The sequence below is a fragment of the Pituophis catenifer genome, unplaced genomic scaffold (genome assembly GCF_029215685.1).
Source record: "Pituophis catenifer annectens isolate HBS135680 unplaced genomic scaffold, rPitCat1.0.hap2 SCAF_1, whole genome shotgun sequence".
Classification (NCBI taxonomy): Eukaryota; Metazoa; Chordata; class Lepidosauria; order Squamata; family Colubridae; genus Pituophis; species Pituophis catenifer.
The window spans coordinates 282282105-282845217 of NW_027256881.1; the positions used below are offsets into that span (position 1 = coordinate 282282105).

General features: G+C 37.5%; 15 protein-coding genes across 22 annotated transcripts; 9 read left to right on the top strand and 6 right to left on the bottom strand.

Annotated features, from left to right (window-relative positions):
- Positions 1-7564: 7564 nt before the first annotated feature.
- LOC139307930 (uncharacterized) lies at positions 7565-12601 on the bottom strand. The gene is made up of 2 exons (XM_070931286.1): positions 12151-12601; positions 7565-9061 (listed from the first exon to the last, which is right to left on the bottom strand). The coding sequence occupies exons 1-2, from the start codon at positions 12599-12601 to the stop codon at positions 8412-8414; spliced, it is 1101 nt and encodes a 366-aa protein (XP_070787387.1). The 3' UTR covers positions 7565-8411.
- Positions 12602-13297: 696 nt separating this feature from the next.
- Positions 13298-47765, top strand: CDAN1 (codanin 1). Of its 3 annotated transcripts, none has more exons than XM_070939853.1 (28): positions 13298-13457; positions 16536-17227; positions 19406-19618; positions 20591-20784; positions 22990-23109; positions 23905-23983; positions 24444-24564; positions 26403-26512; positions 30017-30106; positions 31302-31377; positions 31534-31742; positions 32538-32649; positions 33799-33942; positions 35179-35345; positions 35945-36026; positions 36177-36266; positions 36457-36511; positions 37380-37513; positions 38823-38926; positions 39124-39273; positions 40178-40241; positions 41116-41194; positions 41861-42021; positions 42295-42402; positions 43366-43429; positions 44001-44203; positions 45136-45243; positions 47379-47765. In XM_070939853.1, exons 1-28 carry the CDS (start codon positions 13365-13367, stop codon positions 47484-47486), a joined length of 3930 nt encoding a protein of 1309 aa, XP_070795954.1. In that variant the 5' UTR covers positions 13298-13364; the 3' UTR covers positions 47487-47765. The 3 variants fall into 3 exon arrangements, with proteins under 3 accessions (XP_070795954.1, XP_070795946.1, XP_070795962.1); XM_070939845.1 differs by having other exon boundaries at positions 46881-47463; XM_070939861.1 differs by lacking the exons at positions 44001-44203; positions 45136-45243; positions 47379-47765 and having other exon boundaries at positions 42317-42402.
- Positions 47766-49620: 1855 nt separating this feature from the next.
- STARD9 (StAR related lipid transfer domain containing 9) lies at positions 49621-143311 on the bottom strand. The gene is made up of 33 exons (XM_070935743.1): positions 143265-143311; positions 135806-135875; positions 129025-129141; positions 111238-111354; positions 109393-109425; positions 109253-109314; positions 107815-107927; positions 105812-105881; positions 105225-105297; positions 104422-104489; positions 102485-102582; positions 100926-101126; positions 99505-99602; positions 98305-98382; positions 96437-96511; positions 95362-95541; positions 90409-90460; positions 89000-89137; positions 88183-88265; positions 87033-87139; positions 79109-79302; positions 76515-76986; positions 66011-75739; positions 64694-64891; positions 63592-63772; positions 62886-63032; positions 62391-62499; positions 60345-60493; positions 56247-56311; positions 55936-56144; positions 54445-54524; positions 52539-52697; positions 49621-50685 (listed from the first exon to the last, which is right to left on the bottom strand). Exons 1-33 carry the CDS (start codon positions 143309-143311, stop codon positions 50584-50586), a joined length of 13674 nt encoding a protein of 4557 aa, XP_070791844.1. The 3' UTR covers positions 49621-50583.
- Positions 143312-149169: 5858 nt separating this feature from the next.
- On the bottom strand, positions 149170-156661 carry HAUS2 (HAUS augmin like complex subunit 2). 2 transcript variants are annotated; one of them, XM_070931287.1, is made up of 6 exons: positions 156366-156661; positions 153999-154091; positions 153264-153333; positions 151633-151765; positions 150356-150464; positions 149170-149623 (listed from the first exon to the last, which is right to left on the bottom strand). In XM_070931287.1, the coding sequence occupies exons 1-6, from the start codon at positions 156453-156455 to the stop codon at positions 149474-149476; spliced, it is 645 nt and encodes a 214-aa protein (XP_070787388.1). In that variant the 5' UTR covers positions 156456-156661; the 3' UTR covers positions 149170-149473. The 2 variants fall into 2 exon arrangements, with proteins under 2 accessions (XP_070787388.1, XP_070787389.1); XM_070931288.1 differs by lacking the exon at positions 153999-154091.
- Positions 156662-156808: 147 nt separating this feature from the next.
- LRRC57 (leucine rich repeat containing 57) lies at positions 156809-164861 on the top strand. 2 transcript variants are annotated; one of them, XM_070931289.1, is made up of 6 exons: positions 156809-157049; positions 159512-159693; positions 160545-160680; positions 161138-161406; positions 162908-163093; positions 163877-164861. In XM_070931289.1, exons 2-6 carry the CDS (start codon positions 159544-159546, stop codon positions 163916-163918), a joined length of 783 nt encoding a protein of 260 aa, XP_070787390.1. In that variant the 5' UTR covers positions 156809-157049; positions 159512-159543; the 3' UTR covers positions 163919-164861. The 2 variants fall into 2 exon arrangements, with proteins under 2 accessions (XP_070787390.1, XP_070787391.1); XM_070931290.1 differs by lacking the exon at positions 156809-157049 and adding an exon at positions 157153-157309.
- Positions 164862-166067: 1206 nt separating this feature from the next.
- SNAP23 (synaptosome associated protein 23) lies at positions 166068-180835 on the bottom strand. 2 transcript variants are annotated; one of them, XM_070939872.1, is made up of 8 exons: positions 180746-180835; positions 176455-176559; positions 175291-175332; positions 174694-174742; positions 174299-174416; positions 171295-171447; positions 170610-170754; positions 166068-168366 (listed from the first exon to the last, which is right to left on the bottom strand). In XM_070939872.1, exons 2-8 carry the CDS (start codon positions 176509-176511, stop codon positions 168301-168303), a joined length of 630 nt encoding a protein of 209 aa, XP_070795973.1. In that variant the 5' UTR covers positions 176512-176559; positions 180746-180835; the 3' UTR covers positions 166068-168300. The 2 variants fall into 2 exon arrangements, with proteins under 2 accessions (XP_070795973.1, XP_070795981.1); XM_070939880.1 differs by lacking the exon at positions 180746-180835 and adding an exon at positions 178025-178089.
- A 4714-nt stretch (positions 180836-185549) lies between these two features.
- On the top strand, positions 185550-226431 carry ZNF106 (zinc finger protein 106). 2 transcript variants are annotated; one of them, XM_070939890.1, is made up of 22 exons: positions 185550-185608; positions 191065-191150; positions 192686-192747; positions 197363-197557; positions 200351-202411; positions 203698-204322; positions 204999-205068; positions 205757-205911; positions 206008-206068; positions 209005-209367; positions 210155-210944; positions 211337-211392; positions 212634-212779; positions 213978-214112; positions 214822-214938; positions 215445-215636; positions 216144-216206; positions 217537-217656; positions 218791-218862; positions 220497-220568; positions 222156-222302; positions 223116-226431. In XM_070939890.1, the coding sequence occupies exons 2-22, from the start codon at positions 191097-191099 to the stop codon at positions 223170-223172; spliced, it is 5613 nt and encodes a 1870-aa protein (XP_070795991.1). In that variant the 5' UTR covers positions 185550-185608; positions 191065-191096; the 3' UTR covers positions 223173-226431. The 2 variants fall into 2 exon arrangements, with proteins under 2 accessions (XP_070795991.1, XP_070795999.1); XM_070939898.1 differs by lacking the exon at positions 185550-185608 and adding an exon at positions 187927-188115.
- A 444-nt stretch (positions 226432-226875) lies between these two features.
- On the bottom strand, positions 226876-257225 carry CAPN3 (calpain 3). Its single transcript, XM_070939909.1, has 23 exons — positions 256607-257225; positions 255290-255359; positions 254959-255077; positions 253862-253995; positions 252923-253091; positions 250046-250177; positions 249366-249449; positions 248929-249014; positions 247818-247895; positions 247488-247648; positions 243879-244048; positions 242273-242284; positions 240410-240618; positions 239473-239509; positions 237752-237865; positions 235169-235240; positions 233895-233952; positions 232394-232458; positions 231404-231472; positions 230828-230906; positions 230557-230673; positions 229455-229513; positions 226876-228215 (listed from the first exon to the last, which is right to left on the bottom strand). The coding sequence occupies exons 1-23, from the start codon at positions 256895-256897 to the stop codon at positions 228189-228191; spliced, it is 2412 nt and encodes an 803-aa protein (XP_070796010.1). The 5' UTR covers positions 256898-257225; the 3' UTR covers positions 226876-228188.
- Positions 257226-269383: 12158 nt separating this feature from the next.
- GANC (glucosidase alpha, neutral C) lies at positions 269384-292249 on the bottom strand. Of its 2 annotated transcripts, none has more exons than XM_070931292.1 (21): positions 292134-292249; positions 290976-291158; positions 290369-290417; positions 289953-290019; positions 289068-289164; positions 284389-284596; positions 284009-284159; positions 283572-283810; positions 283047-283173; positions 282631-282710; positions 282022-282165; positions 280861-280957; positions 279379-279480; positions 278812-279055; positions 277106-277170; positions 276654-276730; positions 274196-274270; positions 272977-273090; positions 272495-272607; positions 271015-271118; positions 269384-269638 (listed from the first exon to the last, which is right to left on the bottom strand). In XM_070931292.1, the coding sequence occupies exons 1-21, from the start codon at positions 292241-292243 to the stop codon at positions 269526-269528; spliced, it is 2559 nt and encodes an 852-aa protein (XP_070787393.1). In that variant the 5' UTR covers positions 292244-292249; the 3' UTR covers positions 269384-269525. The 2 variants fall into 2 exon arrangements, with proteins under 2 accessions (XP_070787393.1, XP_070787392.1); XM_070931291.1 differs by having other exon boundaries at positions 284374-284596.
- Positions 292250-299928: 7679 nt separating this feature from the next.
- Positions 299929-327426, top strand: TMEM87A (transmembrane protein 87A). The gene is made up of 20 exons (XM_070931294.1): positions 299929-300108; positions 303873-303930; positions 305315-305412; positions 306185-306301; positions 307771-307818; positions 307909-307953; positions 308257-308410; positions 309925-309986; positions 310596-310779; positions 311271-311370; positions 312231-312324; positions 316557-316625; positions 319212-319320; positions 319871-319929; positions 320254-320357; positions 320734-320807; positions 321719-321780; positions 322717-322772; positions 324031-324061; positions 325197-327426. The coding sequence occupies exons 1-20, from the start codon at positions 299941-299943 to the stop codon at positions 325236-325238; spliced, it is 1734 nt and encodes a 577-aa protein (XP_070787395.1). The 5' UTR covers positions 299929-299940; the 3' UTR covers positions 325239-327426.
- Positions 327427-329198: 1772 nt separating this feature from the next.
- VPS39 (VPS39 subunit of HOPS complex) lies at positions 329199-357741 on the top strand. Its single transcript, XM_070939922.1, has 25 exons — positions 329199-329368; positions 330835-330900; positions 332138-332202; positions 332999-333041; positions 333509-333603; positions 334192-334290; positions 335539-335631; positions 336004-336187; positions 337729-337849; positions 337998-338118; positions 341756-341885; positions 343820-343962; positions 344750-344893; positions 347640-347781; positions 348211-348297; positions 349145-349218; positions 350291-350389; positions 350627-350744; positions 351040-351168; positions 351920-352022; positions 352734-352779; positions 354626-354775; positions 355167-355301; positions 355493-355584; positions 356946-357741. Exons 1-25 carry the CDS (start codon positions 329296-329298, stop codon positions 357019-357021), a joined length of 2628 nt encoding a protein of 875 aa, XP_070796023.1. The 5' UTR covers positions 329199-329295; the 3' UTR covers positions 357022-357741.
- Positions 357742-369876: 12135 nt separating this feature from the next.
- LOC139307935 (cytosolic phospholipase A2 zeta-like) lies at positions 369877-397452 on the top strand. The gene is made up of 20 exons (XM_070931295.1): positions 369877-369987; positions 372070-372142; positions 374389-374525; positions 375496-375621; positions 377224-377264; positions 378457-378499; positions 379315-379381; positions 381056-381225; positions 381307-381420; positions 381763-381800; positions 383336-383471; positions 383669-383805; positions 385858-386080; positions 387030-387144; positions 387487-387624; positions 389031-389138; positions 390680-390874; positions 391178-391344; positions 393169-393355; positions 397214-397452. Exons 1-20 carry the CDS (start codon positions 369877-369879, stop codon positions 397450-397452), a joined length of 2565 nt encoding a protein of 854 aa, XP_070787396.1.
- A 5921-nt stretch (positions 397453-403373) lies between these two features.
- Positions 403374-442531, top strand: LOC139311341 (cytosolic phospholipase A2 zeta-like). The gene is made up of 21 exons (XM_070935754.1): positions 403374-404043; positions 409715-409836; positions 411389-411461; positions 412761-412897; positions 414717-414854; positions 417914-417957; positions 418402-418444; positions 418606-418672; positions 424812-424984; positions 425980-426093; positions 427380-427417; positions 427844-427985; positions 428956-429092; positions 430521-430743; positions 431988-432102; positions 432400-432537; positions 434180-434287; positions 437855-438049; positions 439252-439418; positions 440080-440266; positions 442314-442531. Exons 1-21 carry the CDS (start codon positions 403374-403376, stop codon positions 442529-442531), a joined length of 3249 nt encoding a protein of 1082 aa, XP_070791855.1.
- An 11575-nt stretch (positions 442532-454106) lies between these two features.
- On the top strand, positions 454107-489681 carry LOC139311348 (cytosolic phospholipase A2 epsilon-like). The gene is made up of 22 exons (XM_070935767.1): positions 454107-454196; positions 455654-455740; positions 455868-455954; positions 462858-462930; positions 465024-465160; positions 466838-466969; positions 467938-467978; positions 469470-469512; positions 470668-470731; positions 471317-471480; positions 472436-472519; positions 474908-474945; positions 475898-476033; positions 480867-481003; positions 482214-482436; positions 483427-483541; positions 484582-484719; positions 485586-485693; positions 486399-486596; positions 487442-487608; positions 487875-488061; positions 489458-489681. The coding sequence occupies exons 1-22, from the start codon at positions 454107-454109 to the stop codon at positions 489679-489681; spliced, it is 2673 nt and encodes an 890-aa protein (XP_070791868.1).
- A 12882-nt stretch (positions 489682-502563) lies between these two features.
- Positions 502564-561136, top strand: LOC139307938 (cytosolic phospholipase A2 epsilon-like). Its single transcript, XM_070931298.1, has 21 exons — positions 502564-502590; positions 502968-503000; positions 511026-511098; positions 516024-516160; positions 520607-520738; positions 524055-524095; positions 533938-533980; positions 537098-537161; positions 537892-538058; positions 538713-538805; positions 539423-539460; positions 542719-542854; positions 544026-544162; positions 545114-545336; positions 545915-546029; positions 546883-547020; positions 552662-552769; positions 553952-554140; positions 556774-556943; positions 558377-558563; positions 560922-561136. The coding sequence occupies exons 1-21, from the start codon at positions 502564-502566 to the stop codon at positions 561134-561136; spliced, it is 2466 nt and encodes an 821-aa protein (XP_070787399.1).
- Positions 561137-563113: the final 1977 nt, after the last annotated feature.

Genomic DNA, 563113 nt, shown 5'->3' on the forward strand with positions numbered 1-563113 from the left:
TGTCTATAATATATTGTCTGCTTTGTTTATGAGTCATGACTAATAATAGCTAATATATACTTCCCTGAATTGATTGTGTACTCAACTAGATAATCTGACTGCACAATCTCTTCTGTTGTTGTATATTAAATATAAAAAAACCACTAGATTTCATGCTTATGGTTTTTGTTTGTATAATCTTTTTGCTTTACCAATTTTTTTTTTCAAGGAAAACAGGTTAAGGAGATAGGTGGGCCCAGTCCTCAAATCAGATGTGTGGAGACATTTGTTAGTCTGCATGCATTTTAACAACCAGTTGACTAACAATATTCATATGTTCAATGTTCAAATTAAATTAAAACAAATATGAACAGAAATATACATGTAATGCTGCTTTTTCTACAATTTTTGCATTCTATTTCAGATATTCATATAATTCAATGCAATAGGCTGTATGTTGAGAGAAAGAAATAATAAGAACTACTATCTGGTCTTGTTTTTTCTTAAATTTAGTGATAGCTTCGTTACTCCAGTACTATTAATTGGTTTCTATCATTGTTTTAGTAACACTAATAATGGCAAACCCTTAAAACTAGAAAATATTTCAATTTAACTTCTATGGTTGTTTAGATGAACAAGTTGTTTTTATGAACACAGTTCAGCTTGCTTATAGACAGTTCAAAGAAAGGTATTCCTTTTGTACTGCAATAATTTATCACAAGGACATTTTAAATGTAGAAAGCACTATGATGGGATACAGAGAGAATCTAAGTAATGATATACTCCTTTATATCTCCAATTTTCACATAATTCTCTGTACTCAGGTTACAGTTCAAAAAATTTGCTTTTGCTAATAAAAGGAGCTCATTACCATACTTTATCTGGAGTGATCATTTGAAAAGAAATTTCTTCGAAACTTATCAAAGTACGTGAATTATTAAATTTACTTCTTAGATTGTAAACAGGAACTTTGCTTTGATAATTTTTGGCTTTTGTTCCTCTTAAATTTCAGCCTTTTGCCTTAATTTTCTACTGGGAATATTGGGTTAGGTCCAGATTGTAATTTGCCAGCAGGACTGTCCCAGAATTGAATAATGCAGTACACTCTTTCTGCTGGAAAATGGGGGAAAGCAAAAGCAGATTGGGAGTCAGATAGAATATTACAGGAAGAGAGGAATTAGTGAAGATTCCCCCTTCCCTATTTATTCTTCAAAAAGGAAAAACAAAACAAGGAGAATAATGCCTCATCCCACTAAATTGTGGTTTCTCAACTTGGCATAAATTAGTGCAAAAGTTCCTAAATTATTTCTTATTAAAATAATTGAAAGAATGAATTAAGGAAACAAAAAGTCAATTTGGTAATGTTTTTTTTCCTTAAAACCTGGAAGACAGACTGTATAGTGCTAAAACCAGTATCTCTCCCCCATATATAGTTGCTGCTGCTAAGTAGAAATAATTTTCAGGGGCCAAGAATATTGATTGATCTTTTCCATCCTGGAGCAGAACAGGGAACACATAAATAGTTGGGGATTGATCTTTGCTGAATTGTGTCTATGTTTTGTGTGCTCATATTCAAGTACTTCATTTCAGTTTGGCATAAAGTGGGAGCCACTGAGCCCTTCCCAGTTCTCTCTGCTTTGCAAAGTAACAGCTTAGGTCTCAGATCTGAGGTGTTTCAGCTATCTGGACCAGTACAAAGGAGAGTAATATTAATGCTGTGTTGACAGGTGAAAGCTTGCCTTAAAGAGGATGTGTTACACAGCTCCTCGGATTCTCTAGAATAGGTTCTCTAACTTCCGGTTGCATGTTGTTCCTCAGTGATCAGAAAGTAAATATCTAAATCTTTCCCTTTATTAGTGAATTATTCATGGCCTGTTATGTTTTATGTTTTGCCTTCTTTATTGCAAAAAAATAAGTAAAAATCCAAATAAATTAAAATTAAATTTCAAAGCCAGGGGTGAATATTAATTTGAAAATACTCAACAGTCTGACTTTTGTTTTAAATTAGAAAAGCCATCCATTATTTATTCAGAAAATACTATTTCAAGGATAATACAATGAATTGAGATAAAAAATATTCTGGAGAGGTAACTTAGTAGTATCAAGAATTTCAAACTTTTCTTTCCTTGCGTTCAGAGTTCAGATTAGATGTCTTACCGTTTTTGCTCAGTCATTCAGAAACAAGGTATTGACAATGGTGTCTTTATAATGCTCATTTGTACATAAAGATGTAGTTATTTATTTTACCCCATTTGTATCATATCAAGTTTTTGTAAATGTTTTGAGTTCTGTTTTTAAATTATTTTGTATTTTATTTTTATAAACTGGTTCTAAATAAAAATCATTCAGCATGCAAACAACATTGACTAGATTTGTCAGTTTATTTTTAATGGAGCTCATCTAAAAATAGTTTTGGATATAATGTAAATTGGAAGAAGCTATGAAAAACTATTTTTTCCTCTCTGAAAAATGAAACTGGTGCTGAAAAGAGGAATGCAGATCTGTGAAAGATCAGCTTTGAAATGTCAGTAATTAATGCAGCATTTTAATAAACCTTTTCTACAGTGCTGAAATAAAGATGGATAAATATGGATATTTTTCTGCTTGCTCTATTTCTTGGTAGCACATCCAACCAATTACTGTTGGGTTCACCATATCCCTATTAACAGAGCTTGGGTGCTTATAACCACAACTGAACTTGCCCATTTTGTCCCATTTTACTTTTATTGTCACAGTTGTTAAGTGGTGAATCACTGCAGTTGTTAGTAATATAGTTATTAAGTGAATCTGGCTTCCCCATTGACTTTCCTTGTCAGAAGCTAGCAAAAGATGATCACATGATGCACACTATAACCGTCATAAATATGAATCAGTTGCCAAGCATCTGAATTTTGATCATGTGACCATGGGGATACTACAACAGTCATAAGTGTGAAAAACAGTCATGAGTCACTATTTTCAGTGCCGTTGTATCTTCGAATGGTTACTAAATGAGCTGTTGTAAATCAAGGATTACCTGTATTTTGCTTTTAAAAATGTTTTAGAATGCAGTGTCATGCCATAAAATAAATATAAAACAGTTGAATAACATCAAAGTTTAATATTTTAAATCTAGGGAATCAGAAAATCAGAATCAAAAGTATTTTGATAGTAAATATCAAATAATTGTATATTTAAATATTTTAGCAACAAATAAGTATGATTATATTTCTGTGTAATGTACTGTTATTTTGGACACTTGAGTAGCTATGCATAAGGTTCCTAAGCATTGTCAGGGTAAGTATATCAAATTTCTGCTAAAACTGTTCCTGTTTAATCATTATTCACACATTTCTCACATTATATAATCTACCTATGAAAGTGAAAAATGAACAGGGCCAGGATAATAGTAACAAGTTAAACCTATTTGACAAAACAACTGCATATGTCAATAGGTCACAATGACCTATTGTTATCTTAGGAAACGTCACATTTTTTTGCAATCTTTGAATTACTGCCTATACCTGTATTGAACCATTCAATCTAGAACAGCCACTTACTACAGTGGTGTACAGGAAGTGAACCTTGTATGAAAACAAGATGCCAACTCCGTTGCCATACTTAATTTGGCAACACTCTGAGTAGCAAAGCTTTAAACACATCATCTTCCATTATTAGCAATGTTCTACTGTATATTGTATAGCAAAACTGTGTAGATACATAAATGAACATATTGTAGATCTCAGACCAGATATGGCAACATGTGGCAGAATCTTTTAACTCCCCACATTATCATATTTTATGGTGGCATAAAATAGGAGCAAAAGAATAGACCAGAATATATAAAGAAATTCAGTAATATAAATAGAAAAGATTTCTTATCATATGCTGATCATTTATTAGCATTACATTTCTTGAATGATTAATGGGTTGTGTGTTGTGGTCATAATTCTTTCAGAAGATGGGATACACTGTACTGCAACCCTAATTTATGCTTCAAACCAAAATGATTTCAGTCAAGACTCAAGGGCAGACTTCTTTGCCTCTGATACTATAGTTAAAAATTGTTACTAATATTTTAATATTAATAAAAGACACAATTTTACAAACTTCTACACTATGTCGCATATATATATGTGTGTAAATGTATGTATGTATAGAGTGTATGTGTATGTAAATGTTTACACACACAAACACTATAGTGTAAAAGTCAGTAAATTTGTATTAATGTTAAAATTAATTAGAGTACATAATTAATATGTATCTAACCTTTTACTAACTTGTGGACTTCAAAGGCTGGGGAACTCTGGGAGTTGAAGACCACAAGTCTTAAAATTGTCAAGGTAGGAATCCCTGTTTTAGACTATCTAACAAATATTTACAACTGCAAGGATAGGACAAGAAAAATTCACAAGAAGACAGGGATGCAGGAAAGATGGTATTTGTGACACATTTTTTCTGGTAAAGTATTTGGAATATTTTCTTATTTATTATACTTGCCACATTAAAGCAAAGCATTTTTCTACAAATATTTGTATAGAATCAACTCCATCTTGAAGATTTAAACTGGTGCTGTTTGTATGCTGCTTCAGTATGATTGAAAAATTGCATATTTTATGACAAAAATGCTTTGAAGGAGACTTAAAGGAATCGAGTTTAAATAATACATACTTTGAGGCAAAGCATATTATCAGAGGATTTTCTGAAGCCTCTAATAATAATTTGCCCCAACTGCTATATCCAAAGCAAAGATAGCCTAATTAATGGGAATACCACTTACCTCAGAATGCTACTGGAATCACAGCTCCTTTCTATTGAAATAGAATCTTAAGAATCCAGTACTAATATGAATGAATGAAGATTCAAGTTGATTCAGTATGTATCAAATCATTATGTGAAAATTAACACAAAATTTGCTGTATATTTTAAGCTGGCCCAAAAAGGATTAGTAGATCTTTAGAAATCAACCTATGCAAATATATTTTCTGGCTTTAATAAGTAGTTATAGTGGACAACTACTTTTTTTGTTATTGGGTTCTGAATTGCAAGGTTATTCCATTTCAATTTTCAGGGATGTTATTACAGCATGTATCTTACACAAAAGAACAATAGTAATATTTTTTCCCCTTCTGTTCATTTTGTCCAATTCTCAGAATCTATTCAGACAAAGCTCTGAAGTTTTCTTGACAAAGGTTTTCACAAGTGATTTGCCATTGCCTCCTTCCAAGGGTTGACAGAAAGTGATTGGTCCAAGGTCATCCTGCTGGGTTCATGCCCAAGCAGGACTAAAATTCCCAGTCTCCTGGTTTCTAGCTTGTTAAGTTAATCACTATACCAGGGGTCGGCAACCCATGGCTCTGGAGCCGCATGTGGCTCTTTCATCCCTCTGCTGCAGCTGTCACCAGTTGGCTCCACAATTGGTAGGGCTTTCAGTTAGGACAGGTAGAGGAAAAAGGACGCTGTGCTAGGAGGAGATTCTATGGTGGGGGAACCGGACTTCCGGTCGGCTCCAGAGTTGAACAGGGGGCTTCCAGTTGGGACCTTTGTGGCTCTTTGAGTGCTTAAGGTTGCTGACCCCTGCACTATACCAAACTGGTTGTCAATGGTAATAATAATGGGCCACAAAATACATTCCTTACATTTCAAAGACATTGTCTCTGATTAAAAATGATTTTTTTAAAAGGTGATTGTATTATCCATAAACATCCAATGGTTTTAATAGGAAGCAATTTGAAATGAGGCATGTCTATATGAGACTAATGCATTAAAACTCTTATCTGCTACAAGAAGCCTAAATATATCATAACAGAATATTGGAGATGGAAAATACAATGTAACTAAATCATCAGATGCTGCCTAGAATAGTGGTAGCCTTTTACACACTTGAAATATTTTAGACAAGCAACAATAGTTGAAGATACGTATTTATCCCAAGTGATTCTTCACAATATTTAAATTATATTTACACACTTGAAATATTTTAGACAAGCAACAATAGTTGAAGATATGTATTTATCCCAAGTGATTCTTCACAATATTTAAATTATATTCATACCGCTAAAAGTGCCTTAATGCTGAAATTTCTTAATTTCCTTCTAAATTCTCATTCAGTTCTATGAATCTAGCAGAAGACACCGAGTTTATTACTATCTATAAGGCAGGCTTCCCTACATTGCCTTAGAAATGTTTATTATACTATTTGAGATTTAACATCTTTCTATACCTTTATGGAGGTCTCTCAATATAATTCACACTGAAATAAAGTATTTTATGCCACGACTTCTATAAAGACTTTTATAATAAATATATTGCTTTTTACCCAGACTTCAGCATTTCAGAGTGCAAGCACACAAGGTCAATGTGGAATGGAACAATGTATGCAGTAGAGCCTTGAAAAGATAGTGTTATTATTTTTACTTTAGTAACTTTAGTAAGATAAAACTCTCAAATTTGAATATTTTCAAGGTAAAACGTAAGTGTGGTATAGATTATATCCTCCTTGGAGTGATACTTTTTTAAAAAAATTTCTCTGCTGTAACAGGTCTACTCAGGATATCAAGATCCCCTTTTTGACTAAAAAATCCTTATATGAATCAAGTACACTAAATGGTTTACATCTGTTGTAATTTGTTTTAATGAAGGTTATTTTTAAAACCATTCCCCCACTTCACACACAAGCAAGGCTCATACTTTATACTAAAACACAGTTTGTTGACTAACCACTATGGTAAGTGCACGAAACATAAATCACCTTGGATGCACAATTCTCATCTTCCCTAGTGAGACTGATCAAATGGACAGGATCATGGGATAATAGTCTTCAGCTTACACCATTTGTTTGCAACCAGAACGGTGCTGGGGGGAAAAAACTTATAACCGGTCCTCTCACTTATGACTATTGCACCATCCTCATGGTTACATAATTAAAATCTGGCACTTGGAAACTGGCATGTATTTACAATGGCTACAGTGTCCCAGGGTGATATGATTATCATTTGCAATCTTCCCTGCCAGCATCTGACAAATCAATATAAGAAACTGGATTTGCTTAATGGCCGCATGATTCAGTTAACAACTGCAGTGATTTGTTTAACTCTGAAAAAAAAAAAAGGTTGAAAAATCAGGTGCAACTTACTTAACCACCACCTTGCTTAGCAGTCAAACTTTTGGTCCAAATTGTGGTCATAAGTTGAGGACTACCTGTATTGCAGGTGATTTTGACTGTTTTACCTTAAGGCTACATTGAGCCTGGAAAAGTATGATATATAAAGCATTATATTTCAAAACCTAGAGAGCACAGGTATCAAATTTACTGCGTCATGTTGCCGTCACGTGACGTTTTGCAATGTTTTTCCCCTTCACGGAGCTGTGGTGGGTGTGGCCTGCATGTGATGCATCCGGCCTGTGGGTAGCCAGTTTTGACATCCCTGCTATAGAGTGTTTGCAGCATGGTAAGTCAAACATACCGCTTAGATTTTTTTCCCCCTAAAAAATAAATCTCAAGAATACGGAGCTTTTTTTTTTTTTGGACAAATTTCCTTTTATTATACAACAAAAGGCAACCTTCCCATTACTGCATATTTTGTGCAAAGTGTTTTGATGGGGAAGTTGTATTCTGAATAGTGAGGCATGAGCAATAATGGAGGAATAATCAGGAAAAACTAGCAAGCACTTGGCTGGTGGTTTAGTACCTCAATTTATTCCCAATGCTAGAACAGATAAGATCCATAGCCTGACTAGGTGGCTCACTGGCTAAGACACTGAGCTTGTTGATCAGAAATGTAGGCAGTTAGGCGGTTCAAATCCCTAGTATAGGTCTCCTGCGTGAGCAAGGGGTTGGACTAGATGACCTCCAAGATCCCTTCCAACTCTGTTACTATTAAACTTAAATATTATGGTATATTTTACGGGAGAGATACTATGCAGCATTTAAAATCAAGATTTTTTTTTTACCAATTCACAATTTAGATTGTTACAAAAAGATGTCTTATATGACATGTTTATACCAGAAAAGAATAAAGTTGCTGCTATCTCTTCATTCTTGTTTTAAACTCATTAGAAATATCAAGATGTCAGGGTTTATTTATTCTCTCTTAGCAAGCCAATGTATGAGACATCAGCCAGGTAAATCCTATTCATTCTTACTTGGAAGTTAACCAGCCTAGGTACGGCAGGACCTATTTCTGAGTAAACATGTATAGAAATGAGCTTTTAAAATTCACTTTAATATTAAATATTGCTATAATGTCCCTCACAGTCAGTTGAATCAATTTGTAGCTAGTGTTGTTTCCCTTAGGATACAGGCTTTCTGCACATGGGAATACTGGATATCTCATACATTTAGCATTATCAGAAACAAATAGCCAGAGAAATTTGCTAGCCATGATGCAGTGCCGGAGCAGGGTACAGAATAGCTACTCAAATGTCACAGTTGCTTTACATGTATTCAAGTCTTACACATCTGCAAAACAGAAATAGTAACAGCCATTTGAATGTTCCTTTTTAATAGGTCTGTGTGGAGGCCGAGGAAATTCTGAAGGGCCTGGTTCTTGTGACATTGAGCTGGAGCTGCAGCTGCTGCTTCTGCTGCTACTCCCAGCTACTGGTACCCTAACTCTGTCCTCGACTAAAGGGGATCCAGGACTCAGGTATCCTGCGGTGGTCTGGGTAGTGACAGTAGCAAAGGTAGTTGGACCGGCATTGTTTTTCACATAGACATTTTTTATAGCAACTAACGTATGTGTCATGACACTGAGGGTGTTGTTGAGATCTTGCATTCCTTGGTGTAGCAGCCGAAGATTATGATTGATGCTATCGAACCCAGATTGAATGATATGCAGTTGATTCTGTTGGATCTGTAAGAGATCTTCTTCTGTAATTTCATTAGAGTCTGTCTGGGGTTGAGTTTTCGTTTTGGCTTTTACTTTTCCGCAAGGGCCTCCGTTCGGTATCCCCAAAAAAGGGAGCTGCTCCTGGCTAGGAGGAACAACTGCCATATCTTCTGAGCTTTCTTCTGGTTCCACTACTTTCACCACTATTTCTTCTTTTAGATTTATTTTCTCCACACACGATTGTTGGGATGGACCAGGATCATCTGTAAAACCTAAAAGTAAAGGCATAAAACGTTAATCTCTTTATGAATGGAATTCTTGATTATTAAGCCTGGGTATGACCAACAAGTAAAAAGTAACTACAATCATTCTGAAATGATGTAGTTTTCACTGGATATTATTACTTACAACTAAACTTCTATTTTCAACCAGCAACTGAACATATATTAATGAAAATATAAATTATAAATTGAATAATAGCAGAGAGAACACTATTTTAAAAACACAATACAATTTAACTGACAAGAGTACAGGGAAAAAATAAAATATACTGTGTTATACAAAATATCTACTTGTGTTATTTACTGTACTTTTATCTCTTCCAGGAAATGAAAAAATGTTATGAGAAGAGCACTTCAAAGTGTTTATATATTAAAATGCATAAAGACCCTGTTTACTTTTTTTGTTTATGAACAGAAGATGAAGAATTTCTTCATTATTGAAAAGTTTTTTCATGTCTCAAAATGCAAATATTTAATTAATTTTATTTTTTTAAAGCTAATTAAATTTAAAAACTAACATGGTTTGGACTTCATGAATTAAAAATTAGGCTCAAAAGTTCCTCCCTTAAAAAAATGTTCTAAAAAACTATGCAATTTCCCTGGCTTAAATGAAGAACCTACACAGTATTATGCCAAAGCTGCAAAGTGGTATAGAATTAAAGTCAGGCTAGAAACCAGGCAACTGTGAGTTCAAGTCTTGCCTTAGGTACAAAGCCATCTGGGTGATTTTGGCTAGTAATACTCACTCTCAGCTCTGGGAGGCAATGACAAACCATTTCTGAAACCCTGCCAAGAAAACTGCAAGGACTTGTCCAGGCGGTTGCCAGAACTCAACACTGACTGGAGGGCATTGTTTTTAAAAAATCAATGATTATGCAAAAAGATGCTGCACTAAGCCAGAATGTGGATTTTGATGTAGTGTGCTTCTATAAACCAGCTACTATAGCTGTGCCAAAAGTGATACCATAATATTATGTATGAATGCATCTATTAGGTGTTGGGAAAAAGTGTTTTTAAACACAGCATTGTTGCAGAACAACACAGAATATGATGCATGCAACCAAATTTCATTCTCTGTGGAGTAATTCACAGTACAGGATATCTCAGTCAACATCTCTCATTGATTGCCCCATTGATTAAATCTTGCAGGGTTATTAATAGCTCATAAGCAGTACATAGAAAAGTAGAGCAAATATATTATCTTTACTGGGGGCACTGCCCCCACCATTTCTAATTTAAAATATCAAGCAGCATACACCTGGGAACACGTATTAACACATCCTTAGATATTCCAGATCAATATATGTAGTCCTCAACTTACAACCATTTGTTTTATTGACTGTTTCAGGATTGAAAAAAGTGATTTATGACTGTTTTTCATCTTTACCATTGTTGCAGCATCCCCATAGTCACGTGATCAAAATTTGGATGCTTGGGAACTGGCATGTATTTATGATGGTTGCAATGTCCCAGGGTTATGTTATCACATCTTGTGACCTTCTGACAAGCAAACTCAATGGGGAAGCCAGCTTCACTTAACAATCATGTTACTAATTTAACAACCGCAGTGATTTACCTTAATAATTGTGGCAAGAAAGGCCGTAAAATGGAGGCAAAACTCATTTAACAACTGTCTTACTTAGCAGTGGAAATGCTGGGCTCAGTTGTGGTTTTAAGCCAAGGCCTACCTGTACAATTGTTCAGTGTAAGAAAATATTTCAAACCACAGATTTTTAAAAAATTAGAATTAGGAGTCTAGTTGTAAGAAACATTCTTACAAACTAAAGAAATTCAACCTAAAAGTTTGATTTAGCTGAATGATATTCATTATCCTTCTATAAAAAATATTTATTCTGAATTAATTTCAACTCTTACACATTTCAGTGAAATAACTGTCTTGGGGTGGGAGAGATGTACAGTGTCTTAAATAATGGGGAGTCAAGAATTCTTAAGTTTATCCACTGCAATTAGTCTAAAACCATTCCAAGAGGTGCCGATCTCGTCTGCTCCAACCTAGCGATATTTCTTGAAAGAAGGGAAAGGATATTGGCAATTGTCTTTGAAACTTTTCATTCTAAACCTAAGCAAGCAGGAATCTTCCGGTTTCTAATATTCTAACAACTGGCTCTACCCTGCCCCTTATTCTTCCCCTGTCCATTGGGCTATTTTCAAAATTTTAGCACAGTTGAAATTCCATAATCTAACTAAAGTTTCAATGTGTACTGAGAATATACACTGCTCAAAACAATAAAGGGAACACAAGCTGAAGACATCCGAGATCTGAATGAATGAAATAGCCTTATTAAATACTTTGTTCTTTACATACAGTAGTTTATACACTGCTCCAACAACTAAAGGGAACACAAAACTACTGTATGTGACGAACAAAGTATTTAATAAGGCTATTTCATTCATTGAGATCTCGGATGTCTTCTGCTTGTGTTCCCTTTATTTTTTGAGTAGTATATTTCTGCTACAGTAAGTGAGAAATGCAAGCTACCCCATTTTTACTTTCTCTTTATTTTCTAGTTTTAGAGAGCTCAGCAGTAAAACCAAAACCAGCTCCTTCCACGCTGTTTCATCTCCACGGAAAGTCTGAACTAGCTTCCCCATCAATCTAACTGAATTGGCACGAGACACTTTTTTTTTTTGCATTCCTGATACTCTTAAAATTCCTATCTGCTGAAGGAATATTTTAGAGCATCAGCCTGCAAGCAGTTCCTTAACCCAAAGGACCCCATATTTCCAAGATGTTCTTGACCCGCAGGGAACTTTAGCCGCATCCATTCAACGCAACGCCAACTGCTGCAGCGATGGGAGGTTAGTTCTTATCCAAACGGCATCCAGCAGCTTTTCTTCTGGGCGTATCAAATAGAGAGACTGCGGGCTGCACCAATACTTAAAACGGGTGGCCGAGAGCGCTTCACGGCCAAAAGCCGCCGGGGGAAAGAAGAAAAAAAAAAGCAACGGAGGGGGGGCTATTGTTGCCCGCGAAGGGAAGGGCGGCGAGGCGGGGGGGGGGGGGGGTAAAAGAGCAGCCCCACCGGACAAGGGAAGAAAGAGGCTCCTTTGCAACTCACCCATATCCGACGCGGAGGAGGCTCTGGGCAGATCCAGGGTGTCGATCCCCCCGACGATGGGCAGAGCCTCGTTGGCGGCAGGCAGCCCCGAGGGATAGGATCGGAGGTGGTCGGGCGGCGAGGCGTCCTCGTTGCCCATCAGGAGGCCGAACGAGGCGGGGTGGGGGGCAACCCCGCCGGCGCCGTGGGTGACGCGGCAGAGTTTGCTCCGATCGCGGCGCTTCAGGTCCCGCCAGCGCTTTTTGAGGTCCTCCACCTCGCGAGGGCAAGCGGCCACCGGGTTCACTTTATGCCGGATGAGCTCCCAGACTTTGCGTTTCTGACCCGGGGAGGCTCGGCCAGGCCCGGCTGCGAACAGCACCTGCTCGTGTTTCAGCACCTGCTCGATCAGCACCTCCGTCTCCGCCTCGTTGAAATTGGCCTTGCGCCGCTTGGGCGAGTCTTCCGCCATCCTAAACCTCCAGGGGAGAAGGGTCGGGAGGGAGGGAGGGGGGGGGAGGCTGCTGCTCTGAGAGTCCGCGATGGGGAAGGCCTCCTGCTTTTTATTGTGCCGCCACCGGCTCTAGGCCAAACCCCGGGCCTCGCTCCGAAAGCAAATACCGCGCATGAGAGGAAAAGACGCGCAAACCCCCGGCGCAGGCGCCCCGCTTGTTGACATGGGAGGGGAGGGGGAGGTGAGGCAACCCTGCTGCCGCGGACCTCCTTTGAGCCCGCCCCGCTGTGAAGTCCACCAATCCCCAACTTCCAAAGCTACGCCGCCTCCCAATGGGGGTCTTTGCCGGGAAATGGCTTCGACTCCTTCACTCGTCCGTGCGTTTCAATGCCCGCCTCTTGTCCGGAGCCGGAGGGTTCTGGCCACGCCCCATCGTGCCTTTCAGCTCTAGAAGCGCGCGCGCTCTTTTTTTTTTTTTTTTTTTTGCTCCCCCTGAGAGTTGTAATCCCGCCTTCCCGGCGGGGGCGGCGGCTCCCTCTCAACCCAGCGCGTCCGGCGTCCCATCCGTCTCTTCCCCCCCCCCCGCGCGCTCCTCACGTGCTGAGCAGTAACCCGGAGTTAGAAGGAAAGTAGACCCCGCCCCTTTCTTTCCCTCCCCCCACCACTCCCTCTCTCTCCCGCTGCTGCTCAGGGCGGCTTCGGGGGCTGCGGCGAGGCGTGTTTGCGCGCCTGCCCCGAAGCCTGCAGAAGCGGCGCCTCTAAGTCCTAAGGGCGGTGTGGGATGGCGGCTGCTTTGGAGCTGCTCTTGCGGGACGAGGTGGCAGCCGGCGCGGTGGTGCGGTGGCTGAAGTCAAGCCAGAGCTGCGCCGAAGAGGTAAAAACGCGCAACCCGCTTTGGCGACAGCGAAGCTTCTTTAAGTTAGCCCTCCGTGGGGCGGGAAGTTGGCGGGGGCGGTGAAGTTTCTTCTCGCCTTCAAAAGCACCGCAGAGGAAGAATAGCGGGAAAAAGCAGGAATAGTTGCCTGTTAGGTGCCCCTCCTGCGCGGCCCTGGAGGCTACGGAACAGGGCACCTCCGGGGCCTCCATGATGTGTGCGAATCCGCTCTTTATCTTGGGGGAATCACGCAATCCTCACCCCGAGATCCCGTGCAATCCTTTCCCCAATTTCAGTGACCTGTACGTGTTTGCAGGTTAGCCTTGGCCGAGGGTCAGCCTTGTCTTTGCAACCCATTCCTGGGGGGCGGGGGGGTGTACATTTTCCCACTTGAAATAAGGCTGGGAAAAGTCAGAGTAAACTTATTCCCAAGCAAATGCGCCCAGAGTTGCACATGTAATGAAAACCATCTTTCATATGCGTCTGCTGTCTTTTGCGCATGTGAGAATGAGTTCTTTACAAAAAACAAAAGTTTTTTTGGCAAATCAAAACATGCCTGGATCTTGGATTACCTGAAAGGGAGAAAGCAACGGGATTGTCTTTTCCTGTGCGGAGTCAAGTAACATTGTATCCAAAGCCAATCAAGTTACTATGGCACCTGCAGCAAATTTAAAAAAATAGATAACAACTGCTTGTATGTCAAATAGCAGAAGCGGTCACATCAATCTAGCTTGGCTAGAGCCATTCTTAAATATAATCTAGGATTTGCTGATCAAGGATCAATTTTAATATGCTTTTCTAAATCATCAGGAGATGGCATAGGGCCTACAAGCATAATTCTCCTTAGGTATGAAAATGTATAACTGGAAGAACTGTAGAATTCCTGAACTAAGCATAAAGAAGTCTTTGTACTAGTTTGCTTTCTAGAGAACTAATGTTGGACATGAGTACTTAGTTTCTACACACACACGCAATGTATGTGTCTTGCTTGGTCAGTTAAAGCAACATTACAGCCTAACACTGCAAAAGTGTTTCCTATACCAGTGAATAAATCAATGTTCAGCAACTCCTAGTAATTGGAAAGTAAATTATACTGCCTTTATAAGCAGCTGTTTGAACAAATATTTGATTGTCTTTTTATTACACTGGTTATTGTATAGGATATTTTAAAATGGCTCTCTTGTGATTACAGTAATTAAGTAATGCATTGCTGATTAAAGCATTCTTAGTGTCATTCAAAAGATTGTCTTTATCTTCAGTGCCTTTGTATTTTGGGTGGTGCATGGGAACTAATAAGATTTTTAATGCCAGTTGTTGGTCTAGAGATGCTAAAGAAGTGCCAGTTAATTGTTTAATTTTAATTATTAAACTCATATTGTTAAAATTAACAATAAAAAAACTTAAAGGAAGTAGAAATAAAAGGAAATAAGAGCAAACTCAGATACACAAAATAAAGCCTATAGGGACTGGACATCTTTCCTCCATGCTCAAAAGATTCTGCTCCAAATTAAAAACATGTTTAAGAAACAAATAGGAAACTTGCATGTTGCAAAGCAAGACTAAAATCCTCTAGCACTGGGGTGTCAAACTCAAGGCCCGTGGGCCAGATTTAGCCTGTGGGGTGCTTAAATCTGGGCCAGAGGGCCAGCCTGGAAATAGCAAAGGACCTGCGGTACCTCTGTTAGCCATAACGGGATGCTGGGGGGGGGAGGGCATTTCGGCCGGCAGAGTGCTGCAGGAGGCCGTCCAGACTGAAAATGGGGCAGCTTATACATGATTTAGAACAGCAATCCCCAACCTTTCCAGCTTTGTGGACCCACACTGGTGGTTGTGGGAGGGAGGGGATGGTTTTGCACATGTGCCACTTGCACAAATGCAGTTTTGTGTACTCCCCTGCTCGCCCACTGTTTGCGTAGCCCGGTTCCCAACATGCAGCGGCTGGGATCCCCAGACCCAGGACTGGGGATCCCTGATTTAGAAATGTTCTGTGGATATAAGGAACCATTCTGTCTGAACCGGCAGATTCTGGATTTAATGCATTTGGCCACAAAGTATTACGTTGGAATTCTTCATACTTGTAACGAGCAAGTATATAACTGTTTGTCTGCTCCTGTTTAGCCTCTCCTGCAGATGGAAGTAGCTAAAGTTACCAGTGATTTACCATGAAAGGAAATGACTGTAGCATTTTGCCCAAATCATTATTCCTATGTCCTCTGTAACGAAAGAACATCTGTAGCCAAGATTTATGTACATGGGGTAAATTGAAAAAACAAGAAACCTAATGCTTAGTTTTCATTCTGATTAGTTTAATGAAAGTGTAATAAAAAATATTTTCATATATGAAGCTTAAATTATCCAGAAAAGAAGACAGATATATTTGCAAAGGAAATGAGTACTCTGATTATAGAAGACTTAATAATACTGGTAGAAACAGCCAAAACAAGCTTCTATGAAAGCTTTCCTATGGCATTTTTACATATTAGAATCCATCTTGGACAGTTAGTAATATTCATCTGCTCGCAATCTTCTTTTGAAAAGTCTGATATAAATTGTGAAAAATACCTTATTGTTTTGCTGACTTCCACACAGTTCTATTTCTTTAGAGTAGAAAACAATTTTGCTGTAGTAATGAAGTGGAAAAAATTAAAGTCTTCATTCTGACATTCATTGAAAAGAGAAAAACTGCTGGTGGAAATCACTGTGGTAAACAAATATTTTATATAAATATCAGCATATATGGAATGGTGCTTTTCCAAGTTGGCAGCTGAATGCCAAAATGTTTAAAAATGTATATTGATAGAACAACGTGTAATCACATGTTGTTACCATCTGTTAATTTGGTAAACGTTTGAGAGGAAAAGGGATTATGATTTAATAAATTACAATAAGTCTCTGATTTCTGGTTTTAGATTACCTGAGGGATTTGGTTTTGAAATAGTTTCATTTTGCTTTGTATGCTTATAATAGACATTCATAACTGAGCTCATTCTTGTAAAAAATGCATAAAGTTATGCATGTCTGAAGTAAAATTCAGATTAAAATAAATCAGTTGATGTGTATTATGATTTGTTTGTACAGGACACTCCAATTCACCCCAAACTTATTGCCCTTAATTTGCTTCAAAAAGACTTTGTTCCTTTTTTGATGAACTACATCAGGGAACAGACTAGTCAGATATTGACCCATGGACCATCTACCCCTGCTAAAATTCCAAATTCCAAGATCTTGAGAAATTCTAGTAGCTATAGAAACCAAAGGACTGGATCTGAAAAAAAGTTCCATACTAGTAGCTGTCGGGGACAACTTTTCTTTGATAGAGTTCCTACTGGCTTGCAGTCTCCAAATACCAGTATTTCTGCTTCACAATTGCATGGATCTTCAGTTGTTAATGGATCAAGTGAACTGAATTCCAGTAGTGATCTCTTAAATGTGGATCTCAGCAGTAGCCCAAGTGTGGGTTCGAGCCCTATTTTTTCTCGCAGTGAGAGACGATCTGCTCAGAAAACAAACTTGGGGAATTTTCTTGTTGCTGCCCCAATAAGGCGAAGCAGAAGAAAAGGAAGCAATTGTACAAGTGGTTCTAGTCGGCCAATGGGACATGATGTAGGAAGAAACACAAATGATGAAGTAAAAAGTGAAAGTTCCTCATTCTCGTTGAGACAGAAGAAACCGAGTGAAATGAATCTTGTCTCCACTTGTTCACCATCTGACCAGCTTAATTTACATGATTTGGAGGAGTTTCCACCCATGAGTGCTGCTGGAAAATTAAAGTAAGTCTCAGTTCTCAAATCTTGGTAATTCCGATGAAAAGGAAATGTCCTGCTTCTGGGATGGCAAGATAACTTTTAGAGAAATGCAGGACTTGAAGCAAAATTTCAAGCAGGGTGTCAAAGTCAAGACCCGCGGGCTGGATCTGGCCTACGGGCTGGTTAGATCTGGCCCATGGGGCCGTCCTGGGAACAGTGAAAGACCAGCCCGCGGTGCCTCTGTTAGTGAAAACAGAGCTTGGGGAGGGGGGCGCATGTGGCCCTCCTGGGCTCCGTTTTCTGCTGCAACGGCCTCCTGCAACCCTCTGCCAGCGAAAATGGAACTCCATTTTCACTGGCAGAGGGCTAGCAAAACAAACTAAAAATAAAAGAAAACAAAAGGAGAAATGTTTCCCCTTTTGCATTTGAGCATCCAAGAAGGGACAGAACAGGAGAACGGGAAAGACAAAGAGGAAAGACAAAGGAAAAGAAGGAAAGATGGGAAGAAAGCAAGGGAAGAAAAAGAAGGAAAGGGGAAGGAAAAAGAAGAAAAGAAAGGAAGGAGATTATAATGAGAGGGAGGGAGGGTCTGGGGGAAGTCCTGCCTTAGCACTTGGCCACCACAGGTGCCCCGGACACAAGTGATGCTGAGCTGGCCACACCTACCCGGCCACGCCCACCCCGAGGTCAAAGACAACTCTGATACGTCCCTCAATGAAAATGAGTTGGACATCCCTGTACTAGAGGATTCAGGGTTTTCCTCTATTATTTAATGTCTATATGAATACTGTATGTTGATGCCACCCAAATATATGTACAGGTACTCCTTGACATACAGCCAGTCATTTAGTGACCATTTGAAATTACAACAGCACTAAAAAAGTGACTTGTGATCATTTTCAGACTTGCAATGTTGCAGCATACTCATGGTCATGTGATCAAAATTTGGGTGCTTCCAACTGGCATGCATTTATGACTGATGCACTGTTCCAGTGTCATGTGAGCACCATTTTTAATCACTATATTGACTCTGTTTGTAATCACTCTTACAAACAGAGTCAATGTGGGAACCTAGATTCACTTAATGGCCATATGATTCACTTAGCAATTTCAGTGATTTGCTTAACAACTGTGGCAAAAAAATCATTCTGTTGATTATCTAGCTTCAGTCCCCTTATTACTAAGACTTTAAATTGCCTTCTCCTTCTCTACAACTTTGCTTCAGATAAGTGTGTTTAACAGATGCTCATTTCAACAGCTAAAGCCAAAATATTGATCTGTGATATTACATGGAATATGAGTATATCCTTTTATGTAAAATCTATTTAGTTAACAAAATTATTTCTTGATAAATATACATATTTGATAGAATAATCATATAGAACAATGTTTCTCAACCTTGGGAATGTTAAGATGTGCAGAGTTCAGTTCCCAGTATTCCCCAGCAAGTCAGGATGACTGGGAATTGAAGTCTACACATCTTGAAGTTCCCAAGGCTGAGAAACACTGGTATAGAGGTTACAGAATATTAACTTGAGCTTTTGGAAAGTAATGCATTAATTTATTGAAAAAATAAATACATTAAATTTATTAAAGTATTTTGCCAGTTGCCAGTAGATGGCTGCAGAATATCATAGTTTTGGATTATCTGTATGAAGAAGGAAACTGTTAAGAGACTATAGCAATTTCTATTATGAAATCTTACTGTTCTTTGGGGTTTTTATTGTAGAAAAAAAGATGAGTATGGAAGAATTCAATTAAACTATAGAAAATAATGCATGCTATTGAAAAAAATTGATACCGAAATCAACATTTCTCCCCTCCCACAAAATACTAGAATCCTATGCAACCAATAAAGTTGCATTATGGTAGATTTGGAATAGATAAAAAGTATTCACAGATCACAGAACAAAAACAGTGGAAATTGCTACTATAACATGTAGCAAACATTCATTAAGGATAGATTCTGTTTCCAATATCAGTAGCAATATATTTATTAGTTTCAGTTTCTTCAGAATGGAGAAAAAGAAAAAGAATGTTATTGCACCCATATCCTATTTACGTATTCCTCAAAAGCTTATTAGTCACTAGGAAACTATATTGTATTATTAGAACCTTGGCTTGAACCATCAGGTATCTTCTTATATCTTAAATATTGAAAAGGTTTACTGTCTCTTGAACTGATTTTCTTTTTGGTTTTAGCAAAACCAAACCATCAAGAAGAATAAATCCTACTCCTGTGAGTACTGAGAGAACTCTGTCCAAGCCCAAAATGTGCTTCACTTCTACACCCGTTGGCAACTCTCAAGTTCAGTCTGGAGCAAGTTCTGAGAACCTTAATGATTCTCAGGAAATGAATTTAACTTCTATTACAGGAAGCCTTCAGGAAGAAAGAGAGATGTTGAAGAAAGAAAGGTAATAGAATTTGTGATCTGGTGCCCAAGGGGAGAGAGAGAGAGATGCTATGGGTTGACAGTATGAGTTCAGGCATTTCTTAATGGAATGGGACAACTTGCTGCAGCCAACTTGTCACAGCCAACCATTGCGAGTCAACTTGCGATGGCCAACTCACTACAGGACAACTCGCTGCAAGACAATTCAACAATTCAATTTAATTATTTAAAATAATTTTTGTTATTCACATTTGATTTTGTCCCTTTGGCATCCTTTCTTTAAAGATTATATTCCACTTTTCTTCTATATTAGTGTAAGTGTTGTTCTGTGGCGAGTTGTTCCGTGGTGAGTTGTTCCCCGGCGAGGTAGCCGCAGCAAATTGGCCGTGGTGAGTTGGCTACGGCGAGTTGTCATAGACCCATTTCTTAAAGAAGTAGAACATCTTACATACTGTGTTTAAAATGACTTCTCCATTGCTTTTAATAGAGATGTGATTTGCAAGTTCTAACTATTCTCTTCGGTGTTTTTTTAGATTCATAAGTAACTGGGTTTATTTTCAGATTTGGTCTGAAATTTGGTATAAACATGCTGTAGGAAATAGTAAAAAGTATTAAGATAAGTTTCTTAAAGACTTTGCATTTTTTAAACTTCTGGATAAATGTCTGAAATAATCCAGCAGATCAGGGGTAAAATGCTCCTGGATCGGACCAGATTGCCCGGTCCGTTAGTGATCTTGGCCGGTGGTTCGGCGATCCGGTAGCGATGGTAGAGCAAAGCTCCACCCACCCACCCGGGTGTCATTACTTCCTGGTTTTAACCAGGAAGTAATGTGTTTTTTACCTTCTGTGCTCGCGCATGCGCGACACATGCTCTTTCAAACCAGTAAGAAAGGTAAGTAGATTTCATCCCTGCAGCAGATGTAGTAGAGAAGGTAATGCCTTAGTATTTTTATGATTGATAATTCTGTGGCCATTTACTCTTTTTGTATTACAGATCTAAATTATTCCATCACACGTCTTCCTCTATAAGTTTATCTCTGGATTCTGGCACACCCACCAAATCTAATGCTGGTTGGAATGCATCTCTCCAAACTGAAAACCAGTTGGTAGCCTCAGCTGATGTCAACAAAGTGACTTACAGAAAACAGCTGGAACACCTAGCTGAGCTTTATTCCATTTGCATAGCAGGTAGGAAAATTGAAATGGATTAACATTTGGGATTTCTATCGATTTGAGAGAAGAGCAAAAATGACGATGTGTATGCACAGACATTTATCAGAGATGAAATTTCAAATGAATCTTGCTTTGAAAAAGCTGATAAGAGTACAATGCTGTTCTTTCACCAAACTTATATATGTATTATGCGCCATCCTGTTAATGATAACTGCTATAATAATGCATACTCGGAATTGGAAAGCTGAGAAATAGAATTCTGTGCAACTTAATTTTTTAATTAATTCATACAAATTATGTACATTGACTGTCACTGCTACATGCAGGGCTTGACGTATTATTTATTTATTAAATTTATTTTCTGCCTAACTCGCTCCTGTGACTCTGAGTAGCTTGTGGCCAACTGTCATTCAGATGGTGCTGAATGAATGTTGGTTACAACTAGTTCTTGAAATTCTGGCCTTGCTATGCCGCCTTTGCACCCTCATAGCACTTTCCCTGAGCCTTGCTGCAACTCCCCTGCTCATGCGATCCAATCTTCCCTTGCCGCACCTCCCTTGCCATTTGTGCACCCCTGAGGATCTTCCCCAAGCCATGCCTCCCTCACTTCCCCACGCAACCTGCCCAATCCTTGTCATACTTCCTCCACACTCCCATGCACCCTTTGGTCCTACCCTCTACCCAGAAACCAGCCCAAACTTCACTGCACTCGTGCTGCGTCACTCAGCCCCCCCCCCCCCGGCACCTGTGCATGTCATGCGCAAGCAAGTCAGCAGGAAATAAATGGCTGCTGCCTCGTGGGAGACTTTGAATGTGGGAAGTCAGCAGGAAATTGCAAGGAGAACCTCATCCAATGACCACTGCATTTTAGTTAACAATAGTAATTGGGATTGCTGTCAAAATTCGAGGACTACCTGTAATAAATCATGGCTTATGAACAACAGCGGCTAAGCCAAAACTAAACCATTTATATTTTTTGCATTGTTCTGTATACTAGAATATTATATTAAGCCATAATATGGTTGGAATCTTAGCATATTATGTGACATTTTGGGCTATTGGTTATGGTTTAGCATTATACAAAACAGGGTGTTTTATGTAATTGTCATTCTGTTTGACAGGAAAAGATAGTACCAAAGCTTTGCTCAATGAGAATGAACAATTCTGATTAATCCAAGCCATGAATTAATCATAGCAAGCCTGAATTATTACAGAAGAGAATAGCATTATGCTAAAATGAGTTCTTGGAATGTCTGATTGTATTACTCTTTTTTAGCTTGCAAAAAGGCTTCAGAGGAAGACAAGTCAGACCTTAGGTTAATGCAGGGAAATTATTCTTTTACAGTAATAGCTGTATTCTCTTGAGAGTAGGCTTTTAGGTATAGTATCCAGGCAGAGCTGAACAGGGATAGTCATTTTCTCTTCAAGATAGCTTCCTTTTCTCATTCTCCAGTTTGTTATGCAGAGAGCAGCTTCTGAAACTGTTATAGGTTACTAGTCGTTTGCATTCGGCAAGTGCAAGTCCTTGATATTTTGGTGTAAAATAATGTAAAAATAATAAAAGTAAACATTTTTTTTCCTGAAAGTCAAATCAGTCTGTTAAAGCAGTTTTTTATTGGGTAAAACCAATAAACCCTAGCATCTAACTTGAAATTTATTTTTAGTTACATATATTTTATCAATGATTTAAAAGGCATTATATGTTGCTTCTTTTTAAAATATAAAAGTTTTTTTTAATCTAAACATAGATCGTACTTTTCTTTAAAATACAGGTAGTCCTCGACTTACAACAGTTCATTTAGTGATTATTCATAGTTACAACAGCACTTAAAACAGTGACTTGTGACCGTTTTTCCTTTACAACCATTGCTGCATCTCCATAGTCACATGATCAAAATCTGGATACTAGGCAACTGGTTCATATTTATGACCGTTGCTGTGTCCCAAGGTCATGTGCTCCCCTTTTGCAACCTTCTGGCAAGCAAAGTCAAGAATTGAATATTCAATTCTTGACTTTCATATTCAATTAACAACCGGGTTACTAACTTAAGAACTTAACAACTGTAGCAAGAAAAGTTGTAAAATGGGGCAAAACTCACTTAATAACATAAATTTTGGGCTCAATTGTGGTCGTAAGTCAAGGACTACCGGTAATGAACACCAGAGGGAACCTTTTGGATGACTGCTATTCTTGTTTACTTTTTTTTTTTTTTTTTGCAGAAAACCTCGTGCCAAATATCTTCTCAGAGATTTTCTTTGTATTGCAGCTGCTAACAGCAAAGGGAACTTCCTTTGCAGAAGATAAGGAGAGTGACATGGGATTTATGGAACAGAATACAGGTCAGACATGATATAAGAATCCTTGGATGTCATATGTGATATGTATATTATAGCACATATGATAGTAAACAATGTTAGAAGGATTCTACTAAGAAAAGTAAGAGATTTTGGAAAAGTTTCATTTAAATGGACTGAACAATTTATTTTTAGCTTAAACAGCAATAGCACTTAGACTTATATACCGCTTCACAGTCCTCTCTAAGTGGTTTACAGAATCAGCATATTGCCCCCAACAATCTGGGTCCTCATTTTACCGACCTCGGAAGGATGGAAGGCTGAGTCAAATTTGAGCCGGTGAGAATCAAACTGCTGGCAGTCAACAGAATTAGCCTGCAGTACTGCATTCTAACCACTGTGCCACCTCGGCTCTTTTACTGATTATGAAGCTGCAGAATAGCTTTTCACTGTAACTAAAAAAACTCAGAAATTACTATTAAGGTCTTACTGGGCATGTTATGTTGCAAGGCAGCTTTCAACAATGGTTTAACATGCATCATTTGAAAATCATTAACCTTAGCTTTCCAATACTTATATAATCGGAAGCCATGTTTAACATCTAGATTTTTAGCTTATTTCCTCATTTGGGCAATAAGAGTATTTAAAATAAAAATTCTGAGCAGTTGATGCTATCTGCTGAGAAGAGTTTTATAACATTGTATAATTCCTTTGGTAGTTATTCTTTCCTAGGTGTTCAAGGTAAATGGCAGTCCTGGAAGTAGTGTCTTTGTTCTTGACCAGCCTGAATTCTGTGGAATGAGTTCCCTCAAGTGCTTTTTTTTCCTATTTTGTTTACAGATTTGATTGAGAGGCAGCACTTTCACAGTATACACAATTGTGTTTACTTTGCTGTGCAAGTTTTGGATTATCAATTTGAGTAAGTGCAATGATTTAGCTGCTTTCATAAGAAAGGAGATACTTTCACACCTGGTATTTATTTCAAACTGTTCATAGGCTGCATAGCTTTTCTATTATTTTAATTATTTATTTAACATAAATTTATCTCTTTATATCACACAACTCTGGGCAATGTACAAGGGACCCAACAGCAATCTTGGCATATAAAGAGCCCACATCAATAAAAAAATCCAGAAGAGAGAAAAGATGGCTATCATTATTTCTCCCTTGGCATCAAAGCCCCACTTAGAAAGGAAGATTTTCAGCAGCTTCCTAAATCTTACCTGAGCAGGATGTTGCTCTCAGCATTATTCCAGTCAATGGGTGACAGAACTCAGAATGCAGACTGTCAGTGGAGGATATAAAGAGTAGCAATGCAGTAGAATTCATCCTCTTTGGATTTAGTATGCAGTATCAAAGTGTTCTTTTCTTCTTGGCAGAATTGTTTCTCATTTAGAGAAAGGGACGCTGAAGCTCCTGGCTGAGAATGACCGAATTGCATCTTTTTCCCTTGGTTTGCATGAGAGGCTAACGGCAGCCTACGAAAACACAACAGCAAAGGTAATATGAAGCAAATATCGGAAGGGCTTTGCAAAACATCTTGGAAATTACTTCTTGGAGACAAAAATGATTGCTTCTTCAGTTGGTAGTGCCTGTGTTGTTTATTTTCTTGACATATTTTTGTGCATACAACTTTTTCAAGTGTGCACATGAACCTCCCTCTGCCTTATAAATGGCATTTACAATTAACTGAACAATAAAGGAATACTATTATTAGAATAATAGTATAGTAATGGTAATAGTATAGTATAGAATAAGAGCAGCACATGAAATAACAAAAGCACGTTTTGTAGATTAGGGTGCTTAAAATTAGTCATTTGATTGCACTGCTACAAGTTGACTTAAATTTATTTATTTATTTATTTATTTTATTTTATTGAATTTGTATACCGCCCTACTCCCGAAGGACTCAGGGCGGTGAACAGCCATAGAATAAAACATATAAATACAAAATTTAAAATAGATTAAAACGAATTAAATAATTTGGCTGAACAAATTTAAAACCCTAATAATTTAAAACCAGATTTAAAATTTCCATTTAAAAAGGGGAAAGACTTAGGTCAGGCCAGCTTGATGAAATAGGAAGGTCTTGAGCGCGCAATAGAAGGTACGCAGATCTGGGATCCTCCGTATCTCCGGGGGGAGCTCGTTCCAGATAGTAGGTGCCCCCACAGAGAAGGCTCTCCCCCTGGGGGCCGCCAGTCGACATTGTTTGGCCGACGGCACCTGGAGGAGCCCCTCTCTATGGGAGCGTACTGGTTGGTGGGAGGCTATTGGTGGTAGCAGGCGGTCCCGTAAATAACCAGGTCCTAAGCCATGGAGCGCTCTAAAGGTGATAACCAAAACCTTGAAGCGCACTCGGAAGACCACCGGGAGCCAGTGCAGCTCGCGCAGGAGAGGTGTTACATGGGAGCGCCACGTCGCTCCTGTCACCACCTGCGCTGCCGCACTCTGCACCAGTTGGAGCCTCCGAGTGCTCCTCAAGGGGAGCCCCATGTAGAGAGCGTTACAATAGTCCAGACGGGAGGTGACGAGGGCATGAGTGACCGTGCGTAAGGAGTCCTAATCTAGAAAGGGACGCAACTGGCGAATCAGGCGAACCTGATGAAAAATCCTCCCGGTCACGGCTGTCAAGTGCTCTTCTAAAGACAGCCGTGAGTCCAGGAGGACACCCAAGTTGCGAGCCCTTTCCGTGGGGGCCAATGATTTGCCCCCAATAGCGATCGCACCAGCTGACTATATCGGGACGTCGGAAACCACATCCACTCGGTCTTGGATGGGTTGAGCCTGTTTCTCCCCATCCAGATCCGTACGGCCTCCAGGCACCGGACATCACTTCAAGGGCATCGTTGGGGTGGTCTGGGGTGGAGATGTACAGCTGGGTGTCGTCAGCGTACTGATGGTACTCCACCCCGAAACCACGGATAATCTCGCCCAGCGGCTTTACATAAATGTTGAACAAAAGGGGCGAGAGGACTGATCCTTGTGGCACCCCACATATAAGGGGCCTTGGGGTCGACCTCTGCCCCCCCCGTCAACACAGACTGCGACCGGTCGGAGAGAAAGGAGGAGAACCACCGTAGTACGGTGCCTCCCACCCCCAACTCTTCCAACCAGTGCAGCATGGTACCATGGTCGATGGTATCAAAAGCCGCTGAGAGATCTAACAGGACCAGGACAGAGGAGCACCCCCATTATGTTTTAGCAATGAATCTAAGGCATAGTAAAGAGAACAGATTGCAATTCCAACTTTAAGGCTAGATTCTGCATACTTTGCTTAGAGAGACTTGTATATTGAAATGGAGAACTGCTTACTTATCATTATGTGCAATTAACAGGTCTCCCTCTGGTTGCCTTCATGTGTGCAGTCAGTTTCTTTTCAACCAGAAACTGACAATCGATCTAACTTTTCCAGTGATAAGGCATTTCACATATTCAAGAAACAAAGGTAAGAACTTTTGGTTTCCCTTCATCAAATGCTGCAATAATAATAAATTTAATTAAAAAATAATTAACAAGTTGTTTTGATTGCTAAATTTGAACATATGAACATATTGTTTCCAAGAGAATTACTTCCAAATCCATATTCTTAGTTCATTTGAATATTTTTGTGTTTTAGTAGACAAAACTGTTATTACAAAACAAGAGTAGGGCCCTGTACTACTCCCTTTCTCCTTCTTCCATATGCCTTGTAATTGTCTCTGTTGCCACAGCAGCTCCTGCGTTTCAACATTATACTATGAGGCCATCTTTGAAAAAGGTTGCAAAAGGTGCTTAGGCAGCAGTCCCCAACCTTTGTGGCTTGGTGGCCTGGCTGGGGGAGGGAAAGGGGAACTGAGCTGCGTGAGCGATGGGCTGGTGCGTGCGAGTATGCACACGCACAGCTTCACTCACGCAAGACAGAAGAGAAGACTTTGGGGGCCGGTTTCGCTCTCCTTCAGGCTTCTCCATGCCAAAATTTTAAATTTTGCAAAGAATGGAAAGCCTGAAGCAGCACGAGATCACTTCCCTGAAGCCTTTCGTCTGTTTGCAAAAGCTTTTGGTGTGGAGAAGAAAAGCCTTTGGGGGCGCAGTCTCGCGCTCCTTTAGACTCACCAAGGCTGCCCGATGGTCCAAAAGCAGATCAGGTGTCCTGCACAGGCAGCCTCAGTGAATCGGCGAAGCTGAGCAGGGCCCGCTCATCCCACTCAGCCTCTGCTCTCATTGCTCTGCTTTTGGAGCATCAGGAGCATGTACGAAAGAAGAGAAACTTTTGGGGTGCTGCTCATACGAGTGCAGCTGCATGAATATCCCGGCCCGCCTCTTGTGTGGCCCGGTTCCGAATAGGGTATGTCCCGATAGTTGGCCATGGGCTGGGATTTGGAGACCCCTGTGCTTTGGGATGATCGTGTTTACTGACCCAGCAAGTTGACTCTTCTAGGTCCAGCCAGACCCAGTATTGACAGGAACCCTAATTGAACCCTTCTAAACCTCTTGGTATACGCAAGCCAAATTGGTTTCCTCTTCTTTAAGGAAATTGTGAATGATTTCCACTTTAGTTTGGCATTAAAAAGAGAAAAACTGCATTCTTCCCAGAGATAAAACAAGACCCGAGAACTGACATTTAATAGTTATTCAACGCTTAATTTTCCCTTTTGTATAACAGATTATGAAATATGACATCTTTTATTACCAGCTACTAAGGTAATTGCTGCCTATGGCTCAGTAAATCCTACTCTTCTCCCATAGGCTGAATAAATATAAGATATATTTAACAAGAAAATCAAGTCTTGAAAAGGATGTATTCCACTCAGCCTAGAATCATAACAGGATAACAGCCAAGGATTCCCACTACAATACCAACCCCAAACAGATTGACAAGGAAGAGTATTTTTATTTGGTGTGCTGCTCCTAATATTTAAGTGAATTACCAGATCTATTAAAGCAATATCTTGGCTTTCTGCACAGCTTCTGCTTCCTAGGGTTTCAGTCTCACCAGGATGCAAAATTTATTTCATAGTTGCGTCCCTGCTGCTTTCGGATGTCATCTAGGAACAGACCCGCCAAACCCTTCAACCAGAGCACAAGCATTTGGCCTCTATCCTTATGCTTTCCCAAAAGGAACCTTCTGAAGATGTAGCCCCTTTGTTTTACCCCTCTGAGGTTGCTATCACTCATTTTAACCAAACGTAAACACCTCCCTCTCTGAGGGGCAGCCAATAGATGGATGCTAAATATTTCCAAGGCAGGATTTTTCCTCATTTGGTTCAGGGCTAGCAATCAATGAGAAAAGCACAATTGCAAAGCAAGGATTCAAATTTTAGAAAAAGGGAGTAGGGCAGGGGTGAAATCCAGCAGGTTCTGACAGGTTCTGGAGAACTGGTAGCGGAAATTTTGAGCAGTTTGGAGAACCGGCAAATACCACCTCTGGCTGGCCCCAGAGTAGAGTGGGAATGGAGATTTTGCAATATCCTTCCCGTAGGAGTGGGGAGGGAATGGGGATTTTGCAGTAACCTTCCCCTGCCACACCCATCAAGCCATGCCCACAGAACCGGTAGTAAAAAAATTTGGATTTCACCACTGGGATAGGGGATGTTCTGCTGCTAAAAAACTTGCTTCGTTCTGTTGGAATCCAACAGTCAACTAGCAGGGGCTGGTTTCAAAACCTGTCGCTACCGGTTTGCTCGTGGGTGCGCAACACTTCTGTGCATGCGCAGAAACGTCTGGGCAAGTGGGGGGAGCCTACCTCCGCTACCAGTTCGCCTGAACCAGGGCGAACCAGTAGCAATCCACTACTGTCACCTAGGTACATCCTCTTAATAAGACCTTACCAATGCAGGTTAGGCATAACAGTGAAGAATGCTTAAAGTAAGTATTTGAGGATAGCGAAACGCACCACCTAATGCTTGTATCTAGTTTCACAAACCCTAGATTTAAGAAAAAGATTTCATAGTAATTAAACTTGAAAGTTATGTGTCATTTATGACCAGATTTTTTTTTCCTCAATCATTTTTAAAAATAATACTGTAATTTGAGTAAGTGCTCTTCCATACATTTTACTGAATTGCAATAATTGATGCTAATTACAAAAGCAAATTCCCTCTGAAAGAAAAGAAGATAGTAATATTTCTATAAGAATGTAATTGTTTACTTTTTGATAGTCTTATGTTTTATAGAAAACATAGTTTTCTGTAAATATTCAATTCTTCTTCCTTTAATGAACTTTATTTTTTATTTATATATAGTCTACCCAGTTTTAACATCAAAACAATCCACTTCTTATTTAATTACCTCTATCAATTTATTATTATAAACTTAGACCAGAACAAATAAAAGCACTCAGTATATATACACTTAAGAATTCTAGTATAAAATAATAAATAACAACTAAAATCTGTAATAAAATCCAGTATCAATTATACATGGTCTGACTATACGATAGTTGCAATTCCTAAACTGTGTTGTATGTTCAATGCTAAAAGGGAAACGACTAAACAGTGCAAAGGGTTAGCCACAATTGTTATATACATCGCTATGGTGGAGAAGACACGTACCTGATTATCCTGCATTATTTATTTACTTATTGTTCAATTTGTCTATGCCACAATCTCATATTTGTATTGTATTATTGGTATGCTAACCTTGTTGTTTTAGTTTATCAATTTTGTGTTTAAAAAAATCTGATGCCTTCAAGAGTTATTATTATTTTTATACTTTAAAACCAGTGATATCTACTTCTGAAGAAGTCTATATAACATTGTGCCATAAATACATTTGCTAGGTTGTTTAACTTTATGGAGATTCTTGTAGAATGCCTATTTAATTTATTTAAATTTTGCAACAAAAATATTATTGTAAGAATTGGTGAAATTCTATCATAATTATGGGGCTGATATGCAGATAGAATAATATAACAAATTATGATAATTGTATTTTCAGATATTGACACTAATATGTCTATCTTGTTCAATAGAGATATTTTCTATGAATTGCTGCGTGAATGGGAAGATAACTTTGAAAAAACAGGTTGGGATTTTGAGAAATGTCTAGGAGATAGGATCAGGTAAGAGCTTTTAATACAATAATTGAATCAGGTTAATTTACAAAAATAGTGACAAGGATCATTAGAAAAGAGTCTTTGTACCTCTTTGTAGCCCAGTAGGTGATAACTAATGATTATTTTGGAAAGCATTGGAGAATATCTGATCTAATAATATCTCAATACCAAGATTTGCAAGAAATCCCTAGGTATGTAACAAATTCATATGGTTTGAAATTGTAAGGTCAGAACTTGTAAGGACAAAATCACCCATATTTTTGATAATGACACCAAATGAAATGTAGTTGTGTATTAAGAATTTGTTAAAGAAGAGATTAAAAAATGCCTCCAAAGAAATCCTGGAACCCAAAGAGAACCAACAGAGGTCCGGGAACTGATTTTCAGAAACAACGTAGTAAATACTCTCTAATTAAAAGAGATTGCACTGGCACATGGACACTACTGTAATTTAGTTATGGTTAATGCAGAGCAAAAAATTGGCTCTTTCTCTTTTCGTGACTTTATTGGATGGAGTGTAAATATGAAAATATATTTAGAAAAGTTGTAGGAGGCTTATCAATTCGCTCTTTCCCCCTCCCCCAAAACTACATTGCAGTGCTTCAGTTTTCCAAAAATAACACTCAGAAAGAGTGACTGATTTAAGGTCACCAAGTGTGGTTCTAGGATAGGGTGGATTTGGGGTGGGGGAACTATTGAAACCAATATTTCATAGTTTAAAATTACTCAAGTTATTTAGAGATTTGTTATTTTCTTAGTACCCATAGATATTCTAAAATAGTACCGTATTTTTCAGAGTATAAGATGCATTCCCCCCCCCCAAAGTGTCTTATACAGCAAATGTTGCCTAAGCCACCCACTGGCCCCCACCCTTTAGCCATTTTCGGCCTCTGCGCGTTGCAGTCATCCTGAAACAGCTGATTGGTGGTATTCCGAGAGGCTGATCCAACCGCCAATCAGCTGCTCGTGCTGAATCAGGCTGCGATAATGTGCTGAAGCTGACCAGGCTGTTTGCTATTTGCTGCAAGGACCCTAGCCAGATGAATACTGATAGATGTTGGTAGGCAGAGGCAGATTTTTTTTTTTGTTTTCCTCCGCAAAAACTAATGTGTGTCTTATACGCCAGAGCGTTTTATACTCCGAAAAATATGGTAACTCCTGATTTATTTATAATAACACTCACTTGTTTCTTGTTTTGCAGAGTTATGATGGCACATCTTTCAGCAGCTTGTAACTATAGTCACTTTGCTCGGCTCTTTCAGAAACAGCTTCTTCAGGTAGGTTTGTGGTTGCATTTTTTAAAATAAAGATGTTTTGCTTTGTAATAGCAAGATATTTATGATAATTAAACTTGTTGATAGTTGTGGGGTTCTTAGTGCTCTTTAGCAAAATATTGTTCTTCTGTCTGTTTTTTTTTTCCTTCTGTTTCAAAGATGTGTAAAGGATCAGTTGGTGGAGGCACAAGTTGGGGAGATACTCCAGACCAGGATGTCCTTAACATGTTGGGTTCAGATAATCTGAACCGACTGAAGAGGCTGCAAGAGAGATTTCTTGTTCCTCAGAGCATCAGAGGACCTTGTCCTCCTCCTTCTTTCCCAGGATGCCAACAGTTTTTCAGGGACTTCATCCTCAGTGCAGGGAGGTGAGCTGCTTTTGCCACTCACTTAAGCTGTGTATTACTAAGTAAAGGCATTTAATAGTTTTGCATTTGGTTCTGACACGTTTCTTAAGTGTGCAACACAGAGTACCTTGGAGGAATTCCCTAAAGGAAATTTGTGAGTTGTAGAAGTGAAAATAAGTTGTTTAAATACAGACAATTCTCTTCTTACAACAGTACATTTAGTGACCATTCAAAATTACAATGGCATTGGAAAAAAGTGACTTATGACCAGTAGTGGGTTTCACTTACCTTCGCTACAGGTTCGGAACTGTGAATGTGCATGCGCGCGCACTTCGCTTGCAGCGCTTCTGCGCATGTGCAGAACATGACGTTCAGGTGGGTGGGCGGAGCTTACCGCCACTGCCGCTACCGGTTTGCCTGAACCGGTAGAAACCCACCACTGCTTATGACCATTTTTCACACTTATGACTATTACAGCATTTCCATGGTCACCTGATTTATATTTGGATGCCTGACAACTGGTTTATATTTCTGATGGTTGCAGGGTCCCGGGTCATACAATCATCTTTTGACAAGCAAAGTCAATGGAGAAGCCAGATTCACTTAACAGCCGTGTTATTAATTTAACAACTGCAGTGATTCACTTAACAAATGTGGCAAGAAAAGTCATAAAATGGGGCCAAACACACTTACAAATGTCTCACTTAGCAACATAAATTCTGGGCTCAATTGTGGTTGTAAGTCAAGGACTACCTGTATATGCATACATTCAAATCTCATTCCAATTTTGATTTGTTTTTTGTTTTTTTTTGAAAGCTACCGATTTAATCAACACCTGGTAGACAGTTTGTGCCTGCAGATACTTGAGCTGGACAGCTTTGCCTTGGTGGAACATGAACCCAATGATGGAGAAGCAATGAGCGAACAGGTAGATCTCATTCACGCAGCTCTATTTAAATACCTTTGTTGAGTCAGTTCTTTGTTTGGCTGTTTGAATGGAGTGCCTGCAATTCTTGTTAAAATAAGTAGAATAGTGAGTATAATGATCACTGGAATGCCTCAGAATGCCTTATTTTAATAGAAATGGCTTTGATGTTTAGCCTTTTATTTTTTTGCAAATACAAGTGAATTTTTTTGAGTGGAAAAGGAAAACCAAATGTGGACTTTATTTCAGTAGACGTAAGGTGTGCATATTTCTGTTGTAAAAGGACAGTTTTACAAATTCCCAAAACATACCTGCTTTCAAGTTTCCGAAAGATGCCCTAATGAATTCATGAGCCATGATCCAAACTTCAAAGGAAATATAGTCATTTATTTGGAGCAACATTCCGGCAATACTGGGATGCAGTCAGGACGCAGATTTACGTTCCCCTATGACCCTGTCTCTCCCCTCTTCCCTGGCCATGTCATAAATCACATTCTCCAATTACCCACTTTGGCTGGCTGAGAAACCTAACACCCTCCTTCTGATTTCGGACAGAAAAAATGTATGGAATTCACTTCAGTTCTCCCTCCCTCCTGCTCATGGCAACTTGAAAGCTTTGCAAGTTGACACCTGCTTCATTTTGGGTATTGCTTTTTTGCCCATTCCCACTGGTAGTATTTATTCCTGAAAAAAATAATGTTATATTGTCAGGCTTGATTTGATGTTATCACTGCTTCTAATAGGTAGAAGACAGAATTGAAAGGATTGGTTTTCTTAAAGAAGACTGCAGTTGTCTTGTTTTCTTGATCGCCTCTGACAATGAATGCAAAGAACTATCATCTGAATCCAATATATGTTTTAAATTTAAATGATTGGATGTCACATACTTGCTTTGACTTATACAGCATGAAGGGTTCTCTTGATTTTGAAACAACAATTATTTTCAGTTGTTGCATCACATATTCAGTTATAGTGTTGTGGCAGAGCTGTACATGAGGAAGACCATTATTTGAATCTTGCTTTTGAAATTTTATTAGGTCATCCTTAATCAGACCACATTCTCTATGTCTCAATTGTTGTGTGGAACCCTTAAAATAACTATGGTATTTTTGGATGACAATTGTAAGAAGTTTCACAAGTTTTTCATTTCAGGATGAAAAGAAGCATTTTGCCAGCGTTCTTATGAGCCTTCGACTCCTGGCTAAGTTTGTGGGATTCCTTGTCTTTTTGCCATACCGCACATCAGAACCAGCAACTGGAGATCTCTTGGAGTCAGCAATCACATTAAGGAACCATGTATGTAATCAGCTGCATTTATCTTAGGAAGCATATTATAAGAGAGGGAGATTTTTTTTCAGTTCTCCTAGCCCAGGGATGTCAAACTCAAGGCCTGTGGGCCAGATTCGGCCTGCGGCAGGGGTGAAATCTAAATTTTCCCCTACCGGTTCTGTGGGCGTGGCTTGGTGTGTGGGGGGTGTCCTGTGACTAAGTGGGTGTGGCCAACTCAATGTCACTCACAGCCACGCCCACTCAGTCACAACACCCCCCCACCAAGCGACACCCACAGAACCCATTAGGAAAACATTTTAAATTTCTATTCTGCCGCCCGCTCACCACCTGCTCTCCCTTCGCTTTGGGTCGGGGCCCAGAGATGTGCCATTCATTGAAGCCCCGGAGCTGCCGCCTGCTCATCGCCTGCCTCAACTGGGTCCGGGAATGCACCATTTCCCGACTCCAGCCTTGCCAGTGGAGCCGCCACCCACTCGCCCTTCACCAGCCAGCCGCTTTGCTTTTTCCCTCTTTTTCCTCATGGGAGGCTTGCGTGGTGGCACCAGCAGAAGCGCTGCGGGGAAGTGGCCCAACAAGCAGAAGTGCTGCACCCAGAAAGAGAAAGTGCAGAGGCTAAGGCTGGTGGGCGGAGCCTCTAGCTCCCATCGCTACCGGTTCTCCGAACTACCGGCCATCATCGCTACCAGATCGGCTGATCTGGTCCGAACCGGGAGCATTTCACCCCTGGCCTGCGAGGTGCTTAGATCTGGCCCATGCGGCCGGCCTGGAAATAGCAAAGGACTGGCCTGGGGTGCCTCTGCTAGCAAAAATGGGATGCTCATGGACAGTTTTTGACCTGGACGGCCTCCTGCAAAATCTTGCAGCAAACACAATTCTCTCACTAACTTGCTTTCCAGCTCTGTTCTCTGGCATGCAGGGCAACCAAAGACCATGTGACTACCAGTAAAAAAAAAGTTCAGTCAGACCTTCTAACTTTGTAAGATCTTTTTTTCCCGAGAAGTTGGAAGATCTGATTGCATTTTTAAAAATACTGGTAGTCACATAGTCTTCTTTTGTTGCCCTACACACAGGCGAATGGAGCTGGAAAGCAGGTAAGATTGGGTAGCACTCCATCCCCCCAAAAATCTTCAAAATCCCATGACTTGTTGATACTTTGTGGTATAATAAAACTAAGTTGGAATAGTTGGCTTCTGATTTATGGATAATATTTTCCCAATGTGCTGTTTCTTTTCTCTCTCTCAGGCCCATCCTGTGCTGGATATTTTCAAGTTGTTGAGACAGTCCATTCAGAAACGATGTATGGTTCTGACTGTACCGTGGGTGGTTGAATTTCTTTCTCTCATGGATTATATTGCCCCATTTCTTAACTACTATGAGAAAATATTTGCTCTGCTGTTGCAGCTATACAGGTAAAAACATACAAAGCAACGCTTTGATGAGATTTGCTGCAAGGAAATAAATTTTTGAAACACAGATTGGGGGCGCCCTGGTAAAACTTTTGTTGTGACTGGCGATGGCAACTTCATTATTCACAAAGCAGCTTAAAGCTTTATTTTACAACAGTTTTCTCAGGCTTCAGACTATGGCTGCTGTAGTAAAAGGTAGTAGGAGAAAGTATCGAGGATGCTGTTAGACTCTGCACTAAGCTCAACTTGCAATAGTCGATGTAGCATAATATCTTCTGTTTGTAATAATTTCTCCAGATAGAAATGTTAGTCCTTTTGTGAATGTATAGAACCCTCCCTTAATGTACAATCTCTAGATAGCCAATTTTTTAAATCTAGTTGTGGATTTAATGCTGATGGACTTTATAGCCCTAATGTTTTAAGACATTATGACAGCTATGCTGGCTGGAGAATTCTGGGAGTTGAAATCCACAAGTCTTAAAGCTGCCAAGTTTGGGGACCCCTGTTTTAAGATGTAAGATGTAAAGAATAAAGACATAGTAGGAAGAGGTCAAATTAATACAATCAAGGTTTTTTTTTTTCTTCTTCTCATTCTTTTATAGGTATCTGCTACTTTCTGAAGATAAAAAGATGTGCTTCCTGAATAAGCTACTGATCCTCGCAGTTTTAGGATGGCTTTTTCAAGTATGCTACTGGTTTTTTTTTAGATTTTTTAGAAATGAGAGGCCTTTTCTAGCATTCTCTTGTATTTTTTAAACATGAAGTAGAAATACTAGTGTGAGCCTATGGACGTCTCCTCCCTGGAAGATTAACTGTTCAGGACTTGCCTTCCAGGTGCCGACTGTTCCAGAAAACTTGTTCTTTGCTGGTGAAGTGAGATCAGAAGAATTGTCTTTGGAGTCCGTGACCACAGTTCAGGATCTGGTAAATTTGTGTCTATAAGCACCTAGGTAGTGCGCGTATATGCAGTAGATACACACTGGCTAATTGGCTAATGCTACTGTCTACATCATTTCTCACATAGCAGTGATCTGCAGATGAAAAGCATTCTATGATTTTTTATATATCATTGGAAAGTGAATCTGTTACTTCTTTTTTCCCCCCTTTTTCTTAGGATTCTGTGCCTTTGGTTGATCAACAGTTGCTTTATACCTGTTGTCCTTACCTTGGTGAGCCTTTTATTTCAGAGTATATTCTGTGGGAAAAACAAGATTTGAGAATTTTTTCTCTTTTTGGGATTGCAAATAATCCCAATGGAGAATGTTTAATTGCCTGACTAGAAATTATTACTTTCTGAAGCAATACAGGAATATTATATGCTATGCTATGCTATGCTATGCTATGCTATGCTATGCTATGCTATGCTATGCTATGCTATGCTATGCTATGCTATGCTATTCTAATGCTATGTTACATTATTACATTACATTGTATTACAATATATTGTATTATTACATTATATTATAGTACATTCTTGCTTTAATGTTCACACCTTACTGTAACATTGAATGTAATTACTATTCTAACCTTAACTTGTGACTGATTACATTTTAAATACTTTGAAGGGTAAGAATGAATAGCTGTGTTTATGTCTATTACATCATGTTTGTGTACTTTAAATACTTCCTGACTTGGAAACTCTTAAAGGAACTGTTTTGAAGCAAGTAGTTGAAGTTAGTTATGTGTATTAAGTACTTATTTATAAAAATTATTGGCCACCCATCTTAACCACAGAGTAACCCTGGGCAGTATTTTTTGTATTTTGTATTATGTATTAAATGCATAAAGTTGGATATCCAAATAGTGAACTTCCATCCATTTGCATTCAAAGCCAAGTGGTGATGCTACTTCTTGAATGATAAATCCAAAAACGTAATGCTGAGCACTGACCTTCCTTTAAAATTGTCCTGTGGGATATTTGTGACTACAGTTTTCTTCAGATGAAAAATCTGGGTGATGTCACCCTGAGGTTGTGTTTTATACCACCACCATCCATTTTGTGCTCCATGTATAACACATAGTATTCCTTTTCCGTAGGTGAGTTGAGAAAATTATTGTCTTCTTTTGTGTTGGGAAGTGGAGGAAAAAATGGTGGCTATATAAGAAAAATAACCCCAACTGCTACAGAGGCCTTAGCTCCAAAGCCTTCCCTCACTCAGCAAAAACTTCAGGTAAGGGGCATCCTATGCAAGTTGCAACATCCAGTTTTATAGCAATAATAAGGATTGCAGCAGAATCACTATGCATTTGACAGAGGATACTTTAATGCAGCGATCAGGACTCTGCCGTGTTCCTTTCTGGTCACGTGACCCTGAGCAGAGCTGCCGATCGGGCGCAAAGTGCGTGCATGAAGCGAACCGGTGGTAACACCAGTTGGAACCCACCACTGCTTATGACTATTGCAACATTCCCATGGTCACGTGATCAAAATTCAGATGCCTGGCAATTGGCTCATATTTATGATTGTTGCTGTGTCCTGGGGTCACATGATAATCTTTTGTGACTTTCTGACAAACAAAGTCAATGGGGAAGCAAGATTCTCTTAACTTAAAACTGTGGCAAGAAAAGTCGTAAAATGTGGCAAAACTCACTTAACAATTGTTTTGCTTAGCAACCGAAATTTTGGGCTCAATTGTGGTCGTAAGTCAAGAACTACCTATAGATATGTGTGCATTTTCCAGGATTCAGTCTCCTCAATATCACCAGCCCCTCTCCTATCCAACTCTGTACCTGGCTTCATTGAGGCCTTTACTATGGGTATTTAAGGACATAATTTACTCATAGTGAGTAAATGGTACTCACTATGTTGCCATGCTCATCTCTGCATTAATGGAAGAATGTAATAACTGCTTAAGAATAAGCAATTACTACATTCTTAAGAAAGACATTCTAGCAAGCAGCACCTCCATTTTCTTCCTTCAGTGAATTCAATCTACAACTTCAAATATTGTGGATGCTATACCTTGATGGCTTTTTCTGTAGCTATCGGTCAGCTCTTTCTTTTTTCATCCTTATAAAGAAAGCTTGAGTTTTCTAGATATATTGGTATGATAAATTTACTTCCTATAGTTGCATTATGACTCTATGCAGACTTATTTCAATGGAGTGTTCTTTTAAATAAAAACCTGAACATCATATACCCCTTTATTTTGGTGACAAGCATGTAGAAGATAGTTAATTCTAGTTGACATAAAGAAGAAAAGACGTAGGCAATCAAGTGAAGAACATTTGAATGTGGTGCCAGTAGGAAAAAGTACAGTCTTGAAAAATTATGTCTCAGCTCTTTTGCAGGGACGGCAGTGATTATTTTATTTTTATTTCTCATTCATTCTTTCTTCCCTCTTTAAAAAAAAAGAATGTTAAGGTTAAAAAAGGAACAAGCAAATTACTTTTGAGAGTCGAGTGTTTCTCTTCGGAGGCAATAGATAGGTTGGGATATTATAATTTCTTGAGGGTTCTTGCTTTTCTTTTTCTTAATAGGCAGATCTGGAACAAGCCTTCTTTCACAATCAGTCCCCATCTCTGCGGAGAACAGTAGAATTTGTGGCAGAGAGAATTGGATCAAATTGTGTCAAGCATATCAAGTAAGAGCAGGGGTCTTTTTTAAAATTAGAAATTCCTGACATCTTAATTTGTTGTGTTTGATTGCTTCTGATTATTTCTGAGCAGCTTTCATTGTTTTTTTATTTAGCACTTTTGTAAGTTACCTTGAGAAATGAAGTTCAAGAGATGGCTGGGTTTTTCCCCTCCTCCTTCATCTTCCAAATTTTGGTTCTTGTAGGGCAACCCTGGTAGCAGAGCTGGTTAAAAGAGCTGAAGTCATTTTGCAAGATGCTATGAAGGCAGAAGATGGCAATCATGACAAATTATTGGATGCAGTATGTTCGCAATTGTATCAAGAAGGAGCACAAGCTCTTATCCAAGGCAAAGAGTAAGGAGGAACATTATTAGATTAAAAATATTTTTGGTGTCTGTTTATCCCTTAAAATGTAGAATGTTTTTAGGAGCTTTTTCCAGCAGTATGAAACAATTTGATCTCATGCTTCTGATTATAGATTAGAGAATTTAACAGCAACATCCGTAATTAAAATTCCTTATCATTTGCCCTATGGCAGGAGTTGCTATTATGACATTTATTTGCAAATAAAATGTGCTCTGCAAAATTCATTTAGGTAGAGAGAACTGTCTTGATTGCACTGTGCATATTTATTTATGCTCACTATTTTTTTGTATGGTGTCACTATAAAAGGAGTGGATGACCTGTGGGAATATTGATGCTCAGTTGCATTATTTGTCATTAGGGCTGTATAGAGGTACTTCAAAATAGGTACTTTGCTTAATTTTTTGACCTCAGCAAAAGGAATCCTCCTTGAAGCATTCAAAGAGTCATTTCAATTTGAAGATTCATGCAGTTACTTCAAAAGCTATCTCCAGCGATCTGAATATCCATGCTTTCCTCCGGAACCTCTAGTCAAAAAAAGGAGCTGTTTGGGTACGCACAATAGATAGCTGGAAACAGGTTTCACAGCTTCTATATCTACATTTTCCTAAAGATGTTGCTGCTTTAGTGCTTCAAAGAATGGTGCTTCACTTTCTAACCTACATGGTGAATCACATCTTTGAATGCTTTATGAAGTCCTAATTTTAATGTTACTTAATTCTGGTTTTAGCTCTGATTTTGCATAATTAAAATGATGCTTTTTATCTTAAGTGTTTGTCCTTTTGTTGTTGTTGAAGGTTTGGTATATTATTCAAAATGCAGCCCTTTGCTCCTGAAAAGTTAACCTGCCTAGGTAACTGTTTCTTAAAACATTTCCACATATATATATTTCTAGATTTTGTAGGAAGAAGGCCCCTGAGGCTGTGAAAATCCTGCTGCCAGAAGAGACCTCTGCAGCTGTAAGTATTTTGGACCCATGTTTTTTCCTTTTTTTCTTTTTTACTACTAGACTGTAATAAAACATTGTATGGTGCTCCACAGTTGCATTTTTATTGTTGCCTAGATCACTTTAGATCAGGTAGCTGAAGTTTGAAGACAAAATAATGTGCTAAAATCTCTGAGCGCTTAATACATTTAAATTTCTTATTAACTGGATCCTTTTGTTAAAACCATTGGGCAAATAAAATACAAAGTTTTTAAAATCACAATACTCTTCAGTCAGTTGTGTTAAGGCAGATGTATCATTCTGTATTCACCTGTATTTTTGCAAGTAGAAAATTAAATGTTTCGGTTGATTCAAAGGGCCAATTTCTATGGAACCCCTTTTTGACAACAGTTGAAGAAGCCAAAACAAGTCCTTATTTATCATCTGCACTGGTGCCATAGGATGATATTCCCCAACTTTTATCCTACCCAAGTATGCCAAGACCTAGAAAACTGAGCTTTTTTGAACCTTCAGATTGGCGTAGGCACTTGTAGCCTGTTTCCATCTTCAATAGTTAGAGAGTGAGAGGCTGAACTCAATTTTTCAATTTTTTTGTCTGGTTCAATTGTTCTTTCAGTTTAATCTGTTTGCTGTAGCTTGTACTGTCTATGGAGATTCTCAATCATCCAGGTCATGGTTGTCCATGTGCTTTTTCAAGAGGCAACTGGACTTTCTGGTTTTTCTTTGAAGACATTTTGCTTCTCATCCAAGAAGCTTCTTCATAGCTTGTACGGTTACATAGCTTGCACTGTTTTATTGAATTGCTCTGTCCCCTTTCATTACACAAGTAGAAGCTTTCAGGAGGCCTCCAGAAGTAACAATATGTCATTGTTATTCTCATGCTCAAGGTTTTGAATTGTGCAGCAAATATTGCAGTGGGCCTGGCTATCGAGAAGGCCTGCAGTTGGCTTTCTACAAATATTGCAGGTATTCAGTTTTTCACTTTGACTTTTATTTAGTGTGAATCCTTAGTAATCAAGGCTAATATGATTATGTAGGGTACACTGAGACATTTAAACTATTGCTGTCACATGGTGCACTTTTATTTATAAAAGAATGTGTGTCACATTGTTTCATAACAACCATGTAAAATAATTAAAAGCTGGACAAAATAGTAATATCTTGATTGCCTGCCTATAAACTGACAGTGGCTTGTCTCTTGTTACCACTTTTATTTTGAGAATAAAAATACAGCAAGTTCCTTCTTGTTCCTAGTTGATTTTTTGTGGTAATTACTGAGCTCAGGCCAGTTCAGGCTGCTAGTTATTATCCATAAAGAGTTTGGAATAAAAATATCATATACTCCTACCCTAACCTATTCATCCATTATTGTGGCCCAGGGTTTCCATGACTGATAATAAAAGGGTAAAAGTTTTTTAAGTTTCAGAAATTCTCTTTACAGGACAGAGCCACTAGTTTTACTTTTACTGGTTGAAGTATTTTAGCAATTTGTCAAGTATACCCACATTATTTTTCCTTTTCAATTAACATTAAGGAAGCTGTAGATTCCAGAATTAATTCAGTCTGAATGCAGAAATGGATAGTTCGTTGACAGAATAGCTGTATTTTTATTTGTTTGTTTATTTCTTACAGCCCTGATCAAAAGAGAAGTAAAAGCTACCTTCAGTCGCATGCTAAAAGTTCAGATGCTTTCCCAGTCCAGTGCCAATGAAATTACACTGAGGAAGAAGGACTGCCCTCCAAGTTGCCACCATCAAACAGCATTCCCTTCTCAGATAATCAGTGAAATCAAGGTCGGTCTCTGCTATTTTCTGCCCATTGTCAGCAATTTGTGCAAAGTAAGATCACTGTCCATTGTGGATTTTACTGTATAGAACAGTTCACCCTTCCAGAATTTCTGTAGGTAGAAATTCTGTAGTATTGCTTGCTTGTTTGGGGATGGCAGAAGCCTAAAAATGAGTTGAGGATTGTGATTTGTGTCCATTGTGAAAAGTTGTGTTTTCAATATGTTGAGATCCTAGAATACTTATATGCATCCTGAATCACAAATGCTTCTGTTATTCTAGGATCTGCTCTGTGTTGCTATAGGCCCAAGAGAAGAAAATGAAGAAATCCAGTTTGCTGACTTGGAAAGCTTGTTGGGAAGGGTGAGCCAGACACTTCAGTGCAGAAAGGTAGCTTCATTTTTTTATTCGGCTTAAGTTGTCTTCTTGTTTCTGATTTTGTGTCTTTTTCTCTAAGGAAAAGTTCTTGTCGGAATATTTCATAGCACAGGGGTCTCCAAATGCTGGGCCACAGACCACTAGCACAGCTGGAGGTGAATGGCGGGTGAGGAAGTGAAATTGAAACCATCACCATCACTCCTGGTCCACTGAAAAATTGTGTGCCACAAAACTGGTCCCTGGTGCCAAAGAGATGGGGAGGGGGGTGGGGCTTAGAAAATGTTTTGTAAGCAAAAATCCAAAATGTTTATATAGGTGTGAAAGTAAACAATGGAAATCATTACTATAAGATATAGTGGCATCGTTAATTTTGTGGTTTTTAAAGAGAATTAGGTAATTTTGTGGAAGTTTGGATTTATCAGGAACTATTAGCGGAATGAGTGGGATGAAACTTCAAGCGTGTAGATACAGATTAGACATTAGGAAGAAGATCTCACAGTACGAATCTATAGAATAGGTTATTTTATGGAGTGGTTTCTTCCCCTTTACTGGAGGTTTTCAAACCAGGCTGGATAGTCATCTACTGGAGACTCCTGAATCCTGATGAATCCTACAGCATGCAGGCGATTGGATTCTATGATCTCCCATGACCCTTTTAACTAAGATTCTGTGTTCTACCTGCTGTTTGTGACCACTTCCCAGGTTTCTGCTTACCCCTGAAAAAAAATGCTGGAATAAGATCGTTCTTAGTCTGATCCAGCAGGACCATTCTTAGATTCTTATGAAATGTATGTTTCATTTCTAAAATACATGCAAAATTTGGCAATACACTATCTGAAAGTAGGCTCCATTTGTGTGTATTCTAAAGCACAGTCACAGTTTAAATATTTGTATTAATCATTGCAATACCTGATTATATGGATACGGTACATAAATATTGCACGAATAGAAATATTTCATTTTTCTGTGTTTCAGTTCATCTGCCCAGCATCAGAGCAACAGCTGGCTAAGTGCACCATTGAGCTGGCATCACTGCTAGGTTAGAATTCTAACATTTTCCTTTTTATAAGTATTCTTTTTTTTCCTTAATCTTTCATTCTTCAGCCAGTTATAAAATTCCCTTTGTACGACCCTGTAATCATATTGAGCCATATATAACCTGAATGAATTATACTGAACCTGACTTCAGAATTTGTGGACTAGTATATAAAGCCAAACTGTTTGGATTACCAAATTTCAAAACTTTTAATAATATAAACCTTTTGAGTTAGCCTAACAAAATGAAAAAAAAAAAGATTTTTAAATCATCTGAAATGCTCTACTTTCATTAAATATTTAGCTATGGTGATGCTAACAGCCTGTTTTGCAGCATAATTTGTCTCGGCTGCTTTTTTCTACATAAAAGAAAATTGATTATTTCAAGCTGGGTCATTCCAGCTCCCCAGTCCCAATGCTGCCTTTTTTCCTGCTTAAAGAATGTTCAAGGTTCCCATTGGATGTGAATACTAAGAAGGCTCCCTGTCTGCTGTGGAGTTTCTAGAAACCTTTTAAAGTGGCTGGCAGGATTGGAAAGGAGCCTCACAGATAAGGCCAATTTTACTTGCTTACAGTTTCAGATCGTGTTCCAATCCAGGAGCTGAACTTTACATCTCCCAAAATGCCAGAACAGCAGCAATCGAAGTACCACCTCATCTCCAGTCTCCTGAAATCTCTTCTGTCCATCTGGAAAGATAATTTTCAGGCACCTGTACCATTACACCTGATGTTCAGTCAAAAAAACATCACCTACCTTGCAGGCAGCAAAGATCATGAGGTGGGGCTGTTCAAAACCTTTTAGAGACACTTCCAAAACTCACTGTTGCTCTTACTTGTTTTATGCACACGAAGTAGGAAATAAAGTCAGTCTTTGGCTAATCCGGAAGTAGATTTTTAACAATAGGCTAAGTATATTAAAAGAATCAGAAAGCAAAATATGAATTTAAGGGAAACTCCAGGTGTTAATGAAAACAAAGAAAGATGAATGAAGGAAAATATACTGTATGTGTCCCAGGATAATGTTGCAGGGTCCAATCTGAGTCGGTCACTGGGACCAGAGGTTTATTCTTCAAGCTTTTGGACTCGTGTTGTGTCCGTTGTGTAGAGAGAGAGGTTCCCTGAGGACGGGCTCCAGCACAAATCCAAAAGCTTGGAAGAATAAACCTCTGGTCCCGGTGACCAACTCAGATTGGATCCTGAACAAAGAAAGATGTTTGAGTGTCACTTCCAACTAATGCAGATTTGAATTTGAGATATATGTATAATGTCTCAATTTCTGTTGCATTTAAAAACTTAACCATGTCTGTTGCTCTGCTACCTGACATATTTCCAGGTAATATTGCTATGTAATATTTCCCAGCTGATTTTCAGTGATTTTCAATAAACCAGTATATTCCAGTTATTTCCACTAATTTCCACATGATAAAGGGAGCTGAAGGCTAAATTCTTTAATAGATTATCTGTAGATGAATTAGCCATCACTAAAAAGAAAAGCATTTGAGTTGGTATGACATTTCTGCATATATGATTTCTTTAGTAATGGCTCTTGCATCCCTGCTAGCAACGTGAACCAGTTGCATTTGCCCCCCAAGGAATTCGTTAATGCATTCATTACGAACAACTGTATGTCTCCGAGCACTACTTAGTGCTGTCTTTGCATGATAAGCATTGTGGGTAAGGCTGGTGATATATGTTTTTGTTTTATTGCAGTGGGGCTTGTTTTTATTCATGCTTCATGGCCTTGATGAGCACGGATTGATGACAAGTACAGAGATAGAGCATGGTTTGCATGACCTCCAGAAGCAAACGTGGCCTTTGGTAGGTTTAATTTGTGAACATGTTGGTCTGGGGTCCTTTTTTCCTATATTTGTAATATTTCTGCACAAACAAATATTTATGTTCTGGAGTACACTGTTGAAAATTAATATTTAAATATTCTTCAGTGTTTTTGAATAGTGCTCCAAATAGGCTTTAGTTCAAACTATCTTCCTTTTCACAACGTCATCCCCCCTAACGATGGCGAAGCAAAAGGTATGACAGCTTGAATGAAAAGGGAACTTGGAATGTTTCTAAGAGGATGGCTGAAATGACCAATGTAATACGGAAAAGTACTAGTTTTTTTTAAAAAAGTTTAATAAGATTTTATTTAATAGTATTATCAGGATTTTTATCGTTTTTGGCTCACTAGGTACCATACTTTTCGGAGTATAAGACGCACTTTTTTCACCCCTAAAAGAGTGGAAATGTTGGTGCGTTTTATACACTGAATACAGCCATTTTTGGCCTCCCGAAAACTGCCCTGCGCATCCTGTTTTTGCGAAAAACAGGCCCATTTTTCACAAAAATAGGGCACACAGAGGATTTGGGAGGCCTGCAGAGTGCTCCTGGGGGCTGGGGAAGGCAAAAACCGGATGCCCGGAGGGCAAAAACTATTTTTTTCTCTTTTTCCTCTTCAAAATCTTGGTGCATCTTTTACTCTGGTGCATCTTATAGTCCAAAAAATATGGTATTTTATGAACTAATCCCAGAGAGGCAATTGTGACAATTGGAGTTTTGAGACCCTGGGACTGAGTGTTGCTTCCTTGTAGAAGGGGTGTGTTTATCCTGCCAGTGAGACTATTAATAAAAAAAAAAATTTTGATCCAGAAGTAGTGGGAAATGATTGTTTGAATCACACACATATTATTTCTGATCAAGAATGTGGTAGCTCTGCAACTCCAGAAGTGCATAATGTTGATTATGTGGGCTCACTTCAATTGGTAGTAAGAAACCATGTTCTGAAATTGGACGTTCTGGATAGAATTACATTCTTTTTGAAAGAAGATATTTGCAGCCTAGGCGTGTTTCTTGATCTCCAGCTGTTGGTGAATTCCCAGGTATCAGTGGTGACAAGAAGCAATTTACACAGTTATAATTAATGTATCAGTTGTAATGATTTCTAAACTGGCTAGATCTGACAGCTGATAGCTAAGTCTTGGTTACAATATGTTCTATGACGAGCAACCCTTACAAAAGTTTCAAACGGTGGCAGCTACAACAATCAGGAGACAATTAACCCTTTGTTGAATTATATTATCTACTATCTAGATAATATCATATAGACAAATTGCTTCCCAATTTGTTTTCATTGTTGGTTTTGACAGGCTGTTCTTCTGACTGTTAGACCATAGCTCAAGATGCACTTTGTCAGACATTATGATTAGTAAGAGAAGACTGAAGACTGAAGGGAGCTAGATAAAACTAATTTCTGTGTTGCTTCAATATATGGAACGTACACTCAGAATTATCAGCAGCTCTGTCCCATATTTCTCCAGTTTTCGGGAAAGATCCTGGCATCTTCAGAACACTTCAATTTAACAATGGTGCTATTATTTTATTTCGCATTGTTAGTGAACTTTAATGTCGAAAAATCCCTATCAGATATTGCTAATAGCTAGTTTTTTTTTTCTTTGTAGGACTTTTCCAAGGAATTAGAAGCTGTGTTAAGAATATTCATTTCCAAAACTCACACTACAGAGCCAAAGACTTTTGCTTGTGATTTAGGATCGCAGCCAAGAGAAACCGTTGCAGCCCAGAGTTAGCAGAATTGCCATGTTTAAAAATTATTGGGATTGCTTATAGATGCCTTGACAAAATTGCACTCAGAATTAGTATGGATCTTGTCCTCAAAGATGATGTTTCTCCAGTGCATTGTATTGGAAGACAAGGAAAAAGCCAAGTCAAGCACCTTAATTAGAACTGCAGGAACAAAACTCTTTTTGTATAGAAATGTGTGGCTTCCAAGTTCCAGAATCTTTATAGATGGGTGAAACACACTGAAGGGATCTTGTTTCCAACATGAAGGGGATTCTTACCTTGCAGTGGATCCCATTGAGCCATTGACAAGTAAAATTAAATGTAAGCTTGGTATTTAATCGGGTATTTAATGGATGCTCATACTTGATTTTTTTCAGTTGAACTTTGTCTGGAAATATAATCATTGCTATGAGAGCACCAATATTGGCTTGGATTTTTTTAAAGGGTGCCTGCCCTTGCCACATTTTGTATTTGTGATTTTGTAATGGAGAGAAAAATAGTTTTATGAGGAATATTGTTTTGAATGATGCCACCATTTAATTATAAACTGAAATAGTTGCTTTTAAAAATATTTATATAGAAGACGGCTCTACAATCTTGCCAATGGAAAAGGCTGAGAAAAGGACTGACATAACTTTACTTTGATATGAGACTGAATTTCCTATGGACTGTATCTCTTCCTTTCTCTTTTTCTTGCACTATAGTAATGTAGTTTTCTTCTGGAAACCTGCTTGTTTTATTTTATTAAAGCTAAATGGGTGAAATCGGTGCATGCTACAGATTGTCTTTTTCTGTCTTCCTTAGAAGTAATTCTGAAAATTTTATTCAGCAGATTTCTGAATGAGATGGCTACTGGGTTAGTTTTTGCTGGGCTATTCAGAAGCTCTATTCTGAAAAATGTGTGGAAAATACCTGGCTCAAGCCAGTGTTTCTCAACCATGGCACGTTGAAGACGTGTGGACTTCAACTCCCAGAATTCCACAGCCAGCAGAGCTTCAACAGGAAAAATGTCACTTTTAGCCATTTTCTATATATAAAAAAAGGATTTATTGTGAGGATATGAAAATAGCAATCTTGGTTAAAAGCAGATATGGGCTGAAGGTATGTTTCAATAAAGTGGTATATTTTGTCACATTCAATAAAAGATTTTGCCCCACTTTAAGACTATTCTTCCTACCCCAGACATTCACAGGTACCATAGTGTTATAAGTGCAAAAATCATTATATAAATATATTTCAGTGTAACAATTATTTCTAGAAAGCATACATTAATTGAATAACCATAAACATAATTAGCTTCAGCATATAAAATCATTTCAAAATAAGTATATATAAATAACTTAAGTTGTAAACATAGAAATAAACAGTTGTATGCAGTTATAAAAATAAACATCTGATGCTCTGTACAATAAAACATTATCCTTTGACGAGCACATCTGCGTTATGAGAGGAGTCCATCTTAGATGTGCCTTCTAAAATTGCTTAATTCATTAATAGGGGTGCCAGGTTCAAAAAGTAAAGGAAAAAATAAACACAGTGAGTAGCCGGTGATTCTTGGAATGCAGTCTTAGAATCAGATCTGCTTCCCATCTTAAATGATGTGATTTCTGGTAGAGAAGATAATCTCTACCTCCCACTTCAAATAATGCAAAGGACAACAAAGCTAGTATTTCCAATGCTACACATTATTTCTATAGTTGTATCAACTTCTTGGCATTGATCAACATTTATTTTGTCAGTCACCATCTGTGCTTTATTTGGATCATCTGATGCTTATGCTTGTGCTACACACCAAGTTGATGTCTATTTAACAAAGCCAAATCAGTATGCACTGAAATATGGTTTCATTTATGCTGCCCATAGTCCCCAACTAATTCAGATCAATGAATTAGTTTTACGCCCCATTGTTTAATTAAAAAAAAAAGCGCAAGCAGTTCCCTTTTAAGATTCAAAGGCACTTTCTACATATTTGTGGGGAAAGGGAGAATTCTCTTTACCTAGTCCAGCAAAAATAAGATATGGAAAACACCATGTTGTCTGTGGGCAGCCTCCGAAAACCTGTCGTTTCTTACTATTTTATGCTACCATAATTATTAAACTTAATTGCTTTCCAATTAATATAGAAGAACAGTGACATGTTTTACAGCCTTTCTGTCTTTTCTCTCCCAAACTCTCAGTTCTGTTTTAAGGAACAATACCATGTAGTAATTTTTACTTCATAAAATGCCGCAAGTAAGTTGCAGGCAATTGTAGTAACAGACTGGATGTAAAACGTTAAGTTCTCAAGGGGTGAATAAGTCACTCTCAAATCAGTTTGACTCCTGGGGACCACACAGGCATAATCATTCAATTTCTTTGACAAGAAATGTGCCACTGTCTTCCTCCAGGATTAGCAAGTTTCTAAATACTAAAAGCTGGCTGGCAGAAAATGATAATAGGTAGCAGTAATTCTAGGTTACATAATTTGATTTGTATTCTCAGAAATAACCTGAATCAGATAGGGTGCGCATTCACATGAATAAAACCTACTTTCAAACACTAATTGCTATAGGAACAGTGTGGGATGAGAATGTTAATTCTATGCTCGTTCACTTTGAACCTAATTATGTGAATGTGGCTTGGCATTTATTTTATACAATCATATTTATTACTAACAAAAGACATTGAAGAGCGTAAGTAGAAAAATGTAATTTTATAAAGCAGCTCACGGGGAATGCAAATCGATATGACACGAACAGTTGAGGCTTAGAGGTTAGATTTTCAACCTGATAAAAGTCATGGGGTAAAACAATGGTGGACTTCCTCTGCTTTGAGCTTATTTTCATTACTGTTGCTCTTCCAGGAAAAGAAGAGTGGCAAGGATATTTGCTGAATGAGATGCTGTGATAGGAATTCCTCTCCAACATTCAGAATGTAGTGGTAGCTACGTAGGAAACTTGCAGTTGTGTTAATGCTGTTATATTACTGGTTTTCAACATGTAGTCTTATGGCGGAGTGATTCTGTAGTGCGAAAACATATATCCTGTAGCAGAACATTATCTCTCTTCCTGAGTTGCATTTCTGACCGAGAGAAAGCAAAAACCAGTTCTCATTTTCACAACTTAGTACTCCCTTGAGAGTGAGTTGCTTCTCCAGCCAGTAACACTGTAGACTTGTTACGCATTTTTCATTCATCAGGCACTCTACAAAGAGCTTTATAGTAGCTTAGTTTAGCTTCCAAAATGAAATGTTCCTTAAAATTTTAAAAAAAGTTCTTTTGTGTTTTACTGCACCAGAAATCTTTCCATAATCATCTGGTCGAAGGAGAAATTCAACGTAAAATCAATATTTCAAGGAAAACGTCTTGACCAGTGTATCTGTAAAGGTTGCCTTTTCTCTAAACCACCAAACAAAAATCTCATTCCAGGTTCTTTTCTAACTGAACGAGAACAATATTTGTAATGCGGAGTAACCATTTATGATTCTGTGTGGTCTGGCGAGGCTTTCCTCCTGCCACCAGTTTCAGAAAGCAAATTCTGCTGTTGCTGATATTTACATTTTGTTACTGAAACAGAGTTTGTTGATAGTGTGTATTATGCCCATCTAAGTGGTGAGAAAATGGGAAAGCTGAGCAATTACCAAAGGCTGTCTCTTTACAAAAGAGCTCAGAAGTCTTGCAGGAATCGCTGGGGCACCAAGGTCAACCTGCAATAATTCAAAAGGAAAAAAAAATCTTAGCCAATATTTGACAATGCTATTCAATACCGAGTGCTTCTGAAAAACAGTGGTACTTTTTACAGGGTGGCCCAAAGATTGGTGGGGGTAGTTGAAGTGCTTCTTCGGTTGTACTGTAGGTGTGAGTGAGCTGCCAAGCGCCCAAACTTTGATGATATGACCGCAGGAGGCACTGTGATATCTATAACTTTGGGGAACTAGTTGCAAGTAACATTTTTTAGCGCCTTCATAATTTCAAACAGTTTCTGAATGAATGATCATAATCAAGAACTACCTTAACTACCCAAGAATAATTCTACAAAGATTGCACCCATAACATCCATGCAGTACATATAAGAGAACACCTACATGTATGGAATGTACTGAAGAAATCTTTTCTACCCCTGTGAATGTGGGTTTCAAAGAGCAACAATATCAAGCTTTTCTCCAGTTGATAAGGAACTGGTTGATTACAATCCTTAGCACATCTTAGCATCTTTTTTTAGAATAGGACAGGATAGGACAGAATTCTTTATTGGTCAAGTATGATTGGACACACAAGGAATTTGTCTTGGTGCATACACTCTCGGTGTACATAAAAGAAAAGATATATTTGTCAAGAATCATAAGGTACAACACTTAATTAGGAATTAAGTTCTGAAGATATTTAAAGCTGTCATGACAGACATTTGCGCATCTTAGAATCTCTCGGATGAGGTTTGTTGTTGTAATGTTGTGTTTGCAATGCACACAGAATTAATATTAGATAAGAAACATATTCCCAGCCTCCCCTTAATGTAAATAGATACAGTCCTTCAATTACAACCATTCTTTTAACAACTATTTGAAGATACGATGGCACTGAAACAAGTTATTTGTGACCGTTCGTCACATTTATGACCATTGCAGTGTTTCTGTGGTCACATGATCAAAATTTGAAGCATTTGGCACCTGGTATGTAGTTATGACACTTGTAGCATCTGGGAGCCACATTGTCATTTGCAACCTTGGGTTTCTAAGAAGCAAAATTTGGTGGAAGCTGGATTCCTTTAGTGACCATGTGGTTCTCTTTATGACTTGTGATTCATCAATTGATCACAGCAAAAAAGGGTCATAAAATCAGGCATAACCACATCATTTGGCAATACACATGTCAGTCCCAATTGTTATAAATTGAGGACTATCTGTAGCGAAAAAAGCAGCAGCTTTTGAGGCTAGCTTCATTTTGCAGCAAATGGGCATTTTGGCTATTAAAAAAAAATAAGCAAGGAACCAGGGGCACTCATACAAAGCAGTGTAAAAACATTACAAGGTTTATACCCATATGTATTGTATTAAAAATCTGGACATAAAATAGGCCAGATAGTCTGCCCTGCAAAAATGGCAATAAAATGGGTTGGATTTATGCCACTAAATGGGTGGATTTATGCCACCATGGATATCTACAGTCAGAGCAAGGATACCAGTTGTTTTTGAATAATGCCATCTCATTTTGGTTTTCCTTGGGAAGATCTACCTATGCTCTTGTGAATAGAAGCTTCAGAAGCCTGGCATCCTACCAATACCATGCTGCCTAAAGTTCACTGCTTTGCTTGTTGCCAGTAACAATTTTATAGCAAAGTATAAAGAACAATGCAATAGTGAAAAACTCTGCAGGTCAGTATAAGTAATACCTTTGCTATAAGGGTCACTAAGCAAAAATCTTAAAATCTTGTCATACTTCCTTGCACAATTTATTGCTGTCAGATATATTTTTATTTGCTTTGTCACTATGTTGTAGAAAGCAATCTTCCATATATAATATTTTTTACAATAACTTTTTGTCCAGCTCTGCAGATACCTACCTGTACCATATATATGACTTTAGTGATGTCTTTTCCATTCATGGTATCAGGTTGTAATATCCATGCACTGGGCAAAATCTCTCCTCGTACCATTTCTTTACATGGGCGAGGCATTGACTCTTCATAGATAGATTGAAGAGCTAAGATGTACATATTTTCCTAGGTGAAAGGAAGGAGAATTGCATGAAAAAAATCCTCCAGCAGTTTTGGCAATGTCCTCCCATAGATTGGCTTTCCAGCTTTTATCAAATTATTGTCAACGTAAGGACCGGCTGTTAGACTTTTCTGATATCATAGTAATACTGGTAACCTTGACTGGCTATTGGATTGGTAACACATAATAAAGTTATGAATGGTGAATGGAGGTACTTACAACTGGTCTCCAACATTATGTCCACTGTAGTACCCAATAACAACATAAAAATGTGGGCAACCTGCTTGTACTTATAGTCATAGGATGACTTCACCTATTCCACCCCTCACCTATTTCTCCCTCCATCTATGCCCTTTTATTCCTCTGCACTTCATAGCCCTTATCACCCTAGCTGAATGTTGCCCTCTTCTTGCTCGCTGCTGGTTACAGAAGGCTCTCTTCTCAAGCAAGAAGTCAGTGAAGCTTAGCTGGGGCAATGGAGCATAGGGCAAGCCGGAGCCTGGGAGTACAGGGTGATGAGAGCAACTGGAACTGGGCTGCTTGTCACCCTACAAAGCAGGATGCAGGACAGGCAAAAAAGGAAAAGACAGGATGGGGAAATATAGGGAAGGCAGTCCCTTACCTTGAAAGTACTGAGGTTCAGAATGGCTTAGGATGGGTCCTTGGCTAACGACCGGTGGAATTTGGTTAACAACAGCAATGAGGAATGCTGGGATTGCTGTCATTAAGTGATGCAGTCAGGAGATACCATGCTTTACGTCCCCATTGTTTAGGAATGGAAATTCTGGTCACTACTGTGGTTATAAATCGAGAACTACCTGCATTAAGACTTAGTTATTTGGAGAGGCTGCCTATCTCCCACAGTACCTGCCTGGCTGATTCGATCTGGTAGCACTGGCACACTCTGGGTTTTTTTCATTACATAATGCCATCTATCAGGACCTAAGGAAATAGGCCTGCTTTATTGAAGTGCCTGGTTTCTGTAGTGAGGCTTCTCCTAGGATCTGGGTGACTCCTGACCCTACCGGACCTTTAAAAAGCATTGAGGATCTGGTTGTCTGTCTAGGCCCTTTTCCAAGGGTGTCTGAAGTCCCTTCTGAGAAATGTGCCTGGGTTTCTCACTGTGGCCTGGTTTTGCCATCATTTGGTTCCTCTGTATTTATCATTATTTTTCTATTGGTTTTAATTTATGAACCACCCAGGGTCTCTGCTAGAGTTAGCCTTTTGAGGTAGTCTCAGCAAAAAGCACCAGCCATGAGTACTAACAGTACATTTTAATAAGGTTACAATAATAGAATTTTGCAAGTCTGAAAATACCTCTCTCCTCCCTTACTTTACTTCTGAGGTATCCCCTCTCCCCCCATTTCATTTATCAGACCACTGAGAGAGACAGTTTCCTCCTGCCTCCTAAGGTCACCCATATACCATTACAGTGAATCAGATGGTATATAAACATTATTATTATTATTATTATTATTATTATTATTATTATTATTATTATTGTTGTTGTTGTTGTTGTTGTTGTTGTTGTTGTTGTTGTTGTTGCTGTTGTTATATAATTCATGGAAAAATGTTTGTGGGATTATTTTTAAAAATTTCAGTAACTGAAAGTAAATGAATGAATTTAGGTCCAACTATTTAAACCTCTCATAGGTGCAGTAAGTGTTCAGCTGGCTTTGTTAAAATTAATTGGATTACTTCTAGATACAGAAAATGGTGACTGAAACACATTGCAAGCAGCGATCTATGTACCTCTTTGGCTTCTACACAGATGCAGCAGAAATCTCTTGGTTGCTTTTGGTAACAAAAGGAATCCTCACTCACCACATATACTGTAATTAAATCAAAAGAAACAAATTGAGCTATTTAGTCAAATGAGGAAAACAACACACCAACAGAGGACTGAACTTAATAAATCCACATCCAATATTTTTAGCCTCCATCCCCTTCTTCTAGCTTTTTTGTCCTCATAATGCATCTAGAAGACAACAGTACAACATTTTACTATCTTTGATTCTGTTAAACTGTATTAATACACTTCAAACCAGGGTATAATTAGAGGTATCTATAATTAATTAAACACACTCTTAAAAATTCAGTGTAAAGCTCTAAAAATAATACCCATAAAATCATAAATAGCTTAAAAATCAGGGCAAGACCAGAAAGTAGAACAATATCTATTTAACCAAAGGGGGAAGAGGCAGAACCTAAGCTGATATCAAAAGCTCTGAATTCTTGGCACCAACTTTATTTAGAGACTTCCTCTGCAACAGAAGCTATTATAACTCCGCTAACAATGTAATCATCACAGTGGAATAATAAAACAAAATAAATGCCCTGAAGTATCTTCCCAGATGACAGACACCAGTGCAAATATGTTTTTAAAAGATTCTTTTCTTGCAAAAAAAAAAAAAAGTATAATTATTTTTTACCACTCCCTCATGAGAACAGTGAACATGTGTTAACAAGCAACTTTGGTCAGTTCCATCAAGGAGCCGTGGAGCCAATGCAGTATAATGCAGAATAAGGTTAACTCTGCCTGCAGTTTGGAGTTCGATCCTGAGCCTTCCATCGTTCCAAGATCAATAAAATGAGGACCCAGATTGTTGAGGCAATATGCTGAAATTTGTAAACCACTCAGAGAATACTTTAAAGCAGGGGTCTCCAACCTTGGCAACTTTAAGACTTGTGGACTTCAATTCCCAGCTTTGCTGGCTGAGGAATTTTGGGAAGTTGAAGTCCACGAGTCTTAAAGTTGCTAAGGTTGGAGACCCCTGCTTTAAAGCACTATGGAGCGGTATATAAGTCTAAATGCTATTGCTATCTTGTGCTTTGGAAAGCACCTACCCAGAATTTGGTTGGTCCAACAACACAAGGGAAGCGCCAGAGCAGAGGAGTCACATCTGTAGCAGAAAGAAGCAAGTGGATCTCAGGATCTCTGACTTGGTTATCCCAAGAGTAATTTATGAAGCACCAGAAGTAATGCATCACTTCCAGTTATATGGCCATAGCAGAGGGGATGAGAGGAAAGTGGTGCTACAAGCTTTGTACATTAAAATCAGCTGTGGAGATTCTGTATACTTTCAAAGCAGAAAAGGAAGGGGATAAAACTTCCTCGTTTTTAGCTAAATCCCTTCATTATTCCCATGAAGGATTATGCAGTGCTATGAAACAATTCAGACAAAGTAGAACTATGAGCTCCCTTCAACAATAGCAAGTACTGTAGCGTTAAAAAGTACTCACCCAACTCAATATTGCTGGTTATTTTCTTATGTACCTGAGCTGTGGTAATGGTTTTGTCATATAAATGTCGCTTACTGGCATCCTTCAACATACACAATACCGTGGAAAGAGGTTGGTCGATCACTCCTGCTCCCAAAAACCCATGCTTAGTTGTAGATGATGAGAAGGCTTTATAATAAACAAACACGTTCTTCTCTGTGCATTGATATCTAATGGAGAAATAAATGCAAGATGAAAGCAGGTTTTCTGCAAAAATACCATAAAAGGTACTCTCTTGGTATAAATAGAAGGGATCTATGGCCAAAACTTACTTCCAGCCAGCGGTTGCCTGCCCACTGTAAAGGTTTTTCAAGTCATTTGAACATACTGCCATAACCTTTAAAGCAAGTAAAATGCAATGTTACAGTTCAGAAGTTGCAGCCCTTTTATATAAAATTCAGCTTTATTTAAATTTAGTGACAGCTTATTATGTTCACTTCTGAGGTCCATGCAGGTATCCAGAAATCTACTGGAACTAGGTTTAATTTTCTTCATTTCAATTAGTGACAGTATAAACCAAATATTAGCTAAATATATAAACGTATTACTTACATCCTTGATGTGGATGTATCTCCCAGTTGGTGGGATGTGGGCAATAGTACTTTGGCTTGCAAAGAAATCTCTAGATTATAGATCCTAAACTTGCACAAAATAGGATAGCAGGCCAAGTCTATTAAAAATCTGGAATGTTAAACTCTAAGCAACAAATCAAGAGTGGGAAGATTTTCACCCTCTCAGGTGAGTCTTTTAAGAGGGAAGGGACAGCTTCATTTTGCCTGTTTTTATCATCCTTCCTGAGAGGAAAATATTTAACCATCCAGGCATCCAATTTCTAGGCTGCCCAAAAATGACTCTGGGCAACTTCACAAATCACACGTACAAACACATGGGAACAAATGCAAAAAACAACCTCCTGTATCACCAGACACCCTAAACCAAAGTTTTTAGTGCTTGCCTGAAAACAAGTAGTGTCAGAGCTAAATGAAGATGCTGCTCCTGAAAGAAGGTATTTCAACAGAGAAAGTTCACTTCCTGGATCCCGCTAGACCAGTGATGGCAAATCTTTCGGGCTTAGTGTTATCAAAATTTGGGAAAGGCCTAACTTGACTCTGTTGGTGTATCACCCTTTTCCCAAGCAAAAGAGAAACAATTTTCTATCTCTCCATCATCAAGGTCACATGGAATAGCAGCAGCACCAAGGCCCAGGCCTCATCTTCAGCCCTAGTGCCATCACTCACGCTGTTCCCCAAGGTCTTGGGAAATGATGTGATTGCGTCCATGGCACAGCACTCCCCAGGATCTGCCACACACCACTCAACTTCTCTTTCTGTTGACCCTGCTGCCTATGCAAAGCTGCTCTTGGTTGCACAAGACATTCAATCTTGAAGGCTTCATGGAGAATGCTCTTCTATAGACTGCAGTCTCCCAAACCACATGAAACACACTCCCTGTTCTCACAGCTCCTCACGACTTCCAGAAAGTTTGCAGGCTGCATGAAAACACACCCCATTCTCACTTGGCCTCCACACCCTCCTAAAATCCTACAAGAATGGCACTTGTTTTTGAGAATACTTGTTGGGTGTTGCTGAACATTGGTGTGTCACCCAAAATGTCATGGTGTGTCACCTTTGACACATGTATCATAGATTTACCATCACTGCTGCACTAGACGATGCTTAATTGACAAGACCAAAGCAAGCTGATTGTTAGAGAAGGCACCAGGTGCCTAGCTTTTGCCAGCGAAAGTCTATGCACCCAAATCCTGAAACAAGAATTGGTGATACAGAATAAATGTAATAGTCTAGAGAAAACACGGAGCTAGGTGTAAATTGGAATTTTTTGTTAAAATATATTATGGATTAATCTGAGCTGTTCTTTGCATCTTTGTTACAATTGTATTCCAGCCACATGTGTCCCTGTGGTTATTGCTGCTGACTGGAATCTTGATTTCCTTTCTCCTTCTCTCCTATGACCTTTAAATGCTAATCTGGTCACCTAATACATAATTAAGGACTTCGCCTTATACTGCTATATTTATTTTCCCAAGGGAAGAGTCCAACATGCCTTGCAGTTGTGCTAGAGAGGAAAAAAACCTGAAACAATCTTCTGCTTTCCTTCTGTAGAGTAAAAGAATAGGAAAAATTGTTGCTATATGAAAGGGGCCCTGGGAACTATTAACAGGCTCTTCCTTGTAATTGGAAGGGTTCATCTGTAATAGGGTTTTTTTTTTAAATTTATTTATTTATTTAGTGTTGTGTGCATCTTGCAAATAGTATAGTATTACATCTTGGTGTGGTAATAACAAAACAGAAGAGTTCCAAAACAGTTTATATTCTGTTTTGAGATATTCTTTGATTCATGGTTTTTAAAAAGCACATTTAGGAACAAGTTTAGGCATGCACAGTCCTGACAAGAGAGTCACTTGTCTCATTTGAGAGGAGAGCTACTAAATAGAGAATAAATTTCATACTCACCAGCATCGGTAATATTACCCAGTTAGGCAGTGGTGAAATGTAAAATTTGTTACTACCGGTTCTGTGGGCGTGGCTTGGTGGTGGTGGGTAATATGACTGAGTAGGCGTGGCCACCTTTTTTTTTTTTTTTACTTTTAAAACCATTTTTTTACAACCTCTTCGGATGAAGAAATTGTAAAAAAAAATGCTTTTAAAGCCTTTGACGATCCCAGCTGATTTGCCTGATCGGCAGAGGCTTTTTTTTTTAAAGCCTCTGATGATCCCAGCTGAGCCGCGCGATCATCAGAGGCTTTTTTTTTTCACTTTTAAAAGCATTTTTTCGGCTAAAGAGGTTGTAGAAAAAATGCTTTTAAAAATTTAAAAAAAGCCTCTGATGATTGCGCGGCTCAGCTGGGCAATGGGGGGGGCAGGGATTTTTGCTACCGGTTCTCCGAACCACCCACCTCCATCGCTACCGGATCGAGTGATCCGGTCCGAACCGGGAACATTTCACCCCTGCAGTTAGGTAATGAAATATCTTCAAGCAAACAATCAAGCTCAAAGAGCACCAAGGATCCCAGTTCAATATATATTCTTTTTTAGGGCTATTTGTGCTGTTTTACTTACATAGATTTTTTTATTATATAAGTTATGTTGGATTTCTTATGAGGTTGCAGTGACCATATTATCTCTCTGGAATTATTATGAGAGTTGGGCTACTGTTCTTTGGTAGTTCTCCTTGATAGGCAGATGGTAATGGGGAAAGGTCAAGCCTTGGACAACCTTTTATGGAATGCCACAGGGCTCAGCCCCTCTTCCTCAGTGTTTAACATCTACGTGAATCTACCCAGCATGGAATAGGTTTCATTAATATGCTGATAATATTAACTATACAGGTATTCCTTGACTTATGGCCACCCATTTAAAGATCGTTGAAAATTATGACAGCCTTGAAAACTGTGTTTTACAGCCCATAAAGCATTTCCAGTCATTGTAAAATCTTAGGTCACCCCCTACAACCCAGACAGGTTCTTGGTAACTAGCTCACATTTACTAGCTGGTTACAGTATTCCGCAGTCATGTGACTACAATTTGTGGCCTTTTTAGCTGGTTTCTGTTAAAAATATGCCCACTTGGGTGAATGGATTTATGACTTCCTAATTCACTTAACAACCACTGTAAAAATAGCTGTAAAATCAGGTTCCGTCACTTGGGAGCCCCCACTTATGACCAAAATTCTTGTCTCAACTGTGGTTATAAGTTGAAGACTATCTATGTATCTCTATCCTAAGCCAGGAAGAAAATGTAATCCATGTCCTCACCTAGTGCCTGGTGCTTTTTAGATCTGGCTGGGAACGCCCACCCAGCCCCGGCCGCCCGAGCTTAGGTTGAATCCTATCTGGACTGAATGGATATGCATTTATAAGTGAATGCAACTAGAAATATCCATGCTTGAATGGCATGTGGTGGCTGTGATCAAGGAGGTTTTTGCATAATTACATTTTGTGCAGGAGCCCTTTCAGCCCTGTCATTTTGTGCCTGGATTACTGCACATCAGTCTACATGAGATTGCTCTTGAAGACCTCCCAGAAGCTTCAGTTACAGGCACAAAGAGGTTACCCATGAAACGATGCTACGAGAGTTGAACTGGCTGCCAGATAACTCCCAATGCATGGCTCAAAACTTAGATTTCTCCATGACTATCTTCTTCAAGTTGAGACTGCCAGTCTATTTTATTGAATGTCCTACCACCAAGGAAAATCCATCTTCAGAATCCCCAGGATTTAACTTTCTGGGTGATGATCTCCTTCCTTTGGAATAGCCTATCTTCCCCATCCCAATAAGCAGATAACCAGACTATTCTTGCTACATTTGTGATAGCCATTTGTGTTCAACATGCTTAGATAACATGCTCACCTCAGCAGTAGCATTAGCCAAGACATGTTTGGACAAATCTTCATATCCTTTCACTGAAGAAGCTGAAAAGGTGCTAGGTGAAATAATTAGGCTATGAGGGTACCTATGGCTGCTCTTCTCCATGGTTGAAGAAGTCATAGGAAAAGTCTCTGTAACAGATGAGATAAATAAGGAGCCTATACCACAGATCTGATTTGAGCCATCTATTTACGGGACATACAAAATGGAGCAAATGATTAAAATCAGAACACTTTAGTGGATCACAACATTCTGCTTCCCATAACAGGTGATTTTCTAAAACAGTTTGAAAATAACACACCCTGAATATTCATAATCCAAATTCTTCAGATCAGGTTAGTGAAGAAGAACTGAAAGTCTTCCACTCACAAGACCTTTATTTCATTTGTGATCCACACTCGTTACAATAAGCATTTAAAGCCAACAGTTGCTGTTGCCACTATTTCAGAAACTGGCCACTTCCTTCTTAATAAAACTGGTTAACTAGAGCTTTTAAAAATCAATTTTAAAATTAAATCAAGATGAACTTATCAGGTTGAAATTCTCAAGGCTGCAGAAAATATACATTCAAATATGCACAGACCAATTATGAGAAGGAATTAGTTGATTTGAAAATATATTCTATCCAGACCTCTCATTTTGTTCACTATCAGCACAGAGGGCAAAGCTAATGGATTGGTACAGTTATGAATTATTATTTCTGCCCAGAGAAGTCTGGGCAGGATGCAATCTTCCCAGACTAATGATACAGAAGAGGTGTTTAATGTGCTCTGGGGAAAAAAATGGTAGACTTCCTAAGAACATTTGAAACAAACCTGTTCTTTTAGTGTACCATGGAGTCCTTGATGTTCTCTGAGCTTAGTTGTTTACTTGCAGATATTTCATTATTTGATTAGATAACATCATCAGTGTAGTGAATAGGAGAGGCAGAGGAGCTGCTCCACGCTCACTAGCACTATGATGTTACGTAGTTAGGCAATGAAATGTCTGGAAGCAAACAACCAAGCTCAGAGGGCATCAAGGATTCCAAAGTTCAATCTAGACCAGCGGTCACCACTGGTGATCCATGAGAAAATTTTGGTGGTCCGCAGAAAAATTATTTGCATTTTTTATATTGCATTAAATACTATTTAGTGCAATATAAACATGGGGCTCCCCTTGGAGAGCACTCAGAGGCTCCAAATGGTCCAGAATGCGGCCGCGTGGGTGGTTATGGGCGCAACTCATTGTGCCCACGTGACACTCCTCCTGCGCAAGCTGCACTGGCTCCCAGTGGTCTTCCGGGTGCGATTCAAGGTGCTGGTTACCACCTTTAAAGGCTCCATGACATAGGACCCGGGTATCTTCGAGACCAACTTCTGCCACCAACAGCCTCCCACCGGCCAGTCCACTCCCACAGAGAGGGTCTCCTCAGGATGCCATCGGCCAAGTTATGTCGGCTCGCGACACCCAAGCTTCTCTGTGGAAGCCCCTTCCCTGTGGAATGAACTGCCCCCGGAAATGCATAAGATCTCCAACCTCCGTGTATTCCGTTGTGCCCTCAAGACCCAGCTGTTCCGCCAGGCCGGGCTATCATTGTAATGATTTTAAATTGGGGGTTTTAAATTTGGGGTTTTAAATCTGAGCCGAAATTATTTAATAATTTTAATTATTTTTAAATTGATGTCTGTCTTTGTGCTTTTAATAGGCTGTACACCGCCCTGAGTCCTTCGGGAGAAGGGTGGTATAGAAATAAAATTATTATTATTATTATTATTATTTATCATTTTAAAAAATTCATATTAGTGGTCCGCAGGGATTTAAAATTATGAATTTGGTGGTCCCTGAGGTCCAAAAGGTTGGTGACCCCTGATCTAGACCAACATATATTCTCTTTTAGTATAAAGTAGCATTTAACCTTACACTTTTTAGGTTGATGAAATGGCCAGCATAAGTCATACATATTTTATTCTGGGTTTTTTTAATACATGAAAATCCTGCATATATTTGATACAGAACTCATCATCAAATGATTTATCCAGCCCTTACCACTAGCAGATCCCTTTTGCACTTGTTTGAGTATGCAAAGCTGATGATTTCTAATAGCTGAGCGTCCTCTTGCATCTTCTCCTGAATGTTCCACATCTTCAGCACAAAGCTAATATATTTGGGGGAGGGGGAGAAAGTAATATGTGATAATTTATTAATTTTGTTTTGTTTATACCCCAATCATAACTGATTGTGAGCAACAGACTTTGCTCTGATGTTGGCTTTTGATGGATTTCAGTATGAATTTAGAATCATGGAGATCTCCATTGGTTGAAAGTAATAGAAGACAACATATGCGTAGACCTCATAGAAATCATCACTGAGAATTATATTAATGGTTTATCACCATACTGTCAATTACCTGCTCAATACACAGTATTTGTTATCCCACTCAACTTATGACCAGGCTAAATCAAACCTATGACATTAAATAATATATCTTATTCCATGAAGCCCTTTATTTTAATTAATTTGTAGAACAGAAATTATTATTACCTGGGCTCCTTGTTTGCTAAGAATACTAGCAGAATAAGTAGCTGTGTTACTACTGTTGTATCCAGAAGTTGGTCCTGAAGACAAACTAAGGGTGGAATCTGTGTGTAAAGTGCTTGTGCTTACAAGAGTCTTCAGCTTAGTTTCTTCCTATAATAAATACATCAATATTAAGAAATGCAGTAAAACAGGCTAGTTTAAAGCTTGTTCATTCTATTTCAGATAGTCATTTATTTTATATCTATTTCATTTCAATATTCACTGCTTCATTTGTTGTGCTTGCAGTTTTTGTTCAGAAGATCAAACAAAAAAGGTGAATGATGATGTCTTCTAAATGGTATTGTCTTCTAAAATGAGTGGCCTAAGAATCATACCTGGATGTAAATGTTAAGTAACTGAAATCTTCCAAAAAAATTAAGGATTTACACTACCCCATTTGGGTTAAAATTGGTGCATTCTTTCCTCTTCATTCAATTTTCTCTAGTAATGGAGCTACCTCAAACTTAGAAGAAAAATTAAGACAGATGTGACTATCTTTAAAGTGTCTTGCAAACAATTATATTTCATGCATTCAGCTACAAAGGATTCTATCACATAATGCACAAAAAAAGTTGGTAGATTACATACCTTCAGGCATGCCCAGATCATAAGATGCAGCCTTCAATTAACACAAACTGTGAAAACTAGCTGAAATAATTTTAACACTTGCCTTCTGCAGTTGATAATATATTTGTTCTCTAATGCGCTTCTTTTCTTGCTCAGCTCTTTCCCGGAGCTTGTCCCTCGCTCGTGCAATTTCAGTTTTAGTTTCTTCTTGTGCTTTCTGATATTCTCGAAGCAGTTGTTCAATCTCTGAAGGATGCTGGATCCTGATTTTTGGTTCATGAACCCTTAAAAATGCCATTATAGTATTCTTTGTATTGATTTGTAAGTCACAGTGTAAGCTTTTAGGACCCTGTATGAATGCTTTTAAAAATAAAGAATAATTCTGTTTCTTAAGAATAGTAAATGTTAGAATGAGAATTAATTCTGGACTTAGGAAAGAATTAAAACAGGAACTATTATCAGCCTAAATTGATAATCATCACTGCAGGATGAAGACTGCTTCACTGATGGCTGGGAAGCTGCAGGCAGAGGACCAGCCTTTGCATGGCTGACATCCTGAACAGTCATTCCTAGAACAGCAGTGGCAGGGCTACAATCTGAATGTGGACAGAGGCTTGTCCTGGCACGCAGTCCAAACACTCACCAGACTGCACTTCCCATCCTGGGAAGGAGAAAGGCACCTGCCATGGAGCCCAGCCCTAATTATGAGTGCTGCAGCTTCACCATGCCTTGGGCCCAGACTGGGACAATGTTTCTTCTGGTGGGAGGGGAAGTATGTCTTCCCCTCCCCGTTTGTTCTGAATTGCCCCACAACGATTCCCCTCACCACGAACTGTCCCTGTCCCTGCATTCCTGTCAGCCAGCACATTAAGGTCTTATGTTTTTTCTAATGGGGCACCAAACTGTCCCCATGTCTAGTTGGCCAGGGTAACTTGTTCTGTGCCAACCCGACTGTGCTCAATTAACTGTGCCAACCCATCCGTGCCAACCTATGCCCGCCTGTCCGTGCCAACTGGGCTACGCTGAGTCATCCTTGCCAAGTCATCTACATCGACCCAGTCACGTCCTCTTGTCACACTGATCTGGCCATGCTCACCCAACTGCGCCCACCCTGTCACACCCATGCTTCTGTACCCATCCGTCCACACCAACCTGGCTGTGGTGAGCTGTCCTAGATCCTTCTAAATGGACCTGGGTCACCCTACCTTGTATTTTCTACAACGTCTCGTCTCAATTGCTGGAGGTATTCACGGCGTCGACTGGGCAGATCTATTTCTCTCTGGTTACTGTCCAGGGTTTGCAAAAAATTCAGATGCTTTTGTGGACTAAGACTGCGACTCCTTCTGAAGCACTGAAGTCTCTCTTCTCTCTGTTTCCTTAAAATTTCAATTGATTTCTTGTGCCTATTATGGAAATGGGGGGGAAAGGGTACTTAAAAATAAAATAAGTTGTATTTTTAAAAAACATTAAAAATTCTACAAGATCGATAGAAGGGGGAAGATAACATAGCAGATGGAAGGAATATAACCTTGTCTAATATGCAGGTTGATCCTAAGTCTGAAATAAATTCGCTATTTTTAATACACATTATTTCCAGATTAGGATACTTTGGGCTGCAACCCCTTTGCTAAAGTGTTTTATAGTTATATAATACTTCCAGTGTTACTAGAATATATAATCCCTAATTTGCCAGAGAGATTAACTCACAATCCCCTGCCATTGTCTTACTGTAACTACTAGGTTAGAGGTTATTCTGCTAATGCTGAGTAATATTTGAACATGTTCTGATAATATTATATCAGGTTTTCCCCCTCTCCTTCCTTTCTCTCTTCTCTCTTCCCTATCATTGGTTGTTAGTAACAAATTAGTAATATAAATGTATTAAGTTCATGGAAGCTTATGCCTTTTGATAATAGCTGTCAGTACTCCTTCTGATTTATGGTTCTGAGAAAAATTCATTACACATTACCAAGAGGCAAAGCTCTTTAGAAGATATGATTAACAGCAGTTGCTCAAATTTCAAAATATCTACTTCTGTTCTGCAACATTCGATTTTTCTTCTGTTGATGGTGGTACAGGTAGTCCTCGACTTACAACCATTTGTTTAGTGACTGTTCAAATTTAAAACAGCACTGAAAAAAGTGACTTACGATGGCTTTTCACACTTACAACCATTGCAGCATCCCCATGGTCACATTATTAAAATCCCAAACATTTGGCAACTGACTCGTACTTATGACAACTGCAGTGTTTCCAAGAGCATGTGTTCACCTTTTGCAACTTTCTGACAAGCAAAGTCAATAGGGAAGCCAGATTCACTTAATGACTGTATTATTAATTTAACAATTGTAGTGATTAACAACCATGTCAAGAAAGGTCATAAAATGGGGTACAAATCACTTTTACAACTGTTTTGCTTAGCAACAGAATTTTTTAGCAAAATTGTGCTCGTAAGTCGGGGACTACCTGTATATCAAACTCATGCTGTATTTAGCCATCTGTAATGTTGAGAAAATAATTACCTTTCGTAAAGCTGCTGTTTTATGGGCACTGCTGTCAATTCCTCACCCACTACATTCTGAAGAATCCTGAGTTGTGCGTCAGTTTCACCAATCCCATAGGTTAGCTTTGCTTCTGTGAGTTCCACAGTAAGAGGTTGCTGACTCATATCTAAATGTATTCCAGACATAACCTGGGCACGCTCTCTTCTTAGTCTTTCAATCTCTCTGGCTCTCCTTTCGCTAAGTAGAGATCTCTCTTCTATTTCAGTGGTTCTTCTGTTAACCAATTTCCCTTCTGTCTGGCTGTGGATATCACTAGCACTCAGTGTCAGGCTAGTCAAGGAAGAATGAGGAGCTCCCTTCACACCACACCAATTGCTGAATTTATTGTGCATGGGCAGGTCACGAAGACTGTAACTTCGATTTCTGTGGGCTTTTACCAACGAAGTGTTCCCATTTAGCAAGATTTCAGTATGGCATACACTATCAATATCAGATCCTGTTTTTGTATCATCGTCGTCGTCATCATCCTCTTCATCCACATCATTATCATTGTCTTGCATGTCACTCATTTCTGACCTGAGAAAAGAACTACTCTTCTCATTTCTCCAGATCTGGGGGCATGGTTGAGAAGAATCAGGAACACATTCATGAGTTTCTTCTGATTTTACACATGAAGAGATATGAGGTTCATTTAAAGATTTTGGCAAAGACCTCTTAGAAGGCAAACATTCTGAACTTCTAATGGAGTTTCCACTTTTAATTCCTCCCGAGAAGTTTCTTGCCCTTCTCATGGCTCGTGTCTGATGAAATGAATGTTCTGTGGGAAGGGTTTCTCCATGATCATCAATTATATATTCCCCATGACTAGAAAGTTCTAAAGTACTGCTTGAGTGATAAAGTCTTTCTGTGTGAACTGCAGTATGTGTGTCAATGGTCAATCTTTGCTTTTGTTTTGAAGTACCTTTTTTGGAAAGCACTTTGGTCATGCTCTTATCCAAGCCATTTCCAGATCTTTTATAAATATCCTTGCTCTCTCTAGGTGTGGGAGATTCACTGTCTATCTCAGCATGTGAACAAGTATCAAGACATGATTCCCAAGAACATCTATTATACTGTAGATCTGAATCCTTTTTCTTAAAATCAGTTACTGAATTTTCAGTACTTTTCACCAGTTTTCCAGCTGCTGCTTTGGAAGAACTAGTTGAAATCTCTGATGTAGGTTGCTGGTTGATTGGAGTTGCACTTAGTGTCAAAATTGGAGAAGAAGCTCTGTCAACTAGCAAGTTGTTTTTACAATACAGTTGCCTTGTTTCTGAAATGCTAGTTTTATCAATAGGATTCTTATCTTGAAAGTTGGGAGACAGATAGCTACAAGAAGCAGGATTACTAACAGCAGTAGCTGAAGACTTAAGTCTAGACTTATATAACGAGGGTGAAGTTGGATATACTTTGGGACTATTGAAAGCAGGCATTGATGAAATAGTTAATGGTGTTTTAGGCACTTCTGAGGAAGAACTGGAATGTATACCTAAAGTAGATTGAGGCATATAATAATGTCCTTGAGTATCAACATCATGACTTCTTATGTCAGGCATACTCAGCAATTTCCTTCCTTTGGTTTTTGATGCTCTTTCCTTAGGTAGAGTTATAGTATCTGGATGTACTAGTTTCACAATAACATTTACTTCCTGAGATTTCACTAGCTCAGTTTTCATATTAGCATTAATTTGTCTGTCCTCAATTGTATTTCGAGGATGACCTAAAGTATCAGTTTGAATGCCTATGTCTTCAGTTGTTTGAGTATGGCGATCAAACATGCCAAAGCTTGTTCTCTGTTCAACTGCTTTATGGTAATTTGGTTCATCATCCTTTACTTTTTGAAAGGACAAATTTCCAAGCAGCTCAGAGGTGTTGTGAAGAAGCTGTGAAAGATGCATGGAAATGTTCTGCACACTTGACCAAGAAGAAGATTCTTGAAATGAACTCTTGGTTGGCTCAGGTTTTCTTGAAGGGAGGTCTGTATAGCTTCTGCGATGCCTCTTCTGTCTCTTATGCTTTGCTGGAGCTTCTGTCTGTGTTTCCCGATCACAAATAAGTATTTCTTGCTGTTTATTATATGATAAATTTGTTTTAGTGGGGTAGAATAGAACAATTTCATCAACTGGTGTGGAAGTATTTTCAGATTGTTGAGTGCATCTCATATCTGGAAGAACGTTTTCACAACCGGAAATGCAATTTTCTGGTGTGTTTATAAGTTCATCCTGAGAAATATTTGTATCATGTTTGTCATTTCCATCAGAATGCGTAGAATCAAAACTTTCTCTTGCAACATCCCACCTTTGGAGATCTTCTGTACTGCTAAGGGTGCTGGACAACATTCTAGCATTAGCATATGAACTGAGATGAGAATGGAATGGAGAATTTTGAGAGTTCAAACCATTATCCACACTGGAACATCTTATAACACTTTGATTATCTAAGTTCAGTGGAGGAGGATTGCCGGAAACATCACTTGCACTTCCAAATACGTATTGTTTCCAACCCATCTTGCAACATTCATCTTGCTGCCATGGGTGTATGTAAGGATTTATATCACTTGAATTAAAGTGCATTGAATCATTATTATCTTTATCTAGTTCATTTGTTGCCTCCAATTGATATCTCGGTTCTTTATTTTTGTTTATATAACCGTGCAGTGGAGTAATGCTACTTGAGTATTTATTTGCTTCTATATTTGTAAGATTATCAGTAGAGTAAGCAACAGCTTTTAGGCAAAGAACTGGAGGTGAATCTGAAGAAGGGATATCTTGAGATGGTTCTTTATAGTCTCCTTGGCCTTCAAGAGATTTCTCTTGAAACCTGGGTTTATAATTAATTGGGACATTCTGTGTCTTTAATTTTGATAAGATTTTAGTACTGCACATGTCATCCTCAGTTGGAGAAGGAGGCTCAATGCTCATATTTAATTCTTGTAATGACTTAGAACCTGGATGCACAGACAAATCTACTTCCGAAGTTTCTGAAGCACATTCAACAACGGAAGTAGCAATCACTGGTGCTGATAAGCTATGACTCTGCAAATCTGACCACTGTCGATCTTTTTTCATTCTCTTTGCATTCTGTGAAGTGGAAATGTTATTTTTATTTTTATGTATGGCCAATGCAGGTTCTTCTTGCAAAGTTAAACTATCATTTATTGAGAAATATCTGGAAGGAATTCTGTCATGTTTTCTTGAATTGTTTAGTTCATCTGATACCAAAATTTCTCTCTCACCCTTCATCATCTTACATGCAGTTGTATGAGAGTCACCTATTTCTGAAGTAGAAATATTTATTGCATCCACATTGCTATTTAAATATAGTGTACTCTGCTCTCTTTGTAAACCAAGATTTGTATTTAAATTGTGGTATAAAGTTTTGTCACTATCTTTTAAGCATTCTTTTTGTGGTAAAATAATATTCGGAGGTTCCTGACAATCAGTTACTTCATGGCATTTTTTCTCAGACTTAAAATTATGTATTCCACTGCAATCTAAAATTGAGTTTCTTTGACAGCTAGATAATGGGAGACATTCATTTCTTTCTGCAAGAAAAAGAATTGTTTCTGAAGTACACAATGGCGGGTTAAGGATTTCAGAATCTTCACATTGGCTGGCAGTAAGTGAGGGACAGTTTAAGGGACCAGGGTTTAAAGCAGCAGGTATCAGAGTCTCACTGAGACTTGTGTTGCTTTTAAGAGATGCTTCTGAAGATGAAGAACAACTATCTGGAAAATCCTGGTGACCAATCGAGTTATTTTTTTGGAGTTGAAATGTAGCTGACAAACTGGAAGCCAAAGAAGAATCGTGCTGTGAGTTGGTAGATGAACTACATGTAGAACATGAGGAACACTCTTGGGACTTTGGGGGGCTGGCATTTTTAAATGAAATGCAGGCTGAAAAATCTTCCATAGAACATTTAGGAGGTGCTGTTTCATGACTGCTTCTTTCATTAACATGTTGAGGAGTAAGCAAGTTTTTTTCTGGTAATTTTGTTTCTGTTCTAGTTGTGTAATTGTCAGATTGTAAAGAGGCATTTTCTTGGTCACAGACACATTCAGGGAAATCATTTTGATCTTGTTCTTTATTTTCATAGATTTTTTCAATGCAATCACCATGCCCATCGATTTTGCTGTCTTGTTGACATAGAGCATGATCCTCTGCACTTGATACAGGACAATCAGACATTTCAGAATTAAGAAACCTACTCTCCTTAAAATAAAGATCACCTGTAGCTAGTGTATTCAAGTGTCTAGCAGAGTAGCCAGACATGTAAGAATTCATATTACATCCAGAACCATAGTCTTTCATACAATGAGTATTTTCCCATATGAATTTGTCAGAATTTCCTAAAAGGGTTTCACCAACTTCAGAGGATGCTACAGTGTTATTTTCTATAGAGAAATCATGAGACATTCTGCATGCAAGATTTTCTGTAGTTTCTGTTTGACATCCCTTGAATCCATTACATTTTTCAATATTGGTTTTGCATTCATTTTCAACGCACGTGGAAGTAAGGCATTTATTTTCCTGGTTATATTGCACTAATGAGTCCACCTCTTTCTGGCTGACACTATTCTCAAAACAATCTTGAAGAGAATATGTTGTTTCTTCTAACTCATCTTTGAATACTGAAGTGAAGAATTTTTTTTCAGAAATTATTAAGCCCAATGTAACACTTTCTTTATGAGGTATATTGAATGAATTCAACAACTGTTCAGACTCTTCATGAAAGTTGCCTACATTGTGATTTATAGAAGAATCCAACCTTTCGTGAGGGAAAACATTGTTTTGTGTGTTGTCAACAGAAGCATAATCTAATGATTTATGGCATTCCATAAATTTGGAATATGTGCCTTGCTTATTAGGACTTTGCTCAGACACAGAATAATTTAAAGTTTTATTTAACATTAAATCATCTACAGATTTAGCTATTTCATCTTTGTCAACCGAAGATACTGTTCCAGCTTTCCCATTACTCTTTATTTGTGTATCATAATACTGAAGTACTTCATTGCAGACATTATTGCTCAAGGGCAGTGTAAGATCATTTGTTGTATCAGTAGCACTGTTCCTATTTTCTCCATGTGTAATTTCTGTTTGTAACAAAGGACTTTGTGTGGGATCATGGGAAAATCCTTTAACAGTGACTGAAGTTAAATCATAATCTTGATTTATATTTTCTGGTGCATCTCTTTGGTTAGCTGGCATCAAGTTATCAACAGTATCAGCATCATTCCTTGAAAACATGTGAGGTAGCAATTCTTTTTGTTTTGATACTTCATTTAAAGATGCATCGCTATCTGAACAGCAGTAACTGCTTATGTTTGCTGGTAAAACTTGATCTTGGAAGATATCCTGTTCTGGATTTCCATTATTTTCTTTAAAACACTCCCTTTCCTTTTCTGCTTTGAAAGTATGCATGGTTTGTGCCTTGATGGTTTGAGACAGAACCACAGGTATACATACTTGTCCTGGACTTATCAAATGTACTGGCTCATTTTCCTTAAGAAGGTAGCACCTTGGTATAGATTTATAAGCATCAAGACTGTTTCCAACAAACTCATCACAGTGTTCTGAAACAGAATTCTGAGAATAATCTGTGGAAGATTGAGGTGCACTAATGCTTTCAACATCACTAACTTGTCTGAGCGCTTTTTTAATTCCACACCATTCAGTGACACCTTTATTATCCTCTAAATTAGCACCATCATTATTGTCTTTCGGTATTTCACTCACACGAGTCCAAAGATTTGCTGATCCTTTCTCATCGTCTATTTCAATACTATTAATGCACATATCTGGTAAATCAAGTTCATCATTTTGTTCTTCCGATTTAGAAGCAGTGAAGTATATTTCTGGTATTTCAGCAGGATCATATTTTGTTCCCTTACCACAATCGGTAAAACATGGAGTCTGATTTTCTTGCAGCAACGTGGTACTTTCAGCAAGTTGTAACCCAGTTAATTTTGAATTTGCACATTCCTCATTTTTTCTTGCCTCTCTTTGTTCTTTATCTACTCCTTCGGAATACTTTATTTCCCTGTCAACTTTATCTTCCTGAACAGCATTAGGATATTCTGTTAAGATTTCTTTTGAAAAGATCTCATTGTTACGATATATATTTTTATCTTCTTTATTGTAGCTTGAATTAGCATCTTGCCTATATTTCATGGTTACTGCCGTCACTAATGGTTCAGAACCATGGATATTTTCTGTATCGATATCATTTTTAACTAGTTGGTCAGATGTGTCAGAAAACTCTTCTGTGCTTTTAGAACTTTCTTTTATAGCCTCAGGAAAAATATTTTGTTTTCTGTTTTCTTGGACTCTATTATGATTAATAGTGGGTATGCGGATGTTACTCTCACACTTCATTGCTAGCTCTGACGGACACCGATCTTCTTCACTAGAATCAGTGAGCTGGATCGTCTCTTCATCTTCTACTGCTCCAATTACAGATTGGTTTGGGCAACATTTCTCATTATCACTGTTGGGTCTCTGAATCAAATTAGAGACTTCAGAGTTTCGTCTACTGTCTAATGCTTCAAGTGTACAGTAACTATGTAAATGTTTATTTTGACTAAGTTTCATTTCTAACATGTCACATTCCAGCTCATTGATACTAATTACTAGCTTATTGAGTTCTTCAGAGTTTATGGTTGTATTATTGCATTCAGCCTGGTTTCCCTCTGATCTCCAAGATATTTTTCTCTCAACAGATTCTTTTAGATTATTGGACATTTTATTGATATACAGGCAGAAGTTTTGAGAAGCTGTGACTGATAAAAGTCCATCTTCTCTCAAAGTTCTTCTAGAGTCATTTCCAGTGTTATTTCTGGATAGTCCAGAATGCAGTCCTGCTCCCAAGCAATCGTTTTTATTAAATGAATAATGCAAATCTTGAGCTTCTTTTTGCTCTCTTATTGTAGGTGTGCAGCAACCAGAGTAAATGGAGTTACATACAAGACAATTAGCTATCTCTGGGTGTTTCTGATCTGGAGGATTGCTATTATTTTCCATAAAAGAAGATCTTATATGACAAACATCCTTAATCCTAGGTATATTTTCATAACACATATCTGAGTTGAATGGTGGAGTGAATTTTTCACTTGTTTCACAAGAATGATCAGATGAAGTGTTAGTTTTTTTCTCACTTCCATCTACATTGGAACGTACTGATTTGTCCATCACAAAATCCACAGATAAAGGTGTTCCTGGCTTGGAAGCAGAATTCAGGTTACATTTGTCCTCCTCACTGCTCTTCTCCATCCTATCTCCAGCATTAAAAGTTGGGAAAGCTTTCTGACTCACATTTTTTCCAGAATAATCAACTTTTAAACTTGAAGAGGAACCATTCATTAAACCTTTTGTCTGAAATTCAAATTTATTTCCTGAATCCCATTCTTCATCTTGAGGTACTTCTTCCACTTCTCTAACTGAGGGAACCTCTAAAGCAGATTCTCTCAGGACATCCCTGCTTTCTTGCATACTGTCTTTTTCAAGTTCAGAGGTCTGCATTAATATTGCAAACTGGTCACTGGAGTGAAGGGCCACTTTATCTAACTCAACTATTTTTGAGTCTCTTGTGTTACTATCTGAATCAGAATTGGCATCTCCCTTTTCAATTGTTCTAAAAAGACATTCTTCAAAATTAGTATTTATATAAATTTCTTCTTTCTGCAAAATAGGATCATTTGGGACAGATGTTAAGAGGTTGTTTTTAAAATCTTGATCTTGGGAAATCTCTGAATAAGGTGAAGAAACAGACTCTAGGACTGGTTTCAAACAGCTGGATGTTTCTTTCCATTCACAGGTGGATCTTGCTTCAGATAAGCAATTTGGCTGTTGACAATTAGATGTGGGTAAAGAGGCAGCCTCACTGTAACACGTTTTTGTAGGAAATGTGGAAATATGACCAAATGATGTATTTTTGCTTGAAAAAGAAAACGATGATGTGTCTTCTGGAGCTTCAACTTCAAAATGTTTCCTTGTTTCTGGTAAAGGTACTGATGGTGCTGTAGATGAAATGAGCATTTCAATCTTATTTGGCTCATGATAAATCTGATTGGGTTTTTTATAGCAAGTAACAAATGATAATTCAGCAGCTGATTGTCTTACATCATCTCTCTTCATCCAGTAGCTTGATTTATTAGCAGGGTACATCCGAGCAACCCAAAATTCTGAATGGTCTTGAGATGAAGGAACAGCTATTATAGGTCTATTCTTTTGATTTTTCAAATTGTTGGACAGCCAAGCATCTGTTAAAACTGGAAGATTTTCACCGTCAATGTGTGACCCTTGATCTGCTGAGCCACCTTGACCTGAGAAACTTATTTTCATCTTGTTCGGTGTTTGATCACAAACAGAACTAAACTGTGAATTGACATCTAAATAAAAAGAACTTGTATTGAGACTCAATGTACTATTTTCACTACAGAGCTCAAGCTTGTTCTGTTGATCACTCACAACAGTGTCTGACCTTAGGTTTTGCAACTTCCAAAAAACTTCTGCTGGCACTTCATCGTACGAATTTAGTTTAGATTCTTCTGCAAGATCTGACACCTCATCAGCATCACCTAAGCTATCCAGAGAAAAGCTTCTCGCATTGATAGTCAGATCGCCTGATGTGGATGTGCTTGTTAACTGTGAGAGAGATTGATAATTCTCGTCTTTGCAGAGCTTAATAGGTTCTGGATGTATTTCAGAAGAATCGTTCATATCTTGGCTTTCGGCATTGTTTTCTTTTTCTGTAAGTGAATCTTGTGACATTTGGCTGTCATCACTTTCTGAACCCTCTAATTCCACAGTGTCTATTTGAGCCGATTCCTCCAGATGACTCAATTGTCCTGTCAAGACTTCTGAAGTCGCACATGAAAGGGAATCCACTGAATAATTACTATCTGTGTCAGAAAACTCAACATCCTCACTTTCTTGCCAGCTGATCAGTGGATCAGGGATTGTTTTGGAGATTCTATCATTCAGCATTTCAGTACTATGCCATCTTCTTTTTCCATGACAAAGTGATACATGACTATTTAGATTATTAAGGCTTCTTGCCGAAGGTGCCACCCTTAAGAATTCGTGCTTTTCTAATGAATGTTTGTCCACTGAACCATTTTTAAAGTTCTTTGGGGTCTGGGTCTGTTGTTGAAGAAATGGTTTACCATATATTGATGATTTTTTAAGTTTCTTAACAGAATTTCCAGGAAATGAACTTTGGTGCTTTTTTCTTTTATCCACCTGAAATTTTCTATTGGCTTCCTGAGCTGCATTCTTTTCTAAATGTTGAAATAATTCTAGTTCTTTAATTTCAGACCCTTCCTTCTTTGTTTCAGGTTCATGCTTTTCCTTAAAATTATCAGATGTACAGGACTTTGATCTCTGGGCTTTAGCTCTGGTTGGTCTTAAGCTATCATCTGATCTCTCCATTGTTTGCTTATGTTTACCAAGATAAATGACTTCTGTATTATTACAGTTATTTTCCACTATTCCTTTATTTCTGAAATAGATATCCTGTTTTTTGATTATCTGTTTCTGGGATAAGAAAGATCCATCTTTTTCCTCTTGAGTATTTCTTCTGGAATGTTCTTGAACTGCTCTGGGAAAATATTCTGCAGACGGAGATCTCCTTGGTGGATTGATTATGGAGCATGCGTAGTTATGTGCTGAGGTAGATATCTGAGAGGGATCGCTCTTCAAGAAAATACTGTAAAAAAAACAATTTGAGAATAAGTTTCTCATACTTTGCTATGAATTTGTAAGACAATTACCCCACTACAGACATTTATACAGGAGCTAAGAGACTGCTCTGTGATTAGACAGATTGAGACAAGAGACCAGGAGAACCTATGTTAACAGTTTAGAGTACGACTGTCATCTAACCAAAAAAGGATATGTATATATGTACAATAAATTAACAATGTGGCATTTACTTCATTCCTATATTCAATTCTTATTTCCAAACAATTTGTCTGAAGAACAAAAGAACTCCGGGGGAAAGGGCTCATTTTAGATATTGGAACTAAAACTAAATTTTAGAAGCTCTCAATGACTATGGTTTGCCTAACCAGGCAATCTTAACACATTAGGGGTTGATTAATGAAACCTAGAGGATTTCTGATTTTGAATTGAGGCTTTTACATTGAAAAATGTAAAATGTAGCCATTTTAAGGCTATAACAACTCAAATTCACTCTGGCATGCACTCTGCATGGTTGTTAGAGGAGGTGAATGAAATAGCATCTTGCGATGTTATCTGGGATTTGTTTTAGCCTATTGAGTCCACAGAAGAAGATAGGGTGATGTGTAGGATATATTCTGACATGTGTGAGATAGATCCATGCCCTACCTGGATTCTGAAGCCCAGAAAAGTTTAAGTATGTGGATCAGAGAGGTACTCAATGCCTTGCCAGGGCATTTATATCCACCACTTTCTACATGCATTCACACATACATTAAAAGCTAAGTACAAATGTTATTTACCTGGATTGTGGTGACTGAGGTTTTAAGCAAGTCTTCCTTTGGCATTGCAAAGGTTCTGGGTTTGGGTGTGATCTTGGCCATGAACGTTTGCTGTTCGAAGATTTAATGCTGGTATCTTGATTCAAGAACTGCAGCGATACCACACTGTTTTTGCTGACCCAGCAAGTAGCTTCTAACCATTCCAGATTTTTCTTTGCTTCTAACAATTTCTGCTTCTTCACAATCCTCTCCAAATGCAGTTTAAGCTTCTTCTGACTCAAATGCCTTTCTGCTTTTTTCAAAGAGTATTTCCGTAAAAGTTCCAGCTGCACTAATTTCTTTTTGTTCTGCTCTGTCAAGGAAGGGCTAATCTCCAATTCTGATTCATGCTGAACTCCAGCTTCAGCGTATGATTTGACCTCAGTCTGCACAGCAGACTCCCGCTGCTCCTGGCTAGCCAAACGGTTCCTTTCATCAATGATCCACTGCCGATCTAGGAACAAACAAAATAAACACAAAAATTAAGAAGTGTACTTGCTTTTACCATCTTATTAATTATCAACTGATAAGATTTATTTAAGCGTTAAGGTAACATTAAATTACTTCTATGTTGATTTTATCCAGGAAAATGTCAATGTTAATTTTTTGCAGGAAAAACAACAGAAAGTCCTATAGCATTTTAAACGCTAACAAATACTATACAGTATGCTGTTAAGTTTTCATGATCTTTTTCTTACAGCATTATACTTCATGCATTTGATTTTTTTTTTAATTTCATTTCATTTCAAGAAATCAAATAAAGTCAGGCAATAGCATTATCCCTGAGGTTTAGATGGCCCTAACCAGCAGGTTCAGCAGGTTCTAACCAGTTCTGGAGAACCGGTAGCAGAAATTTTGAGTAGTTTGGAGAACCGGTAGTAAAAATTCTGACTGGCCCCGCCCCCATCTATTCTCTGCCTCCCAAGTCCCAGCTGATCGAGAGGAAATGGGGATTTTGCAGTAATCTTCCCCTGGATTGGGGAGGGAATGGAGATTTTACAGTATCCTTCCCCTGCCACGCCCACCAAGCCACACCCACAGAACTGGTAGTAAAAATTTTTGAAACCCACCACTGGCCCTAACAGTATTAATTTTTTTTAAAGAAAGCCTTGAAGACTTTAGGCATTGGGGCCAAGATGGTTATTTATTTATTTATTTATTTATTTATTTATTTATTTATTTATTTATTTATTTATTTATTTATTTATTTTAAATTTATATACCGCCCTTCTCCCTGAGGACTCAGGGCGGTGTACAGCCAGAATTAAAAAACATAAAATACAAATATTAAAAAACAATTGAAATATATATAAATTTGGCCCAAAATTAAAAATACAAACCAATTAAAACATTTAAAATTTCTTCTTAAGCCAGCCCGGCTTGCTGGAAAAAGTGGGTTTTAAGGTAATGAAGCCCTTATTTTTTTTTTCATTGAGATATCATCTTTTAGGGGCTTTCACTATATAATATTTTGTGATGCTATCTGTGTTTTTATGGATGTTGTATTGTGAGCTGCTTAGAGTCATATGGCTGAGATGAGCAGTAAATTCAATCAGTCAATCAGTACAAAATAGCTTTTGTAATCCCATGAACTGTGATCTATTGCCTATACTGCCTTTGAAACAAAGTCAAGGGCCTTGAAATTTTGCTGTTCTACACAATCTCATTAGTATTTAATCTTGTTATTATTAACAACAGCTAAATTGCAAATAGCACTTAGTTAGCAAAGCTGATTTCTGGCATCAGTACTGCTTTACCTAATTCAGTGTAAAGGGTAAAATAAATCAAATTAAACATATATATACCAGAGCCTACCTTTTATCCTTCTAGAAAAAATGTTGTGGTGCTGAAAGCTACTGCTCTGAATTAATTACTTAAACTGTAAACAAAGGAAATGAGTGAGAAACATTAACAAAAATAGCTACCCAATTTTGGAGTTTTAATTTTTTTCCTGATCTTAAGATTTTCTGTAGCTGTTTATAATGTGAAAATAAGCTATTGTCTACTTTGTGACAAAAAATGGTATGTATGTGTGTTAAAATAGAAAAAGTTATGAAGTTTTTTAAGTACAAGCTAGCATATTTAAAACACAATGATCATCAATATTCTTTTAAAAAGAGAATAAGACTAAATAGCAATAGCACTTAGACTTATATACCGCTTCACAGTGCTTTTACAGCCCTCTCTATCTGGTTTACAGAGTCAGCGTATTGCCCCCAACAATCTGGGTCCTCATTTTACCAATCTCGGAAGGATGGAAGGCTGAGTCAACCTTGAGCCTGGTGAGATTTGAACTGCCAAACTGCTGGCAATTGGCAGTCAGCAGAAGTAGCTTGCAGTACTTGCAGTCTAACCACTGTGCCACCATGGCCACAAGATTGAATGTACCTGTGGATTTTTGATTCTACTAATGTCAACAGAGATGTTATGGCCATGCTTACTCACTGATAGCAGTTACAGGACAAAAACTTGTTGAATCATTCCATGGATAATTTACAGAATATTTACAGAGTAACAGAATTGGAAGGGACCTTGGAGGTCTTCTAATAAGAGGTAGAAAACTCAGCATGTCATACTTTCTCTGATCTGCTGATCAATTACTGCCTGATCACGTTCCAGCTCTTGCTCAGCTTTGATCTGCCCATCCAGGATTTGCTGCTGTAATTCTTCAATATATTGTTGCTGATGTTGAATTTCCTTGCTTTGAAGAATCTCATGGTTTTTCAACTTTGGCTGGCATTCTTCGTATGCAAGATCTCTCTGTTCATTGCTAGAAAATTTGAAAAATATTTTAAATAAAGAAAGAAACATGTTTCTATCCTTTTCTGTCAGATTAGCTTTTAAATCAGGAAAAATGGAAACATCTATTTGTATGATGAAAGATTTCAATACTGGTGAAGGATAGCAAAGATGATATGCTGAAACGATAAAATGCATTTGTGCGTCTGAGAACAGACTACTTCATATGTGTGATGTCACAGTAAGGTCAGAATTCTCATTGGTCACATTAAACAGAAGATAAATTTCATCCACTTTTCTATTTTGCCACCAGTCATATAATCAATCCTACATTGTATGTGACTCAAACTAATTAACTGTTAGATTCAACCCAAAGAAATATTTTATTACCTAATTACATTCAGAACCTCATGAATTAACAATGCTCTAAATATGATACTGTATTTATGTCACTCACACAAACAGTTTTAAAAGGCTAGAAAAAACTGGTCATCACTATAATTATTGTTAAATCCAACTTTAGTGAGGAGAATTGCACATCTAACCTTGCATAAAATGTAAAATGTGTTATACTATGCTAAATACTAGGTGCAATTCCAATTATCACACCTGATGGCTCTGCACATGATGAATAATTTCTTCTTATGAGTAAATATTCACAACATGGATCTCTTTTTTTGGTAACCCCTTGGCCCCTCTTCACAGATTGACAATCCATAGCAGATTGTGGGGATGTTCAGGAGAATGAAGAAGAAGGAGAATTTTCTTCCCTGTTTCATTCTGTTGGCAAGATGGGTGAACTGATAAAATCCTTGAGGTTGAAACACTTCAATTTTTTACAAGAGAAGGGATGATTCTTTATGTGTAAGCACATTATCTTCACTTGTTTATCTGCAAACACATGATCCTTCCCGCAATCATCACTCTGTTTCTGAACCCCCTTCTCATTCCATCTGGCTTTTTCTGTCTTTGACCTTCTACTAATATTTTGAACAGAATCAGCTAAAAGCATAAAGAACAGGCAAAGTATAAGGTCCAGTAACAAAAAAATTGAATTATGCTCTTTGTGCCTGAAAAAAATAAATAAACAAGCAAGCAAATCTCCGGTGCCTGTTTGCTGCAAGAAGTCATTTTTATTTGTCAGGTGTCTATAAACACAGATGAGTCAACACTTTCTAAAAGCAGTAAGACCGTGTTTTTAAAAGATAATATATTACTATTTTACTCCACACTATTAATTTCTGTTCACATTTATCCCAAACTCCATTTGAAAGATTAAAGTGATACTTACAATACTGAATACTGAAAGCAGATGACCTCGATAATATATTACAAGACTTCCCTTCTGGACAGATTAAGGTGTCACGTGAAGATCAGGCTTAAGCAGTAACGTAACTGTAGTTGAAATATAGCTGGGGAGAGGCCAGCATATCTAAGAGAATATTCCCAGAATCCTGTCTGGTTTATCTTTTACCTGATATTTCTGAATTCTTGTAAAGGCTTGTACTATTAATCAAACTGGTGAAATGTTCAAAGCTACTAACTGGATTCACACAAGACATTAGGCTAAAATATGACTGACCAGCTGTGTTTCATGTGATGTACAAACCCAGTCATTGTTATTAGGTTTACAGATTAATGTATGTGGATTATTCTGAATTAAAATCATAGTTTCTTTTATAGTCCTCAAGTATTTTACATTGGCCAAAACTCTTTTATCTTTCTCCCTCCAAACATAAAAATGGGAAATGTAGACACATCCAAAATGTACTTAAACTAAATAATGGAAGACAGGTTTTAATAACCTTAAATGAGAAGCTTATAATATTTAGATAAATGTCAATATTTTAAAAGCAGATATTGGGTATGAACAAAGCTGAAGGGCTATGTAATTATCTTCTTTGTAGTCACTAAAACATTTTGCTTATGGCCAGAACAATAGGAAGGATTATGGACTTTAAGAAACATTCCTTGTCAGGAAATGACAGTTTTTCTAAGCATAACATTGTATGCTAATATTGTGATATAAAGCAGCGGTACGCAGTTAATGTCATATGGGAAATTATGAGTATTTTGCTGCAAGGTGTTCCAATGATGTCAGCACGTTCAAACCAAAAAATAAGTACAGTCATCTCCATATTGAGAACAGAAAGGTCACTGCAATAAGTTGGTGGGTAAGGAAGTTTCATACAGTGAACCTGACAATAGTTATTGTGGAATACAGTAGAACCTCTGTTACAATAAAACTACTGTAGAGAACGGAAAAATGTTATGGCCTGGGGTTATATCTCTCAAACCGCGATCAGTTCTGATGTTTAAAATACAAACATGAATTTCAATAACTAGATTGACATATATTTTATAGATAATAAATTATAGTGTAGCCTTAATTAGAACTCTAGCTTTGTTTATCTACAACTCCTTTTTTTCCAAATATTCTATGCAAAGTGCATATGCTAAATAAAGCTAAAGTAACCAATCATTTTACATTCTAAAAGCATACCTCTAAATCAAGCAGCCAGCTGTTTTACAGATAAAAAAATCATTGCCATCCAAGTATTGGAACAATTTAAGATGCTTTCAGGCACTCGTATATCTGCATTTCAAGCCCCCACCCCCACCCCCAATGTCCCTTACTGCTTAAGTTCCACTGCTTTCAAATTCAAACATAACGTCAAAAGATAAATAATCCACCTGAAAGAGATAGAGAAGACTCTGTTCTGTTTCTGTTTTTGGAATTAGAAATGCAGATCCAACATCAACTAAAGCATGTGGAATACAGAATGCCCTTCTGGAATATTAACACATATTCCTCTTCAAGTAAATAAGCATGACAGCATTATTACAACATTGGTATTTATATTAAGAAAAAGTAACAATGCAAATTTTAAAAATTCAACTGACCTTTAAAAACCATATATATTTAATTACTGAGAATATTTCCAGGATTGTAGAAACAGCTGGGTTCTTGTTTCTATTTTACAGCAAGCACACTAAATTAACCTTCAATACAATCGTATTTTCTCTGCGATGTTTTGTCATCGGGTTCCTGCAATCCTATTGTATAACTCCTTCCTCCCTTCACAAAACACCTTTAAGGCTGATGCAGAATCTGGCGGCTTCTACAGCATAATGCAGTTTTTAGTAGCTATGGCAGCAACTGCCGAGTCAATGAAACCAAGGGCTTTGCTGCAGTCAAATACTGAGCCACAAAAACACGACACGAGCAAAAAAAAATTCCCTATAGTCCTTCAAACCCATAATGTTCTTTAAAGAAAAAGCCCTATCAGGAAAATTATTTCTTGCTCTTGTAGATTTTATTGAATGCTTGATTTAAACAATAAAGGTATGGAAAGATCATAAATCTGCTAAACGTTCTCCCAAATAATTGAAAGCTGGACAGTTGCAGCCTTTAGAATCTGAGTTGCAACACATTGGTTCATCCAGCAATTTGAATTCCTGTTCAATTCCTCTCCTCCCTAGACTACCCATCCAATTAAGAATCGGTTTCCAAAACCACATCATAAACCAAGCACAAGATCCAGCAGTAACAACTATGCTGGAGCAGGTATTAAATTTAATTTAGGAATTCTACAGCTAACTCTTTTGAAATAATACAGCTAGGATAAAACTCTAGAATTTGTTAAATGGAACAGGGAGGCTACATTGTGGTGTAAAAATTCAAATGTACACAAATATTCATAATAAAGTTTTTCTAAATTTTATGTGCACATATATATATATATGCTTACACACACACATACACAAATGAAACCTACATTTTGCTGATACAGGAGCAGTTAGCAAATCTTCTGCCAACCTATCCCAACTGAAGTTTATGAAAAGACAATATGATTATTTAAATCTGAAATATGAGTACCTTGAATATTTAAAAGTAGCATAATACTTTATATATTTTTTTCTACAGTTTTGCCATTGATATATGATAACCCCCAGATTTTCCTGTGGATGTTCCTATTGTAATAGCACTGAGGTGAATTAATAAATCCTACACAGTAAAGACTGAAGTGTAGGGAACTAGTTTTAATATTATTTAGTTGGCTTCATTATTTAAATATTATATCTGTTGCTTGGAACACACAGAGCTTTTCATCAGTTTAGATAGTAAGTCACATGCATTGCATCTCCTTCTCAGAAACAGTTAATTATGCCCAATCTTGTACCAGGAAAAGCATTAGGTGTGTAGTTGTCCCTGAAAAACAAGGGGGGGGGGAGAAATGACACCAATTGTGCTGGCCAAATCATTCACAGGATCTGACATCAGAGGACAGATGAAATTAAGAGCACACCAGGCCGGTTCTAGAGTCAGCTCAAAATTAAATGGACTGCATGGTGATTACAATAGTCTTTTTTCCTTCCTTTTGGTTTTTAGTTTTCTTTTTTCTAACATGTGTTTTTTATACTTTGACATTTAACTGCACTGTTTGGCAATGGGATTTGTCATTTTTCCTACCTGCTAAAATTCGAAACTCTTAAGCTGCTCTCCTATGATCCAAGGATCATTCATAAGGTTCTTACATGGATTTTGAGAAAGTAAAACCAAATACATTTCAATTTATTTACTTTTATTTTTAAGAGATGGATTGAAGGGTGTACCTTACAAGTTCTCCAGCATCTACTGCAGGCTAGAATATTTAAGCGAGGTTCAGCCTATCAGTAATTCCCTGTTGGGGAGGTGTTATAAAAAGTATTTTTTCTCTTGCCTATCAATCACATAAACTAATGCCACCTAGAATACAAAAAATGCATAATGTTCTAATTAATTTTCTTTACCTACTATAGGTTGCTGGTTAAGATGTACAGTACTGCTAGTCCTTGATTTACAACCATTTGTTTAATGACTGAAGTTCCAACAGCACTGAAAAAAGTTATTTTTCACTGTTTTTCACACTTACAATTGTTGTAACATCCCCATGGTCATGTGTCCAAATTCAGGCACTTGGCAACTGGCATGTATTTATGACAATTGCATTGTCCCAGAATCATGTGATTCCCCACTTACAACCTTCTCAGCCGGTTTCCGAAAAACAAAGTCAAAGATCCGCTTAACATCTGTATGATCTGTATGGAATTGCTTTCAAACTCCCACTCTATTTTATAATCCTGAGCATTTCTAATGGTCTTCCATCCAAATACTAACCAGATTTCATGCTTCTTTTTGGATAGCCAGGATCAGCTTAGCTCACATAACTGCGTAGCTTTCTTCATGCTTTTCTTTCCACATGTGGATTTATGTCTTTGGATTTGCACATTAAAGCTCTTGAATTTAAATGTCTGCAGACAGACTGCAGATAATACTGCAATAAATACTGGAATCCCTTTTAAACTTATTACTGATACTTCAATAAGAAGATCAGTGACGGGCATGGTTCCTGAACAATTATCGTAACAAAATTTCTCCTCCAGACAGTCTTATATGAGCAAGAAGTTGTGAAAGATGAAATTATAAACGAATAGCAATAGAAACAACTGTTTTAGATCCCTTAGTTAAGGACAATAATTGATGAAGGCCCAAAACAATCTAAACGACTACTCTGTATCAGAGGTAAGCAATCGACAGTCTATAGAACATCACCTTATATGCACCCAACTAACCTATGATCTTAATACAGAGGCTCCCCCCACAAATTAAAGGCAATTCTTGCTTGTATTCCCAAAGGTCCACCCTGCCTCTTTCAGTGAGGTCAATATATTAGATGATCTACTAAGCCCTCCATAAACGACACTCCCACACACCCTCCCCAAATGTGCTTGTTCCGAAATTGAAGCAAGCCTTAACTTTTATGGAATCTTCCTCAAAATTGCAATGCTGATAAAGGTAAAGGTTTTCCCTGTCCAGTCGTGTCCAACTCTAGGGGGTGGTGCTCGTGTCACTTTCTTAGTCAAGAGAGCTAGTGTTGTTCTGTGGTCTGTCTGACTGTCAGCCAGCTTGCTGCTTACTGCCATGGAAATGGGGGGAGGAGGTCAGGGGAGAATTTTTCATTGCAGCTTTGCAACTACAATCTGGACTTTGCTTATCTCTCCAAGGTCATTTCTTTGAGTTTTGGTATGTAGCAGTCAGAGACAATGCACTTGAATCAAGACTTTCTCAAGACATTTCCTGGCCAGTGCTTGCCCTCTGGTTGCCTAGCTACCAGGGGGTTGGGCTCTATGGTTTGTTTCAATTTGCTGCTTCACTGGCTTTTGCCTCAGATCTTGCCTGAAAATTATTGCATTCAATTCTCTCCTAGTAAAAGTACCTTTTCTCTGAATCTTTGGAGCCAAGGATTTTTCTTTCCTAGGAATTGGGACGGAGGCAGCCCCGGCAATGGTTATACACCAAGGCACACAAAACACTGTTACCTGTCCACCAACATGGTGCCTATTTATCTACATGCATTTACATGCTTTCGAACTGTTGTGAGCAGAAGCTGGGGCAAGTAAGAGGGCTCACCCCGTCGCACAGCGCTCACGTCTTGAACCCAGGCTGTCAGTTTTCCAGCCAACAAGCTCAGTGTCTTTAACTGCTGAGCCTCCAATGTTGGAGGTATTAGTAATTATTCAAGGTATTAATTATTTAATATCGACTTATACCACTGAATATCTGAAAATTTCTAGACTGTCTATAATGTAAAAGTCCATCGGACAAGAACTTGGGGGTGGGGGGAATTAAGTTCCAGTCTACCCTCAGTTTACTAGATGACTTTGGGCCATCTAGTAGTCCAGTTTATCTGACACCACTTTTTTTTTATGAAGAGAAAAACAGAAACAGAGCATTGTATATAGATTTAAGGCAGAATACAAATCTAATTAACTAATAAAAGCCAAGTTTATCCAGATCACTGGGTTTTACTCTGTTCTGATCTTTCATTTCAGCATCTCTAATAATTGCAAAGTTGGGAGACCAGAAAATCTATGTTCGGTGATGAGTATGCATGAATTCACTTCTATAAATGTGAAATTCTTACTCTTACTTAAGTAATGCATAATGCTATTCAGAAAGCAAATATAGCCCTGTGCTGTTTTTAACTGTATAATTCATAGATGCACAAAATACACAGGCTCCTAGTTTGCAATCTTCAGCACATCATGTCCCAATCAATTCATTATAGTATACGCCAAATTATCTTCCTAGACACGTTTTAGAAGATTTGCATTAATTGCCAACTGTGGAATGTATACTGTGAAAACAAACAATACATTTTCACTGCATATAACTGTAATACTTTTTTTTAGGGGCCCTGTAATCCCTTGCTTCAGGGTGGAGTTGGGGTGATTGAGTGTAGCAGAGCATTTACTGAATAGATGCCTTTCCTGACGCCTACATGGAGTTCTCAGCAGGTATTTTCTCTTTGTGCCTTGATAGAGAAACATCTGTCTCTGTCTAAGATTGAACTCTCAACCTTCTGAGTGGGAGACAGCGTCTTCACCTCTAGGCCACTGTGTTGCTCTATATAACTGTAATATTTAATTACTTTATTTCCCATTGGCATAATTCTAGTAGATATGCTCCACTTCCTCATACACTTTCAATTTTTCTCAAAACAAAAGAAATATATTATTTATATGAACATTAAAATAAAATTAAAATAAATAAAATGTTTGGTTAATTCACTACTATAGAACAGGTAAAGAAAGAATGAATTCTAATACTGGCTCATTCACATTGTAAAAAGAAATTAATCCTAGCATTGTAAAAGGAAAAAAATACAGAATCCAGAAATATGGCATCTTTGTTCAGTTAAACTCCTTTTAACCTACCTTTCTGCTTCAGCTGGATAAAAGCTATAGGAAAGGGAAGAAAAATCTCCATCCAGATCTAGCCATTCAAGAGATCTGAAATTCACTACAGAGGAAGTTTCACAGATCTGTTAAAAACAAACAATGTGGAAGAAAATAAAAATCATAGAAGCATTAAACTACTTGTATTCTTCATTTTTGCTGAGTTTTATTGTAGAATATAGCCCCTTATTTCCTGGAGCCCAGTATCTGAATATCTCAAATACAGATTTAATTTCACTTTTATATGAATCAAAGTATTTTAGACATGAATCAAAGTATTTTACAGTAATGGCAGATCATGTCCTGAATGTTCTCTTCTCAATCTCTGGCACATGGGTTACCAGAATAAGTGTGTAATATGCCAGTGCTATATCTACAACAAAATAAAGGAAGGAAGAAAGGGAAAAAAGCAGGATGGACATGATGCCACATATATTTCCTTCAGTACTAGAAAACTATAGAAGTGTTTTGATGTTCTGAAATGGAAATGGTGGTGGTGAGAGCAATATGAAAACTATATCCTCAAGGAGAGTGTAACTAGCCAATAAATATGACTGGGTGGCAAGACTAATGAATAGAATAGAATTCTTTATTGGCCAAGTGTGATTGGTCACACAAGGAATTTGTCTTTGGTGCATATGCTCTCAGTGTACATAAAAGGAAAAACAAGAAAAAAAGAGAGGAAAAAATACATTCATCAAGAATCATAAGATACAACACTTATTGATAGTCATAGGTTACTAATAGCAATCAAATCATATTAGGAAACAACAGAACAATATAAATCGTAAAAATACAAGCAACATAGTTATAGTCATGAGTGGGAGGAGATAGGTAATAGGAAGGATGAGAAGAAGAATAGTAATACAGTCTTAGTAAATAAACACTATATAGTAAATATAGTAAATAGTAAATAGAAATAGTATATAGTAAATAGAAGTAATATATAGTAAATATAGTAAATAGAAGAACCATAATAAAAGATTGTGTGAATTCTCAATCACATATCATCGGCTTTTCTTTTTCTTTTCAATGCCTTTTAAAAGCATTTAAGTTTACTGGCTAACAACATACAACATTTAAATATTTAGCAATTGGGAAAGAAAATTAAAATGCTCTCTAAACTTACTGAACGCCTCTGCCTTAAAAGGGCAGCTTCAGCAGGATGGTTGAATCTAAATTTGTGAGTTTTGCCAAGGACTACTACAGCTCCTAAAAAGGAGGAAAGGGGGGGGGGGAAGTAAAATTAGAAAACGAAAAAACTTTTTTGAAAATATTTAATGTATATTTAAACTATAGATTGTCATCATCATCCTATAAATATTGACAGGGCTTTCTTTATAGAGGCCAGATAATGGAAAAATACAAATTCCAAAAAGAAAGCTATATAAGGGACTAAAATAGTAAGCAAGGATAAAAATAAAATAAAGCAACAATAAAATACAAAGACACTTGAATTAACATTAAATTTGAATTAATCTTCACCATGTATGGGGAATTAATCTGAAAGTGCATCTATCTTGGCTCACTTACCTAAGGAGACAGGTTGGCCAGAAAGGAAATTTATCAGACTGATCAGAGCAGTTTAACCATACAGTGCTTCAAATGCTTGAACGTCAATACAGAAATACACTCATTTGCTCCCTCAGGGAACATATTATAAAGTTAATTCCATAGATTATGTATGATGTACAGAATTACTTTCTTTTGTCTGTCCTGACTATATTGCTAAGAAATTTAATGGATGACTCATGTTCAAATATTATGAAAGAGGAAGAAAAATGTGTACGATGATCACCAATTTAGATGGTTTTAAAGGATTTTAAAGGGAATAGATAAACCTAGGGAAGATAGAACTGTCATTAGCTACTATTAATTCTATATCTGATTTCATCCTTAGGTATGAATCTTAGGCATTAAAAATTCCATGAACATCAAATTCTTACCTTGTGATAAACGAACAGAATCAGTTACTTTGTGATGATTTACAACACAATGAGCTCCCTGAAGAGGCCGCAGAGTCACAATCCCATGCCGATTGTCTACAATACAATGGTCCCTTTCAATCCCCTGACCCTGCAACACTACAAAGTGTATGGATTTCAAACCTTCAGTGTATCTAGAAAAACTTGTCAGAATTGATATGTTTATTAGTAGTAATAATAATTTCTACAATGCCTAAAATGATGAAGACATGGATGGATGGCTTGCAGGTTACTATCCCCTCTGGCAACCAGTTAGTCAGTATGAACAGCTGAGCAGCAGGAAATGGGCTGCTACTTTGCTGTTATTATAACTAGTGGAAAAACAGCAATTTAATGCTCATAAACCAGGTTAATGTGTTAGCTGGCTGGATCAGATTGCTTGCTGAAAGTTATTAAAAGAAAACAAATAATTTCCATTGGTTCTTAGAAGAAAGAAGACACTTTTTTGCTGCTTCCATCTCCTACAACCCATGTCAATGTGGTGGAAAACTGTCATTTTTTCACTGCATGAGCAGAAGGGAAAGCAATTATCTTGAGCAACACAGCTAAACATGGAAAAGGATTAGGTTTACCTTTACTCTCCAAGAACTGTGCTTGGAGATGAACAGCTTTTATGCCTCTGCTTCTCAAGGACATTTTTTCATCTTCCTCTCAATAACTAACTTTAAAACCATGAATTTTAATAAAAAAATAATAAAATAATAGCAGGTGGCTGTAGAAAACAATATTGTCGCATATTTCTTCTCAGGTTTGTATACAAATGGGTAGAAAAATGGTGAGGAGCAGTGGGTATGGTATATGCATGTGAGAGTTGTATACGGGGTGAAGGGAATACTTGCATGTTTACACATATCAGTGTTCCCATCAGGATCAAAATTTTGTTCAATCATTAAAATTTAATTTTAAAATGACCCAATCTCAATACAATAAATGTGCTTAAAGAATGATTTCCTTACCCACAGGATTTATTTGCCTCACAATACCCAGCATAACCGTTTTCTGAAAGAATTATTTTGTTTTGTAGCTGACTGTACTGAGCCAGTACAGTAAATTATAGTAAATTATAATTTACTACCAATTGTAATACATTATAGCATAATTATCAAACTTATGTTATTTATTTATAATGGAATATAATATCCTACATATATCATTTGATGAATTTAATGTTGGTCAATATATAAAATTAGCCAAATCTTTCAATTAAGCTCAACTCCTGGTGATTTTATGAACATCTCCAAGCAGTTTTCTTGGCAACTTCAATTACACATATGCCCAATAAATGGAACCATGAAAAACCATAATGTAGCTTTTAATTGAGGCGATCTTAAGACTGTAAACTCCTGGATTATATATATCATAATTCTTACCAATATCTTGGTCCTGGTTTGAATCACTTCTTCCAATTTTGGTTGTTCCTTCCTAAAAAAAAAAAAGTAACCACATCAAATTTAATTCATTATCAGGATTAGCAAAAAGCAATTACCTATATTAACATTTTTTTATCTGAACAAGGAATTTTCTTTGACAGCAATAAATCTAGATGGTACACATCTAAAATTTATAGATTTTTCATTACATACAACATAAGCTAGTCTGTATTTAATAAGAAAGCAGAATTGTGGATCAGAGTACTTTTATATCTCTGAAATATAGTATTATCAGGCACGGCGAACATGTGACCCAGTGACACAAATGATCCTTTCTCCCCCTTAAAAGAGTTCATTTCACTGTAATTTTAAATTTCCAATTTTATAGCAATTGCTACCATCAGCCAAGATCCATAAATAGGTATGTTAAAATATAAACAAGAAGTATATTTTGATCTTCTTTGCTGCTCATATACATGGTGCAGCAGCGTTTTATTATGGAAATGAAAAACATCATTTTACCTTCTTGTTCCTCAGTTGAAATTACAGATACATGAATTTTAAAAAGGGCAAAGCATAAAGAAAAGAAAAAAGCAGCATCTAGAAGCAAAGAAAGAGGGGACAAAGTTGTTAGTGTAGTGTTAATGAAACAGGCTTAAAAGGGTTTAAATAAGCATCCTGTTGATAAAATCTGCAAACTAGGCTTCTTTCCATATAAAGATATCCTCAGCCACTTTCAAGTACTGTAAATTAATTAATATGGATGGAGGAAAACCTTTTTTGCTTTGTTATGAAGACCAGCATGCCAATATTTAAAATAATTATTTAAACAATATTTCTACTGCAGTCTTTCTGAATCTGATGTAGAAGGATTGCAAAAATTCAAAAAAATAAAATAAAAATAAATCTAGCCAGCTGTTCAGAGGTATTGCTTTGCCACAACAGAATTCTTCCTAATCTTGGCAAGCTTCTGAACAGACATTTGAAAAGGATCCAGTTTTCTGTTCAAATTGAACACTTAAGCAAAATATTTCAGCTGCATAAGTATGACGAAATCATCCGTGTGCCAGAACTTTAAGATGAAAAAAGTTCATCAGGCTAACTGAAATATTTTTTGCCAACTGAAATTAAACAATATGCATATTTTAAACAATAGATGTTAGTTTAGAAAAAAGAAAGGAATGTGATATATTAATAAACATAAACACCAATTCTTTAATTTCATACATCTCCCCCTTAATTATATCACAATAATTTTGCTGAAATATCAATAATAAGAATGGACTTTATATAATCTCTGCAATGGCCTCCAGTCCCTAAAATGTCTACTCTGCTTCATTAATGTGGTTCATGAGTGGGATTGGCCTAAATGTATACTGCAGATTAAATAAGATGAAGTGAGAGGTGGATTTTCCTGCTGGCAAGGAAAACATCCAATAACCATCCTGCCTAGCATGGGGAGAAGATGGAAGAAGGGACACATTTTGATAGATGGCTAGCATAGCTTCCATCACTCCAGCCTCATGGATCTGGGACTGACAGCCTTCCCAAAAAGAAGGAGAGCTGGTTCCCTCCTACTTTATTGGGAAGTCCCAACCCAGACCATGAGCAGCCTCCATCCGCATGCCCCATAAAGATGGAGATGATCCACAGAGCAGGAGGAGGCTGTTACGCAGATTTGCTCAGCAGGATGGTTTTGCTGGCCATAGCCATTAGCGGCAAAAGGTCTTTGGTTGAAATATCTGCCTATCAGTCACATATCCACCTATGGAAGAAAAGGCAAATCTCTTTGGGTGGGGTAGAGTTGAGTGGATTGCCTGCCCCACTCCCATAGTCCAGAAGAGGACAGTAGGAACTGAGCAAATCCCAGCCTCTCACCATCACCACTACAGCTGCAATGGAAGTGCCTCGCATCATACAAAACAGCAAGACCTGTGTTGACAGAAGACTGACAAACTGCTTTCACAACAGCTCAGAAAACTGGCCCCAGAAGGAATGTAAAAGAAGTAGAGCTAAACTTTATGAATTGTAACTGAGGCATCCTCGAGCTGAGGCTAAACTTCTGTATACAATTATTAATTGGAAAGGAGCCTAAATTGAAATTTTTAAAGGAAAGTATTGGGTCATACAAACTCAGTTGAAAATTTTATGCAGAGCATAAACTGTCAATTCTAAATATGTTGCATTAGTTATTATAAACAGCAAATAAGACTAGCATTATATTTTAAATACTTTAAGAGAAAACATGACAATATTAAAATGCACAGGTATTATAATTTATATTACAACTTCCTTATCCACCTCTTAGACAAGTGATTAACAAGTTGGACGTTCTAGTTCTGGGTATAAATTTTGATTTGAAAAATACATTTTTTTAAAAAATTTTATTAACATATACAAACATAAAACACAAATACATGTAAACACTTATACATTAACAAAGAGTCAATCGACTAACTTCTAGAAAACCTTCGCATCGGTGATTAATGTCCATTTAACCAATTTTCCTTAATCATACTATTTACAAATTCACTTGCTTATACCTTAATATATTCATTGAAGTTCAGCAGTATCTTTCTACAAACATATTAACCATTTATTTATACAATCCTACGGCTCATCTCATGTATCTATTTCTACAATTCTTGAGTTATGTTCTCCTAATGTCCTATGTTGTTGGCCCTATTCTTCTTTCTAACCATGTGTACCATTTTTGCCAAACTAAATAAAAGTCAGTGTTCTCTTTATCTTGGAGCTCTTTTGTGAGCCTATCCATCTCTGCGCATTCATTTATTTTTGTTATTATTTTTTCTTCTGTTGGTATTATCTCGGATTTCCAATTCTGAGCGTACACTATACGTGCCGCTGTCAATATGTGGATGGTAAGATATTTTATCTCCTTGGTACACTGTGGTGTAGTCATTCCAAATAGAAAGAATTCTGGTTTCATTTCTACACTTTGACTCGTTGTTTCTTCGATTATTCTCTTAATCTCTTGCCAGTAGCGTTGTGCCTTCCTGCAAGACCACCAGAGATGGTAATATGTCCCCATTTGTGTCTTGCACTTCCAACACATTGGTGATGTGTTTGGAAACATTTTAGCCAAACGTGCCGGAGGAAGGTGCCATCTATAAAATATCTTGTATAAATTTTCTTTGTATGGAATCGACAGTGTCATCTTATAATTTTCTGCCCATAGCTTGTCCCATCTATCCAACTCTATATTGTGACCTATATTTCTTGCCCAGCTTACCATGTTTTCTTTCACTGTTTCCTCCTCTAATTTATACCTTATTAAATATCCATAAATTTTAGATATTATTTTCTCATCTGTGCCTTTTAAAATTTTATCTAGTTCACTTGGTTGGCTTTGAAAATCATAATGTCTCCGGTCTGCTGTATATTTTGACTCAATTTGAAGATATGGCCACCAATCAATCATAATGCCTCGTCTTTCCAGTTCTTGTCTCGTAAGTAGAAAAATACATTTCTTTTTAATCTATCCACTGTCCTTTTCTTTTTGCCGTATAAGATAGCCTTTGTATACTTTGAGCATAGATATGTACATTTAATAATTTTGAAAACTTTAAAATGCTTATATTTATTACCAAACTGGAAATATTTCATATGTAGCATCATATTTTCCTTTTCAGCATATGGATAGATTTAAAATAAAAATAAAAAACTACTGGCAATTATAATTTAGAACGTGAAAACTTTAAGGTTTGGGTGACACAACATGTAAATCATAACAATAACATGCAGAAATATTACATTCCATGATGAAGTAAGTATGATTATTATGGTAAAGATAAACTATCAATTATTAAGAATATAGCTCATTATTAAAAGTTCCTGCTATTCTTTATTACTATGTAGTCTTTATTATTATGTTGTTGATTTTGCTATTCAGACTTTTAATAACTAAGGTTTTTCCTTACAAACACTACTATGAAGCCCCAATAATATACTGTATTTTTCGGAGTATAAGATGTACTCCCCCCTCAAAAAAAGCGGTGGAAATGTCTGTGTGTCTTATACAGTGAATGTTGCCAAAGTCCCACACACCTGCCAGCCCCTACCCTTCGGCCTCTGCCTCCCAGCCATTTGCCTCCTTGCAGCAAACAGCAGACAGCGTGGTCAGCTTCAGCACAGCACAGCCTGATTTAGCATGAGCAGCAAACTGGCAGTTGGATCTGCCTCCTGGAATACCTCCTATCAGCTGTTCAAGGCTGCGGTGCCCATCGCCACCGGCGCCGCCCATTGCCACTGCCATCTATTGCCGCCTCTGCGCGCCCCATTTTCAGCCTTTGCGCATCTCATTTTCGGCCAGTTCCAGGCATTGGGGATCGTCACCTATCCCTGCCGCCTGGAACTGGCTGAAAATGGGATGTGTGGAGGCCGAAAATGGGGCACACGGAAGCCAAAAACAGGATGCGCGGAGGCCGAAAATGGGGTATACAGAGGCCAAAAATGAGGCACACGGAGGCGGCGATAGGTGGCAGCGGCGATGGGCGTGCCGGCGCCAATGGGTGGGGGTGATCCCCGCAATCTGGAACAGCTGATAGGAGGTATTCCGGGAGGTAGATCCAACCGCCAATTAGCTGCTGGTGCTAAATCAGGCTGTGCTGAAGCTGACCCCGCTGTTTGCTGTTTGCTGCAAAGAGGCAAATGGCTGGGAGGCAGAGGCAGATTTTTTTTTCTTATTTTCCTCCCCAAAAACTAGGTGTGTCTTATACTTCGAACGTCTTATAGTCCAAAAAAATACAATATTAGACATAAGAGCAGAACTATTTGAATGAAAATATGAACATTTATACATTCTATTTTCTGAACCTTTTCAAAACCTTTGAAACCTTGTTATTAGACAAGTATTGCAGATTAAAGTTTTCAATTCTTATTAAGTCTTATGTCATTTTGAAGTAATAGCTAAACACAGAATTCTCGTCTCACCCTGAGATGGTACAGTATGACTCCAGTACTAAGGATGTCATCGTCCATGGCCATGAAATGAGGTAAATTGGAATCTATTGTCACTCCAGCTTTTTTCTTGTTGATATCCACGCTGTATTCTTCCATAATAGCTTTTCTGTTAATCCATTTATCTGTCCAGTCTTTGGTCAACTGGTCAATCTTTAGGGATGATAAATGAGAAAAAAGTGCTTATTTTAATATTTTTTTCATGCAAGTAAAACAAAATTTGACTCAAGGTTGACTCAGCCTTCCATCCTTTCTAAGGTAGGTAAAATGAGGACCCAGATTGTGGGGGCAATAAGCTGACTTTGTATAAATATACAAAAGTATGAAGGCTATTGCTTAATGCATTATAAGCCGCCCTGAGTCTTCGGAGAAGGGCGGTATATAAATCAAATTTAAAAAAAAAAAATTGAGAGCCAGTTTGGTGCAGTGGTTAAGCTGCTTGCCTAGAAACCAGGAGATGGTGAGTTCATCCTGTCCTAGGCCTGAACGCCAGCTGGGAGACTTTGGACCAGTCATTCCCTCTCAGCCCAATTCACCTCAGAAGGGAAGATATGAGGAGACAGATATGGCTTGTTGGCTGCTTTGAGTTATTTATAAAAAAACAATAAGGGCAGGATAAAAAACTTTTTATAACAGTTATGTATTACTCCAAATGTTGTTGGCAACTGACTCATATTTGTGATGGTTGCAGTGTCCTGGGGTCATGTGATCACCTTTTGTGATCTTCCGACAAGCAAAATCAATGGTGAAGTCAGAATCAGAAATCTAGAACACCCATTTTATAAATGTAAAAACTATCACTGTCAGCAGTGTCTCTTTTTAGTTAAGTCTTGCTTATATTAATATAACCTTCTTTATTTAAAAAAATGATTGGGTTTCATTTCATTCACAACTTACCCATTTTATTTATTGCACAGAAATACTCGGACATATTTCAAAACTCTTCATCCACTCTAATTTTTTTTCTTTTTCCCTTTTCTCCCAGACATTAATCTGTGACCACAATCTCCTTTTCCACAGTTTTGAGAAAAACACAATGCATACCAACCTTAATTTCATTTTGAAGTACTAATTCTGTAAGATTTCCTTCTTTGTCATCACTCCATGAAGGGCTAGAATTCATCTGTGGAGACAAAGCATTAATAAGATTTCTGAAATGTTTCTATATTCAGTACAGATTAATGACAAAATAATGTAGGTTCAATTTTCTTGTTCACATTTCTCTAGATAAGTGTTTTGTGGTATCCAGTACATTTCATTTTCTCTTTCTTATTATTTTTTAAATATTTTATTGAAGTTTATTATCATATAAAATACAATGGGAAATATAAATTAAGAAAAGGAAAGGAAAGGAAAGGAAAGGAAAGGAAAGGAAAGGAAAGGAAAGGAAAGGAAAGGAAAGGAAAGGAAAGGAAAGAAAAGAAAAGGGGGTAGTGAAGGATTTAGAGAGAAAAAGGAAAAAAATACGAAAAGCTGACTTCCAACCCTTATCAACACAGTAAAATTCTAATACAGTTATAGCCTCAACTTTTTACCTCATCTATAAGTATTAAAAGCCAATTCTATAACTTACATAATTATTAAATCTTCAAACCAAAATTATAAATTTCATTTTTTCTATATCAAGTATAAAAATCAGAAACCATAACCCCAACAGAAACAGGACCAAATAAAATCTTTGTTTAAAACAATGTACGTCACCATCTTAACCACAATCCCTTTTTTCTTCTTCCCTGTTGTGAGAATTAATATGTATTTCTAATTAGACTTATTGATCTTTGTAGACTATTATCATTTATATTAAAAAATTTCACTATATTCTTTCATGTTCTTTAACCTTAGGGAAATCATTTTCATATCCATTTTGAAACTCCAAGGTTTCCTTTAATTTTTTTTTCTAAAGATGATAAAATCTAATACATCTTTTTTAAACTTCTTTGTAACTTACATACTTTCAAATTCATTTCCAATAGTATTTTACAAACTTTAGGAATTACTCAAGCATTATACATAAGGGAAAGAAAAAAAAGAAGAAAGAAAAACCCAAAGTCCTTTGAATTTCAAAAACCATGTTTTCCCGAAATAAGACCCTGTCTTATATTTTTTTGAACCCCAAAATAAGCGCTTGGCCTTATTTTCAGGGAGGTCTTATTATTTTGGGCCACGTGGAACAAGACGGAGTTCCTCTTGCCATTTTACCTGATTTCCAGCTCTGTCTAACCCTAACCAAAGGAAATGGCCAGGACCGGCTGCACATGCATTTAAATATTTTTGGGGAGGACTTATTTTCAGGGAGGGCTTATTTTTAGGGGGGGGCTTATTTTAGTGCATGTGCTTAAAAGTCCGATTGGACTTATTATCCAGGAAGGTCTTAATTTCGGGGAAACACAGTACTTGTGGAATAGCTTCAGTGGTTTGGTAGCTTTCTGGACATAATAGCATCTCTGAATTACTCATTTTTCTTCAAATTACTTGAGTAATTTGTTCCCCTTGCTCCTTTTATTGACTTCTTGTGAACGGAAATCTAATTTGGAAGGAGAGTTGCTGTCTCTCCTAATAACCAATCAACACCATCCTGTAAATTACAACAGAAATTTGTCCCATTGTAAGTCACGGGTGCTGCAACACACTCTGCCAAATTATTAGTAGAAAATACTTAATGACAAAATAAATAGGATATGGTCTTAAGAACTAAAATGGTTTTTTTAAAAAAGATTTAATTGGAGATGCAAGCTTCTTGGTTCAGATTAGGATCCAGACAGTAACAAATCTGACTGATATCTTGAGGAGAACCAATTTTAACAGAAAATATTGGATTGCCATCAGATTTGATATACAGCAAAATTACACTTCTAACAATATATACAGACGAACTGAATGATTTTGATTGAATGTAGGTAATACAGTTGCACATACCAGCTCAAAATTCATCAACATAACCTTCAATCTACGTATTTCTTCTTGTAATTCTCTAATCAGTTTCACATTTGCATCCTGAAAAATTAGAGGAACTTTTTAAAAAGGAAACAATTCATTGGTTCTAAACTATATTATTGGACATTTTTTGGCATTACCCCTCAATATATTCTGCCCTTCCAATTACCAGGAAAGAAAAACAAATTAGGGATTGCACAACTTTATTACTTCTCCTGATATTAGATGTCTAAATTAAATCTTCTTCTCTCTTAATGTGTGATGATTACTAGGGAACTGCATATGTAATAAGTAAATATGACGACAGCATACTTTACATGAGCCCTAGTTGCGCAGTGGTTAGAATGCAGTTTTGCAGGCTAACTCTGCCCACTGCCAGGAGTTCGATCCCGATGGGGCTCAAGGTTGAATCAGCCTTCCATCCTTCTGAGGTGGGTAAAATGAGGACCCAGATTGTTGGGGGGGCAATAGGCTGACTCTGTAAACCGCTCAGAGGGCTGTAAAGCCCTTTGGAGCAGTAAATAAGCCTAAGTGCTATTGCTATTGTTACTACATATAGTAGATAATCCTCACTTATTGACTGCTTCATTCATCAACTAGTCAAAGTTACAATGGTATGTAAAAAGTAGCTTTACAACTAATCTTTGAACTTGTAGCTGTTGTAGCATCACCTGATCATGATTCAGGAGCTTGAGAACCAACATGCATTTATGGCATTTACAGCGTCCCGTGGTCACATGATCGTTATTTGGCAACTGGTGTACATTTATGACGGTCACAGCATCCCATGGTCATATGATTGCCATTTGTGACCTTCACAGCAGGCTTCTGACAATCGAAGTCATTGGAGAAGCTGGCAGGAAGTCACAAGTTGCAGTCACATCACTTTACAACCTGCAGTGATTCACTTAACCACGACAGCAAAACTGATGCCATTAAGTTCAACAGTCACATGACATTTCATTTAACAATCGCATTGTTTAGCAAAGGAGTGGGTGATCCCAAATGTGGTCATTAAGTGAGAAGTACTATAATGTATTAGGAAAAAAGGTGACACTAAAAGAACTGCAGCATCAATTGTTTTAAAAATGCATAAAAATTATACAAACAAAAATGATATAATCCTTTAGAGAGCTATGAAAAATGCTTAATAAAATAAAAGAAACACACAAGGTAGCTCACCTCATTTACTCGAGGTTTATTAATAATTTTTTTGGCATTTGAAGCATAGCGTAAGGTGTTCACAGTTTCATTATAGCAACAGCTTGCAGGAGAAATAGCTACAGATAGAAAAAGAAAATTACTAAAAAACATTATAAAATGTGCTTTAGATATTTTGAAGGCAAAACCATTTGCATTTTATTCTTCCACCCAAGAGCAATATGAGTTGATCTGCTACTCTTTTCATGCATGCAAATCACCAGAAATTATCAGTAACAAAAACTGAAATGTTTTGAAGAGAAACTGACTTAAAACAGTAATGGTCCTTGCCTTATGTGATTGCTTTTTTGATTCTTCACTAACTTGGAGTTGGACCCATATTTAATATGCTATAAAATATGTTTATGCACCTAATCACTTATTGGCCAAATCTTGATGTTAATTCAAATAACAGATGAATCAAAAGACAACTTTTGGCAAAGTAAACTTTGTTGAAAATATGGGTAAGTCATCTATCTTTGCAACAGATGGTTACACCCAAACATTTTCAAGTCAGTCTTCCTTAAAATAGATAGATAAGCCAGTAGGCAAACAGATCTATGCTTTTTATAAAGTATGAGACAAAATTATGCCTACTCAAAAGAAGACAAATTTAGCCATAATCACACCCGCCTTAACAACATTTGACTAAATTAGTGGAACATGCTGTATCCTTGTCCCTGTTTGAAAATGTTCTACAAATTTTAGCTTATACATTATTTGACAGTGATGGCTGCCTGACCTATTGAACAAATAAGATTAATTTCCCAGTAACTGGGTAGGTTTCTAGAACAATTGAAAAGTATTACTGGCATTGAAAACTCTTTGCTGCTGCAAACCTATAGACCATCTACTCCCATAACCCTGTTCGTTCTTTAAAATTGGCTAGACAAGCATTTCTCCAAAACACACCGGATGCAGTGATATTTCTGGCTGGAATGCAGGAAAGAAAAACAATGCTTAATGTATGGATTTTTTTAAATGCTTTTGTTTTTGCCTTTCTATCTAGTATCAAAACATATTGCAGCGCATACTTAGTTTGCTATGATGATAAATTAGCAGATTATCTCATTTTAATCTGTTTCTACTCATTTTTTCTTTATATTATTAACAGCGTGTAGGGTTTTTTTTACATGTTGCCAGATCTCTGCCTTTCATAACTACAGTGTAAGAGCAGCTTATAAATCTTTTTAAATAAACAATTAGGAACTACTGACAGAGGTAAAATACAATTCCATATTGAAATTTATAATGTGACAGACAGCTCATGCTCAATTATTTTTTATGTCACACGTCTTTCAGAGAGATATTACACTGTCCTTGGGCAATTAATAGAATACTGCTTTTAGGAATATTTAGACCATATGACCATTCCTGAAATCACAGCAAATTCTTATACTTACTTGCAATCATTATGGTCTTGGAATTGCCACCCAAACTATCCTTCAGAAGCCAAGTAAGAATGGAATCCCGATATGGAATATAAGCTTGACGCTTGCAGCTATTGATATTGGAGCCACAGTAACTGTCTGTACGGTCACTGTCCACTTCACTGGCTATACTGCTGATGCTCTGGCAGCTGCTGAACATCTGAGTGTTTTCGGCTAAGAAGCAAAAAAAAAAAAAAAAAAGGTCAGATTTATACAATAAAAAAAATATTTTAAACAATCTAAAAATATTTTTTCATGCTAAAGTAACTTTGAACAGTCCAAGATTAAGACTATACTGTTTTGTTCAGGGGTATCAAACTCAAGGATGCAGCCCGTGGGGTACTTAGATCTGGCCCGCAGGGCTGCCCTGGAAACAGCAAAGGATTGGTCTGTGGTGCTTCTGCCAACGAAAAATACTAATATAAGTGACCAGACACCAGATACTCACATATGAATGACTCACATCATTCTCTCTCATTATTGTATATACATTCTCAGCAAAAAGCTGCTACTCTCTTTAGCAAATTGCTAACACTTTCCCACCATTGAAAGCAAGGAGTTTGCTACTGCCATTTCTAGGAAGGGGCTGGTAGGCAGAGTCCATTCATTCTTCATCTCTCTTTTAGGGAATCACAACATGCCCAAGTTTCTGAATGTTATGGTCGTCAAGCAGTAAAGTGGAAGGAAACAGAAAGAACACAGAGAAGGAATTTAAGTCTAAAAGAAAAGGACTGCTCTTTCTTTCTCCTTAATACTGCAGCTGCTTCCTGTTTGTCTGTTGATACCAAAAGATAACAGGAAATAAGGCAACTTAGCAGGAAGAAGCTGAAAGTGGATAAAAGTAGCAGCACTCTTCACTGTTCTTTGCACTCATTTCTTGCAAAAAGGTGAGAAGAAAAGCAGAAGGGCAAAGAATGATGCTTCCTAGTCTGTCCTTTCAAGTCACTATGCTGCTTCTCTTGGCTGCAAATTGATAGCAAATTCATCACAGATAAGCAAAAAGCCAAGACAATACCAGTAGGTTAACTATTGTTCTGGTAGTAGTAAAGAAGTGAAGTAGACAGGTTGGACCCCCAAGAAAATTATATACAGAAGATAAACAATAGAGGTATATGGCAGCAACAGTGACAATGGAAAAGCAGTATGGGAAGGAGGACTGGAGAAAACTTGAGTTATTGGCACAGCTGGTCATCTGCAAGATAAGGAAGCCTCAGGGGGCTGCATGACATTTCTGGGACCACGTTCAAACTGGAGATGTGCATCTCTGCTGTAATTAATTAATCCACAGATCAAGAGCTCCTTTAAAAAAAGGAGATGAACAAGACAAGAAGTCACAATTTATGAAGTATGAGGGCAGCCAATGCTTCTTTTATAATCCTGTCTCCCATCTAATAGCAAATGAAATATTTTATGAATACAGTACTTCATTTATTTACTCATGCCCGCTTGCAAGTATGCATCATAGGAAAAGTTCAATGGGTGATCCATTAACATTTCATTATGGTTTAAATAAAGGTTAATTTTATTTTTACCTAAAGTAGAGATGACAATTCCAAGAGTAACTAATGATTTGTTAATGTTGGCACCCTCTGTGATTCGATTTTTGCAATAACTAGGATCGGCCTTTTCACTGAAACACATAACCAAAGAGATCATTGAAGTCATAGCAATGATTATCAGCATATAAAAGTAGCAACATAAGAAATGAGAAAACATTCTACAACTCTCAAATAATGAAAAGAATAACCTATTTTCACAAATATAAGCCCCTACATAAAGTTTTCTAATATTTCCAAAACATGTAAACTTTAAATTTGGCAAGGAAATCCTGCTATTCAAAAGTCTGTAACTTATCCATGGACTTACCACATGTATGATCATCCAGATATTACAGAATTACAATGCTATCATCAATCCTATCATGGGTAATCTGATGCCAAAGATGCATCATAACATTGACAAAAGGTAAATATAATTGCTTCCAAAGAACTGAGAACCTGTATATGCATCCACTAGAAGGCAGAAGCATTCCAAGGTTTAATTTTTTCCAGAATACTGAAATTATTCTCACACAATGTACAGTAAATGCATCTTCACATAATCTGTTAAGTGGTATATACAGCTCTAACAAAATCCATTTCACTACTTCTCCCTTCACAATATATTATGTTTGGCAAATGTCAGCTCAACCTTTCGCCTTCAATTAAGAACATTTGTCAGAAAGGTGTTCATCAACATTTGTAATGTATTAATAATCAGTTTATTGATGTGAGTTTGATGTGTGACACCTCTCCTGCGCGAGCTGCACTGGCTCCTGGTGGTCTTCCGGGTGCGCTTCAAGGTTTTGGTTACCACCTTTAGAGCGCTCCATGGCTTAGGACCTGGCTACTTACGGGTACTACTACCACAAACAGCCTCCCACCGGCCGGTACGCTCTCATAGAGAGGGGCTCCTCCAGGTGCCGTCAGCCAAACAATGTCGACTGACTGGAGGGCCTTCTCTGTGGGGGCACCTACTATCTGGAACGAGCTCCCCCCGGAGATACGGAGGATCCCGGATCTGCGCACTTTCCGCCATGCTTTGAAGACACTCCTATTCCAGCAGGCCGGCCTGGCCTAATTTTTTCCCCTTCTTTTAAATTTTTAAACTCAAATTTTAATTTGTTTTAAATTATTGGGAGTTTTAAATTGTCTCGGGCAAAAATTATTTAATTGGGTTTTAATCATGTCTTAACTTTTGTATTTATGTGTTTTATTTCGTGCCTGTTCACCGCCCTGGGTCCTTCGGGAGTAGGGCGGTATACAAATTTAATAAAATGAAAAATGAAAAAATAAAATGAAAATCTATTCTGGATTTTATTTTGAAGCACATGAGAAAGCCAATAAAGGTATGCAAGCTCACGTGTAAGGCAATTTACACACAGCTATCTAAATTAAAATTCCTGGGGGAAGGATATTGCAAAATCTCCATTCCCACCCCACTCTGAGGCCAGCCAGAGGTGGCATTTGCCGGTTCTCTGAACTACTCAAAATTTCCGCTACTGGTTCTCCGAACTACTCAAAATTTCCGCTACTGGTTCTCCAGAACCTGTCAGAACCTGCTGGATTTCACCCCTGCCATAATCCCTTGCAACTGAATAGGGCTAGCAGATCATTTAATGGCTGGATGCCCTTCCTGTCACCAATGCGGAGCTTTGTTCAGCAGATATATTCTCATGGTGCCCAGAGAGAGAAATATCTGCCTCTACCTAGGATCAAACTCACAGCCTCCTGATTGTGAGGTGAGAGCTCCACCTCTAGGCCACCGCATCACTCTGCTTCCTTTATAACTTCAGATGTACCCAAGAATTCCCACAGACTCCACACACAGAAATTCCACAGCAAATAGTATAAAAGAGAAATTGTTCTTAACAGTAAACAATCATGCATAATTGGCTTTTAAGAGGTTATCTCCAAAAACTAAGTATTACCTGCCTGCAAGGTCCACTAAATTGATCTTGCTTGCTGTTTCAGAAGGCAGATTATTCTCAAGTATAGCCTGAAGGAAAACAAATTTAAGCAATGTGATTTCAGAGTAAAAATTCTATTTTTTCTATACTCTAGAACAGACTGATTGTGTGAGGTGCTTCAAGCGGTCAACCTGCATTTATACCAATGGGATTGCATGCTTGCAAAGTATATGTACTTATTTGATTTTTATCCTGCTACAGTCTCAATTCTTGGATGTTATGTCAAATTTAAAACAATAATTAAAACAATATGCAATCCAAATAGCAAAAATAAAATCAAACCATGAGAGGGAGAGGCTATGATGAAGAACATCATAATTAAAATTCCTAATCTACTTTAAGATACATAAACACTGAAGATGTTCATCAGATATGAAGTTGCAAAGGCAATATCAACCTTTTATCTTAGCAGTTCATTGGGCAGAGAGGGAGAAAGTGTGGAAACGGAAGGTAGGTTGGCATAAAGGAGAGACAAGGATATGAGGCGGAAAAAGAGAGGAAGAGATAATGATGGCCTTCTCACTTTTGGTTTTCACCCTACTCATCAATATTAAATTAGCTCAACTGAAGGGGATGCAGCTTTCAATTGAAAAAAAAAATGTCACACATCAGTGGTTACACATTTACGAGTATAGTATAATGCTCCATGGTTCAAATTACTTTTATGACAATGTCATTTTGTTACAATGTATTCATAGATGAGATCAGCACCAACAAGACTTGCTTTTATGGGTTTCAAAAATTACTGGGAAAATTCAACTAACTTGAGTATATTGGATGGTGAAAATAGCATGGGATCTACTGCTGGCATCATGAACATGGGTAGCTGCTGTGATTCTACACACAAGAAAAGAAAAGTTAATATTTTATTCTCTGTGAGGTAGGTAATAGTGACTATGATAACTTATATGGAAGAATAAATATGAAAACAAGTTAACCATCATATCACAAGATTCAAATTTTGGTAGAAGCAGCTGAAGTTTAGACCATATATGGATTATCCTTGGAATTGTAAATGTAAATGTAAATGTAAAATTATATTCCACCACATGACTCAGATATATAGAATCACATGGATGTCACATACCGCTATATATCTAGATTATGTCTATAATTTTTATAAAACACAAGAAAATAAGTTTCATAGAATTAAAACATTTAAATTAAGAAACTATTATTTAATCATGATTATATCTGCAGTGTTGAAAATTAGTATGCTATTATAGAGGATGATAATTCCTTGCAACGATTAACCATTCCTTTTGCTGATGAAAGCTGCAATATAGAAGGACAATGAGAAAAATAATTATAAATAAGCTAACATGAATTAGAGTACTTTAATACAAAATACCTATTTGCTATCCCTTCTTCCAGAAGTTCAACTACTTGTCTGTAGTCTGTAACCACATGCTGAGATAGCCCTGGAAGAGATTTTAAGGAAGAAGAATCAATACTTTAAAAAAAAAAAATCTTCCAGTGTTTTATCCCAAAGATGCTTTTTCAAGAGGCAGCTAGACTTTCTGGTTTTTCTTTGAAGACGTTTCGCTTCCAAGCAGCTTCTTCAGCTCTTGGATGAGAAGCGAAATGTCTTCAAAGAAAAACCAGAAAGTCCAGTTGCCTCTTGAAAAAGCATCTTTGGGACAGCCATGACCTGGATGACTGAGAATCTCCATAGAAATTCCTGTCTCAGGAATCCAGAGGGCACTGAAGAATAGAAATCTTCTGTGACATTGAGATTAGCAGGAGAGACTCTTTTGATGACCCCTCCTGCAGCAGAAGCTTTCCTAACTGGATATCCTAGGAGATTTTTTCCTGTGTGGAGCCCAGCTTGTGGAATGTACTAACCAAGGGGATGTTTTTGGCCTATTACCAAAAACAACACCTTCAGGGAGAAAAAAATGAAAAAAGAACAATATCTTCCACCAAATGTTTAATTATTACTTCAATCAATTTTTTTATTTTAATGTTTCTGGTTTTTTTTATTTTTACTGTGTTCCTTTGATTTTTTACACTTAATAATGTGTTATAAGCTACCTTGAATGCCAAAAAGACAGAAGTGTAGGATATATATTTAATAAAACAAAGATTTCAAATAGAAAAATATATTATGGATGAAACAGAGGATCACAGTATTGCTGGAACAAGAAGGGATAACTGTTTAAGGGCATTGTGAATGCAAAATCAATGAATCAAACTTCAGTTACATAATGTATTTTAATTGTATGGAAGATAAGAAATACATATTACTAAGGATACCTAGTGATTGCACAAAGCATTCTCCATACTTTTCAAATAATTTCCCATGTCTCCTTTTCCCTTATTAACCTCTATTAAAACATAACATGTGACAGATACTTTCCAAGCAATATCCAAATAAGTAGGTAAAATGGGATTGGAAAATTATAGAAGACACAAGAGCACAAAAGGCACAATGAAAGCTCTTTAATCTCACAACACGTAAACAGACTGAACCACAGTTAGCTGGAAAATTGGGACCATCCTAAACCAATTCTTCCTTCTGACCTTTCAAGACTTGCTGGTCATGTTAGGTACTGATGGCTCCTTCTATTCATATATCAGGTTCATATTACACTATTAGTATGATATGATTAATAATTCATTCAAACTGAATTATCAATTTTGAAATCAGTTCAGTCTGGGTATACAGTAAAACATTTTATGTCTATCACATGACCTTGTTAAACAAAGAGGGTTTTATTTTAATTTTAGATATGGAGACAAGCTTTTTTGAAAGTCTGAACTGTGTTCAATGTTTCACCGTTACCAGCAGAAAGACATCAGTACTTTTCAAGACCTTATGAACTGATCCTTAGACACACATTAAATACAACAGCCTTATATGGAATGCCCCCTAAAGGTTAGGCAGATGTAATTAGCTAGGTCCCAATTACTTGATTTGTCAAGAACAATCTTATCTACACAACTCCATACAAAGTACACCTTTCAAAAGTAGTTTGTATTAATAATTGTAGCTTTTGATAGTTTTTCATTAGTAGCTTTACTATTAAGAATAATATATTCAAGGTTTATATTCAATAATTTTCTTGTCAAAAATCATTGACAGTTTATCTCCAATAAATTTTGGCAGCAACTGGCAGTCATTAGATAGCTAGATGCATAAAACATAAAGTTAGGGAAACGTAGAAGGGCCACAAGCTCTTTGAATAACACTGGATCTCTATCCATCCCTCAGAACTTCTAGAAACAGTAAGCAAAAGCAATGGCAAAATGAATGATAAAATGAAAAAACATTTCACAAGATGTAAGGAAATAAAGCTAAAGTAAAATATTTCCCTCTCTCTGAATAATATCTACCTTTAAAAAGACAATTACCTTGAACATATGGCCCCATCTCAGGGTGTTCACGGACACGAAGCGTATATGGCTTCTTATGATTTGACTGCCTTAATAAATCGCGGACTTGCTCATTATAAATTTCTAGGAAACTAGAAAGAAAGAAATAGAGATGAGCAAAATATTCTTCATCTAAGTATTTGGACACTGTAGTAGCAAGATCAATCCAGCAAAGTAATAGTAGGGAAAACAATAGAGAGTCTGGCAAAAAATAATTTTGGCATTCTTTTATTGGTTGGTTTGATGTCTGCTTTGGCTATTTTTGTGATGAAATGAATACAGTCACAAAATATTGTAAGAATAGCTTTGGAGAATATTTGGTAGGGAGGCACAGCAACCTTAGGTGTTAATACTATTTTTCAATCTAAAATGATCCTTTCCTCTCAGAGAAGATTCTTGTTAAGAAAGGGAATCTCTATTGGAGAGTTGTGAATTGCTTAAAGCATTGTAAGCCGCCCTGAGTCTCCGGAGAAGGGCGGCATATAAATCAAATTAAAAAAAAAAATTGCCTTGCATTCAGTTCCAAAAAGCCTTCAGAGCAGTGATGGGGTTTGAATAACTTAACAACCAGTTCTCTAGCAGGGTAGGCATGGCCGGTTGGTCATGTGACTGGGTGGGTGATGTCACTTATCACACCCAGCCCCATCTCCCGGCCACTCACCTCAAAGGCAGAGGTAGGATTCAGCCAGTTGGGGCTAATCCCACCACTGGCTGGCCCCGCCCCTGCCCATTTTTCGGCCTGTTGTTTGGCCATTTTTGGCTGTTTTTCAGGCCATTTCCAGGCCATTTTCACGTCTTTTTTGGGGCTGAAAAATGGCCCGGAAAATAGGCTGAAAAATGAGTGGGGGTGGGGCCAGCTCACCGAACTGCGCAGAATCTTAACTACCGGTTTGTCCGAACCAGTGAGAACTGGCAGCAGCCCAACTCTGCTTCAGAGGAATGAACGTAATACCCGATGATAACTCTTTAAAGCAGCCTTTCTTGGGATTTTATGGAAAGTGCAAAGGGTGACTGAACAATCCTACAAAAAGGAATGATTGCTTTAAAGAGTTGTAGAAGCTGCTAGGTTCATATTCCTAGACACTCTTAAGTACCTTTTAGGAATCAAATCAGAAATACTGCAAAGCCCTATTAATTCCATTCCCTGCAGTTTTACATCTGTAAAAGCTATTATTTAAGTATATACTACAATGTAAAAGTTCTATAAAGTTATTTGGGACTTGTTTAAGGATAACTGAACACAGTCCAAATATTAGACATCCAAACATCCTCTAAAACATGATGTAATTACAAATGACAATAATTATGCTTTCTAGTTCAAAGAAACACAGAAAGAAAGAAATTACCAGTGGTTTGATACAGAAAAGAAGAATTAGTAAAAATATATGACCTTATGAGAAAATTAAGCAATACCTACCTAACTTCTACTCTGCATGATGTTGACTGCTTGGAAAAGGCACCTTCTCTTGAAAAAAGACCCTATGGAAAGCAATAATTTATATTTTCTATCTTCTGTGACAAACTTAAATGAAGTATTTCATTTAATAACATAACTACCTGACATATCCGAGGTGTTAATCCAATGGAAGCCTTGAAAAAAGAGAAGAGATTATGTGAAAACTGCTCCTTTCGTGTTTTAGATTCAAGTTCCAAAATTCCCCAGGTCTATGACAATTCTCCATGGCCAACTCGCCACAGCCAATTCATCTCAAGACAACTCGCTAGAGGACAAGAGTTACACTAATATCAAAGAAATGGTGGAATAGAATCATTGGGGGATGGGGAGGAACAGGCTTCGACTCAACCCTTCCAAGACCAAGTGTCTGTGGATGCCGGCATCTCGATATAGCCAGCTGCTGCCATCGCTGGCTATTGGGGGTGAGTCATTGACCCCCACAGAGGGGGCTCGCAACTTGGGCGTCCTCCTGGACACACGGCTGTCTTTAGAAGAGCACATGACGGCCGTGGCCAGGGGGGCTTTTTATCAAGTTCACTTGATACGCCAGTTGCACCCCTTTCTGAGTCGGGATTCCTTATGTACAGTCACTCATGCTCTCGTCACTTCTCGCCTGGACTATGCCAACGCTCTCTACATGGGGCTCCCCTTGAGGAGCACCCGGAGGCTCCAACTGGTCCAGAATGTGGCCGTGTGGGTGATTACGGGAGCGACATGGCGCTCCCATATAACACCTCTCCTGCGCGAACTGCACTGGCTCCCGGTGGTCTTCCGGGTGCGCTTCAAGGTGTTGGTTCTCACCTTTAAAGCGCTCCATGGCTTAGGGCCAGGGTATTTACGAGACCGCCTTCTACTACCGATAACCTCCCACCGGCCAATACGCTCTCACAGAGAGGGCCTCCTCAGGGTGCCGTCGGTCAAGCAATGTCGGCTGGCGGCCCCCAGGGGGAGAGCCTTCTCTGTGGGAGCACCCGCCCTCTGGAACGAGCTACCTCCCGAAATACGGCTGATTCCGGATCTCCGCACTTCCTGTAAGGCCCTGAAGACATTTTTATTTCAGCAAGCCGGCCTGGCCTGAATAGGTTTTATGGGTTAGTTTTTTAATTGTATAGCTAGGGGTTTTAAATTGGGGCGGCCGTTTAATTTAATTTATTTTTAATTCTTTTAACTTTTATATTGTATGTTATTTTAATTCTCGGCTATTCACCACCCTGAGTCCCTTCGGGGAGAAGGGCGGGATATAAATTTAATAAATAATAATAATAATAATTAAAGAAAGGATGCAAAGGGAAAGACAGAATGAAATGTGAATGGCAAAAATTAAAATAAAATTTTCTTTATTTTAAATAATTAAGTAGAATTATTAAACTGTCTTGCAGTCAGTGGTCCCACAGTGAGTTGGCCATGGCATGTTGTCCTGCAGTGAGCTGGCTGTGGTGAGTTTTGGCTGTGGCAAGTTGCCCCATTCCGGAATTACCCAGCCAGCCTACTGAGCCATGATGAGAGTTGAAGTCCCCTCATCTTAAAAGTTGTTAAGATTGAGAAACATTGATCAAAAGTGTTGAGTTAGTGTTGAGGAAACACACAGGAATCTACATGCCAAGCAAAGGGAATAGCACAAAATAATATCCTGGCTTAAAATGTTCATCACAGCTGTGCTTCAACTTGACAAAGCCAGTCTAACTGGCATTCCATAATATTATTTTACATGCTTTCTTATATAGAGGAGTATATTATTAGTATAGGATAATATTCTTGTAAAATAGTATGACAAGTATTATTTTAATATGAACTAGGAAACAGTTACATCTGTTACATTAATGCAAACAATTAAGTTGCCAATATTTTTTAAAAAGTCATTCATATGGTGATCTTGAATGTTAAAACTATTTTATATATATATAAAAAAGATAAAGCAAAGTACAGAATCAAGGGTATAAACTCACTGGAGTTCCCATCATGGTATATGTTTTTCCTGAACCTGTCTGTCCATAAGCAAAAAGACAAATATTGTATCCTTTAAAAGCACTGGATAACACCATTGTACCAAGATCCTGAAAAACCTGCAAAGAACAAAGAGAGAAATTATACACTGATGTGTGATGCTAAGTTTATTGTTCATACATCTAAAATGCTTTTAAATTCTAGCATAGTGTTTCTCAAAACAGAGAGCGGGAATGAAAGGACAAATGTTTTAACAAAATAGAAAGGTCAATCTGGTACATTTTTAAATTCTTAAATTTTCCTCCAATCAACATAATGAAATTACTTCACCAAGCTTCTTTTACATACATTTCATTCTCAATAGGTACAAGTAATCCTCAGTTTATGACCACAATTGAGCCCAAAATTTCAGTTGCTAATCAAGACAGTTAAGTGAGCTTTGCCTCATTTTACGACTTTTCATGCCAGAATTGTTAAATGAATCACTACAGCTGTTAGTTAATAACACAATTGTTAAATGAATCTGGCTTCCCCATTGATTTTGTTTGTTTGTTGATTGCAAAAGGTGATCACATAAACATGCGATATGCAACTGTTAAAAGTACATGCCAGTTGCCAAATGTCCTAATTTTGATCATATGACCACAGAGATTCTGCAATGGTCGATCAAGATAACAAATACATTCCCACAGTTGCCAGCTCATAATTGGGATTCAGAAATATATTTTTTCTGATTCTAGAATTAGCACAAAAGCTTCATGATTTAACTTTCACAACTTCTTCTAACCTATTTAATACATCTCAGTTGTCAATTTTTGCTGAACAAAATAAAACATAATAGGGGGAAGGGAAATAGAATGCAGAAAATAATTGAAAACTGTTTTGCATGGCTAGAATTAAGGTACCGTTAGATTTTCTAACAACCAGTTGCTACTGTAAGTTAAATAATACAATGTTGGGTTTGCTATTTAAGGTTTGTAATTAAATATGAGCTTGATCTTGTTAGATGTATTATCAAATCCTGCAGATCCTATAGGGTACTGTTCTTTATGTATTCTGTGCCATTAATATGGTCAAAACTGGTTTGTTTTACAAACATTGCAAATCTTCCGTATTTCTTAGTTTAGACCAAAATACTCTCAAATATTGCAATTAGAACATCTGTTTTTATTTAAATTGATGCTTTCTGTGAAGAATGCTCTTTCTAAAAAAGAGGAATAACGCCAACATTGTCAACATTCCAGGAAGTTATACTTTTTAATGAACTCTAACTTTCCATAAAATTATACTAGAACATGTACTAAAGCTTCACCAGGGGTGAAATGCTCCCGGTTTGGACCGGCTCGGGCGAGTAGGTAGCGATGGTGGCGGGCAGTTCGGAGAACCGGTAGCAAAAATCCCTGCCCCCGCCCCCCATGCCCAGCTGAGCCCCGCGATCATCAGAACCTTTTTTTCCCCTTTTAAATAGCTCTGACGAGTTGCTAATCAGGCAACTCAGCTTGGATCACCAGAGCCATGTAAAAGAAAAAGTTTCTTTTTTTCTCCCCCCCCCCACAAGCCTCCAGCTTGCTTATCTTAGCTGCTGATCGCATGACGATCACAATCCATTGCATCAGCAATCTCCCTGCCTGCAATCAAGCTCATCGGTGAGCAGCTCTATCTGCAACTTTAAGACTTGTGGACTTCAACTCCCAGCAAAGCTGGCTGAGGAATTCTGGGAGTTGAAGTCTACAAGTCTTAAAGTTGCCAAGGTTGGAGACCCCTGTTCTATTGGGTAAGTTTTTTTCCCCTTTGGGAGCTTTAAAAAAAATAGTTAATTGGGGGTTTTTTTAGTTGTTCTTTTTTTAGACCTAGCCATTTAAAGTTTAGGAAGTTTTAAATTTAGCTGCTTTTATATAAAAATAAAATAATATTTGTGCAGCTTTCTGAGATTTAGTGTGTTTCTGTAGTGTTTCACTCTAACTACACAAACACACAAAATCTCACAAAGCTGTATGTGGAATTTTGTGTGTGTAAAGTGTGAAAGTTGGTTTTTTGGGCTTTTTGTGGCTGTGTGAGGTTCCTGCCTGTTGCGGGGCCATTTTGGGTCTAGCACAGCTGCTTTTACATTGTGGGTGAACCAGTTGTGTTGTGTTGTGTTGTGTTGTGTTTTGTAGGTTAAAAAAGGGCAAAGAAGTGACACTGACTTGGCCACGCCCACCCAGTCATTTTACCAAGCCATGCCCACTAATTAAGCCACGCCCACAGAACCGGTAGCAAAAAATTTTAGATTTCACCCCTGAGCTTCACCCTTCTTTTTGGACCTACTCCTAATAAAATATATAGTTACTACAAGAAGCCATGTGCTAGTTCTCCAAGATTTGTTTTAATATATTCTCTATCTTGTAAGCTGTATTTTTTTTCATCTTCTGGTTTGATTCCTGAATCCATTCTTATTCACCTTTTATTTGAATGGAACTTAAATGAATATTTCATCTATATCAAAAGACACAAATTATTGCTCCTGACAACACTAAATTATGATTTATAGTCCTTTTTGCTTACTCTCATTCATTAATTCCTTCAATAGCTCAGCTAGAGCATGTATGTGCGTAGGTGTATGAACATACATATGTATTTCAACACTCTTAAGAATTAATGATGGGAATCATCCCTCCAATACATTACTAGATATTTTCAACCTTTAAATCTAAAAAATTGATAGAAAATTAATATTAGTAACTATTTTGTGCATTATGAGATATATAACATATTTATTTACTGCACTTATATCCTGCTATTTTTCTGAAAGTTCATTGTTCAATAAATTGATTGGAGAGCTATATAATTAATTCTGAAAGGCAGTAAAGGCCTTGCTAATTGTGCACACAATCACTCACTTTTCATGGCAATTTTGATGCCAAACTTTTGGTATCATAAGTGATACTACCATCTTCAATAATCCTTCCTGAACATTCTTGTTTCATAAAAGATGTTGAAGTGTTCTGATAAAATTAGATTATTAATCGATATTCTGGACAAACATTTGAAAAAAACAGAAGACTACATTGCTGGTCTCCTTGGATGTACAAAAAGCCTTTGATATGAAGGAGAAGGAATTTCTGATTCCATATTCATGTAAAACATAGAAGCCCACTAACTTTTGATAAATGCCCTCTAAATCAACATATACACAATAAGCTTTCCGAGATTCATAAACTCTCTGTATCATGCTTAAGAGTGAAAACCCACCCTGCATTTCTTTGCCTAGCTTAAAGCCACACTATATTTCTCAGTATTTCTCAAACTTTACTGACTCTCACCTCTGGTGCTCCTGCAATCCCAATTCTAACCAGTATATTCCCAGGCTGTTTTAACAAATTTATCCTGCTATATAATTTGCATTCATGTTTGGAAACTTTCCTTTGTATAGGGCGGAAAAACAGCATTCTTCCAATCATCAGACACAACTGCAGTTTTTCTGCACACATTAAATAAGTTCACAGCTACTCCAAAAGCTATCATAAGCATATTTTAACATTTCTCCAAACACTAAACACCTACAGTTTTACCACTTTGCATACTATCATGGTGTTTATGGCTCTCGGTTTTCTAGATACTAACATTTATAGGATTCATTTCAATTCCATTCTTCAAACTATCACTAGCTAGATCCCTTTAAAATATTTCTTAGCATCTTCTCCAGTCAATTTTGTTCCAAGTAATTTTATTACATTTGTTTTTTACTACATCAAATCTAGAAATTCCAAAAAGTATTTTATTTTCAGCATAATTTGATTTTCTCTTCCTCTATATTATTCTTTACTCTTTTTGACTGTGTAATTATTATTTTTTTGCTTTATATACATACAACATTCAATATCTATCACTCTTCCTTGTTCCAGCATTTGTCTCACAAGCATTTTTTTCCTCAATCAAGGCCATTTTCCCCTGATAATAGTCAAGCATTTTTTCTCATACTTCCCATTAGAATAATTCCACTCATTTCTCTAGCAATTTGTGATATAATTATTTTCAGTTCCAAACAGCTTACACATTCCATTTCCTTATGTATACTTTCCCATGCATTCTTAGCCTATCTTGCAGGGTGTTTTTTTTTTCAGGATTGTGTTTTTTTCTTCCTATAGTCATTCTATAATTACTGTATGATTCCCCCCCCCCACTTTTTTCATGTCCATTTTTTTCTTCAGAGATCCATTCCTGACATTACCAAAAGAAATATTTACTGTGGCCCCTATTCAGAGCCTCACAACACTCTTGTACTTTTCACTCTCTCTCCATCTTTTATTATAAATGGTCAGATTTTTATTTGTCCCTTTGCTATGCATAGACTATGCTTAAGAGCCTTGGTAGTACAGGGGTTTAAGGCACCCTGTTATTAAGCTGGTTATTAAGGCCAGCTGCCTGCAATTACTGCAGGGTTCGAATCTCGCCAAAGCTCAAGGTTGACTCAGCCTTCCATCCTTTCTAAGGTAGGTGAAATGAGGACCCAGCTGTGGGGGCAATAAGCTGACTTATTGCTCAGCAATAGCCTTCATCCTTTTTGTATATTTATACAAATATACAAAAAGGATGAAGGCTATTGCTGAGCACATTGTAAGCCGCCCTAAGTCTTCGGAGAAGGGCGGCATATAAATCAAATTAAAAAAAAAAAAACCATGTATTTAAAATACAACGAAGTATTTCTAAGCAGAGGGTCTAAACAATCACCAATTTCATTTGTCCTTGGGTCTCTGAATGGACAATCACATTTTTGGCCTACCTTGCTTTGTATCCTCCTCATCCCTTCTTGTTACCTAACGAAACATTTTTTTCACTGAATCATACTCATTTAGAAATTTGTATTTACAACCATTTGTTTAGTGACAAATTATAGCAACAATAAAGAAAGTGACTTACAACTGGTCCTCGCTCTTACAACGGTTGCAGCATCCCCATGATCATGTGATCAAAATGCAGCTGCTTGGCAGCCGGCATGTATTTACAATGGTTGTAGCATCCTGAGCTCATGTGACTGTCATTTGTAACACAGCCAGCAAGCTTGTGACAAGCAAAGTCAATGGGGGGAAGCCAGATTTGCTTAAGTGGTCCTCAATTTACGACCACAATTGAAACCACAAAGTGAAACATTTCTTAAATGAGCTTTGCCCCATTTTGCGACCTTTCATGCCACAGTTGTTAAGTGAATTATTGGAGTTGATAAGTTAGTAACATAGTTGTTAAGCGAATCTGTCTTCCATTGATTTTGCTTCCCAAAAAGTTGCAAAAGGTGATCACATGACCTTGGGTGACAGCCATAAGTATGAACCAGTTGCCAAACATCTGAATTTTGATCACATGATCATAGGGCTGCTACAAAGGTCATAAGTTTGAAAATTGATTATAAGTGACTTTTTTCAGTACCATTGTAACTTTGAATGGTCACTATATGAACTGTTGTAAGTTGAGGACTACCTGTATGTGATTCACTTAACTACAGTGATCTGCTTAACAACCAGGGCGAAAGAGTTGTACAATTGGGCACAAATCACTTAACAACAAGTTGAGGCAGGCAGGCATAAAATCTACATCTTAACTTACACACAAATATTCATCAGCTGTGCTTCACAGTAACAAATCACATTTGTCTCACTATATTCTTTCTCTTACTACCTTCACAAATGAAGTTTATTTATTAATGCCTGTCTCTCTTCTTGCACTCCAAGTCCCAGTCTTCCAATATCCCATGACTGTCAACTGATCTGCCTAGAGGGATTTCATTGATTTACTGTTGCTCCAATCCAGTGGAAAATTGAACAGCTGCAGCTTATAATGCTTTTAGTGACTCAAGACTTTCCAGGACACTTTTTAATACAAGAAGGAGATATTATACTTGGTATCAGGATTCCCCGATAATGATATTTCCAGCAAGCTTCTATGATCCTATGCATGCCAGGAACTCCAATCTAGATACCATTTTTCAAGTTCACATAGGGTTGTCATAGTCCATCAACTAAGAAGTATATGCAGTTTATCGACACATGAAGAATATGCATGATATTCATGTCAGTATAGACACATACAATTAAATCACACAAGTACAATTGTTATGGGGGAACTATTTAAGATCAGTTTCAATGAAAGGGCTGAGCTGTGGTGCAGTGATTAGAATGCAGTATTGCAGGCTAACTCTGCCCACAGCCAGGAGTTTGATCCTGACTGGGCTCAAGGTTGACTCAGCCTTCCATCATTCTGAGGTAAGTAAAATGAGGACCCAGATTGTTGGGGGCAATATTGTAAACTGCTCAGAGTGTGCTGTGAAGTGATATAAAAGACTAACTGCTATTGCTATTGCTATTAATTGCTGTTTGTAAGTTTTTGAGGGGACTTGATTTCCTTTTGTAGGGGGGGGACTTTTTATATTTGGGATAAATTTTCCATTAAATAAATATGGCATATAAAGTACCTAAATATTTAAGATTATGTGATCATGTGAGTTTTTCTCATCTAAGATCATATAATTCCAAAGGGGAATACATTTAAATTACATATTAATTTAATTATTAATCACAATAATTAGTGTAATGAATTTATGTCATTAGTTATTTAATTATACTTATATAATCAGGTTCATCTAAATATGCAAATCTAAAAATACCGAATTATGTGAATTAATGGTAGTTAAGGCTGTAATGAAAATGTATTTTTGGCATTTATCATTCTCATAAAATTTAATAGAATTGAAGAAGCTTTTAAGTGAATTTTTTATGGGAGGACCATAGACAGAATGTAATGTGTGTATGCATATACAGTAATCCACTTTTGAGCCTTTAAATCCAAAAGACAGACATTATATAAGAATTTCTCACATTTTTTCCTGCTAAGATCACAAAATGGGGACAGCTAAAGAATCTTGAGATGAAGGGATAGGTACTGTAAAATGACACCAGGACTCTCCGTCACCCTACAACATAAAGAATTGCTAGAAGATTCTGAGAATGATAAGAAAAACGCAGAACTTTCCCACAATTATTCAGAATGTTATTAAAGATAGAGGACCACAGTATTAATTTTAATCAACAATACTTTCAAATCTATGGATTGGAATAGGTTTGAAATCTCACACTACAGACACATATCTTCAAAGACATATCTGCTGTTTTTTGAATTTGATAAATTGTTCCAACAAATAATGTATATAAGAATACATAAAGCACAATGTTTCTCTTTAGAAAATGCAAATCCTCTGAGAATTGAAACATTGCCAGTTCAAATGATACATTACCATTACATATGGTAATGATTTAGGTGGCAATAGAAATGGCCCTTGATACTAGGTGCCCAACTCACAATTTTGAGGTCACAGCATCCTGTGGTCGTGATGGCCATTTGCAACCCACCCTGCAGCTTCCTACAGCAAAGTCAATGGGGAAGCCAGCAGAAGTTTGTAAATGGTGACCATATGACATCACATTTAATGATGGTGCAGGATTTAAAGGCAACAGGAAATGCTGAAATATCCATTGCTAAGTGGTGCAGTCACACCATCATTAAGTGAGGACTACCTATAACCGTGATGGCGAACCTATGGCACGCGTGCCACAGGTGGCACACGGAGCCATGTCACCTGGCACGCCAACTCAGCCTCTCTAGGAGTCTCTGGAGGCTGGGGACAACAAAAAATGTCACTTCCTGTCCAACCAGAAGTTGGAAAACGGGCCGTTTCGGGCCTCCGAGGGGGTGGGGAAGGCTGTTTTTGCCCTCCCCAGATGCATAGAGAGGATCTGGAGCCAGGTGAGAAAGAAAAACGGGCCTACTTGGCCATTGTGTGCCAGGAGCGGGGGGTGGGGAGGGGTAGGTCATGCATGCATGCGCAGGGCAGGGTGCATAGAATTATGGTTGTGGGCACGTGCACGCTCGCGAACCTCCCCCGCCCCCCCTTCCTGGCACACGATGGCAAAAAGGTTAGCCATCACTGACCTATAACAATGCTAAGCATACACCTAACCTTGTAAGCATCTGTAATGATATAGAAATACAATCAGGATTATCCCATAAGTGCCAGAAAAGTAACCATTCTATATCTGATTTATTTTACACTTGTAACTATTAAATGATTCTATTGGACTACAAAGTTTTATGCCACATTTTACGGTTTAATAATTGTTCTTTAAGCAGCCCTTCAAATATTTTGATGGCCCAAACTGTATGTATTTGGTCAGTAAAATATATAAAGAAAATGACTAACTGGAGTTAAATTATAATCTTGAATATAACTACATTCTTGGCATATAACTACATGCCAAGACATCAAATAAATTATTTATCCCTGTCAAAATAATAAAAGGCAACATGAAAAGAACCGTTATAGAAGAGGGTAGAAGAAGGGTACCCTTTCTTATTAAAAAGGTAAAAAGCAAATACAGGAAGGAAGGACTAATGTGGTAGCTTTGTTCCATCAATACAGGGTCTTTTCTGCGTGTGAATCTCACGAGGAATACCAAATTAATCCCAGCTGAAGACTTTCTATGTGAAAAGAAAGCAGCAACCAGAACACAGGGGCGCTCATTATATTCATTAATGGAGGAAGAAACTTCTGCTATGACGCTAGGTTTGTTTAAGTAAAGTTACTCTATTCAGGATGAAAAAAAGAGAGGCTGGTCATTTTGCAGCATTTTCTTCCTCCTGTAAAGAGATGACTGGCTACACTACTAGGAATCCTAGCCAATCCTCAGCTTCTCATTCTCTGCACAATTAAACAGGAAATCGTGAAATAGAATGAGTCTATTCTCCAATAGATCAATCTAGAGAAAAGTCCATTGGCTCTGTGTCTAGAAGAGAGGCTCCACTATTGTCTGTTAAGTCCTAGCTTAAGAAATGGTAATTGGTTATGAAAATAAAATAAGCTTCTCCAAAATCACTTCCTCGATATTCGGGCAGCTATCCATACCCAAGAAAGTCTCATCAATTATTGCGAAATGCTATCCTTTTTCTTTTTTTAAAATCCTTATACTGTGAAAGTGTTCTTCCCCGTTTTTCTAGAATTGTAATAGAGAAAGAGATAAAATCTGGTTTTATCTCTTTTCTATTTTACAGTTTTTATTTTAGGATGCTTTGACAGTTTTTCTAAGTGACCTGTGGATTTTTTTTTTAAGGAAGAAGCAGTAAAACTGGACTTTTAATAATTACAAACAAGATGCGATTTTTGAACAATACTTTGGTAGATTAATGGAACAAGAACCAGATGCCTCACATAAACTGGGCTCATGAATGAGTTTTCTTTTTTTTTTAACCTTCATAAGTGTTGCTTTTGAAGGAAACAAGTGATTTCTGTACAAGAATTATCCGGGGCAGGACTGGTGTTACTGTCCAGATGGCATGGCAGGTCAGTAAATTTTCTTACATGTAAATTAGGGAAAGAGGTCTACATAACTTAAACTTTTTTTGCAAATTAGAAGATCACTAAAAAGCCACAGAAAGTGGCACAGTCAAAAGCTTTAACTTGTTTCTAAAGTGGATTTTGCATTAAAAAAAGCTTCTGCATGAATATACCCAGTTATCACCTATCTCTCCTACATAGTGAAGCCCCACACAAAATACATACAGTATATTGGGAGAAGACTAACTCTCCCAACCAACTCTCAAAAACAGTCCTCAGGCAAGCGAAAGGTATTGTAGTTAAATATGGGAAATAGATACAGTCAATATTACCATAATATTAATACCTCATTATTATTATTACCATTGCATACAAGTAGTTCTCAACTTACGACCACAATTGAGACCCAAATTTATTTTGTTAAGTGAGATTTTTGTTAAATGATTTTTGCCCCATTTTACGACCTTTCTTGCCACAGTTGTTAAGTAAATCACTGCAGGTGATTAAGTTAGTAAACCGGTTATTAAGTGAATTTCCCCATTGACTTTGCTCAGAAGGTTGCAAAAGGTGATCACATGACCTTGGGACACAGCAACGGTCATAAGTATGAGACAGTTGCCAAGCATCTGACTTTTGATCACATGACCATGGGGATACTGCAAAGGTCATAACTGTAAAAAATGGTCATAACACACATTTTTCAGCAGCGCTGTAACTTTGAATGGTCACTATACAAACTGTTGTAAATTGAGGATTACCTGTATCTTTATTCAATATAGATATCCAAAAAACTATTCTTTCAGCTGTTTTTTCTCTCTTTTAAGAGAAACTCAATAATGCCAGGAAAAGATTGAGAGAGACATTACAGAGGTTTCCCTAAACATATTAGCAAGAGTTCCCAGATAAACAAAGCATGTTGTTATTTCAGCTGTTCACTTTATACATAATGTGGAATACATCCTGGAAAAAAAACCATTTTATTTCACTGAAATGTGCCCTGGAGTTATTTGGGGAACATTCATTTGTAGAACAGCATACTCAGAGTTATTGATGGATACCAATTACCTATTTAAAGGAAAATAAGACTCCGTCATAATGGACATGACTTTGCAAATAATTGTATTATATGTAGATTTAAGTTAAGAAACAGTTTTTAATTGCTACAGCACTCATGTCCTAAAGTCAATCAGATTATTCTCTTATACATAAAAACAAAAGGCAGATTGTAAACCAACAGAACTAAAGAGCTAAATTTGATTTTGGAGTTAATACTAATCTCTAACTACAAATGAAGCAAACTTGGAAACACGCTAAAGTTTTTTTTTGTCACTTGTTTTAAAAAAGATGCATGGAACTCTAATTTCTCTGTTCTTCCATCACAATACTAAAGACTCCACAAAATTAACTCTTGTGGGAAAGTTATGATAAACATATACAATGTATGTATCACACAACTGCATATACATAAAAGCTTTTGGAATATGTATTTGAAAATGTGGATGCATGCTAATTAGCACCACTGATACGGATCCATTCAAAAATGTATGAAACGCTTCACTTACTAAGAAACTTCAAGCAGTTTACCCAATGGAAATAATGTTGTGATTGAGTGACAGAACAATTTTCAAACATTAATCTTTGGATTGCCTTCAAAGATTACCTAGAGTTCGTCCAGAATGTGATGACATGGACAGTTTTGGGTATACCTAAATAACACCACTACTACAACTCTGTGAGCTACACTGGCTCCTGAAAGACATCTCACTGGGGCAGATTATATGAGGGGCTACCTATATCTGCTTCTTTTACCTATGTCTCTTCTACTAGATCTAACAAAGTGGACAGTTCCAACTCTTTTGGGACCCAAAAGAATGTCTTCTCAGTTGCAAGTTGCAAGTAGTTGGCTTCTGGAACAGCATTTCCTCTCAAGATTTGGATGAACCTGGTCCTGTTAGCTTTAGGATGGCTAAATAAATAAATACACAAACATCAGGCTGATCATCATCCTAACTTTGAATACGCTATGCATAAATTCACTTTTCTAGCAAGCAGGCTAAAAAGGATTAATCAAACTGCTTCATCTCAGCACCTCATCTTCAAAAGAGGGAATAGTGATTGACCTTTCAGAGTTGTGAAATTCTTTTAATTGTACAAATGTTAAGTGTTATCCTCAGACAAAAGTGAAAAGCTGAATAAAACAATAAAGCATGCATGCATTTTCCTGGCCCACATCTGTCTGCTGGTTCTCAGGCTGTCTCATTCAAGCATTCTCAGCGCTCAGATTCCGCCTCTTGCCTTCATTTGTACAATATCTCTAATTTAGCAATGTACGGATTTGTAATAATTCTCACTTGACTATGGAGCTCTGCATGAAAAATGAATCTGTTAAGATTCTTCTTATTTTTATTATTTATATCTATAAAAACTATCATATCTGCAATTGTTGCCCTAAAAGAATGCATCATAGGGCAGCCATTTTTAAACCAAGATACTTCAAATGGGCTAATTTACAGACTGTGTCCCAAATGTGGGACTCATGTTTCCTATGGGATTGGAATTTGGCAAATTTGTGGCTGCTTCATAAATGCTGCACTGCCTGATGTTTTGCTGCTATCCAGAGGTTCAAAAGACCAGTTTTGCTGTACTCCTCCATAGGCCAAGTAGACTGCCTCCTCCTCTGACCACTGGAGATCCACTAGATCAGGGATGAGCGGGTAAAGCTTCATCTGTGCATGTGCAGATCTAGATTACACGCGAAACCATCTCCCCCCAACCACCCCAGTCCACAGAAGACAATTTTTCTTTCAAAACCAGTTCCTGGTGCCAGAGACCACTGCAGTAGACAGTCCCTCCAAAGGCTAGGTAGACTGGTTTCTCCTTCAGCTGCTAAGAGATCTTGTAGACCAGTCTTCCTGTAGCGTTCCGAAGGGCAGATAGACCTCCCTACAGAATTTCTTATAATGCCAACTGAAAATTTATAAAATATATGCTCCTTTTGGGTTGATACTTCTGAGTGATGCCATTCTCATAATTCTTCCTTCAATTACTTTTCTATTTTTTTTAACTTTATATCCTAATCCCTAAATTGTTTTCTAATACAATTGCCCAATCAGCCCACAGTGATTAAATATATCTAGGTTTTATGTCAGATATTTTCCTTCAATTAAATTCTTTCTCTTACAGAGGACAGAGGACTATTTGAGAAGAATCTGTAGTCACTTTCAAAACAATTCAACCAATGAATAAAATGGATGTCAGTCAAAACAGGCAATTTATTGATAACAGGTTCGTTCTATTACTGATTTTTTCAATATATACAGTAAACCTGAAGATCTTCAAGATACTGTTGTAGCTCACTATTCAAATGAAGCTTTTGTATCTCTAATGAGTCTGCGGATGACAACTTGAAAATAGATACATCTCTGTATAGTTGAAAAAAATGTGAACTTTGCATAGGATAAATTTTATCCTCACTCTGTAATTTCTCTTACTACAGGATTAATTCTATATACCAATTCTTCAAGCCAAGAATTCTGGAGGGGGAATAAAATCACTAATGCCAAAGAAATGACCTTATTCATGTAGAAACCAAGCCATTTAAATGTCTTCTGAATGCACCAGCTGTGTTACTGGCAGAAGAAATGTAACACAGCTAAACCATTTTGCAGAGATTTCCCTCCGCCTACTACAGTCCATTATATACTGATCCAATTATTTACACAAAAAACCCTTTCTTATTGCATTTCTCTCAGAAAATTGGGGAAACAATGACAACAGTTGAATGGTCACTATTTTATCACTATTTTATGAGAAAAGAGTCACTTGCCTCTACAGAGACTAATTTTCTTAGTCTCTTCCCAAATAAATGCATTTAAAAACTAATTTAATCTCAACTCTTTCTAAAAATGCAATACTCTGTTTCCATTTTGGATGACTTTTCTACCAAAAGCAGCTAGAATGGGATTCTGCATAGAAACATATGGTTAGATCATTGCCGACTAGAAAGGAGAAATTCTGTTCTGCTTAATCACATCCTGATAAACTTTGAAATGGGAGGGAGGTGCATTCCTAATTTCTGGTTACTTTTCCATCTTACTTTGCTTTCAGTTTTGTTTCTCATCTTTGCAGCTGATTTCATCCTTCAATTCCTGGTTCCCAACTCATCGCAAAGACTAAATTTGTTGGCTTGCTTATGTGCAAATGGTGACCCAATATGGACAGGGACCACATTCACCAGAAAAAGAAGTCTAATTCTTCTATGTGTTTGCATTTTTAAAATAGAATCTCCCCACTCAGCTACGGGATTAAAAAAAACTGGATCAAAGCAGTAGTTTTCATTATAATACAATTGTACAATGAAAGACACCATCAAATGGGTTAGATTTCCATTCTGTACACACTACTTCCAGTCTAGCCTGGGCCATTATATGCTTTCAATTAAATAAGATCAGAAATAAGACCTGGACACTATATAATTAAAGTACTATTCAATAGCTACATATAAACTCTGGTCTAGACTTAGTTGAGTGTCCTTGAATTTCCTGGAATATTTTCCCCAAAGTGCCATTTTACTATCCTAGAGTTATTAGTTTTCCAGAAGTAATTATTCCAGAATAGAAATTTATGATCAAGCTGCAGAATTTTATACTTTTCCACTGTCAACTACAATCACAGATAGCCTAATTTATTTATAAATTAGTGATTTTCAAAAGTACATGAACTTTATCTGGAAGCTATCTTTAATGAATTTTTAATTTTAAAAAACTGTTTAAGTCTTGTGTGCAGTAAATCTTGTTCTTAGTTTTAGTAATATCCACTTCTGTCCCTAGGGTGAAAAAAGTTCTAACAAAGAATCATAATGGAAAATATCACGTCTGTGCAAAAGCTGTAATATGTTAAACAGATGGCTTGGATTTCACTTTTCTATTCTCAGCTGAGTAGAAAAAGAGAATACGTTTTCTTTGAAAATGCACTTTAACAATATTTTAAGATGTTTTCTTAAATGTTAATGTGGTCTGACCCAGCTCCCCAAGCACGACAAACCCTCTGAAGTAAACTCAAAAGATTCCTTTATTAGGAGTGCTGGCAGCCCTGGCAAAAAAGTTTCTCTCAGGTTAACAAGTCTGTCCGACCGGAAGATGAATAGTTGCCTGCCACATCAATTCATCTCCGCCCCCTACCTTTTATCTCCAGAGCTAGGGTAGGGCTTCACTAGCAGCAGTGGCTCTTCCTTCCCCAGGATCAGCCCACGGATTTCCACTGCTCTCCTCTTCTCTACCTTCTGCGCAGCTGCGCATCAGACACTGGACCCAGCTGTTCCTCTTCTTCATCAACCACCTCCAGACCTGGGGGCTGTTGACTCTCCATCTGAGGGCTGACAGATGGCCCAGGCTCCACCTCAGTCTCTCTTTCTCTGCCAACTCCATTCCCTCTTCCCCCTCCGAACTCTCAGGTTGCCTTGATGCTGACCCTGACTCCCATGCCTCCTCCTCCTCTAATTTGGCTGCTGGAGGAGCCGGTGGCCAACAGGCCACAACATAATGGATGTTTATAATTTCCAGAATGTAATGAAATTTTCAAACCATACCTTCATTCCAGAAACCCCACTACATACAATTTGCAGTATGTGCAAATTACTGATAGATAACAGTCAATAAATTACACAATAAAGGTAATCCCTGACTGTTGTTTCATTTAGTTACAATGGCACTGACAAAAGTGACTAATGACCATTTTTCACACTTGCGATCATTGCAGCATCCCCATGGTCACATGATCAAAATTGAGATACCTGGCAACTGACTCATATTTATGACAGTTGCAGTGTTCTGAGCTCATGTGATCACCTTGCGACCTTCTGACAAGCAAAGTCTATGCGGAAGCCAGATTCATTAACAACCATGTTACTAACTTAATATCTGCAGTGATTCACTTAACAACTGTGGCAAGAAAAGTCATAAAACATGGCAAAACTCACTTAACAAATGTCTCACTTACCAACAGAAAATTTGGGGCTCAATTGTGGGTGTAAGTCGAGGACTACCTATATACTGTCACTAACAGCATTAAAATGTGTATTTTACATAGAAGACTCAGTCAACTCCCTTGAGTGAGCTCAATCTAGGTAACTACTGGTATTCAGATTACTCCAGAAATAATTTCTTTTTTTTTCATTTCTCTGATATCAAATGAAGCTTTTTAAAGTAATATATTTATATAAAATAGTTTATGATTATTCTTGTCCATATATACCCTGTTTCCCTGAAAATAAGACATCCCCTGATAATAAGCCCAATCGGACTTGTGAGCACATGCCCTAAAATAAGGCCCCCCTGAAAATAAGCCCTCCCTGAAAATATTTAAAGACATGCAAAGCCGGTCCCCGCCATTTCTTCTGGTTTCCTCCACGTGCCCTAAAATAATAAGACCTCCCCAAAAATAAGGCCAAGCGCTTATTTTGGGGTTCAAAAAATATAAGACAGGTAAACATGGTAGATACTTTATTTGGAAATGTCTTTATCAGTTATTGACTTGTGCTTTCACAAAAAAATATTCTTGTACCATATTAATCAGAAAATTTTCAGCTAATTTAATGACATTAAGCAGTAGTTAAGGATTCACGTTATTTTAAAAAGACTTTTCTGTTTTTTAATATAAAATACAGATACAATATTGAGAACAGTTCATAATATTCCATCTCCTTTTCTTTTTACTGTTATAGAAATAACGTATACAGTATTATACTGATCAAATATACCACCTGATAACTTCTTCATGGCTTCTCGCTGATTGAATTGGCCAAGCGGGACCGACCATATGGAAAAGTAATTATTATTAATGGCTTGCAGGAATGATACATGTTTTCTTGCTTTTTTTAAAAAAGGGCAGGGAGACTGTTTATCTCTAACTGTGGTTCTTCAAGCAGACACCCATGCGCTCAATGCTCATAGATTTTCTTGCACTTGCATAGACCACTGTGGGAATGTTCTAAAGTGGAGCTTATTGCCAGATTCCACAGTTGTTGACCATTAAATATGGTCAAAAGCCATTAAGTTTTATCTCTGTTCTTTGAACTAATACAGACATAAAATCTGTAGGTCACACTGAGGCCAAGGTGAGTTATCTGAATAAAGGCAGTTCAAAGAACCACGCTTACAGGTAAACAACCTGTCTTCCTCTTTCGCATCTCCTTGCATTACACATATAAGTAAACAGCAAATAATAGTCATTGAAAGTGAGGCAGGCTCTTATTACCGGAGCTGATGTCAGTGGGTGGCTTTTGAAAAACATGTGATTTTATGTTATAATTTTCCACTTAATATAATTTTCCAATAATGTCTAATCCTGGCAAGGTATCATGCTTCATCCCACAGCAGTGGCAGCTGATTGTGAAATGTGAGCTGAGAGGTAAGAAGAATGATGAGCAATCAGCATCAACAGTAAAAAGCTAACAAAGAAACAAAGCAGAGAAAAATGCTGCTATGTGTGTTCCACTTGAAGAAGTGATGGAGAAGGAAAAATAAGTTTTTCCTGAGATTGAAAACTATCCAGAATATTTGTTTGCTATTTGAAGAAAGGTGGTAGTAATTTGCAGCTGATACAACTCAAATGCTACATTCTCATGTAGTAGTGATTTATACGTTGAAAGAAGCCATACCAGAGGTATGTTTTGCTTTGGCATAATTCTGCAGAAGTTCATAGGATCCCTGTCTTGTCTCCCTTGTGTTTCCTTTACTTGCAAAGTCAGTTTATTAGCTAACCACAACAACCCAAAGCAGGAAATTAATAGAAAAAAGGCATATCCCTGCAAAAAGGTTACTCATATGGAAAGAGGTAGCACAGAAGACTGGTGAGAGGGTAGAGTTTGAATCATGGTTTTCCTTTTGGGTAAAATTGGAAAATACAAACAGAATGGTGAAGAAAGCAGCTGAGTCCCATTGGTTGAACTGGTCCATTGTTTTCTTTTTTTTCCTGCATCCCTCCATTATATACTGACTGAATGACATGACTTTGCCATTGTTGGTGAGAACGTGACATCACAGAATGAAGAAAGGAATCTATTCTATCTCAGAAATGCTTGGAAATGCTTCTAACCAAATCTTGGAACAGGCTTGGCATCTTGGTATGGTGAAGAACTGAGTAGTACAAAACTATTGGGTCAACAACTGTAGCATGACATAGAAAACAGGCAAAATGCCCTATTATTGGGCCCACGTGAGGAATCTGCACCTTTATTATCTTTATTAAGAATTATGGTGAGGAGAGCAAGTGGTAAAGGACTCCACATCTCTGAGTATTAATATTGACAATGGGGGGGGGGGGAGACCAATTGCTTATTGCTAGCGTTATTTCAGTTGCAAACAATATTTTTGCTGATTTCCAAGAACAAAAACACAAAACAGAGAAAGGAACTGAAACTATTGACACTTACCATTTCCTGAGATGCATATTTCGGATCTTCAGGATCAATTGACCAATAGCAGTAATCAAAACCAAATGACACAACTTTTTCCCTTGTGCCCCAAACACTTTCGAACCTGTTGTCTACCTGAATTTAAAACAAGAAACAAAAGATGGTCCCACTTTCATAAATCTGTACCTTCAAGATTTATTATAAAATAGTGGTTTATGAAGAGTATATTTTTTATAACCCCAAAGCATGTATACGTGGAAAAAAATGTACATCAAGTCCTAAATCTTCATTAATGTTAAAAAAAATTGTATATATCAACTGGTAAAATTATTTTGCAATTTTAAAGCATACAGTGCAATACTCAACATGCTTCTCAAAGGCTGACATGGCCCTTTGCATGATGAAAAGCTATTACCTAAGCTACTGTTCCAACTTGTATTACATATTCTTATAAACTTTTTTCAAGAAAGACAAAAGCCATTACAGTAATTGACTACAAGCAGGAGGTGACGGTGATGTCTAATTTCTATTTTTAGGCTTCCTCTATGGAAGGGAAACTGGCCTGCCCTGATTTAATAGGGCGATTACTGTGATCACTTTTATTATATTTGTTGGAAGAAGAAAAAAAACCAGTGCTTTTATTCAGCCAGTCATTTCATTTCAGTCACTGACTATCAAAACAATAGAGTCACAATTGATTTAGAGTAAAACAAGCTATAAAATCATATAATAACACAAATAAAATTGTAATTTAAAATTTAAGAGTTTGGGCATAGAAATTAATATAGTAAAGTATAATACAATTTATATAAGGCAACCAAATGATTGTTGGTTGCCTTATGAATAACAGAATAGTAATATCATCAGTGAAATACATAGAACCATTATAAGTTGTAATTATCATTGTATCTAGAGAAAATGTAATGATGGAATGTATAGGAAAGAATACTACATAAGAAGTTGTTATGGTTTCAAAATTAAAAGAACTAAAAGAACTAGCGTTTAATTATAATGATTATCTGTATTGTTAAAATGGCTCTGGCAGCTAATAATGAAAATAAGACAGAAATAAAACTCAACTGATGGTAAGGACATAATACAGTATTATAAAGTAGTGATTAAATGGACAGCTGCATCTGAAAAGTTTCCAAATGGAAAATACCAAGGAATTGTTTAAAAAAAAAATTACGATATACAATTTGTACAACAAACTATGAAATAGTATTTGGCTGCAAGCATCAAAGTAGAACTAGACTAAGTTGATCGTAACAAATTGAAGTAGAAGAATTTGGTGTGACCAGATGATGAGTGGAAATAGTATTTCCTAGAGAGCATCAGCATAGAAGGAGCAGAACAATGTAACACGATCCAGTGTTTCAGCTGCACCTCCACTTCATGAGTACAATCTCTGCTCAAAAGGGAGGTTCTGTTATCTTGCACACACACCTCCATGACTGCTGATGGAAAAGCATTGAGTCTAGTCAAAGACAAAGCCCTCTTAAATTTAGGGGTTGTTATGCTACTGAGATATCTGGCTGGGTGAAATAAATGTATAGAATGGGCAAGGGTGACAAATCTGATTATAGCTTTTATTTATTTATTTATTTATTTTCAATTTATATACCGCCCTTCTCCCTGAGGACTCAGGGCAGTGCACAGCCAGAATTAAAAACATGAAATACAAATATTAAAAACAATTAAAATCTATATAAATTTGGCCCAAAATTTAAAAAACCACAAACCAATTAAACATTTAAAAATTTTAAAAAATTTCTTCCTAAGCCAGCCTGGCTTGCTGGAAAAAGTGGGTTTTAAGGGCACGGCGGAAGGCACTGAGGTCTTGGATTCTCCTTATCTCTGGGGGCAGCTGATTCCAGAGGGTAGGTGCCCCCACAGAGAAGGCTCTCCCCCTGGGGGTCACCAGCCTACATTGTTTGGCTGATGGCACCCTGAGGAAGCCCTCTCTGTGGGAGCGCACGGGTCGCTGGGAGGTCGTTGGTAGCAGCAGGCGGTCTCGAAGATAGCTAGGCCCTATGCCATGGAGCGCTTTGAAGGTGATAACCAACACCTTGAAGCGCACCCGGAAGACCACCGGGAACCAGTGCAGCTCGCGCAGGAGCGGTGTTACATGGGAGCGCCATGCTGCTCCCATCACTACCCGCACTGCTGCGTTCTGGACCAGCTGGAGCCTCCGGGTGCCCCTCAAGGGGAGCCCCATGTAGAGAGCATTGCAGTAGTCAAGGCGAGAGGTGACGAGGGCGTGAGTGATTGTGCACAGGGAATCCCGATCAAGAAAGGGCCGCAACTGGCAAATCAGGCGAACCTGATAAAAGGTCCCCCTGGTTACAGCCGTCAGATGTTCCTCTAAGTTGATGTCACGTTGTTTAAGATCAGCTACTGTATGTACCGTACTTTTCGGAGTATAAAATGCACTTTTTCTCCCCCTAAAAGTGGGTGAAAATTGTGGTGCGTCTCATACGCCGAATGTTGCCGAAGCCCCACCCACCCACCGGCCCCAACCCTTTGGCTGTTTTCGGGCTCCGTGCATTGCATTTCTGGCCTCCATGTGTCACTTTTTTGGCCGGTTCCAGGTGACAGGGATTGGCAGCGGCGAATAGGCTGCGGCGAACGGGCCATGACAGCAGTGAATGGGTGGCAGTGAATGGACTGCAGTGGTGGTGAACAGTCCGTGGCAAATGGGCTGTGGCAAATGGGCCGTGCCAGTGGCAAAAGGGCCACACCGAACGGACTACGGTGGCGGTGAATATGCCGCAGTGAACAGGCCATGTCAAATGGGCCGCAGCAGCAGTGAACAGGCCACAGCAAATGGGCTGCACCAAACGGGCCGTGCCAAATGGGCCACGGTGGCGGCAAACAGGTGGAGAATGGATGATGACAAATGGGCTGTGAACAGGCCGCAGCAGTGGCAAACGGGCCATGGCAAATGGGCCGTGGCAAATGGGCCGCGGTGGCGGCAAACGGGTGGTGGCGAATGGGCAAAGGCAGATTTTTTTCTTTTCTTGTTTTCCTCCCCCAAAAAGGTAGGTGTGTCTTATAGGTGCATTTTATAGTCCGAAAAATACGGTATGTAGCCCATAAGGATGATGACTGCCTATGAGAAACAGTACGATTTTAATTTTTTTATGGCTTGTCCAGTGCTGGAAGCTGTCAGATGTAATTAAAGGGACCAAGCTAGTTGGAAAAAAATAAGCCAACTCCAGTTCGAGAGGATACAATCCAGGAAGAAGTTTCTATTTTGGACTTTTGCTGGATTCATGGCAAAACACCACGTTTGGAACATAGCAGCATACTTGGAAGATAAACCTCAAGAACTTAGATTGAACTCTTTCAAGGGAAAAAAATGAGCTACAAGAACCCAAAAGGATGCCAAAGAGGAGCTGAATTTGGATCTTGGACAAGAAAACTTTGAGCACTGCATGTGTATGCTAGGCTCCTATAAATATTGTAGAGCTGAAACTATTTTCTGACGTTGTTGGCATGGGGTAATTCTTTTAGTAGAATGTGAGTATTATGAGGCTAGATTCTCCCAGTCAAAGAAACCAATTATAATATCAAGGATTATTTGTGAATAATAAATCGCATGCATTTTAATAGCTGCCTATTGCTAAACTCCACAATAGCATGCTACACAAGCAAAGCTTCTAACAATCCTAAGAAACATGAAGATGCTATATTTTTAACAGCCACAATACAGACAGATAAGGTAACTGGGACAGAAACCAGGAGATCTTGAGTTCTAGTCTTGTCTTAGGCACAGAGCCAGCAGGGTGACCATGGGCCATTCACTTTCTCTCAGTCCTAGGAAGGACAAAATGGCAAACCACTTCTGAAAAAAATTGCCAAGAAAACTGCAAAGACTAATCCAGGCAGTTGCCAAGAGGCAGCACTGACTCAAAGGTACACATACAAACACACCTGCATGCAGACCGATATAACATTCTTGGCTCCCTCCCTTTAAGCTTGCTAACTAGGAAAGAAGAGAGAGGGAAAAAAGTTATTTCAAGATTGAAACTATGTAATTGTCTTCATTAAGTTCTATTAGGTACAACTAATCTTCATATCTATGATGGGTTAATAGTCTAAAAATCATTTCAGGTTTACAGGGTTGCTATCAGCAGAATATGTATAACATCAGCTTCATTGGCAAAAAGTAATATTTCTAAGCAATATGCTATCCACTTCACAACCCACTGTAAGAAACAGGCAATTGATCTTCTGAACTTCCTAAAAAGACATGGAACACTATCTACTGTCCTCCTCCTAGAATGGGTGAACTAGCCCAACTCCGGAAAGAATTTAAAACAAGGAAATTACTTATCTAGTTCTTTGATCTCTGCCAAACTGCTTCCTAAGATGCTTCAAACACTAATTATCTTAAGCAAATTGCCTAAAATAATCAGGCAGGCAAGCAGATACAAAGACCGAGCAAGAAATAGGAAGCATCTGTCCTGTAGAATTCCCACAGTAATCATGGTAACCCTATAATTCACTTATGTGTCTTCTGAATTGTAAGATATATTGCCAACAGAAACTGATTTTGGCCCATTTTACTTTTTGACTAAGAGAGTACAGTAGCATTCAGGAGTCCCAATGTCTGGAAAAAAACCAGCTCTGTTTCCCATGCCTATAAAGGAAGCCTTCAAGAATCTCCAAAAAGGAAAGGATGCAGTCTCTTATAGCTAGTCAGTCCACAAGGATGTTAGCTGCAATTCAATACACATTTTTGTTAAGTTTCCCAGAAAATAGCTGCTATCATATTAGACGACTATCAAAAGCAAGACAGGAAAAAGTTTAAAAAAACCCACCAATTCTGTATTTGCTTGTGTGCTTATGTTACTATCCTGAAAGAATAAAAGATTTCAGTACAGCTGAAATGCAAAATAATAGAGCAACTTTGGATATAAAAGGAGATCAATTTAGTATTTATTTTAAGGTTTCAAACATGTTTACTCCTTTTCTAAATGGAGCAGAGAAGGTCTGCCAATTTAAGCTTTTCTCACCCTCCACTTTTGCATTTCCTTCCTATTTTATTTTTGACTTCTACAGATTTTCCATACAATACACAATTTTTTTTAAAAAAAATGAAGTGATTCTATTACCTCCCTTCCCCCTCATTGTTATGTCTGACTTTGTCCAGACGGAGAATTAAAACTCTTTTAGCATTTTGTATTGAATTGTCTTTAGTTTTTCTTGGCACTGGTTTCTTTTCAGATTCTAATCAGTGCTCAGATTCAGCATTTGAATCTGCACACTTTCTAAACAAAACATCACAAAATATTTACTACATTCAAGAATTAGTCTTTGAATTTTAAGCTTTTGTGAAAAATGCAGCTAGAGATTTCATAATCATTCTAAGGAATATCAGTTTAAGAAATAGTCACAGAATATCAAGAAGAAATAATGAAGGGGAAAAATATAAGAATTTCTATTTTTAGTTGCATTGCTGAAAATTACATTTCAGGGTGTTAAATGAGCAGACTCTGGATTCTGTAGATAAGTCTGGAAAAAATAAAACTCGTATGCTTCTTTTCCAAGTAGACAGTTTATATATTATACTATATTCATATTTCCCCTTTCCTTCCAGAATTGTTAAATGACATGTGAGATATATTATTTTCTCACCCATAATCATCCTGAAATGCAGTGCAATGGCTCAACGGTTAAGACACTGAGCTTGTCGGCTGGAAAGCTGCCAGTCCAGGTTCGAGACTTGAGCACTGGGCAATGGGGTGAGTTCCCGTTCTTGCCCCAGCTTCTGCCTATCTAACAGTTCAAAAGCATGCAAATGAGAGTAGATAAATAGATATCACTTCTGTGGGAAGGTAACAGCACTCTGTAACATCATGTTGGCCACATGACCGCAGAAACATCTTCAGGCAGTGCTGGCTCAACGGCTCTTGAAACAGAGATGAGCACTGCCCCCTATAGTCAGTAAAGACAAGTGAAGTAAAATCCGCAGGGACTCCTTTCTTTAATCCTTCTGCAAAGTATAAATTTGTGGCAGGCTCAGGTTCACTTGATGAGTTTCATCTAAGAATGGTGAGCTGAATCCACATGTTTCCACTCCAAGTGAAGTTACATCCAATTAGCCTAGTGATAAAATAGGGATAAAATACTCCATGTCTCTCCGATAGTCTAGTAAAACTCAAAGCTTGCTCTGGAAGCTTAGGAAATACTTTGTATTTGATATGTAGAGATCCAAGGTGATAGAAAACAAAGGAACTACCATTGTATAGAGCAGTGATGGCTAACCTTTTTGCCGTCCTGTGCCAAAAGTGGGGTGCGTGCAGGGGGGTCATGCATGCATGTGCCCACACCCATAATTAAATGCGCCCACACATGCGGGCGCGACCTCTCCACGCTCCCCCTGCTTTTGGCACGCGATGGCATGGTGGGTCCGGTAGGCCCATTGTTCACCCTCCCCAGACTCCAGAGGCTCTCTTGGAGCCTGGGGAGGGCGAAAACGGCCTTACCCACCACCACCACCCAGAGGCCCTCTGGAGGCAGGAAACAGCCCATTTCCAGACTTCCGATGGGTCCGGAAGGCCCGAAAATCAGCTGACCGGTACACACATGCGCGCTGGAGCTGAGCTAGAGCAATGCTTGCGTGGCACAGATATGGCTCTGGGTGCACCTGTGGCACACATGCCATAGATTCGCCATCATGGGTATAGAGTCTACCTCTATACCGAACAATATTCTTTCATCCCTACAACACTGATTATATTTGAACAATCATCATGTGGCTATTATATTTTGCCAAGCGTAGCAAACTTACCTTTACTTTTTTTACTGTTGCCACTCTATCTTCAATTTCTACAATTATTGCTCTTCCTTCTGCATGCTCTCTGTAAATATGAGAACAAACAACAATTAAAGCATAAGGGTTTTTTTTTAAATTAAAAGCCAAATATGGCAACTTTAAAATCTCATTTAGAGGAACAGCACTTGAAAGTACTTGTGGGAACTTCTTTCCACACGTTTCTGCATGTTACAATGTAAGCATCAAAAGTAGCTAGTTTAAAAAGGACAAACAGAGTCATCAAACTGACTTACCCTGTTTGTTAGTTCAGTTGGACCAATCCACAGTCTAAGCATACAACTAACACTTAAACAATAATAACAGGTGGCTGTATGTCATAGGTCAGCCCAGCATCTATGAACCACTTTAGGCTGGTAGAGGCACAGTGGCACACCCCTTCCCTTCCCGGGCATTTTCCTCTGCCACTGTTCATGTTGGTTTCCTTCCAGCAGAAAGAGCTCACCGCTCTACACTGCCCAGTGGCTGGGTGGGTTGCACCAACGGCAGTAAAGGATACACTAGACGTCTATTTGCAGTCATTTTAAAACAAGGCATTTTGCAAAGAGAAACTGTGCCTTATACTCCCCATCCTGAGGGCCAGTTTGGTGTAGGGTTGGAAGGCTAAAACTGGAGAGATTGGGGGCTCTGATCCTATCTTAGCTACAAAGCCAGATGGGTGATTCGGGGCTAGTCACTCTCTCTAGGTCCTAGGACAGTGATGGCTAACCTTTTTGCCATCGCATGCCAAAAGCAGGGGGAACATGGGGGGGTCGCGTGCACATGTGCCCACACCCATAATTCAATGCACCCCGCCCCCCCATGCATGCACGTGTGACCCCCGTGTGACCCCACTTTTGGCAGGTGATGGCATGGTGGGCCCGGTAGGCCCATTTTTTGCCCTCCCCAGGCTCCAGAGGCTTTCTAGGAGCCTGGGGAGGGCGAAAACAGCCTTCCCCACTCCCCCGGAGGCCCTCTGGAGGCCAGAAACAACCTGTTTCCTGATTTCCAGTGGGCCTGAAAGGCCCAAAAGTCAGCTGGCCAGCGCACGCATGCGGGCTGGAGCTGAGCTAGGGCAATGCTCACGTGCCCACAGATATGACTCCGCGAGCCACCTGTGGCACGCGTGCCATAGGTTCGCCATCACAGTCCTAGGAGGAAGACATGCCAAGCGGCTTCCAAAAATGCTGCCAGGAAAACTGTAGGAAGCAGTTCTGTTAACCAAGCAGTTCTTAGGAATCAAGACTGACTTGAAGACAAAACATATATCCTCATTAACCTATTTTGAATCCTTCAGAGATGGGAAAGACACTGAAGAAACACCAAAGAACAAGAAAGCAGTTCCAAGAGACATGACAAGTGAGTGCTGTCATATCTCTCTGTTGCAGCAGCTGACTCCAAGCTGAAGAGAAGACAGGTAAAGGAACTTCTTCTCCCTTACCCTTCATCTACTCTTCCACACAAAATGCTAACATAAATCCAGGAGTGAGTTTTGACACGTCGCTTGACCCCTGCCTGTCAAATCCTTGCTCTTCCTCAACCCTTATTATGGAGGATTATTGGTGGGTGCAGACATCCAAGTAGAGGGTAGGGAAATAAAATCAAAGGAATCTGCCAATCCCCTGTCTGCAATATGCCCTTCACGTAACCAGTAATGAGGAAGCCAATTTTATACAGCAGAAGGACTCACTCTTAATAAACCCTAAGACTAAGAAAAAAATCCATCCTTCACTTACATTCATCAATTTACATTTTTCAAAGTTTCTTAAAATCCTTTTGGGCCTGGATAAAGCAGTCAGGACTGTGAGCTTGGCCACCTGTTTATTAAAGCTATGTGCCTCTTGCTTGGTAAAGCCCCCCTGGGAGGTGACAAGTGGTTGGGTTTTGATGGTGGTGAACTCTTCCCTTGAGGAGGAGTTGGGTAGCACCTCTCCTTAAAAAAAACCCATCACTACACCCAACCATACTGGGCAATATTCATTCAGTATTCAACTTTTCCTTTTTGGGGGAAGGTTGTTGAGAAGGTGGTCACCAAGAGTTTTAGAGAATCCTGGGAAAAGCAGATTATGTGGACTTTGTTCAGTCTAGTTTCAAACCTGGGCATGGTACTGAACCAGAATTGATTGTGCTTTGGATGACCTCTGGTGTGAACAGTGGGGGGGGGGGAAGTACATAGAATAGACCCTTGCTTTTTCTTGATGGCTTTCAATATAATCAATCATTGTATTCTCCTACATCAACTGTAGGGGTTGTGTGTGGGTAGCAATGTACCGTTCTCCTCCTTCCTCTGGTGCAAATTCCAGTTGGTGTTAACCAGGAGTGAGAATTTCTGCCCTTGGACGTGGTTTCCACAGTTCCACAAGGATTGGTATTCTTTCCACTCCTGCTTAACATCTATGTGAAGTTGATGGGTAAGATCATCCATTGCCATGGGTGGAGTATCACCGCTGCTTCTGGCAAATTTTGTGATGCTTTTAACAGTGTTTGGAAATTATGGGAGTTTGAATAGGGAACCAAAGATTAAATTCTATCAAGACTGAGTGGCTCTGGGTCTCGAGACCTTTGGGTTCTCAAAACTTACCATCTTTGGTACTAAATGGGATGTCACTACCCAAATTAGATCTCTGTGCAATTTAGAGGTCCCTCTGGACTTATCACTTTTGTTTGAAGATCAGATGGCAGTCTTGGCCAGGAAGGTCTTTGCAGAACTTTGTGTTGTATGTCAGTTCCATCCATTTGTTGGATCAGTGAGCATTCAGTCACCTACACTCTGATTATCTCCCAAATGGATTATTGTAATCTTCTAGGTGGGGTTTTCCTTGAACAGCATATGAAAACTGCAGCTTGTGCAAAATAAAGCAGCTTTGACAGTTATATGCATTCCTCAATTAGTGCATCTTGAATCTCTGTTCCACAAGCTCCGTTGGTTGCCAGTTTACTTCTGGATTCAACTCAAGGTGGTGGTAATGACCTATTAAGCCCTATGTGGCATGGGTTGAATTATTAGAGGAAGCGCCTCTTCCCAGTTATATCTACCCACTACGTCAGGTCCAGCACAAGAGGCATTTAGCAAGTCCCACCTATTAAAAGGAGTGCCATCTGGCAAGACCCAAATGCCACACTGATAAATGAATACTAGGCTTTGTGTATGCATGAAAATGTTCATATTTTTAAACAAATCAAAGTTGGGTCAGACTATTACAAACCCTGGGGTTCCCCTAATCATAATTCATGAAAGCAGAACCAGTAAGGCATTTTGAAAAAGATGCAGAGGGCATGGCTCACATCATCATAGAAAGATAGATAGATGGATGGATGGATGGATGGATGGATGGATGGAGGAATGGAGGGATGGATGGATGGACGAACCTTTATTGTTACTTTTTTGTGTCACAAATTAAAAAATGAAATTATGATGTCCATTCTCAAAAGAAATATATATACATATACATACACACACATGCACATACATATACATATATGCAATATATATACACACAATCATACATATATATTAATCACAGATCATTTAAAATACATAGCGGAAAAAGTTTTGAGAGTTAATAAGGTTGATACTATATGGTATAAAGCTATTACAGAATGTAGTTGTTCTGCTTCAGATACTGGGAAGCCTCCTCCCAGAAGGTAACAAAGAAAATCAGCCATAGAGAGGATATGTCGCATCCAGCAGTGGGTTTCCAATATTCTTACCACCAGTTTGCCCCGTGCGCACATGCTCGCTTCATGTGTATGCTTTCCGTGCATGTGCCCGGCGTTCTGTGCATGCATTCTGCTTGCTCGCACGCCTTCCACGCATGCGCCCAACCTCAAAAACATGCCTAAATAGTATAGCATAGTGCCGGGGCAGGTGGGCGGTTTCCACTACCGGACAGGCCCACCCACGATTTCTGCTACCGGTTCACCTGAACCAGTACGAAGCGGCTGAATACCACTTCTGGTAGGGTCCCAGGCAATACTGCGGACCCTGATCAAGCATCCTTTATATGCTATGTGCTGGATAGAAGAAAGTGAACTTTCAATAATCTTTACTGCCGTCCAATGTTCTGTGTACACTGTACACAGCCATTTCATCATTCTTACTAATACATCCTATTTTCACAGGATGAAAATAGTCAACCCCACATACAGTAACAATAATAATAGTTGAAGTTTCAGAGATTTGGCCTAAAGATTCAAACTGCATTATTGCAGGCAACAAAAAAGACATGTCTGTTTGTCTGTCGCCTGGAATCAAATCCTTAAATCCCTTAAATCTACTTTCTCCCACCCTTTCAAGCCAAAAGACTTTTTACTGTTCTTTTCCCAGCCCCGAGAGTCAGAATATCTCTTTAATGTTTTCATCTAATCTGGAAATTGTCGATTCCTCTTTACTAGCTTTAATTTTTATATGTTCACACAAACCGACATATAAACCATAGTTTACAGAAAAATACCAGATATTTCACTTAGCCTGCCCCGGCACAAATTATGGCTGGGTTCACATAACAACCTAAGTTGCGGCTTGTTTTAGTGTCTTCTGTGAATCTTCCGTCAAGGTTTATAAAACATATAATCCATTTTCAATGTGTTGTAGGGACCCAGCCAACTATAATTTAGTCAGTAAACCAGAAATAAGCAATTCATTGTTTTTCAAACTTGGCAGCTGTCAGATGTGTGGACTTTGATTCCCAGAATTCCCCAACTAGAGTGGTGTAAACACTTACATGAGCACAGCTGGAGATGTAGGACGTTTCTCTCTCTGAAGAAGCTTCAAGCTATTCTTTTATTTGTATTTGTTTATTCTCCTTATGAAAGCCTAAGGCAATACATGCAATAACTGAAAGTATAGTGCTTAGAAAGTTGTACTGCTGAAATTCTGCACATAAAAATCAACAAAAATAAGTATTTTAAGATGTTTCTTAAGATGTTTCTTTGTTTCTGCCAATTAAAGCTTAACTGCCTTAGAATGTCAACATAACACTGCAAGGCTGAGAGACTATCTTGCCTATAACAGTGGAAAGTTATTTATAATGGCCAAATGTCAGAAAACATGATGTAGCCATTGAGCTGCACCCAAAACAAAGACCTGACAGTACATAGACTGCATCTGTTTCACTTTTTTATTATTCCCTCTTCTCCAGAGGAGGGATTATTTGTCACACAGATTTTGTACAATTCCAAAGTTTTCTTTCTTCTATCCTCCCCCAAAATACACATGCTCTTAATTATTTTATTATACACACATGTTCATGCAGCGACTATAGCCAATAGTTATGGGAGCTGAATTTGCAGTACTGTAATTTTGTAAATCAAAATTATTGTTCAGTAATAGATAAGCATCAAGCTTGAGGATATGTGGAATTACTTAATAATGAAGCTCAAGCCACAAAGCAGGAAAAGATGATCAGGTAGGAAAATTATAGAGGGTTAAATGACTCATTGTAAGGTAAACCTCAAATTAGATACAGTTTAAATTGAAAAATAAGGTCTTTCATTACTAAATAAAAGAAACAGATGAGATAATTCACTCTAGTACTGAATCTGTTCAGCAGAAGTGAGTGCTAGAACAAAGGATTCTGACATTGTTCAGGCTATATGAAAAAAAGACTAGTTGCTTTTTGAATACTTTGACAGTAACAAACAAAGTCTAGATAAGTACTGTACAGGTAGTCCTTGACTTACGTCCACAATTGAACCCAACATTTATGTTGCTCAGTGAGACAGTTAAGGGATTTTTTCCCCATTTTACAATCTTTCTTGTCTTAGTTAAGTGAATCACTGCAGTTGTTACATTACTAACACGGTTGTTAAGTGAACCTTGCTGCCCCATTGACTTTGCTTGTCAGAGGGTTGGAAAAAGTGATCACATGAATGGGACACTGCAACAGTCATAAATATGAGTCAGTTGCCAAGCATCTGAATTTTGATCACATGACCATGGGGATGCTGCAACGGTTGTAAGTGTGAAAACCGGTCATAAGTCACTTTTTTCAATGCCGTTGTAACTTTGAACGGTTACTAAATGAACTGTTGTAAGCCAAGGTCTATCTGTATTCAAAAATAAGGGCAGTACTTATAAAAGCATGGTACTCAGTGACATAAAATAATTAGCAACAAAAATGTACTGAATAGGGCAGAGACTGGGAAGCTGATGAGTAGCACCCAGTTTCAAACTGACACATGTGACCCATTTCACAAAACATTCATTCAAGCAAAGGAAGATGGAAGAATCACATTTTTCTCATTTTTAAAAAAATGGAAATACAGTCTTTAAGGATCTGGATCTTCACAAATAACAAGGATATTTATTGTGTCCATAAACTGTAACTTGGAAAGATTTTTCATATCTTCCTTCAAAATACATCTAAATTAGTTTAGCCTGAAATCATAATTAATAATCCTGATTTCAATGACAAATCCCCCAAGGAGGATATGATTGCTTTCACATAATACATTGATAGTTAATTCAATCATGGTTTACTGTAGCCAAAAAGAGCCTTGGTAGTACAGTGGTCTAAGGCACCCTGTTATTAAGCTGGTTATTAAGACCAGCTGCCTGCAATTACTGCAGGTTCGAATCTCGCCAAGGCTCAAGATTGACTCAGCCTTCCATCCTTTCAAAGGTAGGTAAAATGAGGACCCAGATTGTGGGGGCAATAAGCTGACTTTGTATAAATATACAAAAGGATGAAGGCTATTGCTTAACGCATTGTAAGCCGCCCTGAGTCTCTGGAGAAGGGCGGCATATAAATCAAATAATAAAAAAAACAAAACCCAATTTTCTGGGTTCTCCCAACCCATTTGACCACTAATCACACGGATTGAGTTTACACACAGCACTCATTTGATTCAGGGTACCACCATAAACATAGTTAAAAAGTATTCCATATAAACGAAGCATAGGTTACACATCTTCAACAATTTTGGGGGGGGGGGGAATATATTCAATATTACTAGAAAGCAGCTGCAGAAAGTGCCTTGCATTTCTTAAAAAAGTAGCGAAAGAAGAGACTATTTGTAGCTCAGGGTTGAACATGAAGTTCTGCTTAGCTCTTACAGCCTTTGCACGTTTTCCTAGCCAAAAGCAGGCTTGCCTTGTTTGGTCACGCCGTGTAGTGTAATTAATTCTCTCTTCTGCACGCTACACTTTAGGGACAGTCCCGACCTCCTTGCAATCCAGCACGACTCTCCTCACTTCTCACGTTCCCCAAAGAGGAGCAAAACGCGCGGGCAACCACTTTCATATCAACACAAACACACTTCGTGGAAGGAGCGCAAGTCAAGCCTAGCAAACCTCCGCTAACTAAAGCTCGGAGGAGAAAAGGGCGCAGCTGCGCAGAGCACGCGAGCGGAGCTTTTCTCACTTGGGCAAGCACGTGTGGACGCAAGTCCACGCGTTCGAGGCTTCCCCTTTTCCACTCCTCAGCCGCTGCCTCACCTTTTGCTGAGGGGCCGGACTCGCACAGCTACTTTGACGTTCGCCATGACCTCTCGGACCCCGGGGAGAAACGGCGCCGTTTTGGCCGTCCGAATCCCGGCTCCACATCACCCCGCTTGCTCCTCAGCCGCTGCTCAAGCGCTCCACCAAGAGCACCCCTATCGGCGAGGGAAGCAGCGCTGCCGCCCGACCCCGCCCGGCCGTTCTTTGGGGGACGTGGGGCGGAGGGGAGGGAGGGAAAGGCCTGCCCGCTTGGCAAGAGCAGAGGAAATGGGGAGGGGCGCCTTGGGCTGCTTGCGCCACAGGATCTCCTCGGCTCCGGCTCCTTTCGGGTGGGCGACAAAGTGGCCCGTTTCAAGCGCTGAAACCGAGGAGGAAACGCCGGAGCGGAATGTCTGCAGTTTGGGGCTGTCGATCTCATGACCCATCCTGGAAAAAGAACAAAAACAACGCGATGAGCCCGATTTGAGTGTCGCGGGCTCGCTCAGAGGATACTCCAAAGACAGAACCGCGTTGAGGCTACAACACGGTCGATTTATATGTGGACGCGGACCAACAATTGACCGAGATAATAACAAAGGGGGGGGGGCGGACAAGCAGTTGACCGGTCGTTTGGGCAGCGAAGTAGGAAGTCCCTTGGCTTATGTTCGCTTTACAAAGACTTCTAAAGGACGGCGAACATACAGGTAGTCCTCGACTTACAACAGCTCATGTAGCGACCGTTCAAAGTTGCGACGGCACTGAATAAAGTCACTTATGACCATTTTTCACACTTACAACCTTTGTAGCATCTCCGTGCTGCTGTGATCAAAATACAGATGCTTGGGAACTGGTTCATACTTATGACCGTGGCTGTGTCCCAGGCAGTGGTGGGTTGCTCCCAGTTCGCACTGGTTCTACAGAACCGGTAGTAAAACCAACGGGAGGCTCCGCCCACTGACCCTGACGTCATCAGAACGCTTCTGCGCATGCACAGAAGCTTCTGCGTGCGCGGCCCCATTTCGAACCGGTAGTAAAGGTTAAGTAGAACCCACCTCCGGTCCAAGGGTCACGTGATCCCCTTTTACAACCTTTTGACAAGCAAAATCAATGGGGAAACCTAATTCGCTTTAACAACCATGTTACTAACTTATCAACTGCAGTGATTCACTTAACAACCAGGGCAAGAAAGGTCGTAAAATGGGGCAAAGCTCACTGAACAAATGTCGCACTTAACAAAAGAAATGTTGGGCTCAATTGTGGTCGTAAGTCGAGGACTAGCTGTATACAGTTTGCCTTGCTATCAGATCGAATACCCGAGACATAGCTAACTTGTAAGGATGCGAGCGAGCATCAGAGTTTGCATAGCTCGCAAAGTTATAATGAGGTTTGCTGGGTTTGGGCACAGAAATACAATTCAACAGCACATTAACATTTAGTTCTGTTGTAACTATGAAAAACTAGGTTAAAATCATAACTGATAAATGTACCTTCAAATATATTGCGTCTACAATATTAATGAATAGGTCTATCTTTTTTGAACATCCACTAAGGTGCTCAATAAACCTAATTTTGTTTGCCTTTTAAGTAGACAATATATCTGAGGATTGCATGGGATGTTTCCCACCCTTATAAAAGGCTTGTCCCTTTCCCCCAATCTCTTTAACTGCTATAAATAGTCCTAAATTAAGGACCATTTGTTCAGTGATGGTTCAAAGTTAAGGTTGGTGTGGAATGAAATGTACTTATGCCTGGTTGCAGCAGCTCAGCAGTCATGTGGTCAAAACTGAGAAAAAAACTAGTGTAGATCATCTATGGAGGGCAGCAGCAGCAGAGTGCAGGAAATCAAAATGAGAGGTGGGGGATGGAGATTGGCAGGTAGAGGTTCTCTTGGACGCTTTAACTCCTGCTCAAAGAGCAGGTGGCAATTGTGGTTAGGAGAGCCTTTGCACAAGGTTGTGTAATGCACCAGTTACATCCTTTTCTGGATTGGAAGTCCCTGCAGTCACTCAAGCCCAGGACATCTTAAACTTGGACTATTGCAATGGGCTCTAAGTGGGGCTACCCTTGAGTATTTGGAAGCATTAGTTGGCACAAATGCAGTTGCATAGATATGCATTCTGGGTGGCCCATGTTAACACTGCTATTCCACAAGCACTGGTTATCAGTTTCCTTCGGAGTCCCATTCTGTTGTGACCCAGGCCCAAGTAGGTATTATCAGACACAATCAGTTTGAAAACAAACACTTTATTAGAACAGCTAAGAATTAACTCATTCTCAGTGTAGTCCAAACTAATTCAAAACAAATTCTTCATAACACAATTCTTCAGCCTTATCACCAACCTTGGTCTAATTAGGCAACCTGCCAAAGGCTTTTCTTGGCAAAAGTTCAGAAGCCGAAGATAAATGCAAATCTATCAATGTTGTTTTCCTACAAAGAACCCAAGAGCCATTGCTGGTCTTTTAAGCCTTATGGGAGGGGCCAATCATCTCTTGGCCTTACTCCCGAGTTGTCCTTTTTGCTTTAGCTGCTCTTGCCTTTTGGCAGCTCTTCTCATGTGTGCACTAGGAACAGGCTCCTCCTGTTCTTCTGCCTCTCTGCTGTCAGTGTCTGGAGGCTCCGGAGTCCGCACATCACTCCCAGATGGCCCTGGCCCCATCTCTGTCTCTGACGCAAAGCCTTCATCTGGGCCTTCTCCAGCCTCCAGGACTGGCCCTTGTTCTTCCTCAGCCTCCTCACTGTCCAACTCCGCAGGCTGCTGGCGGACCACAACACATTCAAGGAGTTTGTTCTTAATCTTTAAAGGCATAGGTCCAGGTTATGTGAGGAACCATCTCACCCTGATGGGATTAGCCCATCTCACCCATGCTGGCAGAAGAGGCATGCTGCAGACCCCTTACTGGTCAAGGAATGGCCCAAGAGAAGACCCTTTTCTACTGGGACTTCCGCCCTTTGAAACTTCATGCTCAAGTTGAGATATACAGCAACAGGCATGAAGACTTGGCTTTGCCAATCAGCCTGGCACTAATGGGGAACTGGCATCTTGGAAACAGTTAACGGACTATGACACCTCCTCCCCATGTACATCTTGCTCCCTTCCTCCCCATTTTTATCAATTTTAAATCAAATTTAAAATTACTATTTTAATATACTGATGTTTTATTGAGTGTAAGTCATCTAGTGCTGCCTTTAGGAGAGATGGATGGCATGTAAGTTTGATAGACAGACAGACTGACTGACCGACTTCGTCATGCTAGTATTCAGGATCCCTGAAGGAAGATTTCATTTAATTGACAAGGACCAATAACTGTTTCTAATTGATCTGGAACTCAAAAGCAGAAGCCAACTCTTCAAAAAATGAAGGGGTGGGAGACAGTGGGTAAATATTTCACACCTCCTATATATGTTAGAAGATGCCAAGAACATTCTGCACTATGCAATTATTTTGATACTCCATCTGTTCTAATTTCTTTTAACTGGAGATAATTGTTCTTTTTAAGGTGATTGTGACAGTTTGATTTGCTATTATTTCTATTTTACAATCTGCTGCATAGATTTAGCTAAAACTATTCAGTTTTATTCCCAAAAAATAATACATGTCTGGATAATAAGCCCAATCAGGCTTCCCTGGACACAATGGCAAGGAAAATGATGGAGCTTGAAAGTTAAGACCTGCATCCTGCTTCTCACCCACCCCACCTGCCACCCCCAAATTGCATCCCTAAAGGGGGCAGGTGGCTAAGCAAGGGGCAGGAGCTCTGCCATGCCTGGTGAGGGGGGAGGAGAAGAGATGGCAAGGGGAGCCATGTCTCGCTCCACGTGTTTTGCTTCTCCTCACCCCACCTGCCACCCCTCTCGATAAAGATGGTGGGGAAGGGAATCACTGTTGCCATTGGGGTGGGGTGGAACGTGTTGGGCCGCTCAGCCAGCGTGAAGAACAGGGAAGGGAGGCAACGGCAGTGACGGGACATCCAGTCCCAAGCTCGCCACCTCCTGCACCCCCAAAATAACAAGACCCCCTGATAATAAGGCCAAGCCCTTATTTGGGGGGTCAAAAGAAAATAAGACCCTGTCTTATTTTCAGGGAAACACAGTAGCCTTTGAAATTCAGATGAAAGCAGCAGAAATCCAAAATAAGCATTCCACATGGTAGCCAACTTTGACAGTTAATCACTAAAATCAATTTTTAAAAAAAATTATATTTAATAAAAACAGTTCTTTGCAAACCTATTCAGGCTGCTACAAGCACAATAAATACAATAGAAACTGAAAGTACAATACATTTTTACATAAGATTATATGATAGCCAAGAATCACAGGTAAAACAAAGCCTTGTTTTAGTGCTATACAATATAAATTGTGCCCCCTAGTGATAATTATTAGTATTCCAAAAGAAAGGATTTCTGACTGCACATTGCTGTTGCAGCTTGTCATTCATGGTATTTTGTTGTTATTGTGAGTCCAGCCAATGTAATTTATGGTTTGCTCAAGACATTACTTTCTTTCTTTTTCCTGCTGACCACTAATACTTAAGGAAACTGTTTAAACACCTGTTATGTTTAACTTTTAAAATAAAACTTCTTTCAAATTCAACCTAATTCCTGGTGACTTCACAAATATATCTTTGTAATTTTCTTTAAAAGAATACAGTTCAATCTTTTCAAGAAGCTATGTTTATGTTAACTAATAATTTAGTTTTCAAGGAAAGTTCATTACTTGTAAATTAAATTGTATTTAGGATTTGAGGCTGGAATCCCAAACATGAGGATATGAATGCCGTTGAATTTCAGAGTAGAAATCCACTTAGTCACCAGGAATCAAACAGAAATGTTATCTTTTTACTACTTTTAGTCAATCTAGGTAGGGATTGAAAACTTAAATAGGGTCAATTGGGTTAGCACTGTTGGATAATAGACTATCAACATACCAGCGCTATAGATTAGATTGGAAAGATGAAAACTTGTCCCAGAAGAATGGCAACCCACTTCCATACTGTTGCCACAAAAATCACACATGCATGTCCAGAACATACATGTCCGAAGTTTATCTTGAATGGCTTTATTCTGTTTCTGCTGAAATACTCTTAGAATTATAGAACCAGAGAATTAAACCCTGATGCTATATTTGGGTCTTCAGATACAACAAACAGTAGTTTTACAATTTTTAAATAAATCAGTCTCTGGATTCACACAATGCTAATTAAACCAAGGTTAATGTTCCAGTGACTTAAGAGAGGTGGGATAGCCATTTGCCTGATATGCTTTAATTTGGATTCCTGGACAAAGTAGGGAATCAGATCAATGACCTACTGGATTTTTCCAATTATCTGGAGGTCTAGGCTGAGAGGAAATGCTTAGCATATTCTCAAATTGTCTGTCACTGATTACATTTACTAAAGCAGTATTTTATTATAAAGTATAAAAATGAAGATTCTTGAAAATACCCAAGAAAGCAAACAAATGGTTCATCAAACCCAGAGTTCTCACTTGAGGCACAAATGACTAGGTTGAAAGTTTGGACACTTTATGCAAAGATCTAGCTTTGGAGAAGGCTGCAGTGCTGTGAAAAGAAGGGGGGAAAAGAGGAGAGAATGACCAGCAGCAAGGCGGATGGACTCAGTTACAGCAGTGATGAGTGCACTAGCACTAGCTGCATATAGCTCTTTAAGCATTGTGACTTTTTGTCATAAAAACAGCTCATATTTTTAGTTGCCGAAAACCAAATATATTACAAGATTTTTCTAAAAATCTCAGATAGTGGCTGTTGCAGATTTTAAACAATACAGCTTTTAAATAAAAACATCATCAACACAGTATAAGCAGAAAGGAAGGAAAATGCAAGGTTGCAAGTAACATTTTCACTTACAAGCTCACACTTTGAACTGTTATTGACAGACATCTGGATCAAACAAGCACAAACCCAAAGTTAGCTTTTAAAATTTGGTTTATTTGCTTGGTATAAATAACATACATACCTAAAAGAGATGTTATTTAAGTCAGTGTCAACCTTTCATTAAAACATTCCTCAGGCACTTAAGAGAAATTCTCAGTAATTTAACATTTGTCACCAGTTTCCATACAACACTATTTCCATATATAAAGTTCATTTCAGAATCATGAATGCAAATGCAGTTACAAATCTGAAAGCAAGAATAAAATGCATGTGTATTTTATTAATCCCACAAAATTATTAACTAGCCTTGGAATGGAAAAATAGAAAACTAAATGTATTATCGTATACTTTTGAAAAAAGAATCTAATTCACCAATCAGCTGCGTATTCTCAAAGATTCCTTTTTGTTTCTCTCTCCACTCCAAGATTTGTTCTGCCAGTTCTTCTGTCTCTGTTACCAATAAGTCCATCTTTGCTAATGCACTCCTCTGTAATATAATATGAAAATAAATATTTCAGTAGTATTTGGCAAGATTTCAACATCTTGAAAGCTAAAAAAAGCTCAAAGCCAATGTAATTTTATTAGTATATACTAATTTATTCCATATACTGTTTGTGAATAAGAAAAGTAGTAAAAAATAGTATCTTTTCATTTCAGGAGGAAGTGTAGTATGAAATGAAGTACTGTAGCAATTTTCTTGGACTGCAAGGTGATCAAACCAGTCAGTCCTAGAGAAGATCAACCCTGACTGCTCTTTAGAAGGCCAGATCCTGAAGATGAAACTGAAATACTTTGGCCACTTAATGAGAAGGAAGGACTCACTGGAGAAGAGCCCAATGCTGGGAACAATTAAAGGCAAAAGAAAAAGGGAATGGCAGAGAATGAGGTGGCTGGATGGAATCACTGAAGCATTCTGCATGATCTTAAATGGTCTCCGGGGGGATGGTAGAGGACAGGAAGGCCTGGAGGAAAGTTGTCCATGGGGTCGCAATGGGTCAGACACGACTTCGCAACTAACAATAACAAGCAATTCGCATTTTCCCCAAAGCATTTCTGATATGTTTTTTCAGGTTACAGATCCATCATGTAGTAGACTGGTACTATATTTCTAGATTAAGAAATAAAGATGTTCTTAGTACTACCCAAAAAGCTGATCTTGTAAATTGTCCTTAGGGGAAAGAAAGAGTATTAATGAAATGTTAAAATATTACCTACTTACCATATTTCTAATGTTTTCAGGTATTTCTGGGATGTTTCTTATAGTAAGTAAGTGGGTTTCTAATTTTTCAATAAAAGCTACTGCCAGTGCCAGCAATTCTACCACATCTCTAAAGTACAAGAAGTAAAGATGCATTATTCCATATTCAGTTTGAGAAGTTTTTAGAATCTTTGGATTTTATTTCTAAATTCTCCCCTATTTAAAAATGGATTTTAAAACTATACCAACTTTCTATAAACATTGTCAAACCTAAAATATACCCCAATCAAGATTGAACATCCTATTTTTTTGCCAAAAAATCAATGTCTAAAACATTAGGATAAAATTTAAAAAAATGTTTTTGTTTCTATTTTCCCAACAAGTGTTTTTAACAATCACACCAGGGTATTAATATAAAATCTTAAAATAACACTAAATAGCAAAACCTAAGTTAAACTATTTGAAGAGAGACAAAATGCTTCTATAAATAAGTAAAAATGTGAATAACTAAGTATTCACATACCCCTTTCAAATGTAGAGAGAAGATTGTCAAGCTTCTCAAGGAAAGATCCTCTCCCAAAGTTTATCCATTACACCTTCAACAGGGGTGGGTCAGAGAGTTGAGCCTCTAAGGCAGATATCAAAATAGAAGAGGGTTGATATAGGCCCAGTAATGGTTTAAAGTAATGTGCCCAGACTATTTAGAGCTGTAAAAATGAATACCAACCATATAAGATGAGTCATGAAATAAATAAATAGCACAATAAATACAAGGATATGATGCAGTCCAATGATATTTTCGATGTGCTAGTAGACTATATTTTCATACTATGTATTTTATTAAATGAGAAATTGGCTAAATATATCCAGCACAACCCTAAAATGTAGCTGACAGAACCTATCTTCTGATGTTAAAAATAAAATAAGCCTTTGGGTTCCTCTCATTCAGGACCTAAGATAAAATGTGTGTTTTACAAATACCAGCAGATTGTCACTGTACCTGACTGCTGGAAGAATGCCATTATTATTCCCCTGTACAAAGGGAAAGGTAGCAAGAATGAACACAAACTTTACAGAGAAATGTGTTTGGCAGAAATGTTAAGAATGCAAGGGTGGGTTGGGTAGTAGATAGAATGCAGCCAATTCCAAGGAATGAAAGGATGTTGAAAGAAGCAAAAACAACTGGGCGTACAAGTGTGCTTCTGCCCACTTCTATCAAACCCAAACTCTACTGGACTCTCATAGGTTTCACCAATAATAAATACTAAGTAAACATACAAAATTAGGAAGTTTGATACCTGTGGAAGGCAGCTTCTACAGGCAGATTTTCTCGACACAGTGGTTTAACTAGCCTTTGCCTCAGAGTTCTTTTATTCTTTAGCACTGCATCCAGGTGCCTGTTCATTGCTTGCAAAGCCTGGCACTTCTGAGCTATGAACAAGAAAATGTCAAAGTAAAACTGGCTGGTGCATCAATATAAATCAGGGTTACAGAACATTTGGAGAAAAACTACCTTAGATCATAGTCCTCCCAATATGAATTCTGGCACATTGTCAGGAGACACCTGGATTAATTAAAAAGCAAGTAATAGCAGAGAAAGAGAAAAGAGGGGTGGAAAGGATTTATACAATAATCCACAGAGTACTAGGTTTGCCTGGCAACTGCTAAACATCTAATTAGTACATTCCAATGTTACTATGGCTTTATAGTTCAATTTCTGAATGTATACCATCCCAAAATTCTTACAGTAGGTATGACAGAACACATTTGAAATATATTCAACTTTATAAAAGGACACTGAAAGTGTCCCTTTTTCTCCTTTGCAACTCTTTGCAAACGATTAGTGATATCCTCACAAATTGATCCTTATGGTACAGAGGAGTGTATTTTAAACTCATATCCTATATTATTATTTTAATGTATGCTGCTCTTCAAAACAATATTGCCAGAGGCTTACAGCATCCACAAGGCTTCTAAAGGGAACAATCTCTCTCTTCCCACTCAAGTAGACAATGCTGCACTTTTAAGCATCCTGGCAGACCAGTTTGATCTAATAGTTAAGGCACAATTAGAAGCCAGGGTCTGAAAAGTGGACCCTGCACCTGTGGGAATACGCTAGAAAAAAGAATTAGAAGGCAGGAGATGGTGGATTTATATGTTTAATAGATTTATATGGCTGCCATTATAAATATATGACCGAGTGGCTAATATGAAAAATGATAAAAACATATCACTTGATGGATGGGACTCAGAACATGCCCTTATGTATGATCAAATAGGATGGGTAGAAATAACCAGGGAGAGATGATCCCATAAATAGCTCAGCCTCAAGTCACAAAGGGCTTTAATGACGGCCAACACTGTGAATTACACTTTGAAATATACTGGTAGCCCATACAGCCTGTGGAACTGTGATGTCACATGTGCTGAAAAACGTTATTGCTTACTGACTGTGCCACCACATTCAGCACTAACTGAAACTTCCAGAAGCCCTTCCAGATGCTTGTAAAACATATTGCAGTAGTTCAATCTAAAGATTCCTAGGGCATAAGTGACTATAAGTAATCCTGCTGGAGACAGACAACTGGATGACTTTGGGCCAAGGATTTTCTCTTAGTCCTAGTTACTTGCAAGCCACTTCTGAAAATACTACCAACAAAACTGAACAACAAATAATTCAAAAAGAATTTTCCAATTGTATGAATGTACAAAATTAATACTGTGTTTCCCCGAAAATAAGACCCTGTCTTATATTTTTTTGAACCCTGAAATAAGCGCTTGGCTTTATTGCCATGCGCTCAAAAGCGTGATTGGGTTTATTATCGGGGGATGTCTTATTTTGGGGGAAACAGGGTACAAAGTCTTATATTATGTCCAATTACTTAATTACATACCTGAAAGGTTAAATAGCAATCTTAACAACACTTACTAAGATAAAATGGATGAGTAATGTCTGCTGTATCTTTTTCCATTTGCAGGGCTTCTGTCTCCAAATTAATCTGTAACATTGAAATAGTGCTTTAAAATTTTTGTGCAGTTATTTAAAGTATTTAAAGTTACATGAATTCCTGCTAAAATGATCCTCCATTATTTTTATAAAAGTATTTGATACATTGCAGTGCAAATGTTTAAATATATTCATTTTTTACTTTTGCAAATGGATGGTTTATTTTACTATATAGCTCTTCTTTAGAGTTCACTTCTGGCCAAAAAACTGGAAACAAGCCAAAGACTATAAACCAGCAAAAACCATGATCATGTGACTGCAGAATGCTGCAACCAGGCATAAAAGTGAGTTGGTTTCCAAGTGCCTGAAATGTGGTCATATGACTATGGATATATATTGCAGTCATTGGAAGTCCAGAATGGATTATAAGTAGTTTTTTGGGGGGGAGAGGGGGCCTGTCATAACTTTTAAATTGTTGATAAGCAAGGAGAACTTGTATACAAAAAAGAGGAAAAAAACCAGTAGAGACCTGTAATATACACTATTTCCCCCCCCCCCCCGCCCCCTCTGAAAACATCAGAGGTATTATAGTATTAAAGAAGTTTAAACTGAATTCTCTTCTGGAACAGAAGGTATTGTGACTAATGGAGCAAATGTTCACACTTCACATCATTTTTATCAAAATAAGTCTTGTTCTAGTACTAAAATATTATTTACCCGGCTGACTTCAGCTTGGAGATCAGCAATTTGTTCTGCTTTTGAGACATACGTAAAACAAGCAGATGGTTTTCTACATATATCTAGAGTCCCCTGAAGAAGAAAGGAAAAAGACAAACCAACTCAACCACTCATGAAATTAGGATTGACGTTTAGAACATTTACTTGTAAATAAAAATTAATTTTGAAACTAACAAAAATTTAGAAAACTATCACTTACTAGGAGAGACTGACACACAGAATACATACATGTATCTTTTTAAGTGTTTTATTTCTTCTTTGTGTTGCTGTCTCAAAAGTAAAATCTACAGTTGGAAATTACTGTTGTTATCATTTTTTTGTTTAGTAATCAATCTTTACAATATAAAATTCTTTATATACCTCAGAATATCAAATTTATGCAATAGCACACAAAGGTAATTTGACCAAAATATGTGTCTATTATGAAGAGGTAGGTTATTCTAACAGCAACCAAAGGATTCAATTAAAATAAAAGTGGTTACTAATAAGGGGCAGAATGCAATTCAAATATTTATGAAAAATATGTTTTATGTATCTCTTATCATTTGAAATATGATGCATTAGGTATGTGCAACATTATGGATTATTTAATGAACAAGAAGCGTTAGGTTTGCACTTTATATATGTCCACTCTCCAAGCAAGGTACCTGAGCAGGCAAAGGAGGAAATGGACAATTAGAAAAAAGGGCAAAGGGTGGGGGAGACACAGGACATACTATATTTTTAAGTTTCTTCGAAGGGTGACAAAAATTACAGCAAAAAACTGCAGGATATGTACCTAGGCCTACATGAAATTACTTCTTCCAGCATCAGTTTTCTCAATTGAAATACTTTCCCAACAATCTTTATTTTCAAATGTCATAGAAATCCATGACAACTCATGTGATCTACAAATTACATTATCGTATTTTTTGCACTACAAGACGCACGTAGCTTTTGGGGAGGAAAACAAGGGGAAAAAATCTGCCTCTGCCTCTCAGCATCCATCGGTATTCATCTGGCTAGCGTCCTTGCAGCAGTCTGGTCAGCTTCAGCATGTTATTGCATGATATGATATGATTTAGCACGAGAAGCTGATTGGTGGTTAGATCAGCCTCCCGGAATATTGATCAGCTGTTCCAGGCTGTGGGGATTGCCACCATCTATCGCCACCTCCATGCGTCCCATTTTCAACCTCTGCACACCCTGTTTTCGGCCCGTTCCCGGCGGCAGGGAATTCCTGCCACTTGGAATGGGCTGAAAATGGGACGCGTGGAGGCCGAAAATGGCCAAAAGGTGGAGGCCAGGGGGTGGGCGGGGCTTTGGCAACATTCGCTCTATAAGATGCACAGACATTTCCACCCACTTTTTTTGGGGGGGGGGGAAAGTGCGTCTTATACTGTGAAAAATACGGTATTCCTAAATTTGCTAGAAACAGGAAATAAATTAAGTAATGTAAATCTAGGCCACTGAGTCTGTCAACAGATAAGGAAGAAAAAAGCAAACAATTTACAATATACTACTGTGAGAACAATCCAATTTTTTTAAAAAAAATACAAAACACTCAAAAAGCCAGACAATATTTGATTTTAAGGCAATTCCTGCTGGATGCAAAACGTGAGGACAAAGGCAATGAATGACATGTCTTCCTTTTGTCAGGCATCTGGGAAGCCTCTAGACAGAGGAAAATAGTCGTCTTCTCTCAGAAATTAATTCCTAGTTACTTGACTATGGCACCAGATCTGACACAAGGGTTGCTCACACAAACATGCCCGTTTTTTTAAAAATCGCTTTCCATACTCAAAAATCGGGTATGAAAAATAGGGCTCTATGAAATTCAGCGGAAATTCCCACATAAATGACAGTGGATGTACCCATCCTGAAGTATTTACTGAATAAATACAGAGTGTTTCTAGGGTAGAGGAAGATTCAAATCGCGTTTTGTTCCAATCCGCGAACTTTTTTTTTTTTTTTTTGCGTCGCATTGAGTTCATAGGATCCAAAAACACACGGGAACTAGTTGCAACGGAGTGGCATTTACAACATTCCTTTGAGGGCAGACCCGCCACCATGCGAATCTGTTCTGCTTATTTCGAAACAAAACGACCGAGCGAGTAGCGGAATCAGTGCAACACCCTAAATCGCGGGAAACCGGTTTTTCCAAAGTAATCCCTGAAGAAAAAGGGAGACGGACGTGCTTTAAAGACAGCCCACCCACCCCCCAAAAAAACCACCTGCATTGCCTACAAATCATTTGTAATCTGGGCTTCTTGTCATTCTGGCGCCCAAACTACCTTCTTAAGGCTTTGGCTGGCACTCAGCCTCAGAGGCGATTATGATTTGCCAGGAAAGAACCAACCGCCCCACCTGAGACACCACTCCCGCGGAGAGAGCCCGCGCCAACATCAGTCCCGCCGCCGTGGGCTGCACGGGATCCCAGGGGTTGGAGGAAGCCATGACCCGGGCAATCCTCCGCGCGCCACACCCGCGCGCGCGCGCCTCGAACGAACGACCGCCCGCCCGCTTTAGAAAGCGCCTCCCGGAGATGCCTGGAACCCGCGCGCCGCCATGTTGAGTGCGGCCGAACTGCCCTCACGCCACGCGAGTCTCTCTTCACCACCGGGGGAGACCGAATGAGATTCCTCCCACTTCCGCTATGGGCCGTCCCGTATCACGATATATCCCAGCTGAGGTCCACCGAAGCATCGACTCCTCTGTACAAACAGAGATGGTGGCTCCCCGCCCCCGCTCACGGGGCATCCGGAAGCCATAAATAAATAAATAAATAAAAATAAAAATGGCGGCTCTTTCGGCCATTTTGATTGTGGCGGAAGGCACTCGGGATACTCTGGGTAATCCTCCTCCATCCCCGAGATTCTCAAATATTATTTTTCGAGCGGAGAAGCAGGCCATTAGAGGCTAGGCTGGCTTGTCACCCGGGTATTGGGCTCCTTCGCGGACGACTGAAGTTACCTGGCCGCTGTTTCTCGTCGTCCTGCGTATGCTTGTTGCTAGGATGCGAGGCTATGCCGGCTAAGTAAAGGGACTAAGGTAATCCCGTCCTCCTTTCAGGAGGTGGTTTTTTTTTTTTTTTCGATCCCCTTAGGGAGATCTTCAGAGGGCGTTGGGAGTCGAGAGGCTGAAGTTGGTAGGCTGATTAGGGGAGATTAACTCCGTTAGAAAGTGCAGCGATAAAAATCGGGACGATTATCGGATGGCAGCGAAGAAGAAACTTTCGGGTCTGGACGTTTATTGTGGAAGGAAGGAAGGAAGGAAGATCGATCTAAATGGTCACCCAGTTTTTTGTAGCGGTAACGTGTCGTCCTGGAAAGTTAAATCCCTTTGTGATTTAGGCTTTCTTATCGCGCTAAACCATAGTTAGGTTTGGTTTGTGTTCATGCAGCGTGACCTGTTAAGTAAAACTCTAGCTAACTGGACCCAGCCTCTCATCCGGATTAGCGGGTTTGGGATTAACGTGATTTGAGTATGGTTTACTTCAATGGAGAAATCATTTTTCCTGCGAAGTTCAGGAATTGCGTTGATGCCACCCCTCCCCTATGCTGCCCGCCTGTGTCTTTTGGTGGGAGAAAGAGAGAGCATCTTGAATTATCCTGCTTATTTTTCCCCCCTTCCTTACCTGTGAGAGGAAGATAAATATTCTTCCTAAATATAGTTTGTTGTGGGCTCCTTAATGGTCAAAACTGAGGTTATCCCAAATTCTGACTTCACTTACCCGCCCTTCTCAGGTAAAAGAAGGCAAGCAGCTAGTACAAAAGCCAGCGAAACGGAAATTCGGTAATACAGATAGTCCTCGACTTACAACCATTCGTTTAGTGTTTGGAATTACAATGGCATTGAAACAAGTGATTTATGACTGGCTTCCACATGACTGTTGCAGCATCCCTACAGTTATGTGATCACAATTTGGGGTCTTGGCAACTGGCATGTATTTATGATGGTTGAAGAGATCCGGGGTCATGTAATTACCCGTTGTGACCTTCTGACAAGCAAAGACAATGGGGAAGAGATTCGCTTAATCACTAACTTGTTAAGCACTGTTAACAACTGTGGCAAGAAATGTCATAAAATGGGCAACTCTTAACATCTGTCTTGTTTAGCAAAGGTAATTTTGGACTCAATTGTGGTTGAGGACGAGGACTACCTGTACTGTCTAAAAACATTGTTAGATGAACAAAGTCTTCTTAATATGCCAGTGTACGGAGAAAAAATGTATTGCTATTAACAAAAAAGGCATTAGCTTGAATGGATACATGAATTTAACCTATAATCCCTACAATATTTCTTTGTAATACTGCTGATTTGTCATATAAAATAGTAATTAATCAGGCAGTACTATGTTAAGGTAGGCAAAATTAGAAACACTGCATACCGTGTTACTTTTGGATTAGTATTAATGCAAATGTGTTTGAGAATAGGAAAGTCTGACTTGAAGAGCAAAATATTTAGAAAGCTTGTTGATTTTATATGAAACAAGTCTTGTGATTGCAACACTAGAGAAAGCTGTGTTAAAGCTGTGCAATACTATTCATATGTGGTCCAAGGAAAGCACAGCTCACTGGAAGCTATAACTGTGTGGAGTCTTGTACCTCATGAATTTATTTACAGTGGTACCTCGGTACATTTCATTAATTGGTTCCGGGATAAGTACCAAAAATAAATAAGTACCAAACACATTTTTCCATAAGGAATAATGTAATGAATCACAAGGCAGCCTACACCGATGAGTTCTAGCTTGTGTGTTGATTACCAAAGAAACGATGAGTACTGGGACAAAATTTTTGCACCAAAATGCACTGAGTATCAAATTTGATGAATTTCAAAGCAGTTGAGTACCAAGATACCAGTGCATTTGCCAAGGCTTCTATGCTGCTAAATTCCCATAGGCTGTAAATAGCTTACAAAATACTGTATAGGTAGGGTTAAAAGCATTAGTCACATAAAAGGCTTAACCTCTCAATCTCTAAATGTTTACAAACAACAAACTCTTCATAGCTATTTGGAAGCTCAAGGACTTCCTGCTTGGGTGTAAGCAGTGGAGACATGGAATCATCATCATTTGGAAATATGCTGAATCTCTGGAGTGGAGGTTAATAAATTACCATGGACTTTAATGCTGTTCAGTTACTATTGTATAATGTATCTATTTTTCCAACAGTTATGAGTTAATCTTTTTGAATGCAGAAGCATAAACATGCTCACTGAAAACATACTTTTGAGGAGGTCTTATGTTCAGGTTACCATGAGTTTGAATATGGTGTTTTCATTTATCATTTCCATCTTTTCTGTTACAACATTTTCATATATTTCTATCTTATTACTAATGAATGTTGTGTTAAGATTAATTTTATGCAATGGGGATGATTTGAGTAACTTATACTTGAGTCAGTGGCATGGAAGACTGAGCCTCAATTTACCATAGAGGTGAAAATATTGAGAAGAAAATTATATGGATAAACCTTTATCTAATGTATTCTCAATTTACTTTTTAATAGAAAGTAATTTCATGTTGCCTAATGTAGTGTGAATGAGAGGTATTCTACTACACATCTGCCACAATCCTTTTGTTTGCTGCAAAGACAAGAACAGAAAGATGGGAAACAGTGCCTTAAAAGCACATTTGGACACGGCCCAAAAAACAGGAGTATTTCAATTAACTGGAAAAGGCCTTTCTGAGGTAAATGTCAATTTTGTGTACATATGGCACAAAAAATCAGTTTCCTTTACTCCATAAAATGCTAGAAAGATAAAATTATGTCTTGTTTTGGAATTCAGAATATCGTCTTTTTGATTACATATTTATTGGGACTGAATTTGGCTATTTCAGACTTTGCATTTTGGACTATTTCAGGCTTGGAGTAGGAAATGGTCTTATTGGAAATCCAATAAGTATATTCTAAAATCAGTGTATTTTATTTTCAGCTTGATATTACCCATTTTGTTGTTTGTTTTAAAAAAGCTGCTTTAATCCTGAAACCAAATGTTTGTCTCAAAATGGAACATTTAATGTTGGAATATTTCTGAATACATTCAATCTGAATGCAATATATACTTTTAATAAAAATGTTGAATATGTTCTAATTAATATCTATACTATAGATATTATAGTATAGTATTATAGAAATCAGTTTGGATTTCTAGAGATAGATCATTTAATGGAAGCTTACCCCTGATGATTGTATTTAAAAATTGCAGTTCTGCACAGTTTTACTAAAGCTCTCGGATTTAATTTCTAAAAAGAAATATGACTTAATGAGCTGTTATATCCATTAAGCAACTATGGCAGTTCATATTAGGTTTTATTTATTTTGATTTTGCATAATATGAAATACTTCATTGTGTTAGGTTTTATTCCAATTATGGTTAATTAATTTTGGACAGATTTCCCAATTCTTTTCCAATCTTTCATTATTTGGGGTATGTAAGACTACAAAACATAATTTTTATTATAAATCTTTCTGATTCTGTATATTTGTTGCAGTTTTTAACTCTTGGAATAATTTCATCAATATCTGAATTCTTTTTCAGTTTCCTGAAGATCTACAGAAGTTGGCAAGTAATCTCAGAACAATAGATTTGTCCAACAATAAACTTGAATCACTCCCACCTTTTATAGGAAAGTTCTCTGTATTGAAAAGTCTTGCTTTAAATCACAACAGACTGAGTATGTTTACTTAAGTATTTTTAGCTTGCTTTATATTGCATATTAAATAATGTTTCAGTACTAACAAAGATTTGTTTGTAAGTGCAGCTATTTGTTACTAAGGTAATGCATTGCTGAATGCTAAGGTAATCAAAATTATTTTGATTCTTATGAAATAGAGACTTGCTCAGATAGAATATTTTTTATTACTTGCTCTCTTGTTTTCTTCCCACATCTTCTCAACTGCAAAATTTCTGATGGTGTATTAACCCAGGCAATTTTGCAGTATATAAGAAGAAGAAATAAATTATATCTGATATATTATATATCGTATATTACAAAAGAACATTCCGTTATATTATGAATCTTTATTCTAAGGAGCATTATATAGCAGAATAAAATATTCAGTCTTGACATTTTAATAATTGTTCTTTTTTCTTGGCATCATGATTCAATTCTATTTATAATTTATTGCTAGCTGTATTACCTGAGGATCTCTGCAAGCTGAAAAAGCTGGAAATTCTACATCTGAACAATAACCAATTGACACGTTTACCTAGCAGTTTTGGACAACTTGCAGCGCTAAAGACTCTGAGCCTTTCCGGAAACAAGCTTCAAACTATACCTATTCAGCTATGCAGTCTTCATCATATAGATGTGGTAGATCTTTCCAGAAATCAGATCCAGAGTATCCCAGACACAATAGGAGAGATGCAGGCCATTGAATTGAACTTAAATCAGAATCAGGTTTGGAAGTATTTTTTTGTAGTTGAGCATTGTTATGTGGTGTCCTAAATACTATGGGATGGAGATATAGTTAATGCTATAACTATAAGCCAAATTTGCAAGAGGTGGGGTTTATTTGACATTAAAGATAGTCCTTGGCTAACAAAGGTAATTGGGCCTGAAATTTACTAAACAATATAGTCATAAAATCCATGTTGTAAACTGCATCACTTAGCAATGGCAACTATGGCAGTCCCCATTGTTGTTGTTAACCAAATCCCACTAGTAATTAGGAGAGCATTCATCTTGCTCCAAGCCATTCTTTCCTTCCAACTTCAAGTCTCAGGAAGGTAAGGGACTACCGTCTGGGACTCTATCCATCCACCTATCTCCCCCATCTCTCCCCATTTGGCTTCCCTGCACAGAAGCACTCCCTGCTGGTGGCGGAATGGGACTTGTAGTCTCTGACTTTTCATTCTCCTCGGGCGATTCTCTCCAGACTTATCTCCTCAGCTGGCAGGCCTCCTTCACCCGAGGAGAAAGAAAAGTCAGAGACCAAAAGTCCTAGACCCGCTGGTGGTACTTGGGCTGAAGCAGGGGCATGGGGCCTTCAATCAGCCACCCCCACCTCCAGATCTCCAAGGAGTTCTTCCTCAAGGCCTGTACGGTGGTCAGGCATCCCAGTTTCGCAGGATAAAGCTTTAGTCATCCTTGCTGTCCTCCACTCCATGAGCTCTGCCACACCTAACTGAACTTTGCCGTCTTCCACTGCTGACAAAGTGCATCCAATTGGCCTTATGTGAGAATGATGTGCATGTGTGGAATTACATTTTGTGTGAGCGGAAATGAGAAAATCTACAGGTAATCCTGGATTTACAACAGTTCATTTAGTTTCCGTTCAAAGTTACAACGGCACTGAAAAAAGTGATATACGACCATTGCAGCTTCCCATGGTCACATGATCAAAATTCAGATGCTTGACAACTAGTTCATCTTTATGACCGTTTCAGTGTCTGTAGGGTCATGTGAGCCCCTTTTGTGACCTGACAAGCAAAGTCGATGGGGAATCCAGATTCACTTAACAACTGTGTTACTAACTTAACAAATGCAATGATTCACTTAATAAAAGTGGCAAGAAAAGTTGTAAAATGGAGCAAAATTCACTTAACAAATTTCTCACTCAACATAAATTTTGGGCTCAATTGTGATAGTAAGTTGAGGACTACTTGTATTGATCCAAGTTTATAAATCCATAATTACCTTTTAAATGTGTAATTAATTGGATACTCTGCAATTGTAATTATGCACTGTGCTGAAATTGTAGGAGTTTTCAGCAATCCTATTGTCACTATTGATTAGTTATAGCAAAACAAACTCAGATCAGATATAGTCTATCAATATATGACCAGTTTTTAGAAATATGAGTAATACTGCTTCGTTTTCTTATTTAATTTTTCTAATTGGGGAGACATACTATGATCATTGTAACCATCTTTTTACTTACTTTTTGGGCATATAACAGATTTCCCAGATCTCCTCCCAGATCTCTTGTTGTCCACGCCTAAAAGTTCTGCGCCTTGAAGAGAACTGTCTAGAACTAAGTGTACTTCCTCAGAGTATTCTTGGTGATTCTCAGATCTCTCTACTTGCTGTAGAGGGCAATCTTTTTGAGATCAAGAAACTCCGAGAATTGGATGGCTATGACAAGGTTTGTTGGAAAATTCTATATATGTATTTCTCTTTTCCACTATTTAATTGGTAACATTTTACATATATTTAGATAGGGTAGTGGTCAAATCACATCAGTTATAAATGAAATCATAAAAAAATAGATAGCAATTTTTAATGTCACGTTATGAATCAGGGCAATTTTTATTGCCTTGATTCATCTTAAAGTTTTGGAAAACAGTTAAAACATTTTCCTAATTAATAGATTAATATATCAGAGTTCTATGAGAGTTTTAAAAATACTCTCTGGCTCATTGCACTAAACCCTGTACCTTTGAAAACATTTTCAAAGTGGTTATATAGTTTTATATAAGGACCAAAAGATCCCAGAATAGCATAGGTCAGGCAGCACAGATAATTATGGCTTAAAGGAAAAGTCCAGGAAAGTTCTTTTGATGAACACCAAACAAGAACATACCAAATAGGTTCTGCTGAATTTGATCCAAAGTGGTTTAATAGGAATGATATAACGTCACTATTCTTAAAATGTTCATATAAGAGGTGACATTTGACTGGACACTACTTTGCTTTATCAGACTAGCTATGAATCTCTTATCCAACAACAGGAGATTTAGGAAAGACAACACAGAAGGTCTGAATTAATATAGTATTGAAATTGTAACTAATCAGTACAAATAGATTATGTATTAAAAAGAAAAAAAATAGAAAACCATAAAACTGTAAATTAACTCTTTGCAAGAGTTATCTAGAATTTGATTTATGTGATATATTTATCAAAAAAACTTTTTTTTAAACATTTTAGTATATGGAGAGATTCACTGCTACAAAGAAAAAGTTTTCCTGAACTACTGTGCCAGTTTTATCTTGTGAATGAAGACAAGAAATGTGACTGATGCGTGGATCCAAAATGCAACAAGCCTGTTGGGAGAATGACATTCAAGCCTTTATATAAAGGCAAGAGAACAGTGTCCTCTTGGTTTCAAAATGCCTTGATGTTTTAGATCTCACAAAATGAATCCAAGAATTGGTAACCTTGGATATAATGCTTAACATCCACTTGTAAAGTCTCCATTTACAAAGATTAAGAAGAAAATTATAAAATGACCTGAACTGAAGAGGTTTTATAACAGTTCCTGACAACTTCATACATAGGAGACAGGGCAGATGGAGATAATGGGCTATGTGTGTAGGATCATCTGCCAGGAGGCTCACTAATTCAATATAGATTAACTCCACAATGCAAATCCATCCATCTCTTGGCTTTAAATATTTTACAGTGTATGTAGGGCTGGCCATTTGAAAAATTACGTACAATAGAAGCACAAATTATGGATGAGCAGATAGTGGCTTAATATACATAATAAAAAACAGTTGTCCTAGATTTACATCAGTCATTCTCTAGATGGTTTGTCTTCCACTTGCTAGTCAAATAGTTCACCTTAGTGTGCTAAACTGATGGCTTGCATAACAGGACACTGTTTGCATTTGAATCTTCATGGAAGTAACAAACTCCAATGTTGGGGTGGGGGAGGGTTTGATCACTGTATTGATGCCTTATGCAAAGCACCCATGGATATTTAAAATATGCAACCTTGGAATAATTTACATGCTTTTTACAAAAACCATACCTCCACAACTTTCTTAAACTTTTTTGGCACCTTTTGACAAAATAAGCTGAAATATATTCTTATGTAATTGGAATGGCAAACATATGCAGCTGAAGCTTTCTGTAAAATGTACTGTTCATGTAAATGAAATTTAAATTAAAATGAAAAGCAACTCTACAATCCTAGGAAATGGTCATAAATGAAAATGATTGGATGTTTCATTGTTGGGGTGAAACATAATAACCCTAACGTGATGTGATATTACAAATATTTTTTTTTCATACACTACAGGTTCCAGTTATATTTCTCATTTTTTCTACTGCTACTTATAATCACAACTGTAAAGTCCCATATGTTGCATGTGTTATAAATCATGCCATTTCTTCTAACAGCAGAGCTGGGAATGAGAGATTGGAGGTGAAAGGAGTTGGGTCAGTTGTGAAACCTAGGAAATAGTAATAGTTTCTCTTAAGGGGGGGGGGACTCAGCCCGTGGGCTGGATGCATGACATGCTGGCCACACCCACCGTATTAGCAAAGGGGGAAAAGGTTGATACATGGTGTTGAGAGTTTGACACCCCTGCTCTTAACTATCGGTAGCTGTTAGATATCTTCATATTGTTATAATTAATAACTCCTTGCCAAACGATTTGTGATGCAGACAGAAAACTGGACTTTACCCCTAAAGTTCTGCTTATGTTAATATAAAACTAAACTTTGGGCTGTTTTGATTTTCCTCTTACTAGCCACTTAAGGCGACAAAAACAGTAATATAATTTTTAACAATTTCATTTAATATAAACCTACATCAAATAAGATTGTCTGGTTTTTGAAGAAAAACTGAAGATTTGGTGGGGGGGGGGAACAATGCCATTCCTGTCTATTATAACTGGATTGGGAATATGTATCTATTCCTGTTGTTAGTACTCGCTATAATATGGCACCTGTATTTGACTTGCGCAGAGACAAGGTTTTCTATTAATGCTGTCTTATTTGTTTCATGCTAAACCATGTTATTTTCCTAATTCTAATGGGTATTAGAAGAACCTTATTCAAGAACCTGTGTTTTAGTTCACACATTGCATTAAGCCTATGACTGAATACTCTCTTCACCTCTAATTCTTCATGTGACATAAGTAAGGTTTTTTCTTGAAACTTTTTCTTTCCATCATGAAACTCCAGAGAAATTTGGAATTCCTAGATCTTGTTTTTTCAGGGTGACTATCCCATCACCCCTTATCAATGGAACTTAGTAATGGTTCACCTAGTGGACTCCATAGGAAACTAAAAGCTGGATCCTTAGCTGCAAGCAAAAACATTTACAGAGTATGTCTATTAAACAACATAGGACAGTTTAAGGCCATTCAGACTTACACAGGCACTTGAAGAGTGAAAAGATTTATAAATTACATTTATTGAGCCCAGCAAGTATACAGGACAGATTTGTCTTGTGATACTAAGCTATACAAAATTTATCATTTTTCACAAATTGTAATACCAGATGATTATGGTATCAATTTTCAACTTTTATGTTTACTACTAAAGCAAGTGTTCATGGTTCCCATACAACCTAGTGATGAAATGTTAGAGTACCATTTTGCTCAGTAGTTCAACTAATTAGAGCTTCATAAAATATTACTAGAAAAAAATTAAAAGTAGAGCTCCTGGAGGAATTGTGTTGCTTCTGCAGAATATATTTTCCAGCCAAATCCTGCAATTTGTTTTGGTATTAATAAACAAAATTTAAGAGAGATGTGCACTATGCTATAATTCCAGCATTCCATTGTACAAGGTTATATAGAAGACTAAGCTTTATAATAAAAATTAAACATTCAGTTGGAAATGTGTAAAGAAATAAAGCATGAAGAAATTAAGAACAATCACAGTACAATTAGATTTGTTTTGAACTTTATAGTATCTACATTGTTGTAGGTCATTCTTTTAGACTTGCAGCAAAACATGCAAGGACTAGAAGAACTTTATAGCTTCAAGTTGAATAAAATACAAATTCTACTAAACATTGTGCTGTTGAATAAGTCAACAATTTGGTGGGTTAATTAGAAGAGAATTAAAGCTTTCTTGCAAAAGACTGGGCACATAGTAGATTTTAAATTTAGTCATTTGTATAACTATATGATAGAAAAACCAAATCAAGAACCTTAATCCTGCAATGGGAGCAAACTGAAATAGGCTCTAGGTCAAGTATTTATTACAGCAAACTACACCATGTGACCCATTCAACAGCTTACAGCTCATTAACAGTGATTCATAGTGATTTCCCTTGGATCCTTCTCCCACATACTAACATTTTTAAAGAAAATTTGACAAGCAGCAATTCAAATACAATAAATCATAATTTGTGGTGCCTGCAGAACCATGCCACCATTTAAAATTTTGTGAATTGGATCAAGTTCAGACAATTTTAATAATAAAGTGGTGCTTGAAACTGATTTTTTTTAAAAAGCGTGAGAATGTATTTATAGTCCAGATAGAAAATATGAAAGTTATTAATATCACTAACAAGCAGATGGCTTTTGACTTCATTCAAACTTAGATTATGCTCTGATTTTGAACTCCCCAAATATTTTTAATACAGTATAGAAATCACAATATGCTGCCCTTTACAGATTTGTACAGATTGTATGAATTGTTTATATTAAAAGGATACCTCATTTCTATAAGGAATACTTTTATGAATTAAGTTTGTACATTTCTGATAAAATGTTTTAAAAGATCCACATAGATTTCATAAACCAATCTCAGCAATATTAATACCTACAAATACACATTTTGAAAAAAAAAATGGCAGAAGTTCAGGATATTTATATAAAGGCATATTTTAATTTCCTTGCAATCTCACGAGATTCCAAATGACCAAAGGTAATATGCTTCATGTTAAACTATCTGAGTTGCCCTTTCCTCTAATTCCACTAATATACATAGTTTCTGTGAAAGAAGCAAACAAAATTAGGATTGAAAAATCCATTTTTTTGGAGACAAAAGTGAGAAATAAATTTAGAGTTGCATTTATGCATTATGGATTTTTATATGCTTATTTACCTAATTTGCATGCAAATTAGAATAGCTATGGCTTGAAAGTATACTTTATAATATATCCATTATCATCTTTCCCCATCAGGAAAAGCTTGGTAATGAAATCAAATATTTTGAAAAATAGGGACAAGCTTAATTTCTACAAATATGTACATTTTATGAAAACCAATCATCCACCAATTCAGCGATTATATGCAGTATTAATTGAGGTAATTAAATCTAGTGAGTGTATTCTTTTTGCCATTATAATCAGTCAGTTGCACTCTTATCTCTGAGTTGCCATAAGGAAAGTAAAGGGGGAAAAAAAGGGTGGTGGTGGTGATAAGACTAACCCTCACAGAAAGGACAAAACCAAGGAAAATGAAGCCCTGAGGATATGAACATGAATAAGAAAATTATACTTTTGTTGTGCTATTTTCCTGGACTTTCATACTAAACATGTACAATACAATAATATAATGTTCTGCTTTGTTTCATTTTCTGAACAGTTGCTTCTCTTCTTTGGAAATTGAGGATATTTGTAGAATGAAAAAATATTTCAGTTGACTGAAAACTGGCAATGGCTATCAGTTCTCAATAAGTTTTTTGGCTCTTGTATTGGCTTGCTCAATACGGTTTTTGTTGGTTTCAGCCTGAAACAGAAAACAAAATGTAAATTAAGGTGCACAAAAACTATTCAAGTCTCTTTATAGAAGACATTGTATTTCTTCAAGAATTGCCAAGAATCTGGAGAGCTAAAATAGACACTTAAAGTTATATGAATAGGGGGAAAAAAAACCCTTTCTCAATTCTTTCAGGATATGGCTTTTTGTAAATTGCTAGGAATTCTGTAAAGATTCAGGGTATTCAAATGAAATGAAAGACGTTAAATATAAATAAAGGATAAATTCCAGCTTGAAGAGAAAGTACTGGAGCAAATGTTTGAGTCTACTGACTTGCTTAGAAAACAGCCACAGAAATTAGCCATGAAAGTACCATCATATTTAGGAGCAAAGAAGAAAGCAATATAGGTTTACAAGAGAAAACCTTTTAAATAAGTTCATAGCTGACAGATACAAATACATTCTAAGTAATCTCATTATTATACTGCTACACTTACTTATATATAGTATTAATTTTTTTAAATGTAAAAATTAACATTTGAAACAATTTTTTAAAAAATAAAATTTAATTTAAAATATTTAAAACTCTTGTTAGCAAATATTTTCAAGCTATTTACTGTTCAGTCTAATGACTACCTCTTACTAATCTGTTCACACATGGTACACAAAGATACCGCTGGTAAGCTTATTGAGAGAAGCAATGCAGAAAAAATACTTAAAACGAGAATTTTTAAGGCTATGAAGGCTATTGCTTAACACATTGTAAGCCTCCCTGAGTCTCCGGAAAAGGGCGGCATATAAATCGAACCAATAAATTAATAAACAATAAATAAATTACTTAAAAGAAAATGAGTTCTCAAAACAGCATGGTCACTTTTCTTGATATTATAAAGTGCTGCTGACTTTTATCAGGTTTTGTTTATCATCAGTTTTGCACCACTATCATCAGTTTTGCATCAATTTTATGTACACTTATCAATGATAAATTTTATTCAAAATTATTTATTCAAAATATTTTTTAAAACTTGCTTAAATCAATCTTCCCTGATTTATACCTCATTTCCTTTAAAGATTGCTTTGCTTTAAAATTGGTATGAAGTAATAGCAACTTCCTTTTAATAATAAAGATATTTATTCTTTCAACCATCTTATCGCATTTGAATGGGACACTGCAACATGCAAAGCAAGAATGTAAGATAATAAATCTATAACCTTGGGTACTCAGTGTGATATCATGGACACTAAATGGCCACTAACACTTCCATTGGTGTCTGCCAGGTTCTCTACCTTATCTGCATTATAAAAAGATTTAATTAACTAAAGGCACCCAGAAAAACAGGAAAGAGGATTAAGATAATTGATGTGGTTTTTTTAAAAAAACATCTGGAATTAGGCCAGCCAATGGTGCTCTGATTCCAAAGATCATTTTGAGAATTGACCTATTAGTCACTGAATGCAGTATTTATTCCTCCTCACCTCCTACTGTATTTCTGTCATGGCATTTTATATAAACAAGACTTTTTTTTTTTCCTGGCATTGGTTTATCCATTACAGAATATCAGTGTTACAGAGAAACAAGTGCAGAACTTTGAGAAAGCCTAGAGTCAGGATAGAGCAACTTCAGTGGCATTTATTCTATTTTGGGCAACACAAATCAGCTTTTTAACCAACCAGGATCTGATCTCTAAGTTCTTGGGCAAATGGCTTTTTTAAAAAAGCAACGTCATCTTCTTGGAAATTAGTGTTATTCATTTTATGAATGGACAGCAACAATTAGAAGGCACATATTACATACTACATATTACATACTTTTCAAATGTGTTCCTCACTCCCAATAATACAGTATTTATTGGCAGTGGTATTCATTTTATTTTTCATATTGTACCATGATGGAACATAGTGTGTTCACAATCCCTAACGGTTCACCATGAAATCAAGCTTAAATATATCCTACATAGAAAAATAATGCTTTGGGAGGAGGAATGTTATCCAGAAAAGAGAACAAAGACACAAACTGCTGGTAAATTGGAATACTCTACACCAGGAGTGTCAGACTTGATCATGTCACAGGCCGGATCGTGACGTATTGCAATGTTTTTTGCCTTTGCAGAGCTGGAGTGAGGGTGGCCTGTGCGGGTTGTATCTGTGCCACAGGCCACCAGTTTGACAGGCCTGCTCTACACCATGGTACTGTATTCCAGAACAATTAGCTACTCTTCTCAACAATTATGTCTCTGATAATTAAGTTTGTTAAAGATCCAGTTCTTGCTTACCTTCTCATTTATCCGGTCTATCTGCTTGTTTTGTGAATCAATCTCACTGCCCATATCCACGGCCATATTTTTCAGATTTCCCAAGATGTGTCCCACTTGAGTTAAGTTATCCTCCATCTCATCTTCTCTGGCATCATTTGTTATCCTTTTCAAAATATAAGAACTGCTTTGAGCACTTGCAAGTTCCTTCTTCATTGTAATGAACTAAATTCATATATTCTCTCCCTCTCCTTCTTTACCTGTCTATCCACATACTCACACTAGTCAAACTACCACAGGGCAGTTCTAAATAGAAATTAAAAATCATCAGTTTAATCACAACAATTACAAAAAATACTAAAACCATAAACACAAGTTAAAAAACAGAATCATAGTCCTAATTCTATTTCACACAAACATTTCATAACTTCAGTCTTAAAATATATCTAATTGGCAATTTATAAAAGAAGTTAAAAATAAGCCTTGTGTTTTTATAAAGACCTTTATACATTCCACCAATCATGTTGCAAAATTTGATTCAAAACATTGTCCTATTATTTGAAATCTTTGAAAAATTACTAAACAGTGTTCATTAATGATTTACACAGAATAAGCTTCTCATGATGGTTTTCAATATCCCAGTACTGTTGCAGAGGAACAGATACGGAATATGTATTCATCAATGGACGAAGAAGAGACTATTTACCGCTTTATGTATCCTCCACCTGGTCCTCCTGAGGTCTGTTGTTGGTAATTTCCTTCCCGTCCTGGTTGTCTGGTTATTATATGATCACCTGAGTTTTCACAGTTCTCACCCCAAGTTGACTTATATGCTTTATTAGCCTCAAAGTTCTTCGTTCTATAAGAAAAACAGCATAGCTTCAATTAACTAAAGAGATAAATACACAATTTAAACAGCCAACTGATTTATTGCTCACAGTATTACATAATCAAGTTTGTGATTAGGAAGAAAAATGTATGTACCACTTAGCATTATATTTATGGGTTATCTTTTATTTAATGAATTGTATGGAGAAACTTAAAGAGCCAGCTTGCTACATGGTTAAGTCATCAGGCTAGAAACTGGCAGTCAATGCGTTCTAGTCCTTCCTTAGGCACGAAGGCAGCTGGATGACAGTGGCCTTATCACTCTTTCACAGCTACAATGAGGAGGCAATGGCAAACCATTTTTGAAAAACTATGCCAAGAACACTGCAGGGACAAGTCCAGCAGTCACCAGGTATCAAAAAACTGACCTGAAGGCACAAACCAACAAAATATTGAGAAAATTATATTGTACTAATTTCACCAAATCATGCAGCAGATGATCATTACCCTAATGGTAACAAAAATGAAGGAATAAATGCAAAATTTATTTTTTTATTCCAACATTCATATAACCAAGATAAATCTTGTACATATTGTTTTATGCTGTATTATTCTATAATATTTAATTTTTATTTGGTTCCAGACTTACCCCCTACAGTGCTACCTGATATTTTAAAACTGAAACATAGGAATCCCGAGACTATAGGCATTCTTAAAAAACAGTTGCATGCTAAGTAATACATGACAAAAAACATTTTTACCCATGTAGTAGATCATAGTTAAAACAATATCTGAACATTATCATAACATTTCATATTATTCCTCTAGTATTTTTAAATCTATGTACTGTATAAGCTATTACTTTCCTGAAAAATTTCCTAATAGACTTAAATTATATATCAACTTGCATTCTAAACATTGTAACTATTATTTCAGATCAATCAAATCAGAATAACTAAATATAAACTACAAGCATCACGGCACAGATACAACTACAGACCATCACAAGGTTGCTTGCATGTTAAGAAAACATGCACATTCAGACATGCATCATGTTAGAACATCACCTTCAGATAGCTGGTTAGCAGTGCAAACTGCTTCTTAATACAGGTATTTTCCTAAATTCCATTTTGACCAGTTAAGTGGATCCAACCTCTGATGTTAACTCTTCATTTTATTAAGAAAGAAAAGTGGGGTGATTAGGAGAGAATGAAAGAGAGTGAACAGTAAGACACGCAAGCAGATAACTGTTAGCTGACAAACTATTTCCAAGTATATCTTTAACACAAATCAGGAAGAAAAGGAATATTATGAATACTATATTCAAAATTTGTAAAAGTGCTGTGCTATTGTCACAAAAACTCATTTAATTTAGCCCTAGGAATAGAAGAGTTTGATTTCCTTTCATCCATTTCAAATCCATTCAATTCTTCTTACATCTCTACATATTTGTCTTATATACGATTTTGTTATCAAGCATATGGAAAATTCCACAGAATTACTTTTCCAGTGTACAAACATTTCAACTACCACAAAAGCCTTGTACTTTTCAGAGTGAGGGATAAGAATGTAGTATCAGGGGGAAAAAGACTATTACACAGCACATCATGCTCTCCTTGTAATCCTTCATTAAACTAACACATATCTTGTTTCCACCCAGTGAAGCTGAAAGAAATTTTTTTGCAACTTTCCCATGAATTGTTATTTTAAATCTGATTAATATTGACAATAATTCCTTCCATATATTTAATAGGTATTAGGTAATTTAAAATCCAATCCAAACTTGTATTAATTGCTTTAGTTTCCCCATTCTAATATATTACCAGATTTAAGTCACAGGTATATTTGCACATCTAACTAAGCCTTATAGCGCCTAACTACTGGTACATGACCACTGACTTTTCTTCCTTGATTGGGAGCTTGAAAACAACAATTTAAGCATTCATTGTTTGAACTTTATTATGTCATTCACCACAACTTGTATTTGTCATTACCAAAAAACCAAAACCAGAACAAACCCACACAAAAGTTAAAACATTCTGGTCATTATTTTATTCACAGGTTAACCTTATGGACAAGTACAGTTAAGTCTAAATTAGCATTTCCCGATTTTTTCCTTTATAGGCACCACTACACTGAACAGAATATTTTTGTAAATTGTAAGAAAAACCAGGGGACAGCAACCGTAGTTGGTGGTTGTCATGGCATGGGACCCCAAAATCATTTTTTTTAAAACAAATACATTTTTAAAAGGTTTAAATTTCACATGACATCAGGGTTCTTGTTTAAAAACTTTTAAAATTTGGGGTAAAAATGCCACAATTTCATGGCTTTTCAAATGACAATGATGCCATTTTTTTTATTTTGGAATATACACTACCAACCATTGCAACAAAAGTTTTCTGGCTTCATAGATCTGGAGAAAGGAGCCATCATTCACACTTGCATACACCCATACAGTTTTGGATAATACCTCAGTGGAAAACCTGAAGGGGCAGGTTGGGGTCAGATCATCCCAGAGGAGGACTATTTATGTAGTTGGCTCAGAGTCTATCTGACTTAATAGCACATAAATAAGACCATATGAATGCAGTCAGTGGCTTGGACAGTGTTAAGGTAAAATGTGATTTCTTTGAATTTTGCTTATCATGTTATGTGAACCCAGTTGCTATTGTTTGTAAACATGGTTTATGGTTTAGGATTATAAATGAACACAGACCATGGTTCAGTACAACATCCAATTTGTGTTTTGAATTCTGTAGCGGTTTTTTTTTCCATCAGAGAGAACAGTAGCTTAATTAAATTTTCTAGTCACTGAAGTTCTAAACAGGAGTGATATTTTTCCTTGAAAAAAGCGTCTTACCAATCTGCTTTTAACTGACCTATTGCATGGACAGACACAGAGACCACAGCACTTATTAAGCTCTGTCAAGTTCTTTTCAGCTTCTTTCATGTCTTTGTTTATTTGATCCATACCTTCTTCTATGTTGTTTAACTTTTCTAGGAAAAAAAAGAAGCTTTAGAAACGTTAAGTGACGTAAATGCTTACACTTCATATAGGAAGGTCTGCATTCAAAACACTTTTTAAAAAGCATTTAAAAGCAGCTTAAGAAGTGTTAATGTTTCTGGAAAATACTGCAAGCCTATGGACAATGGCCATGCCTGTATCCGGACTGCATTAATTATGTATCTTTATTATGTATCATTATGAAATATAGGGTTCTACATTTCTAATCATATATGTCATATTGTTCTTTATTACACTTATGCAACTTACCGCCTTGTTCATCTAACATGGTAATGGTTTTGATTCCAGTATCTTGGGACTATAATGGAAAAGAGAGACAAATACAGAACCACTACACCATGGAATTAGTGTAACGACACAATTTGCTACAGATTATTGTATGGAGACACTACTAAATAATTACATATAAATTGATCAGCATAACTACTACTATATAAAATTTCCTTCCAGGTAGAATAAAAATCCCAATATTGCAAGTTATTTTGCAATACTGGTATAGGTACCTGGTGAATTTGTTACTTTTGTTTATTGGTCCTATGATAAAATTATTTCAATTTTATATAAAGTTTCATTGTTTATTTATTTTTATTTATTTAAGAAAATTTATATGGCTGTTCAACTTACTCTCAGTGATTCTGGGTGGCTTACAAAAATAAAAACCCGATATTAAAACAATTTAAAAGCAGAAAATTAGAGAAAAAAGCAGGGAAGCTTTCTAAGAAAATCTGAGAAATACTTCCATACATCTAATGCTTCATGAACATAATATACTCAATGTCATTTCATGTTCTCCACCTGATTTCCCCTGCCCCCCAGCTCAAAGAAAGCCTTTAACTTCTTCCTTACCTCAATGGCCATGCCAAGGATCCTCCTTGTGCTTTCCAAAGACTAAAATAAAGATAGATTTCATTTCAGGCATGGAGATTTTTAAAGATATGTAATAATTATATAATTTTATACATGGCTGTAAGTAAGCACTACAGTATTCTCTTGTTTCTGACACAATGCAACTAAGCAAGGTTTTGTCTTGATTTGTCTTATTTTAAAAATCAACATTATTATGCAGCCACTATTTTCCAGACAAACCCCTCTTTGTAGATTCTGTGCAAAAGTCTGTCCTCCTGGAATCTATAAACTTTCTTTTAAAAGAGTCTGAAGTGTCTGCTATTGTGGCAGTGTAGACAAGCAGAAATATGCCATTAGCAAGTGTCTTCCAAGCCTGGTGACATTGCCACTTGATGGTCTGTTTTGGCAGGGTGAAGAGGATGGGAAGGGAATTGTTGCAATGGCTGATCCACTCTGCCTTTCTCTTACCTTCTCTAAGGGAAAGTACGTAAGACCCCTCACAAAAGAGGCCACCTGCTAACCCTGAAATGACCTTGTGGGGCTAAAATACAGCCTGGAGGAAGGAGGTATGTTAAAGTGCGGCATCTATAATAGTTCCATCTTTTCTTTTTGGCATACCATCCTTGTTTTCTCCCAGTTCTCTTACTTCCACTATATTCCCTGGCTACTGTGCTGAGAAAGAACTTCAGCAGAAGTAGCTGTTTCCACAGATTAAACCTTGCAATTTGCTAAGCTTGATTGTGCTTATTCATGAGGGATATTTATTATATGGTAGTGGTAGTGTTTTGCACCCAGGGCTATTTGGGACACGTAAACAAAGCTCTCTCCTTCAGAAAATGCATTAATCCTAGGGAAAAAAGTATTTTTGTTTTCTAAATCCAAGTGATTTAGATCAGGGGTGTCAAACTCATGGCCCATGGACCGGATGCATCATGTGCTGGCCACGCCCACCCCATTTTAGCAAAAGGGGAAAAAGTTGTGATACATCACATGATGACAATGGGTCGTCACGAGTTTGATACCCCTGATTTAGATGATTTAAACCTTTACTGCAATATTATCAAGCAATATGCGATAAGCAATCAATTTTAGTGGAGATCATGCACTCTAAAAAGTTTATCTACCCAAATTATTGGGCAATAATATATTATTTGAGGTACTTACTTCATCTGTAACTTGATGGGCTCTCAGTTGAATTTCTTCAGGTGACAACTCAGCCATGACTGACCTATGCTTTTCAACGTTCAACTATTCACAACAGGATTTCTTCTAAAATAGTAAAGTATCAGTGATAAGGGTATAATCTTGACCAATTTTAAGCAAATAGTGTCCTACTAAACTTTTATTTATTTATTAAATTTATATGCCAAATTTATAACCAGTTTAGTTGTCAGCTTTCTAGGAAAAGAAAACAAATAAAATTTCAATGTTAGAATATTCTATAAAAATGATAACATAAAGTTCATGAAATAGTTCATGTATTTATTTATTGTTTGAATAAGTCTATATGGCCATCCACCTCAACAAGTGACTTGGCTGCAAACAGAATTAAAATAAAGTAAAAATAATTACAAGCATTACCAACATTGAAACGCAAAGTAGCCAAGAAACATCAAAATAGCCAAGAAACATCAAACTCAATCAATGTAACCAAGAAGTGGCTCCCTCCACACAATCTGGACTTTAAAGCCATCCTGATCTCCAGATGATTGTCTTTAATGGTAGAATACCCTACACCTGTGATGGCCAACCTGTGGCACAGGTGGTATGCGGAGCCATATCTGTGGGCATGTGAGTGTTGCCCTAGCTCAGCTCCAGCGTACATGTGCATGCCAGCGAGCTGATTTTCGGGCCTTCCGGGCCCACTGGAAGTCAAGAAATGGGCCGTTTCTGGCCTCCGTAGGGCGTCCGGGGGGGGTGGGGAAGGCCGTTTTCGCCCTCCCCAGGCTCCTAGAAAGCCTCTGGCGCCTGGGGAGGGCAAAAAAATGGGCCTACCGGGCCCACCGCGCCATCACATGCCAAAAGCAGAGATAATGTCACGCACACATGCGTGGGGGGGCATGCGCATGCGCCCCCCCGCTTTTGGCACACGACGGCAAAAGGTTAGCTATCACTGCCCTACACTATATCTTCATTATAAAATAGGAGTTTAAATAAAAGTTACACTTCTACATGATAAGTTAATAAGGAGACATCAAGTTTACTCCAACCAACCCCTTCACCAAATGATTCTCATGCAGATGGTCTTCCATAACTCTTACCAATTTTGGACCTAAGAAATTAATTTCTAACTTTTTATCAATGGTCACTACTATTTCTAAATAATCTAAGACATATTGATTCCCTCACTTGTTCAATTCTTCTGCTTTTTGAAGGCTCACCCATCTTTTTTAAGGTATTAATTAGTAATTACAACTGTTGGGTTCAAGCAAAATTGGATGGCAAGTATTGTTTTCTTCCCCAGAGAAAAATACATTTCTAGGGATGTATTTGCAGAGAGTACAAATTAAACAAACTTATTTTAAATAGGACTGACAATCATATTTCGGTTGCCTTTACTAAATAAGTTCAGTATTCAAATCTGAAGAAAATATAAAACATTCATAAATAGTAAACAAAAAGATGGTGTAATTGACACACAGAAGGGCAAAGACAATCTGCATGCAGGACAACTATAACAATGAAAATGGCATTTCTGACTTGCCAGATAGAACTATCAGATCTAAATAGCTACCTCAGATAAAGAAGTCTGCAAGTTGCCCAGATTCATCTCTGGTTCCACCATTATCACCATTCACTGGAATGTAACATACAATTATAATTTTGTACCTGTACTTCCCTGACTATATTTACAAAGTCTACTCTAACTATGTCAGATCATCTTCACTCACATATATTAGATCCTTCCCTTTTTCTCTTAGTTCCACGAACACAGTGTTTCTTTCATTTCACTTGGGAAGTCACCTTCCTTGCTTTGTGTTTACATGCCTAGACATAGTCCTCTATATCTTGTGATAATCAGCCAGATAGGCCTGTAGATACTGATTTCCTGGGCCTATGGTGTGGCTAACTGGCACTTTCATATTAAACTTTTTAATAAGAGGAAAAGAGAGTAGACTAAGTCAATGTCCAATATACAACATTCCTGTAAGGACAATGCGGGTCAGTTTTGACAAATTTGGCTCAGTATTGCCATAAGTGTAACTAAAACAAGTCTTACTGCATATATTCTCATGCTATTCTATGAAAATTAAGATTTCTAATCTAGGGACTATCTTACAAATTAACATATTATTGCCTGCATCCTAATATAATCAGGAAGTATATGCAATGTTCAAAGATACACCTCAAGATGCTTTCATTTACCTATTCTTGGGATTCTTTCATTTTGTCACAATATAACGAGAAGAAAAAAAAACAAGTGACATTTCACCCCAAAGCACTATGTGAAAAACATAAAGTAACATACATTTATGCAGCGTTTTTCTAACTATTTTAGTCAAAATGGGAACCTCTGCAATTTGCTAATAGTATTTTAATTTTAAAGGAGTGGAGACTGCTATTTAGATATATACTGTATTGCTATTTGTGTGCCAGACAATATTTCCCAATTTCCATCACAAAGAAATGTGGAGGAGAAATATTAACTCTGAGCGTCCCTTTATTCATGGAGAAAGTGCAGGAGAAGAAGAGAAGTTGCTCTGCAGACATAGCAGAAAAGGTCTTCACTCTTCTCAGGAATCCCAGTTTATTAAGTTGTAATATTAGGACATATTTTCAGCAGAAATCATTTGTTCTTCTGAAAACTAATTATGAAATTGCAAAAGTAAACAAATCCTCAAAATAGAAAAGTAGAAAACTTCTGTCAATTGGCTTATATTGACTGCATTTATCCACTGATAAATTGCTATTAACTGATGGACTTGATTCACCATCCATGCTTTCCATCCCCACCCCAAACTTCAGATAAGAAAGGTACTTGAATGGAAATACACTTGCAAGAAAAGACAGTGATGTAACTAAATAAAAAACTGAACTTTTAGTCTCTTGGGGACAATTAGGATAGGTATGTTAAGTCTATCAAATGCTTAATGTATCCATTTAACTTTCATTTTATGCTTAAAGTCTATTATAGTCTACAATTTTGCCACTAAAATGACAATGAGTACATAATATATTTCCCTATAATTCAGGATGAAGTCAAAAACTTAAATCTATGATGAAACAACTGACTTTCCAAAGTACCTATGAGCTTTCATCTAGGATGGAACTTCTTATGTAAATCTATTAAATTACACATAGGGACAACTTCCTGATTCTGAAAATGAAAAGCAAAAGGAAGGCTCCAAGAAAATAGTTGCATTACTGAACTATAGTTCCCCAAAAAGTATAAAGAAGTAACTAAAGATTTTTGCAAGTGGGTATTTTTTTTTCTTTTAAAGGGAACCTGATTTTGCACAACTCTCTACTGTGAAAGAATAAGAAATACATGAATAGTAGTTAAATCTGAAAGGGCTTCCAGATTTTGTTTCCTGTCCTTTCACCTATTCACTCTTCTGCCCTCTTCCAATCTGCACTATTTAATGGAGAGGGGGAAAAAAAAGTGAAAACTGCTACTGCTTCCTGTTGCTCTTGTTGAGGCTTTTAAAAAATGCAGTAAGGAAACAGATGCTGCCAAAGGGATAGTAGCCATCACTATGTTAATCGTGAAGGCTACAGCTGTAAGAAACAGAAATATTACTTTGAAAAGCCCTCTCGTTTCACGCTTCTCCCCCTCCCCTCCCCCCAATATTGAAGAGTCCTAAAACAAGTAATAATAGCCCTCTCCAGTCCCAGCGCCTCCTTTGGCCCGCCAAGTGAGGGTTCAGCAAAAGGCTCCCCACAAACAAGAAATACAGCGCAGCCCGGAGAGGAAGCCAACCGGCAGCATTCCTCCCGAAACCCAACCAGCCCAAGCCGAGGCCTAAGCCGAGAAGGCAGGGAAGACACGGACGCTCCCACAACCCCCCACCCCACCGAGGGGTGACAATTTCTGGTCCCGAGGTCGGCCTCGCCGCCCGGCTCCGAGGGATGCTGCGGCGCTCTCCCCTCGGCCTCTCCGGCTTCCCGCGCCCCTTCCCTTCCCTTCCCCTTCCCAGGACGCCTCGCCGCCCGCTTCCCTGGACTGCTCTGCCGCCGCCTCGCCCAGGAGCCCGCCCGCCGCTTAACCCCTTTGGCTTCCTCCGGCGGAGGAGAAAAGCCTCTGCCTCCCCAGCACCCGCCATCCCCCCCCCAACCACCAACCCACCCCGGTCCCTCCGGCGCTCCAGCCTGGCTCAAGGGGGCCTTGCTCCCCCCCCCCTCGCTTCACCCCCTCCCCTTCGCCCAGAGACATTCCTGGCTCGCCCCTTCCTCCTTTCCTGCCCGCCCGCCCGGCTCTCGCTCTCCCCGCCGCTCCTTCCCTCCGGAGACTCACCGCGTTTCGGTGGCAAAAAAAACTCGCGAGCTCGCCCCGTGGCTCCACCCGCCAGGCCTTTCGGGCCTCTGGACGCAGATCTCCCGCTCTCTCCGCCGAGGGGACGAACCTCGCGCCCTGTCTTCGGAAGCCCCTTCCCACCGCCGAACCCCACCCAGCCAGTTTCCCGCAGTGCCGCTTTCTTCTCCTTCTTCTCCTACTTCCCTCCGGTTCCTTCGGGGGCCCAGCTGTTACCTCCTCCCTGCTCCCACCTACCCGGTCCCTGAGTCGCAGCGCATTGGTCGCTTTGGGAAGCACTGCTAATAGCTATTGGTGGGAGGAAATGATCGTCATGTATTATCTCCTCTTTCGCTTTCTCAGGTTGTTGATTCACCTCCAGCATCCTGTTGGCGCTGAGTTTATGTTTTTTTAAGAAAGCCCCGTTCAAGGTACAAAAGGTCTCAGCTGTGGTAAAATCAGATCAGGTTCCTGCTGTACAGACATATGCCCTGACAACGCATCTTCTAAAACAAGCAACACATTTTTAAATGATCAGTTGACTTGAGTTTCATGTTTAATGAATAAAAGATAACAACAACAATAATAAAAATAATAATAATGAAACATGTAACTGTAGGAAGTTAGCACCCACCCCTTTCCTAGAAGAATGAAATATTTTAGGAAATATTAAAAAGGCAGAATATTATGTTTCCCTGGATGAGAAATGGAGAAGCATGTTTTAAAGATGAAGCAGCTCCCACCTTCCTGCCCCCCCCACCCTTTGTCAATGGGCCAGAGGCAGAAACTCAATTCCCTCCCACCTTTGTCAATGGACCATCATCTGCAACACAATAGGACCCATCTAGCAACAGAAACTCACCACATGGCACCTGGGAAGATTACATCAGCCAGCAAGGCTAGCTAAGACCCCCACTCCTGGGAGTCTGACAACCAATCAGGATACTCATTGTGGGCCCCAGGAAGTTCAAAGCCAGAGAGGGCATAAAACCCAGGGACTCGCTGCATCTCACCCCTTTTCTGTTCAGGAACTCAAACATGTGATCCTGACCACCATTAAACCATCTTTCCAAGCAGTCTTCATGTTTCCAGTGTCTTTTTCCCACTTGGAGTTAAACCCAGAAGGATATTTCTTCTAATATAACCGTGATACCCATTGTCATCGGGGCATTTGGTACCATGTCCAAGAATTTTACAAAACACATCAAGAAATTGCAGCTTCCAGCAATAACACCAGCAGAACTGCAAAAAAACTGAGCTACTCGGAACATCATATATTTTAAGAAGATACTTGGTTGATACCTTGGACGCTGGCAGCAACCTGTATCAACCATTAGCACCGGTCAATGGTATTTGTGACACATTTTTAAGTGTTCAGTTGACTGAGTTTCATGTTTAATGAATAAAAGAGATAATTACAATAACAATAAAACAACAATATCAACATGTATTACATGGCCCAACCATCAAATCATTCTTCAAACATATCAACACAATAATATACAAAATGCTAAGTGCTCAAGAAATACAGCATACTGTCCCATCTGGCAATTCCCTCCTTGAACTATAAACATCTATAAGAGTTCTGGAAATATTAAGAGTTTTTTTTTCTTTCAGGACCCCTTCATACTGTAAAAGAGCTTTTGTTTATATGGGTTATAGTTATCAGTATTTACGGTATTAAAAAATGAAATAATAAAAATGATGCATTCACTGCTATTATCTTTCCTCACAATTGTTCGATGGAATTTTAATGTTGTCTTACTTTTCAACATAGGTTAGCAAATAATTTAATTTTGGGGAACCCTGAGAAGGTCTTGGAAGACTTCCAAGTGTCCTAGAACCACACTTTTCTCAGGGGCTTATATGGATTGTTTATATTTGTTCAACCTGAAACTCCAGATAAATCATAGATTACTTATAATTTTAAGGAATGAATAGTGAATTAAATCAATGATTTGAAGGTTTCTGTTACTGTCATGGAGCAGAAACATAGACGTGGAGATTGATAAGGGGCATGCATAAACACACCAACGTGCCTACCGTCCCTGTCCTAATGTCCCTTTTTATTCGTATTCATTTCATGTATTCATAATCATGTTTATACTTTTATCTGTTATCTTATATATCCTTGACAAATAAATTAAATAAAAATAGATCCCCTTGATGTCACATGTAGGAGTGAAGTGTGCATTACCAATGAGTGAATGATAGCCAATTGTATATCTCCATCTAAGCTGTGACACAGATGTCAAATTCTGATTTCGGTGTCTGAAAGTAGTTAAATGGGATGAAACATATTAAAGCTGAGCCCAAACAAGACAGTTGCTGTCTTGTAATGTTATGTTGATCCTGGCACTGTCTCTGGAGGTGGAAGCACCATTCGTGAAGGGATCCATGTATATTTGGTGATTCTCCTAAATTCACAGCTACTGCTGGATGATCAGGTAAAGATTAGAGTCCAGAGTCCCTTTAGCCAGCTTTGGTTGGTGACTAGTAACTCTATCTGAAACGTGAGAACCTTGTAACACTCATTCACATCTCTTCTCTGGGCTACTGCAATGGACTCTAAATAAATCTACTTTTGGAGACCATTTAGTAATAATAATTGGTACAAAATGCAGTGCTCTACATATCCATGCCTTGGATTTACTTTTCCTATATTTGCTCCATGAATCTAAAATGATGATTGATTTGATTGTTATAGAAGTACATATGGAGTGCCTCAGAAGGTGTAAATTATGAAAAAGGATCTTTGGTGAAATGATGCAGGGCAAGAAATTGTGGATAAAAAAAGCATATAAGAGTATGAATGTGACAAACAACTGAGAATGAAAGATGTTGCATCAAATGTGTAGAGGGCAACAAATAGTTGAAATGATGTCAAAAAGAGCTGTGTATGTCTGCCTACTGTTATATACCCGTAATTGTTAGAAATGAGTATACTCAATTGAGTCTTATTATACTTAATTGAGTATATTAAGAGAAACTTAAAAATAAGTTGAATAAAGTGGTAACAAAAGTACTTTAAAAGTGTAGGTGACAAATGGATTGGGTCAAGAATAAATGGATACTCTGCATAAAGCTACTAATTTGTGAAATGGAATACTGTAACAAATAGTATGGAGGTGCCATAATTAATGGGATCCATTATTATTAAAGCTCATCCCAATGAAGGCATATGCCTTTTTCCTTTTGATTATTGTTAATGGCTGTTCCCATATAAAATAATGAATTTCATTAAGAATCCATGCCTTGAGCCAATATTTTCTGCTACTTTTATACCAAGGTAATGTGATCTATGATTTCATAGTGATTTCATATAGGACCATGTAAAAAGAATCGTGTAGACCTTAGTGCTCTCTGAGCTTTGTTGTTTGCTTGCAGATGTTTTGTTACTCATCTTAGCAACATCATCAGTGCTAACAAATTGTGATACAAAAACATCAGACCCATGCTTATTGGGTTTCATAGTTATGAGATATTACTTTACTGTTTCATGTAGATACTGTTTAAGAATGTAAAAAGGATGTGAACTTACAGTAGTAACATCCATTCTGATTTCATGGATCTGACATTTACTTCTTTAACAGGAGACAGCTAATAATGCGTCGTGCACAGATGAATTTCAGTAATATCAGTAAATATTCATCTTCAAAAAATATCCCTTTCCCACGCTAAATTAATTTGCTATTCTTCAATATATACATAGATCATCGTTATTTTTTGTTGTGCACTAGTTGTTTGATTTTAAAAAGATCCTTTTTTTTCCAAGTTTCCAAAAGTACTATCCAGATTTTTAGGTCTAAACTAGCAGAAAAACTATGACATGGTTGTAGCAGGTTTTTAGTCACCTTGTTATCAGGTACAGTATTTTGTAAGACACAGCTTCAGCAATAACCTATGAGGCCTTCTATCTTACAAAGTTGGAAACAATCACATGAAATCTATCAACATGTAAGAAAACTCTGCATGATTGTGATTCATACTCCAGTGTTTTGTATTTGCTGTGATGCTGGGTAAATTAGTGTTACATAAATTGTGTGTCTTTTCACGCTACTGGGCTTGGAAATTAAACATGGTCAAGCCAAGCAAATACACTACATGGATGGAAAATCAGGAAATGCCAAAGCTGTACTGCAAGTTACACTGAGAAACTGAATAAACAGGAAAGGCGATGTCAAAGCACTTCCTGCTGGTTGCTAAGATAATTATACATGTGTCCTTAAAACCACCAGGAGCTGAATTTAAAAAAGGGATTTTTAAATTTTATTTAAAAACACTCAAAGGTAATCTGTTACTGCTGTGATTGTGTTAATCCCTTTAAGAACTTGCTGCATATATCCATTTTGTTTGGAAAACCTTCATTTTCAGTTCATATTGTCAACTGCTCTTTAGTTTCTAGCCATGCCTTTTTATTTGGGCCAAGAAGATTGCTTTCTCTAGGCAAATCTCATTCAGAAGCACTCGAAACCGAATCGACCAACGGCCCGTCGTACAATACAGCACTGCTGCCAAAGGGTAATCCCCCTCCCCCCAAAAAAACTACATCTACCAAAATGCATCACGCTTTGTTTCTTTGAATCAGAGATACTCCATGTGACTCATTTCCTGTTTCTATGGTATTGCAAAACCGGCTTCTCCTGATTGTAAACTACTATTCCCAGAATGCATACAAAAAGAGGATTTGGTTCTCTGATTGGTTGAAACCATATGAAGGCGCTCCCGGCCTGTGGCGCGGTTCTCTTTTGGGTCGAGCTTGCAGGTCTCCGGAGGAGGCTGCACCGGCAATGGGCGGGGTTTCGGTAGCCCATCTTGTTGGGTGATGCGCTCGTGCTTCGCGGCTGGATGAGGCGGATACGATCTGTGAGTACCGCGAGGCGGGCTGTTACTGCTTCGCCCTTCAAAGTATGAGGTGGAAGCTGAACTTAAGTCCCGGATTCGAGGGTTGCTAATGTTGGTAGCACTTATATGGGGGGAGGGTGAAGCTTTTATTTTTTTGGAGTCGGCTGGAAAGTAGCTAAATAATCTTGAGGATAAGGAACCAACTTCAGAAGTTTGAAAAGCAGCCGAGGACCTAATACTGTAGCACAACGAATGCCCGTTTGTATAAGAAGTTAACATTGTTTGTTTCTAAACCAAAACGTTGTAAGCGAACACAGGAGCCATATATAAACTTCGGAAGTGTTGCAAAACTTGGTTTTCTTCCACCAAACTTGGTTTTCTTCACAACCTGTGATAAATGCATAAATGGCAGCATCCAAGAAATAAGAGCATGATAAAACTTTATATTTGGACTGCAGTTGAATAAAACAGCTGTGGTAAGAGAGTCCTTATGTATCCTGCTCAGTAGTTCTTGCCAAACACTGGAGCCAATTCAGCTATTAAGAATTCAAAAAATTAATAGAGGAAATTACTAAAGAAACTGTTTTTAATTGGCTTAAAAGGGAAGGCCATAAATAATTAGAGAAATTCCTTTTATTCCCAGTTCACAAAGCAGCATAAATATGGGAATGGTGGTTTATTTTGCTGGCTCATACTCTAGAAGACTGGTATAACAGCTGAATGTAATTTGGAAACTTTTTTTAGATTCCCATATAGGCTATGTAGACATGACCAATTTGAGTTTTAATTTTGTGTTGTGTGAATTCGGTCTTTGAGTTTAATTTACGATTCAAGGTAACTGCAAACTCAGATAATTTTGTGAATTGAGTCAGTAAAAGGGAAGGTATCTTTGGATAAGTGAATTGTTATAGAATGTGAGGAAATACCTGTAATAATAGTTTTCAGTGTAGCTTATTTCTGCTGCTTTTCAAAAACGTCACAATCACAAAAGATGATATATTGAGCTACTGTGGATATTCCAACGTCATTTAAAAGTTACTTGTATATTTAAATAGAGCCATATTTTTAAATAAGATTCTCATTACTTTATATATTTCATTTACAATTCATACTTTTTTGAAAACTACAACGTAACCCCTAAAGTGTACACTTTAGCATTTTTTGATTACTTCTTTCTTCACAGAATATAATTTAACTGGGTCAAATTACCAATAGCAATCAGCCAAATTATGTGTGATTATTTAATCTCAGTAACTACAGGTATGCATTACTGTTTACAAAACCCAATACAGGTAATCCTAGATTTACATCCATTTGTTTAGTGATTGTTCAGAGTTATAACAGCACTAGAAAAAAGGGACTTATGACTGTTTTTCACACGATTGCAAGACACTTGACAATTAACTCATATTTATGACATTTGCGGTGTCCTGGCGTCATGTGAGCACCTTTTGCAACCTTCTGAAAAGCAAAGTCAACTGGAGGCCATATTCATGTAACAACTGTGTTACTAATTTAACAGCTGCATTGATTCACTTAACTGTGGCAAGCAAAGCCATAAAATGGGACAAAACTCACAACAGCTGTCTTGCTTTGCAACAGAAATTTTGGGTGCAATTATGGTTGTAAGTCAAAGACTACTTGTATGGTAAATACATAAAGAAAAGCTTTTAAACTCCATTATCTTTATGGCCAATGTTCCAAGGTGTGCTAAGGCAAAAAGCTAATGGGTACGTATGCCACCATTGCATGCTGCATTTTTTAAAAAATGTTAGACTTACCATGTTGTCTGAATCCCAAAGAGTGATTGTACTGTCTGGATTCAGGTTAAACAGTAAGTCTCAAATTGTTTTTAAATGTAGTATGTGATATGCTAAAATGTGGTTCTCCTTCTGTGCTGAGCTCTTTGGCTAAATGTGCTGATACCACTGTCCTGCAGCTTTCAGATATTTTCATCTTTTGGTATGCCTTCTTCACTTGGTTATTCAAGAAGATGGAAAATCCCATGCTCCAAATATAGGTACCCTAGGCAGGATTTTGTATGTTATCAGCACTTTTGCATTCTGAAAAAAATAAATATTCTGTGAGAAGATGCCTATATTTACTTAGACTGTGAAGACACTATTGGAAAAACTGGAATTGAACTATTTTGCAAATCCTCTCCTTTATTAAACTTAACAAAGGTGATGATTGTTTCTGCTTCATCAATTATCAAATGTATATGAAATATAAATACTGTAAGCATTTAAAATATACTATGATTCTTCATCTTCTGGAAGGGCAATCTTTTTCTGAAAGTAAATCAGAGGTATGGAATCATTAAATTCTCTTTACAGCAGTGATGGGCTGCTGCTGGTTTAATCAATTCGGCACAAGAAACCATTGGTTGCCCTCTAACACCACTGGATGACATCGCCAGGTCTCACTGCTTTAGCAGACTAAGGAAGATACTCAGAGATGATTCAGTCTCTCTTCGCACGTCTACCATCGGGCAGAAGACATCGAAGCATAGCCAGCCGAACAAATAGGTTTAAAAATACTTTCTATCTTTGGGCTGTCAGACTCTTAAACACAACCACAATCACTCCATATGCACGCAGAAACGTATGACTAGTTTTTCTTTTTCTTTCTTTTTCTTTCCCCCCCTAATTACTTGCATAGGGATTATTCTTTATACTATTTATGTTGTTTGTATTTTTTGTTATGGATTGCACCAGTGAGGCTAAAACCAATTTTGTTGTATACATGATGTACAATGACAATAAAGACTATTCTATACAACCGGTTTGCCCAGCACCAAAAATGTGCCCTTCCGTGCATGTGCACGGCTTCAAAAGCAGGGCGATATAGGGCAGGATAGCCCTGGGGCAGGTGGACGGGCCCACCCGCAGGTTGCAACTACCAGTTCGCCCGAACCGGCAGCAGCCCACCGCTGCTTTACAGGCAATCATTTAGGCACAAGGTACAGAGCCTATGACCCATCAGTTGTTCTTGAAATACAACTCTAGCATTTATCACCATTATCCTGCTCTCTGGGGCTGCTGGAAGTTGTGTTTTAGGGGGCCTCACTTCTGTTCTAGACAAATGATGTTCATGATTTATTGCTCTTTCTGTCCCAGGCTTGCAGAATAATTAATCATGATTACATCATGCAAAGATACTACAGCTAGACTAGTTCTGGAATAAAAATATATAATTGGTTTTGAACTTGTGCTTTCAAATTCATTCATTAGTTCCTCTTTAAATTTTATTTAACTAACTGTTTTGTAAGTTAAGCATTAAACATATATCATTTTTCATCTTTTTTTCCATTCAAAAGGATATGAAGATGGCTTCTGTTTAGATTGCAAAATCTGTCCCAAAACATCATGATACTCCACCAAAATAAGACAGTTGTGAAATATACAAATTTAAGAATATACAAGGAGTGATTCTAGATCATCCCAGATTTGTTGAGAGTTGGGTGGCATACAAATTTAATAAATTATTATATTTGCTTCTAATGCAGTTGCTGACTGGGCTCAATATTTTTTTTCCTTTTACTCTTAGGAAATGATGACTGTCTGCCATTTTTCCTTCTTTGATGCCTTCCTCTTTTCAGTTAGTTTTTTTTATACCTGTAGCCTAGTTGGCTTGGGGTCTATTATGGTCCATATCTCCTGGGCCTTCCTGATATAAGTAGTCAAGCTATAAGAACTATAAGATAATTTGAAGGGTGTCTGGAGGATTCATAGTGGCATCACTAATAGAACAAAATTATGTTAGTAGAGTGCCTAAGGCGATAAAAATGAATTATCTGAATTACTGAGACCTCTTTCTTCCTTTGCCTTTTTCTGATATTTTTTGTCCATGCAAGAATTTTAAAAAATTGTAAACTTTCCAATAAATGATTTGATGATGGTTCTATGAAGTCCATGCCATTACCATGTACCCTTTAGTAATAGTGTGTTTCCAATCAACATTGCCTCCCTTCCTTAAGAGAAGGGCAAGTAGATGCCTCTGATGACATGGTTGTGTTTTTATGTTACACATTACAGAGCTGCAATTTATTTTTTTCTGTTGCAGGGTAAACTAGCAAGAGAGCTTGGGAACCTTAATTTTAGAGTGCCATCTGAGCAGTCCCTTTGCAAAGGAAAAAATATTGCTCTTGCTTTTTCATAGTGACAACCAATAGCAGTTGAATTTGGATAGTATTTTTAGCCCTCTCCTGCAAGTGGCTGAAGTTGATTGGGCAGCTAACCCTTAAGCTCTTCTTGCAGTCAGGCATAGTTAAATATTTTTGTAGTCAGGCATAGTTAAATACTATTTCTAATTAGCCAAAGCAGATGTAATTTTTTAGATCTGCTTGGTAAACGTCACTTCTAATTAGCCTGCCAACTGATGAAATAAGATAAGCCTACTCTACTGACCTTGTTATCTCTTTTAAGCAATTTACTTCCCCACATGAAGCAGTAATTTCTAAATGAATTCCAGAAATGCTGAAGCAGTTTTTGAGCAACACACGAAGAACATTAATTCATTAACTACAAAGCAATGCTGATAAAAGCTATTAAGAGAATATAAGAGATTGTACACCCCAAGGAAAACATCACTATTCCATATCAACCTTTTCTACCTTTAAGCTTAAGAAAGGTTCATGTTCTTATATTACGCTAATATTCTAGTACTTAGACACTTATAGCGTTTCTTATAATATGATCAATTGAATAGCATTAAACCCACTAATTTTTCCTGGAAAAAGGATTTACTTTGCTGCTTCTTGAAATTGATAAATGTGTGACTGGAATAACTGTTGTAATTAATTATTTTCCATGGTTAAGTATACTGTATTCTGTACTGCAAGGATTTTTTAAAAAAAAATTTTTTTGATTTATATGCCGCCCTTCTCCGGAGACTCAGGGTGGCTTACAATGCGTTAAGCCATAGCCTTCATATTTTTGTATATTTTATACAAAGTCAGCTTATTGCCCCCACAAACCGGGTCCTCATTTTACTTACCTTAGAAAGGATGGAAGGCTGAGTCAACCTTGAGCCTGGTAAGAATTGAACTCGCAGTAATTGCAGGCAGCTGGAAGCTAAATACTACCTTTAACAGTAGCATTAGGATTTATCTGTATCTATTTTTTTATGTAGAATAAAAAAATACAATTAGCAGGCAACATTTTTAAAATGTCATTAAATGACATCATCCTTGTAGGATGGAAGTTACTGCTAATTTTATTTGCTTTGTATTATTCTAATCAAATCCACATGGCTCTGAATCTTGACTTCAAGATTGATGGAGAGTATACAAACAAGGCTGCTGTGAAAAACAGATCTTAATCAAGATGGTGTTTGTGTGTTCCTTTAGACATAATCAGGTGAATAAGAAAGTAGAAATAAAATGTTTATTGAATTGAATACTTACTAAAAGTGATATTTGGAAAATTATAAGGCTGGCAAAGAGTTAATTACCGTAATCTGTTTTCTTTTTGTAGGGATAGGATAAGATCTTTTTGAAGAATTCACTATGGTCCGAGAACGAAAATGTATATTGTGTCATATCGTATACAGCTCAAAAAAGGTAAAATAAAATTTCAGCACCATTCCAAGAAACTTTCATTTTATTTCTTGGTTAGAAAATGTAAAGCTTACTTTGCCTGAGTATTCAAGGTATCTTTTATTGTTCATTACAATTAACTTTTAAGTTCACAACAATACACACCAATAATTGGTGCAGCCATACAATAAGATAGAGGTTTTTATTTTTGCAAGCACAGGGCCACACTTGATACTTTAATCTTGTTTGTTTGGATAATGCTTGCAGCTGCCTTCCAAAAGTAGGAAGAGGCTTCTATTAATTAAATACAGTTAATATACTCACTTGCTGTATTATAAATAGATTTCACCTTTTGTCACAGTAAAATAGAATTTGGTGGCAACTTCTTGAGTAGTTTTCGGAAGCTTTCAAAAGTTTTCTGTACCACTAGAGCATCCTGTTATGTATTTCTGCTCTAGAAAACTCAAAATTGAACTAGTGCCTTGATGGCACTAAGATACAGCAAAGAAGGAAACAAATGTCTCCTGATGCAATGTACTTTATGTCTTGCATGTAATTTAGACTTTGTACCTTCCTACCAGGCATAATTCCTCTCAGACATAATAAAAATAGTCAGTTTGGTTTAATGGTTAAGGGTACCATGCTAGAAAGCCAGAGACCATGAGTTCTGACCTTGGGCTAATCATACTCCTTCTGCCCTATTCGCCTCAGAGGGTGGTTGTTGTGGGTGGGAAATGTCTGTTTTAAACTTTCATTATTTGAGCAAATCAATTAGGAGATGGCTCTGTAGGTCGAACGTTATCTAATGTGAATTCAGAAGAAAACTGATGTTAGGCTATTCCAGTAGGGAATAGTAATATTCAGGTTTTTAACCCTTCACTTGTATCTTTTTTTCTGATTGGATGGCTCCTACTATCATCAATCATGGTATCTTTCTGGCTTGCCTTCAAGGGTTGGGAGTGGGGAGCATTATATATTGTAGAATTCTCCTTCCTGAGTGGGCAGGGGTTGGTGGATGATTGGTCACCCTGAGGGTATGGATACCTCATAGTTTGGCATCTTCTCTGCTCATGTCTTAACAGCTTCATGAAACTATTGGGGATAAGCATGCTCATGAGACTCAGTTTTACATGTTGACTCCTGGTCATTCACACAGTCAGTTGTTCTGTCTTGATGCCTAGAGGCTGCTAGAGCCTGGATGGAATGGGAAGAACAACTTTAGGCTCAATGCCAGCAAGTTAGAATGGTTTTGAGTTAGGAAGCCATCTGGCTACTTAGTTTTGGATGGATGTGTGCTCTCCCTTTATTTATTCAAAATTATTAGCCAAACTGATTTTTAACTCGAGGGTCCTTCACTCCCAGAGCCTAGGAGCAGGTAAGGACCTGGGGGAGGGCTTTGCACAATATCTGGTATCTAGTTATGACTATTCCTGAAGTGGAATCCATAGGACCAAATGTGGTAGCGCAACTGGTTATGAATATGCAGGTGAGATTTATTCATGTACACATAAATAGTTTCCTTCCTATTTATTTATGGCTTCCTACTTTCATTTTTTTAGGAAATGGATGAGCACATGAGAAGTATGCTTCATCATCGGGAACTTGAAAATCTAAAAGGGAGGTATGACAATGATCATTTAATCTTTCTTCACTTTAGTACAACTCTTATGTGAAACATTTTTTATAATACCTGTGCAATTAAAAAGCATTTACATTTTTAAATACTGTATGGCATAGTGTTTAAAGTTCCTGTAATTAAGTGTGACTGAAATGGCCAGAAGAAGATTGTGAGAAGTTGTGAGAAATGTGAGAAAGAAATAGGATGAATTCTAGACATACGTATCCAATAGATGGGATAGAAAGGTGTTCTCTTATAGATAGCAACTCAGTCTGGGCTTAAAATACCCAGGAAGAAGATACTCAAATTCAAAAAGACTCCATCTTAATCAACTCATGAATAAAAGTCGGCTGGAGTCCTGCAGTGTCTGAAATTCTGTTTTTAGTGCCGTAATACTCAGTTTCATATTGTCAAATGGCCTACTTGGGGCCTTTCAGGTGAGTTAAAATTCAACTTCTAAAATTGCTGGGTAGAAATTCTGGGAACAGTAACCCAAAACATCTGGAGTACTTCAAGTTGGAAGCAGAAACAATATAAAAACTGAGTCTGCTGGCTATAGAATTCTGGGAGTTGAAGTCCACATATCATAAAGTTTTCAAGGTTGAAAAACACTGCATAAAGCCATAATATGTACTCTGAGCATGAACTCAGCTATGTTGGTTGTAGGAGAGAGGATATCGGCTTAATATCAACCCAAACAATTGTAGCTTATAAACTTAATAAAACTTTGTCAGTACAGAACAGAAACTATATTCCTCTATATTTTTAAAAATTGTATTCAATGTAGTGCATTCTGGTATGAATTTAGGGAGTTGTAGTCCCAATATATGGGAAAGACAGTTTCTGAGAAACAAACAAATAAATATGTTAAAGTAGTCATCTAATAATCACCTCTCCTTGAATCAGTTCATCTTGAAACTGAATCTTACAACCAATTGACCTTGTTCTTGGCAATAAGGATCCATCTGTTGCCTGGTTGAACAGCTGAAGGGTTAGGGCTCTGATAGCAGAGTGTCAACAACATTAACTTTAGCTGTGTAACTTGAGCTAGCAATTCCAGCTAATTTTTTATTAAAATAATAATTTTAAACAATTTGTTCTTATAATTGCCAGTTTTAAATTGATTATGTGCCATCAATGTAACATCAGTTCTTTCCAGCTACTTTGATAGATCAGTTTTATGTCCCATCTGTACAATCTAAACAGCTATATCAGGAAGGGTCTTAATTTAGCTTTGTATTTAGGTTTCCCATCTTCTGTGATTGCTCTACTCTGTTTAATGTTCAGATTTGGGAAGGTATGAATATGACCCATTTCTATCAATGGGTAGAGTACATTGGGATATGCCAATGTTTAGAGGACAGTTTAAAGAGGACTCCCCATCTAAATCCAGAAGCAATTTGGTCCTCACTAAGTTATTTGGATATCTGATGCAACAGTAACAATCCATTGTGGCCCAATGCATAGGAAAATTCTATTTTATTTTTTTTTAAAAATTGATTTATATGCCGCCCTTCTCCGGAGACTTAGGGCGGCTTACAGTGTGTTAAGCAATAGCCTTCATACTTTTGTATATTTATACAAAGTCATCTTATTGCCCCCATAATCTGGGTCCTCATTTTACCTACCTTAGAAGGAATAGAAGGCTGAGCCAACCTTGAGCCTGGTGAGATTTGAACTTGCAGTAATTGCAGGCAGCAGATGTAAGTGGATGTTAATTAGTCTGCTGAGCCACCAGAGCTATTAAACATTAAGAGGAATTATGTAGATTAATTTAAATTTGTTTTTGTTGTCAATCCATTGATAATGTTATTTGTAATTTATAAACGCTATACACTATCCATTGATAGTGTTAGCAAAAATGCAATTTTTTCCATAGTTCATACAGTGCTTGCATCTGAATATTAAATGTGAAATTTGGGAAGATTTGTGTTGGTAGATTTCTAGACCACAAAATACATATCATTATTTCACTTGGTCTCTGTTTTGCTTAAAAATAATTGAAATGTTGTGAATTTAAAAATCTTAAATGCACATTTGAAATCAGTAACATTTCTGAGTTCATTGTAATTTTGGCTGGGATCAAGATGTGTTCAGGCCATGGATATATCTAGTGAATCGTCCTTTTTTTGCTATAAATTTATTTAGGCAATTTACATAGACACTCATCTTAAAATAGCACTTGCAAAACAAGCAGTATATATTGGGTCCCCCTAGTCCAGCCCTAATGCCTGGAAAAAGACCAGATCTTCATAGCCTTCCGGAAAGCCAAGAAGGTCAGGACCCCTTGATTCTCAGGAGGAAAACTTTTTTTTTTTTTTTTAATTTGATTTATATGCTGCCCTTCTCCGGAGACTCAGGGTGGCTTACAATGCGTTAAGCAATAGCCTTCATTCTTTTGTATATTTTATACAAAGTCAGCTTATTGCCCCCACAAACTGGGTCCTCATTTCACCTACCTTAGAAAGGATGGAAGGCTGAGTCAACCTTGAGCCTTGGAGAGATTCGAACCAGCAGAAATTGCAGGCAGCTGTGTTAATAACAGGGTGCATTAAACCACTGTACTATCAAGGCTCTACTTTAGGGCAAGCAATAGAAAGGATGATATTGTTTAAAACAGAGGTCCCCAACCCCTGGACCATGGTCTGGTACCAGTCCGTGACATGTTAGGAACTGCGCCATGCAAGTGAGCAAAGCTTCATGTGAGCAAAGCTTCATGCACAGGATCTAGGTAAACAAAACCTCTCCTCTCCTCCCCCCTTGAAAAAAATTGTTTTCCATGGAACCTGTCCCCTGTGCCTGTTAATAAGACTGGGATGAACTCAAGAAAAGTAAGTGTTCATTTATATAGGAATTAGCAGAATGTACAGAATTCCATTTTAAAGCTTTTTTTAAAATGAAGAGGATGGTGCTTTATTTAGCAATCAGCTGATCTCTTATTGAAGCATGTAGTCTCATGTTTTGTGGGTGGGTAAAGGATTTTCTCCCCTTGGTTTGTCTTTCACCCTTTCCAAATTACAGAGGTGGAAGAAGATTCCTCAGCCTGTATTTCCTTTAAGAGAAATTCTTCATAGAATAGCAAAGATGATTGTAGCCCAGGAAATGGGGGCTTCTATCACATCGCTAAAGAATGTTCTGGCCAGATGGTTTTGCAGCTGTGTTGTGCCCACATAATAAATTATTGGTGGCATAAAGCTTTAAAGCAAAACACAGTATTCTAAATATGCTTGTTGTCCCTTTATTAAACCTTAATAAAAGCTTAGTACAATGGTTCACATACTTAATTGTGGAATGCGTAGGAATGCAGTCTGGGATAGTATTGGTCTCTGAACTACTTGTTCTTCAAAAAAGGTATATTTAAGCTTGTGGTTTTAAATTTGGAATTCTGAAAATTTCATTTTTAGTCTTTTCCATTTGGAAATGGAATGGAGATTCCAGAGCTCCAATTCACATTGCAGTAAGCCATCAATTTATCTCCAAAGATTGTACTACCCTTCTGCCTATTATATATCGTATATGAATATATGGAACTGTGGACTGTCAATATGTAAAACTTTTGCAGATCATAAGTCACAAAAGGCACTAATTTTGCTATTCAGTTTATTTTTTGGGAATAGATTTTCAGGTCTTTGATGTTATTTCACGAGTTTCTGTGATGGCTTGGGTCCATTTGCCAAATTCCTTTAAATCTTTTCAAATCATCTAACCCTTGCTGAAGAATACTGATTTTGGCATTTTCATAGGAGATCACAAAATCTCACAAACTTTTGGAAAATTGCAACCTTAAAAAATAAAAGTTAAAGAAAAGGTCTAATTTTAATAAGTTACGGGGGCTTCTTGCCCTAGTTTGGCAGTGACAACTATCCTCTCTTCAAAACATTTTAAGACTTTCAAGGTTGTTTCTTTCCCTGGAAGCTTCCAGGGCTAGAAACTAAATATGTAAGGTTTTTATTTCTTGGCCACTTGTCGGACAGCTGTCTGTTCCCTCCAGCTGAAATAATTTTGTGCCTTTAGCCTAATCCTCGCAAAGTAGAGAATGGACAACTTGCATTTTCTGAAACCAAATAAAGTACAGTGTATTGGAGACTCCCTTGCAGTCTTCAAATTCCAGGCCACTGTGCCAGTTGTCCCGGATTAGATTTCACTGTGTTAAGATTGGCTGCTGAAGGTTTTCTCCCCTCCTCTGCTGAGGAAAGCTGAGACTGTGCTTAATGCTAGGCTCTGACACTGGTTTCCCCAGTGCAGCTGGCACCATGGAGGTGCTTTAGAGCAGCTTCAGCTAGCTCTGCAAGCCCCCTGCTCCGCTATGTTTCCTTTCACAAGATTTTGAGTACAGCAATTCAAGAAGAATCCTAGATGACCCCTTGCTTATTATCAAGTTTGTTACCTCTTGATTGTTGGAAAAAAATCTGAAATTCACCAAGAAACAGCCAAGTGAATCCAAAAGAAAAAAATTAGAAAGCAACAGGTTTATTTTTTTTTAACTTCAATCTAAATTACCAGCTCTTGTGTCTCATTGACTGAGGCACGTTCGTTCAGAGGAAACTTAATTAAGATCAGCATCGTTTGCCATGCCTGTGGGAAAAATTGTGTGCCCACCTTCTCCTTCTTTCCCCAGGGACAGCAATCATGAGTGCCAAGTGTGTAGGGTGACCGTGGTGGGCTTGTCAGCATATGCCAAGCACATCTCCAGCCAGTTGCACAAAGACGGCGTTGAAGCCCACGATGCCGAGGAAGAGAAAGAAAAGACCGATGAAGAATACTTTGACAAGGAACTTATCCAATTAATACAGCAAAGAAATGAACAAAACCGGTGAGTCTTTTCACGTTTCATTAATTTGCACTTTATGAAGTTCTTTATTGGTTCTTTGAACAAAAGAAAATGCTTTTGAAAGTGCAGGGGTGCCTTCTGTGCAGCCTCCAGTTGCATGTAGCTGGGAGAATTCCAACAACTGACTAACTTGCTATTTTAAGTTTATGGTTTAAAAGTGTTTTGGTTTTGGAATAATGCTTTCTGAATTAACAATTAAACCTGACTACTATTGATGTAGCTTTCTCTGCATGAAATAGCTGCAGATTTATTTTTTGCCACTTTCATTTAAACATACCTAATATGGATATTAAGATTCTTCTATAAATATATCTCCAGTCATGCCTGTTGCATTTTACAAACTATTGTCCAGGTCACGGTAACTAGTTCTGCCACATTTATAATCTATTTTTATTATATCATACAAAATAAATGGAATGCTTTTGGCTTAAATGTGGAGACTTCATCCTTAGTTTTTATGTATATGCAAAACCTGGAACTACAAAACTGGACAGTTCATAGATTTTTTTTTTTTTTAGAATTGAGTTAAATTCATCATGTGTTTTAAGCTGTAAATGCATTTCTAATCAATCTCTTTCACTCTAGCATGTGGGGTTTTTTTTAGGAATTGCTGTAAAAGAATGTATCATATTTCAATCTTTGGAAGAGAAGACTAGGGCAACTCATTCAGCGTGATGTTTCAGTGGCAGCAAGCCAGTGTGTGAGGCAGATATGGATTCCCCTGTGTCTGGTGCAGCTGCTTTGCAGTGCTTTCCCTGTACGCATGAAAATACAAGCACTGAATTCCACGGTGACTGGTATTTAAGCAAAGCCTAGGAAGGCTCTCAAAATTGCTGTGCCAAACGTTCAGGACAATGTGACTGTTTTCAGCACTTTACTGTTGACAGTGCCAGAAAACATCCTTTCACACAATTTGCAAAAATTGATTCATGGCTTTTGTTTCACTATTTTTAGTTATGTGCAATTTAAAGACCATGTATTTATTTTGGTTAAGTTGCAGATGTATAGTCTTCTGTATGGTAGAAACATTTTGTTTTTGTGGTCTCCAATTCTGTCCATTCTCCTCTACTTCAAAGTGTGATACTTCCCTTCTCCTTTCCTTTCTTTCCTTGAGAAGAAGTCTATGAAACTGAAGAAATCCATTGTGCATCTGACTAAGTAACTGTCAGGATTGGTGTCTTCCACTTATACAGAAGATTATTAAAAAGCTTTAATAAAGATTTCCCCTATTCAGTCGTGACCAACTCAAAGGGGTATCAATTTTATTCATTTATTTATATTATTTATATAGCCACCCTCTCAAATTGTCTTGGGGAAAAGCTCTGCAGCTCCAATAAGATCTGACAGGGTCCCAACTTTTAAGTAATTCTAACAGAAAAGATGCCTTTCCATATAAAGTTATGGATAATACTGACCCTGCTTGCTTTCGCCCCAGTCATCGAATCAGGAGGATTTGGGCTCCTGCCAGTTGTAATTGTCTGTCTCTTGAATAACCTTGGTGGACTTTTTTGAACATGTTATGTTTTATTCTAGCATTCAGGTAATAAAACTAGCTGGATTCAATTAAATTATTGTATGTTTTTAACTTGTGTTCGCTGCCCTGAGTCCTTAGGGAGAAGGGCGGCATATAAATTTTTGGTAAATAAAATAAAATAAAAAAATAAATGTGCCAGAATTATCCTGGTAGAATTAAATATAGGAAATGAGAAAAGAATTAACTTACATTACATAACATTACATTACTGGGCTACAGTTTTTTTGACCTTTGATCTAGTGATCTCCTTGAAATCTTGATGATCCACAGTTAATTGACTCCTATTTATGGAATTGCTAAGGAGTCTTCTCAAAGTTAAAAAAGGATATGGAACTCAAAACCTTCAGCATGCCCATGAACAGAAGTTGTCAGATGCTATAGTGTGAAATTTTCTTTCTCTTACATCTCCAGTAGGCTATAGAGAAAGAGAGAGAATCATGTTGATTTTTTAAAACAGGATAATGTTTTTCTAACATTTTACTTCTTTTGAAATAACTCAAAATGAAGCCAATTCAGTTCTAACCAAGAACAATATTACATAGTCATAGTTATATGATAAACCTTTCTGGAGGAACCCTTGTCCTGTGACAACCCGGATCTATGCAATATCCATTGCAGCAGTTAGAAGCTAAGGAAAACTATGACTGTGTAATATTGTTCTTGGTTAGAACAGTATTAGGTTCATTTTGAGTTATTTCAGATCTAAGTACTTTTGTACTTAGTACAGATCTAAGTACTTTTTGTGTAGTACTTTAAATAGTTATTGTGTACTTCCAGAATAATTTTTAGTTAACCAATGTGTTAGAAGTGGGAAATAGAGGAACTATCTCCCTTAAAGATTCACAATATCTCTTTTTCTGAGTAGTTTTTCTGAGTTTTTCACTAAGGAAATAATTTACATAGTATATTATTTGATATGCTGGGGTAAAAATAATAATAGTAGTAAAGGGTGATGTATATATAGAGTGTTGCTTTAAATGTTTCTCCCATTTGAAAGTGAAAGGTAATTTCAAGTTGACTTTCATTTGAACTTGGATCTTTACTTTCTTAGAAGAAGCTGTTATTTGACAATATTGATTAAAGAAACTAACAAAAATGTAGAATTGGATTAAAAAGCATAGAACTGGATTTAAGCCAGGATTTTACAGTTTTAACAAATTGTTGTTATTTTGATTATTAAATCATTAGATGTAAATATTTGTGTCTTTGATCATTAAATGTAAATGTTTATATCTTTGTAGGACAAGTGAATTTTGTCACGTAAACCGTGAAGCAGAAGATGATGACAGGAGATTGCGAAGGCGACAAAATGACAGACTCTCTTATCAAGACCGAGATCGTTATGAAGCAACATCAAGGAGGCATCATGGACCATCACAGAGGGACTGGAACTGGGAAAAGGATAGTTTCTTAAATTCAAAGCAAGGAAAATTCATCCACTCTTCAAGGAATTCTACTAACTCAAACAGACATCTCAGCACCCAAAGACTTGGGTGGCATCAAAATGGCTCTAGAGGACCTCCAAGTCGATATCATAACTATGGAAGCACTGGAGGTATTTGGCATCAGAATGATAGAGGTGCAACATCAGGTTGGCATCATCATGATAGAGGAAGAAATTCCAATTGGAGTTCTGAAGCAAATAATGTATTTTCCAGGGGGCACTGGAAATCTGCTCAACAAAATGGAAATGGATGGAACATTGGAAGAAATAAAGCTGTCAACAGTAGTTCTCAGGTAGACAATATGGATACTTCCCGGTTAAAAATAAATAGTGTACAGGATAAATACAGCAGTGAAAATTATACATGGCAATGGCAGGAAGGTGTGGAAAATTATACCGGTGTTGATAATAAAAATGGCAGTCCTGATTGCTTATTAGATTTCACAAGTGACCAGCTACCTTCAGATCAATTGCTAAGTTTTAGTGTTTCTAAGCACTCAGAGAGTAAGAATTCCAAAGTCAGTAGAAAATGCAGTAGTCCTTCTCGAGATAAGACTAACCGATGGGCTCCTTATCCTTCCCAGAAAACTGTAGAGCAGCAGCCGCTGTCTGACGAGAATGTAGCTAAAACATCAGAGAAAGCATTGTCTCGGCTGTCTTCAGAAACAGCAAATCCTAAAACCAGCAACTCTAAAGTGAGAAAACGGGAAGAGAGTTATTCAATATCTTCAGCTAACAGTAAGGCATCCCCTAAAGTTGCACCATGCAAAGTGCCAGTGGCCTGCACAAATGAGAACAAGTCAAGTAAAGCTGAAAGCAAAAATAGAAAGATGCCCTCCTTGAAGTCTCCACTTCTAGCTATTCCAGATATTAAATCCTCTTCTAAAAGAAGAAATTCAAAGAATCTCATGAAACATGCCCATGTCTCCTCATCTGGGGAAGTCCAAAGTCAATTGAGTATAGAGGCTAGCAATTCCTCAAATAAATCCAAGCTGAACAATAATGCATGTAACTATAGCAGTTTAAAAGGGAACACACCTCTATTTAGCAGCAATGAAAGCTTAAACAAAGCATTAGAAAAGGCCAAAGATGAACTCCAGCATAGTTATTCTTTTCAGAAGTCCCGGTCAGGCTCCAGTGGAGATGCTCAGAGTGATGGGAAAGAAGAACAGAAAACTGAAGACTTTTCACATGATTTAAAGGTACATGAAGTCGAGACCAAAAGAGTAGAAAACAAGAACCATGATAATAAACCAGGAAGCACAAATATTTCCTTAAATTCTTATTCATCTTATGGCCTTGCTGAACTTGATCACATTGCAGCTAAAAATGATAACTGTTTAGAAGAATTGAGTGGTGCTAATAAAAAACACATTGAACTCCAAAAGGAGACTCCAGACTCTTTGTCAAACTATCCCTGTGAGTTAGATATTGAACTGAAAACAACTCTGGAAGAAGATGGGGATGAAGATGTTACAAAATCAAATGATGCTCTCGAAAAAGAAGATGATGGAGATAATTCAAATCATGAGCTGCTGAAAGGTACTACAGGGCCATCTACAGGCCCTCTTCTTCCTGAATTGAGCAAACTTGGGTTCCCAGCTTCTCTCCAAAGAGACCTGACATGGCGCACTAACTTAAAAAATAAAATTAGCGCTCATTTGCCTGAGCCAAATCTCAATAATGCAAGACGCATTCGAAATGTGAGTGGTCACCGAAAGAATGAGACAGAAAAGGAATCTGGACTGAAACCTACTTTGAGGCAGATTATCAGTGCGTCTCGTAGAAATGTAAACTGGGAACAGGTTATTCAGCAGGTGTCAAAGAAAAAACAAGAACAAGGCAAAGGTTTACCAAGGTTTGTAATCTTACCAAGGACATTACTTTATAGCATGTCTGAATATTGTGTTTGTGTATGTGTGTCTTTCAGTACAAAACTGCAGGCAAACTAAAAATTCATTGAATAAATGTATTTATTAATTAGTTGTAGAATTACTAACAATATGAAATTAACATAATTAATAAATTATACTTACTAAATATCACAGGTAAATTATAAAGTTGTAATAGTGACTATCCCAATATAGTATATGCAATTAACATTGAATTGACAGCCTTCAGTGAGCCTTACAAAGCTTTTCAGCAAATTGAAGTTGTACTAATCTAGGTTATTCCAAAAGGATTTTTTTTCCAAAGGCAACTGGACTTTCTTGGTTTTTTTCCTTGAAAACCTTCCACTTCTCACCCAAAAGCTTCTTCAATTCTAGCTGAATTATGGAGAATGGAAGGATGTATATTTCTTAGAAGTCATCTGGCCATTAGCTCCTTGAGAGTCATTGAGGTCACTTGGGGGTTTATTTGTACCCTTAGGGTCACCTGAATCAGTGCAAATGGGTGTGGGACTTCTGAAGGGACTGTGTTTTAGATAGGATAGGTGGTGTCATATCCCTCCCCCTCTGTTAAGAGAGGGCTGTTCATATTGATGGTCTCTTTGACCCTTCTTCTCAAACCAGTGGTCCTCATATATATAATGTAATATAAATAGAATATAAACCCATTCCCACCATTTATCCTGAACTGAAAAGCTTATTGGATGAGAAGTGAAATGTTTTCAAGGAAAAAAACCAAGAAAATCCAGTTTCCTTTTGAAAAGCACCTTTGGGACAACCATGACCTGGATGATTGAAAATCTTCATAGACAAATTCCCCATTATGGCTTCTGATGATGTGTGTGAATCTGGTCAATATTTTGCTCATCTAACAGCGGCTATAAATATTAACTTGGTTTTATGCTAAGTCCAATTAACAGTTTTTAAAAGATAAAATAATTGATCTCCATAGTTAGAGAAATCTGGTAATGCTGCTGATGTATTTATAGATAAAATTTAAATTTAAAGATTCTTTCAAATCCAGCTATATTCCTTATATAACTTCATGAACGCATCCATGTAGTTTTCTGAACAGCAATAGAAAGTAGATTGCCCTTGACGTCTTCTAGAATAACTTTCTAATTCCACAGTCTAGCCTTACAACCAGGAATTTCCCATGCTTAGCAGACAAATTACCTAGCTGAGAGAAGTGGTTGTGTCTTTTTTTTTAAAAAAAAAAGTTTCACTGACAAATGTTTCATGGTTGTGTTTTAAGGTTTGGCATTGAGATGGTTCCACTCATCCAGAATGAACAAGAAGGCCTTGAGTTGGATGAAAACGTTGACCTCACCAGTCTTGAAGGATTCCAGTGGGAAGGGATATCTATAGGTTCCCCAGGAACAGTTAGGAAACGTAGCCTCTCGGAAAGCAGCGTGGCTGTCGATAAGACAGCCTCCATTTACAGTTTCTTTAATAATCAAGGCACAAGTAAAGAAGACAAGCTGATACAATCTGCTTCAGTTGCCAACTCTGAGGATATAACAAGCAGAATTCAGATGTTAGAAGATACTGTGGTTACCGTGAAACAGGAGTCATCTTCTCTTCCTTCCTCCCCATTCAAGAGCGACAGAACTGATTTAATTTCAAGTGAAAGGAAACTCAGCCTCCAGTCTACCCCAAATGTCGCAATCTTTAGTACAAGCGAAAACCAGAGAAGCCCTGACTGTGCCGTTCATCCATCCGAAACCAAAGGAACATTGGAGAGTGCAGAAGAACATTCCACTCTGTTTTCTGGCCTTGCAGACATCAGCGCTCTGGATGCAGCTACCGATAGCAGCTATACATCAAGCAATGAGCAGAATGATAGCCAGGGAATGGGAAAGAAAAGAAGAGCAACAGGAGTAAGTTCTCTGTATGCTATTGGAAGTGATTTCATTTTATTTGTAGCCATTGAATCCATGAACCAGCATATGAAAAACATCCATAAGCGTAATAGTACTTTGGTAAAATAATCATTTAATGTAGAATCCCACCTCAGCATGTTTATTTAAAGAGACTCCTAATCATGACAGTTACTTTAGTCTAAAGCAGCCTTTTCCAATCTCATAAAAGTATTCAGTTTTACCTTCCCTAATTCCCCAGTAAGCACAGTCAATTACCACGTTGAACGAGAGACTGTAGGAGTTGAAATCCAGGTTGTAAAAGCTGAGGTATACTGGATATTTATCCTTTTGCTATGTGGGTGCTTATTTAGGTCATAAAAATATTGTACTGGCTTTTATCACTTTCAAACTAATGTTTGTCTCAAGTTCTTGCTAGGCAGGGTATCCGTAATGAAAAATCAATGCAAAGTCTTGGTTACATGTGTTTCATTAGATGAGGATTGCCTGTGGATCAAACTGCGGTCGCAATTAAAAAAAAAAGCATGCCTCAATACTTTAATGACAGTTCAGTGGTTTAATTACTTCACTTGAAATAATTCTCATTGAAAAGAATTGCTATTAGTTCTGAACATGATTTACAAAGCCTTAAAGTACCATGGATTACCTAATTAGAAATGTTAATCTTAATTTCTAGGAGGGCTCCTGTCCTGAAATCCCAAGTTTAGAAAGAAACACTAAACGAAGGAAGATCAAAGGAAAAAAAGGTGGGTGATTGCAGTCAGTTAACATCACATTATTGCCTTAAATTTATATTTTAGGAGTTTTGTGTATAGTAATAATTGTATTCCGTGTGGAGGCAGAAGTTTAATTGTCTTCATGATCCTTCATGATTTCAGTAAGCTAATACAACATACAGGTAGTCATCAACTTATAACAGCTTGTTTAGTGACTGTTCAAAGTTACAACGGCACTGAAAAAAAGTAACATATGATCATTTTTCACACTTACGACCATTGCAGCATCCCCATGATCATGTGATTTACATTCGGATGCTTGGCAACTGACTCACATTTATGACGGTTGCAGTGAAGCAGGGTCACATGATCCCCTTTTGCGACCTCCTGACAAGCAAAGTCGAAGGGGAAAAGCGTATTCAATTAACTGTGTGACTAATTTAAGAAACTGCATTGATTCACTTAACAAATGTGGCGAGAAAACTGGGGCAAAACTCACTTAACAAATTTCTCCCTTAGCAACATAAACTTTGGGCTCAATTGTGGTCGTACATTGAGGACTACCTGTACTTGCTTTGCAGAATGCATAAGAAAAAGGTGTTCCCAGGACTGATAAGGTTTAGATGGAGCTCAAACAGCTGACATGCACAATTGTTTTCTAATTGTTTTCCTAAATGACATGCGCCTCCATTATGTTTTGCAACATTTTCTTTTTCAGAGCGTTCTCAGGTGGATCAGTTGTTGGTTATTTCCCTGAGAGAGGAAGAATTAAGCAAATCATTACCGTGCGTAGATGAAAGCCTCCTGCAGGCTCGATCAGCTCTGCAAGCAGCTTATATCGAAGTCCAGCGATTACTTGTATTGAAGCAGCAGGTATTTTATAAGTTGGCATCTATTTGGGAAATTGTTTTCCCAATTTCAGAAGGATGTTATTTGCTGGTCCTTATTTAAATCTCTTTTATTTTCTAGATATCAGTCGAAATGGGATCTCTGAGGGCCCAGAGGATTCAGATCCTGCAGGGGTTACAAGGTAACTTGGCTGACTTGGAGCTGTGTTCCATCTGGATCTTGGCTTTTCGTCTGGCATTTACAACAGGAAACAGTGAGATGTTCTCCCATTCCCAGTTTCCTCAGTACATTCAACAGCTTGATAGGGTCACCGCAATCAAAAGTCTTTTCTGTAGTCAGCGAAGTACATATATACTTATTTGGGGAATTCTTTGGTTTTCTCAATTACTCAGATTTCTAAATCCAGCTTCTACATTTTCTTTTCTAATCTATGCGGGGCAATCCTAAGCATTATTTTGCTAGGATGTGAAATTAAGGATATATGCTGTAGATTGCACACACTGTTAAGTCTTCTTTCTTTACCATTGTTATGTAGATTTACTTTTTAAATCTTTTGGCCATTTTGTTGTTCTCTCGATTTGTTGATATAATTTGGTTAGAACTTTTACAGATTCTCCATCTTTGACTTGCCAGATTTCTGTAGATGCTCCATCAATTCTTATAGCCTAACAACTATAGTGCTGATGTAATTTCATCTTTTAATATTGGGGGTTTTGTCAGTAGGGAATATTTTCTATGGTATCTTGGTTGTTGACATCTCTGCAGTACAGAAGTTCATTTCTTCCATTTTTCAGAACAGTACAGAATTTTTTTTGGTACAGAATTTCATTCCTTCCATTTTTAGCTTGTTCAAATCAGCACAATTGGTATTAGTATAGCCATTCTCATCATACCATTTCAAGTTTGGAACACTTTCTGAGTTCAGAGATCTTTTTGAAAAGCTTTTTTTGTTTTTCTACAAAAACAAAAATTTGTCTATTTCCATCTTTAATGTCTTTACAGAATAGAATAGAATAGAATAGAATAGAATAGAATAGAATAGAATAGAATAGAATAGAATAGAATAGAATAGAATAGAATAGAATAGAATAGAATAGAATAGAATTCTTTATTGGCCAAGTGTGATTGGACACACAAGGAATTTGTCTTGGTGCATACGCTCTCGGTGTACATAAAAGAAAAGATAACATTTGTCAAGAATCATAAGGTACAACACTTAATGATAGTCATAGGGAAACAGTCAATATAAATCTTAAGGATACCAGCAACAAGGTTTACATGTTCTAATATTGCTTCCCGTCTCATCTGCCACCTCTCTGAAATGCTTTCTTATTTCTTGATATACATAATGTAATTAGCAGCCAGGTTTTATTCAGAAAGCTGCTCAATATCAAGAGACAGGATAGGCTTTTGGAATTCATTCAGTAATATGGTCTTCAAAGTGCATTATACTAAGGTTTGATCATCTGCTATCGAGGAATATGGTTTAATTGAAATAGGAAGCCAAGCTGCTTCATTAGTGCTTAGTGGAAGGTCTAAAGCATGGGTGTAAAATTTGCGGCGTCATGTGACATTTCATGACTTTTTCCCCTTTGCGGAGCTGGGGTGGGCATGGCCTGCATATGACGCATCCGGCCCGTGGGCCGCCAGTTTGATACCCCTGGTCTAAGGACTTCCTAACTTATTTAGGATTTTTGCTTCTTTTCATTGCAGTTTTGAAGATCACCCGGAAATCTTCCAGGGACCATCCACTTCATATATATCTAGTTTCAATCAATACTGTTCTCTGATTGGTAATATTCACTGAGATGCCTCATACTGTGTTTCCCCGAAAATAAGACCCTATCTTATATTTTTTCCCCATCAAAAAAAGCACCAGGTCTTATTTTGAGGGGGGGGTGTCCACTGACTCACCTCACTTGCATGCCCCCCCCAACCTTTTCGCTGTCAAGGGCCTTCAGGAAGTTCTGGGGCCGGCAAGGCTTTCCTGAAGGCCTCTGTAGCCGATAACAGAACTCTGGATGGATCTGGAGCTCTGTTATTGGCTGCAGAGGCCTTTAGGAAAGGCTTGCCTTGCTGACTGCAAAAGAAATGGGCCAGCAAGGCAGGTGTCGGGGTGTGCGAGGCCTGGCTGCAACTGTCCAAAGGTAAATAGCTCCACCCCCTCATCCCCACCCCATCTTAATTTTTACTCATGCATCCTGGAGTGGGCAGGGTCTTAATTATTTTGGGGGTAGGACTTGCATTGAGCGCATGTGTAAAAATCAAGCTAGGACTTTCGGGGTAGGTCGTATTTTCGGGGAAAGACGGTAGTTTAGAAAGATTTCATCCCTATTAGTAATCTGGTTGCACTTTCTGATTGGTAACAAAGCCTATTAAAGTTTTAAACAGATAAACATTTGCTGAACATTATGTGAACCTCAATTGCTCTTCTCTTGTATGCTCTTGCACTGATAGTCATTGTGGACTCCGAGTTATTTTATTAAGGAGTATTTGCAATCAATCTTTTCTATCCAGCACCCAGAAACATCTTTGTAAATAAGTGCTACATTTTAGCTCCGATGCTTTGATTTTCAGCATCTCATTTATTTCTTGTTAATTAAAAAATGGGAAAAATATTGAACAAGAAATGACACCAAGGGGTGTACCTTTAAATATATTTGGCGTTGATGGGCACCATATTGGGGAGGGGCGGCAGGTTCCATATTTTGTTTACAATTTAAGGCAAATGGATACTTTAAATTCTGTAGATGTTTAAAAGAAGAAAGCTGTATAGAAAAAAAATGGGCTCTCGATCTCACAGAACTCTCAGCTTTTATGTGAATTAGAAGATGAAATGAAACAGGTAGGGAATATGCTTCCTGGACAAGTCAAGTATATGCAGAGTTTGGAAACCAATAAAGGAGAATATTTGTAGCTCAGGATCCTTGGTGCTCTCTGAGCTTCGTTTTTTCTTTTCTTACAGATGTTTCATTACCCAAACTAGGTAACCCCATCAGTGCTAGTGAGTTTGGAAACTTTGGAAAACGACAAGACAGAACTTGTGCCACATAATATTCTTTATTTTTTTAAAAAAACCCACATATTTTAATATGAAATATGTTGCTCCCTTCTTAGAAACTTACGAGCCTTCAGAACAATTGCAATTGCAACAGCCACATCACAGCAGCTCAAGTGAAAAAAGCCTTGGCAAGCTCCATTTGACACAGGATACCACTGCTAATGCAGGTCTTCTTGCTCCTGTTCTGGATGCTGTTCCACCTACCTCTGCGCAGATCCCTCCTCCTTTTTCAGCCGCTGCTCAAGAAAAGGCTGAACCTACATTCCAGACTGCTGGTGATGTTGCCCCCATCACAGTCCCCGATTCATCCATACAAATCAAGCGGGAAGCTGTGTCTCCAAAGCTTAGAGAAGACTGCATGAACGTTCCTGAACAGAGTACTTCACGTTCCCCACATGCAGAACTTCACTTGCAGGATAGTATGTTGGTTTACTGTATATTAAAGATAAATTGATCTCTGCCTCTTTCTCTCTCTAATTGTGATTATGGAGTCTAAATTTTGGATGAAAACTGAGCTATATTGATCCTCTTGCTGGGCTGCTTAGTGAACAAGTCTAATCTTTAGTGAGTTCAGCATATACAGCATGCAGAAGTGGTAAAGAAGTAAGGTTATGACAATAATTGTGTCACTTTACCAGTCTGTGACTTTTCACTAATGACTCAGCTTGTGGATGAAGGAGAGAACAATTCCCAATTATTTAATTGAAGTATTTTTTTTCCTTCAGGGATACTATTTATTTGAATACTTCAGTAAATAAATGTGTCAGAGCCCAATTCACTCATAGGTTGGTATTGCATTTATATGTCTTCTTCCTGAGAATTTCACAAACAGTTTGGATATCCTTCAATATTGTACTAAGGTTGTGGCTTCCCAGGCTTAATTATGGCTTATTTCTATATCAATTTTAGCTAAATGTTTCAATTGACTTGCCACATGTAACTTGAGAACAATCTTCCAGAAGGTTTCGTTGTTATCTATATTGTATAGATGCAGAAGTCATGACAGGAGAAAATAACTTGCCTCAATCCTATTTACAGGAGTTGGAGCCAATTTAGTATTAGGCCCAGAGTATGAAATAATATCCTGATTAAGTGCTTGAATTGATTATTGATTTGTCACAAAAAGTCATATATAATGAAGTTCATGTTGTGTAACAGTTAATTGTTCAGTTAGGTGAAAAGCAATATTCCATCTTCTTTCTTCAGGAAATACAAGTCAACAGCCTTCACTGTATCCAGTTATCACTGCTAGTATGTCATTGTTGGAACTAATTGATTTCCAAAAAGCAAATCAAGATATTCAGAAATCTATTCCAAATATGATAGGGACAAGGTTATCTGGCCATTCTTCCCCTACTAATTCAGGATCAGTATCCTCAGTGAAAACACAAGGCAAGGTAACTCCAGCAGGCAGTACCATATCTGAACCATGCATTGGCTCATTGGAAAGCCAGTCATTTACTTCCGAACTTGCTGTAAATGAAAATAATAAGCAGTCAACTGAACAGCCCGAGCAGATGGCCATCTCTACTATGGTCACCATGGAATTCAAAACAAGCAAGAAGAAGAAAAAGTTGAAAAAAAAGAAAGCATTCCGAGCAGCCCGTGTTCCTGAGAATAGTGATACAGAACAGGACGTTAGTGATTCTAAACCAATTAGGAAAGTAAAGACTGTAAAGATACCCAAGGGGGAAAAAGTAACAACATCCACCCCTCCAAAGAAAGAGGATGGTGTGGCTGCTCAGGAAAGAAAGAGGAAAAATGAGGAGAATGATAGTGACACATCTCTTGAATTTGTGGAAGTCCCTAAATCTCCTCTGGAAGTGGTGGCCATCAACTCATCAGAATCGGAAAGTGAGAAACCAGACAGCCCTTCTAAGAGAGATACCTTGAGCTCCACAGATAAACTGTTGAAAGAGTCATCTCGGTCGGGCCATGATGAAGTGAGCTCTACTAGTGAGATTGGAGTAAACTATAAAGATGATATTGGTAGAAGGTGAGCCGACAAACTATATGTGTACTGATTGCTATCTGCATCATAGTAGCTTTTAATCTGGCTAGTTGAATATTATTAGGGGCAGTATAATTGGTGTTCTTAATATTTAGAAATTCTTTAGGAATTCTAAAGGAGTATTCAGGAAACCTTTAGCTGAGAAATGGTTTAGAGAACAATTATATTAAATTTGACGTACCGAACTATATTCAGCAAAACATTTGTGACAAAAATCCTATTTCATATAAAGTTTGAGAAAAGTTTTATTGTAATTTCTGTAGAAAGATTTACTCCTTTTTCATAGAATATTTTTCCAGGAAGATTCTAATGTATTGAGTTTGTAATGGTGGTTTTTTTTTTTTCTAAACTACTTAAATTACCTCTTTCTTCTATAGTGTGGCTGAGACTCAGACACCTTTATCGTCATTACGAGGATCAAAAACTTCATCAGGTACATCTGTCTGCATATTGGTTTTCTTAACAGCAAAATAAGTATAAGATCTTTTGGAGGAGAGATGTAGTTGTTACTTGGAATTCAGTTTCTTCATACTGCTTTAATTATGCACTTTAAAATATTCTGAAATTTCCAAAATATCCATGCTAATTATTTTTTTCTGAGACTTTGACTTGAGGTTTCTTATATCTCTTGCTTGCCCTTTGATCTGTTTGGCGAAAATTAAATTTTCTTTCTTTCTTCTAGCCAGTAAATTACTTATTATTTCTTTCTGTGTTTCTTTTGTATCTACTCGGTATGAAGAAGGAATTCAAAGGCTACTTTGAGATAAATTTTGACTCAAGGAATTTAATCATTTGGAACCAACTTCTAACTTGAGATGCACTTCAGTAAACTTTTGAGGAGCTTTAATGTCATCTTCTTGACTAGACGACAATAAAATATTGTTCAAAGCTAATCATTTTGGTGCTATACTTATTTGTAACATATGTTTGAATATATTTGGAGACTGTTAGTTTGATTCTTCTGGCGATGCAATCAATTTCCATTTCTTTTCCCCTCATACTTAATATTCTCCTGTGGTGACAGCAAGCTTTTTCTATATGGTTCCAGACTGTATCTATTAAAGTTGGTAACTCTTTTTATACTGTATTTTTTCCTTGACAAAGTTGCAGTTTGGTTGCTTTTCTCAACTCCTTCAATTAACAGGATCAAAACAAACTTGATTTGTTGTTCAATGGAAGGGTTAGATAACAATAGCAATAGCATTTAGACTTATATGCTGCTTTAAACAGTTTACAGAGTCAGCATATTGCCCCCAACAATTTGGGTCCTCATTTTACCCACCTCAGAAGGATGGAAGGCTGAGTTAACCTTGAGCCTGGTGTGATTTGAATTGCCAAATTGCAGTCAGCTGGCAGTCAGCAAGGTAGCCTGCAGTACTGCACTCTAATCACTGTGCCACCGTGGCTCATGATAGGGCAGATAAGGGAGATTGATCAGACCTTGGAGGATTATTATGGATTGGGAGAAGCGGCATGGAAGGCTAGTAGCCTTTGTAAACGTTGAAGAGAGCATGTGGACAACACTATGCTGCAGTGGGTAATGGGTACAAGGAAGAAGAAATGGTTGGGTGGGAAGGCAAAGGGGAACCATTAACCATATCCAATACTATAGAAGACCAAGTGCACTCATATGAACAGAATTTTTAATTGCAAACTTTGATTTGTATTTGCCAGAAGTGTCTTCAGAGCCAGGTGAAGATGAGGATCCCACAGAAGGGATATTTGAGGGGCATTCAGCATCAGTGAATGCCATTCAGATTTTTGGGAACATGTTGTACACCTGCTCAGCAGACAAAACTGTCCGTGCATATAACTTAGTGGTAAGTAGACCTGCTGAAGAAATTGCAGTTGGATTGTGACTTCTTTGACCCAAAGAAAGTCTTGGGGATATTAAAATGATTGAATAATTAGAAAAGCTGGAAAAGTAGGGACCTCAATATTTTTTAGAATGCAATTTTTAGCAGCCTTAGGATAAATACATCTGTTAAGATGAAACTGAAACCTATTCAGTTTTGTGGGAGAGACGTAGGACACTTTAAAATATTATTAGAACTCTGTTTTAGAAACTAATATTTGGGAGCTGTTAATCAAATCTAGTGAATGCCATATGATACTTAACATCTCTCTTAGGAAAAGAAATGATGGAAATACAAAAAAATTCAAAACAATAAAGGAAGTAACTTCTTGTTCCTAGGTTTATGCAGACATATGCATACTGCTTCATGAGAAAGTGGTGTCAAAAGTTTTCTTACAGAGCTTAAGTTCATATGAAGTTGCAGCTCTTGAAGGAATGGCAGAACTTGCTAGAAGACAATATTAGGCACGTAGTTTGCACATAAGCAGTCCCCAACTAACAATTGTAGTTGAGCCTGAAATTGATCATGTCATTGCAGTTGTTAGTAAGTGATTAAATGACTGGGACCAATTTTACGTTTTTTTGTAAAAAATTGGGGGCGGTCATTAAGTAAATACCACGTTCGTTATGTGTATCCACTTTATTCTATGGGTGCTTTTTGCTGGAAAAGTAAGTAAATGCCAGAGACTGGCAAAAAGCATTTAAAAAATCACGGTTGAATGATGGTGGGATGCTGCAAAAGTGAGCCTGTTGCCAAGTGCCCAGAATGTGTTCCTATGACACTGGGAAGGTGTTGCAGCCATCGTAACTTTGAAATTGAGTCATAAGTAGCTTTTGGAAGGATCTGTTGTAACTTTGAATGGTCACTAAATGATTGGTTGTAAATCAAGAACTATTATATCTGTAGTTGCACATGCGCCTTAAATTTCTTATATCTCTAAGAGCTGCCTCTATTGTAAGTGTCAGGAATTGGTGACATGGCTTTCAGCTTTGGACATGGGAAATACACAGAAGCGGAGGTGCAAGCCCCCAAATAATTTTAATAAAACTAAAAACAAACCAAAACCCCCATGATCTCATGTATGGTCCTTGCTTTCTTTCAAAAAGGGTGATCTCTACCTCTTAAAAGTCATTCTGACCACATTTCATTCTTCTTTTCATAGAACAGGAAATGTGTGGGTGTCTTTGAAGGGCACGCTTCCAAAGTCAACTGCCTCCTGGTAATTCAGACAACAGGGAAAAATGCAGCACTCTACTCTGGCTCCAGTGATCACAATATAAATTGCTATAACGCCAAGGTAAGTATTGAAATAATGGTTGATGCAACTAATTAACCAGGAGGAAAATGCATTGCCTTTTGTAATTCTGGTTTCTGAATTTATTCATCTTCTCCCTAGGCCAATTGTGAGTGTTAGGATGGATTGGCACTGGTAGACCTTCCCAGACATTTGGGAATGTCTGATATTTCTTCAGCTCTGTGCATCTAAACCATCTTCTGAGCATCTAAAAATGTGAAGTGGCTTCCAGAAGTAAAAACATTTTCACTGATGCAAAATGATAATACTTAGATAACAACTTAAAAAAATTATTTAAGCCAAAATATTTTTATACTTTTATTATTGTATGCATTCCTTGGTCTCAGATTGATAAAATTCTTGGTAGTGCTTTATTTACAAAAGGCAATACTGTGTGTGCATTACTTTTACGTTTAGAGCAGAAGACCACACAGGAGACTTGAAAGGAACACAGTTACATTTGTATTTAGAATTCAGTTTTTCATTCTTCCAGTGGTTTTCAGGAGCAGACTTACATCTAAAGCAACAGTTTGCTTGTATGTTGAGAAACTTAAACTGCTACATAAATGAAACTTTCCTTTAACCTTTATAGTACATGTATCAGTTTAGGTTTTCTCAATGTACAAGAGTGTTTCCTAAATAATATGCTTTCAAAGCTTGTTAAGGCTATTTACTATGAGTTTAGTAAATCCTACTTTTTCTTCCTTACTAGACAAGAGAACTTATTGATCAATTTAAACTGGATGACCGTGTGCTTTGCCTGCACAGTAGATGGAGGATCCTTTACGCCGGCCTTGCAAATGGAAATGTGGTCACTTTTAATATAAAGGTCAGTATAAGAGATGTAAACATTGCTAATCTCCCAGAAGAAAGGCTAATATATTGTGTGATACCTGAAAAGGACAAATAATGTTTGAAGTTCGACTTGCATAAAGAAATAAGGGGAAGATCTACCTGGGCACAGTTAGAGGTTAGTTGATGCATAAGCACAATCAGACATAAGACTAAAATATGCCTGGGGGAGTAGTTACTGGGAAAGGAGTCCATGCCCCCTTATCTGTTTCTTTGAATTATTTTTCTGTTCAAAATTAAAATTATGTAAGTATTTGCTATGGAGCAGAGCGTATCTTAAAAGAAATTCACTCCATTAAAAAGTAAACAACACTGTTTCTTAATGAAAAAAAACATTGTTTTACAAGTCCAGTTATATGGGAATCTGGAATTTGTGAGAAGGCATTCAAATAATTAGAAGGAGAAGAATTTAGTGCTTTTGGATGTGGAAGGAAATAATTGTGACCATAACGTGTGTTTGGGTTGTATTTTCTTTTCCCCAAGAACAACCGACAACTTGATACTTTTGAGTGTCATGGTCCTAGGGCGATTAGCTGCCTGGCTACAGCTCAAGAAGGGGCACGACGACTACTGATTGTGGGATCCTACGATTGTACAATTAGTGTGCGGGATGCCCGAAATGGACTGCTGCTCCGAACCCTTGAAGGTCATAGCAAAACAGTACTGTGTATGAAGGCAAGTACTTTAAAAAGAAGACCTTTATTGAAATGCAGCCATTTGAAACAATTCATAACTTGTAAATGAAATTCCATTTTTTTTATTTATTTTTTTTTATTTTTTTTGCTTGATGCTATTTCCTCAGTTCTGAGGAGGTGTAAGATGAGAGACATCTTATATATGTCAGCTGGGAGAGGATGTGGGATTTTCGGAGGGAGGCCTTACTTGATGCTCTGCAGATCAATCAGTTGGAGATGTAAAATACCCCTTCCTTTTAATAGATAATAGTAATTTTGAAGCACAGCTGGACTTGAGATGTGGTATTAACTAGGTCTGTGGGTAATTCGGTTGCGTCTAATGCAGTTCTGTTGCAGCTGGTGCTTAGACTGGCGTTGTAATTCATTCTCTAGAGGTGATTCATTCATTGTAAATATATTGTGACAATTAAACGTGAGAACTGGTAAGGAATGAAGTATTTCTGGTTAAATATTGTATGTAATCTGGCTGTTGGCTTTATTTTCCAAGGTTGTGAATGATCTGGTTTTCAGCGGTTCCAGTGACCAATCTGTCCATGCCCACAACATACATGTAAGTTGTTCAAAGGTCATTTCATTTTAATCTGTGAAATACCAGTCTCAATTACTGTTTTTTTAATGGATCATAATACAATAATAGCTATTTGATGAATTTCTTCTTAAAATACTGTATCAAGCCATTGTTTCCACATATTTACTGTAGATGAAACAGGGCTACTAGCATATTTTTAACTGGCACGATTGTCTAGTCAAATAAAAGTGCATGAAACTTTCCTAAAGCAACTAATTTTTCTATTTCTCAGAACATCTACAGGCAAGATTCAGGTTTAAGTATTAGGTATTTTTCTCTGTGAACACTTGTTTAAAATTGAATTAAATTTATGTAAATGAATTAGCAACACTAATTTAGCAGTAAATTATTTTGTTAGAAGCAAAAGAAGTATGAAGCATTTCATATTCTCATCACTAAACAACGCAGTCATAAAGTACATCACAATTTATAATGACAACAATCCCAGCAACACTCCTTATTGCCATCATTAAGTGAGGATCACAGGGTCATTAAGTGAGTCCCAGGCAACTCACAAGCCGGGAGGCAGAAGGGGCATGCTCTGGATCTTGTCAGCCAAGGAACTGTGACTGGCAGGATAATGGAAAAGAGCCTTTCTGTTGCAGAATGTCATGCCCCTTGAACTGAGATCTGCCCCCACCTTCTTGCCCTTCTGAAAGAGCCTGAAAACTTGGCATTGCCAACTGACTTGGGACCCTGATAGGGGCATCCCATTTTGGAGAAGGCTAGTAGACTAATACAAGACCTCACCTCTATTCCAACTATGCATTGGTTCTTTTTATCAATTTTAATAGTAATTTTAATATATTAGTTTTTACTATGATGCTTTAATGTTTTAATCCTGTAATTGTTTTATTCTGTTATTATTATTATTATTATTTATTATTAAAATTATGTTAATTATGTTAATTATGACATTGTAAACCAGTTGCTTGGTAGAGTGAGGGGCGCATACAAATTCAATAAATGAATAAGAATAGGAAGAGAAGAGAAGAGAAGAGAGAGAAGAGAAGAATACCAATTCTCAGATGCATCTTTTTATTTCTTGTGAATGATGGTGGATAAGGATAAGCTTTTACACAAAATACATAAAGATTGATCCCATATGAAAGCCGTATGAAAGTGTTGTTCATGCTAGACAGTTAACAATCTTTCTTACAACGCTCACTTTATTAACAGTACAAATTAAAGAAGAAACATATCCTCTTTAAGATTTTTTTCTTAAAAGGAAGGTGTCTATAAGAATCTAGTAGAAACAATCAATTTTTTTTTTCTCTGTGCATACCCATTTATCCTGATGATCTTGTTGCAGACTGGGGAGCTGGTACGGATATACAAGGGGCATAACCATGCAGTAACTGTTGTGAACATCCTGGGAAAAGTGATGGTAACAGCCTGTTTAGACAAGTGTGTTCGAGTATATGAGTTGCAGGTAAAAATCTAGCTGATTTTATTTAAAGTGGAATGTGATCATTATCTTTGTAAATGATATCCTTTGTTTTTCTTTGATTCCAAGTGGTGTATTCATCTTCAAATATTTCATGAGATCTAATTTGATGCAATTCTTTTAGGTCTGAATTGGGGTTTTAAATGATTTGATTGCTTATTTGTACCCTATGACTATCATTAAGTGTTGTATTTTATGATTCTTAACAAATGTAACTTTTCTTTTTATGTACACTGACAGCATTTGCACCAAAGACAAATGCCTTGTGTGTCCAATCACACTTGGCCAATAAAGAATTCTATCTGTTCATCCGGCCGTCCGGCCGTCCATTCTATCTATCTATCTATCTATCTATCTATCTATCTATCTATCTATCTATCTATCATCTATCTATCTATCTATCTATCTATCTATCTATCTATCTATCTATCTATCTATCTATCTATCTACCATTTATCTCCTGTAGGAGTTGCAGAGACTTCAGGGTCTAATTTTCTCTAGGAAGAATAGCTGCTGGATTGTCTGTTTTGCCTGCTAAACTTACTTGCCATGAGATAACAGTGTTGTGGTGAAAGCCCTAGGTCTGTGTTGGCATACCTATGGCACATGTGCCAAAGGTGGCACGCAGCGCCCTCTCTGTGGGCATGAGAGCTATCGCCCCAGCTCAGCTCTGCCGAGACGCGCACATGCGCAGGGCACCTGTATGCGTGGGGATGGGGCGTAGGGAATGGGCACGCATTGCATTTGGGGGGTTCGGGCGCACATTCACGCATTCATGCGTGCATGCGTGCGCACTTTGGACACTCGGTCTGGCAAAGATTAGCCATCACTGCCCTAGGTTATGTACATTGCCTGCCATACATTCTGAAAGCGTGTGAGGTTATTTAGATAAATACATGACTTTTCCTGTTTGATAACTTTTCATCTGGGAGAGTCTATGGCTGGGAATGAGTATTTAAAATAAGTGAACTAGTATTGTGGGACAAAGAAGCAGGTTGTTTTGTTTTTCTTAACATTGTTTACATAGAGTTTACTGTAACTAAATCTTTAGCTATATACTTATTGGCTTATTACATGCCTAACAAGTTTTCTTTGTTTTTTCCCCTCTTTTCCACCAAGTCTCACGATCGTTTACAAGTCTATGGAGGACATTCGGATATGATTATGTGCATGACCATTCATAAGAGCATGGTAACACTTTGTTTTCCCTTTCCATAATATTAGGGATTTTCCTCTTATGATTATGGCTATCCAGAATTAGATCATTATTCTTGCTTGCTTTGTAGATAGTGTTTTGCAAGTTACTTCATGCTTGGTTCCCTCTGGTTGGGAAATAGGACTGTGAAGCAATTATGAATTTGTTAGAAGCTGTATCCAAAGAGCCAGATGTCCTCAAACCCACTAGAGCACCCCATAAGGAGCATCTGTCACCTGGGGGAAGATAACAGGCATTTGTATCTTATATTTAAGAACATCACCACCAAACTAATCACCACCACTTCTCTATATGCATAAGGAGGATTATTCTGGATTCTAGCCAGGCTCTAACAAAAGACATAAGTAAATTCACAGATCAGAAGATCTGATGCCCTGTAGTTGGATTGGACTCCAAACTCTTTATCTGCTCTTGCAAGATGGCCAGGGGTAAGGGACTGTGGGAGTCCAGAAAATCTGGAGAGTATTTAGTATTATTTATGTAAATTTGGTAGTCCTGTTTTCCTGCATGGTGGCACAGTGGTAAGAATGCAGGATTGCAGGCTAACTGCTCACATTGCCAGGAGTTCAGTTCCCTCAATCCTGACTGGCTCAGGTTGACTCAGCCTTCCATCCTTACAAGGTTGGTAAAATGAGGACCCAGATTGTTGGGGGCAATATGCCGTCTCTGTGAACCGCTTAGAGGGGCTGTAAAGCACTGTGGTGGTATATAAGTCTTAAGTGATATTGCTATTATTATAAAGTAGCCCAGTTGGATTGTTTGTAAAAACAACTAAACTGTGATAAAATAATACAATTTTACCCAACTCTTTTCAATCTGTGAAAAGCATCAGATAACTTTTGAATAAACGTTAACATTTGAGATGCCTAAACCAACTGAAATCTGAAAAGCATAGCAACTTTAGCTTAACCAACAGTCTAAATAACTAGGTAAGGTTTCTGGGCATATGTGTGTCTATTTTTTTTTAATTTTTAATTGGGCACTTAACAGAGATTGTCTCCACAGCCTGAATGACATCATTATATTTTGTTATCCTATTGACGTCATGCAAAAATTATTTCGCAGGAGCAGACTATAACCACTCAAACACTTAATGATATTTATACTGTTAAACCACTTGTTTAGTTACAGAACTTAATAACTCTATAGTGTAACTGAGGACTTTATTCAATTAATGATCCTGCATTCTTTGGTTGCATATTAATGTACATTTTCTAAACATTACTACTGATTTCTTTTGCAGAATAGTTTTACAGTTCATCCTTAGGTTTTGTGTTCCTACATGTACTAGCTGTTTTGCTGTTATTGATATCTCAAGATTTTTTTAAAAAAAACTTCATACTAAAAAGGTTTTTTATGTGTTCAGTATACAAAATACTAATTGAATTGTTTCCCTTAATCCAACCATTATGAACTGAGTGATAAAGGAATGTATAGAATTAATTTCAACATTTTGCTTTTCTATCACTAAAATATATAAGCTACTGTACAGAAAATAGATATTCTAATCATAGTAGAATTTTAAACATAGTACCAGTGGCTACTGCATTTAGTATATTCATGTCCTTTTATTCTTTTAATTCTAGAATTCTTTTTTTCCTCTTTTCAGATCTACACAGGTTGCTATGATGGTAGTATCCAAGCAGTGCGGCTTAACCTGATGCAGAACTATCGTTGTTGGGTAAAGAAAAAACACTTTTGCTCTTTAAACTCTAAAATTCATGTAGTTGTTCGTAATATTTGAAGCCTGTTGAATCCACAAAAAATGTAACATAAATAGGATAAAAATGTCAACAAAACCAAATAGTTGAAATAGTTAAAATTGCAGTTGGGTAACTATAATGAATTTGGCTGATTGATTTGTTCATTTAAAAGGTAGGCTCGGCATAAGGTATCAGACATCATAAATCAACTCTCTAAGCCAAGTTTGAATCAAATTCTTTACCTACTATGGAAAGCAATTAGTTCATTCCAGATTCCAGATAAATCTCAAATAGTTTTTAAACCCCTAAGTTTAGTCTTCGCTTAAGAATGGCTGAAAATATTGACTCCAGCCATTCTAAATATTCTTTGCAGGGGTGGGCTCAGAAAGATGCCAAGGGTCACCTGCCCATCCCTAAATGTCCTCCATTTGTACCCCAAGGAAAGCTGTTGGAAACAGGACTCTCTTCATGATTCTCCCCTGTCAGGGCAAGAAAAGCATAGTTTTCAGACAATGTATATGTTGTGAAGTCACTGTAATGACAACACTCTTCTTGGTAAAATCCTCTGGACAAATGTAGAGCTTCTGGTACTTTAAGTAATCAAAATATTCTTAAGAGAGACAAACCAGGTGTGGTGTGGTAAATTGAAAAAGCAGGAGCTGGTCTCTGTCCCCTTCAAGCAATCCTTATATTAATATGGGTGCTTTGAGAAGACAAGAAATTGGTCACTCAGTTCTCTCCCACCTTCAGCATGAGGAACATCATAGTTCAGAGATCTTCAAACTTGGCAGCTTTAAGACTTGTGGACTTCAACTCCCAGAATTCTCCAGCCAGCTATGCTGGCTGGAGAATTCTGAGAGTTGAAGTCCACAAGTCTTAAAGCTGCCAAGTTTGGGGACCCCTGTCATAGTTCCTTCATGTAATGCTGTATTCTGGAGCAGATTGCATGAAGTGCTTTTTCTGTTTGGATGAAAGGTGCAAAGAATTTGGCTGTAGTGTCCTAGAGGGATGAAACAAACTTGGCGCAGTTGCTGACAGGTTTCTGTTCAGAAAATTCAAGACTACAAATGTCAGTATATCTTTCAAACGACCAAAAACTTCAAGTTTATCATTTGACTCCCTTCTTTTTCCTAGAGGTGGATTGAAGTGGTCTTTACAGTTTTGGTTATTTCAGTCCTATTCATACTTGCAGTGTCAATGGAGGATTGAAAATCTTTGTGTTATACAGAGCTGTGCAGTATAGTGGTTAAGATATTATAAAATCCAGGAGACCTTGGGAGCTCCTTGGATGATTTGGGGTCAGCCACTTTTCTCTCAATCCAATTTATTTCAGAATTGATGCTGAGAAAAATTTCTGAAGGGAGTGCTGTGGACAAAAATGAATGAATGTACCATGTTATGGTTTTACAGAGTTAGCTTTTACTAAATCAAGCTAATTAAGTTTCCTCTAGTTCAGTATTTTCTCTTTCTTACATTTATGAACTGCAGAATAATGGTTCCATTGTTAACGTCTCCACTAGCTTTCAGCCATTCCCTCTAACAGTTTTGTTTACTTTGCTTATCAGTGGCATGGATGTTCACTTATATTTGGAGTTGTGGACCACTTGAAACAGCATTTGTTAAATGACCACACAAATCCGAATTTTCAAACTCTGAAGTGCCGCTGGAAGAATTGTGATGCATTCTTCACCTCCAGGAAAAGTTCCAAACAGGTATGTAGCAAAGAAATTGGATAAAAGGTGAAAGATAAAGGAATTATTTGGAGTGTAGTTCTTGTAGCTTGGGAAGAGAGCAATCTACAAAAACTTTAATATGTCTTTTAAGAACAAAAAGGTGCCCAATTAATTGGCAGTCCTGCTGCCACTGTGTCGTAAGGTGAGGGGAAATTCTATTCCTGATATAGTGACAGAAAATGTCTGGGGCCCTTTTTATTCTGCTATTGGTTCTTTAATAGTAGTAACTGGAAAAGAGACCCATTTAAGGGTCTTGATCTACAATTCTCCTATTGTCTGCAGATTATAGAAGTATTAAAAAGTGTATTAGCTGTTGACATATTTATTTTCCCTTCAGATTCCCCCTCTTTCCCCGTTTGTTCTGTTCTTTCCTTGTGAGCCCAGCAGCATTCATTCTATCATCACTTATTCTTCTCATCCCTTCATCGGATTGCCTTATAAGATGTTTTTCTATCATAAATGTTACTTACATATTGGTGATATACATACATTATTGTACCAAAGAGTTCACTAAACAACTACTGAACATATCGTACAACATTTCACAAAAACCAATCAAATCAAAGCTAAAGCTGGCCAGTAAAAGTATGAGGATGCTTTTAACTTGCTGGTTAAAACTTAAAAATGTAAGAAGTTTAATAAGAACATTTGAACTCTGACTAGTGCTGTCTCAAATCTTGGATGTACCCTGGCCTGGAATGTATCATTGATATGCTTAATTTTTTTTATTGGTCATTGAAGTATAAAAATCTGAGCTAATTGAAATCAATCCTGTTTCCTTTCTGCCTCTAGGATGCAGTCGGACATATTGAGAAGCATGCAGAGGATGATAGCAAGATTGACTCATGACATTTTTCAGCCTCCCATATTGGGAAGTATTTTTTTATACACAAGTAATTTTACATGCCTTGTCCACCTCATTCTTTTCTTTTTCCTCCTGTTTCATCATTGGAGTGCAAAAAGAACACATGCCTTTTTCTGTTTTGTCTACAGAGACAGAATCTATTCGCAGCTCTGTAAAGGAAGGAATGACAGAGTCATGCCAAATAACTGTTTATACCATTCACTTTTTAGGGGGAAAATCTACCTTCCCTCTTACTTACATTGTGCAAATAAGTGCAGTGTGCTTATCTATTACTTGGTATTCAGAGTAATGTTTTATACTTAATTTGGGACCCTACATATAAGTGTTTTAACCATCAGTTTTCATGTTATATGTAGGATCCCCTGTTAATGTATGTTTCTGGTTTTGGATTATTTTAATATTAATCAAAACATTATTGAACTCAGGCTAGAAATACCACCTGATTGTTGAATTCCTTATTTTTTTTCTTACTGAAGTCTTTGAGATATTTTGCTGTGGGAATGAACAATTGGCTCACTGTTTGAGTTACTTTATATTGTGGCTTCAGTTTAAAATTTGAAATTTACACAATCACAATTTTACTTGATTTTATGGGTCTACTTTGGCTCCAAAGAATCTTAGGGTGGCAGAGAACATACTGTTAAGACAGCAGAATACCTGTTTCTTAAACATACTATTATTTCCCGGTTATTTTAAGAGTTCCAGGCACCATAATACAAATACCAGTAAATATAACTTATATTAAACATTTTTGGTTAGGTTTATACCTAGTGCTCTCTTGCCACAATATTGGGACTATTTTTTCGATTCTGAGAATTTTAAGTTATGACCATTCTGGCATTTGAAGTAAGTGAACTTTTACATATTTTTACTTGCTTCATCCAGCTAAGCCTGTGAGAATCCTGTGTTTTTGATAACCATCTTGTTTCACACCAACTGACTAAATTTCAGTTCCTATAATTGCAAGTTAAAAAGCTGTTGGGCACAAACTGGAAAGATTTAAAACCCAAGCAGAAGCTGAGAATTTTGCATGTATTTTGTGCTGTCATTTAAGGGAGCAAAACCAAGCAGTGTGACAAATGTAAGAATTGAAAGAATAATAGCATATGTGTTTGAGAAAGAAATGTGTATATGGTCAGTGCTGTCTGGGAAAGTTTTGGTGCTGCAATTAGCGGTATTCAGAAAGTGGTTCCCTATTTAGATTTCATCTACTGTTTGTGACATCAGTTCTGGTTTTTCTTCCATAGAAAAGCTAAAAACCTCATTATTAGTCTAGCAGTATCTGACTGTGAGCTTAACTACACCAGACAATATATACATATTAGAAGAACAAAAATGAACAATTCACTTCTATTGTTAAACATCTTCTGTAGCCTGTGTGTGATTTCTGGGCAATAGTGCCTCCTCTTTTCATGACATTGTTGAGAACTGAAATCAAACAAGCTAAAGGAAACCTTCAAATGCTTATTTGAAAGGCTGCAAAAACTTTCATTTTGTAGACAGCTGAATATTGAATGACATTTTAAAATATAGCTCATTCTTAATTGAATGTTTGAAGTTAAATTACAGAGGTAGGAAGTATTTTTGTGAAGAAAAATATATGGAGAGCGTTATTAGTTATGTGAATGCGTGAATTTTAATTTTGCATCCTCTTCAAGGATTTTAATTTTTCAGTATTTTAACTGGAAGAGGATGGTGCCTTGATATGCAATAATTTAAATGTCTTGACATCAGTAATTGCAATTTATAACTTGGACTGCTTATTTGTGTATCTTACTGTTTAGGACTGTATGTATGTTTGGGTGTGTGCGCATGTACATTTAGGATGAGTGTGTTTTGGGATGCTTTCAAAATTTGTATTAAAACTTGTTCAGCAATAAAAGCGTGGCCAAGTTTTATTATTAGTTTGTTCTATAATATATGTTTTTCTTAATGAGAAGAATCATTGCAAATGAGGCTACATGACTCAGAAAGTTAAACTCCTCCTCCTTCCGTGTGTTCTATTGAAACTCCACAGTTCTCTCATGTGGAATTGAAATGTTGTTCTCTTGCGATTCAGGTTATTTGTTTGGTTTGAGGTTGTTTTCTGTACTTATACCTCTTTAGTTGGAAATGTAAGCATGCTCCTTTAGGTTGCTCTAGAAATCTTGGTGCAAAGAGGGCAAAATGGAGTTTGCTGATTATTGATAGAATGGTAAGGCAGATGCATCAAGATTGCGTACTTTGAAGATTGTCACATTCTGGAAAATTGCAGGTTTTTGTCTTATTTCCACAAATATATTAACTTTATCTTTAGAAAATATTTATTTTGAAAAAAAGGAGATAGAAATGAAGTTGCCAGAGTGAATCGCAGAGTGCATTATTGAAATGTGTGGGAAGTGTTTAGTTTTGCGTGCTGGCTGATGTCTGAGTAAGTTGTTGCAGGTTGCATATGCAATGTATTTGGACTGCATGCCAACATATTTCTTCAGTATAAGAGGTGTGCGTTTTTAAAATGCCATTAAGTTTTGTGTTTGTGTGTGTGTGGTGAATGTGTTTCTTTACATTAATTGTTCTGCTGTGGAGGACTGTTGTGTTTTTCAGCTGCTGTAGAATTCAGGTATTTGGTAGCTGGTTGCATTTTTGTCCCATTAAATAACAGAACACTTGCAAGTATCCCAGCTTCTATTTGCCCTTTGAGACACTACCTGGGCTACAGTGGATTGAAACATAAAAGCTACAATATCTTAATAAAGTGGCAAAGCACCCATCTTAAAAACTCTGGACTGCATTCTAATGACATTAGATATAATATATCTAACATGACATTTTATCTTCTTTTTAAATGCAAGTTGGGGATATGTGTTTCATAGCGCAAATATGTTAAAGACAGATACATTAAGAATTAGTATTCGGGCAGCCAGCAGCTAACTTGCTCTAAACACTGAGTTTCCTAGATAATCTATAGTTTGTGAGGAACGGTTTCCACAGAACATATAAGCAGGTGCTCCACATAGTACTGTGCATTAATGCAGCTAGAAGGTCTAAAGCAACACATCATTTAAGGCATGAACAGATTCCTGTAATTGCAAAAATACCAGGTGGAAAAATAGCATATCTACTATGCTATAACTGTTTAACTAACATCTTTTTTCAGTTTGTTTCAGTGAATGATTTAGTCTTTCCTTTTTTGCTACAAAGCTGTGAATTAGATAAGATAAACAGCAAAAAGAAAACAAAATAAATTTACTTTATCCCAAGAGAGATGTGGTGTGGTCTATTTATTTTCTTCAGATTTTACTTAATAATTTAAATATGTCATTTACTTTTGAGAAAAAAAATGGGTTAAGGTTATGTGCTTCTCAGCCTTGGTAACTTTAAAAAGGTTCCCCAGTCAACCATGAGGAATTCTGGGAGTTGAAGTCCACATGTCTTAAAATTGCTGAGGTTCAAGCTCTGGCCTCTAAATTAAAGTATAGCAAAAGAAAAAAAAACAAAAAACAAAACCCTCTAGTATGAAGCCTGTTTCACTGTTTTTACCTAGCTACTCCACACACTTCAAAGGTCAACTTCCCAAAGCCACAATTCCAAACATAAGCAAAAATATTGGATAGCAATCGTCTTTACAAATCCATACAAGCATCTGTTAAAAAAGAAACTGGACATCTACAAGTAGCACTTTTTCACAGGGTTTTTTTTTTTATTTTGTTTTGTAATTTTAACACAGCAGATCCAGTGAAAGAGGTCTCATTTATTTATTATGCAACTTTTGCCATATTATCCCCAGTAATGGAACCATTGCTTGCATGGCATTTTTAAAAATGGCATAAGGAATACAGTTTCTAAACAAATGTAGTCATAGCACTAGATCACAGTTAATCCTATGTGCAAAATGTCTTATAAAAGAAGTCTTGTTTATATGTCAATACAGATTTCTATAAAAGTTCTACCGTAAGAGAACCCAGACTTGCTGAATATGTCAGTTTGTTGCAGCCAGAACAAACTTATAATTTAGCTAAAATGTTTTCCCTGCAGCCTAGGAACAAAATTAATTGCAGGTAGCCCCTCGACTTAACAACCGTAATTGGGACTAGAATTTCTATTGCTAAGTGAGATGGTGTTAAGTGAGTCGCACCTGATTTTATGACCACTGTGCACAGTTGTTGAGCTAGTCACTGTAGCTAAGTGAATCACATGGTTGTTAAACGAACCCAGCTTCCTATTGACTTAGCTTCTTAGAAGCTGGCTGGGAAGGCCGCAAACAGCGATCACATGACTCCAGGACACTGCAACCATTGTAAATAGATGCCAGTTGCCAAGCACCCAAATTGTGAAAACATGATTTTGGGTGGTGGTGCAACAGTCTTAAGTGCTAGGCCTGTTGAAAGTCACTTTTTTCCCCAGTGCTGTTGTACTTCAAGTGGTTGCTATAAATGAATGGTCAAGGACCACCTATAGATCAGCCACAATATTTAGCCATCTATCTTGTCATTTGATACATCCTGTTTAATACTTCATCTGCGTACATAGATATATTCTGTTGCCGGGCCTAATTGTAGGAAGTTTTGGCTACAGGAATAATGATTAATTAAACATATAACAAAATTATATGAAAATAATTTAGATAGTTAAATATTTTGAGTCATTATTTTCAAATAAGTTGAATTACAATCAGATGAACCGCATTTTGGCAATTTGTAGTGTAAATTGTTCTGCTGCCCGCTAAATATCTCGGTAAGAAGAGGTGCTGTTTCAAAATAAGAACAATAATTTTGATTTGCAACGAAGCTCATGCATCTAGAGTTGATGCCATCAGGAGAGCAGATTCCCTTCTTGTGTACAACATGCTTCATTGCTTTTGTTACTTCTCCATAAGATGTTTCCTTGGACAAATCTGCTGAATTTACACTTCCTTTCCATGTAATTTTTAAGAGGGAGATGTGCAAGAGATCAGTATCTTGTAACTTGAATTTTGGCTGATTAAGTCAATAATCCAAGAGAAGATGCAAAATGAGTGATAATCAGGCATACATGGTGAGCTGTAGCCACTGGAAGTAGAAAATGAGTATTGTAAGATAATAGGCATTTCTTTAATATGCAGAACAAAACTACAGTTTTTGTAGTTTGTGATTTGTGCAAATCCCCTTAACCCAGTAAAGAAATTGACTTAACATACAAACTGAACATTTTCAGCATCAGACTATAAAATTGTTTGACTCCTATTCCCATACTCAAGAGATACTTATGTCCAAATAAGGATTTCCATGTGTATTAAACCTTACAATGACACTGCATTTGCAAGGCTGTATTTCCTTTCTAATTCATAGCTCAATTAGAAATGAGTTCATTCTTCAAGCTTGTACTCTATCACAAAGTTGGATTAGAACTTTTACGAACGTTGAAAACACAATACATTTATTTTTCCCTATCTTGAAAATAAATTATAATATGCACTATTAAAGAACAATAGGGTATGACTGAGGAGAAACAATTGAACCCAAGGAACCTGGAGCTTCTGTTTGGGCATCATGGTTTAGTATTGTCTTTCTCTTCCTGTAAGAGAACAAGTTCTCAAGTCCTCCTGGATAACTGCGGACCAGGAATTTTGCCTAGCTATGGCTGATGTTTCACTTGTGACCCTACCCAAGGACCTAGAAATAACTCATATTTTTATTCAATACTAACTCATATTCTTATTCAAACCCAGTTGGACTATTGCATTATGCTCTACACAGGGCTGTTTTTAAAGGCAACAAGGAACCCACAATGAATAAGAATGCAGTGACGTGTGCTAACTATCACTAGATACCATGAATGTTTTTCATCTGTGTTATGAGCTCTGCATTGGCTGCCAATAGGGGGCAATTTAAGCACTGATTTTGACTTGTGAAGTCTTACATGGATTATCACATATGAACGAGCAACTCTAGCTCCTTCAATAATTGACCCGCTAAATGTGAACAACTTGGGAAAAACTGTTCCTTACCCTTTGGAGTTCATAAAGACTAAGAGAAGGGGGAGAAAATGCTTCTCTGATATGGTCTCTATTGTGGAATAGTTTATCAGCAGATATTAGATTTGCTCTGTGTTGGTCTTTGGGAAGAAAGTTAAGATGAACCGCTTTCAGAGAGTTAGTTTGTTTTTCTAAGACAATTTTTTGTTTTCTGGTTTAAAAAAAATTTAAACATTTGTTATGAATTTTTAATTATTATACTATGGACATTCTTTTTTGTAAACTACTCAAAGTGGCATGCTTATCAGAGTTTAAGTAAATACATCAATATTACCTCTAAGACATTCAGTTTAATAATGCCATCTCCATCTTTATCAAAGGCTTGGAATGCACCTAACATGAGAGAAACATAAGGAAGCCAAGAAATTGGAATGGTATATACAAAATATTAGAACCACTATTTGTTCCCAATATTGTTAACTTTATCATTTAAATATTAATGGGAAATTCCTAGCTACTGTATACCATTCAGTCAGATAGTTTAACTTATATAACAGAATTACATAATCATCAACCATGAGCTGTATTTGTATTAGATGCTTTCGAGACTTTGAGATTTGAGAAAAAAAATCAATTTAGACAAGTAGATCTCTCCTTGTTATCCTTGTGGATAACATGGACTCAGTTTAAAGAGGCCATAATGGGACTCGACCATTTCAATTTGACCAAAGAATCGGCCTTTCCATGAAGCAGGCAATAACAATTTTATTGTATGCCACCCAGTCACTTGCTTGTGAGGTAGATGCTTATATAAATGATATAAACAAACAGTCTAATGAAATGCTATCTGTTTCTGCAAATACTGCCAGGTAATATTCATGCTGCAAGAGCTAAGGTAGCTAAAGAGACTAGAAAATCTTTACTTTAGGACAGGGGTCTCCAACCTTGGCAACTTTAAGACTTGTGGACTTCAACTCTCAGAATTCCTCAGCCAGTTTTGCTGAGGTTGGAGACCCCTGCTTTAGGACTCTTCTTCCAAAATAAATGCATTGCTGACTCCTAGTTCCTATACAATATATGAAGAGGAAGCACTATCTGCAAGGCCTAAAGTACAAAGAGAGAAAGGCTGAAGAGAAGAACGGCTGAAGCCCAGTTGGAAGACTCTATATGTCCCATCATCTGATTCTATTCATGAAACAACTTCACTAGGATCTTGCTAGCTACTAGCCAGCTGGTGCAAAGCTAGTTTGCCCCCTGTGATGTATCATGGATAGTGTGCATGCATGAACAAAGTGAACTAGCAATTTTAGGCTGCCGGAACTATTTTGTGGTAAAAAAAATTGTAGACTTCCCTGGTTATTTACGCCATATACTAAAAACTCTGAGATCTTGGAATTGAATAGCAAAATAGAGACATTTTAAAGAAATATACTCACGGAACATTCCTTCCAGTCGCACAAAACAACAGATAAAACTGTCAAAATCAATATTCATATTCTTGTTAGCGTAGCGCATATTAATTATATCATATAATTGGTTATTCAGTTGAAACCCTGAGGAAGAAAGAGATGAGAACGACCTGGTGGAGAGAAGTGACTTCTTTTCTCTGTGAAAAGCTACTTGTTACTGACACAAAGACCCAGACAGATAATAAGAGAAGATCCTGCCCCAAATTCTGTCAAAGAACCCAGCAAGCACCATACAAACCTGCGTCTTTAACTGCATTACGCATCTCATAGCTGCTAATGGTTCCTGAATTATCGGTATCATAACGCTTGAAAATTTTCTGGAAAAGCAAAAAGTGAAATAATCCTCAAGAGTTTGATGCATAAACTATTTTCCAGCATAAAAAATGCACTGTCCCAGAAATGCTGCTAAACTAAATCAGCCTATTCCAAAATTGGCTTTGAAATGATGAAGCAAAAATTAAAAAGAGAGGCTGAATCACACATGTGGACTAAATTATTTCCCAGGTTCCCCCCCCATCCCGCCCACAAAACACCCTTTCCTATACTTAGCTGTATATTTACAATATTTGCAGCCCTCTCTAATCATTTCCACTATAAGAACTGGATAACAAAGCTGCAATACACAATACAATTTATCTTGGGGCTTGGAAGGGAAGCACCACATAATTTCTTTCACATTCTTTAAAATAATATGTGAACAGAGTGTTAAAGATGGTGATTACTGGTGAATGACCAGTTGTTCTGTTTTGTATCCTCATTTCTGTTGTCATGTTCTGTTGTCTAGACCACAATTAATTCAACAAGACAAGAATACCTGCCAGCTTTTAATTTTAGTCCAAAGATGGCGAAATTCATCAAGATTTATTTTCCCGGAACCATCTGTCTGTGATAGTAGTTCAGTTCAAACTTTTCAAAGATTTTTTTTTTTTTAAATTTCCAGAAATGGAACATCTGAGATAAAACTTCTTAACTGCTTAGATAGTGAGATATTAGAGAAGAGACTCTTTAGACAAAGAGTAAGCCAAATCTGGGGGGCTGAGAGCCACAATGAAATGGCATGCAAGAACCCATGTTCTAACAATTGGAAAAGGCTAGAACAAAGTAATTAAAATCTACATTAAATAAAAATCAAATTAAATGATTCACACTATTATTAGTTCTTATATATTTCATGATTCTACCCTTCTACTGCATTAACATTTAACCATTTATTAACAATTTCATAGGGCAGTGTTTCTCAACCTTGGAAGCTTGAAGATGGGTGGACTTCAACTCCCAGAATCCCCCAGCCAGCACCGCGGTGCTGGCTGGGGGATTCTGGGAGTTGAAGTCCACCCATCTTCAAGCTTCCAAGGTTGAGAAACACTGTCATAGGGTCATTTATGTTTTTGTGCAGCCAAATTCAGCCGAGGGCTTCTGGTTGTAGATGATCCTTTACCCATGAAATAGAAGTGATGCTCTATCTTATGGAATGTTTCTTTAAGAATGAAAAAATTACTAAAACAATTAGGCAGTGATTTAAAAAAAATAATTATAAATAAAACTCATTGCACTACTCGGTACTATAATACGCTAACAATTATTTATTTTATGACTGCATATCCCACCCTGCTAAATCATGTTTTCCCACATTGCAATGATATAACTATTCTGGGCCAACTGTTGTGATTTTGCCCCCCCCCCCCCAAAAATCGCTAAACTTTATAATAGGAAACAAACCTTAAGAAGAGTGGAATAATAGCTTCTTAGAACAAGGAATTATTATTATTTTGTCTTCTAATGTTATATTAATGAGAAAGGATACATCCATTAAGGCAATCATGCTGCGGCAGGATTCTAAGGCAAAACCTTCTGTTTTCAAGTCTTTATCTAAAATGCAGTGAAATACTCTATTACTATATAAAATCAAAGCTAATTGTTGTCTTGGTATTGGTCATTTAAAATGTAAACCAGTTATTACATTAATTGAGCATTAAGAGACTTTATTAGCATTGTAATACATGCACATTCTTAGGGCCACCCAAAATTGCCTGTGTTATGGCCCGCCAGCGGCCTGTGTGGATTGTTGCTGATCCCGACGATGAGGAGGCTGGTGTGGTGTGCCAGCAGCCTATGCAGCCGGCGCTCGAGTCAGACAGCGAGGAGGCTGAAGAAGATGTAGTGCCAGAGACAGGGATTCAACCAGGGCCTTCAGAACCTCCAGAGGCTCCTTTAAGTGAAGAGGATGAAGTGGAGGAGCCTCTTCTCATTGCACGGGCATGCAGAGCTGCCAAAAGGCAGAAGTGGTTACTCAGGAGGAGGTCTCCTTGAGAGTAAGGCTTGGGGCTAATTGGCCACCCCCTTAGCCTATTTAAGTTTGCACACAGCTTGTAAAAAGCTGCAGGAAACAACGTTCGTTCGCTGATCATTGAGTTTGGATTTTCTCTGCAAACCTGGCTTCTGGGCTTTCTGCCAACTCTTGTAAGACTCTATCTTATCTGTGGAATTTCTGGCAGCTTGTTAAGAACATTTTATTAACAGCTTGCATTTGCAAAAGACTGTGTTTTGAAGTAAACTGAGTTTTGTTCGGAGTTTGTGTGTGCTACATTCTTTGGGATCCGTAGCTGGGGCAGAACAGCCTGTGCTGTTCTGCCCAGATGCTTCCAGATGCTTTTCAGGGTAGCTCCATGTAGAGTGCATGTGTAGAGCACATTGTAGTAATCCATAGGGAGATGGACCAGGTCATGAGTAACCGAGATAATTTACTAAAACTTTAGCCCTTCTAGCCACAGCTGCCGCCTGCTTCTTTAGAGTCAAGGTGAATCTCCAGATTATGCACTGGGTTTGCCTGGGGCGGTGCAACCCCCCAATATATTTAAAAAAATATTTTAAAAATATTTTTAATTGGCTTGTTATTTTAAATTGGGGCCAAATTAATATATATCTTTTTAATTGTTTTTAATGTTTGTATTGTATGTTTTTATCTGGCTGTACACCGCCCTGAGTCCCTCGGGAGAAGGTGTGGTATATAAATTCGAAATAAAATAAAAAAATAAAAAATAAACCCCATTCAAGACCGGAGATGATAAACCTGCTGCAACAATACAATGGATTTGCAGATGGCTTCATAATGAACGTGGCTACTTTTTGTGCCTCATATTCTGCACTATTATTTTGTACCGTAATGTGAAAAGTTCAGATCTAGCCTTTTGGATTTTATCACCATAATAACCTCATCAAATCATATTGTAAAATGAGACTTGTACATAAACCTGCATCTTTATATTCTCAGAGGTTACATAAGGAAAGAGAGAAGCAACACTTACGTTTTTTCAGAACATTGTTGAGGACATTCCTTAGTTCATCAGCACTGATTTCCATGTCCTGTAAGTCATTAAAAAAAAGAACTAAGGCAAATAGCCATAGAAATGAGACATTGCAAGAATGAGCACATTATGCTTAGATGGGTCAAACTATTGGGGTAATCCACATCATTTCTTGTCCATATCATTCAGTTATCCAAGCATCTCCTTGACTTATTTTCTGCTTCTAACATTGTAAAGTATTATTTGTTACTGACTTTAAGGTTGTTAGCAATATGCTCTTCAACTTCTTGAGTGGAATCATGTTGGAAAGAAATGATGTAAAGGGATTCTGGGCTTTGTTGCTCTGTCAGTGGGATAATTCTCCAAAACCAGAACTGGAGAGAAGCCAACAAAAGAAAAATGGAGTTTGAAAATGGACTGAATGAGCAAATGATTCTAGGAAAAAAATTCCCCATAACAGAGAGGCTGCTTGGCAGCACTTCAGAATGCTGCTGACTGGGCTGTTCCAAGCCTCCTTTCCTTCTTCCTTTCCAGACATGCAACCAAGAGCAGGAATGATTTTTAAGAATGTTCGGTAAGATTTTCCTAATTTGTTTTTTTCCCCCTTTGGTCCTTGGGATTTTGAACAGATTATGTTTGACTTTAAGTTCTTGGCTTCTTCTATCCCCAATTGAATAATGAACCCATCTTCATTCTTATCCACTGGAAGAATTCCTTCTGAACTGGGTATTCATAAATGTCTGGCAGATTTCTCCCAAAATTATGCTTGACAGCTGTTCTGCCACCTTTTTTAAAAAAGATAGGCTGATCAGCAATTCCAAGACTGCAGGCTCACCAAGAATCCCTGGTGACAATGGGAGTAAACCAGATTAAGAGCTTGTTTTTGATCATCACTAGCTCAATGTACATCCCTAATTTTTTCTCACTTACAGGAATCTGAAGTCTTATGCTACAATGGCCTAGGAATATATTTTCCTTCAGCTCTACAAGTGTTTCCATTTCACAGATACATTTATCTCAAAATCTTAGTTGCTTTTTCCAATTTTGCCCATCCCTCTCATGATCTCATCCAACAACTTGTCTTGTTCAACTTGCAGGTAGAACATCTGGGGAGGGCCCTTTTACCTTGGTCTATTTTTACTTATAGATTACAAAACTGAAAATCTTTGAAGTATTTTGGGTTTAGCTTTGCTTAGCTACAGGCATTGCATAAGGTATTTATTTGCCAGCTGCCAATGCTGGCCTGCTTTAGGAAATGGCAGCTATATACTTACATCCCCAGCAATTTGTCGGAAGATATTTCTGAACTGATTATCTTGTTCATTCTCTGTATCCCTTTCTGCAGGCTGTAAAGACATGGGATGAAAAAGATGAAGTGGACAGAAAGATTAATCTCTCAGCTTTTTGAAAGTAGAAGCGCTGTTTGATCCTTATGAGATACTTCATTGCAATTCATTGTTGAAATTATTTCTGTCCAGATTCCTTTCGAGGAAGAGATTTTCTGTCCTTTTTCTGGGTTGCTTCTTCCTGAGCTAAATTATTCATGAATTATTAATTTTAAATTATTGACAATATTTCTTTTAGTGGAAAACAATACAGGAACAATACAGCTAGTCCTTGTTTAGTGACCACAATAGGACTGGCATCTGGTTTGTTAAAGAAAGTGGTAACTAAGTGAAAAATTATATGACAGCGACTGTGCTTAGATTTACAGCATCATAAGGAAATGACTCCAAACAGAAAAGTGAGCCCAATGGTGGCGAAGATTTCTGGAACTTGACTTGAATATGCCAGAGATAAACTTCCAGATTGCCCACAGGCACTCCACAAGGGCTGTGACAGTTGCTCCCGACAGTTGCAAGATAGCAATCTCTGGTGGGTTTAGAGCTCTGGGAGATTAGGGAATAGCCATCTTGTTCAAACAGTGATTAGCACTTTTAAAAGGACACTGGGTTCTCATACAGGTAGTCCTCAACTGATGGCCGATGGTTTAATGATCTTTTGGAGCTCAATGGCCTCAGAAAAAGATGCTTTATGGTCCATAAAGCATTTTTGGCCATTGTAAAATGTTGCACCACCCCATATTTCAAGTGCTTGGCAAATGGCTCACATTTATGACTGATTCCAGGTCTTAAGCAATCTGATAATTTCTAAAAAAAGTTGTTGAGCTTGTCTGACTTGAAACTAGATTGGCACCGGTTATTAACCCTTCTGCAAATATCTTCAAAAGAACTAGGTTTTCCATCCCTCATCAAGTACAGATTCTATAAATCTATCTTTCCATTCTTTGTATCTACACATTTATCCACATGGCTCTCATTGATACTGTAGGATTGGTTGAAGTTGTAACTTATGGGGGAGAAGAGCAAGGAACCTCTTCTCATGGCAAAGGTATATCTACCACAGCAGTACAGCCAATCCATAAGAAAAGAAGTTTATTGGATAAGAATGGAAGGTATTCCAGTTAATAAAAAGAAAGACAGCCATGAAGTAGAATGACCTAACTCTATGGAATGAACTAAAATAATTTTTTACATTCTTTCTCTCTCTGTCTCTGTCTCTCTGTCTCTTTCCTTATAGCTAGTAAGCTACTACACAGTGAGTATGATTCTACTCAAATGGTGCAAAGTGGTATCAAAAAGTTTCTGCATCAACTCTGGACAGTAATTCTGATAAGAGTTGTTGGATATGTCTTGCTTATTCAATAAGGAAGGTAAATATTTAATATTAGATAATAACATAAATATTAAAGAATAAAAAGGTAAAGGTTTCCCCTACTTCGACTCTAGGTGCTCATTACCATTTCTTAACCAGTGTTCCCATGGTCATATGGCCAGCAACACTATGTGGAGAGGCACATGGAATGCTGTTACCTTCCCATCCACTTGCATTTGCATGCTTTCAAACTGCTAGGTGGGTAGGAGCTGGGGCATGTAACAGGAGCTCACCCTATTTTGCAGCTCTCAGATCTCAAATCTTGGCTGTCAGCTATCCAGTTAATAAGCTCACCATCTTTAACCACTGAGCCATGGTGCCCTCATTAAAGAATAAATATTTTCTAATTCTCTAAGGAAGGTAAATACTACATCCGAAAAGACTTGCTTGCCATGTTGATTTAGCAATCAGAATATGTGGGGATGACCTTGAGAGAGAGTGGGAAGAACTACTGCCAGGGGTATAGACAGATTAAAAAACAGCTTGGTTCACAGATGGATTGTGGGCATGCCAACATCTAGAACAGTGATGGCTAACTTTTTTGCCATCGTGTCTCAAAAGCGGGGGGAGCATGTGGCAGTTGTACGTGTGTGTGCCCTCACACATAATTACATGTGTCCCCCCAGCATATGAGCACGTGAACCCCCCCTGCTTCCCCTGCTTTTGGCACGTGATGGCACAGTGGGACCGGTAGGGCCATTTTTAGCCCTTCCCAGGCTCCAGACCCTTTCTAGGAGCCTGGGGAGGGCAAAAACGGCCTTCCCAGTCCCCCACTGGAGGCCCTCCAGAGGCCAGAAACGGCCTGTTTCCCAACTTCCGGTGGGCCCGGAAGGCCCAAAAATCAGCTGGCCGGTGTGCTCCGTGTGCCACCTGTGGCCACCGATATGGCTCCGCATGCCACAGGTTCGCCATCACGGATCTAAAAGGTACCCACCCTGATTTTTTGGGCTGTAAAAGCGACAAGGAAGAAATGCACTTTCAGACTTGTAAGATTCTATTAATGTAACCTTACAATAAAATATACCAGTAGTTAGTTAATCTGGACATGCTTCCTATCTGGACTACCTCACAGGGCTGACACCACTTTAACATGCTGATTGGTTAGAGTTCATGCAAGTCCCTCATGCTGGTAGATATAACACCTCTGTGTTCTTCTTGTGTTTATCTGGACTTGTTTTTTCCTTGTCCTTTCTTGGCCCCTCGCCACCTTTCAGATTTTTGATCTTGTTTGCTCTGTCTGAGACAAAGATGATTGGCTACCGGAAAGAGGAAAAGCAGAGAAGCAGGAACTAATCAATTTGTGATAGATTAAAGGATAGGATAGCATTTTCACAAAGAAGATTCTTCTCCCTTTGTGCTCTCTCCCTCTCCCCCCCCCCCATACACACACACACACACACACACACACACACACACACACAGAGTCATATCACACAGTAAACAAACTGTGTCATGTGCAGAGAGTGAAGAAAGTTCAAGACTCGGGCTTTTCTCACTCTAAACTCTTTCCAGTGGCTCTCAATCTTTTCTTCATCACGGGCCCCCTTTAAATTTTGTGGCCACAGACCCCCCAAGGCTTAACTCAAAATTTAAATCATAACATTTCTTCAAGTCTTCATGGACCTCTGTGACAACATTGCAGCCCCCAGGGTTCTGTGCACCACAGGTTGAGAACCAGTGGTCTATGTCATGCATAGGGGTGTTGGGTGTGTGTGTTAAAAAAGTCAAGATGTAGGTCGGGATCACACAATTGAAAAGTTGTTTATTTGCATCTCAGTTGCCATATTGTTGTGGCCCGTCAGCGGCCTGTGCAGTTAGTAGCTGATTCCGAAAGCGAGGAGGCTGGTATGGTGCTGCGCTAGCAGCCTGTGCAGCTGGCGCTCGAGTCAGACAATGAGGAAGCTGGAGAAGATGTGGTGCCAGAGGCGGGGATTCAGCCAGGGCCTTCAGAACTTCGAGAAGTTCCCATAAGTGAAGAAGAAGAAGAGGAGGAGCTTCTTTTCGATGCATGAGCGCGCAGAGCTGTTAAAAGGCAGGAGTGGCTCCTCAGGAGGAGGTCTCCTCGAGAGTAAGGCTTGGGGCTAATTGGCCACTCCCCTAGCCTATTTAAGGAAGGACAACGACTGATGCAATTTGCAGGAAACAACTTCATTCATATTCCTTCACGTCTTGATTCCAGAAATGTTTGACTCAGCTCTTATTTATCTCTTATCAGTTTTCCTGTAAATTGCTTTTGGGCATTCTGCCAACCACAATAAGATTATAGTTATCTGAAATACTGTGCCTCAGAACTGAGTTATTATTCTTTGGATTCTTGTTGGCTGTTAATGAAGTTAAATTAACAGCCCTTGTTCAGAAAAGACTGATTTAAACTGTACTTGTGTTCGAACAACTACTAAGAAAGCTCATTAGTAGTCCTTAATTAATAAACTAAGGTTTGTATGGACTTTGTGTGTGCTGCGTTCTTTGGGGTCCATAGCTGGGGCAGAACACATATTGAGCTTTTAAAAGCCCTTTTCATGAACATCACTAGCTATACCTTTAGTTAATGTTTGATGAAGTATAAATGCTGCAGCATCAGTTTTAAAGTACTCGGAAAGTCTATATGATTCTTTATTGCAATTATTCCTAAGCACAAATACCAACAATGTAGAAATGAACCAAATAAACAAATAAATAATATTTCAAGTAGTAGCAGGGAGGATGATTCTACCTCAAGTGGTGCAAAGTGATACCAAAAAGTTTCTGCACCGACTATAAACATGTAATGAAGCCTGAGAGAACAACAAACATATCACTTTTGTGGAGCTTCATACTGAAAAGAAATAATTCAAATTTAAGACACCGTATAGAATGTACTCACCGAGATATTTCCTGCTTCAATCTTGTTTTCAACTTCCCTATAAGAAAATCGAAGAAATGGAAAAAAGAAACAAATGTTAAAGTATCCCGTTCTCTATTTGGTTTGGAAAAAATGAAATTAAGTGGCTTCTATTCATATCTTTAGAGATTATCACCACAACACTGATGTGGATGATAAACAGGAGGGCGAGAACATCAAACCCTGAGGGACCCACAAGTTAGGGGCTTTGGGCTCAACTTCTCGTCACCTGGCAACATTGTCTACAACTGGCCACAAAGAAAGAAGAATAAGCATCACAATTCTGTGATTCCCACTTTCAAATCCTGTAGCCAGTGCAAAGAAATACAGGTAGTCTTCGACTTACATCCACCATTGAGCCCAGAATTTATGTTACTAAGTGAGAAATTTGTTAAGTGGGTTTTGCCCCATTTTATGACTTACATTTGTCAAGTGGATCACTGCAGTTGTCAAATTAGTAACATGGTTGTTAAATGAATTTGGTTTCCCCATTGAGTTTGCTTGTCAGAATGTCGCAAAGGATGATCACATGACCCTGCAACCGTCATAAATATGAACCAGTTGTCAAGTATCCGAATGTAAATCACATGATCATGGGGTTGCCCCAAATGTGCCGCAAATCTCAAATCTAAGGAAATTCTTGCAAGATTTTTCCATCCCATGAGATTCTGGACATTTTAAGATATTGCAGTGTTTGAAATTTTATTTTTATTTTGAAATAAAAATTGGTCCACAATCACCATCTAGTGGTGTCATGGAAATTAGTGGGCCCAAAGATGCTGTCTTGCTGACTTCTGCATTCTCACTTAATATTGAACAGGACTGGAATAAAAAGTGCTGGAACAAACATAAAGCAATATGTGTGTGCATGTCTGTGGTTTGAAAGTGTTGAAATCCAAAATGGGAATCTTTTACTTACTCTGAAAGACTTCTTTTTTCTGAGAAAACTCTCAGGATAAATTCTCCTTCTTGGTGGGGTTCATAGGTTGATGGGATGATGACATACTCATTTGGTGGTAGACGGAAGCGTTCTGCGATTTCTCGCATGTTTATGTAAGACTTGCATTTTACTTTGGAGGCATTGTAAAGGAAAAAATCCTTCTGTAAGTGTTTCTTGTCACCCTGCATCTGTAAACATGAACTGGGTAAAATATACATATGGCCTGCATGTACAAGACAGAGGACATCCTCATATTGGTACTTTAAAATAAACTGAAATTAAAACTGTGGGACACAGAAAAGTCACAATTACAATGATTTATAACTTACAGCCATTCATTCAGCAACTCTTCAAAACTACAACATTGAAGAAAGTGATTTACAACTGGTCCTTGCACTTTCAACTGTCGCAGCATTCCCATAGTCATATGTTGACCCCCCCTCCTCTCTGTGACAGTCCCTCAAATACTGGAACACTGCTATCATATCATCCCTGGTCCTTCTCCTCACTAGACTAGCCATACCCAGTTCTTGCAACCGTTCTTCATACGTTTTAGCTTCCAACCCCAGATCATCTCTGTTGCTTTTCTCTGCACTTTTTCTAGAGCCTCAACATCATTTTTATAGTGTGGTGACCAAAAGTGGATGCAGTATTCTAGGTGTGGTCTTACTAAGTCTTTATAGAGTGGTATTACTACCTCACATGATCTTAATTGTATCCCTCTGTTAATGCAAATTAGGATTGCATTGGCTTTTTTGGCTGCCACTGTATACTGCTGGCTCATATTTAATTGATTGCTCACTCCAAGATCCCTCTCATAGTTACTGCTTTTGAGCCAGGTTTTACCTAATCAGTATGTGTAATTTTAGTTTTTCTTGCCTAACTGTATGACTTTACTTTTCTCTATAGTATGTTGAATTCATTTTGTTAGATAGGGCCCAGTGTTCAAGTCTGTTGAGATCTATCTGGATCTTGCCTATCATCAGGGCCTATCCTCTGGGTTGTTGGCTATCCGCCTATCCGCTGGGTTTTGCTTCACAAAACCGTGAACTGCCCAATGTATGGGATCTTTTCAAGTTGACAGAAAAAATATTTGAGATCTCCTACAACTATGACTAGTATCATGTCTAGTTATTCCAAACTTCTTTGACTTATTAATTACTGTAGGGGCATCATGAATAAGACTTTTGACAAGAACCTGAGGATTTAAATAATTTTCCAAAGTCTTGTGGTAAGGAAAAACTCATTTGGGTCAAGTTCAATTTCTGTTCAACTCATAAAAATTATTGTCAACAGAACATGTTTTCTATGGCCTTTTTTTTAGAGCTTTTTGAGTTAGGATTCCCTGATATCTGCCTTTCAAGAACTAACTGATCCTGATGTAATTTAGGGCTTTCTGTTGGATAGGAAAATTATCCTAAGATACCAGTTCAAATCCTATATGATTTGCCATCACTTTATTGATATTGCCAGCTGTTGGATAAACTATCTAAAATAATGTCATAAATTGTAAGGAGGTTGGGTATGCCTGTAACACTTTAACAGATGTAAAAGTCATACAGTAAAATGATCAACATTATTGTACTTTCTATATATAATGGGCCATATGTAAAATTCTATTTCTATTAATACAAGTTTCAAATGCTCTGTGGGATGTGAATTATTTGAGTATGTACTTGAATGCATAATTTGGATTACTAATGTAGATTCTTTTGAGACAGATTTTCACCTAATGGTCACTAAGAAATCTAACCTGGAAACTTCTGAAGAGTGAAGTAGAAAAGGAGTTGTATTCAAAATGTTACCCAAGCAATTAACAGGTTTTTCACAGTCTGCTCTTACCTCTTTCGGCACCTAAAAAGCAAGCAAGGTAGAAATACCATTAGGAAAGGAGGGAAAATGTCATATGATTCAAAATTTATGTTCACAGTTTTGGCAAATGCACGTTCAGTTTAAGATCTTTCTAACACTTATTAAATATTGTAGTTACACATAGTAGTAATGGTTGTAGTTCCATCTACTTTTAAGAAACCTTAAGCCAGGTTATATACAGTAGTCCTTGACTAACAATAGTTTGTTTAGTGACTGTTCGAAGTTACAATGACACTAAAAAAAGTGATTTATGACCATTTTTAACACTTACGACCGTTGCAGCATCCCCATGGCAACAAAATCAAAATTTCAGATGCTTGGCAACTGACTCATATTTATGATGGTTGCAGGGTCCCAAGGTCATGTGATCCCCTTTTGTGACCTTCTGACAAGCACAATGAATGGGGAAGCCAGATGTGTTACTAATTTAATGTGTTACTAATTTAATAACAGCAGTGATTCACTGCAATCCTGGGCACTTTTTTTTTGTTAAACTTGGGGAGATTAGGAACTTGTTTTGTCTTTAGCAAGTATATTGAAAGCATAGATAAAATTGTGATATCAAAATGGGTAATCCGGGAAGACACTTTCATTTATGGTTTAATGTGTTAAAAGGAGCAAAGGTTGAAGGACTTTTTGTGGTTGTTGACACTGTTTTAAGATTCTAGTGCACAGATCCAAAGAAGTTTTAAAATAGCAGATCATTGTTAGAAAGCCATAAATTAAAAATAGAAATGTCAAAATGCAGTATACATTCTCTTTCAGTCAATTATCAATAATAATAACCATATTTTCTTTATTCTTCAATAATACCTTCACCCTTACTCTTTGATTAAGGATAATTGCTACTGGATTTGACTGAATTTAAATTAGTTTACTGACTCAGTTGGTAAAGTATCAAATGAGAAATATTTAATTGCTACCACTGTACCCTCTTCCATTCATATTTTGATTCAACCATGAAACGAGATGAGATTGGGTTTTTTTAAAGTTCCAAGCAAGACATTTCTAATTTAAGTTGGGCATAGAAACAGTAATACTTAATTTTTGGCATGTGGTATTTAAAAAGAAACCTAATACTTATATTTTATACTTTGGTCCAAGTAGGGGTAGATTTTGACTTACAATCGTTCATTTAGCAACTCTTCAAAGTTACAATGTCACTGAAGAAAGTGTCTTATGATCAGTCTTCACGCTTATGACTCTTGCAGTGGTCACATAATCACAATTTGGCAACTGGCATGTGTTTACAATCATTGCAGTGTCACAGGGTCATATGATCTCCATTTGAGACCTTCTCAGCTGACTTCTGACAAGCAAAGTCAATGGGAAAAGGCAGATTTGCTAAACAACCGTGTGATCTGCTTAAGACCACAGCAGAAAAGATTGTCAAATTGGGTGCAGTCATAAGTTGGCTCATTTAATGACTGTATCGCTTAGTGATAGAGGTGCTGGTCCAAGTTGTGGTTGTAAATCAAAGACTTACCGGTATATATATATAACTGGGCTGGAATCTGACCAGTTCAATTGTGAAGCAGTAGGATGTGATTAATCAGTAGCCTGGTGACTAACGTACCTCATAGATGGCAAAACCAATTGTGAGGAGATTGGCTCCTAGTCTGCGCTCTTTTCTCCTGTTTTTCTGCATCAGTGCCACCAGGAAGCTGCATATCACCTCAGTATCTTCTGGATCATCATCTTCTTCCAGGAGTTTCAAACGATATTGGGGATTGGTCCAAAAAGTGTCTGCAAATGGCGCCCCCAATTTAAATTACATTTTAGTTTCCTACACAATGTTTTGACAGTTTCCATAACATTATGGACTCAGTGCCACTAGATATGCTTTAAGAAAATCTCAATGGCCTGAAGGGTTAGGCTCAAGAAGACTTGTTGAAATACTTACGGCAGAGTTTTTCCACCTTGGCAACTTTCAGATCTGTGGACTTCAACTCCCAGAATTCCTCAGTCAGCCTTGAGTTGCCAAGAATGAAAACTACTGCTCTAAAGAACTCTATAAACCTGTTTGACTATAAGCTGTTTTTAATTGCTATCAATAAATATATTTTAGATTTTAGATTTAAAATAATCTAAATTTCAAGGCCACACTTGGAATACTGCATTCAGTTTTGGTCGCCATGATATAAAAAAGATGTTGAGACTCTAGAAAGAGTGCAGAGAAGAGCAACGAAGATGATTAGGGGACTGGAGACTAAATCATATAGAGAACAGTTGCTGGAATTGGGTATGTCTAGTTTAATGAAAAGGACGGGGGGTGACATGATAGCAGTGTTCCAATATCTCAGGGGCTGCCACTAAGAAGAGGGAGTCACACTATCCTCCAAAGCACCTGAGGGCAGGACAAGAAGCAATGGGTGGAAACTAATCAAGAAAAGAAGCAACTTAGAACTAAGGAGAAATTTCCTGACAGTTATAACAATTAATCCATGGAACAACTTGCCTCCAGAAGCTATGAATGCTTCAACACTGGAAGTTTTTAAGAAGAGATTGTCTGAAATGGTATAGGGCAGTGATGGCTAACCTTTTTGCCATCGCGTGCCAAAAGCGGGGGGAGCGCGGGGGGTCATATGCACACGTGCCCACACAATTCTATGTGTGGCCCCCCCATGCTCCCCCCACTTTTGGCACATGATGGCCCGTTGGGCCCGGTAGGCCCGTTTTTCACTCTCCCCAGGCTCCAGAGCCTTTCTAGGAGCCTGGGGAAGGCGAAAATGGCCTTCCCTACCCCGGAGGCCGGAAACAGTGTGTTTCCTGACTTCTGGTGGGCCCAGAAGGCCCGAAAATCAGCTGGCTGGCGCACGCATATGTGCCGGAGCTGAGCTAGCATGCCCACCGATATTGCTTCAAGTGCCACCTGTGGCACCCGTGCCATAGGTTTGCCATCACTGGTATAGGGTTTCCTGTCTAAGCAAGAGGTTGGACTAGAAGACAGCCAAGGTCCCTTCCAACTCTGTTAGTTCTATTCTATTCTATTCTATTCTATTCTATTCTATTCTATTCTATTCTATTCTATTCTATTCTATTCCATTCCATTCCATTCCATTCCATTCCATTCCATTCCATTCCATTCCATTCCATTCCACTCCACTCCACCCCACCCCACCCCACTCCACTCCACTCCACTCCACTCCACTCTACTCCATTCCACTCCACTCTATTCTAAAAAGAAATGTAAAAACATTATACATTTAAAAATCTCCATTAACATATTAGTAGGAGCAAATTTAGAATAGGTAGAATCCTACAGTATTTAGGAGGACCTAATACCAATGGTTTGCCCAAAGCTTGACCTATATAACCTCTTTAGAAAAATGCCTGATTGAAGAATGGTATTTTTCAGTTGAATCTAAGCAACTGTTTTTGTATGTTTTCCCATTTCTTCTTCTACAGTAGTGGCCAAAATTGTGGAAACCTTTTTGGGAAAAGTGTATTTTCTAAAACTAGCTAATAACACCACTTTTTTTTTTTTGAGTAGTACCATAAAATTATATATCAATGGAAAGATAATTTAATCAAGAATGTAATGCAATAACGTTTATGAAGGAATTGCTATTAGAAAAGCAGTTACAGTATAAAGAAGAAAAGTGAAACACATAGAAAATACGAGATATACAAAAATTATCACCATGTCAGTTAATACTTAGTTGGGTAACCTTTAGCATGGATTATGGCCTTATAATGTCTTCCCATGGAGTGAACCAAGTCTTTTAGTTCTGCAGCTGTTATAATGTGAAACCAAGATTGAATGTTTGCTTCTATTAACCAGGTTTTATTGCGGGTTGCTTCTGACTAACAAGTTTCTTTAGTTGGCTGGCTCCATAGATTTTTGATTGGGTTAAGATCTGGGCTATTCCCAGGCCATTCCAGCAGTGGAATATGATTATATTGAAGCTCCAGAAAAAAGGTGTTATTAGTCATCAAGCTCAAAAATATACTTTTCCCAAAAGCTTTCCACAATTTTGGCCACTACTGTACATATTCCTACATATCCCCTCTCATTAATCTAAAGGAGGCTTTTCTGCATGAGGTCTGGCTACACTATGGCAATGTCACCAATTAAAGAAATTCCCCTTTCATCTATTTGCCCCCTTCATCATGTTGATTGATTATACCGGTGCTTCTCAGCCTCAACAACTTCTTAAAGCATGCTGGCTGGGGAATTCTGGCAGATTAAGTCCACACCTCATAAAGTTGTTGAGGCTGAGGAACATTGGATTATAGGGTACCTGTATAGGCTTCCATGAATACGACATGGACTTCCTACCAGTGGTGGGTTTCAAAATTTTCTACTACCAGTTCTGTGGATGTAGCTTGGTGGTCATGGCATGGCTTGGTGGGTGTGGCAGGGGAAGGATACTGTAAAATCCCCATTCCCACCCCACTCCAGGGGAAGGTTACTGAAAAATCCCCATTTCCTCCCAATCAGCTGGGACTTGAGAGGCAGAGAATAGATGGGGGCGGGGCCACCCAGAGGTGGCATTTATCGGTTCTCCAAACTACTCTAAATTTCCGCTACTGGTTCTCCAGAATTGGTCAGAACCTGCTAAAACCCACCTCTGCTTCCAACCCACTATTCAAAGCACTATGCTACAAATCTGCCACAGCAGAAACATCTGAAAAGGAATCCTTTCTTTGGTTTCAATTTGGTTTCAAAATATTGCAAGAGGAATGCACCACTTTAGAAGAGGCATTCTGTCAGTGCTTCAAAGTAGTCCAGAAAAAAATACTTTCAAAAATACTTACCCTCCTTCCCTGTGTTTAGAGAGAAGAGGGTCCCTTCTGAGATGTTTTCTGCCCTCTCTCCTTCCTTTAGACTTACTGTAGATTGATCAGACAGTTGTCTAGGCCAGGGGTTTCCAACCTTGGCAACTTTAAGACTTGAGGACTTCAACTCCCAGAATTCCTCAGCCAGCCTTGCTGCCTCAGTTGCCAAGGTTCGAGACCCCTGGTCTAGGCTGCTTCTGTATCCCAAGGTTATTCTCACTGCATGTTACACATTCTCTTTTGAGTTTGAGAGATCGCAGAAAAAACTCCTCTACAATGACTACCACTATTCAGCTTTTTAAAAAGATTTGTATAGAAATAATTATTCACAGCAAAACCTGTTTATATTCTCCATTCAATTCAAGAATTGACTTAACCAAAGTATCCCTAACACTTTATTTACCTGGATAGTTACGACAACCACCTGCAGTGCTGCCTCGCACCCATTGTCCTTCCGTGACGGAAACTGTCCATGTGTGAAGCTTATCAGCCTCAAGGGTATCAGGGGTGAGATTACAAATCTCCAATTTTGTGAAATATCTCAGAAAATCTTGAAATGATATCCTACAGAGTGGGAAACACGAACACAAATATCATGAGATAGCAACAACATGGTGCACTTCATATGATTGGTGCTTGTATACTCAGGTTAGGATGTTAAAAGCAAAAATAAAAGGATTTTTCAGAAAGAAATCCATCTTTTTTAAAAAGACAAAGAAACTTGAGTATTTACCAAAACTCTCCATCCTCTGCAATTTTATGTTGCAAGCGGACCTTCTCGGCGTTGTCAATGTTATTCCATTCATCTGAGCTACAAGAAAAGGAAGAACCTTTTTCAGCTGATGAAAATGGAGTTACTTCTTCAATCATAAAGCAGAAAGAGGTTTTTCAGTTCATAATCTATGAACAAAGTTTATTTTTTATTAATTTAGTAAATACTGAATTTAGTTAAACTGCTTCTTTTTTGTAGTTCATCAACTGCAAATTGAAATTGTTGTTCCTTACCTACAATTACACCACTGACTAAAATATTACAAATTATCATCCTCTTAAACATAATAGAGAAGTAGTTTCAATTCTTTCAGCTTCTCTGGAATTTTTCTCGGGGGAAAAAAAGGCCCGTAACTTCCATGTTTGTTTTCAGGCCATTGTGATTCTTTCTCTGTGTGTGTGTGTGTGTGTGTGTGTGTGTGTGTGTGTGTGTGTTAGATAAAGCTTTTAAGCTGCTCAGAATTGCTTGGAGTCATCCTGGCTATAAATTTTATCTCTCTATGTATGCATCAATAAATAAACATTTGAAGCATAAAAACTGGTTTCAACTTTCATTCTTAAATCTAGATGAGTCCAAACTTCAACCCAAATACTTAGGGATGAAATTTCTCTTAATGAAGTTTACTTACACAAGTCTCAGTTGATTACTCAAAAATTGTGCTTCCCATGGAATCTACATGAGAAAGTGTGCTCTTTCAGATAAGAAAAATATTGAAGGGGTATATATGTGTATATACACAAAAACACATGGCATACTATTCTGCTTTATTTAAAAATATATATTATTGAATCACTGAATCAGGAATATGCAATATGTATAACCTTGATCCTGCCATCCTTATCACATTTAAAGTAATTATCCTTTATATTTAAAATAATTGTCAAGCGATGTCAAAGAAGAGTCTTAAAAAAATAAGATGGACAAAGGAAAAACATTTAATTTCTGACTTTCACATCAGACCAGGAACAAGTTGGTAATGTTTCCAAGCAAACTAAAGAATACAAGTTTATCAAGTGAAATTACCATGAATTCTGTTAATCAGTGGCTTCCAAGAAGATTAGTTTTTACTTGCCTATCACTCCAAGCTCCATTCCATTCTACTTGTCCCCAGGGATTTCTGAGCCGCACCAGTTTTATCTTCTCCCGTTTAAGTGTTGTCTTGATTATAGGAAGGGGAAAAACACATAATTAGAGATACTCTGAAATATCATAGCATATAAGTTCTTACAGATTCTGATCTGTGGCATACAGGAGGAAACAACTGGTCAGTCAGCTAAATCAGCCAAATCAACTTGGAGGTAATAGACATCACAGGCAAACAAAATGTGGATATTAGTGAAATTTTTCCAAAGTTATTTATGTTTCACCACTAATCATAAACATCTATTCCTTTTTTTTAATATTGAAATTGCTTGGTACAAAATCTTGTATAGGAAGATTTTATCCATTAACAAAAATTTTTTAATGGATGTCAGGCTTGTTGATTAAGAAATAGAATTCCATACTTACGTCTTCTACTCCTGTGACTGAATATGCATGGCCTGTGACCAGTCCATTAGTCATGCGCCTTTCATACAACAATGGAATGATGGTCTGTTAAAAGCAGAAAAAGCTTGTTGGAATCATTATAGGACCTATAAAAAGCTAACAGTTTACTTCTTGGTCAGATGTGCTCAGAACATCTAATTCTGAGTCAAGTGAATGGTTCTGATTATCTCCTACAAAACTATATCATAGTTTTGATTCTATATCATAGAATCAAGAACTGTAGAAGTGGAAGGACAAGCATCTTCATGTCCAATGCTTTGTTACTGTTGGAGACTAACTATCCCAGTTCGGAGGAGGAGTCAAATGGGGAATTAGTCTGGAGTCATTATGTAAGTTCAAGAAGGCAAGGTCTGAACCTCCCTCTTGAATGCATTGGATTTTATATAGTACTTGATAATGCCTGTATACTCTAGTTTTGTTGGGAAAAAATAGTAAAATACCCCAATAGATTATAATTTAAAAACCAAGTGCTTGCTTGCTAATTGTTATTGAAGAGATAATTCCAACATCATTCATCATAATATTCTAAAATTCCAGTGCTACAACTTGAACCTAATGCAAATCTTTCAAGAGATGCAATTTGCGAAGATGGCATAAAAAACACATGGTTCTTACTGGTAACACATTTGAATAATACAGACCCGGATTGTTCTGTCTTCTGTTTCTTCAATTGACTCATTCAAAAATTCAAAGTCCACTTTTTGCAACTTTTGGGCAATGAATTGTCCAATATCAGTTGTAGGGGCACTTCCATAAATAAATCCTGAACTGTCCTAGGAGAGAAAAATAAAAGGAAAAGTAGGAGATATTATGAAAAATAAGGCAGTGATATAGCAAAATAATAACTGAATATTATAATTGAATAAAGTGTGCCTTACAACATAAAATCTCTTCAGAGTTTAATTTTTATACTGTGTGTTGTTGAACATTTAAGCAGAATATTCAGAATATATATTTATGAATATTGTTTTAATGTGTTGCTTAATATTTATGCAGAGTATTTAAATAAATGCAGTGACACTATAAAATCAAATAAGGCACAGTCACATATCTAAAATCCACCTAACAGAAGGAACAAACACCCCATCAGAATAGATGGAGCTGCTTGTTTACATCTGTAATGAAGCTCCAATTTAATCATAAATCTCTTCTTTTTCATTTATTGAGCCTTGGTGGCACAGTGGTTAGAGTGCAGTACTTCTGCTGACTGCTGGCTGATTGAACTGCAATTAGGCAGTTCAAATCTCACCAGGCTCAAGGTTGACTCAGCCTTCCATCAGTGGTGGGTTGCCCCCGGTTTGGACCGGTTCTATAGACTGGTAGTAAAACCAGAGGAAGGCTCCGCCCACCAACCCCAATGTCATCAGAACGCTTCTGCGCATGTGCAGAAGAGCGTGTGAGCAAAGAGAGAGCACGCACAGCCCCGTTGCGAACCAGTAGTAAAGGTAAGTAGAACCCACCCCTGCCTTCCATCCTTCCAAGGTGGGTAAAATGAGGACTCAAATTGTTGGGGGCAATATGCTGACTCTGTAAACCGCTTAGAGAGGGCTGTAAAGCACTGTAAAGCAGTATAAAAATCTAAGTGCTATTGCCATTGTTACAGAATGTTGTTACAGATGATCTGTAAAGCTGGGCAGCCACTTCTGAGCCCCTTCATCCACTTGCTTGTCTTAAGATAAGCAATCTTAAAGAGAAACCCCTCTGAACTCTCTGAATCCAGTCCCTCCTGAAAGACTAGACTTGAAACCAGCAGGATGACCTGAAGTAGGTTCTTCCATTCAATTAAACCTGCAGTTATAGGCCCAAGGAGAATGCCTGTGGTATCTGGTCACCTTAGACCTTAGAAGCATAACTTCCTAGGTCCCTGAAGAAGCCATAAGGTTTCACAGCCTAGAAGAGTCAGCCAGCATCACTTGATCTGCTGTATCCAGTGTCAGAGAAAGGAATGATAGAGCAAGGAATGCTCTATCTGAATCAAGGAATGTGCTGAGTTAGCCTGGCTAAAAAGTACCAGTGTCTATTTTTTGCATACAGGTAGGATTTTCAGCTCTTTCTGATTTTCCCTCCCTCTTCCTCTGTTGTCCTTTTTTTCCCCATCTATTTATCAATTAATTATTCTAGTACCACTACTCATTTCTTTATGCAAAACATTCCCTTTCCAAGGCAAATAAAATAATTGCACATAGGATACATTGGATTGGTCCTTTTCCCTACAAACTGCACTGTACCCATTGTTCCATTACTATTCTTCAAAGATTTATTTGAATGCTATTTTATCAACGGATGCTTTTTCCACAACAATTACACGTTTCCCTTTTACGTCTATTTCTCAATGTTGTGCTTTCATTGTATCACCTCCCTTGACACCCGAAGCTGTAAAAGAGGAAGTAAAGAAGAAGATTGCTCATTATTCTCCAACCTATTCCCTGAGGCAGGTGAGGTCACCATTTTTGAGATCCAGATTTACTATAGGATCCATAGCTTTTAAATACTCTTCAGTGCAAATATTTCATTTGCATATTGGACTCTTGCTGTGTTACACTCTCAAGACTCATTCTGTGCCCAGCTATCACCTTGATTTTGTTGCAGGGGTGGGATTCTACCAGTTTGGACCAGTTTGGGAGAACCGGGAGCTCCGATGATCAGCTGAGAGCAAACCAGTTTGCTCCGACGATCAGGGCCCACCCTCCCGCCCCTGCGCTTTACTTACCTGTATCTTGATAGCTGATTAGTGTGGCAGAGTGGATTGCCACGCCTCAGCTGTTTTAATTCCATAGAATTAATGCGGAAGGCAGTGGTGAAATTCAAAAATGTTCCCTACTGGTTCTGTGGGCATGGGTTGGTGGTCATGTGACTGGGTGGACGTGGCTTGGTGGTCATGTGACTGGGAAAACCAACTATTACACTTTACACAAAAATAACACAAAAGCTACACAACTGAGTCACACACAATGCAAAAGCAGCCGGACTTCACACAAAATGGCTCCTGCAACAAGCAGGAACCTCACAGAGTCATAGAGAACTCAAAAACAAACTATCACATTTTAAACAAAAATACCGGTTCGGGCAATAGGTAGTAAAAAAATGCTTTAAAAAGTAAAAAAAAAAATTCCTAAGATCGTGCGGCACAGCTGATTGTCACAGCTGATTGTGGGAACCTTTTTTTAAAACTTTTTTAAAGCATTTTTTTTATTACATATTGCCTGAACCAGTAGTAAAAAAATGCTTTAAAAAAGTAAAAAAAAAAAGTGCAGATGATCAGCTGTGCCGCACAATCGTCAGAACTTTTTTTTTCTGGCAAACCAGTAGCATTTTCACTAGTGGTTTGGGAGAAACACCCTGAACCGGTAGCATTTCACCCCTGGCAGAAGGTGATTTTTCATTCAACTGCACGCATGTGAAGTGTGCAATCACTGAACCGGTTGTTAAACCGAAAGGATCCCATCACTGTTTTGTTGTCCTGTATTTATACACAAGATGAGCCAAGACTTATTACAAATATATTGCCCAAAATGTACCTCAATGGAGCAAGCCATAAGTGACCCTCTCTCAATGGCATGCTTCATGATTTTGTATGTATCTTTAGGAGCATCCTTTATCTCATAAAATTCGGTCACTCCTCCTGTGAAATCCTCCATGGCCTCTGTGGTGTTGCCTCCTTTTAATGCTTCATAGGACCCATGAAGCCTGAAAAGGATCATGGAGAAAGTTAAATGATTCTCATTGTTAGCCTCTATCCACTTGTATGTAGACCAGCTTTGTCTCCAGACAGCAAAAGCTTACACTACAAGAAGAACTAGCTTCCTTCATAGATGTTTTCATTTATTAGCCTTAATCATAAATAGATTTATTTGGTTTTGATTAATGTGTTCTATGAAGTCAGTCACTGCAGATTATAAACCATAGTTTATTGTCAGACACATTATGCAAAGACATAGTTATCTGGAAAAGATGGAAGGAAAGGAGAGGATGTCCTTGGTTATAGTAGCAATGAGTACATCATTGGAAGGACAAGGTGAAGGACAGATCATTCTGGAGAAAATCTGTCTATGCAGTCATTAGGAATCAACCCGATGATAATAATGATTATATGCCATCCACTTGGTGACATATAATCATCATTATCAATATCTGACTACAACAATTGTGTAGAAATCATGACTCAAACTAATTAATCTGATGGAAACAGTAGGCAATTTGGCTAAGAAGCAAAGTACCCATTATGTTTTATTATGCAAAGCTACAGAGTGTAAGAAAATGCAGCATTTGCACAAACAATGGGACCGATGAAGCCCAAGAAAAAATAGAATTAACTTTATTGTCATCACTAGGTACCATGTTATTTGTGAAAACTGCTACTGTTTTATATTTACATGCTTTAATCTCAGCACGAACAGTAAATGGTATGTTATAATAAATAAATATAATAAAGGACTGAATGGATAAACCCTCTTTACTTTGCATAAGCTTTTTCCAGTAATGCACTCCAGAATTCATTCTGCTGGGAGGATTTAGTGAAGACCAGACGTTTTCCATATGTTGGTAAACGATCATCGATAATAACTTCCACCCAACTTCCATAACGCCAGAACTGGAAGATTTGAAGAAAACAAATTAGAATTCATCACGGTAACAGCATAAGAAATAGATGCTATTTCTTTTGATCATAACAGCTTTTATGATCCAAAGCTGGTTATACATTATAAAAGGGACTAGATTATATTTTTTTAATGATTAATTCATAAAAGGAAAATACACTTATCACCAGAAGGCGCTGCATGACTGGTTTTGTCCTATTTGGAACTCATCAGACACACACTTACACTAATGGTTCAAATTCTCTATCAGAAATTGAACTCTTGAACCTTTGCATTTTAGATGACAATTTACATTGCTTTGACTTTAGCAACTATCCAGATCTGTGCGCTTAGTGGTTGTGAGAAGGCATATACACCCTATACCATGGGTCAGCAACCTTAAACACTCAAAGAGCCACAAAGGTTCAGCCCCCGTTCAATTCTGGAGCCAACCGGAAGTCCAGTTTCCCCACCATAGAATCTTCTTCTAGTGTGGCATCCTTTTTCCTCTACCTGTCCTAATTGAAAGTTCTATCAATTGTGGAGCTGACTGAAAAATCCGCCCCTTGCCATAGAGTCTTTTCCTGGTGTGCCATGCTTTTCCTCCCCATAACCGCAAGCTACTCTCAAAATTGTGGTGGCCACAGGGAGCTGCAGCAGAGGGATGAAAGAGCCACATGCGGCTCCAGAGCCAAGGGTTGCTGACCCCTGCCCTATACAATCTATTGGAATGGTATATATGTACAATCCATTTTCCTTTCAGGAAACTATCCATTTTCCTTTAAACTACACAGAAGTTCAGCATATGGGGCACAGTGAGAACATACATATACTGCATTATTCTGACATTAGCAAAATAGTGATTAATATAGGCTTTTCATTTCTGGGTGTACTTCTGAGTTATTGTCTAATAATTAGTAGATCATAGTGGAAATGCAGAAAGGAACATCATCTTGGATCTATTTTACAATATATACCTGGAAGTGAAAAATCCCAGCATAATCTTTTGTGAAGGTCTGACCTTCTGGAATGACCCGAAACAACAATTTTTCATTCAGGGTCAGACAAGCAATAGCAGCCAGAAACCAACAATCCCCTGAAAGAAAATAAACAGGGTTGGACAAATTCAGTGTCAAAATGAAAAAGAATGCAAGCAACTGAATCATTAGACTTTATATCAGTAATCATATTTTTGTTTTTCAGACAAATGCTTACCACATATATTAATTAGAAAGTAGTAACTGATAAATGAATTGGATAAACAAAATGTTTTAAAACCTAAACAGCTGCAAAGAAAGGATTTCATACCTAGTTCTCCTTGACAAATGTCAGACCTATTAGCTCCACCAAGGATAAAGCGTGGATTCTCACAGATTTCCTAGATAAAAGAAATACACTGATGAGAAATACACACACACACACACACACACACACACACACACACACACACACACACACACTTCCACTTCGATTATTAAGGATTGCAAAAAAAAAAAAAATTGTCTGCCACTCATGAAAACTTTTTGATGCTTTGTGATCAAAATAGTGCCTTCGGTAGGAATCAATTCATACATATTGAAAGGGTTAATAAGCAACAACATTGAAGTTATCTAAGTGATAACTCCAAAATGTAGCATTGACTTGTATAATCACAGCAGGACTGAAAATACATGCAAAATTTTGTGATCAAAGGCTTCAGTTTCTGCATAAGAACATCAGACTTTTTACTAGAGCATTGTTTTTCAACCTTAGCAACTTTAAGACATGTGGACTTCAACTTCCAGAATTCCTCAGCCACCAAAGCCCAGCGAACATAATCACACATCTTAAAGTTTCTAGGATTGAGAAACATTGCTGTAGAACACTCTGGTTACTCTAAATTTGTCCATGCATCACATTAGTGGAATAAGTCTTCTGGGTAGATATTTCCCCATAATTTAGCCTATACCAATGTTTCTCAATCTTGGCAATTTTAAGATGAGCGGATTTTAACTTCTAGAATTCCACAGCCAGCCATTCTGGGAACTGAAGTCCAAACATCTTAAAGTTGTAAAGGTTGAGAAACACCGGCCTATGCCATGGATATCTACTGGATTTTGCTTCATCCTGCCATCACGTTGCCAGCTGCACTCCTTTCTTGCGTCTGACTGATGACATGGGGCATATACAAAAGGGGTGGACCTTGCTGCACAACAACATATTGCTAACTTGGAGGGAGCAAGCAAATGTGCTACCTCAAATTCTTGTTTTCCAGATAGTCTTTTAAAATTATCTATGCATTCTCACAATGTCATTCTATACAGGGGTGCTTATGGTCCCCCAAAACCTGGTATGCCACAAAAAAAGTGGCTACTAAAAGGTAATTTTTTTAAATGATGGAAGTGAGAAATTATGAAATATGTGTTAAGTAATCATATTCATGAAATTCAGCTGTTAATTATTTTTTTTCTGACCTCGACTTCTTGTCCATGCCTAAATTATTGACTGTAACTTTCCAAGATCTGTCAAAGATTTCATTCAGAGATATTGTATACTGCTGCTTTTCCATTTGAAATAATATTACCTAGATGACTTGCAAATATTAAGCATATGCTAATCTTTAGATCAGATAAGAGACCTACTCACTGATGGTCTTTTCCACTCAAATTTGACTGGAAGCCTTTGACTGAAGAAAAGGGAGCTGTCATTAGCTGGAAAATCTGGATCCTCATAAAGAATCTTCTTCTCAATGCACTTCTTATGAAGCTCATGAAAGGTTTTCTCCTTGACTTCAGTGATCGGCTGGTTGCGGCTGAGGATAGCAGAATAGATCCCTCCTGTTCCAGCACCTGTTTCTGTAGTTGTGGCAGCATGCTGACAGGGAATTGGTTCAGAGCCAGTCTTTTGAACAACAGTGCTACTGACAGTGGACGGCATCTAGATCAAATTGAAGCAAAACTATCCATTAAATTATAACAATTGAAAAAGAAACTAGGACCTGGAAGGAAGTGGGGAAAAAAAGAAGAAATGGCGTTGCACAATCTCTTCTGCAGACTGAGTTTTTTTCTCTTCCTTTTTTGCAAGACTTCAAACAATTTTAGGAAGATTGATGCCACCGGGTTGTATAGATGTTATCCTGAGGTTCTCACAACAGTTACTCTGTCCTTTCATGTTAAAATCCTCATTTTAGCAGGAAGCAAATTTGTAGAGTAACTTCCATCCCCGGATTCATGTGTGTGAGGGTAGCTGTGGCATGCTTTGTAAAGGTTGCAGTTCTGACAGCTAAAAATAAACTCTTAGGAAGCATATTGGCATGGAGGAGGGGATGAGGAAAGATCCCTTCTCAGGGTTGGATCTTTCAGTAAGATTGCGAGTGCAAGTGCAAGTGCAAGTGCAAATGCCAGGGAACCTTACACCACTTTTTAACCAGCATTTAGAAGTAAGTAACTCCATATACAAAAATTACAGGATGATGTAACCTTATTCTGATACAATTCATTTTACAGTGATGCATCCAATATAAAGATGTGCTAAAAGCAAGACAAACCTTTCCAAAGAAGGAATGTTCCTTTCTGATCATTTTTAATAAAAAAAAATGTTTAACAGAATAAAAACTATGCAAATTTTGAAAGAAAAAAGTAAGGGAGGAAAAGAATAAGTAAGTGAAAAGTGTAAAGAAAGAAATAAAAATGAGAAGGCGAGGAGAAGAGAGAGGGAAGGAAGGGTTATAAATAAACAGTTTCCAATTTTTTAACAACAGTTACAAGTACATTTATATTTTACACTCTCCCTATATACCTTCTCTATATAACATAGTTTCCTGATTTCCATAATCTACTAGTTTCTAAACATCAAACCCATAAATTCATTTTTTCTAGCAAAAAGTCCATAAGGCATGTGAACCAGTGGTGGGTTTCTACCGGTTCGCCCCAGTTTGGGCGAACCGGTAATGGCGGCAGCGGGAGGCTCCACCCACCCACCTGGACGTCATTACGGATGCTCTGCACATGCACAGAAGATTCTGTGCATGCACAGAAGTGCCGTGAAGCAAGCACGCACACACGCGCACTCCCGATTCCAAACTGGTAGCAAAGGTAAATGGAACCCACAAATGATGTGAACATAATCTGCTCTCACATCATCTAGAACAGTGATGGCTAACCTTTTCAGGACCGAGTGCCCAAAGCATTCACACGAATTAGCACGTGGCCCCGTGCATGTGTGTGCGGCCCTCGCATGAGCCCCCCTGCATGTGCATGTGCCTTCTGCTTGCACCCTGCGCATGTGTGCGCGGCCCCGTCCCTGTGCTCTACCCCGCCTCCTGCATGCGCGGCAGTGACCTGATGACCAGCTGGCTTCTGGGAGGTGCACACACATGTGCAGCAGAGCTGAATTGGGGCAACGGCTCGCGTGCCCACAGAGAGAGCACCGCGTGCCACCTGTGGCACATGTGCCATAGGTTCGCCATCACGGATCTAGAACTTTATGTCCAAAATATTATAAAGCATTTTTGATTCAGAAAATTAACTTCCAAGAAATTACATGACTCCACAAAACAACTGAGTAGGATCTGGAAGAGAAATGGGACATTCTGGGGAATATAAGATGGTCCTTCCTTAGTTATGGGCTCCTTCTCCTCTTATCTCTTCAAATGCTATAATTTCATTTTTCCAACTGTTTTTCCTCAGTCCTAGCAGCACCTGATATGAACCAGACTTCCATCTTTCCAATAACTGGCATGCTATGAACAATATTTCTGTCTGCTTGGATCTTAGAGTCCCATAAAATCATAACCTGCTCATTTCCCAAAACTGTCTGAACTTGATGGTGCCAGTAGTTTTTATTACATTCAAATCCAACCCTCTGGCAAAGTTTCCAATTAATAATTCTGGCTACTTGGTCATGACGTTACTTATAGTCAGTTGGTGAAATTTTGCTGCAATCATTATCAAGTGGCCAACTGTTTCATGCTTTTCATTACAAAGGGGACATTTGCTGTTTGTTTCACCTTCATGAAATTAGCTGGCAAAGCTTGTTCTTGAGCCTCTTAATCAATATCAAGGAGCCTTGGTAGTACAGTGGTCTAAAGTACCCTGTTATTAAGACCAGCTGCCGGCAATTACTGCAGGTTCGAATCTCGCCAGGCTCAAGGTTGACTCAGCCTTCCATCCTTTCTAAGGTAGGTAAATTGAGGACCCAGTTGTGGGGGCAATAAGCTGACTTTGTATAAATATACAAAAGGATGAAGGCTATTGCTTAGCACATTGTAAGCCGCCCTGAGTCTCCGGAGAAGGGCGGCATATAAATCAAATTAAAAAAAAAAATACTATGTTAGTTTTTTAAAATCAGCTTTTCCTTCTCTGTATAGATTATGCACGAGGACATGGGGTATTCTGGGATTCCCACTTTTCTAAGTACATTCCACAGCTGGATATGGTAGACACAATTGAGGGCTTTTCTATAACCAGTGAAGTACATAACTCGTCTTAATTTTCCAGTGTGCATCAGCAATAATGTCTCTTATTCCTCAGCCTTTTCGAAAGCCAGGCTGAACCGCTGGCATTTTTCCTCTCCATGTAGCGCTGTAAATTGCTTTGAATGATGCTAAGCATTATTTTGAAATTAAGAATATTATACAATAGTTTGCATACACTGTCAACTTTCCTTTCTTTTTTATTGGTATGCGGAATGACCTCTTCCAATCTGTTGGCTAGGATGGATGTTTGCTTTTTCTGGGCAACTGAAATGACTTTCACATCTTGGATAACCTTGCTGGGAGTATATTCTCTTGATGTACACTCCCAGCATTCTTAACTCATTCCTTCTGGTAATATTTTTAACTATAAACTTCCCAGAATTACTTTGCAGAATGAGATGGATGGCCCCACCACACTGAGATAGCATAGCAGGATTTGCGGGTATACTGTATAGGTTGCTGTATTCAGTGTCCATAATATCACTATTTCATTGCAAATGCTTTCCCAACTGACATATTTACTTCCACATTCTGCTTTCTATTGGTATCTACTAATTTAGTTATTACAAGACCTGCGTATGTGGTTCTCTTGCAGCAGGAAATACTAGAAGCAACTTAAGCTCATTGGTATGGGAAGACAAAAGTGATTGAAATTATTGCACAGTTAGAACAGCACCCGTGATATATTTCTGCAACTTGTGGAAGATTTTGGATACTTTCCTTCCCTGATTTATTCTAGTAAAAATTCAAGTCATTCTGGCAGAGGCACAAATGAATAGCTGGCAGTCATTCTGCACTCTCATCTCCCAACCTTGCATTAATTGAACACTCTATGGCAAAGTAATCATAACACCTATTTTTAAATATGGTGAGTACTGTGAAATCCCTGTCAGCAGGGATTTTTTTTTTTTTTTGTTAAATACTCTGTCATGCCGTCATGAATCTGATATGATACCAATTGGATAAGAACTGGCTTTTAGACCAGAACTAAATCCATATTCACATGTAGTGGTAAGTAAGTCTTACTGAAATTATGAATAAGGTCTTAAATTTTAGAATTTATAATATTCTCTTTCCCTCTTATTCTTTAACAGGGACCACACTTCAAAGACTTTTTATAAATTTAAAGTTCATTTTTATTAGCTATAGATTTGTTCCAAATTGTCCAAAACGTACCTTGAAACAATATTTATCTCAAGATTTAAATTATACAATTGCTATTTAGACGAAATATTTATCTTTTGGCAGAGCAATGAATATTTACGTATCTACAAGAAAGACATAAATTATCTTCCACTGCGTATACTTACAGTGGCATGGATAGCCTTTGTGCAGAAGTGGAAAGAGAAAGATACCCCAAATGAAGAGGAAATACTACTAAAACTTTTCAACTGCGCAGAAATGGATAGACTCACCTTGGAACTCAAGGATAAAAGCGAAACATTGTACTATAAAATCTGGGCAAAATTCTATGAATGGTTAGATAAAAGGAGGATAGTCGAGACAAATGTGTAGTGTTAGACTAGAATTATATACGTTATTATAGATAAATATGTATGTGAATTGTATAGATAGGTATATGTAGGTATGGATATGTATAGGAATAAGGTATAAATGATTAATATTATACTATGTTTAAATAACGTATAAGGTGTAAGGAATATATTATTATATCATCATTAGTATATCATGTATTAACTTAAAGTGTTGGAACATGCTTGAGACCAGTGATCTCATATCTATGTCCAATGTTTTTAATTTTGAATTACTAATAAAAAACTTTTTTTTAAAAAAAGAATATTTACATATCCAAACTTCCAACCACACTCGCTTTGGTGAGATGGGTGGCTATGTATATTTAATTAATAAATAAAAATGGAAATAAAAACGTAGGTTTTGAAAAGTGAGTGCATGCGCCCAATCCTGTTGCGAACCAGTAATAAAGGTAAGTAGAACTCAATCCTGGGTTAATGGCAAGTTAACAGCACTCTGTGACCTTAATTACTTGATTAGAACTTCTCTCCAGCTCCCAGCTGTTGCCTGAAACTGACCAGATATTAATCAGTTTCACACTGAAAACTGTGCACTAAATGCACTAATTGGTCTAAAAATGAATTGTTTACAGTAAGTTCTCAACTTATGACTGCAATTGGAATCAGAATTTTTTGTCCTTTGTTAAATGAATCATCACATGACTGTGCCCAAGTTTACAATCTTTTTTGCTGCAGTTGTTAAGTGAATCTGGCTTCTCCCACTGACTTTGCTGGTCAGAAGCCAGCTGAGAATGTTGTAAATGGCGATTGAGTTTCCCTCCATAAATATATGCCAGCTGCTAAGCACACAAATTGGGATCACACAACCATGAGTATATTGCAACTGAAAAGACTGGTCTTAGATCTTCTTTTTTTCCCAGCGCCATTGCAATTTTGAATGGTCACTAAATGAAAACTCATAAGTCAAAGACTACCTGAATTACCTTTGTTATTATTACCATTGTATTTGTGAAAGGTTGCTATCCAAGGCTGTTGCTAAATGAGAACTTTATGTATTAATATTCTCTTAGTTTGTGCAAAGGTTCTTGATAACAAAGTGCAAATGTACAAAAAACCTGCAGCTCCAAGCATAACAGACCAGTATTTTTGTGGTAAATACACTGTTTGCAAAATGTACTTACCAATTTAGCAGTTCTATGAATTCTAGCGACACTAAGACCTCCACTTTAAGGGGGCATTTTACCTGTGCTTCTGAAAGACTTATTTATGCTATCCAGTATCTGGGTAAGTTATTTGTGTTAGCATAATATCCGAGGCCAGTAGAATACACAAAGATAAGCCCTGGAATTGCATTAAACAGTCTGACTGAAAAAAAGAAAAGGGAATAAAACTCCCTCAGTAAAGGATTATTTAGTACAGGGGAATATGGGAATAAAATTGTGGAACTGGAGTTGGTACATATAGCTTAAATACTGTTGGCACATATGTTGTACCCCCTTAGAAGAATTGCTTATGTTGCTCTGAATACAGTTGTTTTGGCCTAAATATGCTATACGTTTTCTAGTAGCATTATCAGGAGCTTGGGCAGAAATTCTTATTTTGCCAAGTGTTCATAGAAGTGTTGGGATAACACAACCATGGGGATGCTGTGATTAAAAAAAATAAAAATAAAATATGAAATAAAGAAAAATATAAAATATGTCTGGCTTGGCTGGATCTCTTTTGTTATTTCTATGACAGTTTTGGCATTTCATTTTATTTCAACTTTCCTGTAGATCAGGGGTCAGCAACCTGTGGCTCTGGAGCTGAACGTGGCTCTTTCACCCCTCTGCTGCGGCTCCCTGTCACTCAAAATATGTGTCACAACCACCAATGTGCGACACCCGCCGGCACGCAATTTATTGAGCTTTTCAACCCCCAGTAGGCCAACCATGGATAAATTTAAGAAAAGAAAAGTTTCAGAAGAAAACAGAACATTTAATTCAACTACATACGCTAGTTTTGTGGCCACTCAAGAAATAGTGAGGCACAGGAAGGGTTTTGTGGCTCCTGGTGTTTTCTTTTTTGTGGGAAACGGGTGCAAATGGCTCTTTGAGTGTTTAAGGTTGCAGACCCCTGCTGTAGATCAAATATTTAGACTTGATTTCGTGTCCTTCTATGGGCTTAAATTGTTTAGAGAAAAACATGAGAGAAAGGCCCAGCAGAAAGTACTTTTGTGTGTACTTTTTTAAAAATGTAGTTTAGAGTTTTAACTTTTGCCTCTTTTAGTGAAAGAGTTCTTCCCCCATATGTCACCAGTCCACTCCTCTGTTCAGAAGCCTGATGAAACTCAGGCCTCGGCTGAGGTTCCCTGAAATTTTCGCATAAACGTTTGACTGAAATTTGCCCTCTTAGGATTGTTGGCTTCCAAAATTCTGAAAGACAATTATATTATCTTCCTGGAAGAAAGGGACAGATACACAGATGGTGAGCTCTTCAGCCCAATGCTTGCTGGGCTTTGAGGGAAAAAAAACCCCCAGCAGCTCCATATTTGTATAGATATTGTATCAAAAATGGCAGGATGGCATACAAAAAAAAAACAAAAAAACAAAACAAAAACAAAACAAAACACAAAGCAATTTCACCCAACCACTCTGTCCATAGAGTTGATTTATAATAGCATAGAAGGTAACTACCACTGAATTCAGTAAAGATGCACTGTTAGCACTAGTTTTCAGCAGACATTATTAAACATGTACTTGGAACTGCAAATGTTTTAAAAGCTCAACAGATGCCAAGATCATACGCAGACCTGTATGTTGTGACATGCCCACAAAAATGCAAACAACATTTTTATATCTTGCCTATTCTTCATCACAGAATATAATACATGAGGCTCCTATATAATCTCCCATCCAAAAGGGAAAGTGGTGGTATCATCTGCTCTCAAACCAGTTCCCAAAAATAGTTCAATGGAATGAAGTGGGAGAGTTCTTTAAGATTCCATGTAAAGCAGCCTAGCAAAGATCAATTTATATTTAGCAGCTTAAAGTGCAGCGCTAGTAATTTCTTTGGACAAACAGGATCTGCGAGATGTACCCTCTATAGAAAAACAGGCTTCATCTGCTGATTGACTTAAATTCTATGAAAGCATCCAGAAGCTGAGCATACTTCTGCATGTGGGAGAATCTAGTTATTTCCTCTCTCTACTTGGGATTTGGTTTCTGTGAATGGAACCCAGAAGCTGCGTTACTAGGCAGAAAAATCTTGCCCTGGGAAGATCCACATACATACTACAGTCTTATAAAGCTTTAAATGAAGAGTGGAAGAGTGAACTTACTTTGTGAAGTGAGCAAGGCATTTTTATCCCTCTTGGGATCCAGAGTTTTGGAGCTACCTGAGAAGGAGGATTAAAACAGCCCCACCCTTTCCTTAATTGGAGACTTTATTATATTAAAAAAAAAAAAAAGAACTGAAAGCAAGTGTGTGTGTGAATGTGTGTGACACGATTGCCAGTAGTGGGTTTTTACCCTAAATATGGATTTTTCAATCCCTGTTTGGGTTTTAGGTTTTTTATTTTAAAATTTAATGAAATTTAAATTTTTCTATATGTTATATTAAAAGGGATGAGGTGGCTCAGTGGCTAAGATGCTGAGCTTGTTGATCGAAAGGTCGACAGTTCAGCGGTTCGAATCCCTAGTGCCACGTAATGGGGTGAGCTCCCGTTACTTGTCCCAGCTTCTGCCAACCTAGCAATTCAAAAGCACATAAAAAATGCAAGTAGAAAAATAGGGACCACCTTTGCTGGGAAGGTAACAGCATTCCGTGCGCCTTTGGCGTTTAGTCATGCCAGCCACATGACCACAGAGACATCTTCGGACAGTGCTGGCTCTTTGGCTTTGAAACGGAGATGAGCACCGCCCCCTAGAGTCGGGAACGACTAGCACATATGTGCGAGGGGAACCTTTACTTTTTATATGTTATATTGTTATGTATTGATTGACACAGCTGCAGATTGCAAACAAATTCAGTATGTATATGATACACATATAATACTAAATTTGTTTTGCAGTCCACAGAGTGCAAGGTCAGTATTATAGTGGCCACCTTATTGACTGACACATCTTCCTTCTCCTAAGTGTCACTTGCAATTGACTTTCCCAGTTTGTCACCTGATTGGCTGGCAGAAGCACCTTCATTCCTCTAAAACGAACGACACGAACATGCAGCCCCAGACAGGTCTGTGAGATTTGTTTTTGAGGGTTTTCCCCCCGTTATTATTTTTTAATAATTCAAGGTGGCAACCACATCTGATATTCTTTCCTCATTCTATTTTTCCTATAACAACAATCCTATGAGGTGAGCTGGGCTGAGTGTGTGTGACTGGCTCAAAGTCACCCAACTGGCTTTCATACCTAAGTTGAGACTAGAACTCACAGTTTCCCAGATTTCTAGTTGCTGCAGAGTGTGATGGGCATGGCTCAGCTAGAAGACCCTGCTCCTTCCCATCCCCATTCTTTGGCCAATCTACTGAAGACAAGTGTGCCTACTCACTCCATTCACCAACAGGGAAGACCTGCTCAGACCTGTGACGGCAACAAGAAATCCTCAACTTTACAGATAGTCCTCAACATGATGCTTAACAATAATTTGAAGTTATGACATACTGAAAAAAAAGTTATTTATGATTCATGATCATAAGGATGGTATGTCCGTTATAATAAAGTTATGGTCGCATGAATGCATTTCAGGCACTTGAAAACTGGCTTTCATTTATGACCAGTTGCTCAGTTATTTTTTGACCCCATGTTCAGTCATGAGGTTGTATTTCATGACTTCTTTTGCTGTTTTGTAGCAAAAATGTTGGATAAGCCAGATTCAGATATGATTCGCTTAGTGACTGCAGTGCCTCACTTAACATCCATTGTAAAAACAGTCATAAAAATCAAAGCTGGTCACATAGTGTCTCGACTTAAACTGCAAACTGCAAACTTTGATGACCAAACTTCCAAGCTCAATTGTGGTTGTCAGTTGAGGTCTACCTGTAGATTATCTTTGATTTCAGTGTATGTGCTTGCATGCTTTCAAGTTCCAATTTAGTAATACATACATATATATAGTAATACAATCCCTAAAATGATGATTGAAGTGAAGAGTTGCTGAAGGAAAAATAAAAATAAAAACATTATATATTCCATTATTTCAAAATGAATGGCTGCAGGAATTTAAAGGCTGGCAAAAAAAAAAAGAAAAGACAATGCTATTGCGTGTGTAAATTTCACTTAAGAATGCAAATAAGTCCATGTTAACTCACAAAAGTACTGAAAAACATTAAGAAAATTTTTTGAAGCTGCAAATTCTGTAGTATTTTTCACATCTTTCTTAACAAAGAAGAGAACTCCAGAAAGTTAAAAAGTTGCAAAGGGTGAAGCCCTAGTTGCTGATTATTTTTCAGAACATCAATAAATAAATAAACTTTATTTCATTGTATGTGTATACACAGTATACACATACAACGAAATTCACTTTAACACTCAAAGACCGCCTGCTACCACCAATAGCCTCCCACCGGCCAGTACGCTCCCATAGAGAGGGGCTCCTCCGGGTGCCGTCAGCCAAACAATGTCAGCTGTCGGCCCCTAGGAGGAGAGCCTTCTCTGTGGGGGCACCTACGATTTGGAACGAGTTCCCCCCGGAGATACGTAGGATCCCGGATCTGCGCACCTTCCGCCGCGCGCTTAAGACTTATCTATTTTATCAAGCTGGCCTGGCCTAAATCTTCCCCCTTTTTAAATGTGGAAATATTAAATTTTAAATTCGTCTTATTTATAGGGTCATGGGTAAGGCGTTTTAAATTGGGGAGCCATTTTGGATTTAATTCTGTTTTAAACGTATTTTAATGTTTATATTGTATGTTTTTTAATTTTGGCTGTTCACCGCCCCGAGTCCTTCGGGAGAGGGGGTGGTATAAAAATCTAATAAATAAATAAATAAAATAAATAAATAAAGACCAGGTCCAACACACATAATCCCCAAACACACTCCCACCCACCACAATTCCCCACCCCTAAACCACCCAAATATCCACACAACAGACCAAGTAATACTGTCCAACAGCTCACTGATGGTGACCCTTTAGTTCATTGTTGAGTGCAATTATAGCTCTGGGATAAAAACTATTCAGAAAACGTGTGGTCTGAGTTTTAATTGTTCTGCATCATGTGCCTTTTGCAACAAGTGAATCATCTTCAAGTGGCATTCCCAGATATTGCCAAAACTTAAATCACTTACCACATAGTTTAGCATTGGGTGTGTCAAGTTAACTAGGAAGACAGCAGAGATCTGGGAAAAGAAGATTTCAACACTGATGGGCTGTCTGCTAAAATAAAGCCAGGTCATGGCACACACTTGAAAGTAAACCAGGAAGACTGTAATTGTGGAGTCTGTCTGGCAAGAACAAAGAATGCTTATCTACAGGAAATATGCATGTGTAAATCTTGTAACAATTCTGGGTAGTTAGAAAGCTGACAAAAGTAACAAGAGTTAGACCATTTGCCTCAGCTAAAAATTAGGAATAGAGATGGCCTGCAGCAAATAAAATGTGTATTAGATAATTCCTGGGGCTTAGGAATAGGAACAGCTAGAGACCAATAGAACAAATTGAATGATTATAACTAAAATGCTTATTAGATGATATTTCTTATTATCCTGCCTCGACCCGCCTTTTTTCTCTTTTTCTTTAGTGAAAATGTATAAATCTTTCTTAATCCTTTTGGCCAGGAGCACTTTTCCTTGGAGTACTCCAATAAAAAGCAATTAGAAAACCTGCACCTCGTGTCTGGTGTCCATCATTGGCTTCGGCACCAGGTTCACACTTGAATTGGGGACAACAACACAAAGCCAAGTACTTTAGCAGCAGGAGAAAACAGTCAGTTCTTGAAGCTGTATGACCACTGAAAAATGGGGAGAGAAAAACAGCCTCATTCCCCAAACCAAGCAAGTTTATAAACCAAACTCATTGCATGCAGCACCCCAGGTGCAGAGCTCTACAAACTGGCTCCAGGAATAGAGGACTGGATGTTGGTGGAGCTTGGGGGGGGAGGGGGGGAGGAAGGGTGAAAAGAAGAAGGCAGAAAAAGTCCATCCACAAGTCTTTAAAGGAGTAGAAAAAAATAAGCCTTCATGTTCAAATGGACTGAGATTGGCTACAAGAGCTGTAGAATCTGAGGAATAGGTGAAGATTTAGGAAACCAAGACTTAAAAATAGTTAGGATACAAAAACCCACAAGACTATATACACATAAGTATATAAACATATCAATAGAACATAATGTTTCAAACTGTATTTTATTATGCAGAATATATTTATCAAAAATGTTACACCATGTTTACATAATTTTAATAGCTATATCTTTGCTATGTGGGACACACCACCATATAATAAAAGAAAATACACACACACACACACACGTCCATTGTATGATGTATGTATGTATATGTATGTATGTGTACGTGTGTGTATATATATATATATATATATATATATAAAATATCCTGAGACTTTTTCCTCAAGTAAGTTCTGCCTCAATAAGCAGGTATGTTCTGAAAGAAGAGGCATTTGTTGTGAAAACATGAGACTTTTTCCTTAAGTAAGTTCTGCCTCAATAAGCAGGTATGTTCTGAAAGAAGAGGTATTTGTTGTGAAAACATGAGACTGAATGTTTTGGACACTTCTAAAATATGGCCCTTTTAATACTGAAATGGCAATTATGTTTCTCTGCTCTGCAAACAGAAAAAGTTACTTTTGGTAATTTTTTTCCATATGAAATATTAATTGCTCAGCAAAATAAAGCCTGAATTGGTTTCCTTATTGTGATACTGTTTTCCTATTCCCTTTCAGTTTATCATATCATTCCTCGGGTTTCTTTTTGTACATAATAGGAGGCTGATTCTCACAATTTTTATGGGGATTCTATAATTCAACACATCTGAAGTGCATCAACTAAAAGAAGGCTAGAGTTCATTAATTCAAGATGTCTTTACCTTATATAAAAATGCATTTATGCTTTATGAAGCAGAATCTCTCTATGGCAGATGTATACCTATTATAACTATTCTCATTCATATTTCTTCTTTCTAAGAACTTCTTGGCAGAATTAATGTGTCAAATTGCTAAACAGAATCCACCCAGAAACAGAACAGTGCATCAATTAAAACGTAAGCAGATAATTTACTGCAAAAGTGTTATAAAAGCAAGAGAACCATTGCACGGATATACAAAAAATATAAACATTTAATACAGAACTGCAAAATCCCGGAGAAGACCAATTTCCCCAAGAAACAGTTTTTGCAAATAATATCAAAAAGTTTTCATCTATGAAAAACATTTTGAATGTGAATCAATTAAATTATACAAACAGTAGTTACACTGCGTTCAGTCTACTTCAAAAAAATCCATTAAAAAAAAACCACCATGCTAAATTGTTCAAAGTATTATTTTTCAGTTTTTCATCTGCATCTCTGAATAGCAATAGTACTTAGACTTATATACTGCTTCACAGTGCTTTACAATCCTCTCTAAGCGGTATACAGAGTCAGCATATCTGAAGCTGTACTTTCATTTGATACGAAGTTCCCAGTTATTGCCAATGTTTAAGGAAAGTTTTTGAAGGGTCAGCACAGAATTTCTGCTATCATATGTGAAAGCCACTGTCTTGTCTTCTTTTCCATCTGAATTGAAATTAAAGAAATACACATAAACATTTATTTAAAGTAAGCCATGCATATTAATGTTGTCATATATCTGCTCAAAAAACAGAGTTGTAATCAAGTTTTCTGTTCTGATCTGAAGCAAATGCTTCCAGTGTGAACACTTGTTAGGACTATCTTCTGTTCTCCACTTTAGGAGAATGTTCTTGTGGTCTTTTGAGATATGTTGGTGAGATATGGGCAAGTTCAGGACTCACTAATATCCAAGCATTCCTTCCAACCTGCTCTGCAAAGCAACTCAAACATCTACGTCTAATGGATGAAGAAAAGCGGTTGAGTTGCTCCAACAACAAAAGTAGCAGCACAAGCAGTACTGGCACATCCTGTGATATTAATCTGTCATTGCTGCTATATAAAGTGCATTAGCTCCAGTTTACTTCTGGAAGCAATTCAAGATGTTGGTTATTACCCATCAATTTAATGTTGTCATCTTGTCTTTAGGAAACAACTTTGTTGAATGGAACTTATTAAAGAAGAATTTTGTTATAGAAATTGCAGGAGTTCCATTTAATTCAGGAATTGTCATCTAGTGAGACCCAAGAAATAGCTACCTTCTGGAATATCAAACCATACAAGATTTAGTTGGCCTCAACTCTGCTCACCTTTAGAAAGCCTTGAAGCTTCAGTGCAGCTTACAGTGCACTGTCGTACAACATCGGTGAACCTACAGTGTTGGTGAATTGTGTCTTTGGCAAGTACTTTGTATTTTAAGTGAGTGTGATATTTATTTTTGTATTGTTTCTGTATTATATTTTTTAAAATCTTTGTCAGCCACTCAGTCATTTTTAAGAGAAGGGTGATCATATAAAACAATTAAAATAAATAGATCCAGTTTCTTCCAATGAGAGAAATGCAATGCTTCAAATACCCTAGAGCAGTGATAGCTAACCTTTTTGCTGTCGCGTGCCAAAAGTGGGGGGAGAGTGGTGGGGGTCTCTCTCACAGATGCCCACACCCATAATTCAATGCCCCACCCGTGCATGTGTGTGCTCTTGGCACATACATGCATGGTGGGCCAGATAGGCCCATTTTTCGCCCTCCCCAGGCTCCCCGGGCTTTCTAGGAGCCTGAGGAGGGCAAAAATGGCCTTCCCCACCCCCATGGAGGCCGGAAACGGCCCATTTCCCGACTTCCGGTGGGCCCGAAAGACCCAAAAATCAGATGGCTGGCGCACGCATGCATGCTGGAGCTGAGCTAGGGCAATGCTTGCGGGCCCACAGATATGGCTCCACATGCCACCTGTGGCACGTATGCCATAGGTTCGCCATCACGGCCCTAGAGAGTCTAGAGTGGAAATGAACAAATAAACTGGAAATTGGATTATTTCTGTCTCTTACCAAACATGGTTGTTGTCACAACAGAGGGCTCCTTTTTTATTCCCAAAATCAGTATCTGTTGAACTATACATTTTGTCTGGAATAGCCCTTCTTCATTAGCACATCTGAGAAAACAAAGACAGTGGTTTTTTAAATGGATTTTTAGTTATTAAAATGCCAACTTCTTTTGGCAATGTTCCATAGGGAATATAGTACCTTCCCTTCTAAATGGTGGTAGGAAAGGGCTTTTTCTAAAGGGCTTTTTCAAGCTAGAGATTGTTGAAAGACATGGAGACTCCAGAGGACAGACAGGGATACAACAGAAAAGAAACAAAGCTACCTCCACTTTTTTGTAGCAATAATGTTAACTCAATATCAGCTAAAGAAATTCTAATGTACCCCAAGAATTACATGGCAATCTAAAGGGGAAGAAAACAGCCGAAAGATCAAATTCAACAGAATATTTTTTTCCCCTCCTATACAGAATGTCTTTTTATTGGGGAGAGTGGGGTAGAACATAATGTAGTCTAGGAGTGTCCAACTTTGGCAACTTTAAGACTTGTGGCTGGCTGGGGAATTCTGAGAGTTGAAGTCCACAGGTCTTAAAGTTGTCAATGTAGACCTTGTCTGTTTGCAGGAGTTGGATTGTCCTGGATTGGATTCTAGACATGTCACAACCCAACTATATTAACTGAGCATGGTAGAGATTTATCTGCTCAGATATGAAATAGTTCAAAATCTAATCATTCTTTTTGAGTTATTTTAGTAATATACATCATAATCACCCAAGATGAAGGGGATTTTCTGGTTCTTCAACAGGCTGGATTCATACACCATAGTTTGAAAGGATTGTATGATTTGCAGTGAGTGTGAGGAGTATACCAGCCAATTAAAGGTAGTCCTTCACTTACAACAGTTCATTTAGTGACCAAAATTACAACAGCACTGAAAAAAGTGACTTATGACCATTTTTCATACTTATAACTGTTGCAGCATCTCCATGGCCATGTGACCAAAATTCAGACGCTTGGCAACTGACTCATATTAATGTTGATTGCACTGTCCCAGGGTCATGTAATCACAGTTTGTGACCTTCTGACTAGCAAAGTCAATTAGGAAGCCAAATTCACTTAACAACTGTGTTACTAACTTAAGAACTGCAATGATTCACTTAACAACTGTGGCAAGAAAGGTAGTAAAATGGGGCAAAGTTCACTTAACAAATGTCACACTTAGCAAAAGAAATTTTGGGCTGAATTGTGGTTGTACGTCGAGGACTACCTGCATAACATAGAAAATCAAGCATAGTAAAACAAACCGTGATTCAAAATAGATGAAAGAAAATAATCCTAACCATTCATTTTTGGGAGAAGGAACTGAAAGTTGCAGTTTGTTGGGTCTTTATAAGCTGAAGCATGAAACTGATGAGCAATGCCAATGTAAGAGCCTATGATGATCCATACTTTCGGATTCTTCCTTCCATATTTAGAATATACTTTACCTGGAGGAGAGGACATTCTCATGGAAGCTGAACTTTCTGAGCAGGAACTGTTTCTCATGGAGATAATGAAATGAGTGGCCATCATCCAGGTATAGTTTACCTGTTGCACATCCCTATACATCAGGCAAAACACAGAACTATTTTATAATCAAATTCACTATCATTTGGTTGTTTTGCCCAGCTGCACATCGGGGCAAGACATGCAAGCAAGCAAGCAAGCATGCAGGTGCACACAAACACATACACAAATAGACACTTTATTGGGAACGTTTATGATTCTCCCCAGCAAAATCCACTTTGCTTTACTTTCCTGTAGTCTTAGTTACTGCTAATTAAAGAAATGAAAACGAAAATCATATTGGCATTAAAATGGAGAATGAGAGATCAGTACTGAAAAATGATACTTATTCATTTTAAATAACTTTATATACATTTACAATTAACTATAAATTATAGTGTGTACAAAAATAGTTTTATAGGACCTTATAATCTAAGGCAGCACGGAGTTCATATGGAACATCAACCATCCATTCTGTGGATTTTCCTACAGAAATCTTTAGAGGTACAATAGTCCCACCACGCTGAAATACGGGAATCTGCAAAAAGAAAATAAATAGTGGCTGGATTCACACATTACACTAAGACAGTGTTTGTTTAATCATAGCTTATTAAATTAATCATCATTAGATGAATTCTCACAGGATTGTAAGACATAAATCAAATCACAATGTTTCTGTCAGGTTCCAAGTTCATAAAATATACAAATATATAGATATATACAAATATACAAAGCCAAAGCCATTGTTGTGGCTCCGTCCTCCGAGCCTATCTTATCGGAGGGAGAAGGCTCCGAACATGAAGGAGAGGAGTCAGCCAGGCCTCCCTCTCCAGGCCCCTCCTCTCTGGTACTGCCTCAGGTGCCAGCTGAGGAAGAGGAGATTAGCCAGGAGCCAGGTGTCTCCGATGATAGCGATGGAGGCGATCTGTCGTTCCTGGATCCACGCCAACGAAGGCGTGATAAACGGTTGCAGCAGTTGAGGAGGCATGCCAGGGATTAGGCTGAGTCACTGGACCACACCCCAGAGACTATATAAGAGAGTGTGGTGGCTATTTAAGACTCTGTGACGGACAAAAACTAACTCTGGCTAGTCACTTTGAACAACGCCTAAATCTGCCGAAGGTTTCTTGTTTTGAACTGGACTATTTGCAAACTGTGTGTATTTCTGTTTATATGGTGAAGGGATACTCCCGTTTATTGAAGTAAAAGCACTTGGCAGTCGGTGCTCGTATTGCTGCCAAGTTTTTGATAACAAACTGTGCGTGCCAAGTGCTTCCTTTAACCCTCAGCTGGCTGTGTGTGTGTGTGTGTGTGTGTGTGTGTGTGTGTGTGTGTGTATGGAGACGGGGACAGAACAGCCATACAAACTGTGGCTTAAAGTATTGTATGAACCCAGCCAGTAAATAAGTACAATAAAATAATTTTTGGACAAACAATGTAGACAATGAAATACTTTTTTGTAGTTAGCTCCTGCTTAGCATATACCATTCGATTCAGAACATTGGTAGTTACACATTTTAGATTTAAATCTTTGTAAATTCTACATTTAAATAAACAGAGTTCACTAAACTAGAATTCCAGTTTTAATTAAATTAAAATGAAGATAAAGCTTTTTTAAAAAAATTCTTAAAACAAGTATATACATTGTTCAGTGTTACTGGGATCTTCAATATGCCATGACCTTCCAGACGTCTAAATTTTCGGAAGTCATACCAAATCTGTCAAATAATAAGAAGGAAACAAATGAGTAGGAATTAGATTTTAGATACAGAAATCCCATATGAACCCTTATAGAAAAACAAATCAATAAATAATGCATAAATCTCAAACAATTTAGAAGTATCAAGCAACTCATAAAATAGCATTAAGTTGAGAGTAGTAAGTTTTCACATGGACAACTATAATCAATGAATCCACCATTTTACATTTTTCTCAAAAACTGTTGTACATTTATTCAGCTCAAAACTCCCACTCAACCATTTAACCAATTGGCCAGAAATGGGATTCCAGAAAATAAAAATGCTAGTCTCCCTAACCCTTCCCTGAAGCAGCAGCCGATTATCCTGATTTAGAGTTGGCTAGTACACTAGAGGACTCTCTACAGAAAGGGGTGCTTTTTGAAGAGGAAGAGAAAATTACTGCCTTATGAATAAATAAATAAATAACTTTATTGTCATTGTACGTGTATACACAGTATACCCATACAACGAAATTCACTTAACACCCAAAGACCAAGTCCATCACACATAACAATCCCCAAACACATTCCCACCCACCACAATTCTCCACCCCTAAACCACCCAAACATAACCTGTGCTCCTTTCTGTTAGGGAAATGAGCAGTGGTGAAATCCAATTTTTTTTACTACCGGTTCTGTGGGCGTGGCTTGGTGGGCGTGGCAGAGGAAGGATACTGCAAAGTCTCCATTCTAACCCCACTCCAGGGGAAGGATACTGCAAAATCCCCAATCCCACCCCACTCTGGGGCCAGCCAGAGGTAGTATTTGCCGGTTCTCCGAACTACTCAAAATTTCCGCTACCGGTTTGTCAAAACCTGTCAGAACCTGCTGGATTTCACCCCTGGAAATGAGGCTACTAGTTTTATTGGCAAAGTATGATAAAAGTAGGCTGCACAGAAAGCAGTTTTCATATTTGTATATTTTCCATCCGTTTCAAATAGAGAAGGAAAAGCATATTATTGCTGCTGTCTTGTTGAGCTCCCAGAGATTTTGGAAGTTGAAATCCAGAAATGTCTGGAGTGCAAAAAATTGCTTATCCTGAAAAGTAACCACGAAAAAGAATCTGAACTTTTCTGTTGCTGTCTCTTTTAGTAGGTGAGAGGTGTTTCCTGGAATGAGCAGATTCAAGCTCTAAAGGGTTTCAAAGCAATGGTGAAATCCAAATTTTTTTTACTACCGGTTCTGCGGGCATGGCTTGGTGGGCATGGTGTGGCTTGTTGGGCGTGGCTTGGTGGGTGTGGCAGGGAAAGGATACTGCAAAATCTCCATTCCCACCCCACTCCAAGGGAAGGATACTGCAAAATCCCCATTCCCTCCCCATTTCTGGGGGAAGGATATTGCAAAATCTCCATTCCCACCCCACTCTGGGGCCAGCCAGAGGTGGTATTTGCCAGTTCTCCGAACTACTCAAAATTTCCGCTACTGGTTCTCTAGAACCTGTCAGAACCTGCTGGATTTCACCCCTGCTTCAAAGAATCAAAGCCTTATGTTGAACTGGGCCCAGAAACAAAGTGGTGTTGTCAAAAGCTTTTCGAATTCAAAACCGATGGTGGGTATAAGGCATTATAATGATTGCCATAGTTCGAGTATGGAATTATTCGAGTATCAAGCAAAGCATTGTCTGAGGAATCATAATTCTTTATATCTCCAAGATTATTCTAGAAAAAAATTAATATGTTATCTAGAAATTTATTTTTATTTATCAAATTTATGCATCACCCATCTCATTATCTAAGTGACTTGGTAAATTTACAGATTAGAATCATGTAAAAATAGTTAATAAGACAGAATTAAAAACAGAGTTAAAAAAAAAAAAAGCAGAGGGAGTGCCCTCAAGCCACCAAACACCCCCAGAATCGGATACCATGCTTGGATCTCCATGCTAGTTGGCAGAAAGGTCTTAATGCTCTTCCAGAAGGCCAGAAGAGTAGGAGCCAACCTCACCTCTGGGGGCAAGATGTTCCATAGGTGGGGGCAATGACAGAGATGGCTCTCTTCCTAGGCCCTGCCAGTCAAAATAATTTAACTGATGGGGTCCATATCATACCCTGCCTGACCTAGAAATAGATACTGGATGTTACTAAAGGAACATTAGTTCATATGACTCTACTTTTCACTCTTATTGACTTTTTAAAAAATTATGACCAAGTACTGCATTGGTTTCTTGATAGAAAAACAAAAGTTTGCATGAGGTTATTAAAATAATAACGCAAGCTACTATTTGAACACTGATAATTTAATTATCTTAACCGAAATGCCTAGCTAACCAAGCTTGGTCCAGATGTTAATGAAAAAATTGTGTGTGTGAGTACTGCATGTGATGTGTGTGCTTGGGAAGGCGGAATTAATTCCATTTCTCTTACCTCTTGTGGGCCTGGCAGAAAGACATTGGCTGTACTGATTTTTGGAGCAGTGACTGGATGTACCAATAATGCACTTCCTAAATTAAAAACATAAAAATGTATCCATTACACCTTTCATCTCTTATTAACTAGCAGAATTTAAAATACTTGTTTATAAATGTGATCTATGATTCTAAGGAAGACCTTTATGTTCAGGTTCTGTGCCCATCACTCAATGTCTTGTGCTACTTGATATGCCACCAAAGGAGACTATACATAATATAGAATATGCTGAAATATCAATGCCTCAGCCAACTCAGAGGAGCCTTAATCAATACAACAATATGCAACTTCTCCAATTCTTATAAAATTGGCTGTATAAATTGGAATAATAAACAAATTAGGAAAAAATGGGGTACATAATGCTGCAACTTCAGAATAAATAGTAGACATTATGGATAATTTAAATTTACCAAGTATGTACTCATCTTCAATGCCAAAAGTTTCTAATTCCTTTGGAAATTCCACCCAGAGAGGCCTATGAAAAACAAAGGCATTTTACTATTCATACAAATGCTAAGGAGCATAATTTTCTCTCCTCTACTACATCTATTTATAGCTTCTTAAATTCATGCTTTGGATGTGGGCATTAAAGTTGCTATTTTAACTATTTAAAATATCTTTGTGTCTGTCTGTCTGTCTGTCTGTCTGTCTGTCTGTCTGTCTCTCTCTCTCTTCTATCTATCTATCTATCTATCTATCTATCTATCTATCTATCTATCTATCTATCTATCTATCTATCTAATCTATCTATAATTCCATTCTCATTGGAAACTGAACACATAGTACAAATGCTGTATTCGAAGTTTAAAAGATGCACTGACCAACAATGGGAACAGCTGAACAACAATCATTTGAATGGATTGGGTTGGGAGAGTGCTGACTGCTCTTTAGAAGGCCAGATCCTGAAGATGAAACTCAAATACTTTGGCCCTCTAATGAGAAGGAAGGACTCACTGGAGAAGAGCCTAATGCTGGGAAAGATTGAGGGCAAAGGAAGAAGGGGACGACAGAGAACGAGGTAGCTGGATGGAGTCACTGAAGCAGTAGGTGTGATCTTAAATGGACTCCAGAGGATGGTAGAGGACAGGAAGGCCTGGGGTCCATGGGGTCGCAATGGGTCAGACAGGACTTCGCAACTAACAACAACAACAAGTTTGATATCTCAGTCATCCAGCGAGCTTCCTTGGCTGAGGTGGACTAGAAGCAGCTTCTCCTTGCTCCTGGGCCATACCTTAATCACCACTATACCACATGAGTTATAATAATATAATTATAAAATTATAATGCAAATGTGACATAATTAGAAAGTTATTAAATATATAAGAAAGAATCATAAATGATATTTTATCAACTTTATTTACATATTTAAACAAATCAAATTTAGTTTTGGTCCTATCCTTTCCCCTGACTTTTCCTGGTTCAACCAATTTTTTAGAATTTGGTCCCTGGTATGCCAGTCAAAGGCCAAGAAGAGCCACCAGTCCCCACAAAGCTAATTTACAATAGTCCCAAGAGCAATAAATGGAAAGTTGTTTTAAAAATCATTTGCTACCACTTCCTATAACAAAACTCTGGGAAGCTGTATATATAGAGAGTAAGGAAGATGACCTTGATGGACATATTCAAACTCTGTTGTCAAAGCAACAGGGGATAAAACATTAAGTCCAGAACATCCAGAAACCACTGAAAACCAACTCAGATACCCTCCTAACTATAAGTCAGAGGAAGTAATATAACACAATCAGACTTGCAGGATTGCTATCAACCCTAATAGATAGACCAGGTCAAGAAATCATCACCACAGATAAGCCCTGAAACTATATTGTGATTAAGATAAGGTCTTGAAAGTCTGATTAGGAATTGTATTCCAAACCTCATTTAATCCTAGAAAATGCAAAGAGTTTCAAGGTAAACCTATCATTGGCATGTTTTTTTACCAGCTCATGATAAACAAATGGTGTCCTAAGAGATCACAGCTAAAGTAGTGAACGAGCATCTATGCATTTCAATACATTATTCATTAACATTTCTATGTGTTGTTTAACCATAAACTCTAGATCCGTTACAAATATTTTGGCATAAAGCAGAAATTAAATCTTTTCAATGACTGGCTTACCTCATAACTGGCTCAGCCATGCTCTGTGCCTGATAGAACAGTGTATAAAGGTAAGGAAGGAGGGAATAGCGCTCCTTAATAGCTTCCCTGATTATCTTTGTGTTCTTTTCCCCAAATAGCCAGGGTTCACGACGTTTGGTATTCATACTGGCATGGCCTCTGAAGAAAGGCTGCAAAGCCCCAGCCTGATACCATCGAACCAGTAGTTCTGGTTCTGGATTTCCAATAAATCCACCTACATCCGCTGGATATAAAAAAAAAAAATTAAAAAAAAATTGTTTTGTCAGAAATTGGTGAGAAATTCAAACTTCTTGGATTGTCCACATTTATTAATAGAGTTATATGCTATGTCCTAAGACCAAACAGGTTAATTTTCAGAAAAATGTATAAATGTTTTAATTAAAAACAAACTCAGACATTTTGAAATGTCTGAGTCTCTTTTTAGACTTCAGAAGCTTCGCCTACTACTTTTTATTTTGTTTTAATGGACTGTAGTATGCTTTCTGAAAGAGGAAAGGATGCCATTTGTCCAGTTAAATGGAGTTGATAAAGAAATATATATCTTACCTCCACAGAAAGAAATTCCCGCAATGCTGATTGTCAGCAACATTGGAATGGAGATTTTCAAGTAACTCCAATCTGCTTTATTGTCTCCAGTCCAAACTGCACCTGCAAATCATAGGGCAAAATCTTAACCCTATCTGTATTTAGCTATAAGGCCAATTGAATTGAATGGGCTTTGCTTCCAAGTATATATCATACTTTATGTCACTACAGATATATGTTGCCGGCCTTACAGTGTTAATGACTGAGTGGAAATTGTATTGTCATGAAAATTGTGTATTGCCATGGATCTACACAATTGCAAAAGGCCTAAGTTACTTACTTACAACACTGTTTCTGCTTTAAGAAGAGACTGTATTCCACAGTTCTTTATGGTTTGATTTTTAACACATATGCCATGTAATGTGCTATGAATTCATATATGTCTTTAAGCAGTGGTGGGATTCAAATAATTTAACAACTGGTTCTCTGCCCTAATGATTTCTTCCAACAACCAGTTCACCAAACTGCTCAGGAAGTTAACAACCGGTTCTCCCGAAGTGGTGCGAACTGGCTGAATCCCACCACTGTCTTTAAGGCTGTAAGTATATTTTGGAAAATAATTCAGCAGAGGCATCTTTGTGCACATTTATGTGCCTAAATGATAAAAGCAGTGTTACGCTAATATAACACAAATGCCATGTCTTTCGTATGTGTGACACAGCACAAATAAGATGAAACCGTGGAATTTGCACTCCGTAAGATCCTGTAGATGTCTCTTTAACTAAGTGATTTCCACTATCTTAAAAATCTGGCCATCCTAAAAGTTTGGAATTTGCTCTCCCATTATTTTTTATAATTTTCATTATTTACCTCTTCTTTATTTAATTTATATGCCGCCCATTTCCCTAGGCAGCTTATAATAATTAAGGTCCAGGATAGATAATATTTTTATTTTTTTAAAAAATCATTTGCTATGTAAAAAGAGGCTAAAGTACAACAGCAAAGCATTTGTTATACTCTCCATCTGTCAGCATGTCAGGTGCTTTGCATGTCTTCACATTTCAAATTCAACCTTTTACCATGTCTCGTATAGCATGACTGTCCCGACTATAGGGACAGAGAGAACATGATTTGTTTATCAATGCATTTTTTTTTTTAAAAAGTGATTTAAAAAAATGAAGTTCACCAATACCCTTCAGAAATAAGCAAACAGAATGGTATGGATCTCATTTGGACTCAAGCCAGCAGATGAAATAAATCCATATTTTCAGTTTAACAGCCTAAATTGTTCTAAATCTGATTAACCAAAGTTCTCTAGAGGTCATCTGATTTAACTGTGGATCACAGTAGGATTAAAGGGAATATGTGCACAGAAAAACGCATATACTTGCATCTCTTTTACTTTCAAGCATACACAATTGTTCAAATCATCGAGTAGCCTAGAAATGGTTAAATCCAGACAAGGGCCATACCAGACAAAGATCAGTCTTCCTCGACACTTACCATACTTCTGTGATCCAGCAAAGAAAGAGCGGGTAAGAACAAAGGGTCTCTCCAGTCCTCCACTTCGTTTCACCAGCCCTTCTGCGGTTGCCATTTGCTGAAAAAGTTATTATTACCAGTACTGTTGTTATTTTACTGTTACTATATTATATATCCCATCTTTACTTTGAACAACTCAGGTTGGTTTATTTTCCTCACAACTGTCCCAGGGGTGGGTTCTACTTACCTTTACTACCAGTTCGCAACTGGGCCGTGCGCACGCTCTTCTGTGCAAGCGCAGAAGCATTCTGATGACGTCAGGGTCGGTGGGCGGAGCCTCCCACCAGTTTTACTACTGGTTCTGTAGAACCGGTGAGAACCGGGGGCAACCCTCCACTGAACTATCCCAAAGGTTCTTGTTCAAAAGGCAACTGGACTCAGTTCAGAACTGAAGAAGCTTCTTGGGTGAGAAGCAAAATGTCTTCAAGGAAAAGCAAAGGAAGTCCAGTTGCTTTTTGAAAAAGCACCTTTGGGACAACCATGACCTGGATGACTGAGAATCTCTGTAGACATTTTATGCACAACTGTGATGGGTTGGGCTGAGAAAGTATGATTGGCCCAAAGTCACCCAGCTGGCTTTCATACCCATTTTTAAGGAGGGACTAGAACGCACGGTCTCCTGTGGCTTATTCAGCACTTTAATCACTATGCAGCACAGTAATGGTAAGCAAAACATTTTTAGCAAATGTTGCAATGGGATTGGAATTATACAGAAGTGAGGGCCAGGAATGATAAAATACAGCAGAAGATATTGAAATAGGAAACATAGAAGTGACACATCTTAGGAACAGAAAGAAAGGAAAGAATGACATGGTATATAATAAAGTAATGTACTTTGTAATGTTTTGGAATAAAATATGATATTGTGCAATATACTTTGTTGAGGTTTGTTTTTAAGTAACATTAACAGCTACAAAGATTTTAAAATAATTTATTATAGTACAAAGATTTTAAAACAAATTATTGTTGTGATTATAATGGCACTATTTTTTTAAATTAATGAATTTATAATCCACTTTGATTAAGGCAACTATAGACAAAATGCAAGATCAGCAGCCACAGGCAATACAATAATAAGAACTACCAGTATTATACCTGTTAATTCAGTTGTAATTGTCCTACCTGGTAAAAGCCATAGAGATTATGAACATCTCGATGTTCCCATTTGCCATAATGAATAGCATCTTTTGACATGCTTTGTTCTATCCCTTTGAAGACTGAAGGCTCATTCATATCATTCCAGATAAAAACAATTTCAGAAGAACTCTGTAGGCCAACATTTAAGTTTCTTTAATGTATTAGTTAAGTACAAGAACTATATCTAAATACTTGTACTAATTAATTTTGTCCACACTGCTTTGAAAGGTGTGCTCTTCTTTTTCTTGCCTCTTTGCCTGTCTCTTGCGCCTGAGACCCAACTGAGCAGAGAATGATAATCAGATATGAAGGTTTCCTTCTTGGGGGTTATTCAGAATGGGGATACCTCACATACCTTCTCAATTCAAATAGACGTTAAACCAAATAAGGTTTTAAGATGGTACATTCCACTTATTTCCAACTTTAACTCAAATGGAATTTGCATGAGCTAAAAGTTCTCTAGATATCTTACGCAGAGATGACTGTCAGAGATGACAGATATTTCCAAAATTAAGCAACCCAGCTAGTATAGAAATCACATTAATAGATAGTAATATTCTGTGGATCTTGACCATATTATTACAAAACACAAACCTTGTATGTTTTGAAGTCAAACTGATCTGCATACCATTGTCGGACTTCAGGATTGGTAAAATCCAGGTATGATGACAGACCTGCAGATGTTAAAATTGTATTATATTTGCAGGAAGAAAAAGCAAAATTGGATTTTTCTTCTGTGTCATATCCCATTCCAGTAATAGAAAATAATGTTCAAGCCAATGTAATAATACATGAGACAGATACTTATTATTGTCATTTCTGGTTCTGACAAATGTTAAGATACAAATAAGAAGAGAGGCAGAAATAGAGAGAAATCTGTCAATTGTGAAGATAAGGATCTTATCGATTGATTTCAAATAGGTCAATTACAATTAATGAGAAAATCCATTTTGATCTAACATCCTATGTGCTTCTTTGAAGTGATTTATAAAACAAAGAGAGTTTATTACCTGGCCAGCAGAGACCCTCAAAATCTTCACCATTACGATCTTTTATAAAGAATCCTTTCGCTTTTGCTTGTGAGTAGATAGTGTAAAGAGGATCAATCTTAAGATGTGGGTCCACAATGACAACCAGCTGCCAACATGAGAGATAATAACACAGCCTTATTGTTGACTAAATAATATGTTGCGGGAATGTTTAGAATAGCCTTCCGTAAGCTGATATTCTCTTCTAGATGCTTTGGATTCATAATTGCCAGAATTCCCAGTTAGACTGGCTTTCAGCAAATTAAAGCAGATGGAAAAGCATATGTAAGAAGGCAAAAATCTTCCCAAGTTAGCTGGGGAAAAACAGAGAATGCTTAGACTATTAAAGAGAATTTGCTAATATGATTGTTTTCTTCCGTAGATGTATTTCTTTCCAAACAACATTTATTTTAAAAATTTCAAGGAAATGGATGCTTTCAGTAGCCAATGGATACAAAAAGCCACGTAGCTACATTACTTTCCCTCTATTTTTAGTGCATTACATACCTTGCGTTTTTTCTTCATAAGTATCTGCTTCTGCATCTTCTCAGGATTGGGAAATCTCTTCTTATCCCAAGTGAAGTACCGTTTGCCATCAGTGTGCTCAATGTCTAGCCATATGACATCATAGGGGATGTCAAAGGTATCAAAACCTGCATCTACTTTTTCTATGTCATCCTCATCTTCATAATTCCAGCGGCATTGATGGTACCCAAGAGAGAAGAGGGGAGGCAGAGCCTGAGTGCCTATGAGGAAAAGGAAGAAGGGAAAAAAATTGTGCTGCGATTCAAAATATAACTAAGGACATATTAAATGATAAATATTTCATTTTTACTCTTCCACTTAGTATAAATAATCAGGACAGGTTTCCATGCCATATGTTGTATAGTTGATAGATTAATTATGGAAAACTACATGAAGGAAATTTCTTCATAAGCCAATACCTGTTAGCTGTCCATACTGCTTAAAAATATCAAAAGGACTGGGTCCCTTTAAGATGAACATATCAATTATTCCACTTTCTGACATCCAGCGCACATCAGTTTGAGGCACCACCCTCTGCTTGGACATGTTTGGAGTTTGGGAAGGTAAAACCTTTAAAACAAACATATAAGAATACTTACAAATAGTGTTAAATGCATTTATTAAAAAATAATAAAGGTAGGATAAAAAATTCTTTAAAAGGTTTTCCAGCATTAATGATAACTTCCAGTGACCAAAATGGCTTGAGGTGATGGCCGATGTTATTCAACTCAACATGAGATTTTCAGATTGGCAGAAGATATTTTATAAAATTATTAATTCTTACACAATGCAGCAATACCTCCATGCAGAACATATTCCACCTCTCCTTCATTGAAGCTTTTGTAGAAATCTCCACCAATGTTTCTGAGGAATTTAGCCAAAAGACTCCAATTGTCTGATCAGGCTTATGGGCTAAGAGTAAGGGCACTGAACCATAAATGCCCATTTTGTTGTGGATGGTATACCCGAAGACATCTAGATTATAAAGCCGGTAGACATCATCATCACTGGAACACAAAGACAAATGAATTGTTTGTAGAGATATTATTTTATGTCATCCAATGTGAGAAGAGGGTATTATATTGTCACAACTGCCTTGTGGTGCTATGGAATAAGTTTTCCACAGTAATAATTTATACAAGTTTTCCTTGTCCTGATGTTTTTCCAGTTTTGTTGCAGTTCAGTTATCATAACACATAGTATTCAATTTTAAATTGGTTTTAAAAGTTTGGGGTTTTAAATTTGTCGGGGCCAAAATTATTTAATTTGATTTTATTCTATTTTTTAAATTTTGTATTGTATGTGTTTTTATTGTTTGGCTGTGCACCGCCCTGAGTCCTTCGGGAGTATTTTATTAGAAATCTAATAAAATGAAAATGAAAATGAAATGAAATAGTGCATAAGGTGATAGCTAGATTGCTGAGTAAGATGTCTGGCTCTGATCATCAGTCCATCTGCTCACCCCATCGGATTTGTATCCCAACTTTCTATATCGCTATTGAATCAACCATGCTGGCTTTCAGTATTCATCAACCGAGACCATTTTATGCAACATGCCTGTATTTGCTCCTCCTTCTCCTTGCTCAGTCACAGCATATCACATGGTGTCAACCTGATGGTGAGGCTACTTGCAACAGCGGGCACTCCTTTGGAGCAACTCATTCAGCTAATCATGGCTGTGTAGCTCATTTTCCACTTCACTTGGATCTTTCAGGATCTGTTCTGCCCAGCTATGGACCCCAAAGAACGCAGCACACACAAAGTCTGTACAAACATTAGTTTACTAAATTAAATCAGTCTTTTTCAAACAAAGGCTGTTAATTAACTTTCTTAACAGCCTATAAGAATCCAAAGAATAAATAATCGTAATCTTACTATGGTTGGCAGAAAGCCCAGAAGCAATTTGCAGAGAACTAAGATCAAGACACGAAGAGAGTGAATGAAGTTGTTCTCTGCAAATTGCCTCAGTCGTCATCCTTCCTTAAATAGGCTAAGGGCCAATTAGCCCCAAGCCTTACTCTCGAGACCTCCTCCTGAGGAGCCACTCCTGCCTTTTGGCAGCTCTGCGTGCCCGTGCATCGAGAAGAGGCTCTTCCTCTTCTTCCTCTTCACTTATGGAAGCTTCTGGAGGTTCTGAAGGCCCTGGCTGAATCCCCGCCTCTGGCACCACATCTTCTCCAGCCTCCTCATTGTCCGACTTGAGTGCCAGCTGTACAGCCTGCTGGCGCAGCACCACACCAGCCTCCTCACTGTCGGAATCAGCTACTAGCTGCACAGGCCACTGACGGGCCACAACAGGATCTTGGTGGAGGATCTTGCAATCCTAGATGCTATTGCTGCCTACAGATTGCTCAAGACTCATTCTAATTACCGAAGTAGTCTGTAAGCAAAACTAGCATTTAGTAGTGCGATCAAAAGAATCCTTGAAAGATCATGAATGACTCCGAAGGGATGACGTCTTTTATCATGAGTGGAGTGAGTTTTTTTTTTTAAAAGAACAATAGTGCTTGCTGTGAGAAAGCCATATGATGCCTTGTGATCTTTTGCAGCAGAAAAGATGAACAAATCCTGGTACACCGCACAGACAATTTGAACCCAGCAATAAATGTATTTTTATTTTTTGTTTATTATAACCCATCTCTCATTTTGTTCACACTTAAAATATCCAAAAAAGTCCCCAACTTGAATGGGTATGATGAAATGCAGGTAGTCCTCGACTTACAATGGTTCATTTAGTGACAATTTGAAGTTACATCATCACTGAAAAAAGTGACTTATGTCCGTTTTTCACACTTACGAGCATTGCAGCATCCCCATGGTCACGTGATTTACATTTGGATGCTTGACAACTCACATTTATGATGTCCCGGAATCATGTGATTGCCTTTTGTGATCTTCTGGCAAGCGAAGTCAATGAGGAAGCCAGATTCACTTAACAACTGCCTTACTAATTTAACAGCTGCAGGGATTCACTTAACAAATGTGGCCAGAAGAGTCATAAAATGGGGCAAAGCTCACTTAACAACTTTCTCACTTAACATAAATTTAGGGCTCGATTGTGGTCGTAAGTCGAGGACTACCTGTATGCATTTTAGTTTTCAACAACAGGTAAGCAAAACTGTGGATAATGACACAACTGAAAATTGAGGATCATCTCTCCCTGTTAACGTATTGCTGTTGTGTACATCGTGTTTTGTAAATTGGTTCGAGATATGCTTTTGTATGGAAGCGGCACATGTTATACTAAATAATATCAGCTAGGGATTATACAGATTGATATCCTATGTATTTGGAGGTCAGCAAAACAGGAAAGGGTGCTTCATGCTATAAATAGCACATTATTTAGTGAAGTTATCTGTCATCAACATCTCGCGTCACTGCATGGGTGAATGCTGTTCATACTCTGTGTTATTCTGCAACAGGCAGTGCTGGTGTCAGATTATAGTTGGCTGGATGTATGGTAGTGTTGTAGCTCCGGCTATAGAGGGAAATCATAGCTGTTCTGGGTTAACAATGACTATCCAAATATAAATGTGTTTATTCAGAAATAAATCACAAACTGTTCTATAAGGCTTGCTTCCTGGCAAATATACTTAGGATAGCAATCTTGGAATTGTACATAGCCCATTTTTTCTTGTAAAAATGTATACAGGTCTAGGCATTTATAGGTTATATAAAGGTATTTGTATGTTACAGATCAGGGGTCAGCAACCTGCGGCTCTGGAGCCGCATGTGGCTCTTTCACCCCTCTGCTGCGGCTCACTCAAAATATGCGTCACAACCGCCAATGTGCCACACCCACCGGCACATGATTTATTGAACTTTTCAACCATGCATTAATCCAAGAAAAGAAAAGTTTCAGAAGAAAACAGAACATTTAATTCAACTACATAGGCTAGTTTTGTGGCTGCTCGAGAAATAGTCAGGCACGGGAAGGGTTTTGTGGCTCCCGGTGTTTTCTTTTCTATGGGAAACGGTTCCAAATGGCTCTTTGAGTGTTTAAGGTTGCAGAGCCCTGTTACAGATTGTCCTTGATTTAAGACCAAAATGTCCATTGCTAAGCAACAGAGATGTTAAGTGTAATGTAATGACCTTTCTTGACACAATTGTTAAGTGAATCCATGGACCTGTTAAGTTAGTATCATGGTTGCTCAATGAATCTGGCTTCCCTATTGACTTTGCATGTCAGAAGGTCACAGAAGGTGATCGCATGACCCCCTGGACACTGCAACTGTCATAAACACATGCCAGTTGCCAAGTGTCTGAATTTCGATCAGGTCACCACAGGGATGCTGCAGTGGTCATAAGTGCAAAAAATGCTCATTAGTCACTTTTTTTCTGTGCCATTGTAACTTTGAAACGTCACTAAACAAATGGTTTAATCAAGGACTACCTGCATACATTTTGCTGAGCATTGAATCCTCCGGTGAATGTAAAGGGAAGGGCAGAACAGACTGAGCATGTCCTCCATTCTGTTTTTCTTGCAAGGGAAAAACTCTATGGAGATTCTCAGTCATCCAGATCATGTTTGTCCCAAAGAGGCAACTGGACTTTCTTGCTTTTTCTTTGAAGATGGTTCACTTCTCATCCAAGAAGCTTCTTCAGCTCTGACTGGCCATTCTCCACCATCCAGTCAGAGCTGAAAAAGTTTCTTCGTTGAGAAGGGAACCGTGTTCAAAGAAAAAAAAAACAAGAAAATCCAGTTGCCTCCTGGAAAAGCACCTTGGGACTTGCAAGGGATATTTGAAAGAAAATATTTATCTAGAATATAACTCTTGGGAAAACATTGTAACTGCAAAGAAAGCGAAAGGCCACCTTCAGCAATTGACTGCTCTGAAGCTTTTATGTTGAAGAAAACAGGAGATGAGGAGCAAGAAGCAGGAAAAACAGAAGGATGGGAATGCCTGGGTGATTAAAGCTGTCTGAATCTAAACGGCTCCAGTAAATGAGGAAGGTGCTTAAAAGCCAGGGGAGCGGAAGCTGATTGGAAACATTTGTTTATTGTTAGGTTTTAATTCAATCCTTTCAACAGAAGGTGTGGTACACAGCACTCCCTTCTCTTCTTTTGCCCTCTCCCCCCAAATAACAAATCTGAGAGAGAGGTTAGGCAGAGACAAGATGACCTTCAAAGTCACCCACTGAACTTCCAAAGCTAAAAGGAATAGGAGTCTTGGTCTTCCCTGTCCTAATCCAATTAATCCTTCACCATTGCTCCACACTGGCTTTCAGGAAAGGATCATTTGAATGGATTAGCAGTGCTGTCTAGGGAATGCTGTATGACATTCTAGGTGTTAGGAGAGAGGCTGCTGAGCTACTTCCTCCTGGTAGTTAATGTGGAACACATTCATTTCATGTTATACCATTAATTTGGCATAGCTATGATTGTTAGTAGACAAAAGCCCCCAGATCTTGACTAAAAGCCTTGAGCTATGGTGACATTCAGAAAATTTCACTATCTTTTGATGCTTATTTCATTACCTGGTATTTTTCAAGAGGAGGGTTTCTGCATGCTGAGGTATTCCATAGAGATGTTCAAATCCATGCAAAGAAACATCTAAACCTACACTGCTAGGACCTGTATTAAGATAGAGTAGCATTGTGAGGAACTGAAAACACAGGGCAGCATGAAAAAGTAAATTTTGAGCAATACAAAAATCATCAGCCACGCTACCATCCGCCATGTTAATGAATTCATCAAAACCTGGAATTCTACAAGCAATTCTATCAACAGACACATTGAGTTACAACCAGCCTACGAATTCCTCAGAATCCAAATCAACTGCACAGCCAACCAGAGACAGCACCGAGCCTCAACCAACCCATGGAATTACCACCACCACCACCAGCAGTTCAACTCCCAACAACCCTGACCTGAGGTAATCTCCTTATTACAAGACCCATTACAAGACCTATCACAAGACTCACTGATAACTCACAGATCATCTATCCCAAGATCAAATGTTTGACACGTTCACACCTGAAGCCCTTATAAACAGAAGAACACTGACACTGATATCCTCTAAACTCCCCTGAAAATGTTACCTAGCCTGGTAATGAAATGTCCAGAAATTAACCCACAAGCTCAAGAGAACGAATCTTCACCCTCATACATTAGTATGATTGAGAGAAAGGACAACATTTTCAATTATTAGACAATAGCTAAACATTGGCAACTTGATATGCTATCCTCATTATCCCAAGGTAGCAAGCAATGATCCCCAATATTTTTATAATTACTTTTACAAAAATGGAAATGACCCAAGTTTGCATGATATCCAGGTTTTCACATAAAAACTGATGAGATTTCAATAGAACTGATCAAATTCAGAGCTGAAAAAGAATGATGGTCTCTGAGCCACTTACCATTAGCTTTGATATCTAAAAAGTTGCCAATTTTTTCTTCCCAGAGACCTAAATGTTCTTCAGTTTCCTTAGATAAAAGGAAAAGAGATGTAACTCTATCATGGACTAGCCAACAGAACCTAGCATAGTCTAATAATACAATCAGTTTACAATCTAGCTCTGAGTTACAACTAATTCCAAGCAATATTCTACAATGAAATCACTGAACATTTCAGACCATGCCCTAGTTAATAATTGTCAGTAACTGGCTTATTTCTGTTGTACCCAAATAATGCACTGATCCCTTCCAGATTCATATTATTATTGTTTAAAGAATTTTTTAAATCAAAACTTATTATTTCCACCATAGGACTGATTTGTCCCTTGGACAAACTGACCAGACAAAAATCCATACATCTACAATAGATTAAATTTACCTTAAAAGAGTCTGCCAATCCACTTTCCTCTTCTTGTGAAGTAGATTTCCTTTAAAAATCAAATGTATTCAGTGTTTAATTACAAGCAGATCATCAAAATAAAAATTATTTTAGAATAAAAAATAATAATTATAAAAATAATTTAAGAGCCTTGGTGGCGCAGCAGATTAAAGCACTAAGTAACACCAGCTGCCTGCAATTACTGCAAGTTCAAATCTCACCAGGCTCAAGGTTGATTCAGCCTTCCATCCTTTCGAGGTAGGTAAAATGAGGACCCGGTTTGTGGTGGCAATAAACTGACTTTGTATAAAAAAGAACATCATTGGGGGGGGGGGGGCAAAGCCCTACTAAGCAGGTTTATACAAAAGTATGAAGGCTATTGCTTAATGCATTGTAAGCAGCCTTGAGTCTCCGGAAAAGGGCGGCATATAAATCGAACCAATAAATAAATAAATAAATAAGAATGTTAATTATCCCAACCTACAATAATTGATCTGATACCGATATTGCTTTCTGTATGTTTAATGATATATTTTTGTCTTTTTTCTGTTTGTTCCTTTTCCTTTTTTATTTCCCCTTTCTTTTGTATATTAAAGCAATATCATACCTGCTTTGAGGTGGAGACTGTAGGTGTTCCAAATACAACAGGCCATTGGAATTGATGCTCAGTAAAATTTCATCCTTAGAAATAAGATGTATTTGAAAAGGTTTTGCCATTATATGAATCTGCTGGTCTTGCTCAGCACCTACCAGCACAAGTTTGTCTGCATCTTTCTCTGATATCTTCAGCCTTGGAAATGGAAAAAGGAAAAAGACCGGCACAGATAGCTAAACATTCTAAAAAAAAAAAAAAAAAAAAGCTATCAATTCTAGCAAAAGAAACATTAAGCATGGAGTGTACATAAAAAATTATTGGGTTATGACAGAAAAACTGCTCATGGACTGTTTATCAGCTGAATGGGAAGACTGACCAAGATTATTCAGTGTACCCAGGGTTAAATGCTATATTTAATAACTGAACTGTTTCCTATATGATTTATAATGTGGATATTTTTGGTTAGTTTTCTAACTGGTCCTCTTTTTCTTTCTGTATGTTTCTCTTTATATGTTAAAGCAAATAAAAATTAAAAATTGTAATACATGGAAAGGACAAAGGTTCCTCACTACGTACTAGTGAGTGAGATCACTTTTGCAATATTATAAATAAATAATTAAATAAAGTATGCCAGATTCTGCTTGGCTGTGAGTCCTTCCAAATATCCTTCAGATGTTTTGAACTATAGCACCCATTATGTAAAGTATAAGGCTTTATACTTATATAAAGTATTATGTATAAAAGTATAAAGTAAATTAAGTTTTTGCTTAATTTTTATTCTCATTTTAAAATCACAGGAAGCGAATTTCATTTTATTTAAAGCAATTTAAATGACAGGGGTGCTAAATAGGAAAAAAAATGCTAAAATGCTAATGTGAAAAAACTCTCAAAATACGATATGTGAAGAACATAGATGTATCCTACACAAACCCTAGCTATCTGTACTGTTCAATAATAAACATTTATTTGAATGATGAAGACCCAGTGTGAAGTCCATATTTATTCCATATGTAGTAAAATATCTGACACAATATTCCTTCAAAAAATTCTCCTGATATTTATTTTCTAAACTGGAGAGCTAAAACTCAACTTATATAAATACCCCAGTGGCAAAAAGAGGACTTGTTCCCAATCTACATCTGATCTAAGGTATCACTTCCCATAACTTACCTCAAGCTAGCTGGTTCCTGTATGAGAACATCAAGGACTTCGTATCTTGGCTTGAGTGGATTTACCTCATTTATTTTAAGTCTGAAAATATTGCCCTCTATTTCATACATTTCTACTGAAAGAGTTACCTAGTAATTGAATAAGCACAGTAAACCAATTAGAGAATACTAATATGCTATACTAGACAAAACACCAATTTCTCACAAAACATTCATTTTCTTATTTTTTTATTATTTATTCAAAATAATAAAAAAGACAGTTTCAACATACTGTAAGTTTTCTACTGAAAAGACTTATTTGTGAGTGTTTGCTACCAAACAGTTTAGCAGTAAATCAGTAATAACGAAATACAGTACCTAATGGCATTCTAAACTACTTTCAGCAAGAAAGTTCGCACTGAAAATTTATACTTTTCTGATCATCTTAAATGGGAATAACTATATCATTTGTAATTCTAGGTATTTAATATTGTGATCCTCTACATATTCAGACAGGAGCGTGACTGAATTCAGTTGACCAAATATCTGAATAGATATGAATTGAATTGAATTGTATATTTTTATCTATCTATCTATCTATCTATCTATCTATCTATCTATCTATCTATCTATCTATCATCTATCTAATTTTTATGTCGCCCATCTCCCTTATAAAGTGATTATGGGTAGCTTACAAGTTTTAAAATAAGTAGAAAAATAATTAAAATATTGAAACATTTTAGACTCTAGGTACCCATATTCCCAATATGGGAATATTACCATTCCCATGGTAATATTCTCCTTGCAATTAATCAGGGCAAAGGACAATCTGCTGAAGGCACCATTCATGGTTTCAGTAGAGTTAAGAAACATCTCTTGAAATCCCTGACCTTTTCTAACTTCAGAGATAAATACTGCTCTGATTTGTATGCTTTGTTCAACCATATTGAACAAATTAATATTTGGGTTTCCTAACATAACCATTACATTTTGACGTACAGACATAATATATAGGTTTCCACAACTTTCTAAGCCCATAAATAAATTGTTGTCTGGCTTATCAACCATAGTGCTTGGTTAGGCATGATGAAAAATCATGAGTTTCAAAATGATGGTGCACACACCAGCATAAACCGGGCCTTCTTTCACATGCTGGGTTTCTTTCATGAAAGAAGGACCAAGGCAGGGTATGAAGGAAGACCCTGGCTAAAGTGCAAATGGAGACCCTGGTTGGGGAGCAAGAGGAATCCTGTCCACATTGGAGTGAAAGAAAGCAACATGAAAGAAGACCTTGGTCAGTACAGCATTAGGGTGCAATGAAGTGGGCAAGATGTTGTGGCAGTTGGCCATAGTAGATAGGTGGGTGCCAAAAGGCATTAGTAATTGAAGGTGGGCCTGAGGAGTGTCTGAATTTTGAGGGCGCTGCAATGACTGAAACTTTGAGGACCAGCTCCTTTATTCAGCACCATTGTAACTTTGAAAGTTCGCTGAATGATTGGACTTTAAATGAGAATTACCTATATGTTGACCTAGCTTCATGGCAGAAACATTTGAAATATTGAAAATAAATTGGTTGATAAATAAAATAATGTATATAACATTAAGGGATGCGGTGGCTCAGTGGCTAAGACGCTGAGCTTGTCGATCGAAAGATTGGCAGTTCAGTGGTTCGAATCCCTAGTGTCACGTAATGGTGTGAGCTCCTGTTACTTGTCCCAGCTTCTGCCAGCCTAGAAGTTCAAAAGCATGTAAAAAATGCAAAGAGAAAAATAGGGACCACCTTTGGTGGGAAGGTGCGTTCTGTGCGCCTTCGGCATTTAGTCATGCCGGCCACATGACCACGGAGACATCTTCGGACAGCGCTGGCTCTTCGGCTTTGAAACAGAGATGAGCACCGCCCTCTAGCAACTAGCACATATATGCGAGGGGAACCTTTACCTTTACTATAACATTAATTATGGAAGGAGAAGCTTTTGAAATATTACATAATACCACCACATCTTTGTCATGCAAAGTTCTCAAACGTAAATAAATACTAGCTAATATTATTTAAATACTTCCCAACATGATGTAAAATACTATCTAACATCCACCAAATCAAAAAGGTAGACTGATTTTACATGCAAACTGGGCATCCATGTTTTTGATCAATCACACTTAGAGGTACTCCTACCTTGCTATCTTCATTGAAAATTTGGAATTTGACATTGCTGTTGGATAGTTCCACAGTTTGTAGTAAGGCTTGGTACGGTGATTTTCCAGGACATAAACGTTTCTGACGCCTGGTGTACCCAACAAAGAACATAAAAATTTATATTACCTGTATTATAGATGAGAATGTGATCATATTTAAAGAGTTGACTAAATCCCAAGAGTTGATTAAATCCCATTAGACCAAAGGGTCTAAATTACATAATTTCAAATCAATATTAAAAAGAGGCATGTTTTGTTATATTTTCATCTTATTTTTATTTCTGATAGGTGGCCATTCTAATTGAATAAATAAATCTGGAATACAGGGTAGAGTTCTGATTATTCGACAAATAATAAAACAGCACTGGATAAAGTGCAGCAGAGGGCAACTAAAATCTGATTATTGAACAGAAGAAACAATTATGATATCTGGCACTCCTATTGGAAAGAAAGAAAGCACACCTGAGGTTTTAAAGTCATTCATGGCATGGAGAAAGTGGACAGGAGAAATATGCTATCCTTTCTCAAAATGCTAGGAAGAGGAGCCATCCAACGAAGATGATTGGAAGGAGATTTAAAAGAACCAAAGGAAAAATTTATTTCCAAGCATGTAATTTAGTTGTGGAATCAGACAGGTATACTACTGTACTAACTTACAACTTGTCTTGCTAGCCCTTGCAATATCAGTTGTCAGGTAACGAAGATGGGAAGAGATATGTCGGTATCTCCTGCTTAGGAACATTCAAAAGGCAGCTGGTTGGCCACAAATTACTGAGGTAATGTCAATCTTACGAGGGAACTGGATTCTATAGGAAGGCTAGAACTACACTGTGTTGAGGTAGACTATAATAATATAATATTTCTCAGATGCTCAGACTTTTCTCTTTACCAAAGCTTTCTCAGTGTGAAGGTTGGAAGATTTTCCCCCCTCCTCTCTCCCCTTTTTAATCTATATGTTCAAAAAATATTTTTATATTGTTATTTTATATTGGTTTGAGGATTGCTTTATTGTATATTTCACAGTTGTTTTGATTGTAACCTATCTTGGGAGGCTTGGCATTTGAGGAAATACATAAAGGGTTTAACTATATTAATGAAACAAATTTAAAATTAGAGCTAGAAGATCCTGGCCAAAAAAACCTGGACCACCACTAAACGGCAGCAAGAGTTAAGGTGAGTTTTTTTTTTAAATATCTGTGTTGTAAATCATCCAAAATCACTTTGGTAGGATGGGCAGTGTAGAAATTTAATAAATAAATACATAAAACTCTTTGTTGCCATGTAGAGGTCATACGGATTTTTTTGCAGCACAGATCTAGTAGCCCTTATAAAGTTCCCCTCAATGCAAATTTTGCACTATAAGATATATTGCTGTAATCGCTCTTCAGTGAGAGTTGTGCCATACTTTGTGATGTTATATGAATACAATAGTTGCAGATAACAAAATATTCATAATCTTTACCTGTAAAAGGCAATTTGTTTGCATGTCTTGAAATGGCTTTTATCCACAGCCTCATCTTGAACACTAAGTACAAGAAAATACAACATTTCTAAAAAGTATAGTGAAGAAAGAAAAACTATTTTCCCCTCAGCTATAGACACCAGTACAAGCTTATTCTGATGCATATAATGGAAAATTCTTAAATAATTGCCTGTATTAATTGCATACTGGTCACACTAAGCAATGGATTCTACATTACACGTAATATTTGCAAGAATGATTCACTTTCAGTTTATCAATATTATTCCAAAACAATAAAGTGAAACCTTTATTGCCAGTTGACTGAGAAAATCTAAGTCAATTAAATGAAGACATTCTTATGGTGTCCTTTTAACATTTTCAAACGGATTATCTTCTTTAAGCAGATATTGACTACTTATTCCAATTCTCAAGTATCCAAACCTGCAAAAGTCAGCTCAACCAGTAAAGTAAACCCGTGTCCAAGGCTGGTATAATGCTCCTTATAAAATTAAGCAACGAACTAATCCATTTCATGTTTTTAATAACATTGTGTTTTTAATATCTTGTTTGTTTTTTATTTTATGCTGCTCAGGGTCGATGGTGGAAAATATGGTTGACAAACAAACAAACATCATATATCTTCACAATTAGGTCAAACAAAACAAAAATAAAACTCTTGCAGGGCGGTAAAATGTATGTTTTCTCACTGCAAGAAACACTAATTCTACTATAATTAAATCAAGGGGTGCTGATTTGATTATATACACACATAGAAAATATTCTGGCACTGCTACCTAGAATTCAACAAGCCAAGCATAAGATTGATTGAAATAGAGAAATGTGAATAAATAATTAACTTCTAAAACCCTAAAAAGCTTTGTATGAGCTTCAACTCATACATATGCACAACCCTTCGTGTCAAATGACTGCATGCAGCCCATTTCAAAATATCTGTATTCATATGACTGCAGTAATCAAGTTGCAACAAGACTATCCTATTGAAAAAAGATAAAACAATAGGTTTACATTGTCAACTTTCACTTTCTCAATTAAGCTGCTTTTCCGGGTGTCATGTGATTAATTTTGTATTTCTGGAACTTCTTCACTTTATATTTGCTAGTATAATTATATTATTTTTTACGTATATTAATTAGTGTCAATGCTGTAAATGTATTATTTGCATTCCATCTGTGTTTTTATTCTCAGCTCTGTTCTGTAAGCGTGTAGTCTTAATTTCTGCATGAATTCAAACTAACATTTCAGAACTAAAAATTATTTGGATTCTTTTAGAATCATGCATTGCGCTTAAGTAACATTTGCAAATCAGTTACTGCAAATTCATATATATGTATCTACCTGATTTCTTGACTGCTTGATTCCATGATCCGGAGTAAGCTATTTTTGAACCATTCGTTAGGAAACGAAGAGGAAATTCTCTAGCCAATAAGTTTCCATTTCACAGTCCCTTGTTGCATGCTGGGAAATGGAGTTTTTATTTCTGATAGTCCTGCCCACTTCACCAATAACGTGGAAGAGACGACAGCATGCATATGCTTTGCAGCTAGTATTTCTGTAGTGCTCAGAGAGCTGCATTCAGGATAGAACTGAAAAAGTATTACTTCCTATTACTGTTTTCTTAAATCAGTTTAATTGTACAGGAGTATACAAATCCAATAAATGAAATAAATGAAATGAAATGAAGGAGTAAAGTAAGTTATGCCAATTCCTAGTTCCAAAAATATGAATAAAAACTAATATCTACTGAAATATTTTATTCAAAATATTAAGGAAATCTCTTAGTTTTCATTCATCTTTTTTTTTTTACCTCCTTGTTTAATTCTATTGTGGCTCTGCCCCCCCCCCCCCCCTCTGACAAATTTCCAAGTAATTTCTCTCTGTCCCTTTTGGCACTTTTAAGAGACCATCTGCTATCAACATTTTAGAAAGGCAATTTTCACTGTGTTACCTAAATGCAAAAGCATCCATTTTGCTCTAAGTAAGATATGGTTTCAAACTGAAGGCTGTTTTAAATCTACCATAAAAATACTGAATGGGATTAATTACCCAGCTGTGCCACCATTTATAAAAGTCATTAAAATGCTGTCTGTTGTATAGACACTGCTTGGATCTGTTAATATTTTATTACAATTCTTAATTAACTTTAGGCTGAGTGGGTGCAACTCACCCATTCTCCCAAAAAACAAGCAGAGGGCACATTGTGCTTCCAGACTTGGTAGGATTGAATCCCTATCCAAGCCTGCACACTTTCCAGGCACTGGGAGAGTATCTTGACAGTCTCACTTTTAAACTTGGGGCTCCAAGATATAACTGGATTAGTAGATGACCTTACCTGGTGGTTCCATGTAGATATTAAGCAGGAGGGGAGAGAGTGTTGAGTCCTGTGACATTCCACAAAGGAGCATTGTAGAGAGTGAACTCTTCCCCTATCAACATCAACTGGAATAACTCCTCCCCCCAAAGAAAGTAGAGAATCACTATGCCCAGAATTCTGAAACCCAAGAGTCAGTGCAGTGGGATACCATGGTCAACAATATCAAAAACCTCTGAGAGATCAAGGAGTGCAAGGATGGATGCACCACTTTGATCCCAGCTCCACCGATCATCAACAAGCGTGATCAAGACTGTCTTCATTTTGATGACTGAAACAAAGTGCACTAAAACAGTGGTTCTTAAACTGACTCAATTACCCCTTTTCTTGATCTTTAATATCATTATCCCCATAAAACAAATAAACAAACAACATCCCAGACTGTTTTATACAGATGACTCAGCAGCAGCAGTCCCAAATTGGGTCTTCCACTCAGAAACAAGCAATTACAAATTGCTCAATTACCCCCAGGTTATGCCCACATTACCACCAAACTTGATTTGGGATTAGCCACCCTAAGAAACCAGCCATTTAAAGCCTCATTGCAAAGTTTGTCAGTTGAATGCCTCCATTAGAAAATGTGTGCTCAAAATTTCTCTGTAGAATTAGGACAGAGTGGGTATTTTTTAAGAGCGGATAGAACAGAATCAAACTTAATTTTGGCTCCAAATCAAAGCTATGTTGTAGAATAGCCTGTTGTAAATAAATTTCCTTTGCATCCTGCCTGATTTCTTGTGACTTCATGGATACACCCAAGTACAGATAGTTCTTGTACAGATAGTTCTTGACTTACAACAGTTTGTTTAGTGACTGTTCGAAGTTATGATGACACTGAAAAACTGACTTACGACTGTTTTTCACATTTACAACCGTTGTAGCACTTCCATGATCAAAATTCAGGTGCTTGGCAACTGACTCAAATTTATGACGTTGCAGTGTCCTGGGGTAATGTGATCATCTTTTGTGACAAGCAAAGTCAATGGGGAAACCAGATTCACTTAACAATCGTGTTATTTAACAACTGCAGTGATTCACTTAGCAACTGTGGCAAGAAAGGTCATAAAATAGGACAAAACTCACATAACAAATGTCTCACTTAGGAACAGAAATTTTAGGCTGACTTGTGGTCGTGAATCGAGGACTACCTGTAGTTTTCCTAACAACAATGCTTCAGTGGTCGTAGACATCCCTTTCTTCTGGGATATTTTTCATGTCCCATTCTAACTCACAGCTGTAAAATTTTGCAATGTTCTCCTTTCCAAATACTAACCAGGTCCAATTCTGCTTTTGGAAAATAAACAGTGGTGGCCAGAGGCCTCAAGTCTCTACATAAACATGGGTTTTATTCACGATACAGATGAAGCTCACATGAAAACGAAGTATTTAGAGGATCTGTCCTCTTAAACGACGCACTGTACGAAGATTCTGCTTGTTTAATGGAACAAATAATAAAAAGGATGCAAAGTCAGCATTTCCCAGCACTCCGCTCGGAGCAAATCGAACGCGGAACAGAACACGGGTAATCCACGCTCGCCCTCCGCAGAACTTGCTCCCGACCCAACCGCGCGGAGAGAAGGAGCATCTCGCCACCGCCACCGCCACTCTCGCGAAAGCCCCGTTGGCTCTGCGGAAGAGCCGCGCTCCCCGCCCATCTCGCCCGGGCGCTGGAGCCAATCCGGCGGTGCCCCATCACTCGCCCTCGGTTCGGAATCTCGGCGGAAGAGCGGAAGGGGAGGCGAGCGCTCCGGAGCGGGTTCTTTTCCTTGTCGATTTCGCTGAGAAGGCATGGCGGTGCCAGGCGCGTCGGGGAGGATGTTGCCGCTGCCGCTGCCGCTGCCGCGGGGGCGCCTCTCTGTAGGGCTGACCCTGCTGCTCCTCCAGCTCCTCTTTGCGGAGCTGCCGTGCCCGGCTGGAGCCACCCAGTACTCCAAGTGGGAACTGCCGCTGCCCATGGTGAGCTCGCAGGGCAGTCCACTCCGTCACACCGTCCTTTTGAATGGGCAGGGCGAAGAGCAAGGCAGGTGGCTTGGATTTGAGGGGGCTGTTGCCGTGAAGGCCGGGGGTGGTGGGATCGGTTGGAGGCTCTGGAGCCACCTGGAGCCTTTCCATCTTTCCTGTCTTCCTGGAAAGCTGCCTTCTGGGATGAGGCAGTTTGGGCAGTTCGTGGTTTGTTTTGGTGTCCAGTTTGACACATCTGGACAGGGTTTTTGCCTCTGTTTCGATTTTTAATAACTGAGATTGAACTGGTTTCGTCGGGAACTATCAATTTTCAAAATCCTGCCATGTGCGTGTGAATGAAATAAATAATCCTGGAAGCAGGCCCTGAGCTTCCGATACATTATTATCTTTTATCTCAACGCTATTACATACAGGTGTGGGGTAGGAGATTTGGTTAAAGAGGAAGAAGATCTTGTGATTGAAGGGTTGCCCATCCAATTAGAAGGCTAGAAAGGAGGCCGTCACAAAATTGTTCCAAAAAATCTGTTAATAAAGAGAGTGTGTTTCATATTCTATTGCTGAAAAGATTAATCTTAGCAGCAATATGAGCTAATGCTGATGACATTTGCAGAAAGATTTTAGCATCGACTTCTGTTTTATTCATGGGATGAATGCTTTCATAATCTGGAAGCTTCCCTTATCTTAATTTCTCACCCAAGAAATAGTATAAGAGTTGTATCTTGAAAGTAATTATTACTGGTATCTGAGAACAAAATACTGGAACAAGAAGGTTTCAGAACGCCAGTGTGGTGAAATATTAACTAAAAGCTGGTGGCAGGCTATCTGAGCCCTTATCTGGTTTGCAATTCAGATAGTACCGTGTTTCCCCCAAAATAAGACCCTGTCTTATATTTTTTTGAACCCTGAAATAAGCACTTAGCCTTATTTTCAGGGAGGTCTTATTATTTTGGGGCGTGTGGAGCAAGATGGGGCTCCTCTTGCCGTCTTACCTGATTTCCAGCTCTGCGTTTAAATATTTTTGGGGAGGACTTATTTTCGAGGGGAGGCTTATTTTAGCGCATGCGCCCAAAAGCCCAATTGGGCTTATTATCAGGGGGTGTCTTATTTTCGGGGAAACAGGGTATATTCTTCCTTGCTACAACCTTTGTGTCCTATATTAGTCTCATTGTGAGTTACTGGCTCAAGGTAGCAGAGATAAGGGATCAGAGCGAGGATTTGAACTTGAACATCAGGATGCTTTCAAATTGACATTTGATGAAAGCAACATGCACTTTTTTCTCTTTAGTTGATTGTTATTTGTGTGGGGAAAAAAATCTATAGAAAATATAGTATATACTGACTGGACCTTCCATTGCAAATTAGGCAAGCAGTGCAGAAAAATCATATTTGGGAGTATTCAAAATACCTATCACATCATGCACTTACCGATATATATGTTTAGCTAAAGCGAATCTTCAGTTTTAATCGGGTGGCATTTTTAATACATTGCACCTACAAAGATCAGATATATATTTTCCTCAGTTGTCTTAATTAAAAGAAAAAAAAGACTTATTCAGAGTTTAACTGGTGCTTGCTTCTAAGAAAGTATGAATAGAATTATAACCTCAATATGTGTAATAATGGGTATTATAAGAAAACTTTATGCACTTCATTTCAGTGAAGCACTTATGGCATGATTTTATATGAAAAATCCTGTTAGTGAGTGATAGGCTTGTCTAAGCTACCCATACATTCTTAGTTGAGAGAAGATTTGAAACCAAATGTAGGGTTAATTGAACTCTACCTCCTTTTTCATTGAATATACCACCTTCCATATTTGAAGATATTTCATATAGGCATATTTCTTAGTTTTTGACAGCAAATCACATAATGTGATTTGCTGCAAGTTTTAAATATGAATGACATTCATAAATATGAATTATACATAAATGATTCTGTGTAGCCTTATTTCTGTTTATTTCTTTCTTACTTTGTCGTATTTATATGATCGCTCTTTTTACAGACAAGTGACTCTGGGTGGTATACAGTAAAGCTTATATTTGCTTTACTGTGTGCCATCCAGGCTGATGACACAAGCAGATTGTCAGGGATGTCCGGAAAGTTAAAAGGGATAAGGCTAGCCTCACTTCAAGGGGAAGAATGTTCAATAAAGAGGGGCCACAGCAGAAAAGGTCCATCGCTAGGGTCCCCAATGGGACCCACTGCATGTTTTTTCTGCTGGATCTGATGGAACAGGCAGATGTTATCTGGGAGAAGTGGTCTTTCAAATAACCCAGTATCATGCAATGCCTTTAAAAGTCAAAACCAGCCATTGGACCTGGAAGCAAACTGGTCACCAATGCAGCCTTTGACAAATATTTATTTCTAAGTAAGTCCAACTAATAACAGGTTTATTCCCAGAAACTGCAGATAAGATAACATTAATATTTACCTTTTATGTCAATGTGGTAACAATAATGGAAGAGTTTATCTATGATTTGTGAAGATATATTTTAGGCTAGGGGTTCCCAACCTGTGATGGATGAACTATTGATGGTTTGCAGAGATCCTTGGTTAACTTAACAACTGTTCAGTCACTTCTGATTCTTTGTTATCTAATGAATGTCGTTTCAGCAGGATTGTCTATCAGTAATTGCTTTTTAAATTCTTCCAATTCATGTTTGTTTCTAATCTTGTTTTCTGTTGGCTTCCTTTTCAATTAGCTGGGCATAGGGTTTTTTTTTGCTAATGATTGCTGCCTTCAAGATTATGTCAATATCTAAAATATTTAAGCTTTAGTTTAATTATTGCTGCTTCCAGTGAGCAGCCTGGTTTTACTTCATTTACTCTTTTTCTTCTTGCAATCTAAATTATTCTCAGCAATTCCTTCTAACACAAGAATTCAAAGGCATCACTTTTTTCTTTGTTTAGCCATTTTGATGGTCTAGTTTTCCTAGGCACATGTGTTGCAACTGAAAAAAACCATGACTTTGTAATATTTAGTGTTAGTGATTTTCCTTTGCAGTTTAACATTTTGTCTAGAAGTATCAAAGGCTTTCTTATAAGTAGACATCTATGGCTACGTCACTATCCTTTGAGTGTAGGAAGTTAAAGTCTGTTATTACTTCAGCTTCTCTGCCTATTTGCACTTGGCTGGCATTGCTTGTTGACATAGCCTTTTAAAAAAACATTAGTTTTTTAAATATCAAGTATCAGGCTGGCTTTTACATATTCTTCTTTCACCTTCAAGAAGATGTTCTTTAAATCTTTCACGCTTGAAATCATCAGAGTGCTATACGTTTCCGGTTACTTATATTTCTCCCAGCAATTTTAACTCAAAATTCTGCTTTTTCTCATGATTAGTAATGTTTTTCTCAATAATCAAAATCTCAATAGATGCCCAAATGTTGTAAATTTTTGTATTCTTGCTTGAAATCTCAAGACATTTGGCATTCCTGCAGACTTTGGCCATTAAAAAGGGTATTTATTTATTTTAGAGTGGCACCGATAACAACTGGAAAAGGTATGTATACAATGTCACTCATAAGTGCCAGATTGCTGATCTTTAGCTTATGTACTGGTTGGTTTTAAAAGCTGTGGATAATGCTAAAGTCTTCCACATAATAGAAAGGTCAATGCTTTAAAAATTAAGTAGCTACTTGAATTTTGGGGAAACGCATATCTGTCTAGTAGTATTAAGTATACAGGTTCCCCCCCCACCCATATTGATGAACTTTCATATCTAGATAGTGATTCTCTTTATTTCTTTTCTCTTATAGAAGACATATTTTCATTTTGGAAAACTTCTCTTTAGCAACACTACTATTTTCCTAAAGTGTAAGTACATTCATACTGCACCTTGAAGTGCAATATCTCATTCTTTCATAACTAGGTTAGAGACTATGTGTGATTTAGGATGACTTAATGACTTAGGCCTATAAAATTGCAGAGCACATCTTTTTATAAATCTCTAACCTGTTTTTCTGTGGTTGAGATTGTAGTGTCAACATAGTTTCACAAAGGAGTCATAGTATAATGGTGTTGAGCTTCTGTACCAGTAGACCATGGTCTAATTATTTGGTACGGTATTCAAACATTTCACTAACAGCTGTGGCTGGCAGCTTCATAGGTGAGAATGATTGATTTTGTAGTATGTTTTTTGTTTCCTGTGAGCTTGTTTTAAAATGGTAGTATAGTATGAAGTGTAACATGAATGAGTGTATAAAAATGATTTGTCATTAGCTGAGAGATATTATGGATGTTGGATCATATAGAAGATTGGATGGCAAAATTCCAAATGATTGCTAGATAACAATAGAGGCACACATCTTTGTTATTAAATAAAGACTGTCTAACACTTATATGGAAGTAGGTCCCATCTATTCAATATGACTTAGTTTTTACTAGGACTATATAAAATTCTGGGTAAAAGCTGTTTATAAAATAATCTGCCTGGTCATCTTGAATGCAAAGGCTCACTAACACAGAGGAAAGGGACTAGAGTCACTAGACTAGACAGTTAAACAGTGTCATTGTGAAGTAATGATTTCTTTTCAAATAGTACCTCAGCACTAGAAATTACTTTTTGCTTTCTGGCCTTGCAACACTATTGACTAGCTTTATAAAGCTGGTTTTTAAAATTTAACTGAAATAAAAAAGTAGGTTACTTCCCAATCTAAACTATACTCTTACAGTTGTAATTATTTGCTAGCCTCTATTATTTTATAAATTCTTTCCCCTTACATTTCTGTAAAAAATTGACAGGACTGTTTTAGTACTTTCCTATTGAAATGTAATGATATATTGTAATAATAATGTAATAATAATATATTGATAATAATGATAATAATAACCTTAGGCATTTTATTATTGATTGATTGGTATGAAATTCATGGAGTTGGTAATATGAAATAGTCCATGTAATTTTCTATCATAATAGAGTTGTGCAGTATTTGCATCTTAAGCAAGAAATATGCTTTGGATTCAACTAAATGTGCTTTTTGTATCTGCCTTTGGTACAGCTTATTCAAGGAGTTGATAACAGATACAGCAAGTTCATGCATACTGTATACCTACAGTATACAGTCTACCTGCCTTGCATCTGAATATTGCATATATCTAGCTATAATAAATGCTTTAGTCATTAAGGTGCCACAAAATCCACTGTTAATTTGGCAACAGTATTTCCTGCATTTCTTACATATTTTTCTTATTTGTTTAGTTAGTGGCAATGAAAGCGCCTGTGATCCTTCTCAAAGTTACACTGTAAGCTGGTACTTAAGATACTCTTATTGCTACAATGAGGTCTTCAATTTTGGGGTAAGAAATTGGTTTTAAAAAGTAATTTAGCCTTCCACATTATGATCCATGTCATACTACTGTACAGGACAATGTTGCTGACCCTTTATGTAGAGTAAAGGAATTTCTGTTACTTTTGTTTGCTTTTCTAATAATAATTAGCTCTTAGAATGACAACTGATATTGACATTTTAGAAACATGGACTTTTTTTTGCTTTCCAGTTTTCTCTATGTAGAGGTAATAATCTTTACTCTTTTGCATGTATACATGCAATGTTTTTTTAACAAGGATATGCAGATTTTTGCATCCAAAGCCAAAAAGAACTTCAGAATGGGTATAGGAACTCATGCTACACCTGTCAGCACCTCTTCATTTAAAATACACTGACTTAAGGAAGACTTTCTTCCTTCACTCAAACATATTTTCCTGGAATCAAGCAGCTACTATAAGAAGGGGTCGATATGTTTGATGTATGCACCCTTGCCTGCTCTAAAGTATATTTTTGGTTTTAGATTTAATGTATCTGTTCCTCAACAATGTCAAGACAGGAGTATGGAAATTGGCCCTCATATCATTAAATTATTTGTACATTCTTTTCTAATATTATCTCCCCTAATTGAGATTTTTCAAGGCTTAAAGAGAAGGCTTTCATATAGTGTACTATTTGCTCACTTTAATTGGAGATGCTCTGAATCATTATTTTTAATGAGAAACATTAAAAATGTTGGGTTTACTGACTTCTGTTTCCCTTGATATATCAACTAGTTCAAATCATGTCATCTGTCTTGACAGGATGAACAGGCAAATATATATTTTCAAAGCAGAACAGAACAACATCCAAGTTGGGCAGGATACTATGCTATGTCTGAACTCCACTTCCCCAATTGTAGTGAGCTCTTCAAATCACAGGTATGATATGGGGACAGTGCAGAGCCTATGGGTGGGTTTATTGAGAAGTGCATTTGTTAGTTAAATCTTAATACAGATAAATCAAGGCTACAGTATATATATTAGCTCTTCCACTGGTATTTCTTTATTTGTCTGAAAATCCATGTCCCCAAGAACATATTTGAGATACTGAAGCATTTGAGCTTTTCAGGAGGTGAAATAAAACTTTTACATTTGTAAATGGTTATGCTTGCAAGATTATTTGGATCTGTTTGATTTTTAATTTAATACTTCTGAGCCCAAGAATTATTACTAAAAGGATTGTATGCATGTTGTTATAATGATATATCTATGTAGCAAATATATTACAGATGTTTCATTACCCATCAGTTAGCACTGATTATGTTACCGAGTCGCAATGAAACATCTGCAAGAAAACAACCAGGCTCAGAGAGACCCCTCATTTTAACCCTGAGCTGCAAATATTATCCTCTGTCAAATACTGGTATATCATAAATTCTTTCCTGAACTGACCAAAACTAATTTATGATCAACCCCTTTTAAAATCACTCCATCCTACATAAGTTGTCACCATATGTTTAATATATTTAAGATCGTATTGTCAGTAATCCAGAATTGTGAAGCTCCACTGCATTTGCTAGCATTGTATTGTTTCAGATTCAGCCTAATATATCATACATGCTTCTGTCTCTTGGGCTATGATTGTATTAATGTCCATTGATTTCATTCATTCATTGTTGTGTTTGTTCTTGCTTATTATCATCTTTTCACAGCAGATTTTAAAGTTGTACAGCTGATCAAGTCAGTGTGGCCAACTTTTTATATCCAAAAGGGTTTTTAGAAGGAATCTGAAGGACCAGATTTCTATTTTTCTGATTATAAGATCTGATTTTCCCATTGTCACTAGTTAATCCTGATTGGAGAAATAGATACAGTACGTTTTTCCAGAGACTGGGTGGAAGCTTCTTTAATTAAGAAATTAAAGAAATGCTTGCCATATACAAAAGTTGAAATTGGGAAGGATGTTCCTGGTCATCCTTGTTTTACAGTACATATTGGCTGTATACACATGATATACTCTGTGGCAGATAAAGGATCAGGAGAAATGGGCAAAACATGACAGAAGCAACTGATCTATTTATGGATCAATCTGGGTTGGTTACTGGGACAAGACCCACCAAGATTCTGAGCTTATGGACTTTTGCTGGAACCCATCCTCAGGAACTTCTCTGTCTGGTGACATTCCCTGATCGATTGTGAATGCCTGCATAGTAGAATTGCTATCTCAGACCAACATCTCATTTTGTGTCATCAGATTTTAGAATATACACATGAACATAAATACATTTATTTCCTGAATTCAGTTCTTTGTAGCCCTTTATTGTTGTAATCTCATTAATATTATCTAGCTATTTGCTATATGCGTGTATATACAATGCAACTAAAAACCATTGTTTATCTTTTATTAGAATTTCTACAGTGAATTTGTTCATCCAGTCCTCTTAGGCAGTAAAGAGGTATTTTTTTAAAAAAAATTATTAATGCTTGCAAAATTTTGATTTACAAATATATTTTGGGCTTTTGACCAAATCTTTTGCCTTTAATAGGATGGGAAAGAGAATGGAACAAACACTACTGTAGTAGAGAATTTTGTAAGTATGTGAAAAACGATGTATGTGGAATGTGGTGTTATATTTGTGTTTGGTTAAGTAACTCTGCTGTTTGCAGAGTCAATGATTCATTGACTACAGGAGATACATCCTGTAACTTCTGTACTTCATGCTTCCCAATTAAAATCAATAGTATGTAAATGTTTAATAAAATAACACAACTTACATTGTTTTGTGGTTTATGTTATATTTGATTTCCTGAAGTAATCTTGTTGACACAGGAGAAATATGTGTTCTTTGAAATTTTGCATTGTGTAGTGACTTACAATTGTGTGTTTGTTTCAGGCAATGAATGCTGTGATGCAAACATGGCAAGATGGGCCATATATCTTTATTGTAAAGGTTGATATTTCACCTTCAAAGGATGGAGTGAATATTAAAGGAACACGTGAAGAATTGCCAAATGTTATGGCTTCTTCCGATCAACCCAAAGCACAGAGTGAGTGCTTTGAGTGCACAGAGTAATCAGTGAGCCCTGTGTAGTTCATTTATTTTAGAATTTTGCCTAAACACTTAGATGTTACATGCTAATGTTTAAAAGTGTGTCTTGGAGTTACAGGGATACTTCTGCTTGGTTAGATATAGAAGGGGAAATAAGCAAGAGCTTTTGTTTATTTCAAACCAGACTATAGGCATTTATATGTAGCAATATCTGCAAATTGGTTTTTTCTTGTTTTCTCCATGTAAGATTCCCTTTTATCTCTGAGCAAGAGAAAACATCCTAACTCAATAATGAGATAAAGAAGGTTCCCAGTTTTTTTTTTTTTAAATGTGATGTTTATAATGGAGTGTCTAGAAAAAGCTCCTTACACTAACCTTGGCAGTCCATTGCACCACTTGAGTCTTAAGACTGGCAATAATAAGTGAAATGTTCATGGTGCCTTCGGTGATTTTTAAAAGAAAATACCATAGCAAGTAAAAGGGCACAAAAGGGAAATCAAAATTACTATGTGCTTGGAGTAACTTTCAAGCAAACAAGCAAACTATTTGTGGGGATTTTAGTTCAGTAAAAAAGCTGAGGTGGTAAGATTTTATTTTGTCAAGCATAGTGAGAAAAAAGTGAATATGATGAATTCTTCTTACCTGTACTTCACAATTGGGAAAAGTCATAGGGAAGTAATCTTAGCAGTCACTTGTACGGCTCGTAAATATCCCCCTTCACTTCCTCCTCCATCTTGGGAAGATCTAATTCAGCTGAATAGAGAGGAATTCCAGACCCCAAAAACAGAGGTGGTATTCAACCAGTTCTGACAGGTTCTGGAGAACCGGTAGTGGAAATTTTGAGAAGTTCGGAGAAACGGTATATACCACCTCTTGTTTGTCCCTCCCCATCTATTCACTGCCTCCCGAATCCCAGCTGATCAGCTGGGTCTTCTTTTGTTGCCCTGCACAGGAGAACAGAGCTGGAAAGCAGGTTAGTGGGGTGGGGAGGGAATGGGGATTTTACAGTATCCTTTCCTGGGGTGGAAATGGGAATTTTACAGTATCCTTCCCCTGCCATGCCACCAAGCCACGCCCACCAAGCCACGCCCACCAAGCCACACAACGCCCACCAAGCCATGCCCACAGAACCAATAGTAAAAGAATTTGAATACCATCACTGCCCAAAAGCTATATATTTATTAATGAAAATACATTATTTAGCCTGTGTGAACGTGGAATCACAACATATGATGATGATCACCTATTCAGATGATTTTAAAATATTACCTGAGATAAGGCTCTTACACATAATAGTCATATAATGCCACTCGTGTCAGAGGCAGCATGTGTCTGAAGTAGCTGACATTGGAAGAATTCTGCTCTCTTGTATGTTTCCCACTGACATTTACTTACTGCTTTGAGAAACAAGATGCTGTATTTAAGGAGCTAGTATGAAAGGGCTACCATCAGGCAGAGCTATTATTCTATAGTCCTAACTTCTTGTTCTTTTCCATGGTTGTTTTCTGACAGTGACCGTGGAAGTGATTGGACCATATGAATACCTTTCTCTAGCAGATTATCCTCTTATGACTGTAAGTTAATGCAATTATTTGCTGTAAAGTTAGTTGGATTCAAGTATAAGCAAACTTGAATATTAACCTGTTGTTGTTAGTTGCGAAGTCGTGTCCGACCCATCGCGACCCCATGGACAACGTTCCTCCAGGCCTTCCTGTCCTCTACCATCCTCTGGAGTCCATTTAAGCTCATGCCTACTGCTTCAGTGACTCCATCCAGCCACCTCGTTCTCTGTCATCCTTTTTTCTTTTGCCCTCAATCTTTCCCAGCATTACGCTCTTCTCCAGTGAGACCTTCCTTCTCATTAGGTGGCCAAAGTATTTGAGTTTATCTATATTAAGCTTACAGTGGGCTAAATCACATTTTCTACCACATCTGGAAAGAATATATTAATAAGAATAGCAGCTCTAATTCTGCTGAATTTTGTGATCTATAAAACCTATAAATTATTTTTACTGTTATTGAATTTAACTGATAATTTAAATGATCATTAATTTAAAAAATTAAAAATTCTATTAGTATCAGAATTAAAGAAATCTAGAAATCTATCCATATAAATAAGCAGCTAGAAAAGAGAAGTTTGCAATGATCCTTTAAACTGCATCTCATTTTTCTTTCTCTAATAGTTCTTCATGGTGATGTGTATTGTATATGTGTTGTTTGGCGTTCTGTGGTTTGCATGGTCAGCCTGCTACTGGCGGGATCTCCTAAGGATACAGTTTTGGATTGGTACAGTTATCTTACTTGGAATGTTGGAGAAAGCTGTATTTTATGCAGAATTCCAGAATATTCGCTATACAGGAAAATCTGGTAGGTGTGAGGAGCATTTTTAAATATATGCACAAGTGCAAGAATCTGAATGATTTTCTACCTCTACTAACTTTTTCTATCTAATGATAGAAAATATTTTCTGTCATCCTTTCTAGGTCATATCTGTCAAATGGAAAATGTTTAATTGATCAAAATCCTTAGAGCATGCATTAAAACAAACAAAAATGTTTCTGAAGTTAATTTTTCATCAGCTCAGTCTCAGTACAAGAGATAATAACTGACTGAGAGAAATATTCTAAAGATTAATTCAAAACGATTATCATTAAGTCCAGTTGAATGTATTTCATTTTTAAAGTATAGTTCTCATATTTTCTGTATTGTTCTAACGTTATTCAAAAAGACATGCCTTTTCCCATTTATTTTTTCTTTAATATTCAGTCTTTCTTAAATTAATATTTGTTGCAGTACAGTGCAAGCTTTAAATGCTAATCAGTATGTTCAGGAAGTGTCCTGTCTGTGTTTATTTGCAGTCCGAGAGGCACTAATCCTGGCTGAGCTACTTTCGGCATTGAAACGTTCCCTTGCTCGAATTCTTGTTATCATAGTGAGTCTGGGATATGGCATAGTGAAGTGAGTAATCCTTGTGCCCCATTTTTTTTAATTCCGTCAAGTGACACACTTGGAATCCTTGAAGAGCTTTTCCATATGCTTTATTTGCAATGATTAAACCACAAAATGTCAACCTTGCTACCAGCTGTTCAAGGGGATACATGCACACGGGCATCACATCTTGCAAAGAGGGAGAGAATACCTGAAAGGCTATTCTGAAAGGATCAGTAGGCCTCTTCTCCAGTAGGAAATTATGTTATTTTTTCTGCTGGTTTTTTTTTTGGTAGGGAAAACTCCTTTTGAGAGGGATATGCAAAATTTATGATTTAGAATCACAACATTTTGGAGAACTCTGAAATACTCTATTTCCCCTTGGACAATCCTGAATTTTCTTCTGGGCCATGGTGATCTGGGGGCAAATATGGAAAGAAGTCCAGAAGTTTCTAGAAACAACTGAAAGTAATTTACTTCTGGAAACTGCTGAACCATCCCTGGATGGCAGGATCTGGGTGGAGGTTCAGCAGGGTCCAAAGAGTAATGAAATGTTGATGGATTTTGCACGTCCCAATCTTTAACTTAGTCACTCGGCCCATTTTTGTTTGTTCTTTAGTACCTCTTCTGAGGAGAGGAATATAGGATTCAGAAATTAGCAGTTTGAGTGTGGGCAGCCTGCTTGAGATAGGTTGACCACATTTGTTGAATTTCAGATGTCTTGCTAAACATCAGCAAAGTTAAAAAAAATAACAGAGATTTACAAATAATATTGTAACAGGCTCACATTTCTTTGATGGAGAAATGATACTGTTAGATAAATAAATGAAATTTGAGAAACCAGTCTATGCTTTCACTTTCTTTTAAACTTCTTTTATTCCCAATTGCAGACCTCGTCTGGGAGTCACTCTTCATAAAGTAATTGCAGCTGGAGCCCTTTATTTGTTATTTTCTGGCATGGAAGGTGTCCTCAGAGTCACTGGGGTTAGTAATCACTTGTTTCAGACTTTTGTATCTCTCGTATGCATAAAGCTTGCTGCAAACAAGTTTTGTATAACATAAAATAACAGATTTGTTGAATATTTATTGCTAATATTTGTTGCTATTCTTGACGGTGGCACCTATTTTGTGGAATAATGTCTTCTCTGCAGCAATAACTTTCTGTTAACTCTCAGAAATAGATTTTTTTATTGGCTTTTCTCAATTTTTTTGTGTGCCCTTTGTAAGTTCTTTTTAAATTTTCATTAATGAAGTGGATAATACTTCCTACTCAGGGGAGTTTTAAAAAAATATTCGTTTTTGTAATTTCATGGGCTATCAAATGTTGGATAGATTAATCTTGACTACCATATTGTTGGTTTGCATAGTTGAGGTCTATTAACATTCGCAACTCAGGGTATCAAGGAGATGAATTTTTCTAGGCCACATGGCAATCCCTGGTCTGGTTGTTATTTCTCCATATTGTTCAATGTAAACTATGTATATTAAGTCCCATTGAGTTTCATTTTATATCTGGTAGGACTATTATTCCTTGTTCCTATGCTGATCCATGTTTAAAAAATCCTTTTTATTGTATTTGTAATATGAAACCAATTCTCTTTCTAATGCTTTTTCAGTCTTTCCATGGTGTTACAGCTGCTGTAGCTAACTTCGGACTGTCTATCATTGACTCCTGTATTATTTATTGGATATCCTTTCAAAAATGGAATCTTATGTTTCTAATTTATATCACTGCAATATGTATCCTGGATTTTTAATGGATCGAAGAAAAACTCTACTGTAGATGTATTTGAAAAAATAGTGAACAAATAGTTAAATTATCTAAAGTTCATCCTCTCCCTCTTTTTAGGATTCAGCTTTAGAAAAACCACCTTATAAAAAACTTCCTTTTTATGACCCTCTAATCCCTTAATTTGGGGTATGATTTGCTAATACTGTGAACAATAAAAAGAGGACCCATCTCACAAATCTGAATATCACCAAAGTATCTCAAAGATGCTTTTTCAAAAGTCAACTGGACTTTGTTTTTGCTTGAAGACTTTTCACTTTTCATCCAAAAAGCTTCTTCAGTTCTGACTGAATGGTGGTAAAAGGAAGGATTTATACTCCTTGCAGTCATCTGGTTGTTATCACTCTTTTTGAGAGTCATTGAGGCCACTTGCACTATTCAGGTGACCCTGAGGGTACAGATAAACCTCCAAGTGTCTTCAAAGGCTCTCAAAAAGAGTGCTAACAACCAGATGACTGCAATTAATATAAACCCTTCCATTCTATATATGCGCTATATAATTGACATTGTCCTTGTAAAACGGCTCAGTTTTATGCATCTATTCAACAATATGCCCAAATAAGTTATTCTTCTTCTATCTATAGCGGTATTAAGTTATTATTCACATGTCTGTGGCATTGTAACTTATTTATTTTTGCTTCCTTGCATTGTTGGTATGTTGGTAGAAAAAAAAATTGATAGTAGATTAGTGGAAAGTGCAAATTGTGTATAGAAGTAATAATTTAAGTTAGGGGTTTGGTCCAATAATATTAATGTGCTGATGAACCACTATCTTCATGAGAAAAAAAATTCACCTTTCTTTATCTTCCTGCATATCTTCCAAATCTGCTTTGAAACAGTAGAGCAGTCTTTGGTATATTGATGGGGTGCAAGTTGAAGTCTTGGTCCATGAACAAATAGCAAATCATGTGACATGCCAATTAATGCTATTTTTAAAACATATAAATATAAATTTGGATGATTTTATACAGCATATTTTTTGGCAGTTCAAATATTTAACTTCCAATATTTTAATAGTTTAGGGCAATAAACTGACAATAAACTGTCAGGTGATGTATGTTGGCAAGAGAATCAAAATAGACAAGCCCACTCCACTCCCCAACTCTTTACTACTTCCTGCTGTCACCTTATCTCCCCCACCCCATCCCCCCAATCTCTATCTAGGACTCTCCTAGAAAAAAAGGTAGATAATTCTTGCTAGAGGCTGTTGCTTGCAGAATTTTATTATTAGGCCTTTAACTAGGCAGGCCTTCCAAAACATTGGTGGCTGAGAGCATCTATAGCAAAACAGTGAAGTCCACTGGTTGAAAGAGAGTGGAGATCTGAGAACTCCTTTATCAGATGCCCTTAGCGTCCTCACCTTCTGGACCTACATCCTGTTGCCATTATCTGTATTCCAAGGTCCTCACACCTGGCATCCTTTCCTTAGCTTTGGCAAGTGACATCAACAGAAAGAAGTAGGTTCTTTGTTGGTGTGGGAAGATGGGTACATGTCTTAACATTACTGGGTTTTCCCTTTTCACCCAAGGTTAATTCAACCTTTTGTCGAACACTGGAAATATTGTGTCCAGTTTCATCTCAGGAAAGAAGTACATATGTTGCTTTGGCTGCACTAAACAATACTTTAGATGCTCACTTCTAGTAGCCTGTTTGTTCCCTACAAGCCAATGATCAAAGCAGGAAAGTGTCTAGGCAGCGTATTGTTGGCTCATTTAGCATATGTTCCATCAGGTATCATTTTTCATTTTGTAATGGAAAGCTAGTGTCTCTGCAGCTTTAGAACTAAGATAATCCTTCTGAACATTTCTGAAGCTTCTGCTGTGGTCAACTCCTCTGGTTATGAAGCTTATAAAACAGATATATTTGCTTTTTTTAGAGGTGGCCCTTAGCTACAGTTTAATAGAAAGTTTGTAATGTGCTTCTGATCACTTTGTAGAGATACTGCTCTAGGACATTCTTTCCAATCAGCTCTCCTCTATTGATAGAGAATGAAAGTGGTGCTAACTGAGAAGTGTAATTCCAGTCTGCAGAAAACGGAGCTAGCAATGTTGCCTTCTGTTTGGGGGGAACTGGTCAGGTTGCAGCAGTGACGTTTTGAGGTTCTTAGCATTCTTTCTCCTATCTGTTCATTCAGTATTAATTATTGCAGCTGCTTTTAGTTATGAGTCTTATGTACAGGCAGTCCTTGACTTATGACCACAATTGAGCCCAAAATTTATGTTGATAAGTAAAACAGCTGTTAAGTGAATTTTGCCCCATTATACGACATTTCTTGCCAGTTGTTAAGTGAATCACTGCAGCTGTTAAGTTAGTAACATGGTTGTTAAGTGAATCTGGCTTCCCCATTGTCTTTGCTCATTAGAAGGTCACAAAAGGTGATCACATTATCCCAGGACACTGCAACCGTCATAAATATGAGTCCGCTGCCAAGCATCTGCGAGCAATTTTGTTTACGTGAGCATGGGGGATGCTCCAATGGTTGTAAGTGAGAAAAACGGCCATAAGTCACTTTTTTCAGTGATGTTATAACTTTGAACTGTCATTATATGAACTGTTGTTGAGGACTACCTGTAGTTGAACTGAAATCCTGTGACTGATAAGTACCCTTCAAAGGAAAAAATAAAATCCAATAAAATAAAAACATGTCAAATACACATATGTATATGAGATCTCTATACTGTATATGTACATCAGGGGTGAAATGTAAAATTTGTTACTACCGGTTCTGTGGGCGTGGCTTGGTGGTGGGGGGTAATGTGACTGGGTGGGCATGGCCAACCTTTTTTTTTTTTTAAACTTTTCAAAGTATTTTTTCTAATGCTTTGAAAAGCCTCTGCCGATCAGGCAACTCAGCTGGGATCGTCAGAGACTTTTCAAAGCATTTTTTTTACTACCTCTTCGGCCAAGAGTTTGCAGAAAAAAATGCTTTGAAAAGCCTCTGATGATCCCAGCTGAGCCGCGCGATCATCAGAGGCTTTTTTTTTTAACTTTTAAAAGCATTTTTTCGTCGAAATAGGTTGTAGAAAAAATGCTTTTAAAAGTAAAAAAAAAAAAGCCTCTGATGATCATGCGGCTCAGCTGGGCATGGGGGGGGCCACAGAGATTTTTGCTACGGGTTCTCCGAACTACCCGCCGCCATCGCTACCGGATCGGGCGATCCAGTCTGAACCGGGAGCATTTCACCCCTGATGTACACACACATTCACACACACATATACATATATATACAGAGTGACTGTGACTAGGTGGCATTTTATATTAGAATAATGTAATAACTGGACCTATTCTTTGGGAATAAGGAAGAAAAATGTGTTAAGTAGATAGTAAGGTTAACAGGTCTATGCTTTCGGGTGCAATCTTTTCTCAAATCTTAATCTTTGTAGGCATGTTTCCTGATCTCAATGCCTTTTTCTCTTTGTCTCTCTAGGCACAGAATGATCTTGCCTCATTGGCTTTTATTCCACTGGCTTTCCTAGATACTGCCCTCTGTTGGTGGATATCCTTCTTCACTGGTTTATTTGGTGGATTGCTCATTTATTTGGAGCTGGGTTTTCATGGTGGGTGGCATTGTACCTTAGATACTCTGTCTGATCTTGTTATTATTGGATTGATTCCCTAAATATAATACTCCAAGATTTTGCTCCTACCTACCTTTACTAATGCATTTCAATGAGTGAATTTGAAAGTGCACTCCAAATGTGTTTGATTTCAGCATTCTGTTCCTTCACTCAGCATGATAAGTGTTGAATCTCAATACATCTGGAAGGCAGCAGGTCGGGGAAAGCCATAGTACTGAACAAGCCTCATTGATCTTAGTGGACTTTTTGGCTCAAAATGGTCAGTGTTTCACTTCAAATCTGGTGACTAAAGAGGATAATGAAAGCTAATTCTTTTGCAGAATAATTTACACAATCCCATGCGGTCAACAATACAGGTAGGCTTTGACCTACGACCACAATTGAGCCCCAATTTTATGTTGTTAAGTGAGAATTTTGTTATGTGAGTTTTGCCCCATTTTATGACTTTTATTGCTACAGTTGTTAAGTGAATCACAAGTTGTTAAATTCGTCACATGGTTGTTAAGCAAATCTGGCTTCCCCATTGACTTCGCTTGCCAGAAGGTCACAAAAGATGATCATGTGATCCCAGGACACTGCAACCACCATAAAGATGAACCAGTTGTCAGGTATCCAAATGTAAATCATGTGACCATGGGGATGCTGCACTGGTCATACATGTGAAAAATGGTCATAACTCACTTTTTTCAGTGCTGTTGTAAATTGGAACAGTCACTAAACGGACTATTGTAAGTGAAGGACTACCTGTAGTTACCATTTTTGGAAGCGCTCTTGTTGCAGTAGTAGGGTATATAACTGTAATCTGAATTTCTACAGAATGTAAGGTAAAGGTAAAAGTTCCCCCGCGCATGCATTCTAATCATTTCCGGCTCTAGGGGCGTGGCTCATCTCCGTTTCTAAGCCGAAGAGCCAGCGCTGTCCGAAGACATCTCCATGGTCATGTGGCCAGCATGACTAAATACCGAAGGTGCACGGAGCGCTGTTACGTTCCCACCAAAGTGGTCCCTATTTTTCTACTTGTATTTTTTACGTGTTTTTGAACTGCTAGGTTGGCAGAAGATGGGGCAAGTAACGGGAACTCATTCCATTACGCGATGCTAGGGATTCAAACTGCTTAACTGCCAACCTTCTGATTGACAGGCTCAGCATCTTAGCCACTTAGCCACCGCATCCCCTATCTACAGAGTGTATCCAGCCTAATTTAGGTACCCACCAGAAGTGCGGATTTCAGTAGTTGTGGTAGTTGGGATTTCTGAAATCTGAAGTTGTACAACACTCAGTTGGGAAAGACAACTTGAGGATTTTCAACTTGGGTTGGAAAAATCTTCTGTCTAAAATACTGGAGAGCTGCTGTTTGTTATTCAGCACAAGCAGTAATAGGCTAGATGGGACATGGTTGGATTCAATAATTTGATTCAACATTGCACTAATATAATTTATTTGATTTGGGGCTTTATATATGTCACGCAAACCCATCTAATTATACTGATCATGTTTAAGCAAACCGTGGTTTAGAATGAAATATGAACCCATCCACTGGAAGGCAATTTACATTGTATTGACAAAAAGGGATATGCTGTGCTCATTTTAGTAATCCTCCTTAGAGTTTGCATGTATAGTACTTATCATTTATGCCAGAGATGGAACTCATCTTAGCATACTTTCTGTAAAATTAGTGAAAACTATGTTCATAAGGACAATACTTTATACAGGCACCATAAAGTTTGGAAATAGGTTGCCACATGACTAATCTCTGTTCTATTAGTTCAGATTTCATGCAGGCAGGATTATTTATTATTTTTAATAGCCTTTGGAGTAATACCAGATCTAAATATCTTTAATAACATCTGTGTCAGGCATTCAAGGAGGCAACTAATAAGTGAGGCAGGGTGTAAAATAGGTAGAATATCATTCAGTTTTTTGTTAGTTGTTTATTATATATATATATTTATATATATATAAAGGTAAAGGTTCCCCTCGCACATATGTGCTAGTTGTTCCTGACTCTAGAGGGTGGTGCTCATCTCCGTTTCAAAGCCGAAGAGCCAGTGCTGTCCAAAGATGTCTCTGTGGTCATGTGGCTGGCATGATTAAATGCCAAAGGCACACGGAATGCTGTTACCTTCCCACCAAAGGTGATCCCTATTTTTCTACTTGCATTTTTAATGTGCTTTCGAACTGCTAGGTTGGAAGAAGCTGGGGAGCTCACCCCATTATGCGGCACTAGGGATTCGAACCGCTGGACTGCCGACCTTTCGATCGACAAGCTCAGCATCTTAGCCATTGAGCCACTGCGTCCCTTATTATATATATATATATATATATATATATATATATATATATATATATATATATATATATATATATATATCATCATATATTATTTCTCCAGGATTAATTGGGTAATAATATATCTGGTGATGTCAATTAAGATCTGAAGGGAAACTAGAACATGATTATATCATAAATGTATATATACTGAATCTTCCCTTGACTTTCTATACATATTTATCAGTTTAACTCAAACAATGAAATTGCTGAAGCTTAGGAGGAATGTTGTGAAGCTCTCTCTTTACCGGCACTTCACCAATACACTCATCTTGGCAATAGCAGGTAAATCATAGAAATTATTCCTAATTTTAAAATAAACATTGTTAAACCAGATATCATAGGGTACTTTGCATTTGGTGCCCAAGCTGTCAAGAAACATGTCCACATTTATTTCATAAATAAATAATCATGTAAGATAAATGAAGGAGATAAAGAAAATAAAAATTTTGCCAGAAGGGAGATTAAACATTGCATTCTTATGACTTACTGATACTTGCCAATCTATTTCAAACAAAAAAAAGCTTATTTCTTATTATAATTATGGGATGTAGAAGTAAATATTTTTGTTATCTTTGTTATCTCCTTAGGTTTATTGAACTGAATAGGAAGTTAAGGATAAATATTTTTTGTAAAACTGTTCATTCTTCATTTTTATTTTCAAAGAATAAAGAGCAAGTTTCAAAGAAATCAGTCAGATGACAAGTATAATAGTATGAATTGGTTATAGATGATAAAAATAATTACATAAAAAGTCATTGAGTTATGCAGTTTAATCCGATTTGCTAATATTTTGCCATATGTATATCTTCTTATTTTTAAAAAAATCTTTTAGCATCTATTGTTTTTATCATCTGGACAACTTTGAAATTCAGACTGATGGATTGTAAGTCGGTGAGTCTATTTCTTTTTCATCAGTTTTGGTACTTAAATTGATAGCTAGGAATTTGATAAACTTGTCTTAACTTGGACGCAGACCTGGGTGGATGCGATAGAGAATAGCAAGACTGTAGGCTGATCTGGGAAGGTTAGAATATATCATGGGGGAAGTTAATGGCAAACAAAGACACTTCTTTATTGTCGCTAGGGAAACAATATGGCATGAGCATAAAATCACTAGGAGTCAAACTTAACTTTAATTTTGCCTCGCTGAAAATATTGGGATTTCTTTTCAAAAATGGAACTTTTTATTGTTTACTATCTTACATCAATTAACAGGATTGGCAAGAGCTATGGGTTGATGATGCCATCTGGCGGCTGTTATTCTCAATGATTCTTTTTGTCATCATGATTCTTTGGAGGCCATCTGCCAACAACCAGCGGTATTATACTTTACACTATACTTTATAGTATGCTTTACTTTATGGTATATATACTTTCTACTACAAATATTGGTAGATACAATCTAAGGCAGGAGTGTCAAACTCGCGGCCCATGGGTCAGATGCGTCACACGCTGGCCACACCCAGGCCCGGTTTTTTTGGGGGGGAAGTTGCAATACGTCACATGACAATGCTGTGATGACACGAGTTTGACACCTCTGGTCTAAGGCATTTGTTTATTATTGCTGTCCAGTACTTTCTCTTTCAGCTTTAGATACTACAAGCAATCTTAAATATATCGCAAATTTAAAGAAACTGTAAAAACATTTTATATTAATCTGATGGAGCCATGATTTGTTACTTTGCTTTCTGAAAGGTTTGCTTTTTCACCATTATCTGAAGAAGATGAGGACGATGAACAGAAAGAGCCAATGCTGAAAGAGAGCTTTGGTAAGAAAAACCTATCTCTATTTTATGAATGCAACTTTTATTCTGAAAGGGCGTATCTGTAGCTTTATGTATTATCACTAGTATCCCTTTACCCCAATTTAAGTTTTAATTACATGCCATTATTGCATTCTTTTGTGACACAAAGCTATTATAAACAATTTTCTTGCATTTTTGTCCCTAAGAGACATACTTTTATTTCATGAGATGGTCTCTCCAACCTTTGCATTGGCAGTGGCATTCAAGCAGCAGCTGAAAACATAGTTACATTTGAGTCAGACATTTATGAAATAAACAAGGCAGACTTGATTCTCACAGTATATTGAACTGTGGTTTAATGACTGCATGATACACCATTGGGTGTACCTGCACATATTAAGTTAAGATCAAAATATCACATTATGATTTACCATGTCATGTGAACCAGGGAACAACAAACTTCTAAAAGTTGATCATATTGTTCATGAGAGCATTTGGATATAGAATGGAACTAGAACAGGTTAAAACGGATCTCTCACTTTTTCTTACATCTCCACACAGACCTGTTTGCTCTGTGTTTGGCAGACATAGATACTGAACCTCTGTTCCTAAAGTAGCTCCAGAAGGCTACTCCAGTTTTGTGCAGTTTAGATGTGCTTATGTCTCTTTGAAGATCTCTCTCATACAGATTTATCATGGCATCAGAAATAAACAGAATTGAAAACCAGGCCTATAGGACCAAATAATTTTCCCTGTGTTATTTTTCCCAAGAGTTGCCTCCACAGAAGTCCATTCCACTTTTCCACAGTAGATTTTAAACCTGCTCTGAGTGTGGGAAATATATTAAACACTGATAACTATTATATATTATATTTTACATACTCAATGAAGTGTTGCACTCTTGAATAAGATTCCTCCCCTAATATTTTATGCAGAGGGCATGAAAATGAGAACTTCAAAACAAGAATCAAATGGAAATCCTAAAAGCAACAAAGCGGTAAGTCCTTTGCTAATACTTTAGTGTGTGATGAAAAAAATTACCATTATGTAAATAAACTGTAATTTCCAAATTGCTAATTATTTTAGGAATTAAAGATATTATTTAATCGAATTTGTCCAATGAATAATAATAAATTGAAGCACTTTGGATACTATACAGGTACTCCTCACTTAACAATTGCAGCTGTTGCCAGCAATTCTGTTATTAAGTGACGCAGTCATAAAGTACATCATTTGACCATGTTAACTTAATACCGGTAGCAGTAGTTGCAGGTGCTGCCGTTAGGCGAATCCCATGTAATTGCAGCATCCTGCAGTTACATGATTGCCATTTGCAACCTCTTACAGGCTTCCCTATTGACTTTGCTTGTTAAAAGCTGACAGTGAATATTGCAAATGATGATCATATGACTGTGGGACATTGCTATGTTGTAATTTCAAGCTGGTTGCCAAACCCCCAGATCCTGATCACATGACTGCGGGGACACTGCAACACTGTAACTATGAGGGACCTTTTGTAAGTCCCTCTTGTTCAGTGCCGTTATAACTTTGAATGGTGACTGAATGAGTGGGCATTAAGCAAGGACTACATGTATACAAATTTTCTAATGAATAATGGTAAGTTAAAGCACTTTGGATGCTATATATTCTTTTAACATGCTTTAAAAGAAAATAGTAATTCAATGAAGCTTATCTTTTTTAAAATGATGGCCTATGTTATATATAAAGTAATGTAGTAAAATATTTATGGACCTCACTGAAATAGAAAGAGGTGAAAAAATGTTAGATAATAGTTAATGAGATATTCTATTGGAAAAATATGGGGAAGATACTTTTTTGCTTTATACTTTAGATTGAATGTAATCATCACAAAAATGTACTATAATTTTAAGTGCACAATAATCCAATAATCACCTGACTTTTAAAAATTTAGCAAGAAGATGATTTGAAATGGGTAGAAGAGAATGTTCCTTCTTCTGTGACTGATGTGTAAGTATCTATAGTATCGGTATAAGTTATACATAAAAATATATTTAAAAGCACTAAAATAAGTTAATTTGAGAACAAAGATGATGTTGCCACTTGCAATATCCAGAATAGATGTAACTACTGGATTCTGCCTTTTAGGCTTCCAGTTATCAGTTTCTAATATAAATTGTAAATGTATCCTTGTTCTTGTATAAGCTTGTTTTTACTTGATGAAACAATCTTTGGGAAGCTTTTTGAAATCACAATGGCCTTTGTTAGACTAGACAATATCTACTGGGTTGGCTGCTAAATAGCAATAATACTTAAGATATACACTACTTCATAGAGCTTTACAGTCCTCTCTAAGCATTTTATTGTTAGCATACTGCCCCCAACAATCTGGGTCCTCATTTTAGTGACCTCAGAAGGCTGAATCAACCTTGAGCCAGTCAGGATCAAACTCTTGGCTATGGGCAGTGTTAGCCTGCAATACTGCATTCTAACCATTGTGCCACCAGGGCTCTTCTGCCCCACATTTTATAGTATTATGATGATGTCACCAAAAGAGATGGGTTGAAATGGGGCAGTCCTTTTTATTATTGTGAAGATTTGAGGTAGGTTAAAGATGGAAATGGGAATAGAAAGCTTATGATTTCTACCACTAAGCTCCTGAATCTTAGGAGTGGGGAGGTAGAGTGGGAATGGAAGCACTTTTATTTCCCAGAATCCCCCTGCTTCCATCCCAACCTTCTTCTTTTTTGGGGGGGAAAAAATAGGCCACTTTGCAGCCCATTTTTGTAATGTTACTTCAGGATGTTCCACGGCCAGGAGGTAATTCAGTCTGAGGTTTAAAGGCCACATATGGCTCCCCAAAGTTTTGGGTGCAGCCCCTAGAGTTAACTACAAAATTGGTGAAGGAAGAAAAAGTGAATAAATACATGAGGAACCATCATATATATTACATTTTAATAAATTTCATTTTTAATTAAATTACATACAATTATTTTTCTGGGCTTACATGTGCTATCAAGTAGTCAAATGCAATCCCATATCTGAACAAATAGAAATCCTTGTCTTACATGGCTGATGTGGACAAATGCTAATTTTGTTTGATGTTCAATGAAAGAAAAATACAAGGTTTTGTCTAATTATGTGGTTTTTCTTTTCCTGCATTCTGAATCACCAGCATATTTTGATGAATATGCATACCTCATGCTAGCATGACAGCAATCATGAGTCTCTCTTTGTTTTACTGTTTTTCTTTCCCTCTCAATTGCAGAGCTCTGCCAGCATTACTGGATTCAGATGAGGTCAGTAACTAACCCTTAAGCAATAATTCAGATCCTATGATATGACAGAAGTCATGAGAAGTCAGAGTCATGAGCTAAGAATTAGAGAAATGATTCTAGCAATTAAAAACTGAATGCTTTAACTGTTTCAGTTTGTGTATCAGGGAACTACTAAATGTCAAAAGGAAATTTTGTTTAATACTTTAGTCAAAGATTTCATAAGAAATATCTGATTTTTAAAAAACAATCTGCATTGAGATACTTATGCAGAAAGCCTATGAATGGCATCCTTTAACCCATCTCTGCAATTATCCCTTTATCCCCACCCATTAACTATTCTTTTACAACAAATCTTAATTTTGTCTGTGTATGTGGGGTGGGGAGAGAATTTAATCTAAACTGGAATAAGTCTAAATTATCTTAAGACTCCATGTCAACCTTTGGCGAAAAACATCACGCTGAGAACAATATTTCATTCAAAATGTCTAATACCAGCGTTTACAGTGGTAAATATGAATTGTCCAACCTAGAATTGCTGTCAGGGGAAGCCTTGCTTGCATTATTAGCTCTCTAAGTAAACCTGATATTTTATGAAGGGGAAGCCGAATACAGTGTAGTGTTAAGACTAATTTTAATGTGAATTGGATGTGAGAATTTTTTGAATGCTGTTTGGAAAATGTGCTGAGGCTATCATACAGAAAATAAGCATTCTGAATGACAATCCAAATCATATTACCCATGATCTTAAAATGTAGAGCTATTGCTATTGTCTTTTTATTAGACAGTGTCACAAGGTGACTTTTACCTGTTTCATGCGGTATTTCTTTTGAACAAGCTACTGGGCTTAGATCAACAGTTTTCTAGGCCTTAAAAGCTTTAAATCAGTGTTTATAACATGATAACCTTAGCTTGCACCCAGAAGAGCATGTGCAAACAAAATATATATTATGTGATAAAAGTTGTGCTCACTTTATGCTGAAATTGAATTTATGCTATTTGACAACTTTACGATATCAGTAGCAGCAACAATTAGATTAATAATTGTAAAGATTGTAAAGATTGTGTAATTTCACAATCACTCTTCAGTGAAATAATGCAATTTTTTCAGGGAAGTAAATTGTTATATTTATTGGGTTCCATTTGTTTAATCTTGCAGGAAAGAATGATCACACACTTTGAAAGATCCAAAATGGAATGAAAGATGAAACGATGTGCAACAGAAGCTGTCTTACTGTTTGAGAAAGGAAGAAACTTTGTCTATCTTGCAATGTTCCAGTGCTGCTTTCTCTGATATGTTCCATGAACTTTGGAACCACTGATTATTGTCAGAGGGAATTTTTTTGTGAGGTCAGCATGGAGGGAATTTCGGTCATGAGAAATTTGCATTTGCACTGTTTGCTGCCAGTGTGCTATTTAAACTATGGAAATGTCTTTTATTGCAGCAAATTCTTTTAAAGTATTTAAGTTAAAGCATTTAACAATTGGCAGAGCAACTTTTAATTCAATACTAGATCTAAATCCCATGATTTAACTATAAGGGGGTGGGAGAAAATAAGAAGTTTCTTCGAGCCAGTAAGGATGAACCATGTGCAAAAGTTCCTTCAAACAAGCCAAAAGTGACCTCTGCTTGTAGATAATTTCCAGCATGGTGTATTCAGTAAGATGTTGCACTTAACTCCAGTATCCACTACTTGAGACTGTAAATGGGGGGGGGGGGTGTCAATTCCTATCTCCATCCACTTTTCTTGGAGGATTTGACACCATCAGAGTTGACAGAAACATCATCCCATCTGTAAAAGTGCTTTGCATACAAAAACATGTATGCAACACTGTCGTGTGTGAGAAATCTGCGAATCAGGATTAGTGCCTTTTCTCTTAGAAGCAGTAGCTATTGTCTGAAGATTCTGCTGTCCGGCTAGGAAAATAAGAGTTTTTGAAGGAAAGCTTTTGCTTATGGAAAACTCCAATAGAAGTATTTGGGAGAAATTATGATGCTTAATATTTTTTAGCAAAATTAAGTGCACTTTTTTCATTCCACAGCATAGAAAAATATTTTCAATTTAATGTATTTAAAAGCAATTATTTAATCCCAGATTTGTTGCTATCTCATTGCTGGCAATGAGGTCCGAGCATGAGCACTTAACCATTTGAATTGGAACAGTAATTGAATGAAAACACCATTGAACATCATAGCACTTACCAACTATCCCTATTTTCATGTTAAAATTATTTATGCTAGGTTTATTGAACCCAAAAAGATTTGAGCCACTGATTCATAAGGTCAAACAGAACCTATCAGCCATGAATTGTGGTACTGTAACTTGTCAAAAGCCTTTTTGATTTGAAATTACTCGTGAGTGGCAAACTCCAGTTGGGCTATGTTTGACTTTAAATTGGTACATTTATTTGATTCATCTATGCTAAATTTGCTTGGGTGAGATCTTTGTAAAAAGTAGTCATAAATGGGAAGTATTCTGTTTTGCAGTTCTTAAGAGGCATTCCTGATTGCTTCCAGTGCTCCTGCTGGTGTAGTGGGACTGAAATCCCACCCCAACACACCAGCTTTTTAACACACCTGAAGTACCAGTCTTCTGAGGCCAATGAGATATTTAAAATAGCTACTTACAGCACTTGTTCACTGCTTCTAGGTAAAACCATAGCCAAGGCTTACAGAAGAAGAGATCTTTCTGAGCCAGATCTGGAGCTGGCTGTGATGCACAATAAAAATGCAGACTATAATGTGGCAGCTCAGTCCTCAAGTCACTTTAACCAAAGGCCAGAAGGATCTTGTTACAGTACAGTATCAGTAGCTTCATTACCTTCCACAGTTCCTCTACATCCTACCTCCCTTCCAACTATTATCTACACCAAGAGACATTTTTAACACTTGTATAATTATATTTAGATACTGAAATACTTGAGAGGTTTTGTTTTTTTTAAAAGAGGCTATCAAGAAACCTGACCCTGTTACTGGGTCGATAAAACAAATCTTGCAACAGAAACAGATTCAGGTTAACCTAATGACAAATACTCTTCTGGAATAATTTATGCAAGTATGTATGCTGGACCTTTCTTTCCAGTTGCCTAGAGAAGTCCAAAAGAAGGTATTTTTTTTAACCTTTAAATTGTGTTTTTCTAAGTTTAGTGCCAAAACATGAGTCCTACAGATATTTGATATAGTCATTTCTTCTGGAAAAACTGGAATTGGGTTTTCACATGGAATTTACTACTGGCTTAATTCTGTTTCCCAGATGTGTTTTGGTTGTACTTACAATGTATATAAGTGGTTTGGTAAATAGGGTGTCCTCTGTCTTACAGGAACTTTTTCATTTGATTCAGTCTGAATTAGCAGATTTATGTTCTGTATAATAAAATTATTTTTGCCTTTAAACACTGAAATGAGCTCAGTGTATCTTTCTGATATATTTTATTTGAAATGTCTTATTTTTGATGGCAAAATGTCAGGGACAGACCATGGGTAGTGGCAGCTTCTGCATTCTAATATATGTCATTGTTTGGATGCGTCAAAAGACCGGGGCCAAAAGAACTTACACTTTGCTCATCCTTAATGATTTTAGCTTTTTGTTATTCCTGAATGCCGCACTAACCATTTAAGAGTTTGAAATATATGCTGAGACAAAGCCAGAGAAGCACTGTAGTTTTAGGACTATGTTATGTCAGGCAACTTCAGATTTGATGTATATTAGGAACTGTATGCTGAATACAAGAATAAGGACCTTAAAGTTCATGAAGAATTTATTTATTTATTTAGAAAATTTATATTGTCACCTACTTGTACATGGCAACTCAAGGCGGCTTACAAGGACATAAAAACACAACATAAAAGAAACAAAAATAATAAAAAAGAAAAGTAATAAAATAAATTTAAATTATTATATTTAATAAACTGTGAGAGATGTAAAGTTAAAATAAGTTAACCTGGGAGACTTGATAACGTGCAATTGTAATTACATAAATTTAAAGAAAATCCAAACACTGCCTTTTTTTTAGAGATCAGTCCATTAATTTTTTTTTTACTTTTTCTTTTTATATTCAGAACAAAAAGGCCAGCAATCTAGGTTTTATTAGGCAAGATGGGCAGCATAAGTCAAATAAAAAAGAAACGAAGAAACAAACAAGCGAATAACTTTTAAATGTTCCATACCTGCAGCATGCACGTTGGATCCTGAGGATAGTAATACTAAACAAAAGAATTAAGGTGTTTTGCCAGGTGAATTTAGCCAGGGAAGTTGAATACAGTATTTAGGATTACTGCCTTGGAAAAAATTGTTCTGTAGGCTCTGGAGACATTACAGCATGAAGAACGTATGTTTTTTTTTATGATCCACCCAGTGGTGAAATCCAAATTTTTTTACTACCGGTTCTGTGGGCGTGGTTTGGTGGGCGTGGTGTGACTTGGTGGGCGTGGCAGGGGAAAATCTGCCCTGCTGCAAAATCAAGATTTTGATACTGCAAAATCTCCATTCCCACCCCACTCCTGGCGGAAGGATATTGCAAAATCTCCATTCCCACCCTGGGGCCAGCCAGAGGTGGTTATTTGCCGTTTCTCCGAACTGCTCAAAACTTCCCCTCGGTTCTCCCGAACCGGTCAGAACCTGCTGGATTTGATCCACTCACATTTGCGGAGGAGTTTACCATGGATTCCTTGTAATATAGTTGCAGGAATGAATTGTACGCTACATCTACAACACATACACAAACGACAATAATGCAGGATAAAAAATAAAAGGCAACGGCTTAAATATTGAAAAGGTTTCTCGGAGAGGAAACCCATTCAGGTCACGCAGGAGTTACACACCATCCATGCGCTTTTGCGCTTTGGAGTTGCCAGTCGCCCTTTGCTGCAGGTTCCTTCAGTCCCTCGACCTCCCCACCCGCGCACCCCAATTCTCCTCAACGCCTGCTTTGCCCCCCAAGAAAAATACTCAAAAGATTTTGCTCCACCGAAAAATACTCAAAGGCGGTAGGTGCTTAACGTAACCTCTACGACTGGAACCGGAGCGGCGGGCTTCGGTTCGCCGAAGAGAGCCGGGAAACCGGCCTGCGCGACTTGCTCAGAGGCGGAGCCTGGCTACGGAAGTGAAGAGCAACCCCGGAAACGTTGCAGCGGCCCAGGCTCGGCTTTTGTGGCTGGGGGTTGCTGGCAGCGTCGTCTCCCGGGCCGTCCTTAGTGGCCCTGGGGCAAGAGCCCGTCGTTTCTGAGGAGTAGTGGCCGACGCCAGGCTGTGGCCGTCATGCACGACGCCTTCGAGCCGGTGACGATCCTGGAAAAACTGCCGCTGCAGATCGACTGCTTGGCGGCTTGGGGTGAGTGCAGGGGCTCCCCTCCGGATTCGCCCCCCCCACCTCACCCCCGCTTGTCCCCTCTCACATTTCGGTGACGTTGTGTGCCGAGAGTCACAACCACAACGTCTTGGTGTACAAGAGTCCGTTTTCTACTGCTCCCTTCCGACCACCGCGTCTTGTTATGTTGAGCGGACTCATCAAACATTATGCCCCAGTAAGGGCGAAATCTTGCCAGTTTCCTCGCGCGTTGATAGATGGTCCTGGGAAAACTTGAGCGCTTTGCGTGTTGTGATATTAAAACGTGACCCTCACGTGAGTCATGAGAAGGAAAAGCATTGCCTGCCTGTCCCCAAGGCAGGGTCGATGTGGGTCTAGAAAGGGAGAACTAGATTCAAATGCAAACATCCCATGGACTGGGATGTTTCTCGGTTTCTGCTCCACAGGATTGCTGTGGCGGGGGTTCAATAGAGGAGTGTGTCCATGTTGTCTTATTAATAAAGGAACATGAATGCCCAATTCCTGTGTGTCTTCTGGTTTAACTGCATTTACTTTTTTTTTTTTAATGTAAATAATTTTATTTCTTTAAAAAAGTACAAACAGAAGATTTATCGACAAACAGATCACGGTGAGAACATTACACAATACATAACATTCAATCTAAATAAACAGATAAAAAATAAAAGTCTAATCTAGCATTGTCCTCTTTTTATTCTATTAACTAACCAAACATACCATAGGTCCCAGCATTGGAAATATGCAGTCTTTTTGATCTCTTAAAATTTTAGTTAGCCTATCGGCTTCTGCACATTCCATGCATTTAGTAAACTGCATTTACTTTTAAAAAAGTCTGATGAGGACTGCGACTTGTAGCTTGTATTTTCTTCCTCTCTGGGAATAGCGAAATTCCCAGAAATTACAAATTTCAAATATTTATACTGTAGTGTATAACACTCTAGGATGCTTTCCAATACTTAAAAAAAAAAAAAAACCCAAAATGTTTGAGTATAAAACCCCCCACAGCAAAGTTCATGTATAGAGCCATGAAGAGGTATGTCATATTTAGTTCTAGAATAAGGTTCTGCACATACTTTTCTGGGAATAAAGGCAATTAGACCTGGTGATATGGATAGGATTGCCCTGTAAATTTGGCCTTAGAAAATATATGTTAATTGAAAATTATTTTTATTGAAATATTTTTAAAACTATGAATTCCTCAGGAAAAAAATAGAATATTGCTGGTGGTTAAAAGTGAGTCAAAATATCAACAAGTATTATTTATGTAAATAGTTAAAACACTGCATATCCAATACAAATTGAAAATGTTTATTATATTTATGTGTTCTATGTTATTGTTTGAATGATTGTTTTGTTTGTTTGTTTGTTTGATTTTCTCATTTATTTCCTTTTTGTTCTGTAAAAAATCTCAATAAAGTCTATTAAAAAAAAAGAATATTGCTGGTGCAAATTAAATATTTTCTCATTTATAGAAGAATGGCTCCTAGTTGGGACTAAACAAGGACATCTTCTACTTTACAGAATTAGAAAAGAAACTGGTAAGTTTGTAATGATTTACCATCCCTCTGCATATTAACAAATACCCTGTTTCCCCGAAAATAAGACATCCCTGATAATAAGCCCTCCCTGAAAATAATTAAACATGGAGCTGGAAATCAGGTAAGACATCAAGAGAAGCCCCATCTTGCTCCACACGCCCCAAAATAATAAGATCTCCCTGAAAATAAGGCCAAGCGCTTATTTCGGGGTTCAAATAAATACAAGAAAGTGTCTTATTTTCGGGGAAATACGGTAGTAACAACTAAGGATAATTGAGAGCCATCTGTTACTTCATTGTATTTTAGGGCAGATTTATACAAGATAGGCCTTGTACATAGTTAAGACAGAATATCTGTCAAGAATCAGAAACTTGTTTTAGCCTTATGTTGACAGGGTTTATTTATTGTGCTAATTTATATGTTTTTTTGTTTTAGGTTTAGTGTGGTTTGTGCTATTGTACTATGTGTGAACCCTTCCAGTTAAAGCTTATTTGAGAAATAAACTTAATATTATTAATAATCCAATCACTCTGTATAAAACCTATATGATAAAGAGTTTATTGGCTGACCTTGAAATACCTTATTTCCTTGTATCATGTTTAATTCTGTGCAAAATTTCATTATATTTTAGAATTAGGCATAACATGTTTAAAAAAGTCAGATTCATACTTGATTTTTTGCCTTGAAACTAGTCTGTAAAATATGAATTAGATAGAAACATATATGAATTACAACTGTAAAAAAAAGGATTCCCTTAAATCAACAATTTATTAGGGCTAGTTGAATTAGATCTTCATTATATGTTCATGGTTGATTTGGGTCAGTCCTGTCCCGTATAAATCTCATAAACCTGGGAATCTCCTCATCACAGTAATATTCTTATCACAGAGACGGTAAATGTTATCTCTGTAAAAAGTAACGTTTAAAGTCTGACAGCCTTAAAAGGCTGCAAAATCATTTCTCAACTCCCTGAATTCACAGAAAAAGAGATTGTCTTGAAATGAAAATTAATAGTGGAATCTTCCTAGTTGGATAGTCAGTAGTGATTTTCTGATAACTGCATATGCTGTAATGTGCAGTATGATTTTTTTGCAATCTTCAAATGAAAAGTTGTGAGACTTACACCTCCTCTAATCTCAGTTCAGAAGTTTGTATGACATTATTCCTTAACTAATAAATGCAAGTTGATTAAATAGTTTAAAATATATCTTATCTAAATCCATATATTGTTTGATAGGCTGCAACAGGTTTGAAGTCATATTAGAAAAATCAAACAAGAACTTCTCCAAGAAGATACAGCAGGTAGGTCTGGCATTTTCAGATTCAGCTAAGATCAGTGGTGGGTTGCTACCGGTTCGCACCAATGGTGGTGGCGGGAGGCTCCACCCACCTGCCCAGACGCTTCTGTACATGCACCAGTTATGAACCAGTTGCTAAGTATCCAAATTTTGATCACGTGACCAAGGGGATGCTGCAATGGTTGTAAGTGTGAAAAACTGTCATAAATCACTTTTGTCAATACCATTGTAACTTTGAATGGTCACTAAATGAACTGTTGTAAGTCAAGGACTATCTTTAGTTTATTTCATCAGATATTCCATAATTTATATTGAAGAGTTACTTTGTTGGAGATGAGGATCTGCTTATAAATCAGTTATGTTTTACAGTCCTTTGGAGCAAGTTAACTTTTAACAAACTTAGGCAAAGATAAAGGTTCCCCTCGCATATGTGCTAGTTGTTCCCGACTCTAGGGGGCGGTGCTCATCTCCGTTTCAAAGTCGAAGAGCCAGCACTGTCCGAAGATGTCTCCGTGGTCTTGTGGCTGGCATGACTAAACACCAAAGGTGCACGGAATGCTGTTACCTTCCCACCAAAGGTGGTCCCTATTTTTCTACTTGCATTTTTTACATGCTTTCGAACTGCTAGGTTGCAGAAGTAATGGGAGCTCACCCCATTATGCGGCACTAGGGATTTGAACTGCTGAACTGCCAACCTTTCGATCGACAAACTCAGCGTCTTAGCCACTGAGCCACCACATCCCTCTTAAGAAACTTACCCAAAGCTTATTTACATGATTTTTTTATTTTATTTTTAATAGATCCATGTTGTATCCCAGTTCAAAATTTTGGTCAGTTTATTAGGTAAGTGAAATAATTGTTCAGATTAATTTTGTTTTGAAACAAGGCACGGCAGTCATTATAAGACTAGGGAACTTCTTTAAGAATTAAATATTGAATTTAGTTCTGAGTTGGGAATGCGTGAATTTGTTCTGTTAATCTGAATTTCAGTGTTTTGCTTTTACTTCTGATCCTTAATTTTTTTAAAGGCCACATTAATTTTTAAAAGCCCTTTACATTTTGTTAATCTTCTTTAAGCATTATTTAACTTAATAGTTTTTTACATTGTCCATCATTCTTAGTATGGAGATTCTTTGAGACTCAGAATCATTGTAGCATCAAAAACTGGGAGATATTTGTAAAGTTCCCATTTTATTTCAAAATAAAATAATGTTTGCAGCATTATTCATTATGAGAAAATTGTAGAGATTTGAATAGCAGCATATGTACATCTTAATTTAAGCAGTAATTTGTGTTTTTGTCCCAAACAGAAAACAACATTTATGTTCATGATCTATTGACCTTTCAACAGATCACAACAGTTTCTAAGGCCAAAGGTGCAACTCTCTTCACTTGTGATCTGAAGGTATGTAATGAAAAGAGGCTTGCCTTCATGAACATTTGGCATGTTAGATTAAAATGCAAAAAATTCATTACTTAATTAATGTCCGGGAAGCAGGTGGGTGGGCGAGATGCTGATCATTCACGACTTCTGAAAATCACATTTTAGAGATGATAGTTAAAATACAGATAGTCTTCACTTATTGACTGCAATTGGAACCAGCAGTTCTGTTGGGTCTACTGAGAAATGGATTTTATTTCAGCCTGTTTCTAGGGAGGGAAAAAGATAATCAAGGAAAAAGAATGACAACAAGGCCTGCTCAGGGTTCATTTTTATTCTACTTTTGTTAGAAACAAGACAAAAACACAAGCTTGCATATACAGTGGACTTACATAATACACTAATGAGGCTTGTTTATGGTACAAATTGTGGGAATGCAACCATAGTAATTTGCACGCCACAGTTGATTGCTCAGCATATTGCAGGACAGCAATTGTGGTTTGCTGTACAATAAGCCATATTTAAGAGAACAATGACGTAACATTGTGTGTGAGCAGAGCTTAATATTGTGTTTTCCAGCTTTGATTCTTAGAGAAATATTTATTTTTACAGCATTCTGATACTGGAGAAGAGGTCCTTAGAATGTGTGTGGCAGTGAGAAAGAAGTTACAACTTTTTTATTGGAAGGACCGAAAATTCCATGAGCTGCAGGTGCAGTATTATTTATTATTTTTATTTATCAAATTTAGGTGCTGTTCGTCTCACTCTAATCACCATTCTATCATTCATGTTAAAATATAATTTTTGGTTTGAAAGTGTCACTGATTTGAAAGTGTTGTTGATTTTCTATTCAGAAAACATTTTCAAAAATAATTTGCGGGATTTAGTTTTTAAGCCCAATTTAACAGTTACCTAGTTTTTCTTTCAGAGCTTACTTGAAGTATAACATTAATTAACAAAGAACTAAAAAAAGGCAGAATTCTACAAAACTCTGAAAGATATATATTGATGATGTCTGTTTTTTTAAAAAGAAATATCAGCCGTACTTAAAACAGCTTAAAAAAATTAAGACCTCATGACTGTCTTTAATTTGTACCCTTTAAACTAGAATGTAATGGAGCAAAAATTCAAGGTACATTGCTGGTGGTTGTCATTGTGGTTTCTATAAACCATGGTCTATGGCCATATTAAACATACATTATTTGGAAGACATTTAAAAACATGGGATTTCCCGCAGAAGGAAAGAGAAATAGGATTTGGGTGTCAAGGGCTGGGAAATGACCCTTTAAATATCTCTCCTTACTAAAATCCCCCAAATAATGGAAAGGGTTTTTTTTCTGGGCAAGGCATTATGTTTAATATCTGGGCAATACTATTGAGAATATATTCTAAAATCCCATTTGAGAAATGTATTTGCTTGGCTGGAACTGGGGATGTTGAAAAAAACCCCAACATGTGTTATTTTATTTTACCAACTGTAAGAAGGTTCATACCATCTATAATATGCCTCTTTTACATCAGTCCTTGGGTAATCTGACAATACTTATACATCCATCCTTATTTGTAAATGATTTATAGACCATAACAAAATACTGCGAAGCAGCCATGAAAATCAAGCATCAGTTACTGACAGGTTTCCCATAGTTCTAACATGCTTTTTTTATTGATATGTCATTTGCCTGTATTACTTGACATGTTTCTTGCTTTTAATTGTTTTCAGAGGTACCATTCATCCCTGGCCTTTAACTGTAAAAAAGATTCATTCATTCAGATGTCTTAATTTTATATTTTTTTCCTATGTTTGTTTATTTTCTGGGAGCTCTTTTTCCTAGAATTAAACATTTTTCCTAGAATTATTTATATACATACATACATACATACATACATACATACATACGTACGTGTCTATCAGCTTCTTTAATTGTACCTAATTAGACATTTTTTCTTCTTGATTTCCAGGGAGATTTCAGTGTGCCAGACGTACCTAAATCAATGGCATGGTGTAAAGATTCAATATGTGTTGGTTTCAAAAGGGATTATTATCTAATAAAGGTATTAAAAAATTAGACTAAGATGGAAAATACTGATTTTTCGGAATACTGTATGCAGGGGAAATGAATGATTAGAGCATGAATTATGAATTCTCATGTCCTATACTGAATAAACTTTCTATATGTAGCGAGCCTTCTGAGAAAATAGACACCTTATTGGCACTGATGTCATATTTGTTATGACATCAGTGGTAAAAATTGACTACTGTTTGGGAAATCCCTAAACAATTCGGCTATGGTTTGATCTATAGGGTTGATGAAATAAGCTTAGTGACAGGAATACTGGAGAATGGAACAGCTCTTTCTAATAATAATGAGTAATTTTGGTAATGCCTTTTTGAATTGAACGACCAGCTTTTTTATTCATTTTCAGGTAGATGGGAAGGGATCGATTAAGGAACTATTCCCTACAGGAAAGCAGCTTGAGCCATTAGTAGTCCCATTGGCAGATGGCAAAGTTGTTGTAGGCCAAGATGATCTAACTGTTGTGTTGAATGAAGAAGGAGTCTGTACGCAGAAATGTGCCTTCAATTGGACAGATATCCCAATAACCATGGGTAAGAACAAGTAAAATTAAAAATTCTTAGCTCTAAAGAAAAAATGTGTTACACACAGAAAATACAATACACCTTGATTTTTAAATTAATAATGACATTTGACTACCTGAGATGATAGTTATCTTTCTGTTATGTTGATATAATGCCAGTTTATAGATAGAAAGTGTGTATCTGTAATCCAGGTTTGTGAGTCCAAAGCAGCTCTGTTTTCCCTACTACTTGAATAATGATTTTCTTTGCTCAGATTTTAATTTATTACTATATAAAAAAGAACAATTTGTATATTATGTAGTAATAAATTTTTGGCATGAATTCCCATTCTTTAAACAACAGTGATCATATTACAATTTTGTGAATATCAACCGAAATATTAAAGATACCCATGGATAAGGGTTCCATCTGCTTTGATATCAGCTTTTTTTGTACATTTGAGGAATCTGGTAAATATAGAAAATAAGTACTTGTTGAATTAATTTTTTTCTTAAATTCATAGGAATTGTATTTAATATTTTAAACACACTTTATAATTCATTAATGTATGATATACTAGCATTTTATTCCAAAATTATTTAAGATAAAAAAGTAACAATTGTTTAAAAAAATTTGATTTAGGTTTAGATGTAACGAAAACGCATTCTGGTAATGGTAATTCGGGAGATTTATTTGAAGCCAATGCACCCAGGCGAAACAAGTGTTTAATTGATTATACTGCCATCTCATATTTTATACAGCTTAAATGCATTCTGGAAATAAATCAGTCCGCTTAAATGCTGTTTTTGTGATAAGCTGATTTGAAGTATTAATGACGTTAATGACTCATGGTTTCCAGAAAAGAAAGGTTTACCAGCTGTTTTAAAATCTGTATTTTCCCAGGGTAAATGTTAGTTTTGTGAATAATAAAGGTTGAATTTTTATCTGTGTCTCAGCATTTTCTAAAGTTTCCTTGTGGGCTTTAATACTGCATAAAACTGTTTAAAAGTAGAGACAACCTACTTCAGGAAGGTTGCATAATATATTTTTTGTTAGGATCATAATGGACTGCTGAGTATGAGTTCTATGGAACTACTTAATGGTTGACAAATAATATTCTATTTACAATAGGTCTTATGCAAAGAATGCTAAACCAATACCACATATTAATCCAGTTAATAAAAAAATTGAGAAAAGATCATGCTTCGGCAAAACTTCTTTCAAGCTTTTCTAATGTGTCTCATCCTATTTCACAGGGTTGTTGTAGGAAAAAAGTAGGAAGAATGAGGGAAATGGCTAAGTTAAGTTCTTGGAGGAAAGGCAGTATATAACTCTATTACATAAATATTGTAGTCTGTATATCAGAAACCCAGTGACATTAGCAGTCTCTTTTGAGTCCAATAAATACAATAGTTTTAGATGAGGTTATGCTGTTCTCATAAAGTACAGTAGGTGTTAGAAAGAGAAATGATTAAAAAGCCAAGGGGGATAAAGAAAGTAATAAAACATTTGGTACTCTTGAATGGAAAGTTGTTTAGGTCTGTATACTGACTGTTTTGTTTCCATAATAGAACATCAGACTCCATACGTGGTCGCAGTATTGCCAAGATATGTAGAGATTCGTACGTTTGAGCCCCGTCTCCTGGTTCAGAGTATTGAATTAGATAAGCCACGCTTCATTACTTCTGGAGGGTAGGAAAGCTTTAGTTGCCTATTTTTCTCCTATTTTGCATATAAAATACTGTTGAATTATTAATTTTAAAGAGTTGTTGAGTAAAAGGGAGTGACCCTTTAATCTTATTAAGGTACATTGCTGACTGTATCTTTTTCCTTATTTTAGTCCTAATATTGTATATGTGGCCAGCAATCATTTTGTTTGGCGCCTCATTCCAGTTTCCATTGCAACCCAGATTCAGCAGCTCCTCCAAGATAAACAGTTTGAATTGGCTTTGCAATTGGCGGTAAGTGAAAGATTAAATATATTTTCAGTCTATAGTTGGGATCCTGTGTCATACTAAACCATAGTGAAGTATCAGTTGTATTTGGTTTAGTATGATGTGTGAACCTAGTCAATTGTGTTTTAAATAACTAACTGGGACTCACAAAGCCATATGTTAGTATGTTGACAGAACTTGAGTGAATCTTTGACAAATAATTACATTTATAAGTTGCTATCTAGTAAAAGTGTTATTTCAAGACTAAATTATTTGTTAATTAGGTACAGTGGGGCAAAAAAGTATTTCGTCAGCCACCAATTGTGCAAGTTCTCCCACTTAAAAAGATGAGAGAGGCCTGTAATTGTCATCATAGGTAGACCTCAACTATGAGAGACAAAATGAGAAAACAAATCTAGACAATCACATTGTCTGATTTGGAAAGAATTTATTTGCAAATTATGGTGGAAAACAAGTATTTGGTCACCTACAAACAAGCAAGATTTCTGGCTCTCACAGACCTGTACCTTCTTCTTTAAGAGGCTTCTCTGTCCTCCACTCATTACCTGTATTAATGGCACCTGTTTGAACTTGTTATCAGTATAAAAGACACCTGTCCACAACCTCAAACAGTCACACTCCAAACTCCACTATGGTGAAGACCAAAGAGCTGTTGAAGGACACCAGAAACAAAATTGTAGACCTGCACCAGGCTGAATAGGCAAGCAGCTTGGTGTGAAGAAATCAACTGTGGGAGTAATAATTAGAAAATGGAAGACATACAAGACCGCTGATAATCTCCCTCGATCTGGGGCTCCACGCAAGATCTCACCCCATGGGGTCAAAATGATCACAAGAACGGTGAGCAAAAATCCCAAAACCACACGGGAGGACCTAGTGAATGACCTGTAGAGAGCTGGGACCAACGTAACAAAGGCTACCATCAGTAACACACTACGCCGCCAGGGATTCAGATCCTGCAGTGCCAGATGTGTCCCCCTGCTTAAGCCAGTACATGTCCGGGCCTGTCTGAAGTTTGCTAGAGAGCATTTGGATGATCCAGAAGAGGATTGGGAGAATGACATATGGTCAGATGAAGCCAAAGTAGAACTGTTTGGTAGAAACACAACTCGTCGTGTATGGAGGAGAGAGAATACTGTTTTGCATCCAAAGAACACCATACCTACTGTGAAGCATGAGAGTGGCAACATCATGCTTTGGGGCTGTTTCTCTGCAAAGGGACCAGGACGACTGATCCGTGTACAGGAAAGAATGAATGGGGCCATGTATCGTGAGATTTTGAGTGCAAATCTCCTTCCATCAGCAAGGGCATTGAAGATGAAACATGGCTGGGTCTTTCAGCATGACAATGATCCCAAACACACTGCCTGGGCAACGAAGGAGTGGCTTCGTAAGAAGCATTTCAAGTTCCTGGAGTAGCCTAGCCAGTCTCCAGATCTCAACCCCATAGAAAACCTTTGGAGGGAGTTGAAAGTCCTTGTTGCCCAGCGACAGCCCCAAAACATCACTGCTGTAAAAGAGATCTGCATGGAGGAATGGGCCAACATACCAGCAACAGTGTGTGCCAACCTTGTGAAGACTTACAGAAAACGTTTGACTTCTGTCATTGCCAACAAAGGATATATAACAAAGTATTGAGATGAACTTTTGATATTAACCAAATACTTATTTTCCACCATAATTTGCAAATAAATTCTTTCCAAATCAGACAATGTGATTGTCTGGATTGTCTCATTTTGTCTCTCATAGTTGAGGTCTACCTATGATGTCAACTACAGGCCTCTCTCATCTTTTTAAGTGGGAGAACTTGCACAATTGGTGGCTGACTAGATACTTTTTTGCCCCACTGTATATAATAATGAGTAACTGCAGAATTTATTTATTATCCTCTAAACCTGTAAAATTTGGTTTAGTTTGATTCAGGTTGATTATAATAAGCTTTGGTTGAAACGTAGTGGAGATGAACAAATCAGGGTTTATTTCATTAAATAAGAAAGTGTGGTTATATTTTGGGAACAATTCACAGTATGAAGCTATCCTGGCTTGCTTTAAAGTCTATAACCATAGTCTTTAAATTTGGAACAAACTTAAAATAAAAAAAACCTAGTTCTGTGAAAAATTTAATTAGTTTGACTTCTTATGCAAAATAAACAACTTGTGTGGGATAAAAAGGTTTATTAATCTGATTGTACTTACCTATGGAGAGGTACTTTTTTTTTTTTTTTTTTTTAATTTGATTTATATGCCGCCCTTCTCCGGAGACTCAGGGCGGCTTACAATGCTTTAAGCAATAGCCTTCATTCTTTTGTATATTTTATACAAAGTCAGCTTATTGCCCCCACAAACTGGGTCCTCATTTCACCTACCTTAGAAAGGATGGAAGGCTGAGTCAACCTTGAGCCTTGGAGAGATTCGAACCAGCAGAAATTGCAGGCAGCTGTGTTAATAACAGGGTGCACTAAACCCTTGTACTATCAAGGCTACTTACCATTATTAATCTGATTGTACTTACCTATGGAGAGGTACAAAAACACTTAAATGATAGTTAATACCGGTATTTCTTGTTTGCGAGAATCAATCACGTGAGCACTGCCTTATGCCAAAGGTGCACAACCTTTTTGAAATAACAGTATCACTTGCCTTACATTTATTTCAACCATGTTAATTTTGTTGCTCGTCATTTCATATTTTTCTCCTCCTGTCACATTAGTTTACAACTTAGCAGTAATGTTGGGAGGGGTTTGGAGGACTGCGTTCAAGTCTTTGGAGTGTAGTTATATGCATCTCAGGAATTGGAGATTGTATACTGAGAACAGTAACTGTGAGTTATGTCACTGTTTGATCCATTCATTGCAGTTATATTTTTGAATACACTGGTTTTTTGTACTTCTTATTTAAGCCTACTGTGTGCAGGATGGATTTGATATAAATCGAGTTGATTTAAATCACAATTTAAATCATGATTTAAATCACTAGTAAAAAGGCTTGATTTAAATCAACTCGATTTAAATCATAATTTTTAAAGAGCAACTGTCATCTCTGCTACTCCTTTGACCTACTGTTGACTCACCGATAGTCCCAGTGTTGCAGAATATACAGCCTCATGCTACATAACTAAGCTCCATTTCATGCTGAATAAACTAAATTATTTATGTATCTTAAATAGAAAACTATCTTAAGATAGATTTTTACCCCAAAAGTTTTTTATTAAAATAAATTTGATTTAAATAAAAAAAATCCGATTTAAATAAAAAAAATCTGATTTTTTTGATTTTTTTTTAAAAAAATCATTGATTTTTATCCACCCTGACTGTGTGTTACTCAGATATTTATTATAGTCTCAGTGTTCATGGACTACAAATGTGACAACAAAGTTTACCATACTCAGGAAACTTATTTGTGTTCTTATTCTTGGATAGCATAACTGAGATAGAAATATATCTCCTGGCTTGCATGAACAATTTTTTCTACAAGTATATTCAAATATACTTTTTCATTACCAAGGATCAATTTCCTTAAGAGCCAGTGTGCTATTTCCTAAAGGTTTGCATTTTTAATTCTTTATTTTTTTATTTTTCTTCTCTACTTCAAGAGTTTATGGTGAATAAAGTATTTTTTTCCTGCTTCTGTTTAAACTTGTTAGGATATGAAAGATGATTCTGACAATGAAAAACAGCAACAGATCCATCACATTAAGAATCTTTATGCCTTCAACCTTTTCTGCCAAAAGCGCTTTGATGAATCGATGCAAGTCTTTGCTAAACTTGGGACAGGTAGATTTTCATTTCCAGCCTTACTTTAAATTATGCAAGGAGAATTAAATACTACTAAAAGATGTAAAAAGCTATAAATAAGCATTAGTGTTTGGATTTTTGTAAGAACATCCTGTGGAATGTTTCTTTTTGTTATTGCAGAGAAGACAAGAGAGGTACATTCCCTCTTGTAACGTCAGTCCCCTATGAATCTTCCCGGGAAGATTCTTGAAAATGCATAGCTGAACTGTAGAGCAAAATATCAAAATACTCTTCTGCCAATAGTCAACTAATAATGTTACATTTATCTTGCAATGTTGTGAGAGTGCCGCAAAAACATAGAAGCATTTTTAATATGGAAATAAGTGTTTCATGTGAAACCTAGCCATGGATGCCATTGGGTAAAAAGTAAGTTTATCAGCAGTAGTAACTTGATATCTTTTTTAAAAAAAAAAAACATTTGTTTGCTGCCCATCTCACTGCAAGGTGACCCTATATTGAAAGAACACTCTTTATTATTTTATATTTGGAATTTCAGTAGTACTGAACTACAACAAATTCTTTTAAATGTTATGCATAGAATAAATAGTTTTAGGAAAGAAACAAAATAATAGAACTAAAATGGGCTATTTAGATAATCAAGTCTCTCATTTCATGTAGGAAGCTAAAGAATCAGTGACAAATGGATATACAACTACTTTGTATACTTCGTATACTTTATCTACTTTGGATAATTGGTTCCACTGTGAAGCTATTATTATTGTTAAAATGTTTAGACATTCAATTGGCATCTGTTTTTTGTCACTTAAATCTATTGTTCTATGTCCTGTCCTCCAGAATGATAGATTGTTGGCTTTCTTCTGTTTGACAGTCCTTTCAGGCAAGGGTGAAATTCAAAATTTTTCCCTACCGGTTCTGTGGGCGTGGCTTGGTGGGCATGGCAGGGGAAGGATACTGCAAAATCTCCATTCCCTCACCACTCCTGGGGGAAGGATATTGCAAAATCTCCATTCCCACCCCACTCTGGGGCCAGCCAGAGGTGGTATTTGCAGGTTCTCCAAACTACTCAAAATTTCCGCTACCGGTTCTCCAGAACCTGTCAGAACCTGCTGGATTTCACCCTGCTTTCAGGCTTGGAAAAATATGATCATGTCCTCCTCAGCCTTCTCAAGACTGAACATTCCCAGTTCCTTGTCTCAAAGGACTTAATTTTGACCTGATCCTCATTAATCTTTTCTTGACTGGTTCAGTTTGTTTGAGTTTCCTTCACTATTCATATAAAACGGGATATAATGTTCGACAAGGCTTTGACTAATGAATACAAAATCTAGTAAAGATATTGCTTCCCCTGCTTTGGAAACTACTTCTGTTGATGAAGCCTAAAACTGCAGCCATATTGTGCTGCTGACTCATTCAGTTTGTAATCCACTACTATTGTGAAGTCTTTTTTAAGTACTACCAAGCCAGGAATCCCCCATTTTATCCCTGCGTATTTGATTTATGTTTCCTAGGTGAAAAAACTCTTTGTTTCTGTTAAATGTCACTGTTATTTACAACCCATTTGTCTAATCTATACGATTATTTTGAATAGCGTATCGTTAATAGTTATCCTATGTTTAGATTGCCTACAATTTTGAAATGCATTCTTTCAACCCCCTCGTTCAAGTTATTAATTAAAATGTTGAAGAATACAAAGCTCATGATTAAGCATAGTGAAATTCACTTGATATTTCTTTCCGGTTTAATTGACACTATTTATGATTTTCAAGCCAGCCATATATCTATTCATGTTGTTGAATCCTTAATATTTTACTACTGATATAGATCTTAGTCAAATTAGTTTCTTTGTGATAAAAGAAAGTTAAAGAGATAAGTATTGTGAATTTAAATTTGTTATAATTTGCATTTTTGTTGAAAATATTTTGACCTACCACATTTGTGGGGTTTTCTTTCAGATCCCACACATGTGATAGGTCTCTATCCTGAACTGTTGCCCGGTGATTACAAAAAACAGCTCCAGTATCCAAATGCAGTGCCAAGTCTCTCTGCAGCAGAGCTAGAAAAAGCACACCTAGCACTTATAGATTACCTAACTCACGTAAGCATTTAAGTTTTTATTGTGTTTTCCCAATGGCTGCTTATGTTAGACACCAGCTCCGGATTTGTTTAAAAAGTGTAGAATGTCGTGTTCTTGATTTATTTAACATTTAAAATGGATTTGAGGGAGGGTAAGTTATGATCTGCTGGTTATATTAGAGCTTTGATATGAGAAGTCATCATGCTAAGAAAACGAAATTGCAGTTTCTCTGAATAAGCAACTTTCACTGCTTTGCTCTGTATTGGGGTGTCAAACTCAAGGCCCGGGGGCCAGATCTGGCCCACAGGGCGACCCTGGAAACAGCGGAGAACTGGGCCGCGGTGCCTCTGACAGCAAAAATGGAGCTCGGGAGGGCTGCACATGTCCCTCCCGAGTTCTGTTTTTGCTGGCAGAGGGCTGCAGGAAGATCCCCCCAGCCCTGCCTGGGCCACCACAGGTGCCCCTGACATGAGTGACATTGAGCTGGCCATGCCCACCCGGCCTCCTGAGGTTAAACATAACCCTGATGCGGCCCTCAATGAAATCGAGTTTGACACTCCTGCTCTATATAGTGCAGAAGGTGAGTCTATGTCTCTGGAAGCTTGCAGTCAAGATTTTGGCCATTGGTAGAGAGAAGAGATGGAGTGGAGAGTCAAATGTAACAAAACGAGTGGAAAAAGAAGAAGACAGAGAGATCTGTGTAATAAGAATTAAAGAGTACAGAAAAACTAGAAGAATGAGGCTTCATTGGTTTTTATTTTGAGTAATGTGGGCAGGGTGTAACCTTAACTTTATTTCCTCTTCACAGAAACGAAGTCAGTTAGTGAAGAAGCTGTATGATTCTGACCATCAGTCCACTACATCTCCCCTCATGGAGGGAACTCCTACCATTAAATCCAAAAAGAAATTGATACAGATAATTGATACTACACTGTTGAAATGCTTCCTCCATGTGAGTACCCTTCATCTTTTGAATTGGAAATTCAGAGTAGAAGTGAAATGTAAGTTTATAGTGAAATAATAATGGGTATTAGAAAGATCTAAGGATACATATATATGGAGAAAGGAGACTGCTTTAGAAATTTCTTTCTTTTTTAGTTAATTCCAAACAAATCCTTTGTCTTCAGGGGAAGTTCTAAAACATGGTCAAACATTGCTTGCATTAAAGTGCTGATGAGATTTCATGTCTAATATTGAATTAAAAAAATTCTTGTCTCAGTTCCTGATGGATTTGCAACTAAAAATCTTTTTAAAGTACAATCTGGAGGAGAGTGAAGAATCATATGAAATCTAATGGACAGTTCTTTTAAAATTATTAAAATCAGAAAATACGTTTAATTGTGGCTAAAATATTGTTCAGGTCATTAATACATATATCATTAGCTTCACTTTTTAAAATAGTAATTTTATTAAAAATTAAAACTACAATGATAAAAATTAATACAAACTAACAAAATAAAAAAGATGCAAATAAAAGTTATTGAAAAAATACAAAAGAAAAAAATAAAAATATAGTATGACTTCCCTTTATCATAATTATAAACCATTTTAGTAATTTATCACCACCTCTTAAAATACAATGAATCTCTTTTCTTATATCCCATCTCTTGTTTATAAACAAATTCTTAATAATCTTGTTATTTTACACTTGATCACAAAAGTCCATTGAGGATTTCCAGAGTTAACAACCTACATATTTTAACCTTGATCAAATAAACCAACTTCATATTCCATCCTTGTAGTTTTTATAGTTTTGATCTTTAGTCTTTAGTCTCTTCAAATTATGTCCTAAAAACTTAATTTTTTTCCATTTTTTCTTTGTCCTTTCCCATAAAATTCTTCAAAGTGTTAACAAGTAAATCTAATATAGAAAAGTATCAAGATTTGTCTCTTGGTTTGTTATTTCTATATCATTTTAATTATTAAGAAGTCAGCTGGGTTCTTTTGTATGTCCAATATAGCATCTTTTCCATAACAGTTTTGTAGCTTGTCATTTTAAAATTCATTTTCAGATCAGTCTTAATCTTGTTTGTTCCTCCCATAATGTCTTTTAAACACTATCTATAGAGACAGACACTCTTTAAAATTAAATTCTGAGTCTGTTCAAAAATGTCAAATATTGTATTTTGTATAATAAGTCAAATTTAGGTGTTCTTCTTTAAATATAATCTTAATTTCCTTTTAGTTTGCTTAGTTTCTAAACTTCAAAGTCTCATCATTTTTTTAAAGAATTCAAAACAAAAGTGTTTCCCCACAGGAAAGATTCTTATAATTAATTCTTAACATTTTATTTTAAATTCATCTACCTTTAGTCAATTTGTAACTCTCCAAAATCAAAGTTGCTGTTTATTCCAAAAATGCTTCTAAGTCCTATAACTCATATTTAAAACTTTTTTTTGCTAAGGATTGAAGGAAACTTTTTTGTCCTTTAAAACTTGTCGATACAAAGGTTCCTTATAGCCAAAAAGCAGTTAACAAGCGATTTCCAAAAGTTATTAAAAAGGAAGTATTCCTGTTTTTAAAGGGATTGAGCATTGGTTGAGCAAGATACCGATTCCCTCATCTCCCAGAGTTCTAAACCTCCTAGAAACTGCTGTCTTGCAGCCTCTTCAGAGGGAACACCTGTATGGAACACTTGTGGATGATCTCATGTTGTCTCCTTGTCTGGAGAGTAATTACAAAGAGCCAATCTATTACTTTTAGCAGAAGAGTCTTCAGTTTGCCATTTTTCCCTAGAAGTCCTGATTAGCTTCAGTTGTGAAGTGAAGAGGATTTGCTGAGGATGATGTTATGATGTCTTTATATTACAACTATCTTCATTCCTAGTGAAAATAACTATGTATGCTTTGCAAGATTTGCTGTTCATTAGTTAATGGGCAAAAGGATATTGTAGGTTTGTGATAGTACCCCATTTCCTCAAAAATAAGACCTATCCTGAAATTAAGCCCTAGCATGTTTTTAAATGTGCACCTAATATAACCCCCCCCCCCAAATAAGCCCTATTTAAGAGCCTGCACAGCCACCACCTGCCCATTCCGTCTTGTTGCTCAGGGTTCTGCGGCCATGAGGCGAGGCAAGAGGTGGAGCTGCCCCATGCGCCCCACACTGGCTTACCTCAGGCCCCTGCAGTCAGGCCATCCACACCCCGACACCTGCCTCACGGAAGCCCACATGGCTGCCGGTGCATTTCTTGCTCACAGCTGCAACAGAGCAGGAGGCCAAGTGGTATGCTAAAGCCCCTGCCATGAGGCGAGGCAAGTGCCGGGGTGTGGGTGGCCTGGCTGTAGGGGCCCCAAGGTTAGCTGGTTTGGAGTGTGTGGGACAGCTCCACCCGCCCTGCCTTGCAGTGGTGGCACTGATGCATCATAAGGCCTCCTTCCCCGCAAGCAAACAGAAGTGAGCCTCCCGTACATGAGAGGGAAAAATAAGACACCCCCCAAAATAAGCCATAGTGCTTATTTTGGGGCCTAAAAGAAAATAAGACCCGCCCTTATTTTCAGGGAAACACAGCTACTTTAATGTTGTTATTGAAACTGAGTACAGTAGAATAAGGGAGAAGGGTAGATTGCCATCCAATTTCTATTAATAACACAATCTCATTACTTGCAAAATAGTTCATTACCTCATTTCTTTGATTCACATTTCATTTTGGTTATGTGAATTTGTTTCCAATTCCATTAAATTGCTTCTTATTACAGACAAATGTAGCCTTAGTGGCACCATTACTGAGACTGGAGAACAATCATTGTCATATTGAGGAAAGTGAGCATGTGCTCAAGAAAGCTCACAAATACAGTGAATTAATCATACTATATGAGAAGAAAGGTCTCCATGAAAAGGGTAAGTACTGAGAGACGAAAGAAGGAACCAAAGGGGTGTGCATATCACTTTAAACTATTCATTTTTGGTAGTATAATGTATGAGCAAATTTTGCATAGAGTGAACTAGCAGGCGAGATCAGTATTTTTTTGATGGGGAAGGAAATTAGAGATTGCAGTGTGATGTTCATACTGGGCTATATAGTTTATAGTACAGCATTGTCAGATTTGTCACCAGAGTGAAACTGACACCTGGCATGTATATTTCTGTTCAGATGTTGTAGATGGCCCTCAAAGCAGCTATGTTGAGCCTTGAAAAGGATTCCACACTATAATGCTTTTGAACAGCAAGTTTGGAAGGATACTTCACAGGATAGTCCTTCAAATAGTTTTTGCACAATCCTACTGTTTAACTTAAAAGATAATGAAATAGACTTTTATTTTGCTGAAGCCTTGCAGGTACTAGTAGATCAGTCCAAGAAAGCTAATTCTCCCTTGAAGGGCCATGAAAGAACTGTTCAGTATTTACAACATTTGGGTGAGTGAAATTGATTTACTTTCTTTGCAGTTGGTGTTGTGGTATATAGTATTATTTCATGTATCAAGAAAAATGGTTAATGGTTATCACAAAAGTAAACAAACAAAAATGTAATGATTGGGATGATTCCCATCATAACAATATTTAAGTTCATGTTATAAAATAAGAAATTAGAAGATAATGTTTACATGAAAATTGGTGAATAGCATTTTTTTCTCAGCGCAAGTTAACATTTTCCTAAAAAATGTCCACCAAGCACCAACCATCAAGCTCAGAGAAGCACCAAGGATCTCACAAAAGTATATCTGGCAGGAGTTTTATAGCATCTCCAGAAATTGTTGTGATAATCATGGTATGTGTAGCAGTAAGAAAGCTGTGACCTAAAAATCAGGAGTGGGGAGAGGTATTTAGAACTCCCTTGGATCTTGCAGAGTGTATGCTCTGGGTTCTTTCAGTTAAGCAATGCTCTGGGTTCTTTCAGTTAAGCAATCCCAGGGCCCTAGAAACTCACCTTCTCTGTCATGCAAATATATTAGCAAAAAAAAGTCTTCAAGTTTCAAAGAGACTCGATGAACTTGCTAATAGAGGAGGGCTGGATAGTTCCTTACTCAATTCTGAAGATAACAGCTAAATTTTGATATAGCTAATGAAAGGAAGTATCTATGAATCTTGCTTCCTTGATTGTCCTCTGCAGTTAAGAACCTTGATGGTGTCTGTGTATGTTATCTCCCTCCTCCCTCTTTAAAAAAAGTTGTGTTAGAAAGATGTGTCTAGTCACTTGCACCATAGTCTGTCATTGTGTTACCTTTGTAGTTCTTTAATTTGACGCCTTTGTTTTATACTGTAGGAACAGAGAACTTGAATTTAATATTTTCCTATTCGGTTTGGGTACTTAGGGATTTTCCTGAAGATGGATTAAAAGTAAGTACACTTGGATACATTTAAAAACAGAGAGGAGGAAGGGTTCTCTTCACTGACCATTATGATAGCAAAGTAATTAGTCTTAGGTAGGTTGCTGCCAGTTTGACTAATATTCCTAAAGCTATTAAATAGGTTAAGAATTACTTTTAATTATTATGACTATATACTCCACATGGGGACTACTTTGAATAACAATTTATCCTCGAAGATAAATTATAAATTATATTGTAATCCATTCAAAAAGAATGAAGCGTTTGTTTGGTAGGCAGTACAATTTCAACTATGTAGCATCTAATTGACCTCATTCAGAATATTTGCAGAGTTAATTTCAGGTTTTAACAGAATATCTTGCTTTTCTATATATGACACTAAGTTTGGATTATAATATTGACCATACAAAGAAACTAAAAACTATATAAAAAGTCTCAAGACTTTTTCAAGTAGAAAGGTCACTTGGAATTTGGGGACAAGATGGATTTTGCTTGAAACAAATGCTTTGTGTTCCCAATATGCTAATTTCCCATTCCTTTTTATTAAAATTCTTTATTAAAACAATTTGGGCAAAGAGCTTGACAGAGCTAAAAACGTGATGGTGGGTATACTGTTACCTTCAGGCTCTATATTAAGGCCCTAAGGTAAATAAAGTTCATCAGCTCCGTAATAGCAAATCATAAGAAATACAAAGAGAATGATGGATTGATTGGAAAGATATCGATTAGTCTTTGAGAAGGTTAAAGAAATATTAATCATAGATATTTGTTCAGAGAGTATTGTATATTTCTTTTATTTGTTACTACTTCTGCTTCTAGGAGCTCAAGGTGGCTTAAATAACATTCCTGCCTTCCTGTTTTTGCCTAACTCAATAGTCCCCTGGGGCAGGTTGAAAGATAGTGACCACCCTAGAGTCACCCAATGAACTTTCAGGGTTAGGGTAAGCTAAGGTAGCATCCCAAGTCTTATCCCAATAGGGTAGCCCTTATATATAATACGGTGGTCTTGTTTTTTGAACTTTAATAAAATCAGAGTAAGTATGCAAATATCATCTTTGGAAATTCAACCAATTGTTTGGCAGATATTTACAGAAGATCTTCCTGAGGTAGAATCCCTCCCACGAAAAAGGATTCTGAACTTCTTGTTAGAAAATTTTAAAAACCTCACCATTCCTTACTTGGTAAGAACTAAAATCTACTTTTTAAAAATCTCATATTTTATTTCACGTTCTGTCTAAATTATTTACAAAAGAAGTAATTTTAGCCATCTTTTTTAAATTAAAAAATAATTTCTAATAGTTAGATAAGGAGACACATAGTTATTTTGAATTCCTGATGATCACATTTTGAAGTATTACAAAATTTTAGAGATACGTAGCATTAATTTTTATATTCGGTATATATACATGTATTTCCAGGAGCATGTAATTGATATCTGGAACGAGTCTGGTTCAGAGTTTCACAATTGTCTGATTCAGCTCTACTGTGAGAAAGTGCAAGGCCTAATGAAGGAATATCTCACTTCTTTCCCTCCAGGTATTTTCATCTGTGATTTATATTATTATGCATAATCAGAAGCAAGAGTAGAGTTGGGATTGTTGCAGAGGGGAGCTCCAGTGATTCTGGAGTATATGGGTAGCGCTGTTTGGTTGCTCACTTAAGTAAGAGAACATTTTTAGAAGATCTAGGGAAACCTTAACTTTATATTCATCATTTCCAGTCAAGGAAGAAAAAATGTTTATGTGCATTTTTAGTAGAATATTACAGAGAGCCAAACATAAAGAACAGCAGTAAGACATATTTAGTCACATATGAAATTCTTTTCTGACAGATGAAACACCAGTGCCAGCTGGTGAGGAAGAGGGGGAGCTTGGAGAATACCGGAAAAAACTTCTTTCCTTTCTCGAGAGTTCCAGTTATTACAATGCTGAGCAACTCATCAGTGACTTTCCCTTTGATGGTAAGAAGTAGTCACTCACCCATGCTGTGCAACATTTACAGTATTTAAGGGATTTATTTTTTTTAATATTTAAGTAAGAGGATTACCACCTATGTCTGTATCAGCCTGTTATTTAAGAGCTGTTCTATAAAAACCATAGGCTTTAGTCTACAGATTGATAACAAAAACCCCCCTGCAATCTTTGATTAATCTTTGATTTCATATATAAAAAATGGCTCAATAGGGAATCATGTTGGTGTGCAATAGAATAAACTAATGAATTTTTGTGTTGGAAATAACTTCTAAAATAGTTAAAAGCATAGAATTGTCTGGCTAGCTAGCTAGTTAGCTATCATCAATATTATATTCTTTAATCTTTGTTAGCCACCCAATGTTAGATTTGTGAGATGGGCAGCCATATGAATTGATTTAAATAAATAAGGAAAATGCAACTCGACATGTCTGCAAAAATAAACAACAGTTTTCTGATCTATGATTGTAATTAAAGATTTTGATTTAGTCAGTAGTCATTTCTGAACTTAGAAAGCCTAGAAAAAGACAGAGTAGTTTTTAAAGATTTGAAGAGTGGTGCTTTGCAGAGCCTCTCTTTTGAATGATTTGCAGTTCCATAATTTAAACAGCAATGCATATTTTATTCCAAATTCCTCCATTGGTTCTTTCCTTCTTTCTTCTTCACTACTATACATATTCTTACAGACTGCTTTATAAACTTTATTGCCACCGAGTGCTAGTTTTCTCCTCCTACCCTCAGGTCTCCTAGAAGAACGTGCATTGCTCTTGGGACGGATGGGAAATCACGAGCAAGCTCTATTTATATATGTTCACATCCTGAAGGACACCAAGATAGCTGAAAAGTATGAGCATGCTTTGTAATCTTTGAAACCGATAACCATCAACTTATTGGCAACTGTTATTAGACCATCTTGTTTTCAACTACATAGCTTCTCTACTTTGTTGTTGATGCAAAACTAAATTTAAAGTTTATGTAATCACAGTGCATAATAATAGTTTCAGTGTCACTGTAATGAACAAGAATGTTTTGATAATCTTGGCAGTTCACTCCAACAGTCTAGAAAGATTACAATTTGCATACAGTTTCAAAGAAGTATAGCTGACCTATATGGTTTTGCTATGAATTTTTATTGATACAGATTTGAAAGGGATTCCAAGCAAGAAAGAAATATAGGCAGATTCAAGTTAAAATCTGAAATCATTGTCCAAAATTTCTGAAGTTTTTAAAGAGAGTTGTGAGAAATGTTGATAACATTTAAGAGATTTTGAACTTGTTTCTTTTGAAATTATGTTGGAATTTATAAGTAAGTCTTCAGTAAAATGCATTCAGCAAAATTTACCAGATCTCTAATTTTATGAAATTAAATATTCTCCAATAACTCTTGTTTTTTCGAGAGTAATTACACCTGTTCAGTATTTTGCCAAATGAGAAATCTGTTTGAATATCTTTAGCATTTGCTATCAACTGATTGATTAAAATTCAAAATATGTAGTTTATAATATGCTAGGCTTCTGTTCAGGTTTTGCTCTGAATTTCTTTTTGTTGTTTTCAGTTACTGTCACAAACACTATGACCGAAACAAAGATGGCAGTAAAGATGTGAGTAACTTGTTTTTCAACATTTTAAAGTTAATGCCCTGTGTTTATTAAACACATATCTGATATTTACTACATAATTAAATGCAGATGATAGAGAAGTGCTATTAAAAATAATAAATAGTCAGCATGGGGATGTGGAAGAAGTAAGATCAAAATGAGAATGAATCTTTAAACCATTGTCCTTCCTGCAGTTCTAATTATAATAGCTCCAATTACTTTTCCACTTGCTGTTGCAATGTATGACTGTGAAAGTTGGACCATAAGGAAGGCTGAGCGCGAAAGAATTGAAGCCTTTGAATATGGTGCTAGAGAAGACTCCTGAGAGTCCCTTGGACTGCAAGGCGATCAAACAACAACCTCCCACCGGCCAATACGCTCCCACAGAGAGGGACTCCTCAGGGTGCCATCGGCCAAACAATGCCGACTGGCGACATCCAGGGGGAGAGCCTTCTCTGTGGGGGCACCAGCCGTCTGGAATGAGTTGCCCCTAGAGCTCCGTCTTAGCCCCGACCTGCGTACTTTTCGCTGTGCACTTAAGACCCTCCTATTCCAGCAAGCCGGACTGGCCTAATACAATTTTTTATTATGGGTGTATGTATGTTTTAACTTGCGGGCCAATTTTATATATTGATTTTAATTGGTTTTAAATTTTATAAATCCATGTATTTTAATATGGCTGTACACCGCCCTGAGTCCTTTGGGAGAAGGGCGGTATAGAAATCGAATAAACTCAAACTCAAACCGATCAGTCCTAGAGGAGATCAACCCTGACTGCTCTTTAGAAGGCCAGATCCTGAAGATGAAACTCAAATACTTTGGCCACTTAATGAGAAGGAAGGACTCACTGGAGAAGAGCCTAATGCTGGGAAAGATTGAGGGCAAAAGAAGAAGGGGACGACAGAGAATGAGGTGGCTGGATGGAGTCACTGAAGCAGTAGGTGCGAGCTTAAAAGGACTCCGGAGGATAGTAGAGGACAGGAAGCCTAGAGGAATGTTGTCCATGGAGTTGCGATGAGTCGGACATGACTTCGCAACTAACAACAACAACAACAACAAAAAATTGATCTATTGATTTTGTTGGAATAAATTTGCAGATTGAGACTGAACTCTCATTTGAAAAGCCATTATGCAATAATTAAATAAAAATAGTGAAATAGAGGAATAATTTAATTTGGCAAATCAAAGAATATAATTTTGCATTGGATTAAAAAGTTGCTTAAATGCTATAAAGAACATAATAATGGATTGTTATTATTTGGTTAGCTGCTTTTTTATATTGGTATTTAAGGTCCAATCTAGAAGCCAGTGTAGTTTATAAGATCAGTGTTACATAGCCCAAGCTATCTCTGTAAATTCCTACCAACTATGTTCTGCGTTAACATTCTTCATAAATAGTTCCTTGTAGAATGTTAGGCCAGAGTCATTTTTCTCCTCAGTTCTGTTCTGGCAGAACTATCTCAATCTACTGAATGAAACCATTGGTTTCATCCACTTTAAACTAAGAGTGCTTATGGCTATATGGAACCAGTTAGCATCCATTTTACAGCCCCGAAAGTGGTGGCTGAAAGTGTCAAAACTTTTTTTTTTCATCCTGGCAGTTTGGGATAGATGTATTTATTTGTTTATTTTCAGTGTTCATATATCAGCAGTACACGAGGATAGTTTACCTGCTGTTACCTAAAATCATATTTTCACCCATTCTCTGTAGCTCCACTTTTTTATACAATTGTATAGAATTATAACTAGAATAGGTTTCCCTCTGTTGGAGAAAGACATACTTAACAGCAAGTTATTTTGGAGGGTTTAAAAAAAAACCTCACACAATGGTTTGTTCTGTGTGAAACAGGTGTACTTGTCTCTGCTCCGAATGTATCTTTCACCACCTAGCGTTCATTGCTTGGGACCAATCAAGATGGAACTCTTAGAGCCACAAGCCAATCTTCAAGCTGCATTGCAGGTTTTGGAACTTCATCACAGCAAATTGGACACTACTAAAGTAAGTAAACCTTACTAAAGTAAGGTTTAGTAAACCTTACTAAAGTAAGGTTTTCTTAATTTTGCTTTTTTAGATGGGAAACATTTTAGATTGTAGTGCTGGATAAAAAGAATGCTGTTCTAGTTGAAATGCTTACTCTCCATCTACAAGCACTCTCAAAAGGAGAGTGAAGGAGTTTATAAAACATTGCAACATTCATTCTATTATCTCCAATCTATGGACATATAAATTGTGGCTGGAGATTTCTCCTATATTTATTAGCATGCTTAGTATTAGTGTAAAATAAAATGCAAGTTAGAAAATTGGAACCATATTTTTATTTAGTTGTTTGTTTGTTTGTTTATTTGCTGATGTGATTTCTTCTTCCATTATCATTTTATTGTATTTCTAGGCAATAAATCTCCTTCCAGCCAATACTCAAATTAGTGAGATCCGAATATTCTTGGAAAAAGTCCTTGAAGAAAATGCCCAAAAGAAGCGATTCAATCAGATACTTAAAAAGCTTCTCCATGCTGAATTCTTGCGAGTATGTGTCAGATTTTTTTTCCTTATCAATGATTATCAGAACGAAAGCTAAAACGTGGAACAGGATAACATTATTGTTATTCCAGAGATCCCCATATCCCCATACTAGTTAAAGGACCATATCTGTTTTTTTTGCCTCACGTGCTTTTGAAGGAATTATTCTTTTCTAAAGTTATTCTTATTTTGCGAAAGGTGCAGGAAGAACGGATTTTACATCAGCAGGTGAAATGTATAATCACAGAAGAAAAAGTTTGTGGTGTGTGTAAAAAGAAGATTGGAAATAGGTATGTTAAATTACTATTAGGAAACGAGATTGCTGCCCAATCTGTTTTTGCAGATTGTCGAGTTCTGACAGTATAGTCTTTCCTTGGTTGCTTTTATGGAAATGTTCGTAGAGAGATTGGTTTCCTTATATATAGTTTCATAACTTATCTTGTAAAATGGCAGTCTTTCTTACATGGAAGCAATACAGGATATAAGCCCTTTAAATATAGTCATATATGAAAGATGTCATTCAAATGAAGGACTTAATAACTTTAGATTTTATATCCTTTTTAAGTGATGTCAATCCTTTAATTTTGAAATAGGTTTTATTTAAACGATTCTTTTCAAGGTCTTATGCTTGCAAATCTCTCTTATTTTATATTAGAAATGTGCTTCAAATATGTTCAGATTTACAGCTGAGTCATAAATGATTACTGTGTTAAAATGTTCTTGAATGAATCAGTTCCTTAAGAAGCAGTGCGGCTAGTTTACATTCTTTGTTTAGTCCCACATTCTGTTCTGATGTTCTACGGTAAAAACTAAAGGCTCCTTCAGATCAATCTCAGCTTCTGGTAACTCCTGGACATATTCAGTTATAAATTTTGTGGCAACATTACAGAGCTGGTTTGCTGTTGCTTTCTAGGGTGTTTTTTCAACTTCCCAGTCAAGCCTGTAGCTCAGGATTCCCTGGTGGCCTTCCATCAAAATATTAACAAAGTACAACCTTGATTAGCTTTGGAGCCCAAACAGGATCAGCCAGATGCTGCAACCTGTTTAGGCCATTATTATATAACTTAGCATTTTTACTTTCAAAAAGGGTGCTAGTTTCACCACCATATTCTTTATTATTGGGCTGTTTATACATGGTAGGATTTTGCCTTCCTTCTGTTTTATAGACTGCAATTTTCATCTTGTATTCAGTTTTTAAATCTGGTTGTTCAGTTATAAATCACTCTTATGTCCTTCCATATTATCTTATAGAGTCCTGCTTCACAACATTATAGCTTCCCACTCTGTACATAGCTTTATGAAGTTGGCAGCATTTGTCTGGGATCCAAACTTTCTTCCAAATAGCTTTGTAATTAAAAAAGTAAAGCTATTATTTGCAACCACAGAAGGAAAGCACTACTGTACATAAGTACATAGTGCTTTACATAAACACAAAGGGACAAAGACATTGGAGTAAGGCATTAAAAATTTCAACAAAAAGAGATATTATTGCAAATATACCTATGGAAAGAATTGATTTATGTAAGAGGTATCTGTCGCATATGTGTAAAAATGGCAGGACAAATTAGTGCTGTTTTATAAGGAGCACCAGAAATAATTAGTATAAAATTCTATATTTAAACTGATACACTGTTTTCTTTTCTGCTTATAGTGCCTTTGCCCGGTTTCCTAATGCAGTTGTTGTGCATTATTTCTGCTCCAAAGATGTTGGCTCAATGGATACCTGAAAGCATTGCCACGCATTACATGAACTAGATGGTTACAATGATCATATGGCAAGAGAAAGAACATTTGATAAGCAGTTTGATTTCTCTAAAGAATCTTCTGAGGCATGTTGCTTGCAAACAGCTTGAGCCCTCCATTGCTTCACTGGATGATTTCTAATTTGCCCAGCGTGGACTGAACAACAACAAAAAAACTGGTTTAAAATATAGTTAGATACACTTAGTGGCAGGTTAACCTCATAGTACTTCAGTTTGAGGAAGAATGCAAACTAAATATGTAATGGCTTGCTGTTACACTCCAGATTTATAGGAATTCCTATTAAAGGAAAACTGATGCTAAACATTAATGACAGGAGCAAAAGCATTTTCGGTACAAGTCATCATTCAGATCCAAGTTGAGAAAAAAATCTTACATTTTATCAGTGTTGTATTAAAATCTACTTTCATCAGCCATTTGGAGGCAGGTACTACCAAAAAAGGCTATACTTAGATTTCCTTTCCTTCTGATATTGGAAAAAAAGTAGATACTGATAAGAAAACTTTGTATCTGAAGAGATTATCAGCAGTAATAGTTCCAAAGGAACTAATCTCATACAATATGATCAGAGTTGGTACTTTTGGTTTAATTTTTTTTTGAAAATACAAATGGGCTTACTATTTGCACTGTGTTTTGTCACTAACATTATGAGCGTAATAAAAATGGCAACAGTTTTTGAAGGAAAACTAGCACTTGCACTTTTTACAGAAAAGAGAAAAAAGTGATCTTTTGAGATTTTAAAGAGGGCAGGTTTTCATATTGCTGGAACATCTGATCTCTGTTTAAAAACAACATTGTAGTGAAATATTTAAGCCTTTTGTGCACTTCCCCCTTCAGGTAAAAGCAGACGCTTATTTAATGTCAGTATTTTGAATTTCTTATACCTGTTCAGATTGGTGCTCTTTGGTTGCTTGATGTACCTAAATCACTTTTTTATGTTGGAAGAAACTGCTTACTGTTACATATTGGAGTTTAAATCTTTGTTGTGAAGGGATAAGGTTGGGAGTATTCACATAAAGATAAACTCAGGAGCTAAATGTGGAATTACTTCAATTTAATTCGGTGTTGTTTTACTTTATTGTATTTTGTAAAATTGATAATGCAATTGAGGCACATGATCCATTTACTGAGCTGGCTTAAAATGTAAGGATGGCCCAAGAAAAGTTGGTTAAGATTTTCTTTTTATAATGTTTGAATTTCAGTTATAATATATGCTTGTTATGGTTAGAAATGAACAAGGAGAAATTTAGAACATAATATACTGCAAAAACAGCTTGGTATTTTGTAATATTTGTTTTCCTGATAACCTTTATTATATTTCCAATGGAGTCGATTCCAGAGAGCATATCTCTTTCTGATTATGTGCAGTTAATTCAATATTACTGCAGGTTCTAGGATTCATTCATTTGTAAAATTAAGTACCATTTTCAGTGTGTGTGTGTGTGTGTAGAACAAAGTAATTCTCTTCTTCACATGGAAGAAATACAGAGCTATTGGATTTTGCGCGTTTATACTCAAAAACCTTTATAAAATAGAGCAGATAACTTTTTGGAGATTAACAAAGGACAAAGGACAATTATTGCGAAACAAATTATGAGCTTTGCTGACCATTCTGACACACTTTAAAGTGTGTTTGCTGCCAAGAAAATAGTGAGCCATTGAGGCTTCTGGTAAGTATTTTGTTTTTCCTTCACAGCAAAGTTTTTATGTGCCTTGGTTCAGCTTCCTGTATCCTTGGAGGAGATGTTGCTTGTGTTTTTATTGCCTGCTGGTAGCCTTGTATAAGAATATGGGACTCACCAATTGTACAGCGGGCTCCTTTGAAGCAATAAAGTATAATGTTTTGAGAAATTGGCACTGCTATCTGTTTTTCCCTGTATTTCCTGTTTGAAATCAGTGGTGTGTGTAAGTACTGTCCAAGAGTTTAGTGTGAAATAAGTATCGTGCTGATAGTGAAGTTCTAAAAACTTCTGTTCAGGAATATCTCTCTTAAACTGCTGTACAAGTTTATGAAGTTCATCTTAACTTTACTTGCCTTCATTGATGAAGTTCAGTTTAACTTGTAGATAAAGTCTTGTTCAATTTGTTCTCAAATTTAAATGTCTGGCCTTTTGTTCTCCACAGGAATACAGAAGTGGTTTGCAGCTTGTCACCTTTTGGGATGGTTTTCACCTGCTCCGTCTAATTTATAGCCCTGTAACCTATGGCAAACTGAATATTGTTATACAGATAGACACGCATAAAAGCTCTCCTTTCCAATTATTAACCAGACCTGATTCTGAACCTAGATAAGGGTAGCTATTTAGTTTGTATTATCTATATTTTTAACCATGGTTTTATTATCTTTTTAAAAAGATGCTGTTGATGTTGAAAATAAATCCTTAAAGAAACATTCCCTTTACATTTCTAAACCAGTTTTATCATAAGCTAGAAGAGAAGGAGAAAGTAGCATTCTAGGCAGCCTATTGATCTAGTGGATCTGGTTATTCAGGGGGAAATGAGCTGAGTTCTTCAGGAAAAATACTATGATTTCTCTTTTCATATTCAGAGCATTTAATGTGCATAAATATAGTAAATTTCTCACTGTACATCTGACCTTGTGTTCTGTATACAATATTTTAAAAAATGAAGATCAGGCTCTGCTTTTAGAGACTGAGCATATGTTGAAAGTAAAGTCAATGAGCCATTGTGAAACCGCCAGGAAATACAAATTGGACCCGGTTTATTCATACCCTGTAATGAAGTGAGCAAGTGGGAGCTTTTCTTCAGTTGAAAAATGAGATCTCATTTTATTAATCATTTTGGTTCAGGATCACTTTATTTTCTTTCAGTATTTTTTTTTTTCTCTTTTGGAATATGAGAAGCGCCTCAGTTTCTACTTGCAAATGTAATTTGTAAAAAAACCAGCTGATTTATGTGTCCCAATCACTTCCCTAAGCTGACAAAGTTAATCTTCAGATTGTGATGATTCATTTAGTAACCATTTGAAGTTATGATTGCATTGAAATAGGTGACTTAAGACTAGTCCTCTTCAATGGGAATGCATGTGGGCAAAGGATTTAAAATTTACATTAATTATAACTTGAAAGAATTTTTTAATAAAATGATTAATCATTGATATTTAACACCTGATAAATTGTCAAAGATGTATGCTAGAAATGTAAAAAGAATTTTCTACCATCTTTGGTGAACTTGTGACAAAGCAAAGATATACTGGGGAAAGATTCATATTTTAATATAGAAGATTCTTAAAATGAATATAGAAATAAAAGCAGAGACTTCTAGATTTAATGGACAAAGAACTTGAAAAAAATGGAACATAGTTGTTACACATGTGGATAGCAGTAAGAATGCTTTATGTTTACAAATGGAAAGGTACATTAATTTCCATAGTGGAAAAGTGGTTGGAAAAATTAGAACAAGTAAAGATGACCAAATTAACATTTTTAATCAAAGAAAAGAATAAATCTAACTTGTTTCTATCTGGAAACAGCTTCTGAATTTTGTGCTTGCGATAGAAAAATATGAAACTTTGACTTTGGGATTTACTGATTAGACAAGGTTTTCTTGTTATAGCAATGGCTGGTATATACTGAATATGCAAAAGCTAAGATGTTGTTATGACCATTCTGCTGTGGTGAATAATTGGAAAATACTGCTTTCTTCCTCCCCGCAGCTTACATTTCTTTCTTTCCCCTTTTCTCCTTCCCCCTTTTCTCACTATTTTCATTTTCATTTGTATTTTATACTGAGATACATTTAATAAAATATTTTTTAAAAGACCAGTCTTCCCACTTATGACCATCACAGCATCCCCGCAGTAACATGATCAAAATTTAAATCAATTCTTGATGTACACCAATATCCAAAGTAGACACACTGTAATTGTTGTGTGACAGTAATATCTGTCAATAGTTCAGCTGTTCCAGTTTTTTTCTGTCTAATGGAGAAATAGATGCTTAGAAAATTGTGCAATAAATAGCTTCCACATAAATAAACTTCTTTGCAATTTATGCTCTTGCTGAAACTATCTCACAATGAAGACTATGAAGTGGCTATATTTATACCAAAATAACATAGTGGCTTCAGAAGCCATAGGCACCAGTCAAGAGTATCAAAACTTTTTTTTCTTTGATTTCCTTGGTATGCTTATAAATGACCTTATTTCTCTCAATCTAACGGCTAGTTGAAAACTGATGTACGCTGTGCATTATATAGTAATATATTTTTGTGATTTACGAAAACAATGTTAATATGTTCACATAACACACTATTAGATTCATACATCATGCTGTGCCAGGGTTTTGTTGTTGTTTAGCTTTGATTACCTTGTGTGAACTTGGCCATTGTGGTTTAAATAATGCTTTATAATTTACTGAATTATGGTAACCCAGCCAATTGTATTTTTTCAATAAACTAGTTAGCAAATTACGATTTAATGTGGTATGTGAATCCAGTCACTATTGACATACCTGATCTCTAAAATTAATTGTACCTGTTATTTAAATATACCTGTGCAATATATAGTTCTACAAGTATCTAGTGAGTTATAAGCAACATTTCATTATTTAAATGTAATTTATAATTATTGAGGTAGTGATTGCTTAAGGCAAATGTTAATTTTAAGCATAACAGAAGTAGGCCAACATAAGTGAACTTGTATAAATTATTCAATATACTTGTTAAAATTTTCTTCTTCGGGGTGTGTTGACTAACTTGGAGGGTCCATCTTGTAATGCATTTGTTATAATTTCAAACTATCTAATGTTTAGCAATTTCATCCCTGAACTTCTCCAATGATGTCATTGCTCCCTATAAGATGGGGATTCATCATATTGCACTGACATGGTGCAAGTATTAACATGTACTTCTGTTCCTTTGTCACATGGGGAATTCTTGAGTGAGGTAACAGTATTGCCTTTTGTATTATTTTGTCTTTGAATTACCATACTTTGCATAGATTTTAGTTCTGAAATTATATGACGGCCTCAATAGGGCAAATATTTTTACTGGAGAAAAGTAATGTTCTTACTTGATTTAATAAGGTGGCAAAGAATGAAAGTCAGGATTCAAAACAAATACATTGAACAGTTTATAAGGAAAGTAGAGAACGGCTTCTGTATAAAAACAGTATAGTCTCTGTAGCTTTATCAACTTCCCCATTGCATTTGTGAGGAAAAGATACATTCTTCATATTATCATAATAGTGTAAAAATGAAATTGGATATACTTAAAAAGTTAAAGTAACCTTTTACAGTCTCTCGATTTGTATATAAAATTATTTTTTTTAATGTAAGCAGCAATTATTGCTGTTATTTAAAAAATACAGTTTGCTCCCCACCCTTATTCTGGAACCAAACCACCAGAGTCACTTTGGATAGTAAAATGGATGGTGTATAAATGAAATGAATAAATAAAGAAATAAAAACCTGAATAATCTTATTTTTGATGTTTGGATTTTGTTGAATAAATCACTACACTTAACATTTTATTTTGCACATTATGTATTTTATGTTTTATAGATGTGCTTTATATTGCTATATATATTGCTAGTTTGGAATTTTGTTTAAAAATGTTTTGTAAGCCACTATGAAGAAAAAAAAATAAGTAAAATATTTTTGAAGCAAAGAAAAATGAAGATAAAAAATGTTCCGGATCCAGAATAAAAAGGCACTAAATATGTATAATTTATTAGAATGTTTCTATTTTTTTCTCCCTATTTGAGTGAAAGTGAAAGCTTCTGGGGAAAATCTTTCTCTATAATTAGGTTTTGTTTTGTTTTAATAGAAAAACTGTTTCATCTGATATTCAGAACATTTGAGACTGTGAAGGCTTACATTGGCATTTGGGACCCAGGTTGCATTTTTGTAAGATTGGTTTTATGTATTCCAAGCAAACTATGAAGTTATCAACACTCCATAAGCAGTTCTGTTAGCATGCTTGTCATTTTTTTCAATTCCAATTTTGCATGATTCCTTTATCTCTTATTTATTGCATAAAATAATTAGGTTCTGGTACTTTAACCTAGTAATGCCATCTCTTGTGTTTGATAATGGAAGATAGAAAATCTGACTTTGGAATAAAAAATTACTTGACTCATTTCCAAAGAGCTTCGTCGAGACCTACTACATAAGTGATAATATTGTTTCTACTCAAGATAGTTAAAATATAAATTGAAATCTGATGAAAAATACCTTAGAGAGCACATTGAAATAGCCATGGATAATTTACCAGGTTTAAGTGGCTTAGGAAAGCTCTCTTAAACATTATCATGCCAAACTATTTGTTGCCACTATGATCTGAGAATCTTTCTTGACCTCAGCAATTTTTAAGACGTGGACTTCAACTCTCAGAATTCCCTACCTGCTATGCTCTAGATATGCTCTTTTACGAGGAATGCAATGACTTCAGAACAGGTTGAACTCCATTCCGGAGGTCCACTTACAACACCTCCATTCTGGATTTAATTCAGCTGGCTTCCTTTATACAACTCATTGAGTTGAAACATCAGCTGAAGGAATTGCTGCCTCCTGAGTTCTATGGCTAGGAATAGTATATATGGGAAGATATGTGACCTGAATCCTTGGTGTTTGAATGGTATCCAGTTATGAAAACTTTTCTAGAGAACTTTCAGAGGAATTGCGTGATAGTATCACTGAAGAAAGTGCATTAAAAAAAGATAGCTTTGAAAATAGCTTTGAAAATGACTGACTCATATCCAGTTTGTGCCATTTCACCATTCCACCATCACCCTGAAAAATCAAGGTTCACTAAAGTTATTACCAATCCCATCCTTTTCATGAATGACTGACTGAATCCAATAGTTTTGGGTTTTAAATAGGGACCTCACATTTAAGTGAAATAATTTCCTAAGATCTTAAGTTAGATATTAGCTATTAATAAGCTGATTAAGAAATTGTTGGGCCCAGGAAGCCTAATAATAACAGATTGTCTTCATTACCACAAGAGCATATTCAAACTTTTAAAGTTTGGACTTTTGGACAATATTCTTGGAATCCATACAGGGGTGATAATGTTTGGTTTCAATTCAATTTGGATTTAAAATAAACATTCTCAAGGATTGGCTATCTGCCAAATACGGTAACTTTTTAATTTCCAGGCTATGATGTTCACAACAGAAGCAAATTTCTAGTTAATGAGTCATCACAATGCCTATGCAGTTCTTAGTTTAAGTCCTAATGGCAAAGCTTGTATTTAATAGAGTATGGTTTTGGTAAACCCAAAATGGTGATGAGTCTGGATCTAGATAATACAATAAATCCAGGTTATAATTCAAACATCTCTCTACACAATGGAAAAGGAAGATAGCAGTGAGTATACACTTGTTAACTGAACATTGTGTAAACATAACCTTGATCAATAAATGCGAAGATAATCTTGTGCCCTCTTTTACAGGAACCCCAATTCTTGTTCTGTTCCCTCTTTAATTCTACTCTGCAGTTCTTGTTTCTCCAGGAAACGAATCCTGCTATATTTCAAATGGGTTTTTTTGACATTCCCTAGCTGATTAGACACTTTCCCCTACTCTCCATCTTTTGTGTTTTAAAAATGACAATATTATTATGCTGCATCATGCACTAAACCAGTGATGGCTAATTTTTTCCAGACCGAGTGCCTAAAGCATGTACACACATGCGTGCATGCATGCATGTATGAATCCCCAAAATGCGATATGTGTGCGGCCCCTGCGCATTCATCCCACACTGTGCATCCATGCCTAGCCCCCCACCCATGTGCGCATGGACCCCTGCATGCACTCCGCCCCCCTGCATGCATGGCAGAGACTCGACAACAAGCTGGCCGGTAGGAGGCCTGCGCGCATGCGCAGTGGAGCTGAACTGGGGCGACGGCTTGCATGCCTACAGAGGGCGCTGTGTGCCACCTGTGGCACTCGTGCAATAGGTTCGCCATCATGGCACTAAACATTCTAAACAAATCCCTTTTCCTTTTGTAATGTGTACATCTCCACCCCAGGCCACCCCAATGATGCCCTTGAAGTGATGTCCCAGTGCCTGGAGGCCGTGCGGGCCTGGATGGGGAGAAACAGTCTCCGACTCAACCCCTCCAAGACCGAGTGGCTGTGGCTTCCGGCGTCCCGATATAGCCAGCTGATGCCATCGCTGGCTATTGGGGGTGAATCACTCGCCCCCACGGAGAGGGCTCGTAACTTGGGCGTCCTCCTGGACGCACGGCTGTCTTTAGAAGATCATTTGACGGCCGTGGCCAGGGGGGCTTTCTATCAGGTTCGCCTGATACGCCAGTTGTGCCCCTTTCTAGATCGGGACTCCCTACGCACAGTCACTCAGGCACTCGTCACTTCCCGCCTGGACTACTGCAACGCTCTCTACATGGGGCTCCCCCTGGGGTGCACCCGGAGGCTCCAGCTGGTCCAGAACGCGGCCGCGCGGGGGATTATGGGGGCGAGGAGCCGCTCCCACGTGACACCTCTCCTGCGCGAGCTGCACTGGCTCCCGGTGGTCTTCCGGGTGCGCTTCAAGGTGTTGGTGACCACCTTTAAAGCGCTCCATGGCTTAGGGCCGGGGTACTTACGAGACCGCCTTCTGCCACCAATAGCCTCCCACCGGCCAGTACGCTCACACAGAGTGGGCCTCCTCAGGGTGTCGTCCGCCAGACAATGTCGGCTGGCGACCCCCAGGGGGAGAGCCTTCTCTGCCCACCCTCTGGAACAACCTCCCCCCAGAGTTACGTATAATAACAGACCTCCGGATTTTTCGTCGGGCCCTGAAAACCCATTTATTTCAACTAGCTGGGCTGGCTTGAGTCAAATTTTAAACTGATTTTAAATTGGAATCGTTTTAATTACGGCCAAAATATTTAATTATTTTAATCAGTTTTTAGATTTTGTATGTTTTGTATGTATGTCTTGTTTTTACTTTGGCTGTTCACCGCCCTGAGTCCTATATTGGAGAAGGGCGGTATAGAAATTTAAACAAATAAATAAATAAATAATGTGTTTCTGTGTTCCATGTGCATAAAATAAACCTGGAAGTTTAATGTTAATATTGCCTACTTCATTCATTGTTTGGGAAGATGACTTTTTGAGCTACTGAATACATTTTGATCTGTCCCCGTACCCACACACACACCAACACAGCCAGTCGAGGGTTAAGGAAACACTTTGGAACGCACCCAGGTCTTATCTCCCACTTGGCAGCGATAGACACACCGTCTGCCAAGTGACTTTATTTTCAAAGTAAAACAGAAAGATAAATACTCAAGAGTCCAAATGTCCGACACTTTAAATCTTTCTCTCAGCAGTTCCGGACGAGGCTTTAGTGACTATCCAAGGTTTGCTTTGTTCGTCACAAGGATCCTTGACCACGACCCTCTATTATATAGTCTCTGGGGTGTGGTCCAGTGACTCAGTTCTAATCCCTAGCACGCCTCCTAAGCTGCTGCAAACGTTTATCACGCCTTCGGAGGTGTGCGTCCAGGAATGATGTTTCTTCATCACTCTGATCCGAATCAGCTGTCTCCTCTCCCTCGGCCGCCACTTGAGACAATGCCAGAGGGGAGGGGCCTGGAGAGGGAGGCCTGGCTGACTCATGGGACAGGCTCAGAGGGCGGGGCCACAACACATTTATTTACAGGTTACAATGTGGATTTAAACTTATATTTTCTTAAAGTAGCCACTGCAAGTTGTTGAAAAGCTTATTGCTAATTTGACACAATGCTGTTTCATGTGTAGGTTTTTTTTAGTGTCTGGTATCTGGGCTGGTCTAATTTCAAATACCAAGTAGCCTTGGTGGCGCAGCAGACTAAAGCACTGTTAAGTAACACCAGCTGCCTGCAATTACTGCAAGTTCAAATCTCACCAGGCTCAAGGTTGACTCAGCCTTCCATCCTTGCAAGGTAGGTAAAATGAGGACCTGGTTTGTGGGGGCAATAAGCTGACTTTGTATAAAAAAGAACACCGCTTGGGGGGGAGGCGAAAGCCCTACTAAGCAGGTATATATAAAAGTATGAAGGCTATTGCTTAACGCATTGTAAGCCGCCCTGAGTCTCCGGAAAAGGGCGGCATATAAATCGAACCAATAAATAAATAAATAAATAAATGAGGCTGATCTTCATGTCTTAGACTGCTTTGTTGCTGTTTTTCTCAGGCTATTGTCTAGGTTTTGATACTATCAATCACCGTATCTTTTTGGACCAATTACAAGAGTTGAGAGTTGCAGCAGTAACTCTTGCAGCAGCTCTATTTTTATCTGCATGGGATTCTAGCTGATAGGGAGAAAGAGTGATTGAGCCCATGATTGCTACACTGTGGAATAATTTGGAGCTCAGATCTTTTCCCCATATTATTTAATATCTTTTTGAAACTACTAAGAAAGGTCATCTGTTGGCTTGGGGTGAGGTACCATAACATCAGTGTGTGTTACACCTCATTATCCCAAGCTGGTCTGAAGATTCTTTGGGGATTGAACTGTTAAAGAGCTTGGAAAGCAAGGAAAAAAACCTCATCTGAAGTCTGAGCAAGATGGCTCATTCATAAATATTTTTGCACTCCAGAAATTTCAGATCTGGTCTTTATTTAACAAAAGGTGACACCCCCCCCGAAGCAGCAGGTTTGTGTCACTATTTATTTCAGTTCTCATGTCCTTGCTACCAAATCTTCAAGATTCAAATTTGGATTATAACAACATATTAAAAAAACAATAAAAATGTATGCAATAAACAAAAAAAAAATAAAAATAAATCACACAACACAATACCCACAAGACCAACCAATAATATAATAGCTAATGTTTCTTAAATAAGTTAAGGTGGTCAACAAACACTCCCACAGGAAGCTAGTCCTTAAAAACTTCATCACAGGTTTTTAAGGACTAGTTTTTAAGGATTAGATCTGTGATGGCGAACCTATGGCACACGTGCCCAAAGTGGCACGCAAAGCCATGTTGCCTGACACGCTTGGCCTTACCTGTTTGTCTTCTGGGTTTCTGGTCTGCATGGATGCGCGACGATCAACTGTCCTCTGTGCGCATGGCAGTGCCAAAAACCGGAGTGTGCATGTGCGCTGTCCAGCTGAGTGTCGGGTGTGCATGCACGCCAGAACCCAGAAATTCAGCTTTTCCGGAGCGCAATCCCTTCGCATGCACGGAAGTGCTGAAAACCGGCCTGCACATGGCATGCTGGCTAGCTGATCGTCGGGCGTGCATGCATGCTAGAACCCGAAAGTTCAGCTTTTCCAGAGCGTAACCCCGACAAGCGTACACACGATGTTTCAGCATGACCCTTTTGGCACTCAGTGCTGAAAAGGTTCGCCATCACTGGACTAGGTCATCTCAGAGAGGGACCAGTTTAATTTCTAAAAGGAAGTGAGTTCATAATATAAATACCATGACTGAAAAGCATCAACCATCCCAATTGTCAGCCATTCCTCTCTTCAAAAAATGGGATACCATGAGCAGCTTTTCTTGGGAGGACTTTCTTGGATCAGTTAAATCCTGTTGTTATAACCTGGACTTTATGAATAAAAACTATTTTGACTGCTTTTTGGAAACTTGAGTGAAAGCCAATGCAGATACTGCAATACAGGATCCATAAAATATTATCATGAAGATTGGTGTCAAATCAATAAGCAATTGCTATATTTTGAACCAATCCCAGATTCTGAGATGTTTTTATCAGATGATATTAATCACTATAGGTAAGTAACTTGGAGGTTATTTATTCCTCCTTGAACAGCAGGTAGAAGCTGTGGCCAAAGGTTCTGTGTCCAGCTATGGCCATAAGTAGATAAAGAAGGATCAACAATGGCAATTCATGCTTTGATCACCATGCAACACACTATACGTGATTGCCTTTAAGATGACTTGAATGTATCAACGGGTACAGAATTCAGCAGCCAGACCTCAAATCAGGAGAAATCTGCAACTATAGAATAACTACTATTTTGTGGCCATTATACTGGTTTTCAGGAGGCTTCCAAGTCTAGTTCAAAGGGCTACTTATCCCTTGTACAATGTGGTATTCAATATATCAAGGGCTGCCTTATGCAAGGGAATCTCTGTCCTTCCTTATTCCAACAGCCTCAAATCCCATTCGTGAAAGATAAAAGCATTTGGGCCAGAAGGCAGGTCTTCTCTAAGGTGGCTCACTCCCGTATTAGGAAATATCTTGCCATTTCTCCAGATATACTTGTCCAATTCAGTTCTGGTCTCCTGGAAGGCACTGAAAATCATCCCAACAACGAATAATAGCCAAGCCTTTATTTATATTAATTCTATTTAGTGTTTTTATTTTAGTGAGGGTTGGGGAATGCTGTGATTTATTGATGGGTGCATTGTACAGCCATTGTACAGAAACTGTTGATCCGGCCAGTTCGGAAAAGTAAAGTAAAATGAATGAATGGATAAATAAATACATTCTTATTTGGGTATGTGCGTTCGTGCAGGTACTTACGTAGGATAACATCTTGCAAACGCCGCAGTGCTCCTGTCATCTTGAATTATTATGTCACGAATCCAAACTTCCGGGGAGGCGGTTGTTTTGCAGGAAAGGTAAAACCCCGCCGGTGCTAAAGTTGCCCAAACTCTGGAAGAACAAGCTTTACCAAGGGGAAAGAAAACGAAAGGGGTCCCTTTCTCAGTCTCTGCAGCTGAAGCTTCCCCGCGGAAGCCCAAGCGCGCCAGCCAGAGCGGACCCGCACTTGCTCTGCTCCAAACCACGCCCCCCGCCTCCCCCTTCCCGCCTCTCGGTCCGCGCCTGGAGTCCTTGGCCGCGAAGTAGATCGAGAACCGCCAGGTCCCGAAGACGGAGGCGAGCCAAGTCTCGTCATGTTCCGCCAAACGCTGCTGGGCCGGCTGCCGCCCCGAATGTTGCCCCTCGTGGCCGCAGCCCTCCTCGAAGGGAAGGAAAGGAAAGAAACTGGCCTCTATCACTGGCGGGTAATGTGGGCTGTGATGCGACGGGCAGCCTTTCCCAAGCAGAAGTCCGCGCACGGCCTTAAGGAATTGGCAGCCGCGTCAGTTCTTTCTTTCTTTCTTTCTTTCTTTCTTTCTTTCTTTCTTTCTTTCTTTCTTTCTTTCTTTCTTTCTTTCTTTCTTTCTTTCTTTCTTTCTTTCTTTCTTTCTTTCTTTCTTTCTTTCTTTCTTTCTTTCTTTCTTTCTTTCTTTCTTTCTTTCTTTCTTTCTTTCTTTCTTTCTTTCTTCCTTCCTTTCTTCCTTCCTTCTCTTCCTTTTTTCCTTTCTTTCTTTCCTTTCTTTCTTTCCTTTCTTTCTTTCCTTTCTTTCCTTTCTTTTCTTCCTCCCTCCCTCCCTCCCTCCCTCCCTTCCTTTCCTTCTTTCCTTCCTCTCCTTCCTTTCCTTCTTTCCTTCTTCTGCTTCCTTTCCTTCTTTCCTTCTTTCTTTCATTCCTTCCTTCTTTCCTCTCCTTCCTTTCCTTCTTTCTTTCTTCTCCTTCCTTTCCTTCTTTCCTTCCTTTCCTTCTTTCCTTCCTCCACCCCCCCCTCCTTCGCTTTTTTTTAAGTTGAAGGACGAGGAAAACCTGAGGTAACTTGAGAGAAAGGCAATAAGCCTTTAGGAGCAAGCAAAGGCTTTTTAAAAAAAAAACAAAAAAAAAAACCGGGAGTGTGGATCATAACGCAGCCGGTCTCGTTTTGGCTTCGCTCTTTGCGCGAACTCCCTTTTTACCTTTGCCGAAGGTTGAGCCTTGAAGAAATTGGGCTGATCCCACTCCCCATTTTAGGCGAGCGAGTTACGGGAACGCAGCCAGAGACTCTTCACTCAGAGGAGATCGGCTGCTTCTTTAGTTCCTCAGGTTTTAATTGTTTGCTTCTAAAGACGTTCTAAAGGTGTAATCTTTACATCTAAAGGTTACATCTTCAGAATTTAGAAATACTCCTGATGAATTACATCTGATACAAGTTGCATAATGACTGCTGTTGAAGTCAGCATGTCCCAACCTGACTTTGACTCTTCTACAGCCTCCACTTGTTCATAATTTACAGCCCGTGTATTTTGAATATTTCCTTACATGTCCCGCACAGTTTTTGTTAGATAAATTGGGCAGCTTCATAATCCTTCATAATTCACAATGTTCAGTACAAATTTCCTTTTTTAAAATGCTGACTTCAATGAAAGCTACTACTAGCCAATAGTTTTTAAGGCAGATTCCATCATAAGTTGCTGCTGGCCTGCCAGTTTGGCCAGTATCACTGCCATTCTTCTCAGTGGATGGCTGGGAAAGGGGCCCCTGGTGTATTTGTTATTCCCAATGAAGGGAATGAAATTGAGACATGAAGTGGGGGTAAGGAGGCTTATCTTTTTTCAGATCTCTCCCAGGAACGTGTTACATTTCCATCTACCGTATCTGGTAGTGTTCAGTATTATTTCGATAAAATGATTGAGTAATCATAACTTTCATTGTAACTAAACAGTATATAAATGGCAAAGTATCCCTTAGGTTAAGATTGACTTTCAATGATTGTATGAATGGAAATATCCTTAAAGTTTTCTTAACAGCAATATAGGAGTGGTTTGCCATTGACTTTTTCAATGTTCCTGTCTAGCTTCAAAGTCTCCCATCCTGATATCAGTGTGGTCCAACTATACTTATTTTTATGAGGGTGGAAGAGATTACTTAAATTTGGAAGGATTTCTACCTGCTTAAGCAAATTCTTGAAAGAAGTAAAATACTTCTTACTTACTGACAGGAAAGTAAATTATGAATGCATGGCCATGAATAAATCCAAGCAATGTTCATGACTATTGCAATATGCCATATAAATGTCCTTGCCTGAGAATTTAAATAAGTGGATTTTAGAAACCCTTGAAGGATATGTACTCACTTGATCTATTTCTGTTCAGCATGTGTTTAAACTTTGGATGGTGTTAGGTAAAAATAGCAGGGGATTGATATTGGGAATCCATCCATGTGTGTTATTTTCTACAGAGAGGTCAGTAAGATAATTAAGGTTACCAGATATAGCAGCTCTTGCATGTTAATATTTGGACGAATTATTTTTGCAGCGTGAAAAGCACCCTTATTACAATCTCACTGTAAAAGTCCTCAGAGCCAGGAACATTAAAGGAACAGATTTATGTAAGTATCTGGAGACGTTTAGTTTCTCATTTGGATGCACCTTTATAATATATTTGATAGAAAACCAACTGTGATCAGGGATGGACAGTTCCTTAAATCAGTAGTCCTAGTCATAGCGAATAGTGAGGGATAAGAACGTTCCATGGATTTCACAGCTGTTGTGTGACCTCAGGAAAAGGCAAAGCTTTTTAAGAAGGATTAAGAGGTATACTATGTTTGCCGTCTGTGTGTGTGTCTGTGTGTCTGTGTCTTTGAATCAGTTTTTAATTTCCTGGCAATTGTCTGCAGTGGTCTTGGCAAAGTATTCAAAAGTGGTTCGCCACTGCCTACTTCCAAAGACTGAGAGAAAGTTAGTGGCCCAAGATCACACAGCTGGCTTTGTGGCTAAGGCAGGATTAGAACTCACAGTCTCCAAGTTTCTAGCTTGATGCCTTAACCACTACAACCAAACTGGCTCTCTGTTTATACAGTGTTCTGTGCGCCTTTGGCATTTAGTCATGCCAGCCACATGACCATGGAGACGTCTTCGGACAGCGCTGGCTCTTTGGCTTTGAAATGGAGATGAGCATCATCCCTAGAGTCAGGAATGACTAGCACATACGTGCGAGGGGAATCTTTACCTTTACCTTTTTATACCTGCTTTCTTTTGGCATATGATCTGAAGTGTAGTATAGGAATAGGGAAGCATTTGTAATCTGAGAATTGGTTGAACATGAAGCATGTTGGATACCATATACAGGAATAAGCATGGTTATTCTCCCCTAGACTTAGACTAGAACATGAATGTGGTGTAATCACCAAGAGTCAGCCTGGCTCAAAGCTATCTTTTATCTTTAACTTTCAAAAAGCTAGGTCATAACTCTTTCTTGTAGTCCTGTCCCTTATACAGAGAATTTCCCCCCCCCTAGTGATGATGAGGGGCTGGCTATGGTGTTCCTTTTCTTTTAGGATGTTCACACATTGTATTCTTTTTAAAAACTTTTTTTTTAAGCTATGCTTTTCCTGTAAAAATAATCTGATATTTAAATACTGCAAAAATGTACCTAAATACAGAATAAAGTGAACAGGTAAAAAGAGAAAAAAATGCAAATGTGCTTTATATAAGTTTGATTACTTAATTATGCCCTACTGATGCTCAGTATAAGCCATGGTGAATAAATAAGAAATAGAATTTTTTTTCCTGTAACAATAGAGTCACAGTATGAGACAGTACTTGTATTTGACTACTAAACATGAGAATTTCAAAGAATATATTTTAAACATTTAAGAAAATACTCAATTTTTCCATTCTACCAATTAAGAAGTTATTCACTGTGGCTTAGAATATACAGAAACCATAAAAAGAAGTTTAATACTAGTGAAAAGCAGTAGCAAAACAGGGACCTACAATTATAAGTGAATAAATAAAATTAATATAACCAATGCTTAATTAAGGAGAATGCCAGGGTTCCAAGTAACACCCCCAACAAAAGAAAACTCTGACGCTTGAAGTTCCTCAAAGTTCCAATTTATTAGAGATGTCATATTGGCACATTTGGGAAAACCCGAATCTAAAAATTTCCAGGTTTTCCCCACCTAAAGAAAAGTTCAAATCCTTGCCCAACACCCACAAGTCCATCACATGGTCCAATCAAACATCGTCCCAACTGGTGATGCCTCCCAGGTCCAGTCTTCCAAGTGCAGGGCAATTTGTCCTTGACTTTCTGAGAAAGGAATGTTATTATGACTATACAGCACCCTGGCTCCATACAATCCCCCCTCCCTGTTTCCCACAGTAGTAAACCTGGCAGGTCTGAAGGCCTAATGCAAAAGATGGCTTCCAGGCCTGACAGAGAATTATTTTCTATTATCAGTAGAATACAGCTGAAGAGGAAAACAAGATACTGTAATTGATTGGATTCAAAACTTTTGAAAGGTCCACTAGAAGTAAAAGAGAAGTAGAGTTCTCTCCTTTTCTAATTCCAGGAAAAGATAATCTTACAGGATTCCAAAACTAAGCTTTAGTCTAAATTGAACAAAATCCAGACAAGTGTTATATAGAAATTAATGAAAATTGAATCACCATCTACTTAAACATCATTCGCAAATAGAATGTGACTGCAAGTTATTTAACATGGGGATTTGAAGAGTTATCAGTTTTCAACTATCCTTTTAGGCTGGCCTGTACAAATTAGGAAGGACCAAATGTAAAGATAGATGACTTTCCTAATTTAACATTCCTGTCCATATCTGTCCTTTTCATTTAGTGTCCAAAGCTGACTGTTATGTGGAATTGCATCTGCCAACTGCATCACCTGTTATTTACCGAACTCAAGTTATTGACAACTCCAGTGATCCAGAATGGAATGAAACTTTTCAGTACAGGATACACGACGCAATCAAAGTAAAGGATTCCACTGTTGAAATGGAACAATAAGTAGAAGGGAAAAACTTATATTTATGGAAACCAAAAAAAGGCCTAACAGAAAATGATAGAATAGAAAATAGAACATATCGGTAGCCTCCAATACACTCCGCTGGCTTTGATCTCTTGTGACTTTTTCTCACATTCATTTTTCTGCTACAAAATTACTCTTGTTGCATGTCATGAGCCATTATAACTAAGTCAGATAGTCCTAATAGATCAGGGCTACTCTAAAAAGCAGAAGAAAGAATCAGAATCAGAATTTGGCGTATTTATCACAGCAAAAATAAATCCTGTGTTACCCACACTGTTTCACCATCTCTTATTGGCCTAATGATTTCAACTTTCATCTAAGTTCAAGTGCAAAACCACCTTACATAAGTGCAAAATCACCTAAACAAGGGAGAAGAATTTATAGCATATTGTGTCTTTTAGAAAAAAAATTAACAGAAAAGTTATTTAGGTTCACATTCTGATAGCATTATAGACTGTCATGATAGAATCAATTAACTTAAGACTTTAATTTTTGCTACAAACCAGAAAAAACAAAACATTTTGCAAAGGACGATTTGCCTAGTTCACCTTTTTAAACATATTGTACCCTATTGCAGATAATCAGCTTGCCATACATTTAACATAGGAAAGCTTGCCTACTTCTAAATATAACCTATAATGCAGAAATTAAAACAATTATGATTTGTTTTCTTATTTTTATCCACTCCTACTTATCAAATTCTGTACCTGTGGAGTGGGATGGCATATTAAAACATGTTCTATTAAAAAGCCCAAATCTATAACGGAGTATGTAAAACCTGTAATTTGTATATTTTTGAAACTCAACACATTTTATTTTTTTTCTCCCTGGAGCATCATACTGTCCTGTCCTTAATGCACAACATTATTTATCTACTTGTTACCTTTTGCCCCCTGTTTCTTTTCTTTTTTTTAGAACACTCTTGAACTGACTCTGTTTGATGAAGATGTTCTTATAAGTGATGAGCTTACTTCCGTCGTGTTTGATGTTACAGGGATTCAGGTCGGCCATTCACTGAAAAACACTTTCAAGCTAAAAGAGGTTAGGGTTTTTTTGGTTGCTCAGTGCATTAAAAAGTCAGGTTTAAACTTGATTTTGCTTCTGAATACTTAACATTGGCCATGACTAATGAATATTTTAATCATCACATTAGCTGTCTTCCTCCTGTTGCAGGGAGCAATTTATAGTTGAATAATATAATTTTTTAATGAATTTTGATGCTTGGAGGACCAAATGGGATCCCTCAATTTGGATGTTCATTTGCACTATTTGGAAATTGTGGGGCCCTGCCTACAATTTTCCCCCCTAAACTCTCTATTATTGGTAGCTTTTGGGTTGACTTAATTTTCAAGGAATGTAAAACTGGAAACAACATCTTCCTTACTATGTGAAGTTTATTTGCACTTTTTATTAACTTTGCAATTGATGTTGCATAATATATTTGGCAGACAAATGAAACTTCTGCTAGAATTTTTTTACTGAAACCTTATTTTATCAAATTTATTTTAATGTTTGGATCAGAGCAGCCTATGAAAATTATGCAAATATATTCAGAATTATATCTAGTTCTTTAGTCTAATGTATTATTGTTGTTGTTGTTGTTGTTGTTGTTGTTGTTGTTGTTGTTAATCTTTGGTGAGATCACAGCCTTTGAGGCTGGTTAATAGCTCAGCAGCTCAAGTCCTAACCAAGGGCCTAGGAACTGTTAAGGTATCGTCGGAGGATGTAAGCTGTTCCGAGTAGGGTGGTTTTTTTGTAGAGTCAAAATGTTCAAGTCCAGTAAATTTAGAATTTCTAAATAGCGAGGTAGCCCTTTGGGTATTGCTATCCATGTTTTGCTGGCTCAGACTGATAGTAAGCTTCCATAATAGAGGTGTTTTCTTCCCTAGTCCAGATTTTTCGCTTTTTGGGTTTTTCTTCCAGTAGCTTGTCAGCTCCATGCCCTGGTTGCCTAGCAGAGGGAGCTGAGCCCTGTAACTCATTTTGCGTAGAATGCCCAGGAGCCATAGCATCCAACGGAACCCTTGTTAATCTGGGCGACGGTTCAGCAGGCATAAATTTCATTTTTTTCGTATTCACCATGTTTGAATGGGTTGTGGAGCAAATTTTGTCTGGCCCTTCACCTAAGGGTTGCACCTGTTCAGCATAGCCCTTAGGATCACTAGAGTACACAAGCCCCTCCACCACGACAAGGTAGAGCTCCTCGGAGGGGTTGTTGTTGTTGTTGTTATTGTTGTTGTTGTTGTTATTATTATTATTATTATTATTATTATTATTATTATTATTATTATTTACTTTAGTCATTAAACATGAAACTCAGTCAACTGAACATTCAAAAATGCATCACAAATACCATTGACTGGTGCTAATGGTTGATACAGGTTGCTGCCAGCATCCTAGGTATCAACCAAGTACCTTCTTAAAATATACAATGTTCCAAGTAGCACAATTTTTTGCAGTTCCACTGGTGTTATTGCAGGAAGCTGCAATTTCTTGATGTGTTTTGTAAAATTCTTGGACATGATACGAAGTGCCCCGATAACAATGGGTATCACTGTTACATGTTTCATCCATAATATCATCATCATCATCATCATCATCATCATTATTTAGTATATTAATATAATATCTATTTATCTCCAGGATAAGGAAGAATTGGATGTAGAATTTTTTATGGAAAAAAGGTAAGGACTGTTGTATTTTCTAGTCATGCAGTCTAGGGTTCTAAATTGGGAAGTGCTCTAATAAATTCATTTATGCCTTGCATCTAAAATATTAATAGGACTAATTAATTTTGAGGTTTTTCAAGTCTCCTGTAGTTCCCCTCCTCCCTGAAAGGTGTTTAAGCACACAATCTTTATAAAATAGAATTGTGAAGTGATGCCACACTTGTAAACGGAAAGGCAGATGTGTTACTTTATTGGATAGGAACAGTTTCTGTGCAGAAGAAGTTCCTGATATCAAACCAAAGTACCTTGTTGAAATAAATTTGCTTTATTTTGATCTTTGCCAAAACAAATTGGTGAAGCAAATCCTGACTGATCTGTACAGGCTTAATTAAAAAAAAAAAATCAGTGTTTGCCAAAGTAAAACAATAGGACACAAATGCTTATTAACAATACCTTGATGTTGCCTGTGCAGATAAAACTTTGTGAAAAGGATGAAAAAAAAATTACAGTTCTTTCTTCTTCAGAAGCAAAAATAAGCAGGATCTTAATTGCTTGTAAATGGCATAGGATTGCTATTGAGACTTGTGAGTCTCTCCCCACCCCATGTTATTTTTTCTGGAGGATAAATAAATAGATGATTGATCCATTCATAGAAAATAATCTTAAGGTTTCACTTCTGCTGATCCTCAATATGCAGTATTTGCATTTTTTTTAAAAAAAAATGTTAATGGCAAAACATCTGTAGGAAATTAAAGACTAGAATTTTGGACTACAGTGTCTCTCATGTATCCTGGCTGGAACTTAATGGAGTTATCATTCATGGGAAACAACTCTCATAATCTTAAACAGTGGTGGGATTCAATCTTTTTTTACTACTGGTTCTGTAGGCGTGGCATGGCTTGGTGGGCAGGGGAAGGATACTGTAAAATCTCCATTTCCTCCCCACTCCAGGGGAAGGATACTGCAAAATCCCCATTTCCTCCAGATCAGCTGGGATTTGGGAGGCAGAGAATAGATAGGGCAGGGCCAGCCAGAGGTGGTATTTACCGGTTCTCCAAACTACTCAAAATTTCCACTACCGGTTCTCCAGAACTGGTCAGAACCTGCTGAATACCACCTCTGATATAAATTAAAGAGCTAAAAAGTAACAGAATAATTCATGTAAAATATTTTCTTGCTGTTCATGGTAATACTTTTATATTCATAGTTCTGATCCTCCTGGTGAAATTATCACAAACGGGGTCCTGGTGGTAAGTCTCTAATAAATTGGAGTAGTGTCTACTTTATAATTATCATTTATTGTGGCATTATAAAGTTAGGGCTTGTAGTCTTGACAGTAGAGTATTTCTCAAATTCAAAGCATTCTTCATCTGCTGCAGCTATTAAAATCTTTTGTCAAGCACTCTGAAATGTATAAAACTCATAGTAAGAGTATTTATTGTCATCAACAAAGGAAAACCTGTAATTTTAATAAAGCATAACAGAATAGTAAATTGATTACAAAAATCCTCTCCAGTTCTTTTATATCTCCACATAACCTCTTCTAGATTGATTTGTCTGTTCTGTAAAACATCTGTGCTAATTTTTTTAAAAAAACCTTTGGGGCATGATTTATTTGAATAGTCAGTTCTCTTAGAATGGCATCCTCATTAAGCTTCTCAACAGACTCAACTGCCACAAAACATAAGATGAAAACCATTGCTCTATAAATGAATTTTCCAAGTAACTGAATTATATTTCATACAGACACAGAGGTAAATATCCTTTTCTCTGAAGTGAATGTTATTTTAGTAGGCTTTTTCCAAATGCAAAACTTTGCATTGTGTTACCTGTGCCTGATAGCTATTTTTTTTTGAAGTGCAAAAAACATGAGAACAGTAAACATTATTTCCAGTGACCTTTAAATATAATTAATTAGCTAGCCAATGGAAAAACACACTTACTTTACATTCCCAAACATGACAATTCAAACTATTTTTTCTGCATTAATTATTCTAGAACTTAATCGAATGGAGATCCAGTTTCCAAAACCAATATTCATTCCTAATTATTTCTTTCCACATAGGCTTATCCTTGCCTTTACTTGCAAGGGAGAATTAACAATGATCAAAATACAAAGATGAGAGAACAAGGTAGCTCTGTTTTGTTATATTTTTTTCTTTCCTCATAATTTTCTGATAAATAATTCATTACTCTGCTTGTATCTAGGAACTCAGTGAATTAATACAGGTGCAGGACTTTAAATGAAGGGAAATTCAAGTGTGGTGATTCTAAAAAAGAACAGTGGAATCAGATCAAATGAAGTATAATTTTATTGGTTACGTGGAGTTTTCTCAGACTAAAAGAAAGCAGAGATGTGAATGAATGAAAATTAGAAGTATGTGTAAGAAAGAGAAAACAACTTGTGCTCAGTTAGTTTTGAGGATATGTGAAATTTTCTTTTGAATCAAAGTTATGTTTGTTTCAATGGGCTTCTTCTGTTTATATGTATGATGTAACTGGGCGAGTCTGGATGAATTTCTTCCCTAAAATTTCCATCATGTTGCTTCTCCCCCAATCTGTAAGATAGAGATGATTTTATTTTTCTATTTTACTTTGCATGGATGTGTGGTCTTCTTTGAGAATTTATTTTCCTTTCCAATTGATGTATTCCCTCCGGTCCACCATTTAGGAATTAATGAAATGCTATATAAACATGGAAGAGAGATGTTAATCCATTTATTTGAGAGAAAACCTTAAAATTTACAAGTGTGATTCTATTTTTTCTTGATTATAATATTCTTAGACAGAAAAGTTAGTTAACAGAATTAGCTTCTAGCTTTAATTGAATTTAAATGATATTTCTTTATTTCAAACACAATGAACATTTTAATTCATAAGTTGTCAGTTATGTATTTTATGAATTAATGTTCTGTATAATGTAACAGAATGCCTCAGGAAGCCTTTCTCAATCTTTTTATCCTGAAGGAATATTATTTGAAATAATATTCAGGTTGCAGGGAACCCTGAATAGAAATTGCAAAAAAAAAAAAATGAATACTTCATAATACAATTTACTTCTTAACCTACTGTAGAATGTAAAAAATATTTTACAATTAGAAGAACAGCAAAGTGGCAGGCCAGCAGCCAAGTTGTGTCTTGTAAAAATTCCCAATGTTGTGAGTGCTAACATTGCACAGTATGTAAAGTTTAAAAAATGGGTTTTTTTCAGCAATTACAGTCTCATAAAACTCCTAGCCACCTCTTGTTGAATCCCAGCTGAAAATGCTGCCTCAAGTAATAGCACACCTATTCCACTTTTAGTGGAAACATTTAAACCAAACCGAGATGTGTCAGGGATGCATATTAATTAATGTAGACATAGGGCAGAATGTTTGACTAAATGATCTCCAAAGTCATTTTCCACTCATACATCTATGATTCTATGATCAACTAAGCAGAGATTAAGATCAGTTATACAATATACAATAACAGTGTGCCGTTTTGCTCTTCCTTCTTTGGATTCCCTCCTGTTTATAGTCTATCCTTGTGGTGGAATATAGTCTGGATTCTCAGACTGGAGAGAGGGATTGCATTTAGATTGAGAGAGTTTGGTTGAGAGAAAGAGGGCAAGATATCTCCTCCCTAAATGTTTTTAGAGTATATCTTTAATGATGCAAGTAGTTGCTTTAGTTTGGCAAGATTTATGTCTATATATGGGGGACAATAAAGAAAACTACTCAAAAGAAATGTTGCATGTCTTTCTTGTTTTTGGAGTCTGACAATCCTGTTCCCCCCTCAATTCTAAATTTTTACTGTCATTTTAGAAAGCAGTCAGTTCAGGCTTTCACTTCCTGGATCTTATGAGAAACGGTTAAGTGAGCCATGCAAGCCAAACTCCGATCAGTCCTGTGGGATCCCACTTGTCTTTCACATAGGCAAACAGATGTGCTCAGAATTGAGTGTGGAGCTGGAAAGAACTATTACAGTCCTTCAGGTGAGGAACAGACTGCACATTCAGTTTTTAGGATGCTTACAAATATGCTTTCCATATGAAATATGCTGTCTCTGTTTTCAGGATGGAGTGAGTCCTGAATTGGAAGAACACAGTACTGTTCTTGGATCAGGGACTATTCCACTGAATTTTCTACCTCTGGGAAAGGAAGTTGATATAACTGTACCACTTGGAAAGGTAACATTTTTTCTATTATAATATATTTCATAGATTCCACCACCTGGACAGCAATTCATTCATTTATCCATTTATCAAATTTATGTGACTTCGTTCCTTAACCAATATATTCTGGATGGTGAACAGGAAAAAAGACACAGTGAACAGACAAAATCAATAAAAAGCTTATTATTTTTTTTAAAAAAAATATCTAACATCATAAAGCACACATAAGTCTATTGGTCCCAGCTCCTGGGGAAAAGCTAGGTCAACAAAACCTTTTGTAAAATTAATTACTGAATCAGTGAGGTTTCCCCCCACCCCCTTGTAACCTCTTTCAGAATCTCTTGTCTTTCCTTTTAGGGACTAAGTGTGGATCTAAAAGTGAAAACTGAAGAAATGTGAGTGAATCCTTCTTTGCAGATGGGTGCTGGCTTGTATTTACAAACTTTCCTTGGACATTTCTTTGACTTCATTTTCAATTTTTTTGGGGGGGAATTACAGCTGTAAAGCAAAGAAAAGTTGCTAGGAGCCAAGCAACCTTTACATTTAAATTATTATTATTAAAATATATATGCATTTGTATTTAACTGAACACTAAAGATTTTGCAACAAAATTTCCCAATGTCACTTCTTTGCTTGTCAGGTAGATTTTTTGATAGATCAATAGATAGATCAATAGACAAATATTTATTTATTTATTTATTTATTTATTTATTTATTTATTTATTTATTAGTTCGATTTATATGCCGCCCTTTTCCAGAGACTCAGGGCGGCTTACAATGCATTAAGCAATAGCCTTCATAATTTTGTATATACCTGCTTAGTAGGGCTTTCGGCCCCCCCAAGCGGTGTTCTTTTTTATACAAAGTCAGCTTATTGCCCCCACAATCCGGGTCCTCATTTTACCTACCTCGAAAGGATGGAAGGCTGAGTCAACCTTGAGCCTGGTGAGATTTGAACTTGCAGTAATTGCAGGCAGCTGGCAGCTAAATGCTACTTAACAGCACTTTAGTCCACTGCGCCACCAAGGCGCTTTCTCCCTCTTTTCATTCTCTCTCTTTCTGATGTCCCATGTATATGCTTTTCACTTTGTTTTTTTCTGCTTTTTGAACATAGTCATGATTTAGTTTTAGGATTTTTAAACAAGACCTTTGGGCTTTTTGGCTTCTGATAATCCACAAAGTGGGATTTCCCATTTTGTTACTTACATGTATTTTTGCTGCTTAAGAATCTTATCCAAAATGAAATCTTATTTCTAATAGTTTTGTTCATGATTCAGTCCTGTGGTGAAATCCAAATTTTTTTACTACCCGTTCTGTGGGCCTGGCTTGGTGGGCGTGGTGTGGCTTGGTGGGTGTGGCAGGGGAAGGATACTACAAAATCTCCATTCCCTCCCCACTCCAGGGGAAGGATATTGCAAAATCTCCATTCCCACCCCACTCTGGGACCAGCCAGAGGTAGTATTTGCCGGTTCTCCGAACTACTCAAACCTTCCGCTACCAGTTTTCCGAACTGCTCAAAATTTCGGCTACCGGTTCTCCAGAACCTGTCAGAACCTGCTGGATTTCACCCCTGATTCAGTCCCAAATAATTAAAGTTAGAATGATACACTGTAACACATTGCAATAGTTACTGTTAACTTGGAGTATTTGTTGTTGTTCTTTTATTAATAAACTAAAAAAGTTAATATGATTTCATTTGGTCTGACACAATAGAGGATTGGAGTGTATAAAGTCAGACTATTGCTTGATTCAGTTCACTATTGTATATCAGCTGGATTTAGGAACAGGGATCTTTATTTATAACTTTCCCATTTCCTGAATTGAGAAATAATTGAGAGATCTTTCTCCAGTGTTACTGCATGGAGTATAAAACTCTTAAAATAGACATTCTCATTTCATTGCCTCTTTTTACCACTACTCTCTAAACTAGCACCAAGGATCTTGATGTCCGTCTTGGTTTTGATCTTTGTAAAGAAGAGCGAGAATTTTTGGAAAAAAGAAAGAAAATCGTATCTAAGGGACTAAACAGCATACTCAAATTGGGAGAGGACCTCAGTAACAATGAGGTATGTCACTTAATCAGAATTAGTGAAATATGTATACTGATTTATTATTAGATACAGTTTAAGTGAGACACTAGCTCTCAAAAATACTACCTTTCGTAAAAATTCTTCAAAGATCTATCATACTATATTAATAAGAGGTGTCTTCATTGAGTTTTATATAATAATTTGAGCTTTCTCCCCTCTCCTTTTTTCTTAAGGTACCTGTTGTAGCAGTCCTGGGATCTGGGGGAGGGGTAAGAGCACTGTCATCATTTTATGGAAGTTTGCTTGGTCTTCAGCAGCTAAATCTTCTGGATTCTATTACATATCTTTCTGGAATTTCTGGTTCTACATGGTATGTATCTATGGTAGGTATTTCTTATATTGAAACTATAATAACAATATATTGTTTTGATCTTTGGAGCATTTGCTAAAATCATGTTTCAACCTACTGCTTGAACAAGTACATAATTAGCCCAAAACTTAGATTCTTACAATAATAATATTCCTTTTCTTGTCTGACTATTGTTGAGATATGCTCTTTTGGACTGCACAATTCTGTGCCTTTATATGCACCATCTGCCTCTCCTTGGGTGTGGAAAAGTTATTAATTTTCTTTGTTTTTATGTTTGTAACCCTTCGTCTTATTTATAGGGGTATGGGTAAGGCGTTTTAAATTGGGGAGCCATTTTAGATTTAATTCTGTTTTAAACGTATTTTAATTGTTTATATTGTATGTTTTTAATTTTGGCTGTTCACCGCCCCGAGTCCTTCGGGAGAGGGGGCGGTATAAAAATCTAATAAATAATATGAGATCTTTTGAAAAAGCAGATTTTTCAAAATTTGGTTATCTTCCAATGATTCTCCTATATTTATTTTCTCATTTTGGAGGCCAATGGTATGACAGATAATATGGTGCCCATATTTATCATGTCAGATGGCATGACTGGGACAGCCCATAAATGGTATGAATCAGGGATGGGGAATTAATTTTCCCAAAGGGCCACATGAGAATCTGTGACTGATTTGGAGGACTGCTGCTCTGCCCCACCCACACCCTCTGGTGCTGCTGCCCTGCTGCTGCTGTCACCTCTTACATATTTTGTATGTTATGAATATATCACAAATATAATATAAGTTATGAATATAGAGGGCTGGTAATACAACCATAATTAGCCTTTTCATGAACTCACTGAAAAAGTTGCTGGAATGTGTGTTCTCCTGATAAAGAAAGATACTGAGTGTGTGTATGAATGATTTATTGTTGGTGATACCAGGTAGAACATCAGTAGGCATAGGAATATAGTGGATTGCACTTTTCATGGAGTCATGGAACAGGGAGTAAGAATGTGAAGTTCCTGACAAGACAGGGGCAATATGTACCATGCACATGGATTCAGAGTAAACAAGCTGAGTATAAAGAGAAAACTGGAATAAACTCAGACCCCTGAAGTTCGAGATGACTCTTGTTGGAGCAGGGGACGCTCTGAGTCTGCTTCTCAGCCTACTCTAAGACAGTCTGATCACCTGTATTGAGAGTGTATGTGAGTATTGAGTGTGAATGTGTAGCCTAGTTGGGCAACAATACTTAACATCAAGTTGAGTAGCCTTGTTGAACACAGTAACCTGAATAGCCTTGTGGAGCCTTCTTGGAACTGTTGAAAAACATCCTCTATCTCCAGTCCACAACAAAATCTTCAACAAGAAGGCTCCACAGCCATTTGAACTACTCAGGTGACCCCGACAACACAAATAGGCCTCCAGGTGGCCTCAACAATGCTCTAAAGAATGCAAATGACCAGTTGTCTGCAAGGAGTATAAATCCTTCCATTCCCCACCATCCAGTCAGAGCTGAAGAAGTTTCCTGGATGAGAAGTGAAATGTCTTCAAAGAAAAAACAGAAAGTCCAGTTGCCTCTTGAAAAAGCACCTTTGGGACAATAAGACATGGGGATTTTTTCCCCTTCTTATGAGAAATTTTGGACTTGGGAAACAGGTTTTCAGTTACACTTAAATCATTTTCCTGCACTGTTTCAGAATGTACCCATCTAATACTAAAGATCCAAATAAAAACAACAACAACAAAAATCACCCCTTAATGTCAATCAGACCTGGCATGTCTGTATATAGTATGTTTGTATAGTAAAAATGGAGTCACAGATATTTTTCAGAAGCTCAGTGGTAAACAAAGCAAATATAGGTATACCAACAAAAAGTTAAAATAGTTGCCTGGATTAATTTTATTTCCTCTTAAGAATCTTAGGAGTAGCCTTTCAGCTTGGACATTACTCTTCAGGAGTTTTTGTTTTTTTAAAAGGCATTTGTATCCCTCCAGGATTTCTATTTTTATCTATTGAATAGCTAAGCTCAATGTTGTTGTATTGAATTTGTCATCAAAATTTTTGTAGGTGTTTATCAGTATTGTATCAGGACCACGAATGGTCACAGAAAGATCTCAAGCATCCAATCAGCAATGCCCAGGATAAAATATCCAGCAGTAAAGTAGCAGCTTTTTCCTCAGAGCATATGAAGTACTATTTCCAGGAACTGAATGCTATGGAAAATGCTGGGCGGAAGGTATCTTTCACCGATCTGTGGGGCCTTATTATTGAGTACTTCCTGCAACAGAAGGTGAGACTTATAAATTTGGAATCTTTATTATTTACCTTCTTAGAAGCCTTAGTGTTTTAAATTCCTTCAGATTTGTTCCTGCTTGAACCATACTAATACTCTTTTCTCCTTGAAATCCTAAAACAAACAGAGAATCTAGTAATTGCTTATTTTAAAAACACTAATCTCAAGTATCAGTCCAATTCTGAGTTGAATGTTTAGATGATTGAAGGCAGGATATAGAACATGAATAGGGGGGGAAAAACAGCTTTTGCCTTGGACTGTGTTTCTTTTTTTGAGGCAAGACTTTGTCTCTACATGCCCAAAAAGGATAGAACAAGACAGATGGAACAAGGCTTCCTCTTTGAGCACTGCCTGTTGAAAAGCTGAAGATTTTCATTAAACACATTTTGCTGCTTTACTTATAAATGTAGAGAATATTGCAAAGCCATTGCTAACTCTCCAGATACTTTTTCTATCTAAAGCAGTGGTTCCCAACCTTCCTAATGCTGTGACCCTTTAATACAGTTCCTCATGTTGTGGTGACCCCCAACAATAAAATTATTCCTAAAACCATTGAAAATATGTGTTTTCCGATGGTCTTAGGCGACCCCTGTGAAAGGGTCATTTGACCCCCAAAGGGGTCCTGACCCACAGGTTGAGAATTACTGATCTAAAGGAATATTAATAGAGAACTGTGGCTTTCTATCTAAATCCAAACAAGTGCTCACCATTAGTTGAGAAGAGTCCTGTGCAGAGGCACTATTATGAGCAATAAATCACTTTAATTGGATCTTCATGCCTGGACCTGATCTTTTATGCCTGACAATAGCCATCTAATCAGTAGGAACATATTGGGTGTAACTTGTTCTCTTATTGAGAACGTAGGTGTCTAATATGTATGCATAAGGCATGAGCTCTAACTTCACTGCAAAAATGATATATCATGTGATTCATTTCTTTTGTTTAGGAAGACCAGTCAAAATTGTCTGATCAGCAGGAAGCGGTGAAATATGGGCAGAATCCCTACCCAATCTACGCAGCTGTAAATGTGAGGCCCAATGTTCGTGGTGATGACTTTGCAGGTATAATAAGGCAGGTGTATTTCTTTCTTATAAAATCTGGGGCAGATTTTATCTTCTAGGACAGAGCTGTCAAACGCACGGCCCGTGGGCCCGATGCGTCATGCGTTGGCCACTCCCATGCCCGGTTTAGCGAAGGGGGAAAAAGTCACGATATGTCATGTGACGCTGCTATGACGACATGAGTTTGACACCCCTGTTCTAGGATGTCTTTAGAATTAGCAGTTTTGTAGCAGTTGCACAATATTGCAAAGGGGCCTTGCTGTATAATTTTTATTTTTGGCTTGAATGGGAACATGATGATTTTGCTTAATGTTTTCAGTATGCTGGTGTTTTTCTTTTTAGAATGGTGTGAGTTCACACCATATGAAGTTGGATTCCGCAAATATGGTGCTTTTATTCGAACAGAAGATTTTGATAGTGAGTTTTTCATGGGACGGCTGATTAAGAAGCATCCTGAGCCCAGGATCTGCTATTTGCAGGGTACGTATTTCAGAGTTTACTAATCCAAAGGCAAATATATTCATAAAGCTTTCTTATAAAGCTTTACTTCTGGCTCAGAGGAGTTTTATTGAATAATTTTTTCCAGGATTAGATCAAACTTCAAATTGAAAAAAAAATCTTTCCAGATCATATTGTCAATGATACAGATTTACTTGCTATTAAACTTATTTTATTATGGGCATTATAACAAAAAATCCTCTGACAATATAGTCTTATCTGCATATCTGATGATATTATACTGTATGTTGATCTTTTATAGGTGGGTGAATTCATAATTCTTTTTGAGAGTTGGCAGGAAGTGTCTCTCTTAGCTCTAAAATTGAAAGATTAACGTTCTCTGAGGCTTAGCCTTAGAAATACTTGTCAATATATCTAGCATATCCTTGACCAATTGACATTCTGTATCCCTTCTTCGTTTATCCCTAAATGATATTTTTTAGTTCTGAGCTAGGTTCATACACAGCATTAAGTCATGATGTGGTTTATTTTATTTCATCTTATAAATAAGCCATAGTTAAAATAAACTATGGGTTATATAGTGTGTGGAAACATGATATTAAAATCTGAAGGCTGAACTCATTCTAACTATAGCCTCTGAATACTTTTAGCACTTCACCAGCTATTATAAATGATTCTTCATCATCCTGCTAAATTTAAACAAACTGGAAATTATTTTTCACATTTCCACATTGTTTTATAACAGCACAATAGCCACATGTTTCTAAAGGCCAGAATAGCAAATAGATGCTATGTTTGAGAATAAAAACAATTTCTTTGAAGCAGAAGTTTCATCTCAAGCACTAGTGAAACTTGCACAAAGTATTTCTTATTTGATTTTAAAACTGTCCTTTATTAAAGAAAATAAAATCCAATATGTGAAGCTGATGAGAGTTGTAATTCCAACATTTGGAGAATGAAATTGAGGAAGGGTTATAAAATTATACAGCTGTCAGAGGTAAATCTCAGATTGAAACAAATTTTTATATCACTTTTTTAAAGCTTGAATGTTTCACTGTTAATAATAATAGCTACTGGCAGACTTTTTGCTATCTCTTAATTGAAATAATACAGCATATTTTAGACAGAAAGTGTAATCTGTATTTATTTTTGAAGTGTAAACATGGTACACTAATATACATAATCTTTTAAAGTAACCAAGCAGCTAGTTACATCCAGTGTCAGCCATTAAAAGTATCTTTACAGTCAATTACTGAAAGCACAATGTATTATAATCTTTTTGTTAGTTTATCTCTGTTCCTTTGAAATAACCTTGCATGCTAACTCTTGAAGCTACAGAAGGACATAGGATACATTAAATCAAAGTCTAGTTCACAGCACCACTTACAACATGCCTAGGTTCAAACACTGTTTTGTGTACTCTACAGGGATGTGGGGAAGTGCCTTTGCTGCTAGTTTGGACGATGTCTGTCTGAAGGTAGTTGGCTCAGGATTCAGCTTTCTGGAAACATTGGGAGATGTAGTCAAAGTAATTGGTAAATAAGGTCAATTTACATACTAATTAATACTGTAATGCTAGATTTTATTTTTTGGTGTGTGAACTTTTTCATAACTATGACTTATGTTACATGGGCTTATGTGAATGATCCAAGCAGAGTGGAGGCATATACCTATGAAATAGCTAGCCCTTCCTTTCTGTCAAGTAATCCAAATGGAACTTGCTCCCACCTAAGCAGTTCTGGGCTTATGATTTTGAGAAGAACAGAACTGCTGCTCTAAATAATTGCTCCCATGTTTGTTTTCTAACAATTGTTTGTTTATTTCTTATCCCACCTTTATTATTTTTATAAATAATTCAACATAATAATAACTCAAGAACATACCTAATACTCCTTCCTTCTCCTATTTACCTCACAACAATAACCCTATGAGGTGAGTTGGGTTGAGCTACATTGACTGGCCCAAAGTTACCCAGCTGGTTTTCATGCCTAAGGCAGGACTATTGAGGAATTCTCCTGAATTCTAGCCTGATGGCTTAATCACTAGGTGAAACTGTTAATTTTGTTTCTCTTTATTTAATATAATTCTTGAAAAACGGCTCCTCCTTCTACCCTTTTACCTCTAAATCCCCACCCCCACCCATGCTACCCAATACACAGCTGAAAGCTGACATATTCATTATTTATTCTTCACTATTTCTGAGGAGAACTTTTCTTTCTTGAATTTTGGGGTTATAATTTTGGGTCATGTTTTTCTCCCATTTTACCTCTCAGAGGACTTTTACTCCTTTTTTTTTTTTTTTTTACAATTGGTCAAAGTGTGTATGTGTGTTGGGGGGAATGTTTAAAATTTGGTTCCAACTCTTAAGCTGCTTGGGGAAAGGTATTGCCTACCTAAACCCAGAAATTGCTGATCCCTGCTTATGTGGATGACAATGGCAATAACAATAGCACTTAGCTTCACAGTATTTTCAGCCCTCTCTAAGCAGTTTATAGAATCAGCCTATTGCCCCCAACAATCTGGGTTCCCCATTTTACCAATCTTGGAAGGATGGAAGACTGAGTCAATCTTGAGCCGGTCAGGATCAAACCCAGAAATTGCCGATCCCTACTTATGTGGATGATGCAGCTAAAATCCAGTTGTTGCAGTCCCTCATAAAAATCCTCATATTAGTTCAGTATATATGTTGCTTTTCTATCAGCTTTCTCAGTACTACGAGGAATGTATCTTATTCAACAATAAGAATATATTGTTTTTTGTAACAATAAATACACGTGTTAATAATAAATTAATACATTTTAGTAAGATATTCAATAATATGGATTTTATATCCCAGAGTAGCCTTTAGCTTTGATTCTTCTTAGAATCAGATCTAAGCTTAGTGGATCTGCTAAACTTTCAAGTCCAGATGAGATCAGAAAATGATTTGCTCACCAAAATCAGTATAAAGGACCAAAAAATGAACCTAGTGTTCATAATAGTTGAAATACTTGATTAATTATTAATCTCTCATAGGGTAGATGCAATAAGTAGATTTGAACTGTTTAACCATATTTGGTATTGTCCGTGATTGCAGATGACAGTCGACGATCTCATTTCCGGGATCCTATGAGGTTGAAGACACGTCTGGTTATACCAGGTGGACCCTTACTACAGATTTTCCAGGACTTCTTCAAGTCTCGTGTAACTGCTGGTGAAACATTTAATTTCATGCAAGGTTTATACCTCCACAGAGATTATATCAGTCTCAAAAAGTTTGTTATCTCAAAAGGTAATTTTGGAAGCCTCCATAGATTTGTGGTGTAAAAATTATGTTTTGGGTATATTTGTGAATAAATGGGAGGAAGAGAGCAATCTGAATAACACAAGGTTTTCAAATTAAATATGTAATACATGCACATTAGGCAAATCATCTTATTAATGAGATAATTAGATATAAAATTTAGCCAGTTACGCCATCCGAATATAAATAACTTTCATTCAGTTCCAAAATATTTTAGATTACATAGAAAGTTGTAGTTTTTGTCCCATTTCATTGATAAGACTGAAGTATATTGCTTTTTCTCCACTCCAGAAACACACTTAGATGCTTTTCCTAACATGTTGACTCCAATGGAAGACAATCTTTACTTAGTAGACGGTGGTTTTTCTATCAATTCTCCCTTTCCATTGCTAATTCAGCCAGAAAGAGATGTTGACGTGATTTTCTCATTTAATTATTCTTGGGAAGCACCATTTGAGGTAAGATACACAAGTACAAAGGGAATTTTTCTTTGCTCTGGTCTCTCTGTGAAATTTCCATCCATACCAAGGTGTTTCATCTCAAGGTCCAGCTTCCTTCAAGTTACTAATTTTACTTTATATGTATGTTAAGTTGTGTTAAAGTTAGTACATGTAGCCCTCGACTTACAACAGTCATTTAATGATTGTTCAAAGTTACAACGGCACTGAAAAAAGTGACTTATGACCATTTTTCACAGTTATGACCTCTCCAGCATCCTCATGATCATGTGATAAAAATTCAGATGCTTGGCAACTAGTTCATATTTATGACTGTTGCTGTATCCCAAGGTCATGTGATCACCTTTTGCAACCTTCTGACAAGCAGAGTCAACGGGGAAGCCAGATTCACTTAACAACCAAGTTACTAGCTTATCAACAGTGATTCATTTAACAATTGAGGCAAGAAAGGTTGTAAAATGGGCAAAATTCACAGCAAAACTCTCATTTAACAACAGAAATTTTAAGCTCAGTTGTGGTCATGTCAAGGACTATGTGTGTATGTGTGTGTATATATATATTTTTCTCTCAGCCAGGTTTTTTCCTACGTAAATCAAGATCTTTATACAGCCATAGTTCAGTGAAATCCCTAGTTTCTAGGCTTTATCAGACATCAAACCAGCATTTTGCTGTCTATTGGGAGACTAAATATATATATTTATTTATTGGATTTGTATGCCGCCCTTCTCCCGAAGGACTCAGGTTAAAAGACAAATTAAATCAGAATATCCAATAAATAAGGTTAAACGTGGGAATACAAATTAAAATTCAAGATTTAAGAATTTAAAAAGCTACAAAATCAGTTTAGAATCAACCCAGGCCCGCCCGTTGGAAGTGTGTGTGTGTGTGTGTGTGTGTAGGTCTTTGGTTATTCGGGTTTTCTCCCACGTAAAATTGGAGGTGTCTTGGCAACGTTTCAATGAAGTCAAAACACCTCCAATTTTACGCGGGAGAAAACCCGAATAACCAAAGACCTACATACAAACACCCGCGAAAACCTCAGAAAACACACACACACACACACACACACACACACACACACACAGATAGATAGATAGATATATATATATAGATATATAGATATAGATATAGATATAGATATAGATATATAGATATAAACTTTTTGAGTTGCACTTATTTTTTCAAAAAAATCTTAATTGAACACCGCAAGAAAAATATATAAATAGGAAAAAAAAATGCTATTTATAAGAGAAAAGAGTAGCATTAGGTGAATAAATCCAAGATATAAGGGTATTTTTCAGTATTTCATGGAGTGATTAAAAGTATATTATACTGGAGGGAAAGGATGAGTATTTTTATTGTTTTAAAAACCTGAAAATTACTATTAAACTGTAATCATAATACAAGTATCAGGAATAGTGGATGATAAATTACGTCCATTGTACTAATTTAATTTTTTAATAATAATATTTATAATATACTTTTAATTAATTTTCTAAATTAAGGAGTCTCATAAAACCAAGATATTAAGACTTCTAGAGAGCAACCCAAATTTTGAATGTGGTAGAAATCCATCTATTAAATGGCTTCCAACTTAAATTAAATTCTGTTAAGATCCAGAGGTGTTCAAGACATTGAAGTCTAGTTTCACAATTTAGCCATTCTTCCTGCCTAGTAAGATGCATAAAGTATCTTTGTAGCACTGGACATGTACATAGCTGGTTCAGTATACTTTGTAGGAATATATGGTTTAATGAAACTTATTAAGAACATTGCAGATTTTAAAAAGACTTTAATAATTATTTAAAAACCGCATGACTACAGATCTTGGAGTTAACTGAAAAATACTGTAGAGAACGAGACATCCCTTTTCCACAAATAATTTTTAATAAAGAAGATGAAGAAAGTCCTAAGGAATGTTACCTGTTTATGGATGCTGAGAACCCAAAGGCTCCCATCGTCCTTCACTTCCCACTGGTTAATGATACATTCCGTAAATACAAAATGCCAGGTATGAAATTTTTAAATTTTTAATGTATCTTTGCACTTTGATATGGCCCAAGGGCTAATCAATAAAATTGATGTAATGTAATGTAATGTATCTTGCTGTAAATTATAGCAGAACGTTGGTTTGGTTGAATATTTTGACATTGATTTTGTCATAAATTTGTTGTACAAAACTTCAAAAGCTCTCTGTTTGGATGAAGAAATAAACTGGGTATCATCACAGTATTCTTTTATAAAGTTGCAAATTTGCAAATCAAATCCAAGTAGAAGATTATTCTTATGTAATAAGACTAATTTTACAAACACACACAAATGTGTGTTATTAAATCTTATTAAATCTTTTTTTTTAATTTGATTTATATGCCGCCCTTCTCCGGAGATTCAGGGCGGCTTACAATGCGTTAAGCAATAGCCTTCATACTTTTGTATATTTTATACAAAGTCAGTTTATTGCCCCCACAATCTGGGTCCTCATTTTACCTACCTTAGAAAGGATGGAAGGCTGAGTCAACCTTGAGCCTGGTGAGATTTGAACTTGCAGTAATTGCAGGCAGCTGATGTTAATATGTATGTATGTATGTATGTATGTATGTATGTATGTATGTAGGTCTTTGGTTATTTGGGTTTTCTCCCGCGTAAAATTGGAAGTGTCTTGGCGATGTTTCGATGAAGTCTCATTCGTCATCTTCAGGCTGGTGTTTTCGGTTTCGTGCTTCTAGGAGTGATGTGTGATCACAGCTGTTTTTTCCTTTTAACCGCCACTGGGGGTGTGAACTGATTGGGTGGGAGCTTGGCTGTGTTCTGATTAGGTGGAGGTGTGCTCTGATTGGTTGGGGGTTTGGCTGTGCTCTGATTGGATGGGGGTTGGCTGTGCTTGGGTTAGTCTGAGTTGCAGGGGGATTTGAGCTGGTGAGCTGCGTTGCTGTTGTTTGGCTTCGCATTCGTGGTCATGCCACATCTTCCTGGTGGGTGTCAGTTTGCTTCATGTATGGATTGGAGGGGTTTAAAGTGGCTAATGATGCAGCTGTGGTCTGGCTTCTGGTTTCTGGTCGTGCCTCATCGGTGTGGGTTTGCTTTTTGCGTGGATGTGTGGTGGTGACATCCTGTGTGGTTTTCGTGAGTGTGGGTCTGGTGTCATTCTTTGTGTTAGGGACTCGTTTGTCAATGAGGGCGGGTTTCCAAATGGCTGGTAGGCGGGAGGTATCATCTCGTTTATTCATGCTGTGTGGGCATTTTTCTATCTCGATGGCTTCTCTGATTATTCTGTTGTTAAAGTGTTCAGTTTTGGCGATAGTTCTGGTCTTTTTAAAGTCAATATCATGTCCTGTGGCTTTAAGGTGTTGGACCAGGGAAGAAGTTGGTTCCTCTTTTCTGACTGAGTTCTTGTGTTCTTCAATGCGTGGATTTATTCTTCTGTTGGTTTGTCCGATGTATGTGGTGGGGCAGGCGGTGCATGAGATTTCATATATTCTTTGATTTTCTAACTCAATTTTGTCTTTGGGGTTTCTTAGGATGGTGGATATTTTTTGGTTTGTGCAGAATGCTGTCTTGATGTTGTGTTTGTGGAGGATCTTGCTGATTCTGTCTGTGGTGCCTTTTATGTATGGGAGGAGGGCTTTGCCATTTTCTTGTTCTCTTGGATTTTAGTGGGGGTTTCTTTTTGGATTAGGTTGGTGATCTTATCTCTTTGGAATCCGTTGGATGTTAGTATATTAGTGAGAGTGTGTAGTTCGGTTTTTAGGTGTTGTTCGTCAGCTAAGCGTTTTGTTCTGGAGATGAGTGTCTTGGCTACGGAATTGATCTGTGCTGAGTGGTGGTGTGAGAGTGCGTGCAGATAGCAGTTTGTGTGTGTTTTCTTCTGGTAGATGGTGTGTCCTAGGGAGCCATTGGATTTCTTGTAGACTAAGACATCCAGGAAGGGAAGTTGGTTATTAGCTTCTGTTTCCATGGTGAACTGTATTTTGGGGTGTAGGCTATTGAGGTGTGTGAGGAAGTTGTCCAGTTTTTCTTTCCCGTGTGGCCAGATTATGAAGGTGTCGTCTATGTATCTGAGCCAGAGTTTGAGTTTGTGATCAGAGTTTTCTAGAGCTTGGGTTTCAAAGTGTTCCATGTAGAGGTTTGCAATGACAGGTGAGAGGGGTGATCCCATGGGTGCTCCTTCTATTTGTTTGTATTTTTGTCCATTATAGATGAAGTATGTGTTGGATAGGCAGTGGTTGGTCAGATCTAGGATGTGCTTGTGGGGGTTATATTTGTTTTGGATAGCTGTCAAGGCTTCTTTGATTGGCACTTGGGTGAAGAGGGATATGACATCGAAGCTCACGAGTAGGTCGCTGGGCTGTAAGTTTTGTTTCTTTATGATCTCTATGAACTGGAATGAGTTTTTTACGTGTGAGGTGATGGATTCTGCATAGGGCTGTAGTTGTTTGGCGAGAAATTTGGCTAGGTTTTGTAGAGGTGAACCTATGGAGCTGACTATGGGTCTAAGTGGGGTTCCTTCTTTGTGTATCTTGGGGAGACCATAGAGCTTAGGGCATCTGGATGATTTCTCTCTGGGAATGATTCTTTGCTGGATCTCTTCGCTGATGGGGGAGGCTTTTATTTTGGATCTAGTGGTTTTTTCCAGGTAGGTGGTGGGATCTGTGTTTAGGGGTTTGTATGTGGAGTCTTGGAATAGGTTAGTTAATTTGGTTTGGTAGTCAGATGTGTTCACCTCTACAAAACCTAGCCAAATTTCTCGCCAAACAACTACAGCGAAAACATCAGAATACATATATATATATATATATAAATAAGGCTCTCATAACAATCCCCTATATGTTGATTATGGATTTAATATTTCAGCTGTTAATTAATGAGATGGTATATCATATAGCCATGATGGCGAACCTATGGCGTATCAGTGGGCACGCGAGCTCAGCTCTGCCAGCTGATTTTCGGGTCTTCTGGGCCCATCAGAAGTAGGGAAACGGGCTGTTTTCAGCCTCCGGAGAACCTCCAGGGGGATGGGGAAGGCCGTTTTCGCCCTCCCCAGACTCCTAGAGAGGCCCTGGAGCCAGGTGAGAAAGAAAAATGGGCCTACTGGGCCATTGCGTGCCAGGAGTGCGGGGAGTGGGGGGGGTTTGTGCGCACGGGGTTGGGGCGCATAGAATTATGGGTGTGGCCACACACGCATGCAACCCTCCCCCGTTCCCCCCTCCTCGCACCTGATAGCAAAAAGGTTAGCCATCACTGTCATATAGTCATGCTGGCCACATGATCATGAAAGTGTCTTTGGATGATGCTGGTTCCCTCCGCTATGAATCAGAGATGAGCACCGCTTCATTGTGTTGGACACAACAGAAGAGGGAAACTTTTACCTTTTTTAGTTAATTAATGAGATGTTGCAAAGCAAAGCAACATCTTCCAATCTTTGATGTTCAATTGATATTGGAGTGTAGCCCCCATGATCCCATCTTCACTATGCTGATTGGAAATGAAAATGGTAGTTCAATATTTGGGGAATTGAGGTGATGAAAGGATGCTCTAAAAGTACCAGTATTTGCACGTTATAAAGAATCTATCCCATATATCTTTTAACATTGTGAACAAATTTGTTCTATAAAGCAGAACCACGTATGGGACATGGGGGAATTGCTTCCTTACAAATAATGATGTTAAAGAGATTTTTCACAGGGTTTTTTTTATAAACGAAATGTACTTGTACTGTGCTTTAATCAGGCACATCATTGTCTTGTTCCACTTGGATTAAACATGGTTGTGCATTGAATGATAGATCTAAGCACTGATAGTATCCCCGTCTCAGAGCAAAGCTAACATTTAATGCTCACAGAGTATATATTCTTCCCTCCATTATTTACAGGGATAGAACGTGAATCAGAAGAGGAAAAGACTTTTGCTGATTTTCAAATCGAAGGAAAAGATTCACCATACAGGACATTCAACTTTACCTACACATCTGATGAATTTGACAGACTAGTACAATTGAATTGCTATAATGTCCTCAACAACATGGATGCTATTTTGAAAGCGTTAAAACTGGGTTTAAGCAAACGAAAACAAAAAGCAGGACCTAAGTGCTTCTTTGAATACTTACTGTGAATGAATTTTAGTTCTTTATGGAAGATTGAAGAAGGCCTAACAAACTTTAAAAAATATCCTTTTATGGAAATTGCAGATTTATTTATTCCATTGGAATAAAGAGTGCTTTTATATATTGAAGAAAATCCAGAGACATATTATGTCAGCTGCAGTTAATTACTGGGTAGATGTACAAGTGAATTTGTTAACCATAGTTTGTTTAAAAATCTTCTAGAAGTTCATTTAAGATATTTTTTTACTCGTGTGATCTATGGAGTCTTGTTTTTTAATGAATTGGGAGTTAAACTCTAATGAAAAAGTTTCTGGTTTCCTGAGCTTCCCATGTTCAAAATATGAAGAAAACTAGGTGCTGAATTAAATTCATTTTTGATTTTATAAATGAAAAAGCTTCTTCCAAAAGTTACCTTTCCCCCCTCCCAAGATGGTAGAGGCAGTCTTCTAGCTGAACCCTACGACTTATGTTTTTTAATTAAGAAAGAGTAGAAATATATTTTGTTTTATTTATCTCAGAAGTTATATTTTGGTATAAAGCTATATTTATTAAAAACATTAGCTTTCATTGCCCACTCTTACATAGGTAGATATCTCCTGAGACAATGATGTGACATGGGTGGGGTGGAGGGAAAGAAGAAAAGTTTGCAGTCTAGCTTTGGACAAACCAACCTAAGAAAAGCCTTGAAACAGTTATAAATTGATTTGGTTCCAGAACAGGACTGTGTGCCATTAAGGATAAAGAGAAAATGGACTAGCAAGACCCTATTTGAAAAACAGAAAGGCTGTGCTGAAGATTGCATGCATTTCTGTTATTTTTCCTGTGAGGGAAAAGTAATTCTTTAGTAGGAAGAAGAAGAAAAAATGTTATTTGAATTAAATGTTTTACTCTTTACTGTATATTTTGTTTAAGGCAGTTTTAATGGTTAGCAAATCCTGTGAAACTATGACTAATCAAATTATGATTGTGATTTGTGGAGATGCTATTTATGTCAGATTAAGGAATACAATTAGTATTCTTTGAAGATGGAAATCTTTCAAACATTCATCCTATCAAGTGTAATTTTACAGGTGATTATTTTAACCAATTTTTGATTTTTAAGCCATTGGGAAAAAAATCTTGACACTTTTCTTGAAATTACAGGAATTGACGATTTTGCTTTTCATAAGAAGCCTTATTTTGTGTTTTCCACAAAGATTTGTTCATTTTGTTACTGAAACAATACTTTTGCTACATAATAAAATTATTTTTTTATATGCCAAATTGTAATTGTGAACATTTGGTGAACTTGAATTTTCATTCAGTGGATTTATGTCAGAGTTGTACAGTCTGAAACCTTAATCCTGCAAGTGGTTTGAGGGCAATGTATTAAATACTTCTGGAGTGTGATTATGCTAATTATATTTGATTTTCATTAAATGTAAATCAGATTTTGTTTTTGTCTGGGTTCCACCCAATAAATTTTGGAATAAGGCTCCCAGCAAACCAATCACAAGCCAAGTGAATATTTTTTCACTGAGATAAGGCTGAGCATCCTTGATGTATTTTGAAAACTATCCTAACCAGGGGTGAAATCCAGCAGGTTCTGACAGGTTCTGGAGAACCGGCAAATATCACCTCTGGCTGGCCCCAGAGTGGGATGGGAATGGAGATTTTGCAGTATCCTTCCCCTGCCACGCCCACCAAGCCACGCCCACCAAGCCACACCATGCCCACCAAGCCACGCCCACAGAACCGGTAGTAAAAAAAAAATGAATTCCACCACTGAATCTAACTGCAGCTTTTAATGACTGTATTCACTTTTGTCAATAACAGACATTACTGTTCAGGTATGTTGGCCTGTGACCCAGACAGATTTGGGCACCTGAGGCTGTGGGCAAATACCATTTTTACCAGTAGTCAATGAATGGTTTGACTTGGTTAATCTTAAATTGGAACAAGCAGACAGTGAATGCAAAAAAATGAAAAATATATAAAATAAACTTTAATAATTAAAACTGGGGGTGGGACACTTTTTACACTGCCGTGCTAAACATTTCTCCATCCATTCATGAGTTGGCAGAAAACTATAGCAACATGGATTCATTGCTTGTGTTGCCAGTTCTATCCGGCCTGTATTGTTTTTATTCTGACACAGTCCTGGCTCCTGCCTGCTCCCTAAATATGTTCCATGCCCAAGGGACTTGTAATTCAAGAACCAGTTTCCCTTCAGTCAGGAAGAACATGGTCTGTATTGAATCTCACTGTTTAGTGACCTGTCAGGGAATTTAATATGTGTGGCAACTGCTAACCACAACAAGAGAACAACAGCAAAATAATATGTTCTCAGATGCCATCATATGTTTTACTTATTCCAGCCAACTGTTTTGCCTTCTTGGGTGTGAATTAATTCATTTTTATGCATTTATTCACATTGTCTTTAAGCATTTATGCAGTTTTATTTATACAGTTCTTTGTAGCTTACCCTATTCAACAAAGGATACAAATTGATTTACAGTCAAACAAAATAGTCAAACAAAATACTTCATCAGATCCCAACCCTTCTCACTTCTTGCAGAGTAGGGATACTCAGAAGACCTGTCTTCAGAGATTGGATGGAGTAAGTAAAAAGTTGAATGGAAAAAATGTTCCCATTGAAACCCTAGTGCCCATCCATTCAGGGCTTTAAAAGTGATTAGTCTAAAGTAGGACGTAAAGTGAGATTTGGATATAAGAGTGAAATGATACGGGGTTGGATTGGATGACCTCTGAAGATCCCTTCACCTAGATATTGTAAGAGACATTTTCTGAGTTCAAACTGTCAAACCTCAGAGTTAGCTAGCTTTCTCACTTCTCTGTCTAAGCGCAGAAGCTAAAACCACATGAAACTAGTATTTCCTACATGTCTCAGACACAAGATATAATCAGCTTTTCTGCTCAGCAATAAGGGGCCTAGCCAATAGGAATGATCTAACATATTTCCGTATTTTGCTGCTTTTGAAGACTATAAGAATGCGTTGTCTTAATCAGAACGTGGTTCAGATGTTAGATGGTTATCTTTTCTGTCTGAACCTTTGGCCAAAATAAAGCTTCTCTTGATCTCGAAGTCCGAGTCCTTTGATTTTCTGCAACAAATCTGTTTTATGATAATGCTTCTGTCATAAAATGCTTCGTAACATTTGCCAAATTTCAATTCTAAGCAAGTAATGAGTCCCAGATTTTGGACACAATCTGTAAATTAGCCCATTCGAGGTATCTTGGTTCAAAATGTTTTGCTCTAAAGGTACATTGTTTTGCCCAATGAAAGATGACAAGAATCAGAGTATTAATAGTATATAGTTTATCAGCATCTTGAATTAGTCTCAGAATCAGAATCTGCCAATGCAGGATCTTCAGTATGTAATACTGCTGAATCTGTTCATTCTAGTTAACAGACAACCTTGCATTTTGGGTCTATTTAAGTTCCAAGTCATCTTCAAGGGGAGTGCTCATGTAAAGTACATTACTCTCAGTTTTGCAAAGTAATCCAGACAAGAAGCCTGCCCAGATAAACTACCGGTAATTCTACTCTATTCTAAAGTTATATTAACAAAATCTTTCAAGCCTGTAAGTACATTTCTCCCCTATCATCTTTCTACCCAGGGACTAGGGAGGGTCCCTTTTGAAGCATTTGTCAAGCCCAGATTCCTGCTACAGGTTAATCTGCCTCTTATCTGAGGTTCCTGTGGCTCTGGCTCTTTTGTCTATCTCCCAAGATCATCCCCACATATTACAATTACAGTGGTATGTACAGGAAGTGACAAGGACAGGAATTTCTGTTGTCAGCACATCTCAGGTCAAAAAGTCTGCAATTATCACATCAACTGGAGCTGGCAAAGGCCTCTTGGCCACAGCTTCCACCTGCTGTTTTTGGAAGGGCTTAAGTGGAAGTGGGATCCCATCCAGAGACAAAAGTTGGAACCAGGATCAGGTCAGACAGATTACTGACAGAATAGGTGTACAATATCTTGTATTTAATAGGATTTAATGTGAGTTTGTTTCAACCAATCCAGTTTATTTCAGTTCAAGGAACTGGGCCAGGTCTTTCACAGTGTCCCAAATCCAGCCCTGTGGTGAAAATATATACCTGGCTATTATAAGTATAAGAACATCTAACTGGAGTAACAAGATCAGCTAGAAATGTCTCACATTCTAACTCTTGCAGGTAATCCAGATGGGTACTATGGTGGATAGCACTGAAAGCCACAAAGAGGTCTAATAATTAAGGGGCTTCTTAAGGCATTTAATTAGGCACCTTAAACCATTTAATAGTAAACAGTTATCTAAAATCACAAAGGAAAATACCATATTAAATACTAGCCTCAAAAAGCACTCCAATCATGAGATAATAGTTGAGAGTGACAGTTATGGTGACAGTGAGGAGCGAAATAATTTCCAGTGGAAAGTTTACTTACTGAGACCGCCAATAATGTTGCACTTGCCTTCCAGGAACAGAACAGTGTCAGGATCCTTCACTGGCCTTATATCATTACATCATTTTGTCTCAGAAGGCCCAAACATGCAGCCACGTCCAATAACCAGGAAAGTTCTGAACAAGTTTCTTCAGAGTCAATATCATCCTGTTTTGTTTGAAATAGGAATTCAGAATCCCCTAATTCGCTCCACACCTAGACCCAGATGGAATTTTCATGGCCAGAATTTGCCAAAAGCCTTGACAGTATCATACAATGGATCCCACCAACAAATCAACATTACCATAGATTCATGAAGGCTGTGCTTGCTTCAGCTAAAAGATACCTCCCTCAAGGATTCAGAAAAGATTATATTCCTGGATGGAACAAGGAAACTGGGAGCTGCCAGACAACCTGCTCGACAAACCAGGGAGCCTGGTTTAGCTCAACAGACAGAAGCACTGTAATTTAACACCAGCTGTCTGCAATTAAAGTAAGATTGAATCCCGCCAGGCTCAAGGTTGACTCAGCCTTCCATCCTTTCTAAGGTAGGTAAATTGAGGACCCAGTTTGTGGGGGCAATAAGCTGACTTTGTATAAATATACAAAAGTATGAAGCCTATTGCTTAACGCACTGTAAGCTGCCCTGAGTCTCCGGAGAAGGGCGGCATATAAATCAAATTAAAAAAAAAAAAAAAAAACTCCCAGCATAACTGCCGACCAAGTAGCTCCTGAGTTTTCTCCCTCTCTAAAGCCCCAAGGGTGAAAGGGCACTCAACTACAATCAAGAAAGTGCTCTCAACCTTTGGACGGTCAACTTCATCACACTCTGAATTCACCCACCCTTTCTCTGTGGACAAAATTGACGCAGCCATCTGCGTCTGAAGTCCGGCAAAATACCAGGTTTTGATGGCATCCGCCCTGAATTTCTAATTCATTCTGGGAGACTAACAAGGGATTGAATTGGCAAATTCTTTTCAAACATACTTTCTAGAGGACACCTCCCACTGGAATTCAAAAAAGCCAAAGTAATATCGCTTCTGAAACCTGGCAAACTACAAGACAGAGTAGAAAGCTATGGGCATTGCCCTTCTGAGTTCTTGTTACAAATTTCTGGAGAAACCTATCATAAACAGAATTGGACCCAAAATAGATACATTTCTGCCCATGGAACAAGCTGGCTTTCCTCATAATCGCAGTTGTGTTAATCAGGTGCTGAGCCTAACAGGACATATCAAGGCTGGTTTCCAGGGAGGCTTAAAAACCACAGCTGTGTTCATCGATCTTACTGCAGCATATGATACCATGTGGAAGAAGGGTCTGCTTTACAAAGTGAGTCACATCATCCCCTGTAAAATCCTCTATTGCCTAATAAACAACATGCTGAGCGATAGATCCTTGCAGATCATTATGGGGGATAACGTTAGCAAGTTAAGAAGACTCAACAATGGCCTTCCACAAGATTCTGTACTGTAGTGTTCAATCGTTATATCTGAGATATGTCAGCTACAAGGGGACATAAATTTGGATATGCAGATGACCTGGCCCTAGCATCACAAGATAAAAACTTGGAAGTATTGGACTGCCTCCTCTCTGAGGACCTGAACTCCCTGGGAAATTTTTTTGCTGACTGGAGACTCATACCCAGTGTCAGCAAAATGGTGACCACCTATTTCCATCTCAACAACAAACTCACCAATGCCACCCTGATGGCCTACCTGAATAACAACCTATTCCCTTATGATCCTCACCCCAAATACCTCAGAGTAACTTTGGATCGGACTCTCTCCTATAAGAAACACCTAGAGAACATGTCTGCTAAAATCAATACCAGGAACAACTTACTCCAGAAACTAAGAGAATCAAGATGGAGAGCCTCAGCCTCTACTCTCAGAATATCAGGACTAGGGTTGGTCTACTCCACAGCTGAATACTGCGCCCCTGTTTGGCTTAATAGCTGCCACACTAGCAAGATCGACGCTAGACTAAATGATACAATGAGGATCATAAGCAGTTGCATAAAATATATTCCTACTTGCTGGCTCCCCGTCTTGAGCCACATTGCACCACCAGCTCTACAAAGGCAGGAAGCCTTAGTGATGGAGTACAACAAAATTATGAGAAACCCACTTCTTCCTGTGCACGCTGATCTTTCTCATTTATCAATTGGTAGGCTTAAATCTAGGAAGCCCTCTTTGGCACTTGCTCAACAGCTGTCTAACAACTTTGACATCAACACACAGTGGAAAACCTAGGTTTATTTTTGGCTGGTTCGCATCTTAATCAAAAAATAAACCTAGGAGGAAGTGGAGGAGATAATACTGGAGAATAGTTAAGCCAAACTGTGAACCAGTTAAACAAATAGAGATAGAAGTGGTGGAAAACACTGCTGGGAAATAGCTATTTAAATTATGAACCAGTTAAATATTAGACTTAATAGTATTTGAGAATAAGCCTGAAGTAAACAAAATAAAGTATTTGGGGAGTAACAAATTTTAGATGGAAATGTTGATTGATTTTGAAACGACTTTAAGAGAGGAGGAAAATATTCTTTGTCAAGGTCATGGATACTAGCTGCCATTTAAGAGAGGTACAATATAGATTCGATGTAATGGGTCTTAGAAATGAGGAATATATATGAAATATTGATTGTTAAAATGTCAAAGATTTGGAATGGTGTCTATTTGGAAATAATTGTTTAGAATTTTGGGTGATATAGTAGAATGATAAATATTTAGAATAAGTTTTTTTTTCTTTTTTTCTTTTTTCTTTTTTAAGATGTAAAAGGATAAAATCTGGAACAAAATTGGTTGAGGGAATGTGAGTAATTGTATCTATTTTATACCAGATCAAATCCTTGCTCTAAAAAGATGTATTTTATGTTTTATGTTTAAAAAAATAAAAAAAAATCTCCCCCCAAAAAAACACACAGTAGAAAACCAAATGGGCTGCTGAATGCCCAGATACAGGCAGTTACATAGATGACCCTACACAAACAGTGCTAGGTTTTGACCTTCCTTGCCAGCATTGGTCAACTCTGAACAGGATCCATACCCAACACGGTGTCTGCCAGGACTCATTGTTTAAGTGGGGTCTTGTCTCTACCCCTTAGTGTTACTGTGGTGCTCTTCAACAAAATATCCATTACATTGTGTCTGAATATCCATCAAGAGCTTACACCAGCCCAATGTCTGATTTTTTCAACATAGACAGCCCTGTCCTTGAATGACTGGGTGGACTGGACATTAAAATTTGAATCGCTATAAGTCCATGTTTTTGCCATACGCTAAATAAATAAATAAACAAACTGGCATTACAGTGCAGAAGAAGAAAAGATGTTAAGCAGAGTTACTCATGATGCAATTTCAATCTAAATCTGATAATGGAGATTGCATTTAGCTGCAGTTAATTGGAATGGATGCTTAAATTTAGGGCATAAAAGCTAATTTGGGGCAGGAATAATGTCGACAGAATTTTCATTCATTCATTCATCCATCCATCCACCCATCCATCCATCCATCCATCCATTCATTCATTCAATTTCTATAACCACCCAACTCAATAAATGATTCTGGGTAGCTTACAATTAAAAAAATACATTACAATTAAAATACTAAAAACAATTTTAAAACAATAAAAACATTCAAAATAAATATACTTTGGTTGCTGCCTATCTTATGTTTCTAGATTCTAGGATGACTATCCTTTGAGTAGAAAGCATTGATTGCTAGCTTTTCAGTCTTGTAAAGTTTACAGATCCATTCTCAGCAACCAAAAATGCCATTGATCCAAAATGAAGTGACAATCAACACTGTAATTACAAATATGACCAGTGGAGGGCAACTGACAATTAGTATTTATTTTTTAATACAGAAAATGGTACAATTCACTGTTACAATCTACTACTTGATTTAGTATAAAGATCCCTGCATTCATCAAAAAAATTCATCTCATTTTTATTTATTTTGAGTTGGATTATCATATATTGATCTAGGAAATGAAAAAGAACAAAATTCAGTTTTGCTGAAATAATATACCACAGTTTTTAAAGCTATATAATGGTAACAGGGCATATAATAAATACATTTTATTTTGGATTACCAATAGTCCAATTATTTAAAGGTAATGCATTTAACTATTATTCTGAATAGTCCAGGAAGGAGAATTTGTAGCATATGAAATTATCCAAAATGTAGTACTAGTTAAAAGCAGTGGTAAAATCTAAAATTTGTTACTACCGGTTCTGTGGGCGTGGCTTGGTGGTGGGGGTAATGTGACTGGGTAGGCATGGCCAATTTTTTTTTTAACTTTTAAAACCATTTTTTCTACAACCTCTTCGGTGAAGAAGTTGTAAAAAAATGCTTTCAAAAGGCTCTGACGATCCCAGGTGAGTTGCCTGATCGTCAGAGGGTTTTTTAAAAACCCTCTGATGATCAGGCAACTCACCTGGGATCGTCAGAGCCATTTAAAAGAAAAAACCTTTTTTCTTTTAAATGGCTCTGACGATCCAAGCTGAGTTGCCTGATCGGCAAAGGGTTTTTAAAAAACCCTCTGATGATCAGGCAACTCACCTGGGATCGTCAGAGCCATTTAAAAGAAAAAACCTTTTTTCTTTTAAATGGCTCTGACGATCCAAGCTGAGTTGCCTGATCGGCAAAGGGTTTTTAAAAAACCCTCTGACGATCAGGCAACTCACCTGGGATCGTCAGAGCCATTTAAAAGAAAAAAAAGCCTCTGATGATTGCGCGGCTCAGCTGCGCATGGGGGGGGCAGGGATTTTCGCTACCGGTTCTCCGAAACACCCGCCTTCATTGCTACTGGATTGGGCGATCCGGTCTGAACCGGCAGAATTTCACCCCTGGTTAAAAGGTATGCATAATGGTATAATTTAGGATTCAGAAACTGAAATCCCCATCTGTAAGTGACAATTGTATCTTTTTTAAATATATTTTTGGAACTGAAGAATCCTATAGAAATCTATGAAACAGTGTACTTACTAGGATCATGCCTGGGAAAGAAAGCTAAATTCTTCCTCCTACTGCATTGTACTAGAAATTGCCTTATAACTATGACCTAGCTTTAATACTTCCTGGTTGCTCTGTATTTTTACAAATGTTATAAAAACAATAACAATTTCTCATAGTAGTAATTGGATAATATTTACTCTATACACAGGGCAACCCAAGAAAACCTATTGAGGCCACCAATGAAGGGATCACAGGATTACCTTGCAAACAGTTAAATCACTTTATAATAAATCACTTTTATGACCAGATCAGTTACATTTGCCGCCACCTGGTCTCGGAGGTGGTAAATTATACAGCATAGGCAAAGTGGGGTAAATGACTGTATGTGCTTGATGATTTCATCACTGAAATACAGTGACCAACATAGTTAGATCAGATACCATGTTATATTTGTATGATGACAATTTCCTCTCATAAAATCTTTTAGGCCACATTGCAAGTTGTTACAGATGCTATTGCAAGCTAATGATTGGGAGATTGGCCAATGAGTTGGCTGCTTTATTACACATAGTGATTTCGTTGACTCTGCCCAAGTGGTCCTTTGAAGCTTACACAAATTATTAATAGTAGGATATGTTTATTATTTATGCTTTCCATGACCATAGCCAAAGTTGCATTGTTCCATTGACATTTGAACAGTTAGAATTTCTAGTAAGTCAGTATTCTATTAGAACTATCTATTGAAAGTCACTTAGTTTCAGTTAAGAAACTGAGCCAACTCAGTTTCAGCACATCTCTCTTAAGGTCTGTTGTTTTGCTTTGTAGTATAAGTCAGGTTTACCCAATAAGAAGAGTACTAACAATCCTGGTATTCTGACTAGATTGGAAACTATTCATGACAAATATTTCAAATAGTAATTTTTATTAAATTCATTTTTGTGAGTGCAAAATATTCTCTCTTCAAATATTGTTGAATATTGTTTGTTTTTGCTGATGCCTCTCTCCCACTTACTATGAACTTCCTTGTCAAACCCCAAACTGCAGGAACACCTTTTGAATTAAGTGGGGATAGCATTGAGTAGGAGAAATAGGGATTTGCTGTTGTAAAAGTAGATTGTTTTCCATTACTGCAGAAGTACATTCAGATATGAGGCTCCTCATTTTAAGCACTGCCTGGAGTAAGCACTGCCGTTAGAAATGTCCATGAATGTTGGAAGTCATGGGAGGATTCAGTTTATCTCAGAGAAAATGACTCTTTGAATAAAATGCTTGAAACCAGCTAGCACAGCTTTCAAGTGTCAGAGAGTCCAACAGAATTTCAAACTGGGCATTCTCAAATTTTAAACTGGGCATTTCAATCTGCACTGAATCTGTTTTTCATTTCAGAATTATAGTAAGAAGATTCCACAAAAAAACCCAATCTATCTCGATGTCAAAGTCTGTTTCAACTTATCAGAAATAGATATTAATGTGCTCCATGTATTAGTCTTCTGCAATTTAATTGTATCTTTAAACTTAGCTTACTTGGTGCAGAATGTATACTATAATTTTATCTTATTTATCTTATTTGTATAAACAAAATACAGCCTTTGCTGCAAAACACAGCTGTTAAGAGTTTAATCTTAATATACATGCAATTTATATATATTTAAAATTTGTAGCAGTGAGCTTGTTTATGTTGAATATAATACTTTGTATGGTATGTAAAAAGATTCAGTTAATTAGACATATTTCAAACAATTTGTTCAAATTTCACACAAGTTTCTTGTGAACAGAATGTCATTGATTCCTTCCCTTTTTGCAAACGTTGGTACTCTCCAACTGCTGTCTATCATTTCGGTTCTCTTTCCATAAATGATGATATTGATTGAAAAAGGAGGCTGTTGGATTACTGATCAAGTCATTTTAGTTCATAGGGTACCAACATATGGAAGTTGTCCTCCTGGCTGGGACAAGGAATGACCCAGACAGCAATGTCATATGAACATGGCTATTGTCCCTTACTTTCTGGTTTTCTCCTATTCCTTTTAAATAGGAATACAGTGGTGGATTAAGTCTTTAGATTGCTTGCACATGGTTGTACACTGATTGTGGTTTATTTACACATGAGAAACAGATCTGGTCCCCAAGGCACTCTTGAAAATAAGTGTACTTTTCTAATATCTGAATCGGTTCTATTTTTAATTCTTGAAGGATGAATAGAACATGTCATGCACACATAGTTTAAATATCATAACTCATACCATGCATGAAATTCATGTGTTTCCCTTCACTCCTTGACACCAATAATTATTAATTGTAGCAAGAATTGATGGATGGAATGTTTTGAGACAGGTGATGCTCAAAATCTGTAACAGAAATATAAGTAACTTGGGGATTTCTCTGTTGCCAATACGTTTAGAATGGAGAAGAAGTTACCAGAAATAATATGTATGCATTATTTTACATGACATTATTTTACACTGGACTTGGTAGTTTAAGTCTGCTTTTACTGTGTCAGTTTGGAAACCAAAACTATTTTTTTCCTTCCGTAGGAATTACAACAAGTATTTCCTGTCAGTATAGAAAATAACTTCTGTGGAATAAATTGGGTCCTAATTTAAAAGGACAGTCTTTAGTCATTCTCTGACTAAAGAATGAGGGATAAAACTGGCATTTCCTGGTTCTGAACACAAATATTTCACTCAAGTCCTTAGAGCAAATGCTACAAATCTCTGGAGGCTATTTTTCCAATTATTCTGTTTTTATTTTTCGAGAGCCAGGAGTCATAGCAAGCTGCAGAAGGTAAGTTTAATGATGGGCTAGGACATAATGATATACTTTACTGTTCAGTGACCTCAAAAGCCTTTCCGTTTTCATTGTGTTTACTATAGGGTCAGCATGTTCCTCAGCGTCCTCTCTGTTGCTGATATTATCTTCAGCAATGCTTGGCCGACTATCGACTCGAATGCTGCCACTTCTGGCTGTTAATATTATCAAGAAAAAAGACATGGAAGTATGTGAATATAAATGTATTTATATTCTTAATAAATCTTTAAGCAAGTATTGAGTTAGAGAAAATAATATCTGTTTCCTATTATAAAAAGCAGATACACCTATAGAGTCCAGAATTGAGGGAGTCATGTGGCTCATCTGATCCAACTTCTTGTTCCGAACTAAAATTTAGTTTCTCATGACAGATATTTATTTATTTAATTTTTTATTTAATTTTATTTTAGAAAATTTATATTGCCCCTACTCGCGCCTGGTGACTCAAGGCAGCTTACATGGATATAAAAACACCATATAAAAGAAATAAAAAGAAAAACAGTAAAATAATAAATTAATAAAATAATAAGCCCCCACTCCCCCACCCTGGCAAGGACACACAGTCATACAAGCCATTTAATGGGCTCTATCCTAGTATGGGTTCCCCAGATCCGTTGGCAGAACCACATCTTCAACACTTTCCAAAAGAGTGTTAGAATGGAGGCCTGTCTAATCTCTGGAGGAATGATGTTCCAGAGAGAGGGAGCCACCACAGAGAAGGCCCTTCTTCTGGCTCCCACCAGATGTATCTCCCTAGGGCAGTGATGGTGAAATTTCTGGCAAGCATGCGCGTGTGACAATCAGCTGGCTGGCGTGCATGATTATGCAGGAAAATGGAAGACTAGCTCTTCCAGTTTCCTGCACAGCCACAAGCATGAAGGCCAGCTGATCATCGTGCACACATATGCACCAGAAACCCAGAAAAGGAACGGGCGATGCCACACATGCCAGGCAACATGGCTCCGCATGCAACTTCGGGCACATGTGCCATAGTTTTGCCATCATGGCTCTAGGGGATGGGACCTACAACATTCCTTGTCTTTTCTTGAACACAACCAGTGGAGCTCACCATCTCTCTGATTCCACGGCCAGGTTACCTTTAACTGCTTTTGTTCACCTCCTTATTGTAGCATCTACAACAGGGGCTAGCTCTTAGCTGACCTTGATTGATCTAAGAAACTTAGAATAGTTGGGTCTGGTTAGTGCCGAGATAGAAAATCCCAATGTTGCTGTGAGAAAAAGCAATGATAAACCATTTCTGTACTTTACTATAATAGCATTGCTGTGCTAATTAAACTGATGATAATCATAGATCTGTTTTAATGTAATAAAATAAAGAATTTAATTAGTTTAAAGAACCCAGGGATAGACCAAGATGTCCCAGATATTCTGGAATAGCACTCCCACAGTTCTTTGCCATTGGCTACGATGATGGGGAACAAATCAAAGTTATCTAGAGAATATCAGGTTCGTAATACTGTAACCAGTAATTATTTTAATTAGCCATTTGGTTAAAATACCCATTTTTCTCTTATGCTTATATTTTTACATTTACTTGTTGTCTCTTACATCCTTCTGCAATCTGGAGCCTTCTAGAGGTTATAGGGATTCAACTCCCAGAATTTACAGTTAACACAGTAGAGGTTGACCAAGGGGGCTGAGAATTCTAGGTGTCCAGAAGGCTTTCCAAATATATTTCTTGTTTTGTTAAATTAAAATAATCTTCCTTGTTGTTTTAGTTTGAGGTGCATCCTTACTATAATCTCACAGTAAAAATCCTGAGAGCCAGAAACATCCATGGCCTAGATTTATGTAAGTAATTTATTTATTTAAATTGATTCAATGGATTCTGTTGTTCAAGATAAACGTTAATTATTCTTCACAGCACACCAATTCATTATCTATCATCAAGTTGGTATCAACTTTGTCATAATCTAAAGCAGGGGTGTCAAACTCGATTTCATTGAGGGCCGCATCAGGGTTGTGTTTAACCTTGGGGGGCCGGGGCGGTCGTAGCCAGGGTGGTGTGGCCAGCTCAATGTCACTCCTGTCAGGGGGAACTTGTAGTGGCCTGAGTGCTCTGCCAGCAAAAACGGGCTCCCGAGCTCCGTTTCCAGCTAGCATGGCCTCCTGCAACCCTCTGCTAGTGAAAACAGAGCTCAGGAAGGACAGAGGGTTGCAAGAGGCTGTGGCAGCCAAAAACAGAGCTTGGAGCTTATTTTCGCTGGCAGAAGCACTGTGGGCCGGTCCTTCGCTGTTTCCAGAGCGGCCAGATCTAAGTACCCCATGGGCTGGATCCAGCCCCTGGACCTTGAGTTTGGCACCCCTGATCTAAAGTATTATACTTGAGACTGGTCATTTGTGCCTCAAGTGAGAATTTGGAATTCATTTGTGTGATGATCCATTTACTTTAGCATCTCAACAGTATTAAGACATAGTGGTTCTCTTTTTTTTAGAGATCATGATCTTTAATAATTTATTCTTCCCATGACCTGCTCCTGTACACACCTCTGATGAGAAGGGTCTCAGTCTAGCAAACCCAGTTAGTATTGGAAAACATTTATGTGCAATTTTTAAGAAATGCATTTTTGCAGATCCAACACAGAAGTATAAAGAATAGTTGCTGTATTCTTGGAGAAAATAATGGCCCATTAGACATTTGTACAAGCATATGGTACGCTTCTAAACAAAAGTCTCTAGATATTAAAACAGGCACTTAATCAATTATGTGGAAAGGAGAAAGGCTGATGGGAAGTGGTGAAAAGAAGTGGAATAAATACATGTGGAAATTCCTATTTAGACTGTTTAATACCTCCCCTGCCTAGAAATTATTACATAAACTAATTGGCATGAAAATTTAAATGCTTATTTTAACAGCAGAATCACTTATATTCAAAAGGTGGTAGGAAGTTTCTCTGTTATGTTAACAGTACTTGCTCAGAAATAAATATTGCAGTATTGGTTGTACTGTCTGTTCAGGTTTAGGATTTTAGCCTTGGTCTCGCTTTATACCTGCTTAGCTGAAAGAGATTACAAAATGCTATTGATATATGAAGAAAAATAACTTTTCTAGGCTTTCCCTACCCTGGCATTTTTTTTTAACGATTATAGTGTCTAAATCAGATTGTTATGTGGCCTTAAAACTTCCTACGGCATCGCCATTGATAAAAAGAACTCCAGTTGTCTATAACAGCAGTGATCCTGAATGGAACGAAACTTTCCAATACCGAATCCATAGTGCTGTAAAGGTGAGTTTGTTCATTATCATTCCCATTATTGATATCAGCAAAGCTTTGTCACACAAGGTCTACTCAGCTATATTATATGACAAAATGTGACAGGACTCATTTTTTCAAACTATGCTACAAAACCATGATGAACCAGGTAACCAGCTGAGATTTTCACTTCTACATAAGGGTAGAACCTGAGGGTAGAACAAGAAGCAATTATTATTTTATTTAATTATATACCGCCCTTCTCCAACAGGACTCAGGGCAGCAAACAGTCAAGATAAAACATAACATATAAAATTTAAAAGCAGTTTAAAAGACATTAAATAATTTTGGTCCTTAATTTAAAACAACCCAGTTAAAACCAATTACAAATTAAAACCGAAAGGATGGAATCAAGCCAGCCCGGCTAGGTGAAATAGATGTGTTTTCAGGGCCCGAAGAAAAGTCCGGAGGTCTGGTATTGTGTGTATCTCTGGGGGTAGGTCATTCCAGAGGGCAGGTGCCGCCACAGAGAAGGCTCTCCCCCTGGGGGTCGCCAGCCGACATTGTCTGGCCGACGGCACCCTGAGGAGGCCCTCTCTGTGCGAGCGAACTGGCCAGTGGGAGGCTATTGGCGGCAGAAGGCGGTCTCATAGATACCCTGGCCCTAAGACATGGAGTGCTTTAAGATGGTCACCAACACCTTGAAGCGCACTTAAGCTAATCAAGGAGAGAAGCAATTTAGAACTAAGGAGAAATTTCCTGACAGTTAGAACAATTAATAAGTTGAACAACTTGCCTGCAGAAGTTGTGAATGCCTCAACACTGGAAATTTTTAAGAAGATGTTGGATAACCATTTGACTGAAGTGGTGTAGGGTTTCCTGCCTGGGGGTTGGACTAGAAGACCTCCAAGGTCCCTTCCAACTCTGTTATTCTATTCTATTCTGTTCTGTTCTGTTCTGTTCTGTTCTGTTCTTGAAAAATTGGACAATATTTGGATTAGAACTAATTCACAAACACCTTTGCTTTAATGAACGATTTGTTCACCAGTGTTTAGGGAAATGATAATGTTCTCTACCCAGTCCATCAAATTTGACCTTGATTGCTAATCCAGCTGGATATATCTATAACTCAGACTATCAGTTATATGCACTAGTAGTTGGTCACCATAAGGTAATCGTGCTCTAATAAGAGTGAAAGTTTGGATAAATTATTAATCCAAGGTGTACTTAAGATCACTGTTTCTTCACTTGGGGAAGAATTTTGGTGTATTTAGGTCCATGTGTAGGTAAAAGGTAAGACAAATGAGCTGATGAACCACCAGCTCTGTCTATCAGTGTCAAAAATGATTGACTGCTGAGTTGAAAGAGTTCAATATAAATGAAACAGCTATGTATAAATGTTAGCAGCCAGCTTACAGCATATGATTTATATCCTGATATTATTTGTACAAATAGCTGATCTGTAAATAGAATGAACTACATTTTCAATTAGCCTATCCCTTGTTAAGAAATTGAACTGTAGACTCTGGAATGAGCTCCCTTCCCCCTTTTTAACAATGCAATAGCAATAGTACTTAGACTTATATACCTCTTCATAGTGCTTTACAGCTACCTCTAAGTGGTTTACAGAGTCAGCATATTGCCCCCAACAATCTGGGTCCTCATTTGACCAATCTTGGAAGAATGGAAGGCTGAATCAATCTTGATCTGGTGAGAATCGAACTCCTGGCAGTTGGCAAAATTAGCCTGCAATATTGCATTCTAACCACTGCACCACCATGTCTCATTAAACATTAGTAAATAAGAAAACATTTGTTATTTGTTAAAATAGGTTCTCATTTGCACTTTGCAGAATATTCTGGAGTTATCATTCTACAACAGAGGCATTTTGCTGAGCAGTCTGAACAGTTATGATACTTCCGTTGCTTTTGACCTAGGTAATATTGCTCCAGGACAGAATCTGATACATACATTTGTGTTAAATTCTGAGGTGAGACTCTCTTTGTAACATGGCATATGTTGGAGATGTGCAAGAATGATTCAATATTAAATAGCTCTATATAATTCTAATGTTGCACAATTATTGATCTAAGAGAAATTAGTATCTAATAATGAGTATATGATCAGTTCATTGCCATTAGGAGGGTATCTGGGTTTTCTATCATGTAGAAACCTTTATGTGTGGAAGTCAGAGATTCTGAACGTTTCATTCTCTATGAATGAAACCTTGAGAAATATTTGAGATATTAAATATTTTCTCCGTAGGCATCTGTCTATGGAGAAAATCTTTCTTCTCAAATATGAGACCTGGAAATATTTGCAGGCTGATATACTGGCTAAAAGCTTAAGATAATAAAATAAAATATAACATATGCACACACATTGATCTTTGAGGCAGAGATAACTCTTAGAAAAAGGATAAGACTAATTTCAAGCTTGTTAAGGATATTGCTGTTGTGTTACCAACCAACAGAGTAAATGCACAAGGAAACGTTGCTGAGAGCAATGAATAAGAGATATGCAAACTGGTTTATCAAAAGTTTACTTTATAGTGAAAAAACAGTCTCATAGTCTTTAAACAAATTCCAAGTCTTTGCCAGATAAATCAGTCCAGTAGTTACAGATATCTTCTTACCAAACAAACATTAGTTGGTTAGAATAACAAACTCACTCTGGTTCACAAACCACGATGGTAGCAGATCCATCCAACGATGATTAGCAGATAGCAACTCCTCTCAATGGTAGCTTATCATAGTCTGGTAGCATATCACATCAGCTTCATACACAATGGCAGCATATCATAGCAGCAACTGAACACGTTACAATACCTTGCTTAAATACTCTCACAACCAGTGATTACCTAATTACAGCATGACTCAGCATTACAATGAATCAGCAGGAAAACTTTAAAGTCACATAATACATTTTCAGATTAAAGTTACAGAACACATATATTGCCTGGACAACTAGTTAGGCTCAAACCATATCCTAACAAAGCTTTAGCTTTCTAACTGTAATATAGCCACAGTTGTAATATGATTTGACATCAGGTGAAAGGTTGATTGACTTTGTGCATCAAGTTGACAAGTGATCACATAGGCAGATTTTCTTTAGGATGTTTTGTCCCCAGTCTCACCCTTTAGGTATACTCATTGTTGCTGTAACTGAGTACATCCACTTTTCTGCTGGTTCTCATCTCTTTCTTTCCAAATTTCCCAGCATTATGACTTCTTCACAGAGTTTGATTTTCATATAATGTGTCCAAACTTCAATAATTTGAATGTGGTCATTTGTACCTTGAGTGAGAATTCTGGATTGACTTGTATGATACATTTAAAAGCATCCATATTTTTTCGATTCTGTTACTTGAAAGTCCATAGAATGTAATTAAGACAATACTGGTCTTTGGAACTAGAGACACCTTCATTGTTACCCTATCAAAGTGCTTGATAGGTGATCCTATCTTCCTATAAAAGGCAGAAGCTATGTACTACTTCAATATCTTCATTGTCAATTCTGAGGCTGCTTGCTGCCCCTGTTATGACTTTGGTCTCCTTTATATTTATATTCCTATATCATATATATTCCTATATCAAGGAGCATAGGAAAAAATGGAGCTAAGATCAAAATCTTACCTCCATTTTTTCCTATGCTCTTGATTTTCATTGCTAGAGTTTGCAGATCATTTGCATTTTCAGTCATCAGAATAGAGTCATAGTGCAGAGTGCTGATGCTTCTTCCTCCAGTTTTAAAACCATGTTCATCTTCTCCCAATTCAGTTTTCCTCAAGATATGTGTATTCAGCATGTAGTTTAAATAAATTAAGGAAGGGTATATACTGTTTTGTCTCACTCTTTTGCCAACCTGTAGCCAATTTGTTTCTCTGTTCCATCTGGGCTGTGACTTCCTGACTTGTGCATAAATTTTGCAACATGTCCCCTTCTGGAATTCCCATTTTCCTAAGCACATTCCTTACTTGGCTTGGTAGACACAACCGAAAGCTTTTCTATAATCAATAAAGCCCTCGCTGTTTTTTGGGGGGTATTTTTTGGCTTTCTCAGTTACCTGACTTTCATTAGCATTAATGTGTCTCATTCCTCAAACTTTTCTAAAAGCAGCTTGAACATGTGACATTTTCCTTTTCATGTAAAGCTTTATTCTGCATTGGATGATCCTAGGCATTATTTTGCTGGTTATAAAATTAAGGATATTTTGAGATAGTTTGTTATTCTGTCTGTTTTCTTTGATATAGGTTAGTAATGACTGGAATAATGACTGGAGTTTTGTTCTAACTTGATCCTAAACTACTAGAGTCTGGCAACCAGATAATATTTTCTAAAGTATCTTAAATATTGATATTTCTATGATACAAACGTTCCATATACTCCTTCCATATTTCTTTGATCTTCTTGGAATCAGTTACTATCTGTCCATTGATGTCCTTAGTTTGAGGTTAGAACCTCTTTCTGAATGATAGGTTAAATAAAGGAATGTAGTAATGCTACATTTTTCAGATTCCCAGGATCTATGCTTTTATAGATTACAACATGGTAATCCATGTTATACCTAGATTACTATAATTACACCTCATTCGAAGTAGTTGAACTCTTATTTGTGAACCAGACACATTTAATTTAATCATCTAGTATATAATTTAGTAATATAATCAGCTTCAACCTGGTGTTCTCAAGAAGTGTTGATCATATTATTCACTCACTGCCATATCTGGGAAAGTGCTTGATATTTCCAACAGAAGATTATTTGATTTTTGGTTTTTTGTTTTTGCTTTTAAATAAGCTAAATAATATGAATCAATCACGAGATGTTAATTAAGTAGTGTAGTATATGACAACACAAGAAATTAAGTTGTAAACAGCTACATTGGTAGAATAAATACATATTTATGTGCTTTAGTTAACACTGATATAGACAGAATTATAGTAAAAATTCATTAAGGAAGCAGAGATATGCGTAAACATTTGTGTAGCTGTGAATATCTTGGGGCTGACTTGACACTGTTTTAACTTATCTTTTGTCTCACCCTTCAAGGAGAAAAGAGCAGAACTGGATGTTGAATTTTCATTGGAAAAATGGTGAGGTGTTTCTTTTCCTCCATCATGATGTAATAACATGCAGACATATTCTTTAATCCATGTTTCGTTTAAACTTAAATTATTATTGGAGATTGCAATTATTTGTCAGCTCTTCGGGGTAGGCCAGATCGAGAAATAGACATTACAGTCATTCCATGAATGGTCTTTTATTTTTCTAAGGTTTATTAACAGAATCTTGAAAACCTCTCTAAAACCTTTCTAATGTAATGCCCTTCTGAGGGCAACATGCCTGGTACACTTGTGTCTTTGGTGTCAGGTGAGGAATTCCATTTATTCTGGATATTTCTATATTTTTGGATTAATTTTCTACTAGAATTGCAATTTTTAGAGTTTATGTTTCTAGTGAATGTTATTATTTTCATTGTACTGTTATTTTGATTTATATAATCAAAGAAAATTAAGCAAATATTTTTATTTCCACAGCAAGCATCCTCCCTGTAGGGTCATTACTAATGGAGTTCTTGTGGTGAGTAAAGGGAATAATAATGGTTATTGAGATTCTTAATAGATAAATGACTTGTATATATAAGTCATAATCCTATATTTTAACCCTAAAAAGAAAAGAATAAATACATTTGCATAGTAATTTCTCCCCAATTGGATTTTTTTTTGTTTTGTTTTATGTAGGCACAACCTTGTCTGTGTATTAAAGGAACTATCAATAAAAGTAAGATGGCTCCATGGATAATAAGGGGTAGGTCCTTTGTAACCACAATTCTTGGAAAAAAGGCAATAGCAGTTTCCTTGTCTTATAAACCAAATGCTAATATGATTGAAATAAATATAATTAATCAAGTACACATTTTCCACACATTCTAATTCCTGAAGGCTGGTATATGGTATAGATACAGTGATTTCCCCCCCACTTTTTAAAGTTTTTTATTTTTTAGACAAACAAACATTTAATACATCAATTATCTCTTCCCTGCGACATCTTGGTGTTATCTTCCATAATTCTTTCTTCTTCTGTATAGTTATTATTTCTTCGATCTTGATCCTTATCCAATCCATATTATAAATTTGTCACTAATATAATATTCTACTCATCACATATTTATACATACTTATACACTTGATCATTTATATCTCTTCTCCAACCAATAATAGAAATAATTCCAAATTTTAAAATACTCTGAGTCTTCTCTATCCTTAATCATCAAAGTTAATCTATTCATTTCAGCACAGTCTAAAATTTTTTTTATTACTTCTTCTTCCAAAGGTATTTTCTCCGCTTTCCAATTTTGTGCATAAACAAACCTTGCAGCTGTTATTACATGTATTATCAAATAAGCATTTTCCTTACTCGTTTTTTCTGGTAGAATACCCAATAGAAACAGCTCTGGTTGAAATTCAATACGTTGATGTATCATTTCCTCCAACCATGTCTTAATTTTACTCCAATAGTTTTTGGCTTCCAAACATGTCCACCACATATGATAATATGATCCTGGAAGTTGATGACACTTCCAACATTTGGCTGATTTATCTTTAAACATTTTTGCTAATTTCTCAGGTGGCATGTGCCATTTATAAAACATTTTATATTGATTTTCCTTATATGCAGTGGACATCATTAATTTATAGTTCCTTTCCCATAGTTGTTGCCATTTTTCCAAATCAATTGAATATCCAAAATTTCTCCCCCAAGCTATCATTGTTTCTTTTATTTGCTCCTCCTCTAATTCAATACTAAGTAAAAAATTATAAAACTTTTTTATTAAATTATCATCTGTTCCTGTGAGTATCCCATCCAATTCAGTCTTTTCCATATAAAAAGCATATAATTTAGCGTCTTTCTCATATCTTGTTTGAATCTGCATATAATATACCAGTCTGTCTCAATCCCCTGTGCGTCTAATTCCCTTTTTTTCTCTCAATTCCCCCTTATCTGTTAGCAAATCCTTATATCTAACAATATTTCCAAATTTAAAAACATTTGGGTGTATTAATGCTTCCATAGTCGATAACCATGTTGGTATTTTCATGTAATATTTATCTTTTACTTTCTCCCATACCAATAACAATGCATTTCTTACATAATGTGTATGAAAATATATGTGTATCTTATTTCTACTATACCACAAAAAAGCATGCCATCCCAGTTGTAAATCATAACCTTCCAGTGTTAACAACCTTGTATTTCTTAGCTCCACCCATTCCTTTAATCAAGTCAATGTTGCTGCCTGATAATATAATTCCCAATTTGGTAAACCAAATCCACCTCTCAATCTCGTATCTTGCAGCATTCTTTATTCTTGCTTTTTTCCCTTGCCATATAAATTTCCTTATTGTCTTATTTAGATATTGAAAGTAAGTTTTTTCAACTTTTATCGGCACAGTCTGGAATAGAAATAATAGTTTTAGTAGTATATTCATCTTTATCAATGTGATCTGACCCATTAGTAATAATTGAAGATTCTTCCATTTTTCCAAATCTCTTTCAATCTGCTGCTTTAATTTATAATAGTTATCTTCTTTTATTGTAACACATCTTGAAGTTAGATATACTCCAAGATATTTAACTTTTTTTACTACATGTATGTCCAAATTTTCTTCTATCTTTTTTTTTTTCTGTTATATTTTTAACCAAGATTTTTGTTTTGTCTTTGTTTATTTTCAAGCCGGAGACCTTCCCATAGTCTTCTATTTGTTCTAGTAATTTAGGACCTGTTGTTTGTGGATCTTCTATAATGAATATCAAATCAACTGCAAAGGCCTGCAATTTATACTCTTCTTTTTTAACTTTTATCCCTTTTATCTCTTCATCTCGTCTGATATTTCTATTTAAAACTTCTAAGGTCAAGATGAACAACAATGGCGAAAATGGACATCCTTGTCTAGTACCTTTCATTATGCTGATCTTTTCTGTCATATCCCCATTTAACATTATCTTAGCAAATTGTCTGTTATATATTGTTTTTACAATATTTATGAATCTCTCCCCAAAATCCATTCTCTGTAGTTGTTTTATCATAAACTGCCAACTCACATTGTCAAAGGCTTTTTGGGCGTCCAAAAACATCAATGCCATCTGTTTTTCTGGATGATTCTCATAATAATCCAAAGTGTTTAAAATTATCCTCATATTATCTTTATTTGTCGTTTTGGTAGAAATCCGTTTTGATCTGTATGTATGTATTCATTTAGTGGCTTTTTCAGTCTGTGTGCCTTTATTGACATAAAAATCCTATAGTCCACATTTAACAATGAAATTGGTCTATGGGTTTTTTTATCAGTTGTGAATTCTTATCTTCTTTAGGTATAAGTGTTACATATGCCTCTTTCCATGAATCTGGCATTTTTGCTTTCATTAATAAGTCATTAAATACATCCAGCACTACATTACTAATTGCCTCTTGTAATGTGTTATATATCTCCACTGGTAAACCATCTGGTCCTGGTGCTTTTCCACTTTTTTGTCTTTTTATTGCTTCTGTTACTTCCATGTTGTGGCCCATATATGGCTTGTGTGGCTGGTGGCTGATTCGGACAGCGAGGAGGCTGATGTAGTGCTGCGCCAGCAGCCTGTGCAGCTGGCACTCGAGTCGGACAATAAGGCTGGAGAAGATGTGGTGCCAGAGGCTGGGATTCAGCCACGGCCTTCAGAACCTCCAGAAGCTCCCTTAAGTGAAGACGAAGAGGAGGAACCTCTTCTTGATGCATGGGCGTGCAGAGCTGCCAAAAGGCAGGAGTGGCTCCTCAGGAGGAGGTTTCCTCAAGAGTAAGGCTTGGGGCTAATTGGCCACTCCCTTAGCCTGTTTAAGGAGGAACACCGACTGAAGCAATTTGCAGGGAACAACTTGTTCACTCTCCTTCGTGCCTTGATCTTTGTTCTTTGCAAATTACTTCTGGGCTTTCTGCCAATCATAGTAAGATTAAGATTATTTATTCTTTGGATTTTTGTAGGCTGTTAAGAAAGTTAATTAACAGCCTTTGTTTGGAAAAAAACCTTATTTAATTTAGTAAACTAAGGTTTGTACAGACTCTGTGTGTGCTGCGTTCTTTGTAGCTGGGGCAGAACATTCCATCATTGTCATTCTTTCTTGTAACATTCCTTTATATTGTTCTGATATTTTAGTCAAATCTGATTTTTCCAAGTAATTTAATATTTCTTCCTCCGGAATCTTATCTTGAGGATACAGTTGCTCATAGTATTTTTGGATTAATTTCTTTTTATCTTCAATGCTATATTGTAAATTCCCTTCTCGATCTTGTAAGCATTTTATAGTTTTTTTCTCCCTCTCTTTTCTTAACTTGTATGCTAGCCATCTTCCTGGTTTGTTTGCATTTTCAAAAAAATCTGTTTAGTTGCTCTCAATTTATTCGCTAATGCTTCTTGTTCATTCAAATTTATTTCATGTTTTTTCAAATCCATCAATTTTTTAATTTTTTAATTTAAAGTGTCTTTCTGAATTCTTTTTCCAATTTCTTATAGTCCTCTTCTAATCTTGCTTGTTTCTGTTGCTTCTTTTTGTTCTTTTTTCACAAGTACATTATTGCTAGGCCTCTGATATATGCTTTCATTATATCCCATAAATTTTGAAGTGATGTATCCTCTTTCTTATTTATTTTAAAAAATACTTCCAATTCTTTTTTTGCATATTCCTGAAACTCTTTTTTGTTTAAGATTGTTGCGTTCAAAGTTCACCTTGTCTTTTTCTTTTGCCCTTTCCATATTATTGTCATCGGGCTGTGATCAGCCCAAATATTTGAACCAATATTTATTTCTTGCACAGCGTCTGTAAGTCCCATTGACATCCATATCATATCTATCCTCGACCATGATAGATGTCTATTTGAATAGAAAGTATATTGTCTCTCTTTCAAGTGTTTTTGTCTCCAGATATCTTGAATGCTTAATTCTTCTATCATTGTAAAAAACAATTTTGGAAGTGTACTTCTAGGCTTTTTATTTACCTTCATTGTTTTATAGTCCAAGCCAGCACCTACTACCACATTGAGATCTCCCATTATACATATATTTTCATAGTCCAATTCTATGATTTTCTTGTGTAGTGTCCAATAAAATTCTTCTTTTTTTTCATTCAATGCATATAGTGCTTTCAAAAGTATTTGTTTAAAGTTCATTTTTATTTCCACAATCAGAATCCTGCCTTCCTCGTTTTCAAAAATTAATTTGGGTTCTATTTTTCCTTTACTATACAATACCACACCTCTTTTACTTTGATGTGTCAATGATATAAATAAGAGTCCTAATTTAGGATATTGTAATAATTGTAAGTGTTGTTTTCTAATATGTACTTCTTGTAAACATATAATGTCCATTTTCATATTTAATTTAGTCAATGTTCTATTTCTTTTAATCGCTGCATTGAGTCCATTTACATTTAAGGAAATTGCTTTAATTTCTTTTTCCTTGTTTACTTATTACTAGTTTTTAATTTCATCGCTCTTGTCTCTCTTTGTTCCATTGGGTCTTTGGCTCAGCTCCTTCTCTTAATGCTTTTTCCTCTTTTGCTTTTTCCTCTTTATCTTTCTCCTCCTCTCTCTCCTTTGCCCCTCCTACTGCTCCAAAGTCTTCCTCCAGAGATCCACAAAATTGCTGGGAAAATAATTTTGCTTTTTCAAGCGAGTCTAATCTATATAGTTTTTCTTGCCATGTCACCATAATTCCTTCAGGTATTAGCCATCACTCCTTTGTACATTAAGAATTTTGTTAGAAATTGATACTCTCTCCTCAGATCTCTGACTCTTCTAGTATTTGTCTTAGAAGCACAAGTTCTTTGTCCTTGTATTTCAAAGCTGTGATTCTTGCCACTTGTAGTATCTCTGTTTTCTTTACCCTTTTTGTAAATCTTACATGCACTTCCCTTGGGAGTTTATTCCTTGTTGCAATACAGTTATATTGCACTGGAATTATTGCATAAAGTTTTATCTGTAGAAAGTCAACTATTAAGCTGTGTCATTGCTCCAGGCCCCATAACCAATGGAAATGAAACCTGCACAACTTAAACTAATCTTCTTTGCTTAGGGCTCCTAGAACTGGGTGGCAAAAATTTGTTTCTTTCCTGTTATGTTGCTAGGGTGTTCTGGATGTCTTACTTTGTTGTTGGTGCCACAGTGATGTTTCCCAGACTGGCATGCTTAGCTATAATTCCCAGAATCCGAAACTAATCCCAAAGAGCATCTTTAGCCAGGAACTTTTTTCCTTATGAAGAGACTCTACAGATTGTGTTTGCTGGGCTGCTGCTCTTCCCCCCACACAATTCTTTGACTTCTGATTTTGTGATTTATTTCATATTATACTAGTCAACTGAAGTTTCTGCTGCCTTATCTTTTTTAAAGGGAAAGTACTTGCTCATTGTAACAGGGTACAATTTGCTTAGAATTGCTTCTTGCAATACAGTACAATTCTTCAAGAGGGACAGATTTTCTTTAAAAAATGTTTAGATCCACGTATGGGAAAAATAATAGTCTGAATTTTCTTAATATACTGTTTTTGCTTAGTATCATTCAATTGTTGTGTTCAGGTTATTTTAATAAAGAATTATTTCTTCAGCAGAAAATTTATCTTAAGTGCCACTCCAATCGCCAAAGGTGTCTGAGGACCTTTGTTATAACCAATCAAAGCAACATAACAACAAAGCAATAATTTATTACACTTGCGTTACATTATAAACACAATGTCTTTGACACTTGAGAAACACTCAAATTATTCACCCCCCCCTTAAAACCACTATCACCTCCTCCTCCATCGCCAGAAAAGAGGGTTGATTTATAACCATTCTGTTTTCAGGGTTCTGTGGAAAGTCATGATTTTTCATTGTGTTCTTAAAAGTTTAAAAGTTTTAAACACTTCTTTTCACTTTTAGACAATTGCCAAATTAATTTATCAGTACCAGGGTCCTTTGAAAACCAGTTAACAATGTTCTGTGGAGAAAATTTAGAAGAAAACAAAGAGGAGATTCCATTTATCTTTCATGTGAACAAAGAAGTGTCCTCTCACCTGAACCTGAAATTGTTACAAACTATAGCAATGTTAGAGGTAAGATGGTGCATTTGCTTGCTAGAGTGTCAATTATTAGAGCAAGCATCCCCATTTCAACCAATAGGCATATATAATGACTCTATAATAATTAGAGTGACTGGATGGAGTCACTGAAGCAGTCAGCATGAGCTTAAATTGACTCCAGAGGATGGTAGAGGACAGGAAGCAGAGATTGGTTTCAGCAGGTTCTGACCAGTTCTGGAGAACCGGTAGCGGAAATTTTGAGTAGTTCTGACTGGCCCCACCCCCATCTACTCTCTGCCTCCCAAGTCCCAGCTGATCGGGAGGAAATGGAGATTTTGGAGTAACCTTCCCCTGGAGTGGGGTGGGAATGGAGATTTTACAGTAGCTTTCCCTTGCCACGCCCACCGAGCCACGCCCACCAAGCCATGCCATGCCCAGCAAGCCACACCCACAGAACTGGTAGTAAAAAATTTTGAAACCCACCACTGACAGGAAGGCCTGGAGGAACGTTGTCCATGGGGTCGCGATGGGTCGGACATGACTTCGCAACTAACAACAACAAAATAATAATTAGACATAAATTTGATACAGATTCATAAGGGGAAAATAAGTAAATTGATGAGAGGTATTTCATCTGCCAGAAGTGGCTTTATAAAGATACCCATCAACTCTGCCTTAAGCATGTAATTTTATTTCACTGAGTCCTGAAAATATGTTTAAATGAACCCATAATAAAGTTAAGCGTTGTAACCCCATAAATGAGCACTAGTTATCATTATTTCTTAGTGGTCCTTGACCAACCTAGAATAATTTTGAAGAAACAAAAAAAATCCCCTGCATCTATAAAAAATTGGGATGGGCAGTAGAAGCAGTAGCCCATGAAAAGAACCAATGCTTGTGTTCTAGGCATCCCAGGCATTTTGCTGCTGACATTGGCCTTCTGCTAAAGTTTGCATTCCTCTTTTTGGATGGTCTTCCCGCGGGCATGTATGTAGCTATGATTTACAGCAACTTTGTTTGGTTCCTAGGAAGGATGGAGTGAGGATTTACAGGTGAAGACTTCATTGGTTGGGAATGCAATTATTCCAGTTTCTGAACTCCCTCTTGGAAAGGAAGTTGAACTGAGTGTACCTCTAGGAAGGGTAAATGTTTAAATCTTTGTGTCAAAGTGATAAGGCATGATATGAAACCTGGTACTGACTCTGTACTGTACAATGTTGCTGGGGAAAGTACTTTTTATATCTCATGTTCTCAGATTTCAGCACCTCAGAGAGAGGACATTCATCCATTTTATTTCCTCTGATCTCAGTTAACAACCGTTGGTTCTTTTATTTAGCATCCCAGTAATTTTATATTGATATCTTTGTAATAGAAATAAAAAATCAGCTAGCTGGTTTTATCCCACAGGCAGGACTAGAACTTGCCATCTTCTAGCCTAATACCTTAGCCACCACACCAAACTGGCTCTGTTCTTTTCTTGTAATTGCATAAGTTTCTAATTGTCCTATTTTATGAATTGGTAATTAATTGATACCAAACTTTAATTTTTATTTTTGGTTCTATCTCATTTCCCCCCTTCTCTATATAGCATGGAGTTCCATATTATTGTTATTACTCATTTTTTATCATGCTTTTTATAATTTTGGCCAACTCAAAGCAGCAAACATACCCAATATTCTTGCCTTTTGTTTTTCTCACAACAATAAGGTGAATTGGGCTGAAAGACAAAGTGTGACTGGCTCAAGGTCACCCAGCTGGCTTTCTTGTCTCAGGCAGAGTTAGAATTCAATCTCTTGGCTTCTAGGGCATCACTTGAACCACTACAATAAACTGGGTCTCTATTATGGTGATGTGTGGTTTTCTTTGCAATATATTTTATAAAGCTAGCATGGAAAAATATATCTCCAAGAGTATGGAAACTACCATATATGTATATTGCTTCACACCACCTCCTGGCTCTTTAGCATTCTGTTTTCTTTGCTGAGGTCTTTTACTTATTTGATTAAAGTGAGAAGAGTTATTTATTTTTACTCTTAGCAAAACTCTACAGTCCAAAGCCAAAATGATCATGGTGATAGAACAATTTATAGTTGCTTCTAGGTGCTTCTACTATATTGGCTAGCTCTTGACTCCGAAATGGTGGTAAATGAGGACAAGTGATGTGTAACAATGATTGTTTTATGGGAAGTTAAAGAGTCAAAGTGGTGTCTATGTGAAAGTCCATAGACCCTTTTAGCAAATAATGTGGCATACCTGTGAAGAAAAGGAATATCTTCACTTAATGCTTCCTGTTTTAACAAACACATTAGTATGAAGGTTTGGATCATAGCAGAGATAGAAAAAGAGCAAGGGAGTTTTCTTAATACCAAAATAAAGTTAAACATTGTATTTTGCATTAGTAAATTTAGCAGAATTCTACTTCTTCCAGGATCAAGCTTTGGATCTGACCATGAAAGTTGAAGAAAGGTGTGTACATCAGAAAATATCTGTGAAAATCAAGATTCAGCACCTCTATTATATATAAGATCAAGTACAAATTAAAATATCTGTCTGTGTTGAAGAAAGGGATACCAGGGTTGTAAGCTAGAGCGGGAAATTGAAAAAATATCCCAGAAGAAGGCTGTGGCAAAACATTTTCAAGAAAGCCACATGGATGTATCCATGAAGACACCAGGAGTGAGTTTGACCTGAAGGAGACTTTATATTACCTTAATTTACCTTATGTCTATATAATGGGATAACCTGGCTTTCAGTATCATGGATTTAAAGAAAAATATGCTTCTGCTGGTTAAAACAAAGAATAATGACATGCAGTTGATTTTTCACTATACACTGAAGTCAATTAGATGGAAGGGTAGAATCTGGATATTTTTATTCTTTTCTCCTTTCTAGGAACCATCCTATTGATATGGATATGCGTATTGGCTTTAAACTTTCTAAGGGAGAGCAAGAATTTTTGGAAAGGAGAAGGACTATTGTTTCTCGTGCTTTAAAGAAGGTATTAAAGCTGAGGGTGCCACCCTGGAAATATGAGGTAGAAAACTCCTTTTTATCAATATATTTGTTTAGTTTTTCTTCCTAAGATCAACTCCTGTTCAGGGGGTCGACAAAGCCAAAGCTTTCTTTTTATTTTCTTTAGGGGTACAGTTTACAGGAATTGAGTACATGTTTAATTTTGAAAAAAAATTAAGCTCGATCGTTTTACTTGATTAACTGGAATTGATGTCCTCAGGCAGTGTTTATCAAATCTGGCAACTTTTAAATGTATGGATTTCAACACCCAGGATTCCTCAGGCAGCATTGGAAGCAATGGGAGCACAAAAGGAAACTGAATCCTTCCTTGACCAGTTAAATTAGCTGAGCCTAAGAAATCCTAGCTAAATTCACAGATATTTTAACATAGCAAAATTTATTTTTAAGGGAGAAAATGCTGTGGAACAAATGCTCTTCATATTCTCATTGTTCCTGTTTTCTTTGAAGACATTTTGCTTCTCATCCAAGAATGTTCTTCAGAGCTGAAGAAGCTTCTTGGATAAGAAACAAAATGTCTTCAAAGAAAAACAAGGAAGTCCAGCTGTCTCTTGAAAAAGTACCTTTGGGACAACCATGACCTGGATGACTGAGAATCTCCATAGACACTCACATGATTTGCTTCTCAGAAGCCTCCTGAGAAGGTCATAAATGGCAATTACGTGTTCCTGAGACACTGCAACTGTCATTTATTTATTTATAAGATTTATTTGCCGCTTATCTCGTATCCAATGAGTTATAAATATATGCTGGTTGCCAAGTTCCCAAATTTTGATCGTATCATCTGAGGATGTTACAATAGTAGACAGACTACCAGAACCACTCAAGTCTCTTTTTTTAGCCCTGTCATAACTTTGAATGGTTGTTAAGTGAATGGTTGTAAGTCAAAGACTACTTGTATATATATCATCTAAAGAAAAAAAAGAGGAAATATCATTTTTATCTGACTTAAGAACATTTCTCTGTTTTTCTAGGTTCCTATAGTGGCTGTATTAGCTTCTGGAGGAGGGATGAGAGCAATGACCAGTTGTTATGGCAGCCTGTCTGGGCTACAACAGCTGGGCCTCTTAGATATCCTCACATATTTTAGTGGCATCTCAGGGTCTACATGGTATGTAACCATAAATCCAGTGGTGAAATTCAATTTTTTTTACTACCGGTTCTGTGGGCGTGGCTTCGTGGGCATGGTGTGGCTTGGTGGGTATGGCAGGGGAAGGCTACTGCAAAATCTCCATTCCCACCCCACTCTGGGGCCAGCCAGAGGTGATATTTGCTGGTTCTCCAAACTACTCAAAATGTCCTCTACTAGTTCTCCAGAACCTGTCAGAACCTGCTGGATTTTATCCCTGCATAAATCCTTATCCCTTCCAACCTGGGTTAAATGTCTATTTAGATAAAATTTGCTTTCATAGTTTGATATTGACATCTTCATGGCTACAATAAAAAGAGATGACCTTGATTCCTGTCACTTAGTAATTGGCTTAATTAGCCTATTAGACATGGTATAGCCCTAAGCTGCTGGAAACTGTAGAGAAGATTTGTGAGGTCCCTTCTAACTTTGTTATTCTATTAAGTGAGCCATGTGGGCTGGCTTAATCTACGAAGACTTTTATATGGAATTACAATAAAATTGTAATAAATGGGGGAAACAATTCTGCAATTCTGAGAGGCCTCTTTAAACTTTGAGATTGTAATGCAGTGTTTCTCAACCTTGGCAAATTTAAGATGTATGAATTCAACTCCCAGAAGTCCCCAGTAAGCGGATCCCTAAATCTGCCTTTGTTTTTGAGGTATGTGACTGAAAAGCCATAATAAATAGTCCAACTGAGCATGAAGTTGGCATTCTACAATAGAGACTAGTGTTTGATCATTTCACTTATGGTTTGCATAGTGCTGGAAAAAGGAGGTTAAAATACATAGAATATGGAGAAAACAATTATTTTAATCTTCTCTAGAATTTAGTGAGAGTATTTCATTGAAAATAATTTTTTTATCATAGTAGGTTTAAACTATACTCCTTACTGCTACACTGGCTTAAATGAGCTTAGAATTTATCCTAGCTCAATCCTTTTCCTAATACATTTTATTTCTTGCAATATAGCATCAATATCAGAGATGCCGTATTGTTATCTTATTCCAGTCATAATGGAATATGCTGTGCAAGAGCCGAGGTGGTGCAGTGGTTAGAGTGTAGTACTGCAGCTACTTCAGCTGACTGCTAGTTCAGCAGATCAGCGGATCAAATCTCACCGGCTCAAGGTTGACTCAGCCTTCCATCCTTCCGAGGTGGGTAAAATGAGGACCCAGATTGTTGGGGGCAATATGCTATTTAGTATACTGTCTTTGGTGTAAGCCGCCCAGAGTCCTCGGAGAGTGGGTGGCATAGAAATATGAATAATAAAATAAATAAATAAGAGAAACTATGCCTGATATCCAAGCAATTAACTTACTGCCTATTAAATATTGGAATTATTTGTAGATATTCCATATCTTGTTGTTGTTGTTTTTTTACTGAAATTCAAAATTACGATTTTGGTAGGTGTATGTCTATGCTCTACAAAGACGCTTACTGGTCACAAAGAAATCTCCAGTATGCAGTTGACAGTGCTCAGAAAATTGTAACAAGTGGAAAAGTTGGAGCATTTTCTGCTGAACAACTCGCATATTATTTTCAGGAGTTAATTGCCTTTGAGAAAACAGGAAGGAAAGCTACCCTTGTGGATTTATGGGGCCTTATCATAGAGTACATCCTAAACAACAAGGTAAAAATTTGCACCCTAAAATTTGTGAAAGAAGAGTTACAATATTATGAGGTAGCTTGTTTCTAACTTTAAGACTAGGAATAAATGCAATACCTCAGTAGTAACCAAAATGAATTGTTACTAAGAGAGAATCAGTTTGATGTAGTGGTAACGGTATGTAGGGTAAATGATGTAGGGTAAAAAAAAAAAGGAGATGTGAGTTCTAGTCCTGCCTTAGGCACAAAGCTAACTGGGTGATTTTGAGACAATCTCTCTCTCTCTCTCTCTCTCTCTCTCTCTCTCTCTCTCTCTCTCTCTCTCTCTCTCTCTCTCTCCCCTCCCTCCCCCCTCCCTCCCTCCCTCTCTCTCTCTCTCTCTCTCTCTCTCCCCCCCCCTCAGTCCTAAGAAAGAGGCAATGGCAAACCACCGAAAATCTTACCAAGAAACTGCCTGAACTACTTCAGGTAGCTGGCAGATGTCACCAATGACTCAAAGGCAGATTAAAAAAATTATTGCTAAAATATTATTGTAAATGGAATAATTATAATGCTTATAATTTATTGATTGAACAGTACTTTTTGAATATGTCCCACGTTGAAGAGAAAACAAATGAAAGTATGCCATTGTGTATTGCTTAATAGGATGGTGTTGATTAATTTTAAGGTATTAATCCTGCCTGGGATTGATGGACTATTTATGTGATGTTTGAAAGTTATGATGGCTGAGTACATATTAGCTTCCCAATAAACAATATGATAAAATATGAACAATTTTTATTTTCTATAGGAATGGTACATCTTAGACACTAATGGGAATTGCTACCAAAGATGAAGAAGATGTAAATCTAGGCAATTTAAATGGGCAGAACTATTGACTAACTTTTAGTGTGGTAACATGATTCTTAATATTTAGCAAAAATTAGGGTTTGTTTAATGGGTAATTATTTATTCATTTCTAGCAGGTGCTATTATTCATTCTTAGCATCCCCTAATGCAGTATTTCTTAACTTTGGCAACTTTAAGATGAGGACTTCGTTTCCCAGAATTATCCAGCTAGCTGGGGCATTCTGGGAGTGGAAGTCCACTCAACTTAAACTTGCCCAGGTTGAGAAACACTGCCTTAATGTGTTGGAATGAAACTTCCATTATTATCAGAGGACAGTCAGATTGAGGAAGGTATAGCAGAGTATAAAGCTGTTAAGAATTTCACTTGGAAAACATAAGTGTACATCAACTGACTTCGATGTTTTACTTTATCGTATCTAGAAGGATCCAACAAAGCTATCCGACCAACAGAAAGCCGTCATAAAGGGACAAAACCCATATCCTATTTATGCAGCTCAAAATGTGAGGCTGAATATTAAAACCAGCGAATTTACAGGTATGAGGATAGGACTGAAGTTGGATTGCAAACTAGTTAAAATCAAATGCAGTCTGAAACCACACAAAAGTCATTTTTTGTCCAATTGGGCAAAGCAAAGGTGGACATCAAGTCAAAGGCAAAAAGATATTCTCTAAGTTGTTGCTTTGGGGAAAACGGGTGGCGGGAGTATAAATACATGAACTTGAGCTCCTGAAGAAAAGGTGGGATATAAATCTAAGAAAGGTATATATGGACTCGGAGAAGAAAATAGTAGTGCAACTAAGTTGGAGCATGTTCTTTCATTCATTTCTTTAGAATGGGTTGAATATACACCCTATGAATTTGGTATTCATAAATATGGGGCTTTTATACGCATGGAAGACTATGGCAGTAAATTTTTCATGGGACTATTGCTTGAGAAACATGAGGAGCCCAGAATCTGTTTCCTCCAAGGTAAGATCAGATGTATAAGCTGGTGATAAGGTAGCTATTTTTTTTTTTTACTAACCAACTGAAAAAATGTTACCCATGTAACATTTTGTTTATTGGGATTGTATGTATTGCAAATTGTTTACATTTATTGTAAACTATTTTAATGTGCTATTTCTCCACTTTGAGGTATTTTTATTAATGAAAAATGGATAAGACATTTTATAAATGGAGACAGATGGAGAAGGATCTAATCAAGTGGCTAATTTGCTTGTGTGGTTGCTGGCTCATGGAGGGTTTTTAGTGGTTTCTTATTAGATGGTGGTCTTTTTAAATTTTGTAAGTTGCCCAGAATCACCTATGTGTGAATTTGGCAGCTATATAAATTTGTTTATTAAATTAAATGAAACAATGAATGAATGAATGAATTAATTAATTAATTAATTAATGAAATGAAATTATTTTTGGATATGAAAGGACATAAATTCTACATTCCTTAGCTCCCCACTCTTCTCTTAAATGAAACTCACCAGCAATAGTTTTCAACACTACTGATCTAGAAATCCAGACTGCATGCTATAATCACTATACCCTACAGGTGGGTTCAAAAAGCATTATTCAGTCATCACGCAACTGCTAGTCTATAAAATGTATTGCTTTATAGCTAAGATTGCCACAAATGTATTGCTTTATAGCTAAGATTCTGATGTGAATTGTTATTCCAATACACAGTTATTAAGTGCAGTGAAATTATGCAATCAAGATATACTGGACCTTTATTTCAAATAATGTTTGTTTTGCTTTTCATTGTGAGTTTGGATGCTTGGCAATGGATTCAATTCACTTTTATCTGATAATGGTTCTATTTTGAAGAGTGTTGTATGGCATGGCTATACCTGTTTTGTCTGTATTACCATTTTTTGAAGCTGTCATCTGTAGTCAAATGTCAAGAGATATAAACCCTAAATATTCCACAATATGAAAACTCATACAAGGTATTAATGAATCAAAGGAAATCTTCTCAACTTGCTTCATCCTGTGCCTTAAAGTTTTGATAGACTTTGAACCTACTGAGAGAATGTTCTTCTCATACTAATACAGGTAGTCCTTGATTTACGACCACAGCTGAGCTCAACATTTCTGTTACTAATGAGACAGTTAAGTGAGTTTTACCCCATTTTATGGCCTTTCTAGCCACAATTCTTAAGTGAATCACTGCAGTTGTTAAGGTAGCAACATTGTTAATTGAATGTGATGCCCCTATGACTTTGTTTGTCAGAAGGTCACAAATGGTGATCACAGGACTCCAAGACACTTCAACCATCATAGATATGAATCAGTTGCCAAGCATCCAAATTTTGATCATGTAACCATGGGGATGCTGCAATGATCATAAGTATGAAAAATGGTCATAAGTCAATTTTTCAATGCAATGGTAACTTTGAACGGTCACTAAATGAATGGTTGTAAGTCGAGGACTACCTATGTAGTAGTTGGGTCTTGGCATCATTACTATAAATCAATCTTTGCTGCCTCTTGACTTCACGGAAGGTAGCGTACGGGGATGATTACAGAGATCCATAAATTATGCTCAGTTGAATCTTCAGAAAAAGTTCTGCCAGTTTCTAGTGATCTGAAAAATCTCTTTGCTTCACTTCTATTGCAGGAATTTGGGCCAGTGCCTTTGCAGGCAATATAGATGACATGTGGGAAGATGCAGAGATTTCTCAGCTGAAATTCACAGAATCTGTGAAAGATGCCATCAGAATTGTAGGTAAAGGATATTATTTTCAGCATTTTTAAAAAATATGTGTGTGAAGCATTTTCCTAATTAAGATTTCTCTCTTTTTACTGACCAAACAGATACTGCTTATTTCTGTTACAAGCATCTTTCTTGTGTTTATATAATATACAGTAGAAGCTGTTCAGGGTAAAAGTCCTTTATTCAAAATATACTGGAAAATGGATCTCTAGAACAATTCTAAACAACACTAGAACTAAGGGTATGCATTATAAAATGCATTACAGTCCTGGAATATTTTAAAAAGCATCTATAGAAACTGCTTGCATAAAGCCAATATTTTGAATTCCAGAAATAATCCAATATTTACTTAAATTTAACTTGTTTAATCTAAGGGGCACACTTTTTCTAAACTTGTTTAATCTAAGGGGCACACTATTTTTCTAATAGGTCACTGTGATTCTATGATTTTGAAACAAAAAATAGCAATAGTCTGCCTGCCTGGTATAGATAAACATAGCATGATCTTACTTTGAGGGCACCAGCATTTTTGTTCTGTCCCCCTTCCCCACACAAGCAAACACACAACCAGGCACGACTGCCAAGATTTTATTAAGCAATCAGACTAGAAACCCTTGCAGATAAGAGTTTTGGCAGTAAACTGCAAAATGCCTGCCAAGTCAGTTTTCACTCACAGTAAGCAAGAGAGAGTTTATCCTCAGTCCAGTTCAGTAGCAAAAATCCAAATATGCACAAGCCAGATTTCAGATAACAGATTGTGACTCTCAGGTTTTTAACGTTGACCGTCACAAAGCCTGAAGAGCAATCACACCCACTTTTATTCCTTGTGGGGTGTGGCTCAGTGATTCAGATCAATCTCTGGCCCTCCCACGCCTCTTTCGTTGCTGCACATGCTTCTCCCTCCGACTCTGCCTGGGATCAAGCCAGGATTCATCATCCTCGCCTCTATCTGTTGTTGTTCTGATATGCTTTCCTCCTGGCATATCCCAGGCTGTTCTTCTTGGCCTTTGGATGGAACCTGAGGCATTGCCAGAGAGGAGGGTCCTGGAGAGGGAGGCCTTATCAGTTCCTCCCCATCACCTTCTGAGTCCTTTTCCTCTGTTAGGACAGGCTTGGGAGTCGGGGTCACAACAATTTTTGAACTAGACTGTGATCATTATGAGACTGATACAATAACGTATATATATATATATATATATATATATATATATATATATATATATATATATATATATGTAGGTCTTTGGTTATTCGGGTCTTCTCCCACATAGAATTGGAAGTGTCTTGGCGACGTTTCGACGAAGTCTCATTCGTCATCTTCAGGCTGGTGTTCTCGGCTTCGTGCTTCCAGGAGCACGAAGCCGAGAACACCAGCCTGAAGATGACGAATGAGACTTCGTCGAAACGTCGCCAAGACACTTCCAATTCTACGTGGGAGAAGACCTGAATAACCAAAGACCTACATACAAACACCCGCGAAAACCTGAGAAAACATATATATATATATATATTAAACATTCCCCATATAATTTGGATGTGAGGTGTGGAAACTAATGAGATGCAGAGAACCTTGAAGGTTACTTCAAGATGGTTACCTTCTACAGTAATACTCCTGTCAAGATGCATTGTGCAGCTATTCTATCTTTACAGATTGTCTTTGGTAAGAAAAATAGTATTAGAAACCATTTGTTTTATAAGTAAAAAATTGTTTTCATAAAAAAGTGCATGAATGCAGAAAGGAGATTATTTTGAATGACTTTTTCTACAGTTACCGTGTTTCCCCGAAAATAAGACTGGGTCTTATATTAATTTTTGCTACAAATGACGCATTAGGGCTTATTTCTTTTGGGGGGGAGAAATACTGTACTAAATGCATCCATCTGGCTGACAACCTTAACTGGGGCTTATTTTGGGGGTAGGGCTTATATTATGAGCATCCTGAAAAATCATACTAGGACTTATTTTCCGGCTGGGTCTTATTTTTGGGGAAACAGGGTAGATTTCTTACTGTTCATTCAAAATAAAAAAAAATGCTGCCATTTAAATTTGTATAAGTTTGCAACCTTGTATATATTGATTGGAAATTTTAACTGAACTTTTTTTCTGAGATTCTTGAAAAAAGGACCATGTTTTCCTGAATTTCAAGTATAACTTCTTAGCGTCTCTTTTTCATTAATTTTGATTCAGTAAGATTAGGCTGGCATGTCTGTGTGGCTGGCACAGTTTTAAGCTAATGTGGTTTATACACATAAACCAGGGGTGAAATGCTCCCGGTTTGGACTGGCTCGGGCGAGTAGGTAGCAATGGCGGCGGGCAGTTTGGAGAACCAGTAGCAAAAATCCCTGCCTCTGCCCCCCATGCCCAATTGAGCCATGCGATCATCAGAGCCTTTTTTTTTCTTTTAAATGGCTCTCACGAGCCAAGCTCTGACGATCCCAGCTGAGTTGCCTGCTCAGGCAACTCAGCTTGAATCGCCAGAGCCATGTAAAAGAAAAAAAGTTTTTTTTCTCAAGCTCTGACGATCTCAGCCTGCTAATCGGTAGCAAAAATCCCTCCCCCTCCCCCCCTCAGCTTGCTTAACTTAGCTGCTGGTTGCAATGCCTTGCTGTAATCCATTCAATCCATTGCATCAGCAAGAAACTGAATTTCCCTGCCTGCAATCAAGCAGGCAGGGAGTTGTGGACTTCAACTCCCAGAATTCCTCAGCCAGCAAAGAAAAGCTGGCTGAGGAATTGTGGGAGTTGAAGTCTACAAGTCTTAAAGTTGCCAAGGTTGGAGATCCCTGTTCTATTGGGTAAGTTTTTTTCCCCCTTTGGGAGCTTTAAAACAATAGTTAATTGGGGTTTTTTTTAGTTGTTCTTTTTTTAGACCTAGCCATTTAAAGTTTAGGAAGTTTTAAATTTAGCTGATTTTATATAAAAATAAAAATAACATAACATAAAATAATATTTATGCAGCTTTCTGAGATTTAGTGTGTTTCTGTAGTGTTTCACTCTAACTACACAAACACACAAAATCTCACAAAGCTGTATGTGGAATTTTGTGTGTGTAAAGTGTGAAAGTTGGTTTTTTTGGCTTTTGGTGGCTGTATGAGGTTCCTGCCTGTTGCAGGGGCCATTTTGGGTCTAGCACAGCTGCTTTTACATTGTGGGTGAGCCAGTTGTGTTGTGTTGTGTTGTGTTGTGTGTGTGTATAGTGTGAAAGTTGTTTTTTGGGGCTTTTGGTGGCTGTATGAGGTTCCTGCTTGTTGCAGGGGCCATTTTGGGTCTAGTACAGCTGCTTTTATATTGTGGATGAGCCAGTTGTGTTGTGTTGTGTTTTGTAGGTTAAAAAAGGGCGAAGAAGTGACATTGACTTGACCACGCCCCCTGACCAACAAGCTACACTCTCCCAGTCATGTTACCAAGCCCCACCCACTAATTAAGCCACGCCCACAGAACCGGTAGCAAAAATTTTTAGATTTCACCCCTGACATAAACCACAATAATGTGGTTTATTCTATACACAAGTGGTGAAGTTGGCTGTGTAACGGAATAATGTAATGGAGCTACGTCAACTATGCCGCTTTTTGTCTTGCAGATGAACTGTTGGGTTCTCAGTCTTTTGACCCTTCACTGAAACAGTCTCAAGGTATCATGCCAGGAGGAGTCTTTACACATTTATTTAGCAATTTAGTTAAATCACGAATCACCACAGGGGAAAATTTTAACTTTCTTCATGGACTCCATCTGCATCGGAACTATGTGAATGATCAAGAATTTGTAGCATGGAAAGGTAATGCTGTGCATAAGAACTTTTGCTGTAGAGCCTGTAGTACAGTGGACTAAAGCACTGTTATTAACAACTGCTGCTTGCAATTACTGCAAGTTCAAATCTTACCAGGCTCAAGGTTGACTCAGCCTTCCATCCTTTCAAAGATAGGTGAAATGAGGACCCAGATTGTGGGGGCAATAAGCTAACTTTGTATAAATATACAAAAGTATGAAGGCTATTGCTTAATGCATTGTAAGCCGCCCTGAGTCTCCGGAGAAGGGCGGCATATAAATCAAATAAAAAACAAAAACAAAAACTGAATTTTGGGTCACAGAATTTCAAACATGAAATAGATGCTATCCAAGTTTTTGCATTGGCATCCTTCAGTCTCAAAAGACTATGGTATCATGCTCTGGAAAGAGTTCCTAAAACAGCATCTGGTGTGACTAAAAAGGCCAATTTGAGAGTGGCAAACCCTTCCACACTGAGGGCAGATACATTCTGTCCCCTGCCCAGCCCCCAGATTTCGCTGGTTCCTGGACTGTCTCTTTGCCTCAGCCCCTTAGTCCCCTGGCTAAGAAACAGAGATAAGTACTTCTCCCTAGCTAAACTGCATCTCGGCTGGCGGACCCCAGGGGGAGAGCCTTCTCTGTGGGGGCACCGACCCTCTAGAACGAGTTGCCCCCGGAGATACAGCGGATCCCGGATCTGCGCACTTTCCGCTGTGCCTTAAAGATGTTTTTGTTTCATCAAGCTGGGCTGACCTGACCATATTTTTTAAGTTGTTTTAATTTTAAATTGCTAAATTATGGGGTTTTTTTAAATATGGGGGTGTTTTAACTGTGGGCCAAATTAATTTAATTGGTTTTTAATATTGTTTTAATTTTTGTATTTTCTGTATTTTATCTGCTGGCTGTTCACCGCCCCGAGTCATTCGGGAGAAGGGCGGTATACAAAATAAATCATCATCATCATCATCATCATCATCATCATCATCATCATCATCTCAGCAAAGCTGTGATTAACATCTGAATATTGGTTGAGAATCCTAATAACCCCAATTTATCAAGGAGCAGTGTGACATCAGGGCAATACAATTCTTATTGTTTCCAATCAAACAGTTTTTGTTTTTCATATGAGCGCACAGCATATTGATTTTCTTTTTAAGTTATTCTTTGGCAAATCTGTCTGTTTCAATAATAATGGTTTTTGGGATATTTCAGGGACACATCTGGACGCTGTACCTAATCAACTGACACCTGAAGAAAGCAGTCTGCATCTAGTGGATGGGGGATTTGCTATCAATTCCCCCTTTCCGTTGGTGCTTCAGCCAGAGAGAGATGTGGATGTGATCTTCTCATTCAATTATTCTTGGCAAGCTCCCTTTGAAGTGAGCATTATAAATACACTTGAAAGTAACGGCTTAGAATCCTCTGAATCTGCTATACCATATGTGGATATTGGTCCTTTGTTCTAGTTTATGACACTGCTTTATTACTGGACCAGTGATAATTTCCGGTCAATGCTTGAATAACCCAAGTGCAATTACAAATACAGTATTTATTAATTAATTTGTGAGGCCAAGGACTTTATACGTACAAAACACATATCCCCTGAGTTATGGCTTTCTTCTTTTAAAGTTTAATTAAAACTTTATTAAAGTTGCTTTAGCTTGACTAGTTAGGTCTTACAATACTTTCAGTTTGGGATAACTTTAATAGAATTATAGAGTTGGGAAGGGCTAATTAAGCATCAAGTCCCTAAACTTGGCAGCTTGGCGGACCAGCTCATGGAGGGATGGGAACTGGGTTGCATGTGTGTGAGTAGCGAGCCAGGTGCAAGCACACAGCTCAATTTGTGCAGGTGGTGGGCAGGCAGTATGCACGTGAGTGCCCGCTAGACCGCCACTCGTGCAAATTGTGCTGGACACATGCTCCAGCCAGCCACTATATTGCTAAATTGGGTTAAATCTCAATTGTGTTCAATTTCAAAATATCAGCATGGCTGATTAATTTAGTATACATTTGGAACTTTTCCTTATCTCATATCAGGTCTTGCATCAAGCACAGAGATATTGTGAAGAAAGAGGCATCCCTTTCCCACACATTGCTGTGACTGATAGTGATAAAAAGCAACCAAAGGAATGTTACATGTTTTTGAATGCTACAGATCCCAGGGCCCCCATTATCCTTCATTTCCCCTTGGTGAACGAAACATTTAAAAAATACAAAGCACCAGGTAAGCAATGCATTGACTGATGGATTAATTGAGTATATGCCACCAAGCTGGTGTCAAATCATGATGGCTTCACACAATTGACAGGATGATCTGTCCCCAACCTGCCTGGTCAAGTTCTTCTAATGGTGCACTCATCACTGCTATAATTGAGCCATCCAGTTTGCTATTGGTTGTTCTCTCTTTTTTTTCCTAGAAAAGTTGGGACTCTGAATAATGTGTCTAAAATATGATAATTTTAGCTTGGTCACGTGAGTGAGAACTCTAGATTTGTTCTGTGTTTGTTTTCTTAGCCATTTATGGTGTTCTCCCCTAACCCAACCCTAACCCTAACCCTTTCTAGCACCAATGTTCAAAAGTATCAATACTTGGTCCTGCTTTTTCAAACTCCAAATTTTACTTCCATAGAGTCTCCCCAGGAAAACCATTTCTTGCACAATTTTGTATGATTCTGGTAGATTGATTGATTATGTGCCTTTAAGTTGTTTTTGATTCCTAGCATCCACATAGATAGATATTCACCATGACAGTTTAACCTGATCTTTATGGTGCACTCATTGCTATGGTAACTGAACCCAATCATCTTGCTGTTGATCATTGTCTTTTTCTGTTTTCTTCTATCTTTCTTGGCATTAGAGCAGAGGTGGGTTTCAGCAGGTTCTGACCAGTTCTGGAGAACCGGTAGCGGAAATTTTGAGTAGTTCGGAGAACCGGTAGCCCCACCCCCATCTATTCTCTGGCTCCCAAGTCCCAGCTGATCGGGAGAAAATAAAGATTTTGCAGTAACCTTCCCCTGGAGTGGGGTGGGAATGGGGATTTTACAGTATCCTTCCCCTGCCATGCCCACCAAGCCACGCCCACCAAGCCATGCCATGCCATGCCCACCAAGCTATGCCCACAGAACCGGTAGTAAAAAATTTTGAAACCCACCACTGCATTAGAGGCTTTTCCAGAGAGCGACATCTTTGCATAGTATATCAGAAGTAAAATAATTTGAACCTGGTCATTTGTGCTTTGAATAAGAACTCTGGCTGATTTATTCAATGGTGCACAGCATTCTCATGAGTCTTCTGAGTATAAGTTTAAAAGTGTTAATACCCTTGTATTGTCTTGCAAGACATAGGAAGAACAAAATTACAGTGAATGGGACAACTATTTCCAGTTTACTAAAATCATGGAAGGTCCAAGTTATTGATGTATTAAATTACATTGATTAGTTACAGATATTAAGTACAATGCCATACTGCATTATAAATTAGTTTTCAGTAATTCTAATATGTTTATAAATAAAAAAAATATTTTTGTACATAAAAAATAAGATGGAACTAAAAATGCAAGATTACTTTGTGTTGTTTTCATGTTTTGAAAAGTACATGGAATACTAACTGGTTTTCTTTATCTTTTTTCACAGAATGTGCAAATTCAGTTCCATGTTATTTTATGGGGTGTTGGTGTATACTGTATCTATATGTATGTTTTGTACAAGTTTGTGTGTGTATGCAAGGCCTCCATCAGAGATGTAAAAAGGTCAGGAATGACAAATACAACTCTGAAGGTTTGCCCCTTGTTATACATGGGGCGTAATTAAAAGAAAGGAACAGGGCTGTGATGATGCAGTCAACATCTTGACTTTTTTGACTCTATGTTCACCCCTGTATGAAAAATGTGTGTAATGCATTCCTTTTTCTAAAGGACCTTTAGAATCTTGCAACTTTCTTAATTGATACACTGCTGAAAAAAATAAAGGGAACACAAGCAGAAGATATCTGAGATCTGAATGAATGAAATAGCCTTATTAAATACTTTGTTCGTTACATACAGTAGTTTTGTGTTCCCTTTAGTTGTTTGAGCAGTGTATAAACTACTGTATGTAACGAACAAAGTATTTAATAAGGCTATTTCATTCATTCAGATCTTGGATGTCTTCTGCTTGTGTTCCCTTTATTTTTTTGAGCAGTATATTTTTCAATGTTCTTCTGAGTTAATACAAGTAAATGTGATTTAGTGGCAAATCTAGGCAAACTGCTCACTTTTTCTTCTCTTGTTCAAGGAATAAAACGTGAGACCGAAGAGGAAATGTCTTTTGGTGACTTCCAATTATACACAGAAGATAGTCCTTATAGTTCCACGAACCTCACCTATGAGCCAATACAATTTGATAGATTGCTGCAATTAAACTGTTACAATATTATCAACAACAAGGATACCATTACAAAAGCTCTCACTATGGCCATGATGCGAAAGAAATTCAAGAAAAAGAGAAAATGACATACACACACACACACACACACACACACACACACACACACACACACAGATATACACACATATAATTAGACTTGATTAGAGCTGGATGACTAAGTACCAAAATGCTTAAGTAGTTGAGAAGACATATGGAGCTGATATTTTTCTAAGAAATTTTAACATTTGGAGATTTTGCAGTGAGGGCAGAGGCAAGCCGACTGCATAAGCAAGATTGTGCAGATGCAATTTTCATAGTAGCAGTATTAAAATGTGTATTAATTTGTGTCTACTTTTCTTGTATTCTTCCTATACGCTGCCTATTCATATGCTAATTTAATGCAACAGGAAGCTAAAGGCTTGTTGGAAGAAACATCCTTCTAGATTCTGCTCCAAGTGGGGAAACAGACACTGGAAACATGGAGACTGCTTGGAAAGATGGTTTAATGGTGGACAGGATCACATGGCTTGAGTTCCTGAACAGAAAAGGGCTGATACAGTAAATCTTCGGGTTTTTATGCTCTCTCTGGCTCTGCATTTCTTGGGGCCCAGAAAGAGTTTCCTGATTGGTTGTCAGACTCCCAGGGGCTGGCTGATGGTCACATGTGCTTCCCAGGTCACATGTGGTGAGTTTCTGCTGCTATTGTGTAGAGGGCTAATCCTATCTTTGTTGGAACTTTGGCAATTCCTACTATGGCTCTGCCTGAAGGAGGCAGATCTTTGTTATGTAGAATAGACTGGCCAAGGCCTTAATGGCCCATTGACAAAGGGGGGGGGGGCAGGAAGGTGGAAGCTGCTTTGTCTGTAAAATATGCTTCTCATATTTCTCATCCAGGGAAATATAATATTCTGCCTTTTTCATATTTCCTAAAATATTTCACTCTTCCAGGAAAGGGGTGGGTGCTAACTTCCTACAGGCTAACCTAAACATTTAAACAGTAAGCATTTTTAAAGGAGAAAAGTTGTTTCCCTCACAATATTAATCACAGTACACTCTGTGCTAAGGTTATCCTGTGACAGTATCTTTAGCAGGAATTTTGTTTGGCACACAACCCAGACAATTGTGGGTGGAGAACCTCTCAGTTGCTGACAGAACTATTTTACAGGAGTCACAAGTCCCTCTCATAAATGGGTGCTTTATTTTCCTATGCCATTTTGCAAGTGGCACAATGCAAACCTTAATCCAACTAGATTTGGGGTGGAAAACGAGTACCTCCCTGGGCAGAATCCTAGATGGTTATCTACAAGCTGGAAATGCCTTAAGGAGAGGCCTGTTCTGTTAAAGGTACTAGAATGCTATGGGTGCTTTGATACTGCATTTCTTTGCAGTCATTTTGTGCTCAACTATTGGCAAGTCACCAAGTATTCTACTCTGCCTCCTCATTCCCTTGTGCCAAAGGGAATTCCTTCCCCCAAAAAGCAAAAGATAGCAGTGTTTCTCAAATGTTTGCCATGGTGACCTACTTCCAAAACGAGGACCCAGATTGTTAGGGTATTATGCTGACTTTGTAAACAGTTTAGAGAGGGCTGTAAAGCACTGCAAAGTGGTATGTAAGTCTAAGTACTATTGCTATAATTTTTTTAAAAAAATGCTATTGCTATTGTTAATTTAAAACCTGTTTAAGTCTAGTATAGATAGTCCTTAATTTAGGAGTACAATTGAGCTCAAAATTTATGTTGCTCAGTGAGACATTCATTAAGTGAATTTTGCTCCATTTAACAACCTTTCTTGCCATAGTTGTTAAATAAATCACTTCTGTTGTTAATTTATTATTATTATTTTTTTATTTTTATTTATATGCCGCCCTTCTCCGGAGACTCAGGGCGGCTTACAAGGCATTAAGCAATAGCCTTCATACTTTTGTATATTTTATACAAAGTCAGCTTATTGCTCCCACAAACCGGGTCCTCATTTTACTTACTTTAGAAAGGATGGAAGGCTGAGTCAACCTTGAGCCTGGTGAGAATTGAACTCGCAGTAATTGTAGGCAGCTGGAAGCTAAATACTACCTTTAAGAGTAGCATTAGTCTGCTGCGCCACTTAGGCTCCTGAGTGCAAAAGATGATCACATGGCCATAGGATACTGCAATTGTCATAAATATGAGTTGCTGTCAAGTGTCTGAATTTTGATCATGTGACTGTGGGGAAATAAAAAATAAAAAGAAGGTCAAATACCATATTTTTCGGAGTATAAGACGCACCGGAGTATAAGACGCACCTACCTTTTTTGGTTGGTTTTTTTTAAGTTTTTTTTTATTTTTTAGACAAACACACATACAAATATACAATGTATTTTCTTTGAACAGAGTATTTGGCTGGTTCACAAATTTAAACAGTGTTTAGTCATTTCAATTAAATTTACAATTTCTATATTTCCTTTTTGCCATATTTATTCCTCATCTATTTTTTTTAAAAAAACCAATCTTACCCTTCATTCTCATCTCTAATCTTAATCAAATTCAATTTTTCCCTTCTATTCTATATTATACCCCTTCCCATTGTCATCTATTTTTATATCCATCCTCACATTGGTTAATTATTTAATATTACAATTGTTTAATACTAATTTAACATTTTTATATAAATCAATTAGTTATAACTATCTTTTTTGTATATTAATCAATATGAATATGAATATTCCAATTATTTCCATGCAATCCAATTTCTTACAAATCAATTAATTATATTTATCAATAATAATAAACCAAATAATTTTCCCCATATATTCCTCCAAACCACAACTTAACCATTTCTGTTTTCAACACAATATACAATTAATAGTATCTCAATTATTACAATTCCCTAGTTAAATAGAGCTTTTTTTCTTTTGTGTTTTAAAATCTTGAACTCTCCTTTTTTGCCCTAGATTTCCCATTGTTTGCACCTACCTTTTTTGGTGAGGAAAAAGAAAAAGAAATCTCTTTCTGCCTCATTTTGTCACGTTGCAAAAAGAACCTGCTTTACTTTCAGTTTCGTTTTTTTCAACATAGCTAGGAAAAAAAAAATCTGCTCCAGCACTTTTTGCAGCAAGCAGGAGAGCCCTGCGCAAAACAGCTGAGAACAAATCAGCTGAGAGTTGGGAGGCCGATCCAATCAACTTGTGCTAATTAACCTATGCTGAAGCTGGAAGGGGCTGTTTTTTCTTGCTGTTTGCTTGCAAGAAGGTAACTGCTACGAGGCACAGGCCAAAGGGTGGGGGCCAGTGGGTGGGCAGGGCTACATTCGGTGTATAAGACGCACCTAAATTTTCACCCCCTTTATACTCCGAAAAATACGGTAGGCTGAAAAACTGATGGGCCCTTTTGACCAGTGCTGCAATGTGAGCACCCAGGTCACATCCTCTTTTATGATAACACCCAGAAACTTAAAACTGGCCACTTGCTCCACTCAGTCTCCATTGATAAGCAAGGGCTGGATGCCTTCTATAGTCCACTATAAACTCCTTGGTCTTATTGGTGTTAAGGCAGAGGTGTGTTTCAGCAGGTTCTGACCAGTTCTGGAGAACCTGTAGCGGAAATTTTGAGTAGTTCGGAGAACCGGTAGTAAAAATTCTGACTGGCCCCGCCCCCATCTATTCTCTGCCTCCCAAGTTCCAGCTGATAGGGAGGAAATGGAGATTTTATAGTATCCTTCCCCTTGCCACGCCTACCAAGCCACACCCACAGAACTGGTAGTAAAAATTTTTGAAACCCACCACTGTGTTAAGGACCAAGTTATTGTCTCCATATCATGAAAGCAACCAGTCCACCTCATCTCAATAGGCAGACTCATCCCACCCGGAGAGGAGTCCTACCACTGTTGTATCATCTGCAAATTTAATAATAGTATTACTGGCATGAGTGGGAATGCACATAAAGGGGTATAGAGTAAGGGACTCAACACGCAACCCTGTGTTGTACCAGTGTTACTAAGGAGTGACAGAGCAAGTGGTAAGGCACTTTATACAAAGACTTGTTTCAATCATTCAATTATCCACTTTAAAGCATCCTTCTCTCTTCACTTGGCTTCTTCCTAAACATTCCTCAAACTTTTTATAGTAATGTAAATGCATATCCATTGTCTGGCAATTCACCAGGGACTTATTTTAGGGCTGTGATTCTCATAGTAAATGTTTGTGAGAGACTAAAACGCTTAAAATCCCTTTGAATGGCAGCATCATAATGAAAAACTAGGAGTCATTTGGCAAAAATTACAGGGATTCTTAAAGTCTTGATCACTTCCTGTAGGAACAAATATTCCTTCGGGGAATTATATTGCATAGCTTAGCACATGCTGCCTTCATTGACAGTCATTTTAATTTTTCAGACAGACAGCCAAGTTGCATCTTATAGCAACAATCCAACAAATCTTCTATGCCTATTCAAGGACAGATACAATTTCAGGCTTAAACTTTAATGATAATGATTCACAGCATGCAGAGTGGCTCAACATAATTGAATGATAGCATTCTAACTGACAGATGCATTTCAGCATAAATTTAATGTTCTCTGAACAGCTTTTCCAGACAGTTTCTTAACTGGATATTCCTTCCACCCCTTTTGGCATGAGGCATTTTTCCTGAAGGGTTCATTAGAACTAGCACATCACATCTTAGTGTGTGAATGGTAAAAGGAAGAGTAGGTGGAGATGCAAGTTAATGTGAATGGTGAATGGTGAATGTGCAATACCAGTAATGGAAGGATTGTGAATCAGAAGAACAGAAAAAATGGCTGGAAAAGCTGTGGGGTGTAGTGGAGGCAGAGGGAGAAGGAAGAATAGCATTAAAATGAATAGATGCAGGGGGGATGGGAGGGAGGGAGAGAGGGAAGGAGGGAGGGAGGGAGAAAGAAAGGAAGGAAGGAAGGAAGAGGAAAAGTTGTTGGAGTCATAAAGTTTCTGTATTATAATCAAGACTTTGGGTTGCATTTATTGAATTGCATTGTTTTCTGATACTCTGAACTGACAAAAAAATTAGGCTGGATTGATTTGGGTGTTCATGTGTATAAGATGCCCATATTCAGAATATTTTAAAAAATGATTTTTTTGAAGCAGAAGAATAGTGAAGTATATTAGGGTTTTGATACATTGAAATAGTTAGGGAGAGTAGTTTAATGCCTTTGAAAAATTATTTATCAAGGAGATATATTCTTTATGTTTAAGTTATTTTGTAGTATGGCACTTGTGAGGGTTGGACTGTGGATTTTGGATAGGTTTCAATGAAAAGTGGTCTTTATTACTGCCATTATTGGAGAATGGTGCAGCATGACTTGAATTATCAAGCTATGTTTCTATCCATTGTTCTTGTTCGTGTAATTTTGGGGTAGGTGGGTTTGACGGGCGATAATTTTGTCTTTTGCTCTGCTTTCTTTTTAGAGTGAGATTTGAACTGATATTTAATTTTGTTTTGGGGGGTGGAACTGGTTGTTTTGGGATGCAAGTATTTCATTTTATTGTGTGGGAAGTATATTCCAGTCTCTGATGGACAACCTGCTAAGATTTGTTTCTGCTGATGCTCTTGGAGATCTTGGTGGCTTTGAATACCATTGATGATAATATCTTGCTGAACCACTTTGAAGAGGTGGAGGTACTGCTTTTTTTTTAATAATTCAGCTTCTCTCCTGACCATAAATTTCAGACCTCAAGTCTGCATGTCTCCATCAAGATCACCTTCCTTATTCCCTCCCTTTCTTTATCAGCCTGTGTGTTTCTTCAGTCACTTACATGGTTCACATAAGGACAGTGTGTTTCTGCATTCTGAAGCAATGGTGACCACAAAACTCAATTGACTGTGGATGACTCCTGTAATTGCAAAACCTAAATATTGCAATAATATCATTCCCTGTTTGATCACTGCCCACTTTTTCATTGGCCCACATTTAGGATATTGATTTGAATATGCTTTATGTTTCATGTCTAAGTCCTGCCTTAGACATGAAAACCAACTGGGTAACTGTGGGCCAGTTACTCTTAGTCCAACCCATCTCACAGGGTTGTTGTTGTGAGGAAAATAAGAGGAGGAAGGAGTATTATGTATGTTTGTTGTTTTGAGTTACTTATAAAGTAATAAAGGTAGGATAAAAATCAAATAAATGTTACTTTTTCAGTGCCATTGTAACTTTGAACATTTTCTAAACGAATGGTTGTAAAATGAGGATTGCCTAATGTATATAGTAATGTAGGATAACACAGTTTATAATACACACTATATATACAATAAAGTATTTTATCTGTGGTACCAACAGAAAACAGTACATTATGTCAAGATCACTTCCTGTGATCTTGACATTAGGTACTCTATCTGTTGATACAATCCAAAATTTCATTAGCTCTTTTGGCACCTGCAGTATATTGCCACCTCATACTGAATCTCTGGTCTGTCAGGATGTCCAGATCCTTTTCACAAGTACTACGCCACTCAAGCTATTGTCTAATTTGTACCTGTGCATCAGGTTTTTCCTACTTAACTGCAGAATCCTACATTTTTTAAAAATCAGCGAATTGCATCTTTCTGGGTATGGTTCAGTGTTCAAGGTTCATTGAACATTCAGCCTGTTTGACACATTAGTAATAGTCTTCTTTCCCAACTTTGTTATTCTGCAAATGAGATGAACATCCCTTTTATCCCATCATCTGTGTGAGATGTCACATGTATTAAACAGAATGCGTCTGAGGAGAATTAGGCTTCCTGTTAAATAAGTTTTTTTATAATTCTTCTAAAATTAATCAATCCCCTGTGGTTTGCTTTGACTATAATGGACGCATGTTTTATTAAGTGTTCTTACAAAGAAGAGAGAAGATAATTCAAGAAAGATGAAGAAAGACTAAAGGAAATGAATTTCTTTGCTTAAAATAAAAAAGAACAGAGATGGAAATATTTCATGTTGATTCACTGAATGTCAGGGCCAATTGGCTCTAGGTTGGGAGAATAAATGCTAGAAGCTAAATTCAGGATAAATTGGCCAGGATTTTCCTCCATAAAGCTAATTGTTCAAGAGCAGTCTTGAGGTAGCTAGATAACTTTCAGCTTTTTAATACAGAAAATATTCACTCAGCAACTGGTTTTGATTTCTGTGGTTTAAGATCCATTGAACAAATATATTGAAAAACATTCTGTTATAATGCATTGATTTGTTAATATCTTAAAATATGCATATATTTCACTTAGAATGAAATTGTACATAATCAATTTAACTTTTCCATTAACAAAACTCCACAGTGCTTCTGCAGGAACAGGAATAACTGGGCTGTATCAAAATGTATCTGATTATTCTTTGGGAGTGTTGGAAATGAATTCAACCAACAAGCATGGGTCGATGAAAACAAAGAGATTTTATTACAAGAAAATAATAAAAGCTATTTTGCAAAATAAGGTGGGTATATCCCAGCAGATCTCAACAGAGGAGTTTAAGCCAGGAAGCCACACCTAAAATTTCAAAAGCATTAAATTTTATAGTTCCCTATCCTGATGGCCCATTTCCCTCCTCCTTTGGACTTATTGGACAGGTCCTCTGTGGTTTCAGCTAATCCAAAATGCCTCTAAGGAATACATTATCTCTCTCTTTGTTTTCTCAGATTACTTTCTCTTCAGCACCTCCCATACCTCTCCGTACCTGTCCATTACACATCTACATAGCATCTCTCAGTTTTAAGGAATGTCTCCGTGCACCCTCAGCAGGCCCTTCTCCTATGCCAAACAATAGAATAATGCCTACATGTCCTTCTCCAAGCATATGCACCATAGACATGGGAGAAAAGTTCCACAAAGCATATAATCTAACTACTTTGTAAAATTCAGTCATATTTAGATCTTAATGCAGGAAGGATACAATTGATTTCATACATATGTTTTTACAGAGGTACATGTATTATAAATGCTTAACAAATAAATGCTTAAATGGAAAATACTTTTGTAGCAGCATAACTTATATTGTACAATAGAATAACAAGTTTCTATTCAATTATTACTATTCCCTTCGTTACTATTTTATTTTTGAATTCCCTTATATCCTACAGGAGTCAGGCAGCATATAAATTTAATAGTAACTGGCTATTCTCAACGTCACATGGTTGAGAACAGATAATAACATTACCCAACAGACTTTCTTATTATCTGGAAATAATGAATTTATCAGAGCTGAATACCCTAATTTTACAAAAGACACACTCTGCTTGGCATTGTTTATATTCTAAACACTACCTTAATAATTATTGGCTTGGTTTGGATTTAAGTTATTACATTTCTTTTAGACTGTGAATCTAACTGTAAATTACACCCACATAATAATTCTGTAATTCTGTCTCTGGAGAGCACAGAATAAGACTGCAAGCTTAACTTTTGGCTGTTTTGAGATTCTGGTACAACTTGGTCAGGCATCATAGCAGCCAGTTAACTACCATCTACTGCTGATTATGTAGAGTTTTAATTTACTGAAAGCTAACACGTATGCAGTCTGCAGGAATCCCAGAATCATCTGAATTATGTAGATATGCACAGTGTGTGAGAGATAGACTGTACTGTGGCAGATGCACATTTTAGAAGGCCTGAATGAAGCCTCAAGAAACAGATATCTCTATATCAGCTAATTTTTGTTATTTAGAGTTATAGCCCACCCTTTTCTAGGAGCTCAAAGCAGCTTGCATTTCATTTTATTCCTAAAACAATTCTATGAGGTATGTTGAGCTGAGAGAGTACTCGGGTAAAAGTCATCAGGTGAGTTGCCATAACTAAAAGTGGATCTGAACACAAGCAACTCCTACTCCTACTAGTAGTCCAATATCTTAGACCAGGGGTGGGCAACTGTGGCCCTTTTACAATCTGTGGACTTCAACTCCCAGATTTCCTGAGTCAGCCAAGCTGGCTCAGGAATTCTGGGAGTTGAAGTCCACAGATTGTAAAAAGGCCACATTTGCCCACCCTTGTCTTAGACATTGTGCTACATGGGCTGATGAATCAGAGTCTTCTATATCTAATAGTCCAGTCCAGTGGTGGGTTTCAAAATTTTTTACTACCAGTTCTGTGGCCGTGGCAGTGGAAAGATACTGCAAAATCTCCATTCCCACCCCACTCCAGGGGAAGGTTACTGCAAAATCCCCATTTCCTCCAGATCAGCTGGGACTCGGGAGGCAGATAATAGATGGGGGTGGGCCAGTCAGAGGTGGCATTTACCGGTTCTCCAAACTACTCAAAATTTCCGCTACCAGTTCTTCGGAACTGGTCACAACCTGCTGAATACCACCTCTGGTCCAGTCTGAGTTTAAGGTATTTGAATGGAAACTGTGGTGTCTTTCTTTGTCTCATTTGGAAGATTATCTTCCTATTCTGATCACTTGGTTGTCATGATCCTTTTATTAGTAAATTCCTGGATTGGAACAATTGTCTGTATAAATAATTGGGAATTACCAGTGATCCTTAATCTCTTATGAAACCTAAGTAAGATTATAAAACCTACTTCCTAGGAAATCTGGTTTAGCAATTTCTCCTAGAAAACCACTAATATTGCATAATAGCATTGGAGATTGCATCTGATTTTAAGATGCTAGTTGGAAAATTCTCGGTGTTGAATTCCACACATGTCATCAAAAAAGCACAACAAAGAATGTTCTTTCTGCGCCAACTCAGAAAGCTCAAACTGCCCAAGGAGCTGCTGATCCAATTCTACAGAGGAATTATTGAGTCTGTCATCTGCACCTCTATAACTGTCTGGTTTGGCTCTGCAACCCAACAAGACAGACACAGACTTCAGAGGCTAATTAGAACTGCAGAAAAAACAATTGCTACCAACCTGCCTTCCATTGAGGACCTGTATACTGCACGAGTAAAAAAGAGGGCTGTGAAAATATTTACAGACCCCTCACATCCTGGACATAAACTGTTTGAGGGTTTCAACTACCCTCAAAACGGCGCTATAGAGCACTGCACACCAGAACAACTAGACACAAGAACAGTTTTTTCCCGAACGCCATCATTCTACTAAACAAATAATTCCCTCAACACTGTCAAACTATTTACTAAGTCTGCACTACTATTAATCTTCTCATCGTTCCTACCATCCATCTCCTTCCGCTTATGACTGTATGACTGTAATTTTGTTGCTTGTATCCTTATGATTTATATTGATATTGTTTTCTGATTGCTTATTTGTACCCTATGACTGTAATTAAGTGTTGTACCTTATGATTCTTGACGAATGTATCTTTTCTTTTTATGTACACTGAGAGCATATGCACCAAGACAAATTCCTTGTGTGTCCAATCACACTTGTCCAATAAAAAATTCTATTCTATTCTAAAGCCAGCAAGGTTAAAAATTCTGCTGCAGGATATCAATTTCCAACTTTTATGCAAATGATGCCAAAATTGGGGGAGAAAATCAGAAGCCTTGTTAAAAGAACCCACATTCTGACATCCTGGCCACTGTTTTATTCTCAGATCAAATGAACTGAAAGCTTTGACCATTGACTTTGCCTCTCACCCAAACTCTCAGCAGGATTTCTACCCTGCCACAAGTGTCTTTATTTTTCCCCTTGAGGCTGCTCAGAGCTCCTTCTAGTCTGTGGATTTTACTTCACTAGCCATTACTGACTATAAGGGGCAGTGCTTATCTCTGTTTCAAGGCCATTGAGCCAATGCTGTCTGAAGACTTTTCCATGGTCATGTGGCCAGCATGTTATTAGGGAAAGCTGTTACCTTCCCACTGAAGTGGTACCTATTTATCTACTCACATTTGCTTGCTTCTGAACTGGTAGGTTGGCAGGAGCTAAGGTGAGAACGGGAGCTCATCCCATCGTGTGGGACCCAGGTCTCAAACCTAGGCTTTCCAGCCAATAATCCCAATGTCTTAACTGTTGAATCACTGTACCTTCTAGCTGACCAACGAGGAAATACTAAAAAGAGGAGATAGTTCAAATTCTTCCTTGTGTTTCCTTCACTGGTTTTGCTTTCCAATACTGAAGATAGAATTATTGCTGTTGACACCCACATCAGCAACTAGCCCTTAGTCAGGGGTGTTGCAAAGCTGACTGTCTGAGCAGCCAGGAAGCCATGGGGGATTGGGATCAAAGTGCCATATATTTTCACTTTAGGAAAGGACATCCCAGGGGATGGCTTGCCTCTTCCTATTTCTCCAGCATTTTCACTCAAGATGTGAAGGTTTGATTGGAAGAGGCACCGTACTTTGCTAATGGGGTGCTAATTCTTTGTGTTATTCAGAAATTTTTAATGGGGAACACTTTGGATTTTAGTTTTTTCTTGAGCCTTGATTTTATTTATTATTGATAATTGTATGCTGCTTCCCATTAAACACACACCCACACCCACACCCACACATACTCTTGAAGCAGCTTCAAATCAATATGAAACAACCGTGTTGGAAAAAAAGTTGAGAAAGTTTTTACAATGTTATGTACTACCCCTTGTTTTCTACTTTTTAAAAGAAGTATACAAAGGAGCTGCACTACTTTTTAAACACTTGGTAGTTTATTAGGACTCAGTGTGGAAAGTAGGAAGTAGTTTATTTTAATTTCTAGATCTGGAGAGGGGTGGAGCATGGAGTCAATTATGATTCACCTGCTTGCCTTCCTAAACTGGTTCAAAGTTTTAGTTATGCTGTAGGGATGGTTGGCAATGTCAGATTCTATTACTAAAGCACCACCCGTGACATTTGAAGTGTATGTGCCAGCAATACATATGAATCCATCAGTATTTATTTGTCAGGTAAGAATTTTTTTTTCATGTCAACTAGCACATTTTATTTTCTGAACAGAGCACTTTTTAATGTTTGGACTGGGTAAATTTGTGGTCGAATAAGGTGCATTGCAAAAGCAAATTAACTATTATTGTGCTTCACGACCTTGGATTTTACAGAAGGAAGGTAAGAAGCACACAGATTCTTGACTTTTAAAAAGTTAAATATATCAGAGTCTGCAATTTTCATATGAGGATGGTATCTGGCAGGAATTCCAATGAGGACCACTACTGATGATAATCTATTATGCTATTGGTTTAAACTAATACATGGTTAATTATTTGAAATGATTTACTTATTAGATCCTGAAGCTTCTTTTCCCCCCTACTTCCCAGGACTTCCAAATTAAAATAAACCAATATGAAAATGAAGAAATGAAAAGAAACTCTCATGGAACTGAAATTCCATGTAGGACTGAATGTCAGGTAGTACGTAATACAAGGCATATTGTTGTTAACAGGAGAGATGAACGAATAACTAATTATGCTACTCTAGATTTACCATTATGTCTTAATGTACATCTCAAGAGATTTTAAATGTATGCATATTTATTAAGACCTAGGAATTGTATTTCTGAGTAATTTCTCAGAGTGCAGCTTGGATCTAACATTTTTATTCTGCCACTGCGAATTTCTCTGTGCAGAAATAAGATGAAAATATATTGGGGAGAAAAGGGCAGAAGGTTAAAACATCATAATCATTCATTCTCCCCCCTCCCTTTGAAGCTCCAGTATGCAATTCTTTAGAGTGGATTTTGAGGAAGATGACAGGATGACAATTAGCTCTTCTTCCATTCTACTAGTAAATCAAAATCAAAGATTTTCCTCAGAATTTCACAAAGACCTTTCCAGACCTAAAATTATTCTCAGTGAACATGAAGAAGGGGGAACACTGCTATTCAACATCTTGAATTTTCCTATGTGCGTGTAACCTAAGCGGATATAAGGCACTTCACCCATTAAAAGTGGCATTTTAATATTAGTGTATTCAAATAGAATTAAGAGACTTATGCCTGCGATTGGAGAGCTGTTTCCTGTCAATATAGTTTAGGTTCTCATGGAAATTTGCCAAAAATTGATATCTTGAACATACTAACATAGCTTATATATAGGCCATGTACACTAGGTTCTCTGCATATTCCATGTATAAACTTAAGAGGAAGGGCAGTGATAAATGCTATTAAAGTTATTTATGTCATTATTTGGGAAATCTTTAGGTCGAAACACCATCTGATAAAGAAAACACAAGAAGAGTTGAATGTAATAGAACAGAGAGCCATTTTTGCGATGAAGCTTCATTGTGGGTCAGTATAATTCTTGAAAGTATTAAAAGATTTTCTGGTAACATTAAGAAAATTTAGTTTCCCCCATAGGACAATGGTAAATCCTATTAAAGTTATTTATGTCATTATCTGGGAAATTTTTAGGCCGAAACACAATCAGATAAAGAAAATATAGGAAATGTTGAACATGACAGAAGGGAGAGCCATCCTTCCGATCAAGCTTCATTGCAGGTTAGTATAATCCTTGAAGGTATTATAAAAAGATTTTCTGATAATATTAAGAATGTTTAGTTCTCCCCCATAGGGCAATGGTAAATCCTATTAAAGTTATTTATGTCATTATTTGGGAAATCTTTAGGCCGAAACACCATCAGATAAAGAAAACGCAGGAAATGTTGAACGTAACAGAAGGGAGAGCCATTCTTCCGATCAAGTTTCATTGCAGGTTAGTATAATCTTGAAGGTATTATGAAAAGATTAAGAAAGTTTAATTCTTCCTCCATATATACTGCATGGAATGCTCCATTCTCCATCATATACAAAATATTTTTATTAAATGGAAAACAGGGGGAAAAGAATGATTGTTTAGAGAGAAATGACACACTGCATTCCTTCCTATGCCTCAACAATGGAATGTGGCTTTTCCTCAAACAGCCTTCCCCACACTATTTCAAAAGCTTATCCTGGTTGAGATTGCTGGCAGTTATAATCCAACATAACTGGAGGGCTTTTTTGTTAGGCAAGTCAAGTTCTTGATAGGAAGGAGAGGTTTTGAGCAGAGCAAACTCAGACGATAGAAAAGTTTAAACTGTTTGAACTGAACTCTCTCCCTCATGTTACTTGCCTCTATCATACCAAAAGATTCTATATTTTGCTAACTTAAACACTACAGGTGGAAAAAAAAATTGAAGAGGGGAGAATTAAAAGGAGAAAAAATTCTGGGTGAAAAAGTTTTGAGCTCTTATCCCCTCATCCTTCTCAATTTAGAACGCTTAGGTATTTGTTACCTGGTACATGTATGTTATCCTGTAGGACATTTTGTTTTACAGGATGGGTGTTAAGTTCTGGGTGAAGAATGGAGGTGAGGCTGGAGTGATTTCTAACAATTCAATACTGCCTGTGAGGCAACAGTGCTCCCTGGCCGACACAGCTCCTTTTTTATGAAATTGATCAGCCAAACAACCAATTAGGAGAGAGTATTTTCCCGCTCCAACAGAGGACCAGAATTTATTTATTTATTTAATTTATTTATGTATTTCGTCAAGCATGTATTTGATAACAAATACAAGTGTAAACATAATTATGAATACATGAGATGGATATCAATAAAGGAAACATTAGGACATGATGACAGGGATGGTAGGCACACTGGTGTGCTTAAGCACGCCCCTTAAAAACCTCTTAGGAATGGGGTGAGGTCTACAGTAAACAGTCTAAGTTTAAAGTTTTGGGGGTTTGGGGAAGAAACCACAGAGTCAGGTAGTGCATTCCAGGTGTTGACAACTCTGTTACTGAAGTCATATTTTCTGCAGTCTAGTTTCGATCGGTTTACCATGAGTTTGTATCAGTTTACCATGAGTTTTGGTTGAAGCTGAAGTATTCATTGACTGGTAGGACATTGTAGCAGATGATTTTATGTACTACACTTAGGTCAGACCAAAGACGGCGAAGTTCTAAACCCAAAATTTCAAGTCTTGTGGCCGAACAGGTTGTAGAAAAAATGCTTTTAAAAGCCTCTGACAATCCTAGCTGAGCCGCACGATCATCAGAGGCTTTTTTTTTTTACTTTTAAAAGCATTTTTTCAGCTTTTTTTTTTTTTAAAAAAAGCCTCTGGTGATTGCGCGGCTAGGCTGGGCATGGGGGGCGGGCAGGGATTTTTGCTACCGATTCTCCGAACCACCTGCCTCCATCGCTACCAGATCGAGCGATCCGGTCCGAACCAGGGGAGCATTTCACCCCTGGTGAAATGGGACCAACTTCACACTGAGGGGCAAGTTGTTCCAGAGGGCAGGTGCAACAGCAGAACAGACCCTTGATTAACTTGACTCTGCTGGCATGTAAACCCACCCCTCCCCAACAAAAGGAAAAATTCTCTATCTCCCCATTCCCCCATCTAGGTCACCCTGAACAGTGGCATTTGGCAGGCTGGGTCTGAAGTAAAGACCCGGTCTTGGCTCCAGCTTTAGTTGCCAGGTGTTGTTAAATGCTGGTGTGTCACCCAAAATGTCACAGGATGTCCTCTTTGATTAAGGTGACCAGATTTTAACATTGGTAAAGAGGGACATTGTGGGCGTGGCTTATTTTGTGGGCGTGGCTAGCTGGTCATGTAACTGGGTGGGCGTGGCTAGCTGGTCATGTGACCGGGTGGCCATGGCTATGTCTATAGGGTAAGGTGAACAGATTTTAACATTGGTAAGAAGGACACCATTGTGGGCGTGGCTTATTGTGTGGGCGTGGCTTGGAGGCCATGTGACTGGGTGGGCGTGGCTACCTGGTCATGTGACCGGGTGGCCATGGCTATGTGTATAGGGACTACTCAGAGGGCTGAAAAGTCATTTCTGACAGGTCCTCACACTTTTGACTGGTCCTCACACTTATGACCATCCTCACATTTATGCCCGTGCAGCATTCTTAACAACCATGTCACTCATTTCACAACTGCTTCTCTTCAACAAGGTGACAAGATAGGGCAAAAATGTAAAATGTGAGGACAGTCGTAAGTTCGAGGACTGGTCAAAAGTGTGAGGACCAGTCAAAAATAACTTTTTCAGCCCTCTGAGTAGTCCATATGCACAAAAGGACTAACCAGAGAGCTGAAAAAAGTCATTTCTGACAGGTCCTCGCACTTTTGACTGGTCCTCACACTTATGACCATCCTCACATTTATGCCCATGCAGCATTCTTAAAAACCATGTCACTCATTTCACAACTGCTTCTCTTCACCATGATGACAAGATAGGGCAAAAATGTAAAATGTGAGGACAGTCATAAGTTCGAGGACTGGTCAAAAGTGTGAGGACCAGTCAAAAATAACTTTTTCAGCCCTCTGAGTAGTCCATATGCATTAAAGGATTACAGCAATAGAGAGGGATGAAGGAATGGAAATTAGAGTAGGAGTGAGGGTAAGAGAGGGAGGAAGAGAGGAGGAGAAGGAGAAAGAAAGAGGAAGTAGGGAGGAGAAAAAGAGGGTGGGGGGAAGAGAAAGTAAGAAGGAAAGAAAAGAGAGAGGTGGTAGGTTTGAGGAGAAAGATTGCTGTACAATAAAAAAGATGAAAGGGAAGAAAGCCAACCCCAAGCAAATATAAAGATATTAAGATAAAGAATGAATTGTTAAACTTTAAAGAATAAAAGAGAACAAATATGAATAAATAGCAATAATTAGAAACACACATACAAACATACAATGTATTTTCTTTGAACAGAATATTTGGCTGGTTCACAAATTTAAACAGCGTTTAGTCATTTCAATTAAATTTACAATTTCTATATTTCCTTTTTGCCATATTTATTCCTCATCTATTTTTTAAAAAAACCAATATTACCCTTCATCCTCATCTCTAATCTTAATCAAATTCAATTTTTCCCTTCTATTCTATATTATACCCCTTCCCATTGTCATCTATTTTTATATCCATCCTCACATTGTTTAATTATGTAATTATGTAATACAGTTGTTTAATACAAATTCAACATTTTAATATAAATCAATTAGTTATAAAACTATCTTTTTTGTATATTAATCAATATGAACATGAATATTCCAATTATTTCCATGCAATCCAATTTCTTACAAATCAATTAATTATATTTACCAATAATAATAAACCAAATAATTTCTCCCATATATTCCTCCGAACCACAACTTAACCATTTCTGCTTTCAACACAATATACAATTAATAGTATCTCAATTATTACAATTCCCTAGTTAAATACAGCTTTTTTTCCTTTGTGTTTTAAAATCTTGAACTCTCCTCCTAAATTTCCCATTTTGTTTGCAGTTTTTCACCTACCTTTTTTGGGGAGGAAAAATAAAAATAAAAATAAATCTCTCTCTGCCTCATTTTGTCACGCTGCACCAAAGACCCTGGTTTCGGTTTCGTTTCTGAAGCTTAGCTAGGGGAAAAAAAACCTGCTTTACACTGATTGCCTGTAGGGCGGCCCTTTGAAGCCCCGGGCAAGAGTTTAAACAGTTTTTTTTTCTTCTAGCCATCAGCTGGGGCTCAAGAAAAATCGGGACTTTTTTGAAACGCCGCGGGACGCGGGACAAATTGCTCAAAAGCGGGACTGTCCCACCAAAAGCGGGACATCTGGTCACCTTATCTTTGATACATGTGTCATAGGTTTACCATCACTGAACTATAGGAGAACTTTAGGAGAACCATTTTAATTTACTGCATGTTGGCCAAAAAATCAGGAGGAGGGGCCTGGTAGTATATTTGTTAATTATAATTAAAATAAATGCACATTTTATTAAACATTCTAATTTTCTTTTGTGAGCTGTTCACTTTAACAAATGCATACGGAAGCTACACTGATGGAGGATTTAAATTGGAGTGAGGTGGAGAGAAGACAAAGTGGTTATGCAGATGCAGGTTACATGTGAAACAAATTACAAGTATCTTATTAATTAACAATTATATTGTGTTAAAATGTATCAGGACTCAAATTAAGGACCAAGTAGTGTCAGAGCATTTTAGTCTAGACCCGTGATGGCGAACCTATGGCATGCGTGCCACAGGTGGCACGCGGAGCCATATCGGTGGGCACGTGAGTGTTTCCCTAGATCAGCCTTCTGGGCCCACCGGAAGTCAGGAAACAGGCTGTTTCCGGCCTCTGGGGGGCCTCTCGGGTGGGTGGGGAAGGCCTGTTTTTTGCTCTCCCCAGGCTCCAGAGGCTTTCTAGGAGCTGTGGAGGGCAAAAACGGCCTTCACCCTCTCCCAAGGCCCTCCAGAGCCCGGAAATGGCCCCACAGGGGAGGGGGGGGTGTCACGTGCGCATGCACATTGAATTATGGGTTGGGCACGCATGGATGTGACACCCCCCCACTCCCCCCACTTTTGGCATGAGATAGCAAAAAGGTTAGCCATCACTGGCCGAGACTATATAGAGCTCCCCAAGGACTTTAAAAGCACACATTGAGAGAAAAGTTCCCTGTGGATGGGCTCCAGCACGGAGTCTGAAAGATCTCGTGGTCCTGGTGACCCACCAAGATTGGATCCTGTCACATCAAAAAGTTTCAGGCATTCTCAGAAGTCCAACAAATATAATGGGTTTTTAATTTTACCACAAATGTTGTGCTTATGTTTGTTTTGATAAGTGGCCCTCGAATATTCCATTCTGGTATTATTAACAGATTAGACATATGGAGTATCCAATTCTCTCTCCAATTACTCCTATTATGCTGAGTTCAGTAGAAAGGCCTTCTGAACCTACTTCAGCCTGCAGTGCCCTAAACTGCTTTTTAAAAATAGTTTACCAGATTTATTAAAATGGTTCTGTGTTGCTGTTGCGAGGTTGTGATTGGGCTAGTTTCTTATTGTAATTTTTAAATAGGCTGGGTTTTATTATTACTGTTTTACAGAGTTAACCAAACCAGCAACAAACTTGTTGCTACTCCATAAACAGAGTACCAACCAGTTTGTCCTGGTAGCAAATTAGAAGGCAGCAGATTAGAGTTTAGTCCCAGTTTATCACCTATCCTATTGCTTGAAGCAGCTGCTTCATTTCATCTAATAACAAAACTGGCTTTCTTCCAGAATGCTACTTCATTTTGTTATTAGACTCAAATTGTAGGTTCACTGTTTATGGGGAAAAAAATAGAATAAATCTCAGATGGAAGATGCTTAAAGACTTACTGTAATTCTGAAGACCCTTTGTAAACAAAAAATGAGTACCGTACTTTTTAGAGTATAAGACTCACTGCCCCCCACAAAAAATGTGGGTGAAAATTGTGGTGCATCTTATACACTGAATGTTGCTGAAGCCACCCGCTGGCCCCCACCCTTTGGCTGTTTTCGGCCTCCGCACATCACATTTTCTGTCTCCGCATGCTCCATTTTAGACCTGTTCCAGGCTGTGGGCATTGCCACAGCACATCGCCTCTGATTGCCACCTCCATGTGTCTCATTTTCAGCTTCCATGCATAGTGTTTTTGGCCTCCACACGCCCCGTTTTTGGCCTCCGTGCGTTGCATTTTTGGCTGGTTCTAAGCGGTGGGGATCAGCAGTGGCAGTGGCAATACCCACTGCCTGGAACTGGCTGAAAATGCGCTGCGCGGAGGCAAAAAATGAGGCATGGGGAGGTTGAAAACGTGATGCATAGAGGCCAAAAACGTGACGCATGGAGGCGGCGATGGGCTGTGGTGATCCCCGCAGCCTGGAACAGCTGATTGGTGGTATTCTGGGAGGCCGATCCAACCACCAATCAGCTGCTCTTGCTGAATCAGGCTGTGATAGTGTGTTGAAGCTGACCAGGCTGTTTGCTGCAAGGATGCTAGCCATATGAATACTGATGGATGCTGGTAGGCAGAGGCAGAACTTCTTTTTCTTGTTTTCCTCCTCAAAATCTAATGTGTATCTTATACTCTGAAAAATATGATAAATTCTCTTGGGTGTAGAGGCAACCATTCATGTAAATCCATAACCTTACTTCTACTGACATTTTATGAATGCTAATTTATTTTATAGTTGTGTTCCTGAATTTAGTTTTGAGGCTGAATGAATCTACAAATTTGCATTAATTTTAGCTGAATAACAGTAAACAAATATAGTGTCTGCAGTGAACATATACACACATTTTTGTCACAATCAGCACTAAAATTAGCAGTGCAAATATAATCTAATGTGTAACATTTCTTCTTTCCCAATTTCTAAAATGATAACCGAGATTCCTGAAGTCTATCAGCTGAGAATGTATGCTCTTTTTAAAATACTATAAACCAAGGAAGGTTGCTATTTTGAGGTCCCTTCCACCAGTGGAACAATGGCAAATTCCTTAAAGTGATTAAAATCCCTAATCGCAAAATTGCCAACATGACTACTAACATCCGATTATGGACATGGCACAACAACAAGAAGAAGAACAAAATCAATATCTAGGGAAGACTCATTATTTTTTTTTAAAAGCAAGATTTTACTTAAACCAATAGACATGTAGAGTATATATTTCACCATGCTAAGAAAGATTATTTAGTTCTGTAGTTGCTCCAACAATATCTTCAGCCATAGAACTTTTATGTGGTTTTAAAAAAAAAATTGGATTTGGCTGACAGGTTATATAGTGAATTATCTCAGGCTTTCTCAGGAAATATAAAAGGTGTTTTGGTTTCTATTCTCCTTTTTTTTAGGGACCGGTAGCTCTTTTCTCTTTGCTGTCTGTACGGATCATTAGAATGACAAACCTCAGAGAAACAGATTTGTGTGAGTATCTTTGAATTATCATTCCTCAGCCTAGCATCCTTCAGCTACTGTATGTTAGGCTGGAAATCCATGGCTGCTAGTCAAGCTTGTTTGGTAATCTGGGAGTTGTAGTCCAATACATCTGGACTACACTGTGGCATTATGGCGTTATGGATTGCTTTCAAAGTGCTGGTTTTATTAACTGCTCTCAAAAGTTGTAACAGTATCTGTATGAAATATTACAGGTAGTCCTCGACTTACAACAGTTCATTTAGTGACTGTTCAAAGTTACGATGACCCTGAAAGAAGTGACTTATGACTGTTTTTCACACTTACGACTGTAGCAGCATTCTTATGGTCACATGATCAGAATTAAGATGCTTGGCAATTGGTTCATATTTATGTCTGTTGCAGTATCCGGAGGTCATGTGATTCCCCTTTTGTGATCTGCTGACAAGCAAAGTTAATGGGGAAGCCAGATTTACTTAACAACCGTGTTACTAACCTCACAACTGCAGTGATTCTCTTAACAACTGCGGCAAGAAAAATTGTAAAATGGGGCAAATTCACTTAACAAATGTTTCACTTAGCAACATAAATTTTGGACTCAATTGTGGTCATAGCTCGAGGACTACCTGTATTTATAGGACGTCATTGGCAATAGTTACTGCAGAGATATGATACTGCTATCATTGCCTTTGCTGAAAAACTCGAATGTTTTTTTTTAAATTGTTGTCAATGAGAAATGAAAATGGAGATTCCTTTTCCCACTCATGTGTTTGGGACAAGGCTGGGAACAAAATCACAGGCTTTTGTCAGCTGCTGAACAGTGTCCCTGCATTAAAAGCCACAAAACATTTTTTTAAAAAACATTAACAGCATGCCCTCTCAGGTCTGCCCTCTCAGACCAAAGCTTCTTTATATATTAAAACCACTGCTTATAATTTATACTTCAGTCTACTTTTCCCCTTCCAATTTATGCTTGCTTTTTTTTCCTTATGCCACTAATTTCTACAAATAGCTTTAGGGATTAAATCCTGTCCATAGCACAGGTAATTAGACTAAGAAGTATGCAGTTGTACATCAAGTTATCTCTTCCTTCAGATTAACTTCCAACTAATTAAGTGGATATGCTGTAATAAGACACGGTTCCGTAGGTGGTAGGGTGGAGGGAAAACAGATGTTGAAAGAATGATGAAGCATTCCAAAAAGTAATTTCTTAGCACTAACTTCTAGGCCAGTGATGGCTAACCTTTTTGCCATCGTGTGCCAGGAAGGAGTGCGGGGGTGGGTGGGTGGGGGGCGCGCGTGTGTGCCCACATCCATAATTCTATATGTGCCGCCCCTGTGTGCGTGACCCCCCCTCCTGCTCCTGGCACGTGATGGCCAAGTAGGCCTGTTTTTCTTTCTCACCTGACTCCAGGGCCTCTCTAGGAGTTGGGGGGGGAGGCTAAAACTGCCGTCCCCACCCCCCCAGGCCCTCTGGAAGCAGGAAACAGCCTGTTTCCCTACTTCTGGTGGGCCCAGAAGACCTGAAAATTAGCTGGCCGGCGCACCCATGCACGCCAGAGCTGAGCTCACATGCCCACTGATATGGCTACATGTGCCACCTGTGGCATGCGTGCCATAGGTTCGCCATCACGGTTCTAGGCCTTTCCTCCATTCTAGCAGTGAACAACAATGCACTTCATGCTTGTGTCATTACTCCAGAAAACTTGATTCTATGGTGAGCTATACCAGTTGGTCAGAAGAACAGAATATAATACTATAAGATTCAGATAGAATATAAAAATAAAATTATTTCTTTGAAAACATGGTCTTCATATTATGGCCAAAGCAAATATTAAAGCAAACAGGTAGTCCTCGACTTACAACTGTTCATTTAGTGACCAGCACTGAAAAAAGTGTCTTTTAGGCGTGAACCCTAAATCAATTAGAATCCAACATAGCTCACACAGCAAAAAAATCCATTGTAGAGATAGTCTTTGGGAGATATACAAGGCAATATGAATATTATATCAGTACTTGAAAGCACATGCTTAATATAATTAATACATATTGAGTTCAAATTTCAATTCTCCATATTTACATTTTTGTCATTTTGAAACCTGCAGTAAGCCAAAGTGATTGTTATGTAAGTTTGAGATTGCCATCCTCTTCCTTCGTTACTGCACGGACAAAAACTATTTCAAATTGCAGAAATCCAGTCTGGAATGAAACATTCTTCTTCAGGATTCAGAATATGGCTAAGGTGAGGAGCCAATAACTATATTTTCCAGTAGGATGCACTTTTATGTTTACATTGGGGATAGGTGGGAATTTCATTCACACAATATATAAAACTTTCTTAGAACCTTGGAAAATTATGGTACCATAGCATGGAGTGTGAACCTAGATGGCATGATTATCTTGTGCTTTACTATATTATACTGGCAGGGTTAATTTAGTAACTACATTGAATGTGGTTTTGAATGCAGCCTCTGAAACTATTCCTACAAGTAGGACTGATACCAATGTAAGGGCAGTTCCCATTCTTAATTCTTGGAGATAGCTCCCCCACCCAAAGCCCAACATTATACTATTTTCACAATGATTAACAACATATTATTAACCTATTTTAGCAATGATTATGATTAACAAAACCATAAGGCAATAAGAGATTAAGCAAGATTAACAAGAGCCTTGATAGTACAGTGGTCTGTGCACCCTGTTATTAACACAGCTGCCTGCAATTTACTGCTGGTTCGAATCTCTCCAAGGCTCAAGGTTGACTCAGCCTTCCATCCTTTCTAAGGTAGGTGAAATGAGGACCCAGTTTGTGGGGGCAATAAGCTGACTTTGTATAAATATACAAAAGTATGAAGGCTATTGCTTAACGCATTGTAAGCCGCCCTGAGTCTCCGGAGAAGGGCGGCATATAAATCAAATTAAAAAAAAAAAATTATGTTCCTTCTAACTTTCTCCCTCAAGAGATCATTGGCCCCAAACTAGGCCTGAACTCAGACTATAAAGAGGCAATGTTTTACTAACATTTAGAATTTCATACACTCCAAGGCTTGACACCTTGTTCCAAAATGACATTGTGATAGTTAGATAAGCTTCTAGTTTCAAGGAGGGCTTTTTCAGGATTGGGCATATCAGTGCCTCCTTTAAGACCAGAAAATTAACTTTATCCATATGTTTGTCATACTCGAGATCTATCCAGTGACCCGCACCCCTATCCCTAATACATTCAAGGGAAGAAAGTAATTGCTAGAACTGAAATGTATAATCATATTGTTAAAATGCTTTTAAAAGCCTCTGATGATCCCAGCTGAGTTGCCTGATCAGCAGAGGCTTTTTTTTCTTTTAATAACATTTTTTCTACAACCTCTTTGGCTGAAGAGTTTATAAAAGAAAATGCTTTTAAAAGCCTCTGATGATCCCAGCTGAGCCGCGCGATCATCAGAGGCTTTTTTTTTTTACTTTTAAAAGCATTTTTTCGGCCGGAGAGGTTATAGAAAAAATGCTTTTAAAAGTAAAAAAAAAGAGCCTCTGATGATCGTGCGGCTCAGCTGGGCATGGGGGGAGGCAGGGATTTTTGCCACCGGTTCTCTGAACCATCCACCACCATCGCTACTGGATCAAGTGATCCGGTCAGAACTGGGAGCATTTCACCCCTGGTTAAGATAATATAGAGAAACAATGGATATTTAACTAAATATATTTAACATTTATGAAAGTCTGTGAAACAGACAGCATGAAAATTAGAGTTTTGACTTTTCTGTCTAAAAGCAATTAATTCTGAAATTTCAAATCTTCAACCTTTAATCCTTGTCTGAATTGCCCTATACTTCTGCTGCTGATGATGATCAAAGCACTTTACATAGCCCCTTCATCTTTATTTTCTTTTTTTAAAAAAAAGCAATCCTGCGCTTCTATTCCCTAGAACATACTTGAAATAACAGTCTATGATGAAGACAGCCCATTTAGCGATGAGGAACTCTGTAGTATTACATTTGATACAGCAAATCTTCAGTTTGAAGAAAGAGTTTGCAAGCATTTTGAATTGAACAAAGAGGTGAGAAATGCAATTACATATTCAGAATAGGTGGTTACAGTATCAATGAATGTATGTTTTCTGAAATGTGGTTTATATTTAATTGTTCATTGCACTGTATTATTTCATTTTTATTCACCATTGCCTTTGACTGGCTGTTACATAGTAATTTTCCAAAAGTTGTTTCCTTTAGAAACATATACCTAAAATAATTGTTATTGGCTAATTATATATTTATTTCACAGTAATTATTTTAAGCAGATATGGAATCTCTAACACAATTCTTTTAATAGAACACATAAAAGAAAAGAAAAGAAAATGTGGCAAATATGGTCCATTGACTTCTTATAAAAAATATGCAGGTCGGTCCAAGTTGGAAAGATCTGGTTTTAAGAATGTTCTATTTCTCTCAGAACAGACCAAACTGAGCATTTTCACAGATTCCCCACAACAGGAAATAATATTGTAATGGGTATTCAGAATGTTTCACCATAAAAATACTAATTAACTACATGTTGTCCTCAAATATATAAATATTTGGTTTTGAACAACACAAATAACAGGGATGAGATACTATAAAGATGAAGTTGCTGCCAGAAATTGAAGGAATAGAATAGAATAGAATAGAATAGAATAGAATAGAATAGAATAGAATAGAATAGAATAGAATAGAATTGAATAGAATTGAATAGAATTCTTTACTGGCCAAGTGTGATTGCTCACACAAGAAATTTCTCTTCAGCACATAAGCTCTCAGTGTACATAAAAATACATTCATCAAGAATCATAAGATATAACACTTAGTGATAGTCATGGGATACTAAATAAGCAATCAAATCATACTAGGAAACTAACTAAAACAATATAAATCATAAAGATACAAGCAACAAGGTTATAGTCATAAGTTGGAGGAGATAGATAATAGGAAGGATCAGTTCTGGTGACCGTTTGAAGAAGCTAATATTTCAAATATTTGATTTCAATTTTAGAAAAATGAATTGCTAGAAGTGGAATTCTATTTGGAACACATGTGAGTAAAAGTTGAGCAAACGTAATAATTGAGTTACAAGCTAAAGTTATTAGCTTTAATGCCATACAGTATGAATTGTAGTTCATTTTACTGCATTTTGCAAATGTCTTAGTATAATTCTTTTTTTTCAAAATGGCAAAACCTTTCCCACACTGTAATTTTTATAACTCAGCCATAGAAGTAGAAACTGGGCAGACTTAATCCTATTTCTGGATCATTCATAGGAGCGGGGGACAAAAAAAATCAAGATGGCAGCCACTACTTCCGAAATAAAGCTGGACTCCATTTTACATACATTGCACATAAATGGGGTAGAGCTTCAACTAGACTTCTTCTTCTTCCTCTTTTTTTGACACAGCCTTTCTTCAAACATCCCTGGCCAGATTATTTCATTATCCAAAACTAAGCTCTTCCACAATGCTCTAGGAAAACTTATTACTATAATTCTTTATCAGCTAAAATATTTTGTAGAACCAGGTCAAACTGAGCAGAAAAAGAAATACAACAAATATAATAAATCTGAAATTGTAGGATGGAACATGTGCTGTTGTTAACAGTGTGATCTCCTTTTAAATAAGTTTAGAATAATTTGAGATGAAATAGATTTACATACAATCTGGAACCAGGAATGAGAAAGAATAGCTTTCTACTGCAGTCATCTGCAGATGTGCTCCTGATTATATCACATCCTATGAAAATTAGGCAAATATCAACCTGGCAGAAAGTCTTTGTTGTATTACCAGCTTTGTGGAACACTCTTCCAATAGGAATAACAAAACACTCCTAATAGCAATTGCAATAGTATTTAGACTTATATACCACCCCACAATATTTATATGTATTTATATGTTAGGGTTTAGGTAGATACACTTATATGTATATAGCATATCTATATGTGTGTTATGTATGTGTACACTTTTGAGAGCAGGCAACAGAATTTCATTTTTAATGTATGCCAGTATGCTCACAGAAAAAATGGAAATAAAGGTTATCTTATAGTGCTTTACAGCTGTCTCTGGGTACAGAGAACTGTACAATATCACAATTATTTGCATATTGCCTCCAATAATCTGGATCCTCGTTTCACCAACCTTGGAAGGATGGAAGGCTGAGTCAACTTTAAGCCTCAGCAGAATTGAACTGTAGGCTGTGGGCAGAGTTAGTCTGCAATACTGCATTCTAACCACTGCACCATCAGGGCTACTAATGATAATGTTCTGCTTTTAGCTGTTAGTTATTTCTAAGCTATTTTTATTTTTTGGTATGTGTTCACCATATTTTATATCACAGTGATCATATTTTAAAATTGGATTAATTAATACTGCCTAGAGCTAATGAATATTACAGGTAATAGATACATGTTTTAAATATTTAACTAATATGTTTGGAATCTAGAAATGATTCTAAATATTCAGAATAAACATTTTAGCAGGCGAGCAAGAATTGAGTAAAAACCAATTATATTTTTTCTCACTTTTTTTTCTCCTCTAGATCAGATATGCCAGAAAACCTTATAAGTAATGGAGTACTCTTGGTATGTTTGTTACTTTTGTACTTATATTTACAATTTCAGTAACCTGGGAAGATGCATGTGTAAAATGGTTCTAACTGGAAACTTCTCAAACTCTGAACATTGCAATTACATTTGAAAAAGTTGTTTCAAGCTTGCCATGAGTAGCTTTGATCATTCTGAAATGAAACTGCTTTGTTTGAAATTGAAAGCAAGAGTTCCAATAGGGCTTTTTAAAATTTGGAATACTTCAAGAAAGGCTGGAATAACGCATTTTGAAATGGAAACGTCTATTTTTTTACTTGAAATGTTTTCCATAACTCCAGATGCTACTCTGAAGGATATTTTGAATAAATTAATGCATGAATTGCTTAATAAAATATGACACTGATATAATGACTCTTAAAGTCATTCTCAATATATTCCTTCTCTTTGATATACTGCAAACTATCCTAATCTATTGGAGTGTCCACTTTTAGATTTCATATTTCCCAAGCACCAAGAATTTTGAACATGTTGGCTAAAGATTATGGAAGTTTTATTGGGGTGAAACCTGCTGATAAATGGTTCAATTTTTTCTGTCATTTGATTTTTTTATTTTCTTTTAATCTCTAGTTTCTATACTTGAAAGTTACTTCCAGTGTTAATTGAGTGGACCATTTAGTGCACAGTATAGTTTTGATGCAACATATAACTTTGCTAGGGGGAGAAAACGGCAATTTTAATACTTTATAACAATTGGATCCTACAAAAGCAACTCAAAAACTATTGTAAGAAGCTATAGGAAAAAGTAGCAGTAGAAAACAACTTTTTCATTTTCTGTTAGTGGAAATATCCCTAGATCAATAACATATTTAAATAACATATTTCCATTCAACCAAGATGTCAGTGAAGAGGGAGAGTATATATTTACACAATTTTTATCCATCCACCTAAGTATATGTAACTATGTCTGAAATTCATTTAAACAATGCACAAAATTATTTTTGTAGTAATCCTTTAAAAGCAGCTTTTGAAAAAGGGGATAGGATAAAACAGTTTAATTACTATTATGTCATATTACTACCTGTCTATCATTTGTTCTGATCATGAAATGTAAATTAATAACTAGTGATAATCATATCCTGTTTTCATCTCTTGAACAATTGGAGGTGTGTATAATTGTTTTTTCCCTTGTAGTCTCGGGAACTTTGCTGCCTAAAAGTAGAGGTGAATCACAGAGAAAGGAAGAAAAAAAGAAAAAGTAAGATTTCTATTAGGATATATTGTGTTTTTTTTCCATTAGCTATAATATAGGTGTGCAATTATTTTAGAATAATAAAAGATGATATATCCAAAGACATGCTAGTTTCATGAGAATAGGAAATAGATATATGTTTCATGAATGGACCTCTAATCCTTACTTCTCTCAAGTGGGTGAGGCCCTGAGACCATGTATCCAAGTTTCTATATCACTCACAGCACTCTTCTTTAGGGCAACTAATCCTGACAACCAACTCACTTGTGTGTTTATGTGGATATGAAATGAGTATTCCTGTCAGTGCATAATATTTCATTAACTTGTAAAAAGAGATAAGCAGTTTAAAAGGCGGAATATTTTGTACTGCAGACAAGTGAGCTCCAGAACCCACTTAGCTATGAAATTCAAGGAGGAGCTTTGAGAAAATCACTGTGCCCCTGACCTACATTTTGAGGATAAAATGAAATAATGTACTGCAACCTATCCTGGTCATCCTGAAGAAAGGGAAGGATGAAAAATGATCAATAAATGCAGGTTTCTAAATAGATCATTCTGAAGTTTTATTTGTCTTTTCTACTTTGCACTCAGAGCAAACTTTTGCATGTACTCTGAGAGGATCTTATGAAGATGCACAGAATATTTTAATGGATTCAAGTTCCAGAAATGCCCCGCCAAATCATGCAACTTTCCACTATGCCAAGTACTGTAATCCCAAATTAGAGGTGCAATTATTGAAGAAACGTTCCATTTGTGTGAGTTTTTGCTGATATCTGGGACAGTTATATGCTTCACATAACTAACTTCCATATTCTGCATCAATAAAGTATAAATGCTACTTTGGATCAAAATTAAAAGACTGCAATAAATCTATTGCTTAATAAATTTATTAATTGAAAAATTATTTTTCCATTTGCCATTGGGCATCATATGAATTTGATTTTTTTCTGGAAAAACTAATCAAGAAGAATGTTAGAAGTAATGACTGGAAAGTTTATTAAATGGGGAAAAATCACTTAACAACTCTTAGCAACAGAAATTTTAGGATCAGCTGTGGTTGTAAATTAAATACTACCTCTATTAGAGTTTCTTATTTCTACTTGCTTCTCTCCTATAAAACTGCCCCAGAATTCTGCAGCCGAGAGAAGATAGCCATAGTCTTAATATACATCTGTTTAGTCAAAGCATTTTATCTCTAATTAGAATCAATTATTCCCTTCCTCTTAGCAATAGCAATAGCACAGACTTATATACTGCTTTACAGTGCTTTACAGCCTTCTCTAAGCGGTTTACAGAGTCAGCATATTGCCCCCAACAGTTTGGGTCCTCATTTTACCCACCTCAGAAGGATGGAAGGCTGAGTCAACCTTGAGCCTGATGAGATTTGAATTGCCAAATCGCAGTCAGCTGGCAGTCAGCAATAGAATAGAAAAGTTGTTGCTTTTTACAATATAGCTATTATTAGCTATTGCATCACAGCCAGTGGTGGGTTTCAGCCAGTTCTCAACACTTCGGGAGAACCGGTTGTTAACTTTCTGAGCAGTTTGGTGAACTGGTTGTTGGAAGAAATCATTAGGGCAGAGAACCAGTTGTTAAATTACTTGAATCCCACCACTGATCACAGCCACTGTTATGGTTAATATTACCTGGAATGCTGTTATTTCAAAAACATGTCTTCTGACTATTTGTTTTTTTCTCTCTCTCTTTTAGTGTCCCTCAAATTCTGGGAAAACACTCTCCTTCACCTTGCCTTTGTGTCAGGTTCCTTTGGGAGAAAGAATAGAAGTAGCAAATGTGAGTCTTTTCTGTGAACAATGCCCATTTAGTTTTCTGTACTGCTTCCCTATGTCCAACAGATAATATAAATATATACAATAATACTGTCAGTGCAAACCTCTCTGCATCTTCTGAAAAGTCATTCAGAAAATGTTCCATGAGTTTATACTCCTACCCAAGCGAGCCTAGGATTCCGATAGTGGTATCTTACTTCTGATGAGGATAACAAGGAATTTTCTATCCGGCCATTGCCTAGAACACAGTTTATGATTTCACTGTTTGAGATTGAGATCTAGAACAGTCATGCTGATAAATTCAATGGTTCATCAGCACAAGACCAGTTCAAGCTGCTACTGCTAAAAGGAGCATTTTCACATCTATGTTCCTTTTGCTATTTAAAAACCTTTTTTCTATATAACTGGGTTAAGTTTGTAGCTTAAGCATATGGAACTGCTATCTTAACATCGTTGTGCCCATGTGACACCCCTCCTGTGCGAGCTGCACTGGCTCCCAGTGGTCTTCCGGGTGTGATTCAAGGTGTTGGTCACCACCTTTAAAGCGCTCCATGGCATGGGACCCGGGTACCTTCGAGACCGACTTCTGCCACCAATAGCCTCCCACTGGCCAGTTCGCTCCCACAGAGAGGGTCTCCTCAGGGTGCCATCGGCCAAGTTATGTTGGCTGGCGACACCCAGGGGCAGGGCCTTCTCTGTGGGAGCCCCAACCCTGTGGAATGAACTGCCCCTGGAAATGCATAAGATCTCCGACCTCCGGGTATTTCATTGTGCACTCAAGACCCTGTTGTTCCGCCAGGCTGGGCTATCAACATAACAATTTTAAATTGGGTTTTAAATTCCTGGGGTTTTAAATTGAGCCGAATTCATTCATTTAATAATTTTACCTGATGTTGTCTTGTGTTTTTAATAGGCTGTACACCACCCTGAGTCCTTCAGGAGAAGGGCGGTATAGAAATAAAATTATTCTATTCTATTCTATTCTATTCTATCTAGTGTGCAATTCATATCAGGATACCTAGAAGCAATTGGTTTTTCTGTTTGGAAAAGCTCACTTTTGAACATAGTTGTATTAACCTTTAACATTAAGTTCCAGTTTCCTAGAATAATTAGCAGCTATCTGGCTGGTTTCTTTCCTCTAAAGAGACCATTTGTTTTAAGAATATCTGTACAATTTTATATACAAAATATGTCTGACAATGAAATATAGCATATAAATATAATCTAGATGTAATTTTTTTTAGATTTAGTAAGAATCTTTTCTCCATTCAGAAAACCCATTTTGTAAGAAGGTAGATCAACTAACAACATTGTTTTATTCTCCAAGTGCTTAATTTGAAAAAAAAAGTTATTTATTTATTTATTTATTGGTTCAATTTATATGGCGCCCTTTTCCGGAGACTCAGGGCAGCTTACAATGTGTTAAGCAATAGCCTTCATACTTTTGTATATACCTGCTTAGTAGGGCTTTTGGCCCCCCCTAAGCAGTATTCTTTTTTATACAAAGTCAGTTTATTGCCCCCACAATCCCGGTCCTCATTTTACCTACCTCGGAAGGATGGAAGGCTGAGTCAACCTTGAGCCTGGTGAGAATTGAACTCGCAGTAATTGCAGGCAGCTGGCAGCTAAGTGCTACTTTAACAGCAGCAGTTTAGTCTGCTGTGCCACCAAGACTCCTTAAATGATTCTCCATTTTTAACAGCTTTTTCCAGAGAAGATGACAATATTATTGTTCCTAGTTATCTTCTTCCTCATAGTCAATGCTATGATGTCAGTCCTACTCTGGTTCATATGATAAATAGGCTAGTAGTGAAACAAATGCCAGCTCACCAAAGGCAATGGTTGTCAGTGTTTCCTCCCCAATTGGCAGAGAGCGCTCTGATCTCATGCTAAGAAGTTTGCTAGCTTAATTCTCTCTTATAATCTATCTAGATATGGGTAAAAAACAGCTGTTATGTGATCATGACCTGGAAGCTTGCCATAGGAAGGCATCAAGTTTAAATCCCAATTCATCTCCTAGTAGAAAGATCCAGTCTATGTAGGACAGGGGAATAACCTGTTAAAGAATTTTGTTGGGAAAGAAGGTAAATTCTAACATTAAGGATTCCTATGCCTTTAGAAATAGCTAAGTGCTATTTAACAGCGCTTTAGTTCGCTGCTCCACCAAGGCTCTTATAAAAGGCTCTTATATTCCCCCTAAGGGCAAAATCTTCATGTGCAAATGGATGGAGCTTGCGAACCAGTTTATAGGATCATCTAATAAATATTTTGTTTTTATTTTCAAAGTGGACTAAGAAAGCAAGAGAGCAAATCATGCTTTTTAAAATGATAGAAAAATTAAATGTGATTTAGAGTTGTTCAATGCTATGTGTATTCCTTTTTTCCCTTTTAGGATAAAGCATATGAAGTCTTTGTGACAACAGAAAACTGGTAACCATTTATTTCCTATTTTTTAAAATTGATTTCTGGTAATTTGATAGTTCAGTTTTGCCACATTTTAAAAATCAGGTCAATTAGTTTGACCTTTTCTCATCTTGCCCACCAAAGAGATAAATAAACAAGGTTAGGAATAGTTAAGTGCCCCCCCCCCCCCCCCAGGAAAACTCTTCATTTTAAACAAGAGCTGAAATAAACATTTACCATTATTCAGAATTTGGTATAATTTCACATATTGTCATTGGAATAAAATTTTTTTGTCTGAAATTTAAACTCAACAATGTATGTAGAATTATAATTTTAGCTTTAGTGTGGTCTAGAGCATCTCCCCTTTTAAAAATAACAATAATGAAATTTGAAATTTTGGTTCACCTATGAAATACAAAATAAAATTTCAAGTTAATTGCACACGTTAAGCCATTCCAGGTTATATGAATATAACTTCTCCATAGCCCTGCTAATGCAGCTCTATATGGCATCTCTTTGCTTTCTGACTGCTGAATGGCTGATATTTCTGAATAATTCTAATTGGAATTCTGAAATCATGTTTATTAATTCCAAATTCTGCTCCATACTAATGGCCATTTTTCAGGATTCACAGAGTATATTTAATCACAAGGAAGCCAAAGACTGTAACTGTGGATATACATAGAAAAGAGAGAAAGAAAGATTTAAGTTTTCTACCTGGAGCAATTTAACATGCAAATGAACCCAGCAAAAAGCATTACACAACTACAGTCAAACATTCAGTCAAATATTCTCCCAATTTCACACTTATAAGTTATCTTGATAGACAGTTACACAGCCTGCACAAATTGTGAATATGCTAGAGTCAAATATTCTCCCCTACAAAATATATTGGTAAACAGCTTGCACAAATTGTGAATGTGTTCAAATCATGATGCTTTCATTAGTGTGCATTATGATATGAGTTTCTATTATCTAGCCAGAAAAGCCCAGATATGCGTTTGGGCTTTGATCTCTGTCCAGAGGAGCAGGATTTCATCTGTAAGCGCAAGAAATATGTTGCTGCTGCTTTGAAAAATGTTCTTCAGCTAGAAGGAGAACTGCAGGACAATGAGGTATGACCTGTCGCACAGCAACATAAGAGGAGCAAAGAAAGTGGTGGTGATGGGTAAGGCTGCCCCATATATATATATATACATATATAGATTGAGCCATGATATATATATATTAAGCCAGACTCAAATTCCTCATTAGCATTTAGTCTCTTCCGCAGTTCTTGATTCAAGCATGTGAACTCAAAGTTTGCTTTTATGTGATTTGCTCCTATGATTTGATATAAAGAAGTCAACTTATCTAGGGAGCCTGATTTCAAATACATACTCTGAAATATGGTTAGTTTTAAATTTTATTACTGAATTCTTATTTCGAGGAAAGGTGCTTGAAACTTTTCTGTCCCACGTGTCTTCAGTAGAAATCCTATCTTTTGCCAATTTTAGGTGTGGATTGTATTTTAAAAATACGCAGACTATATTAAATAAATTATTTTATCTATGCACAATAACATTTGTTGTTCAACCTTCAATAAGGCTACTGCCAAGCTAGGGTGAATTTATTTTTAAAACCAACCCATTTCTTTTGTTTAAAATAATCTATGTAAGAAATAAAGCCAGAAAATTAAAGTAACAATAAAAGTAAAAGAGAAATAATACACGGGGCTTCCCTTGAAGACCTTCTGGAAGCTGCAGCTGATACAAAATGCAGCATTTTAGGCAATTACTCTTGATCCACACAGGTTGCACCTCTGCTCCTTTGTTTCTGGGTTCAGTTCCAGATGCTGGTTGTAACCTATAAAGCTCTTCCTGGCATTGTGCCAGGTTATTCAAGGGAGCGCCCCTCTATGATTGACTCCATGATTAGAGGACTGGAGGCTAAAACATATAAAGAACGGTTGCTGGAATTGGGTATGTTTAGTTTAATAAAAAGAAGGACTAGGAGTGACATGATAGCAGTGTTCCAATGTCTCAGGGGCTACCACAAAGAAGAGGGAGTCACACTATTCTCCAAAGCACTTGAGGGCAGGACACGACACAATTGATGGAAACTAATCAAGGAGAAAAGCAACCTAGGACTAAGAAGAAATTTCCTGACAGTTAGAACAATTAATCAGTGGAACAACTTGCCTCCAGAAGTTGTGAATACTCCAACACTGGAAGTTTTTAAGAAGAGATTGGATAACCATTTGTCTGAAATGGTATAGGGTTTCTTGCCTAAGCAGGAGATTGGATTAGAAGACCTCCAAGGTCCCTTCCAACTCTGTTATTTTTCTGCCCCAGCTTCAGATTCCCAGAGAATGTGACACACACCAAGCTTCGCAAACACTGTTTAATTCCAAAAAACCCCTTTCAAGAATACAGGCTTCCTGTGCAAAGGGTCCTTATCAAAGTTATTAAGAACAAAGTCTGACAAAGGTTGGTAACCAGCCCAGAAAACCAGATATGAGAAGTCGCTCGCTCTCCAAGATGCCCTGTAGTAATGAGACGTTGTTTCTAGCAAGACAGCACTAGCTGCATGCGACTTAAATAGGCTAAGGAAGTGGCCAATTATCCTCAAGCCCTACTCTTGAGTAGACCTCCTCCTCCTGAGTAGCCACTCCTGCCTTTTGGCAGCCCTGCGTGCCTGAGCATTGAGGAGAGGCTCCTCCACTTCGCTCTCTCCACTGGAGGTTCTGAAGGCCCTGGCTGAGTCTCTGCCTCTGGCATCACATCCTCTTTGGCCTCCTCGGTGTCCGATGAGAGAGCCAGCTGCGCAGGCTGCACAGGCTGCTGGCGCGACACCAAACCAGCTCCTCGTTGTCGGGATCAGCCATGATCCGCACAGGCTGCTGGCGGGCCACAACAGTTATTCTATTCTACCCTAAATCCACTTTTCCCATTTATTATGGAGTGCCATCTGACATGCTCAGAAAGAGTGCCTTTTCTGTCATGGCATCTATGTTTGGAACATAATTCCCTCAGAGATTAGATTTGTCCTGATCCTGGTGGCTTTAAACACTGTGTTATGTCATTGGGCCGGGGGAATAGGAAGTGGAGTTATGATAACTTGTGATTGATGGATCTGTTTTTACCTTGCGGTTGTTTAATGGGTATTGTTTTTCTTTGTTTTATAATGCTTTTATCATTTCCTTTAATTAATGTTAATTAATGTTAAAGATTACCCAGAGTCATGAAAGTGAGATGGGTGGCCATATAAACTGAAATAATGATAAATTTTAACAATATGTATAAAAAAGGCAAAAGCTACAACATTTTTTAAAAGCGTTTGAAATGCGCTAGATTATAAAAACCAAAAGAATTTAGACCTCATTGGAAGCTTGAATAAATATGAGTCTTTTTATAGTAATTACAACCAAGAGACTAATCTTTTTATTTTATTTGTATCCTGCCTTTATTATTTTTTTTAATAAAGAACTCAAGGCGGCGAACATACCTAATATCCCTTCCTCCTATTTTCCCCACAACAGCTGTGTGAGGTGAGTTGGGCTGAGAGAGAAAGTGACTGGCCCAAGAACACCCAGCTGGCTTTCATGGCTAAAGTGGGAATAGAACTCATGGTCTCCCAGTTTGTAGCCTGATGCCTTAACCACTAGACAAAACTGCCTGCCAGTTGGAAGTTGGAATAAGGAAAGTCTTGAACAATGGAAAGGGTAAAAGCATTTAATGGAATTTAGAGATCATTGAGAGTTTCTACACTAGTGTCTGGTGTGTTTCTGCCACCGTATAGTGATTTATGGAAAGACTGGGTGACAATGATGTGCATGTTTTTTCTATTTTTGCTTGTTCCTACTGTTTGTGGTGGAACACATTGAGCAAAGAGCCTCTAATCCAATTACTGTAGTAACTGGGATCATTTCTCAGCAGGGCAGGACCTAGGGGTTTATTAGTCAATACCTGTTTGAGATAATGACTAAAAAATAGACTTAGCTTAATTTCTTAAGAATTTTCAGAGATGATTTAGTGAAAACTCTGTGGGAAGAAATATCCATCTAGTCAGTTCCAAGCTGGGAGACAGACACTGGAAACATGGAGGCTGATTGGAAAGATGGTTTATTGATGAAGCAGAACCACATGGCAGAGGTGAAATCTAAAATTTTTCCCTACCGGTTCTGTGGGCGTGGCTTGGTGGGGGGGTGTCCTGTGACTGAGTGGGTGTGGCCAACTCGATGTCACTCACAGCCATGCCCACTCAGTCACAACACCCCCTCCCACCAAGCCACGCCTATAGAACCCGGTAGGAAAACTTTTTAAATTTCTATTGTGCCACCCACTCGCCACCCACTCTCTCTTTGCTTTGGGTTGGGGACCAGAGCCCAGGGATGTGCCATTCCCTGGGGCCTGGAGCTGCCGCTTGCTCACCACCTGCCTCAACCAGGTCGGGGAATACACCATTCCCTGATACCAACCTTGCCCTGGAGCCGCTGCCCGCTCTCTCATTGCCAAGCAGCATGTCCATACCTTTCTCCTGTGGCTGGTTGTCAGGGAAGGCAAGCGCCTGAAAGTTACCGGAGTTGCTCACTCTCCTTCTTGAATGAGCTGCCACCATCGCCGCCCTGGTCCACGCGCCGGTTGCGCAAGCGCACACCCAACCTGCCACTGATGAGTGAATTAAATAAATGGTGTGCGCTTGCGCAGCCGGTGCATGGACCAGAGCGGCGATGGTGGCAGCTCATTTAAGAAGGAGAGTGAGCAACTCCGGTAACTTTCGGGCGCTTGCCTTCCCTGACAACCAGCTGCGGGAGAAAGGTGAGCAGTAGGATACACCGCGTGGCGAAGGGCGAGCAGGCAGCGGCTCCGCGGCAAGGTTGGAGTCGGCGATTCCTTTCCCCGACTCCACGGAATGGGGTGGGTGGGCAGAGCCTCCAGCTGTCATTGCTACCGGTTCTCTGAACTACCGGCCATCATCGCTACCGGATCGGCTGATCCGGTCCGATCCGATAGCATTTCACCCCTGCCACATGGGTTTGTGGATCTGGGCAGCTGACAAAATGGAGTTGAGAGTGGGGTTTTTTAATACCTTCTTTTGGGCTTTGCACTTGAGCTTCCTGTTCCTGTGTAAGAACATGTATTCTATTGGCTGTTGTCAGATTCCTATGGGGTCATATAGGAGTTATGTAGTGGTCATAGCTAGCTCTATAGGCAAAAGGGGAAATGCAAATCCTAGGTGCTCTTCTGAGCTAATTTTGTCAACTTTCATTTGTTGCTTATCTGAGTTTCTATCTTGACTCAGTCTTTCTGAATGGATTACCAAATCTGCATTTCTAAAAGCTGGCCTCAGTTTCTGCTTGGGGCAGGGAAACTGGGACTGGTTTCTGAATAGGTTGGCCAAATCTTTCTTAATGGGCACAAAATATCTGCTGGGGGCTATTAAGAAAGATTTGGGGTCTACTTTCTGTTTCCAAGAGCATGTTTCTCCATTTTCTTCTTTAGGGAAATATAATATTCTGCCTTTTTAATATTTCCCAAAATATTTCATTCTTCTGGGGGGGGGGAGCTGCTAACTTTCTACAACTCATTGCAATATTTCAGTTTGTGAGCTATGTACATAAAATACTGATCTCATACAAAGCTGCATGTGGTGTCAGCTATGCTGGGAACTAGAAAGTTGCTCAATAAGGTCTATCGATATTATGCTTGAGGTATGAGGATTTTTCCATATATTTTCCTTAATGCTTACTTGAATTATTCTGGGACAAGGACCATTAATATCTACATATTTTTATAGAAACATTTCTTGTGGAAATGATGCCATTTTGCACAATAATATGCGTAATAATCCCAGTTTCATTTCAGTCAGCTCTTTGTGTGTTATATATAATCTCCCTTTTTGATTCAAACATGAATTTTACTTAGGAACAGAATCATTTAATTTTATTTATATCTGTGTTTGTTCAGGTTCCAGTAGTGGCTCTGATGACTACAGCCGGGGGAGTAAGATCAATGACAGCCATGTATGGGAGCCTATTAGGTCTCCAGAAACTCAATCTCTTGAACTGTATTTCATACATTACTGGTTTATCTGGCACAACGTGGTAAGGAAGCCATGAACAACATTACTCAAAGAATGTGGTTGCCAGGGAGAGAGTTTTTATTTGAATCACCACGGGGAATTAAAGTTTAAAACTCCTCTTCTCAAATATGTGCTCCTGGTAAAATCTATAGTCCTTTGGCCTATAATGAAATAAAGTAAGGAACAAAAACTAGACAAAATTACCATTGGTACTCTCTCATGTTTATTTACCAGCCCTTCCTTATTTCCTTTCCTTTCATCCTGAATTAATAGAGAATTCTTTCCCATGAGTTGGTCATGATTCTTTTGCTAATGCAATCAAAAGTTGCAATAGTTTCTTTTGCAATCAGTTAAAAAACAAACCAACCTGATTTTTTTTTCCTGCTATAAATCTAATTTGGGAAACCATTTCCCTGCATTCCCTATTATATTAGAAGTTTTAATAAAGGAAAATTTGTGGCATTTTGTCCAAGTACCTTAAACAAATACCTATGCTCTTCTAACTGTCCTTTTTTTTTGGCGTTTTGCATTTTGCTTATTAACATGCTACAGTTTGGGTTAATGTGATGGGAAAAGTGAAATAATTATAGTATTTTAACTATACATTAAAATTTTCCTTTCTAATCAGCCCATGACAATTCCCAGTGCCAGTTTTTTTTAGAGATGACAGCATTTCCTTTGTGTTCAATGCTGCAATCTTCCCCTTCACTCCCTGATCCCTCCCCATAATTTTACAGCCTATGTGTGTTCCTGTAGAGTGCTGAGCATTACTTTCCTTTCCTGGATATTTAATATTTTATCAGGTATATGTGATAAAATTCTCTGGGCCACTTGGTGGAATTGTACAGACCAACATGGTGAAGGTAGAGATAAATTGGTAAATGGCTATGTTTGTTTGCCCATAGAAAAGAATATTTGTAGGTCAGGGTTGAGATGAGGTGGTCTTTGGTGGTTTCTGAGGTTGATTGTTTTCTTGCAGATGTTTTACTACCCAAACTAGGTAATTTCATCAGTGTTGATCTAGTTTGGTTAATGACATGTCTACAAGAAAACAATCAAGCTCAGAGACCACCAAGGACTCCCCTATGTCTGTTTGTTCAACATTACTAGTTAATTCAAACATAAATGCTGGCTTTTATTTATTTATTTATTTGATTGATTGATTGATTTCTATAGCCGGCCATCTCAGTAAATGACTCTGGATGGCTTACAATTCAATTTCCTTTCTTTAGGACAATGATAAATTTATTCAGAGATCCATATTGGTCACACAAGAATCTAGAAGGCATGATCATGGATGTTCGGAAACAAGTGATGAAGAATAAACTGTGCTGTTTTAGTGTAGACAACTTGAAATATTATGAGAAGGAAATATGGAACAGACATGATGAAGGTCACAAGCTGACATTTGCAGATCTCTGGGGACTAATTCTTGAATCTATGTTTTATGATAAGGTACTATATTCATATGTTTCCCTTTAAAATGTAAGGAAACCATGGAAAAATATAGGGAATGACCTTTGCTACTGTTTCTTAATTATAGGAATTATCTGCCTCAAAACAGATAAAATATCAATTGCTAATATACTGGTTTGTTTGTCCATTCCACACATCCATTATCACCTAGTAGCAAATATCTGTGATAGACTAAGTAAGAAGACTTGAATAGTTATCTGGAGCCCCCAGAAACGTCCTATTTCACAGAAGACAAACCTATGATGTTTTGTGAAAACAGAATTACACCAGGAGGTACTAATCGACATTCTATTCTCATATTAAAACATTTTTAAAAAATACATGCACAACATTGTCCATACCAACCTAGTGAAAAGATAGGATATAACACAATTACAACTAAGAATTATTTTTGGATATAATGGAATAAGCATGAGTTCAGCTTTGTTGCTTTCTGTATGTTGAATCATATGTACAAGAAATACCTGTTGGATGATAGAGTACAAATGGAATAAGCAATAATCTTCAGAAACTTATAACCAAGTTTCAGTTCAATTCTTTTAATACAATTCATTCCTCATACAACATCAGATGTGCTGAGTGTTAGACTACTGAATTGTACATATACAGGTAGTTCTTGACTTACAACCACAACTGAGCCCTAATTTCTGTTGTTAAGTGAGACATTTGTTAAGTGAGTCCTGTCTCATTTTACAACCTTTCTTGCTACAGTTGTTCATTTTTTTTCGTTTTTATTTATTTGTTAAGTTTGTTTGTGGCCCATCTCACCCATTCATTGCAAATTGTCCATTAGAATATGAAACAAGTGTGTTTATCTGAATTTCTGATTAAAGTATTTCAGTATCTGGATGATTGTTTCCAAATACAAGTATACAAGCATGATCTGGAAAAGAATTGGACAGAAATGATAGCAATATTTGTTTTTTTCTGTCTTTTGCTCTTCTACTAAGTTCTGTTTTTCTTGCACAGCCAAATCCACATAAGCTCTCAGATCAACGACAGGCAATAAATCTAGGTCAAAACCCTCTTCCTATCTACCTTGCTCTTAATGTCAAGAAAAGATATAGCACTTTAGATTTTAAAGGTAAGATACTATTTTCAAAATATGAGTTTAATTTGAAGACTAAATGCCAGGTGGTAAATGTCCATAAAGTTTTATAGGCCAAAAAAAGAAAAATCGTACTGGTTTGCTGTTGACTGCTACAAGCTGATTTTTTCAATTTCTAATCTAGCCTACAGTATTCCCTGATATCTGTCTCTCATATGGGTATGAATGACACTGCTTAGCTGGACAGGAACATCTAAGTGCTCTTATCTTCTGAGGCTAATTTGATTCAGGAATTCTCAAAAATAGCATGCATAAATATAAGCCCATGGCTTTTATATCAAAGTTCTACATAAAACATCATCTATTAAGTAGTGTTAATAAGTTTTTTTAGTTGTGCTAATGAAGACAAAATTAAAACATGCTTAGAAAGTATAGCCCAAATTAGACATTTTGGGAAAACCATTTGTAAAATCTTTGTATCTTAGTTTCAATGCACATTCAAATTATATATCAACTTGCTCAGAGCTTCAGAACGTCAAGAATAAACTACACATTGAATTTAAAGCAGATTATCCAATTATGACAGATTGTAGTGAGCTTTGCTGGAAAATTAAAGATAGTTCCATTTATTTGGATGGGTTGGAGAATAATGAAGAATAATAAATCTGATACATAATAATGTAATTGGTGAATGAATAGCATACAGAAAAGCCTAGACCAATGGAGGCAATTTTAGTCTTATACATAGATAATGTGTGTAAGATAATGGCAAAGCCTTGGGCTTAATTCTGTATAGACCTTTGCTTCATGGAAATCTGGCTTAGAATCCAGGCTAGAGAATCATGCATATATTCTGTATGAATATACTTTTGTGACTGTTTGTTTCTCACTGAACTGACTTTATCAGCAGTGATAGCCTGAAAAGGAATTGTATCTGTGTGATCTTATATTACATAACTGTAATTTTCCTCTACAAGTATACATAACCAAAATTTTAACACTGTTGATTATTAGTTTATATATACATATGTGCCTGTCTGTGTTTATGCCTCTGTGTATTTGTACTATATCTGCAGAATGGGTGGAATTCACCCCCTATGAAGTGGGCTTCTTGAAATATGGAGCATTTATTAACGCAGAAGATTTTGGAAGTGAGTTCTACATGGGTCACATGATGAAGAAGATTCCAGAATCTCGGCTTTGTTTTATGCAAGGTAATTTTGCTAAACAAATAAATTAGATTCTTGGCTTTCATATGGCATGTATGTACTCTTTATCCAATTTTTATACATTTTAGATATACATATCAACACAAACTACTTATGTGATTTTTAAAATTATTATATTAGTTACTGACCAGTAGGAGGCAGTACAAAACCTGCTACTGACCAGTAACTAATATACTGTATTTTTTGGAGTGTAAGATGCACCAGACTATAAGACACCTACATTTTTTGGTGAGGAAATCAAGAAAAAGAAATTTGCCTTGTTGCAGCAAACAGCAAACAGCCTGCTTTACTTTCATTTTCAGCATAGCTTGATTAGCACAAGGAAAAAAAAAAAATCTGCTTCAGCAATTTACCTCCTTGCAGCAAGCAGCAGAGGCCTGCGCAAAACAGCTGAGAGTCGGGAGACCGAACCAATCAACTTATGCTAATTAGGCTGTGATGAAGCTGAAAGGAGTTGTTTCTTCTTGCTGCTTGCTGCAAGGAGGAAACTGCTGGGAGGCAAAGGCCAAAGGGTGGGCAGGGCTACATTCGGTGTATAAGACGCACCTAAATTTTTATCCCCTTTAAGGGGGAAAAAGGTGTGTCTTATACTCCGAAAAATACGGTAACTCTTAATAGCTAATATCTATATAAGTTTTAAAGGGAAATGTTTTGAGACCTCTAGCATGAGGTCCAGACCAACAAATATATAAAAAACCTCCCTCCCTAGTATGGGAGCATATACTGTAGAAAAAAGAAGGGATATGAATAGTTAATATACTTTTTGATATGATTTCCATCTTAGTGTAATGGGGATGGCACATACTTAAAAAAATCTACTAAATTCTTGTTAAATATTCTTTGTTTCCCAGGTATGTGGAGTAATATCTATTCCCAGAATCTGCTTGATGCCTTATATTTAGCAGAACATTCAGAAGACTTCTGGCACAGATGGACAAGACCTAGAATGTATGAAATTGGTTAGTAGACTGTTGTTTCTCTTTTGATTAATTTGTCCAGAAAATGCTTCTCTTTGCTGTGCCTTATGGATATGATTTGGTGTGCCATTAATTAGTTGGTTAGTTAGTTAATTAGGAAATGGAAAGCTTGGGGATCTGTGCCTATTTCTTATCTTCCTTTGATAGACCCATCAACTCTTGGAGTTCAATATTGATCCCTTTGGAGAATCCTTTTCTAGATGTAGTTTTTGTCCTGGGCCCATTACCGAATTTGAGGAATGTGATCCCTGGGTCATTTCTTAAAAGCCAATTCCAATCACTTCTATAACTCTTACCTGGGAAATGTAATATAGACATGGCAACAATGTGGTAAAGTATAAAAATATAAGAATATTGTGGAAATGATTATTTTTCAACAAAATCAAAATTTGGTAAAATTGCAGGTACTGAATTTGCCCTTTTAAGTAACATTCAATTTTATTTGACATTTATCTTTGCAAACTGCAAATAACCTCTTAAATTGTCTTGTTTTGACTCTTTCAAGAACACAGCTGGTTTTGCAGGATTGAATCTGGGTCAGTCACCAGAACCAGAGGTTTCATCTACCAAGCTTTTGGACTCCTGCTGGAGCCCATGCTCAGGGAACTTCTTTCTCACTAGATGTATTGCCTCTCTGAATGGGCTGTTTGAATGATGGATCTAAATAAAGATTTCTCTGTTTTACAGAAGAAGATATTCCCCCTTGGTTGCCCAAGAGACCATATGTGCAGCCAACACGTCTTTTCATCCCTAATGGTTCTGTGTCAGATGTGATTAGAGATGTTATAACTATGCGTCCAGTTGTTGGATCCTATTCCAATTTTATTAAAGGTCTGCAGTTCAACGACAAATACTTGGAGAACAACAATTTTTCTATGTGGAAGGGTAATATAAACAAAATTTCTTTTTTCAGATATAGGGAAATTCTCAAGCTCCATGACATGAATTTGTCATCTTTTCTTACATTACCATCCCTGACATAATATATTTCTGGATTAAGTCATTAGACTATTCTAGGAATGAGAGATATATAGAGATTGCTGAATCTGTTTTGAGGGTCATATTTGATGCTTTGAAAATTTTGAGTCTCCATCCAGGTGATACTGGAAATAGTCTATCCCAGCTTGTTTGTGGTTTTGAAATAAACGGTAGTTGATAAGCACATATTTCTTAGAATTTATTTATTTATTATTTATATTTTGGTTCAATTTATATGCCGCCCTTTTCCGGAGACTCAGGGCGGCTTACAATGCGTTAAGCAATAGCCTTCATACTTTTGTATATACCTGCTTACTAGGGCTTTTGCCCTCCCCGCAAGCGGTGTTCTTTTTTATACAAAGTCAGCCTATTGCCCCCACAAACTGGGTCCTCATTTTACCTACCTCGAAAGGATGGAAGGCTGAGTCAACCTTGAGCCTGGTGAGATTTGAACTTGCAGTAATTGCAGGCAGCTGGTGTTACTTAACAGTGCTTTAGTCTGCTGCACCACCAAGGCTCTTTTGACTAAAAAAACACACTTGTTCAGACCATTTCCCCCAAATTCTTTGCAGGTAAAACTTTCTGAGGATTATTTGCATTCTTTTTGCTTTCATTATTTATAAACCTCTTTTACAACAGGGATTGAAAACCTGTGACTCTCCAGTTGTTGTTGGAAGTCCTAACAGCAGGCCAAGGGAGCCAAAGATCACTCTAAAATTTTGAGTACAGTAAATATGCATTTTGTCTTTCAGATACTGTACTGGATTGTAACCCCAATCACCTGACTGAGTCTGAAGAATATTTGGAGCTTGTAGACACAGCTTTCTTTATCAATACCAGCTGCCCACCTCTTTTAAGACCAGAAAGACAAGTAGACATTATTATACATTTAAATTACAGTGGAGGATCACAGGAATTGGTGAGAAACTTTTTTATTCTCTTTAATCACTGGCCTCTTCATTCATGTTTCTTCACCTCTTATAAAGCAGTAGTGCTAGGAAGATTTCTAAGGTCCCTTCCAACTTTTTTATTCTGTATTTCTGTACTTCTGCCAGGTATGATGTGCCTATGTTATTCCTGACAGTTGCCTGTCCATAGTTTCTTTAGAATATCTAGCCTTTGTGAAATAAAAAAGATGCATTTATATCTCTTGGGTCTTGATTACTCTTGTGTTTAATACTTTAGCCACTGGATTTAAGCACAAGGTACTATCACCATCAGGGCATCCCATTCCCTAAGACTGTTCTGACAGAAGAAGACAGAAAGCATCTCAAGGAATGTTATCTCTTTGACGATGCAGAAAGTCCAAAGGCTCCTATATTGCTATATTTTCCACTGGTGTGTGACAGCTTCCAAAAATACAAGGCACCTGGTAAGTTACAAAGGCTACTTGGGGACAGTGGTGGGATTCAGCCAGTTCGCACCCCTTTGGGAGAACCGGTTGTTAACTTTCTGAGCAGTTTGGCAAACTGGTTGTTGGAAAAAATAATTAGGGCAGAGAACTGGTTGTTAAATTACTTGAATCCCACCACTGCTTGAGGACCACATTGCTTTCCTACCTGCTGATCTTATTTCCTATATATGTTTCTCATGTATGTGCATCCTAAAGGAATTGACAGTAATTTTTAAGCATTAGTATAAAATGAATGTCTTTATTTAGCGTATGGCATATCATACATGGACTAACAATATATATTAACATTTCACCTAATTCCGTAGAAAAAAATTAAATATAAATGTCAAAAAGGTCTATGTTCAAATATAAAATGAAAATAAAAATCAATATTAGTTGTAGTATTACTAATACTAGTACTACTAGAGCCGTAGTGGCACAGTGGTTAGAATGCAGTACTGCAGCCTAACTCACCGCTCACTCCAAGAGTTCGATTCTGAGTGGCTCAGGGTTGACTCAGCCTTCCATCCTTCCAAAGTTGGTAAAATGAGGACCCAGATTGTTGGGGGCAATATGCTGACTCTGTAAACTGCTTAGAGAGGGCTGTAAAGCACTATGAAGCAGTATATAAGTGCTATTGCTATCAATACTAATGAGAATTTATTGCTGTAAAAAAGACAATTTAGAAAGGATGAGTTTTTAGCAAACTCTTAACACTTGACACTTGGCATTAAGGCCTAGTATTCTAGAGAAAATGAATTAGATGCAACATTCCTTTCTTCTGAACTTATTTTCAATGCTTCATACAATGAACAATTTTGGATCACTACTGTGTATCATCCTCTCCTTCTTTTGTTTCTGCAGGTCAATCTGTAATGACACTGTACATGGTTGAGAATAAAATATTAATGTTAGTCTTAACCTAAACAACTTTCTCTCATATCTCAATAATCTTAGATTTCAATTCCTGTGTTATTAGTACTGATAAAAGAAATATAATTATGATGATTTCAACTAAGATAATTTCATATTATTATAGGTATCCTTTGTTTCTCACCAGCATGGAACAATTTAGGAACAAAGGGAGATGCTCCATTCTCCTCCTCCTTGACTGTTGTTACTAATGAAGCTTGTATTATATATTGATGCAAATATGAGTTAGATGCAACATTCCTTTCTTCAGATCTTATTTTCAATGCTTCATAAATTGAACCATTTTAGATTACAACTGTTTATTAAATCTGTTTGCTATCTTCCTTCCTTCCTTCCTTCCTTCCTTCCTTCCTTCCTTCCTTCCTTCCTTCCTTCCTTCCTTCCTTCCTCTTTCCCTCCCTCCCTCCCTCCCTCCCTTCCTCCCTCCCTTTTGTTTCTCCAGGTGTGGAACGTAGTCCAAATGAGATGGACGATGGCTATGCTGATATCACTAGCACTATTTTTTCTCCATATGCTACTGGCATTCTGCAATACTCAGAGGAGGACTTCAATAAGCTGATAAATTTGACCAGCTATAATATTCTGAACAATGAACATATGATTCTTCAGGCTTTACGGACAGCAGTTGAAAGAAAAAAGCAGCAGAATTTCCATTCCTCTTTTTAATCCTTTCCAATGCTTTCTCCATATTTTCTAACCTGGGAAGCTAACAGGTTTACTTCATTTGTGCTACTGGCCAGTAATAAACACATGGGAAATAGGATAGGCATCAGATTTAGAAAAATCAATTTGGAACAGAATTTAGAGCTATCTGAAATGAAGGAGGGCTTACTGAAATAAATTAAATCTATTTGTTGTGATCAATGCATGTCCCCCACTTTTGGCATGTCAAAAGTGCTTTATCTTTGTTCATTTGCAATAATGAGGAAGAGGTATATTGAGAGTGAGTGCTCGGAAAGTATGTATTCAAAACGTGCTTTACAAATGGAATTAGAATAAAAAATTAACTTCTAATCCAGCATATTATAAGATTTATTGAAGTACAATCATTAAATGGCAAAGGATTCTGAAGTTTGGGACTTAGTTTATAAATTTGAAGGTGGCTGTATCAAGTGATTTATGTATCAGATATGCATGTATGCATGAGATACACATTACAAATCAAACATAGACTTTAAAAACCAAAATAATAATTTTGCAAGTCTTCACCTGAATCCCAGCTGTGAATTTCTGATATTTTTATTTCCATCCTTGCACAGGATAGGCTGGAATAGTTATGAGACAGGGGTCATTCTGTCCAAAATATCCACCATCAGAAATCCTGTTTTTTCCAACAATTTTTGAGACGTCTGAGTATCCCAAAGATGTTTTTCCAAAAGGCAACTGGACTTTCTTGTGTTTTTTTCCCCTTTGAAAACATTTTGCTTCTCATCCAGAAGCTTCTTCAGTTCATCTGTGTAGTCCAGGACAGCTTGGATTGTGTTAGGAGTCATAGTGTGATGGACCATGTTTCTCAGGTGCCTGGCGTGCTCTGCTTCCTTCACTACCTCAGCCATCAATTAAAGTCCTTCTAATTCTCCTTACACTTATCTTAATCTGCACTGGAAGGTGAAATTAGGAATTTAACGGGTGAAAATGCCATATATATATATAGACGCTAGCCATGAGTGGAATCATGGAATTATCTGTGGTTTGCATAGATGCTGATGAGTGGAATATTGGAGAAGATTTGTATAACCCCTTGAATATTACTTTATTTTCAAAAACAGTTTAAATGTTCCATGTAACCATTAAAAACAACAACCCAGAATAATGTTTGATTTTCAAATGCTACAAAGTGACTGTGCATATTAGGAGCTTAGTTGATTTTCAGAATAGTTTCCTGTCTCATTTTAAGTGTTGGCATTAACTTGTAAAGACGTTCTTGGTTGGGGCTACAGATTCTGAAGGAAGAGTTTATGTCAAGAGAAGTGACTGTGTAAATACCTCAATGGGGGATTGCCTGGTCCAAGATTAACCCATCCCCAGTGAGATATTCCTAGCACTGACTGAATTTTATTTTCAATGCCAGGCAAATAATTTTTTATCCCCCCAACACTTTTAATCAATTCATGTATTAACCTCAAATAAGTGTTAAAAAATCTGCTGCTTATAAACTCCTCAGGTTCCTCCATTTATTGTTTTACCATTGGTGTGTCATGTCTCTTAATTATGATATTGTTTGATAACTTGTTCAGAATTTCATTAGATGTTGTTAATATGTTGTAAACCATTCTGGGAAAACCTCATTTTGTAGGACACGCTACAAATCTTAAAAATGAAAATGAAATAAATCTGCTTTATGAGCTGTGGTGGCGCATTGGTTAGAGTGCAGTATTGCAAGCTATTTCTGCTGATTGCCAGCTGCCTTCAATTTGGCAGTTCGAATCTCACCAGGCTCAAGGTTGACTCAGCCTTCCATCCTTCCGAGGTGGGTAAAATGAAGACCCAGAGTGTTGGGGGCAATATGCTGACTCTGTAAACCACTTAGAGAGGGCTGTAAAGCACTGTGAAGTGGTATATAAGTCTAAGTGCTATTGCTATTGCTATTATTCAGATTAGGATTCCTGTTTATACAAAGCAGTGTTTTATCAACAACATCTTATTGTTCTCCCATACTAATAATGGAAATGCATTCAGTTCCATAGATTGACTGATTGATTGTGGGGGGCATGAAATTCATAAAGCTGTACAAAAAAAAAACAAACAAACATGTATATGGGACTCAGCTGACTTTACTTGAAAAAGCTAAACTGGTTCTGGCTTAATTAGTGCGCAGATAGAGGAACAATCTGGGAAGGCCAGAACTAGACAGAGAAGTTAAAAATGCTTCTTGGAAACAGCAATGCGAACAGCCAGTTCCATAATGAGTCAGCCAGCAAGTTGTTTGTTGCCTCAAAGACAACCTTACATACACTTTTTAACACTTTCAACAGAACAAGTTTTGATCACTTTTCACTATCTCACAGAGAGATTTATAACCAAGTATATGATGAACATTTTGGTCAATCTACACAATAATCCAGTGACGGGTATAGTAGTGGATGCAAAAGGAATTTTGCAAGATTTTTTTTTCCTGTACCATTTTGTTATTTGTTAACTGGAAGATTGATTTTCCAGACAGTGGAATAGCTGTAAAATATGCATGAAGACCCACCAAAGCCAGTCACAGCAAAAAGAGCAAAAGTCCTAATCAAAACTCATTTATCACAGTTTTCTGGTCATAAAAAGGCCACTTTTTATTCACTACAGATGGGCAATTTTGATAAGCAATTGCCAGTTAGGGCTCAGGGAAAGAAGACTCCCAAAATGCCAAATATTGCTTTAGTTCCAGTTGCTTGCTTGGATCTACCCAATTAAGGTTTGAGAATCACATATGTGTTAGAGGAGATTCTGTGTTTTGTACACATTATGGACTATTCTGGAGGTATGCTGTTTATCGATATTTGAATGAATCATTTTCAACAGAGTGAAAGGAAAAGAGTTTTCTAGGAATCTGATAAAAATATACATTATTTTGTATATGATTCCCATTTTTTCTTTTTATTAAGATTTTTATTACATATGAGGTTTATATGAGGTTTGATTATTCAATCAAAACAAATGACTTATTAAAACTATATAACATCAGATTTTATAGCTTCTTTTTTCTTTACATCATTGTTTTTTTAAATAATGCAAAAAAGGGGAACTCTTACAGACCATGTGCCACAGAATAGAGTTTTCGTAGCACTTCGAATACCCCAAATATGAAACTTTTAAAGACTTCCCAAATAGAAAGTGAAATTTGAGGCAATATGCCTTTTACATATTTCTCTGATTACTATAAGTTGCATCATTCAATATGTCTCATATCAGTAATTTGGTGAGCAAGTGTTAATATGTCTAAAAATAATAAGCGAATTCCTTTTAAAATAATTCCCACTCCAGCTATTTCCTCCCCCACCCAGCAAATCTCTGGGAGAGGAAAACAGAATGAAAGGCAAATTCAAACAGAGTATTGGGCTAATTCCTATTCTGTTTTTTGTTAATTCAAAGTAGCAGTGGCAATATAGATAGCATGATAAATATTGCAATGGAATTGTGCTTTTCATTTTGTTTGTATCTTTTCCACTAATAAAAACAAGCAGAATTTGCAGGTGTGTATATATTTAGAATTTTATATAAGAATATCATCTCAAAATGTTTGCAAAAGTCTAAATATATAACATGAAAAAGCCAGGTCAACTATACTTTGAATATACAAATTCTATGAAATTACACATATGCAAATTACAGCCATTTTTCCAATCCATAGTTATAATTGTAATAAGTTGTTTTATTTCCCCATTTGTAAAGTACAAACCATTCCAATGCTCTGTCTTTAAACTACCTTGAATTCCCTCTGCCTGTAATAATTTAAATACGCAATTGATTGAAACAGGAAGGTACAATCCATGGTTTGCATCCAGCTCCCAGAGAGGTCTGGGAAGGCCCCTATGCTTTTCCCAGATGGTGCCCTCCCCCCATTTCCATTCCATCATGGTGTTGCCAATGCTATACTTTCTTGTCCCTTTCTTCTTTCTTTTCCTTTTCCTGCTTAATCCACAATTCCATCTTGTTGGAATACAATGTTTATGTATTTTGTACAACAACTACAGCAGTAGCCAGTAGGTGGCAGTGTTTATAGGTTTGTAGTTGTATCTAAGGTATATTCTATGTTTCCTGCTTCCTTTCTGCAGTTAAGTAGAAAAGCACATATGGACTGTGCACTGTTTGTTCTATATATAGAATTCTATATATAGAATTTCTAACACATCTCACTGCTGTCTTGTTATTCTCCCCATGAAGAAGCAGAAGTTGTATTGTTTTAGTCTCTTTCACTGGGAGGAATGGAGGAACAACAGTTGGATAATCAGTTAATTGATGTACTTCCAGGGATTCTGTGAAGCTTTAGAGAGATGAAGGGGCTAAAAGGTATGAGGTAGAGTTCCAGGAGACCTGGACCTTTTAGCCCCTTCATCTCTTTCAACAGAGAGATGCTCTGTTGTTGATATTTGAACAAGGTCCCCACCCCACCCCACATTTCTTATGTAATAATAGTGTAGTCAGACAGCCGATATCTGATAAATTTCTCTCTCTCCTGCACCTAAATCTCCTTCCATTTCAAAATATTTGGAGAGTACTATCATGTCATTTAGAAATGATTCACACTGCTTGATGACTGAAACATTAAGCAATAGACCGCATTGTGCTACTATTGTTGGAAACACCCAGCCAGGCAGGAGGAAGAATCAAGCAGGGAATCAGCCTTGAATCATTGCACAGCTGCAAGAGATCCAGGACTGATCCCTTCCCCTCCCAGACTCTAGATAGAACCTTATCTATCTGTTACCAAAGGAAGGCAAGAAGTCTTAAGAAGATTTTTGTATTGCGGGCAAAATACAACAATTAGCTTGACCTCTACACATGTAGATCTGGTTGCTTGCACCTGACATTCACAGATTAAAATACTTGTTCCATCCTTGTCGTCCTACCCACAATGTCTTCCCATTACGTTTATTCACATTTCAATCTATATAGCAGTCATTAAGCATTTAAGTAAGCAACTGATGAGAAATAGTGATGCACATTATAAATCAACACAGTAATTATAACTGTTAAGGATTATAATCCGGAAAGGCTTCTGCTATAACACATATATTAATAATTATGTATTGTAAGCCTTTTTTTCCCCCCTGTAATAGATTATTGTAGTGTTCTTTCTTTTCTGAAAATTACAATGAATTTTTGCAAGCCTGAACTCCTTTCTTTGTATATTTTGTTGCTTTGTTTAGGGATTGTCAGGTGTGAACAACCAGGCCCAAATATTGAAGCTAACTACTGTATTATATTCTGCTTATAATACAGGAATCTCCTCAGTCCGGCAGCTAATTTTGGGAACAATTAGATTAGATTCCAAGGAACCTGGAGAGAGCATTCAGTCTCAGCCCTTTTGCAGTTATGCAGTGACTCCAGGCTAACTCCACACTTGATTCTTCCTCCCTGCCAGGCTGGGTGTTTCCCAACAGGAATGGCAAAATATAGAGCGCCTTTTTACCTATTTGCGGGGTAAGGTAAGAGTTGAATCTTGAATGTTTTGAGAAGGTCATGGATTAATTGATAATGTGCCTTCAAGATAATGTGCCACCAATAGCCTCCCACCGGCCGGTACGCTCTCATAGAGTGGGGCTTCTCCAGGTGCCGTCGGCCAAACAATGTTGACTGGTGGCCCCCAGGGGGGAGCCTTTTCTGTGGGGGCACCTACTATCTGGAATGAGCTCCCCCCGGAGATATGGAGGATCCCGGATCTGCGCACCTTCCGTCGCGCTCTCAAGACTTTTTTATTCCATCAAGCCGGCCTGGCCTAAATCTTTTCCCTTTAAAATGTAAATTTTAATTTCTTTTTAAAATTATTGGGTGTTTTTAATTTGTCTCGGCCAAATTGTTTTAATTCAGTTTTATTCTGTTTTTAAATTTTGTATTTATGTGTTTTATTCTGTGGCTGTTCACCACCCTGAGTCCTTCGGGAGTAGGGCGGTATACAAATCCAATAAAATGAAAAATGAAAAAAATGAAATGAAAATGAAAATGAAAGTTGGTGCTGATTCTTAGGGACCACATAGAGGGATCATCTGTCCCCAATCTGACTCTTTGAGTCTTTGAATGCTATGCTCTTTGCCACTGCAATAAAGTCCATTCCCTGTGTGTCTGGTTGTCCTTCTTTTTCTTTCCATTTTTCCCAGGGTTATATCATTCTCAATAGATGAGTCATGACTTAGCTTATTGTTTTCAAAAATATAAAATAATCTTTCCTTTAATTAAATATGTATGCTCTCTGCTTTATGAACAAATATTACATGTTGCCATAAGTCATGGGCAATTTATGCTCTATTGTGAAATTTATTTCCTCTTATAAATTAAATAACTGTTGGAACTCTTGATAATAAGAACTCTTTGCAATAAGTTCAGTTACTTTTGGATCTTGTAATCATATAATGTTTTACTCTCTTGTAATTCCTTTCTCTCCAATCTTTCCGCTTTGCAAGAGAACAAAACAACAACAACAGATCAGGCAGAGGACAATGCATACTGACTGTAATGGTGATCATGTGATTGATAGATGCTGAAATGGTGTGCCCAATGTAGGCATTGGTCATAAAGTTATTTTTCAGCACTATTGTAACTTTAAACAGTTGCTGAACAAGGCAGTCTATATAGCAGTGGTGGGTTGCTACTGGTTCGCACCGGATCAGGTGAACCGGTAGCGGTGGTGGCGGGAAGCTCTGCCCATCCACACACATGCTTCTGCGCATGCGCAGAAGCGTGCACACAAGTGAACTGGTAGTGACGGGATTTGGAACCTGCCCCTGCTATATAGGAAGGGTTAGATTTTCTGCCTTGTATGTTGTATGAACACCTAAATCATTAGGTGTTCCCTCATTATACGTAAAATTCTCTGGGTTCTTTAGAAAGATATCTGGCTATTAAAGTCATGAAAGAACTTGGTATATATACAAATACCCTCAAATTCAAATAGAACATTGTTGGATTTCTGAAAACATTATCACGTTTATACTGCTACCAGCAGATGGCATCCATTGTAAGCAATCAGCTTATCTTTATAAATTTTATGGCTAGAACTAGAACTAGGACTCACATTCTCTAGGTTTCTAACCAATGTCTTTACTACTGCAACACATTGGCTCTGATTGATACAGTACACAGATAATTAAACAGTTTTAAAGGTTTTGTTAGTTAAGAGGTATCAACTGCAATCCTAAACGCACTGACCACACTGGCCAAACCACACCAGGTTTGATGTCATTTGATATAGTATGTGCTCAGTATAGTATGTGAACTTTTTCAAGAGAATAGTTTATCCATAAACCACAATTATGCCTATCAAATTCTATTTAAAAAAAGAATCAATGCAAATTAATGTTTTCCTTAGAGGCAGTCTTTTCGTTTCAAGAAGAGCTAAGCCAAATCCCCACCTTTTCCCAATTTCACCTTGACAAACTAGTTGTCTAGAAACCCTACGACAGAGGACACCAAGACACAAATATTGCCCACGCATGAAAACCCCAATTTCTGTCAGAGGTGGTCAAAACCTTTCTTCCCAATCTCTGACTAAAACAGCTGATCTAGCCCCAGCAGGAGAAATATATTTTGGGGTTAGATGAGAAATGTGTGACAATTTACTAACAGTATTATAAGAACCAAAATCAACTGGCTAAATAACACCAACTGTCCTTGAATTCTATTTACCTGTTTCGAAGAACTTATGCACTATTTAAAAGGTGGATCTTTGTATTTTTTCAGTGACCAAAAATAGAATTTCTTGAGGGAATTTAGGAATATAAAGCTGGCAAGATGGAGTAAATGTAACAAGACTCTGTGACACAGTAATGACAAGGCAAGACGTGATATAACATTGCCTTGTAAGCTCTCCTTTGCTTTGATGTGTCATAATATCTCTGTGAGTCAGCGTTTATATAATTAACATCATTATATGTGCTCAAATGCTTGTTTGTTTGTTTCCCTAGCATGGAATAATTAAAGTACCACTTCTACTTGATCTTTCTGTTTGATTATATTTTAAGAAAATATTTCTGGGAATCAAGTTATAACACTTAACTTCAGCGGTTATTATGTAGAAACCCTTGCTGCTATGAATCACACGTAGACACGCTTGAGTTTAAACACTTGAACAGTGTTTCAATATAACAAAACGGGTATTTATTTAATAATAAGATTTATTAATCTTGGCATAATATACTTGGTTATAACATTATTAATTAGTTTTCCCCCTTCCCCCCCTCCCCAAGAATCTGGAAGTAAATTCCATGGCACCCAATAAATGTATATCTGTTGTTTGAGGCTTTGTGAGCAACAATTCATTTGGCAGGTATTAGAAATAAAACAAGGTTGTAGAATGCGCCTTAAGCAATTTATTTAAATGCACAAGTATTCATTTTCTCGAATAAGAAAGATGTTTGACTGCTTTAACCAGTTTTAAAATAATTGTACTTGTGGAAGAAAGAGGAATCTAAAGGTCTAAAATTATCCTAGATAACAAATGCATAAATGTGTGGAAACAGAATTTAAATATCTGGACCCCTTTGCAGTCAAGTATCAGGGCCGGAAATAAGATTGAAACAATATTAGTTGCACTTCGTATGACCTCTGGTGGGAGTGGGATGGAGGTAACATATTCAACCTGGCTCTCCTTGATCTCATGGTGGCTTTCAGTATCATTGATCATGGAATCCTTTTGGGTTGTCTCTGGGCTCACCTATTTCTTTTGAGGTCAGTCCTGATCAGGTGTGATAGGGAGCAAGAGGTCCAACACATCGCTCTGCACCAGGGGTGGGTTTCTACTGGTTTGCCCTGGTTCGGGCAAACTGGTAGTGGTGGCGGCGGGAGGTTCCGCCCACCCGCCCAGATGTCACCAAAAATGCTCTGTGCATGCGCAGAAGCACCGCACGCTACCAATAGCGAACCAGTAGCGCCGGGATTTGAATACCACCACTGCTCTGCATTGTGTGGTGCCATAGGGCTCACTGTTTGCCCCTTTCCTTTTGAACATCCACATGAAGACAGTGGATAAGATCATCTGTCACCATGAGATAAAGTACCATCAATATGCAGATGATACTCAGTTGTATATCTCCACCCCTGTGAACTAAGTGTTCTGTGATGCCCTCTCATGGTGTTTGGAGCCTGTGGGGGATCTGGATGGAGAATAAGAGGCTTCAGTTGATCCCTGGTAAGAGAGACTGGCTATGGGTAGAGCCTCTTCTGTATCTGGAGGTAGACCATCTTTGGTTCTGGATGGGGTTACACTGCCCAAATGAACCTTGTGTGTAATCTGGGGGTTCTCCTGGACTCACAACTCCTGCTCAAGGAGCAGGTGGCAATCAAACTTTGTGCTGTGCATCGGTTACACCTTTTCTTGGATTGAGAGGTCCTTTTTTTCAATCATATTCTGGTCATCCCCATATTCACTACTGCAGTGTGCTCTAGTGGGGCTACCTTGAAAAATATCCAAAAGTTTCAACTGGTGTAGAATGCAGTGACCCAAGCAGTTTTGGGTGCCTGCCATGTTATGTTAGCTGTAGTTGGGTTCCCATTTGGTTCAAGGCTCAATTTAAGCTAATGGTTTTAACCTTTAATGGCATCAGAGCCATCTCATACCTATTTCATCAACATGTTCCATATGATCATTCAGGAAGGGTATGTTATAGTCTTAGATCCTGTGCTGGCTAATGACTCTTCTTGGTGGGGCTATAAAGGGCCTTTGAAACTAATGCAAGTTGAAAGGAGGGGAAAAGAGACACCTTGGATGAAGTTTTTATTCTCTTTCTGAAAATTCTTTAAAAACTTGTATGGTATTATATTCTTCCTTTTCTATGTTTACAGGTAGTCCTCAACTTACAACCATTTGTCTACCCTGTTTCCCCCAAAATAAGACATCCCCTGATAATAAGCCCAATTGGGCTTTTGAGCGCGTGGCAATAAAGTCAAGCACTTATTTTCAGGGTTCAAAAAAATATAAGACAGGGTCTTAATTCCGGGGAAATACGGTAGTGACATTGAAAGTTACAATGGGACTGAAAAAAGTGACTTATGACCAATCCTTGAACTTATGACCATTGCAGCATCCTTATGATCATGTGATCAAAATTTAGGAGCTTAGCAACCAGCATATATTACAATGGTTGCAGTGTCATGTAGTCATGTGATCATCATTTGTGACATTCCGGGCTGTAAATTCAATGGGGGATGCTGGATTCACTTAGCGACTGGGTGTTTCACTGAACAGCTGCAGAGATTTGCTTAATAACCATGGCAAAAAAAGTTCTAAAATCGGGTGTGACATACTCAACAGCCACCTTGCTTAGCAATGAAAATTTTAGTTCCAATAGTGGTTATAAGTCAAGGACTATCTTTGTAGATCCAAACCAAAATTCTATCATATACTGTTTATGGGACATCAAACCCAACTAAAATAGAAATGGTAAGAGTAGTTTAATTAACACTCTCAGGATTACGGAGTTTTTGTATCAGCAGAACACCACAAATTAACACCTTGCTTGCATTGCAGTCAGGCATCAAATCTTTCACTTAGCACAATAAAATGCCCTACAGCATTCAAAGACTTTCTCAATATTTTTGTAGCCTTTTAATGGTATCAAAAACTTGCCTTGTCATCCCAATATGTTATTTTCCTCTTTCCCTACTGGTGATGCTTACACAGCAACCCATTTTATCAAATTGGCTTTACCAGAGGTTAGTAATATAGTTTTAAAGTGTGCACATGACATATGACTTATAAGACGAGTCACTGCAAGCAATCTCATGGGTGTGCAGTTGGTAAAATACCATTCATCCTTGGGAAGGACACAGGGATGCCCACAGAAATGGTCAAAATGTCATGACGGCGGTTATGATCATGCAATCGATCATAGATAGTCACATCTGCCAAAGGGTGGAGCTTCAGTTGCATAGTCACAACTGCCATTTTGACTTTTTGGTCATCCTTCACAGACTCTCCTGGAAGGACAGATCATCCTACATCTGTCATGAAGGAGCGTGGAAAAAATCCAAGGGTGTTTTTTTTCAATGTAGCCACAACTGGTTCCAGCTTCTCCTCTTCCACACCTCCTCTTCTTTTAAGTAGAACCAAATCCTTTGTCTAAGTGCACTCAGTCTATTCCCATTGTTCCTCTTGCACCCACCCCAAAGGCCAGAAGGGTACTTACAGTGCTTAATCACCCCTCCAAATAATGGTCTAATACAGGTAGTTCTCGCTTACCGACTGCCAATTTGGCACTTGTTCAAAGGTGCAACAATGTAAGAAAACGTAGCTTTGTGATCAGTCCTCACATTTATGACTGTGGAGTAGTCTTGTGGTCATGTGGTCACCATTTATGTGCTTCCCAACCAACTTGCAACAACCAGAGTTAACAAACAACATGGAAGTAAAAAGTCGTGGCCAAAGCATTGTTTCAGTTAATGGCTGAATGGAAAGCAAGGTTAGAAACCCTTTGTGGTCACATGATTTTCTGCTTAGTGACTGTGGCACATAGTGACTGAGTCGCTGGTCCCAAGTGTGGTCACTAAACAAGGACTACCTGTGAAAGTGCTACTATTCCAAACTGCACAGTGCACTGGCTCATTGCAAGTCGTTGTCCCTCTGAAGTAGGATGCCAGAGACATAATACTCAGGCTTCCTAAAATGGATGGACCAACCAGCACCAGGCCTCAATGGGATTCCCTCAGGAAAAAGCCCAGCAATAGCAAAACAAAATTTAACTACTAGTTCAAACAAATTGACTAGATAATACCATTGAGCAGATCTAAGTAAAGTCCCACTGATGTTATGAGTACATTCAACATATCATTTGACACTAATAGGGCCTTAGCATTTGAACTTAGCTTAGCTGAATTTGAACTGAATTGTGCTCATTTTTCAAAGACCAGTTATTCTCAAAAAAGTAATTTTTCTATAGAATCTCACTAAAAATTTGGAAGCAAATTTTGGAAGCAAATTGCTGCTGGCTGTGTCTGAACACACCTGGAGGTCACTAAATTATTCATCTATCTATCTAAGGGAGATTGGTAGTTCAAAAATGTGAAAAAAAATAAAGGAATAAGAATAAATTTATATAGCAGAGCAGAGTAAGGAATTTGAGATGGGCAGCCATATAAACTGAAATAATAAAAAAATAATTAATTGGGGGACATGATTCATTTGTATTCTAAGTATTTCCTCTTCCTTTCAAATGCTGAAAATCCCAGGATAGACATGTTAGCTACAGAGATTAGGGTTCAAGTTCCCCCTAAATCATGGAAATTAAAAGATGATCCTGAGTCAATCATTTTCCTCTCTTCTAATCTACCCCATAAAATAGCTGCTGTGACAATAAAAATGAAGCAAGACCATATATACAGTAAACTCCTTAGAAGACCAGAGAAATTAAATTGTAATGAATTAAAATCCACAGACTGCATTTTCGTATGGAAGGATGTAGAAATTCTTATACAGTGGACAGCAAATCTGCTAACCTTGTACTGGATCCCCAAAACCCAGTCCTCCACCCTAAAATGTTTAATATATTAAATCTATTCTCGGGTCGATGCTCTCTTTTTCCTGATTCTCTGACTTTCTGTCTTTGCAAACTGAAGAATGGGCCAAAGTTATGGTAGACTCAGCATAAAAATATAATCACTGACTGGCTATTCTGACTTCCTTCATATCTATGTGGCAGCAGTCTAGCCTCAAATTAACCAAAATGATTACTTCAACAGGCTAAGGAAGAGAGGGAGGGAACTATGTTTCTGGAATTCAGAGAGAGGTGTGGTCATGAATCATGTTTTAAAACATCTTCTTGTCTCCTTCAGTTAGGAGAGTGTCAGTTGTGGATTCTATCGCTGTTTCCCATTCTCAGCTCCTGGAGTGAATTATATGCAATTTATACTACCATGGGAGCAAATTACAGTTCATTTGAGGTAAGAAAATCATTTGTTGTTAGAGACTTGCTATTGTCTCTACTGTTTTAGAGACATCATGTAATATATTTGTGCTTCTTTCTCATTGAAAAGTTAGGCAGAATATAGAAATCCTTACATACAGAATACAGAATAACAGAATTGGTAGTGACCTTAGAGGGAGGTCATCTAGTCCATCCCCCTAATCAAGCAGGACAACCTATAGCATTCTGGACAAATGGCTGTCCAATATCTTCTTAAAAACCTCCAGTGATGGAGCCCCATAAACAATATTAATGGGGAAATTGTGGTACTCATATGCCAGTAAATACTTGAAAAGTATCAAATCAGTATTTGAAATTAGTGTTTTAAATACATCTATTTTGGTTTTTGTTTAGGGCATAGCCAACAATCGAGAAGAACCGGAAAGGGTATGTACAAAATGTATGAGTGCTGAGTTGAAAATCTTCACATATTTTGCAGTTATTCTCATTTAATTTTAGACAAAAACGCTTTGGGAAAAAAAGTGAATTACTTTGAAAATGGTCAGGCATGGATTTTTGTGTTTATATAGTGAAAAATGGTTTCTGTGGATGTAACCTGTCTTTCACTGAACAACTGACATCTTCTTTGCAAGCATCTATTAAAGCTCAAGGCTAGAAGTTGTGAGGAAAATCCTCTCTGTTTTCTTCAGATCAGGAAGCACAGATAGGCAGAAATAGCAGAGTGATGCAGAACCATGAAATTCAGGGACAGCAGCAATAACAAAACTACAACAATTGTAAGATTATTTTGAAATTTAAGAACTTTTGAAGTCCTTAGATCCTCTAAAGTAGGCAGAGTTAAAATTTTCAGTCCCATTTTTTAGTTAGGTGTTCAGGAGAATACAATAAATGTGAATAGGTCCCTTAATCCTTTCAGAAAGGATATGAAATCAGATGAAAGTAGGCTGATTTATAAATTAGTACTGTTTATATCAATATCATATGCCTTACAACAGGGGTCCCTAACCCTCAGTCTATGGCCCGGTGCCAGGCCACAGCCCATTCAAAACTGGGTCACGGAAGTGGTGGATGAGCACATGCGTGAATCCATCCCCTCCCCCTCATGTCTGCTACCGCTACTGCCTCTGCCAGTCCCCTGAGCTGGAAAGGTTGGAGACCACTACCTTACAAGGCCCTTTCTTCTTTTTATTTCATTTTTCTTTTATTTATAGGTGATTTCCTTCTCCTTCTTTATATACTTTTTCTCATTCTCTCACTCTTAGCTTATTTTATGGGCATGTGAGCATTTGCATCTTTTAAGAAGATGTACAATGTACATTTCATTATATCCCACCTCTTCGCCTCTTCATTTTCAAGTACTAGGACTGGTGCACAGGTACAGAATGTGGCGTAGAACTCTACGGATGATGCCCAAATTGTGCTTGAAATCTTGAGATTCACCTTGAAAATATATTTGCACTCAAACCTACCTTTATTATAGGTACAAAAACATTTGAATTGTTTTATATAAATAGCACATGCTGCTGGGCCAAAATAGCAATAAAGTAATAAAACCATTAAAGAAAAAGAATAAAATAGGCAAGTTTTGTTAGCATGCTGTGTTGACCAGTTAACATGAATATGTCTCCTTCATCCTCCTTCCACACAGATCTTTAACTTCATTTGATAGTGTCTTTTTTGTTTTATGTGAACTGTAATTATCAGTGTCTACTATTCATAAGAATCTGCCATATTTGTCATATCTGCCATATTGAAATTCACAAGTGCCCGTACTTCCAAATTTCAATTAGCACTAACTCTGTGCTCACTTGCAATGTTAAACCACAACAGAGTGAAACATTGTGGTTAAACAGTCACCCAGATGGAGTGAAGAAACAGCAAGTACATTCAAGTTCACTGAGGTATTTTGTGTTTCTATTAGAGTCCTAGGTACTTAATTTCTATCTTTTGTGAGCATTTCATATCCTTGGAATATGCATTGAATCTAATGAGTTATTTTGCTTTGCTCATGTTAGAGTTTTTGTAGGTGCCAGCTGAGAGTAACTGCTACATGATCATATATTGAATTAAATAACTGTTGTAATATATCTATGGAAGATCCTCAGTCATCCAGGTCATGGTTGTCCCAAAGGTGCTTTTTCAAGAGGTAATCAGATTTTCTGATTTTTCTTTGAAGACGTTTATAACGTTTTCAAAGAATGTATAAATCCTTCCATTCCCCACCATCCAGTCAGAGCTGAAGAAGTTTCTTGGATGAGAAGTGAAATGTCTTCAAAGAAAAACCAGAATGACCAGTTGCCTCTTGAAAAAGCACCTTTGGGACAATTGTTGTAATAGTTCTCCCGTTTACTTTTGCTGGAACCATCATATCCTTTCCTAGAGGTTTTTGCAAAGCAGCTAAGCTGGAACTTTGTAAAGATTGTCTCTACAAAAGAGTCCAAGGCTGTAATTCCTAGGCTTAAATACCCAAGGTGATATTTCAGGACATGATCCTAAACATATCTTGAGAATGAACATGTCTCTTTGAATTAAACATTAGATGCACACAGGATTGTATCACATGCTAGGAAAAATTATATTTGTTGAATGTTGTTCTGTCACAAAGCTGTTTAAAAACAGAGAAAAGTCATTTCCACATATATAATTGATACTGATTTGTAGCAGCTCCCATCCGTTGCTATTTCTAGACTTTGTATTGTCATGCTTGGTGCTGCTGTAAGATGTTATAAAAGTTTGGATATAAATTTATTTTCTGTGGAAATCTCATAAGAATAAATAGAGCAATACAACTTTGTCTTGTGTTTCCAGGCAAGTTTTGGATCATACATCGCACACTGATAAACTTAGCTTCTTGGGAAAATTTATTTTCTTGGCACTGTCCAACAGAGAAAACCATTTCTGTATCTTTCACTTCAGAAGATTATTTTGGGGGAATACCTTTTCAGTTTAATAAATCTGATCATGATTTTCATAAATTTGTAGGCTAAATAGATGATAATGAAGTTTCCCCTTTAAATCCTTTTCCTGGCTGCCATTCCATATGACTTGACATCTTTGTTTGTTATTTGATGAGTCAAGGCATGATTTGCATTCAGCAAGAGGAGAAAATAGAGGCACGTACAAGGTGTGGTTAAAAAAAGGTCAAGATTAGCACATGTGACATACATAATAACAGTGGAGTCTAATTGTGGCTACCATCTTGACTTTTTTTATCACATCCTGCGGACATCCCTGAGACATGATGTAACGGCATTGATTACGCTCTTTTATCTTTCAGTTCGTTTGTTTGTAATAGCCATTCTAGATTGACATGATGGCAATTGCAGACAGAAACATTCAAGGAACACCAAATTAGAAAGACTGGCGAATTGTATATGTGCTGATTGAGTCTGTACAATTTGCTTCCTATCTAGCTATCTGGTTATATAATTAAATCCATTCCTTTTTAAGTTTCAATCTGTAGGCATGCTGTTTTCCTTTTTATACTTTTAATTGTCAGAGTTTAAAGCTGAATTACTGTATTTTTCAGAGTATAAGATGCACTTGCCCCCCCTAAAAGAGGGTGAAAATTTGGGTGTGTCTTATAAACTGAATGTAGCCCTCCCTGCCCGCCCACATCCTTTGGCCTCCGTGCGTCCTCTCAAATGGAGCTTTTCGAGGGTGAAAAGGCAAGGCGCAGAGGCCAAAATGGCAACCCAGAACAGTTGCTGCCTTGTTGGACTGGTTCCGTGCTTCGCCTGCTGTACTCACTGGAGCGCCCTGCGATGATCAGCTGCATTTTTGAAGCTGCGTATCTGCCCCAACGAAACGCATGCGAGTGTAGCGACCTGTTGCTAAACTTCAATTCTGGGAACAGCTGATTGGGGGTATTCTAGGAGGCCGATCCACCCGCCAATCAGCTGCTTGTGCTGAATCAGGCTAATGTACTGAAGCTGACCAGGCTGTTTGCTAAGGATGCTAGCCAGATGAATACCAATGGATGCTGGTAGGCAGAGGCAGAATTTTTTTTTCTTTCCTCTCCAAAAACTAAGGTGCATCTTATACTCTGGAGTGTCTTATACTCCGAAAAATATGGTAATGCCAGTGAATGCCCCTTTTCAGCCTGTAGTTTTCCAGAGGATGAGGTTGGTTGGCTATAATAATTTGATAATAATTGTTTTAATTTCTAAATTTTATAAGTATTACCGAAGTAAATTAAACAAAGTTTGCATTTCTTAATCTTAATCAAAGACTTAACTTTGACTACATCATAACCAGTAAGTTGTAGCTGAAATGTTTCATAATAGCCAAAAAGTCATCATTTTCATCGTAAATCTTCTATTTTCTCACCATTTCTTTGCGGTATCATTTACCTCATATGCAATATATAGCATCTTTTAGGGTCATTATTGTGGCAAAATTATAAAAGTGAGGACAGACTTTATATTACTTCAACACAGGCTGGACGATGCAATGAAGACACCCTAGACAGGAAATAGTTTTGGTTTTTCAAACTGGATTTTTGATAAATTTTGTACTTGGTGTAAAGTAACAGCAGGGTGGACAATATGCTGTTAAAACATGGAGTGATGTGCTCTAGTGTTTTAAACAAAATTAATTACATATATGTTAGTCTATATATGTATTGTTATTTGTGGATTTGTTTGGGAAATTATAAATAGGTTTGATATTTTTTCTGAGCAGTTTCTGTGAATTTTTTGAAATATACTTTCTTTTTGAAATATACTTTTGAAATATAATGAGTTCACACACATTAAGCCATAGCATCGTTTATTCAAATTTGTTTTAGTGTTACCACCCATTATCACATATTGTCAGGGGTGGGCTTCAAAGGGGTCCTCTGCCTGGTTGCTGGGTGGGCATGGCCATGATGGGTGTGGCCTAGTCAGTCTCTTGCACCACGGTGTGTGTGTGTGTGTGTGGGGGGCGTTTTTGCCCTTCCCGGGCTCCAGAGGCTTTCTTCGAGCCTCCAGGAGGGCAAAAATGGTCTCCCCGGGCTCCAGAGGCCCTCTGGAGGAACTTCCCAAATTTTGGGTAGGCCTGTTTTTCGGTCTCCCTGAGCCTCTGTGCGTGCCCTGCACTTACCTGCATCCAAAATGGGCTGCATGGGGACTCCTGGGAGGGGCGGGGTTGGGTGGGCGGGGACAGCCAGGAGTGGAATTTGAGGGTTCTCCAAACTGCACAGAATCTTAGCTAGAGGTTCTCCCGAACCCCTGCGAACTCCAAGCAGCCCACCTCTGCATTTTGTATGGTTTTAGTGTTACCCCCCATTATGGCTTATAAACCATGGTTTCTGACTTAAGATGATGAAAGTATTTATCTATTGTAGTTTAATCAACAAAGCACTGTTAAGCAAATCAAGGGTTAGAGTAATGTATGCGCCAGGTCATTTTGTGAGTAGTAGTAGCGGGACGGCAGAAATTTTAATTACTATTTTTTTCTCTTTTTTTAAAAAAATGTAATATTTGAACAACAACATTACACTGAAGCAGTGACCACTGAATTACTGATTAATGGTTTACTTCCTTCCTGATTCAGTGGCAATAACCAATAGCCATTTTGTTATCTTTGCTCCTTACTGTGCTCTTGTCTCCATATTTTGTTTTCTTCCATCTCTTTGTGGAAGGATTATACTCGACTACAATTGTTCAAACAGTCACCAATAGTGTCTCTTCCTCCTGGCACATTCCGCAGTATTGGTATCCATACATAAGCAATGTGATGCAACTTGACATGGAAGCTGATTCACACAGTAATTTTCATATAGTTGGCTTTCCCCACGAGTTGGTTGGGGAATGCTAATTTCACCTTGTGAGGTCAGAATGGAATAATTTGATGTGATGTCTCATCATATCCTGGTCCAGCCCCAGTTTCCTAATATTCAGGATGTGTTTTGCTGTAATCACTACCACGCTGATTTCACAAGGCCTGGGCACTTGGCCAGGCTTGGTACTGTATAGCAGGTTCATCAATTTAAACTCTAGCCTACAGGAAGGCAAGCATGTGAAGCAATTCATTCTGTACAGATCGCTTTGCATACTTGAATCCCAAGGAAGTCAGAATAGAACTATGGCTGTTTTGCATCTGTAGGGATTAGCATTTGTTATTTGGGAATATTGCCATTGTTGTCCTAATAGTTCCTGCTGTTGGTTTGCTGCTGGCAGAGTTATTTTTGAGCTTGTTGATCAATAATATCCAAGAATGAGAAATTATGATTTTTGGAGTATGAGGGATTCTATATTCTATATCCCTCATGCTTTTGGAGGTGTTCTGAGCAGAACACTAGAGAAGCAGTATATACTGTTCACAGCTGATGAAGCTGTTTGTTGATCATTACTGCAATTTGAATGTTCAGTCAAAGGACCCAGACATGGAGTTGAACTGGCACTCTGATGTGCATACTATGTAAATTTAATAATTCTATGTGTGGTCACATGCACTTTTATGTTATGTTATTTATTTATGTTATGTGCCACTACCAAGATTAGGAGGAGCCTGGATAGCTCAACAGACTAAAAGCCTGTTATTAACATTCAGCTGTCTGCAGTTATTGCAAGTTCGAATCTCCCCAGGCTCAAGGTTGACTCAGCCTTCCATCCTTTCTAAGGTAGGTAAATTAAGGACCCAGTTTGTGGGGGCAATAAGCTGACTTTGTATAAAAAATATACAAAAGTATGAAGGCTATTGCTTAACGCATTGTAAGCCGCCCTGAGTCTCCGGAGAAGGGCGGCATATAAATCTAATTTTTTAAAAAAAATCATATTTATATGTCTCCCTCCAGTAAAACTCCATGTCTGGGTCTTTTGGCTGAACATTCAAATTGCAGTTTTGCTAGTGGTTTTCTCTGTTTTTTTGGGTGGGTGGGGGGCTATTGGACACAAATCACATTACTGCATTTCTCAAGCAAATACAGCTTGATGACGTGCAGGCATCTTCATGGAGGCTGTAGGACATGAGTTACAAAATATGTTTGATGGTATCACAAGGCAAACACTGCCCATCAAGACATAGTTCATATCATGAAATCACATCAACTCTGCTCACTTTTAGGAAAATTGTCCCGCAGGCATTAGGGGCCAACTGAGACCAAGAGCCCTTTTGGTTATTCTGTTACCTTGTTGGGTCACCATTATGTATTTTATATTTATATATTGTATATACTTTGTGTTATATAGTGTATGTGTGTGTGAGTTGACTTTTTTTTAATGTTGTATGCCATGCCAGCCAAAGTCACACTGTTTGAGCTGGGCAGCCTTATAAACCTTGTTAATAATGAAATAATAAATATGTCATCTTGTTGTTATTGTTTTTAGGAAAAGATGCTAATGTTTCCAATGGAAAAAGTAATATGTAATAGCAATAGCTCATTAGGAGATTTTCCAGACATAAATGCAATCCTAATAATCCCAGCACGATGAGCCCCTTTATACACTATTTTAGTCAGGGACATTCAACTGCAAGCAATTTTGAAATATAAACCTGTTGGTCTGTTGTGTTCATGGACAGGGAAATGCACCTTCAAGGCAGTGAACACTTAAGAGGTGGTCCCTGTCTTATTGGAGGGTTATTTGGGTTCATCCCTTTCTTGCTTAGAAGGGTGCTGGTATATACTGAAGAGTTTGCAGCACAAGCCACATTAGGAATCTGAAAGGCAGAGCATAAAACACAGAGAAAAGTTAACAATTGATTCTCTTTTATTTTAGTGAAATGGGGAAAGGGATAATAATTTAGACTTGCTGGGGCAGTAGAACCAGTCACTCTGCTATTGATGGGGCAGTAGAACCAGTCACTCTGCTATTGATGTGCATGAGGAATTCTTGGCCAGAGAGACTGAGTGCTGATTGTCTAGTGGGTCTCTGTGAAATGTTGTCTGACAAATAAAAAGTGCCTGTGGTCATGCCATCCAAATACCCAAATAAATATTAAAACAGTCCAAGCAGCCTAGATCAATCTCAGGTACGTTTTGAGCATCTGCTCTGACACTGGTTTTATTGAGTCTTATCTGGAGAAGATACTCTGTAAACCAACTGTCAGCATTCCAGAAAACCCCAACTCCAAGTAAAGATGTGGAAGCAAGCATTTTCCAAAGTTTTCTTTACTAAAATAGGTAAACTGGCACATCTGGGAAAACCCGAATCTGAAAAGTCCAGGTCTAAAGCGCAGGGCTTTAGAATTGAAGGAAGAAAGCATCCTGCTGATGTAGCAACTCCTTAAAGTAGCTGCATTGGAAACTCTTCCACATATTGCAGTGTGATCTTTGGAAAGGATGCCTTTGAGCTTACGACATTATTGAGACATGCTACATTTTGGGTGTTTGCATTCAGGAGGGCCTTTACCCCTCTAACTCTGAAGCTTACATGCTGTTTCTTCTCTGTCCCATTCGTAGTTCTCCATATCTCCAAATCTAATCACCCAAACACTGACGTTTATGTGTTGTTGTTTTATTAACAGAGAGAAGAAACTCCATACAGACTCCTGACAGTTAGAATACTGAGAGCCAGAAATATACAGAAGGCAGACATACGTAAGTATCTCTGTTGTTACTGAAACCCCCATAACACTAGATGGATCATTCTTTGTACACATAAATTACATTGACAAGGGTACCTAAATCTTATGGAGGAAAGCAGAAGATACAATTCATAGTATAATGTCCTTATAGCTGCCACGTAATGTTCAACAATATCTATGGAGATTCTCAGTCATCCAGGTCATGGTTGTCCCAAAGGTGTTTTTTCAAGAGGCAACTGGACTTTCTTGTTTTTCTTTGAAGACATTTCACTTCTCATCCTAGAAGCTTCTTCAGCTCTGACTGGATGGTGGGGAATGGAAGGATTTATATGATGGTCATTTGCCTTCTTTTAGAGAGTTGTTGAGGCCACTTGGAGGTTCATCTGTGTCCTCAGGGTCACCTGAGTAGTGCAAATGGGTTGAGAAGCAAAATGTCTTCAAAGAAAAACAAGAAAGTCCAGTTGCCTCTTGAAAAAGTACCTTGGGGATAAAGTTCAACAAGCAACTCTTTTCTTCTGTTGAAGGCTGTGTTCACTCATTTGTTGAAGATTCAAGATTCAAAATGGATGGCCATATAGATGGCCATATAAATAAATAAATAAATAAATAAATAAACTTGGGTGCCCGATCTATAACAATCCCATTTCAAAATGAAATATAATGCCAAATAAAATAACGATATAATAATCACAGAGTTAGTTATTTGGCACAAGCTAAACTAACTGGCTACTTATTTTAAACAAACTAAAAATGGAAGTTGAATGAAAGGAGTAATTTCTCTTCCAATGTTTGGTTATTGTTCTGGACTTGAAGAAACTGAACTGACAGAAGAGTCAGCAGAATACAGAATAACAGAGTTGGAAGGGACCTTGGAGGTCATCTAGTCCAACCTCTTGCCCAAGCAGAAGAGCCTATACTATTCCGGACAAATGGCTGTCCAATCTCTTCTTAAAAACCTCCAGTGTTGGAGCACCCACAACTTCTGGAGGCAAGTCATTCCACTGATTAATTGTTCTAACTTTCAGTAAATTTAACCTTAGTTCTAGGTTGGATCTCTCCTTGATAACTTTCCATCTGGTACTTTTTTTTTTTTAATTTGATTTATATGCCGCCCTTCTCCGGAGACTCAGGGCGGCTTACAATGCGTTAAGCAATAGCCTTCATACTTTTTACATTTATACAAAGTCAGCTTATTGCCCCCACAAACTGGGTCCTCATTTAATCTACCTTAGAAAAGATGGAAGGCTGAGTCAACCTTGAGCCTAGTGAGATTCGAACTTACAGTAATTGCAGACAGCTGGTGTTAATCACAATGCTTTTAGTCTGCTGAGCCACCAGGCCCATGACTTCTTGTCATACCCTTAGGTACTTTGGAGAATAGGTTTTCCCCTCTTTGTGACAGCCTCTCAAATATTGGAAGACTGCTATCATATCACCCCAATCATGTCAGACTCTTAAGAGGCTTAAGACAATATATTTATAGCACTTAGCAATAGCACTTAGACTTATATACTGCTTTACAGTGCTTTACAGCCCTCTCTAAGTGGTTTACAGAATCAGCATATTGACCCCAACAATTTGGGTCCTCATTTTACCCACCTCGGAAGGATGGAAGGCTGAATCAACTTTGAGCCTGGTGAGATTTGAACTGTCAAAATTGCAGTCAGCTGGCAGTCAGCAGAAGTAGCCTGCAATACTGCACTTTAACCACTGCACCACCATGACTCTTCCAATGAGGAAACCCATGGCCCTGTTTATATTACATGCTTCAAGAAAGTAGGGGAGAGAAGCCTGTATGTTATGCAGATATGAGAGTCTCTCTAGAAATTCTGTATTTGTGGCCATTTTGTTTTCATTCTCCTACATGCAGTGATGGGATTCAAGTAATTTAACAACCGGTTCTCTGCCCTAATGATTCCTTCCAACAACCAGTTTGCCAAACTGCTCAGAAAGTTAACAACTGGTTCTCCCGAAGTGGTGCGAACTGGCTGAATCCCACCATGGCCTATATGCCCACTGGAAGGTGAAAAGGGATATGAATGCATGATAGCTCTCCAGACCCTGTCCATTATGATGCTGGTTCCAGCTATACTGTGCTGAGGTCCCCCCCCACATCCCAAGGGAGAAAAAATTCAAAAACAAAAGTGTGTGTGTAGGGAGGTGGGGGAAGAAAGTGGGGGTTAGAGAACTAAAATATAGCTAGCCAAATCAAACATCTCTCAGTTTGTGTTGACCACAGGTGAAAGTGAATGAATTGACTGAAGGAAAAGATCACTAGGTTAGTAGTTTCATGAGAAAAGGCTACTGGTGTATTGGGAAAAGAAGAATGATAGGTAAGGGACAAAAACCATGGCACACATGTATTGACCTTTTCAGGAGAAAAGAGACTAACCCACAACATCAAAATTCTAGGAGAAGGACAAATTTCTCTGACATCGTGACTTCCCTTAAAATGGACCTTCTGGAAGGTCCCAAATAGTAAGAAGATATATTCTGAAATCTACTGCTTTCCTCAAATATTGCAAATGCTTATATTGAACAATTGTATAATTTAATCCATTGCTGGGCACTGAGAAATTAATCATGATTTATTATGAGCCTTGGTAGTACAGTGGTCTAAAGCACTCTGTTATTAAGACCAGCTGCCTGCAATTACTGCAGGTTCAAATCTCGCCAGGCTCAAAGTTGACTCAGCCTTCCATCGTTTCTAAGGTAGGTAAATTGAGGACCCAGTTGTGGGGGCAATAAGCTGACTTTGTATAAATATACAAAAGGATGAAGGCTATTGCTTAGCGCATTGTAAGCTGCCCTGAGTCTCAGGAGAAGGGCGGCATATAAATCAAATTAAAAAAAAAAATTATAGCCATTATGGGTTTACTGTAATAATATCTATATAGTCCTTCAGTAACAATTCTTAAGATGATTTTTATATAAAAATGTGTGAATGTATAGAAGGGAACCACACAATCAAAAAGGAAGTGAAGCAAATCAAACAATAGGAATGAGGTTGGATATTCTGCTCTGGAGAACTAGATTATTTGGTGTTTGAGCTGTCATTATTGATTTGTCTATGTAATTATGCTTTGAACTAGGACAGTGATGGCTAACTTTTTTGGCACCGAGTGCAGAAATGGTCGTGCGGAAATGTCGCACATGCACTTGTCGGGGCCATGCTCCGGAAAAGCTGAAGTTCTGGGTTCTAGCGTGCATACATGCCCAATGATCAGCTGCTCGGTGTGCATGCGCATGCTGGTTTTCAGCACTGCCATGCGCATGAAGGAATTGCGCTCCAGAAATGCCAAACTTCTGGATTCTGGCAGGCATGTGTACCCAACAATCAGCTGGCCGGCATGCATGCGCAGGCCAATTTTCAGCACAGCCACGCACGTGAAGGAATTGCCCTCTGGAAAAGCCAAATTTCCGGGCTCTGGCGTGCATGTGTACCCGACAATCAGCTGGCTGGCACACATGTGCAGGGCGGTTTTTGGCACTGCTGCACGCCCAAAGGGATCACACTCCGAAAAAGTTGAACTTATGGGTTCTGGCGCGCATGCGCACCCAACAATTGGCTGGCTGGCATGCATGCACACACTGGTTTTCGGCACTGCCACGCACTCAAAGAATAGCTGATCATTGCATGCGTGCCAGAAACCCAGAAGATAAACAGGTAGGGCCGTGCGTGCTGGGTGACATGGCTTCATGTGCCACTTTGGGCACATGTGCCATAGGTTCACCATTACGGAACTACAATTTCATCTTTTCCCTTCCAAGGTCCTTCTTTTCCAAGTGAAAGGATGGTTTTCTATGTTATACATCAACATAACAGTTCTTGGCAGAATGAGAAAGCTGTCTAAGTATCTCAAGTGGCAGATATTAGGAGACAGAGGAATTGGAAGGCAGAAATTTGGGTGCCATCTATGTTGCTATGAATTCCTAAGTAATCCTAAAGAGTGTGTAAAAGTTTAATTTTAAATTGTATCAAGCTCAAAACTTTGCAAAATGTCGTATTTTTAAGCTCAAAACAGTGCTTTGAAATTGGAAATGAGATCTGGAATCATGGTCTCTCTCAAGCCTGAGACACTTCAAAGTGCTTGAAACAACCCCTTTTCATATGGAGGATTGCAATTTGTTACTCATGCAGGACACTGCAAACATTTAGCTTCAAACAGTTTGAAAAAATATACTGCATATCCCCAGTTATCCCACCCTTCTCAAATATGACAAATGGTGCTGAAATAAAATTTAATTGTCGCCCTTGCATCATTGTTATAAGTCTTGATTGGGCTTTGACTACTGTATTTGCTAAAATTAAGTGTGAGGCGGGTGGAGAGAATAAAACATTTTGCAGGGTTAAAAGGCTGGTTACTCTGTTACTGCTAAACAAAATATAGCCAATAGTATTCGAACTACATACTTAATTCTAATGATTTGTGGTGATGGGCTTGCAAAGGGAGATTTTATGGCAGTGTACAGAGCGGCTTGACTACTTCATCTTGACTTCATTCATTTGAAAAGCGCACCACTCCTTTGTTTTAACTTAACTGCTGATGCAAGCAAGGAGATTGCAATTTGCTGAGCTAGATTAATTACCCTTCCAAGTGTGGTATTGCACACTAAGTTAGTGCAGGGGCTGCACTATAGTGGTCACGCTCGATGGCCTGGTTTTGATCTTACGCTTGAAGAAACCAGAACTTAGTCTCACCGTTGTCTTCTATTGTAATGACTCTGATATGGAAACTAGATCTACTGCAATCAGATCAATAAACATTTAGTGAGTACCACCCTACAGACTTTCTGTTCTCACTTCATCTACATTTGTAGAAAACATTTTCTTTCTTCCACTCATGCCTTCTGCAGTTTATGACTGACTCTTATACACAAAATACAATCCATGTTCTAATTGTTTTGGTGTCACAATTTCCCCTTCTTATTCTATAGTTACAGAATCTGATTGCTATGTATCTCTTTTACTACCAACTTCTTCAAGTGAAGTAGTTAAGACAGAAACTGTTCCCAATTCAAAAAATCCTGAGTGGAATCAAGCTTTCACCTATAGGATCGACAGCCGTATAAAGGTATGATTATGTATTTTTCTTTTTGCCATAAATATGAACATTCAGACAGGTTTCATACCAATTTTTCTAGTGTGAAAACTTACCTAATGAAGATGGAAGCATTCATGAACAAATGTCATTGGGTTTGGAGAGACTCCCCAAGATTTGCTGAAGTACAAAAGTCTTTAGGAACAAAACATCCTTATTGAAATCCCTTTCCCAAATCCTACCATGAATTATATAATGGCTGAACATGAAATGCTTACCAATTATTGCGATGGAAGAGCGGGTGAGGTACTGTGTAGTATGTTTGTAGGAAAAAAACCGTGTAAATCTGTGGTGGCAACAAAACTAAGCCTGATGGCACTTTTTCTGATTAACAAAGTTTATTAAAAGGCTTAAGCTTTTGTGAGCTTCTGATATGTAGCATATTTGAGGGTCTATGAATAAACACTAGTAATAAATAATTACTATTTGCTTATAGTTTTAATTGCTACAATTATTTAACAAATGTTAAACTAACAAATATCAGACTCCTGATTTTTAATATCTTTGGAGATCTTTTGGAATACACTTAGCTAATATGACATAGTACCAAATTTGGTAATATTTACACCAGAGGAATGGATGGTGAACATTATGGAACTTGTTGAGATTGCCAAATTGACTTCTTTGTTCAGAGAAAAAACAATATCTATGTAAATTTTTGACTGTTGGAAAGGGACTTAGGCACTTTTTGTGTACAAGAAAAAAAAATGGAACATTATTTATGATTTTGATGATTAGACAGGATAGGTTATAGAAAAAAGGGAGTCATGATGTAACTTTAGAGAAAGTGATAAATTTATAATCGTACTTATAACTAGTATAAAGAAAATAGGAAGCCACTTCTTTGTATCTTTTTCTTTTTTTGTTGCTCGCACTTTTAGCTTTCTTTTTTCTTTTTCTTTTTTTCCCCTTACTCTGTATTAATTTGTATCTTTGTTTTAAAAACTTTTAATAAAATTATTTAAAAAAGGAATAAACACAAGGCTATGAGTTCTACTCCTATTTTAGGCATGAAAGCCAGCTGGGTGACTTTGGGCCAGTCATTCTCTCTCAGCCCAATGCACCTCACAGATAGTTGTTGTGAGGAACATAGGAGGAAATAGTATTAGGTATATTCGCTGCCTTGAGTTACTTATAAAATATGATACAGGTGGGATAAAAATAAATAAATTAAATTAATAATTGGTTCTACACTTTAAAGCGCTCCATAGCTTAGGGCCGGGGTATTTGCGAGACCGCCTTCTGCCGCCAACAGCCTCCCACCGACCGGTTCGCTCGCACAGAGAGGGCCTCTTCAGGGTGCCGTCGGCCAGACAGTGCCGGCTGACGACCCCAGGGGGAAAGCCTTCTCTGTGGCAGCACCTGCCCTCTGGAATGACCTGCCCCCTGAGATACGCACAATATCAGACCTCTGGACTTTTCGTCGGGCCCTGAAAACACACTTATTCCATCTAGCCGGGATGGCTTGATCCCATCCTCTCAGTTTTAATTGAATTCGGTTTTAATTGGGTTGTTTTAAATTTTGGGCCAAAATTATTTAATTGTTTTTTAAACTGTTTTTTAAATTTTATATGCTATGTTTTATCTCGGCTGTACACCGCCCTGAGTCCCGCGGGAGAAGGGCAGTATAGAAATAAAATAAAATAAAATAAAATAAAATAAATAAATAAATAAATAAATAAATAAATAAATAAATAAATAAATAAATAAATAAATACACTTGAAGCAGGCATGAGACATCCAACAGAGAGAGACTAGTATGGAGTACAGATTTATTTACGTGCAGTTAACCTGGATGACTGATCACTAATACACAGAGGGAAACATTTTTGCAATGCTCAGCTAAATAATTGAAATTCTTATTTGCTCATTATTATAATTTCTAGATCTCTGCAGTAATTTCACCTGGAATGATAGGGCAAGCCCTGGTTAGCATTTGAATAGAGGAGGCCTTCAGGGAAGTTTGTGTTGGATGTTGAAATGGGAAGTCAAACAATCATCTCCAAAGAAGGCAGAGGAAAATCAATTCTGCATTATTCATAAAATCCCTTGAGTTGAGCTTGACTTAAAGGAGATCTTCTCCTTCCAATTTCTAGCTCCATCTCAGTTACACTATTAATAAGATGATTTATAAAATTAAATCCAGATAATACAACTGGATAAAGCAGCATAAATGCACCATTTCAAATGTCTGGAAAATAATAATAAAACTATCATCATCCTCATCATTGCCTTGAGTCACTTGGTTGAGTTGGCCAGTCATAGAAATTGAATAAATAAATAAATCTTCATCATCATCACTTCCAAGAGGCTAGCAAAGATCACAAGTGAATATTCTTAGGATAGTGAGTTCATAGCTACTGTAGATTAAGGTCCTCGCAGCCCTACACTGTTCTTTGTATAGACCACGGGGTAGACTCATTTTAATTTTTTTATATATCAAATTTAGAAACCACACATCTCCCTCCCTCACTTCTTATGATGTACTGATTTTTAAGTCAGATAAATGAGTCAACAACATTATTTTTGAGGTGGTAAAAAAACCTGTATGGGCAACATGATGATATATATGTCAAAGAATATATATTGCTTGTTAATATATGCTGGTACTTAGCATGTATAATTCTTGTAACATCAGATGAATGAACTGAAACATTATCTTATGACTGTAGAGAATCAGTATTTGTTTTCTGTCCAGGGCCTGATCAAAAATTTCAGTAAATAATAGATATTATTAACAGCTGGTTTGATATTTAGGCTGATCGTAACATTTTTGTCTTGTACATTAAACACATTTAATGTTTTTGATATATAAGACAAGAAATTGATGGTGAGGTTGTAATGCCGTTGCATGTTTTTAAACATTGGTTATTAATGAATATAAAAGAAATTCTTGCAAGTAGCAGGTTTGAGGACTATTTGGTTGATGGATTAGAAAAATATTTTAGGCTGAATTAGAAAAAAACATGTAGTGTCTTTGACTTTAAAATTATGTTAATTCAAATTCTAGTATCACTGCCTTTGGGTTTTTATCATCGAAGTGTGATTGCTTTAGTATTTATAGAATTTAGTGTCAAGGTGTCAGAACAAAGGATTTTGTCATGTAAGGGTGAGAGAATGTATCAGAAATCTAGACAAAATTTTGCTGATTGTAACTAGGACCAGAACTACTTAGGGATAAGATGCCAGATGTTATTGAGCTCCAATTCTCATCAACTTTGCTCAGTATGGACAGTAGATAGAAGTTGCAACTGAACATCTGGAGAGGCACAAGTTGTCTGTCTACAGATTTATTTTAAGGATGAGTAATATATTTTCTTCAAAGTTATTTTATATATTTTAAAATATAATAAATATAAACAGACTTAACCCAGACAAGACCGAATGGCTGTGGGTATTGCCTCCTAAAGACTGTGTCGATTGTCCATCCTTGGTCCTGGGGGGGGGGGGGGGAGAAATTGTCCCCCTCAAAACAGGCTCACAATCTGGGTGTCCTCTTAGACTCACAACTAAGATTGGAACAACATCTGACAGCTGTGGCTAGGGGGACCTTTGCACAGGTTCGCCTGGTGCACCAATTGCGACCCTACTTAGATCAGGAGGCTCTCCTCACAGTCACTCATGCCCTTGTCACCTCACGGTTGGATTATTGCAACACGCTCTACATGGGGCTATCCTTGAAAAGTGTTCAGAGACTACAGTTGGTCCAGAATGCAGTCGCGCGAGCTATTGTGGGTGCACCTAAATACATCCACATTACATCAATCCTCCGCGAGCTGCACTGGCTCCCTATCGGTCTCCGGATGCAATTCAAGGTGTTGGTTATTACCTTTAAAGCCCTACATGGCTCAGGGCCAGGCTATCTTCAAGACCACCTTCTACCGCATAGCTCCCATCGACCGGTAAGATCCCACAGAGTTGGTTTTCTCCGGGTCCCGTCAGCTAAACAATGTTGGTTGGCAGGCCCACGGGGGAGGGCCTTCTCTGTGGCTGCCCCGGCTCTCTGGAACCAATTACCTCCTGAGGTCTGGACTGCCCCCACCCTATTGGCCTTCTGGAAAGCGGTGAAGACCTAGCTTTTCTGGCAGGCCTGGGGCTATTGATCTCACTATGGTGGCCATGGAATGGAGTGTATGGGTTTTTAATGTTTTTATTAAAAAATTTTTACGGGATATTGTTCGTATTGTTTTTTTGCTGTAAGCCGCCCAGAGTCTCTAGGGAGTTGGGCGGCATAGAAATGCGACTAATAAATAAATGTGACTAATAAATTTGTGTACCTCAATCAGGGGTATAATGCAGATTTTAATCTGTATCTCTCTTTTTTGGGATTTCTTAGAACTCATTCTATAGGCTTCAACATACAGTAGAATAGTTCATTTCTTAGTAAAATTGTATTAAATAATATTATATTATCATTAGAACACTCTGCACTTGAAAATCTGTGATGAAGATACATATACCAAAGACGATCATCTTTACACAGTTCTCTTTGATGTTGGAAAACTCCGTACAGGACAAATTACTCGTATGACCTTCAAACTAAATCCTGAAGTAAGTGGGGAAATAGTGCTAAAATATAAAAAGAAACAAATACAGATAGCCCTTAATTTACAACAGTTTATTTAGTGACCGTTCAATGTTACAATATCACTGAAAAATGTGACTTATGACCATTTTTCATAGTTATGACCTTTGCAGCATCCCCATGATTACATGATCAAAATTCAGATGCTTGGCAACTGGTTCATATTTATGATCTTATGATATTTATGATTCTAGGGTCATGTGATCACGTTTTGAGACCTTCTGACAAGCAAAGTCAATGGGGAAGCCAGATTCACTTAACCAAATTACTAATTTATCAACTGCAGTGATTCACTTAAGAACTGTGGCTAGAAAAGTCATAAAATGGGGCAAAACTCACTTAGCAAATGTTTCACTTAACAACAGAAATTTTAGGCTCAATTGTAGTTGTGAGCTAAGGACTACCTGTACATCTTTGGCTTTACTGCTGTATAACTGAACTTTACACTGTTAAAATCCCTTCTATGTTTGTATTCAAATTATCTGAATCTATAAACAGCTTCTTAAGTGTGCATGTACTGTAGGACCAATGAACAAACATTTCATCAATGTTGTGTAGAAATTCTGAGAAAAATATCTCTTCCATTGTTTGTGTTTTAAGAACAAACATAATTGCAGATTTTGTTGCTAAACTTAGCCAAATTGTTCCTTCCTAACCTAAAAGATTAAGATTAAACATGATTTGATTGAAATTGAATTATTTTCAGATGATGAAGTAAGACACAGTTTACCAACTATGGTTTAACTGCAATTTATTCAATCACAATATGATAACTCAGATAAACCACTGTATAATTCATACACAAGGAACTGGTAAAATTATATTTGGGTTTTTTAGAAATTGAATTGAATTGAATACTTTATTTAGCCAAGTGTGATTAGACCAGTGGTGAAATCCAAATTTTTTTACTACCTGTTCTGTGGGCATGGCTTGGTGGGTATGGTGTGGCTTGATGGGCGTGGCTTGGTGGGAATGGCAGGGGAAGGATATTGCAAAATCTCTATTCCCAACCCACTCTGGAGCCAGCCAGCAGTGGTATTTTCCGGTTCTCCGAACTGCTCAAAATTTCCGCTACCAGTTCTCCAGAACCTGTCAGAACCTGCTGGATTCCACCCCTGGATTAGACCCACAAGGAATTTGTCTCTTAGTGTACTTGCACTTAGCACTTAGTGTACTTGCAAGGCAACAGACATAATAATAACAATACCAATAAAAGGAAGAAGTGCAGAAGACAGTAAAAGTAATATATAATAATACTACATTATATATATATATATATATATATATATATATATATATATATATATATATATATATATATATATATATATATATATGTCTTTTTCTTTTTCGTAGGCTTTTATGTGCATATTCTTTCTAGCCAGGTTTTACCTACGTAAACTAAGTTGTTTTGCAGCTCTGGTTGTGTGAAATCTCATTCACAAGCTTCAGGGCTGTTTTTCTTTCTGTTGACAAACTGCAACTCTGTGTTGCTCTCTGGGAGACTCAGATAGCTATTTCTGCCTTATAAGGCTTCGTCGGTGAGCCACACCCACTTCTCAGATATTCCCCCTGTAAAGGTATAATGTGTCTTTTTCTTTTTCGTAGGCTTTTATGTGCATATTCTTTCTAGCCAGGTTTTACCTACGTAAACTAAGTTGTTTTGCAGCTCTGGTTGTGTGAAATCTCATTCACAAGCTTCAGGGCTGTTTTTCTTTCTGTTGACAAACTGCAACTCTGTGTTGCTCTCTGGGAGACTCAGATAGCTATTTCTGCCTTATAAGGCTTCGTCGGTGAGCCACACCCACTTCTCAGATATTCCCCCTGTAAAGGTATAATGTGTCTTTTTCTTTTTCGTAGGCTTTTATGTGCATATTCTTTCTAGCCAGGTTTTACCTACGTAAACTAAGTTGTTTTGCAGCTCTGGTTGTGTGAAATCTCATTCACAAGCTTCAGGGCTGTTTTTCTTTCTGTTGACAAACTGCAACTCTGTGTTGCTCTCTGGGAGACTCAGATAGCTATTTCTGCCTTATAAGGCTTCGTCGGTGAGCCACACCCACTTCTCAGATATTCCCCCTGTAAAGGTATAATGTGTCTTTTTCTTTTTCGTAGGCTTTTATGTGCATATTCTTTCTAGCCAGGTTTTACCTACGTCTCCCAGAGAGCAACACAGAGTTGCAGTTTGTCAACAGAAAGAAAAACAGCCCTGAAGCTTGTGAATGAGATTTCACACAACCAGAGCTGCAAAACAACTTAGTTTACGTAGGTAAAACCTGGCTAGAAAGAATATGCACATAAAAGCCTACGAAAAAGAAAAAGACACATTATACCTTTACAGGGGGAATATCTGAGAAGTGGGTGTGGCTCACCGACGAAGCCTTATAAGGCAGAAATAGCTATCTGAGTCTCCCAGAGAGCAACACAGAGTTGCAGTTTGTCAACAGAAAGAAAAACAGCCCTGAAGCTTGTGAATGAGATTTCACACAACCAGAGCTGCAAAACAACTTAGTTTACGTAGGTAAAACCTGGCTAGAAAGAATATGCACATAAAAGCCTACGAAAAAGAAAAAGACACATTATACCTTTACAGGGGGAATATCTGAGAAGTGGGTGTGGCTCACCGACGAAGCCTTATAAGGCAGAAATAGCTATCTGAGTCTCCCAGAGAGCAACACAGAGTTGCAGTTTGTCAACAGAAAGAAAAACAGCCCTGAAGCTTGTGAATGAGATTTCACACAACCAGAGCTGCAAAACAACTTAGTTTACGTAGGTAAAACCTGGCTAGAAAGAATATGCATATATATATATATATATATATATATATATATATATATATATATATATATATATATATATATATATATATATCTTACTACAGCTGCACTCTGATGTGTGTCTAGCTAGATAGAACTGTGAGAATGAGGTATTCAGCAAATTGATGAGGGAAAGAAACTGTCCCTGCGTCTTGATGTCTTGGCATGCAATATCCTATAGTGCCATCCCAAGATACACCAGTGCCAACCTAAATAATCTTGAGGTCCTATCGCTGTGTGAAAATCCCACCCTTTTCTTTACCAAGCAAGAGTGAAAAGCAAAGCAATAAGTCAGAATGAAAACTAAACTTCTTGAATCTTCTTAATATGAAGAAAAATAAAAAAATATCACTACACTCTTCAAAATACAATAGCTTTCCGCAATGCTATTACAATAAATTAATATCATTTGGAAAAGGAAAATTGTTTTTCATTGAGAATCATTATTTTTCCTATATTTTTTTTATAGACGGAAGAAGAGCTGGATGTTGAATTTAAGTTGCAAAGCATGTGAGTACAACCTTTAAAGCTGTAGTATATCCCTTAGAGCTGTAGGGTGCTATTATAATATAATAATTATATCATATTACTAGAAAAATAATTGGTATGCATAGGGTCATCATTCTCTATATAGGATAGAGACATTTCTGCAGTCTAATAAATTATCCTGTCAGTCACTCCAAAGGTATGCTATAACAGCTAGCAGCTGAAGTCATACTACATAGAGAAACAACCTCTTGACTTCATGGTGCTTCAATCAGGAAGTGCTGGGCAAATAGACTTCTCAGGCAGAGATAGACAACAAAATTGGTCAAGGGAAAACACAACGGAAACTGACTGTAGAAATATATTTAAAAATCAGAGTAGAATGGAAGTTGTGTACCATGAAAATTATGACCAAGGAAACCCAAGTCAGCTGATCGTGCCAAATGAATGTGCAGAGATTATAGATATCATAATGTACAGGTAATTGGGCAGCAAGGAGCAGAGAACAAAAGTCAGCTGATGCATGGACTGAAAAACGATTACATGGTTTCAAAGGCTGTATCCAAATAAACTTTTAGAAATGCAATGCATAGTTAATTATGCAATTAATTAGGTGATTATGCAGAGCTTCCATATGACACATCTACTTTCATGCTTTTGTGTTGTGCAAAATTCTGGATTTGCAGAACTTCAGTTAAAAAAGAAAACCAAAACCAAAAATGGCTTTGCATGCATTGTTTAACCAATGAACAAATGGGTAATTAATTGGTTTGATTGCTGGGCGAGGGAACAGGGGAGAGATGGCAGGGTCAGAGGATAAAGAGGAAGTGTCCTCAAAGACAATATAGTAGTTGTACTCCTTTCTTTCAGTGGGCAACCTCTTTGCTAGTAATTACTGACATGGTCTATGAATGAATTCAGTGATCGCTTGAACTCATCTCAATTCAGTTTTGATTCAGTAGATGAAGTTATTTTTCACATCTGAAAATAAGAAGGAAACCAGAAAACAATTCTTGTTTCTCTAAGTCATATTTCAAATTTGAAAATTGTTGTATTGCTGATCACATCACTAAAAGAGTTATCGGCCAAGTATCATATGCTATATTCACATGCTATTCCTAAAGCTCCTCCGCATTTCCATAGCAGTCGCTCCAAATCATACTACTTCCTTTCAGTCAAATCTTATCTCATGGCAATGGCAATGGCAATGGAAGCAATGATTATTCCTTCATAAACTTGGAACAATGCAATGGCAAGAGTAAGAAGTCAGAAGAACTATCTGATCTTGGGGCATCTTCAAAAAGTTAAGTTGGGTTGGACTTGATTAATGTTTGGATGAGAAACCACCAGGAAATTCCAGGGTTGAAGACCAAGCAAATCTGGAAGTTGAAAAGAAATCCCAAAAGGAAAAAAAAACATCCCAAAAGAACTGAAGAAGCTTCTTGGATAAGAAGCGAAACATCTTCAAAGAAAAAACCAGAAAGTCCAGTTGCCTCTTGAAAAGAGCACCTTTGGGACAACCATGACTTGGATGATCTCCATAGAAGATCATGGATGAGAAGCGAAATGTCTTTAAAGAAAAACCAATTACCTCTTGAAAAAGCACCCTTGGGATCCCAAAAGAAAGCAATAGAAAATCACTTCCACATTGTTGTCAAGGAAACAAGATGACTATGTCTACATATTATGTTTACATACATAAACACCAGGAATCAAGATTGTCTTAAAGGAAACCTTAAGAAATCAATAGGGATGCTAGGAAATTACCAATCACAAAGCACATAAAAAACACGGCAACATGAAAAACTCTTCGGTGTTTGATTTTCCAGCATATTTCACATCTCCAGTGAGTACTTCTTATTCTGTATGTATTTGGAAGCTTTCTGAGTTAGAATCATAATGTGTAAGCTGAGTGTTGGGGAACTCATGTTTTGAACTTGGTAAATATGAATGTGACAATATCACTCAACCCAATGGACTGGTTCTAACCACATGGAGCAGCAATTCTCAGGATAGACATCCGTAGATGAATCAAGAGGCTCCATGTATGGAGCCAGGCAATGAGTGAAAAGGTAAGTTTCATTTCTATTTTGATTCTTCTCTAGTGTGTTTTTGTTTTCACATATTTTTGAGTTTCATGAATAACAATACTTAATGCGCCTTATATTTTCATAGGATTCAAAGACCACGTAACAGACCTGTTGTTAGCGCTGTTAGAAATCGTGAGACTCCACGTGATGGCATTCTTGCAATAGGTTCTCGCTGGATCAGTTGGTTGCGCAGTATTGATATTCCTAAACCTCCTGGATTTTAAAAGATTAAAGGAGCTGAGATTAAAGGCCTTCTTTTGGATCCTGGAAAACACAATGGTACATTATATTGCTTGAATGTAAAGCTACTGTTTAAGGCATATCTAAATAGTAAGGTGCCCTGCTGACATCATTTAGTAGCACTTTTTACCTCATGATTTATTCATTTATTTAATTTCTATAGCTGCTGCCCATCTCAATCCAACTGACTGGGTGATGAACAATATCACTACAATTAAAACCATAAAACACAAAAACACTTACAAATAATACATAGAGGCAATCAAGAATTATAATAATTATTAGGCGTCCTGGTGGCGCAGTGGTTAGTATGCAGTATTGCAGGCTAACTCTGCCCACAGCCTGGAATTCGATCCTGATGAGGCTCAAAGTTGACTTAGCCTCCTTCTATCTTTCTGAAGTTGGTAAAATGAGGATCTAGATTCTTGGGAGCAATATGCTGAGAATGTATGCCTCCTGGTCCTGCAAGCTAATATTCCTTGGTTGACAGGACCTGCAGCATCCCCAATCTACTAGACTAAATTCGACAGATAGAAATTATTGGGAAGAACCCTTAGGTAACCTGGTCCCAAGCCAATGGTATAGCAAGGTATCATTTGAATATTGCATTACCCTAAACTGTCAGATCACCTCACCCAGCAGCTTTGTATGGCTATTAAATAGGAGAGGAGAGAGAACCAAGCCATGAGGCACCCCACACTGTAGAGGCTGTGGCCTCTTCCCTCCTATCAGTATTGACTGATATAATTTCCACTAGGTCTGTAATTACCATGTTATGAAACGCAGGTGAAAGAGGAAATATTTTGGGGCATGACTTTCTAGAAACTGGATATATTGAACAAACCCAAGATACGTCCGATCCTCTGATGTGAATAGCAATATAATTATATTTCTTTCTTGTTTTCCAACAGATTTGAAGTTGTATTCCTAGACATCATCAAGAAAACTGCAGTAAAGAAGACAGCTAAACAAAATTGTAAATAAAATGTGTAGAGAAATTAATATATATTAAAAGCCGATAAAAAAGAACATAAAATATATTGTACATTGTTTTGTTTTTATTAAATAAACACGCTTGGTCTTTTTTACATTTTGATTTAGCACTTACAATTTTTTAACATTTACTCTACTAATTACACTATTGTCCCATGTTTTCATGCTGTTATTTTCATGGTCCTAATCTGAAGATGTGTGTCAGATGTATTATTTGTACACTTCATTTTCATAATGTAAGTGTTTACTTCAGAATACTTGAAAATATTTCTAGGAATGCAAGTAATTATCTTTGTTGTAGTATGATTAGGGTGGTAAATTGGGAGTGGTGAGACGCAACTTCCACTCCAGCCCAGAGGTGAAATGCTCCTGGTTCGGACTGGATCACCTGATCCGGTAGCGATGGAGGCGGGTGGTTTGGAGAACAGGTAGCAAAAATCCCTGCCCCCTCCCCCCCGATTGCCCAGTTGAGTCGTGCAATCATCAGAGGCTTTTTTTTTTAATTTTTAAAAGCATTTTTTCTATAAACCTCTTTGGCCGAAAAAATGCTTTTAAAAGTTAAAAAAAAAAGCCTCTGATGATGGCGCGGCTCAGCTGGGAACATCAGAGGCTTTTAAAAGCATTTTTTCTACAACCTATTCAGCTGAAGAGGTTATAGAAAAAATGTTTTTAAAAGGAAAAAAAGCCTCTGCTGATCAGGCAAGTCAGCTAGGATCGTCAGAGGCTTTAAAAAAAAAAAGAAAGCCTCTGCCGATCAGGCAAGTCAGCTGGGATTGTCAGAGGCTTTAAAAGCACTTTTTTTACAACCTCTTCAGCCGAAGAGGTTGTAGAAAAAATGGTTTTAAAAGTAAAAAATAAAAAAAAAGTTGGCCACGCCCACTCAGTCATATTACCCCCACCACCCCTAAGCCACGCCCACAGAACCGGTAGTAACAAATTTTACATTTCACCACTGCTCCAGTCTCTACTATGTAAAAACTCACTGAGTGACTTTGGTTAGTCACACTCAGCCTAGCCTACTAGACAGAGAATTAAGGTTGTGGAAGCTTTGGTGGTCTCTGAGCTTGGTTGTTTCTTGCACACATTTAATTACCTGACTAGCTAACATGTGCAGTGATCACATTACCTAGTCAGGGAATGAAATATCTACAACCAAGCTCAGAGATCACCAAGGACTCCATGTAGCTCAAACCTGAATTAGGATTATTGTGGTGAAAAATTAGAGGAGGGAACGCTACATATGCCAGAACAAAAAATAGAAAACACCAGTCTCATATTAAGATCACATGAGGCAGTTGGTGCACAGTTTCTATAATTTCCTTTTACAGTGGATCAAAATGAAGCCTTCTCTAGATTCTCTGGATTGTAGTACCTGCTAGATTGAGAAGATTAATGTCTTTGTTACTTATTAAAAGCCATAAAACACACATATTTAAACAGGCTTTTAATTTTTGATGATTTAATTTTGATGATGATGAAACTATAACAAGGAATTTTTTTTAAAAAAAATGTCCATTTCATATGACAACAAAATACTGACAAAAACAAATTAATGTTATAGTACAAAATAGATGGATTGGAGCAAACTGGAATAAGAAATCCAATCAATACCATGTAGAACAATGGCCCACTGTACATGTTACATTGAGCATTGTATTGATCCAAATTTAAAACAAAGCAAAGTTATGTCAATAGGCAACACTTACTCAGTGCAAATAGGCAGAGAAATTTGTAATAGTAATAGATTTTTATCTTCCTAGAATTCATAGGTATAGTGACTGTAGTAATGAAATAAATAGATGTCTGCTCTTGGAAGAAAAACTATGACAATTCTAGATAAAATATTGGTAGACAGAGGTACATTATATACCGTGTAGTATTAACATATAGAGATACAACACACATCATACTGTCAGTGAAGGTTCACTGAAGGTACACTGGTCTTCCCAGCTGCAAGCTACCTCTATGAAAGCTGACAATCAGAAAGCCTGACCAATTGATGCCTTTGACTGATTGCTTGGGAAAATTACTGAAAATATCTTGGATCACAGGAAGAACAAATTACTCAAGACTATTTGAAGGAAAACCAGATTGCTCACCAGCAACTCTAACCATTAAGCTTCAATTCCCAGTGGTATAATGCAAAGGAAAGTATCATTGCTTTGAAAATTTGAGAACAATTGAAAAAGATGTTGAACAAAGACAACATGCTTATTATTACTGATAATGATGCAAACACAAACTTACAAAAACTCAAAGTAGTTACTGACATACATTTCTGGCACAATGATGTTAATTGGAAAACAAAGAGTTGTAAACAAGAAGAGGAACAAAAGTATCTATTGGGGATGATGCAGTGAATCCTAAAGTATGCAGAATCTTGGATCTGATGACTTTGTGGATATTTTCCAACTTTGTCATCCTATGAATCAAAAGCTGACTCATCTTGTACCTGTTAATATTGAAAAGTAGACATAAAGCAAGATGTAATCTATAATTCTTTGGATATCAGTGGGCAAATACTGCCAATTATACTATTTGTTTCCAAGGAAAATAACCTAGACTTTGAAATAAATAAAAACATTTTAAAGTGAGTGAGTGAGATCATCATCTTGTAGGATTATCAAACAATAGGTTACAGGTTAAAGAAAACATGGGCACAAGTACAATATTTCAGGCAGAGTAATAGTAGATCAATATAAAAGATTTTTGTAATTTGTAAAACTAGCTTGTTCCACATATGAAACACTAGATCGTGTTGGGCTTTTGAAGGTTCCCCAATACAAACAAAGTCCTACTACAAGTAGAAACAAGGAGCAGGGTTGTTTAAAACTTTTCTTTTTTGTTTCCCAACATTTTATTTGTGAGGAGTCAGAAAGAATGATTGGAAGAAATAGGTAATGATACACATTCAGATTTTTATGTAATATTTCTAACAATAGTGGCTACCACTCAGATAGGGATTGACTTGTATATAAGCCCAGTTGTTGGTATCAGGTCCTTAGAGAAAGAGCATTAGTTCAGAGACATTCCAAATTGGTATCTTCCTTCCTTAGCTACTATTTCCAACACAAATCTGTCTCTAATATAAGAAAAATATGATCAAAGGTAAAATAAAAGGTAAAGGTTTCCTCCATCCAGTTATGTCCGAATCTAGGGGGCAGTGCTCATCTCTGTTTTTTAAGTGAGGGAGACGGCATTCTCCAAAGATGCTTCTGGTCATATGGCCAACACTGTTACCTTCCCACCGAAGTGATAGCTATTTATCTACTTGCATTTGCATGCTTTCGAACTGCTAGGTTGGCAGGAGGTGGGGCAAAAATGGGAACTGATCCCATAACAAGGTGCTTAGGTCTCAAACTGCTAACCTTCCAGTAAGAAGCCCCAGTAAAATAGATCTTACAAACTAAAGGTATGCCCAGCTCAGTAGAAGAGAAGCATAACAATGGAATTATTTTCAGTCTATACTACTTAAATTTCACTATTTGTATGGCATATTTGCATGGGACTACTTCAGAGCCCATTCTGTGGTGTCTGACATACTGCAACGGCTTAATAGTTTTTAAAATTGCTTGTTGCAATTGGTATGAAATGTTGCCTTTTTAAAAAAAAGAGAGCTTAAAACTAGACCAAAATAGCAAGTTTAATTTACTGGACTAAACCAGGTTTTTTAGTTTTAATTATTAAAGATAACTGAGATTTTTAACATTCTATAGTGGCATCCATCATGTAAGTTATTATGAGCGACTTATTGTATACTGTATATGACAAAAACAGCCCAAACCAAACAGTCAATACTACTTAGTGCTATTGGATAATCAGAAGTTCTGTTTCTTACTTACTTCATTAAATAAGAAACTGGAACCTCACATTGTTGATGTTACCTAGTTGGGAAATGAAATGACTGCAAGCAAACAAACAAGCTTAGAGAACATAAACAGAAGCCTGTTTAAACAAAAAGAGGAGGAATTGTTAAGAGTGGCTTTAGGCCAATGGTCCCCAAACTTTCCATCTTTGTGGACCGGCAGCGGCAATAGTGGGGTGGGGGAGGAGGGATGGTTCTTTGCAGGCAGTGGGCTTGCACGCTTCCATGCACATCGTCATTTCTTCAAGTGGCGGGTGCCCAGACCTGCCACTCACCCAATGGAGCTTCGCACACAAGTGCGCCAGGGATGGGTTCTACTTACTTTTACTAACAGTTCGCAGTGGGAGCACATGCGCAGAAGCATTTTGATGATGTTGGGATCAGTGGGCGGAGCCTCCCGCCAGTTTTACTACCGGTTCTATAGAACAGGTGCGAACCGGGGACAACCCACCACTGAAGTGTGTTCACCCACCACTTGTACGGCCCAGTTCTGAATGTTACCAGGCTGCAGCCCAGGAATTTAGGCCATGTTGTATTGAAAGTGAAAAACTTGTCAGAGTAGGAGGGCAAGTTCATACAATTCAAATGAAATAATGCACATATATTTTTATTATGCATTTTGCTGGATGCTTATGTCTCTTTAGTCTGGGAATCTCAAGCAGAAGACTAACTAGTTTTGAAAACAATGAAACTCACCCTGTATATATTTACAAGTACATCTGAATGTGAAGTCAGCTTTCAATAGTTGGCTAATGCTATTTTTTATTGCATTTTTGTAAGCCACCTTGATTATTCATGCAAGTAAAATTGCATGATATAAATAAATTCAGTAAAAACAAAATAGTATGGGTTATGCATCTTTGAATGCATGTTATGCAAAAACAATGACCTCGGAGAGCTGGAAACTGTAAGCTTTTCCATAACAGACTTCCAGCAAGAATAGTGGAAAAAAACCACCTCTGCCCAATCCTTATTCAAAAGTGGTTCTTTTGATGCAGTTTCTTGAGAGTCAGGAGGCTTGACTGTCGATAATGGCACTTAGGTCTTTTTTTTTTTAGCACAAAAAATATAATGAAGCTTACTGTATGATTTGGGGCCAGTCACTCTCTCTTAGTCCAACCTATTTCAGAGGCTCATGAATGAAATTTTTTTAAATAAAAAAATAATAATGCAGGTAATCCTTGATGAAATGTTTGAAGTTACAATTTAATGAATGTTTGAAGTTACAATGCAAACCCCAAAAGCTACCCTGTTTCCCCAAAAATAAGACATCCCCTGATAATAAGCCCAATAGGACTTTTGAGGCATGCCCTAAAATAAGCCTCCCCCTGAAAATAAGCCCTCCCTGAAAATATTTAAACGCAGAGCTGGAAATCAGGTAAGACGGCAAGAGGAGCCCCATCTCGCTCCACGTGCCCTAAAATAATAAGACCTCCCCCAAAATAAGGCCAAGCGCTTATTTCGGGGTTCAAAAAAATATAAGACAGGGTCTTATTTTTGGGGAAACACGGTAAATAGGAATCTGTTTCAAAGTTACAAACTTTGCAGCACTCCCATGGTCATTTGCCCTTACAACCAATCACAGAGATATTGCAGCACACCCACCCACTCATCTATTTCCCTCCCATCCTGCCTGACCAGGTCCTCAGAGGTACTGGGCCTGCTTTGCTAACATACTGGGTTTCATGCACTCCTCCCCACTCCACCCGTCACCATTCACTTACTTACCTTTTGATGAGCTCAGGAAGTCAGGGCAGAGAAGACTGCTCCCATGCTGGGCTTTTTAATTTGTTTGACTTACCCATTGCCTTTCTACTGTACTAAATAGTTAAAGTAATTCCCTAAAAGGTACTCCTTAGTAAGTACTTGGGGTGTCGAGGATTGTGGGTTAATTAGATGAGCCACCACTAATGTTTATAGTTTAACATTTAGAGTTTTAGCAGCTGTATAGCCTCAAATAATGGATAGTTGTGCCATTATGATGTAAGCGATGGTTCACAGTAATACAGTAACTTAACAATCAAAAATATTCAAACCAATAGAATCTAATATATAATAAAATTCCCTATGTTTCCATTTCAGTTTCTCATTTGGCAAAAGGGATTGCAAATGATGATTAAGTATGGAGTAAAAAAAATATACATTTATTAATTTATTTATTAATTCAATTTGTATGCCGCCCCTCTCTGAAGACTCAAGGCGGCTCACAATGCATTTAAAATCATTATAAAAAACATTTAAAAATTAAAAACATTAAAACTCATTCACACCATTCATGGCCGGATCTCGCCGGATCACAAGAGCGAGATCAACGGCCCCAGGCCTGCCGGAAAAGCCAGGTCTTCACTGCTTTTCGGAAGGCCAATAGAGTGGGGATGGTCCAGACCTCAGGAGGTAACTGGTTCCAGAGAGCTGGGGTAGCCACAGAGAAGGCTCTACCCCACGGGCCCACCAGCCGGCATTGTTTAGCTGACGGGACCCAGAGGAGACCAACTCCTAAAGGAACTTGTATCTAAATGAGCCCTAGAGAATTTATGTCTATGGAGATTTTGAGTCATCCAGGTCATGGTTATCCCAAGGGTACTTTTTCAAAAGGCAACTGGACTTTGTTTTTCCATAGAGAATTAAAAAACAAACAAACAGATTATAACTCTATGTTCTTTGATTTTGTTTTGTAGCCCAGATCATCCTGAAAACATCATTACAAATGGAGTATTGGTGGTAATCATGATTTATTTTTAAAGATATTTTCTAAAGTGATTGAATGCACAGCACCTATTAGAGAGCAAAAGTGAATCAGAAACCACAGGATTGCTTAACAGTTGCAACAATGTTGTATGGACTGCAGCTGATATAGATTTGGCATAGTTTAGAACAGAGTGTCAAACTGGCGGCCTGTGGGCTGGATGCGTCACACACAGGCTACGCTCACCCTAGCTCCACAAATGGGAAAAACATTGCGAAACATCACGTGATGGTAATGTGATGCCGCGAGTTTGACACCTGTGGCTTAGAACAAGGACTAGTCATTAGGCAACCCATAGTTATCTGTTTCTCCAGTGCACCACACTGGCTGGTGCAAAGAAAAGTGTAGTAGATCTTTTACCAATACCCTGGGATGGAACAGTGGGGCTATAACTTGCATGTCAATCCTTGCAACGAGCTAGAACCTTAATCTTTGCAATGAGCCCATCTTTGCAATGAGCTGGTACCTTCCCTTAATGGGAAGGCAAGGTTTAAAAACATTTGGAATGGACTCACGGTGGCAATAAAAAAATGAATATTCTAACTAAGGATATGCAAAAAATGTGCAAAAACATTTTAAATTTAAAATAGATTTTTTGAACTATTCCGGATCTGTTCTGAGCTCGAAATAGCACAATTGCAATCCCACAATATTTCTAGAATTAGGGTAATAAAGATACTCTTTTTTGAGAGTGAATCAGTCTGAATTCAAAATGTGTATCCTTAATTATAGCAATAACATTGATATGATAAACAAAAACCTTGCTTCATATCTAAGCCAGTCATAAAATTAGGTGGAATTGCCTTGAACCCAAGATTAATCTCATTTAATCTCATACTGATAGTGGGAGTTTAAGCGGGAGGGAATTGCCCTGGCCATAGATTCTTTTCATAACACAGATGGGATAGAGATCTCTCTTCCTCGATCCATCCCAATGATTTGAACCCCATTCGGTCTATCCCCTGAAATCAACAGTGTTGGTAACGGACTTAGCTTGTCCATTAGCAAAGTGCATCATAGGGACTCATGGGCCATTTAGTTAAAGTAAGTACTGTATTTTTTGCACTATAAGACACACCGGACCATAAGATGCACATTAGCTTTAGAGGAGGAAAACAAGAAAAAAAAATCTGCCTCTGCCTCCCAGCATCCATCCAGTATTCATCTGGCTAGCATCCTTGCAGCAAACAGCAAACAGCCTGGTCAGCTTCAGCATGTTATCACAGCCTTAGCATGTGGCTCATCAGGGCTCTGCTCTGTTGCACCCACCACTGGTCAACTGAGCTGAGCTGCTGCAAATGGCGGTGGCGATTGGCAGCAATTGGCGGTGGTGGGGAATGGTGGCGGTGATTGGCAGCGATTGGTGGCAGCGGCAATCCCCACCGCCTAGAACAGCTGATCGACGATATTCCGGGAGGCCAATCCAACTGCTGATCAGCTGCTCCAGCGTTCCCTGGTGGCAGTGAATAGCAGCAGCGGAGACAGGTGGGTGTGGCAATGACAGGTGTTCACCGCCGCTACACCAACCCCCCCGCCACAATATTCGCTCTATAAGACACACAGACATTTCCACCCACTTTTTTGGTGGGAAAAATTGTGTCTTATAGTGCGAAAAATACGGTAAATGCTAACCTTATTCTTTCCAGCACCCAAGATTTTTATAGTATTGGTAAGATTTAATACATCACACTTTTTCCAAGTCTCCTCCTCCTCCTTTATTGATCATCCCATCTTCAGTTGATTATTTTCTTCCTAACTATAATTGAAAACCTATGTGACAGAAATATGTGACTCAGAATAAGATTATAATTATGGTATTTCATTCTCATGTGTCACAAACACTGTTATGTGTTGCATTTCCATGGTTGTTTAAAAAAAAAGTAGGATAATTTTTTAATTAATGAATCAGGCAGCTTACTCCAACTCATCAGGCATCTACTGTAGCTGTGGGTCCAACAGCTTTAGTCATAGTATAAAAGGTCAGGATAAGTATTGTCTTGTGACAGAACCATAGCTCAACAGCATAGCACAGGGTTTGCATGTGGAAAATGCAAAGATCTCATGTCTAACCCATAGCACCTGTGATGGAATGTGCAATTGGAAGATTGGGGAAATGTTGACAATACCTCTGTGGTTTCTCAGGGATGAGACAGCGCATTCTAGAAAAGTGCCCTAAACAAGAGACTGCATAGTCCTGAACTGGATGATAGAGAGAGAAAAAGGTTCAAGGTGGCCATACTCTAGAATCTCCCAGGACATATCTATTAGGTTAGAAAGCTATAGCTTTAGTCTAGTGAGATTTTGTCAATTAGATATAAATAAAGAAAGAAATGGACTTGACTGAATCTGTGTCATCCTTAGGCTGGGCCTGACAGTACCTCCACTTAAGGTAGCAAGTGATCTGGAGATGAGAGATCAGTGATTGCCAATCAGAATAGGCAATATTAGAATAACAAATAATCTGATTTAGTATAAAACAGGCTCCTTTGCCCAAGATAGTATTAAATCTCAGGAACTATGTGTCTATTCATGTTATGAGATAGCTTCTAGTGTCATAAAGCTTGGGAACACGCAAAGTTACCCACTGATTTACAGGGTTCTGAGGAGCACAGGCATACCATATCTAGGCTGAAAAATCTGGATGAACACTAGATGGCAGCAAAGACATAAAATCCCTAATTCCCAGCTGCTAGCTAGTGGTTACTCACATTTTTACAGCCTGGAGGAGGCACCATTTATAGATCACTATAGACCTGTCATGTATGCAACGATCGATGTTTCTGATGGTGGTAACACATTTTTGAAGCACTTCCATTATTACCCACATATATGTGGGTCATACTAATGAAGTATCTATATAGTCATGAATTTCTGATTCCAATTGGTTGAGAGAAATAGAAGAAAGGAACAGGAAATTGGAGGAGCAAAAACCAATAGAATTTCTTTGGGAAAATATATCAGACAAAAAGAGAGAGTAGCTGAAAAATTAGAAACTTCATAGGTTGAGTAAAGATTCTTGTATTAGTTTGAATAACAAAATAGGATTCTTGACCAATAAATCTTTGTGTAACTGATATCCATTTTTCTTACAGTCACGGGAAGTTTCACGTCTGGAAGTCAGAGTGGATATTGAGAAACTGAAGCAAAAATTCACAAGTGAGGTCATTGCATTATGAACTGGTTTTCCCTGGGTTGCTTTGGGTTAGAACTAGGAAGGCTAAGATGCTATGTGAGATGGGCGGCATATAATTTAATAAATAAATAAGTAAGTAAGTAAGTAAAAATGACCCGTTAGTTATTCCAACTTTCAATGGATGCATTCAATACTGTATAGCAGTGTATGAATTTATCTTATAGCCCATACAGTGTATGAATTTATCTTATAGCCCATTGTCCTTTCCTGAATGCAAACAATAACTCCTAAACCCACTCTGAAGGAATTGTCATTTCTTACCACCTGCAATACCTCTGAAATGACACTAATACTGACAAAATGTCATTTCTGAGGCATTGGGAGAAAATGTGGAGTTTGCCAAGATGCTGATTTGGATCTCTGCCATTGCAAGTATGGTGGACCACTTTCTTTGAGAAAGGTCATATACACAAGCTCCTCTGTCATTTATGAAGGTAAACCCCCTTTAGGGGATGAATTGTTTTTGAGAAACTGCTCTTGAACAAAGAAAAATATCACTTTTGTTTCCTTGGATTTATTTCTCGTGAGATGCTCCCTGCCTTACATTTTTTAAAAATTGTTAAAAGAAATGAATTTGCCTTGAAAATTCAGATTAGCGGTATTCTTTCTACTCCAAATTTCTGGGAGTCTTATTAGCGGAAGCCTAGAAACGGTTATTATTAATATTGTTTGTTTTTTATTCTATCCACGTAGAAGGTGATTTAATCCTTACAGTCAAGGGTTCTTTTGAAGAAACACAAAAGATTTCATTGGGTCCTGATTCCAATCAGAGTAGTAGTAACATCATTCAGTTTCACTGTATCAAGAATCATCAGTCAAATCTGGAGATCACACTACCTACAAAAATATATTGGTCAAAGGTATTGTTATCATGGATAGTACTGCTTCAATGGTTATATGGCTGAAATAAATGAAGAGGGAGATGTTTTGATAAATTCTGTTATCCCAAATTAATGTTTCTTAGCCTCAGCAACTTTAAGATGTGTGTACTTCATCTTAAAGCTATCGAAGTTGAGAAACTCAGTCCTGAACCCACTTATTCAATTTGAGTTGTTAGATTGATAAAAAGGACTGATTTTTTAAACATTTTTCTAGGACAGTTCTTTCCCAATTTGTCTCAAGGATGAAGGTTCCAAAATACAATATTGATTTTTGCACCACTTTTTAAGTTTAAGTTTATATCCAATTAACATTTTCCATCTGAGTAGGGAGCCAACCAGTCTCTATTACAATTTGCCAAATATTGTAAAATCTATTTGTGAGAGCTAGGGCATCCTCTAGAATAGATTTGGAGAAAGTGAATTAAGCTGCTAGAGAGAGCAACAGGTGGGAAAATTCTGATTGCAGAAGTGAATGCTGGTTTGCACCCTTCAGAAATGTCATTTATTTTTTATAATAAAAAATATGTCTGTCTGTCTGTCTATCATCTACCTATCTATTATCTATCTATCTATCATCTATCAATCTATCTATCTATCCATCCATCTATATGTATCTATTATGTATCTATTTAGCTGGCTTCAGTTGAAGGAAACTCAAGATGTACTTCTACTGTGATTTTGCCTTTGACTGAATTTCCTTTACAAGAGAAAATAATGCTTGGAGAGGTGAGCTCCTTTTCTTAATGGAAACGATGCATGAATTTAAATTGGAATTTAGGAACTATGGAATATGACAGCTCGGAGAAAGATTTATAAATAAATGGAGGTTTATAGATAAATGGAAATAAATGTATGCATACACACATACACACTCTCCAAAGCTCAGAACCTGTGTTCACATTTTGGGGATCCTCCTGGACTGCCGACTGCCGACATATATATACATAACAGACATTACACTTATTTTGAAATAAGACTTACCGAGTAAGTATGTATGTATATATTTACAGTATCTATAGGCTGCCTCAACTCCCATGGATTTGAACCATCAAAATTCTATGCCTGCGATTGTAGAATGATCTGCCTCTAAAATTACACTTTCTGGGTTGCTAATAATTGTTTCAAAAGAAGTCCCATAAAACAAAAAACAACTACAGAATAGGAATATTTTTGTGAATAGAAAATCTGTTATTAACATCAAATATAATTTCAACTGTATAGTAGATCTAAAACTAAAGTTGATTTAATAACAAGATTGGATTGTTCTTTATCTTTCTCTAATTACAAAGGTATAGGATAGTGAATGATATGCCTAATAATCTGTTAATTCCCTTGATTTTCAGAATGAATCTTTTGATCTACATGTGAAGACAAAAGAATGGTAAAATATCAGCTTTTTAAGATAATAAAGGAGCAACATCTTACATCATTTTATTTAAAAATAAGTTTCTCTGATCTTTATTCAAGGAAAATTGTTTTTAATGAGACTGAATACTTAAACCCTATTGAAATTAAGTATGTAAAGCTAGTAATGTCATTTAAGTTTTGAAATTCCTAATATAAAAAAAATGGTGATCTATTGTTTTACCCTATTGCAACTGATTTCTGAGCAGTCTGAATATTTTTTAACATACAATGAAATTCCGCCTCCATTGCTATGTGTTCCATTCCCTTTGAACATACTTCATCCTTCAAATGCTACTGTATATTCCAATTGACTTACGAGGTCACCATTATACCTCTGATTCACATTTACCTTCCTGTGCTAACAATTCATGCTCATTTTATTTCCTTTTCTCACTCTGAGCATTAAATGATAGACAATGAAAGACAATTATAAACAGTTGAATACTGCATCCAGTTTTGGTCACCACATTACAAAAAAATGTTGAGACTTTGGAAAAAGTGCAGAGAAGTACAATTAAGATGACGAAAGGCCTGTAGACTAAAACATATGAAGAACGGTTGCAGGATTTGGGTATGGCTAGTCTAGAGAAAAGAAGGGTTAGGGGTGATATGATAGTAATGTTTCAGTATTTGAGGGGCTGCCACAAAGAAGAGGGGGTCAACTTATTTTCCAAAGCACTAGAGGGCAAGACAAGAAACAATGGATGGAAATTAGTCAAGGAGAGAAGCAACCTAGAGCTAAGGAGAAACTTCCTAACAGTGAGAACAATTAACCAGTGGAACAGCTTGCCTTCAGAAGTTGTGGCTGCTTCATCACTGGAGACTGGACATCCATTTGCAGGAATGGTATAGGGTCTCCTGTTTGAGCAGGGGTTGGACTAGAAGACCTCCAAGGTCCCTTCCAGCTCTATTCTGATTAGATTAAAGCCATGAAATCAATAAACCATGTTCTCCCTGTCTTTTCTAATTGTACAGTGCAATAGGGCCTATTGTAGTAACACTTCAAACTTCTTTTGCAAAACACAAGGCTTTATCTGATGTTTGTACTCCTGAGGTTTGTTTTTTATTTTTCCAACTCCACAAGGTTTTACCAGTCCCATCATGTAGATAAGCCTAAACATATTTTGAGAAACAAAAATGTCTTTAGTCATTCAGCTGTAGTATTCTTCTTTCCTTTTCTAGTCCTCTTCCATGGGCAGGAAATATGGATTAAAAAAAACCCCACTTGTGTTCTTGATCTTCCTCTTAGATGATCCAGGGAAGTTCTTCCTAGCAATGTTACATGCCTCCACATGAATTGGGAGAAGGCATAATTTTATTTATTTATTTTTTAATTTGATTTATATGCCGCCCTTCTCCGGAGACTCAGGGCGGCTTACAATGCGCTAAGCAATAGCCTTCATTCTTTTGTATATTTATACAAAGTCATCTTATTGCCCCCATAATCTGGGTCCTCAATTTACCTACCTTAGAAAGGATGGAAGGCTGAGTCAACCTTGAGCCTTGGCGAGATTCGAACCTGCAGTAATTGCAGGCAGCTGTTCTTAATAACAGGGTGATTTAGACCACTGTACTACCAAGGCTCTTGGTAATTTATTCAATTACTTTCTGTAGCTGCCCATGTCAATCAGTGACTTGCTTCTTCAGTTCTTTTACCAAAGGTCTTTTTTTTAAATCAGAACATAAATATAAATTCATTTCTCAGATACAGCCTTTGTAATCACCCACTGTTAAGGAGATGAGCTTCCTTCCCTCATACCTGAACACACCACGTAACTTCTGTGATCATTTCCTTTTCTTTTCTGACTCTTCATCCTGTAACGTCATTAGCAAACTCCTACTTGGTTGCTGAGTAACCTTTGGACATTGAGCAGACAATGCTCGGTTTCCTTTAGCTCTTCAAAATAGGCTGGGTCAAGAAAAAGACATTCTGGAGATTCCAGGAAAGTTCTTTATTGTCATGGGGGGTATTAACAGATTCTGTCCAAAACTTTACTGTCCCTTTTTAAGACAAGGATAAGGAGGGATCTTCTGAATCTCTCTCCCACGTTCTCTACTTTCCCATAGCTGAGTAATTATTATACCTGCCCATCTCCTTCTCAAAGACAGAGGGAAATTCCTCTGGCCTTTTTCATTAATTTTTGTGAAGAAGCCTGTAGAATTGATGACTACTTTGTTACTTAATTTGGAACATTATTGGGAGTTGCAGATCCTCTTTTATTTTTTTTTCTAAATTGACTGATGGTAAAAATTGGAACTCCCTGCTGTTGTTACATCCTGACATTTCAAGAGATCTGGAAGTCCTAAATATTTAGTCTCCATCCCAATCTGTTGCTTTGCAAATATTGTAAAAGTGGAGGCTACAGTAATATAATAATATCTAAAGCAAATTCTATTTCTTTGTGAATTCTAGTTAGCAATTCTTAAAATGCCCACTTAATGGTAAATATAAACCACCTATCTATCTATCTATCTATCTATCTATCTATCTATCTATCTATCTATCTATCTATCTATCTATCTATTTATTTTGTCGAGTACATATTAGATAATATACAGTTATAAGCATGAATTGAATACATAAAATGAGTACAATTAAAGGAAACATTAGGACAGGGAAGGTAGGCACGCTGGTGCTCTTATGCACCCTTACAGACCTCTTAGGAATGGGGTGAGGTCAACAGTAGACAGTTTTAGGTTAAAGTTTTGGGGGTTTTGGGATGAAACCACAGAGTCTGGTAGTGCATTCCAGGCATTAACGACTCTGCTACTGAAGTTATATTTTCTGCAATCGAGTTTGGAGTGGTTCACTTTAAGTTTGTATCTATTGTGTGCTCTAAAGTATTCTATATTCTATATATATAATATATATTGTATGCTATAAAGATAAAACCATCATCCCATTGTCTCTTTTTTGCTGTTCCAAAACATTGGACTTACTTACTTACTTCCAATCATGTCTGGATAGCTTCCAATCAATATACATAATGTATATGTAATATTAATCTTTCAGGATAAACTCCAGTCATAAGATGGCGACTGTGGTAACAAAATGTTAAGCAATTAATAAAAATATTAATATTTAAGTTGCCACAAAATCCATGTTTCTTCTTATGCAACAAATATTGTGGTTATACTTCTGCAAATAAACAGTATGATAATCTGAAGATTATTTAGTTAGTTGATATGTTAATAGAGGATGGATTGAAAAATATAAATTATTATATTTCAGGCCTAAAGAACTAGATGAGCGCTTAGGGTATGATTTGTGTGCAGAAGAACAAGATTTCCTAAGGAAGAGAAAGAAATACGTTGCTGCTGCCCTCAAGAAGACTCTTCAGCTACAAAAGGAACTGAAAGATGATGAGGTAGGTCAAGCAGGGACATATCCACTTTGTTTTATTGGCCCAATAAATTTAGAGCCAATTGCTAATTCCATTTATTAATTAGCATAATATATTCTGGGGCAAATTGCCATTAACAGCAAAAACACCCTTCTGTAGGTTCAGCAATGCCAAACATTAATGGATGTGTACAAAGAAGTCAAGAATAATGGAGAGATGCCAATAAGAAGGATAATAAGAAAGAAGTGTTTCTTCTTTCAACTGGAAGAAAATAAGTTAGTCATCTTGGCTGCTAAAAGCAAAATTTGAACATCAACTTATTTTTACAGCTGAGTACAAATGGTGTCAAAATTAGGTGAATTGGATGGACAATTTCTCAGAATGTCTACAGGGAAAGGACAACCTTTACAACAGTTTCTCCAGGGCAGGACACCTCTTTTGTTAGGCAAGCAATTCTCGCTCAACCACTACCCTTTTCAGCAACCATTTGAAGATATAAATGGGCCTCACATGACTGTTGCAAAGTCCCCATAGTCACATGATTAGGATATGGGTGCTTTGCAACTGGTGGACATTTATGCCATCTCTTCATCCCATGGCCAAGTGTACATCAGTTGTATGCTTCACATCTGGCTTCTGAGAAACAAAGTCAATGGACAATCTAGCAGTAAAAAATCACAAGTCATGGTCATGTGATGTCACACTTAGCAACTGTGTTATTAACTATAGTACTATCACTGAAAAAAGCTTCATAGCACAAATTCTTTCTTGATGTTTTGCTTTTGGTGCTAATTGAAATGTGGGAAGCTAAGGAAGCTGCCAGGATTGACAAGCAATGTAGAGACTGCTGGAGAGATGATTGTTCAATGAAGAATACGGCATTCACATACACCTGTATGCAACCTCATAATTAAGTAGGTAGGAGGAACACCACCCTCCATTCACAAGCATTCTCCAAAGTACAAGCATTTATGTTCCTTTCCAATAAATCTAAATTTCTTTCATCAATTTGAATGAGAACTGATAGGGAAAAAAAAATACTAGAGCATTTTCCTGTATAATTTCTGTCAATGCCTACAATGAGAACTTGCCTATGGTACATCTGCTCAACCTTTTCAATTTTAATATTTTTTTCTCCTGGAGCAATGACTAGCAGCTTACTCTTTGTCTCACTCTTCCCTTTGGTGCTCAATAGGTACCAGTAATTGCAGTAATGACAACTGGTGGTGGAACCAGATCCTTTACAGCAATGTATGGAAGCCTTCTGGGTTTGCAGAAACTGAATCTATTAGACTGTATTACATACCTTACGGGTTTATCTGGCACAACATGGTAAGGAAGATTTTCTTTTCATTTACTGTGTTTCATGACCCGTCCAATATATAGTGTGGTGGCATTACAACGTTGCAGAAAAAGTTGAGAACAATATGTAAGACAATAATTTTAAAACTTTGCATATCACAACCTCCCAAATGACATGAATTTATATAACCTCCACCTTTTCCATGAATAAAACTACTGATTTAATTGGGATGGGTTTGGGCAAGAAATAAATATACAATTTTTACTTTAAAATTATTTTTTAAAAAATAGAATTACATTGTAATCTATTTATCAAATGAACAATGCTAGAAGCTTACAGATTCATAAATAATGTCTCATTGGAATTAAGTCCCCTCCCTCCTCCTACTAGTTAGAATTACAGCTAACAACAATTTGTAGTTGAGATGGATGTGCTACACGATTCTTAGTGTAAAACTGGAGAATATTCTTAGGGGCAAAATGTTCAAGAAAGAACCAACCACCCACTACTCACAGCATCCCCTCTTAATGATGGTTTTTCCCTCCCCGTTTTTCCCCATTAAATTTAATGGCCCAATAAATAGGGAATCTGTGGATTAAATTTAATGGCCCAATAAATAGGGAATCTATGGAAAAACTAAAATACTGAAATTTCAGTATAATTGATCACTGTTATCAACTTAAATAAAAAGTAGTGTGACACTCAAGGGATAATGTTATGTGGCATTGCAGATACTATATTTTGAATGCTGCCTCTTCCATGTGGGAAGCCCTGGATCACTATCCCCATTTCTCAGAAAGCCCTCTTGAGGAAGAAAAGCAGGGGAACATTATTGTATGTTATTATTATTAATATTAATTGTAGCCCAAATTATATTTAAACCTAGCAATAGTGTCACTGTTTCTGAAAGTAAGGTTTCCATGCTGTTAGTTCTGTGCTACTCTTACATTTTATTATTATTATTTTCAATAAAAACTTAGGACCATGTGTAAATTATATGAAGATCCTGACTGGTCACAGAAGTACCTGGAAGAAGCCATTAACAAAGCCCGAAGACAAGTGACCAAATCTAAATTTAACTGTTTTTCCATTGATAAACTGAAGTATTATTACGATGAGCTTAGTCAAAAAATCAAAGAAGGACATAGCACTTCCTTTATAGACCTCTGGAGCCTCATCATTGAGTCCATGTTTCATGATGAGGTAATAAGCCTTCATATTAATTAATTGGGAGATATACGCAATGGATGTATGCTCTGAAAAAGAAGTAACCTAATAGGTTACTTCTTCATATACTGTGCAGTTGTTTATGGAAGTTAGGTAAGCTATGTCACAAGCTGGGAGGGTTTTCAAAGTGGATAATAACAAATATATGAAAGATTAATCTCTCAGGGATTATTAGCCACATATATTTATGGTCAGGATTAAAAATTGCATGAGTGGGTAGTGAGAGAAGGCAGCTGACCTAAACATTCTGCTTTTGGATAACCTGGAAATATTTGCTCTTTGTGGGAACTGGAGTGTTTTGTTAGATGATCTTTACATTTGGCATAGCAAGGCTCTTCCAGTGTTCTTACATGAGGGTTAACATAGATATGTAACACATGTAAGTTCCTATACACAGGTAATTCTTCCCCTACTCCACTCTATCTTGCTTATGGTACAGCAAACAGAGAAGGACTGTATGTATCCTTGTTATGTTAAAATTCAGACACTAATAAAACTGGGACATCTGTGGACACCTGCTGGTCAACATACATATTTTTCTCCCTCTGTCAAAGAAAGACAATCACACCCTTTCTGATCAGCGCATGGCCGTGAATGAAGGTCAGAACCCTTTCCCCATTTACTTGGCAGTCAACCTAAAGGACAACTACAGTGCTCAAGATTTTAAAGGTAATGCTGTATTAAATGAACTCTGATATATATTGAGCCATATTATTCTGTATTAACATTTTAATGGTTTAATGCTAAAATGTAAATACCATATTTTTCGGAGTATAAGACGCACCTTTTTCCCCAAAAAAAGAGGGTGAAAATCTGGGTGCGTCTTATACACAGAATGTAGCCACGCCCAGCCTTGCAAACGGAGATTTCAGAGGCTGAAAGAAGCCTCTGAAAGAAGCTTCAGAAAGAAAGCCCCTGAAAGGCTTTTACCTAAAATAATGTGGCAAGCAACAAAAGAAGAATCAGTAAAGGTTCTAACCAAACTATGTTAACAAATCTGGAGAATGACACAATAACCAACAGATTGGAAGAGGTTAACCTACATACCAATACGAAAGGAGATTGAACAGAGTACAGATAGTCCTTCAGAATAAAAGCCTCTGAAAGAAGTTTCAGAAAAAAAAGCCTTTTTTTCTGAAGTTCTGTTTTGGATGCTTTCAGAGGCAAAAAAAAAAAAAGCAAGGCACAGAGCTCACAACCAATGAACCTGTTGCTAAAATTCACCTCTGGAAACAGCTGATTGGGGGTATTCCGGGAGGCGGATCCACCCACCAATCAGCTTTTTTCCTATTTCCTCCCCAAAAACTAAGGTGCATCTTATACTCCGAAAAATGCGGTAGGTGAGCATTTTTTCACCTTAGAAGGGAACAAATTCTCAGAGAAGGGAACAAGTTCCTAGAGTAGGATAAAATTCCCACTCCCAGGGCAAAGCAAATAAAAAAGAAAGAACAGCTTATGTCCTTTGGTTAATTTTGTAATTGTGAATGTCTAGGATATATTAATGGCCGTCTTCTGCTTCCAGAATGGCTAGAATTCACTCCTTATGAGGTGGGAAGTATGAAATATGGTGCCTATATTCGTTCAGAAGATTTTGGAAGTGAATTTTTCATGGGACGACTGATGAACAAATTCCCAGAAATTCGGATCTGCTTCATGCAAGGTAAATAAATAAGTAAACCATACTGTAAACAAAGGGAAGCTATTGTGCAATGTAGTAAATTGCCTACATTACTTTTTCCCAAGAAATTTATGTATGTATGAATGTGTGTATGTATGTATGTATGTATGTATGTATGTATGTATGTATGTATGTATTATATTTACATAGCCTCCCACTCATTCTCAATGACTCTGGGTGGCTTACAAACAATAAAAAACCCAATATAAAAGAATAAAAAACAGTAACCCCTAACTCCCCACAAGACAAGGTGTGTAAGCACTTTATTTAGATGAGCCCAATCAGACTGCAGCAACCCAGAACAGCAGAAAAAGGAAATAGAGCATCTATACAACATATTCCAACAAAATGGGCTTTATCAAAAAGTCCTTGACCACTCAACCCAATACAGTACAACCAACACAAACCCTAAAAAGAATTACACTGCTATACCTCAAGAATATCTCAGAAACCACCAACAGACTACTACAACCACATGGAATTAGCATAGCACACAAGCCAATTAAAGCCCTTTAAAACATCCTAAGCAAACCAAAAGACCCAACAACCCAGAAGAAAAAAATGGAGTCATCTACAACATACAATGTAAGGATTGCAACAACCACTACAGTAAGACAAACAGGCAGGTGACTAGCAGAATGCATCCATAGATGTCAGGGCATTTATTAATCCCATGTTTGGCTCTGGGACTAATTACCCTGGTTTAGAGGAGATGAATCGAGGCTTATTCCAAGTTGCAATAATCTGAAAAGAAACGCGAGAAAGGTTTCTAATAAAACTCATTTATTTGTTATAAAGAAAATAAAACACCTCACTAACTAAGAAAAGTTAATTGTTACATTTTGGCAAGCAAGGTCTCCTGCCGGTCCAAGCTGGACCTTGCTGGCAGGAGAACAAAGGAAAGAGTGTGAAGGAATGTGGGTGGATGGACATGCGTAGTAGCTTCTGATAACAATTCTTGGCAAGGTACGGAAAGTCAGATAGTCCAGAAATAATGAGCTCAGCTGGTAAATAAAATAACGCAGTGACATTCCCCTTCTTTGCCAGTTGAGCGAATATCAGTACATCATCAAATAAGGCACATCTTCTTGAGCAGATACTCGTGTTGAGCTGCTGGAAGTGGTTTGTTGAGCATATCAGCAATTTGATCATGTGTAGATACATATTGCATTTTGACAAAACCTTTTTTCACTAAATGTTTTATGTTTTGATAACGGATGTCAATGTGTCTGGACCTAGAACCTGTGAAATGTGATTCAGAAATATAAACCACCGATTCATTGTCTTCCATCACGGTGATCGGTCGGATCGGGTGTGTCCAGATATCTGTGACTAAAGCATCAAACCAAGTTAGAGAATTACATGCATCTGAAACACAAGCATATTCAGCTTCAGTAGATGAACAAGAAACAAAATTCTGTTTACGTACTTGCCAATAAACAGGACATCCATTTAAGAACATCATATAACCTGAAGTACTTTTACGTGATTTCTTATCACTTGCCCAATCAGAATCTGCATAACAGCTTAATTCTGAATAATCAGTATGTGTTGGTTCTAACAATAACTTCATGTGTTTAGTGTATTTTAGGTATCTCAATAATTTCTTAATACATGTCCAATGAAACTGTTTTGCCTTACCTACGTGTCGTGATAAGAGATTAACACTAAGTGCAATGTCGGGTCTGGTCCAACTACTAATGTACAATAGTGACCCAATGACTGAACGATAAAGTGTTTGATCCTCGAACTCAGGACTTTCTTCTTGTGTCAAGTTGTGAAAATCTGTTTGCATGGGTGTCTTTGTTGTGTTAGCATCTTTCATGTTGCAATGATGCAAAATTTGTTCAATTTTATCTTCTTGTGAAAGACTAAACCCCTTCTGTGTTTTTTCAATCTGAACACCTAAATAAGTGCTAATATGACCTAATGATTTCAATGTGAAGTATCTCTGTAAAGCTTTGGCAAAAATTTCACTCATTTGCTTATTTGGACCAATATAAACAATATCATCAACATAAACAAGAACTATCTCATATGCATTGTTAGATCTTTTTGTGAACACGCACTCATCAGCTTCGGACTTAATAAAGCCCATTGAATTTAGTTTGTCAGTAAGACATAAATACCACATTAAACCAGATTGTTTCAGACCATAAAGACTTTTGTTCAGAAACCAGGTATCCCCTTCTTGCTATCGGAATCCTGGGGGACTTCTCACATAGATCTCTTCGTCTAGGTCTGCATGTAGATAAGCCGTGTCAACATCAAACTGGAAAACTTCTAAACCAAGGATAGTTGCGGTTGCTAAAGCAATTTTTACACTCTCAGTTCTGACTGTCGGTGAGTAAGTATTTGTGTAGTCCTCGGGATAACGTTGAACGAAACCCTGAGCTACAAGTCTGGCCTTGTACAATGACTCACCATTTGGTTTCTTTTTGATTCTGTAGACCCATCGAGTGCCAATGACCTTTTTGTTTGCTGGAGGTTTTGCAGGTGTAAATACTTTAAGTTTCTTTAGACTGTCCATTTCAACCTGCATTGCTTCATACCATTTGTCTTGCTCTGAATCAGGGAGCTGCTTGATTTGCGTGAAATTATCAGGTGGAAGTGTAACATTGCAAATCAAAGGCAAGGGTGCTTTTGTCAGTTGCCAAGAATATCGTTGTGGAGGGATTCCTTTTGTGGCCCTCTTGGAACGTCTCGGAACAACTGTCCAGTCTTCTTCTTCTTCGTCCTCGTCCTCACTTTCGTCGCTAGCGTCAGCATCCGCGGCTTGCGAAGACGGAACATCGGGTTGAGAAGAATCAGTGGAATCTTGATCATCAATTTGCGTGGCATCAGCAGTATCATCTCTGGGAAAATAAACTCCAGGGTCATTGGAATGAATCCTGGACCAGTCAATATCTTCCTCAAAATTAGCAGATTGGGAAATCACAATTGCATGTTTAGAGTCAATAAATCTGCTCCATTTTGAGTTATCATCAATACCCATAAATCTCAGTCTCTTTGCTGCTGGACCTCCTTTTCTTCTTTGAGCTAAGGGAATGTTCACCATAGCATATGAACCAAAAATATGGATGTTTTTAAGATCGGGCTTGTAGCCATACAACATGAAGAAAGGAGTCTGATTTGTTACACGGTTTACAATGTAATTTGCGTACTTGATAGCTTCACCCCAGTATATCTTACCAAGGTTGGCGTCTTCTAGGAGACAACGCATCATGGTTTGCAGGATCCCTTGTCTTCGTTCTGCGACTCCATTATGAGCCGGTGTGTAAGGGGCCGAAGTCTGATGAATAATTCCATTCTTACGCATCCAGTCCTGGAAACGCTGAGACATGAATTCGGCACCACGATCACTCTGGATTCTGGCGATGCGAACTTGGTGTTGGGTAGAAACAAGGGTTGCAAAGTCTTTAAAGATCTGAAAAGTCTCTGATTTTTCTTTCATAGGATATACATATCCATATCTAGAGTAATTATCAACAATTGTTAGAAAATATTTTCTACCACCAAATGATGGCGGGAAAGGACCAACTATGTCAATGTGAACCAAATCAAAAATGCGTGTTGACAGGCATGTAGCGTGTTTGGGAATGGCTGCTGCTTTGGATTTGGCCTTCTTGCATACAGCGCAATCCAAAAACACCTTACACCCCTTTAGATCCAAACCTTTTGCGAACTCCGGCATCTTCCTAAGAACACGGAAACTGGCATGCCCCAATCTTCTATGCCATTTATGGATACATCTGGAATGCAAAGGTTTACCTGTTAGTGAATTCTCAACATTAACATTTTTATGCGGAACCTCAGGCTTGCTCTGAGCAACCTGTTTACCAATTCTATTTTTGTTGGCACCAAGTAGCAGTCAGAAGACATGATGAAAATTCTTTAATTTCAGAACATATAGATAGATTGAAACATAGTTCCAATTACGAAAATGTGACCATCCTAGATCAAGCCTAGTCCAAAAACACCAGGGAATTTCTAGAAGCCTAGCACTCAATCAGTCCTCAATAGACACAGAGACATTAACAACTTACATAGATTATGCAAAAGAGACTATCATCCAGCCCAAAAAGGAACAAAAAAAACCCAAGCACCTCTCCAGCAGCAATCAGCACCCATATCAGCATAGATTAACTCCAAGATCAACATCAGACCAACAATCAAGTAAACAATACCCCAATCAAGAAACTGGTAAAGAATCCAACAATAAACAGTCCAATCAAAGAATCTCTAACACCACCCCCTGACAGGCAAGCCACTAGAATATAAACTAACAGTAACAACACTCCTTACAAGCTCTGATGATGTTACCTCATTTGGATAATGAAGCGTCTGCAAGAAAACAAGCAAGCTCAGAGAGCCCCAAGGACCTCTCATGTCAACTCTGAGCTACAAATATTCTCCTTTATTAGTCCCCACTTCACCAGTCATTAAAAAAAAAATCTTATGGGTTTCACCATAGTTGTATTTGATTATTTCTACTCTGCTTCCTATAAATTTCATACAAAATATTTAATATGATTTTACTTTTGATGGGAGACCATTTTTTTCCCCATGATCAGTTGACCAAGCATTCAAAATGTGAACTATCAATAGGGTGAGTGGTAAATGTGCATGAGATTAAAAGAAATTCTTATACATTTCATAGCTATATAGAAATAGAGATATTTTGGCAGATATAACCCAATGCAGAACTTAGTGATAACTGAATTCCTCTTAGCTGATCTCCCTTAGAGTACCTTCAAAATAAAATTACACTTGCCTGCTCTTTGGAAGAAGAGGGCATGATGGCAGTTAAAGACCCTGATCTTGTCAATTGGAAAGCTGACAACCTGGATTCGAGGCCCGAGTGCCGTACAAGGGGGTGAACTTCCCAGCAGTTTGAAAGCAAGCAAATGCAAGTAGATAAATAGGTACCACTTTGGTGGGAAGGTAACAGCATTCTGTGAGCCTCAGTATATAATCATGTTGGCCACATCACCGCAGAAAGGGTCTTTAGACAACACTGGCTCCCTTGGCTAAGAAACGGAGCTGAGCATCATTCCCTACCCTAGACTCAGGGATGACTGGACAGGGAAAACCTTTACCTTTGCTCTTTGGAAAGTTTTCTCCCAGTGTATTAATCTGTACCTATGCTTGAATACTATCGTGCATGTAATTGCATGTCCATATTTGGAAACTCTTCATTCAGGATTCCACCAAATGGTATTTGGGTTTTGTAATGAAACATGGCTATAGAAAAAAAAAATGCTTCTGTACACAGGCTGAATATTTTTTTCTTTTTCCAAGAATGTGAGTCCTGAGGTAATGCATAGATTTATTGCTTTCTGTCTGTTTGTTCAGTAGTTTTTCATAGGTATCTGAAGCAGCCCCAAGGATTACTGACTTTGTTTTTCTAATTGGTCAAGTTATAAAGCCTTTATGGTTGTCTAAAATATATTTGTGTAATCTCACAATTCTTGATTAGAAATATCTGGAAAACTCAGAATGAGGATAAAAGCTGCAAGCTGAGATTTTAACTGCAGTGGAAATGAAATAATTACGTTTTGACACCATCAATTTAAGGCTTTATTTACATTTATTAAACCAATTATTTAAATATATTTGACAGGTATGTGGAGCAGCATCTTTTCTTTGGATTTAATCTATTTCTGGAATATAGCTAATGACTCAGAAGAATTCTGGTATAGGTGGACAAGAGACAGAATACAAGACATTGGTAAAGTGATTTCTTTTTTCCCTTCTTGTCTTTCCTGGTTTGTAAATTTGTTATCGTTCTCCTACCTTTATTAAGATTAATGAGTTCATCTCGGTAAGAAAGGACATGTTCCTGTATTGATTTTATTGATTTTAGTTTAGATAAGTTTGGAAATGCTTGCAAACTTTTCTCCATTATTTTGACAAGTAGAGTGAAATACCTAGTCCTTTTCATGCCTAGCCCAAGTTATTACAGTTTAGATATATGCCCTTCATCAACCAGTGATAAACCATTGTTTGACAAGGTTTTGAGCCAGTCTTTCCCAACTTGTCTCTTTGACCATGTATCTTTTAATTGGATATGCTAAAGATCCCTCCTTTTCATACTGCATGCCTGCTAGAATGTACATCTACTAATCAGGGGTGGCTTCAAAAATTTTAGCAAGGGGTTCTCTGCCCGGTTGCTGGGTGGGCTTGGTCATGGTGGGCATGGCCTAGTCAGGCTCCTGCTCCATGGCAGGGAGGCATTTTTGCCCTCCCCAGGTTCCAGAGACTTTCCTTGAGCCTCTGGGAGGGCGAAAACGGCCTCCCCAGGCTCCAGAGGCCTTCTGGTACTTCCGGTAGGCCCATTTTTCACCCTCCCCAAGTCTCTGCGCGTGCCCTGCACTTACCTGTATCCAAAACAGTCCGCGTGGGGGACTTCTGGGAGGGGAAGGGAGGGGTGGGGGGGCCAGCCAGGAGTGGGATTTGGGGGTTCTCTGAACTGCACCAAATCTTAGCTAGAAGTTCTCCTGAACCCCTGCAAACCCCCAGCAGCCCATCCCTGCTGTAATGCTATTTTAGAGGCTCTGTTTTCTAGGGATGCCATAGTCAAACTATCAGGAATTTGGTAACTAAGTCACAGTCTAACTAGTCACTTTAGAAAGCTGTAATAACAATAGTCCCTAACCACCTCTACATCTATCTTTCTCTGCAAAAGTCCATGATTCTCCAAGATTTTTGCCACTATAATATTTATTTTTTTACCACTGCAGTATTTATTATGCAAATAAATATACAAATATTTGAATGTGAACATTGAGAACCCACTTTCTGCACAAATATAATCTGTTGGACCTCCTATAAACTGTGATCTTGTTGGTGCCCACATTCAAAAGCCTGAGTATAGTCAAAAGGCATGAACAATTCTTTCTGTCTTTTACAGATGATTCTCTTCTACCTTCAAAGCCACATGAGCTGGACTCTCGACTACTCACTTACCAAAGTCAGCTTTCGTCTACTGTCCGAGGTGTCTTAACTGGACGCCCAACAATAGCAGAATATCCTAATTTCTTGAGGGGCTTTCAGTTTCATGATGAATACTTGAAGAATGTCCATTTTTCTTTGTGGAAAGGCACAGTATTAATTTGTGATTTATCTTGGCTTCATAAAGTGTTCTTGGTATAATATTTAATTAGGATGTAGCTAGCCACTTCCACACTTGTGAATGCTGATCTTTTCTTTCCACATTTCACTAAGGATAATGGATAATGTAGCTTAGTGTTAAAGGATCTACTAATTCATTGAAGTTCTGCTTCACTTCACAAGGCCTAATGGAAGGACTGTTTCAATCTGAACCTGACTACTTGCTCCACCGAAGATATTCTGGAAGTGGAATGGCAGAATGTATATTAAATGCAAAATAAGTTGAGCATCTTTTGCTGCTTCTGTTTAGATGACATAGTACTTTACTTGCATATGTTGTTTGTGGCCACATTTGTGCTTCATGGGAATATCTGTAGGATATGATTTAAAAAGTCAAGTTGACCACTATGATGGTGCAACACAAAATGATAGATGCAGCTCCCGGACCACTGTAGTAGCTGCCATCTTTAATTTTGGGTTTGGTACTTTAACAATAACAACAGGACCCCATGTACTTTAGATTTCTCTTCAATATAGGAAGTAGATGCTTATATCATCACAGCATTTGAAAACAATATCTACATGCCTATTTTCTACAAAACCCTTCTCCAGTTTTTCAGGATTGAAAATACTTCTGCTAGTTAATTCTCTTTCACTTGAAAAATGGGGTTTAAAAAGTTTCAAAATAAATAATTGGAATTCAAACACTACATTTAATTTACAAATAGTATATTAATGTTATAAGATGAAATGGAAGTATCATTTATTAAATAAACTGATATCAGTAAAAATATCCAGTTATCCTCCAAGGAAGTTAACATATAAGAACCTTTGGGATATAGAAGTACATAAATCATTCTGTGCCATTTTCAGGCAGGGCTGCAAACTCTTGCTTAAAATCTTGGAGAACCTCTACTGGTTGATATCCATATCATCAACAGACGGATCAATTATCTGATTTACTAATGCACCATTTCCTGTATTCATACATGCACAAATTCCATTGGGCTGGCAGATAATTATGTTTGCTGAATTGTATTTGAATTAGTCAGGCCACAATTGTCAGATCATAGCTTCAGAACTCAACTCTAAGGCTAGATTTCTGGGATTAAAAAACCCAGATGACTATTCAGTAAGGAGTTTAATGTTTTCATTTTTTTTTTGTTTGTCAAATTTAGAAACCACTTATCTCCCTCGCTTTTATCTCTTGGTTGCCATCTAGATGCAGCCATCTAGATTTTTGCATCCCAGTTCTGGTCTTTATAAGTCCAGTCCAAACCCTATCAGTAAATTGAATTAGGTTTCCTTCATGCCATACATGTTTCCACAGTAGAAAACTGTGCTTTATTATGAGAGCTGAAATAAAATTTCATTTGGCTTCTAGACGTGATGTAGAACTATTTTGTCCTTCAAATAAAAACTGCAGATTTTTCTAACTAATACTGTAATTCTATAGAATAGAATAGAATAGAATAGAGATAAAAGATAGTTATTTGCCACTTAGAATTTAATCTAAATATAGTCGATCTATAGACCCTTGCTCACTGGTGGGATTCAGCCAGTTCGCACCACTTCGGGAGAACTGGTTGTTAACTTTCTGAGCAGTTTGGTGAGCTGGTTGTTGGAAGAAATCATTAGGGCAGAGAACTGGTTGTTAAATTACTTGAATCCCACCACTGCTTAAAAGCATATGATGGTCATAAAAAAGTATGTCCCTGATAAACCTTTCAAGCTTCTAAAATTTGGGGTGCATCCTCTGGAGATCTTTTATTAGTTCAATTTATATGCCGCCTTTCTCCGAAGTCTCAGGGCGGCTTACAATGCATTTAAAAAACCATTATAAAAATATTTTAAAAATTAAAACATTAAAACCCATTCACACCATTCATGGCCGGACCTCACAAGATCGCAACAGTGAGATCAACGTCCCCAGGCCTGCTGGAAAAGCTAGGTCTTCACCGCTTTTCGGAAGGCCAATAGGGTGGGGGTGGTCCGGACCTCAGGAGGTAATTGGTTCCAGAGAGCTGGGGCAGCCACAGAGAAGGCCCTCCCCCATGGGCCCGCCAGCCAGCATTATTTAGCTACGGGACCCGGAGGAGAACAACTCTGTGGGATCTTACCGGTTGCTGGGAGCTATGTAGTAGAAGGCAGTCTCGAAGATAACCTGGCCCTGAGCCATGTAGGGCTTTAAAGGTAATAACCAACACCTTGAATTGTGCCCGGAGACCAATAGGGAGCTAGTGCAGCTCGCGGAGAATTGGTGTAATGTGGGTGTATCTAGATGCACCTACAATAGCTCGCGTGGCTGCATTCTGGACCAACTGTAGTCTCCAAACACTTTTCAAGGGTAGCCCCATGTAGATCTACAAAAGTTTTTGCCTTCCTGCAATGTTAAATATAAAAAGAGGAAAATGTTATTTAAAACATAGCTGGAAAATAACTGCACATACTATACTATAATGAATTTTAAGATATAAGTATAAACAAAATGAAGTTGTTGTCTTACCACTCCTGCTAGTTTTTAGTATATTTTTGAGCACTCCTTGGACATTACATGCAGCCAATGGCCCAAGAAAAGTTGTGTACTCTAGAGAATGTTGACTGGAAATCTCTGCTTTTCAGATACTGTGCTGGACTCTCAACCTAACCTGCTGATGGAAACAGCAAAGCAACCTTTGTCTCTGGTGGATACTGGGTTTTTCATCAATACAAGCTACCCACCTCTTTTAAAACCAGAAAGAAGAGTGGATGTTATATTACATATAAATTATAGTGGAGGAGCACAGACTTTTGTAAGAGACAACCTACCTTTAATTTTTTTCTTTTTACATTTCAGTCAACTCTGAACTCCATGATATTTTAAGAGCACCTTAATTTCAAAAGAGATATATTTGCCTCTTTTGTATTAACAAATTAGCATAAGTTATATACATTTTTTAAAAGTCAAAGTTTTACATTGCTTTGGATTCTTGTTTATTTTGGAAAATATTATTTTAGAGAAGAATGTGGCTAGCCCAGAGTATATTAATTTTAAATAGGATAGGTTTTTTTCCTGTAGAAATTTTATGAGTTGGAATTTCTATGAAACTTGGATTTTGTGGGTGTGATAAGTACTGTTGAGAAACCTTTATAGTATTCTGGATTGCAAGCAGTGTATTATAATTCATCATCTGCTTTTCTTCTCTTATTATATTGTAACCTTAACAGTTTCCTATCTGTTAAATATGGACTAGATATATCAATTATTATTCCTACAAATGGTGCAAATATTGCAGGTGTTCACTATGGACTGTATATATTTGAAAATGTTGAGAAATATTCAAGTTTAGACTTTTTGAGGTCTTCAATAAGGATGTTCCAGAGAGTTATGATGTTACCGTTTGTTTTTCTTATGTTGCAAAGATCCTAAGTCCTAGGATATCATTTCCAAGTTTCTAAACATTTATGTAATTTTTTTGGTCCTGAGTTCACATCCAGTATTCGTAGTTTATACTTTATTACGATCAACAATCCACTTTAAGGTATTAACTCATATGGAGCTGAATCCTTGGGGATATAGTATATGATGACATGTTTAACCACTACAACACAAAACTAAGACCCAGTTTTGATAAAACTGATAATATTAGTATTTGAATCACAAAATAGAAACTTTTTGTTATAACGGTCTGCTTATCGTAGATAGAAATGTGGTAAAATGAGAGAATTCTATACAGGTAGTTCTTGACTTACGACCACAATTGAGCCCAAAACTGTTGTTAAGCGAGGCATTTATTAAGTAAGTTTTGCCCCATTTTACGATCTTTCTTGTCACAGTTGTTACGTGAATCACAGCAGTTAAATTAATCTGACTTCCCCATTGAGTTTGCTTGTCACAAGGTCAAAAACGGTGATTACACAAGGATAGGATATTGCAACCGTCATAAATATGAATCAATTGCCGAGGAGCTGAATTTTGATCACGTGACCATGGCTATGCTGCAACAGTTATGAAAAATGGTCAGAAGTCACTTTTTTTCAGTGCAGTTGTAACTTTGACCGGTTACTAAATGAACTGTTGTAAGTTGAGGACTACCTATATATCCCTGTAAAAGTTACACTACAGCAATACTGGACAGTATGTAGCGCCAGGTGTTTATAGGCCCTGTTTATTTATATTTGTTGGTTCCTAGTTAGTTTTTCTTAATACTTGACTTTGAGACTTTTTGATAATTTATTCACATAGAATCTGGACCAGTTTTCAAAATATGCCTCTGAGCTGGGAGTCCCATTCCCCAAGACAGAGATCAGTGAGGAAGACAAAAATAACCTGAAGGAATGTTATGTTTTTGAAGACACAGAAAATGCAGCTGCTCCTTTGGTGCTATTTTTCCCCCTGACTAATGATACTTTCAAAGCATTTGAAGCACCTGGTAAGTTCTAAATGATTATTTTGCTTCCCAGCATAGAATAATAAGATAGTTATTATCTTCCTAAGACAATTCAAACCTATCCACTGCACTTAAATGTTCCTTTTATTTATTACTCATATTGTGATCACTATATCCAAAAGATGAATTGACCATGTGTCACCTGCATTTAAGCAGGTAATAAAATAATTGTTTTTGGCTTCATTGGCTTCATTATGCAGCCAATCTTCCAATTAATAATGTACATAATGGTACACAATATGACTTTGTGTATCATGCTAAATCATGCCTTGTTTTATCTATAGTTTTGTTGAACATGCTAAGTCATCATGCTAAGTCACAAGCTGTGCTTGGTAAAGGATAATACTCTTGATATCGTCCTACACTTAACATCATCCTAAATTTAATTTGCAAATCAAGCAAGACTTTTTCATTCCCCACTTTTTGTTCCTACTTTTCATTGATTAATGTAATGACAAGGAAAAACACTTGAAAATGAAGGAGATACAAAATGCCATATTGGTAAAGGAAAATATTTTGCATTATCAGGTGATATCAATTTAAGCAGTTTCTTGGATGCTTGAAGTTTATTATCTCAAATGTTAGCATTGTTGAGTTGAATGTTTTCTCTTCGCACACACTTCTATCATTTCAAGGTGTCTCATTCTGCTCAGATTATAGCATTAAAAATATGTCCAAAAGCCTAATGTGACTGTTTTAACTACTGTAGACCGAAGCAAATATTTTTTAAGCTTTAGACATTGAGTAGACTATTTATATTATACACGATACATACATAGTTTAACCCTAACCCTCTAAACAATAAATGTGGCATCTCATGGTGACTTCCTTCTTCCTCTTTCATTAAAAGATCTGCAAAAGGGTTCCATTTTCAAATCTTTCCAAAAATTGTGAGGAAGGGTACCATTCATATTTCTGGAGATACAAAGCTGTTCTGTGTATAGGAAATAAGAAAAAATGTCCCTTTCCTTCTTGTATTACTCTTAGGGAGATACCTTCAGCATCACCATTCTGGCTAAATGTACCAGAAGAATTGATTTTACTTGTAGTCCTTGAAATACCCAAGTATCATGGAATTTTCTGGGAACAGGAACAGTGGCTACAGAATATTACAAGGCCAGAATATCTTATCAGTCAAATGGATAGCAGTATCGCCCCAACATAAAAGGCAGTTGGATCAAAGAGATCAAAGAGACCTGTCTTAATGTATTTCCTGATAATTAGGGTGTTAAACAAGATAATTCTTGTTTCCTAGATTCTATTACCTAACCCCTTTACTTTCAATAAAACTGACTAATGAAATTCTATGAGAAGTTAGTGTTATTGGTTATGAGTTACATGCTTAACAGCGGAGACTAGGTGCCATCTATGAACATTGTGAATGAGTTTTGATGTGATTCTGTAGTTTTGTACTCTTACAGAAAACTAATTTATAAGGATCCCAATATTATATTTATACAAATGAACAAAATAATAGGTAGTGTTTAAATACAACCGATGGTAGTAAACCTATCAGATTCAAGTGAATGATTTAACTGAATCTTCACAATTATTATTTTTATGTATTTATTTTGTTAAGTATGTATTAGATAATACATATAACTATAAGCATGAATTGAATACATAAAATGAGTACAAATAAAGGGAACATTAGGACAGGGACGGTAGGCACGCTAGTGCTCTTATGCATGCCCCTTAATTATATCCTAGATCTATGATGGCGAACCTATGCCATGTGTGCCACAGTTGGCACGCAGAGCCCTCTCTGTGAGCACGGGAGCCGTTCCCAGCTCCACTACACATGCACGCAGGTGCCTCCCACTGGCCAGCTGATTTTTGGGATGCGCAGGGAGCGTACCACATGCAGGGGTTGTGCGTGCATGTGTGTGGGGGTCAGTGTCATCTGCGCATGTGCAGATGTGCAGCGTGCACATTCCGGAAGTGTGGAAATGGGCCCATTTCAGGCATCCAGAGGGCCTGGGGAGCCTGGGGGAGGCCGTTTTCACCCTCCCAGATGCTCAGGGAAAGCCTCGGGAGCCTGGGGAGGGCGAGTGGTCATGGGGGGGTCATGTGCATATGCGCAGGGTGTGTGGAGGGTGCACGCACATGCGTGAGGGGTGCGCATTGCATTATGGGTGCCAGTACACACGCACGCTTTCGCATGCATGCACATGTGTTTTTGGCACATGAAGAGAAAAAGGCTAGTCATCATTGTCCTAGATCAACCTTCCCTGAACAGGAATAAAATTGAAATTCAATAATCTGAAAGGTACCAGATTGGAAACGCCTATCTTACACCTATGCTTTATTGATGGAAGCATTGCTTTTTTTTTATTTTAGGTGTGGAACGTTTGTCTTCTAATATGGAAGAGGGCAATGTGGATATCTCCAGCTTCTTTTCCCCATTTGGGACAAGGGAGGTGAGCTTCTCAGAGGACAATTTTGACAAACTGGTGAAATTAACAGAATACAACATCCTCAACAATGAAAGCAAGATAATTGAAGCCTTTCATGCTGCAGTGCAGAGGAAAAAATATCAGAAGAACCAGAAGTAATAGATATCAGTAATACAACACAGTTCCAAGATATTAACCCCTATTAATTTAGGAGTAAATATAGTGTCTAATATATGTTAATATGTTAATGGTTGTAACAGGTAGACTTCTAAATAAAATGCATTTTACTTTTTTAAAAATAGCATCTGATTTAATTACTTAGCTGAGATTGAAGGTCATGTTGCCTTTTTAGTTGCATAGACCTGACACTTCCTTTCTGTTTTTGACCAATGTTTTTTTCCTTCCTGTTTCTATTTGCAGTTAACAGAGCTTACTCTGGACTGCTTTGATATTTATTTAATTGACTGTGTGTTCTGAAGTACTCTCACAACATTCAATGGTTCTACAAGATATGCAGAGAGATTAAAATCTCCATAATTATAAGAAAAATAAAAATGAGCCAGTCTGGTGTAGTAGTTAAGGTATCAAGCTAAAAACCAGGGAATTGTGAGTTCCAGTCCTGCTTTAGGCACAACGTCTTGGGTGATCTTGGGCCAGTCACTTTCTCTCAATCCAAGAAGGAGGCAATGGCAAACCACTTCTCAAAAACCTTACTAAGTAAACTGATGGAACCAAAGAAATTAAACACTACATCATAAAAAAATATATCACAGAATTAACAACCATGTATAACATAAAAATAACAAGTAAAAGATGGTATAGTGCATAAGTGTCACTGGAATTTGTGCTGGAAAAGCTCAGTTTTTAACAACCTTCAAAATGGTATCAAGTAAGATTCTAGTCTGATCTCCACAGGGAGACCAGTCTACAGTTTGGGACTGCCACACTGAGAACACTGCCTTCTGACTTCAACCCTCCGTGATTCCTAGAAGGGGGGACCACAAGACTTCTTCCTCAGGGTCAGGCTGATTCAGGCTGGAGAAAGTGGTCCTGCAGATGCCCAGGTAACAAGATATAAAGAGCTTTATATAGTAAAATCAGCCCTCTGTCCAGAACTGAATTAGTAACCAAGGCAAGGTCTATTGCACTTACATGCTCCCAATTTTTGGAGCTTCTTAACACAGAGGCCAAAATGTTCTAGACCAGCATTTAGGTTGTGAATTATTATAATTGGGTCTTCCTTTACCAGGTAAGGCCACAGTTGGTGTGCCAGCCAAAACCGGTTAAGCCACAATGGACACATCGGCAGAAGCCAAAGCTTACATAAGGTGCTCAAACAGGATCTGTGAATGCAGAAGGATCCCAAAATTGTAAGCCTGCTCTTTCACAGACAACACTTGCCTACCCAGAAATAAGTTCTCATTCACTAGAACCTTCTACCGAAGAAGAACAGAAACACTGTAAGGCATTGCCTTATATCCCTAACTCCTGTGGATGTCCCAGTAACATAGCCACTTTAAATGTTATCAAAAAACACTTAGAGATATAAGAAGATCAGGAGAGTACAGCATTCCATCCAGGTCTTGACAAAGATCACCCAGGAGAAAGCTAAAACCATCTCAGTTTGATATTTGGGCCTGATCAAAAAGAATCAGTTAATCCACTTTTTCTAGGGTGCTGTGGAGCTTATCTGCCACCAATGTCTCATCCCCTTCACTCCAGTCTAGTGATTCTCAATTAGATCAGGATATGATTTGACCACAGCAAAAGGGTAGTGGAAATCCCTTTTCTCTCCAAATCATAGAACTCAGCTACATACACACACACACATACCAGGGGTGGGTGTAACTTACCTTTGCTATCGGTTTCCTCGCTCACTCGTGCTTGCTTTGTCGCGCGCACCATTCTGTTCATGCGCAGAAGCTTCTGTGCATGCGTAGATCAAATTTGATGATATCTGGGCAGGTGAGCGGAGCCTCCTGCTACTGCTGCTACCTGTTTGCCCGAACCAGGGCGAACTGGTAGCAACCCACCATTGACACACACACCACACACAGACAAGGTGTAACATGTGACCTTCATTTATCAGGCTTGGATATTATCAGAATTGTGTTCCCAAAGCATAGAGGTTGAAGC

Bases quoted from the DNA above. Each gene is read 5' to 3' on its own strand.
- TMEM87A (XM_070931294.1), top strand. From the start codon at position 299,941: ATGGCGGTGCCAGGCGCGTCGGGGAGGATGTTGCCGCTGCCGCTGCCG. The intron at 308,411-309,924 runs GTGAGTGCTTTG...GTTTTCTGACAG, and splicing joins CGATCAACCCAAAGCACAGA to TGACCGTGGAAGTGATTGGA. The intron at 320,358-320,733 runs GTATTATACTTT...GCTTTCTGAAAG, and splicing joins CCATCTGCCAACAACCAGCG to GTTTGCTTTTTCACCATTAT.
- LOC139311348 (XM_070935767.1), top strand. From the start codon at position 454,107: ATGTCAGATTCTATTACTAAAGCACCACCCGTGACATTTGAAGTGTAT. The intron at 481,004-482,213 runs GTAAGGAAGCCA...TCCTTTCTTTAG, and splicing joins GGTTTATCTGGCACAACGTG to GACAATGATAAATTTATTCA. The intron at 486,597-487,441 runs GTAATATAAACA...TTTGTCTTTCAG, and splicing joins CAATTTTTCTATGTGGAAGG to ATACTGTACTGGATTGTAAC.
- SNAP23 (XM_070939872.1), bottom strand. From the start codon at position 176,511: ATGGCTGAGTTGTCACCTGAAGAAATTCAACTGAGAGCCCATCAAGTT. The intron at 175,333-176,454 runs GTAAGTACCTCA...TCTTTATTTTAG, and splicing joins CCCATCAAGTTACAGATGAA to TCTTTGGAAAGCACAAGGAG. The intron at 174,743-175,290 runs GTAAGGAAGAAG...TTTCCATTATAG, and splicing joins TCCTTGGCATGGCCATTGAG to TCCCAAGATACTGGAATCAA.
- LRRC57 (XM_070931289.1), top strand. From the start codon at position 159,544: ATGAGAGGTATTCTACTACACATCTGCCACAATCCTTTTGTTTGCTGC. The intron at 159,694-160,544 runs GTAAATGTCAAT...ATTCTTTTTCAG, and splicing joins CTGGAAAAGGCCTTTCTGAG to TTTCCTGAAGATCTACAGAA. The intron at 160,681-161,137 runs GTATGTTTACTT...ATTTATTGCTAG, and splicing joins TTTAAATCACAACAGACTGA to CTGTATTACCTGAGGATCTC.
- LOC139311341 (XM_070935754.1), top strand. From the start codon at position 403,374: ATGTCAGCTACAAGGGGACATAAATTTGGATATGCAGATGACCTGGCC. The intron at 404,044-409,714 runs GTAGGCTTAAAT...TGTTTACTATAG, and splicing joins TCTTTCTCATTTATCAATTG to GGTCAGCATGTTCCTCAGCG. The intron at 414,855-417,913 runs GTGAGACTCTCT...TCACCCTTCAAG, and splicing joins CATTTGTGTTAAATTCTGAG to GAGAAAAGAGCAGAACTGGA.
- CAPN3 (XM_070939909.1), bottom strand. From the start codon at position 256,897: ATGCCGTCCACTGTCAGTAGCACTGTTGTTCAAAAGACTGGCTCTGAA. The intron at 235,241-237,751 runs GTGTTATATCTA...ATGTCTTTACAG, and splicing joins AACACAAGAAGAACACAGAG to CCTGCAGAAAGGGATACAGA. The intron at 229,514-230,556 runs GTGAGTATATTT...CTCTCATGTTAG, and splicing joins GCGACTGGAAGGAATGTTCC to GTGCATTCCAAGCCTTTGAT.
- GANC (XM_070931291.1), bottom strand. From the start codon at position 292,243: ATGTATGAAATAGAGGGCAATATTTTCAGACTTAAAATAAATGAGGTA. The intron at 280,958-282,021 runs GTAGGACAATTA...TAACTTTTTCAG, and splicing joins ATCTCTATGGCTTTTACCAG to CAAATGGCAACCGCAGAAGG. The intron at 277,171-278,811 runs GTAAGCCAGTCA...TGTTTTTCATAG, and splicing joins ATGGCTGAGCCAGTTATGAG to GCCTCTCTGGGTGGAATTTC.
- LOC139307938 (XM_070931298.1), top strand. From the start codon at position 502,564: ATGGGAGCAAATTACAGTTCATTTGAG. The intron at 503,001-511,025 runs GTATGTACAAAA...TTTTATTAACAG, and splicing joins ATCGAGAAGAACCGGAAAGG to AGAGAAGAAACTCCATACAG. The intron at 511,099-516,023 runs GTAAGTATCTCT...CTTATTCTATAG, and splicing joins TATACAGAAGGCAGACATAC to TTACAGAATCTGATTGCTAT.
- VPS39 (XM_070939922.1), top strand. From the start codon at position 329,296: ATGCACGACGCCTTCGAGCCGGTGACGATCCTGGAAAAACTGCCGCTG. The intron at 344,894-347,639 runs GTGAGTACCCTT...TTCTTATTACAG, and splicing joins TGTTGAAATGCTTCCTCCAT to ACAAATGTAGCCTTAGTGGC. The intron at 349,219-350,290 runs GTAAGTACACTT...ATTGTTTGGCAG, and splicing joins TTCCTGAAGATGGATTAAAA to ATATTTACAGAAGATCTTCC.
- LOC139307930 (XM_070931286.1), bottom strand. From the start codon at position 12,601: ATGGCGGAAGACTCGCCCAAGCGGCGCAAGGCCAATTTCAACGAGGCG. The intron at 9,062-12,150 runs GTGAGTTGCAAA...CTTTACTTTTAG, and splicing joins CTCCTCCGCGTCGGATATGG to GTTTTACAGATGATCCTGGT.
- ZNF106 (XM_070939890.1), top strand. From the start codon at position 191,097: ATGGTCCGAGAACGAAAATGTATATTGTGTCATATCGTATACAGCTCA. The intron at 192,748-197,362 runs GTATGACAATGA...TTCTTTCCCCAG, and splicing joins CTTGAAAATCTAAAAGGGAG to GGACAGCAATCATGAGTGCC. The intron at 205,069-205,756 runs GTGGGTGATTGC...TTTCTTTTTCAG, and splicing joins GAAGATCAAAGGAAAAAAAG to AGCGTTCTCAGGTGGATCAG.
- STARD9 (XM_070935743.1), bottom strand. From the start codon at position 143,311: ATGGCGAACGTCAAAGTAGCTGTGCGAGTCCGGCCCCTCAGCAAAAG. The intron at 129,142-135,805 runs GTAAGTTTGCTA...TTTTAAATTCAG, and splicing joins CAACAGTAAAAAAAGTAAAG to GTAGACAACAGGTTCGAAAG. The intron at 96,512-98,304 runs GTATGTGCAACT...TTGTCTCCACAG, and splicing joins TGTTGATGAATTTTGAGCTG to ATGAATTCTAGCCCTTCATG.
- LOC139307935 (XM_070931295.1), top strand. From the start codon at position 369,877: ATGTTCCGCCAAACGCTGCTGGGCCGGCTGCCGCCCCGAATGTTGCCC. The intron at 374,526-375,495 runs GTAAAGGATTCC...TCTTTTTTTTAG, and splicing joins GGATACACGACGCAATCAAA to AACACTCTTGAACTGACTCT. The intron at 389,139-390,679 runs GTAAATAAGGTC...CCGTGATTGCAG, and splicing joins AGATGTAGTCAAAGTAATTG to ATGACAGTCGACGATCTCAT.
- HAUS2 (XM_070931287.1), bottom strand. From the start codon at position 156,455: ATGGCTTCCTCCAACCCCTGGGATCCCGTGCAGCCCACGGCGGCGGGA. The intron at 153,334-153,998 runs GTAAATAATATT...TCAATGTTACAG, and splicing joins TCCAAGCTGAAGTCAGCCGG to ATTAATTTGGAGACAGAAGC. The intron at 151,766-153,263 runs GTAAGTGTTGTT...TCTTGTTCATAG, and splicing joins TACTCATCCATTTTATCTTA to CTCAGAAGTGCCAGGCTTTG.
- CDAN1 (XM_070939845.1), top strand. From the start codon at position 13,365: ATGGCGGCTGCTTTGGAGCTGCTCTTGCGGGACGAGGTGGCAGCCGGC. The intron at 36,027-36,176 runs GTATGCTACTGG...CTTGCCTTCCAG, and splicing joins TTTTAGGATGGCTTTTTCAA to GTGCCGACTGTTCCAGAAAA. The intron at 40,242-41,115 runs GTAAGTATTTTG...CTCATGCTCAAG, and splicing joins CAGAAGAGACCTCTGCAGCT to GTTTTGAATTGTGCAGCAAA.